The 576,716-nt window shown below is 42.3% G+C and overlaps 1 protein-coding gene across 3 annotated transcripts; it reads right to left on the bottom strand.

The window, feature by feature from the left end:
* Positions 1–184,399: 184,399 nt before the first annotated feature.
* On the bottom strand, positions 184,400–445,114 carry CDH8 (cadherin 8). Of its 3 annotated transcripts, XM_075009191.1 has the most exons (12): positions 444,836–445,114; positions 427,797–428,247; positions 355,945–356,239; positions 327,331–327,450; positions 296,034–296,201; positions 291,444–291,631; positions 288,434–288,687; positions 280,873–281,009; positions 241,381–241,502; positions 230,810–230,927; positions 188,004–188,255; positions 184,400–186,348 (listed from the first exon to the last, which is right to left on the bottom strand). In XM_075009191.1, exons 2-12 carry the CDS (start codon positions 428,046–428,048, stop codon positions 185,855–185,857), a joined length of 2,400 nt encoding a protein of 799 aa, XP_074865292.1. In that variant the 5' UTR covers positions 428,049–428,247; positions 444,836–445,114; the 3' UTR covers positions 184,400–185,854. The 3 variants fall into 3 exon arrangements, with proteins under 3 accessions (XP_074865292.1, XP_074865290.1, XP_074865291.1); XM_075009189.1 differs by lacking the exons at positions 288,434–288,687; positions 291,444–291,631; positions 296,034–296,201; ... (2 more) ...; positions 427,797–428,247; positions 444,836–445,114 and adding exons at positions 277,440–277,494; positions 280,011–280,025 and having other exon boundaries at positions 280,873–280,904; XM_075009190.1 differs by lacking the exons at positions 280,873–281,009; positions 288,434–288,687; positions 291,444–291,631; ... (3 more) ...; positions 427,797–428,247; positions 444,836–445,114 and adding an exon at positions 277,440–277,575.
* Positions 445,115–576,716: the final 131,602 nt, after the last annotated feature.

Here is a 576,716-nt window from a genome sequence, read left to right as displayed (position 1 = left end):
AGCTGGGGCCAGATCCTTATGCTTTTGAATCTGGATAACGCCACGGAAATAATGATTTACACTCCTCACCCCCTCACCCCAAATTTTTAGCATTAAAAACCATCAGTTTCAGTATTTGAAAAATAATTACCTATGGAAACATAATAATTTGAGCCTGTGTACTGGCCAGAATCACCAAATCCTGTTGTACTCAGTACCCCTTTTAGAACTGTAGTGTTGAGGAATATGCCTTTAAGGGCTGAGGGTTCTAGAGACAGAGCTTAGTGCTGAAAAAAATCAGGCAGTTATGCATTATTTCTTTACTGCACTTTAAATAGTGATGGTTGAACACCATATGGTATCAAAAGTGAACAGAAATTAAGAAAAAATCCTGAGTTTAAAAGTAGAACAGCTGAAGGACCCACTGACTAGATTTGACATTTCCTGGAAGTGTGGAAGATAACTGTTTGAACAGCACTTCACTCTGCATGTACCAGCAGAAAGGAAGGCAGCCAGGAGCCCTAATTCCAACTGAAACTAGGTGAAAATGCAATTTTGATCAACATGAAACTAATGTAACAAATTTCCCAATAGCTTCAGCCAATTTTTGGAGGGGAAGGCCTGAGGGGAGGCAAATTCTTCATTATAAATCTTTCATAGTTAGGTAACTCAGGTGAGAACACTGGTGGACTCAGGTTTAAACCTCCATCCACCCCTTCATCTGATAGGATTTCAATCTGAGCCACCCATACTGCAGGAGAGTGCTATAGCTACCAGATCAAGGCCTGCCTCAAACCTTCCTATTGAAACAGTTCCATTCTGGTTAAATACATACCACTAGACGATTTACTCAGTGTTGCTCAGGTCCTTAACTCAATCATTTTTTGTTTTTCTTCATTTAAATAATTGCTCTGGGGATAGGAGTTCAGTATACAGGATGCTCAAGGCAGGGAGGACTACCCCAGCTTTCCACCACAGCAGCTTGGCCTAGGTGAGAAGCACCTCTCCATGGCTGCTGCAGCTAAAAGCAGGTACAGCCAGGGGAGGGGTAGATGTCCCCCAGCTGGGGGACAACAAACATGCACAGACAGACAACCAAACACTCTCAAATATATAATAGGTAGCTGTCCCTTTCCCCACTCTAGCCTCCTGTTGCCCAAATGGAGTTATAGCTCCATCTCCATCTCTGGCCCGTTGCTGTTCCCAAGGGACATTATACAATACAACTGAACCTGCTTTCAATATCATATCTCCTGCTGCCTCCCATGAAGTTATTATAGAGCACACCCCTCCCTTTCCCTTTTATGAGAAACAGTTGCATTCCAGGCACATCCCATTCTTCTGGCACCACATGATCTTGCTTTAAATTAGGATAAGAGGAATCTGCACACCAAATTTGGTGATCCTAGCACTTACAGCTTAGGAGCTCTTGAACAGACCGACAGATGGGCAGAAAAACAGACACATACTCACAGACAAACTCTCTCAAATATTGAAATTTTCTGTTACCTACTGGGGATGGGAATACCCTAACCACCCAGCTCTAGAGAGTTATTCTCTCCCTGGCTCAGTGACTATTCAAATATTTTAAACCAAGTGGAACAGATTGAACAAGAGGTGTTGAGAACACCTTTCCTCAATCTACCCTATATCTTGGAGGCTAGTCCCTCTTCTGCCATGCTAGAAACTCTAGTTCACTGTCCTCTCCTTCTCCCCATAATTTATACCAATCAGAATGCTAGCTCCAACACACCATCTGATCTCAACTGTGCAAATATAGAACAGGAAGAGAGATGCTTTTAGGGCAGTAGGTCTTAAGCTATATAGAGCTTCTATGGATCAAAACCAATACCTTAAAACCTCATCTGGAAATACACAGGGAGCAAATGTGGAATTGAGCCCATTATTTCATTATAGAATTTTCCAGGAATAATTTCATTCAACATTTTATTTGGCTTTTTGCTATATACAGCACTCAACTATCCATCTTTCTACCTCTGTTCCTTTCAGAGGTCCATTATTCTGCATTGTATGCTCCAAGTCCCCCTCCAAATATTTAGCAGAATCCAGACGAACTCCTTACTAAGGCAGAAGGGCTTTATTAAGACCATGAAGGTATGTGGTACCGCATCAGGTTAGCATTAACAATAACAAAAATAATATAGCTGTGATCTGGTATATTACATAGTAAGACCACTGTTCATTTTCTCAATAATTAAGCTGTTCATTAGGAAGGCTTGGTAGCTAGTTCATTATGAATTCTCCTCAACTACATAGGATTTTTACTAGACAAAGTCACATTGAAGAGAAATAGATACATGCACCATTGATTTTAATAGGACAGTGTAGAGTAAGAGTAATATCTGGTACAGTATATTGCCCTAAAATCAAGAAAAAACTACATATTAAGCCTGCTAATGTATTAAGAATGTCACATAGGCTTGGAGGCCAAAGGATATCTATAAGCACTAGCATGACTGAATAGAAAGAATAAAAAATTGGAACAAAGCATGGTGGGTAATAGATGCTTACATAAGAAAAATCCCAGACTATTGGGATTTTCTCTATAAAAATTGGGGCATCTGGTCATTCTAATAGGCATCTAAAATAGACACTAATTATATATAAGAAAGTTATTATATAGGAAATTTTTAGAAGACAGGTAAGTATCAGATCTGTGACTTCTTAATACTTAAATTTACTTCTAGCAGCAAACAGAGAAATTAACCACAAAAGTACACTTATACTTCCACGGAGTTAATGAAAACTTCCTGTTTGCACAACACTCCACTCCCACTGAACAGCTTGCAGGACGGGCTCATAAATTACCATCTTCAGTTCTATCCAGAATAAATAATGCTGCATCCAAGAAAAACTCAATTCTTTTTTACAGAAAATCTCTTACATTTTTAGAATTTCATGTAGGATGGAGAAGTCCTTATAGTTCTACTATGAAAGAAAATAAAAAATGAATATTACGCTTTCTTTGGAGGAAAAAACAACTTGACATAAGTGTTTTATGTCCAAATTATGTATGTGTTACACACATTGAATCTAATTTCAGGAGGGTCCTTTGCAATATTATAAACTGCATGTTACCTTTGGTTAAAGGACATTGCTAATAAATCAATAGTACAATGTGTATGATGTGTTTGCATATCTGACAGTTATTTGAACTTTAGTGAATTTTCTCAAGTGACTAATTACTCTTTAGGCACTCAGAAGTACCTCCTAGGGAGTTTAAATGGTTGTTGTAAATTAAACTAGAAGGCCATATCATATTAACTGGAGTAGAAGTGCAAATAATTGACCTCATATTTTATTGAAGTAAGCACATATCATGTGACTATTCTCAAAAGGAGAAAATACAGATGTAAAACCCTTAATGGCAGTACATTTGAACCTCCTTAATCTGGGTTCTATAATCTGGAAACACTGGTGATTCAGACCCCCGCATGACTGAGGTGGCTTGAGGATAATAAAAACAAAATCAGATTAAACTTTTGGCAACAAAACAAATGCACACAGATATACTGTTCTGTCTAGCACAAATTTAAATAAGAGAAATGACAGTGTTCTGCACTGTACAGTAGGTGATTTTCTCCTTAATTCCCTACGTACAATGAGAAAACACAAAAACAGCAGTTTAAATACAATGCATTAAGGATTTATTTTTATGACGGGTTAGACATGTACAGTACTCTGTAATGATTTGCACATATTAAAGCTTTAGTAATAGACTTTGTTTAGCTTTCATTATGGGGAACACCCATGGTCCGGAAAATTCCGTAATACGACATAGCCTATTTCCCAAGATTCCCAGTATAAAGAGTTTTAGGCTTATGTATATGTTCCAAAAGGAAAAAGAAAATAATTACAGCTTGGAATGGTTGGAGAACATTCCAAGGGTAATTTGATAGTTTGAATGATTGTGTCTTTGGCTTCTCACTTCTGAAATAGTTTACCTCCCAACTGTCACCTTTTTACCAGCCCTATTCCGTAAAGCGTTTCTCTCCAAATTTGTCTCCGCTGAACATGGCTGAATGGAAATGTTTACCACAATTGCTTCTAAAGATTAAAAAAAAAAACCACATATTACCTTGGCAACATTCATGTACATTGATCCAGGCAGAATCTGCTACTCTTCAGGCACTCCTCTCCTGAATCAAAAACATTGCACCCGTAAGTATGCTTACAACAAAGCATATTCTGCTCCTCTATACTAGATACCATCTTGAGCTTCCTTCCTCTGTATCTCAACTAGAAATCTCTGAAATCATCAAATTCAGGATCTAGTCCATCCTTAGTATGAGCAGAGGTCTACTCAGGAGGGTTTCTGTGTAGTGTGGAGAGAGATTCAATTCTGCTCCTTTGAATGCCCTGGAAGCAAACCAGGGAAAAGGCCATGAGAGTTATGATTACATACAAATGGTGTCCAGCATCCCCATTTTGACAAAAATAGTTATTTTTCATGGTCATTGAGAAGCAGTACTACAGCACCACTGCTTGTCTCTGGAGTGAATCCCATACTCCCCCACATCTGTTGAAATAAACTGTGTATGAGCCATCGTGTGTTCCCTTCTCCACATGGAGAAGAAGAACATGGCCAGGTCCTGGGGAAAAGGTGGGACACTACTGAAGAAGCAGCCAAGTTGCTCTCCCACACTGATTAAGCATGATCCATTCACAGATCCCATTTGCTACCTTGTCCTCATTTGAGAACACAAATCCTAGCAATAACCATAGGTTATCAGAGTCTGTTACCTAACTCTCTGTGTAATCCTATAGCGAACATGACTTTTGGGAAACATTCCTTATTACGTTACAGCACCAGGTGTTCTGCTATAGCACTAGGGTCTTTCTCATACCCCTGTAACTGATGAGCAATTAAAGAGCACAAGCAGAGGCCTTCTTAAAAGGATACAAATGCCATTGTTCAAGCTTAACTCCCCAAAAGAGCTTTACGGCTAATGTGATCCTCCAAAGCAAGCTCTTTCCTACAGCAGATTTAGGCAGCCCACCATGGATCTATCATACCAAATTCACCCACCACCAATAATGAACCCATTCTATCAAGTAAAAAATAAATTGTCATGTGTCTGTACAGACTTGTCTTTAACTTTGGGCTGTACTGTATGAAGGATAAAGGTTTACCATGATATCAATAATTTTAGAAAATGAAATCCAAACATAGTACTTATTTAAATATAAACATACTTGAGAAAATACCTTACCTAGGACTAAATATAAATCCTCAATTACAGTGAGAACAAATCAAAGATGCATACAATTCTATTATGCAAATCATTGTAATTTATTGTGTCATGAATTTCTTAATCTCCGAGAAATATATAGTTGTCCTTTGTAACTGAACATCTTTCTGTTCCAGTTCAGCCATAGCTACATTTGTTAGTATATGAACCACATATCCTAGAACGTTTGATCTTAAATCCTATTTTTCCCCCAGTCAATTGAATTTCCCAATTTACTAAAGCCAGAGTCAAATATGCAACTTACTTTTATGAGTCAGGTTCATCACATTTATTAAGATTTCTGATTGTGGTTTGCTGACATGTAGATACTTTCCTACAGAAGCCAATTCTGATAGCCAACTTTGCCTCTCTTGCATACAACGTAAGACCTAGTTCAGACTTTCCATGAAGCAGGCCAGACTATCAGCCTTTTCTCTCACATCCATGTAAACCAATGGAGTTGCAACTACAGGAATGAGGAGAATTCAGCCTTCTATTTCTGCACTTGTTAACTTATGAATCATAATATTTTCCAAGTCAGGCTAATGTATTATATCCCATGAGAGAATTTGTATTCTTGAGTCTCCTCCATTACCATATTAATACATATGTAGTACCCAGAGTACCTGCAAGCATAGGGTCTAAAGCCCTGCACTCTACCTCATGACCTAAAGGCCAGCTGGCTCTCAGAGGCTGTAGAACAGAGACTTCACTCACCCCAGATGAGGTCTCAGTTCCTCTGGGTACTACACATATATAACTGATAGTATGGAATTGAAAGGAATTTAGATTTTTAAAACTTGACTAGAACCTTAGTTCTTATGAAATCCATAAACCTTGTCATTTCTACCAGCAATAAATATGACCTTCTAGGCTAGATGCTGATGGAATCAGAAGGGACTCCATCATAGGCATGATTCTCTCTCTGGCTGTGTCTACACTACAAAGATCTTCAAAAGAAGCCCTTCTAGAAGATTGCTTCTGAAATAACTTATTTCGAAAGAGTGCATCCACACACAAAAAAGCATATCAAAAGAACCATCTGCTCTTTCGAAAGAGAGTATCCACACAGGCCCTACTCTTTTGGAAGAATGGAACAGAGATCAAAAAATCAGGCCCCAAAAGGACCACTCTTTTTGTGGGGCGGGGCAGAGAGGGAGAAAAAAAAGGGGGCCTGTGAGAATCTCTGTACGTTATCTTTTGAAAGAAGCTTTCAAAGTGGGCACTCTTCCTGAATCAGGAAAGAAAGAAATTTTGAAAGGTGCGCCGCATTCTTTCAATTTACTTTTGAAAGAACACTGTGTGTAGATGCTCCACAGGATCTTTCAAAAAAGCCCCCTTCTTCTGAAAAATCTTTTGAAAGAACTTGTTAGTGTAGACAAAGCTTGTGTGACACTATGCCTCCATATTTTTATGGAAATAGATTTTTGAATATAAATATTTATAACCAGTGCCTTTTTTGTTTAACAAAAAAAGGAGGAGTCACTACTCAGCCATCTTACTACCCCCAACTCCCAGCCAATCCTGCAGTTGGGGAACAAGACATATGAACTAATATAGCAAATGTAGGCTATGTTTTTTTCCCCAAATTCAGTTAAAAACTCAATAATTCAAGAGTGTCAATGCACGTGACTAACGAGACAGTCAGACAATGTCAAAATATACTTTTCATAAGACCTATTTTAAAGAACAGCACACATTTGTAATGAGATACGCATTTACTGCAGGATATTCACAAACTTTTTACATATTCCATTTCCTCACACTTTACATGTGTGTGTTTGTACCACTATCTTCCTGACTTTCACTCTTGAACCTATTTTAATATTGTCAATTTTACTTCACATTACATGTCAGGTTTTTCTCTTAAAATGCCTGCTGCCCTTCACGTAGGAATGCTGCAAGCTTCTCTGTCTAAAACTTTTATACAAAGTCAGATTATTTGGGGTTTTGGTCCCTTCTGAGGACTGTTTTCTTGGGTCAGTCAAGTCCCTATAATGGAGTCCTCCCAGCACTATGCTGGTTCAGTGTCTGTGCTGCTTTTCAGTGGGTGCTGTTATCCCAGCTCTGTGACTTTGGCGTGGGGGCACCAGGGCTTTTTGACCAGCATGACAAGGTGGTGGGGCACCCCAGATGGTAGGTAGGTGGATTCAGTGGTATGATGAGCACAGGGAGTGGCAGCCCCAGTGGGAATTCTGAAGAAGGAGAGAGTAACAGTTGGGATCACAGTTACTAGGAGAGAGGTTGGGTTAGCATCTCCTAATACATTACTAGAAGAAGTGTGCTAATATGTATTTTAAACAATGACAGGTCTTGAAGATTTATGTCTAAAATGTCAGATCCTTTTGGAGGATCAAATTCTGTTTGCAGTCCTCACAGTAAGGGCTACTAATTTGTTCAATATGACAAATTGTATTAATGTAATAGATACCTATAATGTAATAAAGAATATATAATACCTTATAGCCAATACTTTGGAAATGCTGCCAGCTCTTTGCATTTTATTACTCTATTTTTTCAGTTTGTCCTCTCATGCATCTGAATTCCTAAACACCCTGGAAGAAGATAAATAGTTATGCGGAGTAAAGTTGGAATTATCTCTTCCTCCAAATCAGTTTAAAAATACGAATGGAAAAGGTAACTCATGACCAAGTAGTTCTTTCCCACTACACATCACTACACATCTGGGGAAATCATTTTAGATCTCCATTTAGAAAGAAAAAAAGTCAGCTAAATGTTATATACTATATGAATACATTACTTTTACTACAACTAATGTGATTCTGCATCATTTCTACAAATCAAAAATAGTACATTTATTCATTGAAATGTCACATGAGGCCAGCAAACTCTGCCAATAATTAATAATGAGATGATGCATTTGAGTAACTTCCAAGATTTGAAATTCACTCAGAAATCTATTGAAAGATTATGTATTCAGTGAATATGCCTTTTTCTTCCTTTTATTACTTCTGGTTATAGAACTAGACAAGAAGAAACCATCAAGCTTTGTGACCTCACTAGAAAGGCAAGATGGAAGAATACATATAATTCAGGCACCAGATTGTTCTGCCAGGTTCCACACGTGAAGAAAGCTATTCAAGTGCCTCTCCTCCTCCTCCTCATAATGAAGCATGTGTGCGCACACAAGACTTTTTCAAAAGCACCTTTTTGCTCATCTCTGGACACCATAGAAAATGCTGCAAGACTGCAGAGTGCATCTATTTAAAGGAATGGGGTAGAGGACATTCCAGTGCATTAATTTCTACTCCCTAGGCAAACACAGGAAATTCTTCAAAAGTTACAGCCTTAGACTAAGGCATCATCTTTCCTGACAAATACCCTTTTAGAATATATCCCATATGCAAAGTCAGAAGACCCTGGCAGTATGGTTTCTTTTTCTGTGTGAGGAAGAGAGAAAAGCTGACAATCACATGAGGCATACACGCTACCCATGACTGTTACTAGGGTCTCCCATTCCAAACTGACTAGCATTCCTGCTTGCTGGTCCCTTTGTTGGTGGTAACTAAATTGATGACCTGTCAACACCTGTTAATGTTGGGTCATATTGAAGGTCCAGGCCTGCATTGTGTAGGTCTCAAATGGCGACTATCTCTAGATGCTGACTCTTGATTTTACGTCAAAAACTAAGCAGATGGAAGAAATTTTGTTCTGAATCCCTGAAGTAAGCTCAAAAGCTTATCTTGCTCACCAACAATTGTTGATTCAATAGACGATATTACTTCCTTCACTTTGTCTCTAATACCCAGGGGTCAATATGCCTACGACAACACTGCATGCACTAGATATGCTGTTGTGTGTTTATATTAGTTAGAGTGTAACTGTGTGATATTTAAAAAGAGAAGCATATTTTTAATGTGACTGAAGGAGAAAAAAATGGCAGTAGGTTGCAACACTAAAAGAGAGGTAGCCATGATATTTGAAAATATAATCTCAAAGTACAAGTCTATATCTAGACCCAATGCATCTTATTCATTTACTGAACCACTAATTACATTCACAGCATAAACTAGAAGTAAATTAAGCAGAAAAAAGTGAATATGTCATTAGAGGTGAATCAAACCCCACTGGGCATGTTTATATAGTTCATTTGATTTAGAAACCAGATATTCACAAAATGGAGAAAAATCACTTAGAAGGAGGTTTCGAAAGAGGGAGCTCTATCATCTCAGTATTTCAGAACATACAACTTTAATCACTGACTACAAGTGTACTTAAAGAATGGGATGGGAGAAAGCAACTCATTGAGCAACAGACAATTTTTTAATCTTTATTCTACCAGGTATAGGGCCACCTGTTATCATTCCTTTACCATCACCCCGTATCCTCACACACACACAATTCAATTAATCAAATTGCTTAGGCACAAGGCTGACTATTATTAGATACCAGAGAACACCCTTTGCAGACTGATGGAAAGCATAAATGTACATAAACGAATCTGATTCTAGTGTGAAGAGGAAAAACCTCACTCTGACAATAAAGTATGGAAACCCACTATTTGAATATACAGTAATATATTCCAAAACATTTTAAAAAGACAAAGAAAGACAAAAAGAAAGAAACCTCTATACATGCCTGAAAATGGGTTTTGGAACAACATGGCAAAATAAATTTGGCTCAGAGTCATGGAATAGCAAAGAGGATTAAAAAAAAAAAAGAGTCTTGGACAGAGGATTTCTTTTTAACTCTTTGCATGTTTTTATGTGCCCTGATCAGACATGAGTAATAAAGCAGCAAATGTTTGCAGGATCTAAATATGATTATATCTAATATTTTAATTTTGCCTTAAGGTAGAGTATTTTTAAAATATTATCTAGGGTTCAAGACATTCTGGAGACCAACGTAGGCTCTAAATTACCAGACATGATAGTTGTAAAGAAAGATTGAAAACAAATATTAACACAAATAAAAGAGCCAATCATTTACAAAATGGTCATGAAACATAACCATATTGACAATGATCTTTTTTGTATTTTTTTTAATTTCCCAGTAGTCATATTTTTATCTGCACTATTGGAATATAAGTTTGTAACAAAATTACACTGCTGGCGAATAAAATATATATCCAATAAGTCATGATTAATTCAGAAAACCCCCCATGTAACAACAAAAATCTGAGATTCTCCTATGCGTCATGCTGTTCTGACAAACTTGATTTCTGTGATATTCCAGACTTCAGGCTGTTTTAAGAGCTGATGAATTGTGTATTTCTTTATGAGGCTTCTCCCCCAGCAGACAAAAAAAAATCAGTGTTTCAAAGAAGAGGCATAATAGTTATTTTTGAATGTAGACACCTAGTACATTTAATCAGATGTGTTCTCATTCCACAGTCAGAACCTAAGACTAATTGAACATTAACATAATTGCAGTTTGTGTTTTGATCATATGATTCACTGTTTCTCAAGTGCACTTACTACATGTCACCATTTTGTAGTGCTTTAGAGATATTCAGCTATATACATACCATCATGAAAATCAGATATTTGTAGTGTCTTTTAGGATGAAAATACTCTTTACAAGCTTCAGCCACTATCCTGTAAAAACTTACACACTAGTCCACTGAAGCTAATGAGCCCACTCACAGGCTATGTTTATACTAAATAGATTTGTTGACAAAAATGGCATTTTGTCAACAAAACCCAGAGAGCGCCCACATTTCCAAGGAGTTCTGCTGACAGTAAATTGATAGAATGTGGCACTTTTGTTGACAGCATTCTGACACTCCCTCGTGAGGCATAACACTTCAGTGGACAGATTCTATTGACAAAGCCAGTCTGGACATTCAGGGGTTCTTCTGTCAGACTGGGCTTCTGGTACGCCCGCCAGCCTTGTTTGCTGTCTTGCTGGTTGACCTTTTGTCAAGAGGGTGACTGGGCAGTCCAGCTGCATTCTGTTGACAGAGCAGATCACCCTCTTGATCCACTTTGCAGTCTGGCCGCAATCTGTCGACAGAAGGTTTTTTGGGCCATATCTTTGAGGGAAAGTTCTGTCAACGTATTGCTCTAGTGTAGACATAGCCACACTGTTCAAAAGTTAATGATGCACTCATTCCTCCATATAAATGAAGTGTGAAACAACTTACACCATTGAAACTTTGAAGAATGATGTAAAAATTCTTTGCACTCAAGTCATTACTGTACATAAGATGAAATGGTTAAAAAAGGTCTTCTGGGTTAGAATCATTTCTGCAAATGTTGCATAAAATGATTTAAATGTATGGTACAATGAGTGGCTTTAAATGGCCACACAGGCAGAATTTACTCTCTTACAGTTGATATCCTCCTCTGTTTACATTATTTCCTGTTGGGGGGGGAAATCGTCATTACATGTTGTTTTCCTTTAAGTCTCTACTTCAGAATCCCTATTGCCAATGTATACTGAGGATCCTCTGTATAAACAAGACTTTGCAGACTCTGGATTTTCACCTCCAAAGTTCAGCCACCTAAATGTACAAATGTGTAGCTGGTAAACATCACATAGAAATGCTTTCCAGCAGTTAAGAAAAGACTAATCCATCCAACTAAACAATAGCAGGAAAACTTAGATGACCTTCTGCCAATGGTTCATTTCCTATTTGAATGAAGAGAGTTTTAAGTACCAAACATGCAACTGACATTTTCATATAGCAGGTGGATCAAAATTACCTATGCCCACAGCTAGCCACTTTGGAAAGACAATTTAATATCTAAGTAAACTTGCATACATAGACATTGCAGAGTTACTACCGTTATTATGCGATATTTACAATTAAAAAGAAATAAACTCCTACCATTTTTACTTAGGATACTATTAAGCAGTTGTTGAACAGCTGTTGCATATTAATCCATCACAATCCCTCTCCATGCTGTCATTACACAATAAAATCAGATCATCTTGAAAGCTAAAAGATGCATGAAATGGTTCTGATTATGCATTTAGCTTATGACAAATGATGTTATTTCATGCATTCCCCTGATTCTATTCACTTGGTAAATTCAGACTAGATATGAAAGTGTTTTGGAAAAAGATCCTAAAGTTAGTGATATACAGAGAGGTTTCAAGACACCTTAAATTAATACTGTTGGTCCTTAATACCATGAAGTTCATTCCCCTTTCTTCAGCGAATGTGTCAAGAACACGCCCTGGACAGAAGCATAGCTACAAATCTGCTCGCTATAGAAAGGCCTGGGGGTGAAGTCACATGCAGCATGAATTCTCATTTTTAACACCTCACTCCTAGTTTACTGAAAAAGGGGAACAATCTCCTTCTTAATCTCTCTCTTCATTCTATACTTGTTGCTGTGCACAAGTTAAGACCATGCTTCACCTGGAACATCCACTGTTCCAATATCTAAAAGTTCTTTCCATGCTAACGTCTATTGCACAATTCTTTAAACTGTAACTGGTTGACATTCCTACAGATTTTCCCAGATTTACAGCAAATTTAAATCAGTGTAGCTCCATTGACCTTAATGCAGTGACTCCAATTTATATCAGGTTGATAATGTGGACCCTCCATGTACAGCTAGATTAAGCAAGCAGAGCCCATTTACTGGAGAAATGTCATTTTATATCAGGCTAAGAAAATGGCACTTGCTCACATAGGCTGTGTCTACACAGGCACAAATCTTTGAAATAGCCATATTTTGAAGATTACTAATGAGACGTTGAATTGAATATTCAGTACCTCATTAGCTTTAGGACGCTTCTGGCCGCGGCACTTCGAAAGCCCCGCTTTCAAAAGCGTGCGGCTCGGCGTGGCTACACAGGGGTCCTTTTCGAAAGGACCCACCCCTTTCGAAATCACCTTATTCCAACCAGTGATCAGGATAAGGAGATTTTGAAAGGTGCAGGGTCATTTCAAAAGGGACCCCCGTGTAGCCATGCCAAGCCGAGCTGCACGCTTTCGAAAGCGGGGCTTTTGAAGCACCACGGCCAGAAGCATCCTAATGTTAATAAGGCGCTGAAAATTCAGTTCAGTGCCTCATTAGTAATCTGCAAAATGGCCATTAGCATGGCTATTTCGAAGATTTGTGCCCATGTAGACACACGCATAGTGAATTAGTACACATGCAGTTAGACCCTAAAGAAAGGCAGAGCAGTTGTTCTCTAAGCAGAAACCTGAGCCCCTTGGAAACCAAAGTGGTGGTAGTGATGGACAATGATGCTTAATCTTAGGGCATAGGACCATCTCTATCTGCCAGCGGTTACAGTTAATTGAAACAGGAAGGTGGGGAGGGAGTATCTCATTATACCAGCCAAGAAGAAGAGAAAATTACTTGTGTAAACCATAACAGCTTTCTTTTAATCTGGTCCTTATCCTTACTACATAAATTAGATCACAAGCTTCCAGTAACATGAGACATACAAGGCACCTCTTCTTTATGGTTCCCCATCAGGGCAGATTCAGTTGATCAAAATCTTAGGTCTTTGGTATCACCCTACAATGTAAACAGAGAGAGGCAGCTGCTGCATAGGTTCCCTCTAGCTCCATCACCTTGTGAGGATATGACAGATTAAGTGCTGATGGTAAAAGGAACCAAAGGGAAGCCAGATGACAGAGCAAGAGGAGGGGCTTTGGTCCTTATAAGGCAGAAGATCAGAAAGATGAGAACTAGAGAAATGAAAGCAGGGTAGGAAAGAGCTCAGAGGAGGAGGAAAGGAGGGAATGAAAAAAGTTTGTCACAGTTCCTGATGATACAACTTGCAGGATCAGCTGTTAAATACAATCCAATGTCTTTATATAGAGATCTGGATATCCAGAATCCCCAGTGCAAACTTGGGGGACAGATTACCAGACAAGGGTGACAATTTCTTCTGTATAAAGGACAAGAAACATGGTGACAGACTCCCTGTTCAGGAAACAGGTGTCTGGCCTGCTACCCTGGCTCACCTAGTAACCAATTCTATTACGGCTTTGCAAAGTGGGAGGTGCGATCCTAAAAGCAACCCAGTTCCACAAGGCAAGGGACCTACTTGGCCTCCAGTAATGCATTTCAGTTGGTTTGCCCAATTCAATGTACATCAAATCATGATTGCTATAATCTGTATTTAAATAGTGTCCTGTTAGATATTACTAGAAACAGTAAGTTTTTGATTTTTTGGGTTTTTTTTCCTGATCACAAACATTCTTGCATGAGGTATGCATAGACTGTCAAGACAAAAGTTACCATCTGATTAGCCTGTTTCCCTGCAAAGGTAATGAGGATCAATTTGAACCTGTAGAAATATTCAAAACCAAGGAAGAGTTAAAAGCCAGTGGAACAGTTCATTTGGGAGCAGATGAAGTAATAGAGAAGACCTGAAATCTGAAGCTCCCTCAAAGAAGAGCTGAGCTGAGGAAACTATCAAATCTCTTCCCACAACAGCTGCCTGAAGGTCCCTCCCTCAGCATTCTCCTCTTCCTGGCATATGGAGTCTGAGTTTTGTTACTTTCTCTTTACTTTGCTTGGCCCACATCAAAAGTGAACTGTCTTAGGACAGATTCGATCCAGGATGGTGAACTGTACATGGGAAGTGTCAGTTGCCACACAAAAGCTAGCACACGATGCAAAACTGCTAATTTATAGAATGTCTTCTTGTAACCCTTTATGTCTCCAGCTAGTTCAATGTCATTTTGTGGCTCTCTTATCTTTCCCCTACGGACACATATTATTTGCTTTTATTCATCTTTTGTAAATTGTCCTAGTGTCCACTTTTTACGTGACTCCTTTTTGATTTTGAGATCATGCAAGATCTCCTGGTTAAGACAAGGCAGACTTTTGCTATACTTTCTATCACTTGCTTTGGGGACCTTAATGTTCTTTTGAAAACCTGCCAGCTCTCTTCAGCTGTTTTTTCTCTTAGTCGTGTTTCCCATGGGACCTTACCTACCAGCTCTCTGAGTTTACCAAAAACTGCCTTCCTGAAACCCATTGTCTCTATTTTGCTATTCTCCCTTCCACCAGTCTGTAGAATCATGAACTATATGATTTCAAAGTCACTTTCTCCCAGACTGCCTTCCACTTTCAAATTCTCAATGAGTTCCTCCCCATTTGTTAGAAATCAAATCTAGGACAACTTCCCCTCACAGGAGCTTTTTCAACCTTCTGAAATAAATATTAGAACAAGGAAAGAATTAACAAATATCAAGAAGGTGTTTTAAGAGGAAAATGTACTATAGCTAGGAAGCCATACATTGGAACACATTATACCCTTAGGCTAGTGCTGTACTCCCCCCTAGGGCTGGCAGCTTGATGCAAATGAGAAGTCTCAAAATTTAAAACTAACCACTCATATGTATATTCAAACAGCTAATTTGCATATTCACAGCAGAAAACAGGTAATGAAGAACTGGTTCTGCCAGCAAACTCCCCCCCTTCCCCCCCGGCCGAGTCACGAGTCCCTTATCTTAATGCCAATCTATAGGGGAGTGTGCTACACGTGTGCCACTAGCAGGTACAGTCTATCTAATCCAACTCTGCATGCAGAAACACTTTCCCACTTAGATATTTTGGGCATTGTGCTTAGTTTATCAGAAGCTACCATGTCAATATTATGCTTTTTCATAAAAACAAAATCCCACAATCATTTCACGTAATAAGAAAATTAAAGCTAAGCACGCAAAAGTCAAGAGTTTCAAAATTAAAGCACCTCTGCCTTTTTTCTGCAACAGTATGTTTGTTCTTTCCCCTTATTGCATACTGCTGTATGTGGAGCAGGCAACATTGCCGAGGGTTAGTATGCCATGAGAACCCAATACACCTGCCTCTTGAATCAAAAGAAATATACCCATTGGCTTCAATGGGTACTGGATTGGGCCATACCTCAGAAAGGATTGGTAATAACTAAATTGCAAGAGTACATAATTGTTTGTGTTCTCTTAATATACTAGGAACAAACCTCTTGCTTCAGAAGCAGCATTAGAAATATTAATTTTATCACATACTAGCTAAATTATTTTCCAAGATATACTTATAAAACAAAAATCAATAACACATTTTAAAGATAAGCAAGTAAAAATTTATAACAGCTAAATGACCTGAAATGTTTATTTGTTTACCTACGTATAAGCTTTTCTGACTTGAAAATAAGCACATAAAAAGCCAAGGTATTGAATCCTCAAGATGAAGGGGAGCTGTTTTCAGGTTCACTGTAATCTTTTTCTGATACATTTAAGACTTTTCAGCAGCATTTTCACTTTATTCACACTGTGCTGCTTCAATGCACTTCCATCCCAATCTGGAAAATAGATCCCATGCTGTTGCCATTTAGACAATTGCATTTTTCATCCTGTCAGGCTGGAAGTTCATTGGTTCAGATTTCTGGAGTCATGCCAAATCAGAGGGATTTCATGGAAAACACTGATGCTTTTGTAGTAATGGGAATGGAATATAGTTTTATGTTCATGTTTTTGCTGAAGGTTTGGCAGTAATCTTCTTTTCAGAAATCCAATTATTTTCATTCATGTGTAAAGAGAGTGATACACAGAGTGGATTGGCAAGGAAAAAATAAAATAAAAAAAAATAAAATCCTGGATTAGTATCACTAGCCTTTCAGCTCTAGGACTGCATTTTACCCTCCCCCCACCCATAACAAGATTAAGCATAATTTAAGAGTAATCATAACTTCACCTGATTAAATGAGGTCTATTTACACTTTTCTCAAGTGTACATGCACAATCCCCAATTGTACATGCTGCACTCATGCAGTGTAGCTGCAGCACAGGTAGACCTACCCAAGACAAGCTATCTTTAACCAAGCTCCAGTACCTGAGCTGGCTAGATTAAAGTTGGGCCAGGTGTGCCCACATGAGCTGCAATTGTGTACATGTAGACAAGCCAAGACAGATACTATCTGATTACATTCTTGGAATAAAGAGAGACATGGTTAAGTGACTGATCATAGAATATTTTTATGCTTAAAAATCAATGCAGAGATAATAAATTAGATAATAACAAAAGACAACATTAGTATCATGTACTCATTTATGGTAGATTAAAGTAAATTAAATTTCTCTGTACAGAATGTGACAGGCCCATACCAACTGACTGCAGTAGTCTTGTCCTATTGGATACTGGGAAGTCAGCACTTACAGCAGTCTGGTCCTATTGGGACCCAAGAAGTGGGCAGGAATAAGCCTGCCCACAGTGATAAGATTCCCCCTATGGGACAAGGGGGATTCACTGGGCTCAGGAACCCAAATAACTATGAGGGACACATAAAAAGTAAAACAGTGACAAGTGTGGAGATCATAGGGCTGAAACGAGGGAGCCGGAAGGGGACACTGAGCAGAGAATTCTGGAATGCACCCATCGGTTCCCAAAGGCGTCGAGGGAGCCAGTGAATGCTACCCAGAAGAACTTGAATGGATCAAGGAATGAAAAAAGGCCCCACATTCACAGTCTCACCCCCTCAGCCAGCCTCTGCTCTCTGGTCTTGCAAATGGCCACCTTGGTGAGGAGGTAGCCGACGAGGAGTTCCCATGACTTCATGGGGCCATGGAAGGAGTATGCAAAGAAAGATGTGGGGAGAAGTCCAGTCAGAACATCAACAGGAGGTTCTGGAGGAACCAGAAGAGGGGCTGTAAGCTGGTACATTCAAGATAGATGTGCACCAGTGTCTCCCTCACACCACAAAAATGAGCAGTGTCAGGGACAGGGGTGGCACAGTAGTTTGGGAGAAGATAAATATACTGGCCACTGAGTGAATAGTTTTCTGAGTGACCAGGGCAGGGACTACTCCAGAGCAATCAGGAAAGGAGTAGAAACAATTAAATCAGGCAGACATGGTAAGACTCCTGAAGCCAGTTAAGAACTTGCTAGAAGCACAAAAGACCTCAGAACACCTGAAGCCCATCAAGAACCAGCAGAGATTAGTTTAAAACTCACGCTAGGATCTGGGAGTAATATCGTGTGCCTAGGAAGAACTTGGAGGATGTGGGTGACCAGGTACTGGGACAAGTCATGTGTGGAACTAGCTCAGGGAAGGGATATACAGTAGTAGGCATCCTTCAGTCTACATAGACTATGGCTCGTGCCCTTCGTAGTTCCATTTGGAATCATCATTTGCAGCATTGACTGTGAAGGCCCACACGAGAGTGATAGTCCTTGCTGCACCTGTTGCATGTGTAATGGGTGTCTGGCAGGTCCTTACTGTGCTTTCTGTGGGCTCACTTCTCCTCTGCTAGCTGTCTGATCTTCATCTCACCCTTCTGACGGCCCTTGTGTAGTTCCTGCCTCCATCTGCTGTGATCATCTGCCAGCTCCTCCCAGCTGTCCAGCTCGAAGTCTACCTCCCTGAGGTCTCTCTTGCAAACATCTTTGAAGCGCAACTGGGGGCGACCGGGATGTCTTTTGCCAGAGGTTAGCTCGCCACACAGGATGTCTTTTGGGATCCTTCCATCATTCATCCTGTGGACATGGCCAAGCCAGCAGAGCCGACGCTGCCTGAGGAGGATGTTCATGGTTGGGATTCCAGCTAGCTCAAGGACAGCGGTGTTGTACACTCTGTCCTTCCATGATATTCCAAGGATGAGCCTGAGGCAGCGCAAGTGGAAGACGTTCAGCCTCTTTTCCTGGCGGGAGTTCAGTGTCCAAGACTCACTGCCATAAAGGAGGGTGCTGAGAATACAGGCTCTGTAGACTTGCATTTTGGTGTGGGTGTACAACAATGTTATTCCACACTCTCTCGCTGAGACTGGACAGAGTTGTGGCTGCTTTTCCGATCCTCCTATTTAGCTCAGTCTCCAATGACAGGGTGTCAGTGATGGTGGACCTGAGGTAAACAAACTCGTGGAGGACCTCTAATGTATAGTTGTCAATGCTGATTTATGGAGGTTCAGCAATGTCCTGACCAAATACGTTTGTCTTCTTTAGGCTGATGGAAAGCCTGAAGTCCTTGCATGCTTTGGAGAACTGTTCCAGCAGTTTCTGAAACTGGTCTCCTGTGTGTGACACTACAGCAGCATCATCTGAGAACAGCATATCCCTGATGAGGACTTCCTGAACCTTGGATTTAGCTTTCGGCCTTGCAAGATTAAACAGTTTCCCATCAGATCTTGTGTGCAAAAGATGCCCTCTGTTGAAGATCCAAAGGCATGCTTCAGGAGGAGTGCAAAGAAGATCCCAAACAACGTCAGAGCAAGGATGCATCCTTGTTTGATGCCGCTCCTGATGCTGAAAACATCCGATAATGTGCCATCCTATTGGATGGCTCCTCTCATGCCTTTGTGGAAAGACTGGATCATCTTGAGTAACCGTGGAGGACAGCCTATCTTGTGGAGCAGTTTGAACAGTCCATCCCTGCTGACCAAGTCGAAGGCCTTGGTCAGGTTAATGAAAGCAATGTAGAGTGGCTTCCTCTGCTCCCTGCATTTCTCCTGCAGCTGCCTCAGAGAGAAGACCTTGTCTATGGTAGCTCTCTCCGCACTGTGAAATCGGGATGCACCCTCTCAGCAACCTTCTGGAGTCTGTTGAGGATGACACGAGTGAACAGTTTACCAGTGAGGCTTAGGAGGGAGATTCCACAGTAATTGTTGCAGTTGCTTCTGTCTCTTTTGTTCTTATACAAGGTTACGATGTTAGCATCGCGTATATCCTGTGGAACCTCTCCCTCTCTCCAGCACAGGCACAGTAGCTCATGTAGGGGTTCCAGGAGGGTGTCCGTGGCATACTTGATTACCTCTGGTGGTATACCATCCTGGCCTAGGGACTTTCCTACTGCAATGCTGTTAATGGCTTCCTTCAGTTCGTCCACAGTTGGTTCCTGATCCAGTTCGTCCATTACTGGTAGGAGCTCGACAGCATCGAAGACTGTATCAACCACAATGTTCTCATGTGAGTACAGCTCGGAGTAGTGCTCGACCCAGCACTCCATCTGTTTGGCTTTGTCAGCGATGACTTCATCAGATTTGGATTTCAGAGGTGCCATCTTGTTCTGGGTGGGTCCTAACGCCTTCTTGATGCCCTCATACATTCCCCTGAGATTACCAGAGTCAGCACTGGTCTGGATGCTGCTGCATAGCTCGAGCCAGTATTTGTTGGCACAGCACCCGGCTGTCTGCTGTAGCGTTTTTCTGGCTGCTCTCAGTGCTTGCAGGGTACTCTGGCTCAGTGAACATTTGTGCTCCAGGAGTGCAGCGTGCTTCTTTTTGATGGCTGGAATCATCTCATCAGAGTTAGCTTCGAATCAGTCATTTGCGTTTCTAGATCTTCTTCCAAACACCAACAAGGCCATGTTGTAAATTGTAACCCTGAGATGCTGCCATCTGGATGTCACATCAGCACCCCCAGGGCTGCTGCGCAGATTTTCCTCGAGGGTCACTCTGAACTTTTTGGCTCTGTCTGAGTTTGCTGTCTTTCTGGCATCAATGCGGGGCCTTCCAGTTGGTTTAGAGTGGTACAGCTTCTTGGGTCTCACCCTGAGTTTGGAGCAAACTAGCGAGTGATCTGTATCGCAGTCGGCACTATGATAGCTGCGTGTCAGAAGGACTTTTTGAGGTTATCACATCTAGTGATGACCACGTCTAGTTGATGCCAGTGTTTCGAGCATGGGTGTCTCCATGACACACTGTGCTGTGGCTTGGTTTGGAAAAATGTGTTTGTGATGCACAGATTGTGGTATGTGCAAAGTTCAAGAAGATGCTGTCCGTTTTCATTCATTTTTCCCCATACCGAAGTGGCCTAAGCAGGAAGATCATGAGTCATGATTGGCTCCAACATGGCTCTCGTTTGACATGCACTGTGTTTGGGGCCTTTCGGCTTGCCTGATCAAGCCTTTGTACAGACCTTATACATGTCTTTGTGTCCATATTCAGGAAATTTCCCTATATGTAGAGAAGAAGCACAATGCTTAAGTCCTACTCAGGTCCCTTATTTGCAGGGTTAAGGGGGACGTAAGTGGAGCTTAGGGTATTCAGAAAAGGGATGAACTCTACTATCAGTTCCTTTGCTCAGCCTAAACTGGAAGTCAAATCACTGGACTTAACCATCCTAAATCCAAAAATTCTCATTTCGTGGCTAAGCCCACACACAGTCAAGAAATGACAAGTGAAGATTGTACAGTATGTGAAAGTTTGGCTCAGCTCTCTTGCACATAATCATTACCGTATTGAACTGTGTGATAATATAATACAATTATCTTCATGTGTACTTCTGCCTTCTTAAATGTCCTTTACATGAGCTGTCTGTTTATTATACTGTCAAATTAGTGATGTACACATGCCCAACACACACTTCATTGCCTCTAATTATTGTTTACATACATGTGCTATCTTTTAAAAAGCTACTCTTCAAATATATCAAACCTGGCCAAGCCAAGAAATAAACTTCATCATACAGCCAAAAAAACATGGTCCTAACACTAAGGACAGCAAATTGCTACCTACACATACAGAAAGTGAGGAAGAAGACGCAAGGTCATCTGAGATGTGCATGGTCATTAATGCTGATTCAAGTTAATTGGATTGCACTGGCACCACAACAGTTAGGATGATACTGTGTATTGATGATGATTTGCCTATTTTTTATTCCACCTCCCAAAAATCCTACACAACTACAGCCTCAAACATATTTCAGAGGGGAAAATGGAAGTGGGCAAATTATTTTTCTAGTTCACATAAGTACGATGTTCCCATTTTAGAGATATTGATACTGCTTCTGTTTCATGGGGATCCAATTTGGGGTTGAATTAGGCTGAGGATTGTTCTTGAAAAATTAACTTGCACCTCTTCAAAATATTCGCTCATGCTTAAGTTATTATACTTGACAATATTAAATCTTAGTGCAACTGTCACTGCTACACATTTTGATTACAGCTAGACAATGCTAGATATGGACCATTTAAAGGAATAAATACATACCAGTTTTTCCATCTCCTTGAATTAATATACTGATATATATTTGTTGAGGCATTGAAGCAGGATATAATATTTACAGTATTTTCCATGTTGGACCCATTTAGTTGTCTTTTTAATGTATGATAATGGTTGCCAGCATTAGATTAAGTAATGTTAATTTCTGTTCATATTTTTATCTTAAAAGTTTAAATGACATGAATGTTGTGCTCTGAGCAACATAAGTGCAATTCTCTTTTAAATCCATTTTATATTCAATTCAATCTTATAGTACTGTCTTTTTCTGTTCCAATTTAATTTTAATATTGAGATGTACAATGATTCAGTAATAAATATGACTGTCTGACTTTATGGTATTACATGAATTGTCATGAAGAATGCCTTCTAGTTGAATTAAAGTGACAGGTATGTAACAGATTCTGTAAAAATAAAGTCACAATATGCCATAATATTTCACAATGTTCTACAACTGACAAGTGGTATACTAATTACTGCTCACAGTGAAACACTAAATACCATTTTCATATATTGACTCCACTAAGCACTCTATTATGTCGATGCATCTTTTGCCGGAAATGCAATCACATGGTTAGAGAGCAACAGAGTGATGGATTTATTAATCTTCCGTACACATAAAAATGCTGAGCTAATGTGATAAATTAAGATGATGATGCCTCATGGAAGAGATTCTATTTAAAAACAATTCTACTTATGTATTTGTTGGTCTTTTTCTCTCTGTGCCTTCCAATGTCATCATTAATATTACAGATGCTAACATGAAAAATATGATTTTTGCTTTTGGAGGCTTATCTACTGCAATTGCTTATTTGCCAGATGAAATAGCTGAGTAAAATGCAAAAGGCTTTGTGGCTTGTGAATCACATAAGTCTCAAAGAGCTTTATTTTTTAATATAGTTGTTTCAGAGGCACATGTGGTTGCATAGGCTTGTGCAGGTTGTCTACAGAAGGCTGAATTTCATCCTTGGGTGATTTTGCTCCCTATGCAACTTTCAGACATATCTAACTTTCAAACATCAAAGCCAACATTTTACAAATTAAGTAAAGGCACTTAAACTTCCCATACCCTCAGAAAAAGAGTTTCTCTGGTTGTGGGACATAAGGCATACATGATTCATACTCCTTTTATGGACCTCTGGGGTGAATTTCACATCCTTTATTTTTCAACTGAGCCATTTTCAATAACTTTCCAACTTATATCCCTTTGTAAATGTTACTTATATTCAGAAGAATTGAATTATTCATTCTTAAAATGTAAATTGTTTCATTAAGTTGTTTGCTCAATCTTTCCCATCCGCTAATTTTTATTATTTCAGTGTTTAGTACACAGATCATGAGATCTTTGGGCAGAGATGGTCTGATGCTATGTATGTGTGCATGGCACAATAAGGCTCTGATATGCTGCAGCCTCTAGCACTTCTATAGCAAAAATATTTTCTTTTATCAAAGTAGTATTTATTAGAGCAGGATAAAAATATTTATTTTCCAATACATTTTTAAATATTTTGCTGTTTTCATCAAAAATGCCCATGACACTAATTGAATACTGATATACTGATAAAAGATTAAGTTTTGAGTTGGTCAAAAAACCTATAGTCTGAAGAAGTGGGTCTGTCCCATGAAAGCTCACGTAATAAACTATTTTGCTAGTCTTTAAAGTGCTACTTGACTGCTTTTTGTTTTCAAAAAAAACTTTGAAATAAAATTACTAAAAATTAAATTAATGCAGAAACTGAGAAATTGAGTAAGACCACTTTGTTAATAAACTTGTTTCATTTTTTTAAAGTTTAAACTTGTTTATTAACAAGGTCTAGTATTTATGTGTTTTTAAACTTGAATGGGCCTACCAACATATTACATAAAATTTAAAAGAAACATGCTGATAATTCGAAAATATACCTATAAATGTAAGTGTTTACTTATGAAGTCAACATGGATGAGAAAAAAAGTGTTCACATATTTAAGAAAAAATGCTGAAAGAACCCTAACCTTACTTTCCAGTTTAGTTGCCATAATTGCTTTAAACCTTCCACATATACAAACAAATATGTTTCAGATATTCTAGTCTATAACTTAAACATTATCCAGTTAATTTAAAAAATATTTCTAAGATCATATTTGCTTAGGAGGCTGAACTGGCCTTATGGTCTATTGTGACAAAAACATACAGTACCAGGAAGGGGATTCACAGAAGAAATAAAACAAGCAAAAGTTAACTTTTAAAAATAAAACTGAATTCAGGAGTACTCTTATAGTGTGTGCAATTATGAACCTGCAGAATTAACACCAAGCAGGTTCTCCGTTTAACATTGTCCAGTCATGCTTCCAATTAAGTGCTATATTTTCACTGTTGGCAGGCTTTGCAGCTCCTACTATAAGATGTTTTTTTCCCCACTGCATCTACAGATGAAGGCAAGCGAGGCCTTTCAAAATGGAGATCTATTTCTTGGTAATATATTACAGGTTGAACCTCTCTAATCCAGTACCCTGAATGAGATAATTTGCCAGACTGCAGGAGGTCAATATTGTCCAGCAGCACTACCAACACTTCCACTGGCTACTGGGCTCCTAGAAGACAGGGTAAAATAAAGATAAAACAACAGCACAGAACATTGAGAGCCAGGACTGGTGACTATAAAACTTTATGGAACCATGGGAAACTTGGCCACACCCATGAAAAGTGGTTATTTGGCTAAATAAAATCATGCTGGATTGTGTATGTTGCCAGATGAGTGTGTTCCAGATTTGACAGGTTCAACCTGTAGCTTCTTTGTAGGCTTCAAGGCACTATTTGCATTGGTCTGTTTGTTTTGCTTTATAACCTCCAATTCATCTGTTGAAGAGTCTCTCTCCATGCTTTTCTGTCAGAGTTCAGGTCAGCAGAGCTGCCTGGAGAGAAACTCCAGTGCTGTTAGAGGAAGAGCCATGTGATATTGCTGACCTGCAGAGAAGCCTATCTTGAGTGTGTTAATGTTCAGGATATATTGCCAGAAGTCTCTTTTCTCTTTACCTATGAGGAGATGTGTATTTAACTTTGGGGTCTATGCATGGCATCAAATAATTTGTTACATTTTGTTATCATGGGGTTGATTTAGCCTAGACAAGTTCACAGGTCTCATAATTTAAGATTTTTAGGGTACTGCCAGGGATTAGATAGCTGGTTTTACAGAATATAAATGCAAATGATACCTACATATCCATCTATCATGTTTGCCCAGTTTTTATATACTTGAGCCATCTGGTCCTGACTGAGGGTGATTCGGCTCTGAGTAGAACATGTTTCTTTTTAGTTTACAATAGCCTCTTAATAGACTCAGAGGTGTGGTCATGTTAGTCTGTAGCTTCACAAATAATATTTAAGGTTCTACTGGACTGCTTAACAAATTTATTTATTAGGTAATGATCTTTTATGGATAAGAACCACTTCCTCAGATTTACTCTTAAGTCAGACAATAAACAGGTGTAGTATTGACATTTCACAGAGAACAGCCTACTCAAAGTGAATTTGGTGACACTGGATGCATTTTGACAAATGTTTATAGCATAATGAAGCGGCAAGCCTTCCTATAATGAATGTAGTCCAGAGAGCTTTTCAAAATGCATGACACTTTATACAGTCTCAATGATTTTCTTCACCTTTCCAGTATCTTCCAACAACAGTGAATTCCACCCCCATTTTTGCAATGTTTTACCTGTAATTATTAATATCATATGGATGGTCTTATTATATATAGCACCTTAAAACTTGTTTCATGTAGTCTGCATATTTTATTCAGCCATTGAAACAAGTGAGTACTTTGCTTATTTAAATATTGTATGGTAACCTACAACCTTGTCTGGGTGTGTATGGTTAAAGACTGGCTTAGGAACCCCAAATCCTTACTCTCAAACTTCCACAGCATAAACTCTGTGCGCCTTCTGAAACAATGTATTAGTCTAGTAATAAGACTACAGTGTCTTGTTTTTTAAGTGAGCAAAGCCTGTTTGAATCCATCATCTATTATTTTGCACAGAAAACTGGACTCTTGTATGTGACCTATATACTTCACAATGGATGCAGAAAATCTCTAGCACTAAGAACAGTAAGTTTTATAAAACACAATACTCTATACATTGATACTGTTATTGCCCTTCTCTATTTTTATACTGCTTCAACTTTCCAGTTAGCTTGTATCCATATTCCCTTTCTTAGGAGGAACATGTAATGAGTACTTTTCCACAAGAAAAGGGAAAATACAAATCAACTATACTGGGCGTTTCATATCACTGATATCACTAGAAAAAAGTTCTAAATGCCTGAGTCATTTTTATAGTGGCCGTAACTGAATTATGTCTGCATTTCAGCTATGGTAAAAGGAAGATCCCCTACATATCATGTAGTTCATGTGCTCTCTAATAAAATTTGTAAGTATAAATTGTCTAGGTACTGTGAAAAACGGCAGCCATGTGGGCAGCTGTAATGTAACTTCCTTTGGATATAAACCTCACTTGTATTCAAAGAGCTGGACTCAATTTCCATATTCTTCATACGACACTGATCATTACTAGTCTAAGTAAATAATCAGACTGATTGACACAGCAGGCACTCTCAGTGGCAATACTCCAGCTGCTGATACAGAGATAGGGAAATTCTCTGAAGGATATTTTTGACGCTAAAACTACTTTGATTTTGTTACATCAGAATATGTTTATAATTGTGGTTTCCATGAAACATCTTCACCCCTTTACTGGATGGACAAGTTTCTGGATGCAGGTGGTGTTCTGTTACCTCACCAGGAAGAAAAAGTTAAACAAACAACAGAAGAGGTGAGTTTGAGTTTATTTATTGAAATATTATTTGTTTGGTTGCAGAGGATACCAGGAATGGGGCTGCCTGCCCATGCCTTGGGGCACTGGCCATGTGACTGCCACCCTGCAGGAGAGCTCCATTGCTGTGGAGGAGGATACCCCACAGGGGCAGGGAAAGGCAGCTACAGGGGATGTTTTCCTGAGGCAGGGATTGGTCTAACTCTTCATAGTAGTCTTCCTGGCTTCAGGGGCAGCTGCCCCACAGAGAAGCTGCCCAACACTACTGGGGCACCAGGACTCCTTAAAAATCTTAGAAAGGAAGGACAAAAGACATTACCCTACCCGGCAGAATACTCTGCCTTACCCGTGGCTGCTTCTCCTGCTCCTGCCTATACTGGCCAGTCAGTATGTGCTGCACATGCTGTCCAGCCAGCTCCTGATTTATTTTACCTGCAGCTGTGCTGACTTGAGGGAAGGGCAGCTCAGCAGGGGGAGTGAATATATGGGACAATTTGCTTTTTTGTTTTAAAAAAAGGAAAAAAAGAGGTAGGACACCTGCCTAAAATACCACTCTGTCCTGGTGAAAATGGAACAGATGGTCTGGTCACCCTATCACTGAGCCCAGTGAGTGGGTTGTTCGAGAGAGAGAGTCAATATACGTAATTTTATGTATCCAAATATCACACATTAAGATTCTCAATAGAAATATCAAGAATCAGCCTCTTTTCTCATAGATAATACTTGCTTCTGTTTTCTCTCTCGCATCAATCCACTGAGAGCAATAAAGGCCATCTATCTAGACTAAGAGCAGAATACATACTACTGAATGTGCATAATTAACAACTGTTATATGAATAGCCCTTAAGGAAGAGCAACACTTTTTGGACAAAGTCAGAATCAATCTGAATCTTCAACTAAAAACTTTTCAGATTTGCCACGTCCATTGTAACCAATAATTACACTGTTGTGGCAAGAAAGGACTAGGATGACAGATAGATGACCGAATCAATACGCCGCTGCCGAGGAGGGTCGAAGCCCTCCTTGGATCCCAGGACCTGGACCAAACCCTGCTGCAACCCCCCAGTGTCAGGAGTGCGCCACCCCGGGAGAGTACACGAGGCCCCACCCAGGTCACACAGAGAGAAGGAGCTAGCGGAGAGAGGGAGACTGGGACAAGAGAGTGCTGAACAACAAGGTTAATGTCTTTATTAGGTTTACAAGTAATTAGGAACATCTATTCTAAACAACTAGCTATCTAAGATATGCTGTACTATGCTACACTATACTATATTATATACATATATACAAATATACATTGATTAAGGACAATAGGAAGACGGGAATAGGTGTTCAGATTCTCAGGCTACCTTAAAAGGACGGGCAGGGGCGCTACTCCCCGCCACGATCCTCGGGCTGGGGTGCTAACCTGGCCCAGCTGGTGTCAGGGAGACCATGCTATAACACCAGCCTATATTTAAGCCTTACTGGCTGCCTCCATAGAGGTGCGGGGAGGGGGTACTAATCCCTGCCCACAAATATAAGTGATAGCACGAGAATTTGAGCAATAGAGCTAGGATAAGGTAATTAATTATCTTTATATATTACTATCTATGTAATAATTAACTAACTATCTTAATGCTAGTAATACTGACTAATTGATACTAACAATACTGTCTAATAACTAAACATACTTAATATGAACATTGGTATTTACATATATATATATATTACAAAAAGAACCTGGCCTGGGTCTTCAGGCCCGGCCCTGTGTAAAGTTAGGTAAGAGGTGATGTGTTCAGTAGTCTTTATTCAGGATAAATTGTCAAATCCAGTAGTCACTATCTAGGTAGATGGTTGAATTTGGTATTTGTCATGTTTGGTAGAATGTAGTAGTTAGTAATGAAGTAGCCAGTGTGAATGGTCGGTTAGTATGGCGGAGATGATGTTACCGCAAATGAAATAATAGAGCTGCTAGTATGGTGGCGATGATGCTGCAAGATGGCGGCAGTGATGTTAGCACAGGCCAGATGGTGCTGCTGCCGGTGCAATGGCAGCCTCAGGGTTCAGTGGCTGGGTACGCAGTACCTGTTGCCTGACGGCGACGGGCCAGTTTGCCACCCAGCCACATCCCCACTGAGGCTGCTCGCCGCTTGGGAGCGGTGATGTCTCAGGAGCACTGGTGGCGGGCGCCATGATGACAGAGCGGTGCCGGTGGTTCTTCACAACGGCTTTGCCTTGCAGCTGACCTGAGGGTTCGGTGGACACTGCCAGGCAGCCAACACCCCCATATGCAGGGTAACAGAGTTCTCATCCATGTCCCCAAGGGCCAGAGTGCTTCGCAGCACCTCCTTATATTCTTAGTCCTTATGAACAATTCATAACATGATTATAATATGAGAGTTCTGCACAGGTGTTTTCAACAAGGTCCTCTGAGGCTTAGAAGATGCCAGAAGGTCTCACCTCTGCCCAATCAGAGGCCTGGAATTTGAAAGCTTGATCATGAATAATTCATGAGTTCAGGTTACCAGGGGAACCAACTGACTCAGAGTGACCATTGGGGGGCGGGGGGGCTGCTAAATGGCAGCCTATGAGACTTTGGATTTTTCATGTGCCTGCATTGATGTTTAATGACCAAAGGCTTGTTTCCCCTGGCCCACGGGGACGATAATGCCCAAGGGACAAAAATCCCTGACATACACCTCTTTTCCTTAACTCTGAAATTGACATCACTTGTGTGGTCACCCCTACAAAAGTAAGTTGTTTCTCTCAATTTTAGCTTTACATTAGAGACAATTATGAAACTTGATCTACAGAATATATTCCACTGAAGCCATGAATTTCACACATTCTATGAATAGCTATTTTCCTCTGTATCTTTGATTTGAGATTTTCAGCACATATTTACATCATTTCAGACTTCCCAGGTGAAGGAATAGAATATGCATATTTATTGCACAGAACTCAGACTATTACCTTCATGACAAAATATCACTAAGGTGTAGTGCTAATATTTTTTGACGTTTAGTTGAAAGTCATATTTTGAATGAGAAAAATGACATAATCTAGAATTTAATCATTCAACTACTGTAGCCTTTCCCTTTAAGTGATTTCCGTCACATTGAACCACGAGGAAACTTAAAAATGTTATATACGCTGAATAGAAATGGAAAAAACTAAAAGATAACCCTCAATTTCTTGCTGGAGAAAGACCTGAGAAATTTTAAGAGTCCACTCAAAATTTAATGGAGTCAGAATTTCAAACTACAAGAATGCAGTATGCAGCATGCATTCCTCCCACCTGCTAAAAATAGTTTTCCATACATATTCCCATGAGAAGTAACTATAAAAATAGCATTCAGACTTCAGCTTTTATGGCTGTTAATACTTTAGCTACATCTACACTACAGAGGTCTTTTGAAAGAAACCCTTCTGGAAGATCTCTTCCGAAAGAACTTCTTTCGAAAGAGTGTGTCCACACACAAAAAAAGTGGACCAAAAGAGCTATCTGTTCTTTCTAAAGAGAGCATCCACACAGCCTGCTAGGGATCAACAAAAAAAAAAAAATCAGGCCTCAGGAGGACTGCTCTTTCAAAAAGTGTCTGTGGAGCATCTACACACATTTTCTTTCGAAAGGGAACATGCTTCCTGAAATGGGAAAGGAAGAGCGATTTCAAAAGGAACACCACATTCTTTCAATTTACTCCCAAAAGAACACTGCGTGTAGACACTCCATGGCATGCTCCCTCCTTTAAAAGAATCTTTCAAAAGAACTTGCTAGTGTAGATGCAGCTTTATAGACCCAGATTCCAAAATTTGAGAATTTGCTCTATTACCACATACTCTTGCATTTAAAACAATACGGAAAAGTTATAACTTTTGTTAACAGTAGGGCTGACAGAAAAGAATTGTACTGAGTATTCCTTTCCCGGATTTTTTAATTGGTACATGTTATTGCCATTTAAATAGAAACAATGAAACATTAGCTATACCCAAAAAAAGCACAAGATATATTTGACATGGGCTTAATAAGACCACAGCTTTATTGTTAGATGTCTGGGACTCCTCAGGTGATAAAACCCCATGCTTATTCTGTAATTACCCAAAGGGGTGGTATCAGCTCACCCTTATTTTCCATTCAAGTTCCTCCAACTACTCCATTGCTGGGACCTTCCCTTTCCCCCCTGTAGCCTGTTGCATATAAATGTATAGAGGAGTCTTCCCCTTTTAAACCCAACATCCCTAAGGCCCCTTTTGAAATAGTGTTCAAGCTCTAAATCACTGTCCTTTTATTCAGCCAGCCAGCCAAATAGTTCCTCTCTCCCCCACATTTAAAGATACAAGTCAAATCAAACTTTATCAACCACATGTAAAGGGGTAATAGGATTTTGGTGCTTTTTTTTTTTTTTTTTTTTTTTTTAAAAACGCAGTAAGACTGATCAAATGCTTCAGTTTGAATCAACCTGTTAATATCTAGCTAATATTTTAGAAATCAGTTATAAGCAAGGTTAAGATCTGAACTTGCCCCTAAGCCCTCTGCTTACTAATGTGTTCTTATAATTACATTTACCTGTTTCATAAACATATTTATTTCCACAATTTCTGTATGAAAATCACAGACTCTGATAAACTCCAGGGAACCTACTCTATACTGTGTATTAGTTTTTTGTTGCAGTTGTTGAAAAATTGTAAGACTAAGTATGCTAACTGCGTTCAAATAAGAAACATGCCATATATAGTGTTTGTTACATAATTGGATGAAAATAATTCCCCAAATTAACTTCATAGTCTAAATATTCACATTTGTACAGTCAAAACAGAAGTTAGAGTTTATCATCCAGTAGTCGTTTTTCTACAGCTTTTATCAATCAAATTAATCCACCAGAATATACATGGACACTGAAAAACAAAAAGGAGCACCAATCTATGCTAAGCATATTCAGATTTTTTTAAGTTTTGACTGACTAGAATGGGGAGAAATAGCTCAGAAATGCCCATTCCCCATATCCTTTTATCGAGGGTGTGACTGACATGCATATCACATTTTATTAATGGTAACATGAGTGTCTCATCCCCGCATAGTCTGCATATGGATTTATTTTGAGGATAAAAGTATTTATGTAGTAACACAGCCAAATGCACATATACAATGAATAGCCTCTCTTATACAAATCATTCATATTTTTATAATGAAGTTATTTAAGGCCATATAGTGATTTCAGTGGGATTACTGATCCAAAATAACCAAATCTAGACTTTACTAATTTTTGAAGCCCTTGAGATATTCTTGATAATTTCACTATGTGAGTTATAAAGCCTAATGATCATCTACATAATCCCATGCAGCGTTGCATTTTGTCTAACCTGGTAATAAAGCATTTTAATCTATGTCCATTAAAATTCACATCTCTGGAATTATAAATTCTCCATGTGAACAATAAGTTTAAGCACTATTGTTATAAAGTATTGTAAATTAATCTCAGAAGTGGTTTATGGGTCATCCAATAGTCTTATTTTCATTATTGTTTCTATTCTTTTGTTAAACTTCAGAAAATGCATTCTTGCTTTTAATAATCCAATGAAACAACAATCATCATCATTGTAGGGCGACATCACTAACGAACAAAGCCAAATGTTAAGCATGTGCCCAAGTCCCCAACCTGCACATTTCAGTGGAAACACACCTAATCATTTCTAGGTATATGCATCAGTGTTTGCTTACAAAGCTGACACTAGGCATAAGTAGACAAAACAACTCCTTAAGGACCCAAGCAGTTCTAAGGATATCCTAAAACACATTTTTAGTATTGTTTGGAGAGGCTGTAGACCAGCATATTCCTGCACAAGGCCTCCAGTGGACTAGCATTACCTCTTGAGGGCTTCTGGTTAAAACTACAGTATGAAAAAAGATTCACAAGGAACATATGTTATAAAAGCATGAACCAGACTATTGGGATTATATTTGTTATACTAATAGTTATAAATGATGATTATCTCACCACATGCCACAGGGACAAATTCCTCAACATCACTGTTAGAGTGGGGTGAAATTTTCTCAAATTTGTTTCTGCCCCCACCCCCCAGTCTAAAAATGCCTTTTGGGGGATCCTTCAGCAAATATTTGTTTTCAACCAAACTATCAGGAGAGCCAAAACATTTTACCCTGATTTAAACAGTTCAACGCCCCCCAAAAAAAGAATGAACCCATCAAAATTAAATCTGGGGGCATGGCAGGGAGAAACATATCTATTCAAAATGGGTTTGTCAGTTTTAAATGGTATCTTTTGAGTTTTCCAAAACTCTGAAAAAACTGAAAAAATATGTGTTTGTTTCCATCAACTCAGAATTTGTGTGTGGATTTCTCAGAGCAGCTAGTGAACTGAAAGACATCATAATTCACTCATTTCTACTCACCGTATACCCAAAAGAATTATGAAAAAGGATCTGTGAAAGCTCCTGAATGATTTAGGCAAAGGAGTGGATGGGTCTTATGCTTTTAACACATCTAGATTTTTTTAAACCTACCCTTCATATGTGTGGGATTATTAGAAGTGGTTTGGTGAGTTACACACAAATATTTTTGTCTTCACTGCTTATTGGATGCCCAAAATGCATTTGTGGTTGCTGATTTATCACCTGTTTTCTCCTCTGAGTCCCCCCATCATATTGTTATAAGGATAGCATTTATTGAAGTACTGATCTATCTTGAGATCTTTTAGTTACACAGAGAGGCTGAGACAAATATCTTTACCAGTCACATTAGCCTATCTGCATTCACACCTCTGGCCACAAGCTGTAGATTTCATGATCTCAATAACAAATCAGGGAAAAAAAAAAACTTACCCATTCATTTTGATTTTTTCACTATAAAATTCCTGCCCTCAGTGCTAGCCATAGTATGGAATTGCCCTATTATACTGCTCAATATATAAATATATTATATATAAAAAACACCTATTCCTAGGTGTCCAGCGTTTCATCCAATGAGAGAAATCCAGAAGATCAGCAAGTCTTTCTGGTAACTGACACCTCAAATTCATATCCTCACAAGTTAAAAACTGTATATCTCTGGAAATGCATTTGTGTCATCAGCATCCCTGCATATTGGGCATTTAGAAGATATCTGGAAAAAACAGATGTTTGCTGGCTCAGAATTTGCGCAAGTTCCTAAGAAGGGAACAGAGAAATAATATCAGTGGCTAACAATACCTAAGACTTCATATATTGGAAGGTTTAGGTCAGCCTTAAAGATTACACTTGCAAGGGTGGCCAGGGGGAGGTGGTGTCCTGGTGGCCCAGGATTTCCCTGAGCTCCCTGTAAAGGGGCAAGCGGCGGGGGGCAGCTCCAGATCGGCTGGCCGTGTCCCAGGCCAGGGCATAACCCTGCTGCAGCTCCTTCACCTTACTCCTGACATGGTCAGGAGTGCGGACAGGGTGACCAGGCCCTCGGCCAGCCAGGGTGTGGACAGGGTGTAGCTAGGCCCTCGGCCAGCTGAGCGAACGCATCCGCATTCTGCTGCTTGCTCCTTATTACCCCTGGAGCACCTCCTCCTCGCCCCAGAGCCCCAGCAGGTCCCGGATCTCGGCCTCCGACCAGGAGGGGCCCCACTGCCTCTTTCCCTGCTGGCTGGCTGGAAGCCCTCTGTCCCCTGGGGGGGGTACCCTGTGGGTGCTTGGGGGGCTGGCTGGCTGCCATGGGTGCTGGATGGTTGGGTTGGGGCTTGTGAGAATGTGCAGGCTGGGCACGTGTGCGTGCTGCTGCCTGCATGCGCTCTCAGCTTCCTGCACAGGAAATAAGGGGGTGGGGAGCTTTAAGGGGCTGCTGCACGCAGCGACCATAGAGCTCGGGGCTGGAGAGAGCATCTCTCAACCCCTCAGCTGATGGCCACCATGGAGGACCCCATTATTTCGATGTTGCGGGATACAGATTGTCTACACATGCCCTACTTCGACGTTCAATGTCAAAGTAGGGCGCTATTCCCATCTCCTGATGAGGATAGCAACTTCAATGTCTCCCCACCTTACGTCGATTTCAACTTAGAAATAGTGCTCGGCACATATAGATGCAGCGGGTGCTATTTCGAAGTGGGCCCGGCTACTTCGAAATAGCTGGGTAGTGTAGACGCAGCTAGGAACTGCCAAGTGCGCTGGTTCCAGAGAGACAGAATACAGACCAGGCCATTAGGTTAGCTGGGGACATCAACCACACTTTATAATAAAACAACAGGTTTAGGTGATACTTAGAGACAATAGAACCAGAAAATGGTTACAGATATAACAAGAGTATAATGATTGTCTGGTGACAAAAGTCTAATTCAGTGAATTACAATCCTTCTCAGAGGCCATTTTCTCACTTTCTGCCTTTGCTTACTGTTACCAATCCACAGAGTTACCAACCCATTCATGGATTCAGATTCTTTGTTCCCCACAGTGCTGGATCAAAATGTCTTTTCTTGCTTCTACATATTTTCCAAAGTTAGTCTTTATCAACAGAGTCAGTACTAACCCCAGTGGTTCAAGTTCCAGTATCTTGACTCTATTCAATTTTCATTAGAGACAGTGAGATTAAACTATTCTCCTCCCTGTCTGGAAGGAAACCTGTTTCTTCTTTTGCTTGGTCACTGAGTCAAGCATGTTGTAAGTAAGTGTCCTTAGAGTGTGATAGTACATCCAGTTCACAATTATATTGATGATTACAGCCGTTATGGATGTGAGGGCTACTACCCCTTTTCTAGATATTCTGGTATTAAGAGCTAAATCCAGACATAGTACATCCTGTGCTGGCAAGCAGCCAGGCAAGCCAAAGGGAAGAGAAACAGGAGATTTTTGAACTGAAGCAGTTACCTGCTGAGTGAGTTTTGTGGGGCCAAAGGGGACGAGACAGATGGAGGAAGTTGGAAACTAGACTTGGAATTTTCAGTAATATCCACGTCTTGAGAGCAATCTTGGAACAACAAGTAGAAATGAAATGTTTAATCAGTTTTTATCATTATTATTTTTGATTTGGTGTCAAATTTCTTAGACTGGCTGATGTACCTCCCTATACACTGTGCCTTTTATACTGAATCCTGAGGAAGTAAACCTCTGTTTTAATATACCTTTTTAGTAGCCCTGCAATACCTAACAACCAAATATAGTCAAAAAGTGTGTCTTCTTTGCTTTGTTAAATAATTACCATAAAAAAGGTGATTTTTATTGATTCCCATTCCCTAGAGGAGGTTCTGTGTATATGCATGACTAAAAGATCAGCTTTCAGAGATTACAGTTTTTCTTTGTTTTCAAGCTGTCTCCTAAGGGAGGATTGAGAGCTCTCCCTGAGTGGTAACCACAAGCTCTTAAGTGTATCTTTCTAGGTTCTAAACATGAGTTCTCTCACTTGGGTGGTGACAGCTACCTCCCTAGGCCAGGGAATCTGTGACCATGGGAAGTTTTTAAGCAGAAGCCTATAGAGAGGCAAAGTATTTTTAAGGTCTCTAGTGGGCTCCCACCTTCTGCACTGGGAGTGCCAGAGTAAGGAGCAGCCTTTACAAGTGTATCACCAGCTTTCATTTGATATTTCACATGGCATTTAAATCAAGTATCATATCAATGCAATGAGATAAACTATCCTCCTTCCTGTTTGGAAGGAAATGTAGTAGTGATTGTGGTAGGCACAATAGGAACCACAAAAGAGTGGGCCCTCTGCCAGCTGACATGGAGGGACTCTGTCACAATTTCTTATAAGAAGCAAAGAAATGCAAATCAGTGCTGCACATAATGGAGTAAACCTATTTATCTGCTCTAGACAAGCTGATAAATACTTTACATGACCACTACTCATACTGTCATCCAGCCCTCCTAGCAAGAGAACTGGCACATTATAACATTGACATAGCCTCCCTGAGCAACACCAGACTGGCAGAGGAAGGGTCCATCTGCGAACCAAAAGCAGGTTACACAGTCTTCTGGAAAGACAGGCCAGAAAATGAAGGCAGAATCCATGAAGTGGGACTTGCCATCAAGATACTACTTCTGCACCGGCTTCCTGACCTACCAACTTGCACCAGTGAGCATCTGATCAACCTCCGCTTCCCCCTCAACGCCTCTCACCACATCACAATTATCAGCACTTATGCCCCCACACTGACTAGCAGCAATGAAGCAAAAGAAAGTTTCTATGAGGACCTTGACCATCTTGTGAAAGCAACTCCTCCCAGTTAGGCTTCTCCTGTTGGGTGACTTCAATGCCAGGGTCAGCAAGGACTGTAGGACCTGGAAAGGGGTGCAGGGGCATCCTGGTGTTGGTAACATGAATGCCAATGGCCACCTTCTGCTGAGCTTGTGTGCAGAAAATGAACTGATGATTACCAACACAATCTTTAGGCAAGCTGGTAAACACAAGACCACTTGGATGCACCAGAGATCAAAACAGTGGCACTTGATTGACTATGTCATCAGTTGCAGGTGGAACATTCAAGATGTTAAAGTCACCAGGGCCATGAGGGGAGCTGAGTGCTGAACTGATCATAGACCCCTCAGATCAGTCCTTATGCTGCCCATCACACCACTGCACCACAAGAAGCTCAAGGTTGTCAGACCCTTCTTCAGCATCAGGAAGCTGCAACATACTGGCCATCATGAGAAATTCACATCCTGCCTTGATGAAGTGCTGACGTCCCATGGACCTCTGACTGGAGACCCAACACTTGTGGGACCAGTTCAAACCCCTGGTGATGGAGTCAGCCAAGTCAACACTGGGACTGAAAAAGAAAGTTCACCAAGACTGGTTTGATGAAAATAATGAAGCCATCATGAAGATCTTAGAGGAAAACCAGAATGCATTCCTGCCATGACGAAATGATCAGCCCTCAATCTCCAAATGTGATAGTTTGAAACACCTTCAGAGCCAGGTGCAAACAGGACTTCACAAAATGCAAGGTGAGTGGTGGGAGAGTAAAGCTGATGAAGTCCAATACTATGCTGACACCAAGAACTCCAAGATGTTCTTCAGTGCTAACAAAGCTATATATGGACCTTAAAAGCCAAGTACTACACCTCTCCTGTCTGCAGGTGGCATTACCCTTCTGAGGGAGAAGAACATTATCAACAATAGGTGGAGAGAGCACTTCAGCAACCTTCTCAGACCTTCCATTGTCGACCCTGTGGCCCTAGACCAGATCCCCCAGAAACCCACAATAGACAGGTCTTGACATGCCCCCTACAATGGATGAGGTCAAAAAGGCAATCAGCCAGACCAGCTCTGGGAAAGCCCCTGGGATGAACGGTATCCCTGATGAAATTTTCAAAGCGGCAGGACCAGTGTCACTTGAAGCCTTTCACAACATCTTGATCAGAATCTGGGAAGAAGACAACATGCCCAAAGACTTTAAGGATGCCAAAATCTCACTTTTCAAGAACAAGGGCAACAAAGCTGACTGTGGAAATTACCAGGGCATCTCCCTTCTCTGTACTGTTGGGAAGATCTTGGCTCAAGTCATCCTCAACTGTCTGATCACCAGCATCTCAGAGAACTTACCAGAGGCACCAGTGTGGTTTTTGCCCAGTCTGAAGCACCATTGACATGATCTTGGCTGTTCATCAAGTCCAGGAAAAGTGCATAGAGCAAAATTTGGATGTGAGCACTGTCTTTATAGACCTGACCAAGGCATTTGACACCATCAACAGAGAAGCCCTGTGGATTATCCTGTCAAAACTTGGGCTGCCCTGGAAGATTTGTTAACCTCATATGCCTGTTCCACAATGACATGACTGGCTTTGCTCTTTCAAATGGGAAGTCCTCAGATCCATTTGAGATATCCAATGGTGTGAAGCAAGGGTTTGTGCTGGCCCCAGTGTCATTCAACCTCTTTTTCCATGTGCATCCTCAGCCATGAAGTTAGAGACCTGGACCATGGAGTCTACATAAAATACAGACTTTATGGGTCACTTTTTGACCTTCATCGTCTGAATGCTAAAACCAAGATGCTCGAGAGACGCATCCTTGAAGCCCCTTTTTGCTGACAGCTGTGCACTTATGGCACACAAGGAATCTGATCTCTAGCTCATTGTCAACAAGTTTGCTGATGCCACTTGCCTCTTTGGTTTGACCGTCAGACTAGGAAAGCCTGAGGTACTGTTTCAACCTGCTTCAGGATCTGCAGCTCTCCCCTCTTCAATCTTTATTGAAAGAACAGTTAAAAACAGTAGAGGAGTGCAAGTACCTTGGCAGTGTGATAACCAGTGATGGCTCCCTTGAAAAGAAATCAATGCCAGACTCTGCCAGGCCAGCTAGGCACTAGGACATCTGAGAGCACGAGTGTTGAATCAGCACAATATCTGACAGTCCACTAAACTGACAGTGTACAAGGCTGTAGTCCTGACCAGTCTCCTGTATGGCTGAGAGACCTGGACCTTGTACAAAAAACACATAAAACTGCTGGAGCGCTTCCACACACACAGCCTGAGATCAATACTGCACATTCAATGGCAGGACAGTTATGAACCTGGAAGTCCTGGACAGAGCAGGAACCACAAGCATCAAAGCCATGATTCTGAAAGCCCAGCTTCACTGGACAGGGCACATCATACAGATGGAGTCAAGAATCCCTAGGCAACTGCTCTACAGTGAGCTCTCCCAGGGCAAAAAGAATCAAGGTGGGCCTCGCAAGAGGTATAAAGAGTGTGTGAAGGCCAACATTGCTCATGCTGGTTTAAAACCAGATCAGCTATAGCAGCATGCAAAAGACCAAGCAGGCTAGCATGCTCTCGTATGACAACTTTGAAGAGCAGTGACACATACGCCTCATTGATGCTTGTGAGAGGGAGAAAGCAACAGCAGCAGCCGCAGCAACAGAGCCAGGACAATTCCCTTGCCCCCACTGAATGCCCATGCCGTTCAAAGCTTGGACTCCTCAGCCACATGCGAGTTCACAACCAACGAGCCTCTGCAAGCTGAAGATGTCAGACATGAGGGACTACCTACATTTATCAACTACATTGACGTATTAGCGAAGTAAAAAAGGTAAGTATTGTATTTGTTCCTATCAGCTTAGCAGCAACTCATCAGTGGAAGTTAATGCCATACTCCCCTCAGTCTTATTTTTAAAGCAGAAGAATACATTTAATATGAAAAAAATAAAATAGGAAAGTAAAAAAACAAGTTATCTTTGACATATTTATGGCATTGGTTACCGAGTGCAGAGAGGTAAACAAACAAGGAATCCAGTAAAATGGGATGTTATTGCTGCAAGTGAAATACTTAATTAGTTCACTGCTATTTTTGCTTGTTTATTATTTATGGCCTTTGGGCAATTGACACAATATGATGTTTATGACAGAAGTAAGCCAGCAGATATGATTCTGGTTTAGGCTGCAGGAAGCTATCTGAAGATGTGCTTTTAAAAGTTACAATTTCATCTAAATGATCACAGGTTGTGCATTTCTTTGAATTATTTCAGTGAGCCAGCACCAATAATAAGATGGCTTGATGCAGCTCTTACAAACAACTTGTAAGGATTAGGAAGTTGTCAAAAAGATATCATTAGAGGCTTAGTGATTACTTTCCTACAGTAAGTCACTTTAAATTAGAAACTAATGTGTTTCTTTCTTTGATCGCTTTTCTAGTTATCTGCAGGTGAAAGAATATCAGCCACAAAAGAAATTTGATTTTGTTTGTCATTATTTTTTAATTTGTTTTTGAAACCTCTTTGAGATATCTCCACTGGTTCCTAATTCATTGTGTAGGCTGTAAAGCACACAGATGGAAAAGCGATTTCAAATGTTAAATCCTAGGAGTGATGCTGTATAGACAAAGCATTGCTTTTGTGTAGTACTGAGGTGAGTATTTACTAGACACTACAAAGCCAGTGTACTGGTCTTTACAGGAATAATACATAATGAAACTGTTTAAATTTAAAAACACGTAAGGTAGATTTGTTTTTAAGGTGCAGAACACACCCACCCACCCACCCAGGTAAGCCACAGCCACCATAATTTTTGCCCCACGATTTCCTAGAGTTTAAGTTAAGGGCTAAAGCATCTGAGCACTCATAGTATGATAAAGAACAACCTTGGAGTTATAGAATGCCAGCCTATTAACTACCTACTAGATTTTTCTTTTTGACTGAGCAACCTGATAGTAGTTTAAGTGTAATACTCCAGGTTAGCATGTGCCTCAAACACCACATTTCTTCTATGCAAAACATTATGTTTCTCCAGTGTCCAGAACAGAGAAGTAACTTTTGTGGACTGGCTACAGGGATCAAAGTGATTAACACTGGTTTGTATTACAATCTGTAATTTGAATTTCTTTGCATCCACATCGTGCTTTGCATTTGAGAATCCCAAACCACTTTCAGAGCCCCACCTAGCAGGGTCCAGCCAGTGTGCAAGGCCCAAGATGGCACATTGCCTGTGGGGTCTGGCTAATGGGCAGTGAATGTTATAGTCTGTGTGGAGCCTATGGCAACCACCTTGATCATCTTGGTCAGATGCTTGGCATGAGCACTTGATAAATACTGAGGGCCAGATGACCCTGGCTGTGGCACAGGTGAACAGAGGTGAGAAAATGCAAGAAACTTTGCTCCCTCACAAGGTTCAGAGAGAAATCAGTCTGTGCTTGTGAAAGGATATGAGTGGCCCATCATCCCATATGTAAAGTGTATGTCTCCTCACCCATTATTCTCAATGTTAGTAGATAACCTGCTAACAAATGTGGCTAGGAACTACGTTGCTAGGCAGGTCAATATACTCATCCTTATGTTCCAGAGGGAAACACTCAGCTAGAGGGGATTTACAAGCTTGATTTTCAGTGGAGATGAACATTCGAAGCTCCAAAGACAACACGACTGGTGGGAGCTCTACCTTTCTGAAATCTAGGCTGTAGATGAATCCCTACACTTCTTTGCTCGGTCAAAAAAACTGTTACATATATAGCCAGATTCTACCACCTTTACTGATGATGGGTACCATTAGTCTGAGTAACCATGATGATTTCAAAAGAATCACATGAAGAGCAGAGTATTGCTTATGAGACAGACACTGCCACACTTGTGTTAGAGGATAGGGAACAGCATTTGCTTTCTTTACAAAAGCCAGACCAGATTGAACTTCTTAACATTTCATATAACCATAGAATAGCAGCAATGACAGGAAACTCTACAGGACAAACAAGTGCAGTCATAGAATCATAGAATAGTAGGACTGGAAGGGACCTTGAGAGGCCATCGAGTCCAGCCCCCTGCCCCCACGGCAGGACCAAGCACTTTCTAAACCATCCCTGAAAGCCATCTGTCTAACCTCTTCTTAAATATCTCCAGTGATGGAGATTCTACCACCTCCCTTGGCAATCCGTTCCAGTGTTTGATCACCCTGACAGTTAGGAACTTTTTCCTAATGTCCAACCTGAACCTCCCCTGCTGCAATTTAAGTCCATTGCCTCTTGTTCTATCCTCAGAGGCAAGGAAGAACAAGTTCCCTCCCTCTGCCTTATGACACCCTTTTAGATACCTGAAAACTGCTATCATGTCCCCCCTCAGTCTTCTCTTTTCCAAACTAAACAAGCCCAATTCTCTCAGCCTTCCTTCATAGGTCATGTTCTCTAGACCTTTGATCATTCTTGTTGCTCTCCTCTGGACCCTCTCCAATTTCTCCACATCCTTCCTGAACTGCGGTGCCCAGAACTGGACACAATACTCCAGCTGAGGCCTAACCAGCGCAGAGCAGAGCGGGAGAATGACTTCTCGTGTTTTGTTCACAACACACCTGTTTATGCATCCTAGAATCATGTTTGCTTTTTTTGCAACAGCATCACACTGTTGACTCATATTTAACTTGTGGTCCACTATAACCCCTAGATCCCTTTCTGCTGTACTCATTCCTAGGCAGTCCTTTCCCATTCTGTATGTGTGACACTGATTGTTCCTTCCTAAGTGGAGAACTTTGCATTTGTCCTTATTAAACTTCAACTTCATTAAACAAAGTCATCTACACTTATGGCAGGACGAAGCACCATCTAGACCATTGCTAGCAGGTGTTTGTCAAACCTACTGTTAAAGATTTCACAACATCCCTAAGCAATTTATTCCAGTGCTTAACCATCCTGATTAGTAAGGAAGGATTTCCTGATATCCAACCTAAATCTCCATTGCTGCAATATAAACCATTGCTTCTTGTTCTACCCTCAGAGCTTAAGAAGAATAATTTTTTCCATCCTCCTTGTTACCATTTTTAGATACTAGAAAGCTGGCATCACGTCCCCTCTCAGTATTCGTTTCCCAGACTAAACAACCCCACATCTTTCCTTATAGATCAGGTTTTCTAGACCTTGAATCATTTTTCTTGCTCTCTGCTGGATCTTCTCCAATTTGGACACACCTTCCATGAAATGTGGCACCCAGAACTGGACACAGTACTCCATGTAAAGCCTAATAAGAGCAGAGTAGAGGGAAAGAATTATTTGTTGTGTCTTGCTTTCAATATTGCTGTTAGTGCATCCTAAAATGAGGTTTGGTCTCCTCCGCCCTGCCCAACAGCATCACACTGTTGATTCATTATTTAGCTTGTGGTCCCCCATGACCTCTGGATCTCTTTCTACAGTACCCCCTTGATTGTTCCTCTCTAAGGAAGAGTACTTTGCATTTGTCCTTATTGAATTTCACCCTATTTACCTCAAACCATTTACTCCATTTTCTGAGATCCTTTTGAATTACAATCCTATCCTCCAAAGCACTCACACTGTCTCCCAGCTGAATATCATCCACAAACTTTACAAGCACACTCTTGAAGCCATTATCTATATAATGGATGAAAATACTGAACAAAACTCGTCCCCAGACTGAACCCTTTGGAATCCCACTTGTTAATCCCTTCCAGTATGACTGTGAATCATTGAAAACTGCTCTCTGGAAACAAACAGTTATACAACCAGTTATGCACCTGACTTATAGGTAGCCCTCTTTGGACTGTATTTCCCTAGTTTATTTATAATAAAGTCACATGGGACTGTATTGAATGCCTTACTAAAATCCAGGTATACTACAACTACCACTTCCCCCTTATCCATACAACTTATTATCCTATCAAAGAAAGCTCTTGGTTTGGTTTGACCCGATTTGCTCTTTACAAGTCCATGCTGGCTGTTACCTACCTTCCTTGCAAATAGATTCCTTAATTTGCTCCATTATCTTTACCAGCATGAAAATTAAGCTGAGTGGTCTATAGTTTCCTGAAATAATTGCCCTTTTCCAGTCTTCTGAAATCTCTCCCCCTTCCAGGGATTTTCATATATGATAGCTAATGGTTAAGATGCCTCCTCAAGTATTCAAGGATGACTTTCACCAAGCCCTGGTGACCTGAACACATCTAACTAATTTTAACTTGTTCCTTTCCTATTTTAACGAGGTAGGTTGGGATGTCATCTCCAGCATTCACTATACTAGACATCCAATCACCAACCTTTTTGGTGAAAGCTGAAACAAAGAAGTCATTAAGCACCTCTGTCACTTCCACATTATCTATTGTTTTTCCCTCTTCGTTGAGTATCCTGTCCTTGGTCTCTCTTTTGCTTCTAATATATTTGTAGAATGTTTTTTTGTTATACTTACTGTCTTGTGCCAAAGTCCCAAGCAGTTCCTCCTGGGTCCTGCACTTTGTGGTGGTTCCAGTAATGCCTCAGAGGCTCACTGTGTCCCTTTACTCTGCCTCGGCTGCATCTTCACTAGCAAATTCTTGAAAGATTTTTCAAAATTAGGGGGCCCTTTCAAAAGAGCTCATGGAGCATCTACACTCCAAGGCTGTGTCTACATAAGGCCCTTCCTTTCAGAAGGGGTATGTTAATGAGCGAGTTCAAAAGATGCTAAGGAGGCACTGCCATGAATATGCAGCGTCTCATTAGCATAATGGCAGCTGCAGCAATTCAGAAGTGCAGCTTTCGAATTGGACACCACCCATCGAGGCTGGGACCTTTCAAAAGGACCACACAGTCTTCAAAAGCCCCTTCTTCCTAACACCAGATAGGAAGAAGGGGCTTTTGAAAACTGGGGGGTCCTTTTGAAAGGTTCTCGTCTCCACAGGTGGCATGCGATTCAAAAGCCGCACTTTCGAATCACTGCGGACACCATTATTCTAATGAACTGCATATTCATGGCAGCACCTCATTAGCATCTTTCGAACTTCTGCAAGGAAGGGGCTCATGTTGACGTAGCTACAAAAGTTTTTTTTGAAAGTAAAACTGAAAGAATGTGGTGGTCCTTTAAAAAATCACTTTTCCATTCCCATTTCGGAAAGAGCACCCCCTTTTGAAAGCTTCTTTTCAAAGAAAACATGCAGATGGTCTTCAGGGCCCTTCTTTCAATTCCTAACCTGGTCTTTTGAAAGAGTGGGGGCTACGTGGATGCTGTCTTTTAAAAGAGCAGATCACTCTTTTGATCTGCTTTTTTGGGTGTTGATGCACTTTTGGGCCATTTCTACACAGGCCACTTCCTTTGGAAGTGGCATGCTAATACACGGAGCAAAAGATGCTAATGAGGCATGGATGCAAATTCCCTGCACCTCATTAGCATCAAATCATGTGATTTGGAGTCCAGAAGACCATTCTTCCAGACTCCAAAATGCCATGTAGAAGCACAGCCCCAGGGGAAAATTTTTGGGAAGAAGGGGCCTCCGGAAGAAGGACTTCTTCTGGAAGTCCCCTCTCCCCCGGGGCTGTGATTCAACACAGCATTTTGGAGTCTGGAAGAATGGTCTTCTGGACTCCAAATCACGAGATGTGATGCTAATGAAGCATGGGGAATTTACATCCTTGCCTCATTAGCATCTTTCGCTCCATGTATTAGCATGCCACTTTCGAAGGAAGTGGCCTGTGTAGAAAGAGCCCCTCAAAAGAAGCATTTTCAGAACAGATCTTCCAGAACAGCTTCTTTCAAAAGATCTCTGTAGTGTAGACATAGCACTTCTGTTTTCCAGAGGCACAGGTAACAGCTCATCAAGCCATTTTCATCATTGGCATGGTCGATGAGGGAGAGCCCACTTGTATGTCAGGTTTCCTCCTGCCCCTGTGGAGCAGACTCTAGGGAATGTGGGGTGGTCTGGGGGGATTCTGGTCCTCTCCCACTTTTTCTGGGTTCTAGCCCAAGGACCATACTTAGCCACTGCTATCTCCTTACCCCAAGTACCTTCTCCAGCTAGCCTCAGCAAGACTTTCATCTTGCAAATTCTCCCTCAGATCTTCTCTCTTTCATGGTCTGTCCCCTTTCTACTTACCCCTTCTTTGCCTGAGGGGAAGCTTTTTAAAAGCTCAGCAGGCCTTAATTAGTCACAGGTGCTAGATTAGCCTATTGCTGCAGGTTGATTCTTGACAAGCCTCAGCCCTTGGGAAACAAAAACAGAGACCCAACTGCCAGCATACCTGCACATCACAAGGCCACCATTGTCTGCTGGCTGTGGTCTATCAGTCTCCAGCTACTCTGAGCTCATTTCTGTATTGGCCTAATTTTGTCCCTACATACTCAGTTGTTTATATTCATCCTTTGTAATTTGAACTTGTTTCTACTTTCTGTAGGACTCCTTCTTGATTTTTAGACCATTCAAGAGCCACTGGTTAAGCCAGGGTGGTCTCTTGCAATACTTCATTGTATAGGAGAAATAGGAAACAGGGTGAGTGCACCTACACTAGGAACTAACTTCAAAGTTAAGCACTGCATCCAAGCAGCCAGCAGAGAGTCTACACACTTTTCCCTTACTTTGAAGTTAACTTCAAAGTAGGGAGCCCAACTTCAGAGTCCTTACTCCATTCCCAGGAATGGAGTAGTGTCCTACTTCAAAGTTTAACTTCAAAGTAGTGTATGTGTGCGTAGATGCTCTATTTTGGTGATTTCTTTTTGTAGCGTAGACATAGCCAGTATGTCTACACAACATTATTTCAGAGCAACTATTTCAAAATTCCTATCCTAGCATATACACAACACATCCACTATTTTGCAATAATTTGGAAGTATCAATTGGCTTATTTCAAAATAGGCAAACCTCATTGCACACAAGGAATAGAGCCTATTTCAAAATTGGTGCTGTTAGAGAAAGAATAAAGCCTATTTTAAAATAAGGCATATTGTGTCCAGTGACTATTTCAAAAGAGCTATTTCTAAATACAGTATCTATACAAATTCAATCCTAACTGCTATTTCAAAATGCAATTTGGGTGTAGCAGCCTTATTTCAAAGTAAGCTATTCCAGAATAGCTCTTCTGGAGTACCTTATTTTGAAATAAGGCCATGGTGTAGACATGCCCATAATTTGCTCACATCCTTAATAATGTCTCTTTGGAAAACTGACACTATCTTGTTCTTTCCCCTTAGCCTTGTTTCTCATGGGGCCCTACTTACCAACTCACTTTGCTAAAGTCTGCCTTCTTGAAACCCATGGTCTTGATTTTGCTGCTCTTTCTCCAACCATTCCTTAGAATCAAGAACTCTATCATTTCATGGTCACTTTCACCCTAGCTACCTTCCACTTTCAAATTCTTCACCAATCCTTCCCTATCTATTATAGATTTGATTTTAATAGCCCTCTCCCCACCCCTCCCTGTAGCTTTCTCTATGTGAAAATAGTCTCCAATACATTCCAAGAACTTACTGAATAATCTGAACCCTGCTGTGTTACTTTCCCTCCAGCTTTTGGTAAAAAATGAAAACTGCTGCCCTATTCTCCCCTCAACAGAAGTCAATGATTAATCTTCTATGGACTCCATGAGGACAAGGTACAAGGTCATTGGTGCACTTACAAATGCCAGCTATAACATTTTGAGAGAAAAAAGGTTTTAAGATATCTCAGCCTCCTAAGATGAGGATTTGTTTCTCTCAAAAAGAATTAGGCTATGTCTACACATGCCCCCTCCCTTTAGGAAGGGGCATGTAAAGAAAAACAGGTTGAAAATGCTAACGAAGCACTGATATGAATTTTATTCCCCCCCTGGAAGAATAGTACTTTTGAAATTGGTATTTTCTTTCAAAGGAACCATGTCTACATGGATAGTTTGCAATTCAAAAGCAGCACCTTTGAGGTTCTGGGTGGCCACCATTATGCAAATGAAGTACTGAATATTCATATCAGTGCCTCATGAGCATTTTTGACCAGCTTAGTTTACACACACCTTCAGAATGGGAGGGGCATGTGTAGACATAGCTTTAGTGAAAACACACGTTTGATCTAAATAAGGACTGTCACTCTGCTTTCAGTGCTTGTGTGTTATTGGTTCCTGCTGGGGAAAGCCACATCATCACCTTGACTTTTGTTTCATAGTAGCATCTTTCCTGCTTGCCTGCTCACAGAACACAAGGGAAAATAATCAAAAAAGGTTAGCACAGAAAGCATGCAAAGTGGCATGCTTTGAGGGGCATGACTTTTCATAAGGAGGGTGTAGAATAATTAGCTTCTGGATGTCCAGCTCATCCGTCTCTTTAAAAATGTTTGTTTTTATGTAGCTGTATTCACATTTATTAATGAAGTTCTAACATTTCCCCATACTTCCTGTCTTACAAAAGCTGACAAGTTTTTTTTTTTTAATATAAACAAATTTCAGTCAGTTCAGATGACACTAGACAGGTGTGAGGGCTGCTAAGTGCAGGGATGAAGAGTTGGAACTGACATAAAACATTTGCTCACACCTGGGTTAGAGTGCTCCTAGGGTGGCTTTGTACCACCAGCAGAAAGAGGGTAGCATAGATACTAATAATTCAATTGCTTTAGTTGATCTAACTTAGATCAACCTAATGTTGCAGCATAGGCAAACCCTTGGGGAATCGCAGATAAACACAAGGAATCATTCAAGGTGAGGTTGTCCAATGCCAGCATCCATTCAGAGTGTGAGGGGGGAAGTTTTAACAGTCTGCTTCACCTCAAATAGTCCTTTGAGATAGGTGTCAACTACTTACGCTTAAAAAAAGTCCATTCCTACTTGTATTTAAATGCAACATGGAGCACTCTTCTCAAATATGAAGAGGTCTGTATAAGCTCAAAAGATCAGCTGTTTGGAGAAAGATAAGTTGTTTCAAGAAGAGATTCTCATCCACCTTTCTCTGAGAGCATGGCTACAATTACACTGCATTCAAATGAAAATCTTGGTCTTCCTGTCTGATTATCATGGGAATCTAGCTGCCATTTCAAGCTAAACATGGCTAAAAGTGAGCTCCTGATTTCCTGTCCTGCAAGAATAAAAAATAGATTCCTGCATCTACTATGCCCTTTTGCCATCACTTGTGGAGAACTTCTGTCACTTAGAACCATGACCTGGGTTTCATCTTTGAGTTAGAACTCTATGTCCTCACAAAGTACTGAGGCTTGCTGATCCTCTCTGCACGTCTTTAAGATATAGACATTCTTTCTGTCCAGATGGCGAAAACACTCTGTCATGCTAGGTCATGCTCTCCAGCCTTCACAAATGCAGTCTTGCCTCACATGTCCATTCAGAATGCTGGTGCAAAGATAGTTTCCGAAGTCTGCAACTTTGACCTTGTCACAAAGTTAAGGTTCTCTCTTTACTGGGTCCAAGGCAAATACATACAGCCTGGTGTTGCTTAGTTAACCCTCTGTCCTACTCTGGTCAGTCACTAGCTTGCTCTTGCTTCAACTCTAGGACTTCAACTCTATTCCAAGGACACTAAATGTTTTTCATGTTTTTGGCTCTTGGGTCATTCATATATGCCTTTCAAAAAGATGTAGCTCCCCTAGTGACGTATTTTGTAGGAACTGACTATTAAACCAGCAGAAGATACTGCTATGAAGTTTACCAAAGGTTAGCTTTCTGCTGTCAGACTTTTTGTTGAGGAAATAAAAAAGGAAAGAAAAATCAATACAGAGAGAAGAGCTGAAAATTAAACTGTTTCATGTGACATAGTCTAATTACTACAAGGCTCAAAAGTATTGTCTTTGTACAAGATGTGGTGTGCTGTACTCATATTATAAAACAAAATATCTGCTAAAAACTTTCTGGGCTGTTGCAAACAGCAGAGACTAAAGGAGAGCATGCATTGGTAGTTCTAGGATTTTATTGAACTTAACAAAACAGAAAAACCACTTTTTCTGGGTCTCTAACATGTTGTGTTTCTCAGTGTAGAGGAAATCAAAAATGTCCTGAGCATGAACAAAATCCACTCAACTTTGTGCCTGTATGTAATCTAGAGTGAGATAGGATTTAACATTTTTAAAGATAAATTTTGACAGCTATTGATTTTCATTTAAAGCATTTCATTTTTTCTATTTAAATTTCTCTGATTTTTACAACAGGAAATTATGCTGGGGAAATACAACTGTTCAGTGACAATGGCTTTTGAGATTCAAAAAAGTTAAAACTTCGTAGCTTTTAAAAACACAAATCAAAACAAATATTACTAAATGTACAAAGTAAATAGTGTTAATTCAAACTCTAGTAAGTTATCAAGCAGCGTTTTTCTTACTTTGTTTGTACTTTGAAAATTATCAATGGAAATATTTTAGATCAGTTTAAAGACATATGGCATTAACGTTACTGATAATCTAACCTTTCCAAGCCTGATCCAAGCATAGTCACCATTATAGTAACCATGTGTGCACCATCTTTCTTGAGCTAACCTTTTCCATAACATTAGGAAGTCATGAAGTGCTATGAATATCAAAGTGTTTTTTCTTCACTCCCACAGCTTGTAAGTCTCATAACAGACCAAATGGGGCATGTTCTAGGGCTCATGAGCTATAAGAATTGGTCAAAATCTGGACCAAACTCATTATTGCTACAGGTCTCCATTGCATTGGGCAGTCACAATATTGCCCTGTTCCTTCAAAGAAGAAATATTCTGATGCAGGGATATAATGCAAAATAAACAGCCTGGGGAACACATGGCATTCTGGGCATATGCAAGTGAAAAGATGCATGGAAGGGTCTCCCGCATTGCCCATGATGATCATTGCAACAGGGGCACAAGTATATGTAACCCTCAGGTCTGAAGCCCTTTGAGCTAATCCAAATACAAAATTAGTCTTCTTCCTTCCCTGTCTGAATGTGGAAGTATTGCCACAACCTGGCACTGGCAACATAGCAAATTCATATCAACAGTATCCACATGCATGTGGAAAGGATGGTGGGCCAAATATCCTCTTTACACACAGTTTAAAGGTGAAGAAGAGAATAAAGCGGGTGGAACCTTAAGATATAGGTCTGTGTGTATGTTTCCTCCTCCTAACTGTCCAGACTCTTTTCTATCTGGCAGGTTAGTGGGCAGATAATAGATAAGTGGAGGTCCACATGTCCTAGTACTGGAAGGGACCTTGGGAGGTCATCTAGTCCATTCCCCTGACCTCTTAGCAGGACCAAGCACTATCCCTGACATTTATTTGCCCCAGTCCCTAAATGGCCTTCTCAAGGATTGAGCTAACAACCCTGGGTTTAGCAAACCCATGCTCAAACCACTGAGCTAACCCTCCCCCACTCAGAAAAAAATCTGACCTCTAACCAACCTCCTCAAGGACTGAACTGACCACACTAGGTTTGCAAGGCCAATGTTTAAACCACTGTGCTATCACCCCCTGGGCAGGGATCATCTGTTGAATCTCCAAAAGGTTACTGTAATATTATTGGGTTCACTACAGCAGAGGATTGATTCTACTCTAAGGCTATGTCTACACCAGGCAAAGTAAATCAGCCACAGATATGCAATTCTAGCTATGACGACGACAATTGCATAGTTAGAATCAACATATCTATAACCGACTAAGTTGGCTGTCTCTCCTGGGGAATCTTGAAGGGCAAGCATTTCCCACAGACCTCCCTTACTCCTTGCATCTTTTAGGAGTATACAGATTGACTGACTGAGAAGTTGATTTTGTGTACCCATACTAATGCATGAAACTGAACCCCAGAAGATCAACTAGTTGGTGTTTAAACCTCACAGCTGAAACACAGTAGATGGGAGACAGGAATGGGAAAGTCAGATTGAAGCTGTCTGGAAGAAGCTTTTTCAAATATGCTTAACTTTGATTAGCTTTGGAAGGAAAAAAGGAAAAATGATGTGGGGGAACTGCAAAGGCTTCTGGAAGCCTGAAGAGTTATAAAAGTAGATCACAACTCAGTCAGTGAAGGAAGGCAGCTGATGTTTCAAGACCTCAGAACTGGCCAGCTGTGAGTCTGGCACTTTCCCACAGGAATATACCCATCTATGAGAAAACAGACAGTTGAAACATTTTTCTTGTACATTATATTTGTATATAATAGGCATTCAAAGCAGGAGGATTATTGTGTATGATTAACCTCCCACTTAACCTACTGTTAGTCAAAGTCAAGAGAACAATATTCATGTAAAATAGTGTTCATGAGTGAAAAAAGTAGACCCAATGTATCTGACTTACAGGTATACCCAAATACATTTGGGAAGTAGAAATCCAAGATACACGTCTCAGTCTGCATTCCTCTTTCCGCCTGCAGCATTCTTCTGTCATTCAGAGGAGAAATTATACTTCACTTGCCTTGAATGAATTCACACAATGATGGTGTTTAAGGACTGTCCTTAGTGGATCTGCCTTGAAGGGAATCCTCACTACAGACATTTCTTTCCTGTTGCACTGCCTGCAGCTAAGACACTTACGGCTGCTGCACTTGACAAATTGTAAGATTCAATGCAGACTTGAGTGCCTTAGGAGTTCCTGCCAAAAATTTCAGTCTTCAGCTAAAATACTTTGGCTAGGCAACTGTACATTCAGGCCTTTTTTCTTAAATCCTCAAGATGCACATAGTGCATGGTGATATCTAGCCTGTACGTAGGACATACTTTGCTTTTGGATACATTCATGTGTCTAGGACTGCAATAGCTCAGGCAACCCTTTTGACAGGCAGATATCAGGGCAGCATGCCAGGGCAGAAACGTGCACACAAACAGTCTCATTGGAGATGTTACATTCTCTCCCCTCCGCCTCACCTCTCACCCTTTTCATGTAGGTGTTTCCTAAATTCAAAACTAAAATCAGACTGAAAGAAAGTGGCTGTTGGATCTTTATGAGAGCAAACACATGGCTCCCCTCCTATAGTTCCCAGAATATTGACACTTAATAGTCTATTGATACTTAGAACTGCCTCAACCTGACCTCAGACTTCATACACCCTTCTGGCCCAAACCTATTCTCATTATAGTCAAAGTTACCATTACAATCTTCAATGCATTTACCCTTTTCCACACTTGTAATGTAGGAACTGAAGGTTGCTCATGCAACACTTACTATTGGAGTATCTCCCTGCCTTCACGCAATGTTATTGGGATAGCAGATACCACTCCCAATGTTGCACTATTTGCACATCCAAGATGGATTTCAACTGAGAGTTTTGGTCATGCACAGAATGGAGAAACAGGACCAAAGAATGGAGGGTTTAATTTGCAGTAAACAGGACACCTTCTGGATGCTAAATATGTTTTAAAAAAAATAGCTAGACCATACACATTTACTTATAAAGCAGTATGCTGCCCATTTTTCCTTAATAAACTGGTATTTCATTAACAAAGCAGTCATTTTCACCTAGATTAAATTAATACATTGAAAGCATTTGGATCCTTAATGAAAAACTGCTACTGATATCCTATTCTTGTCCCCTTGCCAAAGTGACCAGTGCTACTTACCTGATCAAGCCACTTCTTTCACTCTTCCCCCATTAACTTTGGCAATGCTTCCTGTTTAGCTCTTCCAACTTGTCTAGAATCTGAAACTTTGAAATTTTTGTCAGAAATTCGTCATTGGGGTTACTTGCCAAACTTACAACACTTAATCTGCTATTAGAAAGAAAAACAAGTTTGAAGGCTGTATTCCTGGTTTGTGTGATTAAATGCCTGTACTGACCAGTGTAACTGAATTTCTGTGACTATCCTCTACAGGCCACCTGGGTGGGAAAATAAACCCTGTAGTCAAAACTGTTGGCAAGATTATGCAGAACTCTAACTCTTGAATGTTCTGTTATTATCAGTTGACACTTTGCTTCACTGCAAGCTAGAAATAAATTGCGCACAGTGCACTAAAAGCTAGTGTCTCAATGACATTTGTGCTAAGTCAACCTCCAGGTTTGCATTACAACAATATCTATATTAGAGTGGGAAAACAGAACCATTATAGTGGCTTCCTTCACAGCCTATGCCATAGAGAGGTGGATAACCCAATTTGCATGATAACTGGAACTCTGCTAGATCTGCACAGCTTCTGGATCAACAGCTGAAACAGACATTATGCTTAGCTAGACCAATCTGCAAAAGTAAATTGAGCATCAGGAAATTAATGGACTGTCAGGATAAACATATAGATTGTGTTGGTGGAACTGTGCTGTTTGTCTTAACCCGTAAATATTTGAATACAAGAAACAATACAGACATTGTTGGTATTGAAATTATATTAAATCAGAAAAACACAAAGGATGTACATTATCACCACATGTGGGTGCAGAATTCACCCTAAAGTCATAAGAATGGTCCTAAATTAACAAACAAGGTTCTACAATATTACAGAATATTGGTGTAAATCTCTTCATTATTGTTCTTGTAAGATGTAATGCTGTGGTGTTATCACTGTCATTCTTTCTACTAAGTATGTGTTCATAAAAAGTCCATTCCAAGATATCCTTATATGAAATCAGAATTTTTAGATGTAATACTAGTTAGGTACATTCAAGAAACAGACAGTAGTATAGAATATGAAAGGTTCAAAATCTTTTGCTAGGATGCTAAAATGGAGCTTTCATGGTTAACTTGTGCTTACTAATGTGTTATTTATATTGCAGTAATGCCAAGACCAGTGTTTCCCAAATGGTGTTCCATGGAACCCAGGATTCCACAAAGTAAAACTAAGGGCTCTGTGAGAAAATTCCATTTCAATAGCTGACTCCCCTGTGGATCCCTGCCCTCCCGCCGCTGAAGATGGTAGAACTAAATTTAATTGGTTTAGTGGTTGGCAGCACAGCGGGAGGGATCTAGCCGTTTAACCAATTGAATGTAGTTCCATCATTTCAGCAATGGCAAGGCAGGGAGCCGCAGAGAGTCCCTCACTCACCCCACTACTGCAGCAGCCACACTCTGGTGGATGTGTCAGCTCATCCCCACATCAGCCTTTCTTCCACTGGGTGCACATGGCTGCCCAGTATAAGCTCCCCAGCTAGCACCATGGATGTGTTAGTGCCAGGGACCATCTTGGGGTTGAGGCAGATCAATCCTGGGGACACAGAGGGTTGGGGCTAAGAGGAGTTAAGCCTGGGGATGGGAGTAAAGCTTGAGGATAATGGAGAGGATTTGTGGGCTGAGGGCTCAGCTGAATAAAGCCTCAAGGTGGAGGATGGGATTAGGGCCTAACGGCAGGTGGAGCCTGGGAACGGGGGTTCCACAAATGTCTTCTGCATTTAAAAGGGTGCCATGGCCAAACAAAATTGGGAGATGCTGGCCTAGAGGCCTCAGGTAAGGATCATGTCCATCGTACTAGACATTGTGAAATCCTGCCCATTACTTTCAGTGGCGCAGAATTTCACTGTTCATCTGAACTATTAGATCTGTTGATGACAAACAATCTCTGACTATCCTCAGATTTACAGATTCTCATCTTTTTCTAAATGGTTTGGCATATAAATTAAGAAGTTTTATTATTCCTCCAGTGTTCAAATTGCCATTTAATCTGATACCCAAAACTATTAATCTGCTGTCACACTTCAGTAAACATGGTTCTTATGACTGTCACCCCTTCTAGTTAGCTATACCCACTGGATTAATTTTTATCATTAGCTTTTTTACAACAGAAAGTCAAAGCATGATCCTTTGTAGATATTGAAGTGTTCAGTTTCTTGATGCCAATTACTTTAGACATTCAGAGTACTTAACTGATGCTTAGAAATAACCCAATTTTAAGTACCAATATCCAGGATAGAAATGACTAGCAAAGTACATTGCACATTAGCATGATCAAAACAACAAAATAGTGAAATATTTACCAGACATTTATTTGAACTATCTACCTGCTAAAAAAATGTAGGTTGAAGCAGAAAATAGTGAATTAATGAAATCCCATCCACAGGCCAAAAACCAGATGGCTAAATGAATCACGGCAAATACATTCCTTGGAGTTTGCACCTACTTTTGAAGTATAATTCTTTTCTTAGAAGTGATTTTCTATATGGCATACTGTTTCCAAAAGGGACTTTTTAAACCATCTCAGAATGCATGCACTGATTTCCAAGGATGAAGAGAGATCTAGAAATTTAATTGTGTGCTTATTGCCTATATTGAGATACTCTTTCATACTCAAATAGTTCTGAAAGGAATTTTTCTTTAATTTTCCAAGCTGGGAGAAGGGCATGATCATTCTTCTGTTTAGGAAACACTTTGCTGGATGCATTAGAAGTGCCATCGAGATTTGTCCAACTTCTTTTGGCACATGAAACATTTCACTCAGTCCTAGACTTACATGTAAATATTCCATTGTTCCTTTGTGGGATAAGTTCAGGGTAGGTACCAGACAGCTACAGTGCATATTACTTACAGTGAGAATTGGAAAGAAAAATGTGATTGCAGTCTTCATTATACTCAGGAGAATTTTACTCAAAAGGTTAAAAGATCAATTTCCTTGATTGATACAAATGCTATAAAGCCTCAAAACATTCCAGAAGGAAATACCATTTTGCAGCAATTCATCTCTTAAGTAAAAACAAAATTGCTGGAAAAGTATTCCAAAAACCTGAGAGATCAGCACATAATACATTTCAATGTTAAGGTAAACCAGTGGTGAGAGTTCCAGACCTTGTTAATGGGTAGATCATGGCATATACCTGTAATAATTGTGGAACATAACCCTATATATACACACCGATGGTTTTGCTAGACCAGGGGTCAGCAACTTGCAGCGCCAATGTCAAGAGTGGTACGCAAGACTATTTTCATTGGCACACAAAGTGGAAGCTCAGCCCTGCCCCTTCTCCCCCATGCAGCCATGGGCTTACTCAAAGACCAGCTAACGCTACCAGCCACCCTCAAAAGATAAAGCTCTACAGCTTAAAGCTGCTGTAGGTAGGACCATTAGTAACTTTAAAAAGAATCACCCGCATGCATATTATACATAGAGGTCAAAAGGTCATTTCAGCACTCCGCCTCAGAAAGGCTGCTAACCCCAGTGCTAGACTGGTTACTTCAAAAAACACATCACTACAGTTTTGATATTCCTATGATTATCGCTGCGGGAAGACATTGCTATGCGTAACAGTATCAAACTGGTGAAAAGTAATGTTTTCCCACTGTGACAGTGTATCAAATGAATTGATAGTGTTGAGAGACTAAATACAAGAATGCATATTTTAATGCTTAAACCTTCGGAATTTGACTTTTTGGCACAAACTATTTAGATAGTTGATTTAACAAGCAATCCATAAAATGAGTTAAGTAGATAGCACACTTAATATCTAATTTTCTGTAGTTGTGTGGTTAAACCCTAATTAAATTGCTAACATTCCTCACAAGTGTAAGGCAATAGGAATATACAGTCACACACTTATTGGTTCTGCAAACTTGAATTAATTACATGACAACTAGATTTATCTTATATACTTACACCTCAATAGGTGCCTCTTCCAACAATCAACAGGGATTTAATTTCCACGCAACTGCCTTATTAGTTCTAAATTAAATATGTTTAGGAGTGTAACACTTCAGAGTTGTAGATTCTCTCTTTTACAGAACTTGCTTTTCTTTATGTTTGTCACTGGACACCCACTATACTTGCAGATTCACTGCTTCCAACAGCAGTTTTCCATTTCCACCTCAACCCACTGCTGTGCTTAATACACAGCACTTCAATAGGTTTACAGTAAAAATCAAGAACAGGTTTTATGAACTAAAGCATAGATCAAGAGTCTAGACTTAATAAACAAAAGGTCCTCATGTCACGTAGAGTATTGCTTACCCAAATCATCATAGCATTTTACAGCCAATTGGTCTGTGATGGTCCTTTCATAAGGCAAGTACATTATTAGTTTGCCTCCTATGTGAGGGATTGTGTTTGTTTTGTATTAACAGATATACCAGGCCAAGTGTTTGTCTTTATTCATAACCAGAATCCTACTCTAGGCTGAGCTATATATTTTGCAATTCCTTAATTTACATTGGACAGGATACAATGATTTATACAATGTATTAATGGCCAGTCAGGAAGATAGATGTTATTTATTTCCTTGTGACCTGACTTCATTTCAAGATGTTAAGATCATAATTTTCAGTAGATACACAACTTTTAAAATATTTGTGCATACATTATGCAATGGATATGACAAAAGACCACTAGCTCTTGGTACAGACTTTACATGTAAAGACCCATGCAGATACTAATGTCCACCCATGGATGCGAATACATATAGATATCTGCTGATCCTCAGTGTTCTACTCCCAGAAGGACTGAGCCAAACAGAAAGGAATGTGGTCCTACCACTTCTGGAAGAGAGAGCCCCGGACCAGCAGCTTCTCCTGTCCATATAGCTGCACTGCCACAGGCTGGATTCTACAACCCTAGATGAAGAAGACATGGACAGGACCAGGGAAGGAGCTTAACAGTCATATGACCTGGAAAAGCTGCTGGCAAGGGGTACTGAACCCCCTTCCTCTCCTTTAGAGAGGAATGTCTCTTGGGAGTAGATCCCTGCAGATCAGTAGATACCCTCGAATAGACTTTGGTATCTGCATCTGTGGGTACATATTTGTATCCACACAGGATTCTACTCACACAAGACCCTATGGTGAATCATTATTTAGATATACAACAGCAAAACCCTGTGTTTCATTTATCCTCTGCTTGTTCCCACCAGTGTATGCCTGGTACAAGCCACATACTATATTTGGTGCAGTGGCTTTCAGTAAGTCGGCCTACCTTACTATTTTGCAGAAGAATAAAACTTAAGATTGGATATGGATAGCCTAGCAACCATTAATCACACCAAGGCTGCGTGTTGTCTACAGGGTTCCATCAACAAAACTTCTGTCCTATGCAAAATACTTCAGTCAAGATTGGGTCCTCAGAGGCAGGAGATAAACATTGTTTCACCTGTGCACCTAAAACTGCTACAGGCATATCTGAAGTAGAACTGGCCTGGAGTATTTGATCCTACATTACCAAATACCACAAGGTCTACCCCTTAGCTTCAGTGAAAGCATGACTGACAAATACAGAGAAGGAACATCTGCTTTCAAATCACAAAGTCCATTTTTAAAGTTATGATTTTTCTACTGAATCAAATTACAGAAGGTAGGAAGCTATTAGGCCATCAGGGATAAGAGCAGGTAGAGTAGGCATGGCCATACTGTGGCTTGTGAGCTGCATAAGCCTTATACATTGAAGTACAGCGCACAGAGCTACCCGTATTCCCCCATTCTCACCTTCCAGACTGGGGTTGCTGGAGCTCGGGGCTTTTGCCCTGAGATAAAGGAGACCTCAAGGCCTTAGCCCTATAATGCAGACGATAGGACTCAGGGCTGCAACCCCAGAGGGCAGGAGCCCTGGCAAGCACTGTTGTCAGGGTGGGGACCAATTTTGTGTGTATCTTACAGCTCTCAAATTTGTGAATCATTTTGTATGTGGCTGAGATTCAGTGGTGCTGTAACTATTTTTAGAGCAGGAGTGCTGCATTGTGCCTCCCCACCTGTTTGCACCCCTCACTGCCCTAGGGTTGAGTCATAACTACGACTGCCAACTCTCCAGGGCAAGAGAGGATAGGACATTGTTGCCACAAATGGCATCTGGTCCAGGCAAGTTGGCAGTGGCTATAGTGTCCCAGGCCAGTGGTAAGAACCCAAGTGGCAGGAGAGTCTCCAGCCAGTGGCTTGGATCCCAGGGATGGCAGGCTGCAGAGCCCACAGGGAAGGCTGGTGGTGGTGAAGCCAGCGAGACCCCAGAAGTCAGGATCCAAAGTTGCCAGAGCTGATGTTGATGCCAGTAGGGCTGGCCCCTGTGCAGGGAGTAGCAGACTATAAAACCTGACCAAGAAAAGATGAGCTTCTTGCAGTTCAGAGCAGGACCCTCTTGTCTCTAAACATTCTCAGATCTTCTACTGGTTCATATCATCTACCCTAAAGATGCGTGGGGGGCGGGAATCAGTTACCTGATGTTATTTAAACTCATTGCTGGGAGCTGGTATGAAGTTACTGGTTGCTGTGCACACAATACTTTAATCTGCTGCTTGACTGGCATTGTGCAGTGTTCACATACTCTGCAATGCTAATATATTTTGTTTGCTTGGTAAAAATGTGCATTTTAGATCACATAGATCATGAACTGTTTTAGAAAATGGGGGGAGACGACTGATGATTTTCAACTAAATTTGCTGTAATTAAGCTGCAGCGAGATATCTTTCTGGGGACCTAACACAAAATAAAATACATTAGATGATAGTAGATTTGTGTGTGGAGGAGTTCTCTGGCAGCTTGCATCCATGACTGGAGGCTGGAATCTAAACTTGAAGTTACATTTTCTACCCTAATCATTAACACTTGAGAAATTGATTATACTGGAAGACATATTGTATACATACCCCATGTTCCAATCCCTTAGGAACATGTATCTGTGTTACATTTCCAGTACAGGAAGTTCATTGTATACCATAACATTTGTAATTAGTTTTTTTTCGCCCCTTCAAGTAAGCATTTACGATTTGATATCAAAGGCAAAAACTATTAAAGTACAGAAGTTAATTGCATCCCCATGTGATTAATCCATGATTATTTAAGCAACAATAGCATTCCATGTAGTCTCTTCATTTTATAAGCAATATGTATATATTTAATAGGTATACAGCTAGATTTAATAAGTTGAATATCAAATTAAAGCACGTTTGATTGCATAGTGAAAAGATAACCTGCTTAAAGCCATTTTCATTAACTTATCTGCATAGTGTAAGATCACACTTCCTTTTCAACTAAATGACTATCTTTTTTTGTTTGATTTTTGTGTTGAATGGATGGCCCATGCCTCCTATTCGATAACTGCTGTCTTTTCTCCATCTAACCTGGCAGATTAAAGAGATACTGATACTCTCCACACCATAAAAACCAATATGATATTTTTTATTGAAAAAGTTTTCACGGGCTGCAAAGATCTGATTAGATCAGGCAATTATAGCATGACAGAATTTAAATTCATCTTGCCATGGGAGAAGTCTTGCCACAAGTTGAGTACCCCAGAATAAAATAAAATTCTCATTTAAAAAAACAACAAGACAGTTCCTTCCTGCAGAAGGAGAAGAAAATTGAGGCTTAGAATTTATATTTAAGTCTTGTAAAATATTGCCCTTATGCTAAGTCTTATACAATATAGATTTTTCTCTCTATAAGGCAGAGTGAACTGATGCTGAAGGGACTCAGAGTCCAACTTAAAAAAAGCTGCCTCAAATATCAATTGACATGTTTCCTCACTCACTGGGTCAGTCTACTGCCAAAGAATTTTGCACAGCTGATTAGAAGTTGCCAAACATAGGACTGAGCCAACACAGATTTGCTTGGAAAAATGATCAAGGATTATCATAAACTTGTAGAAATGAGAGCTAGAAAAGACCTCCTATTAGTAGGCTATATATTCCATTCCTCTGGAATTACAATCTATTGAACGTAGGCTGTATTTTCTAGTACTTCATCCAGTCTGGTTATAACTGTCTCAAGCGATAGGTCTTGCATCATTCAATTTTATAGGCTGCTCTGTAGTCTAATAAAATGGAAATCAATATGTAGTTCTCATACCATTTTATATGCTCAAAGTTTGACCAGTCAGACAGTCCTCATTCTTTGGGACTGTGTTGTCCTGCTATAAGCCTATCTATACTTGGAAAGTTTTCTAAAAGCTCATGAAGTCCAGCTGATGCGATATTGGCAAAACTGCAGCATAAGACAATTTATCTACTCCAGGATTCCCAATGTTATCAACACCAAGGGAAGCTGAACCAATGAGCCTTACCAGGGGCACAGGTGGAATATAGGCAAGGCCCTTGGGCTCCAAGGCAGTTTTTTTGTAAAGTTATTTTTATTTGAACACAACCAACACAGCTATCAGACAAGAACAGGCAATAATTTTTGATGGGAGGGCACACCAAGATTTGGGAAAGTTGTCAAGGCCTGCACTTTTCTATAGAGGTGATGTGGGGGTCTGGGATGGATGTTTGGGTGCAGAAAGAAACTTAGGGCAGAGGACTGGGGTGCAGGAGAGGATGTGGGGTCTAAGGGGGAGAGTGAGTGAAAGAAGGGGTTGTAACCTGGGACAAAGGATCAGGGTGCAGAGTAGCGAAGGGGATAAGAACATAACATAAGAACATAAGAATGGCCATACTGGGTCAGACCAAGGTCCATCCAGCCCAGTATCCCGTCTGCCGATAGTGGCCAATGCCAGGTGCCCCAGAGAAGGAGAACAGAAGATAATGATCAAGTGATTTATCTCCTGCCATCCATCTCCTGCCCTTGTACTGAAGGCTAGGGGCACCATACTTTACCCCTGGCTAATAGCCATTTATGGTCCTAACCTGCAAAAATTTATCGAGCTCTTTTTTAAACCCTAATAGAGTCCTGGCCTTCACAGCCTCCTCCGGCAAGGAGTTCCACAGGTTGACTGTGCGCTGTGTGAAGAAAAATTTCCTTTTATTAGTTTTGAACCTACTACCCATCAATTTCATTTGGTGTCCCCTAGTTCTTGTATTATGGGAAAAGGTAAATAATTTTTCTATGTTCACTTTCTCCACACCATTCATGATTTTATATACCTCTATCATATCATCCCTCAATCGCCTCTTTTCCAGACTGAAATGTCCCAGTCTCTCTAGCCTTTCCCCATATGGGACCCATTCCAAACCTATGGATATGGGTGCAGCAGAGGATTCTGATCTAGAGGCGGCGTGCAGGAGGGATTTCAGGGCCTGAGAGGGACTTGTGACCTGGAGAAGTAGGGGAAGGTTTGATTGAGGACCTGGGGCACAGAGATGGGGATTTGGAGTGGGTAGTTTGCCAGGGGCAGGCTTTGGCTGAGAGGCACTTGCCTAGGCAGTTCCAGTGGAATCCTGGGGCATGCTCCCTGCCTGCCACAGCCCCAGGTTGCTCAAAACAGCTCAAGGCTCCTTCCATGTGCCTTTAGGTGTTGTGCGCCCTTGAGGTGGGGTAGCACCTCTTGTGTGGGGACTTGTCTCTCTTTGGGGCAGCTTGTGCACCTTTGGGCCCCACCTGGCACCCAGCTCTCACCTGCAGCTCCAAGAAGCTGTTGCATGCAGTGGCTACACCCCAATAAACCGCTTTGACGGGTGTGCTAAACCAGGCGAGGGTAGCCAGCAGGTCTGAAACCTGCTGTGAGATAGAGAATTGCCTATCCCAGCATGCAAAGTCGGCCCCGGTGGACAAGATCAACAGCAAGATCCAAACAACCAGGAAGGTGGTTCTGCAACGCTCTGTGGAGAGCGAAGGGCATGACAAGGCACCAAAGATGGTATGGCCATCCACTGCAGCCCAGGAAGTCCCAGCTATGACTTTTCATACCACTGGAACCAGGCTTCTGAGGTTGAGAGAGTGGAATTGCCCCTGTGCAATTGCTTTTCCACTTTAAACGTTCTCCTGAACAGGTTCTTTGCATGTTTTCTTTGCCCTTCAGGTGGGGGGGTGCTTCACATGCTGCCCCTCGCAGGGTGCCTAGAGGGAGCCTTCAGCCCTTCTGAGCAGCCTTGTTTACAGCAGTCAGAGATCTTGACCTGGGATCCCCAGTGTCACAAGCCATGGGCTGGATGCCAAGGCTTGGTGCCCAGATCTGGACCACGGTCCAAATCCTGCCTGCCCCTGTTATAGCCCATGATTTTCTCAGAGCCCTTAAACATCCATAAGTAATCAGGTCTTCTTGGAATACTGGCTCTATACTGCCCCCACTTGGCCACAGCATGAATGCCACATCTTGCGGCTAGCATACTATTTTTAGCCACACTCCTGTAATTACATTTGTTAATAAGAAGCTTCCTCGCCCACAAGAATTTCCTCCAACCAAAGTTCTCGTCACATATGATTGAGCCTTATATTATTTCAGAATGAGGAAAAGAAAGATTTTCACTGCATGGTATATTTTACTGGCAACCTTGCCAGTTACCGTATGACGTCACAGCTCTCTTGCACATACTTCGTAACAAAATAGTAATAGTTTTAGCTGCTCTTCTACATGTAAAACTGTCCTTCATATAAGGCAAGTGGCAACATGACCCTTTTTTCCCCCCTGCAGAGTACTGTTTTTATTTTTCATGTTCCATCCTTCTCTAAATCAAGTTTTAATGCCAGAAATGTGGTTTTGGAGAAGGTTTAATACTTTTCCTTAACTCTGATTCACTCATTTTCACTACTGCACCATGTGCATTGCACGCATGCATGCAGCACACTGAATTGGTTAACTGTATGCAATTCAATAGAGGGATCCTGAAAATTCATGCAAATTCATAAACTGTAAGTTTGTAAACACATTAGCAGAGGAGTTCGGGCTCACGTAAATGAGAGCACAAGATTTGGTATATAAGAACTACTTACAAATATAGGATATAGACTAGAAACACACGTAATTTTAAGCATGAGTAATCACATTGCAGGACCCCTTGTCTGCTTAAAGTGTTGATTTGTGCCCCAAGCCTTCCAATTCATGTCCTCAGTGCAAAGTTAGGTATAAGGTTTCTGAAAAGACACTTGCTGAAAAGAAAGCCCATGATATATTTGTCAGCTGAAAATGGATTTGCATAGCTGTAATAAGGAAGGTATAAGATGTTTGTTTAACCTTATGACTTTTTTGAAGAAAAAAACTATGAACTGACAACTCAGAGCCCTCTTTTAACCATCTGAACTTTTTAACTCAGACGACACACAGAAGTAACTTTAATTTTCACCTTTTCACACTTCTCTATTAAAGGCTGACATTCATTAGCCACAGGATAAGCAATCTTTAAATTCCAAGCATAAAGTGATTATTGTGTAAACTAATTATTGCTTCCCTTGTATACAAATATGCATAATTCAGAAAAGTGCCATTTTTGTTTCTTTTAAAATGAGAATTTATAAAAATAATTAATATTTCCATAGACTATAATTATCTACTGATTAAAAAAATTAATTCCTCACCCCCCAAAAATAATTATTTAAAGTACAGCTGGTCACACAAAGGGGTTATGTCCTCCCCCTCACTGGCATTAGCAAAAAGTGTCAAGTTGAAATATTTTAACCAGGTCATGTAACTGTTAACCATTTATTAATGTATTTGCAAACATATGAGCAAGTTTGAGAGTTAGAGGCATTCTTCACTACTTACCTCCAATTCTGTTACAGAGATTGTTCTTCATAGCCATTAAGTATCAGCATGTGTGTACAGAATACACAACAAGGTGTGTGTGGGGGGTGACAACATCCACAAATAGACTTCCAGCTACCTCAGCTTAGAATCAAACCACTTGAATATAAGTTTTATGTAGAAAGGATGTACACCTATCTAGTTTCACAAAAGCCTCACGGGACATACTAAAAGGAGTTCCCTATATAGATTTGGCTTCACTGCATGGAGGTATTATTGTCTTTAAATTCCAGCAAGCAAGGTGTTTGAAGGTGTTCTGTTTTGCATAAATGATTAAATACTCAGCAAGCAAGAACTAGACCTTGGTGGTTCCCTCTCCCACATGCGTGCTTTAGTCACAGCACTAGACTGTCATTTTCTGGCACAACATTCAGGCTAGATTCACAGGCAGATTTTGGGACCACATGGGTAACCAGAGCTGAGGAAGCCACCAAACCCTTAAACCATGAATCTAGTGCTTAAGACATTCACCTTTTAGGCAGCAGCACCAAATTTAAACCCTGCTCCGCAGCAGGCAGAGAGGAAAAAAGACACATCCTGAGAGAGTACCCTTGCCCGCAGGCTAACAGCTAACAGAAGGCTCCTTCACCTCACATCTTGCAAATAAAGTCCCTTTGTGAATCTAGCCTGAGTGTTTTCTGTCTGAAACTATTTTGAGAATTTGCCAGTATCGTGGGGGTGACAAACCGAATTTTTAGATTAATAAAACTATTTACAACAATAGTTTTATGCATGGAGGGTTACCATATGACTCATCTTAAGCTGGATAAATCAGTTCCTGAATGTCATAACACACCAGCTGTTGTCTGCATTTATTAAAAGCAATGTCTCAATTCCCTGAGCATTTTCTAGGTTCACTTCCTAGTTACTACATGTGCAACTGCTATAACTTACAGGCTTTTCCATATTCAAAGTGACCATAGTAATTTTACAAACCTGAAGGTCACTGGAGTTAAATGTTTCAAGGCTGTGATACTGGAATTATATTTTCATTTTTTCCTAAAATGTGAGAGATTCTACACTATCCATGCTGTTTCCCAATATCCCTCATGTAGCTTTTAAAAAAAAAAAAAAAACCTCATCCTAAGCCTACTTCTCTTAAAGCTTATTGGCTTTGAACAACTTTCTCAAGACTGTAGACATTTCTCCTATAGTGACCCAAAGAATGAATATTTCATGAAGTGCAAGGAAGATTTAAAAAGTATTAAGGACTGGCCATTTTAAAGCAGAATTTGATCTTTCAACCTACACCAGCCATCAGGTGTGAAAGACACGTGTGTCATTTATGATTATAAAAGAAATCTGCATAGAATCATGTCTTCTCATTTGACTTTATTGAAGCACAGATCTCTACCTTTGAGTTACAGATATGAGTGTCAATGACTCTTAGCAACAAGGCAAATAAACTTTTCACTACACTTTGCACTACAAAAAACAAAAATTGAGGCACCCACAGCTGATGTTACATATATTAGATTACAAAGGCATAGTTTTAAGTTCTTCACCAGGGTGACCTTGCATAATTCCTCATGCATTCTGAAGCTGAGTTAAATATAAACTTTTTGTTTAAAATTCAGAGGGTAACAATCACAAAGCTGCTGACTCAAAACTGCAACTATAGCAAGAGACCAGGATCTTAACTGGATGCATGATTTAATGAACTTTTATGGCAATTCATATCAGTTACTGAATTAACTCTGCACTTCATATGTACAGTTGAACAGAACTCTCGACAGGTTTGAGCAGGGAGAAAAGATCTCAAAGCTCAGTACAAACATCATTTAAATACTTCTCACATTTTGCAAGGAAGAAATAGGTCATTATACTCATTTTACAGATGGATACACTATGCCAAAGTAGTTAAGTGACAACTGAGTGAAAAAAGCCAAGAAGAGACCTCTCAGCCATCTGTTCTGACACCCACAAGACATGCAGTACCCTTAAAAAAATGTTTCAGCATCCAGACAAATTCATATTGACCTGCACATCAATAAAATTAATTTAAATACTAACAAGGACTGGTTGAGTTCTAGTCTTGTTAATTATAGTGGTTTATGAAGGAACTGAACTGCCTTGTTTCATTATCATAGGAATATAGGTGTTGCCATACCACATTGGATCAATGGTACATCAGCATCTTGTCCAAGTACTGTCTAAACTAGAAAAGTTAGAATCCAGCAATAATGCAGCTCAGAGTAGGTTTTTGTGGCAAGGCATTAAAAGCACCTAATTAGGATAGTATAGCGCTTTCGCATTAGTTGTACCTGTGGTTTGAACAGAGATTGAAACTTTGGGTCACTATAGGGGCCGTTTGCATACTTGGCTTAATCTAATTCTTGACTCCCCCCATCCCTTCTGCCCCTCTACTCTGATTTGTTCACCTTGATTACTGTTTTTTGGTTCTCTGTGCCTTAAATATTGAGTCTGTTCTCGTATGGCTATGGTCTGAAGAAGTGGGTCTGTCCCACAAAAAAACACTCACCTAATAAATGTTGTTAATTTTTAAAGTGCTACTTGACTATGTTTTTGTTTTGACTCTACAACCTCAGTATCTCTTACCCCTTTCAAGAGTCCGATTTGTCTTGTGTACCCCAAGTTACATATAAAAACTACTTACGAAATCGGATGTAGAAGTACAGCCTCACACTGCACTACTAATGAAAAAACAAATTTACATTCTTGCTTTTCCCATATAATTACAAAATAGTGTACTTATATGCTAGTGTATAGTTTGACAAGATCATGCCAGAGGGCTGCTACAGGGTAGGGAAAAGCCACCCCCAGAGGCTAAAAGGCCTGGTAATGACAGGTGGAGTGATGCACGACAATTAGAAGCAGTTAGCAGGAAGCTAGCCCAGGCAGACTGAGGCCAGCTGACTCCAATTCAGACCTGCTGGAAGCCTGCTGCAGGGCTTTAAAAAGCCTCCCCATTGGGGCAGGGGAAGGGGGAAGTGGTATGATGAGGAGCCTGACTCCCCTCCCTCACCTGAGCTAGAGCCGTAGGGAGTTAGAGACAGTAGGGGAGGGAGTCCCAGAAGGAGTGATTGGGCAGGCTTCCTACCCCAGAATCTAGCTGTTAAGCCCAAACTGCTGCCAAATGGGGGAAGGCTGCCAGCTCCAGCACTGCCCAGGGTAAGAGGAGCCCTTGCCACACTGGTACACAGAATAAGGTATACTGTCAGTTTAGTTTATGCTGACTTCGGTAATACTGTTCACTTGCCTAATTTTACTTACGACTACGTATCTAGCTGAGTTGATATACCTCCAGAAAGACCTCTGCACACCCCCATGGGTAACCCCTGTATTCTCTCTGCTGGATTTTTGCTGTACAAAAATGCTACAGTCTTCCCCCACCATACAAGGGTAATTAGTTCCTGGAAAACCCCTCTTAGGGCGAATTCTCATAAGTCAAAAACAATTACCATTAATTTCAATGGAAACAAATGTATGTGTTCCTGAGCCCCAAAATTTACACCTATTTATACTAAACCACCACCAAATCCCATTAAAGTGAACACAATTACTTCGATAGTTAACATTAGTTACCATAACAGCCAAACAAGGCATCAATTACAGTACAAAAAATGGGGAGGAAGATCTGCCAAGAAGCCAATGCCTCCTTGTTTTGCATCATCATCAGGATGCAGTGGCTGGGCTGCAGTAGGAAGTGGGAGCTCAGGAGAGACGTGGAGCTCAGAAAAGTCTTCCCAGTAGTGCGGTCTGGGGAGCAAAGCCCGGGGCCAGGGGGCTGTCCCAGGTGCAGAGACAGGGCTGCGAGGGTAACGGAAATTGAAGAGCACTTGGGAGGGGAGCGCAAAGCTGCGTAGCTGCCCACAGCTGCAGAAGCGGGGCTGGTTCAAGGGGGAGGCAGGCCAGTCTGAGCACAGCTTAGGTTAAACAGGGAGGGGGATGTGCCAGGGGCTGGCCACATGGGGAGCTAGGCAGGTGCAGGCACAGGGGGCCCCCGGCTGGCAAGGGGTGATGCCTTGCTCATGTGGGGCTGCATGGTGGAGAGACCCTGGTGGCAGCAGCTGAGGCACTAAATGCAATGGAATGCCACAGGTGGCGAGCTGCGCCTGAGGCACAGCTGTGCAGGGCGGGCGGGCAGGCAGTGGCTCCCTAGCCGCTCAGGGGGTGAGTTGCACAGGTGGGACTGGGATGGGCTGCATGCCCAGCATCCACATCTCGCAGGAGCACGTGGGAGCCCAGAGCACACCACTGCTGCAATGCGGAGGTGGAGACCCAGACCAGCCACAGCAGTGTATCCTCGTAAATTCAAGGAAATGCCTCATAAGACGAAGTAGGGATATTAAATCAAACTTCTTGTAAATATGAATTCTCGTAACCTGAATAGGTGTATGACTGTATTTGTTTTCAAATAGAATAACCCAACCCTATTGTTTGCCAGTTAACACTTGGCTTAAGGCTGACTCAAGTGTTCTCTCTTTTCTTCTGTCACAGCTCTGGCTATTTACACAAATAAAAGTGCCCAATTTGTTTTAAGACACATCACTAAGGCCAAGAGCTTGGCAAAATTTAGAAAAGCATTTTCCTTTTTTTTTTTAAAAAAAAGTTTCAAAATCCTACACCTGCTCTCCAAAAGAAAAAAAAAACACCACCACTTTTGTCCTGATCTTGCAAGAGTCTCTTCATGCACCTAATCAATGAGATCTGTCTCACAAAACTTTCTATTTTCCATAGTAACAGAGAGATAGCCATGCTAGTCTATATACTATCAAAAACAAAAAAGCAGTTCAGTAGCACTTTAAAAACTAACAGAATAATTTATTAGGTGATAAGCTTTCATGGGACAGACCCACTTCAGATCATAGCCATACCAGAACAGACACAGTAATATGTGATTTAAACTGGGATGGGAATTTTTTAGGTCATAGTGGCTCTATTGCAAACTTGGCTTAAATCGACTTCTTGACCTCCCCCCGCCCCCACCCCATTCTGCCCCTCTACTCTGATTTGTTCACCTTGATAAATATTTTTTTCTGATTTCTCAACCTTGATTGCTATTTTTGGTTCTCTGTGCCTTACAAGTTGAGTCTGTTCTGATACGATTATGATCTGAAGTGGGTCTGTCCCACAAAAGCTCAATCACCTAATAAGTTATTCTGTTAGTCTTTAAAGTGCTACTGGACTGCTCTTTTGTTTTTATTTTCATTGTATCTTCCTGAGACAAGGTGAGAGAAAACAGATGGTGTTTCAGTTTCCTTTGTTACATAAGTATACACGAAACAAAAAACCTACCATCCCTCATACAACAGATTTGTTGTGAAGTCAACAAGGTGGTTACATAACACCTGACAAGCTATAAAAGCAAGAACATGGATTAATGTACATATTTTCCTCTTTGCCCCACAGGCACACACTACTGAGAGACTCTCCAGCAATGCCGAGCCTCCGACAGGTGATGGGAGGATGCTAAAGAGCAACGCCTCACCACCTTTTAGGTCCCGGAACCCACCCCCGTGGCTTTTGTCGGGGTGCGCCTCCGGGAGATATGGACCCACACTGGCACCCCCTCGGGAAGGCTAGGGCTGAGGAGAACAATGAGGTAGGCAACAATTTTTTTATGTAACACTGTAACACGTCCCGTGACGCCCAGCCCCTTGGTCTAGGGCGGGTGGCAACAAAAAAAGGGGGTTAGGGCACTAGCCCGTACTCAGTTCAGGCAGTCAGTGGCTCACCGCTACCACCATACAGGCCCCCAGCCCTCCATCTAGGGCGGGGCAGCAGTTCACAAGAGTTGTATAGTTCTGGGCCCAGCCCTCAGTCCAGGGCAGGGCAGCAGTCCCACGTAATAATACAGTTCTGGGCTCGGCCCTCAGTCCAGGGCGGGGCAGCAGTTCACAAGAGTTAAGCACCGGCCCAGCCCTCAGTTTGGGGTGGGGCAGCAACACAAGGGTTTACAGACAGGCTCAGCGGGGGCTGGCCCTGTCAAGGAGGGGGTAGGGGGTCGCAGGCCCTCCCACTCCACTGCGACCCGGCCCGGGGCCCTGGGGGTCGCTCACATGCAACCCCGGCAGTGGGGATCCAGACCGCAACACACTGCCATTGGTTCGTGAGCAACGTTCCCCGGGCCACTTCCTACCTCACCCTCTGTTGGCGGCAGGTCCCAGTCCATCTGGTCGAGGGGTCCTCCTAGGTCGGTCTCCTCTGGGTCATCCACCTTTGGGGGCTCCGGCCAATCGTCCATAACAACGTCGTTAGGGTAGTCAGGCGGCGGCAATACAGGAGACGCAAGGCGGTCCTGGGTCTGAGTGCTGTAAGGATCCGCCGGGACTCTGGGGTAACCCGCTCCTGGGGCCTCTTCCAAGGCGGGGGGTCTCCGCCAGCGGGAAGGTCCTGGTAGGTCCGGGAAGTCCAGGTAGTCTCCCTGGGGCATACGGACCCGGGATTGCGTGGAGCCTCTGGGGGCCTGCTCCTCCAGCCTGGCTGGGCAGCCACAGGCCCTCTCCCTTTGGCCCCGAGGAGCTCGTGCAGGCACATCCTCCCTGCCCAGAGGCCCAGCCCCAAATGGTTCCTGAGTCCCACCTTTGGCTCTTCTAGCCCTTGGCCCCGCCCTCTGAGGGGCGGGCCTCTGGTCTTCTGACTCCGGCCCCGCCCACCAGGGCCTCTGCATAGCTTCCCCTGGCTCCGGGTCTGCAGGAGGCCATACTGACTCACTACAAACACAAACAAATTTATTAATACTCAGAAGGAACGGGAATATTATAGCTAGTTCTTGTTCTAATAATACACACTTACTTGAATTAAATGAAAGGTGAACATATTTAACACAAGGTTACAACGAGGTCTCAGGTAAGTAGGTACAGAGGTAAGTTTAAAAGGTGAGTAATCAATGTATGTATTTTAAATTAAAAGGAGGGAGAGGGCACTACTCCTCTGACCCTTGCCGGGACCAGGTCGCTACTCTTGTATAAAACTATTTGGATCAGACCGATAGGGGTGTTAACCTCTCTATCACGCCAAATAGAGAAAAACAGGGAAAGGGAGGCCATGTCTTCATCTTGGTGTGTATTTTGCTAACAAGTTACTAAAAATTCCCCTCTAAGTATCAATAACTAACAATAACTATAATTACTAAAACAATACAATAATATCTTATTATATAAACAATCCTACTTATTACTAACAATTTAACTATTAACTATTAAAGAACACTATCTATGAAGAACAAATCAATTAAGGTAATAACAGTTTGAAATTATGAGCAGTCTTAGTAAATGTCTTCTTTGAATTAGAGCTCAACCAGAGGCCAGCAAGGCCCGGCCTAAGGTCAGTCTGCAGGGTGCTGCACCTGCCCTGCCAGGCAGCCACACAGCAGGGGGATCAGCCCTGCTCCCCCACTAGGGGTCTCAGCTACTGCCTGAAGCTGTGTCTGTAGGCTCTGCGCAAAGTGCAGGCCTGCCGGTGAATTAGGATACTTGTCTGGTGAAAAGGTCAGATCCAGTATTAAGCTGCTCCTGGTAGACTCTGGGGTTCACTACGCCAGGGACGCAGTACCTGCGTGAATGCAGGCCAGTTCGACCCCTGGCAAGCTTCCCCACAGAGACACTGCCTGGCTGCTGAAGACACCACCTCAGGGATGCTGGGTGGTGACAGTCTTGCGCCTCAGTGAAAGGTGACAGTCTTGTGCTTTAGTCTTCAATCTTCGCCCAGAGGGCTGGCCTAGGGACTTGGCAGATGCTGTTTCAGCCACACCTTCCCATTCAGGGCCAAATAGAATGGGCTGCAAGCCCTGCTTATATAGACGGTTCTCATGAATTATTCATGAGTTTACCACCATACAGGTAAAGTCCTCAACCAGGTCCACCCCCTGGTGGAAGGTTCTGGAAACCATCCAGGCTCACCCAATCAGATTGCCCCTATGAAAATCTGGACACCTTTGATTCATGAATATGGATGAGCACATGGAACAATTCAAATTCTCGGAGGAGCTACCAGTCAAAAAGAACCATTAGAGTTCTGCCAACGGGCAAGCAATAACCATTTGAAGCTTCATGTGTCTGAGGGGATTTTTCTCACACAGCCCCTTCCCACCAAAATCATGATGCCCCGACTCACAGGGGTGATAATGTCTGTACAGATGATTTACACACGACACACACCTTTGCTTAATAGTTATCATACGTCATAGACCACACCCTACCCTTAACTCTAAATCCTAAACCTCTTTCCATAAAGCTCTTTACCAAACCACCTCAACATTCCTAAATGGCAGATCTCATGCTTCAGGGAGTTGATACAGCAGAATATATTTTAGTAAAAGGGGTGATGGAAGACTGGTATCCCTGAATGTAGAGTTAAGGTTGCAACATACAGGTTGTTAGCTACAGTAACAAAGTGCACATTGTGTGGTATATATATTTATACCTGCACATATATATAAAACTGCTGGCCTAAAACTTTCAAAGTTAATAGTGAAAGAATGCTAACTTTGGATGCTTATATATAGATACTTTTAAAAGGTCTGATTTCATGCAAGTGTTGATTGTGCTCAATATGTAGGGATAAAAATACTTTCAGAAGAGGCCAGGGATTTTTGGATGATTCAAATGGTAGGGGGCCTATTTGGATACACTTTAAAGATGACTGGGCTTCAGAAGGGAGGCAGATATCTTAAAAATCCAACAAATTCTATAGTTCATTTTGCAAATACCTATTAAAAGCATGGAGAAATTATGTCTCTTAGATGCAACTGTGGGGGGACTTTAGAATATTATTCAGTACATTTGTAAAACCCATTGATATTAGTTCTATAAATATTTCTAAAAATCTAACAAAAAAGTTACCCTGAAACAAAATATAATGAGGGCAAACAACCAAGGAAAGGATAATTGGATTTTTCTCAGGGTATGCTAATCTGCAGACTATAAATATTGTCTGGTTTCACTTGAATATTGAAAATTTGCATGTAGCTAGGAGCACTATGAACATATTAGATCATGACTCCTGACACTAAGTGCTCTGTCAGACTTCTAGTATTTCATACTGGAATTAGTGGACTGGGCATACTTAGACACAAAACTAGCATTGTAGGGTTATAAATCAGAAGAAATTATTCCTAATACTCTTAAATTTGAGTGTATACGTATTTGATCCAGTGTTTTCAGTAAGCTAAAGCTAACTACAAGCTATATGTGCAATACATGTTCATGCCTTGCCTGGTGACAACAATCACTGAGACATTGGTATTCAGACAGTAAAGTGCTTGTCAAGATCAAAATGCTAATCACTGCTTGCTGGGAAATTCAGTTGCTCCCAGCTGTAGTGAAAGCAGCATGTAGCCAGAAGCAGCTGCAACATATTATTAGTACCTAAGTCTTAACTGAAGTAGGATCCCTGTGCAAGATGCATCAGAAAATGGTCACCATTGAGTCCAGGAAAATTTATGGACCATGTAACTACAGTGCTTATACTAACCATTAAAAAAAAAACAAGAACTTATCAGAATCCTGTAGCTCTTAAATTAGATCACAGTTTCATCTAGCAGCAACAGTAAATGCATTCTCTGGGATTTCCTATAATGATTCTCCCACCATATTCACTCCCTTCTCCCAATAAACCATTTGCTTACTACATCCATGCAAGAAAAGTCATTAAATGCCGTTGAGTTATGCTGGTTTAAGGTTTGGAAGGTAAATTTTAACACAAGTGCCTTTGTCTTTGTATGATACCCTTCCTCCAGGGCCTGGACAGCACAATTACGTTTTCATTAAAACGCTACCTCTTTAGAAATAAATCAAATTAAAATCTATAAATATTTAAGCAAAAGATTTATGAAAATGGTGTGTGTCTCAATAGATAGCCAGAGATGAGTCAGGGGATACAAGAACTGCTTCCATAAAATATCTAATGTTAGATCCTGAAAGAATCATAACAAAAAAAGTAGATGATGTATCACAGGCTACAAATTAGTGCCCTTTTCTACAATCAGATCTATGTGGGTGTATTCTTGTGCCAGTGTGAAGCTCCATTGGCTTTAATAGAGCACCATACAAGTATAACGCTGCCCACAGTGGGCTGGTTGCAGAATCATGAACTATAACATCACTCAGACTATCACACAGAACAGGAATTGCTTGGACACAGTGAAGTGCCATACACACTACCTTCAGATCAGCAATTTTGTTTATTATGTAATTATAGGTTGCTCCCTAATTATGCTGAATCTGTCTATTTTAGCCATGTGTTGGAAAGCAAAGACAGGCCACAAAGTCCTAATAAGGCTTTTTTATTGAAAAAAGCCTCATAGCATGTAACTTTTAAATGCACAATAAAACATTTAATCAAATTCCAGCTCTCATTACAGAGTTGATCCAGCCAGCGAAGCATATTGCTTCCCCCAGCTTTTCCTTCTAGAGTACTAGCCATTATCTGCCAGAAGTGGAGGAAATGTGCCTTCCCATTCAAAGTGGCACTTTTTCAACTGCAGAGGGATGCCACACTGTCCCATGTTAGAATCCCATGCCTCAGATCAAAGATGATAATTCTGCTCTCCTGTTAAAATCCTTTATTAGATCTCACTGAAGAATTTAACATTGGGTTGGGTCTACAAGCAAAATATGAGAATTCCCTGTCCTGTACTGTCTTGTCCTTTAGCCTTATGAACCCAAAATATCGAAGCAGCCTGACACCTCATCCTGGTGCTGACCACCTTCACAATCTCTCCAATGCTATTGTTGCCACAGCAAGCTTGGTGCTATGCTAGCTGGCCCCTCCCTGTTGCATAGAGCATTCTCTCTTCTGGGTTCAGACATACCATTACTCCCTACAAGGTGTCTCTCTCTGATTTGGTTTGATGGGTTTTCTCCCATGCGTTTGTGAACTATCAATAAAAACTTGACTGGATTGCAATAATAGAATATTTGATTTATCCTTCCAAATTCTTCATTCCTTTGTACTCTGAGGCATTTTCATAGTGAAGGCTTATGGCCTGTCACTGATACAGACGTCCTTCACACTGAGGGAGGAAGGGAAGATGGAAAGAAAACTACAAACTAGTTGCAACAAAAAGATCTGAAAATAACTTCAATGAAACTTGCTATACCTACAACAAAGGTATTTCTACTTTTAAACACTAGTGATGCACTGTATGTATGTCTAATAAGAAAATTAAACTCTTCTGGAAAACCATGTTTAGTGTCTACTCAACATGTACCACAAAAGAAAGAAAGGGATCCCTTATGTTCCCAATAAGGCATGATTAGGCATTTACAGTAATGCCAATGCCTCCATGAAGAAAGTTCTCTCTAACAAAGGCTAAGCCACACAGTAAAGTTATTTCAAGATAACACCTGTTATTTCAAAATAACTTTGCTGTCATCTATACTATGCACACACTTCCAAAATCAGTTCAAAGTAGGGAGTGCATTATTTTGAAATTGGTAAACCTCATTGCTGGAGGAAGAGCTCCTGTTTTGAAATAGGTGCTGTTAAAATGTGTTGATAGAGTTTATTTAAAAATAACTATTTCAAAATAAGAGCTATTCCCTGTGGCTAAGGCTACACTAAGGTTTCTATTTTGAGATACATTTTTATCCTAAAATAGAAACCCTGCAGCCCAACCCATGATCGAAATAGTAGGCCTATTTTGAGCATGGTATTTAATTCCCACTACCCCTCCTTTTTTGAGCAATAATGGAGAGTTCGAAATAGGCACTTTTGAATTTTGGTGCTCTGTAGCTGCCACTGAGTTTGAAACATGTTACATTGAAATAACTTGTGCAATTTCTACAAACAAATTGTTTAAGTTATTTTGAGATAGGGTTACAGTGTAGCCCATAGTCTTTCCTAACAGCACGTATTTCAATATAAGTGCTCTGTTTGCAGACTACGTATTTCAAAAAAGCTAAGGGCTAGTTCAACATACATTTGTGTGTTTTTCAGCCCTATTCCATAATAGCTATTCTGAAATAGTTTATTTTGAAATAGGGCTGCTGTTGAGACATAGGCAGTGTCCATTAGCTCTCCTAAACATTCAAACAAAATAATTAAGGCTTCATATGTTCCATAGAGAGAATAATCAAAGATCACTACCTTAGACATTTTTTCCAAAGTAATCAAATAGCATTTAAGGAAAGTAATCCCTTAAAATATAACAGATTTTAAATGAGCGCAAAATAACTGTGCAACTGTGTTAATTGACTACAGTGGTTCTCAAATTGTGGATGAGGTCCCAAGAGTGGGTCATGACCCTTTTTTAATAGGGTCACCAAGACAGATGTTAGACTTGCTGACCAGGGCCTAGGCTGCAGCTTCTATATAATTCGAGTGTTATTTCTGAAGGGAATGTCAAGTATGTTTTCAAAGACAGCATTACATTTCATTGGGTATTTGCATGTTGAATTCAAAGACAAAAATTGACATGTTATTCTGGTAACAATTTTTGGAATCAGATCTTGAGCACCTTTCTGTGCTGCTGAACAGTAATGTTATAGCTGAATTGCTCTGTGTCAACTAGTACAAAATTTATAACTCATTCTGTGAAGGTGAAGTCACTTATTTTTCAGCTCAAGTTTATGTGAAGAGATGCATCTAGTTTTTTCTTTAATTTTAGTTTAATTTAGCACAGTTTGACTGTTTTAGAGCAACAAAGCACTTTTATAGTCCGAGGGTTTTACGACTTATGGCAAAGCAAATAAGCAATCCCAACAAACAGGCTTTAAACTAAATGCGGATATTCTTTTGTTATTGGACCATCAAAACTGTACAATAAGAAAACAGACCTATTGAGCAACCTCGGTAATATTATGTAGCAATAACAAAAATATTACTGTCAATTAATTCGATTAAATATCTTACTTTTGACCTTATCCTGAAGTTCAGATCTAGATTTGAAAGTCTCTGAAGTTGTGAAGCAGGCAGTAATTTTTGATTATGAATCAGAAGGCAGACATTTCTGTAAACATAATTTAATCAGCAAGATTATACATGTGCTTATATTAAAACATGCCCATATATGCATTGGTAGACTGGTGCCTAAAGAACCACCCCTTGACCTCCATCCATTTAAGAAATTAAGATCAATATCTTAGAATCTGCTATATCTTGAGAATGCTCAAGATATAGCACTTGCCACCATAGACTACACTTTGATCAGTTCAAGATTATGTCTCAACTCTTTGGTGTTGCCTTAAAGCTCGTTTAACTAGTCCTTTTGTAGGTTTATGCAAAAGAGTAAAGGAAGTCCTTTCACAGAAAAAAGTTGAAAATTTTACGTGACTCAAGTTCTCTACTGCCTGTGTAACAGGGAACAGTTGTTGAGGTCTGGAAGCCTATGTAGATGTTCGTTCATAAATTTTTGATCTCCCATGGATATCAAAGTCTAATTAAGTATGAATAGTATTGAAAGCCACTTTAATACAAGAAATTGGAATAAACTTGCACCAGGATCAGAAGAGAGAAATATGATTTTTTTCTTTTTTTAAAAAGATGACAAGGCATTGGAGGGAGGAAAAGTTTTGGCTTGGTGAGATGTTTGTTGACAGGCTTGTGTGCACTAGCATGGACTTGGGTAGTGATTTTTTTTTAAATACTTTTTTTGGATGGAGCACCAAAAGCTTAAGACACACGCTTTTTTAGAAAAAGTCAAAATATATTAGGACTCTTTTTGAAACAGTATTTATGAATATATATTTCATTCAGTGAGGAACTGACTACATTTATTAGATTTGTATAATATGCTTATATTTTGTGGTGAATACACTGATTTTCCAAGAGGTTTTGCACAAGGGAAATAGAAATATATTGTGTCAGGTAGGGAGGAATACATGAGGCCTTGAAGTATTAACATTTAAGAAAATATATACAAACATTCTGTTTCTTCGTGTTGTATATGTGAACGGGCAAAGTGTATAGAAGAGGTAAGCAAGAATATGTCAACTCTCACCCAGAAGATGGACCTGCTCAGGTTCAATCTTCTGGGAGTCTGATTTCACGTGTCTAGAGTGGACATGAGAAATTGCCCTCCTGGGGTCGCAATCGACTCCTGTACTCCTCAAGAAGAGTAAGGGAAGTCGATGGAAGAAACACCCCCTCTCACACACACACACACACACACACCCTCTCCCCTCCCAGTCAGCCTTCTCCAGTAGGGATGGCCAAATTAGCCAAAGGTAGATATATCCATTTTAGCTATGCAATTGCTGTAGCTAAAATTGCATATATCTGTGGTTGACTTACTTTCCCCACTGTAGACAAACTTATCTTATGAGTGAAGAATTTTCAGATAATGAACACAAACCACATCAACCTTCCTTCTACCCATCAAGCATTCTAAAAAAAGATTTTTACCATTTTTGTCACCAATCAAGTTTTATTTCAACTGTGACTACTTTTCCCTTATCATGCAGAAATTTCCTCATACTTCAATGATCGCTGATAATCACAGAATTAATTTTGGAAACCAGTTTGTTTTTATCATCTGAATAGGTTTTCCCCTGCTTACAATGGAGAGGGTGTTACTCTCTTCTGGTACAAAACTATGTCCTTCCCACCTCCAAAAGCATAAGTGGGATTGATTTCAGAGGAGTAGCTACATTAATGTGCTTCAGCAAAAGCAATGAGTAGCCCTGTGGTACCTTACAGATGAGAACATTTATTTGGGCATAAGCTTTCATGGGCTGAAGCCCACTTCATCAGATGCACATGGGACTGATATTATAAATTATGAAAGAAATTCTTTGCTTTTAAAAAACACGACATACATAAATGAATTACTGTCTGGCAAAACTTCATCACAATGTAAACTAGCAAAAGCTCAAGTCTTAAGTGATCAAACTGGAGATAGGATTGCTGGATAACTAATGATTATGCCAGCAACTGTGAAGAGCTATCAGAGTCTTTTTTGTTCCCCCCCATATTACGCGCACACACACACACACCCCACCTAGTGGAAATAAAAGAAAATGGGGCACTACCACAAAAACTTGATATTACAGAAAACTGAAATTTTATAACTGGAGTCGTTTTGGATTAAATGGATGTCCACCTATGTCAAGGCTGTTCCCCACTCTGGTACATTGAGTGCAGAAGTTGGGGGCCCACAAAAGACAAAGATACCAAGCCACTGCAGTCTTGTATTAAAACTGCCCAAGGTTACAGATGCTTATGCCTTAGATTGGTATCACTGCTACCATATAAATGCAAAACCCATATAAGATTCCAGAAAGACGCTCTTGGAAATTCCTTCCTGTGAGGTACACTCAGGCTTTTAAAACAGTTTGAAAACTTAAATTTCTCAGTTTGACTTTGAAGTGTTGAGCATGTGCACACATAACATCCTTGCTTCTAGGTCACAGGAACCAGACTATGGTCTTAAAAGGGTGACTTATTAACACTATCACAAATGAAACACACACACAAAGCATTACTTGGGTTTTAGTTGTTATAGCACAGCTAAAATAAAGCATTTAAAAAACACAGGGTTTGCTTCTCTGAAGTTCGTATTGGAGAGAGAGTGTAAGGGGTAGTTACATGGCTCAGCACAGACATCCCACAAGCAAAAAAAAAAAACCAAGAAAATTATCTGATTGCATCTGACTAAACATTCTGTTCGACTTGCATATCTAATTTCAAGACCTACTCCTCTCCTGGATTCAACATTCACGACTCCCTGGATTATTTCGTGTCCTCCCAGGTCCAGTCTGGTGACACAAACACAGGAAAAGGAAGACACTGATTCCGATTCAAAAGCCCATGCTGTTTCTATTGGCTCCTTTGGCCACCTGCCAACTCACTTCCTGCTTCCCTAGCATTCTTGAGAACTCTGTAGAACCCACTGTCTAATCCTTAAAGGGAAGACGATTTGGGTTAGGGATCAAGAGCTAACTACTGAGAAAAGACTTAAGTTAACTGCATGGCTGGAATGTCCAGAATAGGATATTACCTCTCCCCTCCCACACCTCCTTTCATCCCAAACCATAATGCTGAACTGTCAAAACTAAAACACTTTTTGCAGAACTGAATTGGTTTGACAAAGAAATTTCTTATATCACAGTGGAAGAGAACCATCTTAGAATAGCCTTTATGCCACTGGTCAGGGAACTTACACCTGGATCACACACATCCCAGCTGAGTGCCCTTACCACCAGAACAAGGTCAGAATCACTTTCCCATTTAGTTATTTACAAACAAGAGGAACAGCTTCAACAGGAGAAACTGACCCTATAGCCTGGGGTTTACAGCATTTAGCTGGGATGTCAGAAACATGGATTCTAAATTGCTGGTTCGAATCAGCTTGAACAGTGACTTGACATTTGAATGTTTCAATTAGCTGAAAAGTTTGTGCATTTTGGAGAGATCCAAAGTGTTTGGTTATTACTACTGTTTTATTTACCAAGTGACTAATAATGAACAGTTATTTGTACAGTTCTACTTTAGAGCATGTTAGTAGGTTCTGTAATTAAAGGAGACTGAATCAACTGAGTCTGTCATCCTCTAAATATAGGTGATCATTTGGTGCTGTTCACATGTTTCTAGTTAAGATCTGCCTACATGCCTCATGGAGGACAAAAATTCCAAAGAACAAAACAAGGAAATTGTTTATGCAAAATATGGTTCATTTGAAAGATATGTACATATTTATGAAAGTGCAATTTTCCATAACAATCAGGATTAGACATGGGATGCTAAGAGCATCAGCTGAAAAATAAAAACAGATGGTAATTAAGATGCATAAGCAATGAAAACATTTAAAAATACCACCAGTACCACAATGATATCCCATGAAACCATCACATCAAGAGTTAGAGGAAAGGAAGGCTTGATCAGCAGTTAAGGTGCAAAGATGGGATGGAGGGGGAAAAAAATCTTTAGTTCCCTGTTCTATCAGGCTTCCTGTGTGAACTTTAGTGTGTTATTTGAAGCCACAATTGGATGCTAGGCACTAAGGCATTTTGAAAATCCTACTAGCCTAACCTATCTGAATTTTAGGCACCAAAATAAGTTTAAAAATCTGTCTGAGTCTCTGTGCCTCACTACCCTAGCTGTAAAATGGGAATAGCAGCACTTTGCTACCTCACAGGGGGTTAAAGGGGGCTAATCTGAAGTTACTTAAACAATGGGTGCTCTCCTTTTAACAAAAAGTTTGATCTGAAATTTAAAAGATATAAAAATGCTGTCTTGTAAGCTGCCACTCACAGCTGCTACTCTGACTTTTTTTGGGGGGAAGGGGAATAGTCATTCCCGCCCCCCTTTCCAGATTGAAGATAGCTTATCACACCTGACGCGACAGGCCGCTGTTATCACTAATTTAATGCAGTTCTAATGAAGCTTGGTTGGATCCATTTCTTGAAAATGGATGAACTTTTTTTTATTCAGTAAGTGCACTGCTATTTTCATAGCACTCCTTTTGATTTTGACTATGTATCACAAGCCTCATCTCTGATGCACCTTCTACAGCCAATAATTCTATTATGTGCCGTAACGTAGAATTACACCTTCATGGTAAATTTTGGCACAAAAAATTAACTAGAACACCCTGTAGAGTATTAGAAAAGTATTGAGAACTTAACTCTTGTATTTCTAGTGCCTCTGTTGTGCTTGGATCAGAGGACTGGCCAGGGCTGCTGTAATTTCTCTCTTTTGCTATATGGTCCCCTGGTTTCTCATGAAAGGATCAGTACAGATGGAGAGTGATCTACATTTCTCTTTCTCCATGGAGGAGTCCCTATGGTGTTCCTGGAGGCCACATGAACTCTAACCAGCATAGAGTCAAAGAAGCTGCTTTGTCAGAGACAAGAGCAGGATCCATGCTGGACAAGGGCTGGGAATCTTTCACTTCCTAGCACTAGGTATAATCACTTAACACCTGTGCAAGGTGAGCATAAATGCATGCAAACACCAGAGACACAGCAAATTTGTTTGGAGTGCAGTAGTGTGCAATATGTTGACTCATCACATTGTGCAGAATTAGTTGTAGGACAGCACTAAACCACTAATTCAAGCCCCATAATTTTATGCCTGTATAAATATTCAATGTGAAAGGACAAATCAAATGAGAGAGTAGTTCCACATGTACTCAGAACCTGAGGAAACCACTAACGCTATAATTGCCAATGAGTGCAGATGCCTTAGAACTAGAGCTCAAAAGGTTACAGCGAGTGGCAAAGGGACTAGAGTAGGACTCAGGAGATTTGGGTTCCATTTCCTGCTGGGCCATGGACTCCCTTCATGAGCTGAGCAGGAAAGGGCTTGTTTACACTATAGGTCATGTCACTATAGCATCTAGTGCTCAAGAAGTACAGCTGCACGACTGTAGTTTTTTGCCACTGGCTCAATTCCCAAACCAGTAATGCACTTTAAGGGATGGGGATGTCTGCACTAACAAGTAGTCAACAAAAATTGCCTTTTGACAGCAAAGTTACATTCACACCACCATATACAAAAGAGTAATAAAAATGCCTAGTTCTGGCAATAAAAATATTCCACCTCCACAAGGAACATTCTTCCTTTCTACCTCCTTTACTGTCAAAAATTACGCAATATGGCAAAGGGAAATTTTCACCTTTGCCTTACCAGAAGTTTCCTCCAATGTTCCATTTAGCCTCTCTGGCCAGTACTTTGAATGCAGCTGCCCTTCAGCCAGGTATGCAGCAACCCACCCCTTCCTCTTGCAAGCCCCAGGAACCTTAAATTCCCTTTCCTGCTGGCTGCCTCAGCATGGAGTGCTTGCATGGCATCTTTCCAGCTGCTCAGGCTGGTTATCACTCCAAATGCTGTCCTGCATGGACCACTGCAAAGCTTTTCATTCTGTAAGTGGGTGGGAAGCAGCCTATGCAGTCCCAGCTGCAAGTGATCCATACCAACTGGGGACACAGAGCATATTTCCTGAAGCTTGTGTGACAAGGTCTATGAGTGGGACATGCTGCAGGGCAGAGTGGAGATACAGGAGCTGAGACAGCCACACCATAAAGGCAAGGTGTGCAAACTGTCACCCCAATGCTGCACTCAAGACAAGCCCATTTTTTAAAGAGCAGGACAGAATCCTAGAGGGATGACCCCATCTCCACTGCCAAGAGCCCCCATGGATACTCTGGAGGACATGGAGTCAACAGAAAAAGCCTTAACCCAGAGAATGAAGTCATAGATGAAGAAACAGAGCTGGCTGAGTATGCAGGTCTCACAGCAAGATGGGGAAGGCATCCAGGAATTGTTTTCCACTACCAAGAAAATGGCCAGTTTCCGTAGCAGCTCCACAGTGAGCAGGAAACAGGGTAGGTGGTTCTGGCTTTGGGAGTGCAGAGATTCATGTAGGACACAGAAAAGCAATAGGGTTGTGATGTTTGTGAGCTACACATAGCCCTGCATGGCCAGATGTTATGCCCAATGAGCATGGTGATGCATCCTACAGATATGCGCTCTGGAAACTTTGCTTAAGGTATTTTTCAATTTTCTCTCGCAGGTTCCTGCATTCTGATTTGCAGAAGGGAAGCAACCTCAAAAGAGATTTCAGCGCCTATCATCAAATTAGTCTCCAACCCTCCCTGATGTTAATAGAACCCTCGTAAGCTCTCCCATACCATTCTGCAATCAGTAGTGCAGGGACCAAGCAGCCCATAATTGGGCTGCATATAAAGCAGGGTGGCAGTCACTGGAATTCAGAAGTTGATCCTTGTTTCTCTGCTTATCCCAGCAGTGAGATATCAGCAAGAGCAATATCCACCAGGGAAAAGGGTATCAGACGGATTTCCCTGAAAAAGTGCCATACAAGCAACAACTATTTTCTTGGGCCCCTATGCATGCACTTCATTTCCACCTTCCCCCACACTCACCATGTTTCCAGCGCCTGCAGAAATGTACAAGGATCAGTGGGAAAGTGGCTGCATATCGTGCTTGTAAGGGAATCCCTTTTTTCTTCCAGTCTACGTTACAGATGAGCTCATAAGAGCTCAGATGACTTCTGCTCAGAAGACACACTGCATTTGAGTTGGTTCCTTATCTGATGCAACAGGGAGGATCTCATGAGGGAGGTTACAAAGCACTCCTCAGTGGAAGCCCCCAAAAAGGAGGAGTGGATAGCAAAAAGGCAGGAAAAGAAAAACACCACTGACTGCATAATCAAGGTAATGGTGGCAAACAGAGATGCACACCTGTTTTAACAAGCTACCAAGTGAGCAAACCCAACCTTACCTCCCCTGCAGCACATTACATAATTCTTTATCCAGCAACTCTCCCATCCTCTGCATGACCATAGATTTCTTTCCACTTTCTGAGAATCCTCCAACTTTTCCCACACTCTATCCCCTCACCATTTTAACTATGACAGCTGGACCTACATGCAGTTGTGAGGTTTATCCTTAGTCGCAAACATGGCTACTTTGTGTTTCACTGAAATTTCTCTTGATCAATAGACAAACTTTAATGGTACATTGCTTTTATTTTCTGTTCCACAACCCATAGCAATTACTCAGCTCCCAGATGCAGGATGTCTGAGCACCTTCTTTCACAGAAATGTGTTACATAAGATGAAGAGGGGATTTCAGCACCTCCCATTGTCAAATTAGTCTCAAAGCCTCCCTGACATGAATAGAAGCCCTCTGAGCTGTCTAAAAGCACTAGTGTATGGCTGATCAAACTCCGCAACCAAGCATTGTACCTCAATGCTCCACCCTGATCAAACTTTTCACCCTTATTTTTACAGATATGCAGCGAGTAGATATCACTGTGGGATAGGATCCTCCACAGGGTCTAGCCTGCCACAGAGACACCTCTATCTTCCTTTCAATCCACCACAGCCTGTCACTAAGATACATAATTGCTGATGTCCAGGTGCCCCATCTATGGTTTCATGAGCCAAGTCTGAAAGGGATCATCTGGGTCTCCCAGGATCTCTGTGGACATTTTCACACCCACCACTACAATCTTGGGTCTGGAAAGAAAGTCTGCACCTGGAGATTTTTGTATAGGTCAGTGTTCCTGAAGATACATCAATGCAAGGCTGTCTGGAAAGGCACATGTATGTGAAATGCCCAATGTGATCCACAAGCATTGAGAAGTATCCTTCTCCTGGTGTACTCTATGGCAAAGTGGTCCTGTCCTATAATTGGAACAAAAAGCAGTCAAGTAGCACTTGAAAGACTAGCAAAATAATTAGGTAAGCTCTAATGGGACAGACCCACTTCTTCAGACCATAGCCATATGATCACAGCCATACCAGAACAGTCTGTTCTGGTCTGGCTATGGTCTGAAGAATTGGGTCTGTCCCATGAAAGCTCACCTAATAAATTATTTTGCTAGTCTTTAAAGTGCTACTTGACTGCTTTTTGTTTTGATAGTATATAGACTAACACAGCTCCTTCTCTGTTACTATAATTGGAACATGCACACCATCTATTGCCCCACCAGTCAGGAAATCCCATCTCTGCAAAGCCACTGTGTCAAATACATTTCCCAGTCATGGCCCACAGCAGCGGAAGGTGATTTGATGCCCTGCACACTTGCTGTGGGGCACCTCCAACAGTAGATTTTCCTACTTACTCTGAACTGATTTTCAACAGATCAGTAGCAATGGGCAGTCAAGAGCTTCCGCACAGCAATTGCCCTATGCTTCTCAACTGAGGGCAGCTTTCATTCTGATGTCCTTCTGCCAGAGCTCAGGGGCCAGCTCAGCTCACAGCTCAAGGAAGTTTGTTTTACACATTCTGAAGTTCTGGAGCAACTGGTCTTCATCTCACGCTTCATGACACTGTGGGCCCCACCACTCAATGCTGGTTTCCCTAGCCCAAAAGCTATGGTTCACCCTGTACCACTGCTGTATGAATGCCAGATGGAATGACAGGTTGCTACTGTCCATCTCAGGCAGCACATCATCCATCATGACTCTTCTTTATCTGTCTGTAATGTTACTAGTAACTCTGCAACAACGTGTTATGTCCTCAATACTAAACAGCACAGGGGAGAAGGGTGGAATCCATGCCTTGGCGCTGCAGATGCTAGAATGCACAGCAAAGAACGGCAGCTGCACAAATGGCACAATAAGATCAGCATGAAAGGAAGCTGGAAGCCCCTGAAGGACTAAGAAACCAATCAGTGGCCGATGGGACATTTTGTATGTTCCCAAGATCCAGTGCACTCACTTCTGCATTCCCACAGTGCCTAGCAACAGATGGTGCTGCCAAGCACTGTGGAATACATACCCTCAGTGCATTGGTAACACTGAATGGCTACGTCTACACGTGCACGCTACATCGAAGTAGCTAATTTCGAAGTAGCAACATCGAAATAGCCTATTTCGATGAATAGCGTCTACACGTCCTCCAGGGCCGGCAACGTTGATGTTCAACTTTGACGTTGCGCAGCCCAACATCGAAATAGGCGCAGCGAGGGAACGTCTACATGCCCAAGTAGCACACATCGAAATAGGGATGCCAGGCACAGCTGCAGACAGGGTCACCGGGCGGACTAGCGCTTCCGGGGCAACAGCTAGTTGCTCCCTTAAAGGGCCCCTCCCAGACACACTCAGTCTGCACAGCACGCGGTCTGAGGAGCCATAGGCACACAGACCCCGGGCGCCGCAGTCATGAACCCCCAGCAGCAGCAGCAGCAGCAGCAGCAGCAGCAGCAGCAGCAGCAGCAGCAGCAGCAGCAGCAGCCAGAGGTCCGCCCAGCCCTCCCGGCAGGAGCAGGGCTTGCCCTGCTCCGTGCCATGCGGGAGGCAGCTGAGCACCTCCTTGCCCCAGAGGAGGAGATGCCCCCAAGGGCAGCAGGGCTCAACCCCTACCCCTGCAGCACCCCGCCCCCCCCGCCTCACACGCCGGCGGCTGTGGAGCTACCCCACCAGCACCGACTGATGGGAGCGGCTGGTGCTTGGGGAGTGGGACGACGACCGCTGGCTCAGGAACTTCAGGATGAGCTGGCAGACATTTCTGGAGCTGTGCCAGTGGCTCACCCCCGCACTCAGGCACCAGGACACTGCCATGCGGCGTGCCCTCACAGTGCAGAAACGGGTGGGCATCGCTGTCTGGAAGCTGGCCACTCCAGACAGCTACCGATCCGTGGGCCAGCAGTTTGGTGTCGGCAAGGCCACCGTCGGGGCTGTCTTCATGCAGGTAAGCGAACCCACGGGGGAAGGGCAGGGCAGGGCAGGGCAGGGGGGCCAGGGCAGGGCAGGGCCATGCAGACCCTGCTCACCCCTCATTGGTGCTGTCCCATGTGCTTTCTCTGCAGGTTGTGCATGCCATCAACGCCATGCTCCTGCACAGGCTCGTGAGGCTGGGGGACCCAGATGCCACCATCGCGGCCCTTGCCACTCTGGGCTTCCCCAACTGCTTCGGGGCTCTGGATGGGACTCACATCCCCATCTACGCCCTGCATCACAGTGGAGGACGATACCTGAATCGCAAGGGCTACAATTCTGTCGTCCTCCAGGCCTTGGTGGACAACCGGGGACATTTCCAGGACATTTATGTGGGCTGGCCTGGCAGCACCCACGACACCCGGGTTTTCCGGAACTCGGGCCTGTGCCGCCGGCTGGAGGCGGGGACCTACATCCCCCAGCGGGAGATCCCTCTGGGGGACACCACCATGCCCTTCTGCGTCACCGCAGATGTGGCCTACCCCCTCCGGCCGCGGCTCATGCACCCCTACACGGGCCATCTCTCCGCTAGCCAGGAGCGCTTCAACCAGCGCCTGAACCATGCGCGCCAGGTAGTGGAGCGCTCATTTGGCCGCCTGAAGGGACGCTGGAGATGTCTCCTGACCCGCCTGGATGCGGGCCCCAACAACATCCCCCCAGATTGTGGGTGCCTGCTGCGCCCTGCACAATTTGGTAGAGAGCAAGAGGGACACCTTTTTCCAGGGCTGGGCTGCGGAGGCCGGCAGGGCAGACGTCCAGCCACCTGCTGCCTCCAGTCGGCAGGTGGACCCCGAGGGGACCCGGGTCCAGGAGGCCCTGCGGGGCCCACTTTAATGAACAGGCCGTGGGGTGAACTCTGCCCAGGCCCCCTACTGCCCGCCCCTTCCTCCACCACACTCCTGCCCCAACGCCTACACCATGGAGCACCCCACTGCACCCCCCTCCCACTTGTCCTGGACAAATGACAGCACACACTTGTGGCTGAACTTAAACTTTTTTTTGGAACTGTAAATAAATATTTGAACCAAAAACCAAAAACTATGTACAAACATGTTGAACAAAAGCAATAGCTACAAAAATAAAACAATACAAAGAAACAACAGTCCTCAATAATCAAAAGAAAACCAGGGAGGATAAAGGGGAGAACTATTTACAAGGGGGGGACGGGGCAAACCGGGGGCAGAAAAGAACAGGGTCCAACTATATACAAGGGGGGGGCACGTCCCGGGCCCCTCGCCCCTATAGCCCGGCACCGGGCATTGGCGGCCGGGAGCCCCGCCGCGGTCACAGCCTGGTCCGTGGCTGGGTGGGAGCGGGCTGAACAGGAAGGTACGGTGGCCGGCGAGTGTCAGGTGGCTCCAGGGGTCCCTCGGCACTCCGGCCCTCGCCGGTGGGTGGCGGGGCGACAGCGGACGGGACGGCGACGGGCGGAGCAGCTGGTGGTGGGGCTGCAGGAGCAGGCAGGGCGGGCGATGTTGCGGCCGGTGCGGCATGGGGGGCCAGGTAGTCCACCAAGCGGTTAAATGTCTCCATGTAGGCCCCCTATGCCTCCTGGCGCCAGGCCAGCGCCCGCTCCTGCAGCTGGAGGTGCTGCTCCGCGACCTCCACCTGCCAATGGTGGATGGCCAGCAGCTGGGGGTCCGTCGCCGTCGGCGGTTGGTGGCGCAGGGTCCGCCGTCTAGCCCGCCGTGGGGCCAGTCGGTTCTCGGCCGAGGGGCTGGCCTGGAGCGATGGTCCTGGAGGGCTCTCCGGGACGACTGACGCTTCACCGGCGCTCTCTTCCGGTCCTTCTGACGGTGCAGGTGCAGGACACAGGAGAGGAGGGGGGGAAGAAGAATGGAGACAGGCGTTAGTGTGGGCCCCGAGCCGTGGCCTTTGTCCCACCAGCCCTGTGCTGCAGGTTCCCCATCCCCGTCCCCGGGAGATGCTGCTGTGATGGATGGGGTTCAGGGGTCCCCCTGCCCTGCACCCCGTCCCCTGGTGGGAGCGACTCTCACTTCACCCCTCAGGGTCTGACAGCAGGAGAGGTTTCTTAGGCCACAGATGCCCAGTTTCTGGCAGGAGTGACAGCACCAGCTGTCGGAAGAGACAGTCCTTCCAACCCATCCTGGGGAGAAGACCCCAAGGGGTGCCCCTCTGGGATGCAGCTTTCCCCCTCCTCTGGCTGGCTGCCTTCCAGCTCTCCCTTCCCCTAGCCTCTACCTGTGGGCCCCGCCCTTGCCCTCCAAGTCCAAGCCAGCTCGGCTCCTCCCTCCTGTTTGTTCAGGGCAGAGGTGTCACCTGCCAGCTGTAGCCCCAGGATCCTCCTTTGCCCCTGGGAGCTATTTGGCTCTTGTTGCTCATATGTAGCCTGAGTCTCCCTTTGGCACTCCCCCCACTCCATCACATGCTGCTGCTGCGGGGTGTCCCACCCCCTCCTCCCGGGGGCCCCTCGAGGTTCCGCTCCCCCCTGGCCCGGGGATGGGGCATGGCACTGTCATGCGGGGTGCGGGGGGGCAGGGGCTGCTGGATGCAGTGCTGTGAGGGCCATGGCCCTGGTGTCCTTGGGGCCATGGCCATGTGAGCATGTGGGGGGCCCTGGACACATATCTCTTACCCCCGCCCCTCAAGCCCAGGGGTGTCCACCAGAGGGGGGGACCTACCTGTCGGTCCGCTCCCACGGTCCAGAGATCCCCGGGGGGCGGAGGCCCTGCTGCTGCTCCGGGATGGCAGGAGGAGGATCTGCAGCCCGGATTCTGCGGAGGAGGAGCCCCCCTCCTCCTCCTCCTGCCGCGATGTCCTGGGGGTGGGCTCCGGGGGGAGCCCCCGGGGTGCGGGGCTTGCCTCCGGGGCGGACTCCGTCTGCAGGGCCTGCTGGGGCTCGTCGGCCGAGGTGTCAAGGGTGGCCGGAGGGGAGGAGGTGTGCCGGGGGCCCAGGATGTCCCTGAGCTCCCTGTAAAAGGGGCAAGTGACGGGGGCGGCCCCAGATCGGCTGGCCGCATCCCGGGTCCGGGAGTAACCCTGCCGCAGCTCCTTGACCTTACTCCTGACATGGTCAGGAGTGCGGGCAGGGTGACCCCGGGCAGCCAGGCCGTCGGCCAGCCGAGCGAACGCGTCCGCGTTCCGCCTGTTGCTCCCCATTACCTGGAGCACCTCCTCCTCGCTCCAGAGTCCCAGCAGGTCCTGCAGCTCGGCCTCCATCCAGGAGGGGCCCCGCTGCCGCTTGCCAGCCTGGCTGCCCTGGCTCCCCTTGGGGGGGTCCCCTGGGGTCGCTGGGGGGGCTGCCGGCCAGCCATCGCAGCTGTGTGGGGGGCTGAGGGTGGTGCAGGCTGGCCGCATGTGCGGGCTGCAGCCTGCACGTTCCCTCAGCTTCCTGCACAGGAAGGGAGGGGGAGGGGACCTTTAAGGGGCCGCTCCCCGCGGCCACCAGTGAGCTGAGGGGCTGGAGAGAGCGTCTCTCAACCCCCCAGCTGATGGCCGCCATGGAGGACCCAGCAATTTCGACATTGCGGGACGCAGATCGTCTACACGTGCCCTACTTCGACGATGAACATCGAAGTAGGGTGCTATTCCGATCCCCTCATGAGGTTAGCGACTTCGACGTCTCGCCGCCTAACGTCGAAGTTAACTTCGAAATAGCGCCCGACGCGTGTAGCCGCAACGGGCGCTATTTCGAAGTTAGTGCTGCTACTTCGAAGTAGCGTGCACGTGTAGACGCGGCTAATGAGTGAGCTAAGAATGTGGAAATGCTCAGCTAGAGGGAGGCAAAGTTAATGCTTTTACACCACTATTTTTTGTGACTGCTGCATGTCAACATTAGTTTCATTGACAAAACTTTGCAGTATAGACATAACCTTAATCACATGTTTAACAGTAACTTTGTGAAGAGTATAGTCAACCATTTGCTAAAGCACTTTGATGGCATAAGACTCACTTGCTCCAGGAAACAGAGGCATAGTCTGAGTATTTCCTTTCTACTCTTTTTTGTTTAGATTGTTCGGAGTACTGTGGCTGTTTCCTATGTGTTTACTCTTTTTGGTGAGCACCTTACAATTTAGAGCAAGTCAAGGAGCCATAGCACAAATCCCCAGAGTGAGGCTTGTAATAAATTATAGTGAAGCTCTGGAGAACATAAGGGCTTGAAGGTAAGAAGTCATATGTGACTAAACCCTCTTATCACTGAGTTTCAAGCCAGGGACAGGTTTTGTCATCTTTTACAGATTCTGGTAGAACCTTTCATTGGCTAAATTCTTCTGTTTTATACATTTAATATATTCCATACTTTCGATGTATTTACTCTTCTCAAATGTGAATAGTGACTAGAAAAATTAAAAACAGGACAGTTTCACTAATTCTTTCCACCTGGAATTGGATAGAAGACTGGGAAGCAGGGGGGAGGAAAGGTATGCCAACCCTTGGTTTAAACTAGATTAAGTGCATGTGCTGTTCATTTCATGACTATCTGTGCACAAGTTTCCCCACAGGGATTGCATACCCACTTCTAACTACCTTGTAAAAGCCACATTTTGTGTATATATGTACCCTGCAATGATGAAAGCATTTGCAAACTAATGTAGTACTTTTCCAAAGTGACATTTGTTAGTGTCGCACTACGCCCATATTATACAAGAGTGAATATGTTTGCTGTGGCAAGTGACTATTTAAAAAAAAAGCCAAGTCTTTAGGCAATGATGGCTCTGCCCATCTGTCCAGGATTAGAAAAATATTACTTATGGTATGGTGTTCATGTTCCATGCGTTAGCATGATAATGCTAAATAAAGTAGAACTATCACCTGCCACAATGAACTGAGAATTCATGTTCTGGAGGTATACACTGTACTGAGGGTATAGAAAATCATGGCCAAAGAAAAATGTTTAATACAGTTGTCAGGATCCCTAGAATTACTTAGCAACCTTTGAACTAAGCCAAAAGCATATTCATCTGCTCAGTATATAATGTTGTACATCAAAGCAAAGCTGAAGTCAATTCAGTTTGGAGTCCAAATTGTAGGATGCCTACCTTGGCAAATCTGAACCTAGAACAAAGTTCATACCACAAAACTCCAAATGAAAAAACACTTTCCTAAAGTTCAATGGGTTTTGATGCCAGTTTGCAACAGAAACACTTTGTGGAAGGGCTCTCTCTAAACAGGTGGGCTACGTCTACACGTGCAGCCAACATCGAAATAGTTTATTTCGATGTTGCGACATCGAAATAGTCTATTTCGATGAATAACGTCTACACGTCCTCCAGGGCCGGCAACGTCGATGTTCAACTTCGACGTTGCTCAGCCCAACATCGAAATAGGCGCAGCGAGGAAACGTCTACACGTCAAAGTAGCACACATCGAAATAGGGATGCCAGGCACAGCTGCAGACAGGGTCACAGGGCGGACTCAACAGCCAGCCGCTCCCTTAAAGGGCCCCTCCCAGACACAGTTGCACTAAACAACACAAGATCCACAGAGCTGACAACTGGTTGCAGACCCTGTGCCTGCAGCATAGATCCCCAGCTGCCGCAGAAGCAGCCAGAAGCCCTGGGCTAAGGGCTGCTGCCCACGGTGACCATAGAGCCCCGCAGGGGCTGGAGAGAGAGCATCTCTCAACCCCCCAGCTGATGGCCGCCATGGAGGACCCAGCAATTTCGACGTTGCGGGACGCGGATCGTCTACACGGTCCCTACTTCGATGTTCAACGTCGAAGTAGGGCGCTATTCCTATCTCCTCATGAGGTTAGCGACTTCGACGTCTCGCCGCCTAACGTCGAAGTTAACTTCGAAATAGCACCCGACGCGTTTAGACGCGACGGGCGCTATTTCGAAGTTGGTGCCGCTACTTCGAAGTAGCGTGCACGTGTAGACGCAGCTGTGGTGTGCAGGACCATGTCTTCCGTGATTGCTGCACTCAAATAAGACACCCTGCTTAGAACATGACTACTAACTCTGTGCTGAAGGAATGCTATAGTAGAAGTTGAAAAGGATTTTATGTTAAATTCAGCTTTAAAAAGTGGCTCTGTTTACAAAAGTTGTGAGAAAAGCATTAAGAAAGTTAATCACAGTAACTGCATATTTTGACTAACTACTAGAAGTCCTAAACTCACTACTTTCCTTGTAGACTGAGAAATGCGTAGTGAAAAACAACATGCAAGGCTTATCTTTGCTGTTTCAGGCTATAGGAGAATAAGGTCTAAGACGGAATTCTGTCTCATGATGCTTTGCAAAATAGACCAGCTGAACAACAAGGAGATTCAGTTCCCCGGAAGAATCAGATACTGATAGAACACTCAGTGTAGGGTACTAGACTTAAGTCAGTCGGGAGGTGCTCCACAGAACACATTCCCATATTTCTGAAACTGAAAACAGACAATTAACATTTTTCAAACCTGGATCCATTATTATTTTATTGTAAAGAGGATACACCAATCACCCTTACATTCTAGAAAGTCCTTCAAGCAGCTCCATTTTGAAGGTCTTAATATAAGAGCATTTTACCTGTAGTACTCTTCTTATTGATCTAACACCATTAAGGTTTACAGCATTTTTTTAAAACCCATTACATTCCCATCTATTATCTCTAAACTAGCAAAATGCACACCACTTTTTTTTTTTGTTAAAGGCTGGCAGACATCAACACAAAAGGCAACTCTATATGCTATAGTGTCTGTCTGATGGTTTGATAATGTCAGTCAATAGGTAAATTCACTTTCTTACAGTTACTTGTAAACAAGAAGTCCACTACTGACTGATATGCAAATAGAGAGATACAAAAATCAGAAATGAAAGATTCTGACATTAATACTTCGAATAGAAACATTTATTAAAGTGTACCTTACAAAGGAAACAGTAGCTAGAGAATACCAGTATGGCTTTGCTACACAGGAGAGAGGGAAGTATGGGCATCAGGTCACCACAAACCCTGGTGAATCATGGAAGAGAGGCTGGTCAAGTTCAGATAAGGCTGGCACTTGGTGATAAATTACTTACTAAGTGCTTTTGTTGAACCACTAGGGAAATAGTTTTCCTCTTGCCTCTCTTTCCATTCACCCAGCAAGACACACTACATCCTTATTTTAAACATCTCACATTCAGTTTTAGAACAACCACAGTTAGACATCAGTCAGGTCAATATATAGATGCTGGCTTGGGATTAATTGCTCTTAAAAAAGCACATGCACAAACATTGTTACAAGCATGAAAATGCTTGAATCAACTTCAGGGTTTCATTGTTGGCAACATTGCTGTCTGAGTGGAAGTTTGCCATAAAAGCAATACTGCAAAATGGGTGAGCCTCAAAATATTCAGCGTTAAAGAGCAATGAGCTAAGTTTGGAGGTACAGCTGAACCTGTTTTGAGAAATGCTTAGCTAACATTTCTGGGAAATGCTACCAACCTTTACAGAATGATGGTCTCATATCCTAAAGGAGAAAGACCAGAATGATAAAAAGGGGTAACAATAGCTAAGCAGAGGTTGAATCTTTCTAGTCTGTGATCCAGCATGATTATAGTTAGCCAGATAACCAACCATCATGGGTGTGACCAAGTTTTGCAAGGTGCTGTATAGTTTGCTGCCAGCCTCCTGTCTTGATTCTCAGGGTTCTGTGCTGTTAGTAGCTCTAATTTACCCCTAAAAGTCTAAGAACCTAGTAATCAGTGTAAGTGTTGATAATACTGCTAGAAAATATGTACCTCCCAGGTCTGTCAAATTCTGTCATTCGGCACCAGTCAGGTCCTGAAAGTGCCAGACTAGAGAGGTGCAACCTGTATTAACCAAACTGTCTCAAAAGGCAATTCAGTTCTTGTTCAATTCAAGGTTTTTTTAGAGGCAGAGCGCAGTAGAGAGAAATGTATTTAGAATGGACATCTCTTGGAATCATAGGGCTGGATGGGACCTTTGGAGGTGTTCTAGTCCAGCCCACTGCTTAAGGCAGGATCAACCCTAACTAATTCATCCCAGCCAGGACTTTGGCTAGCTGGGACTTAAAACCTCAAGGGATAGAGGTTCCACCACCTCTTTAGGTAAAACATTCCAGTGCTTCACCACCCTCCCAGCAACATAGTTTTTTCCTAATAGCCAACTTAAATCTCTCCTGCTGTAACTTCAGACCATTCCTCTTTGTTATATTTGTCACAACTGAGAACAGCACTCTCTACATCTCTCTACAGGAAGTTGAAGACTGCTAACAAATCACCCCTCACTCTACTCGTCTGCAAACTAAATAATCCCAAGTCCCTCAGTCTCTCCTCATAGGTCACGTGCACCTGCCCCCTACTTATTTTCATTGCCCTGTGCTGAACCTGTTCCAATGTATTCACATCCTTTCTATGGGGTGTTGGGGGGGAGAGCCACAGAACTGGACACAAAACTCTGAATGTGGCCTTACCAGTAATGAGTAGATGGAAGTAGTTCTCTAGACCTGCAGGAAATGAGTCTCCTAATGCACCCCAATACGCCATCAGCCTTTTTGGCTACAAGGGCACACTGCGGACTCATATCCAGCCTCTCTCCCACTGTAATTCCCTAGTCCTTTTCTGCTATGTTGCTACTTAGCCAGTCAGCCCCCAGCCTATAACAGTGCTTGGGATTCTTGTTGAACCTCAGATTTCTTTTGGCCCAATCCTCCAATTTATCTAGGTCACTGTGGACCCTGGTCCTCCCTCCAACACATCTGCCTCTCCCCCTAGCTTACTGTCATCCACAAATTCACTGAGGGTGCAATTAATAAAGATGTTGAACAATACAGGCCCTAGAACAGATCCTTGGGCACTCCACTTGAACCCAACCACCAACTAGACATTGAGCCATTGACCAACTTTCTATGTATCTCAGAGTGCATGTATCCAATCCATACTTCCTGAACTTATGGGCCAGAATGTTGTGGGAGACTATCAAAAGCTTTGCTAAAGTCAAAGTATATCACATCCATTGATTTTCCCCATGGTCAGAGCCAGTTACCTCATCACAGAAGCTAATCAAATGGTCAGGCATGACTGGTCCTTGGTGAATCCACATTGACTACTCTTGATCACTTTCCTTTCTTCCAAGTGCTATCCGTCAGGATCCCCCTTCATGATCTTTCTGGGGACTGAGGTAAGGCTGACTAAGTCTACAGTTCCCTGGATTGTCCTTTTTTAAAAGATGAGCACTACATTTGCTTCTTTCCAAACATCCAGGACCTCTTCTTATCTCCACAAGTTTTCCAAGTTAATAGCCAAAGGCTCTGCAATGACATCGGCATTGACCGCTCAGCCTTTCCCCATCTCTTCTGTTGCCAGGTTACCTCCCTCATCCAGTAAGGGTCCCACACTCATGCTGATAACCTTCTTATTGTTAACATGCCTGTAGAAACCCTTCTTGCTGCCCTTCAGATTCCTTGCTTGCTGCAATTCTAATTGTTCTTTCACTTTTCTGATTACTTCCTGGAGATCTCCAGTCATATTTATACTCAGTCATGTGTCCAAGTTTCCACTTCTCATACACATCCTTTGAGTTTAAGGTCACCAAGGATTTCCCTCATAAGCCAAGCTGGTTCCCTATCCTATTTGCTTTTGTTACTGCACATCAGAATGATTTGTTTCTGTGCCTTCAGTAAGGCTTCTTTAAAATACTGCCAGTTCTCCTGAATTCCTTTCCCCTTCATATTGGCTTCCCAAGGGATCCTGCCCATCAGTTCTCTTAGGGACTTGAAGTCTGCTCTTCTGAAACCAAAGGTCTGTATTTTTCTGCTCACCTTTCCTCTTTTTTCAGAAACCTGGCATCTACCACCTCATGATAGCTGCAACCCAAGTTGCCACCCACTTCATTTCTCCTACTAGTTCTTCCTGATTTGTGAGCAGCAGGTCAAGCTGCACACAGCCCCTGGTCAGTTCTTTCAGCACTTGTACAAGGAAGTTATCCCCAACATTCTCCAAAAACTTCCAGGATGGTCAGTGTTGCTGTATTGTCTCCCAACAAATGTCTGGGTGATTAAAGTCTCTCATGAGAGCCAGGGCCTGTGATTTGGAAGCTTCTATTAGTTGTCTGAAGAAATCCTCATCTACCTGACCTGGTGGTCTGTAGCACACACCAACCACATCACCTCTGTTGCTTCCACCTCTAAGCTTAACCCAAAGACACTAAACTGGCTTTTCCCCACCTGTACACTGGAGATCTGTGCAATCATACTGCTCTTACATACATTGCAACTCCTCCTTTTCTCTCCTGCCTGTCCTTCCTGACCAGACTACCCTTCCCTCACAGTGCACCAGTTACACAAGTCATTCCACCAAGCCTTATTCCAATCACCTCATTTGACTGTGCCAGGGCCTCTAATTTTTCTGGTTAACCAGGCTTCTTGCGTTTATATACAAAAAGCTTAGTTAGTCGATTGGCTTACTTTCTCATTTCAAACCAGGGGTTCTCCTTTGTTGTTCCTTCCTCCTTTGCTACTTACCTCAGGGCTTGTGTCACCATCTCCCAATGAGCCTAGTTTAAAGCCCTCCTCATTAGATTTGCAAGCTTGCCTGCAAAGATGCTATTTCCTCTTTGTTAGGTGGATCCTGTCTCTTCCTAGCAATCCTTATTCCCAAAACAGAATCCCATGGTTGAAGAAACCAAAGCGCCCTCTGACACTACCTGCACAGCCATACATTTACTTCCATGAGTCAACAATCTCTACCTGGACCCCTTCCTTCAACAAGGAGGATGGAAGAGAACACCACTGCTCTCACCCAAACTGGATCTTCCCTTAAGATAAGCTGCACCTTTCCTTCTTGTCCGAGGTAGAAGTTGCACAAAAAACCACTTTGCTTGTGGCATTTATGTTCTTTCGGCTGGAAACCAGATGCACAAAAAACTTATCTAAACATTCTAGACACCTCCAAAGGTCTCATTTAAATCCATATGATCAGCTTTCTCTGGCCAGCTCTTATGTTGTAGCCCAAATGGTGCTATTAAGAGCAGTTCATATTAGCTCAGCCTTAAAGATTTTTTTCCTACTGTCTGTCCAACTCTCAAGGAAGGAATTAAAAACTGTAGCATTTCATCTGTGCAAAGGTCTTTAGAATAGTGAACATGCTTTGTCCTTGGAATCACTTATTACAATGGTGATAACATTACTAGTTTCCACCGTAGACAAAATGTATAGAATTAAGCCATTTATGAAACACACTTGCAAAAACTTAGCAACTTACTGTTCCTCAGTTCTAAGTATAGCAATCTGATCTAAAACAAAAATCTACTACAGTGCATTTTCTTTAGTATAGTCACATATCAAACCAACCTATAACAGAGCACATATGTAGTACTAAACTTTGAAATTGAGGCTAAATGTACACTCTAATCCATTAAAGATTAAATGTTGTACCATCAGCTTGAATGACAATGGAAGTATGGCGTATAGTATCCATTATTGCATTAATAGTACATGAAGCCATTATAGTTTCCAACTATTAACATAGCTGATAATACCAGAGGTGGAAAAGTGTGGTCTCGGGGGGAGAGAGCGCAGGATCTGTACGTGCACTTTCAAGATATTTCACATATCAGTATGACTGCAAGACCCATAATGAGGCAAGAGACACAGAATAAGGTTGTTATTTACATTTTTAATTTGGCCATGTGATTTTTTTTTAAAAAAAAAATTACCAACCTCTCAAATGAGGAAATTATGTTTAAGACTATGGGCTATATCTTTCCTCATGGTAAACTGCTGTAGCTTCATTGAACTCAGTATCATACAATCATAGGGCTGGAAGGGACATCAGCAGGTCATCAAGTCCAGCCTCCTGCCTAAAGGTGGATCATCCCAGCTGTGACTATGTCAAGCACGGACTTAAAAACCTCCAGGGATGGAGATTCCACCACCTCACTCAGTAAAGCATTCCAGTACTTCACCACCCTCCTGGTGAAATAGCTTTTCCCAATATCCAATTTATACCTCTCCCTCTAACCTCGGACCATTCCTCCTTACTCTGCCATCTTTCACCACTGAGAATAGCCTCCCCATCCTCTTTAGTGTGCCCTTTCAGGAAGTCAAAGGTGGATAACAAATTGCCCCTCAGTCTTCTCTCCTGCAAGCTAAATAAGTGCAAATCTCTAAGCCTCTCCTCATCAGTCATGGGATCCAGCACCTTAATCATTTTCATTGCCCTTCACTGAACACACTCCAATGCATCCACATCTCTATACTGAGGGGCCCAGAACTGGATGCAATGGTCCAGATGTAGCCTTGCAAGTGCTGAGTTGAGTGGAATAACAACTTCTCTAGCTAATTCCTAGAACCACCTTAAGATGCTTAGCAATACGTTTTTAGTTGGAGAATGCCATTTTGCAGCTGGTGTTATTCCAAGTGAATGTTGATGCAAAATGGTTATTTCACCTGACTTCAGTAGGCTTTGGAGGAGGCTTTTACTGCCTTGTTGCTTCACTACATAATTGGAAATTATAATGAATAAGTCTTCCTTTCTAATGAAGTGAACTGTTCTCCCCGAGATCAGTGTAACACACTTTGGACTTGGCTACGCTACCGCCTCCCTTTCAGAGGGAACATGTAAATTATGGTCATTTGGAAATGAAAATGAGGTTCTGATATGAATATTCAGTGCCTCATTTGCATAATAATATCAGCCACAGCCCATCAAAAGTGCTGATTCTGAACTAAAAATAGTTGTGTAGCTGGGTTCCTTCAAAAGGCTTCCCTGATTTCAAAAGCACCTTTCTTCCCCCCCTACCCAAAAGATCAGGGCACCTTTTTGAAGGAACATCAGCTACACAGCTATTTTTACTTTGAAATCAGCACTTTGGACAGGCTAGGTGTCTGCCATTATGCGGATGAGGCACTGAATATTCATAACAGGACATCATTTAGTGTAGGCACAGCCATTTAGAATTCTGTGAAGACAAGATTCTTTTCACCCTGTTAAAACCATGCTTGGGCACATTGCCATAGTGTAAATTTGTATTCTAGCCTAGACAGGGCTAGGATCCCATTAAATTCAAAGAACGTGTCCCCATCACCTTTAATGCCACATATACTAATAAGTTGCAGACTATGGGTCTAACATGATTGTTTGCCTATGTACTATATTTGAGAGGGAGTTTGAGCATCTGTCTGTGAGTCTATTTGTTTCAGAACTACTCCTAAAGAAAACTCCAAGACCTAGGATGACCAAATTTGCAGTATCATAGTATCATGCAGCTTCCTCTTATCATAACCTACAGCAAATAAAGGTTTGGTTGTGCCAGGACAATGGGATGTTCATGAAACCTGACTGTTTCTTGTGAGATGGAAAGGGAGGTTTCTGGTAGCAGGGACAGTTATGCTCCAGAGCGACTGCCAAGGGTGGGCAGTAAGCAAACACCCCTGTACTGCTCTGGCAAGGAAGGTCAGCAACTTCACTCCACTTCTCTATTGCCTCCCCTCACTCCTACCAACCCTCAGAGTGAAAGCAATCTAATCTCAAGATCAAGGAACAAAGTAAAATGTTTAATATTAACCACATTCATGAGATTCTGTGAACAGACAGTGACTCTGCAGACTTTACTGGTCATCAAGTACCATTATGGCACATATGATATTACAGGTTGAACATCTCTAACCTGGAACGCTCTCATCCAACATCTGTAACCCAGAAGGATTTTAGTTAGCCAGATGACCAGACTAGAGAATTTGCTGGACTGGGGAGATCAATAACCCTACAAGTTTCCGATGTTCCCACAACGTTTATTAACAGCCACCAGTCCCAATTGTGTTCTGAGCTGTTATGCTGTTCTTTAGCTGTAATTTACCCCTAAATGTCTTCTAATAGCCCTGTATGCAGTGGAAGCATTGGTAATGTGCTAGACAATATTGATCTCCCCAGTCCAGCACCCATCAGGTCCCGAGAGTGCCGGACGAGAGAGGTTCAACCTGTACTTGTTTTCCTAGGAGGCAATGCAGGGTTCTGCACTCCATCTGGCTATAACCAATAATGTGCATGGTGTACACAAGACCATTCTTTTTAAGACAAGCTAATAGATGCTCAGGTAAAATTCTGGCTTTCTTGAAGTCAATGGGTAATCTCTGCTGACTTCACAAAGGCCAATTTCACATCTTAAATTTGCCTATATTTTTACTAGGGAGGGAAAGAATAAAGAAAAGGCAGGGAAGGGACCACAGTAAAGAATCAAGTTATACTCAATTGATTAAAATCACAGTAACATCCATGCAACTAAATTTGGACATTTGCCCTGATATTCCAGTTTTTTTTCTTTTTGCTAATTTGCTACATAGCAATAGAAGAACATTTTTTCAAAGAGCAATATTGAATATGTGTGTGCGTGTGCGAGCATGGGGTGGGGGGAGGGGAGACAACAAATTAGCTAGCTGAAAACCAATGATTTCTTCTTAGGAGAATGCTGACCACCTTAAGTGCTTCAGCTAGTAAGGAAGAAAGTCTGAGTTCCAAACAAACTGAATATTCATCAGCCATTATGAGACACCCATGTCATCAAATGCTATTGAACTCTTTGGAGAAAACATTTAGTACCCTGTGTTATTTTAAAGGTACGTACATGCATAATCTATATTCAGCCAATCTATTGTTACTTCACTCTTACATAATCATAGTGTTCAGGTATGCTTAGATTATCTGTAGCTAGATTCCACGTAACTTTCGTGCCCTACTTTCCCTGCTATACCATAAGATTTATTCTACCCCCTCTCCCACAATCTCCTCCTGCTGATGAAGTATAGAAATGTAGTTAAATGGTTTTAAGCAATGGCAAGCAGTCATTGTTAAAATTTTGGTAATTAGGTGTACTTAAGACAATGCCATGGTGAATTTCTATGCTAACAATTGGCAAGTTTTTCTTTATCGTGGCTGAAATTTAAAACTAGGTTGCCACTAAACGCAGATTGGAAATCTTTCTGAAGTTCATTTAAGAGGCAGGGGCAGATCCTACACTAATGAATGTTAACTTTTGAAACCTGAACAGATGAGAATTCACATTGCTATTTTACTCTCAGCTCATACCAAGGGGAGCACAAGGAGCAGACTGGGGAATGAACTGTGACCAGGAATCAAAGCTTGCTCTTGGCTTCAAGCATGAAGCAATTCAGAGATTTTAAGGCTGGGAATTATCATTGGATCAGCTAATTGGACCTCACATAAAAAGCAGATGACAGAATTTCATCAAGTTATTCCTTTGCAGGTCTACAAATGGATCCACTTTTGGATAATAGACTCTAGCTGCTGCTCACACATGTATACACATTTAGGCTTACATATGTCCAAGGGAAGTACTTTATCCGCCCTGCCCCCCACTCTAGTAAGGGGGCAAAAAGTCAAAAAAGGGACCAACCAGCACAGCATTGGGCCTGAGCCAGTGCCACTGCCCTGCTCATTTGTTACTAAACCAGCCCTACAAACCATCTCCCATTAAGGCATATAACAATCTAGAACCTTGCCTTTAGAGGGCAATTGCTCAGAAATGCAATAGAAACAATTTATACAGTATTACTTTGCCCTTACCTGTGTGCAGTGTTCCTGGGCCAGATCATGCCCAACAGCAGATTTGAGGTGCATCAGCTGACTGGCAATCCAATCAAGACTAAACCCTTAAAAAAAAGTGAAATGGGTCAAAGGCTTCTGACAGACCCTCCTGGCAGGAAAATCCACCTGCAAATCTCTTCAGTCAGTGGGTAACTACCTCCACTAGGGGAAGGTCCCAGTCCATCTGGTCAGGGGGTCCCGCAGGGCACGGCAGCAGTTCACAATAGTCATACGGTACAGGCCCAGCCCTCAGTTCAGGGCGGGGCAGCAGTTCACAGTTGTAACACAGTCCAGGCCCAGCCCTCAGTCTAGGGAGGGGCAGCAGTTCACAATTGCAACACAGTACAGGCCCAGCCCTCAGTTCAGGGCAGGGCAGCAGCACCTGGGTTTGAGCACAGCCCCAGCGGGGGCTGGCCCTGTCAAGGAGGGGTAGGGGGTCGCAGGCTCTCCCACTCCACTGCGACCCAGCCCGGGGCCCTGGGGGTCGCTCACACACGACCACAGCAGTGGGGATCCAGGCTGCAACACACTGCCATGGGTTCAGGAGCGTCGTTCCCCGGGCCACTTCCTACCTCTACCTCCACTAGGGGAAGGTCCCAGTCCATCTGGTCAGGGGTCCAACAGGGTCAGTCTCCTCCAAATCGTCCACATTCAGGGGCTCTGGCCAGTTGCTCATGTCGATGTCCTTGGGATAGTCTGGCAGTGGTAGCGCGGTGGGCCCGAGGCAATCCTGGGCCTGGGGGCTGCAGGGGTCCGCTGGGACTCTGGGGCAGGCCGCTCCTGGGGCCCCGTGGTCGCTCACCCTCGACGTCTCGGCCCCCAGGTTGTATGCCCAGGCGGCGGCCGCCGCCCCGCACCCTACTCCTTCCGCCTCTGCCGGGACTACCATCCCCAACGGTCGCGGACCCTTCCCCGCGCTCACCAGGAGGCACGGAGTCCGCTGCCTCCTGGTGGCTGTCTCGCCCCACGTGGAGACCTACGTGCGGGCGTTGGCACGGGTGGTGGGGCCCGCGGCCGTGGTGGCGGCCTCTCGGATGTTCGGGAAGATCGTCTTCTTCCTGGCTTCGGAGGCCGCCGCCCAGGAGGCGGTGGAGAGGGGCCTGGCAGTTGGGGGCATGCACGTGCCCCTGGAGCCGCTGGAAGACCTGGGCGTGCGGGTGGTTTTTTCATCTGTTCCACCCTTCCTTCCCAACTCCGTCCTTCTGGCCTTCCTCACCGCCCTGGGCCGGCCTTTGACGGTCCTGAGTCCCCTCCCCCTAGGCTGTAAAGACCCCGCCCTATGGCACATGCTCTCCTTCCGCCGGCAGGCCCGGGTCCAACTGCCGCCGGCGGCAGCACAGGGCGGGGTGGCCCAGGAGGGGACTATACTGGTGCCCTATCAAGGGGCCCAGTACCGGGTCTTCTATACCCTGGGGGAGGCCCGGTGCTTTATGTGCCGGGCGTCAGGGCACGTCCGGAGGGATTGCCCCCTGGCCCGGCACAAAGGGGAGCCCAGGACCTCCTCCGACCCGGGGGGCATCAGCCACGAGATCAGCGGCGCCCCGACCGCGATGGGCCCTGGGACCGACCCTCCTCCTCTCGTCCTGGATGGATCCATCGCCACTAGGGCGTCGGAGGATGCCCGGCCACATGGTGCCGGGCAAGAAGAAGCAGGCGCTGGCGCCCGAGCGGGCACAAGAGCCGGGCCTGCAGAGGAGAGGGAGGCGGGGCCGGCAGCAGGACCAGAAGAGGGCCTGTCCCGGGGCGGGTCGTCCCTCTCCCTTGCCGCCCCGTCCCCCTCTTACCTCCCTTCCTCCTCGTCGGCCCTGTCCCCTGGTCCCTCCTCCTCTACTGCCCAGCCCACCTCCTCGGAGGGCTGGGTGCTGGTGGGGGGGAAACGAAAGAAAAAGAGTGCGCGCACCCGGCACCCCACCCTGTGGGAGGACGGGGTGGAGGTGCCGCGCAAAGCACTAAAAAGAGCTGCCAGCCCAGACCCACCTGCCGATCCCCCGGCCACCGATCATCTGCCAGGGGCGACGGGGGCTGCCGCTGCAGCGGCTAAGAAAGGTAACATCCCCTCTGCCCCGGAGCCAGAGACTGAGGAGGCTGAGAAGGCCTTTTCTGCGCCTGTGCCCTCCCCCAACACCCCTCCGGCCGCCACACAGACTACCACTGTGGAGCATCCGGAGGAGGTGAGCCCCGGCCTCGCCCTCCTCTCGCAGGAGGTCGAGGCCCTAGGCCTCACCCCGGTGGCCCTGGATGTGGACAGCCTCCTACTGGAGGCCTGTGGGCCGTCCATCCACTCACCCCCACCCTCTCCACTCTCCCCCTCCCCATCTACCAGTGACCCCTCAACTACCACCTCCCTCTGCCTTGGGACGTCCCAGGAGGCGACCCCCCCCCTTAATTAGGGATGACCTCCCCGCAGGAGTCGGCCAGCCCCTGGGCGCCCTGGGGGAAGCAGAGTTTCCCATGTCCCCCGCCTTTGGCCCCAAAACTAAAGACCCCGACACCCACCCCCTCGACCAGTTGGCACCTCCTGCCGAGCATGTCGGCACCTCGCCCCTCCCCCCCTCCCCCGCCCCACCATCCGATGAAACCCCTCCTCCCGAGACACCTTCTGTCCATATCCCCGCCCCTGCTCCCATCTTAGCCCCATCACCTGCCATTATCCCCGTACCTTCTCCCAGCCAACGCCCCGTCCCAGAACTTGCAATCCTACCCCCTCCAGACCCTCCTCACCTTCCACTCCCTCCTTTTCCTCCTCCCCCTCCCCCAGTGCCCCCTCTCCCTCCCCCTCATGAACCTTCCCTTCCCCTGATGAGTCTCATCCCCCCTGCCCCGACCCCCACCCCTCCTCCTCCTCCCCCTCCCTTTGATCCCTGCCCACTCATACCTGCCCCCGAGACCGTAATCCCTCGGGAGGCCCCCCTTACATCGCCCTCTCCCAACACTTCCGGGGCTGCTCTCCCTCTGCTGCCCTCATCCCCCCCAAAACCAGACCCCAGTCCCCACCCCAATCTTTTCTCTGGCTGTGGGGCCCAAAGGAACACAAGGCCGACGGGTACTGGAGACCCCGAGGCCTCGGCACCCCATGCGCTGGTGGGAGAGATGCGTCAGTTCTTGGAGGACATTCGTGGCTCCAAGAACAAGGTTGCTCTCGCCCTCCAGCGCTGGGTGGACTTTCACACCATCTTGGAATCCGTGAGGGCCCTTCTCAAGGAGGGCAAGGGGACCGGGAGGAGGGACGCCACGGCTTACCAACGGGCCCGCAGCTTCCGTGACACCCTCGTCACCTTTGGGGTTGGTCACGGTTTGCTGCGTAGCCCCACGGGAACCGTCGGTGCTCCCTCTGGCGAGGATCCTCCGCAACCCTCCAAATGGTGACGATCACCTTTGCCACTCTAAATGCCAGGGGCTGCGGATCAGGTCTCCGTAGGTGCCAAGTGCTCTCCTTCCTTCGGGAGTGGGGGTACTCGGTCACCTTCCTACAGGAGACCTACACTACCCCAGCCGCCGAAGCTAAGTGGCGGCTGAAGTGGGAAGACGGGGTCCACTTTAGTCACCTCTCGGCCCACCGGGCTGGGGTGGCGACCCTGTTCTCCCCAGACCTGCAGCCCAAGGTGCTGGGGAGCGTCGAGGTTGTGCCTGGCCGCCTGCTGTATCTCCGGGTGCGGGTGGAGGGGCTGCCTCTCCAGCTTGTCAATGTCTATGCCCCGACACTCGGCCTGGAGAGAACACCCTTCTTCCGGCAGGTGGCAGCCTTCCTCGACACCATCAATTCTCGCAAGTGCCTGGTCCTCGGCGGGGATTTCAACTGCACCCTCGAGGAGCGGGACCGCATGGGGACCGAGCATTGCCAGGCCGCTGCGGGCGTCCTCAGGGAGCTTCTCATCCATCGCTCCCTGGTGGACGTCTGGCGCAGCCACCACCCGGACGAGGACACTGGTTTTACCTACCTCCGAGTGGCGGGCCGTAAATCCGTACACTCCCGGTTGGACCGCATTTACATCTCACGGCACCATCTCTCCCGGGCCCACGCCTCCAGCGTGTGGCCGGCCCCCTTCTTGGACCACCACCTGGTGGCCGTGAAGGCTTCCCTCTCGCTGGGGAAGCGGGGGCCGGCCTACTGGCATTTCAATAACAGCCTGCTGGAGGACGTGGGCTTCGTGGCGTCCTTCCGGGAGTTCTGGCTGGCCTGGCGTGAGCAACGGAGTGCCTTTCCCTCGGCACGGCGGTGGTGGGATCTGGGAAAGGTGTGCGCGCGGCTCTTCTGCCGTGACTATACTCGGGGGGCCAGCCGGCGGCAGGATGCGCTGATAGGGCAGCTGGAACGGGAGGTCCTTGAGCTGGAGAGGCGTTTAGCCGCCAGCCCCGGAGATCCATCCCTCTGCGGCACGTACCAGGAGAAGAGGGATGAGCTCAGGGCCCTCGACGCCCTCCGGGCACAGGGGGCCTTGGTGAGGTCGCGAATCCAACTCCTCCGGGAGATGGACCGCGGCTCCCACTTCTTCTAAGCCCTGGAGAAAAAGAGGGGTGCCAAAAAACACATCCTCTGTCTCCTTGCGGAGGATGGCACCCCTCTTACGGATCTGGTGGAGATGCGCGAGAGGGCTCGCGCCTTCTACGCCACCCTTTTCTCCTCGGATCCGACCGACGCTGACGCCTGCTGGGTGCTCTGGGACCAACTGCCGTCGGTCAGCACGGGCGACCGGGACCGGCTAGAGCTCCCTCTCACTCGGGCCAAGCTCTCGGAAGCCCTCCGCCTCATGCCCACCAATAAATCCCCGGGCATGGACGGGCTGACCGTGGAGTTTTACCACGTGTTTTGGGATGTCCTCGGCCCAGACCTGCTCAGTGTCTGGGCCGAGGCCTTGCAAAGCGGGGTCCTCCCCCTGTCATGCAGGCGTGCCGTCCTCACCCTGCTGCCCAAGAAGGGGGACCCCCGTGACCTCAGGAACTGGAGTCCCATCTCGCTCCTCAGCACGGACTACAAGATCATTACTAAAGCCATCTCCCGTAGCTTGGGGTCCGTGCTGCAGGACGTGGTCCACCCCGACCAGACCTACACCGTCCCGGGCCGCACCATCCTCCATAATCTGTCCTTGGTCCGGGATCTCCTAGAGCTTGGGTGTAGGGACGGCCTGTCGTTCGCCCTCCTGTCCTTGGATCAGGAGAAGGCGTTCGACAGGGTGGACCACGGGTATCTCCTGGGCACCCTGCAAGCCTTTGGCTTCGGACCCCACTTCGTCGGGTTTCTCCGGGTGCTGTACGCTGCCTCAGAGTGCATGGTCAAGCTCAACTGGACCCTGACCGCTCTGGTCATCTTCGGACGGGGAGTATGACAAGGCTGCCCGCTCTCAGGACAGCTCTACGCCCTGGCCATCGAGCCCTTCCTCTGTCTCCTTCGTCGAAGGTTGATGGGGTTGGTGCTTCCAGAGGCAGGGCTGCGGCTGGTCCTGTCGGCGTACGCCGACGACGTGCTTCTCGTGGTTCAGGACCCGGGAGACCTGGCGCGTCTGGAGGCTTGCCAAGCCATCTACTCGGCAGCCTCCTCCGCCCGGGTCAACTGGGTCAAGAGCTCTGACCTGGTGGTCAGGACTGGATGGCAGACGAGCCACCTCCCGCCCGCGCTTCAGGCCATCCGGTGGAGTGCGGGTCCGCTGTCCTATCTGGGCGTTTTTCTATCCGCCACGCATCCATCTCCTCCGGAAAACTGGCAGGGTTTAGAGGGCAGGGTCGCTGAGCGGTTGCGGAGGTGGGCAGGGCTGCTCCAGTGTCTCTCCCTACGAGGGAGAGCACTGGTGCTGAACCAACTAGTCCTGTCCATGCTCTGGTACTGCCTCAGCACCCTGGTCCCACCCCCGAAGTTCCTGGATCAGCTCCAGAGGTTAATCCTAGAGTTTTTCTGGCCAGGACTGCACTGGGTCCCTGCAGGGGTACTCCACCTACCCCCGGAGGAGGGAGGACAGGGCCTGACTTGCATGCGCACTCAGGTCCATGTCTTCCGCCTCCGGTCCCTGCAGGGACTCCTCAACACCAACACCAACAGTGCAGATAGTCCGGCATGGAGTACGCTGGCGCATGCTTTCCTCCGCCGTTACTGAGGGCTCCGATACGACCGGCAGCTCTTTTATTTATCCTGGAGAGACCGTCCGCGAGGCCTCTCGGAGCTGCCGGCCCTCTACCAGGACCTCCTCTGCACTTGGCAGCTGCTCGCAGCCTCCAGGTCCTTAGGGGCCACCGCGGGGGAAGACCTCCTCATGGAGCCCCTGCTACACAACCCCCACCTTCGTGTGCAGGCGGCGGAGTCTCCCGAGGTGCGCCGGAGGTTGGTCCTAGGTGGAATCACCAGGGTCAGAGACCTCCTGGACTATGACCGGGGAGACTGGATGGAGGCCCCGGCGCTCGCCCAGCGCATGGGGCTCTCCAACCTACGCTCCCCCCGTCGCGTACTCGAGGAGGTGAAGGCCGCCCTGCCGCCCACTGCTCACGTCTACCTCGGCTGGGTCCTGCGAGAGGGTGCACCCCGCCCCCCTCTCACTCCTAGCCCTCCGGACCGCTCCGTGGGCCCCCGGCTTCGCGATCCTGCCCGCCCCCCTCCCCTCCACCACCTCAGCCGGCTGCATACCTTGCAGCCGGTCCCCTTCCGAACCGCGCCTAGACATCTTCTGTACGCGCTCGTGCTTCACACGCTCCACTTCCCCACCCTCGTGTCCCGCCCCAACCACAAGTGGCAGGACATCTTGCCGCCATCGGAGGGTGGGGAGCCCCGGTGGGCCAGCCTCTATTCCACCTTGGTCCCGCGGCCTGCCGGGGACATCAGCTGGAGAATCCTCCATGGAGCGGTGAGCACGGGCGTGTACCTGGCGTGGTTCACCCCCATCCCAGAGACCTGCACCTTCTGCGGCATGAGGGAGAACCTGGCGCACATCTACGTTGAGTGCGCCAGGCTGCAGCCCCTCTTCCGGCTCCTCCAGAACCTCCTCTTGAGGTTCTGGCTGCACTTTTCCCCACACCTCCTCATCCTGTCACACCCAATCCGCGGCCCCACAAAGTCGCGGGACCTCCTCGTCTGCTTCCTCCTGGCCATGGCCAAAATGGCCATCTACAAAACCAGGGAGAGGAGGCTGGCAGAGGGGGCGGCCTGCGACTGTGGGGCCTACTTCCGTTCCTCCCTTCGCTCACGAATCCGAGCAGAGTTCCTCTGGGCAGAGTCCACCAACTCCCTGGACACCTTCAAGGAGTGATGGGCGCTGTCCAGGGTCCTCTGCTCGGTATCCCCTTCCGGCTCCCTTATTTTAAACCTTTGACCCTCACTCCCGTCCCTGTTTTTTTCCTTTGTTGTCCCCCGCATCTATTTGGTGACAGGGTGTTTTTAGTGTGCCCCCCCTCGCTGTGAGAGGGGCCTTACCTTCCCCCCCAGCATCTCCAATATGAGCAGGAGGCCATACTGACTCACTACAGTGCCTTTATTTATAAGATGTGTCTATTTCCTTTCCAGCTGGAACTGAAAACAAAGGGAGCTAGCTCCCAGTGGCAGCCAATGAGCTAAATTGCCCCTATCAGGAGGCAGCTAATTAGTAATAGGGCACTGTAGTGGTTCCTTCTTAAAGCAGCAAGACACCTTTAACAAGTGGAATGAAAACCACATTGACAACCTGTTCAAAAAGAAATAATTCCCCCACCCCCCATGCATGCATTCTAAATGTTAAGAGTTTTTCATGAAATTTAGGAGGTGGTCCACTGTCTTGCATTCATGTGCATATGGCAGAACCTAGTCTTGGGAAAGGCTGAATGTTTCTTTTGCAAAGTCACTAGCAGTTGAGAACTTTCACTGCCTCATCACAGGAGTTAAGCAAAGCCCACTTACGTAAGGATAAATATTCTGGGTGGACTCAACAATGAGGCATACCTCGTAATTACTGTTACTTTACCTGAAACCATCTGAGGCTTCTAGCAAAGAGCAGTAAATCTGGAAATCTAAGATCACTAGTTTCAAGAGATAATTTGCTTTCACGAACTAATAGGCCCAAGAAAATGTCCAGCATTAATAACAAAGCATTCACATGCCTGGTTCACTAAATATGGGCCTTTTATAAGGAATAAATTTCAAATTAGATATATGTTCAGCATATAATTTACTTTGTAAGATGTTTGGGTTTTGAGTTCTTAAATTTAAGCAGTGTGGAAAAGAAGGAGACTTTGATAAGTTTTTAATTAAACTGATAGTATCTTTTAAAGGCTAAAACACCTACCATAAAAAGGACCCAAGTAATAATAGACAGGTTTTATAAGGCTTAGCAGGCAGGCTATTATACAATTCCTTCTTAAGCACATTGCTTGCTTTGTGAAAAAGCCAGACTGCTTTTGTAAAGATGTGTATTCTGTATCTGATTGCTACTGTGAAGAACATTTAAAGAAGGTTGGTCCCCTCTGGCTCTGAAACGCAGTGTGTTAAAAGTTCCACAATACACTGCCAATCCATGCTTCAGAATGGGAGAGCTATAGACCTTTTCTACTGCATTAAATAGCTTATCATCTCACAGTCTGTCTTGGAAGCTGAGTTTTGCCCCTATGTGCACTAGTTTCTGTACTATCAAATATGACTTTATTGTTCAATTACATTGCTATTGTAGTATAACAATCAGTCTGTAATAAATTATTAGCAATATCCTGCATAGGTCACATTTCAGGAGTGGCTCTTAATCCTTTTCATGGAACACTGCTACCAAAGGGTATGTCTACCCAGTAGCATAATTCCTGAATAAGCTACAGCCAAACAGGAAGAAGGGGCTTTCAAAATCAGGGGGTCCTTTTGAAAGGTCCCTGTCTACATGGGTGGCATGCGTTTCAAAAGCAGTGCTTTCATATTGCACACAGCTGCCATTATGCTATTGAGGTGCTGCATGTTCATGGAAGTGCCTCGTTAGCAGCTCATGAAATCCCTCATTAACGTGCCCCATCCAAAAGAAGGGGACTAGTGTAGACACAGCCAATGAGGTTTGACAATTTTAGAATAAGAAATCTACTATTTCAAATAGTGGTTGCATTGTGCAGATGCTGTCATAGTTATTTTGAAATACTGGCTGCTAGTTTGAAATAACTTTGTTATGTAGACAAACCGTAAGTTACTGCATGTGTGTAGAGAAATGGGTTTGTGTTGATAAATTAGGTAGCAAATAAGGAAGCAAGGAGCAGTGGGAATCAGGCACCTTTCACTGGAAGATGACAACAACTTCCTTTTATTTTTTGGAAAACCTCCCAATATGTGACTGGCCAGCTGTAAAGATTTTGTTTTGTGCATGCACATTTAGACCCTAATCTCGCCAACAGATCTTGAATCAGTGTTCCCTGTAAGCTGTGCACTTGGGCAGCAACTCAGGAGAAATTATAATGTCACCCAGCTGATTAGCAGACACCCACAGCTAGGTCTTGTGTTTCTATTGGTGGTGCACATTTGCACATGCCTTGGTGCACATAAAAATATTCCACACATGGATGAAAAAAAATCTGCCCCTGGAAGAAAAAGATTAGAAGGAACATTGTCCTGAACGAAAATTCCTTATACCCACATGGAACCTGGGTGCAGTCACTGGATGGGTGAAGGGATCTGCCCATATGGTACTGAGCTCAGGACAAAATCCTCAGAGAAAAAGACAAGATCATTGGAAACTCAGCAGTACAACTATACTTATCTCAAAGGTCCAATCTTCAGCTGCTGTCAATTGGTATTGTGACGGAAATTGCAACCATATGCAGCATCATTGTATTTTCAGTTTAAAACATGAAACCTGCAAAAGCCATTTCATTCAGATGGGCTAGACAGCTTGAGCTCTGGAATATTCATAGAACTTTATATCAATGCAGGTGATGTTCAGGTGTGTGTTTCTGGACCACTTGGGGATGGGTTTCCTGTAGAGTCTGGAGTGCATATGCTACAACTTCAGTCATAGAAAACCCCGTCATTATGAAGGAAAGTGCCATTGGGTATTACAGGGGTTCAAAAGCACAAAGAAATGGCTGAACTGACTTAAGGGAGTTCTTGTTCTTCATATGAAATCTGACCTGAACTGGTTAACAGAATAGGCAGAGGGTAGTAACAGTAATGCTACAATGGCTGTGAAGGCAGATGAAAGATGCAGCACACAGGAAACTCCCAATCATTATGCCATTGAACCTGGGCTTTCTATCCAAGAACGATATGGGGGCTGCAGTGCAACAGTCCCTCATCAGGTTAAACGAAGTCACACACAGACAGCTTCCTCTATGTACAGAGAGGAAGAAGGACAAGGAGGACAGGTGGCCAGTGTTCCCCTTGTGTCCCTCATAAGCAGTCACCACTGTTTGAAATTGACAAACATAACTCCACTGAAATCCCTGTAGCTATGCCAGCTGAGTAACTGACCCAAAGTCTCTTTAGTTGTTTACATAATAAGGGCTCACTTCATATCATGACTGTGTATTGTTTATTCTGTGCAGAGAAAACCTTGCAGGAACTCTGCGCTGAATTTACAGTAGTGAAACAGAGCAGAATGGAAAGGGGGAATTTCTCCATAATTTTTCTTTTACCACCTTTCAGTCCTTGGTTACATGAAACAGTCCAAAGATCAGTTCCAAAAGAAGCTATCTCAATATGGCAATTTTTATGTGCCACTTATGAAACATGTGTGCAGTGTCACAGCTGAACTCCCGTTGAACACAATAGGAATTTGATGTATGGATGAGGCTCTGAGACATTGTTTATTATGTCACTAGAAAGCAAATCACTATTGATTTGGTATTTTCACTCAGATTATTCTTTCTATGACAGTTTTCCATTAACTTGATATTTTGGAGGAAGTACCCTCTGACTAAATAACTGAGTGCTTAATGTTATAAGAAATTGCAAAGAAAAGAAAGTAATTTATTTCCAGGCCTGTCATTTCTTATCTTAATGAGCCATAAATTGACAGATTAAGCAAGCTAACATTATGAGTAAGAGCTGGTTTCAAAGCTATTTCCCCATTTATGGAGCTTAATAAAAAAGCCTCAAAGTACAAATTTATTCATCGTGACCTCTAGTTCGAGGACTAACCTGAGACTCTTCTACCAGAAGCAAAAAGGAGAGATCATTCCAAAGAACATTCAAACAATTGAGATGTTCTAAATAATCTGTGGTTCAATGTCTGAGAATGATGTTATGTTTGTTTACCATTTGGCACTCCTGTTACCATACACATGTGAATGACAGGAAAAGTGTATGAACACCAAAAGAAACTCCAGAAACTGCCCTCTATCTTTATGGTTACACCAGCGAGTTTTGCTGACAAAACTGGTGGAACATTCACACACAAAATGTGTTTTGTCGACAGCTAGTTGACAAAACTCAGCACTTTCTCCAGCAGTGTTCTGCCTCTCAAACATGAGACATAACACTGCTGTTGACAGCTTCTGTTGTCAGAAAAAAGTTGTGTGGATGCTCTAAGGGCACCTTCTCTCAACAGACAGGGCACCCAGGTCAATGGGCAAACCTGTCTGCTGTGCTTCCAGGTGCCTGTTTTGTTGAGAGAGCAGATGGGCAGTCCGGCTGCTCTGTCGACAGAGCAGAGTGCTCTTCTGATTGTTTTTCATGTGTGGCTGCACCTTGTCAGCAGAAGTTTTGTCCGGAAATCTCTTCCTACAGTGACTTCTGTCAACAGATTGCTGTACTGTAACTGTAGCCTATGGCTAGGAACTTCAGGTAATATCTCACAAATTAAGTATTATTTTACCTGAAGGCAAATTTCTTGTTCTTCTCTTGATCCTAATGGCAGTCACTACAACAAAACTCATGGAGCATCCACACTAAAAATGCATTCTGTCAACATACTGTTGACAGAACTCGGCACTTTTATCAACAACCTTCTGCCTCTCCCCCATGAGGTGGAACACCTTTCTCAACAGAATCTTGCAGCGAAAAAGCCATATGGAGACTCTGGGGAGGCCCTCTGTCAACAGACAGAGCTTCTGGATCACAGGTCTGCTCTGCTTCTGGTTGGTCTTCTATTGATAGAGCAGCTGAGCAGTCCGGCCACTCTGTTGACAGAGCAGAGCCATCTCCTTTTGTGAGTGGCCACAATCTGTCTACAGAAGTTTTGTCAGAAGATATCTTCCGACAGTACCTTCTGTCAACAGATCATTATAGTGTAGACGTAGCTTGACTCTCTGCCATCTCCACCAACTCTACCTCCAGCTATTTGCAAAACATTTTCCTGGAGTGGCTACAGAGGAGGCTACATCCTCTTCTGCTAGGAACACCTAAGAGAGAGAAGGCTGTCATATTTTTTTCTATCCTTCTGGCCTCTGGGGCTATGGCTGCACTGCAGCCCTATTTTGAAATAAGATATTTCAAAACAGCTATTTCAAAATATCTTATTTCAAAATAACACAAATACACAAAATGTATTTCAGAATAGCAACCAGCTATTTCAAAATAGAATTACTGGACACATAGAGCTAGTTCAACATGGTGCCATCGGACCCCATTATGGCTTATTTCAAAATATCACTATTCTGTGTCTTAAGAGGGTCTATTTCAAAATAGCAAATTTGAAATAGGCATTATTCCTCCTGGGCTACATCTAAACTACAGTGATCTGTGGACAGCAATTACTGTTGGAAGAGATCTTCCACCAAAAGTTCTGGGAACAGATCATGTCCACATATTGAAGCAGATCGAAAGAGCAAACCGCTCTGTCAACAGGAAGTGGCCAGACTGCCTGGCTTCTCTCTCAACAAAAAGGCCAACCATAAGTTCACCAGGCAGGGCAGCCGGGTGAACTAGAAGCCCTGTTTGTTGACAGAGGGCTCCCTGTGGAGCATCTCCAAAGCTTTTTTGTTGAAAGTGTTGCTCCTCATTGCAGAAAGGCAAAATGCTGTTGGAAGTGCCAAATTTTGCTGACAGAATGTCCACAAAACATATTTTGTGTGTAGATGCTCCATGAGTTTTGTCATCAAAACCCCAGTTTTGTCAACAAAACTGTTTAGTGTAAATGCAGCCCTGCATTTAGGGTTACCGATTTCAAAATAATGCACCCGCTATTTAGATTGTATTTAGAAATAGTATGTGCATAATCTATATGCTAGCAAAGTTATTTAGGAATTATGGCCATTATTTTGAAAGAACTCTGTAGTGTAGTCTGAGCCTGAGGTTGCCAACACCAGTTTTATGTTTCTGCAAGCACTCATTTTCTGATACTGCTCTCTCACCTAGTCCAGTTTAGCTGAGTCACACTGCAAACACTAGCACCATTCGACTGATATTGGACATCAGTGATGGCTTCTGACTTGGCCTAGTTTTCTTTTAAAGGGCAATGGTATACAGCTATATTTGGTTATATGACCTAAAATGGAGCAATAATATACCAAAGGGAGGGGGAGGACAAAACAGACAAAGCAGAGCTAAATGTGCTTTTATACATACCATATGTGGAGCTATGTCAGATGTTTCAGTAATTTTGTATTGTATTAAAGATATTTATAAGACATTTAAAATTATATTTGATTATTAAAATGTTTCAGGAACATTATATTAAAACAGACAGCATAGTCTCTGGTATGTATTCAGTAGTTAGAGATTGCCAACAAGGATATGACTTTGTTTTTGAAGTGTGTTGAAAATGGTGTTAAAACTGTAAGCTGTTACTTTACATTTCAGGGGTTTCCTGCAGAGTTGGGAGATCTGTAGGGAAAGTGTGAAATACTGGTCTAGTAGGAGTTATTTTGTAGACAGGGCATGCTGATTTTCAGTAAGGTGGTTTTTGCCTTTCTGTTTTAGGGAGCAGCCTGCTTTGTTTATCTCTGTTTGCTGTTCTTACATACTATCATTCTGAATTCTTAAAAAAAAAAAAAAAGAAAAAAGTAGCATTACTAGCAACCTTCCAGCAATAGTACTTTCTTTTTATCTAATGTCTCTTTTTATGCCATAGCCATAACATTTTTGTTTAAAACAAAATTAATCAGTCCTGTTTCCTAGGGACATTTTGCTATCTCATTCCTACCACAGGTTCAGAGCCAGCTCAGAAGCAATCCAGTTTACATTTCCTACTCTCAAAAAGGTTTTAAAATGCAGTGAGCTTATTACATACAGGCTACCTCTACACTAGCATACTATGTCGAAGTAGCCTATTTTGAAGTTAGACCACTGAAATAGGCTACTTCGATGCATATCGTCTACACGTCCTCCAGGGCTGGTGCTGTCAAAGTTCAATGTCGAAGTAGCGATGGGGAACATCGAAAGGAGCCTCCCCGGAAGGAAATGCAGAGCATCCACACACACAAGCACTCCCTGTTGAAAGAAGGGGCCTGGAAAGCCCCTGGACCAGGTCACAGGCTGGAATAGCCCTTCTGGGGCAACAGCAAGCTGCTCCTTTAAAGGGCCCCTCCCAGACACACCCGGCCTGCACAGCACAAGGTCTGCAGAGCGCTAGCCACACTCTTGCAGACCGACGCAAAGCAACTATGGACTCCCAGCAGCAGCAACAGCAGTAACAGCAGTAGCAGCAGCAGCTGCAGCTGGAAGCCCTCCATGTAGTCACCCAGGGAACAAGCACCCTGCTAGGTGCTGGACGGGAGGCTGCCCAGCAGCTCCTGGCAGAGGAGCCCTCCAGGGGGCAGACAGGGATGTCCCTAACCACCGGGCTCCCTTCTTCCTCCCCTGTCTGGTGCTCCGCCGCCTGTGGAGCTACCCCACCAGTTCCGAGTGGTGGAAGCAGCTTGTCATGGGGGAATGAGTTGATGACCAGCGGCTGCGGAACTTCCACATGTGCCAGCAGACCTTCCTGGAGCTCTGCCAGTGGCTCACCCCCACACTGAGGCACCAGGACACAGGGCTGCAGAGTGCCCTCCCCATCAAGAAGAGGGTCGCAATAGCTGTCTAGAAGCTGGCCAATCCAGACAGCTACTGCTCCGTGGAACACCAGTTTGGAGTGGGAAAGGCCATGGTCAGGGCCATTGTCATGGAGGTAAAGAGGCCTGGGCACGCGCCCACTGGGTGGATTGGGGGCTGGGGCTGGGGGCCTGGGTGTGGGGCTGAGGAAGGAGGGGCTGGGTGGGGGGTACCCAGGGAGGTGCCCAGGAGGGGGTCCTGGGGGGAGGGGCCTGTGGGGGGGGCCTGGGACACCCTGCACACCTTCATGGGTGCCTGCATTCCCTCCCCACAGGTGGTCCGTGTGCTCAATGCCATGCTGCTGCAGAGGGTCAGCCAACTCAGGGACCTGGACGCAGCCATCACCAGATTTGCTGCCATGGGGTTCCCAAACTGCTTTGGGGCCCTGGACAGGATCCACATCCCCATCCGCACCCCAGACCACAGTGGGGGAAGATACATCAACCACAGGGTCTCCCACTCTGTGGTCCTGCAGGCCATGGTGGACAGCCGTGGCCACTTCCAGGATGTCTACGTGGGCTGGTCTGGCTGCACACAGGATGCCTGCATCTTCCAGAACTTGGGCCTGTGCCACCGGCTGGAGGCAAGAACCTACATCCCCCAGAGGGAGATCCCTCTTGGGGACACCACCATGCCCCTCTGCCTCATGGCGAAAGTGGCCTACCCCCTCCAGCCCTGTACACTGGCCACCTCAATGCCAGCCAGGAGTGGTTCAACGCCTGCCTGAACCACACCCGCCAGGTGGTAGAGAGGACCTTCGGCTGCCTGAAGGGCCGCTGGCAGTGCCTCCTTACTCACCTGGACGTCGGACTCCTGAACATCCCCCAGGTTGTGGGCACGTGCTGCACACTCCACAACATTGTGGAGAGCAAGGGGGAGGCCTTCGTCCAGGGGTGGGCAGTCAACACCGGCACAGGCTTCCCCCAGCTGGCCTCTGCACCCAGTCGCCAGGCCCACTGTGAGGGGGTATGGGTCTGCCACGCCCTGTGGGCCCATTTTGATCAAGGAGACCTCTGAGCACCTCCCTGGCCTTCTATGGAGAACCACCCCCACACCGCCCATACTTCCCACACACCGCCCACACACCATCCCCCCAACAAGCACATATCCCAGGTTCTTTGGAAAATAAAACTGTGAATTATTGAAAACTAGTAACTGTGATATGTGCATAACCAAAACTGCAACCAATATACAAAGGAGAACAACTATATAAAAGGGGACCAACTATACACAAGGGGGACCACTATATACAAATGGGGGACCAGCTGAGGGCTCAGCCATTGGCCCATCAGTCTGGGGTGGGTGTAGAGGGGTGTGAACCCCAGTGGGTAAGGGTCATGACCCCCCCTTGTCCCCGGTCCCCGGTGCGGCCGGCTGGGGGCTGGGAGGACCGGCAGGTATGGTTGGGATGCCTCCACTGGCCGGTCTTCAGCCCCAGTGGCCTCTGGTCCTGGGGAGCTAGCAGGCGGCATGGCAGGTGGCGCAGCAGGCAGTGCAGCAGGTGGCAAGGCAGGTGGCGCAGCAGGGGAGTGGCATCAGGTGGAGTGGCAGGGAGGGTAGCATGGGAGAAGTGGGGGGACGGGAGCTGGGAGACAGCTTCCTGGATTGACCCAGCTATGGCCCAGAATACCCTCATGAATTCCTGCCATGCCGCCCAGCGCCGGGTGGACTCCTTCTGGTCAAACCAGAGTCTCTCCTTGGCCACCTTTGTCTGCTGCCGGAGAGCTGCCACAAGCTGGGGGTCCACGGGGGCCATCCCATGGGTCCGTTGGTAGCATGACCGTCCCGTTGGCCTCGGGGGTGTCCCCAGGCGCTGGTGGTGGGTGACCTTCGGTGGGCTCTCGGGGACCACGGAGGGTGCCTGGCTGCCTGGGGCCTTGGATGGTGCAGCTGCAGAGAGGGAGAGAGGGAGGGGAAGGCTGTTAGTACTGTGCCCTGGCCCATGGCCCATTCCCCCTGCACACCCTTGGATGCTGGAGCTCCGTCCCTGTCAGTGGGTGTGATGTCCCTGTTGGGTGTCCCCATTGCATGGTCCCCTGCCCCCGGGGTTAGGGCAGAGTGCTGTCAATGGGTGTGGATGCTGACGGGCGCTGATGGCCATGCTACCATCCTGGGACCGTGCTATGGCTGGGCAGTTGCGGGTCAGGGTCCACTGGGGATATGTAAGGCTCCCGGTCATGTCTGGTGCCCCTGCCCCATGGCCTGGAGGTGTGTGCCCTGTGGGGTACATACCTGACCGTCCATTGCCGCAGTGGGGGAACCCCAGTGGGCGGACGCCCAGCTGGTGCTCCAGGAGGGGAGGTCTATGAGGAGCCCTCCTCTGCCATCCCGAGGGGGGGTTCCTCGGGCGGGCCCCGGGGAGCAGGGCTGACCTCCAGGCCAGACTCCAGCTCCGCTACCTGCTGAGGCTCATCGGCCATGATGTCAAGGGTGCCCTGGGGGAGAGGAGGTGTCCCAGAGGCCCAGGATGGCCCTGAACTCCATGTAATAGGGGCAAGTGGAGGGGGCTGCCCCAGACCAGCTGGCTGAGTCCCAGGTCCAGGCATAACCCTGCTGCAACTCCTTCACCATGCTCCGGACGTGATCTGGAGTGTGGGCAAGGTGACCCCAGGAAGCCAGACCCTCAGCCATTTGGGTGAATGCTTCAGCGTTCCACCACTTGCTCCCCATCATGTGGAGCACCTCCTCCTGACCCCAGAGCCCCAACAGGTCTTGGAGTTCGGCCTCCGACCAGGAGGGGCCCCGCTGCATTTTGGCCTCCCCGTTTGGCTGCTGGGAGTGCCTGGATCCCCTCAGGAGAGAGCCCTGGGGTGCTCTGGGGGCTGGCTGGATGCCATGGCACTAGTTGGGATGTCTGGGGCCTCTGGAGGGCATGCAGGGCTAGCACGTGCATGTGCTGCTGCCTGCACGCTCTCAGCTTCCTGACACAGGAAATCTGGGTCCGTGGTGCTTTAAGGGCTGCTGTGCCACAGGGACCATAGAGCCCCGCAGGGGCTGGACAGAGTGTCTGCACCTCTCAGCTGATTGCTGCCATGGAGGACCCTGCTATTTCAAAGTAGTGGGACATGGATTGTCTACACACGACCTACTTCGACACTGAAAGTTGAAGTAGGGCGCCATTCCCATCTTCAGATAGGAATAGTGATTTCGACATCTTGACGCCTAACATTGACTTCAACATCGAAATAGCGCATGGCGTGTGTAGACACGATGCGTACTATTTTGACGTTGTGCCAACTACTTCGAAGTAGCCTGCTAGTGTAGACGCACCCACATTGTTTTCAGAAACCATCATGTTTTGTCTCACTGTAGTGTAAGTTTAGGAGATCATAAGGAAGCCAATGATGTCAATGTGCAAAGCAGGGCATTTGCACCAGTTTTTCATGCTTGACAGCACTGCACAGCTAATTCCTCAGCCTTTAGAGCACACAACACAACACACTTGTCCCATTATGTGCAGTAATAAAGTCAATATTCAGAAACCAAATGGTAAGCTACTCAGCAAACCAGTCTCAAAGCTTTTACAAAATATTCACTTTAGAGTTTGCCAACCCAGTACATGTAACATGTTGTCTCTTGTGTAGAATGAGAAGAAACTGACACATGGGGAGACGCACATATGTAATGAGATGTTTTTCTCTGGGGTCAGTCTACTTATTATTTGCATGTTTGGACCTGAATATGCCATGAATTTAAGATTTCTATTACCATTCACCACCAACACTGCCAGTCACCATTTAAGTACTCTAGTCCCAGCATTACATTCAGTACTTTATAGGCAGCATCCAAACTTCAAGAATATTTGTGGTGTATTTCTCATTTTAAATATTTCTATTCAGTTTTACAGCAGATAAATTAAGAATGTACAAAGCTTCCTCACACCTAAGTTCTGCTCTTGTAGTTGAACTCACAGAGCCCCAATTAAGTTAATGAGGCCCTATGGGGGTTCAGGAGTCCACCATGGAAAGCTCATTACAGGACTGAGGCCTTCATTCATGATTGATATCTGTAGACCTGAGAGAAGAATGAGTCAAAAGATTTACGTATTTTCTTACAAATTAGGCAGAGATTTTCATTTTTGCCTGTTTCTCTTTTTCAATGTTACCTATTGTTTACTATTTGGTTAAATATTTGGGAAAGAGTCTTTCTTTATGGGAATGAGAGGGAATGATTGTCTGGATGCCCCAAAGATGGATGGCTGTGTTTGGGACTGGAATACAGGTGGTAGTAGGATACTGCGTCAGGAATAGACGCTGTTGAGTAAAGCCATACAACATTAGCGTACATAACAATGAGTATGGGAAGGGAAGATATAGTCAAGAGGGATGCCTGATCTCCACAGAAGGTACCTTCAACATACCCATCATGATTACTGTACTACAGGCAAGGAACAACATGAGAAGTAATTGTTTTGCTGTTCTCCACATTGATTAGGCCTCATTTGGAGTATTGGGTGAAGGTCTGGGAGCCACATATCAGGAAAGATGTAGACACATTTAAACAATTGCAGAGAAGAGCCACAACAGTCATTAGATGTTTAGAAAACATGACCTCTGAGGGAGGATTGAAAGACCTGGGTTTGTTTCATCTGGAGACGAGTAGCCTAAGTGGGAGCCACAATAACAAGTTTTAAAGTACATTAAAGGTTGTTACAAAGAAGAGGGAGACAAATTGTTGTCCTTCATCTCTAAGGATTGGATAAGGAGTGATGGGCTAAATTTGCAGCAAGGGAGGTTTATGTTGGACATAAAGAAAAACTTCCTAACAGTCAGGGTGGTTAAGCACTTGAATAATTTGCCTGGGGAGAGTGTAATATCTCCATCATTGAAGATTTTAAGAGTAGCTTAGATAAAATACCTGTTAGGGGTGGTCTAGATAGTTTTGGTCCTGCCATGAGTGCAGAGGTCTGGACTTCATGATCTCTCAAGGTTCCTTCCAATTCTATTATCCAATGAAAAAGAGAAGGAAAGTACAATCTGAAACTGGGGAATAGAGGGCTGCTTCCTGCAATCTTTTAAATTGGAAAGAGGAGGAAAAGAAGATGGGTGTGATTTGGCTAAGAGGTGATATACAACATAATATCCACAGACTATGAATTGAAAGGCATTTTAAGTAGATGAATGTGGGTGTGCTTTTTTTTTTCAGTTTTCAAACCTGAGTGACATGAGCATGTTACACAAGGATGAAATTTCTCTGGCATTTTCCTGCTGTTGATGAATACCAAATACAGCTAGGCATTAGGCACGCTTTTCAGCTTCCTAGGAACTGTGTCAATAACAAAGTCCTTCAGCTTTTTCACTGAGCAGATGACTTGTGGGGATGCAAGCTTTCCATTGCCCCCTTTGCCAAACAAGTCTGCAGCCAACTACTGCACCAGGTATTCACAATTACTAATGTGTAACAACCTCCTTCCCCCCGCCCCAAAAAAAGGAAGAAAAACCTAACCCCCCAAACAGCAAGGGGTATGTGGACAAAATGACAAAATAGGAAGAACTGTGGTAGTTGTAATGATAATGCATATTTCTGATGGCAAAGGAGTAAAGGGCATGTGGTATAACTTTTTACTTCCTTGCTTTAATGTTGGTATTATGTATGTGGTGCAGAGCAGATAAAAGTGATTCACAGTTATTTTTAAAAAAGCAATCGAATTATGTTTGTGTATGTAGGTGTTTGAAGGAGTCAAGTAATTATAACAAAGTATTTGCAATATGTGAAGACAGCACTTTTTTTTCTACATAGACATATTTTATTGAGAAACAGATTGAATAATTCATTTTCCTTGATTCCTCCAAGGGTTTTTCATGGTCTATATTAAGTGTGGGGAGGAACGAGCAACAGTTTAGTTCTCATGGACCTTTAAAGTGAACAGTAATCATCATTAAAGCTAGTGAAATTTTAACAGCTATGTTGCTTCTTTAATATTTGTTGTTTACAAGTGGCTTTAAGACGGAGGGAAAGAAAAGTTAAAAATAAATAAGGGCTTCAATTCACAAGGCTAATATAGACACATAAGTCAAAGTGACAGGTCATGTGATGTTTTCCCTGCTTCCTTAGGGTTCTTTAGGTTGCTCCATTGGCCAGTAAACAGCAGTGCAGATGAGCATATATTTTTCACTTAGGTTTGCCAATATTTTATCCAAACAATGAGCTGATAACATTGAAGATTGCTCAAACGTTCATTTGTATCGCTGACCGTGCTGCACCTTAAAGCCATCTTAACAAAACACCAACAGCATGACTAAGGGAAGCTCATGATATGTTCAGATGTTCATATGTTGTCAATTTTTGAAGTGTAATGAGTTCATCTTAATGTCTACTAGATTATCACTCATGGATTTCTTAAACAATTAGCTTTTAGGTTTGGGGATTTTTTTGGGATTACTACTTATTTGATTTTCTAGTGCAAGATGTATGTAATGAGTTAGCCTAAAGCATATGACATCTTTAGGGGCACATATTTTTATATATGTTTATACTAAAATATGTAGCTGGATAATATTATTTCACTGTGTATTAGAAATTGTATTTCAAATAACATGGACATTTAGGGTTAGAAAGTGTCTTTAGGTACTGTTCTGGAAGTCATCTGATTTGTAAACTATGGCATCCCAGAAACAGCCTAAGGAGGCATTAAGTTCCAGAGTTAAAACAATACTCCTCTTCTGCATTTTCCTTGCTCTCGGGAATTCAGTGTGCTGCTGGACCTTGCCAACAGCTGTTTAATATGCCTACCTTGCACTGGCTTAGTGGTCCTGACCAGTACATCCATAAAGTGAAGTCTATTCCTCATCCATCCCCATCTTCTGCCCTAGAGAAGGAATAAGTTGATGCATGATTTCATTTGGCAGTCTCAGGCAGCCTAGCCACCCTTGCGTTCATAACCAGCTCCCTGCATGACCATCCCTCATCCTTGTCTATGAGTGGACAATGTGCATCTCTCCTCAGGTTCATCAATATCTTATTAGCCAGAGAAAGCTAACTTAAGATGGTTTGTTGAGTTTCTTTTTTTAAATATCTTTCTGATAACTCAATATTTAAATATGTAATTTGCATTCTGGCTTTTCTATATTTCTGAAAAACACCCTGTAGCCTATATATATGTGTGTGTACACACACACACACACACACACACACAATCTTACAAAAATAATTTCTATTTTAAGTGTCTTTGTTAGTCATTGTGTTAGTGTTTATGGAGCTAATACCTAGTTGGCATAAACTGACTGAACACCATTCATGTCAACAGACTAATATTGATTTACACTCACTGAGGATCTAACCCAGTATTTTAACCTAATCTTATTTCCATTTTCACTGAAACTCACAAGTTGAACTATGTACATACAAAAGTGCACTTTACTTCTGTCCTCCTGCAGGTAAATGGTGTGGCGTAGGTTTAATCTGATCCTGTTTATAACTGTAGTCATAACATGTGACAAAGCTGGAAATGTATTACAGCAACAAATCTGGGTCCAAAGCAGGCTTCACTTGAGACAGACAAACATACTGCCTTTGATTATTACTGATTCATGACAATTTTCTACTGTGCAGATAAAACGGGAGTCATAGTCACAAAGCAAATGAAGACATCAAAAGCATCAATCATTCTAATAGTTCAGATACGAGTGGTAGTTGTGGCAACAAAATAGAGGCCTCTACGTATAATTCAACAATTTTAACCCTCATTACATTTATTTCTTTTCCCTGAATAAGCGTGGGGAAACCCAGTGGTGAGATACAAGGGCTGCTCTATTCCTACTAAGGAAAACATGATGACTACATTGAAATGGTCTCCCAAGGCTATGCTGAGAGCTAATCATCCATAAGACTAGACTTGTCAGAAAAAGGCAAGCCATTGAAGACAGTTGAAAGTACAATCAAGTCTTCAAAATTTGAGCTGCATTGGGTTTGCACTGAGTCCCAGTGGGGATAATTAGGTCTGCAAGTTTAATCATCCAATGCAATATAACAGCCTTTGTTCTTTCCTGGCTGTACTTGTTTCAGTTTACTATCTGAGAAATGGGAATATTCGATGTCAGTAATCAATTGACCTAAATAAAGAAATACCTTGCAAGTCAAAGACTTGAAGGGTTTTGTAAACATCAGACAGTCTGGTAAAACAGGTAAAACAGATCCCTTACATTGTAATAATTTGATTGTATCATATCAGTAATTAAAGGTGTAAAGTGTGGCAGATTACATAATCTTTGTTTATAAAATATAAATAGAATTCCAGAAGTGTAGATATACAGTGAGAACTAATTTACAATATCAACTTTTTGCAAAAATCTACTGTGAGCAACAGTTACTCTTGAAATTAATTACTAAAGAAAGACCAAACATTGTCTTTTTTCAAACTATGGGATGCATAGGGAGAAGAATACATAGGAGCTGTGTTTCAGGGTGCCATTTCCAATACCTCATGCTGGAGTAGGAGTTCTTTCAGCCTGTAAAAGCATGGTCTCCCTGACAACAGGTCAACTCTTCTGGATGATGCAGAAGAAAAGTGGTGAGGAAAACTTCCTTCTTCCTTGCTTCTTCCAAATTGTTAAAACAAGCAGCAGGCCATGTTTTAGTCCACCAAAGGCTTCTTCTCAAAACCTTAATGAAGAAAACATTTAATCTGAAACCAAGGATTACGTTTCTGGAAAATCTGAAGAAGATTCAAACTGATTTTAAATTACAGGTCATCTTTTTCATTGTATATCACGCTGTATATAAATGAAGAGCATCATAAATCTCACAAGCTGTGTCTACACGTGCACGCTACTTCGAAGTAGCGGCACTAACTTCGACATAGCGCCCGTCGCGGCTACACGCGTCGGGCGCTATTTCGAACTTAACTTCGACGTTAGGCGGTGAGACGTCGAAGTCGCAAACCTCATGAGGGGATCGGAATAGCGCCCTACTTCGACGTTCAACATCGAAGCAGGGACCGTGTAGACGATCCGCGTCCCGCAACGTCGAAATTGCCGGGTCCTCCATGGTGGCCATCAGCTGGGGGGTTGAGAGATGCTCTCTCTCCAGCCCCTGCGGGGCTCTATGGTCACCGTGGGCAGCAGCCCTTAGCCCAGGGTTTCTGGCTGCTGCTGCAGCAGCTGGGGATCCATGCTGCATGCACAGGGTCTGCAACCAGTTGTCGGCTCTGTGTATCTTGTGTTGTTTAGTGCAACTGTGTCTGGGAGGGGCCCTTTAAGGGAGCGGCTTGCTGTTGAGTCCGCCCTGTGACCCTGTCTGCAGCTGTGCCTGGCACCCTTATTTCGATGTGTGCTACTTTGGCGTGTAGACGTACCCTCGCAGCGCCTATTTCGATGTGGTGCCGCGCAACGTCGAAGTTGAACATCGACGTTGCCAGCCCTGGAGGATGTGTAGACGTTATTCATCGAAATAGCCTATTTCGATGTTGGCTTCACGTGTAGACGTAGCCACAGTGACTTTGAGTATCCAGCTTCAGGCACTTAAACAAATAAGGCACTTAAACTGATTTTTTTTCCAACGTGCTGAACACTGAACTCCTTTTAAATTTAATGGGAGTTGGGTACCTTCCCAGGGAGTTTATGAGTTTATTTTTGCACGTGAGAATTTCCCTTAACCTTCTTCCATGTTCATATTTGCAAATCATAAGACCCCTTTTGCTATTCTCTTTCCATGTGCACTGTAAGAACTGGAGGAGGCAGGAGGGGTTTCAGCAGTGCTCAAAGCTGGGAACTCTGGATCAAAAAAAAAAAGTGTGCTTAATCTAATGTAATTTTTATTCCTTCAAAGACTGTGGAGTCATAGGCAATGTCTAGATTACAGAGATTTGTCGAGAAACATTTTTGTCAAAAAATATCTTCTGACAAAACTTCTGTTGACAGATCATAGCCAAATTTTCAAGCACATTGCAAGAGCAATCTGCTCTGTTGACAGAGAGCAGCGTGACTGCCAAAACACTCTGTTGACAAAACAGCCAACTGGAAGCACTGTAGATGGTCCAGTGTCCCAGAAGTCCTGTCTATCAACAGAGGGCTCCCTTGAACATCCGGACCAGCTTTCTGTTGACAGATCTCTGACAACAGAGGTGTTATGCCTTTTGGGGAATGTTATAAGACCCTCCACAAAAATGCTGCATTGTGTCAATTTACTGCCAACAGAACACCTTGGAAATCTGGACATTCCCTGGGTTTTGTGGACAAAATGCCAGTTTGGTCTACAAAATTCTTTTGTCTAGACATAGCTAGAGGCCTTCATGTTGTCCAACAGCTAGAAAGACACAGAAAGCCACACTCAGAATCATAGAATCCTAAGGCTGGAAGAGACCTCAGAAGGTCTTTGTAAGCATTAGTTACATAAGTAAAATTGTCAACACATAATGACTATGTCTGTACTAGGGCGATCCAGCTACAGAAGTTACTGTCGGAAGATATCTCCTGGCAAAACTTCTGTCAATAGATTGTGGCCAGAAAGCAAAGTGGATTGAAAAACACAAACTGTTCTGTTGACAGAGAATGGCTGGACTGCCTGGCTGCTCTTTTGATAGAATGGCCAACCAGAAGCACAGCAGACAGGTCTGCTCACTGACCTGGAAGTCCTGTCTGTTAACAGAGGGCCCTCCCAGAGCGTCAACATGACCTTTTTGTCAACAGATTCTGTTGAGTAGAGGGGAACAGCAGAAGGCTGTCAATAAAAGTGCCACGTTCTGTCAATACACTGTTGACAGATGTGTATTTAGTGTGGACATTCCATGTGTTTTGTCAACAAAACCAGCAAGTTGTCGACAAAACTGTTTTGTACATAAGTAGTTCTAATATGCAGCAATTTATTCAGGAAAGTCAAAAAATGAAAAAGGCCAGAATCTTGGAGGCTGATACTCACTTGATTTTCCTATGAAACAGAGTTGGACTATGTGGTATTTTTCATGGGGGGTAGGTCTGATGCCACATTGTAGCACTACTTTCTAACATTTTGTTTCAGATTTTTTTCTACGGATACCAATATCAAATTTACTTTTTACTATAGCCACAAACAGAGCTGATAATCCTTAATGCTTCTCACTGGCTATTTTGCTATTGACCTCAAAAGGAGGAGGGTTAGCGTTCAACTTTTGTTGTCTTCTAGATGCAGTCCATAGGGTCTGACCATACATGCCTTGAGTGGCCATATCTCCCTTTGAATTATAGGTAGGGATGATGGGTGCACAAGGAATACAAGTATGGTCTCAATGGTATTAACTCTTTCCCAGTTACATCACCCAGAGTTTTGGCTGAGAAAGGTCTCCAGAACTGGGACTGTATAATCCATATATTTTAATAATTTAGTTTCCTATCACATCAGTATAATCCACCGGTAAGTGTGAGTTACAGGTCACCCCACAGTGTCCTTTTCAGAGGATATGAGTTATTACAGCCACAACCACATTCAGAAATAGTCTTTAGGGGCTGCAGCCCAGGCCCCAGCCTAAGAGGTGTCCAGAAAAGACCTCTTGTCTGCCAAACATGCAAATCGCTTTGTAAGGCCCCCTTAATCCAGAGCCCTGGGCTGCACCCACAAAAGCCCCTGGTTGTTATCGAACCCTAGTCAGGGGAGGAGAGGGGCTGCGATATGTCTCTTCGTGCTGCTTTTCCCCATGTTGTGGTGTAACCATGTTGCTGTGAGCACTAGGGGAAGTTCCGCCCTTGTGCTGCCCTCACCTTCAGGCTCTTCCCCTGTGGTTCCCACTGGCCAGGTATCATAGCCAATGGGAGCTGTGGGGTGGGGGAGGACAGTGCCTGCGAGTCCAGGGCAGGACAGAGCCACCTGTTTTCTCCACAGTACTAAATGAAGCTGCCCCAGGTAAGTGCCCCACATCCCAAACACCTGTCCCAGCCTGAACCTCTTCCCATACCCTATGTTTCTAACTGCTTCCTAGGCTCCACACCCCAAGCCTGAGATTACTACAGCACTCTAACTCCTGCCCGGACCCTGCACCCACTCCCCAGCCTCCTGTCTCCCTCACACACTCCAAGCTTTTGCCCCAGCCTGGAGCCACCTCTTGTCTCCCCAAAAACCTCATCCCCACCCACACTTCAGAGACCTCACCCTCAGTCAGAGTCTTCATCCCCTCCCACACTTTGAGCCCCTCACTTTCGGCCCCACTCTGAAGCCTAGGAGGCCCTCACAAAATCTATTCGCCTATTGCCTCCAGAAGAGTTAGTCAGGCCTGGTTAGAGTCCCTAACTTCAGAGGCTTGGATGTTTAGTTCAAGTTGTGGTACCACGTGCTTTTAGCTAAACTTGCCCAGTTAAATCCCTAATGTGTTTGTCCGGAGCATGGGGAGGTCATTGAACTGGAATATATGTGCTCAACTTTACTCTGGTGAGCAGCCTCTCTGAAGTCAAGGTTACAATTCACATACTTAAGACTAAATGAAACCACATGTGTAAATATTTATAGGATCAGGCTTTCAAAGCCACAGCCACCTTACTTCTCTGTCACTGAGACTTTGGCTAGAATTCAGATGAGACTGGTAAACTGTATTTCAAATCAAGCTAGGGGAAAACATTTCCCCAGAATATCAGTGTCTTCTTGCTTTACCTTCTTAAAGTGTAGTTTAACAGTTTTGTGTGATCTTCCATGAGTGGCGCAAATTCATCTTAGGTAAATTTGATCCAAGGAATTAACAGCAAAATAATTGATCTAGAAGAATATTGACAACAGTTGAACAAAGATGTTTTATTTAACAGGGGTCCTTGTTCTTTATAAGAGTCTACCACTGTCTTGAGAAGTATACCACATATACTGCTTATTCCAGGAATTTCTTTAAATAATGCATTATTTTAATAAGTTTTCTAATATATACACATTTTCCAAAATATTTTTAACAATAGTTTGGTCTTTCTCAGCTGCTGACTATGTTTCTCGAAAACCAAACATGGCTAAAAAGGGCTCACCTTCTTTTGTATTTTTGTTACATCAATGTATTTTCTTAATTCATACACCAAAAGACTATAATCTTACATATAGGAAGAAACAGATGTATCTAAGCAAAAAGAACAGCAGTGCAGAGCAATGACCCAACATTTTTTTAAAACTATTAATAGCACTAGCATCACCTCGTCTCACAGCACATCAGTTTCATCTCAGTTATTATTCATCAACAGCTCAAATCCTATATCACACTACCCACCACCATGGGTATATATTTTTAGCTTCTTTTATAAAGTGAAATTCTATCTATTTCCTAATTGGGAAGGACCAGGATGATGGACTTTGTTTAAGAAGAAAGAGGAATGGTGTCTTTGCATTGCCGAAATTCTTATAGGTTGAGATACTATAGAGTAGCTGCCCAAATAAATGATTAATTTGGCTTTTGAAAGAAGAACCCCATGCACTACTGACTCTCTATCACATTCTCCAGGCATAAACTCAGCTGCATAAGTCACTTAATACTGTGTGGAAAAGACGGGAATAAAAATATTCTTACCAGATAACTAAATATTGAAGTTCTGAACCTCGAACAGGTCTTACTCATTACACTTGTTTTCCTCTTTCCATCTGTGTTAAAATCATTACACCAAGATCAACCATGCCATATAATAAATTGTATTTGGGAAGGGAGACAACTGTGACCTAGCAGCTAGGATCAAAAACCTCACAAAATGCTAAAAGCTATTTCACATAATGGAGGGTTGAAGATCACTATGTTTAAGAGCGTTGCTGGTTTAGATAGAATATGAGCAAATGTTGCTCTTGATGTGCATTGACACCTCGCAAAGAGACATTAAAAAAGCAAGGCCTTTTGATAATTAAGAGCATATGTAAAGTTCAGTGCCCACGGTAGCTGTTGTAATGGCGATTGCTGATTTTTTGTAAAGTTGTCTTTTGTCTGCTTATGACATTTTAGTGTTAGCAGCAAACATGATGATTATTTCATGTTGTAATGATAATGCAAAATAATCTACAGGAAAATCTTAAAAAGTCATTGCTACTTTCCCAACTGTAACACCTCTTTTCTGGAAGTTTCTAGTGGTTCTGCTTACTTTTCAGTTCTTGAAGTAACTTTTTACCTAGTCACCTATGGCATTCTACTACATAATGTGCTGGGAAATGCACAGTAAGGAAAATATCTTTTGGAAAGCACCTAATTTTTTTTTTTCAAGCAAACACCTGCATTGTCTTTGCTGGCATTAGCAAACAGTTTCAAGACAACACCACTGAAACACTGCCACTCAATAGCTGTGTCTACATGTGCACGCTACTTCGAAGTAGCGGCACTAACTTCGAAATAGCGCCTGTCGCGGCTACACGCGTTGGGCGTTATTTCGAAGTTAACTTCGACGTTAGGCGGCGAGACGTCGAAGTCGCTAACCTCATGAGGGGATCGGAATAGCGCCCTACTTCGACGTTCAACATCGAAGTAGGGACAGTGTAGACGATCCGCGTCCCGCAACGTCAAAATTGCCGGGTCCTCCATGGCAGCCGTCAGCTGGGGAGTTGACAGATGCTCTCTCTCCAGCCCCTGCGGGGCTCTATGGTCACCGTGGGCAGCAGCCCTTAGCCCAGGGCTTCTGGCTGCTGCTGCGGCAGCTGGGGATCCATGCTGCAGGCACAGGGTCTGCAACCAGTTGTCGGCTCTGTGTATCTTGTGTTGTTTAGTGCAACTGTGTCTGGGAGGGGCCCTTTAAGGGAGCGGCTTGCTGTTGAGTCCGCCCTGTGACCCTGTCTGCAGCTGTGCCTGGCACCCTTATTTCGATGTGTGCTACTTTGGCGTGTAGACGTACCCTCGCAGTGCCTATTTCGATGTGGTGCCGCGCAACGTCGAAGTTGAACATCGACGTTGCCAGCCCTGGAGGACGTGTAGATGTTATTCATCAAAATAGCCTATTTCGATGTTGGCTTCACGTGTAGACGTAGCCAATGAGATGGAAGCCCAACCAATATGCAAAGAGAAGGTATGTAGTATCAGACTTAGAAAAGATCATTTTGTCAACATTTCTCCATTATCCAAGGTTACATATGTTGCACAGTTACTGAGAAAAACTAAGGATAATCCTCATTCATGCTGGTGAGCTAAGCAGGTGGGCTAATGAGGTAAAGCCACTCAAGTTGCAGATGATAGAGAAAGATTTTATCTCTAAGCACCCTCTTAACCTGCCCTCTTCCCCAAATTGTGAAATTTCTGACTGACTGAAGGACATGTTCCACGACCTAAGGCATTTCCTTACCAAACAGCTTCAAACATACGTCAGTCCCCCTCCCACTGATTTCCGTGTGTGCAGAGTCATGCCTACAGAAGATGCATATGTGCAGCATATTAAAAGTGAACCTTTTTCAAGCCATATATTTCTGTCCACTGGAGATTTAGAACCCGATGTCATGTCTATAATAGAGAGGGGTGTGTGTGTGTGTGTGTGTGTGTGTGTGCTACAACTCTGTAAGAAATGTTACTTAAAACGGCTGGGGAGAAGAGGAAGAAATCACACCAAAGGCAAACGAAATAATGTCTATATCACACTTGGAGAAATATTAGTATATGAGTCCAGTGGTGGTGGGGAGTGGGGAATGATACAGAATGAATTCCAGAATTGAGGTTCCTAAAATGGCAAAATCCCAAACAAGAAGAGCTTTGGAAATCAGTGGGAGTTAGGTATCTAATTCCTTTATCAACTTATGTAAAATCTCATCTGAACCTATCTTCAACTTTAGGTTCCTAAATACCTTTGTGAATCTGGCCCTAGGAACCTAAGCTTAATTAAAAGTCAGTGGGATTTAGTTTTCTAAATGCTTTAGTTGCCTTTGAAAAGGGGACTTAGACTTCTTTTGAAAATTGAATGGATTGTGCTATGAATAATTTTTACATCAGCTTTAGAGGTATGGGCTATTTTGTACAGCTCTTATTAGTTATGCATTTTTTTGTGTTTTCTTTTAATTCAGATCATAAGAGTAACATATCTATTAGATATAACATCCAGACTCTGATCACAAATATACCTCAGATTTCAGACACAGAGATTAACTCATTGTTTCAAGCTTAGGGGATAATACAGTGATGCTTATTCATAAAATGAGTCTGTGTTCAAGTGTTGTATGCTATTGATAATCAAATACAAAACCCCAGAGTACCCCTTTGACAAATAATAATTTTTATATATTACATATACAACAATAGATTAATACCCAAAAACAGGGGAGCCGAAAAAGTAATTAATGATTTTGTCTATCCTTTCCCTTTTACATGATGTAGCGGTCTTTCAGATTGTGAACTGACAGGGTATTTAATTACAGTTAATTACTATTATTTTAAAATATGTGTTCCCACTAATCAGCATGATTTCCAATAGCTTTTGCTGTGAATTTTCAAGAACAGAGATAGTTTAAAGTGACATGCCTGTAAAACAAATCATTCTTTTGTTTTTCCTACCAACAGTGGGAAACTTCCTTATAGTCAGTGGAAAAAGAATATTTTGTTTATCATGTTTTCTGTGTAGTTCTCTCCTGCTGCCTGTTTTGAGCCAGAATGCGTGACACAACACTTCCTTCTGGGTCATGCCAGGGAGTGGGGCGTGAAGAAGGTGGGGTAAAAGATGAGAAAGGCCTCTCAGCTGCCCATCATCTCCTCTCAGCCAGAACACAAAGTGCTTTCCTTTCCTGGCTGAGAACTCTTTGCTCAATAAGTGCAAAAAGGAGGCCAGGCGAGGGTTCAAATGCCACCATATGCATATAGAACGTGGGGTGTCTCAGACAAGGAGAAGGGATTGGGGAATGAGAAAAGTGATAGACAGTGAGACTGCAGAAAAAGAAAAGCATTGCAAAGAGAAAGAAAAAATATTACAGATTAAAATTCCCTAGTCCAGCACCTTTGGGACCTGCGCAGACCTGGACAAGGGAACGTGCCAGACCAGAAAAAGTCCATGCTCTCCTGCTGGTGTTCCAGTCACTGCTCCTGGGCTCCCCTCCCAGCTGTTGCCGGACCCCAGAAGGCTCCCCAGCCAAGGCTCAGCTGCAGCTGTTGTTTCCTGGTCCCAGCCACCAGCTCCCCACCCCAGGCAGCTGCTCTCCAGCCCCAATTGCAAATTGCCTGGGCTGTGGCTTCCTCGACTATGGCTTTCCACATGGTCAAGCTGCCACAAGCTGTGCTCTCTGGCCTGCACTGCTGGCTTTCAAGCCACCACCACTGTTCCTGAGGTGAGGCAAGCTCACTGCTGTTCCCAGCCTGGCCACGTTGGCTGCTGCTTCCTCATCCCGTGCTTTGTACCAGCCCAGCTGTGGCTACTCTACCCTGGGCTCCAGCCGCTGGTCTACCTGGCCCCTCCCCCTCTGAGCTCCATGACTTTCTGGTCCTGGAAGATCTGTGGTCCTTCCGCAGGAGAAAATCCTGGATTTTGGAGTTTAAACCTGTAGTATAAAGAACAGAGGGAAAGATGGGAGAAGAGAAGAGAAGAGAAGAGAATTTGGTTTTGTCAAGGTTCTGAAACCATATTTTAAGCTAAAATAATAAGGCTAACGTTGAAAGCCACATGTCCTAGCAGTAAGAGACAGGTGTCCAGAGCACGCACAAATGGGCTATTCTATATATATTAGATCTAGATATCTTACTAAAACCAAGTCTCTGCCAGGATGGTGTAATTCCAAGGCCTGTAATTCCTAGTAGGGGGAAAAAACACTAGGAAAGGGGAGGAAATATTTAAAAAAAAGAGACTAGAAATTGGATTTTTCTGCACTAAAATGAACACAGTTTGAAGACAAATTAAAAATTTGTTGTTTCACAATATTCGGGGGGTGGGGAGGAATAGACAGAAAAAAAAAGTTTTCACACCGAACGTTCTGGTGTAAGTTGGAAGGCAATTTTACCATCGAAAAAGAAACAGATCCAAATTTCAGTCAGTTCAAGCCCCGGAGGCTGGTCTCAGGGGAAATGTTTTGTGGGGTTAGACCTATAGAGTTATTTTATGCTCAGCTTCACACCCAGACACACCAGAGAGCATTACACTGGACTGTTTAGATCTTAGCACAAAGGTAGAACACTAAGTTCTCCCACAGAGACACCCATTGGCCAATACAAACCACTCATTTTGCTTCTCTAACTCAGACACAGTCTAACTAAAGAGTCAAAATTAGGACAGCAGGGATTTCAATCTTTCCTTTCTCTCCTCTCACATCTTCTATCACAACTGTCACCCAATCAATGCCCTTTCCGCCTAGGATTTAGAGATTTCAGCAATGGCTGATGCACTTCACTTTCAACACTGTAACACATAGCAAGGATACCACTAATAGAAGCAGAATTCTATCCAGAGCCTAATTAAAAAACCACCAACAAAAGACGTCCGAAAGATGTTAATGTGTTCCAGTCAAAGACTTGTTCTGGCAACAATTTCAGCATCATTTTTTTTAAGCCTTTAACTCTGCCAAAGATGTGGTTAAAGTAATGCACCTCCAAAAAACTTAATACCATATGGACTACAATGAATTTCACATGTGCTGCTGCAACACTTGCCCTCCTGCCACTCCTGCAGTGACCAGAGCCACCATGGCCAGCAGCCAGCCACCCAGGACACACAGGGCAACCCAGGAAGCTGACTGAGGGGTCCCAGGAGTCTGCCTGTTGCATGAAGTGGAGGGCCTCATCATGGACAGAGCCAGAGCTCCACGACCTCCTGGATCTCTGGCATGAGGAGGAGGTCCTTTGCAACACCACAGGCCACCAGCAGAATGCCTCCATATTCCCCTGACTGGCCAGCAGCTTGGCTGCCTGAGGACACCCTGCCCAGATTGCTAACCAGGTCCTGTGCAAAGTAAAGGAACTCAGGCAGGGGTACATGTGGGTCCAGGAGAGCACTAGGAAGTTGGGACAGGCCCCAGCCACTTTTCTGTAACTACAGGGAGCTGCGAGAGTTCCTCACTGGCTAGGACAGCTCCCCACCCCACAGCACCCTGGACACAGCAGCCCTGGAGCCTCCTGCCACACTGGAAGGAGAGCCAGGTCCAGCTGAGGACTAGCACACCGGACCCTGAGTCTGAAAACCCTTTTTGATCTGGAGGTCCCATCTGGGGATGAGTCCTCATACAGGTCCCTGTGATCGATGTGCCCTTGGCTTCCTCCAGCCATGCCATCTTGAGCTGGGCGTCCCCCAAACTCTTTGCAAGACTCTCCGCTAAGTGCATGGTTCATTGCATACCCTAGGACAGGCAGGAGGAGGCACCCACCCCCAGGCACATGGGTGATAGCTTGACCCCAGAATCCCACCACAGAGTGTACCCTCCCACCAGCATGTGGGCATGCTCACAAGTAACACCCAGAATCCACCCCAGTGGACAACACCACAAGCTGCAGCTGTGTTTGGGGAGGCCCAGGCAAGGCCAGGCTGTGCCCAGTTCACTTCCACCGATATGAGGACTCCCCCTTGCCCAGATGACTCCCCCGTGCCCACTAGCCCATTCCCTGGAGACATGAGGGCCCCATCATGGCCAACACCATCCCCAAGGCATTGTGGAAGCCATGTGCAGCACAGGCTACCATGCAGGGAACATATGCCACCACTACAGGGACATCCCAGGACATGTCTTCCGCTTAGGTCAGGTTTGGAGGCAGCTGCCATGGGGGTTAGAGGCACGGCAACCAGAGCCAGGAAGGATGACTGATCCCCCTCTCCCTTTCTCTCTCCCCTTCCATCGGTTACAGCTGCACCATCCAAGGGCCAGGAGAGCCCCAGCACACCCCCAGAGCCAGCTAGCCCCATCCAGATCAGCGGGCCATGAAGCCCAGGAGTGAGGGCCAAGAGGGCTGGACCAGCCCCACCACCAGTCTCCTAGAAGGCCCTGTGCTGGGAGGGGCCAATGCCACAGCTGGGAGGATGAGGCCGCCACCTATGCAGATGCCTCTGAACACCCTGGTGGAATGATGGCTGGCACTGGAAGAGGCTGACTTGGCCTGGTGGACGGACAGGTGGGCAGAGGTAATGGGCATGCTGCACATGGTGTGCACAGCCCTCATGGAGCTGCTGACCCAGCCTCCGACCCCCACCCCCCACCCCTACACCCACCCCCACTCACCCTGTGGCCCCTGAGGCCCTTACTGCCCGGCTGCTGGCTGATTTCTCACCTGCTGCCCTCTGAGGCTTCATGGCATGGCTGACAGCCAAGGGCAGGCCCCACAGAGGCAGTCCATCTGCTGAGGTAGCCCCCGCACAAAGGTGGAGCCCATGCCCCTGCCACACCTCTACCTTCCCATCCTCCAGTGGGGCTCATGCAACTGGGGAATCAGGGGTTCCCACAGCCACCAGGGCTTGTGGCCCTCCACCCCCTCCCTGAAATAGTACACCCATCTCTGGCCCCAGCCCTCACATCCAGGTTCAGATGCCTCCCCCATTCAAAGACCCCCCCATGTATATAGTTATATAGTTATCCCCTTCACACACCCATGTAAATAGTTAAATGCACAGGTTTTATTTTTTCTAAAGTTTCTATGTTCCAGTAAAGCTTTATATTTACATCCCTATATCCCCCGTTATTGGGGGAGGGAAATGGTGAGTGGTGGATGGGTGAGAGGAGCCTATGTGGTGCCTGGGTGGGGGCCACTCTGGCCTATGGGTGAAAGTCTTCCAGAGGGCCTCCTGGATTTGGATCCCATTGTGATGGACCTGGTGGTTAGGTGACATGGTGGGCTGTTCCTGTCTGGGGCTGGCCTCGGCCATCCAGCCTTGGGGGGAAAACCTCCTTCCTGACCTTGACCAGGTTGTAGAGGACACAGCAGGCCTCCATGCCCTGGGGGGAGATTCTCCACCCCCACATTGAGGGGTGTCATGAGGCATCTGACTCTCACCTTCAAGTGGCCAAAGGCCCACTCAGCAGGTTAGCATGCCCATGTGAGCTAGCCATTGATGACCTCCTGGAAGGGGGTGAGGTGGCCCATGTACAGCCACATAAGCCAGGGCTGCAGCAGATAAGCCGGTTTACCCACCATGCAGAGGGGCATGGTGGCATCCCCGATGGCATGCTCCCACTGAGGGATGTAAGTCCCAGCCTTCATCCTGGGGTACAGGGCAGATTTCCTGAAAATGCATGTCATGCACCTAGCCTGGCCAGGCCACATAAATATCTGTAAACTGGCCCCAATAGTCCACCAAAACCTGGAGCACAAAGGAGTGTTATCGCTTCCTGTTCACAAAGCAGATGGCAATGTAGTCTGTGGCCCTGATTGTGATGTGCATACCGTCAATTGCACCAAAACAATGGGGGAAACTGAGATCAGCAAACCCTGCAATGGTTGTGTCCATGTCCCTGATGTGCAGGAGCCTCCGGAGCAGCACCCGATTGATGGAGCTCATGACCTGCAAGGAAGCAAGAGCAGATAAGCTCTCCATGTGTGAACTCAGGTGCCTCTTCCCCCTCCTCCACCTCTGCCGTCTCCCACCCCCTCCTTGCCACACCCCTAGCCTCCCCTCCTCTGTCCTCTCACCCCATTGCAGTGAGTGGCTCATGCCTCACCTCAAGGACAATGGCCCTGATGGTGGACTTCCCCACCCCAAACTTCTGCCCAACAGAGTGGTATCTGTCCAGGATGGTGAACTTCCATATGGTGATGGCCATACCCTTCTGCACGGAGAGGGCTGGCTGCAGCCTGGGGTCCTGGCACCAGAGGACAGAGGCAAGCTAGCTACAGCTCTCCATTAAGATGTCCTTCTTCATTCTGAAGTTCTGCATCCAGTGTGTATCATCTCAATTAACCAGAAACACCCAGTCCTACCAGTCAGAGCTCTGGGGGGGATGCTGCAGGGGCCATGGTGAGTTGCAGCCCCCGAGGCTGGGTCTCGAGCACCACAGCAACCAGAGGACAGCTGCCAGCAGGATGATGAACCAGGGTGATCCTGTGGGTCTGCAGCTCCTGTGGGTCCATGGGTCTTGCAAGCAAGGGTCAGAACCAGGCACAGGCTGTTTGGGAGGGGCACTTAAGGCAGCCCAGGAAGGGCTTTCTGGAAATATGACCCTGTCCATGGCATTTCCTGGCTTGGGCTCGTTTGTTCAAAAAAGTGCCTGTGTCTGTGTGGATGGTGTCTTTCGAAGGATGGATCGCTCTTCCACTCTGCTTTTTGTGCATAGACATGATCTTTCTAAAGACGATCTTCTGGAAGAAAAGATTGCTGTAGTGTAGATGCAACCTTAGATTTCAGAAAGAAATATTGAAGGAGAATGTAATATGACTGAAGTGAGCGAGTCACAAATCTAGTTTTTCCACCTTTGTTATTTCGCTTTTGTCCTTCCTTGAGAAAAAAATAAAACCACTTTATTGTTTAATAAGAAAAATAAATATTTCACGGGCATACTGAAAGCCTAGCATGCAATAGTTATCTTCAGAGGCTAAAATTTTTCAGTGCTCCTGTTTGAAAGACAGTAGTTAATAATTATTCCTAATATGAAATTAAAAAATACTTTTATTCACTCTTCTTACTGAAACAGGCATGTATTTTAAACTAATTTTGTGTATAGTGTTTCAAAGTAAACGAATTTGTTTATTTTTGATGTAACTTTATTTATTAATGAACCTGTCAGTACCTCAAGAAGTTTTTGTTAACAAAACTAACCTCTAAATGAAAAGCCCCACAAAGCCTGCTTGTGCAAATAACTGTGAATTCCTTACTCACAGCAGTCCAGGTTATTCAACAAAATATTCTGCATTAAATGTTTCTCAAATTGTTCACACTCCCAAGCTTTTAAATAAAATAAGAGGCACTTAATATCCAGTAGAGTGAGGAGGCACAAAAGCAAACACCATAAAGAGGTATTTGAAATGCCACTCTGATTTGCAATCTTTAATTTACTTTTCTCTTTTGTGCCATGACCCCTCAAGTTATGATTTTAGCAATTTGACCTGCTTTCAATTCAACTGACAGCCTAGCAGAGAAGAAAGGTGATTGAAAGTTACAAGTTTAATCTCAACAGATTTGAACTGAAGACTATTAGCCACTTGTTGTATTGATCCAATTATGGAAATGTTGGTGTGGATAGTTTGGCTATGTCTAGACTACAGGGATTTATCAGCAAAATGGCTGTTTTGTCGACAAAAAAAAAACTAAAAAAAACAACTTGGAGCTTCCAGATTCCCAAGAGCGTTAGGTCGACAGTAAGTCAACCGAATTCAGCACTTTTGTTGACAGCCATACCCCACTCACCATGATGAAGAATCCTGCTGTTGACAGAGCTCTGTTGACAAAACTCTGGTCTGGATGTTCTGGGGACCTTCTGTGAAGAGAAAAGGCTTCCAGGACACTGCACAACCCTGTCGTCTGTGCTTCCAGGTGGCTGTTTTGCTGGCAGAGTGGCCGGACCGTGTGGCTGCGCTCTGTTGACAGAGCAGATTGCTCTTTCAAGCTGCTCAATGGTATGGACAGTACCTCTGTCAACAGATTGCATCTACACATAAAAGTGGATTGAAAGAGTGATCTGCTCTGTTGACAGAGAGCAGCCACACTGCCCTGCCCTCTAATGAGAGAACAGCTGACCAGAAACTCTGTAAACAGGGCTATCTGAGGAACCAGAGTCCCTCTCTATTGGCAAAATACTGTCGACAGAGGTGCTATTTCTGAAAAAGAACATGGATAAAGCTGCTAACTGAACTGCTGAGTCTTGTTGAGAAACTCCCAACAGAGCGCTTTAGCTGTGTAGACACGTGCCAAGGTTTGTCAACACAAGGGCTGTTCTGTTGACAGAAGCTGCCAATGTAGGTGCAGCCAGAGTGGCCTGATGGAAAAAAAAGTCACAACATTTAAGACTTTGGCTAGACTTTAAAAGGTTATCAGAGTAGAATACAAACATATGTAAGGTTTGGTCCACAGATATCTGCTACAAAGTATCCACAAAACTGCCTCAGAACCCCTCTGGATAAGACTGTGTTTAGTCGGCCTCTCCAGTAAGTGCAAAGCTGCCTGTGTAGCTTTCTTCACAGGGCTCCTGCTACAGGGCTGTAGTGTTCAGTGCAATTTCATGATATTTTAATCTAAATTGTTCCATGAGCAAGTTTGAATCATTTGAAAGGATTGGGAGTGATGACAGATGACTAGTTGCCTTCACAGGGCTCCCTACATGAAGGAACAGTTGTAAGGTAGCAGGACTGTTCATTCTCATCCAAGAGAAGCAGGGATGGGAAGAATGGGTTAAGAGAGCCAGAGAAAGTCTGATGTAGGCAACTGGGGGAGTCTGGAGACAGAGGACTATTGAGCTATGTCTTCATGTCAGGTGCTATTTTGAGATACAAAGGCATCCCAAAACAGCAATGCTGTGGCTTCTCACAGTGCTTGAAATAGTTGCTGTGCTGGTACCCTGCAGAGGCCCGTGCTATGACAGCGCCCCCTGCAGGGCAGCAAGGGCTACCACAGCTTGCCCACGGTCCTAGCGGAATCTGGGCTTAGTCTCCTTTAAGGGACTGGCTGGCGGTTGGCCCCAGCTGGGGACGCTGCCTCTGGCCCAGGCGGGGCGGCACTGATGGCTCACCCTTCAGGGCAAGGCAGCAGGCAGCCCGCAAGTAGTTCGGATGGCCCCAGCCCTTGCAGCAGGGCAGGGCAACAGGTAAGTCTGCAGTTATGCAGCATTTGGGGAAAAGCCCAGCCCTCAGTTCAAGCTGGGGCAGCAGTCACACAGAGCTTGGGAGAAAGCCCAGCCCTTAGTTCAGGGCAGGGCAGCAGTTACACAGAGTTTGCTCTCCCGAACGCGGGGCTGGCTTTAGCACGGCAAGGGTTTACCCTGCCAGGGAAGGGGTAGGGGGTCGCAGGCCCTCCCACTCCACTGCGACCCAGCCCAGGGCCCTGTGGATCGCTTACACCTGACCATGGCAGTGGGGATCCAGGCCACAACACACCGCCATGCGTTCCGGTGAAGCGTTCCCCGGGCCACTTCCTACCTCCACCTCAATCTGTGTAGGGTCCCAGTCAGCCTGGTCGGCTGGTCCTGGCGGGCAGGTCCCCTCAAAGTCATCTGCCTTTGGGGGCTCCAGATAGTCTGACATCTCCACGTCATTGGGGTAGTCTAGCGGTGGCAGCACTGTGGGTCCAAGGCAATGGGGGGCCTCTGCACTGCAGGGTCCGTCTGAACTCCAGAGTCAGCCACTTCCAGGGCCTCTGGGTGACTAGCCCCAGGCCGTCTGTTTGGACCTGGTGGACCCTCCAGGGAGGGGGCCCTCCACTGGCGTGAGGTTCCTGGCAAATCCAGGAAGTCTGGGTGAGTCCCCTGGGGCATCCATATCCATAGATGCCCAGGCTGGTCTGGGTAGCTCTCGCCGACAGGCCAGGCGGCAGTGAACTCCCTGCCCCTGGCGCCCAGGAACCCAAGCAGGAGCCTTCTCCCAGCATGGTGGCCCAGCAGGTAATGGGCCCCGAGCCCCACCCCTGGCCCTTCTGGCTTTAGGCCCCTCCCTCTGAGGGGCAGGGCACCAGTGCTCCTACTCAGGGCCTGCCCACCAGGGCCTCTGAGCAGCCTCCTCCACCTCTGAGTCTGGAGAAGGCCACAGCGGCTGACTACATATGCCTCATCATATGAGGAATAACAGAACATTTGGAATATCCCCTTTTTCTAAAATCTGGTGCTGTTTGGATGGCAACAACTTCAAAATAAGGTATTTCAAAATAATTTATGCAATTTGTGCTATGCAAATTGCATAAATTATTTCAAAAACATCTCATCATTTTGAAATAGCCTTGGAGTGAACCTGGGAGGGATTCCAAGAAGGTGACATTGACCTCAGTCCCTCATGAGCCCCCAAAACCCAGGTTATTCAACCTTTACCTCCTAATTGCCCTGGCTTGAGTTCTGTACCCACTTAACCCTCTAGCTTTTGCTCCCCTCTTTGCCCATTGGAGCCCTGGTTTCCAATAACTGCAGCTCCCACCATAACTCCTTTCTTCTCATTAACACATCAGCTGCTCTCTCCACTACTCCACATGGGCTAAGAACTGACAATGAAGAAGAAAGCAGACAGTGGGGGAAGTTAAAAAAAAAGTCTGTCTTTTCAGCTGTAGCGCCCCTGGTCAAATCCAGCTCAATTGTTTCCATTTGCCAAGACTCCAACTGCATCCATGGTAATAACAATGGGCTGAGGAAGAACTCACAGGTGGGAGTGTTACATAAGATATAAGACACCTAGCCAGACTGTTGCATGTGTGGGGCATTCAAGTATGTAACTGGGAACAGGCAACGGAGGTGGTTGTGAGGTGAGAAGAAGTGTAGCTAGGATATGCCTACTGCCTGGTTCCCCCAAGGACCACAGGACCATGAGAACTGGATGCGATTTACACTAACCCTAAGAGCTGCTTTAACTTGCAGCAGGGGTTAAATTACCTCAGGATGGTGGCAGTATAATCTGCCTCCCCTTAGTTACTGCATTGGGGTGAATCAGGCCTAGTAGCTCATTGTGGGCATGCTTCTCCCTCTTACACATCCATTCCCTCCTATTGCTTATTTCAAAGCCATTCCTAGTTGAAAAGGGCTTGTACATCACTGGTAGATTTTTTCCTGTAAATTAACGAGGCTTAAGCAAAGCTAATAAACAGGTAATTCTATAGTTACAATGGGATCAGCTAATTAAAGAGGTGCCAAATGGGAAATATCCACTGCTCTGTTCTGGTGAACAGCACAGAAACATTATCTGCTTCTAGTATGCAACTTGAGCCAGTAATGCCTCTCAGTAATTCTAGATTTCTATCCCTTTCTGACTTAAGGATAAAACTTACTTGTGACGTGGTTACTAATAAAACAGAAGCAAAAAAGGAAATTTCAGGAAAATTTTTAATGCGAGATTCTGCTTTTGACTTTGACTGATGAAGAAGGGTAAAAGTGCCCTTTTTATACAGACCTGATCCCTGTATGACAGTTTTATTTTAGCTTTTGATTAAAGTAGTCATTCATCACAATGAGGCAACAACAAAAAAAAAGAAAGAAAAGAAAAAGAAAAAGAAACCAACCATTCAACCCTGGACAGGTTTCCTAAACTTATTTGTTTATTCAATTTAATACCACAGTTGGGGGGTGAGGAGGGGCTGATATTCCGTGTGAATCAGAAACAGAATAGTTTACTGAATTCTAGTCAGTTACGCTTGTGTAACTCCCCTGAAGACTATGGGGGTTACCAAGGTGTAATGGAGAGCCAAGTTCAGCCTGCAGAATTTTTACACACTCTATTGAATCCAAATCATATTTGATATGGAAATTATGGACAAAAACATAGCCTCCTTCAATGCCATTTTATTTTTTGGACAAGAACTGAAAAGTTCAATTGCATCTGTGCTCCGGCTTGCAGATTATAACCCCCATCCGCAGCAGTTGTGATGCAGGAGTGGGGAAAAGGCAGAGAAAAATTATAATAACCAGATGAAGACTATATTAAATGTATACCTTCATTTTTGTGAAGAAATATGGGTTCACAATGAGCACTAAGCAATATGGTATATGAAGTACAAAGCTAGTTAAATCATCACATACATCAGCATGAAGGGGAATAACTAGTCTATCTGAAGGCTCTTAACAGCATGAAAGGTGATTTAAGGCAGTCTAACTGGGGGGGGGGATGGGATGAAATTGAGAAAAGAAATAAAGAAAGAAGGTAGAAGGCATATAACAATCCTGCAGTACCAACACTGACACATCACCTAAGACATCTTTTCCGTAGCTATCTTCTTCAAGTCTATGCTTTTTATAAAGTGTTATCTTTATGCAACTACCCTTTTCCACCAGGTTTCCATCTTTTTGACTTATTATTTGTAAATTAACTTGAAATAGAAGTAAATTGAGGATTTATGATGTTTCATTTGCAGGAAAAGCAAGTGCTGAAAAATTGCTAATTTGAATTTTCTTTTGTCAGTGTGCTGCCCAGTATGCTGTCCTACACACTGAATGCTGAGCTGCTGAATGATAGAACAAATTATTTCAATATTGGACAGATCCCATAGATTTTCTAGCACATTACCAACACTTCCTCTGCTTTCTGGGCTCTTAGAGGACATTTAGGGGTAAATTGCAGCTAAATAACAGCACAGAACGCTGAAAGCCAAGACTGGTGGCTGTAAACAAATTTTATAAGACCACCGGAATCTTGGCCATGGTACGAGGTCATCCCGCTAACTAAAATCATGCCATATTATGGATGTTGCTGGATGAGAGAGTACCAGACTAGAGAGGTTCACCCAGTAACATTATCCCTGTTTCACAGATCAGGAGTTGAGGCAGTAAGGAAAGTAATGGTCCTCAGCAAAACTGTGGCAGAGCTGGGACTAGAACCTAGATTTGAATCCCAGACCAGCGCTGTATCTAATAGGCCATTCAGTCTCATGATTAACTGTATGAGTTTGTAAAGATCAAAGCTGCATAATGAAGTTTACTGCTCTTCTATTCTTTTTGACAGAATTCCAAATCAAATGGATGCAGTGAAGGCAAGAGACAAAACGGTCCATCTGAAGAGGACTAGGCAATAGTCATCACTGAGGGTGAGGCTATAAAGATGGCATTAAACCACTTTGCAGCCAATCCTGGATCAAGCCTCTCAGTATAAATTAGAACAACTTTAATTTTTGCCCACACACTCAAGGGGTCATTATAGCAGCTAAAGAATGCTGGGAGAACCCAGCCATGTCCCAGTTACTGGGAGGAGGTATAACTGGAATTGTTACAATGACTCAGTGTCATCAGAGCAACTCCTCCAATAGCTTCATACATTCACTTTCAGGATGCTTTGCTGCAGACACGTGACAAACAGCTGCTCAGGGAGGATTTCTATAGTTGTAAACTATTGGACACTGTATCTTACACAATCCTCCAAAAGGACTTTTGATATGGCTTGGATACCAGCCAGTTAGACTAAAAGCTGACTGAACAGCTTCACACAAATGGTAAACATTAAACAGAAATGCAACAAGTTGTCCACTCAGACACTAGAAAGTGCAACATTCCATCAGGTCTTATTTAAAGTTTAGCTCGGCACTGCAAAAATGGCTTGATAAAACAATGCCTTCTTCCCCAGCGAATCCATTTCCTGTGTCTACCCTGATTAATAATAAAAATTTATTCCTATTTCCTGTCAGAAGCAAAACAGTGAAGAGAGGGGCCTGAAGCGTATTTGTGATCGGAAACAATTCTGTTGATGTATCAAGTTCCAAACAATTACACCTGTGCCATTCTATAGCTGCACAGCTGTCACAGAGAGCCTAATCTGGCCTGGTGAAACTTTTTACCTGGTGAGAATGTCACAGATTGAAAGAACTCTGCTTTACTTTCAGCACAGGTTGAGTTTTCAGGGCTGGCAGACAGGTATCTTTTTACTTGACAGATGAGTCCATTCAATGTAGAGTCAACACGGAACAATAAGCAGGAAGCCCCCCACCACCCTCTGTACAGAGTCACTTTCCAGCACTGACACACACACGTAAAATATTTTTAATGATCATCAAAAGGTAGGAGATGGCCCCATGATGAAGATAACAAGTGACACACAGAAAAGAAGGTCCAAAAAACCGGAAAGGAATATTAAAAGATAAAATACAATGTACAAAGTAAGCCTTTAAAATAATTGACCCTTAATGTATAAATTTAGCATTTCTGCTCTGACAATCTCTTAAAATACTTCTGCGTTTGGTGTCTTAAAGTGTACATAAGCTGATTGCACTGGAATTGTCTTTAGTTCTGAAGATAGAATCCGTGCTGTGATTAGATACTCCTTTTCTTAGCTGAAATTCTAGTGAATGTCTGGGAGATGGTACCAAAGCCAGCAGGTGATATCGATTATTTTAAAATAAACTAAGCTAAACATGTACAATATTCTACAAAGTTAAAGGTTGCAGCATACAGCTCATAATGGATTTCGTGTGGTTCATAAGTAAGCCTCAAGTATTGACTTGATGTAATAGGAGCTCGTACAAATTAGGGGGAGAGAGAGTGAAAGAACTTAGATTAAATTTTAAAGTACTGTGAAACTTTTTTTAGGTCTAAATAAACAAAAACCTCTGTTACAAGGACATAAAAGGACCCTGGGGCTACGTCTACACGTGCACCCAACTTTCGAAATAGCTTATTTCGATGTTGCGACATCGAAATAGGCTATTTCGACGAATAACGTCTACACGTCCTCCAGGGCTGGCAACGTCGATGTTCAACTTCGACGTTGCTCAGCCCAACATCGAAATAGGCACAGCGAGGGAACGTCTACACGCCAAAGTAGCACACATCGAAATAAGGGAGCCAGGCACAGCTGCAGACAGGGTCACGGGGCGGACTCAACAGCAAGTCGCTCCCTTAAAGGGCCCCTCCCAGACACACTTTCATTAAACAGTGCAAGATACACAGAGCCAACAACTAGTTGCAGACCCTGTATATGCAGCACGGACCCCCAGCTGCAGCAGCAGCAGCCAGAAGCCCTGGGCTAAGGGCTGCTGCCCACGGTGACCACAGAGCCCCGCAAGGGCTGGAGAGAGAGTATCTCTCAACCCCCCAGCTGATGGCCGCCATGGAGGACCCCGCTATTTCGATGTTGCGGGACGCGGATCGTCTACACGTCCCTACTTCGATGTTGAACGTCGAAGTAGGGCGCTATTCCCATCCGCTCATGGGGTTAGCGACTTCGACGTCTCGCCGCCTAACGTCGATTTCAACTTCGAAATAGCGCCCAACACGTGTAGACGTGACGGGCGCTATTTCGAAGTTACTGCCGCTACTTCGAAGTAGCGTGCACGTGTAGACGCAGCCTGGATGTTCCACTGCTGCTAAGTTTGACTTAATTGTTAACATTTCAGTATCATTAGTCAGAAGAACAAAGAGACGAACACTTCTGAAAGTTACATTTCTAACTGATAAAATACTCTTTCTTCATGTTCTCCACAAAGCAAGAATGCACTACAGTGTTTTTTCCCCCGTATCACACTTCCTGTAGGGTAAGCCATGAGTAATTCCTGGCTTTGGTATTTCTGCTGTGAGGATTTATCTACTTACAGTTTCCAACTTGAAATGGACATCTTCCCAGGAGAGAGCTTCATAAGAGGATATCTCCTGTGACCATTTTTCCCCAAAATTAAACAAGCTGTTTCTACAGCAACCAAATAGATATCTCAGAATAACAAATATAAGCGCCCTCCATGCCTTCCCCATGAAATCCTAGTAACGTAACAGAGTTCTCTCCTGGCTGTGTAAGTTCCTGCATCATCATTGCCTGTCTCCCAGACTCCATCAGAAGAGGCTCCTTTGGACACAAGTTTTCACCCGTCCTGCACAAAAGAGGATAGGGTTAATTGCTTCTAATGTGCTACCTTCCAGCCATTCTTTGTACCCTGCCAAGGGTTCTCTGCTGATTCAAGGTCTGTACTGGGGAAGGAACAGTGAGACATAGTGCAGCGGTGAGCAGACCAGGAGGTTAATTAGTGGGAAAAGTGGTAAGGAACAGCCATCCCTGGGGGAGCTAACTGTTGAATGAGTCCTTGTGATGGGGTTCAGGGGTCCCCCTGCACTGCACCCCATCTGCTGGCAGGATTGACTCTCACTCAGCAGGTACAACAGAAGGTTTATTAGGCAACAGATGCCCAGTTTCTCACAGAAGCGACAGCACAGCAGCCAGAGACAGTCCTTCCAACCCATCCTGGGGAAAAGACCCCAAGGGGTGCCCCTCTGGGGTGTAGCTTTCCCCCTCCTCAGGCTGGCTGCCTTCCAGCTCCTCTTTCCCCAGCTTCCTAACTGCTGCCCCCAATTCAAAACCCAGCTCGGCTCCTCCCTCCTCTTTGTTCAGGGCAGAGGTGTTACCTGCCAGTTGTAGCCCCAGGGTCATCCTTAGCCACTGGGAGCTGCTGCTTGCCTCAGACATCCAGCCTGACTCACACATGCACTCCCCCCCCCACTCCATCACAGTCCTCTGCCTGGATTTTCCACCCGTGCACTTGGAAGAATAGTGATTTCTCAGTTTCTTTGGGAGGGAGACCTTCACTGTATTTGCCATGGAGAAACCCCTTCAGAACCTGACAGAATTAGTAGGGAAGGCATTCCCAAAAGTAATCGTGATAGTGATTTCTTTCTAGTACTACTTCTCCTCCCCCACACAAAGAAGAACTATTTAGGAATTCTGGACCAACATCAGCTTGACTCTGTCACTGTTTCGAACAGTCAGAATCCTCCTTTTAGTGTAAAGGCAGATCATAAATATATATACACATCTCATAGAACTGGAAGGGACCTTAGGAGGTCAACGAGTCCAGTCCCCTGGCCTCTTGGCAGGAGTAAGCACCATCCCTCCCACCCCCACCCCCACACAGACAGCCCTAAATGTCCCCCTCAAGGACTGAGCTCCCAACCACCACCACCCAGTTACACACACTACAGAATTTTCCTTAATGCTAGACTTCCCACATATTTAACTATGTCCAGCAATGGCTGAAATGAAGTACCAGACCTTAACATCCTAGCCCTCTCAAGCAGATCTAAACTTTACAACTCATTCTGTTTCTAATTGCATTCTCTATCTCTTTCTATTCGTTTTATTTTTTAAAGGTTGGCTCTGCTCTGAAAACTGTGCGAAAATAACTGTTACTTTACATTACAAACAGAAGGATGTGTTGTCTAACTGCCAACCATGCAAATTTAGCCTTAAATCACAACATCTGCCTCATATTTCACCAAAACCAAACAATTTACAATTGCATCTTAGTGAAGATTCCTGTTGATGATGTCTGAGTCCCAACAGAATTGCTTATTCTCCTCTCACTGTATTTACTTTGCAGTGTCAGTATGAAAAACAATGTTGTATAAAAAGCAAGGTGTCACTTCAAATCAGCAAATGTGACTATATAAATAGGAACATATCAGATGGGTGAGGAACTGCCATTTTTATAGTCATTTGTCAATTAGAATTATACTGCAGAACATCTCAGCTACGTCTACGTGTGAGTGTTTTTCCGACAAAACTGGTCTTTTGTTGAAAACAACCCACCGAGCACCTACATGACCTTTTTTGACAGACTGTTGACAAAACCAAGCACATTCACTGGCTGAGTTGTGCTCCTTTGTGTTGATGTATATTGCCTTTGTCAACAGTTTCCTGTCAACAAGAAAGCCATGTATATACTCTGGGGCCCTTTTGTCGACAGACAAGCCTGCTGTTTGCTGGGCAGCCCTGTTTGCTGAGCTTCTGTTTGGCTGTTCTGTTGAGGCAGCAGCTGGGCAGTCTGGCTGCTCTCTGTCAACAGAGCAGATTGCTTTTTCAATCTGCTTTTATGTGTGGATGTGATCTGTTAACAGAAGTTTTGTTGGAAAATCTCTTCCAACAGTGACTTCTGTCAACAGATTACTGTGGTGTAGACATAGCCCTCTACTAGTAATACCTCAAAAATCTCCTTAATTATATATTCATCCATTGCCCAATTTTGGTTACTTTTAAGGACTTTTTTAATGTTGGACTTTCTCTTTATATATTCAGTTCACATTATTGCTCCTTAGTATGCCACTCTCAGCCCTGTCAACAGGGATTCTCGTTATCAAGTATTTGTAGACACTTTTGTCAGTGTCATATTCATCTGTTTCCTTTTTTTTCCTGGTCCTCTATATTGAATGTTGGTGCTAGTTGGAAAGTGACTAAAGTGGAAATCGCAGAATGCACTATTTCATCATTTGTATTTATATAGAAATGATATAGTTTGCATATGAAAAAAAATGTCTCCCACACCCAATTCATCAAGCTCAGTCTATAATCTTCAAGTCCATCTGTGTTATGCTGCTTCACATATCACTGGTAAGAAAACTTCAGCAGGTTGGACTCTGCTGAGGATGCAGTTGGCTATTCATAACCCATTCACTCGGTGATTGGTTCTGCTGCTCTAGTAGCAGTAGAAATTGGTTGCCACTCAAACTTAAGTGACTTAATCTGTGGCAAAGCTATGCAGTCTGCACTTTATGCTTAAGCTCTCATAGAAACCCTTACTTTGGTGGATTTGAGTTGTGAAGCTTAATACTGAGGATGTTCTTATAATACTTTCTGGAGGACAGAAAATAGTGCCTCTTTTCTAAGTAATTTCGCATGTATTAAATATTATATTCCATTTTGCTCTTTTCTATTGAATAATTTGTTCTTTCACTATCCTAAATCATTATTAAATGTGGTACTTCTCCCAAAATGAATGCTCATTACAGACTTTGGGGTAGCACTTGTTTTGTGTGTTGATCCATAGTCTACATAGACTGAAAGATGCCTATTACTACTGTTTTGTGTGATGAATTAGTGAAAGCAGAAATTGATTTTATAGAATATTATGTATCCTTTAAAATAAAAATGGATAATTGAGTATATTGTACACCAATGTCAAGTCTGTCTGCCTAAATGGTACTATGCAGCTTTTTTTTTCTTTCCTTTTAGTAACTGAGATCTCAGACACTACTGACTAACATTATAAAGTTAACTTCGCCTTACATGAGGTTGTAGAGGAAGTATATAACACATGCCTTGTTCCCTGTATGGGGCTAGTAGGATATGGACTTCTTTAAAACCACTATTTGCTTCCTCTGATTTGTGAAACAAATATTGTGTCACATTCACATGCAATATTTTGCTTTTCAAAATTTTAATCAGAGTGTGTGTTCATTCTATATGTATGCCTCACATGTTTGCTAGGCATTTCCTGAGGCTAAAGGAACCTCTGATCTCATCCTTTCCTATAACTTTCCAGGAACTATTGTCTTAGATGAATTTTTAAGCCTGGAAGGGACTTTCTAGGAGTTTGCATAACAATTTTGATATTTAGCCAAGAAAAAGGTTAAATTCAGAGAACACCAAATAACTAGGGCCCTACTTAACTCATGGCCATAAAAACATCATGGACCATGAAATCTGGTCCCTTCCATGAAATTTGGTCTTTTACCCTGTACTATATAGACTTCATAATGGAGACCGTCATTTATCAAATTAGAGATCCTGACATAGTAAGGACTAGTGGGGGTGATCACAAGGTTATTTGAAGAGGTTGCAGTATTGTGAGCCTTACTTCTGTACTGGCTTCATAGATGGGTGGCTGGAGAGTGGCAGCTGTTTGTCAGGTGCCCAGCTCTCCAGGCAGTGCTTCAACAGAAGCAATAAAGAACTATGGGTGACCTGGTAGAGCATTGCCACCCTGACTTCTGCACAGCTACCTTAGAGCTGGGTGGCCAGACAGTGGTGGTTGCTGACTGGGGCCCATTTCTGTAGGCAGTGATGCAGAAGTAATGGTGGCAGTGCCATAACATAACTTTTCCTAGACGATCACTTCCCATTCTATATGTGTAAAGGTGATGATTCCTTCCTAATTAAAATACTTTGCATTTGTCCTTATTAAACTTCATCCGGTTTGCCTCAGACCATTTCTCCATTTTGTCTAGATGATTTTGAATTATGAGCCTATCCTTCAAAGCAATTGCAACCCCTCCCAGCTTGGAATCATCTGCAAACTCAATAAGCTAGTCTGTAAACCATTGATTGCATTTGATCTGAAAGAACATTGTTAATTGTGTGCATCCAATGATCATATTCATTGACAGGGAACCATGTGAAATTTGATGCAGCCATGAGGTAGCTTTTATCAGAGTAATGGGCAGCCAGGGCTACTGAGTGGGCTTCATGAGTGGCCTCTTTCATTACAGTGGGCTGCAAGATTGTCATAACCAAGGTGGCCTCCCAGGATAGAGTAGATTTTGGAGAGAAGATGATTGAACTGTAGCAGTGCTTTGATTGGATACAGAGGCACCACACAGCTCTCACTGTCAGTAACGTGGGCAGTCAGCATGCACCTCATATTTCATGCCTTTGCTCATGGGTGTGTCACTTTTGTAATACCTGTAAGAAAAAAACTATGTGAATGGAAACCAGTGGCATCTTGCAACTCGGCCTATGGGCACAGGTAAACAAAATATCCCATTAACCAAACATAGGTCCCCAGTGAGTCACATCCAGCCCAGGGGCCAGAAATTGCCCACCACTGTTTTATAGCATAGTTGTATTGAAGATATACGTAGAATGGTGCTGTCATTGTCTATGTTGGCTACTGATGTAGCTACCACTGTTAAACTTTAACTATGCTCTTAGATTTTAACAAAATTATTATTAAATAAAATCTGTTTGTGGAGAATGAAAATTCCCTAATGGACTATTTCTATTTATGGTATTTTAAAATTTGATGGGAAACAATTAGGAGATAAAATGAATGCTCATAAGCATCTCTCTCCAATAGGGCAAATGAATTGTAACTTGATTTTTAACTGTGCATCTAGAGCTGTTTACAGTTTTGTCTTAATAAAAATAACCACTTCCTATAAAGGTTACTCTGGCACAAATATTAAAACATATTAAATTTCTGAGAAACTTTGCAGTAAGAAGCAACATCGTGTTACCCGAGGGGAATTTCTATCAGATGACAACAGCTCACAGACAATTTAATTTGCTGTTTAGTTTAACAGCTTGTAAGTCTGTCTCCTATAAATAACATGCAGTTGTAAAAGCTGACTGCTAATGAGATGATTGACCCTAAAAGTCACACTGGCAGAATCCCCCATTGTTTGCTTAAGGATATAATTTTCATTTTGTCTAACTGAAAATTGGCATTGAAGCGTACTGTGATGGGGAATTAGACAAAAAAAAACCAAAAACAAACAAAACAAAAACAAAAATCCCTCCGTAAAACTAACTCTGTGCATCATCAGGCCACTCATCTATTAAGGAATATTCTTTGAGAAACATTTTCATAGGGGGCTAGTTTGGAGTAAAATGCTTCTACATTGCCCATTGTTAATCAGATGACCGAACATTTCTCCTTCAAAAGTCTGCAAGGAGAATATGTGAAGCTAAGTATTTGAAAATACTCAGCGATTTCAGAAAGTCTGAGAAATGTGCGCATATTATTTTATTTTTCCTTAATTCATCACCTGAACTTTTTAAACTAAATTGAAATTTAGGTATGGCCAGTGGGTGTGCAGGGATGTATGTTTTGGAATTCAGTTTCAAGTTTCTGTGTTGAAAGTATTATTGTTACTGTTTAAAATATTAGTCTACATTGATTTATTTTATATGTATCTATTGAGCCAGTAGAATCCTTGCATCAAATGCAAATAAATTGCATAGAAGGCTATAAAAGTGAGTCTTTTACACCAAATGAACCTTTTATGCTTTCAGTAAGACTTCCTTAGTGCTAATTCAACCTTCTCCAGTGTTGTTCAAGGCAGCCTACAGGCTTGTCTAGTCCCACAGTGCAGACTACAAGAATGACATGTGGCTTGCCTTAAAGTGTTTCCTCGTAGCTGCCCTGTGTAGACCTTGATAGTGCAAAATAAAATGATACCTAGTTCTCTTCAACATAACTAAGGCCAGGTCTACACTACACTGAAAAAAATCTAAGCTACACAGTTCCAGCTCCAACTACTGCGAAGATATAACTGATGTATCAAAGATCGATTTTTCTGGCTGCCCACACAGAGGGAGGTCAATGAGAGAAAATCTTCCATCACCCTCCCTTACTCCTCATGAGAATGAGTAGCAGTGCTGACTGTAGGGCCCTGATGGTTTGATTTAGCATGCCCCACCCCAGGTGTGCTACGTCAAACCCCAGAAGATCTACTCTGACAGAGTCGATCTTCTGGTATGTGTAGACATAGCCTAAGAGTCTAAATTGCTCTGAACACAATACTAGAGTAATATACATTGGCCTAAGGCTCATCTACACTATGAGGTTAGGTCAAAGGTAGCCACATTAGGTTAATTTAGACTTGAAGGCTACAGTTATACTAAAGAGTTTTGTCAACAACACAGTGGTTTTGTCAACAAAATACTCTGCAAGTTTACACACAAAATGCCTTTTGTCAACAGAGTATGGATAAAATCCAGCACTTTCCCCGACAGGGTTCTGCCTCCCTGCTATGTGGCAAAACACCTTCATCGACAGATTTCTGTCGACAAAACAGCTGTGTAAATGCCCCCAGGGGCCTCTCTCAACAGACACAACAATGGGCAGCCCTTTCTGCTGTGCTTCTGGGAGCCTGTTTTGTTAATATATTAGCCAAGCAGTCTGGCTGCTCTGTTAACAGAGTGGAGCATTCTCCCCATTGGCTTTTGTGCGTGGCTGCACTCTGTCAACAGAAGTTTTGTCAGGAAATCTCTTCTGACAATGACTTCTGATGACAGAGTGCTGTAGTGTAATCATAGCCAAAGTGTCTACTTCACCAAGTCCCAGTGCTTTTAAAGTCAGCTTCAGTATGTCATCTTGCCAAGAGAGTACAGTAGGTAGTCCGTCGTTTCCGACGATAAGGTCTTGAGCTTGCACAGGCTCATCAGTTGTGGACTCGCATGTGGCTGAGGAGTCCAAGCTTTGAACGGCATGGGTGTTCACAGTGGGGGCAATGGAATTGTCCTGGATCTATTGGTGAGGCTGCTGCTGTTGCTTTCTTCCTCTCACAAGTATCAATGAGGATTACACATCACTGTTCTTCAAAGATGTCATACACATTTCTTATGAGAGCATGCCAGCCTGTTCGATCTTTTGCATGCTGCTGTAGGTGATCTGGTTTTAAACCAGCATGAGCAATGTTGGCCTTCACACAGTCTTTATATCTCTTGCGAGGCCTACCTTGATTCCTTTTGCCATGGGAGAGTTCACTGTAGATGAGTTGCTTAGGGATTATCGACTCCTTCATTCGCATGACGTGCCCTGTTCAGTGAAGCTGAACTTTCAGAATCATGGCTTCAATGCTCATGGTTCCTGCTCTGTCCAGGACTTCCAGGTTCGTAACTCTGTCCTGCCATCAAATGTGCAGTATTGACTTCAGGCTGCTTGTGTGAAAGCGCTCCAGCAGTTTTATATGTTTTCTGTACAAGGTCCAGGTTTCACGGCCAGACAGGAGACTGGTCAGGACTACAGCCTTGTACACTTTGGCTACGTCTACACGTGCACCCAACTTCGAAATAGCTTATTTCGATGTTGCGACATCGAAATAGGCTATTTCGATGAATAACGTCTACACGTCCTCCAGGGCTGGCAACGTCGATGTTCAACTTCGACGTTGCTCAGCCCAACATCGAAATAGGCACAGCGAGGGAACGTCTACACGCCAAAGTAGCACACATCGAAATAAGGGAGCCAGGCACAGCTGCAGACAGGGTCACGGGGCGGACTCAACAGCAAGTCGCTCCCTTAAAGGGCCCCTCCCAGACACACTTTCATTAAACAGTGCAAGATACACAGAGCCAACAACTAGTTGCAGACCCTGTATATGCAGCACGGACCCCCAGCTGCAGCAGCAGCAGCAGCAGCCAGAAGCCCTGGGCTAAGGGCTGCTGCCCACGGTGACCACAGAGCCCCGCAAGGGCTGGAGAGAGAGTATCTCTCAACCCCCCAGCTGATGGCCGCCATGGAGGACCCCGCTATTTCGATGTTGCGGGACGCGGATCGTCTACACGTCCCTACTTCGATGTTGAACGTCGAAGTAGGGCGCTATTCCCATCCCCTCATGGGGTTAGCGACTTCGACGTCTCGCCGCCTAACGTCGATTTCAACTTCGAAATAGCGCCCGACGCATGTAGACGTGACGGGCGCTATTTCGAAGTTAGTGCCGCTACTTCGAAGTAGCGTGCACGTGTAGACGCAGCCTTTAGTTGCCAAGAGAAGTAGCACTAAATCGACCTTCCAGGGTTGAATTTGGGATAATGGAGACACAGTACTGTTTAATATGACTTCCTTGGACTATAGGAAGTAGTGCTCCAGTCTGACAACTCCAGCCAGCATTTTCAACTCTGCGGAACTCCCAAGTACACAGGAAAGCCCCAGGAAATTTGGGATTTAATTTCTTTTTTGGTCAGAGTGGCAAGCCCAGCAGCACACCTCACCATGAATGCCCAAGATCACAAATGAGCTCCACCATGGAGTGAGCTGGAGATACTGGATCTATTTGCTGTGTGGGAAGAAGAATCTGGTTAGGCAGAACTCTGAAGCAGCGGAAGAAATGTTGGTATCTATACCAAAATCACAGAGGGCATGGTGGAAAAAGAATACCACAGGGACACACAGCACTGCCACAAGAAAATAAAGGAACTCCGGCAAGCATAACAGAAGACAAAGAAGTCAAATGGTTGTTCCAAGAAAAATCTTCAGACACGATGTTTCTATGAGCAGTTGCATTGGGATTCAAGGGAGGAGGAAGGGACCCAGGCACACAGAACCACTTGCCTGATAAAAAATAGAGAAAAAAAATGAGAATCACCTAAAACTGTGTAGTAACAGAGAGATAGTCAAATTAGTCTTTATTCTATCAAAACAAAAAAGGCAGAAAATAACCTGACTACATCTGACTAAATGTTCTACTTGCACATTTGTACTTTCAAGAGTTAGTCCTTCCCTAGGCATGGATGCCACTGGATTCTGCATACCTGGCTCCTTGGCTTCTTACAGGGCTCCCAGGCTCAAGTTTCTCTACACAATAGAAAAAGGAACGGCCAATGCTTCCAATTAAAAACTGATTCTCTGTTTTCAATGTATCCTTTTGCCAGCTCACTTCCTGCATCCCTAGCATTCCTGGGGACTTTCTAGGACAAACTGTATATGGTTTTATCCTGTAAGCAAGGCAAGTAGGAATAGGTCTAAATGTCCAGACAATGGTGTTACCTCTCCCCCGCACCAATTCACAACAGGAGATGTATGCATGCTTTATGATCTGGTGAACATTTTGTGGTTTTCAGGCATTTTTTTTCAGTGACTTGGCACTCTGGCTTCACATATCTACATGTGAATTAGAACAGATCCTTTCTCTGATATACAGTCTGTTAGCATCCATCTCAGTATCTCTCTGATGATGTCTCTCTAGACCAACCTGAACTAAGTCTTTAAGTAGTTCCAGTCCTGATATGGGACAACATCCACAGGACTTCCTCCCTTGAGACACTACCTTCCTGAATTGTCTTAGAGAGATAGCCATGTTAGTGTGTAGCATCACAAAAAACAAGCAGTCCTGTAGCACCTTAAAGACAAAAAAGAAATTTGTTACTGTAATTGCTTTTGTGGGCAAGACCTACTTCTTCAGATGGGAGTAGATATTCTTGAAGTCCTCCCTGAGATTAGTGCCTTCTAAATTCAAGAGGCAGCCAGGAGCTCTGCTGGTCACTGCCAATAGTTCAGTCCTAGGAGGCAGCCAGAAGGCTTTCACTCCCCGAGTCCCTGCCTACACTGATCCATTGTCCTGCTGTTTTTCCAGTCAACCAGACATACATTCCTTTCTTTTCCAGCTCCATGCAACCACTGTTCTGGTCTCCAGCTCCTCTTTATAGGGCCCTGATTTTCTGTTTCCCCTAGGGCCAGTCTACCCAGCTTGGAGGACCTCTCCACTGCTCCTCACCTGGGATATTTGCAGCACAACCCTGAGGGCTTAAACAGGGGACCTTTGGGCCCAGTCAACTCCTCACACCTGGATTCAAACACCCTTTTTGGTGCTACTCCCATTACATATGGTTCATTTCAAAGAAAAAGAGAACATTTTCAAAACATATTTAAGAAATAGAGCTATGTGATAAACATTTCTTAGTAGATAAATTGCATTAAGCACTGAAAAGAAAAAAGTGACAAAGCAAGATGAAGATAATTCCACTAGGAACACTTCTGGGAATTGTCAGCTGCCTGCATAAAGATATGGTGTGCAGAGATTATCCATCTATCATCACTTTAGCAACATCAGAAGTGTAATTTTCACTTATCCTTCCAATTTCCTCCTGGGCTGACCCCTCCGTTTGGCTTTTGATTTCCAGTGGTGTGGTTCCTAAAATCAAATCCTTTAATATCTCTACAGAGATGTTGTGGATGGTGGTAAGGCTATTATATTAAAAGCAAGTTTTAGTGCCTGTCAACAATTTGTTTCTTAGCATGTTGGTGGCATGCACAGACTAGGTTAGACAGCATCACTTTTGTATATATAGGAAAATATGATTCCCACTGACAATTGGTCCTTGAGCTTAGCTCTCTAATTAAAGATGGGCAAAAATTCAGACAAGATGTTTATTAATGCCCTCCCTCAAAAAAAATGAAGGTAATTTTTATGGCGTAGTGAACACAGGTCTATGGAATTGGAAAGACCCAAGCCCAAGTTTCCACTGGCTACATCTACCCTAGAGAGTTTTGTAGACAAAACTGGGGTTTTGTTGACAACACTCATGGAGCATCTACATACAAAATGCATTTTGTTGAGAGGAACTGTTGACAAAAAAGCTGTGTAGATTCTCCAGTGGTCCATTTTGTTGACAAAGGGGATCAAAAGACTGATTCATTTTTATGTGTAGATGAAATCTGTCAACAGAACTTTTGTCAGATGATCTATTTTGATAGTAACTTCTGTAGACAGATGCTTCTACTATAGACATAGCCATATACTCTGTTTCATTTGGTGAAGGGTATTTTAATTTGGTTCTCACCTCTCCTACATGCATGCCTTAAATACTGGACTGTAGGAGAGTATTCTGGGGATGGGAGTCTATCTAACTCCTCTGTTGAAGCTGTTCCACTTTGTAAACAAATACATAAATATTCCATGTGAAATCCCAGTCTTCCCTCTGGAAATGGACTGACCACCCTAGACTGTCACAATTTCCTCCAATGAATATCTGAGGATTTTTTTTTTAAAAAGTAGTTCAACTGAAGCAGCTGAACAAGTGTGGTTACAGCACTCAAGCTGTGCAGAAGGCAAAAGATCAAAGTCCAGTTAAGTTTGGACCTGAATCCTGTGCAGAAGAGGAGTGCTGCCATCCAAAGAAACCAGATGTGAAACACCTAACACCTACTTCTTCCTTTGGCTCTGTGAACTTCATTTCCAAATTTCCTTTGCTTTTAACAAAAAAAAAAAAAAAAATCATAGTAGTTAAAAATGTTCCACGATAAATAAAAGGTTCATTTCTGGTCAAAGAACAGCAACAAAATGTGTTGTTAGACCTGAAATGATGGGGTTTCTTTGCACAAGAAAAATAACAAGAAAATCAATTCTGTGAGCAAACTGAAAAAGAAAATCATTTGGACAGCACTATATGTAACACCAGCGGAGCTGACAGCCACCACAGGGCTGGGGGAAAAGAATGGGGGAGCCAGCTCTAGGCCCATGCAAGGGGTAGAGCCTCAGGTGAAATGGGTGAGGCCAAGGGCAGTCAGCCCTTAGCCCCAGCTGGAACATGGTGCTGAGCCCTCCACCTGTGCCCTCAGAAGCCAGACTGAACAATTCTTCCATGGCATTTCAAAGGAACCCTATACATTTGCTTTCCTTGCCAACCCCCAGTTGGCAGCCCTGTCTAACACTGATAATCAACCAGAGGTGTTTTTCTCCAAAAGAGGCAATTTCTAACTTCCTTCTGCCTCCATAAACTCATGCTTTTCACTGAGACTCACTGGATTGACTGTTGCGTTTTTAACAGCCAAACAGATTGCAAGAGAAATGTCATGCCATCTACACAAAGCTGAAGCTAATTGAGGTGCTGGTTGTCAAAGCAACACTCCATTTTACCACTTGGATGCACCCAGAGTTCATATGTACAATTACTTCAGTGACACTGTAGGTAAAACTGCTCCTCGTGTAATTTTCAGTTAAAAAAAGATGAGTCTAAATGGTGTGAAACTCCTTAATAGTTCTGAGCATAAAAGTGTTGAAAGGCACATAATGGAATGAGACTTATTCCCTATAGCTTTTCACTGTTGTCAAAAGTGTAAAAATAAAGACTGGTGTATGTGTGCTTTTGTGTGTGCCTGTGTAAATGAAAAGTAGCTTCACAGGTAAAAAAAAGGTGCTGCTTGATTAAGGACAACATTTCACCCGTTCCCTTCCCTGCTCTCAAGAAAACTATTTCCCAACAAAGATGATAAAACTTCAACATGAAGCAAATTTGTGAACTTTGTCTTATGTTTTTTTTAAATGAAAAGCTCCAGGTCCCCCCACCCCCCAAAAAAAAAAAACCTTCCGCATTAAATCTCCATTATTGTGTTTTACTAATATAAATGCTTTTTTCTATACATACATAATTTTTCTCAAATTATAATGCATATCTCTATTAAATCCAGTATTCTATGTATCTGTGTTTAGGCCTTTTAGAGAGCCTTCAGCCACCTGATAAGTGATGATCTAGAGTGATAAGCATAGTGTAAGTTGGATCCTGTTTCTGAGATTTCCAGGAAACAATGTACTTCTTTTCAGGGTAATGTGGCTGAAACGTGCAATCCAGTGAAGTCCATACAAGAACATTTGTAAACCTATGTTACATTTCAATAAACAACAACTATTATGGTTTACAATCATGAAATCATGAATCTCTCTAGTCCAGCACCCTCGGGACCTGACTCTCGCAGAATGAAAAAAATTACCAGACCACATGAGGTCAATATTATCTAGCACATTAAGAACCCTTCCACCACTAACAGGACTCTTAGAAGACATTTACATGTAAACTGCAGCAAAATAACAGCACAGAACACTGATAGCCAGGATTACCGCTGTAAGCCAACTTTTTGGGACTACAGGAATTGGCCACACTCATGATAAGTGGTCATCCATCTAACTAAAATCATGCTGGATTACAAATATTTCCAGACAAGCGAGTGCCATTCTAGAGAAGAAGTAAGAATGAACTGGGTAATACAGAGGAAGGAAGAATCAGAGGGGTAGACCAAGATGTAACAAAGCGTGTCTTGGCCCATGAATGTTTAGGCTCAACTACATCTGTTAGTTTACAAGGTGCCATGGGACTTCTCAGAGGAAGGAAGGGACAGCAGATGGTCAATATATTTGCCTTTAGTCCTACTTGACTTACATGTTGGACACATTTCACACTTAGGCCTCCAAATCAGATGAAAGTTGCACTTAATGGATTAAGGATGAGACTGCCATCTGTAGCACTAACATGCATCTAAAGAAACTCCCATGAAACAAGTAACTCTCAAGAAACACCTCAGAAACTTGCAAATTTGCATTGGCTCAGGCAATGACTTCTTTTGCTTGTGAAATGTCATACAACAAAACTTCTTGTTGACAGCAGTATAAAAACCACTGAAACATACCTTACTTTTTAGTGAACTATGTAACATTCCCTAACCGACCTAATAATTTTGGGAACACAAAGGCTATCCTGCTGTGGATAAACAGATTATGCCATATGGCAGGTGGGGACAGGAAGGAGGTTATCAACATGCCTATCACTCTCAGTTTAGAGCTGAGCTTTCAAATCCATCTTCAAAACTGAGTCTTTTGAAATCTAGCCAAAATAATAAAATAGTTTAAGACTCAAGCAGTGTTTATGCAGGAGAGAATAAGCATCCTAGGTTTTGAAGAGTTATACTCTATTCATAGCCTGGCAATGCAAGGAAATATTCTGTTTGAAATAATTGTATAAAGTAGTTTATTGGACTCATCTCAAACCCTAGTGAAGAAATCTAATTACTAAACTGCCATGGAAACATCAGCACAACTCCAGGTGATTGATAGCCTTTGTTATCTTCTGAAATATAGAGAGTGAGGAGGAAGAAGAAGTATATAAGTAAATGAACAATGCTTAAATGTAAGGAAAAAAGGTTGCAATATTACTAAAAATCATTGCTGTGTTATGAGACAGTGGTGTATTCATGAGAATATCATAGAGTACCTCTTCCCTTTATCCATAATTGCATGTTAACAACCCTCAAAACATTCTTTTGCAGGGTTTCCCACAGCTCATGAAATTTGCTTAACCCCCCAGAGCAAAAATACAAGGTATCTTGAGATACCTGAAGTTAAGCAGCACTTGGCAGCATGAAAAATACACAAAATCAGAGCTAAAGGGTTAACAGAGATCATGGGCCAGACACTGCTCTCAGGTATACCACCATAAGGGTCTAATTCAAACCCCACTGAAGGTGATGGAAGTCTTGCCAGTGATTTCCCTGTGGAACGGTGGTTACACTTTCACACCACAGGAGTTACCAATGTATAGATCAGAGCAGAATTTGGCCTTCTAGCTTAAGAGGATAATTTTATTACCTAAAGCCTCCTTGATCATGCCTTTTATAACAGATTTTGACTGCCTAGAAAGAGGTTGTTGCAGCCACTCTGTTTACTTAGCTGACAGCCTGACAACCTCATTATGCTGTAATAAAATGGAAAGTAACAAGGTTGTCAAGCACATGCTGTTACATGGATTTAAATGGGAATTCTTCAAAATCCACAAATTTTGGTCCAGTTTTACACGGAATGAGTTTCCATTGCCTTTGGATACTCCTGTGCCACCGTTCATTTGTTTTCAACTTATATCAATGGCTATTTTCACCTCAGATGCTTGCAAATGTTTAATAAGAAACCCATTTTTACATAGAATCAGCCCGTTTTGATTGCAAAAATTGCATACACAGGTCCTCCACCACCTCTGGTATTGTTTCAGGTCCATTGATCCCTTCTATTCCCAGAATACAGATCAGTCAGGAGCACAGAGAAAGATGATAGAAAATAGGTAATAGATAATAGAAAGAGTATTTTTTACTCTTCAATTTATGGGCAGTGCATTCTGGATTTGTCACAAGCCAATCACCCATTGTTGAGAAAGAGAGAGAGAGAGAGAGATGAACGCATAACTGAAATGTACAATACCCAATCATGGGAACAACAGTCCTTGCTACGTAATGTTCATATAGCTTTTAGAGTGACTAGAAAGTAAATGAAAACAAACATTAGAAAGAATAGTTGTATACAAACTGTCAGATTTACCCCTGGATTCTCTCTAGACTTTGTGTTTACTTTTGCAAGTCATTTTTGCCTCAGTTTTCCATCTGTGATATGCAGTAATACTTCCCTACTTTACTAAACTATACGGAGAATAAACATTGAGGCTTTCAGATATTTGGGAATGTAGATCATGTAAGTACTTGAAGAGACAGAAACAAATAGTAATATTAAGAGATACCTAGCTCTAAAGTTACATTTCATAAAGCGTTTTGAAACCCCAGAGACTCCCGAGTCCAATTCTTAATGTGACCTTTCCAACCTGCGAAGTGTATAGCCACTGTAATATTTCAAACACCATTTTAAATAAACTGATTGATTTGATTTAAATTAATCCCCTTGTCCATTTTTATCAATCCAGCAAGCTACATACAGAGGCCTTCTTTCATAACGTGACAGCCAGTACCTTTCCACTAACCTCAGACAACGTGAGGGCAAACCATTCACATTTTTCTTTATTGATGAGACAGACTCCAGACATTAATTGACTTGAATGTTCCATTTTAATTTATCTTTGGAGACTTTATAATTCAAAATGTAATTGTCTTTGGTCAAGTTGATAAAGATACACATACAAATGGCACCAGCTCCTAACAGAGACACAATTTTGGCAGAAGATATTTGTGCTTAAAGGAATTAGGCTTATTTTTAACCATTATAGCCATCCAAACCCGGCTTGTCCTACAAGGAGCTCAGATGTACCATGCTAAACTAGTCTATTACTACAAGAAATAATTGACTAAGTTACCCTTATACTACAGAGGTGTATCTGCTTTGAGCATTTGCCATTAAAGGCCCTACCTGTCACTTTTCTAAGGCTGTGTCTACATGTGCCCCTTTTTCCGGAAGCAGCACATTAATAAGTTATCCGGAAGATGCTAATGAGGCACAGTTACAAATTTTGTGTGTCTCATTAGCATATTGGCATGTTGCTTGGAGTCCAGAAGAAGCTGTTCTGGACTCCAGAGTACACATGCAGACATGCGGCCTGTGGAGAATCTTCCAGAAGGCCCTTCTTCCTCAAAATTTTGAGGAAGAGTGGGCTTCTGGACGAAGAGTTTCCTTCCAGAAGATCCCCGAGGGTCACGTGTCTGCATGTGTACTTTGGAGTCCGGAAGAGCTTCTTCTACACTCTGAACCACGTGCCAATATGCTAATGAGGCACAGAAAATTTGCATCTTTGCCTTATTAGCATCTACCACATAGCTCATTACCATGCCACTTCCAGAAGAAATTGAATGTGTAGACACAGCCTAAACGAAAAAGATACCTTACTTGAAGGTGAAGCAATAAGAAAGAAAAATATGTTTCTTAATAGAACCATGTACTAAACTGTGCTAAATAGAGCAATTGGTGTATTCTACAGACTCATCTGTGACAATCAATAGCTAAAAGTCAGGAATCTTCCACAAACAGCAAATAAATTAAGAGTTAAGAATAAAGTAATTGATCTCTACCAAAGCATGTACTTAGAAGCAATCCTTCTTTACTGTTCTATATACTATGAAAATTCCCATAAAAAACCTGAATGTATTTATTTATTGATGCTTGTTTTGTATTTGGACAGACAAAGGTACCAGAGGCCTTCTTTTAAGTTACTTAGAGACCTTTTCTTCAATAAAATGACTGATAGGATACAACTATCTCATAGAAACTAAGGCTATGTCTACACAATGGAGATCCATCAACAGAAGTTTCTGTCAGAAGATATCTTCCAACAAAACCTACTGACAGATGGTGGCCAGACAAAGCAGCCAACTGGAAGCACAGCAGACAGGGCTGCCCAGTGTCCCAGAAGCCTCGTCTGACAACAGAAGTCCCTCGGAACATCTAGACTGGCTTTCTGTCAATAAATCTCTGCAACAGAAGCGTTCTGCTTCATGCAGGAATGGCAGAATACTGTTGACAAAAGTGCTGCATTATGTCAATTTACTGTCAACAGAATGCCTTGGAAAAGTCAAGAAAACTCTTTCATGGAGAGATAGCCTAAAGGTAAACTAAAATGGTTACCAGGTAAACTACTAGCTGTGGTGTATTCTTGAAGTCTATAAAGACCTATGTATAATACACAAATAACAGGCTAGATAATTCATCTGGTCATTTCCATCTCTGTTTCTTTTATAGGCCAGATTCTGATATGTTCAAGTTTAAGTGGAAAATAATTTTCTGACACATAAATGATGTATCATAGGTCAGATTCCTTAAGTAAAACTGAAGACAGCTGAGTCTTCTTTTGAGTTTTTCCTCTCTGGCCTATATGGGTAATGGCAGGCTTGGTGTTTACATACAGATGGTTTACCCAGAGATATCATAGTGACTTCATCCTGCTCTATTTAAAGTGATAGTGACAACTAAATTAAACTTTGGTAATAATTCACTTTAGAAATAATATAGTTTTGCTTGATAAAAAGGAACATCGATTGTTTTGCAAAAATATTTATAAACATCTGTCACAGGAGTGCAGGTAGAATATTAAAATCTCTGATGGGCCAGTGCACCAAATGAAGTAAATAAGTGCAGCCCCAACTGAATCCGTGGTGGCCATGTTGATTTATCCCCTCTAATAAACTGACTCATGCGAGTTTCCACAATGCCCATCACCATCCAGCCAAAGTATTGACTATCCTCTCCTAATTCTTTGGCACATATTTAACATTTCCTAACCCTTGGCAGAATCTAAGATCAGCCATTTCTTTAGACATACTTAATTAATATGGGCATGCTTCAGATTAAGTTATGTCTACCCTGCAATCAGATGTGATCACAGCATATGTAGACATATGCAAACTAGTTATGATGTAGCTAAATCTAAGCTTGTTTGAAAAAAAAAAACGAGAAGGTATGGCAGCATGCATGATGGCCACTCAAGTACATATCCGGGGCTCTAGGGTAGCCAACTGAGAGATACCTCTAATTTCAATCTAGATATACTTTCAGTTGGAGTAATTTGTGAAATTGTAATGTTTATTTGTGGAATCCAAATAGACTAAACTGAACTGGATTATCAAAATCAAATATACACTGATTATGCCAAGAAGATACATATGTTCAATGATATATTATATCTCATTATTTCTGTATTCGAGCATGAATTTTGCTATCCATCTTGAGCCTGGGCACTGCATGAAATTCATCTGCTGAAATTCTGTGAGGATGGAAGTGGGGAGGGGCAGGGGGAGAAGGATGCCAATAGTCATGTGCCTCCTGTGAGAGTCATTGTTTACATGGTAGCTTTGCAATGTGTATACTTGTTCACCGTCTTTAGGTCATTCTACTTTTCCCACTGCAACTCTAACAAGCCTTATTCATTGTCAGTCTGGTTTGGATTTAAACTTGTTGCTTACAGAAGAAATTTCCTGGCCATTTACTTCTCCTTCAAAGGCTACGTTAACTCAGTGTGCTCAGGATGATAATATAAGTTCCCCCTTCCCTTCTTCTCCCTAATGTACTACATTGGAGTAAAAAACAACAAAGAGTCCTGTGGCACCTTACAAGTTAACAGATATATTTGGGCATAAGTATTCATGGGCTGGAACCCGCTTTGTCAGATGGATGCACTGCGATAGTGTGAAAAAAAACATCTTTTCTTTGGAAGGGGTAGGTAAAGGTTTTTGTTTTGTTTTTTTCCCAAAGAGGAAGTTGTATCTATCTCCTAGTAACTTCATAGGCTGTGTCTACACGGGTACAAATCTTCGAAATAGCCATATTTTGAAGATTACTAATGAGGCACTGAATTGAATATTGCCCCAAGCTTCCTTTCCTTATGTATCGTTTCTTCTTCCCATCCTTTACTAGGACAAAAGGAACTATGTAAATGCTGTCAAATATATGAAAGCATCAAAACATCATACAAATATTTTGTAACATACTTAATTATCTTTCACCTTAAACCAAAAAACAGTCTGGTACAAGGAAATTTATTTAAATTTAGAGAGGTCAGGGAGTCATTGTTTATGCCTCAGATTATATCACTCCCATGACCATTTACTTCATAATAAGGGAGAGTAAATAACAGTAGAGGTACTCTAGTTTGAAGATCAATTGAGGTAAGAAAATAATGAATCTAGGAGAGAACTATTTTCCAGTAAGTGAATGACTAGAGGAGAGATCACTGATAATTGAGAAAAGTTGCAATATTTAACTCAATGGGGCACAAAATGTGGACATTGCGTCCCCAGAGTCTGAGTCTGAAAGTAATAATAAGTATTCTTGGTGGGTTTAGCAAATTTGATCTTTTTCTTGCACCAACAACATATTCTGGTGAAAGAGATGTTGTTGGTTATTCACTGATTTACTGGTTACTTCACCTGTTACTCCAAGAAACCAACATATCCCTAATCTGATTATGGAGCACTACAAATAGTTTGAAACAAAAAAGCAGTAAAGTACCACTTTAACAAAATAATATATATTAATTTATAATAATGTATTATTTTGTTAGTCTTTAACGTGCTACTTTACTGCTTTTTTGTTTTGATAGTACATAGACTAGCACAGCTTTCTCTCTGTTACTACAAATAATTGTAGTCAGAAGCAGATTTCAATGCAATTACTCAGTTACAAGTCATACACTCAGCTTCAACCCTTGAGTAGTATATGAATTGTCACCAGGTGATTGGTACAATCTTAAACATGTTTAGCATATTAAACATCTTAATGATTTTTCATTAAGACTATAAAAATATTAGATGCACGCATAATAGTTGCACTGATGCATGAGATGGCTAAGACAAAGGCAATACCCTGCATGCTCGGAGCTTATCCTCAATCTTTGGGTTCTGAGAGAAAAATCATTCCTGAAGAAAGGGCCTGTAAGTGGTGCGGAAACTGGTTCTTTCTGTAGAAGTAGGTGTCTAGATGAACTAGTTACAGCAATCCTGGAATGCTTCTACTGCAGTCCTAATTTTTTCTTCTGTTCACAACTCATCTGTGTACAATTCATAACCTTTGGTACATTGTTTCAGTGTTTTATGCTAATATATCCAAAGCTAGGAACTGCCTCTCCACTGTGTGCTCCAATCACTGTTGTAAAAATTGATAGTCATAATTTGAATTTCAACTATTTTGGCTGGATAAACATAACTCTTAGAATAGGTTTTTTAGGGGAAAAACACTCAGATGACTGTTGCAGTGGCTCACCTACTCTAGGGCAGGATATTCATATTTCCTATGCCCTAAAAACTTGGTTCTCTTTCACTTTTGAGAATTTGTTTTATTTTAGTCAAAGCACAGGTCAAAAATCCTCTGTTTCCAAGGTAAAGTCCAACACACACACACACACACACACACACACACACACACACACACACACACACACACTTGGTTTGGAACTCAACCAAACATCTTTAACCCTCTCCAGACTAAACTGTTAAAATATTCCACTACTCTTCCTATACTCTCCACAATAGTCTTCAGCCATATAAACTCCATCCACTGTATCACTAGCCAGTGTAACAATGCCTGTGCCACTAAATCACAAATTGGTTGTGTGCATTCCACCTCAAGCTTCCTGCTTTAATTTCAAGGGCTGCTCTGTCTGTGTAGCCCAAAGCCAGTGGCCAGCCAACCGGTGTAAGGAAATAGAAGATTAACAGGCGTAGGCCTTTAATGGCATAACACTGAAGGTGGGTGGAAGGAAATAACTCTTTCATTATCCAGCTTTCAGATGCATGGGGAATAATAGTTGAAGGTGGATTTCTTTAGTACCTGCCCAGGTTATTTCAGCTGAAACCTCCTAGGCTATTTCTCAGAGACTCTGACACCAACATATCTTCCAATCTGCTCTACACCTGACAGGCCTATAGACAAGGGGGTGTAAGGGGTATGAACATACCCCTGTATGGGCTGACCTAGCTCTTACCTACTCTGCTCCCTTACTGATCCTTGGGCCCCTTCCTAACCAGCCTGGCTGGGGATTACCAAGGCAGGAGATGGGTAGGTAACAGCAGTAGCCACAGGGAATCACCTGCCCATAGCCTCTTGGGGCTCGGGGGGCTCTTTGGACCTAATAGAGGTTGGGTGGGGAATGTTCAGGGGGTCGGGGGCAAACTGGATTTGGCTGGAGGGAGGAAAAGGGGGACAGGGACAGTTGGAGAGCTGAGGGTGGGGAAGATGGGCGGGGCCTGCTGTGGGGAGTGGTGGTCCATATCTACAAAAAAGCAGCCACCCCTCCAAAATTCCTACATACGGGCCTGCACTGATACCATTCCTTTACCTGCTCCCTCAGCTGGGGGTCCCACATCAGATTTTATTTCACTCACAACCTTCTCCCACAGGTCTCACTCTTTTCAATAAAAACATTACATTTGCTCCCTGATATTGCTTTCCAGAATGCCTTGCAACACCCTACACTCCCCAGACCTCCCCAGGATATGTCGCACTGAACCAATCATGTTTATCAATGTGTTAAAAGATCAGTTTGTGCCCAAGAATGATCTAGCTACAGTGGAGCAATTTTTAATTTGGATGAATAATGAATACAAAGGTTTACAAATTTAAAGTGATTAGCATCAGCTGGAACAAAGGCAGTAAATTGTGTGGATGTAGATGAATTCACTGCCCGTTAGCCCAATTGTAAGCATCTTTGTCTATGATGTGGAAAAAGAAAAATTTGAATTCTTATTATACAGCAAACACTTGAACTCAGATCTAGCCCCTGTGTGATGAGCAGCCTCAGCATTGAGCAATCACAGTGTTCTGCTATAAAGCTGAGGTACTGATGCTGCTCCATTTTGTACCAATACTTAAATATTCATTGGGCCAGAATGAGAATGGTTCGATAACTAGAGCTCTGGGTGGATACAAACGTTTACTGATGGATGTGGATTTCTGCCAGTAGACATCAGGATCTGCAGGGCTCTATTTCCAAGAGACGCTTTGGACAACAGGCAGGAGACTAGTTCCATTGCAGTGGTGCTGGCAGCTCCTCCTGGCTATGGGGCTGAACTGCCCCCAAGCCTGACACCAGCAAGGCTGTGTGACTCCAGACAGGAGATGCTGCAGTTGCCGGGGGGAGGGGTAGGGGTCAGATGTTACAGTCATGCTCCTGGCATGGTATGCTGGCTCCCAGATGCAATGGGACCATACTCCAGTCCATTGGCTGCAGTGTCTTCTTGGGAGTAGAATCCTGTGGATCTGCAGCTCTGGATGTCTATCTGACTATATCTGCATCTGCAGGAAGACATTTGTATCCACACAGGTTGATAGTTCTAGCCCAGTATGGCACTTACTAGGGAGATGTGTTCAAATCAGGCAGAGAAAATTTGTCTGTTAAATTATGTCTCTTACTTCACAGGAGAGCTCCTTAAGTAATGCTCACTCTCCTGGTTTGGTCTACTGAATAGTCAAGCATTTATACCAAGCCAAACAGCTTCAACAGGCGAGATTTAGAATAACAAACCCACCTGAAAATAGTCTCTGACCTGACAGTTAAGCTGCTCAGCAAGAAGAATTGAGAATGGGAAGATAAATCAAACTCCTTGCACCCCAGGAAGGTTGAAAGATGGATCTCCCATATCTCATGGAAAAACCATAATCGCTGGACTAAAGGCCATAAATCAAGGTTTTTTGATAAATTGTAAACATTTTTGGAACATAAACCAGTATTCTTTTCTGATCCTCTTTCCTTGACAAACCTGATAAATCAGTTATTCAGCAAGCTCAAGTCCTGGGCTATTCTTAAAGGGACAGACCTTCTCATAACAGTTACCAATTATATATTGATTTCTACATATATTCTACAATATTAGCTTAAAGCTGAAAATAGTTGTGGATGATTTCCTTGTATTTGTTTAGCATGAGAGAAAATCCTGTTAAATTTAACTCCATCAGCTGGGCAAACTGATATGCCATGCTCACTTCAGTTTTCCTTCTCTCAAACCACAGCATAAAGATGAATTTGCCTGTGCAAAAGGCAACCAAGCAAACAAAAACAAAACACACCATGCCATACACTCAGGCTATGTCTACACGAGTAGCTTCCATCAACAGAAGTCATTTTTGGAATGGATTTCCCAGAGAAACTTCTGGGGAAAGCAAACTGAAAGAGTAATCCACTCTATCTACAGAGAGCTGCCAGACTGCCCTGCCCTTTTTCGACAGAATGGCTGCCCAGAAGCTCTGCAAACAGGGCTGCCTGGTGATCTGGAAGCCCTCTCTGTTGCCAAAAAGGCTCCAGAGCACCTACATGGCTCTTCTGTCAACAGAACACTGCTATACCTGAACACTGAGAGGTATAACTCTGATGGCCTATGTGCTGGGTTTGGTTGATAAACTGTCAACAAAGTGCATTTTGCACATAGACACTCCCCAGTTTTTTCCAACAAAGCCCAGTTTTTCAGGGAAAAGTTTCTCATGTAGATATAGCCTCAGAGGCCCTAATCAGTTCTGCTCTGACTAGATGTGCATAGCCTTCAACTGGGATTTTTTTTTAATTAAAGATTACATCCCAGACTATGTCTGCAAAGTACCTTACTCCATTATAAATATAATTTAACATTTGCTTTCATGTAAATTTTCAGGCTAAGATATCTCTTTGTGAACAGTCTAGCAACTCCAACAGTATTCAAGAGAAGAGTAGCTGCTTAAAAGTAAAAGAATGCATCCTATCAATATCTTATGTCTAGGGCTAAAGGACAAGACTTTCCCTGTGAATTCTTTATCAAAATCTGAATATTTTGGTAAACTTTGCTTGAAGCTATCTACTGCTCCCCTCCAACATGCAAGCCTAACTGGAAGATGTTGACTCCAGGGATCTATGAACAGGTAACCAGGATCCTTTGCTTAAGGATGAATGGACTCAATATCTTCAAAATAAAAACTGAAACTAATTATTTTCAAGTTTTAAAACCCCAAATATCCTTTTTTTTTGCTGTTTTACATTTGTGAGTGTTTGAACTTTGCTCTCAATTAGAAGGTGATAGTGACAAATGTTCAATTAGCTTCAGTCTCTGTTCATATGGCTATGAAGATAATGGAGGAGGAAATAAATCCTCACTATTAAGAGATTTAGTTTCATATTCGTGTTAAGAAGATGCTCAAAAAAGTGAAGTCTTTGTTGTACTCTTGACTAATAAATATCTGTATACATAGCAACTGCAGAAAAGACTGTGAAACACTTATTAAGGCTATCACTGGTCCTTAAGATATTATTTTTCCTCCATACTTATTATTAGCAGAATGAGATAAAGGGAATGATTCCAAATAGAATCAATCAGCTATCACTTGAGCTCTTATGTGGATGAAAGATGCTAAATTTAAAGAATGGCAAAACAAAAGTGTATTTCATTAGGGTAAGCTAGAGAGCAGCCACTTATGTCATCCACTCCTCTGGTCAAGCACAACATGTTGTTATGGGAGTTAGGCCGTGTTAAAACACTAGCAAAGTTTTCTTGGTTTAGTTTTGTGAGATGTAAGAAACAACATACACTGTCTATAGTTGAATTAAAGACCCTTTAGCATCAATTTTTAAAGGAAGGAATTATGTTATAGAATAAAGGTGATGATTGGCTTGGAAAAAATCAGTTTTGCATAATGCAAAGTCTAGTGAGCCATGCATGACCTTTTTCTGCAAAGACTATTTCTTTTGTTGTATATGTTGATGCCATTGTTTGTAAGAATAACTGTCTGTCTTTTTGGCCTAACATGCTGTATTTTCCATGACAAACATATTTGTGACTGCAAGGGTTGAAAGAAAGGTAATGTTGATTGCAGTTAGGAAAAATTTGCATGATGTGTAGTTGGAAAAAAACATCTTTAACTCTTCTGTGGAAGACTACATAATCCTAGCGAAGGCTAGTTGAGATTTGTGATTATGACGGGCATACACAAACCTGCTGAATGCCTCATTTTGACTTTCCTGTTATGAGGCAGCACTAGACCAGTGCGTAGAGTGAATAGGAAGAGAATTAAAAATAATATGCAACTATCCTCTGAGTATTATAGGAGGTCATAGGGTAAAAAGCCCTATTTCTCCTCTCACTGACGGGAAGAATGGTCTCTGAAGGAAAGGGGGTCTCATGGTTAAGTCACTGGATCAAGAGATTTGATTTCAGATCATAGTTCTGTCAGAGATTGTGTGTGAAATTGGGCTATAAGAGAGAATAATATTTGGCTCCAGCTCTAGGCCTAACCCTTTGTGAGGTCATGGCAAGTCCCTGTTATAAATCAGCAAATGAAATATGGAAGTAAATCCCCAAGACAAACATTTTAGCTCCATAGTTTAAAGATCTAGAGGCCATCTACCTGCTACAGTGAGCAAAGTTGCATTCATATTTGCATAACCAACCTGCATACCAAATACACATGTAAAATTAATTCTCAAAGTGGTCAGGCACAACTAGCTGTTTGAAAAAGAAAACTAGGCTAGAAGTGAGTGTATATTTACGTGGAATTTATTTTTTCAACAATGCTGAATCTTCATAAAGGGGATTTGACTTTCTAAAGTTGGGTGTGCTTCATTGCTACCCATTCCTTGAGTTACCATTATGATCAATAAGTATAATTTATGAAACAAGAGCAGAATATCTAAGACAGAATCATTATGGGCTTGTCTACACTTGACCCCAGATTGGAAGGGGACATGGTAATCAGGGTAATGGGAGATTACTAATGAAATGCTGCGGTGAATGTGCAGCACTTCATTAGGTTAATTCTACCTCATGGTAACTTCAAAGTGTCAAAAGGCGTGTTGCCTTTGAGGCGTAAAAGGACTTCAAAGGTGTGCGGACACTTTGAAGTACCCACAGCTGTCCCATGGCTACACAAAAGCCAGAACTTCAAAGTTTCACACTCCAAAGTTGCCAGAAGCAGATTTAGCCTAATGAAATGTTGCATATGCACCGCAGCACTTCATTAGTACTCTCCCAACACCATAATTACCATGCGCCCTTCAAAGCTGGGGACTAATCTAGACACAGACTATGAAATGCTTATTAATTCAGGAGCTCTAAGGAAGGTGTGAATGGGAGGCAGGAGGACTCAACATGACACCAGCTCCTGCTGGTAGTCATGACGATCTGGTCCACTGATCAGTGTGCTGCTCTCAATTTGGGTCACGGACCGATGTCACTCCAATGATCATCATTTCCAATTCAGCACACAGTCCTCCAGTGAAGCCACACTGTGTGCTCGCCCGCTCTTCCAGTACACAGTACCATACTCGGACAGGATAGCATCTTCCTCAGTGGGAGCGGGGGAAAGCAGGGCAGACCCAGGTCCATCTGCTATTCCTGTGGTTGGCAGTCATGCTGCATCCATCCCAGCACTTTCTGTACCTCTTATTTCAGGTCTTCAACAGGTCAGGGCTATCAGCCAGAAGCTTGCTTGCTTCATTCCCCTGATTCTTCCCAGCACTGCTCAGTCCAAGGTACTAGCATTGCTCCTCCTCTAGGACAGCCAGCCATCCCTCCTCAAGCTCCAGAGAGCAATTGGAACTACTCACCTCTGCTTTTGCAGCTCTTGTTGTATGGGATTGTCTGTCTGGAATGGCTGTTTTCTGTGTAGCCTCATTAGGGCTCCATTAGGGTGGATGCCCCATCATAGAGCAGACCTCCCATATTTTTTTTTATTTGAATGTCCAGCTAAAGAGTGTTTTGTGTGTTTTCAGAGGCTTCAGGCTTTCCATAAACAGGTGTCCTCTGCCCATCCATTAAACTGGTATGTCCTTGTGACACTGAGGCTATGTCTACACTAGCCCCAAACTTCGAAATGGCCATGCAAATGGCCATTTCGAAGTTTACTAATGAAGTGCTGAAATACATATTCAGACCCTCATTAGCACGTGGGTGGCCGCGGCACTTAGAAATTGATGCGGCTCGCCGCCACGTGGCTCGTCCCGACGGGGCTATTTTTTGAAAGGACCCTACCTACTTCGAAGTCCCCTTATTCCTATGAGCAGATGGGAATAAGGGGACTTTGAAGTAGCCAGGGTCCTTTCGAAAAGGAGCCCCGTCGGGACGAGCCGCGTGGTGGCAAGCCGCATCAATTTCAAAGTGCCGCGGCCGCCTGCATGCTAATGAGGCGCTGAGTATGTATTTCAGCGCTTCATTAATAAACTTCAAAACGGCCATTTGCATGGCCATTTTGAAGTTTGGGGCTAGTGTAGACATGGCCTGAGTATACTAATGTGTGTGAGGAGTGGGGGTAAGATCCACAGAAGTGTAAGGGAGAGGGAATGTTGCTTTGTAAGTTGTTATATTTCCTCCCAAACATGATGACTTAAGCTGCAGGCTTCTCTTCATTTTGTTCATTTCTATTGGATTAATTCTGGCCAAATCATGAGAATGTGGCTGAGGATGAAGTAGGTGTGTTGCAATGCTAATGAGTACATTTGCCAGAAGCTGACTGCCTCAGCTTTCCTTTATTAACCATTTTGGAAAATGTCTCAGTTGCAGATGCACAAAAGCAATTGTCGGTGCTTTTATAATTTCTCATTTAGAACACGATGATGTTATTTGGAGGAGGCCTAGTGCTGCAGTACTCAAGCTGTATCAGTATTGTATAATAAAGCAGCTAGACTCATTTTTCAGTGTGATTACAAAACCCATCACTGTGAATTATACAGCAAGCTAAATTGGTTTCCAAATTCTGCAAAGCCAGAATATTATCTTGCACAAATAGTGTACAAATGTAGAAATAATATGAGTGCAACTTATCTGAATGATAGACTACAGAAAGCTTCTACTGTTTGCTCCATCCATGCTGTGTCTGCTGCTAATGACACTGAAGACATTCTGACAGTAAATAGTAATAATGCTGAATACTCTTCTTATTTTCTCCCTACAAAGAAAAATTCAGTTTACTACACCAGCCTGTTGATTGTTTCATTCTCCAAACTAAAAATTAACTTTCAAGTAACTTCTCTACATTTCTCCAGCTATTTGTCAACCTATTTGATACTAATGTACATATATGCTGTTAATTCAAAACCATTAACAATGTTTTAATGTATTTTCCATATCACCTCACATGCAAAAGCATCCATTTTGATTCACTGTCATTTTAATATTTTTACATATATCATTTATTTAACAATAAATAACCCAGATTGTTCTATACAGCTTTCTGTGTGGTTTTCCATGTATATGTAATGTTTTCCATGCTGTGTTTGATCCACGTATGTTTATGTGATAGTTCTAGTGTTGTATATGGAAGGACAGGCTAAATGCATGATATTTTTTTTCATTAATAAGCTAATGTAGAAAAGGAAGGGGGCTGGATGAACTGAGACAGGTTGCCCTACCTGGTTATCTCCTGGTTCTCAACAGGAACAGGACACGGCAATGTCAACATCACCTTGGTAGAGGACCATGGGGAAACAAGATGTGAGGAGGCAAAAAGGAACCTGATCAGCTTGAACTCTCTCTTCGCTGTTTACATTTTTTGTGAGGTAAGAAATAGACTTTAGGTTGCAGAAATAGGAGGAAGTGGGAGAAAATGCCCTGGAGGGATCAGGAGAAGAAGATGGATGTTTAGGGAAATAGAGGAAAATGAATATGTGTGTGAGCTAAAAGGAACTGCAAGATCCAGGGACAGAGAAAGCAGCCAGAAGATAACAATGAAGATAAAAATAGGGCCCAGATAAAAGAGAAAAACCTCACCTCATTTCTCACATGAACAGAAATATTTCTCTGTGTAGAAACTTGCAGCTAATGAGTGAATGCTGGAAATAAGAGGGTGGGGAGGGACACAATAGAATGTGGCGTGAAAAACAGCTGAAGGAGGAAACAACAAGAAAGGCTGAGCTCTTGATAATTAGAAAACAGCTGTGAGTGGGAATATTCAGGGACTTAGAATGTGGACTAAGTGGGAGAAGGATCAGAGGCAGATAAATCAGTTGCTGGAAAGGAAATGGGTGAGTTGGGGCACAGATATCAGAAAGTGAAGGTTCTAGTTTTTGCACTAAACTCAGAGTTTGCACTTTGGTCAGACCTACATTATATTTATGCACTATATCCTGTTTGCTAGACCAATAGACTTCAGCTTGTTCCAGGCTTAGTATCCCTTTTCCAGGCCCCTTCCACTAGAATTGCATGTTGTGATAGTGGGATGGCAGGGTGGAAATGACTGATGTTCCCTCTCATCTTTTCAATCCACGTGCAGAATACTTTTTATGTGCACTGCTATGTAAAAATGTGCACCGCCAGTAGAAACACATGCTGCTGGCTCTGGGTGCTCTGTTAATCGGCTGGGTGGAATTGGAATCTCTCTTGAGGAGCTGGACAAATAAGCAGCTTACAGAAAACACTGGTCATGATATCCTGACATACATTGGTGAACAAGTAAAAGGTAAGAACCCTTGAATTAACACCTTTCTTTCTTAATAAACCTCTGTTTTCTAAACATTAAGTGCAGTGTATGGCAATAAAGAATAGATGAATAGGCTTCTTAAAATTAGAGCTGTCTCAATTTTAGTTAAAATTTTAAGCATGTTTTATCCTAATATTAAAAAAAAATCAGACACACTCCCTTATCCTCCCTCGTAAATAAGAGGTGGCTAGTGGCAGCTGCTCTATATTATGGAATTTAGCTGTATCCTTATCACTTCTGGCAACATGTTCCCACTGTTCACCTGGTCACCCCTAGGCTATTCCTCAAATTAACAGACACTAAAAGGCATAGGTGCTAGAACTATGGGTGCAGGGGGTACTGTAGCATCCCTTGACTTGAAGTGGTTTCCATTATACCCAGGGTTTAGAGTTTGGATCAAAGGCTCAGCACCCCCACAATACCAACTGTTCAGCATCCCAATAAGCAATTTTATCTTCACATATTGTGGAAAAAAAAAAACCTAACCCTATATGCTTAGCTTCCTGTACATGTCAAATGCCTTTGCTATCTCTGTGCTTGTCTCCACTAGCTCCCAACTTTGAAGGGAGCATGGTAAGTAAGATGCTGGAAGATTATTAATGAAGTGCTGCACTGCATATACAGCACTTCATTAAGCTAATTCTCCCCTGCGTCAACTCTGAAGTGTTAAACTTCGAAGTGCTGGCTTAAGGGTAGCCACAGCTAACTTGCTGGTACTTCGAAGTGCCTGGGCAACTTTGAAATCCCTTTACTCCTAAAAATCATGCCAGAACAGGGAGACTTCCCCTGGATGGCTACAGGACCCTCACTGCATGCAAGCTGCCTGGCATCTTTCATAGCATGTCCTTTTATTGATTCAGAGTCAAGCCGCGTGATACAGCTGTGTGCAGGAAAGTTCCAGACTATGCGGCACCTCTGGGGAACAGGAAGGGAGGAGATGTGGAAGTCAGGACAAAATGTAAGCAGCTGTGAAGCAGGTCTTTGCCCACAGAAGCTTATGCTCCAAAATACCTGTTAATATATAAAGGTGCCACAGGACTTCTTGTTGTTCCACCTGTAAAGAAGTTTCTTGTCCAAGCACGACGCCCATCCACAGACTAGCTGCCACCTGATGTGTGAGAGGGAAAGTTCCAGAATGTGTGGTGTCTTTTGGGGAGGGAAGGAAGGGAATGTGGGGGGCGGGACAACATGTAAAGAAGTTTCTTGCCCTATCAGGCAAGCACGACCCCAACCCACAGCCTAACTCCCATATGATGCAGGTGGAGGGCAGCGGCTGGCACCAGGCAGCACAGAAAACAAAGACATCTAGCAGGGGTATACAGACCCACAGACCCCACAGCCACACTACTAGCAAACAAAAAGAAAGAAGATTTTTCAGCCTTTCATGACCCTACAGCCAGGGGCTTCCAGGTATTGAATTGAAATAGTCCTCCTGTTGCCTTATTCCTCCACCCCTCAGAGCAGTGGAAATGGAAGAGGCCAGAGCGGAGAACTGTGGGGCATTGTGGGGCACATACAGGATATCTCTGGAGGCTAATGAATTTGATTTGAAGACATGGTGCTTCCTTCCTACCCTTCCTTTGGAATATTAAATTTGAACTGAATGCTACACCTGTCAGGTTACTATGACATTTTGATGTTGATATTATGTTGATTTTAGTGCTCCACACAAGATCTGATGGGAAACTGTTTAATCTTGCAAGGCTGAAAGCTAAATCTAAAGTGCGGGATGTCTTCATCAGAGATATGCTGTTCACAGATGATGCTGCTGTAGTGTCACACACAGAAGACCAGCTTCAGAAACTGCTGGATCGGTTCTCCAAAGCATGCAAGGACTTCAGGCTTTCCATCAGCCTAAAGAAGACAAATGTACTTGCTCAGGATGTTGCTGAACCTCCATCAATCATCATTGACAACTATATGTTAGAGGTCGTCCATGAGTTTGTTTCCCTTGGATCCACCATCACTGACACCCAGTCATTGGAGTCTGAACTAAATAGGAGGATCAGAGCAGCAACAACTCTGTACAGACTTAGCAAGAGAGTGTGGAATAACAAGGATCACAAAAGACATCCTGTATGGCGAGCTAGCCTCTGTCAAAAGACCTCCCGGATGCCGCCAATTGCGCTACAAAGATGTTTGCAAGAGGGACCTCAGGAAGGTAGACATCGAGGTGGATAGCTGGGAGGAGCTGGCAAACGATCGCAGCAGATGGAGGCAGGAACTACACAAGGACCTTCAGAAGGGCGAGATGAGGATCAGACAGCTAGCAGAGGAGAAGTGAACCCACAGAAAGCACAGTAAGGACCTGCCAGACACCCATTACACATGCAACAGATGCAGTAAGGACTGTCACTCTCATGTGGGCCTTCACAGTCACAGTCAACGCTGCAAATGATGACCCCAAATGGAACTACAAAGGGTGTGATCCATAGTCGCGTAGACTGAAGGATGCTACTACTACTACTTTAGTGCTCCATAAATTGAGCTAATAGAATTTACAGTGAAGACAGGCACTTGTTAAAATTGGGCTAAATTACTTAAAATCAATACTATCTCGTAATGTAGATGTAGCCTAAGGCATTCTCTTTGGTATTTCCTACTGACTCATTCAGAGGGGACTTCATTCACCTTGCTGTGAATTCCTTTTTCTAGGCCCCAGCTTTCCCTATGCACTGGGAAGTCTGGGCATAAAACCAGGATATAAATTACTGTGTATAGCTGGATGCCAAAATCATGCTTTGTGATGCCTAAATATCCTATGTTAAGCTGTACTAACTTGCCTCCTCTGAGCTTTCACCACTGGGATGTTTCACTTATGTAGCCCAGATGAATTAGATAACATTTCAGGGAGGAAAAGGCAGCGTCTAAGGTAGCTAGGCACTACGCCATTTAGGGCTTTTAAGGGATTTGGGGAATTTGCCTTAGGAATTTGTGAATGTTATTAATTCTAATATAAGCCATTTTACTTGTCATTTAAGTTGATCCAACAGCCGAATAACCCTCTAAAAAGGGACAATAATTACTTTCTGTGATTAAAAAAAAAGAACATTTAGATAAAAATGGCCAAATCCAGATGCATAATGAGGGTTGGTATGATTCTAATCCCAAGGATTAAAAACCGTCAATACAGCACACAAATTATATAACACGATTCCAATCCAAAACAATTTCTCACTGAAGTAATTTTAGCCACACAAAACAAGCATACACTGAAAACTAGAGGTCAACATTTCACTTCCTAAATTGTGAAAGGAGCTATAATGCCATAAATCATCTGTTCAACTAATCTGAGTTTACTCGTTTGCCAGTTTAACCTTTTTGGCACCAATACGGTCAGATACCAGAAGAAAAGTTGCATGTTATTTTTGGTGTTCCTTTTCTTTCATTTTTTTCCCCCCTTCCTCCTTTTCATTGGTGTTATTTAAGTTCAGAAGCTATGTGAAGGCACATTTTAAAGCAATACCTCCCAGTAGTGCTTACCTTATCTTTTTGACTGACCACGATGAGATTTCTGTCATGCTTTATCTGTCCTATAGTGCAAGTGATGAGATTTTTTGGAAATCTTATTACCAGGGGCACAGTCATGGTTCACACAGACCTTTCAATCAAAAAGGCAATCAGAAGGTTACACAACTGTAAGTCTCCCTACAAAGGAGCCCTGCAAAGAGCCTTGTGAACAATATAACACCTAGTCAGGAGCTACTTGCGTTATATCAGTTTGGGGATATAAACAATATTCTCATCCATATTTTATATCACCTTTCTTTGTTCCAAGGAGTGTGATCTAGATTAGACCATCAGTTGGAAACCAGGCCTTAACACTTGTGTACTGTAAGATCTCATGTCACACAACAGAACACCCTTTCTCTTTGGGCACATGAACGCATTTGACTGCTATTGGAATCTATTACAAAACATGTTGCATTTCAGTTGAAACACTGACAAATTCAGCTTTTTCTATCTTTAGATGACTTCACTCTTTAGTTTACGTTTGCTGAGAGTGTTGTGTAAAGCTATTCAGATGGAACTTCTGAATACAGCCTAATTTAAATAAATTGGAGACTTCATTAATTTCATTAAAACCTTTACAATGCATTTAGGAGTAGTGTTAGCGTATTAGTTATCTGCAAACTGCAGTCATTAAAAGCAGCTGCGGCACAGCTAAAGCAAATGTCAATGTTTCCATTTTGAAATGCAAGCAGAATTGGATATGATGCATCAAGCTATTTTTGTTTGTAGAAGGAACATAAATGAGAATCCTAGAGACAATAATTTCTTTTTATTAGCAACGTTTGAAAGAGGTTAGGAGGTTAATTTTCAGCATGGCACACAGAAAATTAGACATATGCATAAATCCTCTTGTGGTATGAGGTTGTTGCATGTTTAATTCTCCATGCACTGCCCCAAAATTGCTCCTCACGTCATCTTCTTTTGTTATTCTGACTTTATCCACTCTTTTAAATAGCATACTGATGTGATTGCCAATACTGAACTATTTAATTGATTAATAAATGACTGAAGAAATTGCAGCAGTCAGAGGTTTACAAAGATCCTTTCAGCTATTCACAGCTGCTGATTTCTCTCTCAGGGGTACAGGTTAAACTGGAAAGAAAGACCAACCAGAAGAAAGGTATTTATAAAAATATATTTCACAAAGTAGGAAACAATACAGGAGTTTCTCTGAATACAATACATGAAGTAAATAAACAAATGATAATATAGCATCAAAACAAAGTAGAAAATTAAAATGATTTGCAAGTAATACTCAGTTTTATTATACATTTGCTACTTCTAAATGGCAAGTTTGCATTACAAATTGGATATGCTTGCAGCTCCAAGTGTTGTTTTCTCTGTGTGCAAGAACCCTGGTGCATCACCATGAATATTATATAAAAGAAATGCTAATAACAGAAGCAGTAAAATTATGTACATACTGGTTCCTGCTCTAATACAGTGGAGAACTATAAGCATTGTTTTACTGTACTGTGTAATGTGTAGATTTCTAAAAGTCTATCATTTAAATATTCACATGAACCAGGTTACTTCCAGCTGTTTGTGCTTGTATTAAAATGTCAGTTACTAGACTTATGAAGAAAATATAAAACTGTCAAAACTTTTATCTGGGAAAATTTTATTCCTGCCAGCATATACTTAAAACTCAGCTACTGCAAATGGATAGATTACTGCTTTAACCTGCAACAAATTGTTGTTTTCTTTTCAAAATGTACATGTATTAAACATTAATTTTATATATAGAAAAAACACTAAAGGTTTATTAATGGATATAATTTAGTTTTCTTTATAATCTTACTCTATAGATTATTAACCTTAATAAATAAAAAGCAGTAATGGACATCAATAAAATATTTATTTCAAGGATTAAACAAATAAAGTCAATCTTTAGCAATATAATCATTGTAAGTCCATCACCTTTCACAGTTTCTTTTTCTTTCCCCCTTTAGAAGATGGAGTAGATGATGAGAGAGTTCCTTCTTCCAGAAAAACTGTCCTCTTTTAGAGTAGGGTTTAGAACTCCCACTTTTGAACCTCTGCACATTGGTGGGGTTTACAGTCCCATCACTGGAATGGATTAAGAACATGTGAATATTTTAAGGCTTGACACAATAGTTAAAGATGATGTTCCGTCTCTGTTTATGTGGCCAACAATTACTGTATGTACAATGTATGGTCACTGCACAGTTGAAGCCAGTAGGGATTTATAGTGCTGTTTCCAATCAGCATTGCAAAGAAGACCAGATATTGCTTTTAACATATTTGTGGTAGGATCTTTGTTGGCAATGCAGAAACAAACCATGAGCTTTACATACCAATAGGAGATTCTGTTCAACAGAAGACTCATTGCAGGTCCATTATCTAGAAAAGCACCTTTTTCCTTTCATTTCACAGAAAATTATCCAAGATCCAAATCTCCATCTTCAGAGTGGTCGAGTGAATATTGAATATCCAAAGACTTCTAGACACTCCACATAGTTTACTTCACACTCCACAAGACTTATACCTCCTAACATATACTTTTGTTTATTCAACAATACAATGAAGGTGATTTTATGATTTTATAGATGACTGGCGCTAAACTTGCCTCTAAAACAAAAAGCCACATTAGCTGTAACTAACAGCAGTGGCCCTAGAATATTACATGATCCTTAAGTCAAGAGTGAAAATGTTTGTAATCCACTGTCAAGTTTCTTTGTCACTTTCTCCAAGTGAGTAAAGTTCTCCAAGTCTTTTAAAGCGAGGCCCCCATTCACTGAGGTAGTCAAAATTCTGATCAGAGTCTGACGTTGAGGACTCCAAAGAACTAAGGGAACCAGCCACTGAGCCTCTTCCTTCATAACCGTATATCTGGATGGAGTCATAGGGTGGAGCTGTGGGATCGTTATCTGCTTCATGAAGCCTTACATTAATAAATTCATCAACATCAACACCATTAGGAACAGGTGCAAGCCCCTGCCTGGGCATAAATTGAAGATCAGGTTTAATATCCTTACGGGGTAAAAATCCATTAATTCCATCTGGATTCTGCAAAGTTGCAATGTCAAAAGCTTCTGTATCTTCTTCGCCACCTCCTTCATCATCATAACGGATTATATTTTCCCTCACGTCTTCATCATCTTTGATAATCAGAGGCTCATTTTTATGTCTTCTCAATGTTACAAACAGCACCACAATGACTGCAAAAAAAGCATCACATGCTGATTAGTCAAGAAAACATCTAATCAAAGCAGCCGTAAACTAGATTTATTTAAAGGACTGAAGATCGTAGCTTTCTACAAAACCAATAAAGTCTTGATAAAAACTGGAAGAGCTAGAAATGGAACACAATGGTGAAATGGTAAAAATTTGGTCAGGAGCAAGGAAGAAGGAGATGTACCTCCCTATTACTGTAGCCATAGGTTTATAAAATTACTAGTTTAGTCCAAATTTAACAAAAAAGATTTTCAATGTTGGAATTGCTGGGAGGGATGGAGAGGAGCAAGGAAGTATGAGGCCTGCCCTGGACCATGAGAGGCACATGGGAAAGTGGCAAATCAGGGGATCCAGGGGCCATAAGTAGAACTCCAGTGGGTAGCATGTGGCCCGCAGGCCACAGGTTGCCCACCCATAGTTTAGAGCATGTTAATTCTGAAACCTGTTACTTAGCACAGCAATTTGGCTCTTACATGTTGTCGCTTGCTTGCTGATGTCATATATTACATTTTACTTGTTTGATTCTAATACACAGTTCTTAACTTGTAAAACTTCAATCTCTCTTAAACCATCACAATTAGGAATAAACTCATGCAGGTTTTGGAAGAAATAATGGGCTTGTCTATGCTAGCCCCCACCTTTGAAGGGGCATGTAAATGAGCCTAATCTGTTAAGAGAAGTGAGGTGCTGCACTGTAGATGCAGCACCTCATTAGCATAATTCTCGCTGCGGGCACTTTGAAGTTGCTAACTTCGAAGCGGTAGCAAGCCACGTAGCCATGGCCACTTTGAAGTACGCATGCAAATTTGAAGTTCCCTCACTCCCAAAATATTTTGGGAGTGAGGGAACTTCGAAGTTGTGTGGGTACTTTGAAGTGCCCGCGGCTACGCTGCTTGCTGGAGCTTTGAAGTTAGCAACTTCAAAGTGCCCTCAGTGAGAATTATGCTAATGAGGTGCTGCATATACAGTGGAACACCTCATTGCTATTCACCAATTGGGCTCATTTACACGCCCCTTTGAAGGGGTATCCACAGTATAGCCTCAGTTCAACTTCCTCCACAACATTTCTAAAGCCTGATGTGACTTTGATTTCAGAATATAACTTTTTATTAGAAATTGCTTTTCAGGTAAGGCTTTTTGGGGTAGAGACTGTGCCTTCTATATCTGCACAGCATCTAACACAGTAGGACCAGTCCTGGTTCTTAGCGAACTAATTTTATGCATATATTATTTTTATTTCTTCTAGCCTTAGTTGCATCTATACAAATTGGAAGCAATTCTTCCCAAACTCCACAACTACTCAAATTTACATATATATGAACAGAAGTGTTCCTGCTAAGCTGAGCACTTGGGCAGCCACTCTGGTGAGATTCAAATGCCACCAAGCTGATTAGCAGAGTGTCCACAGTGCCCACAGCCAGCTGCCTGTGTTTCTACTGGTGGTACACATCTGCACATGCCTTGGTGCCCATAACAAAGTTTGTTCTGCATGTGAATGGAAGAATTAGAGGGAACATTAACACTAATAGTTACATAATGTTTCTTCAGAAAGCATCACCCTTTACCATTTGTTTTCTTTACTTACAATCATTTATGCAACAGAAAAATATTCAACAGCTGATTGCAAATGTATACATACCTAGCAGCAATATGATGCATGCTAATATAGCAATTAAAGCTCCCATACTGAGTCCAATAGGAAGCACATAAGCTTCCACATTACAGGACTGGACAACACCATCACTACTACAACCACAGACCCGAATCGTAAGGGTACTGGTGCTGCTCATAGGAGGATTTCCATTATCACTTATTATGATTGGTAAAAGATACACTTCTTGCTTCTGACGGCTGAATCCACTGTGCTTTGCCAAAATGCTGAGTGTGTTATCTGGAAAAGTGAACATTTAAACAGTTGGATCATTTCAAAACAGCTGCTGAAAACCATTTTTTCTCCAGTGCATAAATCCCCAGTACAGCACATGCATACTGTGCCATACACATCACCCCTTACTTCCCCGAATCCTATCTCCCCTTACCAGATACATAAGGCACTGACCTTCTCAGCTAGCACGTTCTTAAAAACTAACTTCATGAAACTAGTGTATGGACAAATATTATTTTGTAAAGTGATCCCACTTGCCATTAGTTCATTTAATAAAGCACATCTATCAGTCACAAGAAACTGTGCTTTGCATTTTACAATCAAAGCTATATTACATTGCTCCTGCAGAACAAGATGCATTTTTGTGGTTAAAAGTAGCAGAATTGTATAGAGGAAGACCAAAAGGAAGTGCTAGATTTGGGTAAAAGCAAGTGATAGATTTGATTAACAGCCATGGGCTGATTTTCAAAGGTGAGGAACATGTATTTGCATATCAGTCATTTTTATTATTTACTTGGAAAGCTATATCAGCTTTTCTTTTGAAGAAAGCAAGATAAATTGATTCCAGACCATCCTAACCCTCAATTTTGCAAAGACTGGTGAACATGCTTTCATTTTCTGCATGGTAGTTGTCCCACCAATGTCAGCATGATAACTGGTGCATAAAGATATTCCTTACCAATGCCTGAGTTCTGTCATAGGCAGCACATCCAGAATTATGCACTGGAACTGATCCCAGTTACTAATGCCAGAAAAATGGCAAGGAAAGTGAGTTACAATTGGAAGCATTGCTTTTATTGACAGGCTTTTTTCTGGTGGTGCTTTAATGCAATTTTGGTAGGTCATTGGTCTGAAGATTCTAGGAGGCTAGTATGAAAATATCAAGTTTTGGCCAACAGATGCTGACTTGTTGCAATTGTGTTTATATGAATATACATGTGGCAATAAAGTTGTGCTACTACCCAGGATCCTTCAGTTAACTCCTCTGTATGAGCATTTGCTTTAGTCATGTGGATAGGGTGAGTATTTGATTTACAAGTTTCACTTGCTGCTCTCCCATACATAATTTAACCTCTGTTCCTCTCATATCTTTCAGCCACAGTGGATAATTAAAACAATGAAGAGTTAATGTCTGCAGGAATTCAATTAATCATACTATTTGTGATATTTTAAATATGAGTAATACAGTACTGTAATAACTGTAGTGTTGAGTTTAATGATCCACTATGTCTAGCTGTACATCAAATAGACTCAGATTCTCAAACTAGGTAATTACTGAATGTAGGTCTTCACTGAAGATTAGAGATTTCCTATTGTCTTTAACCATGGAATCCAAACATTTATCAACCTACCTCTTTTTGACCTAAATTATAATATAGATGGTGGACTGTTCAGGCTTTAACCACTTTAACAGGTGGTTACACACTTAAAACACACAAGACACTGATTTATTTACATAATTATTCTTTTTAGATTTTAGCCGCTTGATTCATGGGAACAAATAAGAAAAGTCAGTGTTTTGAGTCATGCCCTAGCGGAGTGCATGCTGATTCATGTTTACTTAGTTTGTATATTCCTTCATAAAAATAATTCATTAAATAATTACCCCAGACCTCATACATCCAGTATATTGATGCTTATATAGCTTTCCGAAAATCTTAATAATAGTGATGGACAGGGGAAAGATAGAATGATATGTCACACTTGGGGCTGAAGGGTTTGACTGTAGTTCTTTTCAGTAACCTCTTTTCTCCTGTATTCCCAGAGTAAATGTCCTTGAAATACTGTGTAAAAAGCAGTCTCCTTATATTTTGTGTTAAGAAATGGTTTTGACTTAATCGCTGACACTTAGTGCAAAGCAGGGAATTGAAGAGGGAGGACTGGGCGACTACAAGTGACAGAAAACTGAAAGACGGGATGCTCAGATGACAGATGGGGGCAGGGATAGCTCAGTGGTTTGAGCATTGGTCTACTAAATCCAGGGTTGTGAGTTGAATCCTTGAGGAGGCCACTAAGGGATTGGGGCAAATAGACATCGGGGTGGTGCTTGATCCTGCTGAGAGGGCAAGGGACAGGACTAGATGACCTCCTGAGGTCCCTTCCAGTTCTAGGAGGGGTGTGTGTGTGTGTGTGACTAGGCAGGTGGAACAAAGGCTCCTATCCTGCCATGTGGCTGAAAAACACTCCATTCTGTTCAGGAAGTGGTTGGTGTGTATGTATGGGCACAAGGTATCTTTGAGATACTTTTGTGCTCCCTTGATCCTAGTGCCATTCAGGTCTCTGGTGTGTACTGAAATTCCCTTTGGGCTGCTCTAGTTACACCAACTGGTTTGGGCCCTTGGGGTGTTTCCTACAGCCATAGATCACAGAGCAGTGATAACTAGCATTGGACAAACATAAAAGAAGAATGATAGGGAACCCCAAAGATCTTCCTGTTTGTAAAATACAAAACAAACAGGAGGAGTGAGATAGAGGGTAGGAGAATGGATGGGCAAACAGCTCTTAAGGTGATTAGTCACTTGCCGATAAAGTTTTCACAAGATAGTGCTTTGTTTATGTTCACCCGCAGCCTGGTCAAAATGAGCCTGCAGAGCCTCCCAGACCTGGATCCCCTAGTGGTCGGATTGGCAGCTTGGGGAGGCAGGTGGCTGGGGGTAGGCCGTGCCAGCCTCCACAGTCCAGCGCTGCATAAATGCCTCCCCCTTGCTCTCCACCAGGTTGTGGAGTGCGCAGCACACGCTCATACCCTGGGGGATGTTCGGGAGCCCCATGTCCAGGTGGGTGAGGATGCACCTCCAGCGGCCTTTCAGGTGGCCAAAAGTCCTCTCGACCACCTGGCGTATATGGTTCAGGTGGGTGTTGAACTACTCCTGGCTGGCACTGAGGTGGCCCATGTAGCGGCACACAAGCCAGGGATGGAAGGGGTAGGCTGCACCTGCCACGAGGCAGAGGGGGGCAGTGGTGTCCCCCAGAAAAGAGATCTCCCACTGGGGGATGTAGGTCCCTGCCTCCAGCTGGCAGCACAGGCCTGAGTTCCTAAAAACCCAGGCAATGTGGGTGCTGCCAGGCCAGCCAACACATATGTCCAGGAAGCAGCCCCGGCTGTCCACCATGGCCTGAAGCACCACCAAGTGGTAGCCCTTTCTGTCCTCCGCTGTGCTCCAGGGTGTGGATGGGGATGTGGGTCCCATCCAGTGCCCCAAAACAGTTAGGGAAGCCCATGCTGGCAAACCCCACGATGGCCGCATACAGGTTCCTGAGCCGCACTTGCCTGTGCTGGTGGGGTACCTCCATAGCTGGCAGCGCATCTGGCGGGGGGAGGCTGGGAGGGCTACATGGTCATCTGGAGCAGCTCCTTCATCTCCTAAGGACAGCTCATCTTCTAAGAGATGCTGGGCGGCCTCCTCCATGACACTGAGCAGGGCAGCCACTGCCCCAGGGGCGACCGTGAGGGCTTCTGGCTGCTGCTGCTGCTGCTGGGAGTCCATGCTGTGTGCATGGGGTCTGCAAGTGGTTGTGGGCTCTGCAGACCTGTGCTGTGCAGACCGAGTGTGCCTGGGAGGGGCCCTTTAAGGGAGCAGCTTGCTCTTGGCCTGGCAGGGCTTGTCCATCCTGTGACCCTGTCTTCAGGCTTTCCTAGCCCTCTTATTCTGATCAGGGCTGTTTTTGTGTGTAGATGCTACCCTGCGGGGACTATTTCATTTTAGTGCTTTCCTATGTCGACGCTGAACGTCGATGGCACCAGCCCTGGAGGATGTGTGGACGCTACGCGTCGAAATAGCTTATTTTGATTTCGCTACATCGAAATAAGCTATTTCGATGTAGTGTCCCATTGTAGACATAGCTAATGTGAACTCAGCCTGGCTGGCCTGTAGTTACCTATGCAATATATGAAGAGGAGAGGAACAGAGCATGTCATCTAGGAAAAAAAAACCTGTCAAGCTAAATGTAATGAACTTTAAATATCATGATGCTGATATCTGGGAGACAAGGGTGGGTCTCAATAAGGTGAGCCCACAGGGACCTGTGGAACCTGTGGTCAAGAAAATGTAGGTGGTGACATTGGGAAAACTGCTTTGACGATGCATAGAAACTACTTGCTACAGCTGTCTGCCTTTAATCTGTCTCCTGCACGGGCGAGGGGCAGGGGAGACAAGCAAGAAAATGTCACCAGGTGCTGCTGGATATTTGGTCTGTACGTGAAGAGCAACAGCCCCCAGCTTGCCTTTTATTTAGTTCCTAAAACTTGAAACTTGCAAATAAATCACACCAGATGATTAGTAATAAATTCAATTTATCTGATTGACTTTCCCCTCCCTGCGGACACTTTCTTTATAGTACTTGTAGCTGGAAAAAGCAGCAGGCAGCTCCTCCAGGAACAGACACCAAGGCTGCTGCATGAATTAACTTGGCAGCAGGTGATACGCAGGATAAAGGATGAGCACTCTCCACTCATCTCCCTAATTAACCTACTGATCCTTCATTATAGCACTGTCTGTGTTATTTATTTATTCATGCTACCTTTATCATAACCCAAAAATATTAGGGTGCGGAGGAGACAAAACCAAACCCAAACCCTCTGGCTATGGTTACACTACAGTGATCTGTCAATAGAAGTCACTGTCAGAAGAGATTTCTGACAAAACAGGCACCTGGAAGCAGAGAAGACAGGGCTGCCCATTGTTCTATACCCTCTTGACAGAAAGCACCCCTAGAGCATCCCAACAGCTTTTTTTTATTGACAGAATGTCTTGACAGCAGTGTTATGCCTCATGGCTGGGAGCCAGAAAAGCGCTGAGTTTTGTTGACAGACTGTTGACAAAATGCATTTTATGTGTAGATATTCCACCAGTTTTGTCAACAAAACTGGGATTTTATCGGCAAAACTCGCTAGTGTAACTGTAGCCTTTATGTATTAATAAAACTCTGACTGAAGCTGATGGAGGAACAGAAATTCAAATGGGGGCCCATCATGCTGTCTCACTCAGGCTCATAGGGCACAGAGGATTCAGCCACTCTATTCAGACAGTCCACCAACATCCATAGTAGTCATAGTGACAAACAGGAACACCCTTGCTGCTAAACTGAGCTACAGACTAGAGGACAGTGATGGATTTCATTGGAATACCTGAGTTTCATTAAATATCAGTTCACGGGGGGAGAGAACGAGAGATGTGTTTTATCCTGAGGCCTGGAGAATGGTCTGAGATGATAATGCAGTGAAGAATTAGGCTTCTGGTAGCCCAGTCAGCATAGTGATCTAGAAATCTGTCTTGATTCAAGCCAAATTCTGCTGTTATTTACTGTGTTGTAACTTCAGTGTAACTTTCTGGACTCTCATAATTATGGGTGATGGTGGCTTTTTCATTTTTTTTTTGTAACAGAGCAGAATTTGGCTTTATCCATTTATTTTATCAAAACAAAAGTCAGTAATTTAAGCCTGGGAATGAATTTTAGTTTCTTGGCATCTCTCAATACCATGTACTTCAGTGGAGGCACAAAATGTGAGGATTGGGATATTAAAATATTAAGAATATGTGGATTGGGTTGTTGTACAGTTCAGTGAAAGCATAATTCTGATCAACAGCTCAGCAATGTCACATAAATCTGACATCCTATTGAATCACATTGTTTTGATTTCACTCATGCAGGCTGACACCTTATGTTTTGCCCCCCACACAATCTCCTTGTACTCAAAACTGTCTGAATCATCCTTGCTCAGACTTCCATCAAAATATCCACAACTTTGGATGGAGACCAATCCTAGAATATCTCAGACTAAATGATGAAAGTTTCAAAAATTACAAGGACTAGAATCCAGGAGGGTAGAATGGATATTGTGTAATTTTATTTGTGTCAGTTGCTGCTACTCCTACTATCATGAAAGAAAGACCAACCACAGTCCAAAGCATGTCCAAAGCTTGAGCATGACTTTTTTTTTTTTTTTTTTTGAGGATTCAAAAGCAGTTCCTTGAAAATACTTTCAAAATAGCTTTGTGGCTGATATGGAAATATTTCCTGCACAACTGAAACCAAACAGTGACAACGTAATGTGAAATGCCCAGTGTGATTTCTAGACCCAAATAGCTGTGAAAGTATCCTTTAAGGGCTTGGTCCTGCACAGCTCTGAGTGCTTCCTGAAGGCTTTCATTTACCCTCAGCTCTCACTGAGCTGTGCAACAATCACTCGATGAAAGTTTACAAAAGCAAGTGAAATGTGTTACGAACGCTATGCCCATTATAAAAGTAAAAAGCTATGTGCATGTTAGAATATATTGATTTTATTAATCAAAATGCTAACCTTGAAACATATACACATAAAAGTGTGGCCATACTGCTCATGAAATAGACGTGAGTGGCTTTCTGACACTGGCACCAGTGTAGATTAATCAGCACATAAAAATAAAAAGGCAGTCTGCAAAACTGAAAGACCCCTACGTAAAAATTGCTTTATAGTTGTTAAGTATTTTTAAAACAACAAAACATAAGCAGTTGGTTTGTATTCGAGTGTAACTTTGTGCGTGTGCCTCATCTTGTTTCCTTATTTCCTCAACATACACTGCTTAGAGATTAGTTAATGTTCCTGCTGTGTAAGCTTCCACCCACCCAGCTCTTTCTTCTGTCTCTCTCTCCCTCCCTTTTAGTGTTCTCAGAAAGATCACATTATGAATGGTATTAAAGACTTTGTGGTAGAAATTATTATCTATGCTGGATATATTACTTACATGAAGAAAGAGTTTTTAATTGGAAATGTTACATCTAGAAACCTCAGCACTGCAATGCTGGGTTTTTCTTCATGTTTATTGGAGCTAATACATACAGTACAGGGTTTGAATAAACACTTATCATAGAGTGGTTTTCTATACTTACTTTGGAAATCTAAAAAGCATTTTCTCCATAACACAAACAGCCCTGATGGACAACCTGGTGAACAGTAAGGATATCTTTATAGATCTGTTTAATGTATATTATAAGAAAAATATGAGGACATTTCATTCATTCCCTTTATGTAATAGTTCTCCTGGAGACTTTTAAAGAATTTCATAGTGAACTCATCACTAAGGAAGTTTGGGTGGGAACTGCCACATAAAAAGCAGAGAATAAAAATTGTTGTACTTAAAGAAATAAAAATTATGCATTTGGTAGACAAAGGCAAGTCTGTACGGGGAAAATAAAACATTAGAAAAATGCTTGGAGAACATTTTAGCTTTCTACATGACTGTTTGTCAACTTACACGTCTCCTTATTACTAAAATTGTGATAAAACAAAGGATTTCAGACCATCTGGCAATGCTTTTGACATTTATGGTCAAATATTGTAATGGTGGAGAGTGGACCACAGCCAACTCCCAATACATGCCCACTGAAAGAACCCATACTTAAAATTGTTAACTCTGGGGGCAGAGACCATCTCATCTGTGTTTGTACAGCACCTAGCACAATGGGGGTCTTGTTCATTGATTAGGGTTTCCAGGCCCTATAGTAATACATACAACTAACAACAAATTAACAATTTGTACCTCATTATTCTACACTTCATATGTACAACAAGACATTGTCTCTTCACAGGAGTTCTGCCAGTGTCAGGGTGGGGTTTGAAAAGAAGTTTAATACATAAGATAGAAATAGAGCGGGTGATAAAGTCCTGAGCAATCCCTTGTGGGCCCTGTGCTTTGGGGCAGTTAAGGTAATGCCTCAGAGGCTTGCTGTGACCCTTTTTGCTCTGCCTTCAGAGCAGGGCACAGCCTACTGAGCTGTACTTATCACAGTCACAAGTGGGGGAAGTACCCACATGGATGTTGAGACACCACCTGCTCCAACCTGGGGACTGTAGGGGTGGTCAGGGGGGGACCCAGTCCCCTCCCACTCAATCCTGGTTCCAGCCCAGGGACCATGGGCAGCTACCGCTGGAGGGGTTGCCTCCCTCAGCCAAAAGGGCAACAGCTTCCCCAGACTATTTCCCCAGTACTTTCTTCTTGTAGGTCCAGCAATCCTCCTCTCTTACAGGACTCTCCTTTGCAGACCTTTCTACCTTCCTGGTCTGCCACCTTTCTCCTTCCCCCTCCTTACCTGAGGGGAAGTCTTTTTCAAGAGCTCCACCAGCCTTCACTGGCTGCAGGTGCTTAATTAGCCCCAGGTGTAGGTTTGACCTGGTGCTGCAGGCTGATCCTTGCTGGGCCTTAGTCCCTGGGGAACATAAAAGCACAGACCCAACTGGCCACGTACATGCCCTTCACTAGGCTACTATAACCTGCTGTGGGCTGTCACAAGTGGGGGGAAAGAAGGATTGATATTCCCATTTTGCACACTGGGAAATGAGGCACACAGAGATTAAATGGCACCTATGGCATCATATATGCAATGACATTAAAAAATTGATCCTAAAACTATGATTTTTTTTTCTGTAGAGGCAGGACCACAATTAAGTACACATCATACAAGTCACACCCAAAGTTCTGTGCATTTGGGAACCCTCTGTGAGCTCAGCTCTTCAGGAACATACCTCCCTTTTCTGGTTCTAACAGATGCTGGTTACAGCTACAAGAGAGCCTTTTCCAGGCAAAATGGGCCTTTTGTTGGGAAAAACCACAGAGTGTCTACACGCAAAATGTGCTTTGTCGACAGTGTGTTGACAGTAGTAGTCATCCTTCAGTCTGCATAGACTATGGATCGCGCCCTTTATAGTTTCAATTGAGGACTTCATTTACAGCATCTACTGTGACTATGAAGACCCACACGAGAGTGACAGTCCTTGCTGCATCTCTTACAGATGTGGTGGGTGTCTGGCAAGTCCTTAGTGTGCTTTCTGTGCGCTCGCTTCTACTCTGCTAGCTGTCTGATCCTCATCTCGCCCTTCTGAAGGCCCTTATGTAACCCCTGCCTCCATCTGCTGCGGTCGTCTGCTAGTTCTTCCCAGTTGTCCAGCTCGATGTCTACCTCTCTGAGGTCTCTCTTGCAGACATCTTTGTAGCGCAACTGGGGGTGTCCGGGAGGTCTTTTGCCAGAGGCTAGCTCACCATACAGGATGTCTTTTGGAATCCTTCCATCACTCATCCTGTGGACATGGCCAAGCCAGCAGAGCTGACGCTGCCTGAGGAGGGTGTGCACGGTTGGGATTCCAGCTTGCTCAAGGATGGCGGTGTTGGTCACTCTGTCCTTCCATGATATTCCAAGGATGCGCCTGAGGCAGCGCAAGTGGAAAACGTTCAGCTTCTTTTCCTGGCGGGCATACAGGGTCCAAGTCTCGCTGCCAAAAAGGAGGGTGCTGAGGATGCAGGCTCTGTAGACTTGCATTTTGGTGTGAGTGTACAGCTTGTAGTTATTCCACACTCTCTTGCTGAGTCTAGACAGAGTTGTGGCCGCTTTTTCCGATCCTCCTATTTAGCTCAGTGTCCAACGACAGGGTGTCAGTGATGGTGGACCCAAGGTAAACGAACTCGTGGACAGCCTCTAATGTATAGCTGTCAATGCTGATCGATGGGGATTCAGCAACATCCTGACCAAGTACGTTTGTCTTCTTTAGGCTGATGGTAAGCCCAAAGTCCTTGCACTCTTTGGAGAACTGATCCAGCAGTTTTTGAAGCTGGTCTTCTGTGTGAGACACTACAGCAGCATCGTCTGCGAACAGCATGTCTCTGATGAGGACTTCCCACGCCTTAGACTTAGCTTTCAGCCTTGCAAGGTTAAACAGTTTGCCATCAGATCTTGTGTGCAGCAAGATGCCCCCTGTTGAAGATCCAAAGGCATGCTTCAGGAGGAGTGCAAAGAAGATCCCGAACAATGTTGGAGCAAGCACACATCCTTGTTTGACGCCGCTCCTGATTCTGAAAGCATCCAATAATGCGCCGTCATATTGGATGGTTCCTCTCATGTCTTCATGGAATGACTGGATCATCTTGAGTAACCGTGGAGGACAGCCTATCTTGTGGAGCAGTTTGAACAGACCATCCCCACTGACCAAGTCAAAGGCCTTGGTCAGGCTGATGAAGGCTATGTAGAGTGGCTTCCTCTGCTCCCTGCACTTCTCCTGCAGCTGCCTTAGAGAGAAGACCCTGTCAACGGTAGACCTCTCTGCGCAGAATCCGCACTGCGATTCAGGGTACACCCTCTCAGCAATCTTCTGGAGTTTGCCAAGGATGACGCGAGCGAACAGTTTACCAGTGACGCTTAGGAGGGAGATTCCACGGTAGTTGTTGCAGTCGCCTCTGTCTCCTTTGTTCTTATACAAGGTTACAATGTTAGCGTCGCGCATATCCTGTGGAACCTCACCCTCTTTCCAGCACAGGCACAGTAGCTCACGTAGGGGTTCCAAGAGCGTGTCCGCGGCACATTTGATTACCTCTGGTGGTATCCCATCCTGACCAGGGGCCTTTCCTGCTGCAATGCTGTCGATGGCTCTCTTCAGTTCATCCACAGTCAGTTCTTGATCCAGTTCATCCATTACTGGTAGGAGCTCGACGGCATCGAGGGCTGTGTCAACCACAACATTCTCACGTGAGTACAGCTCGGAGTAGTGCTCAACCCAGCGCTCCATCTGTTTGGCTTTGTCAGCGATGACTTCACCAGATTTGGATTTCAGAGGTGCCATCTTGTTCTGGGTGGGTCCTAATGCCTTCTTCATACCCTCGTACATTCCTCTGAGATTACCAAAGTCAGCACAGGTCTGGATGCTGCTGCATAGCTGGAGCCAGTGGTTGTTGGCGCAGCACCTGGCTGTCTGCTGTACTGTTCTTCTGGCCGCTCTAAGTGCTTGCTGGGTACTCTGGCTCAGTGAGTGTTTGTACTCCAGGAGTGCAGCGCGCTTCTTTTCAATGACTGGAATCATCTCATCGGAGTTAGCTTTGAACCAATTGTTCATGTTTCTAGCTCTTCTTCCAAACACCGACAAGGCCGTGTTGTAAACTGTATCCCTCAGATGTTGCCATTTGGATGTCACATCGGCGCCCCCAGGGCCACTGCACAGATTTTCCTGGAGGGTCTCTCTGAACTTTTCAGCTTTGTCCGAGTTTGCTGTCTTTCTGGTGTCAATGCGGGGCCTTCCAGCAGGTTTAGAGCGGTACAGCTTCTTGGGTCTCAGCTTGAGCTTGAAGTGTGTTGACAGTTTGTCGACAAAACCTGGTACATCAACTGGAAGAGTTATATCTCTCCCCGTTCAGGTGTAACACCTCTCTCAACAGTGTTCTGTTGACAAACCAGCTGTGTAGGTGCTCCAAGGCCCTTTTCTTGCAAACAGGGCTTCTGGTTCTCTGCACAGTTCTGTTTGCAGAGCCTCCCATCAGCTGTTCTGATAAGAGAGGACCGGGCAGTCTGTCAACACAGTAGATTGTTGTTTCAATCTGCTCGTCTGTAGACACAATCTGTCGACACAAGTTTTTCTGGGAAGTCCCATATGACAGTAACTTCTGTCGACAGATACTTCTTGTGTAGATGTAGCCCAAGAGAATTTACATGTCAGCCTCTCTTCCAACATCAGGTATTTTGGAGGCAACTCAAAGCCCAGGTCCTTCACCATGTACAATGTAACAGGATACACAAATTGTAAGGATAGCCCTGCATTGCAAAACAGGTCTACGCAACTCAGACTGCTAGAATACAAGAAACAGGCACTACTTTGTTGCTCCTGAAAGAACTTCATTTACATTGCTTTGAAAGATACATCTGAGGTTGCTTTGAAAGATACATCTGAGGTTGGTTCATGTGCCTGGTGCCAGGGGATAGCGGTGTTACTTAAAAATGTTCTTTTGTTTATTCAGTCTGTGTAATAATTGTAGCTTTGTTGTTACTGGGATATTAGCAAGGCAAGATGGGTGAGGCAATACCTTTTATTGGACCACCTTCTGTAGGAGATCTGCGTTCAGTTCCTGCTCTTGCCCCAGCCGCTCTCTTTCTCATCAACAGAAGATGATCCAATAAAAAATATTAGATATCAGCTATTGGATATTAAATAAAGATAAAATATATCCAGCCATATATATGGTACATTTAGTAGTAGGCATCCTTCAGTCTATGTAGACTATGGATCACGCCCTTCGAAGTTCCATTTGGGATCATCACGCTGTTAAGCGATGCTGGAGTACCTCTCCCGGTGCGAGCCTGGGCAATTTTTTTGGGACCCTGGGCTGCCCAGATGCCAGTGTCCCCCTCTCGGCTTTACTGATATAGTCCAAAGGAGAGGATTACCTCTAAGTCTGGTACCAGCTCAGCTGCAGGAGTTGGCGGGTCAATGCCAGAAGTTGGCACAGAACCGCCTTATGACTCCCCTCTGGATTTTCTGTCAGGGTTTACTCCCTTAGCCTTGCTCCTTCCCAGGATAACCCACAAGGCAGTGGGGCAGTCACCCACTCTATATCTATTTTATGTATTAGACTTCTTTCCAAACTCCACCCTGACACTGGCAGAACTCCTGTGAAGGGACAATGTCTTGTTGTACATATTTAAAACACACAAACACACACACATATTGCCATAATATAAGAAGGTTTACATGTAAGATCTGCTTAGTAAAAACAAAGTCATGCAGATCATAAGCACAGTTTTTCTTTAAAAATGCCTTTTTTGTAAGCTTTACAATAAAGATAAAAATGTCCCATTCAACCAGAAGGCTTATTAAAATAATCTGAAACTAAATTAGGCAGTTTTATGGTACTTTTGGGGTGATTTATGGTAACTAAGCTATACTGGCACTGAAGTTTTCATGGATATTTCAAAATGACTTGCTTCTCATGAAAGCCAATGTTTGTAATGTATCTTCTTAGGAAAAAAAATTGATAGCTGCTATCAAATTTGATAGTAGATACCAGATATAAGAAAAAAATTGCATTGTAAAATTTTAGCTGGTTAATCAAATTGTGTCATTTACATCTATTATGTCACATGTCATGCTAACACATGGCAGTGGAATATAATTTAAGTCACATAATAGACGACTGCAATACAGAATGTAACTTTCTAATTGTGAGCTCTATTAGTCTGGAGAAATAGCCTTCCATGAGAAGTATGGAAGACCTAAATTTCTTGAATCATTTAAATCACTGAATAAAATGTCAGAGAATATAGCATAAAAAACAATAGTGCACAGATGGGGAGATGGACTAGATAATTTCATAAATCTACTTTTACATCTCTAAATTTATGCTTTCCTGCCAACCGCTTAAATAACAATACTTGTTTATAACATAAATTAACACTGGATCAACTGGTGGATAATCAGCCTTACGTATTTATAGGGTATCTATTCATCCCTATGCTGAAATTAGAATGCACCACCGAGAATTTCAAAATAATGAATAAAGTATTTTCTAATTTATTGTTTTCATTCCTACAGGTTAAAATTACTCAGAAACAAAAAGTAAAACTTTAGTCTGTTACAATGCACTACAGACATTAATAGGGATTATTTAAGTAATAAAAATAGTGTCAAACAATGCCAATGTGAAGAAATGGTCATTCTTCCTCCCATTTGAAAAATGTGAACTTTAGATAATTGTCTGAATAATTTCTAGCTCTATGTCTGTGGAAAAGTCAGAACTTCAGATAATTGTCTCTTAAGTATTCTAAAACTTTCATATGACCTTTAGTCCAGAAGAGTTGTAATCAAACATACCAGTATGGTCACTTGCAGTCTAGCAGCAATTACTATATTATACACTTGGTTCTGCTAAACCTTTTAAAAGCTGGCTCGAAATTGCTTTGTCCATCAAGTGCTCATAGTGGGACTTTATACTGACAGTATGAGACTGTGTTTTATCTGTAACAGGAAGGTGAAGAATCAAATCAATAATTTAGATGGAGATTCTTTTTTTTTTTTTAACTCACATGAAACTATGAATGCAGTGAGTGGGTGACACAGGACAGCAGCTTTGGTTTCCATATCGAACTAGTTCAAGTACACACATGGTCGACCATCACCACACAGTTTATAACTGATCCACCCTCCCAGGACCCTGACGAGATGGGGAAATGCTATTATCCCTCTTAGAGAAGGGGAAATGAGGCAGATTGATTGCCCAGAATCACACAGAAAGTCTGAGGTAAAGAACAATTCTCTAGTTACTGGAACATCCTTCTCTAATCTCCTATTGACTTCAGTGGCATAGTTTTGTTCTGTGCTCCCTACAGTGATTAGGACATTTCAAGGTACAACTTTCCCTACTATCCTAATGTATGTTTGTACCCTTGTTTATGTTATTTTTCTATTCCATGGTTGTGTGGTTTAAAAAAAACTCACTGGTAAGAGTCTCTATTAGCTTCATTTAGCACACTTATGCCTTTAGCTGAAATGGTAGCATATTCACCTTGCACATCTAAGATCAATTTCTATTCTCCTTTATATTGTTGAAAATCAAGAGTGATTCCATTAACTTCAATGATCCATGGGTTCTGGTCCTCTGTAATTTGGTGTGGGTTTTTCCGTAGTAATTGCTGGTTATATGTTTTTCTGAAGGAAAGGATGTAGCAGATTTCAGAGGAACTCAGAGTACCCCAATCTTACAGACAAAATGTTGTGTGGTCAGGAGAAGTGTAGGCAAAACATCCCTGGACACACAACATTTTGTCTGTACAAACTACCACAGTTTTCAATTAATTGCATCCTATACAACTTGATTGATGTCAGGAGGTCTGATTCTGATTTCTCTCACACTGATTTATCTCCACTGACTTCAGTGAAGCTACTTCAGATTTATACCCTTGTAAATGCAATTGGAGTCCAACAGAATTACAGGAGTCATCATCAGCACAAAAATTTGGGCTCTTCAATTTTGCCCAGTATACTCAGCCAGCCAGACACCTTGTTTACTTATAATCATATTGTTTTGACATGTTGTACATTTCATTCGGATCTCATCACTCCATGTCTTATGTGTGGAATGTTGCATCTGTAAAGTATGAGAATTAATGCAAGATGCCAAGCTCTCGTATGGAAAAGAGATGAAATGGTTGTCAAATATGCTTAGCATTAAACATGCATTATTAACATGGTGATTTGCATAGACTAATGGCATAGATTAATGGATCATTTTCAGCATCTACAGATTAAATTTCATTCCATTATGTTGTTCATTTTATCAAAAGTTTCAAAAAGTAATAATGTACCCCATTGGTTATTATTTTAAATGCCTTGGTAAAACTAATGCCTGTGTTCTGAACTGGAGCCATGAATTTCCAATTAATTGGCATTTATAATTTATCAGATTTGAGCCAGGTGCTGTGGGGCACAAAAGCAGACTTCTCATTTTCCCAGAGGGTGCTCGATCTTACTCGCTGCTCCAGATGTCGCCCCCACTCCAGCTCTTCCCCTCAAAACCTACCTCTTCCCCTCCCTTCTCTACTCCTTTCCCACCTCTTCTCAGCTTCCCTCCCTAAGAGCATGCTCAGTCCCTGCTCTTTCCCCTCCCTCCCAGTGCTTGAACTCCACAAAATAGGTGTTTGTGGTACTTTGCAAACTCAGGGGGGAGTGGGAAGAGTTGGAAAGTGCAGGACCACTGGTATGCAAGGGGCATGGGGGAGGAGCTTGGCACCACCGAATGCTCTGCATCCATTAATCTGCACCTCATAGGTGCTTGAGTCCCACAGCAACTGAAGAGTCAGTGCCTATGCTGTGGGAGCAAAGTAAAAAACAAAAGAAAACAGAACAAAAACTAACATCCCCATCCAGAGGCCCTGGCAACTTGATTTTTTTGCTTGAAATAGAAGGAAATTTCATAGTTTTAATGACTGTGTTATAGGCACTGACTTATGAGATTTAGATATTGAAAATAATGGACAATATGTATCTAACCACAAACTCTCTTTGAAAATCTGAACTGAGGGAACCCTTCAATGCTAAACCTCAAATGACACGTGTTTTAGTGTATACATAAATATTTCATGCAAGTTCCATGAAATTCATGAAGCTTTCATCGAAGGGAGGCTGAGTTTCAAGAATTTGTTCCTTATCCCATCTTCTTCCCTCACCCAAGCTATTCTCACACAGGTTCTGGGAAGGGTTTCTTAACGTAAATCAAAATTGTGAAAAACTATGGAGTTGTGCTTGCTTTCTAAAATTCAAATGGAACTAAAAAAAATTGAATCTGTGCCATGAAAAAACAAACTGAAAAGTGTCAATCTGAAATATTTCCACCTGTGAAAAGGGTGTATATGGAGGCTGAAGTTCAGAAGTGTCTTTTATATTGACATTAATCAAACATTATCACCAATAATATCTCACTGTCAGTGCTGAGATGTTTGTTGGGGTATTTCTACAGGGCAAAGAATGTTCCCCATCACCAAAACTCAGAACTGGGCAGGGCTCAGGCTGTTGGGCTCAAAAGGTTCGTGCAGCTGCTCCGACTCAGATATATGGGCCAGCAGCCCTGTTGGGGCCCTGAGCAAGGTATAACTGAACAGATCCAGTGATCTTCTTGGAAGAGCATTCCCCTTTTGTAAATTCATATTTCTGGAAGAAACTATCACATTTTAGGTCAGGTCTACACTAGGAGATAAAATCAGTTTTAGATCTGCATATCCAGCTTCAAGAATTGCAGAGCTGGAGTTGATGTATCTAAAATCAACTTTTGCTGCCACAGCGAGAGGGCAATGGGGGAAACTTATTGTTCATGACTGCCAGGAGTACCGGGGTTGATGGTGATACCATGACAGTTTGAGTTACCACAGCCCCACTAGGTGCATTAAATTTACCAGGGATCCATACCCCCAGAGTAGAAATACTCCACCATACTCCACCCTATCACTATCTACCAACTCATGTTGTATTAAAGTGATATATTCATTAATATAAACATTCAGCCACGAAGATTCTTTCACTCCAAAAAGGAAGGGAGGCCGCACATTGACACTGGCAAGACTCATGACCCTTCAAAAGTATGCGAGTTTATCCAAGCACTTGAAGAGGCCTTGCCCTGCCCGGACGACACTGATATCAGCAAGAGATGGGAGCAACTACGGGAAGTTATCTATAATACTGCGATATCTACCTTTGGGAAGAAGACAGTCAAGTCTGCTGATTGGTTTGAAGCCCACACTGAAGTGCTGACACCCCTGATTGAGAAGAAGAGACAGTACTGGCTGCATACAGGTCCTCTCCCAGTGAGGTGATTGTGCAGGCGCTCTGGTCTGCTCAGAGTCAAGTGCAGCAGGTTGCTCGGCAGTGTGCCAATGATTACTGGCTCCAACTCTGCTCCAAGATTCACCAGGCCGTGGACACTGGTAACATGCAAGGAATGTACAATGGGATCAAGCAGGCCATCAGTCCATCACAAAGAAAGACTGCCCCGCTTAAGTCGGCCACAGGCGAGGTCTTGAAGGACAGAACCAAGCAGATGGAATGCTGGGTGGAACACTACTCACAGTTGTACTCCAGAGAGACCGTAGTTACAGAGAGAGCCCTGAATGCCATCGAGCCTCTGCCCACCATGACTGAATTCGATGCTGAGCCCACCTTGGAGGAACTCAGCGACATGCTAAAAGCACTCTCTTCTGGAAAAGCCCCAGGGAAAGACGGTATTCCCTCAGAAATCCTCAAATGCGCCAATGGTACCCTAGTTTCAGAGCTGCATGGAATACTCTGCCAATGCTGGAGAGAAGGCAGCGTACCGCAAGATATGAGGGATGCTAACATCGATACTGTCTACAAGAACAAGGGTGACAAAAGCGATTGTAACAACTATTGTGGCATCTCCCTTCTCAGTACCGTGGGGAAGCTATTTGCACATGTTGTTCTGAAGAGGCTCAATGTTCTTGCGGAGAGAGTCTACCCTGAGTCTCAGTGTGGGTTCAGAGCTGAACGGTCCACCATAGACATGGTTTTCTCTGTTAGGCAACTACAAGAAAAGTGCAGGGAGCAGAACAAACCTCTGTATATTGCCTTCATCAACCTGACCAATGCATTTGACCTCGTCAGCAGAAAAGGTCTGTTCATGATTCTGGCTAAGATCGGCTGTCCGCCAACTCTGCTCAGCATTATTAGGGCCTTCCATGAAGGCATGAAGGGGACCGTCGTATATGACGGATCCACATCTGAACCCTTTGAGATTCTCAGCAGAGTGAAGCAGGGGTGCATGCTGGCTCCAACACTGTTCGGCATCTCCTTTGCAGTTTTGCTCAAATATGCCTTCGGAACTGCTACAGAGGGCATCTCTCTCCGCACGAGAATGGACGGCAACCTCTTCAAACTGTTGAGGCTTAGAGTGAAAACCAGGGTGCTTACGAAGCATCTAAGGGAGTTCCTTTTTGCTGACGATGCAGCTATTGTTGCTCACATTCAGCAGGAACTGCAGTCACTCATAACTCGCTTTGCAGATGCATGTGTGGAATTTGGCCTCACAATCAGCTTAAAGAAGACCCAGGTGATGGGCCAAAATATGGGTAACGAGCCATCTATCAACGTGCTAGACTACGAACTGGAAGTTGTCCATGAGTTCGTGTACCTAGGCTCGACGATCTTGGACAACTTGTCACTTGATAGCGAGATCAACAAGCGCATTGGAAAAGCCACCACAACATTCTCCAGGCTGACGAAGAGAGAATGGGCTAACAATAAGCTCACTGTACACACCAAGGTGCAGGTCTACACAGCCTGTGTTTTGAGCACACTACTGTACACCAGTGAAACATGGACTTTGCGCTCAAAACAAGAGCAGCGGCTCAACACATTCCACATACGCTGCCTTAGGCACATTCTCAGTATCTCATGGCAGGACAAGGTCCCCAATAGCGCAGTGCTTGAGAGGGCAAGCACTGCCTCCATGTTCACCCTTCTCAAACAGAGGCGTATGCGCTGGCTGGACCATGTGTCACGCATGATGGATGGCCAAATACCGAAGGACCTCCTCTTTGGCGAAGTGGCATCTGGAAAGAGGCCAAAAGGGCGACCTAAATTGCGCTACAAGGACACGTGCAAGCGTGACCTCAGCTCTCTCTCTATCAATGTGAACACCTGGCATTTGCTCGCCTCAGACAGGCATGCCTAGAAACAGGGAGTGAAGGAAGCTCTTGTTATGTATGAAACTACCTTGGCAAAGGAAGTGGAAGACAGGAGAGCCCTCAGGAAGATCTGTGCCCGTGATACCAGAGCGACACCTGCCTACTGCTGCTCACAGTGCAGAAAGGACTGCCACTCCCAGATTGGATTGCACAGCCACAGAAGATGCTGCTCGAATCAGTCCAACTGGGGCGCAAACCCATGATCCCTCGGCATCGAAGGATGCCTACTACTACTACTACAGTATACCTACAGTATATTATAGAATACATTAATACAATGTGAGTTGGTAGATACTGATATGGATACACTTCCTCTCAGGGGTGTCCTCTGTTTTGAAAGTTCAAATATGGCAACCCTAGATAAAGAAAATAAACAGCAAGGTGAGGAGAGGCCTTGGCTCTGCACTTCAAAGGACAGGGCCTCGGGTGGAAGGGATGGGGCCACAGGCAGCCAAACATCAGCGATCCTGGACTGCAATGCACACCCCCATCCTCCCAACCCTCAGTGCTGCCTGGAATGTGCTACCCAGTGGTCTGGCTGTGATTTAAATGGCCCAGGGTTCTAAGTGCTGCCTTTGCTGCAATAGTCTTGGTGGCTGACAACACTGGGCCCTTTGAAGTGCTGGGACCTGGGACAGTTGCTCCCTCTTCCTTTCAGCAGGCCTATACTCAGAGCCCAGACACTGAGACCATCTCCCTTCACCAGGTTTCAAAACATAGGCTCCAGCCTGAGAGGGAATGTTTTAGCAGCTATTTTTAGCTCTACAGCCTGAATCAATTGACCCAGGTCTGAAACATTGTGCCATGGGATTTCTTTGTGGTGTAGACATAGTTTGTTCCCACAGACGCTGATTCTACATACGTATAGGCAGTGCCTACACTAGCCAAAATCTTCGAAATTGCCATGCAAATGGCCATTTTGAAGTTTACTAATGAAGCGCTGAATATATGAAGCGCTGAAATACATATTCAGCGCCTCATTAGCATGCAGGTGGCCGTGGCACTTCGAAATTGATGCAGCTCGCCGCTGCATGGCTCATCCAGACAGGGCTCCTTTTGAAAAGGACCCCTGCTACTTCGAAGTCCCCTTATTCCTATCTGCTCATAGGACTAAGGGGATTTCGAAGTTGCTGGGGTCCTTTCAAAAAGGAGCCCCATCTGGATGAGCCGCGCGGCGGCGAGCCGTGTCAATTTCAAAGTTCCACGGCCACCCGCATGCTAATGAGGTGCTGAATATGCATTTCAGCACTTCATTAGTAAACTTTGAAATGGCCATTTGCATGACAATTTCGAAGTTTTTGGCTAGTGTAGAGGTAGCCATAGAATTTTAAATGATTTAACATCAGATCACACAGTACTCCACTTGAACTGACCATATTAAATTTCTATTAGAACATTTAAAACGGCAAAAGCAGATGATGGTATTTTAGTAGCATCACATCATTAATTCCTTTAATGTACATATGGAGATCCCATGGCAGAAAGCAGCCACTAAACTATAAAAACTGACTGGAATATATCGGAGAAGTTCCTGTTGGTTCTGTTGTAATAAAGATTCTGTCAGCACTTTCTTTACAAATCCTTATTTTCATGGGTTTATAATTCAGCCTTAACCTGCTATGAAAAAAAGAATAGCATACATAGCCTTTGTCTAAGATCATCCCAAGCTAAAAGTGGTTTAAATTATCAGAGACATGTTCAGAAAAAAAAAAAAAAAAAAGGTCACTTGGAATTTCCTTGGAGCTGCTGCAACTCAAAACTTGTGGCTTTGGTTTCAAAAGCGTTTGTTGCTGCAGTCTTTTAACATGCAAAGTTCCATTTGACTTCAGTGAGACTAATGTGTATGTATGACCAAAAAATATGCCCTAACATTTTTTTAAATGGAATTCATAATATAAGCTGGTGTTATATTTGCTTTTTAAAAGTCCTAAATACTTAGTTGTATCAATTGGCCCCTGGGCACAGACAATCCAATAACTATTTTATAAAGTTAAAACAAAAAAGCAGTCAAATAACACTTTAAAGACTGACAAAATAATTTATTAGGTGAGCTTTCGTGGGACAGACCCACTTCTTCAGACCATAGAGTCTGCTCTGGTATGGCTATGGTCTGAAGATTTGGGTCTGTTACATGAAAGCTCACCTAATAAATTATTTTGTTAATCTTTAAAGTGCTGCTAGACTGCTTTTTTGTTTTGATAGTATATAGGCTAGCACGGCTCCCTCTCTGTTACTATTTTATAAAGGATTTTAGGATGCACATTGTAAATAATAATACTTCATTGTTAGTTTTGTTCCTGTGTAAATTGCCATGGGATATTTAGGACAGGAAAATGTACACAGGCACCCATTGGCTCTATGTGTTACTCCCCTAGATAGCCATAGAAATCTGAAGTTTGCATGTGCATTTGTGTCAAAGCAGATGTGCATGAGCACACTCCTGTGAATATCATCTCAGTGTACATTTCTTATGGGAAAAGGTCACAACAGGAAGACTGATGCAGAAAAGAAGTCGGGGTTCCTAACATATCTAGCTTGGAATGATGTAGGTCTGTCAGCATATGACACTGTACTTCTGGCAATATATTTATTTCAATAAATATTTAACACATATTTAAATAAATGGTACGCCCACATCTCGAGTACTGCATGCAGATGTGGTCTCCTCACCTCAAAAAAGATATATTGGCATTAGAAAAGGTTCAGAAAAGGGCGACTAAGATGATTAGGGGCTTGGAAAGGGTCCCATATGGGGAGAGGCTAGAGAGACTGGGACTTTTCAGTTTGGAAAAGAGGCGATTGAGGGGCGATATGATAGAGGTATATAAAATCATGAATGGTGTGGAGAAAGTGAATATAGAAAAATTATTTACCTTTTCCCATAATACAAGAACTAGGGGACACCAAATGAAATTGATGGGTAGTAGGTTCAAAACTAATAAAAGGAAATTTTTCTTCACACAGCGCACAGTCAACCTGTGGAACTCCTTGCCCGAGGAGGCTGTGAAGGCCAGGACTCTATTAGGGTTTAAAAAAGAGCTTGATAAATTTTTGCAGGTCAGGTCCATAAATGGCTATTAGCCAGGGATAAAGTATGGTGCCCTAGCCTTCATAACAAGGGCAGGAGATGGATGGCAGGAGATAAATCACTTGTCTTCTGTTCTCCTTCTCTGGGGCACCTGGCATTGGCCACCGTCGGCAGATGGGATGCTGGGCTTGATGGACCTTTGGTCTGACCCAGTATGGCCATTCTTATGTTCTTATGTTCTTATGTTCTTATTTAAACAGATAAATACATATTTCCATAACCCTGATTGTTAAGCCATGTAAATGCTATAGATGTGTAATAAATGAGAGAGGCACTACCCTTTTCTAGAAATTCCTGACATTCAGTTAACTGAAGTCTTTTCACGGTGGTTAGCTCTTGAAACCTAACCCTAGCTGTCATGCCTGTAAAGGTTAAAACCACAGACAGTGGGTCCTAGATAATCTCAAGGAATACTAGGGTAGCAGGAGGTGAGTTGGCAGGAAACCAGGGCAGACAATGGAAACAGTGTGTGAGTTTTTGAATTGGAGACAGTAGATTTCCTGTTCCAGTCTGTGGGTAACTAACTGGTGCAGACCTGGAAGACATGAATCAAGGCCAGGACCCCAGGCATGGACTGCCCAGTGACATCCATGCCTAGAGAACGATTAAACCTTTCAACGGAGACGTGAGCAGACCAGGGAATGTTTAGGTAGACACAATTAAGTTATTTTCTTTATTTTTGGGTTTGTTGGCCTTCCCTGTGATGACCACATGTAACAACTCCCTCACACTGTAATGTCCCCAACTAAATCCTGGAGAAGCAATTTTCTGTACTTTAGTCTTATTTTTTCAGTTGTTTTGTAATACCTAAAAACCGAATAATGTTTTATCAAGTATGTTTTATTTTCTTAATAAAAATCATGTTTTTAAGACAATAATATGATTCTTGTGTCCTAGAAAGCAGGAAGTTTTGTGTGCATTTGCCTAGGACTGCAAAATCAGTTATTAAGAAATTAAAATTTAAGCTCTCTCCAGAGGGAGAGTTAAAAGACCTTGAGGGTAACCAACAGGAAGAAATTCTCAAATATGTCTTTCTGAGTTCTCAAAGGGGTTTCTGCATTTGGGTGGTGGCAACAATACAAATCGAAGGATAAAGAATCTGTGATCTTTGGGAGCTGTTAAACAGAAGCCTTTAGTAGCAGGGTATTTTTAAAGTCTCTTGTGTTCCCCCTTTCCCTCCCTTCTGCATTCAAAGTGCCAGAGTAGGCAATGGTCTTGACAGCATGCAAAATAATTTGCACTACTGGGTAATTTTCAGCTTTTGGGGAAATTGTCCTTTTTGTAGAATTGCCCAGAATTTAGATTTGTGCACATAACTGGTGAGGGAGGTACTTCAGTTGCTTATGGAAATTAACTACATTTTTGCAGGTGCTGTTCTGAATTCACTGTCTCTAAATCTCTAGTACACATCTCACTCTAGAAGAATTCCACAGAGACTTTAACAATCTGCACCTCACCATCAACTTATGCCTCGATTACTCCACACAACAGATACATTTCCTGGACACTACAGTACAAATCAAGGATGGCCTGATCGGTACCACATTCTACTGGAACCCTACTGATTGCTATACTTACCTACGTGCCTCTAGCTTTCATCCTGCACACATAACTAGATCTATTGCTTACAGTCAATCCCTTAGGTTCAATAGCATTTGCTTTTATCCTACTGACAGAGACCGAAAACTACAAGATCTTTACCAAATTTTCATAAACCTGAATTACCTACCAGGAGAAATAAAAAAACAAATCGACAGGGCCAGATGAATACCCACTACTCCAAGACAGGCCCAAAAAAGCCAAGAACAGAACACCACTGGTCATTACCTACAGTCCCCAACTCAAACCACTGCAGTGAATTATTAAAGACCTACAACCTATCCTTGATCAGGATGCCACACTCCAGAAGGCCCTCGGTGACATCCCTGTTCTCTCCTACAGACAACCTCCCAACCTTATGAGGATTCTCACCAACAGCCACAGTCTATACTGCAGGAACACCATTCCTGGAACTTTTCCTTGCAACAAAGCCTGCTGCCAGCTTTGTCCACATATCTATTCTGGGGATATCATCACTGGACCTAACCAGGTTATTCACAGAATTATGGGCACATTCTCATGTTCCTCAACTAACATCATATATGCCATTATGTGGCAACAATCCCCAGATGCCTTGTATATTGGACAGATGTCAAACTCTCTTAGACAAAGAGTTAAGGGGCACAAAACAAACATAAAAACGCTCCTTATCCACAAACTGGTCAGTTAACATTTTAATGGAGTGGGCCATTTTGTTAATGACTTAAAACGTCATTAACAGTCTGCATTTTGCTGAAGAGGAATTTTCACAACAGTCTTGAAAGAGGGGTGCTGAACTCTCTTTTATATTCAAATTTGACACATTAACGTGTGGTTTGAACCAGTATGCGAATTTTCTGGGTCATTATAGGGGCTCTTTTGCATACTTGGCTTAATCTAATTCTTGACTTCCCCCCACTCCCTGCCCCTCTTCTCTCTGGTTTGCTCACTTTGATTTTTTTTTTTTTTTTGGTTTGTCAACCTTGATTACTATTTTTGGTTCTCTGTGCCTTAAATACTGAATCTGTTCTGGTCTGGCTATGGTCTGAAGAAGTGGGTCTGTCCCACAAAAACTCACCTAATAAATTATTTTGTTAGTCTTTAAAGTGCTTCTTTACTGCTTTTTTGTTTTGATAGTATATAGACTAGCACGGCTTTCTCTCTGTTACTATCTTACACCACTGTTACCGATAGCCATATATCTTGCTTGCCACAATGGATTTGCTCCTCTATCATTTGGCATTCGTGAATGAGGAATGTGTAACTGTACAGACAGTAGCTGTAATAATACGAGGTAAGTCCAGTGCAGTAGAAATATTACATCTAGAAATATAGAAATATCCAGTGAGTGATTCTATTGGCTCAGACTGGAAACATGAGAAGATTCTAACAATAACAAAAAAAACAAGCGTTTTCACTTTAAGAAGACTTAATTAGAATCAGAAGAATAGAGGGAAACTATATTGGAAGAACATGAGAAATTTTGAGGAACAATGCTAGGTACTCTGAGGAAGATACCAGCTTCCTTACTGGATGAATAAAAAGATTGGAAGGACAGATTAAAGTAATCCCAGAAGGAGACTGATTAAAAAATTGGAGATGTTACTACAGAGATGGTACTAGTATTACTGGTGGGATGGACTAAGAAGATGCAGAGTGAGATCCACCCCCATTCATCCTTTATTTTTAATTCTACAGGTTGAAACTCTCCAGTCCAGAACTCACTCATCTGGCAACATCTGTAATCCAGCATGATTTTAGTTAGCTAGATGACCACTTATCATGGGCATGACCAAGTTTCTTGTGGTCTCATAACGTTTTTTTTTACAGCCACCAGTCCAGGCTCTGTGCTTTATTTATCTGTAATTTACCCTTAGACATTTTCAAAGAGCCTAGTAAGCAGTGGAAGTGTTGATAATGCTGCTAGACAATACTGACCTCCCCTCGTCTGGCAAATTCTCTCATTTGGCACCAGTCAGATCCTGAGGGTGCTGGACTAGAGAGGTTCAACCCATACTTAGCAGTCCAAAGATTGTATTGAGATTAACAAGGAACTGGAGAACTGTTGGTATGAGTTATGCTGATGAGCAGGAGTGACAGCATTTCTTGACACTACTCCTCATAAGTAGTTCACTTGGTTGAGACTGAGAAATGTTTACTTATTTCTTTGAGGGAGACTTTCAGAAGAATTGATGTGTACTTAAGGACTTCCTTTGTGGCTCTTCTGCAGAAACAAAACTTACATTAATTTATAGGCTATGTGTGTGCATATATAGGACAGCACATAGTCTTTATTACATGCAGAAAAGATAGCACATAGTCTATATATGGGGCATGGAAGTCAGGCATTTTTCTCATAGATATAAGGTCTGATCCAAAGCCTATTGAAATAAATAAGACTTCCATTAACATCAATGGAGCAGGTCCACATAGTCTTTTATTACACACAGAAAGGATAGCATATATATCCCTTATGCTTTATATCCTTTAGCATATATATATATATATATATATATGCTATCCTTTCTGTGTGTAATAAAAGACTATGTGGACCTGCTTCATTGATGTTAGTGGAAGTCTTATCATTTATTTCAATAGGCTTTGGATCAGACCTTATATCTATGAGAAAAATGCCTGACTTCAGTGCCCCATAAATTAAAAAGGAATAAGAAGTATTGCTGTACTCTGTATGGTGTATTTTGGGTCTCTTGAATAGTGGGTCCCTTAATGTTCCAGGTAGAGAGAGAACATAAAGAGAAAGAGATATAGAACAGAAATATAAAAGAGAAAGAGAATTTTTTATGAAGAAGAAATTTTTTCAGCTAATTGATTCATAAATTCCTGCTTCACACTGTGGTCCACAAACTGGATTCTCTCTCAAGGAGAGCTGTGTTTCTCTGTTTAACTATACACCAACTTCAGGTGATGGGAATATCATCTAATTCTCATACACTGAGACCCAGTAGTTAGAAGAGGAAAAAATATAACGAAGGAGTAAAGGAATTAATTGATATTCTTCCTGACAGCCTGCAGTTGGAGGAGGATAAAAACAAAGCAGGTACACCACAACCTTAGAAAATAAAATGCAAAAACAGTGAGTACAAAGTACTCTTGCCATAATTGCCAATTAGCTGCTCAGAACCACAATACACACACACTCGTACACACACCAATAATGAGGCTTGGGAAGGAGTTGGCAAAGTTTGTTAAAATGTCATGTTTGTCCTGAGCTGTGACCAAATTAGGGACAAATGGCAATGGCATTTTCCCCTTCTATCAGCACTGACACTTCTGAGTCTTCCAACTCAGTGACTAAATGCCACTTACCACAATATCCAACACAGATAGAAACAGAAACAGAAACATATGTCCATGAATACCTCTACTGAGGGAACTGCTTTTTGATTGCTGAAAGCTTTGAGGGTTTAATGTCAAATAAGAAACCAGAAGTTGCTTATGTTCTAAAAGAGACATCTAAGCAGTGCGATTGCAAAAGACCTTCTGAAAATCTGTAAAAAAATATCTCCAAGTGTTCTGATGTGCATTTGGTCAAAGAAGCCAAGTTAAAGATAGCCACTCTGTTTATACACATGAATCGAGGTAATGGCCATCTGTGAAAAGGCTATGGGGGAATTATTTGTTTCTTTTCTTCCACAAGAGCTGAGGTCTGCATATGATGCAGAAATCTAGTATATTGTGAACGGTGTAAAAAGCTATAACTGAACAGATCCAGTGATCTTCTTCTTGGAAGAGCATTCCCCTTTTGTAAATTCATATTTCTGGAAGAAACTATCACATTTTAGGTCAGGTCTACACTAGGAGATAAAATCAGTTTTAGATATGCATATCCAGCTACAAGAATTGCAGAGCTGGAGTTGATGTATCTAAAATCAACTTTTGCTGCCACAGCGAAAGGGCAATGGGGGAAACTTGTTCTTCATGACTGCCAGGAGTACCGGCGTTGGTGATGGTACCATGACAGCTTGAGTTAGCACAGCCCTACTAGGTGCATTAAATTTACCAGGGGTCCATACCCCCAGAGTAGAAATACTCCACCATGCACAACAACCCAAAAGAGATTGGTAAACCTAACAAATAGTGGTGATGAAGAGGTTGGGAAAAGTTTTCATCTCAAATACTGAGGAATATTTGGTGAAGAGATAAAATATTGCTGGTACGTTTGACTATGTGTTGGCTGCCATTAAAGACAAATGAAAACTGAAATGATACAGTAGGGTTACCATATATGAACTTTCAAAAAAGGGGACACCCCTGAGAGGGAGTGTATCTGTATCAGTATCTACCAACTCACGTTGTATTAGCGTGATACATTCATTAATATACAGTATGCATATAGTATATTATAGAGTACATTAATACAACGTGAGTTGGTAGATACTGATATGGATACACTTCCTCTCAGGGGTGTCCTCTTTTTTGACAGTTCAAATATGGCAACTCTAGATAAAGAAAATAAACAGCATGATGGAAACATTAAGTTCTCCCCACAAGTTATGTACATTTTGAGGCTTTGTTAATTTTTTTGTAAAGCACTATGAGATCCTAGAAGGTAATACATGCAGTCAAGAAATTGCTAGGCATCTGAGAAAATTTCTAAAATTTTTGAGAGATCCAGTTTTGGATTCTCTCATTGCTGGGATGCTCCTGGATGTGAAAGTAACACACATATTACAATTAAGACCAGAGGTCCTTAGAGCGTGCTGAGTGGAGTAGTTTTAATATGCCAAATCTATTTTTTTTTGGCCACATTGTTTAATTGCGATTCTGTCAGACTGAAGTTTTGATTGGTTCTTATCTGTGCATGTCTACATCCACTTTCGTCCACAATTCAGATTTTCTTTGCTAAGACAAATGTGTTCTTTCTCAGTAATTGCCTGGCCCATTTTTCTGTTTTATTTCTTAATTTTTTTCTCATGGACCATTTTAAAAAGATGCTGTTACTTACTTTACTGTATTTCTAATGACATGTTAACAGTCTGATTACTGAAAAAGGAAAGCAGCTTGTATTAAACTATTGAATCGGGCAGACACTACAGCAGGAAAATTCATGTTGTTTTCCAAGTCCTTCTCCTCTATCCTGAGTAAGTGTTGTGGTGCATATGGTATTCAACACTGACCTCAGATCTTTTTTCACTTAGACTGCATCTGGTTCTTAATTAGTTTGATTTATAAAATGAAACATAATTGACTCCTTGTCAACATTATGTTGCTAGCAGCACAAATCATAAATTATGAATAAGTGCAGTAAAAGCCTTTTATGATAATATATGCATAATGGAATGCTGTACATATACAATATTATCCCTTCCTTTATTGCCCTCATTTCATATTTGCTTGTACTGGGTCATGTTCACATAAATGTTCGGAAATCAGTGGTCTTGTTGGGGTTGATAATTCATGTAGAGAAAAAAAAGGGCTCTCTCTGGACAAATATGATGCTGTGGAAGCAAGCCCTCCATTTCTGTGTTGGGTATGTGGAATCTTTGGTGATTAGCTGGATACCTTCATTTGCAAGGGGTAATACAGAAGCCAACATGTCAGAAATAGGATGAAGAGAGGACTGAAAAAGGTTAAAAAGGACATCCAGAGTATAAGTGATCCTGTAGGAGCACTTTGCTACCTAAAAATTTTCCAAAAGGGCAGGGAAAATAAAATAATAATAAGGAAAACAAAACAAAACAAAAACAAAAACAAAAAAACTCCCAAACCATAGCACAGCTGAAGAAGAGCCTAAGGATGCCTAAAAGAGGACAATCAGCTTACCAGGTGGCCCTCTCCTTGCTGTCTGGATCATCAGGTTGGCCTGTCCGGTCCAATGAAGCCTTGATTGATCACATCTGGCTTATGGCGGAGGAGATAGGGGATCTGTCTGGAGCCCTGCATCCTGAATACAGGAGAGGAGTGAATAAGGTTTCAGCTGGACTGAATAGACATCATTGTCAAAATGTGGAGAAGGTTGGTGGCTCTGTTAGAATTGTGGATCTGTTCTGTTCTCTGGCACTGGTTTTCATTTAGAATAAAGGAAGTTGCTTGTCAAGCTGCAAAAAGGAAGCCTTCTCTTCAGCCTACAGAGGTGGCAAAAACCGCATAATTTAAAGAAAGAATAGACAGCAGCCAGGTAGAGCTAAAGATAGGTTTGAAGAAGAAATCTCACCCAGTCCTGCCCTGTTCTGTGGCTCCATTTAGAGGTGAGCCTGGATAGAATAGCTGCTTACATGTGAAAAGAAAGATGGGGAAGTGGCAGATCACCAGGTATTGGGATGGAAGAATCAGAACAAGATTAAATGTCCAAAAAGGAGTGATTATATGCCCAATAAAATGGGGGGAAATGCAGGTTTCCCCCTGTATTGTTGTAGTCCTCATTACAGACAATAATGTAAATTTCTTCTCTACAGGACAGCCCATTTTAAGTATCGCGCAGGAGACAGGATGGGAGCATTACAGAAAAGAGGCTGTAGGTGAGGTAGTAGAGGAAGATAGGAGAAGGGAAGAAGGATGATCTCAGGCATGAAAGATACATGCTGAGAAATGAAACAACCACTGGCCTTTCATTGTTACTGGGGTTGTCAGTAAAAGGGACACATGCTATGGATTCAGAATACTGCAGAAAATGTGAATTACTGACAATGCAGAGTGGCCTGTTCTAAAATGTGAAATATGTTATTTACACTACAATATTTGTTAATAACATGGAAATTGAAACACAAGCTTTTTTGCACAGTGCCTAGCAATATGGGACCTTAAGGCATTTCTGCAGTATGTCAGAGAATCCTTTAAAATAAAAAATAGTAATAATAGTAATAATAATAATAATAATAATAATAATAACTGAAATCCTGATCCCTTGCTTTCATCATCAGGACAAAGAAACATCATGTGCTATTATGTTACTGTTCATCTCACTGAGCTATAAACATGTCCATGAGGTCATGTTTCAGACTAAAGAAACTACTTGCTTATTTAATGCTAAGAATGAAAATGTCCATCATAGCCACTGGCCCCTGGCAACTCCCATCAGATAAGTCATCTAGGGACTAAAAATAGGTGAACTAGTGCAGAACAAAAAGATAACCCCATTCTGTTCTTCCTGTCCATTTCTACAATTGAAGCTTTCAAATATCATCCCTCAAAGACACCCCTAAAGTTCAAGTTCCTCCCAGCGTTTTTTTTGGTTTTTTTTGTTTTTGTTCCAGAGACAATAATTTTCTGCCATTACAGATAGGCAGCAAATTACCACACTTTTTGTACAAGTTACATTCCACTTTCTGACATGATGATGGACAGAGCTTGGATACCACTCACAGTCCTCATCAAGCAGTAACAATACCTCCCCCAACTGCTCCAGTGGTGGTGAAGAGAAAGATAGTGACAACTTCTGCTTGCCCCTGTGCCTCTCAGCCCATGGTGCTTACTTCTTTTCTCCCCTGCATGGGCACATAGTATATGTCACAATTTAGACCTTTTTATTTTTATTTTTTCAGGAGTTCACCATAAGCAATCACTGACATCTAAACACCCTTGAACTTTGCAAACTTTCTGGCTCAAAATTTGACCTTTGTGAATTTGTAGAACTATATCTAGAATTTTAACTTTTAACTACATGTAAAGAGGTTAAAAATTGTCTCACAAAGCAACTTTCTGTCAGGAAATGATAATTGATTCAATTGAAAAGTTACATAGGAATATACCTAATTCATTGATTATTTCAAGAAGTTAATGAAACCTTTTTCTTTTGATGAGGTCATAATATTTAATTTTGATGTTTACACTATAATACAAAAATCAAAACAATAAAGTTGAAAATACGATTCAACCTTCTTCAAACACAATGCTTCAGTCTTATCAAAATTATCCTTTTTGATAATATTAGCAAAATATTTTTGAATGTTTTGTGAAAAATTCTGGGGTTTTGAGATTTTGTCCTTATCTGGGACACAATTAAATTGATGAATGTTCCCTCTACTTTTAATCCAGTACAAGATTGTTAATATAATAACAATATAACAATATATATCATACATTTTATAGGCCGAGGCCCAGACACTGACATTGGTGCTTCTGGAATAAAGTGACACTTCTATGAGTGGGTGACAGAAGTTACCCAATAACCTCAGTCTCTGTGAAGGTACTTCCAGATGTTCAATTATTTAAATAGATAACCGTCTCCTTAGGGCAGAATATTGACCCAATGAGTAGCCTCATTATGCAAGTAGTTCCACTGATTTAAGATGTAATAATTGTGCCCTTATCAATTATAGAAATTCTGATCCATAGCTGTATCAAGGCTTAACAATTTTTTTTACATTAATAAAATGTACTTCATGTTTATTCTACCAGTACTGCAGATAGGTTGGCAAAAAGTTTACTTATAGGCATCAGGATTTGAAGCAACTGCTCTGCAATCACATCAGTGATGTTTAAAGAAAAGCACAAATTGAGATGTTATTTGGTACTTTTGAGAATTGCACTTTGAAAAAAAAATGCAAACTGCCTTCATCACTATGGACAAAAATGTGGCTAATAGTTAAATGCATTAAAGAACTGGAAGCATGTGCTTTGACTGGAGAACTGCCACTGTTAAATGATATCTCAGCCAGGGTGGATGACAGCTGAGGCTCATGGAACACTTCATGAAATGGCAATGTGATAGGAGGATGTATAGCACATGTGCATAAGACAAGAAGAGTGGTGATATTCTGAACGTTGATCATACATCTGTCATTCACAGACAGTGATGAATTTAATGATGTCATTGGTATAACTATATATATGAAAGTCAAACAATAGGAACTTTTAAAGGCAGCCAAGATGATGACAGACAATCAAGGAAAGTAAAGGGAACATTTTACTCACTGAGAGAATCTTACATTAGCACAACCAGAGTTACTATGGTAGAAAAAAAAGCTATTTAGCAATGGCTTACCCTGTGAGTTGGCATATGGCAGATGCTGCTAAAGAAAACATTTGATACTTGGAAATTCAGATTTTTTTCTCTTTTTTTTTTTTACCATATGGAAGGCAAAGAAGTAATAGAAACATTTTCTGATGTAATGTATGTTCTGTATATTGGCTTCTGGCATCTTTATTTTGGACAGTAAAATGGGAGAAAACAATTCGTGGTAGCACTCTTTACTTTTTGGATAATCCAAATAGTTTCAAAATGATAATTTATAAATGGGAACGAGGTAATGTAGAAAGCAAGTTTTAAATAAAGTGAGTGATTCGAGCACAGGATGGCATGTAATCCAACTAATGCTTGAGGGTACACAAGGTATGATTATAACAACAGGCTCTCTCACTTTAACCACATGGCATGTTGCTGAATCGTTCCAAGTCAGCCCACTAAAGCAATAACTGACATATTAAAGCTGCTCAATCCCTTGAGCAAAGAAATTGCACTTTTAGGCATGAATATTCTAGGAAATATTGTGTGTATGCATACACAACCACATTGATAAGTGTGTGTGTGTGTGTGTGTGTGTGTGGCGGCTTCTACACATGCCCCTGCCTTCGGTAGGGGCATGTTAATGAGCAGCCCAGAAAATGCTAATGAGACGTGGATGTAAATTTCCTGCACCTCATTAACATATGGCCACATGATTTGGAGTCTGGAAGAAGCTCTTCTGGACTCCAAAATAGCCTTGTAGACACACGGCCCAGGGGAATCCCCCAGAAGGAAACTCTCCTCTTGGAAGCTTCCTCTTCCTCAAAATTTTGTGCCTAAACAGAGGAAAGAGTTCATGTAGTCACAAGCAAGAGTGTTACAATACTCATTTTATGTATAATGAGCATCATATCTAGAATACCCACAAATTGGAAATGTCATTTATAACCTTTACTTTGCAAGGAATAAGCTACAGAAAGGTTTACCATTAAAGTACATAGGATGTTTTAGTTTAAATGTGAAGAAATATATACTCTTGTTTTTATTGACTATGCCTGCACCAGTACTCACTTAGGTCCAGCTTCTGGGCCTATTACCCAGCTCAAATAGCCAGGCTGGGCAATGGGAACAAGAGAAAGGAGGACAGCTTCTCTACAAGATCATGAAGTATCTGTTGTGTCAGAAATATCAATGTGTCCCCCAAATATGGTCTCCTCTGCTTAAAGGTGGCTTTTCACTGCCCTGCCCACTCTCTTTACTGCTGCCATTTGGTGGATCCCAGCAGAGTTTAGCACTGTACATTCTGTCATATATGCAATGAAAATGCAACATTTCCACTGCCAAGAGATATTCTGCAGCCCTGGACATTTGGGGAATATTTGATCCAGGGTATATTTTCAGTACACAACATCTTTGCATTATAAAAAATGGCAAAAGTTGTCATTTAGGCAATAGTCTGAAGTTTTACCAGTTAATGACAAACCCGTATTTGCTAGTTTTAGACTGAAAATTGCATTTGCTGTATACCAAACTTGAATCCCTGGAAAAAAATTTTTTTTTCATAATTACCTGCACTCAGGCTATTGGAATAATCACGTTGTTTAATGGCAAATACATATGAAATATATAGTGCTTCAAATACAAGTGATAGTTCATATACTAGCAATAGGCTTCTGTTTCATCCCTCACTCTTTAATAGAATAGCATATATATAATTGTGAAGTCTGATTTTCCACAGGTCTACTTTAAGGTTAGTGGTGTCCCAAAGATACAAAGCTCCTTCTTTGTTTCCTAAATACTTGGCAGTATTTCATTATCCACTCTGTGCCACAATTAGTGACTGGTCACCATTAAAAGTTGTAAGACTAGATTTATTTGTGTAAACCTCCTGAGAGTTGAGATACAGTGTCAGAGTTTATCCAAATATGTCTGAACATCTTTGTTTGCCTGTTGCCTTCTGGGGTGGGGGGATTTAATTTAAAAAAAAAAACAGATTGACAGGGCCAGACAAATACCCAGAAGCCAGATACTTCATCATATGCCTAACAAGGGAAATAACAGAACACCACTTGTCATCACTTCTAACCCCCAGCTTAAACCCCCTACTGCACCTCATTGACAATCTACAGCCTGTACTGGAACATGACCCCCCACTCTCACAGGCGCTGGGTGATGGGCTTATTCTCTCCTGCAGACAGCTTCCCAACCTCAAGAAAATACTCACTAGCAACTATACATCATACCACAGAAACACTAACCCAGGCTATCCCTGCAAAAAGCTCACTGCGAGCTCTGTCCACATATTTGTACTCCAGACACCATCACTGGACCTAACCACATCAGCAACTCCATCAGGAGCTCGTATACTGCACTTCCACTAATGTGACACATGCTGTTGTGTGTCAGCAGTGCCCCTCTGCCATGTACATTGGACAAACTGGACAGTCTCTGCACCAAAGGATGAATGGACATAAATCTGACATAAGGAGTTGGAATACACATAAACCTAGAGGGGAACACTTTAACTTCCCTGGACATTCAATAAAGGATTTGAAAGTAGCCATTCTTCCACAAAAAGATTTTACCACAAGATTACAGAGAGGCACATCTGAATTGGATTTTATTGGCAAGTTTGGCAAAATTAACATTGGAATTAACAGAGATCTCAATTACCTTAAACACTACAAGAGCACTGAAACCTTTGGTAGTCACAGGAATGGCATTTTACTTATTATCTAGGCCAGTCTGAAAATCTGCAGAAGTGGGTTTTACCTGTGGAAACACATTAACTAATAAATGAATTTGTTAATCTTTAAGGCACTACAGGACTCCTTGTTTTTGTTTGCCTGAACATCTTACAAGATCAGGTTTGCACATAAGATTTTTTAAAGTATTTCTTGCTTTGGAGTCAGTCAGAAGTAATGAAAGAACAGCAAAACTCCTGGTATTTCATTCATTCGTCCAAAACCAGAGACAAAGACATGCAAAAAGTAGATAATCAATCTCTTCACCCCTAGTTCACAACTGTGCTGCCATAAGTTTTAGGGAGCCAAACATGGGGTCTGTCCTTGACCTACATGTTGGATAAGGGCTTGATGTTATTATGTGGTTTGTAGGGGTCATTGATCTGATTATGTGTTAACTATATAGAATTTTCAAGTCCCAGACTGATGGAGAGAAACATGTTTAAGCATCTGACCAGTTGAGATAATGATAAGCTCTGCTTGCATCACTTCTACAGAGCGAACCAATCTTTCAGTAAGTTTTCTGTGGCCAGCAGCAGCACATTTTGCTACATTTAAAAATTACCAACCCATTCACTGACACAGGAGTTAAGAAAATATAGTCACGCAAAAGGCAGTCAAGTAGCACTTTAAAGACTAGCAAAATAGTTTATTAGGTGAGCTTTTATTTTGCTAGTCTTTAAAGTGCTACTTGACTGCTTTTTGTTTTGATAGCGTATAGACTAGCACGGCTTCCTCTCTGTTACTATAGTCATGCAATTTGGGATTCAGATAGAATGGAAGAAAATCATTGAGCATTGTTTGCTAAGAAATGTTCTTGAGGCTTTTGTGAGAGGCATGAGGTTTCTGATGAAGTTCAAGATTACTTTGATTGTCTAGACATCAAAAAGGCAGCAGAGGTCCCAGTGTGTTATTTCAAGTTATATTGTCTATGGGAGACATTGTAAATATGCACCCTTAGGCCATTTCTACACATGCCACTTTCTCTGAAATTATGGAAATTCCCCTTGTTGATCGCTACATTCTGTCCCAGTGAAATGATTTACAGGCACCATGATACATTTTTCTCTCTTCTAGCTATTAAGGCCCTTTCTACACATTCCGCTTTCTTTGAAAGTGGCATGCTAATAAATGGCCCAAAATATGCTAATGAGGCACAGATGCAAATTTTCCACACCTCATTAGCATAAGTTCATGTGGTTTGGAGTTTGGAAGACATTCTTCCGGACTCCAAAACACTGTTTAAAAGCTCAGACCCCAAGGGGTCTTCGGGAAGGAAGTCCTTCTTCCAGAGGCCCCTTCTTCCCAAAAATTTTCAGGAAGAAGGGGCCTCTGGAAGAAGGACTTCCTTCTGGAAGACTCCCCCCCAGGGGCTGCACTTCTAAACAGCATTTTGGAGTCCAGAAGAACGTCTTCTGGACTCCAAATCACGTGACATTATGCTAATGAGGCAAGGGGAATTTGCATATGTGCCTTATTAGCATATTTTGGACCATTTATTAGCAAGCCACTTTTGAAGAAAATAGAATGTGTAGAAATGGCCTTAATAGTTAGAAGAGAGAAAAATGTATCATGGTGCCTGTAAATCATTTCACTGGGACACAATGTAGCTATCAACACTGGGCAATTTCCATAATATATTATGTATTCTTGGGGAGAAAAAGTGTTTTGCTGGATGTGACTGAAGGCACAACATTATGTCAAAAGGTCAATTAAAAACTTTTAGTGAAAACAGACTTCAGCCTATTAGAATATAACTTGCGGCTTATTAGAATATAGCTCATCACCTCTGCAGCACAGCTCAAATTGTTAGATTACCTGGTGACAATCTGGAAGGCTTTAAAGTCATATTAGCCCACAGGGAATGAATTAAAGTGAATTATATTCAGGGTCTACATAAGTGTGTTACAAGAAAAAGTTCAAGCAGGTACTAGTTATGTAGCCTTTCTTTAGTATTTGGGCCAGGGAATATACACTTATCAGAAATTAAGCTATAGCTTTGATTTCTGCAAAAGATGTCAAATTGTATTTGGTGACTACAAGTGTCAAGAGAAGAGATCAATTAAAATTACTGCTTCTACAAGCACAAAGGTGTCTGTCAGTCCCAAAAATGCCAGTGCAGCACACAGGAAGCAATGTTACAGAGTAAAGCAACTTCACAAACACCCTAGAGAAGTGGAGGTTTTGTGAAGCATTGTGCTTCATAGGGTATGAAGATTGGCAAGAAGTGCTCAAACAGATTCTATTTAATTTAAGCATATAGAAAATAAAACCACAGATTCAGTAAACTTAAAAGAAAAGTGGATTTGTAAGTTAAAATGTCACGGAGACACTGCGCTTAATTCCATGCTTAGTTACGCCAGGGAAATACTTTCAGAGTTCTGAAAGCTGATTTGCACTAGAACACAGAAATCAGAGTTTGGACCAATGAGTTGAATTTTACAGGAAAGATAGAGCAAATTTGCCAAGTGTAATCAGTCATGTTGATCCTGAAGACAGAGATCATTTTGTAAGTCATGATAAAACATCAGAACTGAAGTGCAAGGGCACAGTTTTGGGAGGGTGGGGTGTGCAGCAGCAGCTGCGCATACCAGAGCTCTGTTTGCTGTTCATCTTGGTCTCCTGACTACTGGGGACCAAGGGAGAAGTACACAAATTCCCTGAATTACTCCTCTGCCCCCTCCACTCACCATCCAGGCATAAGGGACATGCATGCAAGCTGTTTACTTTCCCCTCACTCCTTATTGGTCAGGAGAATGGAAAGAACAGCAAGTAGCATCCCAGTATGCACAACTTCTCCGCCCACCCCACCCTCCCAAAATGGTGCCCTTGTTTAAGTGTCTTACAGCATAAGGAGTCTTTACGGCTCTGTCCACACAGCTGGTGCAGCCTGCATGGACAAAGTTGTCTTGATGGGCCTTGCACTAACACACTAAAAATAGCAATGTGGATGTTCCAGCTCAGGCTGGCTCTCGGGCTCTGTAGCCAAAGGAAGGAGTGGATTTCAGAACCCAAAACAGTGTCTAGATGTCTACTTTTAGCATGCTACCCTGAATCCCACAAACACAGCTCATTTGACCAGGACTGAGACTTGGTCCCATTAGCTGTACAGATAGAACCTTTGCGACGTGATGCTTTGTTCACCACATCTGTATCATCCCCAGATTTTGGATTTGGCAGATATTCTAGCAGATAAAAGTGGAACTATTTTAAAGAGGGTGTAGTGAGTCAGTATGGCCTCCCGCAGACTCAGAGGCAGACGAGGCTGCGCAGAGGCCCTGGTGGGCGGGCCCGGAGCCAGAATACCAGAGGCCCGCCCCTCAGAGGGCAGAGCCCAGGGCTAGAAGGGCCCAGGGCGGGGCTCAGGACTCATTAAAGGCGGGGCCTCCGGACAGGGAGGTTGCGCCTGCACGAGCTCCCCGGCGCCAAGGGCAGAGGGCCTGTCATCACCCGGCCAGGCCGGAGGAGCAAGCCCCCAGTGGCTCCGAACAACCCCGAATCCAGATGCCCCAGGGGGACTACCCAGACTTCCCAGACCTGCCAGGACCCTCATGCCGGCGGAGACCCCCCGCCTGGGAAGAAGCCCCAGGAGCGGCCCGCTCCAGAGTCCTAACGGAGCCCTGCAGCCCTCAGGCCCAGGATCGCCGTGGGTCCACCAGGCTACCGCCGCCCGTCTAACCCAATGACATTGAGATGAGTGACTGGCCGGAGCCCCCGAAGGTGGACAACCTGGAGGAGGCCGACCTAGAGGGACCCCCCGACCAGATGGACTGGGACCTTCTGCCAGCGGAGGTTGAGGTAGGAAGTGGCCTGGGGAATGATGCTCCAGAACCCATGGCAGTGTGTTGCGGTCTGGATCCCCACTGCCGGGGTCGTGTGTGAGTGACCCCCACGGCCCCGGGCCAGGTCGCAGTGGAGTGGGAGGGCCTGCGACCCCCTACCCCCTCCTTGACAGGGCCAGCCTGAGGGCTGGGCCTGTACTTCAACCCTTGTGCTGTTGCCCCGCCCCAAACTGAGGGCTGGGCCTATGCTCAAACTGTTGTGTTGCTGCCCTGGCCTGGACTGCGGGCTGGGCCGGGACCTTGTTGCAACAGTGAACTGCTGCCCCACCCTGGACAGAGGGCTGGGCTGGAATTGTACTTCTATGGTGAACTGCTGCCCGCCCCGGACTGAGGGCTGGGCTGGTACTGTATTGCAACTGTGAACTGCGGCTGCCCTGGACTGAGGGCTGGGCCAGTATCGTATTGCTATTAAGAACTGCTGCAGGCCCTAGCCTGAGGGCTGGGACCTGCACTGTTTTGTAACGACAACTGCTGACCGCCCCGAACTGAGTGTGGGCCCTAACCCCTCTTTGCTTGCCGCCCGCCCTAGGCCAAGGGCTGGGCGGTCTAGGACTTCCTACAGAGGGTAACAGTCTTGACAAAAGACATGCTTAAAGGATGTATGTGTCTTTAAAGGGAATAATGTTATTAGACACAGAAAGATTAATTCAACTGTATATAGTCAAGTAGAATTTGAGAAAATATATTCCTTAACAGCAAAAAAATGTAGTGGATTTATTATGATTATTAGGATGATTATTATTTAAATACACTAAAATTTTAATTATAAAACATGAGATGAGATGTCACAAAGGCTGTTGAGGCCTCACTCCTTCTCCTGTACTAGTCAATAGGAATTTTTTCATTGACTTCAGTTGGGAGTAAGCATGACTTAAAATGATAATAAGATTGGAGCAGGAAGAATAAGTGGTATAAACAGCAGGGCTAGATTAACTCTTTTGTGAGGCTGGGGCTATTAGATTTGTTGGAGACCTCTGGCTCTGCAGAGGGAACAAAATTAGGGGATTAGTGTGTGTGGAAGGGGGCTGCACATTGAGACTGGAGAGTATGTACTGGAGTGAGTAAGTGCTCTGACTGAGGGTGCAGTCTCTGGGGTGTAGCTCAGCATGAGGGGTTTGGAATGCAGGAGGGGGCTCCAGACTGCTGTCAAGGGATCTAGAGTGTGGAAGGTTGCTGGGACATGGGTTGGGGTGTGGGCGCTTGTCTGGGATAGATTCCATTTGGTGTGGAGGGAAACAGGTGGCTCTGCATGTCCTAAACTTGCTAGTGGGCACCACCCACTTGCAGCTTCCATTGACCAAGAATTGTGGCAAATGGGATTTGCTGGGGCAGAGCCTGCTGGTGAGGGCACAACCAGACAAACCTTCCAGGTGTGGTGCTCATTGTGGTGATGTGGCTTCAGAGGGTGTGTGTGAGGAGGAATGGCAGTACGCAGAGCCACCTTCCACCCAGCCGCCACCCCCCCAGGCATGGCCAGCCTGGAACACAGCACACAGGACGTAAAGGGCTGTAGTCGAGAGCCCTGGGCTAAGGGGGGCCAATCTGAGTCCAGGGCTGCAGCCCCTAAAGCCTCTTTATTAAGATGGCCCTGATGAACAGCTAGATTTTGCTTAAAACAGAAATGTAAGAATCCTTTGTTTGATCTGTCATGCTGCAGAAAGCAAACCATTGTTAGGAAGAATTTCATATTTAGGGCACTTAACACAAATTCTTTTCTATTATTGTGGGTTATGAAGAAAGTTTTTTGTCACTTTATTTTCTATAATGAATGTATAAAGAATACAATCCTATAATTTCCTTTTTTAAAAATATGTTCATAAGAAAAAAAAACATATATACACACACACATACACTTAGGCCGCTTCTATACTAGCAAGTTCTCTCGAAAAGATTTTTCAAAAGAAAGGAACTCTTTCAAAAGATCTCATGGAGTGTCTACACACAAAAAGAGTTCTTTAGAAAGCAGATCAAAAGAACATGGAGCTTATTTTGAAATCACCCTTCCTTTCCTTTTTCAGGAAGAGTACCTTTTTTTTTTTTTTTTTGAAAGCTTCTTTTGGAAGAAAACATGTGTGGGGCCTCTCTTTACAAGAGAGCAGTCCTCATGGCACCTGATTTTTTCAATGTCTAGGCCATTCTTTTGGAAGAGGGGGGTTGTGTGGATACTCTCTCTTTCAAAAGAGCAGATCACTCTTTTGATCTGCTTTTTTGTGTGTGAATGCACTCTTTTGAAAGTTGTTTTGGAAAAGATCTTCTGGAAGGGCTTCTTTTGAAAGATTTCTGTAGTGTAGCCACAGCATTAAAGTGGATAATGCTATAATAAACCTATCCCAAAAAGGAAAAGTGTAATACATTTAAAAGGCTCAAAGCTTATTTTAGAAGGCTACATTTATCAAAGATATACCAACATACTTCACTAGCTGCTCCAGCTAGAACAACAATTAATATAAAAATGATTTTTTCCTCAGATATTTATACTTCTCCTTTACACACACAAATACATTTGTGTATTAATATTAATAAGGCAGACTAGTGTGTTTTGACTTCCCTCCTAATCATTACATAAACATGATATAAGATACTGAAATATAGGCAAATACTCCAACCTGACACATTGTAATAAGAAAGAAAACCCTGGCCTGACATACAAACTCCTAAGAAAGCACTGTTTATAGAATTATTGTGACCATTTCCAGTTCTCTCATTATATGACCTTCAGGTATGGCTTTGTACCAAAGAAAAGGATTAGAGTAAATTTATTACTCAACACAAGTAAAACTGATTGAATTTGTTTACTTTTCCCCCCACCATGAATGAATTCCTCTTCTATAACATTAGACAATGAGTCTATGACCTTCCAGGAGTGATATAAAACAGCAATTCTAATACAAAGTGCTCTTCCAGACTTTGCTGACCTAACAGCTTTTTCAACCTAGTTAGAACAGGTTTAACTGTAGTACATTAGAATCTGATTACAAAAACCAAGCTGGCTGAAAATGTGTTTCCCTTTGGGAATTTAGTAAACATGTAAGCAGATGTTAGTGACTACATGTGAACCAGCGAGGGTTCAATATTAATTTATCAACATAGTTTTAACCACTTACTTTATAACCTGTTTCTCCTGTATTTCAAAATCAACAAAAGTAAAGCACAAATCAAATCACTCCATTCAGGTTTTGTGTAAGCCCAATAAGTTATTTTCTGAATTTAAATTCTTCTTTCAATTTTAGTTTTCGTCTTTTCTATTATTCTTATGTCTATTGGAAATATCTGGACATGTGTAATTATGGTACCATTACACAGATAAAACACATTCTAACTGCTCAAGGGACAAATTGATAAAGTAAACGGAAGGCAATCAAGCAGTACAAGGCAGAAATAAATAGTTATACAGTACCGCAGTATATACATTTTATATTTACCTTCATTTTTCTTGATGGTGAAATTTGGGTTGCTGACCATATCCGGAATAAGACTATATAGAAAAAAATGTCCATTTTTAGGATCATCTTTGTCAATGGCACTGACAGTTTGAATTACCTGCAACAGAAAAAGATTACATAAAATCTACAGCCTCAACGTAAGTTCTGTTGATCAGTAGCAGAAGGTTTTGTAAATTAACCTGCAACCTATTAAAATATTGAAAATCTGCATTCGCTGTTGAAAAGTACATTCTTTAGCTAGATGATATAGGCTACATCTACACTAGCCAAAAACTTCGAAATGGCCAGTTGCATGGCCATTTCGAGGTTTACTAATGAAGCGCTGAAATACATATTCAGCGCCTCATTAGCATGCAGGCAGCCGCAGCACTTCGAAACTGACGTGGCTTGCCTCCACCCGGCTCGTCCAGACGGGGCTCCTTTTCAAAAAGACCCTGGCTACTTCAAAGTCCCTTATTCCTATGAGCAGATAGGAACAAGGGGACTTCGAAGTAGCCAGGGTCCTTTCGAAAAGGAGCCCCGTCTGGACGAGCTGTGTCAATTTCGAAGTGCCGCGGCCACCCACATGCTAATGAAGCACTGAATATGTATTTCAGCGCTTCATTAGTAAACTTCGAAATGGCCATTTGCATGGCCATTTCAAAGTTTTTGGCTAGCATAGACACAGCCATATTCTTATATCTACTTTCACAGAACCTCATCATGCACCAAAACTTCTATATGGATGGCCCAAGGTGAAAAGAGAATACCTAGTAAATCTAGAGCACCTCTAATAGGTGATTGTCCCTCCTGTTTTTAAAAACCTCCAGTGGGGGGATTTCCAAACCTCCCTTGGAAGCCTATTTCAGAGCCTAACTATCCTTATAATCAGAAGGAATTTCCTAATATCTAACCTAAACTTCCTTTGTTGCAATACTTGTTGTTCTACCTTAGGTGGATATGGAAAGTAACTGATCGCATTTATCTTGTTAAGAGCTCCTCATATATTTGCAAATGCCCACCACCCACATCCGCCCAGTCTTATTTTCTCAAAACTAAACTTGCTGCTTCTTTATTTTCTTTTGTTTTGTTTTGTTTTTGTAAATTCTTATAAGCAGTAGCCTCTGAGGAAGAATGCCTACTCATGGTTTGATGTAGCTTTGCATGGAGTACACATAGAACACTGTAGCCATAAAATTCTCTCCACCACCATCATCTTCCCCCCAACCTGAACAAAATACTTAAAAATATACTTTTTTATGTGAAATGTTGCAGGTCTAACATCAACCAGTGATTTCTCTTGGTTTGTTTGTTTAGTTGGAATAAAATCTGGTCAGCCATGTCAGAATGTACGGCATTACTAAATCAAACAAAGTATTTTCATTAATGAAATGCTTACCGATTAATGCACAAAGAAAACAAAACTAAATTTGATTTAACAGACTAAACTTAGCATATTTTGCATATTCCCAGAACATGACATGTAGCTTTAGCCAAGATTGGTGGCGAGGGTTGTTCTTAAATAATAAAATAGGGTAAATTGAAAATCAACTGCACTTTTTCAGGACAATATCCATATTCTGTGATGTGTATGGAATGCTAGCACTGCCAGTGGTAGCTCATCTGCCTCCAAGACAAACAGGATTGCAAATGACAGGGGAGAATGATAGATGAACACAACGCTTCCAGAAAAGAGAGGGATTTGTTAGAGTTTAAATTTGGGTACAGAGTTAGTTGATTCCAAATATGTCCTCATCAGAAGAAGTGGGAAAATGGACCCAGAATCCAATTCTAGGATTTGACTCTGTACCATTGAACTTAATGGGAATTTTAGTATTAGCTTCAGTGGATATGATTTCACTCACGAGGAAGCACTTGAATGGGAATAATCCTCCCCAGCTTTCAAAGTTAGTCAAAACAGCAGTATTTTAAAGTTTTAAGTTTCTGGCATTGTGGAGTAACCACTAATTGGTATTTTATATTCCTTGTTTGAGACAGGTAAAAAATATCTATCACAATGCATATATTACCATATTCATTTTCATTTTCTTCCCACAGAGTAGGATCAGGAATTACAGTCATCCATATAGTACAATAAACAGTTAGGACAATCATCAATACATTAAATATATGTAATCCCTGTGTGCCTCTATATGGTTAAATATAGACACAAACACATTCATAATTTTTGTGTAATATTGCATTAATATGCATCAAATTGGGATGATCTCATTGTCATGCCATTAGATTTTCTGAATAAGTAATCTATGTTACAAAACAGTTATCTGTAGAAATCTTTTAGAAAATATCATTCTCTATATATCAGAGAGGTAGATGTATTAGTCTGCATCTTCGAGAACAACAAGAAGACCTGTGGCACCTTATAGACTAACAGATATTTTGGAGCAAAAGCTCTTGTGGGCAAAGACCTGCTTCATTAGCTGAAGCAGATCTTTGTTCACGAAAGCTTATGTTCCAAAATATCTGTTAGTCTATAAGGCACCAAAGGTGGTCTTGTTGTTCTCTATATGGTAATCTTGCAGGATTACCAATCTGTCTATTAATCTGAAACTTGACCATAGAATGTCCTTTGAGTCAGTGTAAAGTGATGAAAATAGCTACAATCATACCTGGGAACATATTGTTTAGAATACCACCAGATTCAATTACTATCAGGATTCATAGTTTGTTATGGTCCAGATTTTATGGCATCTGCCTTTTTTCAAATCAGAAATTTTTCTTACTTGAAATGGTCACTATCTCTGATTACTGTCAATGGCTGTGGCTACACTGCATTTCGCTTTCAGAAGCAGAATGTAAGTAAGAGAGATCAAAAATGCAAATGAGGCATATATTTCCATCCATTATGCCTCACTTGCATATTCTTGCATGCTCTTGCTCCTGGAAGCAAAACCAGATACAAATACAAAGCATCTGGGAATTGTTTGTATATTGGACAGACTTCTAACTCCCTTAGACAAAGGGTTAATGGGTACAAAACAGACATCAAAACACTCCAGATCCACAAACCAGTTAGTCAACATTTTAATGGAATGGGGCATTCTGTTAATGACTTACGAGTATGTGTGTTTCTGAAAAAAAATTTTCGCACCACTATTCAAAAAGAAGCGGCTGAGCTGCCTTTTATATTCAAATTCGGCATATTAACACATGGTTTGAACTGGGATGGGAATTTTCTGAGTCACTATAAGGGCTCATCTGCATACTTGGCTTAAACTAATTCTTGACCTTTCCCCCCACCCCCTCCCCTCCACTCCCTGATTTGCTCACCTTGATCATTTTTTTTCTGATTTGTCCTCCTTGATTACTGTTTTTGGTTCTCTGTGCCTTAAATATTGAGTCTGTTCTGGTATGGTTATGGTCTGAAGAAGTGGGTCTGTCCCACAAAAGCTCACCTAATAAATTATTGTGCTAGTCTTTAAAGTGCTACTTGACTGATTTTTGTTTTGATAGTATATAGACTAGCATGGCTCCCTCTCTGTTACTATTCAAAATAGGAGAATGGAGGAAGAAAGGTTTCTGGGACCTGGGCAGAAAAGAAGACCCTGGGCACCAGCAAGCAGCAGCAGGGCTGTAGGTCCAAACAAATGAAAGGGAAGGTGATATGTCTGAGCTAGGTGATATAATACATAGTTTCCCATATATGCTTACATTTTAATTTGACCGTGCGCACAATTTGTATTTGTATACTTTGTAAGCTGCTTAATATTTTCTTCCAGTAGTCACTATGGCTTCATGTGACTTCACAAATTACATCTCAGAAGTATCACAGGCTTTCAGCTACTTTTATTTATTTTGTATAAAGGGCTATCTTTTTCATCCTTCCACTATAAGTTCAAATACATAGTGCTCAAGGGAAACAAAAATACCTATTAAATAATCTTAAGCAGCTTTGCATGACATAACAAATTCTCCCAATTAAATGATTATATTGAAGATTTCCTGGTTAGAAACAAGTTTTGCCTGTCTCACCTTAAAGGTGGGATTGTCTCTTTTCCAAATACGTTTGTTTCCAATTTCTGACTCTGTGGGTTTGTAAAATAACAGACCTTGTCTCTTTGTCAGGACTGTCTAATGTCAATCATGCATCTTAAAGCTGTGCAGCTTGGAAGGGAATTCCAGTTTTTGGAGGAAACAAAATGTTGTTTTGCAAGGGTTGTTATTTTTAATGGCAGCTTTTTGAAACTTGTTGGAGGTTTAGCATGTTATTGGAAAATATAATGGGGAGATCGATTAGTGGGCAGAATGAAATTTAGATGCTCAAGTGTGCATGATAAATGCAATTTATCACATGGTTATGCAATTTAAATATCTTGCTGGCTGCTTAACTGTAGTTCTTTCCAGTTTTATGTGAGAAAATTCTAATTATTTCTCTTCTTCTCTTTCTCTAGAGCTACAATGGAATAAAAGTCACTAAACAGACACCATAGTGAGAAACTATGCAAGATAGTTCAGGTCATTATTTATACTGGAAATCTTTGAGAAGTCGAATCTGTGAACACATTTGTGCATGTGTATGTGTGTGCAAGCGTGCATGCACATTTGTGCATGTGTATGTGTGTGCAAGCGTGCATGCACATATGTTTGATGCTTCTCAATGTTCTATAGAACCTATTGTTTACCTTGAAATTATGCTTTCCCACATTTTATCAATGCATTTTTCTCTCAAAATGCACACAAAAAGTACAGTTGAACCTTAGCATTAGTGAAATATTACAGTTGTTGGTTTACTAGCCCATGATAAGACCTTAGGAGTAAACACTCCCATGGTAACCTTACTCTACTTTTTTGTGTGTACATGTTATAAAATGATTTTCTTCAAAATATAACGTATGTGCAGTACTATAAACTGATTTGCGGATGACCTATCCTTCTGTTTCCTCAGAGGATTTATACATGATTCTGAACAGCATGATAAGGAAGTCCACAGAATAAAATTAGTTCATAAAGGATAGTTTTAGAACCTCTGACATTTGTGCATATATATCAGGTTGCTATATCAGTAAGTTTGCTGAATTCTGAATTTCTCAGCATTTCCACATCTTGATTTTCTGTTAACAATGTTTGTGCATGTAATTCAGCATTTATGTACATTAAGGAAGAGAGAACTAAATTAACATCTTACCTGCCAGGCATATCTCTATTGAAATTAATAACAAAAGTTATCCCTAGAGGACAGTACAACTGTTATATTCTGCAGCTTTATATCACACCCCTGAAAAGCCAAAAATGCCTAAAATTATAGCTTTCTTAGAAGAGCATCAGTATAGTAACAATGAATGCTACGGAAAGGTAAATAGCAGAAATCTTGCTATTGCTGTATGATTTCAATGTATGGCGTCATTTTAATATACTCAAAACATAACAGAGCTGAGCAGCATTACAGAATATGGTTCTATATGTGGCCAAAAACTTTGCATTGTTAAAAAATGAGTGTCAATGGGAGGAAAGACATTCTCAAAATTAAAGTCTAGTTTCGAGCATTTGTAACTCTCCTCATGACTGCAACATCACAGATTTCAAAACTTTAACAGAAAGAATGATGTGTGGGTGCATCTACACTAGTAACTAACGAACTTCAAAGTTAGTCCCTACTTTGAAGTAGCCAGCAGAGAGCCTACACACATTTTCCCTTACTTGGAAATTAACTTCAAAGTAGGAAGCCCAACTTTGAAGTCCTTACTCCATTCCAAGGAATGGAGTAGTACCCTATCTCGAAATTTAACTTTGAAGTAGGGTGTGTTTAGATGCTCAATTTTGAAGTTACATACTTCAAAGTAAGCAACTTCAAAGTTATGTTTGTAGTGTAGACACAACCAGTATCTCAGAAAGTGGTATTCTATTTTAAAGTGGCCTGGTCTAAATGACTACTGGCCTGCTAGGTCTACACAGATATAACCTGTGTAGCAAGGGATAATATCTAATAGTATAAACTGTTTTTTTTTATTAAATTTGATAAAGCCTTGACAGGAAATCAGATTTATTCCCCTTAAAAACTGTCAAAAAAATCAGTAATTTCCTGATGTATGCAAAAATGTACAAGAACTACACATGTACCTGGGCATATGCACATTTTCTACAAACTTTTGAGTTTGTATATTGCTGTCAAACAGCCAGAATAAAAAGCAGAGAAAATTCACTGGGCAATGGCATACACCAATAGTTCTTTAATACTTGCTCTCACATCACCAGCAGCCACGCTTGCCACTCTCAATTATATCAGAACCCAAAATAGAACATTTGGAAAACTGAGCTGTAATAGGTGGTTCAGTCAATATATTTAGGGACTGCAAATAAGGTTTTGTAAAATGTTCAGATGTAATTTTGCTCCCCTTAAGATGATTCAAATTCAATTTGAACTTAAGTTTAAGTGAAAATGTGAATGCATGGATATAGGATAAAGTAATTGTACCCTCTCTTCCTGTAAGTGGTGAATGTGTGTGTGGTGGGGGCAGAGTAAATACCCTTTTCTAGATATTGCAACCATTCAGTTAATTAAAGTATTTTGTTAGTTAAATCCTAAGATCTAAGCCTAATGGTCTCTCCTGTAAGGATTAAAACCACAGACAATGAATTATACAGCCTGGCTGCAGCTAAACTAGCACATTCTTTTGAAAGATTTTTCAAGAGAAGGGGGCTCTTTTGGAAGATCCCATGGAGTGTGTTCACACAAAAAGCATTCTTTTGAAAGTAAATCAAAAGAATGTGGCACGCCATTCAAAATTGCTCTTCTTTTCCCATTTCAGGAAGAGCATCCCTTTTGAAAGCTTCGTTTAAAAGAAAACATAGACATTCTGCAAGCCCTTTTATTTGAAAGAGCAGACCTTGTGGGGCCTGATTTTGTAATCCCTGCCCCCTTCTTTCAGAAAAGCAGGGTCTGTGTAGATGCTATCGTTCAAAAGAGCAGAGCACTGTTTTGATCCACTTTTTTTGTATGTGGATGAGCTCTTTTGAAAGTTCTTTCGGAAGAGATCTAATAGGAGGGCTTCTCTTGAAAGATCTCTGTAGTGCAGATACCGCTGCTATGTCTGCACAGCAGCATTATTTTGAAATAAAGTATTCTGAAAAGCTGTGGCCACACTAGCCCCCTCCTTCCAGAAGAGGCATAGTGGTGAGGGATTTCAGCAGATACTACTGGCATCATGGAAGCACCTCATTAGCATAATGGTGGCCATGCATGCTTCAAAAGTCCCGCTTTCCAAATGCATTCTGCCCATGTACCCAGGGCCTTTTGAAATGACCCCCTGATTTCAACAGCCCATTCCTCCCAAAACCAAATGGCCACCATTATGCTAAAGGTGGGCTAGTACGGTCACAGCCAAAGAGATTTTCTAGAATAGCTTATTTTGAAATAACGCTGCTATACATAAAATGCATTTCAGTGTAGCTGAGCACTATTTCAAAATAGAGCCCCTGCATGTAAAATGGGTTATTTTGAAATAACCCCTGTTCCCTGTATACACAGCCCCTATTTCAAAATACCTATTTCAAAATTGGCACTATTCTTCATAAAATGAGGTTTACCAATTTTGAAATAAGATGTCCACTGTTTCAGAATTATTTCAAAATAGCAGTTGCACTGTATAGATGGTCTCAGTTATTTCGAAATAATAGCTGTTATTTCAAAATAACTTTGCTGTGCAGACATACCCACAGAGTCCCCAGGAATGCTAGGGAAGAAGGAAGTGAATTGGCAGGAAGCCAGGACAGCCAATGGAAGCAGAGTATGGGCTTTTGAATAGCTGTGGCCAGTGCAGAGCTTGGGAAGACTTGAAATAAACCAGGGAGTCAGACATGGAGAATCCAGTGACATCTATGCCTAAGGAAGGACTAAATCTTGAAATAGATAAGTGAGCAGAACAGGGAATGTCTAGTCAGATGTGATCAGGTTATTTTTGGGTATGTTGGACTTCTCTGTGCTGAGCATATGTGACCGTGTGTTTTTAAGCCTTTTTTCAGTTGCTCTGTAATACCTAGCAACTGAGCAATGTTTCAGTAAGTATGATTCTCTTTTTTTGTTTAAAAAAATCCCCTGTTTAAGACCATGATCTAATTACTGTGCCTTAGATGGCAGGAGGTTGCATATGCACATGCCTAAGACTGCACAGGGATTTTAAGAGAAATTAAAGTTTTCAAGCTCTCTCCAGAGGGAGAGTTAAAAAAGCTTGAGGGTACCTCATAGGAAGGTATTCCCAGGTGTGACTTCCTGGGTTTTCAAAGGAGTTTTTGCATTTGGATGGTGACAGTGGTGCCAATTCAGGGCCAGGGAACTTTTCACTTCAGGCAGTTTCAAGTCTTTAGTAGCAAGGTATGCAGACTTCCACCTTCTGCATTCAGAGTGCCAGAGTGGGGAACAGCCTTGACAATGTGCAACAATACTTTAAAATCTTAAACACCCAGCTGCATTAGGATTTAGGTACTATATATTACAGTAGTCACAATCTCATATTAACCTTTTTTGTGGCTTGGAAAAATAGCATTATTTCTATTCACTTTCTTTAAACAAATGAAAATTTTGACTTCCCAATATGTTTACTTGCAAAATTTTATTATGGAATACTAGAAGAAAAATACCAGCCAGCGTATTTGTTGAGATTTCCAGATTAGCTGTGTGCTGCATAATGTATTTGAATGGCACTCCTAATTTCCACCCTGCTCCTGCAATTGACAGTGCAATGGTGGATACTTCCACCTGCACTGGAGCAAAAAATGGAGAATAAATTGCAGAATCAGAACCACATGTCCCAGTGTAAGAAATAGGAGGATCCCATAGGATCCTCAGTCTCTTGATCATAAGAGTGGAACTCTGATACTATAGTGATTGTAGACAACTATAGAGCTGGTTACAATTTATACAATTTGTATGAACATTTAAAAATGTAAGTGGTTTTGTCAGCATTGGTACTGGTTTTACACCACCTGTTGGTTACTTAATTTAAAATAAAATGGAAAAAAACCAAAATTGTGATTTTTTTCACCCATCTCCAGTATAGCACAAATCTGAGATAGACGGAAATGAAAACCATTTTACAGTTTCTCTTTCATTTCAAGCTACATCTAGTGCATGCTCATATTTTGAGAGCAGTCACTGAGCCTTAGATCAGTATGTAATCATTAGCATAATACAATATTGAAAACAGAGCTTATGAGGATCTAAAATCCACTCTGAAATTTTGGAACATAAATATCAATATATTCGCTGGACAGAAAATAGACTCTAAAGGGAGACATTACAATAATCTTATCTTTGATGGTTATAAAGAATGTTTACTACTCAAATGATGCATTTGTGACAATAAGGGGGAAAAAGCAGCTAGAAGGTCAAAACATTGATCTTTTACAACAATCAGATCTTGGCACACAGTTTCTCATACAGTGCTACTAAAATTAAACCATTTCAGATTCTATTGTCAGGTAAGATGTTTGGCAAATAGTGAGTTTAACGTCTAACACCCACATGAGGCACAAGAATAGTCGGATTAACAACTCTAAAGTCATGCTGTCAGCTGCTGTTTATTTAAAATTAAAATGTCACTACCCAGAATAAATTAGGTAGTTGGAAAACAGTGGATTTCTGTAACACAATACTTCACAAGCTGGACAAAAGTGATTATATTGTGTCTGTTCTGTATCTTCTGTATCACTTAATGTAAGGTTATATCATATCATTGATATTGCATGTGATGCACTCATTCTTAACTCTCTACATTGCTGTCTAAGGAAGGGGCACATTTGAAAATGCGTGGAGGTTTGATTTACTCTGAAGAAGGCCTTAAATATTAGAATGAATTTCTTAAACATAACCAAAGTTATCTGATGCTTTGGAAGTCTTCTGTCCCTCCTTTACGTTCTTCTTCCCACTTCTACTGGTAATCCATTCCATCAAAACCACAGCATGCATGACGCAGCAAGCATATCTTTGAGTCCACATCCCAGAACAAAAGCCTTCTAAAACTCTATCTATACCCATTTTTAATGTCCCCATTTTTTGTTCCAATTTGTGACACACATCCTGATGCTTTGTTGTATATTCAGAGGTTGAGCCTTCTGCCCCGTAGTAAATCACATCCAGGCACAAGCAAAACCTGAGAATTCTAGAGAAACCAGAGAAAGCAACTGGCCCAGAAAAGACTGCCAAACTACAGGAGATGGTTAGTTATCATAGCTGAATCAAGAATAGAATCAGGAAAGTATCACAATTTTCTCCTAAGGATGTGATATTATGAGGTGATGCTGAGCTCCCTTAACTCCTTCTGAAGTCAATCAGAATTTAAGGAACTCAGCACTTACAGGATCAGGCCCCAAATGACTTATCTTTATTACAAACCACCTCTTCTTGATCATAAATAATTAGGGTTTCTCTGAAGTGGGGACTAATAATAGCTTATAGATCTGCAAAAGCAACTATTTTGAGAAAAAGAGTGTATTAGCTCATTGCATTCTAGACACAATCTAGGCAATTTGGAGATACGATACAACTCACATTTGCTGACAAATTACGGGGAGAATTTACAAAAATTACACAGCATCAACAACATGGAGATATTTACTTGTCCAGGCTTCCCATTCTCACATAAAAAGGCTTCGTGCTCTGATGCAAACTCAGGAGCGTTGTCATTTACATCAAGAACTTTGATAGCAACAGGCACTCGGGATACTTGACTGTGGTTCCCTAAGAGAAGAAAACATAGCATGAAAGGTAAGAATATTTCATTTGGGATTAATGTCATAAAGGGCCAAAGGTATAAACATTTCCATATAGAAAGTGTAAATCTCCAGTTTAAATTTTTGCTTAACTGAGGTGCCTTCCTCACCACAGATTATATAATTGGAGCAAACAATAATGATGAATAGTCAGTATTTATTGATTGGGGGAAAAAGCAAATAAATCCCAATTGCAAAGAGCATTTGTTGATAGCCCTTCTCATCCTAAATTGCTAGATTTTTCTCTGATGAAGTTTGTATTGTTTTATTGATAAAGTCCATTATACCATGGAAAGAGAAGGCTGTAAACAACATAGATTTATTTCTTTATCTTGGGTAGAGCACAGCACATTTTACTCTATTAGTTGTTTTGACTGCACATCTATTATTTCTTCATTGCAAATACGATTAATGTTCTGCCCAAATTGGGAGAGAGATGTGCTGCCGGCTTGATATTGACGAGACTGGGTATTATTTGAGATTATTAAAGTGCTCCAATTCATTTATTGTTGACCAGAAAAGTGGCCTATGAATTTCTTAGTTTTCTGAAATAAAGCCCTGTCATTTTTAATATTACACTATTTTGCATAAAGTTCATCAGTGCAAAGCTCTTCGGAAAACTGAGCTAAAGCAAAAATTTGTGTTCTGCTTTGACTAAAATTTACAGGCAAATTTTATTGCCCTCATTGAATTAGAGAGAGAGTGTTTGTGTATATGGTTGCATGTGTGTATGCACATGTATGTTAGAGTTAATTAATTTTCCCTAAATATCAAATACATGGTTTATTTAAAGAGTGAGTTGGTTGGCTTTAATTATGGTTGGAAAAAAACATGTTATAAACCATAAATATTAGTTCAGTAGCCTGATGCTAGCTTCACAATCCCGCTATAAATCATAGAACCACAGATGCATCAGACATGAAGGAACTTTGGTAGGTCTTCTAGTCCAGTCCCTGCACTCATAGCAGGTCTAAGTATTATCTAGACAATCTCTGACAGGCACATGTCTAACACAGGGGTGGGCAATAATTTTTGATGAAGTGCCACTGCAATGATTTCAGTAAGTCGTCAAAGACTGCATTTCTCTATGGAGGGGACTTAGGGGCTGTGTCTACACTATCACCTTCTTTCGAAGGAAGGATGGTAATTCGGGCATTGGGAGTTTACTAATGAAGTGCTGCCTTGCATACATAGCACTTCATTAAGCAAATTCCCCTCGTGGCAACTTCAAAGTACCGGCATGCGTCTAGCAGCGGCACACCCACCAGTACTTCAAAGTTCCCTTATTCCTCAAAATTTAAACTTCGAAGTTGCCATGGGGGGGAATTTTCTTAATGAAATGCTGCCAATGCACGGCAGCACTTCATTAGTAAACTCCCAACACCCTAACTACCATCCTTCCTTCGAAGGAAGGTGGTAGTGTAGACAAGCCCAGGGTCTGGGGTGGAGGTTGCATGCAGAAGGAAGCTTGGAGTAAGGGACTGGGGGCGCAAGATAGGGTGTGGGCTCTGAGACGAAGTTTGGGTAAAGGAGTGGGTGGTGACCTGGAGCAGGTCCAGGCGGGGGTATGGGTGCAGGAGAGGATTCTGACCTGGGGGAGGGATGCTGGAGCAGGTGCAGATCTTAGAGGAAGTTATGATCTGGGGCGGGGGCGGGGTGTGTATAGAGAGTTTGGGTGGTGACCTGGGTAGAGGATTAGGGCACAGGTTCTGGGAGGGAGTATGGGTGCAGGAGAGGATTCTGGTTGGAGGGGATGGGAATGGTTGTAGGGCCTGTGAGGCTGTTGGGGTGAGGTGCCAGAAGCAGGCTTTATCCAGAAGGTACCTGCCTAAGCATCTCCTGGCCAGCAGCACTCTCATTCAGGCTCCCCTGCCTGCCAGCAGCTGGAAACCTACAAATGGGAGCTGAGAAATTATGCTGTGCTGTCCCTGCCCCTAGCAAAATGTCTCAGCTTCCACTGGCTAGTTTCACACGTTGCCTGTGCACACAGCAAAATCTTTGTTAGCTACACACAGTGACACGGAGCCAAATGGAAACCAGCCAATGGCAGTTAAGAGATTTTGCTGGGAGTGGAGACAGTATATGAAACTGGCCAATGGGAGCTCAGAGATTTTGCTGGGGGCAAGGTCCAGCACCAGAATCTCTTCCCCACAGGGGCTGGCCATGGAGCAGATTAAAAGGCTTCTTGGGCTGGATGCAGCCCATGAGCCTTACCTTGCCTCTCCCCACTCCCATGGTCTAACCTACATTCAAAAACCTCTACTCATAGAGATTCCACAGCTTCCCTAAGCAATTCAAGCCAGTTTTTATCAATCCTGCCAGGAAGTGTTTACTAACATCCCACCTGAATGGTGCTTGCTACAATTTAATCCCATTGCCTCTCATCCTATCCACAGAGATTGACAAGAAAAAGTATTCTTTCTCCTCCTTGTAGCAATTTTTATGCACTTAAAAACTATTATGGCCTCCCTCAGTCTTCTGCAGTATAAATAAACTATTTTTCCTAATAAATCACATTTTAGATGTTTAATAGTTTCTCTTAATCTCTTCAAAGCTTTTTCCAATTTGTCTAAATCTTTCTTGAAATGTGGAAGCCAGAATTAGATACCTTACTCCAGCCCATATCTGTACAGAATAGAGCAGAAGAATTCCTTCTTTTGTCTTGCTTATTGCACTCTTAGGCCGTGTCTACACTAGCCAAAAACTTCGAAATGGCCATTTCGAAGTTTACTAATGAAGTGCTGAAATACATATTCAGCGCCTCATTAGCATGCGGGCGGCCGCGGTACTTCGAAATTGACGTGGCTTGCCGCCGCGTGACTCGTCCAGATGGGGCTCCTTTTCGAAAGGACCCTGGCTACTTCAAAGTCCCCTTATTCCCATCTGCTCATAGGAATAAGGGGACTTCGAAGTAGGCAGGGTCTTTTCGAAAAGGAGCCCCATCTGGACGAGTCACGCGGCGGCAAGCCACGTCAATTTCGAAGTACCGTGGCCGCCCGCATGCTAATGAGGTGCTGAATATGTATTTCAGCGCTTCATTAGTAAACTTCGAAATGGTCATTTGTACAGCAATTTCAAAGTTTTGGCCTAGTATAGACACGGCCTTAATAATATATCCCATTGTTTGCGGGTTTTTCAAGTGTTACACACTGTTGATTCATATTCATCTTGTGAACTCCCTGGAACACCTAGATTCCCTTCCACTGTTCTTCTTCCTAGCCAGGCATTTCCCATTTTGTATATGTGCAAATTATTTGTTCCTTCTGAAGTAGAATATTTTGCTTTTGTCCTTATTGAACTTCATTGTGTTATTATATTACCTCAGATTACATCATTTTCCCAGTTTATCAACACTGATTAACTGCCTACAACATGAGCTTGATTCAGAGCTAGTCTCTGGCAAAACTAATTCTCCAAACAGAAGTTTTGCCTGTGTGAGTACTGCAGAATCATTTCCTTTCAGGAAACAACAGGTTGAAGAACAGGCAGATTTTGATGATAAAGATGGAATCTTAATTAATAACTATATCAAATAATAAAATAATAATAATGGCTATGGCTAGATTAAAGGGATTATTTGGCAGAAGTTTGTGTTGGAAGATATCTTGCAACAAAACTTCTGTTGACAGATCATGTCCACACCACAGAGTGGATCCAAAGAGCTATCTGCTCCGTCCACAGAGAGTCACCAGACTGCCCGGCCAGTCTAGCAGCAAAACAGCCACCCAGAACCACTGCAGACAGGGTTGCATGGTGTGCCGGAGGCCTTTTCTGTAGACAGAATGTCCCCTGGAATGTCCAGAGTGGCATTTTGTTGACAGATCTCTGGTGAGAGCAGTGTTCTTTCCTTGCGGCAAGTGGGGTAAGGCTGTCACGAAAAATACTGTATTCTGTTGACTTACTGTAGACAGAAAATGCTTGGCAATCTGGATGCTCTGTCTTTATTTTGCTTTTTTAACAAAATAGCCATTTTGTCAACAAAATCATGTAGTCTAGACCTAGCCTATTATTATTATTATTATTTCCTCTTTTATAACACTAGTCATTCAAGAATCTCTAAGGGCATCACAATGCTATTCAATTATTAGAACAGCTCTGTGAAATACAAGTATTATTATAGTCATTATAGGGCAGCTAAACTGAGCCACAGAGGGTGTATCTACACCACATGAATCAGCCACAGAAGAAGCCACAAAGACTGAGTCTACAGACTATGATAAAGCTGGATGTGTAGACATTACAACTTGGCCTGCAGCTCGGGTTCTGCAGCCCACGGAGGGAATTCTTATCTTGCAAATAAATATCTCTAAATATAAACTCTAAGCATGTGCTTCCAAATAAGTGTAAAAATGAAAAAAAAACCTTCAAACCACAGCACAGCACAGCCCATTCTAGAAATGCCACATATTTATGAAGGGGAGGCGGGAGAATTACTGTGTGCAAGTTTTACAGCATTTAAAAACTGAATACTGGGTTGTATTTTATGTCTCTTCACCTGTAAAGCAAGCTGTCTTAGTTACCATGATTCTCAATTTACATTGCTCACAGGGAAGACAAATTATTCTGAATATATTCACAACACTTCTAAAAATTATCTGAAAAAACATAAAAGTGTCTATTTAAATATTCAAAAGTATGATATCTGCAAACCTGCCAAGGTTACAAACAAATTCTTTTGCGTCGATTGGAAAGAGCATTCCATTTATAGTTCGAGAAAGTTTGTGGGTTTTCCAGACATTATATCTTAAATGCTTAATGCTTGAAGAGCTAAATAGCCTAGGAAAAGATCTAGGGGGACCGCTTCTGGACAGGATGAACTTGTTCCATAAAAAGGTTTATGATAAATGCCAATGAATCATAAACTCTCCTAATTTATCTCATTAATAGCAACATTGGTTTGCTAACATGTACACATTAATAAAAGGTTAATATGCAATTCACAAAGCCAGAACATCTTAAGTACATTTTCTTTATCATAACTTGATAATACATAAACAATGACTGTATTGGCTTTTCAGAATTCACAGGAGCGGTGTCACATTTAAACACTAAAGATTTACTTTTACCTAAATTAAAGAAACAATGACAGTTCAAATTTTAAAGACATTACAGAGGAATATAATTAATTAGATAAGCTTCTAAAGAAATTATTCATGTCCCTTGTGTCTGTCCCCAAAATGTTTGTCTTTCATGTGAAAAACAACCATTATATTTAAATATATTATAATTACAAACTTGATGAGAATTTTTTCAAAAATTAAGTTGCTAATCGCAACAAAGGAACCCAGCTGGCTTGGAAATCACCAAACAAGGGGACAGCTACTGCTTGTTTTTGGGGTGGTTCTTCAGACTACAATGAAATTAACTGTCATTTCAGATAAAAACAATCGTTTACATTGTTCACCAATTTTTGTCACCGGCACTACGAGCCACACTTCTCTGTTGTCACCTCAAATGCTGCAGTGACTTTTCACTTACATACAGAGCTTTCCATAAGTTTAAACCAGAACAAGTAACTTAAAAGATTAAAACCAAACTAAGATATAATAAGTAGACAGCTAGACCTATACTAGGATAAATGTATGATGAATATGAAATATTTAACATTTCTTTCATTATCCTACCTTGGCACTTGCAAAGTAACCTCTTTTTCTACGGCAAAGTACTTATATGCAATTTATAAGACTCTCAAGTTCAATCCTCTCTATTAGCTTTATCTCAATATTCTTAGAATGCTCAGTTCCCTGTTACATATTAGAACATCTTTGAAGTATGTTTCCATTCTGAAACGTTACTATGTACAATGGCACCTTTGTATATATTGAGGTGTCATTTCTGTCAAACAACATGACAAACCTGCAGAATCAAAGGGCTGAATGGAGTATGATGGGGCTATTTTCCAATTCAGCTACTGGATTATCCTAATTAATTATTCTATTGCAAACACATTAAAGAGCCAATAAGGTTGTGCAGGTGCCATAGAACTTCACTAAGGCTGTATCTACACTATGAGATAAAATTGATTTTAAGTCAGTTAGTCCGATTTTTCCAAGTGCCTGTTCTCACTGCAAATTCCATTAGCTTGATTTATGGACCACTAAAACTGACATGATATCGAAATCCTAAAATCATAGCAACCTGACGGGTGTAGCATTCAATTGGAATAAAATTCCGAATGAAGGGTAGTGAGGATGCAGCACGTCTTTATATCGAATTCATTAGCCTCCACAGATGTCCCATATGTGCCCCACAATGCACGACAGTTCTCCACCCTGGCCTCTTACATCTCCACTGCTGTCAAGTGCATAGGAATTAGGCAACAGGACAGTTACAATTCGGCATCTGCAAGCCCGTAGCTGTGGGGTCATGAGAGGCTGAAAAATCTTCTTTCCTTTTCTTTGCTAGGAGTGCAGTTGTGGGGTCCATACTTCTGTGTATACCCCTGCTAGCTGCCTTTTTTTCTATGCTGCCTGATGCCAGCTGCTGGCCCCCCAAACCATGTGTCAGCTGCGCTGTGGGTGGGGGTTGTGCTTGTCTGGTAGTACAAGAAACTGCTTTTCAGCTGTTTACATGTTGTCCTGACCCTACATCCCTACCCTTCCCTCCCCCTGGAGGGAACAGTCTGGAACATTCTCATGCCCAGCCACATTGTGTGGCTTGGCCCGGAACCAATAAAAGGATGTGCTGTGCAAGGGGCCAGGTAGATTGCACATGGTGAGGGCCATGATTTTTAGGAGCCAGCAGTAACCAGGGGTCTTGTAGACACTTGGAGGATGTCTCCCTAGGAGGTCATAATTTTGAAGGGCTGGCTGTAGCTGGGGGCTCTTTTAGCCAACTGGGGGAGCCTGCCTCAGTGGTCACAATTTTCAGTGGCTGGCTTTAGCTAGGGTTCTTTAAGCTGCCTGGAGGAGCCTCCCTCAGTGGTCATGATTTGTAGTGGCTGGTTGTAGCCGGGGGTTCTTGTAGCCACCCCGGGGACGTCTCCCTCGGTGGTCACAATTTTCAGGGGCTGGCTGTGGCCAGAGGTCTCATAGCCATCCCGAGCCATACATGTTTCAGTGAAGGCAATGTTTTAGCTATACAAGTACCAGAGTTGTCGAAGTAAGGCTTTCAGCAGGGAGTATTCTTGTCCTAAGGGTCTTCTTTTCCAGGTGCAAACCTAGCTGTAGTCTGGGGACTTTTAGACTGATGAATCATGCAAGTTTCAGTGTAACAGCTCTGTCTTCTGGGACATAAGTGTCTTTTATGGTAGGTGGCCTAAATCCAGATTCATATCCTGAAAGGGCCTCTGTGGGTGGTTGCAATTTTCATGGTTGTCAACAGCGTACCGTGTTTTAGCTGCCCTGGCCCAATAGTGATGATTCATTTCAGTGTAACAATCGTGTACATGTAAACATAATAGTCTTCTTTTGCAGGTGGCCTAAATCCAGATTTAAGTTCCAGAAAAGGCCTCTGTGGGTGGTCACGATTTTCTTGGCAGTCAAAAGCGTACTGTCTGTGAGCTGCCCTGGGCCATTACTGATGATTCATTCAAGTTTCAGTGTAGCACCCGTGTCTACTTAAACATACTTAACATGGCAGGGGAAAAAGGGGAATGAAATGTGGGAAGGTGGCGTCATATACTGACATCTACTTGTGGGGCCAGAATCAAATGGGGCTCAGAGAACTCTGGCATATGTTCCCGCAATACATTGCAGCACCACTCGATTTAAACTTGATTTAAGCTACCTGTGTGTGGCAGCAGTAAGTTGATTTTGTGGGGAGTATGGGGAAAGGTGAAGATGCTCAAAATCAAATCAAGAAAACACAGCGTTAAGAAATCAATTTTAATAAAATTGATTTTATCTTGTACTGTAGACACAGCCTAAGACAATGGGATAGAATAATTTTCACAATGGGCCTAATCTGGCTTCTAAAGGTTTTATCACTGAGGATGATGGTGATGATTAAACGCAACATAAAAAGGCCCAGCTTGATTCTGGCAACTTAAGACAGTTTGCATATTTGTCACTTAAAATGAAAGAAATACAATAAAGATATTGTAAATTAAGTATAGTTGATATGACAGTGAACAAAGACTCCCACAATGCCATTTTTAGCAGGTTGCTTTTCAGAACAGAATCACACCTCATTGTCAGTCCTGATAAGGGATCAGTTGGTCATCTGCATGCACAATTGCCATAAATAGGTAATCACAATAATTGCACTGCACTTGGAAATTAGGTGCATATGCATGCACATGTTGCCTCTTTCTGTATAATTACGGTGAAGATGCTACTGTTGCCTGTGATCTGCAGGCCCTGAGCACTTCTGAATTGGTTCTGCTAAAAGCAGTTGGATTTCTCACAGCCTAACAAGACAGACATCAGAAAATGATGCAACAGTGTAAAGAAGTTAGAGAAACCAATTAGTGATAAGTGAACCTGAAAATATTAAAAGGCTCAGCTGGGTTCTGACCTACAAGTTTAAAAATTTACCTGAATGACATAAATCTGAAAAAAAGTTGCACTAGAAATTTAATGACAGTAAATGTTATTGCTTTATTTCATTAGTCTCTGGACGTGAGCCTTGAAATAAAGGTCAAATCCTGCAGTCCTTGCTCAGGCAAACTACACATTGATTTTAATAGCAAACCTGATCATGGAAGGACTAAAAAGGGCTTCAGCATTTGACACGATACAAAGAGATGAGAAAATTAAAGCATCCCAATTAATCAAACATGATCTTTAAGATTTATTTGAGGACTGTGGGTTGGCTATTAGAGCCAAAGAAGTTTGCTTCTATTTTGAAACAATTAAAGCATTTGGATTGAAAAGTTTTACAATACTTTTTATTATTTATTAGTTTTTATAACTCTGTAGCATATAAGTGGTCTAAACGAATGTGCTGATTAGAAAATAGCCCTTGCAAACTCTTTAGGGCAATCAACAAGACAGAGCATACAAGGAAAAGGAATTTGCTAAAAGTGCAGCACTTGCTACTGAAGCTGCTTGTATAAAAAAAATTCAAATTTAAGGCAGTTAGCTCGATATTACCACATGACAGTCTTCACTGCAAAAACCATTAGCTCGATTTAGGGAGCACTAATAGCGATATCACAATATTGTCAGTACCTAATGGATATAGCATCAAGCTCAAATTCAAAAGTTTAATTAAAGACCAGTGTGAAAGTGCCATGTGTTAAAATAAAATTGATTAGCCTCCAGAGGTGTCCCGTATGTAACCCACAGTGCCCCTCAGTGCTCTACTCTGGCCGTTGCTCTCCAGGTGCACAGGAATTAGGTAAAAAGAAGACCATGAATTTCAAATTGGGACCAGGAAGCCTGTGGCTGAGGGCTCATATTTGCACGAGAGCCTGAGAAATGTCTCTCTTCCTTTGCCATTACTGCTGTGAGCACATCTACAAATAGCTGCTGCATGGAGTTCATGGTTCTGTCTCTACCCTTGTTATTTTTTTCTTTGCTGCCTGGTGCCAGCCGTGGCCCTACCACTCCACGTGGCAGAAAGGCTGTTATGAGGGTCATGCTTGCTTCTCAGTAGTTTCTATTTGTGCATGAACCCCCCTGCTTTCCCCCACAGGCACCATGCAGTCGGGGTCTTTCCTGCTGTCAGCCACATCACGTGGGTGGCCCATGACCTAATGAAAAGGATGTGTCTGCTGTTCAGTGTTGCCATGCAGCACCATGTCCGAGCTTGAATTCGGTTAGGGATCCAAGGACAAGAAAGAATTTCAGAAGCTTGCAGCCACTGTGGGAAGTCTCCCCCCAGCAGCTAAGATATTTGAGGGGACTTATTCAACTGACCCACTAATGAAACCCCCCATACCCTAGCAAGGGACCAGTGGGGCTTGCTGCTGCCAGGGGAAACTCTCTCCCAGAAGCTAAGATAGTCAGGGGGAGTACTTAACATTTCAACTAGCTCTGCAGCCACAGACCACAGCACCTCTCCCCCTACCAAAAATGTTTTTGGGGGCTTGCTATCCATTGCAGATACCCGCTGCTTTGATATTTCTCTTATAAAATATTTTTCCTAAGATTTCCTATCTGACTTCATGCTTTGGCCCCACTATAACACACGGTGGAGGGCCAGTTGAGATTCCTGTTTCAATCATAAGTTCAGTGTATGAGATTTCAAAGCCATTCCCTGTGTTGGCAATGCCTGTGTAGTGAAGAGGGAAGACAAAGATCTTTTTTCCTAGACTTTTCTATCCTCGTCTAACTTTGAGAACAGTCTATCCCTGAGTCATTGTCAGGGATCGAATGCAATCATGGGAGAGGGGGACAGTCAGTGGATGGCCAATTGAAAATTAAGTTACAGAAGAAAGGGGTTTCTGTTAACTTTTTTGCCATCTCTGTATATGCCCTACTTTTCCTTCCTTCCAACAAGAAAAATGGATGTTTCCTTAGCGGCAGGGGTGGGGGTGGGGTGGGGGAATGAAATGTGGGAAGATGATCTCAAAGACTGGATACCCAGAATGCTACAGGAATGAGGGGACGGTGGGATAGGTTCCCACAATGCACAACTGCAACAGTCAATGTTTGCCAAAAGAGTGTAGCAGTAATAAGTCAGCTTTGTGAGGAGCACATGGGGAAGTGAGGACAGTCAAAACTGAATCTATAAAGTCCAGTTACGAAATAGATATTAAGAAATTTGAATTTATCTCGTAGTGTAGACACAGCCTGAGTGTAGTGAGTAATTGTCCCTCTGAAGAACTATAAGACAGCTTCTTTGCCTTCACAGTGCAGCTGCTGGAGTAGCACAAAGTAGTTGTAAATGGGTAGCCAAGGATCCCCCCACACCATGGCTATGTCTACACAGATGGCCGACTTTGAAATTAGATATTTTGTAACAGATATTTTGAAATCCATTAGTTTGAAATAACACAACCACACACAAAATACATTGTGAAATAGCACTCAGGTATTTTGAAACAGCTGTTCCAGGTCCATAGTGCTATTTAGAAATAGTGCCATTGGAGCTCATTATGGCTTATTTTGAAATAGTGCTTTTCTGTGTCTTAATAGTGCCTATTTTGAAATATTGGTTTGAAATAGGCATTATTCCTGGTAGAATGAGGTGTACCAGAATCAAAATAACACACTGCTATCTCAATTTTCTTTTGAAATAGCATGTACGCCATTTATACTGCTAAAGCTATTTTGAAATAAATATGCCATGTAGACATAGCTTATGGCCGTTTCTACACAGGCCACTTTCTTCGAAAGTGGCATGGTAACACATGGCCCGAAATATGCTAATGAGGTGCAGATGCAAATTTCCTGCACCTCATTAGCATACAGTCACGTGATTTGGAGTCCAGAACACCGTTCTTCCAGACTCCAAAATGCTGTGTAGAAGTGCGGCCCCGGGGGAGCTTCCAGAAGGAAGTCCTTCTTCCGGAGGCCCCTTCTTCGCAAAAATTTTTGGGAAGAAGGGGCCTCCGGAAGAAGGACTTTCTTCCAGAAGACCCCTGGGACTGTGCTTCTAAACAGTATTTTGGAGTCCGGAAGAATGGTCTTCCAGACTCCAAATCATGTGATCGTATGCTAATGAGGCACAGGGAATTTGCATCCATGCCTCATTAGCATATTTTAGGCCATGTATTACCATGCCACTTTCGAAGAAAGTGGCCTGTGTAGAAATGGCCTATGTAAACAGCAGCCTTCACTGAAAGTTATAATTTAATGCATAGAGATGTACAATTTAATATTTCCTTTATTCAAATCTATTTTTCTTTGGTTAAGTAGATTATCAGAAATTACATCAGAGTTCTGCTTCAATGGTAGTTAGCTATGTTGTACTTTAAATAACAACATATAACACCAAAATAAAAAGTAGAATCCTGGCAAATCACAAGCTTTTTGTCATCATGTAGCTTGGAAATGATTATTTCATGCTCCTCTGGTTCAGTGAAAATTTCCAATATAATGAGATTTTAAATTAGAAATAGTAGAACCCAGAGAAGTTTCAGTTCTAATAGAGAAATCAAAACCACACAAACTCTAAAACTACTACTTAATGAATAAATAAGCAACCCCAACAAAACAAAACAAACAAAACAAACAAAACCAAAACCAGAATTTGTTTCATGTGTCTATATTTTCGAAACTCAGCAAGTTGCATTTATTAGCTCACTTTTCTTCACTTTAATTACGATTGTATCTGAAAGACAGTCTACGCATGATACTTATATTTTGTTTGACTTTACAATCATGTATTTGTGTATAATACTGTACCTGATAACAATTCTTTGCCATATAAAACTGATAGAATCAATCTTCCTCAAAGAGAACGCAATTGTGATGCTGAATTTTTAGATGTTGTGTTTCAACAGGTGAAATACCACCACATACAGTATGTGTACATTTGTCTCAAATACTTCATGATGCTTTTATTTAACAGGACCTGAGCAGTGAGATGATTTTTCAACTAATCAAAATTAATCCCTAGCTGTCTAAAACTTTTCTATCAGATATAATAGACTGCAATGGATTCTGAAATGGAAAAAGTTATATTAAGGAATAGTAATTTTTGAAGGATTAGTATGATATAGAAAGATCTCTTATTTGACAAGTACGGGGAGATGCTGGTTGCAAGGAATTATCATGCATCAGTATAAATCTACCAGCACACATGGAAAAAGCTGCTAGAACATGCAGTTCAGGAAAAGAACATTGGTTCCAAATTAACGTTCCAATGGTATTTACTTTCAGCACACTTAAGAGAGATCTATTATTGGAGTACAGATTAGAGGGAATATGTGGAAAAGAAGAATGATGAGCACATTTTTGAACCTGTCTTTTAACTCATTCTTTTGGGGCAGGGGGTAATAAGAGTAACTCTCTGCTCCCACTGGGTCCTTTAGTCATTTGCCATGTGATGGGGGCGAATAACTCAAAAGCTTAAATTTCATGTTTATAACACATTAACATGCTACCAAATATTTTAACTGTGTATTTTTTAAATATTTCCTAGAGATGCTCACTTGAAAAAAATGTCCTCCTAGATAAAATATTCCTCCTCACCTCTTCATATCTCAGATTCTTGGTATGCTTATGTCTACTCTGGTATGACTGAGTCAGGGACAGCATTATTTCCTGGACACAGAGGAGGGTGGCATTGCACTAGGGGAGGAGACTTGGCTTGTGTGAAAGCAATTCCAGGTGGCTGTGTGGTTTATGTTTTAATGGCAACCTGTTTGGAAAACGACGTTTTTCCATGCATGATTCAATTGACAGATCTGCTAATAACATGGGTAAGGGTGTGTCTACATCTGGGTGGGCAATAATCAGCCCATGGACTCAACACAGTTCACCAAAGTTAGCCCCTGGTGGGCTGCTGGATGGTTTATTTGCCAGCTCATCTGAAGATACCACCAATTATGGCTCCCATTTGCTACAGATCACTGTTCCTGGCCAATGGAAGCCACAGGAAATGGTGTATCAGTCTGTGCCACCTCTCACAGCCAATCAGTGGCCAATGGGAGCTGCGAGTGTTTATACCTGCCAATGTTCAGGTAAATAAAATGTCTGGCTGTCTGACAAGGGTTAATCCTGGAGAACTCCATCAGACCCACAGGTCACTTGCTGCCCACTCCTGTTTTAGCTGTTGGAAGGTGTTAACCTCAGCTTAACAAAGTATACCTGCGTTAACTCCAATTAAGTGAATGCAATTAAAAAAAAGGTGCAACCATGGTAGTGCAGGCAGCAGTATTGGCTAGCCTGCCCCAGGATAGTATCTATGGTTGGATAGGTTCATATATGGCCAGTTACAACTTCCTACTTTGTTATAGATGTACCCTAAAATAAGCTGATGTCAGCTATCATACAGGATTTGTGAATGTTATGGAAGGGTACCAATACCTTACCTATCTCTCATCCCACCCTTTCACTGCTGATATAAGAATATGCAACATTTTGAAGGTGAAAAAGGCAAGTTCCACCAGAACATTTTAATATACAAGGGCCATATCCCTCAGGTTTGTTCAGAGAAATACCTCAAGAACTTCCATTTTTGATTTAGCTTTGCAAAGCGCAAACAATTACTGAATTTGGCCCAGCAATATGGCTCTCTTCTGCTTCAACTGACGTATCTGATCTTTAAGTTATTTGCCACCATCTTCTAACTTTTTCGGTCCTTACAGAGTTACGGAACTTCTACTCTCTGTTGTATACCTGTCCATCTGTAGATGTTTCTGACCTAACTGTCTCTCTTTCAACCTTCTCCTTGTTTAATTTTTATTTTGCTTCATAGTATGAGTACTGTATTAAAGTCACTCTGCAGTGGAGATGCATCTCCACAGAAAAATATTATTCTTTTACTTAGCATCTTAAGCAATTGTATTGTTTTAACTTCATCCTGGTCACCACCTCACTTTTGGTAATTTTAGTTACCCAGATAATTTGAAAATGTAGTCCATAACCCCAAAACTAAAATACTTTGTCATCTTTCAATGTCCTTTTTAAATGTCCATGTCTCATATCCATATAGTGTACCTATGTATTACTTTGACAGTCTAGTGCAGATGTGCAGTTTTTACTTTTGACAAAAGAGAAATTGTTGGAAGTTGCCAAATGTATTGTACAAGCTGTATTTATAACTCTGCAAAATTTGTAGAAATAAAAATACCCTGGGACTATAAAACCAAGCAGATTAGTTTTATTGATGGTGCTCTATCTACTCTCAGTACCATTAATGGATTATATTTTTCACATACTTTTTATTTTCTTTTATTATTTAGTTTTATTATTTACTATATAGTTTTTTATTTTATAAGGGCTGATTCAACTTCCACTTAAAAGTAAAAGGAAATGTGATAACCTCCTGTTCAATTTATTTGAAAATGTATCAGTAATAGGCCAAATTCTCAGCTTGTGTAAATCAGCTCCACTAATTTCAATAGAGCTTCACTAATTTATAAATAGTCACAATCAGATCCGTAATATTTAAAACTTAAACCAGTGTATTCTGTACAGATACACACACGCACACACACACACTCCTGTTGGATTCAAAAAGATATGTTTTAATATCTGAGGGCAAATTGTAGCTCCATATTTATATTCAACCTCTTTGCTACTTTTCCTGTAATTAAGCTATGAATCGCATTGTGCTGCAGTTATTCAGCAACACACTAAATAGTTACTGTGTAATTACCTCTGATCCTCTGTGAATTAAGAAATCCATTTTGTTAGTACCCTTCAAGGCTATTGAGTAGTAATTATGGGTATCTGTTTCTTTGCAAAATGCTCTGATTGCAAACATAGCAAAGTCCCTAGAAACTACTATTCTATATACTTCATTTTGACCACAGCGAGTTTCATATTCCTTGTGACACATAACTAAGATCTATGTGACACATCTATATGAAGTACACAAATACATAATTCAAAGTACATTTCTTGTATAGCTCCTTGAAAAATAGAGATGTTAACATGTTTAACCAGTTAAACACTTGTGTTTAAATTACCATCTGCTGCCTGGCCTGTCGCAATTGTGGGGTCCAGCCACAGCCATGACGTCCTGCTACAGGGTCCTGCCATGTAACCCACTGGTACCTTCACAGTCAGAGCTGTTCTCCTCTGGCATGGTTGGCTGCTGCTGCTGCGCCAGTTAACCAGTAAGCATACCCAATAAGCCTCTTGCTTACCAGTATGCTTACCAGTTAACTATTAAACATTCCCCAACCCTCCAAACCTGGTCCCAGTGCACTGCTGGAATCTCATCTCTCTCCTTTTGTATGAAGGCTTATGGGATGTCTCTACTGTGCCAGATATTAGGAGCCCCTTTTCCATTTACATCTTTTTAGATGCTTTTCCCTAGCTCCACTTCTGGCACCTGTTTACTAGGAAACCAGACTCCTAGTAAAATGAGTATCTCCACTGGACATCTAGTGCCTGCTAAATTGTGAACATTAACATCATCATACCCTCTCTCAGAACTGAGAGAAATGTTCCTTTCAAGTCTTGAAAGCTGCAATCAGCACAATTCCCACCATCACACAAAACAAAACAAAACAAAACAAAACACGAACAAAAAAAAACAGTCCTACTCTGGGTGGGAGAGTAGGAGTTGTTGGGCTGGAGCTAAGCAAGATCTCCATCCAGCAGGACAGTATTAGAGTGAAAATGGCTTACCTGAACCTCTTCAAACTGACCTACATTCAGGTGGGGTCCTTTTCTCCTGCTCCCCCAACTCAAAGAAGAAAAGGAACCCACCAAAGAGCTATGACCCCTTTTTATTCACTTGCCATTGAGGGTGTAGGTGTTACATTCTGTTGAACCATTATGTTAGCAGGAGTCAGAAACTGTTTAAAGCTTCTTAGTTACAACTTGTGACAACTAGTACATGGTTAACTCTACCAGGATGTGAAAGGGATGTTCCTATGGGTCATTTGGAAGCAAGAGCTGGGCATATATAACAGGGAATGGGAGAAACCAATGGGATTTAGGAGATATCTTTGGCTGAGATTTGCCTCTTTGTTTTCATTACTGACTTACCAATAATTCTAAACCCCAGAAACAGCAATTTAGCTCTTTGCAATATGTGTTGGAAACTTCACTTGGACAAGACTGGATGGAAATGATAGCACAGAGAAACAAGCATTTTAATGCATATCGTATATTTGCTGAGGCTATCTGCAATATTATAAACATTATTATTAAGCCCTGGGTTCTCATTTCTGCACATTACCCAGAGTTATTTTTTTGAAAAATAATGTGGCACCATTACATATCTTGACATAAACACATACTAAGTACATTATAAGGTAAAGAGAATATGGAACCAGTCTCAGACACAACAAATCTAAGAAGGTAAATTCAAGGGCTTGAGTCACCACTGTGTTGCTCTGTTTTAGGTTGAAGTAACTCCTAGTTAATCAACAGAGCTTCAGGAGTATAAAGTTAGAATAGCTCAATGGGGAACACAGCCCACATTTTAGAGCAATTGCAATGTTAATATGATAATCACGTATCATGTATGTTAAAAATATCTCATATAAAACAACTTAGTGTCAATTATAATTAGCACTGAAATTCTGTCATAAACAGCAGCAAAATTAAAGGTAACAAATATATTTTGTAGGAGACTAGACATCTGAGATGTTTTAGGTTTTTTTAAATTAACTAACAGAATCATGGCTAACAAAATAAATAATGTATTAGAAAACAGCCCAAAATTTTAATGAACTTTAAAATAAAACTTTTTAAAACATCTAAAATTATTAAAAAATATGTCATTTTATGTATTTATTTGGGCAGATTTTAAAATATGCTCAGCTTCTAACATTTCTCATTGTTCTCAACTGTGTATGTTGAGCACTTGTGAAAATCTAGCCCTGTAACTCTAAGCCTGAAGAAACTGCATCTCCTCACCCACAATCAGTTTGTTATAATGCAAAGCTTTCTCCTCTGAGAAGCTTCATTATTTGAGCTAGAAATTCCATCCACAAAAGTGGTCCAGGGAGACTGACTATCATGATGTTCAATTATAGATACTTCTCCACCCTCTTCCATTCCCAAGCAATAGCCTACCATCAATCACACACAATTTTCAAGGTGCTGGAGTCACATTTTGCCTGGAATAATATATGTGCTCACATCAAAATAGTGAAGTACTATACACTACTTTTTTGTGAAAAAAATGTGTCAAATTAGAAAATTCAAGGTGGAGAAGTTCATTAGGCAATCATCCACTTTAGGATCCTGCTTCACTTCAGTCTCATGCTCATTTTGCTAATGCAATAATGAAATATTGTCATTTTGTACCTTCCTCCATTTCTTTTATGGCAATTAACAAATCATTCAGGCACATTTAGTCCTTTAGCCAACAGGTCTGTTCACATTTGTCCTTATTTTAGTTTCTATCATCGCTGGCTCCACAACATTTTGCATATGCTCTCCTTTGCTCTCAAAAGATCCATCCCTTTCATGCCCATTTTTATAGTGTAAATGTTGTCAGTCTCAAATGCCTTTTTTCAAAGTCAGTTTTCTTCAAAATGTAGAACTTTACCAACTAACTTAACTTCATATATTTCTGAAACCAAGAAGGATGGTTCTAAGCAGCGTCCCCTCTATTTTTTTTCCACCCAGGGGTGTTACAAATGTACTTTATGTGCACCAAGCCATGTGAGGACGTGCAGCACTAATACAAATATATGTTGCCAGCTCTGGGCAGCTCTGGGCACTCTAATATTCACCTGGGTGGCACTTGTATCTCTCCTGAGTGGCTGTGCAAGTGGTCAATTTACAGGGAACAATGGTTCTGAGGCAATCAGGCCCGTCACTGTCCCCATTATGTCAACCACTAGATATGGTTACCACCTCCTACAAATTATGCTTGTTGTATTTTTTCCCCATCAGCTAAGTGTTTATCATCATAGTTGTCTTGTGATTTTTTTCCCTAGAAGATAACTGGAAACACAGTTTCCTTGCACACTTATTTCCTTCTCTTCAGTTCCTCCACTTGCCAATTTGCTTTCCACTTGCCAATATGTGGAGCACATATTTCTGTTCAGATAGTTTCCATTCTATTTTATAGGGGCTTTCATACCACATTCCTAACCACATTATGGCTGCGTCTACACGTGCACGCTACTTCGAAGTAGCGGCAGTAACTTCGAAATAGCGCCCGTCACGTCTACACGTGTTGGGCGCTATTTCGAAGTTGAAATCGACATTAGGCGGCGAGACGTCGAAGTCGCTAACCCCATGAGCGGATGGGAATAGCGCCCTACTTCGACGTTCAACATCGAAGTAGGGACGTGTAGACGATCCGCGTCCCGCAACATCAAAATAGCGGGGTCCTCCATGGCGGCCATCAGCTGGGGGGTTGAGAGATACTCTCTCTCCAGCCCTTGCGGGGCTCTGTGGTCACCGTGGGCAGCAGCCCTTAGCCCAGGGCTTCTGGCTGCTGCTGCTGCAGCTGGGGGTCCATGCTGCATATACAGGGTCTGCAACTAGTTGTTGGCTCTGTGTATCTTGCACTGTTTAATGAAAGTGTGTCTGGGAGGGGCCCTTTAAGGGAGCGACTTGCTGTTGAGTCCGCCCCGTGACCCTGTCTGCAGCTGTGCCTGGCTCCCTTATTTCGATGTGTGCTACTTTGCCGTGTAGACGTTCCCTCGCTGTGCCTATTTCGATGTTGGGCTGAGCAACGTCGAAGTTGAACATCGACGTTGCCAGCCCTGGAGGACGTGTAGACGTTATTCATCGAAATAGCCTATTTCGATGTCGCAACATCGAAATAAGCTATTTCGAAGTTGGGTGCACGTGTAGACGTAGCCTATGTAAGCACCTTTATACCAATGTGAGTACACGTGTCATCTGCTCTACTGTATATTTCTCATCTTTTCCACACTGGGAGTGGATTGTTTTGGTAGCACATTTTCACTCTCATTTGCATCCACATGAGCCACTTTTCCTCAGAAAAAATTCTTAAGGACATACATCACTAGCTCACATGAAAATCTATAAAGTATTTGGAAAATTGGTAATGCATTGTAGTACACCTTTTAGTACAGTTTAGTAGATGGAAGCCAGGACAACCAGAATCATATATCCAAATAAAGCTCCAAGGACCTCCAGAACTTGCTCTGTGGACTATCAAGAGTCTGTAAAGCATAAGCCACTAGCCTGTACTTATGACCAAATAAACAAAAAGCATGTCTCAGTAAATTCAGGTAGAGCAAAAGCTATGGGTTCTATATTGTTGTGATCAGGGAAAAAAATAGGTCTATTAAAAAAGTTAAGCAGTTTTGAGTTCCTGTTTAAACCTTCTTTCATGCTTCTCTTTCCTTTTATAATTTTTCCTGAAATTTATTCAGCCCTAAATGAAAGGTAAGTATATAGTATGCCAAAGTAATTCCCTAAAATATTATAATTATTTTTAATAATGTTAACATAAGTTTTAAAATAAAAGGCAAAATAAAAATTAGGAAATTAAACTAAGAACAAAAGAGTTCATGACATTAAAAAGTAAGGGCTTGCTTAATGCACCAAACAATCTGAAAAATAAGTTTACTGCATTTCTTTTCAACTTTTTAGGTAGTGTTTCTATAGCCAAAACCAAAAAAATTAATTTATACAAAATACAGTTTAGCATAAAATACGTGGAGTGATGATTCATAATTGTATTTATATTTTTGGTAAACCATACAGTGACCTTTTATATGTATACCTTTCCCATTAGGTGACAGAAAGCACAGAATTGCCCTGTATTTCTTCATTTCTAAAGGATGTTGCAAGTATATTTTAACAGGAGTGCTGTAAGCAAGACACTAGAAGTAATTCTTTTGCCCTACTCTGAGCTGATTAGGTCTGGACTGGAGGACTGTGTCCTGTCCTAGGTGCCACGTTTCAGGAAAGATGTGGACAAATTGGAGAAGAGCTACAGAAGAGCAACAAAATGGCTAAAAAGTTCTAGAAAATTTGACGTATAAGGGAAGATTGAAGGAACTGGAATCTGAGAGGGGACATAACAGCTTTCAAGTACCTAAAATATTGTTAAAAGGAGGAAGGAGAAAATTACTGTCCTTAACCTCTGATGATATGATAAGAAGCAATGGGCTTAAATTTCAGCAAGGGAAGTTTAGGTTAGACATTAGGAAAAACCTTTTTAAGTGTCAGGGAGGTTAAGCATGGGAATAAATTGCACAGGGATATTGTGGAATCGCCATCACTGGAGATATTTAAGAGCAGGTTAGACAAATACTTGTTGGAAATGATCTAGATGATGTGTGGTCTTGCCATGAGTGGAAGGGACTGGATTTCATAACCTCTTGAGGTTCCTTTCTTTACTAAGAGTCTACAAGTGACGGACTCTCTTAGGTATATACGATAGTTTTATCCTTGAAATTCCTGTGTTTCAAGTCTGGAAAGCATTTTTGTAGTCATTTAAAGATCTCTCCTGTTTTGTCATCAGGTACTCTGATTAATGATCCATGAGAATTTTTGCTAGTAGTGGTACTTTGCCAAACACCATCAGGAATATTAAAATGACTGTTAATATAACTGTATTATACTGCAAATATGATTTTACTTAATTTTATGTGGACTTGAGTGACAGTGATTTCTGCTTTAAAATATTAGAAAACTCTTTTTTTTTTTTCAAACAAGAATGGTTCAAGAGCTTGTTATTTCATATCACTGCCTGGATAAAATGTTTTACACTATCAAGCATAGCTAAACAATTTAACTATCAATATTTGGTCACCCAGCTAATAAGTTTAATATTAATTTAAAAGTAGATCTGGGAAGGGAAGGAAGATTCATTCATGGAGGATTTTGAATTCTCAAAATTTATTTTTATGCTTATTAGAAACAAACCTTCACAATTTTTAAACTCTCTGCAAATGAATTTAAATCTGTCTCTCTAGGATTGATGAAAGCATTTAATTTAGATTTTTACTTTTTAAATTTACAACCTATAAAACAATATTTTTTTAAATTAGAAGGCACTTAAAAAGAATTAGAAAACGCATTCTGAAAATGTCAGAAGACAATGTATTGACATTTTTAAGAACTATTCTTTCCCCTCCCACCAATTTATGCAAATTTTGGCAAAAATCACATTATTTTACAAACGGTTCCAATGGTAATGGAAATGTATTTTTCTTTCCACTGAGGTTTTTCCAATCAGCCTAATTGAAAAGGAAGGCCTTAGCTAGCCCTTAAAACTCTTTCTGCTAGGCTAGTGAGCTGTATTTTATAAAAAGAAAAAAAACGGCTGAACAATGGAGTCAGTCACAATTCTTTCTCTGTGAATGCACATGGTAGAAACAAGGGTCATCGGACTTTTTATTGCAAATTCATGCCTATAACTTGGTTGTAAAAATTTGCTAAACACAAAGCATTCCATACTGTCCAGTAGTGGGGCTGTATTTTGAAATAGATAACACATACCATCCTGTTCACTTTAACCAGATGGTATGACCCCTGAGATTACTTAGGTTTGGGGCTGTTTCTATTTTTGGTCACCTTGTAGTCCCCCTCAGAACTAACAAAAGCAGGAAAGCTATGTAAGCAATGAAAGTACGGTTACACTGCAGTCTTAGGTGTGACTGCAGCTCAGGTAGGCATACCTGTGCTAGATTCAGTCTAGCTAATGTAATTAAAATAGCCCTTAACTCAGTAGCAAAGGTTGTAATGAGGCCTAGCAACATGAGTACCTCCCCAGAATTCCAAGGATGCTTGCGTAGTCATGCAGGAGGCCCTGGCTACCATATTTATACCTCTGTCCTGCACTAATTGAGCCTCAAGTGGAATACTGTAGCCAGACATAGGGCACCACATTTCATGACAGTTATGGGCAATGTGTAGAAGCTTCACAGAAGAGCAACAAAAATGCTTAAAGATCTAGGAAACGTGACCTTTGATGAAAGATTGAAAAATTTGGATTTGTTTAGTTTGGAAAAGAAAAGACTGAAGGGGATGATAACAGCTTTGAAGTACTTAAAAGGGTAAATGGAGGAGGGAGAAAACTATTTTCCTTAAGTTCCAATGATAGGACAAGAAGCAATGGGCTAAAATTGCAGCAAGGGAGGTTCATGTCGGACATTAGGAAAAACTTTCTGTCAGGGTGGTTAAACAATGGAATAAATTGCCTGGGGAAGTTGTGGAATCTCCATCACTGGAGATTTTTAAGAGCAGGTTAGACAAATACCTGTCAGGAATTCTCTTAACAGTGCTTGGCCCTGCCATGAGTTCAGAGGACTGGAACTGATGACCTTTTGAGGTTCTATAATTTTATTTTTACCTGTGCAATTTAGATTAACACTAACCTGGATGCTAACCAGTCCTGTAGTGAAACCTTCAAATGAAGTGAAGCTGCATACCCTAAAGGGGTCACTGCCTCCATACTAGAGTAAGAGCAATAGGTTTTGCAATTTTGTTTTAGTATAGCTGCCCCAAGTTAGAAAAATCAAAATTTTTCATCTATTGAAAGAAGAAAATAGAAGGCAGAGCTCAAGCCACGATAGAACTTGTCATTGGCAAAAGCAAAAGAGGAAACCTGCACAAGTTGGCACATACAAACAAACAAAAAAATCTTTACAGTGACAGCCCAGGTGAAGAGGAAAGAGGACTACCACTTGTGTTCTGCTGCCTTCACATAGATACTGAATATCAAGCATTCTGGTAAAAGCAAGCAAAAAGTGTTGATGTAAACCAAATGCAGAAGTAATATCTTAGGTGGTCACAGTCAGATGGCCGGATAGTAGGGACTTCAGGGATTAATATTATGTGTTCTAAATTAAATAACATCTGAATGTAGACCATCTTGTTGTGTAGAGTGGGTCTATGCAAGACTTTGATTTTTGCTTTCCTTCTCTGCATCATTTGTTACATTCACATTTTAGCCTAAAAGACTGTAAATTCTATTGGGCAGGGAGTGTCCCTTTGCTCTGTGTCTGAAGAATACAAGGCACAATGAAGCCCTGTTGCTGGCTGAGGCCCCTAGTCAGTACCATAAAGAAGAGGGTGTAAATTATGTGAGCAACCTGTTATATCTGCATTTCTCAACTGCTGAAATTTACGTGCCATAAAACTGATTGAAGGTGTAAATTATGATTCAGAGTTACACAGACTGAATTTGGAATACAAAATGCAACACATATCAAATATTATGTGAACAAACGTACCACAAAATAACTAGCACCTGATAAATTTCTCTCTCTGTTCCTATATCTAGTGTGCATACAAGAAGGAAGTATATTTTTAAATCTAGGGCTGGATTGGCACATTTTATACACTTTGAACTATGGGAGGATCAGCACAGACCAAACTGTGAACTTTGCTCCAAGGAAGATGTAAACCAAACCTGCCCTTTTCTTAGTTCAGCTTTCTTCCTCCTCTACAACTGTGGTGCTATGAGGTAGGGAGAAGGCAAGAATCTGACCTATCCCTCTACTTGTGCCACTCCTCACAGACATAGGTGTAACCCAGAGACACTGAGCCCACTGACAAGGGAGCATGAAGTGTGCTATATAGCCTAAGGCTGCAGGTTCATTTCCTCCTGCCAATAAGCCTTACAGATGAAAAAGAGGGAGTAATGATCCCTAGAAACGTCGCTCCATGTTGTGACCCATAAGACGGGTAGCTGACACAGAGGAAAAAAAGGAAAAATCTCTTCCCACTTATGGTAGGTCTACAAAACAAAGTCATTTCAAAACAATTGCTGCTATTTTGAACTTTGCAAGCATCTACACAAAACAACCACTATTTCAAAATAACTTAGAAATAGTAGTGAGCTTATTTCAAAATTGGTAAACCTCATTCCATGGCTACGTCTACACGTGCAGCCAACATCGAAATAGCTTATTTCGATGTTGAGACATCGAAATAGTCTATTTCGATGAATAACGTCTACACGTCCTCCAGGGCCGGCAACGTCGATGTTCAACTTCGACGTTGCTCAGCCCAACATCGAAATAGGCGCAGTGAGGGAACGTCTACACGTCAAAGTAGCACACATCGAAATAGGGATGCCAGGCACAGCTGCAGACAGGGTCACAGGGCGGACTCAACAGCCAGCCGCTCCCTTAAAGGGCCCCTCCCAGACACAGTTGCACTAAACAACACAAGATCCACAGAGCTGACAACTGGTTGCAGACCCTGTGCCTGCAGCATAGATCCCCAGCTGCCGCAGAAGCAGCCAGAAGCCCTGGGCTAAGGGCTGCTGCCCACGGTGACCATAGAGCCCCGCAGGGGCTGGAGAGAGAGCATCTCTCAACCCCCCAGCTGATGGCCGCCATGGAGGACCCAGCAATTTCGACGCTGCGGGACGCGGATCGTCTACACGGTCCCTACTTCAACATTGAACGTCGAAGTAGGGCGCTATTCCTATCTCCTCATGAGGTTAGCGACTTCGACGTCTCGCCGCCTAACATCGAAGTTGGTGCCGCTACTTCGAAGTAGCGTGCACGTGTAGACGCAGCTCATGAGGAATATTTTGAAATGGATATTTTGAAATAGGGGCTAAGGCTATGGCTACCTTGGCCCCTGGCTTTCGAAAGGGGAATGCAAATACAATGGATGGAAAATGCAAATGAGGTGCTTTTTTTTCAGGAATAAGGGTGATTTCGAAAGTGGGGCTTCCTTTTGAAAGAACCTCATCTACATGTCTGCATTGTATTTCAAAAGCAGCTCTTCTGGAATGATGAGTGGCCATCATTATGCAAATGGGGCTCTGAATATGTAAATTAGCACCTTGTTTGCATTTTCAGTCTGCCACGTTTGCGTGATCCTTTCAAAAGGGAAGGGAGAGTGTAGACATAGCATGAGTAGACAGGGAATAAGGGCTATTTCAAAATTAACTTTTCTGGAATATCTTATTTCAAAATAAAGCTGCTGTGTAGACATAGTATTTCAAATTAGAGCCTCTGGAAGCAGTGCTGTAATCTGAAATAGGCTCTACTGTGTGCAGACACACTACTTCAGAATAAGTTTTGCTTATTTTGGAGCTAGCCTGTAGTGTAGACACATTATTCCAGAACAGATTGCTTTGGAATAATGACTTTGGAATAATCTATTTCAGAATAACTCTGTAGGGTAGACTTACCCTTTCTTCCCAGTGGGGTGAGTGGTGAAAGCTGGCTCAACAATCATCACTCAGCCCACAGAGTGCAAGCAGAAGATTCTGCTTATTTAAGTCTCATCATCCTCATTTCCATAAATTAATATTTCACAAACCATAATGGAGATCCACACAAAATATGGAGTTTGGGAAATCCATATAAATAAAAAACAATAAATAAATTAAGCAACACAGCCTTCCCAACACCACCACATACACAGGATATGTCTTAATCTTGAATGGCAATTTTTAATGAGCATATTCTAATGTCCTAATGTCAGGTGAGAGAAAGCTTGCTTACTTTAAAGGGATCATCACTTTAAAGTGTGCCATGTTTTCCTGACTCTTGTTGATATGAGTCTTTACGAAGGTACAGCTTAGAATATGGAATTATTTGGAAGTTTTTACTGTTGAAATTTATGACATAATTTTACATTCTTGTGCACATATATTCCTGAAACACATCAACTTTTGCAAGGCCATTTCCAGACAGGGATAGTAAGGAACCCGTATCTTATAATAAACCAGGCATTTCTTTTAAGATTCACCAGAGGCCAATAATTCATAGGGACCTCAGTTATGGTTTATGAGATAGGAGCATGCAAATATCAGCATGTTCAGCCTTGAACTAGTAAAATGTTCTGCAGTCATATTATGTGACTAATGTTCCCTTCCATGTCTAAGATAGAATACTGTCTCTGATATAAGCCTTTAGTTCAGCTCCCAGCTACATTAAACCTTCATTTAGTATTAGTCTTGTTATATCAGTTAATCAGTAATGATTAAAATGCAGAGCATTTCCTTCGCGCTAATGATAGACTGGGAGGAATTGATAGCATCAAGCACAGATGAGGAAATACCCTTTGCTGAGGCTGTTACTGCTATTAAAGGATGGAAATGGAATGTCACAGAGTGGGAGTATGAAGGCAGAGCAAAGAAGTTTTCCTTGTTATATGTGGGACATGTCCAAAACAGTAATGCCTTATACATTAAAGCAATCAAATTGCTTGAGTCACCAGATTCTACTCAGCCTACAATATACGGCTATCATTAATGAGAATGGTATAATAAATAATAAAGAGTGCACATTTGACTTTCTTTTGTGGTTAGAGCTGCAGACACAGTAACTGCTACGTCATCTTAATTGTGTATCGATAAATAAGGCAAAGCTCTCTTTACACCACTTGAATGTCACCAGTGAGATAAGGGGCAGTATGGACCAGCAGATTTGGCAGTCAGTGGTAGAAGTGATCACAGTTTCCATCTAGTCACAGACTAGCTCAGTCACTGTTTAATGTAATTTTCTATTTTCATAGCCACATGTTAAAACATTCATTTCTAGTATCTTTGAACCGTATCATATTCCCATTACTTTCACATCATGTTGGGTGTGTCTACATTACAAACTAACTTCAAAGTTAACTTCAGAGTAAGGGGCTACTTTGAAGTAGCCTGCAGAGCGTCTACACATGCTTTCTCTTACTTTGAAGTTAACATCAAAGTAAGGGAAGGGAAGGGAGGCTAAGTGGCTTACTTTGAATCTTAGTTTCAAAGTTAACGTGTGTAGATGCTCTGCACTCCTTACTTCGAAGTAAGAAGTCCTCCAAGGAGGGCCTGCCCCAGAGGATGGAGACAGGCTGGCTAGCCCAGGCAGGGCTCTATAGTCCCTGCTGGCTGCCTTAAAGGAAGCAGTTCCCTGGCAACCCCAGGTAGGAAGCAGAGAGTGTGCCACAAGCCGACACAGCAAGAGCTCTGCCTTCAACTGCCCCTGCCCAAAGCATCTGCAGCCCCTACCCACCACGTCAGCACAGCAGGATCCCCCTCCCCCTCTGGGGGCTCCAGAGGAGGGGTCCGAGGACTTACAGGGCCCAGGCAAGGGCTGAGCCAGGAGGGGACCCTCCAGGACAGAGGCAGAGCTGAAGGACCTCATCACCCCGTGGGGGTAGGAGGAGGTCCTTCGGCAAACCAGCACCTGCCAGCGCAATGCCCAGGCATTCGATCAGCTGGCCAGTGGTCTTGCCACCCAAGGACACCCCAACTGTCCCAGTAACAGCATCCAACTCAAAGTAAATGACCTGCACCAAATGTATGTCAAGGCCCGTGGTGTTGCCTGCCGGTCAGGGGCACAGCCTGTGCACTGCCCCCACTACCAGGATCTGCTCAGGCTCCTTGGGCTGAGGGAGGCGACCAGCCTGGAGCAGGTGGTGTACACTGCCATTCCCCTGCTGCAGACAGCGGCAAGGAGGCGGGCCCCTCCAGCACCACCAGCCCCCTGCACGGAAACTGGCCCACCGACAGCAATGATGAGGGCTCCAGTGATGAGACCCTCGTCATTGCCCTCCCCTCCAGAACACCGAGCTGGGCATCATGAAGACAGGCCTCACCCCAGCCCCAGGAGGTCACAGCTGGTACATCTGGGGCCAGTGGGACATCACAAGGAATGGGGATGGGGCCCTTCCCAGAATAGCCCCACAGCCCACAAACCTCAGGATGGGGGAGCGAAGGAGCGTGGGATGATCCTTGCCAAGTGGGAAACCCTGGGGACCTGGGATCCCACAGGCCATCAGGCAGCAGAGAGGTTGGCCAGGGGGCAAGGGAGTGGGAGATCCAGCTCCCCTCAGGTCAGGAGCCTGAACTCATGGTCCATCTCCCTGTCCCCTCCTGTCTCCTCAGGTCCCTCGCCAGTCATCCAACCCTGCAGACCTGAGTGACCCATGGTTGTGGAAGGCCGGGAGGCCGTCCCATCACCCCAGCCCACATTCCCCTAAAGCTGTGGGTGGGCCACTTGGAGACAGCAGTGGAGGGACGAGGATGCGGCCGCCAACCAGGCAGTTGTGCGGGAGCTGACTGGGGTGCTGTGGGAATGGCTGACAATGGAGCAGGACGTGTGGGTGAGGCTGCCCAGCAGCATGGATGCTGTGCTTCATGCCTTGGCTGCCCACCTTGCCCAGCCTCCTGCCCCCTCACCAGCCCCTCCCGCAGCCACCCCTGCAGCAGCTGCTTGATGTGTGGCAGATCCGTCACCGTCTGAGCACCTTGAGTTGGCCCGGTGGCTGCTGATGGAGGTGGGTGCATCTGTCCCAGCCCCAGGGGCCCCGCCTGCATATCCAGTGGGGACAGAGCCCGCAGCACCCTCACCCCATCCCTACCTCCCGGCCCCATTGCAGCCCCTCAGGGGAACCCAGTCCTAGGCTGGCAGGGGCAGCCGTGGCTGACATGGTTCCGGCCCCCCACACCTCCGGCCAACTGACCCAACCCCCATCCCAGCCCCCCTCTCCAGTTCAGTCCCCCACCCGAGCCCCTGCCTCCCCACTGCCAACCAGTCCCCGCATGCACACCAAAGATTTCCACATTCCGTTCAGTATTGTACAATACTTTATTTCCCCAATTAAAGTTTCCTGTTCCCACCCCAGCCCGTGTTCCTGGTGTTTCCTGGGCGTGGGGAGTGGTGAGGGGGGGAGTGTGAGGGGTGCAGGGTAGGATGGGGTTTGGTGCAGTTTGTGGCTTGAGGGGGTGGTCAGAGAAGGCCCTGTGTGAAGGCCTGGCACAGGGCATCCTAGACCCTGACCTCATCCCACTGTGCTGCACTGCACAGGGCAGTGGGTGGCTGCTCACAGCTGGCCCCCCGGGTCTGTGGCCCAGCCCTGCATAAAGGGCTTCTGACGGCCCTCCACAAGGTTATGGAGGGCACAGCAGGTGGCAATGACTGCAGGGATGTTTGGAAGGCTGACATCTAGCCTAGTGAGGAGACAGCGAAACCTCCCCTCCAGCCTCCTGAATGCCCGCTCAACTGTGCCCTTGGCATGGTTGAGGCGACTGTTAAAGGTGTCCTGGACTGGCATGGTGTGTCCGGTATAGGGCCACATGAGCCACAGGTGCAGCCGGTACACAGCATCAGACACAATGCAGGGGGCCATCATGATGTCCCCAAGCGGGAGTCCTGCAGGGGGACATATGTGCTCTCCTGCATTTGGTGTCCCAGCCATGAATTCTGAAACACAAGGGCGTCATGGGCCCTGCCCAGCCACCCCACACGCACATCCAGGAAATGGCCCCTCGTGTCCATCAGGGGCTGGAGTACCCCTGAGTGGTACCCCTTTCTGTTTATGTAGACACCCTTGCTGTGGTCTGGAGCGTGGATTCCAACATGCATCCTGTCCAGGGCTCCAAAACAGTTGGGGAAGCCCAGGTCCACGAACTCAGCAAGGGCAGCGTCCAGGTCCCCCAGGGTCATGATGTGTCGCAGCAGAACTGTGTTGATGGCTTGGATGACCTGTAGGGGGAAGGAGGGGATACCTATGACCACTGGACTGGGAGGCTCCCCCCTACCAGGAGCCCCCTGCCCCCCACTGGCAGCCCCTTGCCCCCCACCAGGAGGCCCCTGCCCCCTTACTGGTCTCCCTCTCCTCAGGGTGGGGCCATGGTGGGGGCTAGCCATATCTCCTTCAGCACTGCTTCAACAGTGGCCTTGCCTATGCCAAATTGGTGGCTGATGGATCTGTGGCTGTGGGGGTGGCCAGCCGCCATAGTGTGATGGCCACCCTCTTCTGCATCGGGAGTGCTGGCCACATACGGGTGTCTTGGTGCTGGAGGACTGGGGCGAGCCAGTGGCAGTGGTCCTTGAATGTCTGCTGGGACATCTTGAAATTCCTCAGCCACTGCTCGTCGTCCCAATCCTCCAGCACCAGCTAGTGCTGGTGGTGTAGGCCCACTGGCTCTGGTGCTGGTGCTGATGGTGTAGGCCCACTGGCTCCGACTCAGGGGTGAACGTGGGAGGGGCCGCATGAGGTCAGCAAGGGCCTCAAGGCTGGGTCCCAGGCAAGGGAGCCGCCCACGCTGCTGGTGCTGCATGTTGAGCAGCACAGCCAGCAGGCTGACCAGGATCATGAAGGCATCGTCTTCCTCGAGGTAGGGAGCTGGCATGGTCTCGGCTCTTCCCCTGTGTATGTTCTGTTTCTGTCTTCAGCCTGTCAGCCTTGAGTATGTGCAGGCTGTTGGTGATGGGAGGGGCCCTTTAAGGGGTAGGCTGGCTGCGAGTCCGGAAGGGCTTGTTGGCCATGCAACCCCATGCCTTCATCATTTCCTGTCCCCTCACTTCGAAGTAGGGCCTAATTGTGTGCAGATGTTTAACTTCAAAGTAGGGGAAAGCCTACTTCGAAGTAAGGGAGTGTGATTTTGTGTGCGGGTGCTCTACTTCAGAGTTGCTTACTTCAAAGTTATACTTCAAAGTAAGCAGCTTCAAAGTTAGTTTGTAGTGTAGACACAGCCACTGAATTCTCCATGAATGACGTGGCACTATTCATTACACCATGTGGTGACCAGCTGTAGATTCGTGGGAGAATGAAGAAATATTTGTGACACTAGTGTGTGGTTTTATAGCGATATTTTTGTATCCTAAGTGCACGCTTTGTGCAAAGGGCAATTTGAATGGCAGCCACAATTCAAACTAGGACCAGTTAGGACATAATTATCCCCATCTGATAGGCAATAGCACAACTCTGGGAAACATGGAAATTTGGGAGGGATAGGAAAACTGACTGGGAAAGAAAGTGAAATGCAGATGCTTGGAAGGAGGTGAGCAGACAGCTGGGACATCCAAATGACCTGGGGGCTTTTCTTTTTTAATGGCTAGAGCTGAGCAGTCAGAAAACCATATTTTGAAGAGAGAACACAGAAGATCAATGGAAGGAGTACTGTTCAGAAAGAGGGACATTAAGGGGTCACCAGGAAAAGTTACTATGAATGTCTATTTCCTTCTTATTGAAATAAAATTGTGCTGAGCATCTCAGTCAAGTGTTTTAGACCCATATATCACCCCAATCCCTCCTTCTTGTCAGACTGTAACATACAAAAATAAGATTATATCAAGTCTCCAGTCACCTAGTGAATTCTCCAAAGCTTCTAATCATAATAAAGTCTCTGTTCTCAACATACACTATGAAGTTCTTTAGATCTCCATCACATATTACCTTGAGATACAGCAAAACAATGTTACATTCCATTACTCCATTATCTAAACTCCAGAATCAGTGACAAGAAACCAAGTTCACTTTTTATGTTCAAAGAACAAAAAACCATGTTCCTCAATAGGAAAAGGTCACTTGGCCAACAAGACTGTTCCCTTTAGATTTTAATCAGCTCCACGTTCTTACTTTATATTCTTCTTGACTCTCAAAAGATTCACTCTCTGGAGAGAACTTGGCAGGGGTGGAGACAAGGAAACATACAAGAATCAATTCAAGTCATCAGCCATTTTGGGTTTCCTGCTTGCTGTACTTTAATAAGTGAGTTTCTACCTCAAGTGCCATGTTTCTTTTTCAGTGTGATCTTGCACTAAGGTAAAAATCATTTGTTACATTCTTAAAAATCAATGTGACATAATATCAGCATAAGGGGGTCACTAAGGGACCAGATAAGAACTATGTTTAACATTAAAGAAGTGAATTCTTGTATAAATACTAATAGTTTCAATAATAAGAAAATATTTATAAGTAGAATTATCGTGCCAAAGAAATCTGAGCATCGTGATTTATGTTTTAAGACTAAAGCTTGAGCTTCTCAAAGCAATGTACGAAACTTATCTACACATCTCTCCATTAAAATTAATGACACATGACAATATCTCCTGCACTGGTTTGAAAATCTCACCTGATACGCTTGAGGCTGTTGTGCAGTATTTAAGATTACTTTCAGCCCCACGTTTTCAACTGATGTCTCTCTATAAACACTTAAGCTTACCATATCTTCAGCACTGTGGCAATGAAATCCAGGGGGAAGACTTATCTGAGAATCACCACTGTGGGACATTGACTTTGTTGGCAAAAACTGCAGTTTAGGAACAAGCAAGCAAATCAGTATCCTGTCTACACATTGCACAGATTTGAGACAGACTATGGTGATAATTGTGTTAAACATTTATATTTTATGTCTGCTTCTCCTATCTAAAATAATCTCATCAACTCTTTCTCTTGCGAGAAGGAGGCAATCTATCAAAGCGACCAGCACAGTATCCATACACTTGCCTAAAGGCTGACTGAAAGGTGTAAATGAAGTCAAAGCCTTCATATGATTAATGACTTTCTTTGATAACACCTGCTCAGTGTGGGATTGTTTGTTTTGTTTTAAAACAAGCTAAGTTAGCTGTGCATTCACAGCTAGTAAGATGGTCAAGATGCAACATCTCGAGCATGAGCCTAACTGCTTCTCACTTGAATGAAACTAGCCATTTGCATTCTCAAAAGGACTATGTTAACAGTTCCCACCAGCTAGGGATGTCATATTCCTGACCAACAAATTTTACCAGCGGTGAAAGGTATTGATCCAGCTTATATATCACAAGATGTAGCTCAGCAACTACATCTTGAAACTGGCTGAAAGTCAGAAAAAATGCAATGTTTCAGCTCCCCACACATACTTTCAAACACTGATATTCTATTATAAAGGCAGCCAAAGGCTGTCTGAATCTAATTAATCGTGTTCACCACAACAAACCTGGAAAGTTTACAGTAAGAAATATTGAACTCTGTTTCCGAGAGACAGGAACTCAGATTCACCAGACACTCTACCACCTAACAGAGCCCTACTATTTAGAATTGCATGTATGGATGGTGGAACAAAAGACTTCCCTTGTCTACGCCACAGCAGGAAATTGTCAAAAATTAATTTACATTAGAATTTAAAAGAATCAGAGATCAGTTTCAACCTGAAACATGACAACAAGTGGAAGAGGCTACAATGTGAGGATGTGGCAAGAGGAAGAAATACTTAATAGTACTAATAATTAAGGACAAATGCAGATTATCATGTCCTACACTTGCCCACTGACTAAGAGCCCTGGAACCCAAACAAGTCAACTTATCTTTACCCCCAAACCACAATGAGAATAAAGGTGGCCCACGAACTAAGCTTGTGAAGTTATGGCAAAAGATTAGGACTGGTGATAAAGCAGAACAATAAGGAGATCTTCAACATCCATCCAAACCATGTATTGAATATTCCACATATATGTTAACTCTTTATTTTTTAAGTACAAGATTATAAATTCATTGACCTTATCATCAAGAAATTGTACTGACAATGCTTTTTGAATTTCCCTTTCTATTAAGTTAGATTTCCAAGGAACATACTGTAGTATAAAAAAAAGACAAAACTTAGCAACAATTTATAGTAAAATAAAAGGTGTTTCTTCCTGTTCTCCCTCCACAACTTGACAGACACACTTATTTCTGTCTCAGAAGCTTTTACAAATTAAAAAAAATGTAGTTTTCACAGTATTATGTGAAAACCCGCCTTTGTTCCATTGTAATTGCCACATAATTACACTGGAAACGTGAAAAAGCCATCAGCAGGAATTCTAATGCTAGGTGCAAGTTGGATATGATTATTCTCCTAGCCACCATTGTAGGCAGAACAAAGCAGCAGAAATGGAGCACTTTAAAGACTAACAAAATGATTTATTCAGTAGTGAGTTTTCATGAGACAGATCCACTTCTTCAGATCAATTTCATTGCCAATACAGACTGACATATATAAGTACAGAGGACCAAAAAGAAAAAAAAATAAATGCAATAAAAAATGCCAAATCAAATAGGATAGAAGGAAGGGAGTGAGAGGTGGGGAGATGTTAACTGTCCTGTCTGAGATAATTTATGAGCAACAAAGAAAGGGAAGCAGTCTTTGTAATGCATGAGGTAGCTGATGTCTCTGTTCATACCATATGTTAGCAAGTTGAATTTGAATATGTACTCTAACTTAGAAGCTTCATGCTCTAATCTGTAGTTAAATTATCTGTGATGCAGGACACAGATTCTCAGGTCTTTAACAAAATGGCCCACTCCATTGAATTATTCACTCACTGGCTTATGTGTATTGAGTTTCTTGACCTGTGTTCTGTGTCCATTTATTCTTTGGCGAAGGTTTTGCCCAGTCTGTCCAATGTACAGAGTGTCAGAGTATTGTTGGCACATAATAGCATATACAATGATGCTGGAATTTCACAAGAATGCACCTTTGATCTTGCAACTTACATGGTTAGGTCACTGTCGGCAGAAGTTTCTCAATAGTGATAGATGCTGTGGCTCACATGAGGCTTAATGATAAAGGTTATTATTAAAAATACTTCAGCATAATTACATCTTAAAAAAATCTGGGGTGTGCAAAGGCTTAATTCTGTTGTCAATGGAATTTGATTGCATTGGTGGAGCCTCTCCTGATACACACAGGAGAAAGAGGATCAGAAACAAGTCAGTTCAAATAGTTTCTAGATTTTTTTTTCCTTCAGCTTTTGTGAGGAAATGAAAAGAGACACTCTTCTGTATTATGGCAAGCCACCTCAGACACTACATGAGAAAACATGTCACCCCAGGTAAGAGAGAAGGCACCTTTAGAAAAATACATTTTGTTTAAACAGTAAAAGGTGTTACAGCATTTTATACAAAATCTCCTCTGTTTAAATCAGTCACCTCACCAAACAGCATTGACATTAATGCTACCAGAGTCTCATATAGTTACACCAGTGCTGGTCAAAATATCGGTGAAAAAAAAATCATGGAAATGTTTGTGAAATACCTTTCTACTTTTCTATCACAATTTTGTTTTCATAGCAAATTTTCAATCATCTCTAATTACTAGCTGCTTGGATACCTTACACCAGAGTTTTTCAACTGGTGCACTGCGAAGACTGTGTGCTCTGAAATTTGTCAATTTCCCCTCCCCATGGTTCTTTGCAGAACCATCTCAGGGGGAAATTGACGACCCTATGCCAGCTGCAGCCCAAGCAGCAAGGCTGCCTGCTCTGCTGTGGCAAGGGATCGGGGATGGAGGCAGGAACCTGTTGGAGCTGGGACACAGGTTAAATGCTGAGCCCCAGCGATGGCAGGGAGAGGCAACATTTATGAGCTGTCGATTCAGCTGAAAAAATGGGGCGTGCCATGGGATTGTTTGTCTCATTGAAACGTTCCATGTTACTGAAAAGGGTGTAAACTTCTGCCTTAAACATCAAATTCAGAAGCAAGCAGCCTCTCTGGCTAAGAGCCCACAGGAACTCCATGGGCTTCCCAATAAGTCTCTCTCTATTCTGCAGGATTACTCTTTCCTGGCCTCTACATTTTCTTGGGGATCACTCTCTCCAAGCTTCAGTGTTTCCCCAATATCTTGCTAGTGACAGGACAAATACCTTGTACATACATATGTCCAGAAAATGCAATAAATCCCTCTGGTGATGGTAGACTACTTTCCACAACAATGCCAAGTGTTGCTTTTGAGAATTAAAAGGAAACCATACATTCATAAACAAGGATCATGCAGAAGGCTTACAATACTGTTAGCACCACTGTACCTTTCCTCCAAATTGTGCATCTACACCAGTAGTGTGAGGGGGTAATCATGTCAGTCTGCAACCACAAAAATAAATGAGGAGTTCTGTAGCAGGTTTGTTGTATTTTATTTTTGCCTTACTCAGCAGATCAGCCTCTCTCCTGAACAAATTGGCCTGTTTTCCTGTCACTATCAATAGTTGAGTATTAGCTCAGAAGTATATGCATGTGTTATTCTGGGTGGTGCTCAATCACAAATGAAAAACAGTAATTTTGCTTTATTTAGCCAATTTGTCCAAAGTTGGTGGATTTCTTTTATGTCTAGACTCACTATTCTAGGTTTGTAAAGTTATGTGTGAAAGTTTAGTGGAATATATTTGTGGGATGGAAGTAAGGATGCCTTAAGGAAAACTGGTATAGAGAAGTTCCTTATAAATCAGTATTTTTACATCCACAAAAATCTAACCATTGCAGTTTACAGCTTTCTCCACTACAGATAGTAGTATGACTCATTGGCTGGTATTATTCCATGCAAAATGTGGACTGTACTCTAGAGTCATAACTGTTTCTCTCTAAATGGCTGTTTTCATAGTTTAGGGCTTCTGAGAGTAGAAAGCAGTCAGGCTATGAAACTGATGTTAGCTACCCACAAGATTTAACAGGAATGAACAGGGAAATGGCTATTTTTACTACTATGCACAGACCACAATGGTAGGTCATAGTAATACAGTTTACTATGCATCAAACTCTCAGATTCCAAGGTAGAAGGAAATACTGTAGTGATCTAGTCTGAACACCCACATGTCAAAGGCAAGAGAATTTGCCCAAAATAATTCCTACAGAACCTTATCTTTTAGAAATAATGTCCAATGTGGGTTTAAAAGTTGTCAGAACCAAATCCACCACAATTTATCTTGATGTATTATTCCAGTAATTAAGCTATTATTATGTATTATTTATAAACTATTACTTTACTTTTAAAATTGTATACCTTATTTCCAGTCTGAATTCATATACATTTATCTTCAAGTTATATGTTACTTTTCTACATGAAAGAGCTTGTTATCAAATATTTGTTCCCATATAGGTACTTAATAAGACTATATTTCTCCTTAAAACTCTTCTTAAGCTAAATAGTTTGAGGTCCTTGAACCATAAGTCATATTTTTGTATTCTTTAATCATTCTTGCTTCTCTTCTCTATACCTTCTACTATTTATCAAAATCCTTCTTGAACAGTGGACAGAGAATTACACACGGTATTCCATCTGCAATAGCTCAGTGGTTTGAGCATTGGCCTGCTAAACCCAAGGTTGTGAGCGTAATCCTTGAGAGGCCATTTAGGGATTTGGAGCAAAATAGATTGTTTAAGGAAAAGAAAAGTGATAGTTCAAGGGGGCAGGGGACTGGACTCAGTGACCTCCCGAGGTCCCTTTCAGCTCTATGAGATATGTATCTCTCTGTCTCCTTGTGTATGTGTGTATGTATACACACGCACACCCATTAGCTACAGAGGTTACATAACTTCTTCACTCCTACTGGAGATTCCATGGTTTATGCTTTGGCCACAGTTCTGCAATGAGAATTGATGGTCAGCTGATTATTCACCACAACCCTAAATACTTTCAATCACTGTTTCTCAGGATTGTCACCCATTGTGTAAGTGTGGCCTATTATCTTTGTTCCCAGAAGTCTACATTTTCCTTCAGCCATATTAAAATGCTCTCTATCAGTCTCCTGACTTCTTCATTATTTACACCATCCCAATTTTGTGTCACCAGTAAATTTTATCAGTGATATTTTTTTCCATCCAGGTCATTGATAAAAATGTTAAATAACATGAAGTCAACTTGAGATTTTATTTCATATTAAATTATATCTTTCTTGTGTATGCATATACTTCAGTTACCACTCATGGCTTGCACTTTCAAGCTTTAGAAGAAAAAACTGATAATCAAAACTATTGTAAAATCTAAGTGAAAACCTTTTTTCTGTCATACATTGTTATGTAGGAAGCTGATGGTGTTACAGGCTTCACAATTTAAAGTAGCAGTTATTACAGCACCCTATTTTAGTGGGGCTAACAGCAACTATGGGACCCAGGGCAATATGGGAGGGAGCACCATATCTCAGTGGGGCTGACAGCAACTGTGGGTCCCAGGGTGCCTGGAAGGGGCATGGTCAAAGATGGAAGGGGTGGGGCCTAGGGGAAGTTAACCCTTAGCAGTCATCCAATCATGATGCTGTCCACACAAACAACCTTGTGGAACAGTGCTGCCATGGCAGTTCAAAGGTGCCCAAAACATCAGGCCCCTTTAAAATGCCAGGCCCCTGTGCAACTACCCCTTTGCCCCTCTCCCCTTGTTGACAGGCATACTTATATTTAAATCAGATGGTTAGATAAGAGTGAGAGTATGCAAGATGAAAATCAGTAGAGACCATTAACATGGTTAGTATGGTTATGGTTATCATATCATTAGAAAAGCTGAATGGTTTCTTCAGCAGACGACAGGATTCTTACATCACTGTGCACCTAGTAATGAAAATTGCGTATACACAATATGGCAGAATAAGTATATTAGCAAGAACACATACTTATCTCAGCTGAACCTGCAAAAAGATAGGAAAATCACTTAGCAACATCGTGAAAGGATAACACACCAACTTTCCTAATGTTTCTTTACTGAAATAAGTTCTCTATGTAAAGTTTCCTTTCTAAAATAATAATAATTAAACCTGTTTAAACCCTACACTCCAAACATTAAACTAATTGAGAATTTTACTGGCTTATGGTCTAAGGCTCAGATTTTAATGATATTGAGACAATATTGTGCTGTTTTACAATGTCTAATTGATTCAGAACCCAAAGCCTAATCTCAAATCTGAAATTCTAAATCTCATTCAGTCTCAATGGTACTTAAGATTTTAGAAATCTGGGCCTAAAACACGCATCCTACAGATATTTAAACACATATTTAAACATATTGAATACACACTTAAACACACAAACTTTGATCACATGCAAGTTACATGCACATATAACCATTTATGCAACAGGTCAAAGGAAATACTCATAGTAAAGACCTCAGGTTCTTAGGTTTTGGTCCACAGTTGACTTCAATATTGTGAGGATTTCATCCTCCTCCTATTAGATTCACACCATATCTTCCTTCTCTCTTACATTTACAGATTTCCTGCACAACCAAATTCATATTTTCTTTTATAAACATGTGTTACTTTCCTTACTTATAAAATACATTTTTAAAATAGAAATGATGTCAGAAGAACACCATACAAAGTTAGCTTACCTTTCCAAAAATGTTGGAATTTTAAAATCTCAACCATTTATTCCATAGAATATCCCTACTTGCTATTAAAATATTTGAAATGACAACAGACATTATTACAAGACAAATGGAACCAAAAGTAAAGCATGGACAAATGCATAGGTACTTACTGGTTTCCGTAGCTACAATGGTTATGTTGTGCCACGTGTTTGTTTCTCTGTCGAGTGGGGTTGCCAAAGTTATTTTTCCATCATCTGCATTAATGTTGAACTGTCTCTCAAGGTCAGTATGTCGATCAATGGAAAACCTACAAAATGGATATCCTGTTAATCTACTCAAATAAGCTGTATGATCTGTGAGAGAATTTAAGTTATCCTCTGAGAACTGCAGTTTTCTAGCCAAATGGATTGAGAAGCTCGATAGCATAATACTTCATAAGACAAAATGGCTTACTCTGTCTCAAGAAATGTAATTATTGTCCAAGGAGTAATTAGCTGAATAGTCAACATAACGGTCATAAACTGCCATCAGGTTCAGTAGGTAACATCTTTAAAAACCACTGCTGATCAAGAGTTAATTAGACAATCCATCACATTTATTAGCTAGCTTCTACAGTATTTCATACCAACTGCTTACAATTTCAACACCAATGTATTAAATACATACAAAAACATTGTGCTTCGTGGTTATTTTAGACAAATGTTGAAATATATTGTTTTACTAATATTGTTCAGTTTTAATCATGCATGAACTACTAAGCAAGAATGTTACCTGCTTAGTTTTCAAAGTGACTCCCAAGACAAGAGGTGGTTAATGAATCACCATTTTTCAGTAACGCACTTAAAAAAAAAAAAAAGAAAAAACCCTACAGGAACTGACTGTTATATGGATTGACATAATTGGTTTCTAACAAAACAACTTTGATCTGACAGCTAGTCAGAGCTTGCAAATGAGAATATACAGGTAAATTATGCAGCCTAAACATAGCCAGCTTGACTAGCAGGAAAGAGCTTCAGTAGATTGCTCCAACAGTGCGTTAAGCAGAATGATGATTTAGGGTTCAGCAGAAGAAATCTTTTTATATAGGTTCATTTTCATAGAGTTGTTTTATTAATATATTACTTGAAAAACATGATCTAAACTGGAAAATTAAGTCTTCCCATTGTTTGATGGGTGAGATACAAAGAGAATTTATCACAAACTACAGATATGGTACAACAGTCACTGGCTTCAAGGGGTTTTACTGAATCTAAACTGTGGAATTATATAAGAGACTGTAATGCTTTTGTGTCAAGGTATTATAGAAAATAACAGTATGCATTGATGGTTCTGCCTCTGTTCTGCATTATACTTAGGCATAATGGGGTGAGTAAGGATTGAGTGTCAGAGTGGATTACACACTTTATGTTGTGGTTATGCTCTAGACAGTGACTCAAAAATGGCTCTTTCCTATCACACATCTGTTTCCTACTAACAGTTTGCTTAGCTCACTGATGAAAAAAACATATTTTACTTCAGTCAAGAAGAGAGCTATTAAGATACGAGCCTATTCTATTCCTTCTCATGCATCATGATGAACTTCCACCAAAGTTCTGCTTAGAGAGGTTTTCTTTGTAATGATGACATACATTTTGATATGGTGTAAGATTAAACAAAACTTGATCAACCTTAACTAATTACTGATGTAACTCCACTGATGTCAACAGAATATACCAGGAAAGAACTTGACTTAGCAGAGTGATTTAGTTAGCTCTAGTAGTTGAAGCTTAAATCTCCATATTATATGAGTTTTGTTTCAGTATTTGATCAGTAAATCATTTGTTCATATGTAGAAGCAGAGAAGTGTTGCAATTTAATGTTTCTGGTAAATTTAGTAAAAATATTGTCCATTTTAAAAGTTTTCATTCAGGTCAAATGTTTATTGGGGAAGCTCTGAAAGACTCACAAAGATTGTTTGTTACAAACTTATATTGAGAAAAATAGATTAGGACATTAAAGTATTAGTAGATTAATAAAAAATGTACTTAACATTAAAACCCTCTTTGGTCAGAAAGATGTTTTATATTTGATTTACAGTATTAAAAAAAGAACCACAGCCAAATTTTCATGCTTAGGGCAAGGCACTTACATTTATATTTGGACCTTTGAGTAAAGTGATTTTCAAGTGAGCTGAGCGCACTCAGCTACTATTGACTTGAATAAGAATTAATTTTTTTCCATTTGTGTCATATCCCTTTGTATCATAATTCCATTCTTGGTTCTGTATCAATAATATACATTTGAAAGTTATATAATGGGGAATTTAACATCTGTAAATTTATTGTATTGACTTTATTCCTAACTATATTTATTCAGAATGCAAAAAATCCTTTAACATAAAAAAAAACTTAACACAAGTTACATGACTTGTGAAGCTACCTGAAAATGATATGTAGCTCTTTTTTTAATGGGGGTGCAATGTCAAATATATAATGTATTACATAAATATATATTTCTATAAAATAGAAAAGAATACCACAGAAAATAATACCATTGGAAATTGCCATGGGAACACCAGAGGTTATGTGGACTTTTTTGTTAGTTTATTAGACTGTGCAGGGGAAAAGAGGTGATGTGACCATACATTTCTTTAGCTGAAAATTCTGTGCCTGCTTCTGACTGTTCTCTCTAGATTTACCTTGGTGCACCTCCACTGACTTAATGTGAGCTGTGCTTGATTTACGTCAAGGCAAATGAGAGCAGAATGCAACCTTCACAGTTGAAAACTACTGTGCTGATCCTACTGAGATCGGCATTGCAATATTGATGCTGTAAATCACACTATCTCAATGATGCTAGGCAAAGAGGGCATGTTACTTGGTGACTGAGATAAACAATTGTACCTTAGGAAGGCAAAAAATACTGTACTCAGGTTTTTAAGGCCTGCTGTGAATTAAGAAAATGATCCACTGCAACCAAACACAAAGTCTCTCCAATATGAATTTGAGCAAAACCTGCTACAATGAAGCTTACTTCTTTCACACAGGCAGACTGAAAGGCCATGATCATTTGAATTTATAGGAGCACAGAGAGAATGTAGGCACAGAGTATATAGGAAGCAAAAATTATTACTCATGCTTTCTGCTGTTCATTTGGACCAAGACTCAGCCAAGGTAATAAAATAAGGGAAATATGAAATGAAAAGCACTAGAATAAGTCAACACAGGCTTGAAGAGGAGCTTAGAATAACAAAAAAATGCTGATGTGATATACTGAGGCATTCTAGGTCAGATTTGCTGCCTTTCCCTTTCAGCAAGGGAACACCATGGAAAGTAAGGTATCACTCATTCTGAACAGCAGGGTGGGTGCCTAGACACAAGTGCATAACTATAAATTATACATTTACAAAAGTTTTGATGTAATTTGGAATTTGTCTGATTAGTACAAGCTTGAAAAAATCTGTTCAGATTTATGACTATTTTATATCAGCAGAGTTTAAAAGGGAACCAGTGACTTAAATAATTTGGAACAGAGAAATTGTAATGGTAGAGTAAAGAAGCAGAGTTGATTCTTTAAAAAATAGCACTAGGTTATGAGATGCAGATGCACAAAGAAATGAGTTTTCCTTAACCTACTTCAGAATTTGTACCAACAAACAAATCATATGCAAGAGAACACCAGAACAGATAAGTAAGATCAAATCCACAGCTGGATCTTCCAGAACTACTTCCCTACAGACTACTAGTGTTCTTGCATCCCTAGACCTGCAGCCGGATGGAGGTAGTGAGATAATGGCCACATTACAGATACACAAAAAGCCTCATCCTTCAGTCTGTTCTGGGATAACTCCTTTTAAATTTAAAAGTACAGGATTCAGGATTGAGCTATCTGGTTGCTATAGATTATTGCTTTCCCTGACTACAGTTCCTAACATACAATCATTCACATTTGGACTGGGGCCAAACGGTGAGGCTATGAAGGGAAACAAGATATACTTGGGAATGCTTAAGACTAGAGTGTCTCAGCTGGAGGATCAATAAACAAAACTGCATTGTCAGGATATTTTAAAGGTTTATGTGACAGCTCCTGTCCCCTGGGGACTGGCTGGGCCCACCCCCAACTCCACACCCTGTGACCTCTGGCATCCTAGTTCCACTAAAGTTTAGCTCAGACCTCATGAGGAGGGGAGGCCAGGTAGGCCAAATTCGACTAAATGCATTGCAATCTATGAGCCAGGTCACAGCTCCACTCACAAATCTGGTTCAGTTGGGGGGCAGGGCAAAATGAACAGCCCACACAAGAGCTACAAACCATACCCAGAGCCAAAACCAGCCATCCCCACAGCATTGGATCAGCAGAAGTCACACTGTGGGAAAAATACCAGGAGGACATGACCCTTTTCAGAAGGGGAGAGGTAGGATCTGACTAAAGCTATCTGAGAGCAGAGCTGTAAACTTGGTGAGGCAGGTGGAGCGAACAAAGCCAAGACTGGGACTCCCCCAACTCACCTCACTGGGCCACTCAGATTGTCTGAGTTAAGGGGGCACAACAACTAAAACAAATGCAAAACAAAACAAAACAAAAACCTGGAGGGGACATGTGACCCCATCTGTTCCCCGACATGTCTCCCCACACATACATCATCTCTGGCAGAGGAGGAAATGTGCTTGCTCTTCCCAGGCACTAAAATGCCTAGTCTGCCACAGGGCTCCACACTAGATTATTTTTTGTGCCATGACAGGCCATATATATTTACAAATGATTTCTGAGCTCAAATTAGAGTTTCTAATCTAGATGATGTTCACTGCATCTAAGCTTCAGTGATGGGAAAGAGCAAAGACTGAAACCAAAGTGATTCACAAAATCATATCAATATCCCTGAAATTTTTGGGGGGGTAAATAAATGGGAAAAAAGGCTATTTTGATATTTTTGAAAAAAAATAGTTTTTGTTTACCTTTTAAACAACTTTACTTCCATTTAAAAAAAAGTCCAAAGTGCAATTTTAAATGTAAAAATTAAATAACATTTTTCAGCCAAATAATTTCTTCTATTTTTTTATATGTTATTTCTGAGCATTTTACGATTTGTGGGTTTTGTAGCTAGTTGAGACAAAAACAAATTTTGAAATCTCAAAATTGTCCAAAAATGCATTTTCAATTTTCTGCCCAGAACAAATGTAGGAGGCTTGGATCTATCTCAGTCAGAGTGTAAAGGCAAACCATGTGCCCCAGTTAGTCTTCATGGACTTCAGTTCCAACTGCTGTCTGTGAGTTGCCAGGTGGGGAGGATTCAAATATGATGAATCCACACAGGTAAGTTTCAAGGCCCAAAAGCCTGACATCAAGCTGACCAAGAGGTACGTATTTTTCCCTCCTTTTTCTATGTTTTAAATCCTGATAAAATATAATGTGTTTAAAATAAAGGTGTGCGATCATTTTTAGTTGACACATCTCAGCATCCCTCTTTTGGTAATGACGAAAACGGATGTCAATTAACACTAATTTGGATATGCTGCTTATTAATTTAAAAAAAAGAACCAGAACAGTCATGAGATGTTAATAATGTTTGGTCACTACTAAACTTATCTTGATATTATTTGATGCCCTAAAAGTGAAAGATGCTATACTAATGGCAACGAGGGGTCCTGTGGCACCTTATAGACTAACAGAAAAGTTTTGAGCATGAGCTTGCGTGAGCACAGACTCACTTCATCAGATGCATACTAATGGTAATTTTCCAAATAAGCCAGTCCTGCAGTACTCAAGTTTCCTGATTCTGACAAGGACACAATAGTTTCCTGTTACTGTTAATTAATTAAACTTGATATACAACATATATGTTACTGAGTGACATAAAACTGGACTGGACCAATTATTTTTAATGATGAATATGATGGTGGGCAGAAAAAAAATGGTGTAAATGTTACAGGAATGTACTTAGCACTATGTTGTTATCTTTATGTGTGCATCCTTACAGTTGATGAAAGGCTGGGTATGAGTCAACAGTGTGCCCTTGTAGCCAAGAAGGCTAATGGCATGTGTTGGGGTGCATTAGGAGAAGCATTACCAGCAGATCTAGAGAAGTTATTATTCCCCTCTACTTGGCACTGGTGAGGCCACATCTTGAATATTGCATCCAGTTCTCGGCCCCCCAGTACAGAAAGAATGTGGACACATTGGAGAAGGTTCAGCAGAGGGCAACAAATGATTAAGGAGCTGGAGCACATGACCTCTGAGGAGAGGCTGAGAGACTTGGGCTTATTTAGTTTGCAGAAGAGAAAACCGAGGGGCAATTTGATAGCAGTCTTCAAATTCCTGAAAGGGGGCTCTAAAGAGGATGGAGAGAGACTGTTCCCAATGGTGACAGATGGCAGAACAAGGAACAATGGTCTGAAGTTACAGAAGGAGAGTTGTAGGTTGTATATTAGGAAAAACTATTTCACCATGAGGGTGGTGAAGCACTGGAATGCAGTACCAAGAGAGGTGGTGAAATCTCCATCCCTAGAGGTTTTTAAGTCCCGGTTTGACATAGTCATGACTGGGATGATTTAGCTGGGGTTGATCCCACTTTAGGCAGGGGACTGGACTAGATGACTTCCTAGGGTCCCTTCCAATCCTATAATTCTATGATTCTATTATTCTATGAAAATGGGTATAACATATATCATGAGAGTGGAAAGGTGGGGTGGTACAGAATGTTGTCAGAAGTCACCTTGCTTAAACTTTACCAGTTCTTCTCAAATATACACTCTGTGGGACTGACTTTGCAGTCTATTTTGATAAATCTTTTATTTACTTTAAAACACATTTTCCCTGAGCAAAGTGTTCGGTCTTGGGCCCAGAATTCCTTAATATGACAAAGTATTATTTTGGGGGGCCAACAACCACTGCAGGTCCTGGGACAAGGTGGGAAGGGGGTCTGGCTCCATAGTTCCAGAAGGGGTATGGCCAAGGCTGAAAGGGGTGGGGTCTAGGGCAGCCATCCCTTTGCATTGCCAGGACCACATCACTGCCTCACCCCCTCCAGAACCACACAGCATGGCAGAGCAGTGCTGCTGTGGCATTTCAGAGGAACATGGTGCAACTGTCCCGGGCCTCCCTCTTAGGAGATCTGTTTGGAACTGACTTTTGGAACTGTCTAATGTTATCACATAAGAGATTAGCAAAGGGGGAAAGATGTGCTTGAATAAAAACCAAATGGATATTATTTGAATATGCATAAAACGTTAATGGTAGATTTTATCTAATCTGAGTCACATCAAAGAGGAGTAATGTATAAACGAATGAAAAGAAGAAAAATTCTTCCCTGGAACAAACTATTCATTGGCATTAAATCAGGGGTGAGTTTGTCTTAAGAAAATCAGTACAGACAATACAAGAAATACTTCCACCATTACGACCAATTATATGGAATTATCTTGAACTCAGCATAGTTAAGGAGGAAACGGGAAGATTATTTCAAACTAAATACAGTAAGTGAAATAAACATTCAAATGTCAAATGCTGTGCTCAGATTTCTTACATCCTTTTATGTCTTAGTTCCTTTTCATTCCCATTAGTGTGAACGAGGGACTGTGTAACATTTAACCCAGCAAAGATGTTTTTCAGGTGAAACACAGAAGGTGATGCTTTGTCAAAAAGGAAACATGGAAAGCGAAAGCAAACTGCTCTGAACTCTAGCATTAATTTCTCTAACAATACACTTAGAAATCTCATAGCAGCTTCTTTATGATAACTTTAAAGCAGCTCTACCTTATGGGACTAGCAGACATATCAGGGTCATGAGCAGTCACTTGACCAATCACAGAGTTAATGGCAGCATTTTCATGCACTTCCAAAAGATAAGTAGGTGATGAAAAGACTGGTGGCTCATCAGCATCTTCCACTCCAATTTTTACTGTTGCTGTATCCTTGAATGGTCCTCCACTGATGAAGCGAGGATCAATGTGAACATTGGCTGCTTCTACCTTCAGAGTATAAGATTTTTTGGCCTCAAAGTCCAGGGGCTGTTAAGAATGACAAAGATAAATGACTTGCACTAATGACCAAAGATGCCAGCACAAATAAATATGGATGAAAGTTACATCCATTTAAGTGCATTCACTCAGTTTTTATGCAATAAATTCCCATTCCCTGAGATCCAACGTGTAAATTATCTGGGCATTTATTGATATGTCTAGTATTTAGCCTCAGTGAAAGCAGCCCCTTGTTATTTTTACTTCTGCATAATTTCACTAGCAATTCTCAATGGTCTATTCTCTTTCATGAATTGCATGATCTCAATTTCATGTCAGATTTTTGATATTTTTTTACTGGTGATTACCTGATCTGCATGATAATTGTGCACTTAATCAGTGTTCTCTTCACTTGAAATAAGGAGAAAACATATATGATCTCCATAAGTAATAAATATTTTATTGTCCCTAGCACACTGTGAAAAAATGTAAAATATTAGCAATGATTGTTCTTTAGGTCTAAGAGGTTTTACACAGAAAATTTAGAGCTAACTGTTGATATGAAATTTCACATGCAGATATGAAAACACATTATAACATTATTACACCTCAAATAACTCTTTGCAGCAGTATTAATAGGGTAAAATTAGGCCAATCTGTCCTGCAAATTTCTTATAACTACTGCAGTTTATATGGCTGTAACCTTCTTTAATTTCAGGAGGATAAATCTGGAACCAGTTAATCTAATCCACCAGTGTAACTGAACCATCAGCACTATTGTTTATGATAATTTATTACCGTATATCAGAATGTAAAATTTGAAAAAATTGTCAATGATGTAAAGGAATGAACCATATAGTTACAAGCAAGTCTATAATATCTTCACATGTGACAATTTTTGACTATATAAGATTCAGATCTGCCACTTCATGCACATCTGCATGAGTACATTCACTATATAATTCTCATGTCTCAGAATGATTCAAATTTCAAAAATGCAAATTTGTTAAGCTTTGGAAAGATTTGCATCACAATGCTCAATGGAAAAAAAAAGAAAAGGCCATAGAAGCCTCAAATCTGCAATGCAAATACAAACAAGAACACAAGTAGGGATTACAAAACTCTTTCAGGAACTCTCTGAAAGCTTTTAATATATATTCTTACTTTGAAAATTCGTGTTGATTTTTAGATATGAATCCAGTTCTAATTGGACTTTGCTCTTTCTCAACAATTTCTCATAAACACTACAAGCACTTGCATCTCTGTCTACTCAGAAATTACTAAGCTTTTGTACTTATGAATAGGTGATTGTAGATCAGCATATTCACAATTTGCCAGTCACACTGTCTGTATCATTTTTAGCAATTTCATATTTCTCATGATAATGACAGCATTCTATATATTGAGTCACGCCTATTTCCCAGAGTACCATATTCAAAATTTACTCTACATTGTCAAAAATGCTATGACTTTAAAATTGCAGGCGGGGGAGAAGAAGAAAAGAAAGAACCCCACACACTTTAGGCAACTGTCTCCTTACATATATTTTCTGCTACAGAGAACAAAAGTGGTTATTGCTCTCAGGATGAACACGCAAAACAATACTATGGTTGATGCTCAGTTATGAAATAATTGGTAAGGGAAATGGGGCACAAAGCTAATTGCTTTAGTTTACAAAGCAGGCCCACAGCATACAACAATTAACAAAGCATAGGAGATCAGGAACCTGTAATCATGTTTTTAACCCAGGCAAAAGCACAGATGCATAGGTTTTTTTTTTCTTTAGTTTGTTTATTTCTTATGAATAGGTCACCTCTGTAAAAGTATAATAAACGATTTTCATTGGTAGAGGTTTACATTCTGCCCTCCTTATTCCAATAACCGCCAAAAAGTTGAATGTTAACTCTCCTTACATACTGAATTCTTATTTTCCAAGCACATGCAAATTTACTGTATTTGTTTAATTCTAAAAGAATATCAGAGTGCTTTATGATGAACATAAAATCCCCCCAAAACCCTAATGATCATTTTATAATGTTATAATTTATAATCATAGTTTAAAGTCAGGGTTTCTGAAAGACTTGAGTTTTGTCATTGATTTCAGTGGGGCCAGGATTTCACCCCAGATATCTAATTGTGACAGAGAGATAGCCGTGTTAACCTGTATTCGATCAAAACAAAAAAACAGTCAAATAGCACTTTAAACACTAACAAAATAATTTATTAGGTGATGAGCTTTCGTGAGACAGACCCACTTCTTCAGTCTCTTCTGGTAAGGCTATGATCTGAAGAAGTGGGTCTGTTCCATGAAAGCTCATCAACTAATAAATTACTTTATTAAAGTGCTATCTGACTGCTTTTTTGTTTTGACAGATGTCCAATTGTGCATCCACTTTCCTGTATGTGCATGGTCAGATGGGCCTCTTCAGCTATGCAAGCACAAAACCTCCAAATTGCACACACATATTCAGAAAGCATACACAAACAAAAGGAGTAGCGGACCTGCAGGTTTACTTTGAACTTCAGTTTGCCACCTTTACTTACACTGGGTACTTCCTTATAACGTGAGTAGGCCCACTTAAAACACTACTCATGGAGCAAAGATTGTTCTGAATAGGTTGGGGTACCAGAATGGGTTCCTGGATTCCACATACTTTATTATTTAATAAATACTCATGAAGTATATATTCACTGATCAGGATTTAACAGACATACAACTGGCCAAATACTAAAAAAATTATCTGACCAGTGGCCAAACTGCATAATTGTACATGGATGAAAGTTAGTTTTACACAGTTGTCATTTACCTTTCTCAGTTTAATAATGCCTTCCTGAGTCTGAGCGTCTGATGTGATTTCAAACATTTCCATTCCATCCCCTTCAATGATGTCATAGGATGACTTAGCATTTTCTCCAATATCCAGGTCATTTGCTTTTACCCTTCCTATTGGCTCCCCAATAGAAATGTCCTCCATGACTGAGAAGTGATACTGACCTTCCAAACAAGAGGAAAAGACTAAATATTATGCCTGCTTCCAGTTCACCTTTCATGCTGTTTATTCATCTGTTTCCCCAAAGTAAAGTGTCGAGATGCACAACTTATACAAACCACATTTAAACAAATTATTTACTTAGAGCTGCATAGCATCCTCCCTACAAGGGAATGCTCTGTTGACTCAATAATAATATTCTTCTTTTCACTTTCTATATTATCTAGTCTCCTGCCTGTGGGGATGTTCAGGTTGGCAGACATCAGATATTAAGCTATTTTCTGCACAGAAAGATGCAATGTGTAATCTACTGCAAGGCACTCTTGAACTTACCTTTGTATTTACAGACTTATAGACCATTTTTGATAAAATCCAATTATTAACTTTCAACTTGTGCCCAACAGCGAACTGATCCGATACATTAAAGATGTCTCTTATGACTTAAAATCCTCACTGCTCTGTTGACCATAAACTTTAACTTCCACTCTCTGGTCAGAATCTAATTGGTCAGTATATTTTCTGCTGTGAGGTAGAAGATTCACTAATTGGGAGAGATGCAGGAAATGTCCCCCAACTCATGTTTCAAAGGGCACAATACCTATTTCATAATGAGGGATTTCCATCCTTGCAAATTTGCTAAGGTGTGACTTAATGCCAATGAAAGGTCCTGTATGTGCCCTGCAGTATCTGAAAATTTGCAAATGTACTTTATTTCTTGTAATTGTTACTTCAGACACTTTTATATTCAAATGAGATTTATTTAAAACATATACAAATTTAATTTTTAAATGCCTTGTTCCCCTCCCCCAAATTATTAGTGTGTTAAGAAGAAAATCAAAACTCCCCCTTTGATTACGTATCTTCCTGGCTTTACCAATTATTTGGAGACCAGCTGAAGAACACAAAGTATACATGGTCTCTACTCTCTGAAATCCTCTGCCGATGGACTAATTATTGCAGATTCTTAATAATTCCCACCTAGTGTAACGACAGGTAAGCGGTGAGAATGTCAGCTTCAGGACTCTTTGTTACTTGAAAGAATTCAAGCTTAGCAAACAAGTCTGTTATAAATGTCTTCTTGTAGAGGGGGTCTGGACCAATTCTTCTCATCCCCTCTCAGTGACAATTTGCTTCACCACCATGTGTGATTTTCAGACTAATATACTGCATTTTTTTTTTTTTTTTTGCCTACTGAAACCATGAGAGGAAAAGCTTGCTGGTGTAATTAATTAGTGTATTAACTACAATGACAATGTTCAAAACTGAGTATAAAAAGGGCAAATATACAAACAACAGTGAATATCTAAAACTATATATGCATAATCTAACTTAACAGGATTCTTTCCTAAATATCTCCTCTTTACACCAAAACACTATATAGGAGTTCTTTTCTTTTGATGTCATTAACATTTGTATCACTGTATTTACTAAATAAAACTGACATTTGCATGGGGTAGAAGAAGTAACAGCAGTTTAATCTATAATTTATATTTTCTTTAATGTCTCCCAGGCTGAGTACATAATTTGGAGATCATTGAGAATCCTCAGACACATAAAAGCCCAGAAACAATGAGCAGCCATAACAATCAGTTTCCTCCAGAGACTAAATTATGCATTCATTATTTATATTGCTGTCCACACATCACGGTTTGTCTCTTTATACACTTGACTGAATTCTTCATGGTGCTATTTTTTTTTGATTTACAAAGAAGACATACAGAACTAACATTTATTTTTCCATGTTTTTAATTAATGGATAAAAATAGTCCCTAATATCAAGGGATCTGCCATGACATCACAGTTCAGACTATGACCAGCAGTCCATTCTCAGCTTATTTTAAAGCATTCTAACTTTTCACAGCAGTGAGATGTTCTTCTGAATATAATCTTTGAGTAAACTGTTGGGTTAAAAACATCAATGTTTTATAAAATGCCTCTAAAATGATTTCAAAGGGAGCACAGAAATAGTGAAAGTTCATCTTTTTCATTTCTAAAGCCCAGGAGGCTGTTTCAAATCTAACCATAAATACACATTTCTGTCCTTCCCGGAAACAATAAACCGATAAAACACACTGGGTTCATTACAATTTATTGTGAAAACAGTATGTATTACATCTTATGAATTTATATTTCATTCTGGTAAGACTCCATTGTAAGCACGAGCCTTTCTTGGCTTAACGAGAAAATGCAAACTGTGCCTCAACAAAGATGTCCCAACAAGTATCAAAGAACTAAACGATCATATAAGATTAGAGCCATGATTAATCTGCAATGTTAGTCAGCATGACTATGAATACTCAGTTCTAAAAGGTTATATTGACAATAGTGTCTAGATACAATATTTAATCATATGCATCCTCTTTATGAGGGTTTTTCCTCTTTTATATAAACAAAGGAGAAATATCTATATATGTGTTATGATTTTTTGCACTGATGAAAAGTGCTGGATATTACAACCCTGTCTGCATTTATGATTGGAGCTGGAAGGTGTCAGTCCATGTTAATTGTCCACCTAAGAGGTACATCACAGCCAGGATTGGTGGTGGAGGTTTCCTCATACTGCCCAGTCAATGTATGTCAAAATCCAAAACTGAATAGACTACAGGTAAGTACATGTGAGGAGTTTATAGGGTAGAAGTACAACTTAGTCTCCATAGCCATTCAGTTCTTCATCTGCATGCCAAAACTCATGAATGGAAGACAATTAGTAGCAGACCTTCTGATGTGCCCATCTGGTTCCTAGGTCCTGGACGGACACTATCAGCTCATTTTATACTGGCATTAAAGTTCTTTAACAAAGAAGTGACTATTTCTGATGTTAGCGCAAAAGGCAGGCCTCAGGCAAAAGTAGATTTATTGTTACAGATTTAGAACTACTGCACTTTGCAGATATACAAAATAAATGTCTCTCTGCATGATGATGACACAATTCAGACACTAGAAGAATCTATAGATGTTTGCATCATTAAGGGACATGCCAACTTGCATTGTATACGCTCATGCACAAGGCCATGTGAGACAATGTGACGTAAAGTAAGAAAGTCAGGCATTTCATCATATAATAAGAGGATAAAAGAAAAAAAAAGACTGTGCTCTCAATACGAAACACTTATAAACCTCACCTATAATCCCTTATCTCTGCTTACTTATTTACTGCATTTTCTTCTTCTCCCTCCACTTATATACAGATTGAACCTCTCTAACTAGGAACTCTCTCATCCAGCAAACTCTGTAATGCAGCATGATTTTAGTTAGCCAGACAACCACTTATAATCGTTGTGGCCAAGTCTCCCATGGTCCCATAAACTTTGTTTAGGGGCATTAGTGCTGTCTGTCAGTGTTCAGTGCTGTTATTTAGGTGTAATTTACTCCTAAATGTCTTCTAAGAGCCCAGTAAGCAATGGAAGTGTTGGTAATGTGTTAAAAAAATATTGACCTCCCATCATCCAGCAAATTCTCTAGTTCAGCACCAGTCAGGTCCCAAGGGTGCCAGAAGAGAGAGGTTCAGCCTGTATTTTTCGTAAACTCTCGAGATGAAATTTACTCTGTGTCGGGTTTGCCACAGGACTCATGCACTACTGAAAATGGAGACCTCAGAAAAGGTCAAAATGGAGTTTAAAAATGTGCACAGGCATTTCCACCTTAATGGGATGAAATTTACCTTGGATACATAAACAACTTGCTTTAAAATTGCATATGGAGAGAAATAGAGATGACCTAGTGTCAACATTAAAATATTTCCCAGACCTGAAATTGTCTTTGCCCATCCACTTAACCCATCACAAAAAGCCTGGATGATTAGATAAGATTACACATAAGAGCAGTATATTCTAACATGGAATTAAAATATACTATTCCAAATAAAATCAAACCCATTATGTTCCTTTTTTAAACTTTGAAACAGATTATAAATCAGCGCAGAAAAGCTCAGTAGGATTCCAAACCATTCTAACCTAACCCAGCAAGACATTCATTGGAACCTTAGTAGTAAATACAGATTTTGAATTAAAGGTCAACAATTAACTAGACTCAGTTTTTTTAAAAAGTATTTTCTTTACCATATCTAGGCAACCTTTTATTTCTTTTAGCAACTATGTACATCGTTTAAACACAGGATTACCTGTCCTCATAAAATGCAGGAGCATATTTAAAAGTAACTAGAATTTTGAAATAACAACACTATAAATATTTTTTCCCTCCAGCTTCTCCCTGTGCATTTCCTCACCAATATATATGGGCACAATTCTCGTTCCAAAATCTCTTAATCCATCAGTGGCCTATGGTACTTTATATAGCCCTTGCTATATTTTTTGCAAAAAAACCTCTCTGCAGTAAACAAATTTCAATATAATATTAAAATCCAAAGAGATGCATTACATTCTCAGTCAGGAGAACATGCAAACTTACTATGTGCAAATTTGGGAGGATTGTCATTAACATCAGTGAGGGTAATTGTCACTGTTGTGGTTCCAGACAGTCCACCCATATGTCCACCCATGTCCTTTGCTTGGATTACCACAAAGTATTCTTCTTTGGCTTCTCTGTCCATGTTAGGGAGTGCAGTTTTAATTATAGCTAAAATAAAAGGAGAGGGAAACCATGAGGAAGGTTGGATTAATACCTAATTTGCAAAAAAAGAAAATAAAAAAGATGCAGTTAAGAAAATATTTTTTTCCACATAATTTCAAACTTTCAAAATGTGGTTAAGGACACACTTTTCCAGCATCATTTCTATTTAAGCAAATATCAGTACCAAAAGTGAATGCTTATCTGCCTAGTTGAAGATGGTTCTTCTTGATACCAGAGTAGAAAGAACTTGTAGACTTCCAGAATGTGTATCTGCTATCTTTTAATCTCATCAAAAATACTACAGAATTATAAACAAGCAGAACAAAAATATCAATCAAACTTCTGATATATTTTCGTGTTTACAAATTATTTTCTGACATTAACTTAGATTCTTTCCCCACAAGGTCAACAGGAGTTCTGCCATTAACTTCACTAACAGGAGCATGTAACTCAGTGCAAACAGAGCTTTCAGAACTCCATAGTTCAATTCCATAGATTTCAAGCCAGACGGGGCATTTTGTAATTTGACCTCATGCACAACACAGGCCATGCTATAATCCCTGCATCAAACCCATAACTTCTGTTTGAGCTAAAGACTCTCTTTGAGAAAGATATCCAATACAGGACCTATACCATGAGTCATTCATGTAGTCCTTGCTCAGGCAGCGTTCCCACTGCAAGTGCACAACAAGATTGGATTCTTATATCTAAAAGCATCTTGATGAAGTGAAACAGCTCTGTGTTTCTCAAAGGTGTGCTGTGGAGCATTGAAAACAATATGATTAATGGACAGACTAGCAGGCCTATCCTGTATGCAGATCAAAGCATGTAGGCTCCTGCCCCACCCCCATTAAAGTCATGATGGCCCACATTGTTCTCATCAAAGCCCAGGGGCCTGCAATGTTCATTGCAATTGTGTGTGCAATGTTTATTAGCCTATTAATAGCCTATAGCCTATTTCGATGAATAACGTCTACACGTCCTCCAGGGCTGGCAACGTCGACGTTGAACGTCGATGTTGGGCAGCTCCACATCAAAATAGGCGCTGCGAGGGAATGTCTACATGCCAAAGTAGCACACATCGCAATAAGGGTGCCAGGAACAGCTGTAGACAGGGTCACAGGGCGGACTAGCACTTCCAGGGCAACATCTAGCCGCTCCCTTAAAGGGCCCCTCCCACACACACGCAGCCTGCACAGCACAAGGTCTGCAGAGCCATAGGCACTCACACCTCGAGCGATGCAGTCATGGACTCCCAGCAGCAGCAGCAGCAGCAGCAGCAGCAGCAGCAGCCAGAGGTCCACCCAGCCGCCCCTGCAGGAGCAGTGCTCGCCCTGCTTGATGCCATGCAGGAGGCAGCTGAGCACCTCCTTGCCACAGAGAAGGAGCTGCCCACAGGGGAGGAGGACGCAACCCCCAACACTGCAGCACCCCGCCCCGCCCCCCACCGCACACGCCGCCGGCTGTGGAGCTACCCCACGAGCACCGACTGGTGGGAGCAGCTGGTGCTCGGAGAGTGGGACGATGACCGCTGGCTCCAGAACTTTCGCATCAGCCAGCACACATTTCTGGAGCTATGCCAGTGGCTCACCCCCGCACTGAGGCACCAGGACACCACCATGCGGCGTGCCCTCAGCGTCGAGAAACGGGTCGGCATCGCTGTCTGGAAGCTGGCCACTCCAGACAGCTACCGATCCATGGGCCAGCAGTTTGGCGTCGGCAAGGCCACCATCAGGGCTGTCCTCATGGAGGTAAGAGGACCCACGGGGGGAGAGGGGGGAGGCAGCCCTGGCTGGGGAGGGGAGGGGAGGGGAGGGGGGCCCTGGCAGGGGAGGGCCACACACACCCTGCTCACCCTTCATTGGTGCTCTCCCATGTGCTTCCCCTGCAGGTCGTCCACACCATCAACGCCCTGCTCCTCCAGAGGCTCGTGAGGCTTGGGGACCCGGATGCCGCTATCATGGGCTTTGCCACCCTGGGCTTCCCCAATTGCTTCGGGGCTCTGGATGGGACTCACATCCCCATCCGCGCCCCGGAACACAGTGGAGGACTCTACTTAAACAGGAAGGGCTACAACTCAGTGGTCCTCCAGGCCTTGGTGGACAGCTGGGGCTCTTTCCTGGACATATATGTGGGCTGGCCTGGCAGCACCCATGACGCCCGGGTATTCCAGAACTCGGGCCTGTGCCGCCGGCTGGAGGCGGGGACCTACATCCCCCAGTGGAAGATCCCTGTGGGGGACACCACCATGCCCCTCTGCGTCATCGCAGATGCGGCATACCCCCTCCGACCCTGGCTCATGCACCCTTACACAGGCCATCTGTCTGCCAGCCAGGAGTGCTTCAACCAGTGCCTGAACCACACGCACCAGGTGGTGGAGCGCACATTTGGCTGCCTCAAAGGGCGCTGGAGGTGTCTCCTCACCCACCTTGATGCGGGCCCCACCAACATCCCCCAGATTGTGGGCGCATGCAGCGCCCTACACAACCTGGTGAAGAGCAAGGGGGAGGCTTTCTTTCAGGGCTGGGCTGTGGAGGCTGGCAGGGTCGATGTGTAGCCACCCGCTGCCCCAGTCGCCAGGTGGACCCCGAAGGGACCCAGGTCCGGGAGGCCCTGTGGGCCCAGTTCGATAAGGCCATGGGGTGAACTCTGGCAGGCCTCCCACTGCCCCCCCCCATCCTCCACAACACTTCCTGCCCCTACGCCCACACCACAGAGCACCCAAGAGCACACCCCCCCACTTTTCTTGTTAATAAAAGCAGACAGTTGTTCATCAAATCAAATATCTGTAGAACTCTTATTATTATTATCAACAAGACTAACTATTTACAGGCAAAATCTAACTTATATATATATGTATTATAAATAAGGATAAGATGAAAGGGGAAGACAAGGAAGGGGAGAACTATGTACATGGGGGGGCAAGGATCAGCATAGCAACAGAGGTCAATTATACAAACTATTTACAAAAGAACATAACACTGGGGGGAATATATATAAAGGGGGAGGGGAGGGGGCATGTCCTGGGCCCCACACCCCCTAACGTCCAGCGCTGGGGGTGGGTGGCCGGGATCCCTGCCTCGGCCTCAGCCCTGGCCGGGGCTGGCTGGGGGCCGGGCGGACTGGTAGATATGTCCAGCGGGTGTCAGCTGGCCCCAGGTCCCCCTCGGGGGAAGGGCCCTTGGTGGCGGATGGCGGTGCGATGGCGGACGGCGCAGCGGGTGGAGCAGTGGGTGGAGCAGCGCGTGGAGCAGGCAGGGGGGCCAGGTAGTTGGCGATACGATCGAAGGTCCTCATGAAAGCCCCCCATGCCTCCTGGTGACAGGCCAGCACCTGCTCCTGCAGCTGGAGGCGGCGCTCCTCCACCCGCAGCCACTGCTTGGTGACCTCCATCTGCTGACGGTGGAGGGCCAGCAGCTGGGGGTCCGTCGCCGTCGGCTGGTGGTGCTGGGTCCGCCATCTTCCCGCCATGGGGCTGGTCGGTCCTCTGCCGAGGGACTGGCCTGAAGTGATGGCCCCAGGGGGCTGTCCGGGACCACTGACACCTTGCCGGCACTCCCTGGTCCTTCCGATGGTGCAGCTGCAGAACACAGGAGGGGGGAAGAAGAGTGGAGACAGCCATTAGTGTGGGCCCTGATCCATGGCCCTTGTCCCCCCACCCCTCTGGTGCAGGTTCCCCATCCTCGTCCCCGGAAGATGCTGCTGTGATGGGGTTCAGGGGTCCGTGATGCCCAGTTTCTCACAGAAGCCACAGTACAGCAGTCAGAGACAGTCCTTCCAACCCGTCCTGGGGAGAAGACCCCGAGGGGTGCCCCTCTGGGGTGTAGCTTTCCCCCTCCTCAGGCTGGCTGCCTTCTAGCTCTCCCTTCCCCTAGCCTCTAACTGCCGCCACCGATTCAAACCCAGCTCGGCTCCTCCCTCCTCTTTGTTCAGGGCAGAGGTGTAACCTGCCAATTGTAGCCCTAGGGTCATCCTTAGCCACTGGGAGCTATTCTGCTTGTTTCTCATATGTAGCCTGAGTCTCGCATTTACACTCCTCCCACTCCATCACATGCTGCTGCTGCTGCTGCTGGGTGTCCCACCCCCTCCCCCCGGAGGACCCTAGAGGTTCTGCTCCCCCCAGGCCCGGGGATGGGGCATGGCACTGTCGTGCTGGGGGGGGCAGGGGCTGATGCACTCTTCTGAGGGACATGCCACTGCTGCCCTTGGGGCCATGGTCATCTGGGCATGTGGAGGGCTCTTGTCATATCTATTACCCCCGCCCCTCAACCCCGGGGGTGTGCACCGGGGGGGTACATACCTGATGGTCCACTCCCACGGTCGGGGGACACCCGGGGGGCGGACACCCAGCTGGAGCTCCTGGATGGCAGGACGATCCTCAGGCCAGCGTCACTGGAGGAGGACTCCCCCTCCTCCTCCTCCGGTGCCCTGGGGGTGGGCTCCTGGGGGGGCCCCCGGGGTGTGGGGCTTGCCTCCGGGGCGGACTCTGCCTCCGGGGCCTGCTGGGGCTCCTTGGCCGAGGTATCAAGAGTGGCCGGAGGGGAGGAAGTGTGCCGGGGGCCCAGGATGTCCCTGAGCTCCCTGTAAAAGGGGCAAGTGACGGGGGCGGCCCCAGATCGGCCGGCCGCATCCTTGGCCCTGGTGTAATCCTGCCGCAGCTCCTTCACTTTACTCCAGACATGGTCCAGATTGCGGGCAGGGTGACCCCAGGCGGCCAGGCCCTCGGCCAGCTGAGCGAACACATCCGCATTCCGCCTCTTGCTCCCCATTACCTGGAGCACCTCCTCCTCGCTCCAGAGCCCCAGCAGGTCCTGAAGCTTGGCCTCCATCCAGGAGGGGCCCCGCTGCTGCTTCCCCGCCTGGCTGCTGGGCTGGGAGCCCTGTCTCCCCTTGCGGGGGGTCCCCTGGGGGAGCTTCAGGGGCTGGCAGGTGGCCATTGCAGCAGTGGGGTGTGTGTGTGGCTGCTCAGAGACGTGCAGGCTGGCCGCGTGTCTGGGCTGCCGCCTGCACATTCTCTCAGCTTCCTACACAGGAAGGGAGGGGGCGTGGAGCTTTAAGGGGCCGCTGCACGTGGCCACCATCGAGCTCAGGGGCTGCAGAGAGCGTCTCTCAACCCCTCAGCTGATGGCCGCCATGGAGGACCCCGCTATTTCGATGTTGCGGGACGCGCAACGACTACACGTTCCCTACTTCGACATTGAATGTCGAAGTAGGGCGCTATTCCCATCCCCTCATGGGGTTAGCGACTTCGATGTCTTGCCGCCTAACGTCGATGTAGCCGTATCGGGCGCTATTTCGAAGTTGGCACCGCTACTTCAAAGTAGGCGGCACGTGTAGACACGGCTTGTGTGTGCAATGTTTATACACACACACACACACACCCCACACACACACACACCCCTACTAAATAAAATTAACACCTACTACATTACACAAAATTAAAGACTAAGATCATGCTTAAAAAAGTTGCAATATCTTGCTAAGCCTCGACATTCACAACTTACAATCATATAAAAAAGATACAATTCCAGAAAAGCAGCTAGCCACATCCCTACCCTTAACTTGTGGCCATATCCACAGCAGTTGTCAGTTTAACTAAAATGGGAAATACGACACCAAATATTCAGGGCCAATTTTGCCACGTAACTGAAATCCCCCTAACTGAGGTGTTTCTATCAACACTAAATCAAAATATAATATGAAGCAATTTCTCCCCGCTTCCTCCTGCCACTCCATTAATCCTCATTTTGAATCATACCTTTTAATGAAATCGTCTGTCTGTAAAAAGAGAGCAAGGAGTTCAAGTTACTGAATCATCTTAGCAGTAAGTGACGTATGAGAGTGCAAGGGAAATCTAATCCACCAGTGCAGTGGTCTGTTTAAACCGTGGTGCTTTAGGGCTCTTATCAGACATAGGAAAGAATGGGGGCCCACACTTCCAGCACTCTCAGCTGGAGGATCCTGCTTGTATGGTAACATGCTCACTCCAAGTTTCAATGTTTTTTGTTGTTGTTGTTCTTTTTGTTTTGTTTTGTTTTAAAGCAGCTATCATAACATTCAGTGTAAAAAATAGAGCTACGTGACAGATCACACATCTGTTTTCATTATCTTTTAACAAAATATTTATTCTGTTAGATATACGTTTAAGAATTATTTGGCCTATGTTATCTGACAGCTGAGATTTCTTTAGAACAAAATCACTGGATAATTTACCTATTGGGAACAGGACAATTCCAGAGCCTTCAAATGCTTTGTGCTTTGACATAAAGGCTGATTTCCATTAACAAGAACGAACTCCAGGGGAAAGGATGCTCGGTTCTTGCAGGGCAGCAGGAAGGCTCCTGAGGTCCCACCCTTTGTGTGGAGCAAGACTCTCCTCCCCATCTCCCCGACTCCTTGCCCAGGGACCTGGTAAGGCTGTTGGCCTCACTGGGGGTGTGTCACCCAGGAGGTTAACACAGCTGATCACAGCAATCCCTTTTGGCCTTGAAATCTCTGAACTCTCTCATATTTTGCCCACCCCTGATTTTGATGAATTTTCTGATTCAAAAAAAAAATTAGCAAAAAAAAAGGAAACTTGCACAGACGGACTAAAAGTATTTGAAATATGAAATATGAAACATTCTGAAATGATCAAAACATTTCCATTGATCCGATCCAGTTTTCTCCCCTGATTCCTGGTTCATGAAATCTGAGAGTTAGGCTTTTTGTGACAAAGTGGGAAAACATCTCAAAATCTCTGACAAGATGGTCAGTTTTCTTCACATAATTTAATCAGAATTTTGCCCTGGGTTGATATGGGGCACTCGTGAATTATGTAACACATTACGGAGTCTTAATTTTGTGTGTTCAGTTTACTGCTGCACTTTTATAATGGGCGTGTGAGTCTTGAAAATCACCAAAAACTGTATTACGTGATTTAGGGGAATCTCCTTAGGTCTGAATCAAATGCATGCCTAGTTCCTAACCTGTCCTAACCAAAAAGTCAGGATCTGACTCCTTTTTTCATTTCTTAACTTAGGACCACCTCACTGATGGCAATGCAAAGCACCTGCAGTGAGAGTGGGAAATAGTTAATAAAATATAAGCTTTTCTCATATATGTTAGGAAAACAGCCCTGCAGCATCATGTACTCATATCGTAACTACTATTTTTACTGCTAGAGCCAGCAGCAACCTATCAATGGGGAGTATAAATTGCCCTTGTTACTTGGGCAGAAAATCCCATTGACACCTATTTGAATTCTGTGTGCTAAATAAGGGTCACTTGTGGTCCCCTGCTTGAAAGCAAAGAGGGAGCAGAAAACCTACCGAAAGAAATGGAACTAATTTGTCAGACATACAGAATACACTAAATATGTCACAGGTGAAAAAATCAGGGCCTTTTACTGCGCAGGAAATTCTCATGTTCATGGGAATTCTTTCAAAAAGAGACCATACATTTCTATTGTTTGAACCTCTCTAGTCTGGCACTCTCATGTCTAGCAACACCCATAATCCGGCATGATTTTGGTTAGCAGGTTAACCACTTATCATGCATGTGGCCAAGTTTTCCATAGTCCATACATTTTGTTTATGGTCACCAGTCCTGACTCTCAGTGTCCTGTGCTGTTATTTAGCTCTAATTTACCCTTAATGTCTTCTAGGAACCCAGGAAGCAGTGAAAGTGGTGATAATGCTGCTAGACAATATTGACCTCCTATGGTCTGGCAAATTCTCTCATCAGGCACCAGTCCAGTCCCAAGGCTGCTGGATGAGAGAGGTTCAACCTGTACCATCACATATTTGATTACAAGGCCAGATTCTATTCCCTTATTCATGCTAAATAGAACTTTATGCCATAAACAGCTCTCTGGAAATCCTTGGAACCACTCAAGGATTAAGATTCTACTAATCTTGAGTAAAGGTGTCCATCATGAGTTTTCCTCCTATTACGTCTGATACAAAAAATATTAAATTCAAATCTCTTCTCTGACTTTAATCAGTTTTGGATTTGACCCACCATGAAAAAAACAAACATGGATTATTGAATTTTCTTTGGATAATTATTTCACTGTTTTCTCACTCAAAGTTTTTTCTCTATAATATTCCAGCATCTATTTGCATTGGTCTCTGACTGCATGACACAGGCAATACTGTGTTAGTGGAACTGACCAAAGGAAGTGTTGTGGAGTGGAGATTTAAATACTCCAAAAATTTAAATACTCCCAGCATGAAGGTTCCATGCCTCTGATTTTTAAAGCAGAAAATTTCATTTTGCTGTGTTACCAACACAACTGTGTCATTTCAACATTTTTAGATATCTCCCAGTATGAAGTTTCAGTTCATAACCCCTTTGCCATGGACTGGAAGTCACAGACAAAGCTCAATGTCAAATTCAAACAAAATAAAAAGGCAAAAGAAAAAGTTAATTGCCTCTGTTACTATCACCAGGTCTGAAGGTTCTGTAACATCAAACAAGCCTGAATTACAAGGGTTTACTGTCACCAGCACTACTGCTATGCTCAGTATCAGTGGTATGCTGTCCAGCAAAAGAACAGAAGTGTCAGTATCTCCTAACAACCAGATTAATGAACATAAAAGCCCTCCCCCAACTTTTCTCTGCATCCTCAGCTAAACAAGTAATGGGATTAAGACAGGAGAAGATAAGAAGAGTTGAACACCAAGGATTTCAGCATTGAGTCACCGAACCTTATTTATTCTTTCACCTCATACCCTGTATCGATCTTTGAGCTGCAGTCACAGGAATTACTGAAGCTTTCAAACTTCTCTTAAAAAGCAATTCTACCTCACCAAGCATTAGTGCTGATGCATTACTAAAAGCATACAAAAATTAAGAGCCTGTTCATTCAACCTGTTCAATCTTAGCTCAGGAAAGAAGTTTTGTATACATAACTGTTGCAATAGGCCCCAAAATATGGGTTTTGATGGACCGAATTGGGAAAGGTGTAAGTCCCAGGGTAAAGAATTTATGCCAGATAGAGACATAAACCAACAGAGAGTGGGGAAAAAAATGAGAATGGCTTAAAGTTAGGAGGAGGAGAATAGTAAAGGCTGTGTCAATGGGCCTATAGAGAGTATTACAGAGACTCTAGTTACTATTGGGAGAGCTTTCTTGGGCTGTAGTCAATAAATAGATATCTAAAAGATACCTTATTTGTGGAATCTATCTTCAAAGACTGATACAAGAAAGAAAATGTGCTGACATGCAAAGAAATCAAGGGATAAGATACACTTTAAAAGTCTCCTAAAATACACACAGTATAGGAGTCACAATTTTTACTTTGCTTAAACAGCTGCTGGTGTCACACCGCTCAATAGCAACTAAAACAGCTGCAGGATGGGATTTTCTTTTACAGTGGCCGTAAAAGCATTCACTGAGCAGTTTGCACAATCTGCCTCACAACTTGAATCCGTTAATACACACCTCTGTGGACTACTTTCAGAAACCTATTTGGAAGAGCAGACATACTAGAAAAGATCAGGGAAGAGGAACTGAGGCAACAGAGCTATAGATAGGGAGGAGGCAGAGGAGGATTGAGTAGCACAAAAGCACCTGAGCACTTTTCACCTTTGATATTCCGCATTCTCCCTATTTTCCTTTTCAGTGTCTATTAACATAGTTCTATAGAACAGTAGACACCAGTGGATAGATGGGAGAAGCAGCAAAATGCAAGGAAACACTTTACAAAACCAACTTGCAACTTGGAATGGTTCATCATCTCAGCATTATGTCACATTCTCAGTTAACTCCTGTGTCTCATATTCCACTGGGAAAAAACATTCTGCCTGCCTTTTGAGAGTAGACTTTCAGAATATTGTGGTTTCTAAAAATCAGTGTACAAGGGATATGTCTGTTTTCTCTCTAGCCAAATGCTAAGATCTCAGCACAGATTTTTATTTCTACATGCAGATGTGATCCCAGGCCAACTCAATGAAAGGCCAGATCCAACTCAATGGAAGTATTTCAATATTTTCAGTAGGGGAGGCTTGCTTAAGCCTCGAGACCTAATCCTGCAGGATCTTGAACCTCTGTATCTTCATGGAGTCCCACAGATGTCTGTAGAGCTCTAAACAACATAGGGACTCTGCCAGTTTGGAATTGCTTGAAGGATCTGGGCCAAAGTCTCAGACTACCGTTATTCTATATTTCTTGAGCGCAAAAGAAATTATAGCTTTGTTAAATGTGTGCAAAACATACTTTCCTTCAGTTTCTATTAGGACTAAACTTCATACAGGTCACAACAATTTTAACAACATTTTGCCATCAAATCATCCTCTCTGGATATTTACCTATTTTAAGTTTTCTCTTCTCGGTTTTTGTTCATATGTTTGTTTTTGTTTACATGGTGAGACAGAATTTTCCATAACATCATAGAATACTAGAACTGGAAAGAACTTGCTAATGTAGATGCAGCCAGTATGTGTTGTATAAACTTCAGATGAAAGAAGGCGCAACAGTATTTGTTTGCTAAACAAACATTTTAAAAATCGTTAATTGCTGGCAATTCTATATCAGAACCTAGTAAGTAAAATCATTAAGTGCTGGCAATTCTATATCAGAACTGCTAGGTGTCTGCTATACCTAGAATCTGCTATATATTATTTTTCTTACCATATTTTGAATATTTCTGTGACTGCTTATGTCCAAGGCTTCTTTTTAAACAGACCTGCAGGTCTCGCATTGTAAACAATTAACAGTATCTACATTTCCTCGATACATATTTTTCTCTGTCATTTAATAAAATCTCCCAATATAGAGAGTTGTATGCATTAACAGTTTCTTTGTATTTCACAGTTATGCGGAAAATCCTGTTTTCATTCATACTTACCAGCTATTCACTCAAGCATAAATTTTCAAAGATACACTCAAAATGTGAGAATAGATGTGATGGTTTTATAATGCAAAGGCAGATGACCATATTCCCCTGTAAATTACATGCGTAAACCCTGAATTCTTAGGATTTCATAATAGTGTTTTGCTTAACTATTATTAACCTTCATTTTCCAGAAATAAGGGCCATACCATGCACTGAATGTGGCAGGGCTCCTCTGGGAAAAATAGTATGTGGATTGTTTGCTAGGATCATCTGGGTACATCTCACCAAAATAAATATCTTGCTGTTTCAGGGACCTTGTGCTCTGGTTTGCCTCAGACCCTCATATTCTCTGCTTCTGGTATATCATAGTTTACCCAACTTGGTACCTTCAGGTGGAGTCCTTTTCAGCAGTCCTCCCTGGGTTCCATCTGCGGCTAGACCAGCAGGTCTCATCTCAGATTCTGTGCTTAGACCCCCAGCCTCAGCCTTCTCATACCAACCGTTCTTTGTTCCTGCCAGATCTCTGACTGCCTGCTTTGGTCTTGACTTCGGATGATGAACTCTACATTCACCTGTCCGTGATCTTGCTGTTCATGCCATGCAGGCACTTGGTCTTGCCAGTTGTAGCTCCACACAGAAACTGAAGGCCCTGCTCTGCAACTTGCCTTTTCTCTGACTATTGCAGGTCACTCCTGCAGCCCCTCTAGGCTGTCTGGAGGATCTTTCACTGCTCTATTCTGGGGTAGGGTGATGCAGGGCTGTGAGTACTCCAGAAGAAAGCTTCCAAATCTGGTCCACCCTGCCACACAGGGGTAGTCAACAGGTGGAATGTGGTCCTAATCCAGACTACCAGATGCTTTTCAATGGATTGTGACATTTTTGATTCACTTACTATTATTAGCATAATTGATATTGTAGCAGGATTTTTTTTTTCAGTAACCTGGACCTTGACAAAACACAATATATCAGCACACAGACAATCCAGGAAGATCTTGGAGAATGTTGGGGATAACTTCTTGCTACAAGTGCTGTTTGAGAACCTCACCTTTATGGTAATTAGGTCATGAATAGGGAAATAGAGTCATGAATTATTAATGAGATCAGTGTATATAAGCAGGGCTCACCTGCCATTCAGCAGCCCTTGGGACCATGGACTAACCTGTGGAGCCCTGCATAGGGAGGTGTGGCTGCTCTTTGTGGTGTTCATCAGCCCTTAGGCCAGCTCTGACGAGCAAAGGCACCTGCTGAAATCACTTGCTGAATCCACTAAAGCACTGCCAGGACATCGCGGTGCCAGCGTTCCCCAGCAGTGCCAACAGGGAGCAGCAAGTGACCTCAGTGGGGAAGTGGCTGGGTGGCAAACTGGCCTGCCGCAAGGTGGGTACTTGCACACCTAGTCACTGAACCCTGAGGTTGCCATCACACCTGTGACACCGGCATCTTTGATCACCAGTGCCACCATCTGCTGATTCACTTGACTTTGACAACTCACCGGACGTGGCATACTCTACTGGACTTTCCTCACTGGACGTGACACGTAACTTATCTGGCTGTACAGACATTTTACATCGCCAGCTAGGGACACTGGGACCCTTAGTAAGGGAGCAGGGGTAGCTCCCCTGCTGTGTACCCTCCCCGACGGGGGAGGGGCAGTACCTGGGGGCCTGACCCCTGAGGCCAGGCCTAAACACCCAAGCTGGGATTTAGCATCCAGGCATAGATATAAACTAAAAGCACATTTGATCAATAATTATTATTATTTAGTATTGTTATTGTTTAAATATACATTTAATTAATATTTAATGATAGAAAATTAGCATAGTTTAATTAATAACGGGAAGGTTTAACCTCCCATACCCTTTCATCTATACTACCCTTCCTTAAACATTGCAGGTGTAGGCATTGCCTCCCTGCATCCCACCTCTGTGTACCTCAAGTGACCCAAGGAAGAGCACGTTGCCTCCTGGGATCATATGCAGCTGGGTCCACAAAAGGAGTTACAGAAGGCCTCCCAAAAAGAGGAACAGCCTTGACTGGCTCCAGTGCCCAACCATTAGGGGCAGGCTAGCAACCTGCCCCCAGAAAGAGGTGAAGGTCAGCAACCTCATCCCACCCTTATAAGGTAGCAGAAGGGATTTAAATACCCCTTTCCATTTAAACTTACCTATATTAAATATCCTAACCTACATTGATTTTTGCCTTCCGGTATAATAAAAGCTTAAAGGAGAAGTCATTTTTGGATACAATGTTCAGTGTAAGTGTTTGGTAACAGTTAGTCTTTAGTATTTTTACTGTTTTAATCCGTTTGTGTTATCCCAATAAATTGTTTAGTCATTTTGTATCAATTAAGACCGTGTCCTCCTTATCTCTGCCAGCCACTTCCCTCCAAGAGGCTTAAGCGAGGCCCAGTGCGTACCAGGGTGGCACTCTCCCATCTGTGATTGTAGCAGGGATTGCTCTTCGGGTCCTGGGATCTGTGAATCGGGAGGTTTAAGGCCTCCTTATGAGGAGCTCATTGTAATATCTTACTTATTCTGACCAAAAGAGCTCGCAACACCCCCCAGTATAAAAAGGTGTGGATTTGATGGAACAGGTTCAGTGGAGGGCAACAAAAATGAATAATGGTCTGGAGCACAAGACCTGCGAAGATAGGCTGAGGGATTTGGGCTTGTTTAGTTCACAGAAGAGAAGACGTAGGGTAATTTAATAGCAGCCTTCAACTTACTGAAAGGGAGCTCAAAAGAGAAAGGTGAGAAACTGTTCTCAATGGTGTCAGATGGCAGAACAAGGAGTAATCGTCTGAAGTTGAAGAGGGAGAGGTATAGGTTAGATATTAGGAAAAACCACTTCAGCATCAGGGTGGTGAAGCATTGGAATGCGTTGCCTAGAGAGGTGGTGGATTCTCCATCCCTTGAGGTTTTTAAGTCCTGGCTGGACAAGGTCCTGGCTGGGGTGACTTAGTGGGTGTTGCTCCTGCTCGAAGCAGGGGGCTGGACTAGATGACCTCCTGAGGTCCCTTCCAGCCCTATGATTCTGTGATTCTGTAATTGACTACACCTGCAATTCATCCTACTGCCATACAAAATTAATCAGGTACCTATATCAAAAGTTTGAGCGTCTTAGACCATGTCAGGAAGATACTTAACATTCAAAATGATCTAGGTTTGTGAGGTGATATAGTTATTTACCTCCAATATTAATGCTATTTGATAAATTCTAGAGGTAGAACTCACCCATTTAGTGTCCAGATTCCTCTGTTCATTACATGTTTCTCTTTACCAACCAGAAATCATATTAATTTTTGTCTAACCTGTCAAAAGGTTAAATCTTTACCTCATGAATATGAAAAGACAGCTCTTCTCTTGTTGCTCTCGAGGGGCCTGATCCCACAGATCTTACTCACAAGAATTATCCTTTTGACTCAGACATGAAAACAAGGACTGCAGAATTGAGCCGCAGGGCTGCTGCTTAAGCAATCTCCCTGCAGAAGTCTCTCTCTACTGGGTCATCACCAAGACAACTCGCAAGATCTGTTAAGGACAGTTAGCCTCATAAATGCCTTAACACATCTCCTAAGGATAAAGGAAGCTTAGTATACACTGTCAGGGAAAAACTACATACTTGCTTTGAAAATGTGGCCTTTTATGCACATCCTCAGCACTGCTTCTAACACTGTGAATCCAAAGGGAGGGAAAAAATGGAAACAACTAGTTAGTGAAGCCAAAAATTAATCACAGATCCCTAGTTTTTTGGAAAGAGGAACCACATTCTGATTGGACACACCAATTGTTTAAATGGACATACTCCACAACTACACCAATATTATTATGGTCAGAACCTAGTGTGAAAAGTTGCATGCAAACAGGAGGAACAGCTAAAAATTGGAGCTGGGGAAATTCTTTGTTCAAGGCATGACAGACTTGCCCCAGAGCTATGCAAAGTCTATGACAACAACACTGGAAAATTCCTATTAAGGTATTTAGTTCAGCAATAGTCGGGATGGGAGGTGAAAAGGTAGTATTTCTCCTCTACCCCACTACAGCTGTGTCCATAATCCTCTGCTGTGGCTAATAATCTTAAAGGATCTACTAAAACAACCAGCTGTACATCTGCCGACATTTCTAAAATTGAAATGGTCACCACTGGGGGTTCAGTTTATAACAGCCCTTCTTGATAAAGGAGGGTCAGTTTCTACTTCTTTTAGAACTAAGGAGCCAAGTTCTGTTTTCAGTTGGAGCTGTATGAATTTCTTTCAATTTAATCATTTATTTGCCAAAAACAGTTCTGGCTGACTTGAAATAATTCACAACTGTAACACAAATTCACCTAATATGCTCTGACAACTTTTAATCTCCCTCCCTCACCTCAATTCACAAGAGGACTTCAATACCAGACAGAAAACAGAGAAGAAGGAGGAGATGGCAATGATCCCCCTTTTTAACATCCAGCCCAGTGATTAAGGCTACTCACTTGGGATATGGAATACCTAGGTTGAATGCTCTGTTTTTGCCTAAAGTGGAGCAGGGGTTTGAACTTGGGTAGCCCAGCTGATGGCCCTAACCACTGAGCTTCAGCGTATTTAGGGTCAAAGCTTTCTCAGTCTCTCTTGTTAATGCTGTTTGATTTTGTATATACTATTTGACTAGTCATTAGTCCAGAGGGAAATGGAAACGAACTTTAGTCTGCCAAATCTCAGATGAATGTCTTAACAACTTGGCTAAAATATGTATGGGGAAACAATCCTCTCTGTGGCTTTTATGTGAATCTAGACCTTTAAAAACACTAGGAAAGAAACTAAACCCACCCCCCCTCATCAAAAATCAGCTCTTCACTCAGAGGTGTTCTCATTTACCTAGGTGCAAATACTGTTCTTACAGTAGGTGTTACACTTATTTAAGATAATTCAATTTAAATCACATGGTCAGTATGTATGCTTATTGAGACAACGTAATTTTCAGTCTCATTCAATACACAAGCAAAGATCTACAAAGTTACCAAAAAAGTATTTTAAATGAACATTTAAATCTGCAATAAGTAGTGGGGCTTCCACTGAAACATTACCTCATTAAGTAAGCCACAGAACCATGTCTCAATCCAAACCCTGAAGAATACAGAACAGTTTTTCCCTCTGTAATAATCCCACTAGGGTTTAATTCTAAACTGTTTAGAAATCCTCTAGTGAAAATGGTTCATCTCCCTTCCTAGGCAGCTCATTACACAGCTCCAGATTGCATTCCTTGTATCAAAGCTCAGTTTTTTCCATTTCTCCTTCTAATCTGAGGTGGTTAACTCTCCATTTTACAACACATAATTACAAGAAACAGTTTCTTCCCTTCTCTCTTATTAACGCCTGTCCAATATTTGTACAATAATTTTATATAATTTCCTTATCATGTTTTACCCAGTCTATACAAATTAAGTTCAAACAGTCTCTTATCACATCATGGCCGTTTCGACATGAGCCCCAAACTTCAAAATGGCCACGCAAATGGCCATTTCAAAGTTTACTAATGAAGCGCTGAAATACATATTCAGCGCTTCATTAGCATGAGGGCAGCCGCGGCACTTCGAAATTGATGCGCCTCGCCGCTGCGCGTCTCGTCCCCATGGGGCTCCTTTTCGAAAGGACCCCGCCTACTTCGAAGTCCCCTTATTCCCATGAGCTGATGGGAATAAGGGGACTTTGAAGTGGGCGGGGTCCTTTCGAAAAGGAGCCCCATGGGGACGAGACGCGCAGCGGCGAGGCGCATCAATTTCGAAGTGCCGCGGCTGCCCTCATGCTAATGAAGCGCTGAATATGTATTTCAGCGCTTCATTAGTAAACTTTGAAATGGCCCTTTGCATGGCCATTTTGAAGTTTGGGGCTCGTGTAGACGTACCCCTTATTCTATAGTCACTCTCATCTTATTTGGCTACCTATGAACTTTCTCCAGTTTTTCAAATAGCCTTTAAAAAAAATAGTAATAATAATGAAGAGCCTTGTATCTATTTGGAATATTCCTAGGGCATTTTTCCCTGAGGTTATATAGAATGTAGCAGTTATTAATAAAATAGGCAATTTTAAAGCTAGAAAGAGGAAATCATTTGTTCCAGAAATGTTTGCAATGCAATGTATTTTCTTCTGTGTGGGATATTTTGTTTGTGCTGTATTCAAACATGTCTGTTGTGTAATGAAAGGGGGCAGATAAAAATTGAAGCATGATGGCTACGTCTACACGTGAATCCTACATCGAAGTAGCCTATTTCGATGTGGCGACATCGAAATAGGCTATTTCGATGAATAACATCTACACGTCCTCCAGGGCCGGCAACGTCGATGTTCAACATCGACGTTGCGCAGCACCACATCGAAATAGGCGCTGCGAGGGAACATCTACACGCCAAAGTAGCACACGTCGAAATAAGGGTGCCAGGCACAGCTGCAGACAGGGTCACAGGGCGGACTCAACAGCAAGCCGCTCCCTTAAAGGGCTCCTCCCAGACACGGTTGCACTAAACAACACAAGATACACAGAGCCGACAACTGGTTGCAGACCCTGTGCATGCAGCATGGATCCCCAGCTGCCGCAGCAGCAGCCAGAAGCCCTGGGCTAAGGGCTGCTGCACACAGTGACCATAGAGCCCCACAGAGGCTGGAGAAAGAGCATCTCTCAACCCCTCAGCTGATGGCCTCCATGGCAGACCCCGCTATTTCCAAGTTGCGGGACGCGCAACGACTACACGGTCCCTACTTCGACGTTCAACGTCGAAGTAGGGTACTATTCCCATCCCCTCATGGGGTTAGCGGCTTCGACGTCTCGCTGCCTAACATCGATGTTAACATTGAAATAGCGCCCAACATGTGTAGCCGTGACAGGCGCTATTTCGAAGTTAGTGCCACTACTTCGAAGTAGCGTGCATGTGTAGACACGGCTGATGAGAGTTAAAACACAAGACCCAGGCATGCCTGCTTTCAGGTGAAATTTCTACCATTAGATTAGCTTACTAATGTATGTTCCAGCTTCAGACCCACTTAGTATCTCAACTTCAGCAGTATCATCCAGGGAGGGAGTTTAGATAGCAAGTAACCAACTAGCAAGCCATTTAGAGCTTTGAAGCTTAAAACAGATACCTTGAATTCCACCTAGAAACCCATGATGAGAACCAAATCATGCAATGGCATGTCCCATTCGAATTGATTCATCTCTTGCTTTGCCCACCAGAAATCAATGGAATGGGTGAACACCTAAGGTATCTCTCAACACAAGTAACAGTGGAAGGATATAGGTTTTATTCTGTAGACTCTCCAAGCCTTCAAACATGAGTTAGTTGTGGACATCACATTTGCAATATGAACACCAGTCAACTCTAAACTGGATTTGTTTCCTACAGATGCCCAGAATATCTCCGTCCCAGAAACCCTTCAGTCACTAATAATCAGGGCTGAATTCAATTCAATGGCTTAAGTAGGAAAGTCTCCATGTTCATTTGACAGTGATCTCAGCTCTCTAGATCTTCTCATCTGCATGTTTGCATCTCAGATTTATTGAATCAGATTCTATCAATGACCAATATCATCATCAGCAAACAGGGAGTTTGACTGGGAAAGCATCCAAGAGGAGCTCAGGTGAGTGTGGCATTTGGGGGGCTGAGTTGTGAGCTGGTGGGTTGAATTTCTGTCTGTGTGTCTGTGCATTTGTTTTATTTTGCAGAAGGTTCAATTTGAATAGCTGGTTGTGTGCCTGAGTATCTGTTTTGCAGAGAAGGGCAGTTGGGAAGTGTGGCTGGCAGTTTGCAGGTTTGCAAGGTGTGAATTGGGAGAGCTTCCTTCCAGGTGGGCCTTCAAGGGCTGATTAGATTGGAGGCAAATGCTTTGAGCCGGGCCTAACCAGCTAGCAGCTCTATAAGAAGGCAGCCCCATTGAACCCTCTGAGCAGTGAACATAGAGTTTGCCTGGGAGTTTGCCTTAGGGAGGAGCCCCATATCCGTTTTCCCTTTCTTATATGGTGTTTTACTTGTGCCCTTCAAGGCGGCACTAGAAACAAAAAAGGGATCTCTGAAAAGAAAAACAATGGACAGTGACATGACTGGTGAGAGGTCTGTTGTTGTGACCTGCATGGCATGTGCCATATTTGTCTTCCTCCCGGACGATGGAAAGGATTTTCTTTGTACCAAGTACAAGCTGGTAGCCATTTTAGAAAAGAAAGTTAAAGGACTTGAGGCTCAAATATCAACCCTCAGGTCCACCAGAGAGGGTGAAGACCTTCTGGATAGAAGGCAACAGATAATATTACAGGAACAGCAGGCTGCTCAAAACAAGGAGGACAACTGGAAGCATGTTACCTCCAGGAGAAGAAAAGCAGTTCAGGTCTCTCCAGTGAAGTTAAGTAACTGCTTTCAGTCTCTCTCCACAGGTAATACAGTGGAGATAATTGGGGCTGATACCTCACAGGGATTGTATCTGAAGGAGTCCCCACGGTTTTTAAGGCATGGGATGCTCAGTCCTAGGGATGGGAGTTCTATGACCACCACCCGTAAGAGAAAAAAACAGGTGGTGGTGGTCGGGGACTCCCTCCTAAGTGGGACAGAGTCATCCATCTGCTGCCCAGACCTAGAATCTTGGCAAGTATGCTGCTTGCCTGGAGCTAGAATCCAGGATATTACAGAGTCTCTGCCAAAAATTGTTAACCCTGTAGACTAGTACCCCTTCCTACTTCTCCATATAGGAACCAAAGATATAGCTAAGAGCAATTTTGATGAGATCATGGTGGATTACATAACCCTAGGAAGGAAGATCAAGGAATACAATGCACAAGTGGTGTTCTCATCAATCCTCCCTGTGGAAGGAAGGGGACCGCATAGGAATCGTCGAATCACAGAGGTAAATGTGTGGTTGCATAGGTGGTGTAGCAGGGAAGGATTTTGTTTCTTTGACCATGGGATTGTTTTTCATGAACAAGGATTGCTGGGAAGAGGTGGGATCCACCTCATGAAGAGACGAAAGAGCATCTTTGTGGGCAGGCTTGCAAACCTAGTGAGGAGGGCTTTAAACTAGGTTTGTCGGGGGAAGGTGACACAAGCCCTGAGGTAAGTGGGGAAGGAGGAGGGAACAATCAAGTGGGTTTCCTGGGTGAAGAAGAGAACATGGGCCAATCAGCCCCTTCTCTAAGATGCCTGTACACTAATGCCAGAAGCCTGGGGAACAAACAGGAAGAATTAGAGGCCCTGGCACAGTCAAAGAAGTATGAGGTGGTTGGAATAATGGAGACTTGGTGGGACAGTTCGTATAACTGGAGCACGGTCATGGAAGAGTATAAACTGTTTACGAAGGACAGATGGGAGAAAGGGAGGAGGAGTTGCGCTCTATGTGAGGAAGCAGTATGATTGCTCAGAGCTCCAGTATGAGGAAGGAGAAAATCCAGTTCAGTGTCTTTGGGTTAAACTTAGAGGCGGAAGAAACAAAGGTGATGTCTGCTATAAACCACCAGATCAGGAAGATGAGATAGATGAGGCTTTCTTCAGGCAGCTAAGTGAAGCTTCCAAATCACAGGCCCTGGTTCTTGTGGGAGACTTTAATCATCCGGACGTTTGTTGGGAGACCAATACATCAGCACACAGACAATCCAGGAAGTTTTTGGAGAACATTGGAGATAACTTCTTGGTACAAGTGCTGAAGGAACTGACCAAGGGCCGTGTGCAACTTGACCTATTGCTCACAAATAGGGAAGAACTAGTAGAAGAAATAGAAGTGGGAAGAAACCTGGGCTGCAGCAACCATGATATTGTAGATTTCAGGATCCGGACAAAAGGAAGAAAGGTGAGCAGTAACATATGGACCCGTGATTTCAGGAGAGCAGACTTTGACTCCCTGAGAGAACTGATGAGCAGGATCTCTTGGGAAACAAAGATGAAGGGGAAAAGAGTTCAAGAAAACTGGCAGTATTTTAAAGAAATCTTACTGAAGGCACAGGAACAAACCATCCCACTGCATAGTAAGAATCCATAGTAAGAGTGCCACAAGGCTCAGTTCTGGGGCCAGTGTTGTTCAACATCTTTATTAATGACCTGGATGAGGGACTGGATGGCACCCTCAGCAAGTTTGCAGATGACACAAAACTAGGGGGAGAGGTAGATACGTTGGAGGGTAGAAAGAGAATCCAGATTGACCTGGATAAATTGGAGGACTGGGCCAAAAGAAATCTGATGTGGTTCAACAAGGAGAAGTGTAGAGTCCTGCACCTGGGCCACAAGAATCCCAAGCATTGTTACAGGCTGGGGACCGACTGGCTCAGCAGCAGTATGATGGAAAGGGACCCTGGGGTTGTGGTGGATGAAAGGCTGGATATGAGTAAAGAGTGTGCCCTTGTAGGCAAGAAAGCTTACAGCATATTAGGGTGCATTAGGAGGAGCATTTTGAGCTGATCTAGAGAAGTAGTTATTCTCCTCTATTCCGCACTGGTGAGGCTGCATCTTAAATATTGTGTCCAGTTTTGGGCCCCTCAGTATAAAAAGAATGTGGATTTGATGGAACAGGTTCAGTGGAAGACAAAAATTATTAAGGGTCTGGAACACAAGACCTACGAGGATAGGCTGAGGGATTTGGGCTTGTTTAGTTTACAGAAGAGAAGACTTAGGGTAATTTAATAGCAGCCTTCAACTTACTGAAAGGGAGCTCAAAAGAGAAAGGTGAGAAACTGTTCTCAATGGTGTCAGATGGCAGAACAAGGAGTAATCGTCTGAAGTTGAAGGTGTAGGTTAGATATTAGGAAAAACTCCTTCAGCATCAGGGTGGTGAAGCATTGGAATGCGTTGCCTAGAGAGGTGGTGGATTCTCCATCCCTTGAGGTTTTTAAGTCCTGGCTGGACAAGGTCCTGGCTGGGGTGACTTAGTGGGTCTTGTTCCTGCTCGAAGCAGGGGGCTGGACTAGATGACCTCCTGAGGTCCCTTCCAGCCCTATGATTCTGTGATCTGTCCATAATATCAGATATTGCATCACTCAGACTATGTCTACAATACCATCACTACAGCAGGTTAGATATGCTGAAGTAATGGCACTGCTTATAGCACCAAAGCATAGACTTTTCCTATATCTGCAGAAGGGCCTTTCCCATCACTCTATTTAATCCACTCATCCAAGAGTTGGTAAAAATTCCTCTGCCGACCTAACCATGTTGACACAAGGGAGTAAGGTGTCCTAACTGCAGCACTCAGGGCACAAAACTTTTCACAGCTCTGAACCACATACCTAGATTGATCTAATTTTTCAGTGTAGACAAGGCCTCAGTGAGCAGTTTCAAGACAGCCTCTTTTAAAATGTAAAACATTTACTGCTTTATAAACAATCCGGGTTTCAATCTGAATAATATATTGTGCCTTCTAGTACAATAAAGCAATATGCTAAACAGCAGCCTTTGTGAAACTGTATTTCAAAGACAGTGTAGGAGTTACAGTATTTTAGTAAGTTCATATGAAATGTAAATAAGTCAGACTGTTGAAAATATATTTTCTCTGACACCTCTATATTTTGAACACTATGTCACTTCAGATTATGTTCCATTATGATAATCATATTGTAAAAGCGACTGTTGTGATTTAATATCTTTGAAAAAGTGGAAAAAAATAGAATTATTCTTGAGCTGCTTCTTGGGGGAAAATTGTAGCATGTATGTAAGTGTATGAGTTTTTGGAGAATAAATGCAATTTGCATAGCTTTATAAATAACCTCAGAATGCTGGTTTAACACCAAACACTGGAAAACTCAAGCTAAAGTTCTGTGTCTGTCTGACATGCTATAGTTATGAGTTATGGAGGTTACAGTTACTTAGTCCAGTGAGAGCTGCATCACTAATTTGGTGTCATAACTTGGTGTTGTATAAAATGATCATTTAAAAATATTTTCAAACACTTATTTATTTTTCCTCTCTAGCCTATGACCCAACAGCCCAGCTAAAACTCAGCTGTAGAAGAAACTAGGAGGTGGAAAGGAAGAGAGATTTATAGCCAGCAAGTATTTTCCTCAAACTGTGACAATGACATTTAACGGACAGTTTCTGGATTACTTTCCGTAGTGTTCATTACAATCTATATTACAGAATTTGCAAATCATAACATGAGAAATACTACATGTATATGCATTTTCATGCAAAGTAAAGGAAAATGACTGTGTTAAGTATCAGACTTTTATCAATGACTATCCATGCAGCTATACAGAAATATGCCAACCAAACTAAAAACCAGTGTCAGAGTCTTAAGTAAGGATCTGATTCAACATGGTCATTTGTGTCAGCTAGGCAGGTGCAGAAAAGTAGCAAGGCCTCTCTACAGCTGCCCAAAGACCGTCTCCAGGCCTCTACAGTGTACACCAGGAAGAAAGTAGAAGATGATATTGTTAGGGGAAAATTCTATCAGTTGTATGCTTTTATTGGCAGAGTGACCTGGTATTGTTAGGGTCCTTAATGCATTTTTGTTTGTTTGTTTGTTTGATTTCTTCATTAAAATCATTGCTCTGGGGTGGGGCTGGGGATGAAGGGTTCAGTATGCAGGCTATCCAGGGAAAGAGAACTGCTCCAGGCCTCTTTCACCATAGCCTCTTGAGGCCAGGTGAGAAGCTCCCCTCCCTGGGTGCTGCAGCTCTAGTGGCCACAGCCAGGGTAGGGACATATGTCCCCCAGCTAGGCCAGGTCCAGGTTTGTCTGCCCCCTGAGTTTCCCAGACAGAGTGAGGAATGCATTAAACTGCACATTTTCCTTGTTCCTTGACAAAGGGGAACAGCCAGCTATAACCCCTTATGCATTGGCTGAGGTAGAGCTTTAGCCCCTATATCTTTTGTCCTCCCTAAAAAGCACCTGACGGTGGGGAAGGCTCTGGGCTGGAGCAGTGTCGTATGAGGGGTGCACCCCAGCCTCTTTCACCTCTGTCTGGTGATTGCCTCTTTTGTGCAAGGTTTTATCAGAAGTAATCACACTTCAGGCACACCCCATTTTCCTGGCATAACCAAACTTCTATCTTGCTTTAAGTGAAGGTAGGAGGAAGGTGTACTCTGAATTTAGTGGTGCTAGCTCTTGCCAGTTAGGAGGAATGCTTGAAAAAATGGATGGATACGTGGACAGACAGACAAACTCTCTAAAATATGTAATAAATAGGGGTCATTGTAGCAGAGGCACAGATCTACAGCCTGTGCTAGAAAGGATGCACAAGCCACCTCCATTCTGCCACTGCATTAGCAATATCAAAAGGCAGTCTTCTCAGAACATAGTGGCCCAGCTCTAAAAATATTGTACTGCAACATCTAAGGGATGGAAAATATAACTAGGGATTTTAAACAGTTCACACTTTTATGTGCATTCATTCATCCAGGGATCTTTTTTGCATGGTATGGAACTATAGAAATAATAAGACTACACAAACATCTGCCTTATATGTGGAAAGCTGTAGTACTTTGTATGGATGTGAGAAAATGTAACCAGGGAGGGAAAAAAAAGGAAAAGAAATCAGCTATGATACTTGAAATTGCCTCCTCCTTTTTTACATCTGTTTCTGACTAGTCTTAGGCTGCATCTACATTACAAGATAAATCCGAATTTAAGGCAGTTAGCTCAATATTACCATGTGACTGAAATCACTGTAAATACCATTAGCTTGATTTAGGGAGCACTAATGGCGATAGCACAACATCAGTACCTGATGGGTATAGCATCAAGCTTGACTTCAAAAGTTCGATTAAAGGCCAGAGTGGAAGCACCACATCTTAAAATCGAACTTCTTAGCCTCCACAGATGTCCCATACATAATCCACAGTGCCCCCCCAGTGCTCCACTCTATCCACTGCTCTCCAGGTGCACAGGAATTAGGTAACAGGAAGACTGTAAATTTCAAATAAGGACGAGGACGCCTGTGGCTGTGGGTTCGTGTTTGTATGAGAGCCTAAGAAATGCATCAGAGAGGTAGCCGTGTTAGTATGTAGCTTCAAGAACAACGAGAAATGTCTTTCTTTCTTCGCTATTAGTGCTGTGAGCGCATCTACCCATTACAATAGCCCCAGCAGGGAGTTTGTGGTTTTGTCTCTATACTACACTTGTTATTTTTGTCTTCTTTCCTTGGTGTGAGCTGTGGCCCCACCACACCACATGGCAGCAAGGATGTTGTGGCGGTCATGCTTGCATAAGAGGCCGAGAAACTTCTTCTCAGCTGTTTACATTTGTGCATGAGCCCCGCTTACTTCTCCACAGGCACCACAAAGTCAGGGTCTTTCCTGCACTCAGCCACATCACGTGGGTAGTCCCCAACCCACTGAAAGGACAAGCCTATCATTCAGTGTTGATCATGCTGCCAGGCAGCACCACGTCCTGGCTTGAGCGTGGTTAGGACTCCAAGGGCAGGAAAGATTTTTAGGGGCTTGTTGCCACCAGGAGGAAGTTTCCACCAGCAGCTAAGATATTTGGGGGGAATACTTCAACTGGCTTCCCACTGAACCCCGCCCCCCACCACCTCTAGCAGCAGACCCATGGGGCTTGCTGCCACTGGGGGGAAGTTTCTCCCAGTGGCTAAGATACTTGGGGGCTTTCTCCGACTGGGGGTAAGTCTCCCCTGGAGCTAAGATATTTCAACTGGCTGTGCAGCCACAGACCACAGCCCCTCACCCTCCAAAATCTTTTTTGGGGCTTGCTGCCCACTGCAGACCTCTGCAGTTAGATATGTCTGTTATAAAATATTTTCCCTAATATTTCCTATCTTTCTTCAGGCTGTGACCCTGCAAAAACAGCAGGTAGAGGTCCAGTCGAGATCTCTGTTTCCATTATATGTTCAGTGTATGAGATTTCACAGCTATCCCACATATTGGAAATATCGGTGTAGTATAGAGGGAAGACACAAATCATTTTACCTAGACTTTTCTATCCTCTTTCTTCTGACTTTGCACCCCTTCATGCAGGGAAGAGTGGGTGGAGGGACAGTTGAGAATACAGTCTGTCCCTGTGTTATTTTCAGGGATCGTATGCAACCGCAGGAGGGTGGGGGGGTAGTCAGTGGATGGCCAATTGAGAACACAGCCTGTGCACAGAAACCTTATAGGGAGCAGGGAAGCCAAATATCCTTCTCTCAGCAACAATCTTTTCCCAAAAACTTTACTATCATCTCTTTTTTCAAGCTTTTCATGGTCCCAGTGTTATTTTTAGGGATTCAATGCAATTCTGGGAGGTGGGGACACTCAGTGGATGGTAGTTGAGAATTTGGCTACAGAAGAAATAGATTTCTGTTAACTTTGCCATCTCTGTGGATAACCTTCTTTTCCTTCCTTTTGACAAGAAAAATGGGTGTTTGCTTAGCACAGGAGGGGAATGAGAAAAATGCAATGTGGGAAGATGATGTCAAAGACCAGTAAGCATACCAAGAATGCTACAGGGATGAGGAACTGTGGGATGGGTTTCCACAATGCACTACTGCCGCAGTCAATGTTTACCAATTGAGTGTAGCAGCAATAAGTTGACTCTGTGGGGAGTACAAGGGGAGGTAAGGAAAGTCAAAATCAAATTTATAAAATCCAGAATTACAAAATTGATATTAATAAATTAGATTTTATCTCATAATGTAGACCCAGTCTTAGTTGTTCTATTAGTACCAGTCACCATTGTATCTGACTACTGCTCAGAAGTTAAACAATCTAAAATAAATATCCCTATGCTTAGCATATTAGGAGTGCATTTTCCTAGCCTCTTCAGCAAGAGAAAAATGACTAGTTGTGAGGCACTCAGGTTATCAAGATTGGACACATATAAGCACAAGCCCTGTATGTCTGCTTTCATTCTGCTTTCTCCTCTGAAGACCCAGACATTTTGTCTTTGTTAACATGCGTTCTCTCCCCATGCACTCCACCTGCTAATGGTAATAATATTTTTAGGCTTTACTATTCAAATTGTAAAGGTGTTGAATTCCAGAGATACACAGAGAATACTGCCATTTGCATGTTTTGTGATTGTCTACTCCGGGAAGGTGAAATTTACAATGCCACAGACCGCTAGGAAATTGTAACCAGTGTCTCTCATATTTTTTCATCCATGGCAGAACGCATTTTGTCATGTGCATCAAGGCCTGGGCAAATGTGTACCACCAACAGGAACACACGGTGCCCACAGTGGATGGCTGTGGTTGTTCTGCTAATCAGTTAGGCAGCACCCAAATCTCACCCAGCACCCCCCCTCAAGTGCTCACCCTTCAGGAAACACTGATTGTAACTACACTTGATCAGTTGTTGCTGGCTTTCCAAGACTGAATATAACAACCCAGAAAAGTGTTCTAGGTATGTTTCAGGTGTTACCATACATATTGCTTCCAGTTGCTCAGATTATCAGGAAAACTTGCAGCATATTTCCTCAGCAGTTTTTTTAAAACAATGCAACTCTTTGGAAGCACCTTGACCATTAACCTATATTCTACCTCAATAATCTGTTTCATCCATCAATAGTGCAAGGCTAGAGTTTCTACAAAGCTAGTACTCACTTCTGATGTGCCAGATAAATTAATTGACAGACTATTTGTTTACCAATTGTGTATTTTAGAGGACAGGGCTATGTAGATGTCATTTCTATGATTTGGTATGGCTTATGGTATCTCTACAAAAGGTAGGATCTGCCCTCAATAACTCCCCAGCATGACACCACAACTGGTTTCAAAATACAAATATAGGATTATCCTATCTGCTATACACAGCCGTATGGGAGTAAAAAAGGAGCTCGCTCACTCCTCTGTGCTGACCGTGCCATAGCCCTGTGGGTTGCAGAGCAGCAGTCCTGGGGTTACTCCCCTTTACATAGGAAGTGGGCAACAAAAAGGTAAACTTTTGGCTCCTCCCCCACAACATGCCAGCCAAATCAGATGTATTGGTGATGAAGGGGATATATAATCTGTGCCAAAGTGAAAAAAATCCTACTCCCAGAAGAAAAAGAGGAATCCCAGAATCAGTCTGTGGGTCACTATCTGGTCACTGGGATTACTTCTTTGGCAGTGCATTTATGTACTGTCACTAATTCAGGATCTGTGGCAAAGCCATAACTGAATCCTAGATGAGTTGGTGCATTTTAGAGAACCAATTTATCACCTTTTTATGCTTACTGAACTGCAACTGATAGCACTGTTAATTAGCAGAAATGAGCTGGGAAAATGTAAAACTAGTGAAACAGGAGAAAAATCATGATTTTAAGTTCACAAAAAATCCTCAGAGATTTTACTGTCTTTCATGAAAATAAACATCTGCTTTCCTGGGACAGAAGTTGTCATCTCATTGTATTAAATATTTTTGCCAAGACAAAAAAAACCAGGACTGGAAAAACTGAGATATAATAATAAACCTAGAGCAAATTCAAACAAAATTTCAGGTTTGGGATTTTTGCCATGAAGGTCATTTTGAATGAAATAAATGAAAAAGCTTCACCTTGGATAAATAAAACACTTTTCCCACTCTTTTCTGTAAGCTGCTAGTTTTGCACAGCTCTTGAGAACAGCTAAAGGAATTATAAACATGTGCATCAAGAGCTGCTCCTTGGAGAATCCAAGAAATTGGTGATCAAAAAGCCCTATTAAGTCTTCTAATGAATCCTCTGACTAAAGCTGTATTGTTCTGTACAATTTATTTTCTAGTGCTTTGCCAGGTCTTGTTTCAAATATTTCCAGCAATGGGAATTCTTCTACTGTACATGAGTAATAATTTCACAGAATAAAAGATCTGACTGTTAGGGATTTATTCCACCCCCGCTCCCCTCCCCGTGCCAGTATTCAAATTAAGTTTTCATTTATTTTATTTTCTTATAGCATGGGTATTAGCTTCTGTATCACTTTAAGCTATTGCTTCTTCATAAAAGATTCTGGGGTTTGAAGCACAGAACACACCGAGTACTCCATTTCCTGCACTATCAATACATCTGACTCTAGTCACTAGTATTTATAATATTTTGTAATCTACTACATATCTTAGAGAATTTGTCTGTTTATCTGTTTGATTAAGAACTCCTAAATGGTAAGAGCTAGGACCTTAAAATGGGGTATACAGCTTCCTAATATAACGTAAAGCAACGTAAAGGTTTGGTTGTGCCAGGGAAATGGGATGCGGTGGAAAGGGATTGCTTCTCACAAAACAAACAGAAAAGAGAAGAATCGCCAAATCAAGTACAGTCCTTGAAACTGACATAACTGAGTAACTGTTGAAAGAGATTGATCCAAGGTAAGCCAGAAAGTATAAGATGAGCCTGGAAGAGGATTGCTTCTCAATAAACCTTACAGAAAAGAGGTAAGAAAGAGAAATGCGGAACAGTGTTCTGTTTTGGCACAGTTAAATCAATGCTTAAGGTTTGAAAACTAGAAGAAAATGTTATTGGAGACTAACATGACTATAGCCCTCTTTTGTTAAAACATGGTGAATGATAAGAGTTTATAGCAATGAAGAAAAGATACATTTGATAGAATTTCCACATTAAAAATGTATTAAAAATGAAAAAAAAGTAACAGTCCCTTTTTAAAGAAATCTGATATAAAATGAAACCATAAAAATAGCACTGTACTTTGAAACGTAATCATTTAAAGTAAGTACATTTTCATTTTATTAAAGAAACAAAAAGAGTTAAGGACCTGAAAAATGCCAGATAAATCTACTAGTATGTTATGCTTGAAAAGCATTATAGAAAAGCATTATAGAAACCAAATAACATGTTTAGGTCCCAAAAAAGAAACTTTGCATAGTCAGACCTCTGCCTACCTGTATGCTTATGCATGATATAGGGCCTAAGGCAGAGGTGGGCAAATACTGGCCCATGGATGCATCTAGTCTGCAAGATTAGTCCCTGGCAGCCTCTCACCTGAATATTTACCTGTGTAACCAAAGAAATTGGGCATTCACAGCTCTCTTTGGCCTTGGATCACCTTATGAGAGAGGCAGCAAGAAGTGTCCTGCTCTGTGCCGTTTTCTGCCACTCCCATTGGCTTCAAACAGTGATCCACAGCCAATGAGACATGCAAACACCTGATAGCTGAGGAGGTTCAGGTAATATAGGAGCAGCTGCCAGCCAGGGACTGACCCTGGTGGGCTGATGCTTTTTTTTATTGCCCACCCTGTCCTACTGGTTACTTTAACAAGGATGAGAAAATCTTCCATAGGAAGAGAGGCTTGCTTGATGCCATTTGATGGACATGTTTCTCTTTAGCAACAGGAACTCACTATAATTTCATTATGCCACATTCAGAGATGGTTACAGATCTGAGATTCACATAAGGAACCCAATGTACTAGTAACTCACATTGCGAAAGGACATTTCCATAGCCATAGTTTCTTTTGATTTTCTTCTGACCATATGAAAACACTTAATTAGAGTGATTTATATATTGTCATCTGCATAGAGCATTATTATGGCCTCAGAAAATGTTATTGTAGCCAATGAAAAGCAGTTTTCCTTGAGCAACAAAGCCTAAAACAAGAGGAATGTAATGGCATAAGGCAAAATCAGGCTCATTTTAACTGATTTCTGAGCATCATCTAATAATTTCTTATGACCAGATCTCTTCGGTGTTGATGAAAGTTTTAATTTGCGTAAGTGTGAGATGGCTGCTTTACTTATTTCAGGCAACATGAGCTATACTTCTCCTTCTGAGGCCAGCACAACTGGTCTTATGGTAAAGTAGCACAAGTATATGAAAATTAACTCTGGGGAAAAAAGGCAACTGAACAACCCTCTCTAAAACATTTCTAAATAGCTTTTGTTTTAATGTGGCGTAAGCAAAATAAGCAATGTGGGGTTGGCTCTATTAGCACTTCTCTGAAATGACCTACATTATCAGACACTTACTAATGGCTTTGCAAATGGTGAGAAATAAAGCCATCCCAAATTTTTGCAAATAAAACTTCATATTCTCTCTCCCCGGACCCAGCCAATAATGGAATACAAACATTTCTTAATGAAAGCACACATTATGTTCATTAAAGTGCCCAAGCCGAACCCTAAAGTCTTTAGCCAGTCATTTTAAAGTCTTTTATTAAAAACTATAACATATTCATTGGAATCCCGAGGCCAAATCATACAGTCCCTAACCAGTGGTTAGTCAGACAGCAATGGGAGTTTTGTTTCAAGAACTTTTACAGTGTTGGCCTTGGCATTATTGTCAGCATCACTAATAGTGACATTTTTAAAAGACTTCATTAGACCATGATTGGAAACAAATCTGATACTTACAGATTACAGACTGATTAATGCTGACAGACACCTATATCATGTTTAAGAGCAATGAGTGAAAAATTCAACAACTGCTGTTTCTTATGTATATTGTTACCTGGAGAGTTCTGAATCAGGGTTACCTACCTGTATGTGGTTCAATTGAGAAGTAAGGCTGTCCTTCCAAAATGCTATAAACCAGCTTTGCACTGTTTCCATAAACTGGATCATCTGCGTCTGTGGCCGTTACTTTAGTAACAAAAGTACCTAGTTTAAAAGAATATTTAATTAACATTTCAGTACTTTCCAGAGATTTGTACATTTCTTTATGAAAAAAAATCAATCCATTTCAACTATACCAAAATTCATGCAGTGAGGGATGTTAGTAAAATGAAAAAAGTCATCAGTTATGACTTAAAACATTACTTAGAGAGCACAGACAAACCATTATGCTTTGAGAAGAAGTATGCCACCAGCCTAAGGTTCTGGATAAAGAAAACCCTTTTTAGTTGCTGTATCATTTAAGGTTCCTTTGTAGAACACATTTTAAAGTTACCTGTTAGATGTATGCAGACTTCAAGCACTTGCAAAGAGACTCATATCAAAGGGATATGAAATAGGAGGTTAATAATACAATATAATATGTTGCACTTAAGTTTTGCAAAAAGCACATTTGAAAGAACCTTACCAAGTTGCGCAGCCACATAGAAGAGAGAAAATATAAAGGATTTTTCTCTCTTTTTCTTTGGCTTCCAGCTACAACTATGATTTGATGGGGCAAGAGTCAGGGCATTATCTATTGTCTCCAAAATTACTCCTGACCACTGAGGAGGGTTCACTGCCCAGCTGCCATTTACCTTTACTAGTCTGTCCAGAAAATAAAATAAACAAAGGCTTGCCAAGAAATTGTTCGCTTTCCTTCTTAGACCATACGCTGGCTTCTGATTGTGTAGAAAGCCACATCAAATCAAACTCAAGTGTGCTTCATGGCTTTATTGTGGAGACTTCTTTTGAATGCCTTAAAATAATGATGACACTAATTAAGCTCATTCATATGCAAAAAAGACAGTATCTAGAGAGGAAGAGAAAAAGAGTGAGACAGCCTTTGAGGGCTGAATTATGGTTCTTGTGAGTTGAGATATGCTTGGCGAGGGAAAGAATAAGAGCATCCACAAGACATATCTCCTGTCTGAGTCTGGGCATTACTGGAAATGATTGTCTCTTTGTGCTGCTGAACCCAGAGTATGCCTGACAACTGTATGGGAATACTAAATGTATGGTCTCCCAGTACCCATTTATTCCTCATAAGGGTAGATTCACAGTTGCCAAGTTTTGGGCTGTGCTATTTATTACATTCAATGAAAATTACTCTGGAGGCTAATTTTCATGTTTGCTCTTATATTTGTCTACACCAGTGGCCGTAAGAACAGCTATAGCGGGTCAGACCAAAAGTCCATCTAGCCCAGTATCCTGTCTTCAAACAGTGGCCAATGACAGATTCCCCAGAGGGAATTAAGAGAATAGATATTCATCAAAGTGATTCCCCTCCTGTTATTCATTTCCTGCCTCTGTCAAACAGAGGCTAGGGACACCATTCCTACCCATCCTGGCTAATAGCCATTGAAGGACTAAACCTTCATTAATTTATCTAATTCTTTTTTGAACCCCGTTGAAGTCACACCATGCTCTGGCAAGGAGTTTCACAGGCCTACCATGTGTTGTGTGAAGAAAAATCATCTTTTTTTAGTTTTAAAGCTGCAACCCATTAATTTCATTTGTTTACTCCCAATTCTTATGTTATGTGAAGCAGGAGGCTTCCGTGGATTGGGGACTGGGGGGCAGCTGACGTGCCTGCATCTGATAGCCTCCTGGACCTGCCAGTCATGATCACAGGTCTGAGCTTCAGGATCTACCAGATCCAGATCTACTGGTTGATGACCACTTATATACATACTTCAGTGTCTGGCCAGCACAGCTTGTCACAGGCAGTGGCAGGGATAGAAGAAAGAGTTACAAAATTATTGGTAGCTCTGGCTAGGTTGTGGTGCAATTAGCAGAGGGTGCTGAGTGTCTGATGGCTGTTTGGTTATTTGGTAAAATGGGAGTGTCTGGGAGGGAACATGGCAGCTTGATACAGGGATGCATTCGGGCAAAATGATGAATCCCTGGCAATATTCCCTCCAATCTCTTCCATTCATGTGTGGCTTATTTCCATCCATGTGCAAAATACATTTTATGTGGACTTAGGCATGTACAAATGTAGACCACCACTAGAAACAAAAATCTAGCTGTGGGCACCCTGCTAATCAGCTGGGCAGTATTGGTGCATCTCTTGAATGGCCACACAAGCATCCAGCTTTCAGGGAACACAGGTTTCTGGGAGATAGCTGGGTGCTCAGTGCTGGGTTGCCTATGGTAGCTGGAAGTGCCGCAGGTATTTGTCCTGGTGGAGATGGGAGTTGTATGAGGCCGACAATTGCTGGGGATGAATGAACACTGGAATGGAGAAGTTGTTTGGTGAGGGTGACATCATGCAGCTTACTGAAAGACAAGTAGCTTGTGGCCTGTATTGCGTCTCTCACCTTACGCTGATGCTACAACACCATGCAGTCTTATTACTGCCTGATCCAACAGGGGAGATATAGAGAGGCTGCTTCCTCAGGCTACTCCCGCAAGGACCTCATGAAGGACACTTCTCCTGCACACCCATGTTAGATGAGGATTGGATCAAAACATGTATCCCTTTCATGGGGTCTGATTTATTATGTTGTTCCACAAAGTGGAACTCACTTTTTTAGTTGCCCCCAGACCACCTTGCATTGCATCCATATGAGAATCCTGGCCAGCGCTCATCCTGGAACCAGAAACCTTCCGCAGTTCCCATCCTAGAGCTGGTGTTATGCTTCAAACAGTCACTCTCCCCTCCTGGATCCAGGTTGTAGAATAGGCAGCTGTAGGGCCTTTGACTACTCGTCCCTCACTAACCCATTTTCCCCAACCAGTCGTCAAAAGGTTCAGCAGTCTTCAGACCAGAGAGTCTGCCCTAGTGCTCTTGTCCCACACTCTCAGCAATGCTCCAGTACCTTAAAAACATATTCACAGAATTTCCCACCACTGTTCTTAAGAAGGTAGACTAACTAGTCATAGCCCCCATCTGGCAGGATGACACCACCACAGTCAAACACTACACTGCAGCTTTCCCATAGCTCAGCTGGATACTACTCATATTGGAATTCTGCACATGGTGCATTCAGAGCCACAGACGTATTGCAGAATTCCACCAGGAATACTAGGGGCACATGAATCCAGCTAGGCTGTGGAAAAGCATGACATGGCAGAGAAATGCAGGCATGTGCAATGTACAGAATGCATTGCATGAAACTGTGTAGCCATTGGAGGGAGAACTTTATGTGGCCTATGATATATAGGAACTCAGATAACTTGGTCACAGTGGTCCTTTTAACCTTAGAATCTATGAGCCATTACTTCTAAATTAAATATTATTTCAGGTGAAGAAAACGAGCATTTTCCTGATTTTTTTTTCGTCCCTGACCAAAACAAACTAAATTATCATATTTGGACCTGGTATTATATATGACAATTATTTACTGAATTTGGCAGTCACATTCCCATATGAAACAAACAGTCCAGTAGCACCTTAAAGTCTAACAAATTTATTTATTAGGTAATGAGCTTTTGTGAATAAGACCCCATCTTCAGATTTTTGGATAGTTTTTTCAGAAAATCTGATGAGGTAGGTCTTACTCATGAAAGCTTATTATCTAATAAATAAATTGTCTAGTCTTTAAAGTGCTACTGCACTGATTGCTTTTTTCTGAAGCTCAGACTAACACAGCTACCCTACTGAGACTTTCCCATGTAACTAAAGTCTTGCAGCATAACACCTCTCCTCGTGGAAGAAGAATGGATGATAATGGTTTGAGGAAAGGTTAACGAGAGAAAAACAGAGCCCTTGGCACGTGGTGAAGGAAGAAATAGGAAACACACATGATAAAGGAAGTGGGAAATGAAAGGTAAGAGGGAAAATAAGAGGGTCCACAGAACACCTGACATGGGAGGAGACTCATGGGCCCGATCTGGTGAGGAAGGAAACGTGAAATATGGGTAGAAGGGGTAATAAGAGGTACTCACAGCCCCTGGCATGGAAGCTGGGGTTGGGGGGTACAAGGAGAGTTGTAGGTTGTCTGAGGGGGATGAGAGAGTGACAAATGGAGCTTGAGGTTATGTGAGGAGAAGAGGGGAAAGCCCTGGTGTGTGCAGGGAACACAGTCTACTAAGTCAACAATAGGCATAACCCTTTAGTTATTTTAAGCTAGAGTTATCTAATATTTAAAAAAATGTAATTGGCTCTCTTCTATAATTCAGACATCAGCTATAATTTACTCAGTGCATTGTTTATCAGCTTTGCCATCTTGTAGAACAGGGACTGTTGAAAGCTGGTCTGATCTATCCCATCCTTTTGTACAGTTTTGCCCTGTCCCACCCTCTCAACAGGTTTTATACTGCAGCTGCTGTCCATTGTGTGAAAATGGAAAGAGCTATCAGTACATACCGCAACTGGATGCAAGCTAACATAGCAGAAGAGATATTTTCAGTTTTTAGGGGAGTGGCAGAAACTGCAAAATGTAACCTGATTGTTAGGTTAGTAGCATTTTGATCAGGGTACTTATACACTTGCAGGAAGATCAATACAGTGGTGGTCAATCTTCCAAGGTTCAATGTAGGGTGCCCAGTGGGACTATGCTTAACCGAACAATCAGGGCTCCACTGTAGACCCTGGTACTCTTCTCTATCTCAAGGAGTAAGGGAAGTTGATGGGAGAGTTTCTGTCACCAGCCTCCTGCTGTGGGGATGGCTAGAAAATTGATTTACAATATGTAAAATCCAGCAATGCTATTCATGTAGCTGGAGTTGTGTATCTTAAATCGATTTTTTACCCTGGTGTAGACGTGGCCTCACACTCTTAGAGGTTGTAGCTAGGGTAGGCATAAGACATAGCTCCTGGAGAAAACAGCTGAAACATTTCCAGGTGCTTCTCAGCAACTGGTTGTTCTGTTTGAATTTTATGACAGTCTCCTTATCTTTAGAAACAAAGGAACAAAACTGGGAACTTTATTGTGAGAGTTTGTTTTGCCCAGCTTTCTCCTTCTGATGTGGAAAGAAAATCTGAAAGGATTATTTATTCATTTAAAATAGGGTTTTTTTAATGCTTATTTAGGAACATATGACACAGCAAGTCTCTCTCCCCACTCTCCCTCAGCACACACCTACTTTTTTCAGTTGAGGACGCCTCAGGGATTTCATGGATATTGATTCTGAGCTATTTCACCTTAATTGGAAGGTGCACATGTTAAATCTTTTACAAAGGCTTCTGTTGCCCCAAGGGATGATTAGGTATTGGAGTTAACTATGCCATACGAAGAAACAATCAATCCAGCATTAAAATTGGTTCCCTTCTCTGCTGGTCAGCCTCCTTTCTCTTGTGAGATCGTAATTTCTCCCACATCTCCAGTCACCAGGCAGACCACTATTTCTCAAATAAAAAGGTAAAAATAAATAAAAGCAAGCCATTTTCCCCAAGCCCTTATTTATATATCATAAAGAAATAAAAAAGGTCAATAGCCCCTCTGATTTACTTTGCAGGTGATTTTTAAAGTTGATTATCTTTTACCTAATAAAACTAATATACCAGTGACAGGAGTCACAGATCCTAGTCTCTACTCCATACCTCGTATTTCTTGAACCATATTTCACAGGACACAACTTCATTTTCCTTCCAATTTTTGCCTTCCTTCAACAGAAATTTAGTGTCCTTTCCCCAACACGTTTATTGTTGGAAATGATTTACACAAAGAGTTACATACACTAATGGAGTAAACCCCACAGCATTTTGGGTTCGTTATTACAGATCCTTGTTTCACATTGCATCCTACATCTTAGCAGTTGTGAGGTATGACACACCCATCCACATAGCTCCAATTGACACTAATTGCAGATGCATGTGCTTGCAGAAGCAAATATGCCCTCCTTAGAAGTGGGTCAGGCAGAAAGAAAGATCTTAGGATTCTAACAGCGTTCAAAAACCACCATTCTAACTTCCTCCCATTCTTTGTTTGTTATAAAGCCCAAATCTGTGCAGTTTCCTTTCCATGCTAGCAATAAAGGACAATGAAAATCTCCTCCCTGCCTCACAGATAGGGGATGTTAAAGCACATAGGGTTACTACTGCTCTGAGTGGGGGAATCTGTAGACATCTCTCATTCAGCGTTATTCTCTAGGCTTCAGACTAGTAATTTAGGCTGGTAACCTTGCTCCACAATTGACAGGTAAATATTTTTGCTAAATATACTTAAATTTGCTATACACATATGTGACAGATGCATTTTTGTACTTTTTTCCATTACAAAAAAAAAACAACCCAAAAACAAAAACTCACCACCACATTAAGAAAATGCCAGGACTGCATGGCTAAAAACTCATTGTTTCTCCTTTGAAAATTAGCAGACAGAATCTATCCAGAAAACAAATGACCAGAATTTTCCATTAGTGTTTAATTTTGACTGAATTTGGCACAGTTATTCATTTGTCAATGCTACAACAAATTCACTTAGCTACAGACTATAAATCTGACATGGTGCCATTTCACAAGAAAGCCACTATTGTAGTCCAGCTTGCTGTTGTCCTAATTATAATAATATAGCAGTTTTATATAATCTAGTCCGATTATATAATCACTGTTTCTCCTTTTTGTGTTTATACCTAATACTGCCTTATATAACACAAAAGCATTTGTAGAGAGATGTGTGGGCAAATTTTGGCATGTTAAATTTAAAACTTTCCCTGTGTTTTGTGAAACATATTTCTGCAATGCTAATGACATTGTGATTAAACGTGGACTGCAAAGAATTTTGACAGACTTTAATTAATGAACAGTTCTAATGTGATTTAACTGTTAACTATGGCTGATTGTTTAGTTCTCTTAGTGTCAGGTTTATAAGTTCTGGTTGCCACTTGCTAACTGCCAGAGACACACTTAATAATAAAAGTATTTTTATACAGCAAGGTAAGGAGGCTTCGTTTGCTGACAAACTAAGATGAAAAGCCTTCATAAAAATAAGATGTGTGTGCTCAAGTTGTGTTGCTCTATTGTTTTGGCTACGCTTTTTATGTGCAAGTCAAGGTGCAGATTCTGAACATTAGTCAGAAAGAAAAATGCACACACTGCCATGGGGAGTAGGAAAGCAAATATTGTGGTGCAACAGTGAAATGTGCGTATTGGAAAAAATAAAACTTGTATGTCCTGGAGGACTGAACAAATAAGTCAGTGTCTGAAATTTACATGAATCCATATTCAATGAAGCAACCATTTTGTTGAAGGATTGTAATGGGTAGGGAAATAAGAAATGTGACCATATTGTAGTCTAGTCTCTAGTGAGACTGTGTTTTCTTGGTTTCTCCAGTTTAAAAAAAAGATAACAAAACCTCTTCTGTAGTCTTTCTTCCCTCAAACTGGGGCAGACTGAAACCTCAAGCTGATTACTGAAATCCAATCCCCATTGTAGCTGAGCATTAACAGTATAGTTGCATAAAGAAAGTCCTTGCCACTGTTTACCAACAGATATGTTTTCTCAGAGATTCACAATGCTTAAAATTATGCAGCTTGAATTTTAGTCTGGCTGATGACAGCTGTGTAGTCAATGATGGTCAAAACAACATGCTGTTTGTATTCACCAGGTCAGATAAGCATTCGTTCCCAAATAAACCCTTTGCCTGATTGTCCTTCTTTTCTGTAATCTCACAGGTAGCATGACAGCTGTTGTCATGGTAACTATTTTTTATTGAGTAACACCGCAATAATCTCATAAAAACCTGTATAACTTCTTGACATGTAAATTATTGCTGCCTGGAAGCTGAAGGAACTTACTCTTCTTTTTTGCTTCTTGAAAATTTTTAATGTGTCATTAGGAATGCAGCGTATTTCATTCATACACGAACACTTTCTTTTGTTTGCTGTACCAAATTCATGCTAATGGTATTGTGTGTCCAAAAAGTTACAGCAGAGAACTAGAAATCAGGACGCCTGGTTTCCTGGGTCCCATTCATAGCTTTACTCATACACTTAGTGCTCTTTTCTGCATCTCATGACCTGAGTGTTCATGTGCACAGCACTTGTATGCATCTCAGTTTCCAAGTCTGTGTAATGGGTAAAAAAATCCTTGCGGTGTAAAGAGACTCGGTTAATTAATATATGATTTTTTGTAAACTCTTAGATATAAGGTATGTTAAACACAACATAAGCAAGTGTTAAATATCCAAAATTGAGGGAAAAAAAGATGGGCAAAATCTACAGAAGCAAACACAGAGTCGCTGCCCTGAGGAAAAAGGAGGACCCTGCTATGATAGATGGGGAGAATGAAGGCACACACAGCCTCTGTTGCCAGGAAAATAAAGGACAATGAATTGGGGTGGGAGGGAAGAAGGAATGGAGGCCCACAGAATTCTCATGGGGAGATATTGGAGAACAGGGCACCAGAAGAAGGGGATCCTTGAAGCTCCTGAAGTGGGGTGTAGTGAAAAATTGGGAAGGTAAAGAGCCTTTGCCATTGGACTGAAGGGGTTGGGGCTGGAATGGGGTGGGGGGTGGGGGAACAGAGGTACACAGAACATCAGTCAGAGCAGACTGAGAACTTTGTTATGGGAGGAAAGGAGGAACAGGAGACAGCCAGAACTCCTGACAGGGGAGAGACTGGGGGAGTTTCTGAAAAGAAGGGGTTTGAATATAGCCCACAAGCAGCAGGTGGACTAGAACAGAGCACTGTACAGAAGCCCTGGTGTGCGCAATAAGTTCTGCCTACAGAAGCTCTGAAGTGTGTGACCACTGAGTTGTTTATTATTTGTTTTTTCAGGGAGCCTAGAGACCCTAGTCATAGACCATAGTGCAATGCTGCTAGAAGCAGTAAAAACAGAACAAAAAGATGGTCGTTCTCCCAAGGAGCTTATATCTGAAGTGTAAAGAGAAAGCCAGCAGATGTCTAGAGGCATTAGAGTAGAGAGGAGCACAAGGATACAAAGACAGTATTGGTCAGAATAACACATCCATGGCCTGAAACTTTTTTTGGGGTGTGTGTGGGGGAGTGACAGTCAAATATTGTTGCAAAGAATGATTTAAAGGAGGATAATGAAGGTGCTTTAGAGGTATTTACAGGAGACTCCACCAAGCTGAGGCAGAGCTGAGAAAGCATCAAGGCTGCGTCTACACTATGAGATAAAAATCAAATTTAATTCAGTTAGCTTGAATTTATCATGTGACTGTTTTCACTGTAAAGACCATTAACTCTATTTAGGGTGCACTAATCTCAAGATTACAAAATTGCAGTTACCGGACAAGTATAGCATCAAGCTCAAATTCAGAAGTTCAATTAAATGCAAGTGTGGCAGTGCCATGTCTTAAAAGTGAATTTATTAGCTTCCAGAGGTGTTCTGTAGGTAACCTATAATGCCCCTCCCAGGGCTCCGCTCTGGCCAGTGCTTTCCAGCAACAGGAAGATCCTGAATTTCCAAGCAGGAGCAGTGAGCCTTTAGCTGTGGGCTCATGTTAGTATGACAGCCTGAGAAATGACTTCTTTCTTTCTATGCTATTAGCACTGTGAGTGCATCTATCCATTCAAATAGGCCCTGCAGGGAGTTTGCAGCTCTGTCTGTACACTTTCTATTTTTTCTGTGCTGCCTGGTGCCGGCTGCTGCCCCACTGTACCATGTGTCAACAAGGCTGTGCTGGGGGTTTTGCTTGCACAACACTCTGAGAAACATCTTCTCAGTGGTTTACATTTGTGTGTGAATCCCTTTCCTTCACCCACAGGTTCCACACAGTCTGGGTCTTTCCATGCTCAGCCACATCATGCGGGTAGCCCTCAACCCAACCCAATAAAAGGATGTGCCTGCCATTCGGTGCTGGCAATGCTGCCAGTTGCACGAGAAAGGGAGGGCTTTGCTGCCACCATGGGGAAGTTTCCCCAGCAGTTAAGATACTGGGGGCTTTGCTGCCCCTGGAGAAGGAACAGCTCAAATGGTCATCCACTGACCCCCACCCCCTTGGCCCATACCTGGGCTTGCTGCTGTCGCTGGGGAAGAATCTCCCCTGGTGGCTAAGGGGCTTGCTGCTGCCACTGAGGAAAAGTCTCCTCCAGCAGGTAAGAGGCTTGCTGCTGATGGAGTAGGACCATTTCAACTGGCCATCCAATGACTCCCCTCTTGGCCCATACCCAGGCTTGCTGCCATCTGAGGAAAACCAACAAATATTTTTGTTTCCTGCACAGTCCAAGACCCCACATTAAGACGCTTCCCAACACCAATACAGTGCATGGGGAAACCAAAAATTCTCTCCTTCTTCCTCCATTCTTCTCAATGTAGGAAACATTCTGGGCCCCTGAATTATTTTTGGGATCACATTTCTGCAATAATGGGAGGTGGAATACTCAGTGGATGGCCAGTTGAGAGCACAGTTGTTGCACAAAAGCCTTATAGTGCACTGGAAAGCCAAAAACCCCTTCCATGAAGAACTTAACATATGGGGAAACTAAAAAAACTTTCTTTTCTCCTACATTTTTACCCTGCATTATTTTAAGAGATCACTTTTTGGCAATGATGGGAGGTGGGATGGATGGCCAGTTGAGAAAACAGTTGCACCTGTGTTGGCAATATAGTATGTCATAGAATCATAGGGCTGGAAGGGACCTCAGGAGGTCATCTTGTCCAGCCCCCTGTTTCAAGAAGGATCAACCCCAATTAAGTCATCCCAGCCAGGACCTTGTCAAGCCAGGACTTAAAAAACTCTGGTTAACCACAACCTCTCTAGGCAACACATTCCAGTGCAATATAGTGTAGGGGGAAACCAAAAATTGTTTCCTCCTAAATTCTTCTCAGAGTAACAAGAAACATTCTGTGCCCCTGCATTGTTTTCAGGGATCATATTTCTGCAATGATGGGAGGTGGGATGGATGGCCAGTTGAGAATACGGTCACTGCACCAATGTTGGCACTGTAATGTGTGAGGAGATCAAAAATTCTTTTCTCTAATTTTGGGTGTCTTCTGCATTATTTTCAGGGATCAGGAGAGGAGTGATGAAAATGCAATTGGGGAAGATGATATCAAGACCAGCAAGCATACCCAGAATGCTACGTGGATTAGGGAACTGTGGGATAGCTTCCCACAGTGCAACAGTCAATGTTAGCAAATGTGTGTGTGGCAGCAATGACTCAACTTCGTGGGGAGCATGGTGTGAAGTGAGGGTGGTCAAAATTGAATATATAAATTCCAGAATTAGAAAATTGATGTAAATAAATTCAAATTTATCTCACAGTGTAGACGCAGCTCAGGATGATTATTCTAAAATTTAGAAGTGGTCAATGAAGTTTGGCATTGGCCCAACTGGAAGTCACCATTTCAACATCAAGTAAGAGATGACAGATAAAGTGGGGACTAACTGCAAAGGACTGAAAAGAGAGTACATGCAGCTTCAATATAGGGAAGGTGAGGTAGTTGGGGTATGCATATATGAAAACTGTATGCAGACTGTTACACCAACGTACCCCCTGAAGAGGGGGAAGCAAGAGAGAGTTGATTTATTCTTCATTATCACGAAGAGGCAATTCAGATGCTTCAGTGATGATGGTCTTATAAACACCTGTTCAGTGAGATGAATAGGACTATATTAGACACGTATAAGGAGCAAAACTAGGATTGGTGGGATGAAAATGAGAAAAAGTACAATGTGTCAGGGGGGAAAAATCTTCCTCACAACAAGATCTAATAGTATCTCAAGAAAATAGAAGAAGCCCTTCACTTGAGCTATTTCACACAACTGCTTGAACCACGAGATAGTATGTTGTAAGGAAGACTCCTGCATTGACAGGAAGATGAATGAAAGAGCTACTTGTTTTTTTGCACCTGCAATTTACTTATTTTAATATTTGTTTGCTATCAGTTTGATAGAGAACATGAAACATACCAGTTTCAGAACATTAGCTTCTTCCACAATAGCTGTGTCTACACGTGCACGCTACTTTGAAGTAGCGGCACTAACTTCGAAATAGCGCCCGTCGCGGCTACAAGCGTCGGGCGCTATTTCGAAGTTAACTTCGACGTTAGGTGGCGAGACGTCAAAGTCGCTAACCTCATGAGGGGATCGGAATAGCGCCCTACTTCAACGTTCAACGTCGAAGTAGGGACCGTGTAGACGATCCGCGTCCCGCAACGTTGAAATTGCCGGGTCCTCCATGGCGGCCATCAGCTGGGGGGTTGAGAGATGCTCTCTCTCCAGCCCCTGCGGGGCTCTATGGTCACCGTGGGCAGCAGCCCTTAGCCCAGGGCTTCTGGCTGCTGCTGCGGCAGCTGGGGATCCATGCTGCAGGCACAGGGTCTGCAACCAGTTGTCAGCTCTGTGTATCTTGTGTTGTTTAGTGCAACTGTGTCTGGGAGGGGCCCTTTAAGGGAGCGGCTGGCTGTTGAGTCCTCCCTGTGACCCTGTCTGCAGCTGTGCCTGGCACCCTTATTTCAATGTGTGCTACTTTGGCGTGTAGACGTTCCCTCGCAGCGCCTATTTCGATGTGGTGCCGCGCAACGTCGAAGTTGAACATCGACGTTGCCAGCCCTGGAGGACGTGTAGACGTTATTCATCGAAATAGCCTATTTCGATGTCGCCACATCGAAATAAGCTATTTCGATGTTGGCTTCACGTGTAGACGTAGCCAATGTGTTGCATATGCATAGCTATGTAGGTATACGCACAGGATGCACGCCAAGCCCCACATATACTCTCTGCAGGGGAAGCAACAGACATTCTGAAACTGCAGTTTCAAATTTTCATTCATGTTAAACGCAAATTTGGAACATATGTGTGACAAAGGTGTAAACTTTTAAACACCAACTAATTAACAATTGTGACATTTTGTCAGCATCAGTGACCATTTTCAAAATTAAGATTGGATTTTTCCCACCTAGAAGATATGGTCTAGACATTATTTTGGGGAAATTCTGTAGCTTCTGTTAGACTGACATCAGGCTTGATCACAAACAGCCATTCTGGACTTGAAATTTATTAAATACATTAAAGCATTTTTGATGGGTTTAGATAGCACCTGTGGCATCACACATGATTATTATTAGTATTATTTACCATGTCTATTGCAGAAGCACTAAAAGCCTGTGACATTAGAATTCCCTTCTAGTAAGTACTATGCAAATTGATAGAAAATGACAGACCCTGTCCCAAACTCATGGGGTAGGGGTCTCCTGAAGAGCTCTGGGGATTGGAGGGGACAGGGAACATCCTGGCACCAAGGGCTCAACCCGCCAGACCCTCATCTATGTACCCTGCCTCCTCCCCTTGCAGGTCATGAGGGCCATCAGCTCACTTCTGCTGCAGAGGTTTGTCTGGCTGATGTCAATGCAGTCATGACCAGATTTGCGGGGGTTCCCCATCTGTTCCAAGACCATCGATGGTACCCACATCCCCATCCTTGCCCACATCACAGTGCAGTGCAGTTCATCAACAGGAAGGGGTACCACTCCATTGTGCTGAAATTAGATGGGGTGGCATGGGAGGTGGGGCAAGCCACAGCCCAGGGAGGGGGTGGAGGGCCATGACCCCGTAAGGGAGTGGGACTCTGCATGGTGCCCACCACAGGAGCCCCTCCCACTGTGAACTTGGGGTCCCTGTCAGGGCTGGGTTGGGGCTGGGGGCATGGGAAGGTGTGGATGAGTAGAGGCTGTGGCAGTGTTGGGCTCAGTGGGGTGGGCCTGGGAGGCAGGGGTTTGGGTTTGGCAGGGAGAATGGGGAGGCTTGGGGGGGCCAAGGATAGAATCCACTGGGCAACTCCAGGGTAGGCAGGGGGAAGTCTGGTGGGGGCATGGCTTGGGGGCCGGGGGTTCAGGGGCAATGGGAATGGGGACAGGTGCAGGGGGAGTAGCAGAGCAGTAGTGGGGGCTAGGGGGGTGATGGGCAAGGGAGGCTGGGCTAGTTGGTCACACCAGACGCCAGTGATGGTGTCTAGGTGGGGCATCAGCTGGTCCCATGCCCATGCATGCCACTCCTAACCCCTCATCCACCGCACCTCTTCAGCCCACAGCCACTGCTCCATGATGTCAGTGACCCACCTGATGCCCCCGAGTCCTCCTCACTCTAGCAATAAGCCCTCTGGCCATGGGCCTGCCCACATTGCAGTGCAGTGCCAATGCGTCCTGGAGCTAGTGGTCCATGTGGCACACCTGACTCTGGGTCCCCCTCTGGCTCTGGCTGTGGCTCCTCCTGGGGCCTCACCATCCCTGGTGGGGTGGTGGGTCTGGCCTAGCCCAGCCCTCTGACGGGACAGCTGTAAGGGAGACATGGAAGACAGACAATGGCCACATGACCTGAGGCCCTCTCCCCCACCCCCAGAAGCAGCAGCCCCACCCCTGGAACAGGGGACAGGAATGTCCCAGGAACACAGGTAGCCACAGACCAGCCTGTTCCCCACACCCCAAAGCCTGATAGCACGCCAGTCGAGGCAGGTTGTCTGGCTACAGTAGGGTCCTCGCATGGATGGCAGGTGGCCCGGGCACAACCTGGCCCTCCAGCTCCTCACCACTGTACGCATGCAGCTCAGGTGCTGTCCATGGAGGTGGGTGGTGTTTGTGTCTTGAGGGAGTGCCCACAAGCTGAAGGCCACAGGCCCTGGTGATGCATCTGGAAAAAGGTCATTGCTTGTGCGGCTGTCCCACTCCCAGCCATGTCAGGGTGGGTGGGCACCCCCTCCCACAGTGCCATGGGGCTCTTGTGGCCTCCTGTGGGTCTGGAAGTGGGCTGATACCTGTGCCTTTAGGCTGCCTGGTTGGACCAGGTGGAATATGGCACCATGTGCACGTGTATGTGCTGGGCCTGCAGGGTGGCATCCTGCCTGAGCCAGCCCAGCCATGCCTGCTCCCCCTGCCTTGGGGTGTGTGTTGTCTGGGGTACTCACCAGCCAGTCCCTTGAATAGGTCCAGGGAGATCATGGAGGTGCCCTGGCTGGAGGAGGGGCCTGATGCCAGGGAAATGATGATGGTCCCCTTCCTGGTGACAGAGGCGATGTCACCCTCTGCCTTTGCCCCGCCCTGGGTCCTGGGCTGTTGTGCCTCTGGATGGGACTTCAGCTCCAGGGGGTGGGGGGAGTCGTTGGTTGTATCCAGGGGGCTCACAGGAAAGGTGTCCTCTGCCCAGAGGAACTTGAGGAGTTCTTCATAGTGTTAGCAGCTTGCCCATGGTGCCCCTGATCAGTGGGCAGCATCCCAGGCACTGGTATAGTCCTGCTGCAATTCCTTCAGTTTTGTCCAGACCTGCTCCATGGTCTGAGCAGGTGTCCTCATGTCACCAGGTCAGTGTTGACCCAGCCATAGCCTGGGGCATTTCACTTTTTGGCTGCTGGGTCAAAGAGTACCATCTACTGAGACCAGAGGTTCAGGAGGTCTGGGATTTCTGGATCCATCCAGAAGGGGTCCTGCCTCTTCCTGCCTGGGTATGGATCCTGGGGGTCTTCTTCTCACTCCCTGGAGAGGCTAGGGACATTGTGGGGTAGCTGGCAAGCCATCATGTGGCTTGTGTGGCCACAGGGAGTGGCTGGCAGCAGCCTGCAAGCACACATGCTGGCTTTGTTGATAGCACAGTGCTTGCTTCCTGATACAGGGTTTCCTGGGCTCCTGTACCTTTAAACCTGGCCAGAGGCACAGAGCATAGAGCTCTGATTGCAGTGGACAGGGCATCTCCTGGTTCCAGCTGGCTGGTACCACAGAAGACTGTTCTCTTGACAAAAGTCATCCGTTTCCCACAGAGTATCTACACCATGGTTTCCCAAACTGGTGGGTGTGCCCACAGAAATTCTAGGGAAGGGGTGTGAGGTGACCCAGACCCCACCCCCCATCATTCTCCCCACCTGAAGAAAGAGACGGCCTTTGCTTCTGGCTCTCAGCCCCTGCCATTTTACGTGGATGACCCAGTGCAACTGCTATAAGAACCAAGCAGCTGGCAAAGACCCACATGGAGCTAGCTGCCTCCTGCAAAGGCAATTGGATGTCAGTTGGAGTGGGAGGGGGAGGAGGATGGGGTTAGATGGGGGACTGGGGATGGGGTAAGAGTGGGAGGCTAGTGGTGCCTGATGGGAGAGGCTTAGGTGGGTGGCTTTCAAGGCTTGTGGGGGCAGGTGGGTGGCTGCCCCTGGGAGCACAGGGTGGCTTGGGCTGTTGGGCAGGCAGCTGGGCCCAGCAGCATGGGGCTCGGGTGGCTGGCACATGGCTGGGGTGGGTGGCTAGTGGAGAGGCAGCTGGTCCTGGCAGTGCAGGGCTCAGGTAGGGGGCAGGCAGGCGGCTGGGGCGGGTGGCTCTGGCAGTGCAGATCTCAGGTGGGTGGATGACTCGCACAGGCACCTCTGGCGATTGGCATTGGGCTCGGGAACCTGGCCAGCTGGGGCTGCAGCGGGCACCCACAATGGACCAAGAAAAACTATTTGTGCTTATTTTTAATTTTAAATAACAATTTATGTCAAGTTTTTGTGTTTATTTTAAATTATGAATTGATTCTTTTGTTGAAAGGGGGATTGGACGATGGTAAAAAAAGATGGGGATCGTAAGAGTTTCTCAAAAATCAAAAGCGGGGGCATGATGTTGCAAAGTTTGGGAACCACTGGCCTACACTATTGTTATGTCAACAGAATCTGTTGACAGAGGCATTCTGGCTCTTATGGGAGTAATGGAATTCTCCCGAGAAAACTGCTGCATTCTTTCAACAGTTCTCGACATAACACATTTTGGCTACGTCTACACGTGCCCCAAACTTCGAAATGGCCATGCAAATGGCCATTTCGAAGTTTACTAATGAAGCGCTGAAATGCATATTCAGCGCTTCATTAGCATGCGGGCGGCAGCCGTGCTTCGAAATTGATGCTCCTTGCCGCCGCGCGGCGCGTCCAGACGGGGCTCCTTTTCGAAAGGACGCCACCTACTTCGAAGTCCCCTTATTCCCATGAGCTCATGGGAATAAGGGGACTTCGAAGTAGGCGGGGCCCTTTCGAAAAGGAGCCCCGTCTGGATGCGCCGCGCGGTGGCAAGGCGCATCAATTTCGAAGCGCCGCTGCCGCCCGCATGCTAATGAAGCGCTGAATATGCATTTCAGCGCTTCATTAGTAAACTTCGAAATGGCCATTTGCATGGCCATTTCGAAGTTTGGGGCACGTGTAGACATGGCCTTTAGGTGTAGATGCACCTCTGGTTTTCTCAACAAAACCACAGTTTTGTTGAGAAAATTCTATAGTGTAGACATAGCTTAAGAGGAGTTGTTTTCTTTTTTTCATTGCTAATTTTTTTTTAAAGATCTTCTCGAGAGACTCTATACAGAAGCTGCCTGGGCATCACCGTAAGTTTTTCTAATATGCCATAGTTTCATGGTTTCTTTAAAGTGAATGAACAGAATACATTTTTTTCAAAACCCACCAGGAGAACTTTACTGGTCTGAGGTCCTGATCTTGCAGGAATCCTGCCAGGTTTGTACTACAAGCTTCACCTCTCTAATCTGGCACCCTTGGGACCTGACTTATGCTGGACAAAAGAATTTACTGGACAATGGAAGGTCATGTTTTCTAGCACATTACCAACACTACTGCTGCTTACTGGGCTCTTACAAGATATTTAGGGGTAAGTTACAGCTAAATAACAGCACAGGGCACCAAAAGCCAGGACTGGTGGCTGTAAAGCAACTTTATGGGACCATGGGAAACTTGGCCACACCCATGATAAGTGGTTGTCCAGGTAACTAAAATCATGCCAGATTATGGAGTTTCCCAGATGAGAGAGTTCTGGATTACAGAGGTTTAACCTGTAGTACATTAGAGCAGAGTTTACGTTTCTGTTTCAAATATTAAATGTAATTTACTTTATTACATTTTAAGTGTACATAATTTAGAAAGCTAAAGACATGGTGGAAGAAATGTGAATATAAAGGGGAAAAAACAGTGTATGAGACACAAACTTTCTTTGGACAATTAAACACCCTGGAACAAAAACAGCAACAAAACAACGTTTTCACTTTGCTCATTTTTCGTTCTAATGAGCCTTTATAATGAGACACAAATGAAAAGTACATATATCATCTGGAAAAGTGTAACTAAGAGTCTGGAAGGTGCTTGCTATGCATAGAAGACAACTGTCTTCTGAACACACAGACAATTGAGCAAGCTGGCAGCCTTCAGCCTTCAGCATTTTACAACTGTATGAGGAGCATGGGAAGCATGGTTGTGAAATCTAATAAGCTGCATTTTTTATAATTTTGTGTGTATGAACTAATTGTTTTAGAACTGGAATTACTCCTTCTTACACTGGTGAGATTAAGAAAAGTAAAATTTCTCATGCTGAGATAGATGTAGATCTCTCTCTGGAATTGGTCCTTGTTGATTTTCCCCACTGCAGAGATTTGACTCATGTGAAAGTAACACGGAGGGACAGTCTTTTTTAGTTTTAAGGTTGGTAGTTCTCTCCAAATACAACTTATAAAATGATGTCATTGAAAATTGTGCATGTGATGCTTTATGAATTCCCCAGCGTGACCATTTGTTAACATTAGAATACAGTCTGCAGCATCACAGTCAGTAGCACCAGGATTTACCCACTTTGTGTTTCTCTTGAAAAAGAACTCTTTTCATTTATACATTAGTTTCAATTCCCTTTGAGACCCTGCTGTTATTATACAACATTCAGGGTGCATCTACACTAGTCAGCTAATTCGAAGTAGCCGGTACAATGTCGAAATAGCATGTGTCGCGTCTACATGCGCCGTGTGCTATTTTGACATTGAAATTGACGTTAGGCGGTGAGACGTTGAAATCACTATTCCCATCTGAAGATGGGAATAGCGCCCTACTTTGACATTCAACGTCGAAGTAGGGCATGTGTAGATGATCTGCGTCCCACTACTTCGAAATGGGGGGTCCTCCATGGCGGCCATCGGCTGAGGGGTTTACAGACGCTCTGTCCAGCCCCTGTGGGGCTCTATGGTCACCGCATGCAGCAGCCCTTAGCCCAGGGCTTCTGGCTGCTGATGCAGCTGGGGGTCCATGCTGCATGCACAGGGTCTGCAACCAGTTGTCGGCTCTGTGGATCTCGTGCTGTGCAGGGAGGGGCCCTGTGTGTCTGGGAGGGGCCCTTTAAGGGTGCGATTTGGGGCTTTGCTGGCCCCTTATTTCGATGGGGAGCACTTGTGTGTGTGGATGCTCCACATTTCCTTCCGGGGCAGCTCCTTTCGATGTTCCCCATTGCTACTTCGACGTGGAACGTCGACGGCACCATCCCTGGAGGACGTGTAGACGAAACGCATCGAAGTAGCCTATTTCGATGTCCTTACTTCAAAATAGGCTATTTCAACGCAGTGTGCTAATGTAGATGTAGCCTCATAGTATTTGTGGGAGAGGATGAAAATACTTGCTCTATTTTCCAGGACTTTCTAAAAGATGGCATATTTCAAATCAATTGACACTTTCATTAGCACTCACTCAAAGCAAGGTCAATTGCCTATATTATATAGAACTACTAAGGCATAGAAATCACCAGGTCCCCAGGCAAAGAAAGTAAAATTAGATAATCACTACTCAGTTATATTTCCTTCAAGAGGAAAATAAAACACTGCATTGTTTGGTGACTTACAAACAAAGTTCCCCTTCAAGGAAATATAACTGAGTAGTGATTGTCTAATTTATACATACACACACACACACATAAGCAAACAAACAAACAAACAAATAATAATAACAATAATACATAGCCTCCATGACTGCACAAGGAATTCATTAATATATAATTTCTCATTGTAAAAATAAGATTTTCTATAACCTCACAGTTTTTAATTTTGTGTTTTCTGTGTGTGTGTCTGAGATAGGCTGATTAAGCCAGCAATATGAACCAGGTTGCAAGAGCAGGCTCAGAACTCTTGCTCCCTCAGGCCAACAGAGAGCAAGCATATGGCAGCAGAGACCACTTGGCCGCCAGGGAAAGGGCACATTCCAATCATCTAGCTAGCAGTCCTCCACAGGCTGATTCATGAGAAAATGGCATTGACACAGCTCCACAGGCAACTGCTCATCTGTATTCACAGAGAAACATTAAGTGTTGCAGATTCAGCAGTTAAACAAATGCAAAGCTACCGATGCCAAAATTTCATACACACACACACACACACACACACACACACGCACGCACGCACACACGCACACACTAAAATAAGCTTGGACTGAGGCACAAAAGTTACATTCTGAACTCATTCTGAATCTGATGTCACCACATTTTTAATGTGTCAGTTTTGCAGAGAGACTTGAATCACAAAATTTATATGTGCTTTGGAATTAAAGGATGTTTTTCCGCAATGTGTAGGGAGGAGGGAGTTCTGAAATCTATCACTAATAAGTTAAAAAAGTAGCAAGTAGAATTAAATTATACAAGTATAAGCAGCTATGGGAATATTAATATATAATGAGATTACATTCCTGATACAAGACAACTTTTGAGTGTTGGGCCTGGTGATTAGCATTTTTCCAAACTTCACATAGTTTGAAAACAAAGTGTAGTCAGGTCTCTTATTGTCTGGTCATTACCAGTGACTCATTATTTGGGCAGTAATGTAGATTGGCTTACTACCTCTTACCTGGTGTTTTTACAAAAAAAGCTTTGATCATTCATTGGGGTGTTTCGAGAATAAAATGGAATATTTGCAGAAAAAATCAGCCACAATCTTTTACTCTCTTCCTGTCAACATTTGATATTTGGAAAATATTGAAAAACACATGATGAAGAGTGAAATTGGAACTGTTAAACATCGGTATTTGTACTGGAAATCTGAATTAAGGATATGTCTGCATTGCAATCAGAGATTAAGCAGATGTAGACAAACCCAAACTAGCTTTAACCTAGCTAAAATGAGTACCAACCACAACAAAATTGTGCCAGCATAGGCTGTACAAGCTCTCCTGGGAGACCAGACGCTTTAGTGACTTGCCTGTGCAGAAGTCTATGCTACTGAAGTTTCACCAGCTAGATTAAAGCTAACTCAGATGTGTCAACATGTCCTGCAACCACACCAGCAACTGCAGAGTACAGATACTTGAAAAGTTATGTTCATACTGTCCAGAAAAAAAAAACATGCCCATATGCTGCTATAGGGATACAACCTCCTCCCTGCAACCACACACACACACACACACACACACACACAGAATCAAGAAAGAACACAAGCAGCCCTGCCAACAACACACTTTAGGTGTGTCTACACGTGCACGCTACTTCGAAGTAGTGGCACCAACTTCGAAATAGCGCCCGTCGCGACTACACGCGTCGGGCGCTATTTCGAAGTTAACTTCGAATTTAGGCAGCGAGATGTCGAAGTCGCTAACCTCATGAGGGGATCGGAATAGCGCCCTACTTCGACGTTCAACGTCGAAGTAGGGACTGTGTAGACGATCCGCGTCCCGCAACGTCGAAAGTGCTGGGTCCTCCATGGCGGCCATCAGCTGGGGGGTTGAGAGATGCTCTCTCTCCAGCACCTGCGGGGCTCTATGGTCACTGTGGGCAGCAGCCCTTAGCCCAGGGCTTCTGGCTGCTTCTGCGGCAGCTGGGGATCTATGCTGCAGGCACAGGGTCTGCAACCAGTTGTCAGCTCTGTGTGTCTTGTGTTGTTTAGTGCAACTGTGTCTGGGAGGGGCCCTTTAAGGGAGCGGCTTGCTGTTGAGTCCGCCCTGTGACCCTGTCTGCAGCTGTGCCTGGCACCCTTATTTCAATGTGTGCTGCTTTGGCGTGTAGACGTACCCTCGCAGCGCCTATTTCGATGTGGTGCCGCGCAACGTCGAAGTTGAACATCGACGTTGCCAGCCCTGGAGGACGTGTAGACGTTATTCATCAAAATAGTCTATTTCGATGTTGCTACATCAAAATAAGCTATTTCGATATTGGCTTCAAGTGTAGACGTAGCCTTTCTGTGCAGAAGTGCACATTGCCTCAAAGAATGTGTGGCCATACCCCTCCCTCCTGCTTGTGAAGCAGAACTATCATTCAGGGAGACATACGCAACACCCAACGGGAAGCAGTAGCAGCAGCATTCCAACGAATTCTAGGAGGCATCCCCAACCCCCAACCCCCCCAAAAAATCAAAACAAAACAACACAAAACTCTCACAAGTATGGTGTTGCTCTGCTCTGAACCCTTATTCTGGCATGCAGACAGTTTGCACCGTTTACTCTCCTGAGAGGCTGAATATATCTAATAAAATGAAGACCATTAACAGACAAGAAAAGAGGCAACTTTTCCTGAATAAATCACTATATATTATTCACCAAGTTCGTTACATAGTTAATTTAGGGCTCAATTCCCCCCACCCCACTGATGTCAGTAGGAGTTTTCACATTGATTGAGATCAAGGCTAAGAGCTTGTCTAGCCTTCAAAGCTTTAGTGTGCAGCTGTAGCACTTCAGTGAAGACACCACTTATACCGATGGCATGCGCTTTTCAGAATAAGTACTCCCCCTCCTGGAGAGGTAGTACCTTGGTCAACAGGAGACTTCTTCCTTTGACCTAGTTCTGTTTACTCCAGAGATTAGGTCAGTTTATTTGCGTTGCTCAGGGGTGTGGATTTTTCACACCCCGAGGAATGACTTAGTTATGTTGACCTAATTTTCTGGGTAGACCAGGCATAAGGATATGATGTGGTAAAATCTTGCTATCAAGCAGTATTAGCTACTGTGGGGAATGCCCTTGATTGCTGCAGCTCTCCTTAACGTAGTAGGACTACTTGCAGAAGTTTGGAGTACAGTCTCTTGTAAAAATACTGCTAAGACTACAACCTCAGGATAACATCCTTCGGAAGAGTACCGTGACTTTGTCTATGCCCAAAGCCAAACACATAACAGCCATTCCATAATTTTGGAATTTCCAATTCTGGGTTTGATTGAAACCAGGAAGCACAAAGGTTTTAAAAAAATACAAAAAACAAACAAAAACAGTGATGAACACTTTACTGTCCTCTCCCAAGAAGTCCTCAATAAAGGATAAAAATTTGGTCAAGAATGCCTGGAGCCTGTTTTCCCCCTGCTTTTGTAACGTAACTAGTTCTTTCAGGTTTATTATTGCCTATCTACTGTCCTTTCTCATAAGATCTTTTGAGGTCATTCATAATGCACATGAAAGACACATATTCCATTTCTTTAAAAAAAATCCTTGTTTAAATGGTTCCTCAGTGCCAGAGTTCAAGAAGTTGATTATGCACAAGATGAACAAGTAGTGGAACAAGAGAAAGTGATGATATACATTTTATAACAGCTGTTACACTGTAGCCATATTTTACAACATCTGCTATATTTTTTTTCCTGCGCATTTTCACTACCTTTGAGTTTACCCTTTGGGCTAATTTGTAGTTGACCCTAGTAATATAGTCCTTTTAGTTAACAATTTTGTGACAGATTATCATTGATTTAACAGTCATGCACAGTGTCTTAAAATCAATATATACAGGAGTGGGGAGCAACAGAGTGTGCTGGGACTTGATAATACTACATCTTGGTGTTTTATGACATATTTACAATTTACCCAGTTACTCTATCATTATTTATATCAGACTTGTGACGTTGATGACAACCTACAGATTTTGTGCCTTTTGGCAAACCAGTTGTAACTGGAGTAGAACTAATACCTTTCGGAGAAAAGGAAAAATACACACTCGTATGTGCATTTGTACTACATGCTTCTTATATGTGTCTGTGAAATATCTCAGTTTTGTACATGTAAAGTAACAGATCATCAGATTCATTGAAATTACCCCTGAAATACAGTTGTGAAACTGGGGGCAGATTTTGACCCAAAGAAGTCAGGTACAACTATCTTAAAACTGCAATAATAGAAAATACTAAACTGAAAATCCAAACTCCTTTCCAAAAAAGAAATCCTGGAGAAACATCCTATTCAAGACAAGCTGAATTATTCTAAAATAATTCACCCATTCAATTTTTTGACGCATTGCAGGTGTAATTTATTTTTAGTGCACTGACATACTGCATACATACCACATACTGTGCTTTATTTTGACAAGTGATGGGGAACTTTCTTATAGTTGGTGGTTTAGGTCAGATATTCTATGCAATGCTTGGATGTTTGTCTGAAATTAGCCAAAAATTGTGAAAGTTCACTTTTCCAGTGTCCCTTTTTTTTCCTCTGTCTCACCTTCTTCCCCACACCATCGCATCTGTCACTATCTCCAATGCGCATTTTTATTCCTCTGAACCTCTGACACAAACCATTAGCAAAGCTGTAGCCTATTAAGCATCCTTTGCTCAAAAGAGAACTATCGAAACTCACCCACTCTTCCTCCCCTGAAACACAGAAACTACAACACCCATTTCAAGGCATGTTACCAGTCCTGCAGCAACCTGTAAAGTGAAAGACTGTGAAGAGCTGCAAAGAGGTAATCTCAAAAGGGAGACTTACCCAGGCATATTCAAATATACCCTACATGATCCGTTCCGTTTGCCCTGGTTCTTCTAATTTGTTTTTAGATGGCTCATTCATCTGTATATTACAATAATCATTGCTGGCTGTTACACAGAGCATGTAAGCTCAGGAACAAATTTAAAAACAAGTGACCCACTAGGTACTCCACCTTTCTTTCCCATACCTATCACCAAAACATGTTCCTTGAAGTTTCTTGATGCTTAAGCATATTTGTGCTGAATGCAGCTTAAAGGCTATTGAAAGCAAGTAATTTTCTACTTCCCAAGTGTACTCCTGTGAGCAACACTGCTGCCATATAGGAGACCGGCGATCAAATTTGACTTCCAGTCCCCTTCTCAACCCTTATCTCCTCAGGAGAGCAGAGCAGTATTAAAACAGTACAGAACCTTCAGTCTCAGCAAAGAGAGAGGGAGATTGAAGTGGACTAGAAGGGTGATTGCTGTGACAGAGCTGAAAGGAAGGAAACAGGTTCAGGTAAAAGTGAATTGTGTGTGCTCCCCAGAGCTTTTTCTGGAGCATGAAGCCCACTCCTTTCTCAGTGAAACAAAAAAAAAGGAAAAAAAAAAAGAAAAAAGAGTGATTTGAAATTGTTCCTGAACACAGCAATTGTACACAACCTAGAGTGAGTGAAAGAGTGTGTGGCTGCATCCACACTTGCAGTCTTCTTTCAAAAGAGGCATGCAAATGAGGGAAATCAAAAATGCAAAGGAGGCACAGATTTACATATCTGGTGCCTCATTTGCATATTCTTCTTTTGAAAGAAGACAAGCAGTGTAGACATGGCTCTTTCGAAAGTAAACCCCATCTTCGAAAGAACCTTTCTTCCCTTTTTTATGGGAAGAAAATTTCTGTTGAAGATGGGGTTTATTTTTGAAAGAGCCATGCCTACATTGCTTTTCTTCTTTCGAAAAAAGCTCTTTCAAAAGAAGAATGTGCAAATGAGGCACCAGATATGTAAATCTGCTCATTAGCATTTTGAACTTCCCTCATTTGCATGCCTCTTTCGAAAGAGGAATGCAAGTGTAGACTCAGCCCGTGTGTGTGTGTTTGTGCAGATGCAAGAGACTTCAGTCAGAAGACCTGAAAATCCAAAATGTTCCTGCAGGAAACAAGACTGAAATAGAGATTGACTTGGCACATTTTGCAATAGGAAAGTCCTACAAACTCCTTCCCTCCACATCTCAGTCTCTCCAGTGAAACAGGATTTTCCAGCTGTCAATCATATACAACATATGGCATATGCTCATTCTGATTATGTATGTAAATGTAAGTATATTTGATCTCTAGAGAGGGTTTGCATTTGCAAAGCTTCAGCTTCCCCACAAAAATTATACGTTATCCATTTTCAAGATATACATATTCAAGAATGCATGCCGACAGTATTATCCATGTACTATTTATATAGGAAGCACCTGGGGACAACGCTTTGTACTGTGCCCAGCATGCTGCTGCCAAAAAAGAAATGATAACATGCAGCAGTATACGATATATCAGCTGTGTATGTTATGTAGAGAAAGCTACACAGTGTTGGAATCTCAATAAAGAGTGGTGTTTTAGTTTTGGAATAACAGAAACTAATGTGTACTCACTTTATCTTGTGCAACATTTTCTCTAGCTATCCAAACAGAAATGATTTGTGTAGTATTTTCATTACATAATTACTACACATACCATACATGTTCCTTGCTGGTCTCAGGACCTTCTGAATTCTTATAGCACATTTAAGAATGAATATTTTCAGTACAGTACTGACCTCTCCTAAACAAAATGAGTGACCAAACACCCTGATATTTCAGCTTTGTCTTACAGAGGCAATTATTACCTCCAACCTGTCCCAATTTTTCCACAGTTTGTATTTGGTCAACCTAAAAATCACAATCTTATTGAGACTCTGTTAGTGGACAGTTTCACACAACTGAAATACAAAAAAAAACAAAACACTGGAGTAGAGTTCTCTTAAAGAGGAATCAATTCAGTAGCGAATGGAAGCAAAATACTTAAAGCACAGCAGAAAAGAAAAAAAAAATCCAACCCACTAACTTAAAGAAATCAGCCTTTCCCCTCTGTGTTGATAGATGATGGAAACTGATTTGAAAACGAACATGACAACACCTAAAGGCAGTTAAGTAGTTTATATTCACTATAGCCATTAATAAGATAGCTTTTAGTTGGGTAAAAAGGAAGGAAGAAGAACAGCTAAAGAAGTAACAGCAAAACTGGTAAAGCACCAATGTTCTCGCCTTCAAAATGCCAGCCTTGACTTTTAGTCACTTAACAGGAACAATTTGCAGGTTAACAGGAACAATTGCATATGCTGCATTGAGTTTATAGTTATTCATCATCCATATAATTCAGTGGGACACATGCTCTGTGTTCCAGAGTAGCAGCTCTGAATTAAGGTTTGTATTTGCAACAAATGCTTTGTATTTGCTTCTTATGCTTTTGTATAGTAATAGGTTGAGAACATACATCCCATGAGAATACTACAGACAAACAAACAAACAAAAAAATGAAAAGTAGGGATATTTAGACACAAACACTGCTCTCCTCTCTACTTCATTTCATAACATCAGAGTGCTGAAAACATACAGTAATTCTAAATTAAAGTCTTTTTAGATGATTTATGGCTTTTTTCACCTGTGTTGTTAAGGGTTTAAAGGTTAACTATAGAATTTGCAAATAAAATGGTTAAGGGCCACATTGTAATGGACAACAGAGGCATAGGCCTGGTAGAGGCCATTTTCTTGCTTAGAGCTTGACAAAAATATCATTTGAAACCAAGTCCACATTAGATTTGTGCTACAATACAATTAAACCAGGCTAACATATTAAATAGGTGGTTTGGTAAAGAAATTGAGATTCAGGCTGAAAACGCTTAACAATTTCAGTGGAAGTGATTGAAAGTAACCAAGATAGCAAACCCGGAGAAGAAGAATTGACATGAAAACCCCTCAGTAAGTATGCTAGAGCTGTTGAGTCTGTGACACCTAGATTTGAAAAGACCTCATACACCTCATTGTACTGAATTTCAGGAAGATGACAGTTCTAGCTCCATATATATCGTTCCTGCATATATTTGTGTGTGTTTCACTGCAACAGAACAGAATGTTGTTTTCCAAACTCTTTGACAGGGCACTATCATGTTTGTAAAGAGGCTTGGCATGCCTTCAAGTGAGTGTTTATGTATATCTTGCTTTGACAGACAGAGTAAAGGAATTGCTGAAAATCACATTACTTTCAATTTAAGACTTGTAGAATTTATGCTTTGTTCTTTAGGGATCTGATTCTGATGTCCTAGCTGACACTGAGTGCCCTGCATTTAGTCACATTAGTTTCAATAAGTCTACTCTCTGAGTAAGATACTACACATTGAATTCCAATGTATTCGTAGGTGCCTGTATCTTTCTACATACCTGTACAGGTATGTCTACAGGTACAGCAGCAGATATATAACTATAGAAAACAAAGTATGCACCAGTATTTCACAATAAATATATCCCCATCAAAACCACATAAAAGAACCTATATATAAAGAAGTCTAAATGAACACATTATCCCTATTAACAAGTAGATTTTGTATGTATATTATTTTCCTTTCTACCACATTCATTCCGTTTATCTTCTTCTCAGCTTTCTCTATTTGTCTCTTCTACCTCCCTCATTTTCAGATCATATGATTGATGGAGGAAGCCCACTCAAGAGTCTCATCATCAGTTTCCAGACAAAATATCTTTCATTTCAATATTTTGGCTGATTATAGTTATACATGAAGGAAAATAGATGAGCAGAGGTCCACAGTTTGTAAGTACTACATCTGTGTACAAATATATCTAGATAATTCCACATCAATAAAATATTAATAGGATTTGAGTGGCATGTTGTAACATATCTTGATAAATCCTTTTCAGTAACAGGATTTCTAGAACCCCAGAAACTGACTATACATTTGGGCCACAGAAGTATTGCTGTGGAAATAAAGCCATTTTAATATAACTGGTAGTCATTTTCTTATTACTGGGGGTCTCAAGCTATTATACTGCAGTTGAGCACTTCAGTCAAGAAGGGATTTAAAAAAATACAAGTTAGAAAGAGGAATGAAATAAATACCTCCCTCCTCTCTGCCCTCCCCCCCCCTTGCCCATCACTGGTGTATTTAAAAGATGAGTTTACCAATCTCTTTATAAGTTTAGGTGTACATACCCACAATAGACATTTCTGGAACAGTGGCATGATACGGGCCATCAAGAAACTCTGGTGCATTGTCATTGATGTCTTGGACCTTAATTATGAATTCTGAAGGTGGCTCCAGAGGTTTGTTTGTATCCCTATCAACTGCTTGCGCTGTTAGAGTGTATTCTGCCTTTTCCTCACGGTCAAGTCTTTTCATAGCATGAATATCTCCAGTCTTGTCATTGATCACAAAGATTGTTCCAGCTCCGTCTCCTGACAGGATATACTTGATTTTGCTGCTTCCAGGATCCAAGTCTGTGTGCAGCTAAAATGACAAATAAGTGTTTTAGTGATAAAAACCTGCATCACTTTTTTTGCATTGGCCTAGCCATGCATTTCTCAAGTTATTCTTTTGCACTTCAGTCTTAGCATCAATAATCCATACCTCAGCTAGAATACACAAGGAAAGTAAAGATTTGTATGCATAATAATCAAAATCGAATGTAATCATAGGCATAATTAGACTTTCTATTTAAAAAAAAAGTGGCCATTTTATATATTTAAAATCCCTACTTCTAAGGCTACATTGACACTAGACGGTTTTATTGACAAAACTGGTATTTTGTCGACAAAACTCAGGGAACATCCAGATTCCAAAGGTGTTCTGTTGACAGCAAATTGACAGAATGTGGCACTTTTGTCAACAGTGTTCTGCTGTTCCCTCATGAGGCAGGAAGCCTCTGTTGAAAGATATCTGTTGACAAAAAGGCAGTCTGGATGTTCCGGCGAGCCTTCTGTCAAAAGACAGGGCTTCTGGGAAACTGGGTAGCCCTGTTTGCTGTACTCCTGGTTGACCATTTTATCAAGAAAGCAAACAGGAAGTCTGGCTGCTCTGTCAACAGAGTGGATTGCTTTTCCATCTGCTTTGTAGCCTGGCCACAATCTGTCAACAGAAATTTTGTCAGAAGATATCTTCTGATAGTAACTTCTGTCGACAGGTCGTTCTAGTGTGGACATAGCCTAAATGTAAATGTCTTCAAATCTATTATCAGCCAAAATGAATTAAATGTCCTTAACCAATCAGATCAAGGAGCAAATGAAGGTTAAGCAATAATATATATTTTAAATCTAGCTACTTATTTTCATGCATTAATTCCTTTCAGCTTATTTTCAGAAAGGGATGGGTGTTTAAAATGACTTGAATACATTTGGCAGTTTCATCTCAATTAATGTTTTTAATTGACAGCATTACCAAAAATCTGACAACTGCATTTTAACTCAGTTGTTGAACTGAAGTGAAAGACTTTTAAATCCTTATTCCCAAAGGGTTGTTCATCAAAGAGTGTTTTGTGAAAGCAAGCTACCAGAAAAAATGAAGAACGATTATTTTACTTGAGCATACTGTTCATCACAACTTCTTCCTTTCAGAAAACTGATTTTTAAATTGTGTTCAGCATTTCAACAAAGTGAGAGGATAAGATTAGAAAATCCTGAAGTAATACTGAAAAAATCAGCTAAACAAAGATCCTCTCTCATACTTTGAATCTTTGTCAACTAAAGGCTTGAACCAAAAGCCTTGCTGGAGTGCTCTCTGGATCAACCACGTGAAATCAAATAATCAATTAATTTCAAGGGCAAGATGTGTCTTTTATTATAGCAAATTTATTGGTGTCAATATATTTTAAAGAATGAATACATAATTATAATTCATTTAAAGGAATATTAAACCAACTGGAAACTTAGTTTATGTAGGTATTTAACATTCTTTGAACACATTTAGGATGAGAAATGTAATATAATTTGAGTGTAATTTGAATTATTTTCACTTATTCATAAAAAGATGTTCTGATGGAAGTTTGTATGTGTCAGTAACTAGCAACAAGCACTAACAAATTTTGCTTTCCCAATTGTCTTCTCTAGAGGATAAAATGAAATGGAAAAATTCATTACAGTATTTGCTGTTACCCTCTTCGGTATGTGATACACCTAAATGATGTAGTCAGTTGCTTTCATGGGTGCTTTTACATATTTGGATTAAATGTTGATAAATTAACCCATTCCCTTGCTTTGAGGTACAGGCTGAATCTCTATAGTTTGGCACTCTCTGCACTCTCTGGCAACATCTGTGGTGTGACATGATTTTAAATAGTTGGATGCCCACTTATCCTGTGTTGTGATCAAGTTTCCCAGTGTCCCAATAAAGTTTGTTTATAGCCATCTGTCCTGGCTCTCAGTGTTCTGTGCAGTTATTTTGCTCTAATTTACTCCAAAATGTCTTTTAAGAGACCAGTAAGCAGTGGAAGTGTTAGCAATGCTGCTAGACAATATTGACTTCCCATACTTCAGAAAATGGTTTGGTTTAGCATTGGTTCAACAACAGGCAAGTTCTAAGGTTATCAGGCTAGAGAGATTGAACCTGCACGCGGGCAAAATCAAGAAAACTAGCATGAGGTTTATAAATCACCATTCTGGTTACAGTTTCTCTTTCCTTTGTCTTTTTTTTCATTGAGTATAATCCCTTTCAGCCAGGGAACTCTTCTACTCTTCCCCTATCTTCTTGTGTTTCAGTGCCTAGCACAATGGAAGCTTGTTTTTGACTAGCTGCTAGGAATTGTTTTAATAAATGCAACCAACCAACCACCACCATTGATGTCAGTAGCAAAGTCTCCATTGACTGACTTCAAAAGTTCCAGGATTTCAACCTTACGTTTTGATGGGTAATTTGCCATGCATTTGTAATTTATGTTTTAAACTATTAAGTCCTTAGAAACTATTAGATTGTACTTAAAAAAAAAAGCAGAAAGAGGGACATATGGAAATTTCAGATGCTGTAAACAGGCTGAATCTCCACCATGCTATTGACCCAGCATTGGCATAAACACAAGCATAAGGAGGCCTGCACAGGTGTGCACAAACCTTAATGTGCAAAAGTCAAACCTCTTTGAAAAATAAAATCTTTCTTCTCTCTTTCTATTATGTTCTCGTTTGTTAATAACAAACAGCAAAATTCAAGACTAAGTTTTCTCCTGATTTGACTGTTGTTCCTTGTCTCCACAAAACGAGAACTAAGTATTATTTACCATATATCGTTGTGTTTTATATGAACATGCTCAGTTGAGTAAGATCAATGTTATATTAAAATATGCCTTTGGGCACTTAATCCCTTCCAGCAAAGTACTTAGACACCTATCTAATTGACTTAAGGGTGCTTAAAGGTCTTTGAAATCTAATTCTTTTTCTGAAAAAAAAACATAGTCGTAAAGTTCAAGTAACGATGGGTGAAAGCCATTTCTGGTGCATCTAAACTGGCAAATATTTGGGAGCATGAAAACATTTTGTTATTTCGTCTTTGCTAATGAGGAGTAGCCAAAAAGTCCAAACTTAAGTATAAGAACTAGTTTGGGGTGGCCAACCTGTGGTTCTTTGAGCAAGTAAATGTGACTGCTGCTGGGAGCTGCATGCCAGGAGTTCTGTCCACTGCTCTGTGCACGTGCCCCAGTGCTTGATGGGAGAAGCATGTGACAATGAGGCACCAGAATCAAGTTTGAGTGGTGGGCTGGGGGTACCTGGCTCTTGCGGGGGGAGGGGGAGAGGCATTGAGTTAGAGCAGGGGGGAGTGAACCTCAGGGTGCCTGGCTCTGGGAAAGGGCACTGAGCCATGTATTATATATTTATGTTTATCTATCTAGCTAGCTAGCTATATCTACACTCTATCTAGCTATCTACTCTATCTATATCTAGATAGAGGAGATAGATAAACATAAATATATATGTGGCTCTTTGCACTCTATCCACATGGCTCTTAGTCCCTAACTAGTTGGCCACCCCTGGACTAGATGAATATTAAAAAAAAAACAAAACACTTTGATTTCTGAATCAGAATTTGGCTAATAAAAGCACTGGTGAAAGAATGCAAAATCATTCAGGGTTGGATAAACTGATCCTTTAAGAGAATCTGAGTTAATCATGTGTGCAACCAACAACCTCATAGAACTTATCACACTGATAGATTCTGAGACTGTGCTGAAGACAAAACACGGGAAGGCAATTGGACCATACAGCACCAAGTGAAGCATTTCAAGCATTAGGCCTTGAGAGGGCAGGGATGATGGTAAATTTCAACCACTTATTCCCCCAAATTGGAAAAATGCCCAATGAGCAGAGGAAGAACATGCTGGTATCTATCTTCGAGTGTAAAAGTTACGTGCAAAGGAATTACAAACTCATAAAGTTAATGAGTCATACAATTAAATGGTTGGAAATAATTATCAGGAAAAGACTTTGTAACTGAGTTGAGTATCAAATAAAAGACTCATTTTGGGTTTATGTCAGGAAAGCAAACAATAGATAATATACTGTTTTCAGCTAGAATATTGCATAAGGACAGGAAGAACCACATCAAATAATATACAGCATAGACTAGGGGTCGGCAACCAAAAATAGCAACCCTAACCCTATTTTTCCAAATTCAGTAAAAAAATTCAATAATCCAAAAGCCGCAATGAATGTGAACACAAGACAGTCCTTAATAAAAAACATACTGTACTTTTTATAACCCCTATTTTAAGAACAGAACACAAGATTATTTATAATGTAATACATGTTTATTGCAGGACATTCACCAACTTTTTACATATTCTTTCAAGGTTGCCTTTCTTGTTGTTGGCAAATTTTTCATTACAAATTAGACATACAGGGAGCCCAGCTGAACTCTATATAAATGCAAAGGATTGAGTCCATTCAGCTTGAAAGTCTCAGCTTTCATCTTCGATTTTCCTCCTTTTTGAAGGCATTCCAATCCCACTTTAATTATGCCAATTTTATTTCACATTTCACTTTTCTTTCTTAAAATGCATGTTGCCATTCACAGCAGGAATGCTGCAAGTTTCCTTTTCCTAATCAAGACTTTATAAGCAACACTACTAAAACACAGATACGGTACCAGACTCCACAGTGCGCTACTCATATTAAAGGGGATTTATCCCAAATTTCAAGATCATATATTGGTTGCTATTTAGATATGAGTTGTTCAATTCTGAGCTTTTAGATGTTCACCATTCATCAAAAATAATCAGGTGTTTATTTTATTTTATTAAATTTTATTTTATGTTTAAATGTTGCAATTATAGCATTGGGAGCCACAAAGAAGTTCTTAAAGAGCCACATTTGGCTCCAGAGCTGCAGGTTGCAGGCCCCTGTTATAGACTTAGATAAAGCTTATGACAGCATTCTAACAGATTTTATGTGGTGGACTATGACCACACAATCTACCAGAGACATATTTCGAACTCATGGACGTATAATAGTACATCACCACTGAAAAGCAGCTCCATTCACACTAGCTTCGTCTATACAGCCCCTGCCTGTTGGAAAGTGCATGCAAACGAGTGAGATCAGAAATGCAAATAAGTTGTGGATTTAAATATCTCATGCCTCATTTGTGTATTTCCACATGATCTGGATTCCAGAAGAGACATTTCCAGAAACCTATGCACCCATTTGGACAGCGTTCCTTTGAAAGGAAACCCCCTTTCAAAAGCACCCTCCTTCCTATGTTTTTTTCAGGAAGAAGGGTTCTTTCAAAAGCGGGGGGGGTTCCTTTCAAAGGAACCCCATCCACAGCTGTGCTGGCTTCTTGAAATAGCTCTTCCACAAGCTAGATCACCTGGGGATATTCAAATGAGGCATGAGATATTCAAATCTGTGCCTCATTTGCATTTCTCTTCTCACTCATTTGCATACCCCTTCTGAAAGGGAGGGGCCATGTAGATGCAGCTAATGAGAGTACATCTATACCCAGAACCAGTTTTATGCCCATTTCTATTTGTGAGACACCAACTCTGACTAACTGGACAAAGAGTGGGGAAAGCATTCTGGAACCACATAAGATTTGCAGAAGTTCTTCAATCGTGAGCTAGGGAGACACTGACATTTGGACTGAATACAGCTCATGATTAATATTAGCACATTGGAAATATGCCCAAAAGAGGCAGGCATGCCTAGAAGCATTTTATAACCTTTAAACTACAATTGATTAGGATCAATGGAAAGTGCATTTAACTCTTCCTCTCCCCAAAGATTAATCTGGGCCAAAACCAATAGTCTCAGACACAAGCCTGCAACAGAGCCAGTCTCCTTGCAATTTCATGAACAAAACTGGTCCTGATAGAAGTTTTCTGTGCCACCCAATTGGTTATAGGAATCAGCAGGCTGATATCTGAAGTCAGTAGTACCAGCTGAACCTCAGCTGCATCTGTTTTAGCCCCAAGTTCCCTACTGACTTCTAATTCCTAGTTTAGACCCTTAGCCCAACCTTCTGAATATGACTCCAGTTAATCCCTGGAATTCTAACTCTGGACTCTGATCCTTTACTCCTATGTGCATCCAATGGTCACTCACAGTCATATTTTCCCTGACCTTTAATATAAAGCCAATTATTATATTTTGCTTGTGTGGGAATTGTTGGGTTCATCCTTCATTGGGATTATCCAAAGTCAAAGATCAAAACAAGTTTTTGAGATAATAAAGTTCTTAAGTATAGAAACATTCTAACAAATGACCTACATAGGTGCCAATATTTCCAAATAATTTAATTGTTTTGATTTAGGATTTAACTGGCGTCATATTACAGAAAGGTCTCAGAGTACACAACCCCACTTTTAAGCTGCTGATCCCCAGTTCCTATGGTAAAACCTGGATTTACACAATTTCCAGTTGCACTTAACTTGCTCCCTCCTGGCCCTGGCTCAATCCCGCAACTCCACAAGGCCCTGCCTCAGGCCCCACCCTCAGCTCCGTTCACCACCCATGAATAGCTCCTGCTCACCCCTCACCACCACCTCTGAATCTAGCTCACCACACCTCAGGCACGATTCCTGCTCAACCTCCCTGGCCCTGGTTCATCCCCTTGCCGGCTCACCACTCTTCAAACGTGGCTCCAGCTCAAAACACACACACACACACACCAGTGCTCTGGTTCAAATCCCCCGTGTGCAGTCCCCATTCAACCCCCCTTCCCCCCACCCTAATTCAATGCCCGCTCTCTGGTTCAAATCCCCCATGGCCCGGCTCACCACCTGAGCAGGGCTCTGGCTTACCATTCACATACACAGCTCCAGCTCAGTTCCATCCCTCACCCCCCTGCAGTCCTAACCTACCCCAGGCTTAGCCCTTCCTCCACCTCCCACTGCTCCAACCCACCACCAGGCTTAACCCTCCCAAACTCCCCGCACCCCAGGACTTACCTTTCTGCTGCTTCCCCGGCTGCAGAACACATGTTCCACGAGGGAAAAAGCTGGACCTCCACTTATGCAAAATCTAGGTTACACAAGGGTGTACAAATGGAACCCTCTGGTAATCTGAGACCTTATTGTACACTGTCAAAGCCCAGACCTAAGTGACATTCAAAGTCTGAGAGCATAGCTTTTCCAACTAACATTTCCTCTGTTGTAGGAGATGTGAATGATAATATAAAGCAATTGTCAAGCTTCAGCAGGCTGCATTCATGTGGAGGTTCAAAATCATTACACTCATAATTATATAGGCTCTAGTTGAATTGACAGAGTGGCGTAATCAAGAGGATACACTGAATTTAAGTTTCTGCTTAGGAGTTCTCACCACTGTTGGAAATATAAAACTACTTTCCACACCTGTACTTCTTTATACATTTCCTTTATGTCTGGAAGCTGGCCTCCTATTTTTAGAGTAGTGAGAATTGTAATAAAAATGTGTATTTTACAAAGGGGAAATCAGTATTTCCCAATCAGATTCCAGTACTGGACCTGATCCTAGAATTAACAGCAACACATGCTTACTGGAAAACTTACTTCTACCCAGACGTGGCAACATTTACTTCCCTTGCATGAGACTTACCCCATTAATTAGACTGTACGACAGGAAGTTCAAGGACAGTGAAATTCCTCTCAACCATTTGGCCAGGCTGTAGAAGCGTACTTGCAAACATCCCCTCTGCTTGAAGTTGCCACCACAGTTCCTCCATCCAACATGTTTATATGCTAATTATATTGTCTTTGCATCCTCCCCATACCAGATCTTTTACACCAGTGGTTGTACAGATGACTTGTGTTAATACTTCAAGGCTCCCATACTGCCTTAACACAGGCCATAAGTAGCAGAGAGAGCCTTACAGTACTTCTCCATATCAAAACAAGTTTCAGTCAGAAATGAACTCCCAAAACTCACAATATCTAATACATATTGGTATGATACAGCTCATGATCAATGTCTTCAATATTATTAATATCATAACTTGTACTGCCACAAAATTAACTTCATTATTCACTGATTCATGAACACATACAAGAGTGCTACCAACACGTTTAGTTAGCTATAGAGTATTTATTTATAGTCTCCCACATACATACCAGGAAAACAGACAATTACCATCAATTCAAGAGAGAAAGTGCTGAGACAAATACTTGCTCGAAGGATCTCTCTATTTTGCAGATATAAAATTACTACTGTACTCCAGAATGCTGACACTATCCAGCTAATATCTAATGCTTGTAGCCACTAGAATTCCATCTTCTTTGCTAAATATGTATAAATGTATAAATCTTTCCTGAGTGTGTGGTTTGGGGATGCTTTTTTGTTTGGTTTTTTGTTTGGTTTTTTTTTTTGTTATTATTTGCTTGTGTTTGTTTGTTACTTGGAACTATATGGCTGCATCTACAGTACCTCCCTACTTTGAAGGGAGGACGGTAAGTAGGGTGCTAAGAGTTTATTAATGAAGTGCTGCAGTGCATATGCAGCACTTCATTAAGCAAATTCCCCTCTGTGGGAACTTCGAAGTGTTAACCTTCGAAGTGCCATCTCTTGTCTAGCCGCAGCTAACCCACCGGTACTTTGAAGTGCTTAGGCAACTGAGTAAGAGTAAAGGGACATCACAGTTGCCCAAGCACTTCAAAGTACCAGCAGGTTAGCCATGGCTAGACGCAAGATAGCACTTTGAAGTTGCCGCAGAGGGGAATTTGTTTAATGAAGTGCTGCATATGCACCACAGCACTTCATTAATAAACTCCCAACACCCTACTTACCATCCTCCCTTTGAAGTAGGGAGGTAGTGTAGATAAGCCCTATATGTAGCAACCCACTGAAGGACAAATTCTGGTTCAGGAGACTTGATCCAAATCATTCTCGAGACTCTAGCTTCAATTGACTCCCAGTGGGAGATCCATTGTCCTTTCAGCAGCTAGTAAAAGGTATTGCATTCTGATCAGTCATCCAATCTGTCCAGTGTGAGGATGAGCAAGGTCATGGCTCTTCTCTCAACATACCCTCCCTGCCCAGGAGGTTATACACTTTTGGGAGCACTAGCCCGTAGCAGTAACTGTTCCCTAACCAATCTTGTGACTGCAAACTGCCACATCACAGAACGTGGAGGAGTGGTAGAAGGAACTAATGCTCCTTAGGGTGTGACACAGCTCTGTTGGCAATCTTGCCACTTAATTCACTGAGAATGGGATTGGATCCTTACAGCCATCTCTGATCCTGGTGCCCATGCATTGGTTGAGACATAATTCATCTTGTAATGAGCTGGGTTGTTCAAACAGAGGATCTGCCACCCCGGTGTTGACATACTAAGATGAAACAAGCATTACTGCAGCAATACTCCAAAGAGAAAAATCATAGCCTATTAGAAATATGCTCTTGGATATTTTTAATTAAGAAAAGAAAAGACTGCACCATGAAATGAAGTTTTATTTGAGCTCATTAGAGAATAATTAATTCCTCCATGTATAATTACAAAGGAATTACCCATCCCTTCTTTCAAAGGAAATTATACAATCTGCATTTTTAAACTTCATTTTAAAGCCTTGCATCATTCTTCCAAGAAACTAGCACATGCTGCTCTCAATTTTAGAATTTCTAAGTATATTTCTTGAAGGAATCACGGGTAAATCATTGATTCCATTTACCTCTCTGAAACTTTATGTACTATCCTTCATTTCAGAGGCAGATCATATGAAATGAACCTAGAGACATGGCTTCTAGAGCTTTCTCATCTCTTTCAGGAGTCTCTGCATGTTCTAAGGTGCTCTAGCTCATTCTATAAAAATACTGAAAGATTTCAGTAGCTTCTGTATTCATTTATATACATTGCTGCTTCCAATAATTGTAACACCTTTCTCCTGCTGTGAATCTTTTACTAGTTATCTGCCTATTCTTCCTGTGTCTCGTCTGCTTTTGCTAGATATATGAAAACAATTTGGTGGGAAGAACAACTTTGATGTGTATTTTTGGTGAGTTGTCACATACGATGATATATGTGCTCATCAACATAAAAAGCTTTAAAGAATCATTCAGCATTAAACTCTATAAGACAGGATGCAATTCATTTGTACACAATGTGGAATTAATAAAGTGATTGTAATTTCAATTCAGTGGAGTCTATTATTTTCTTCATGAACATGCTAGTCCCCTTTAATAATAATGGAAATTATATCTGCATAGCAGGGGACAGGAAAATCAACTCTTCTGCATTACCATAGAGACTAATGAAAAACATGGGACACGTGCTTGTGCTTACTGAAGTTAACATGAGTACTTCCCACAGTTTTAATAGGAGACAGAAAATGCCCATGGGGTACTTAGGTTTCACTTAATATTTTAGGATCATGTAACATGAAGCAGCAAATATTCAACTGCAGTCTCATAACTATATTCAAAGAAAACTAAAGCATTAATATCCCTAACACTTTCATCCAACAATAATCTTTGGTTTTATCTGCCTCAGTGTCATTACAATATCTTTGATTCTAGATGCTGTCTTTTAGAGTTCAGTGTATTCTTTGCTGTTGCTTTTTATTTCATTTGATTGGCTCTTTCAGTGTGGGTGTGTCTACATTGGGAACTAACTTCGAAGTAAACTTCAAAGTTAGGTACTACATCAAAGTAGCCAGCAGAAAGTCTACACACATTTTCCCTTATATTGAAGTTAACTTTGAAGTAGGGTGCCCAACTTAGAAGTCCTTACTACATTCCCGGGAATGCAGTAATGTCCTACTTTGAAATTTAACTTCGAAGAAGGGTGTGTGTAGATGCTGTACTTCAAAATTGCTAACTTCAAAGTTATTTTTGTAGTGTAGAGACAGCCTGTGTGTTTAGATTCCTGCCTCAAACTGCATAAACATCTTTTCAGCATTTGCCTCTCAGGACCTCCTTATGAAGTACCTGTGGTCTAAACTTGGAACCAGGACCAGGAATTAAAAAACTCCTGACTGTCACATTAGCTGGCTCTGTGGCCTGGGGCAAACCACACAAAGCTGAATTAATTCCCGTGCCAGGCTTGAACCTCCATCATACTCTTACTGCACCTACCTGACACTGGTCCTGTCAAGGGCTGCTGCCATCCCCACTGCTGGCTTGGGCCTCAAGCATTTCCCTAATTTTCTCTTGGCTGCATTGTGTCAGCCACAGAATTGCCATGGCCACTCACACTGCCATTAGAAGACTATCCCCAACTTACCTTAATGTACCCCCTTTGAAGGGGGTTTTTTGTGAGGGCAAGGACTTGTTTTCACCCATACTGCATCTAGCAGGGAAAACCATCTCTGCCAGGGTATTTGGCTTCACCATCTCTGGCTCTTGACGCAGACCCTAGCATCACATCTCTATGGAAGCTACAGTACCCAGTCTACAGCTGCCCTTGGAACTTCTGGGGATATATATACAATCAATATGAGGCTGTACTATTTATTTATTGAAGATAAAATGAGGGTTGGAACTCCAGCCTCTACCTGACTACTCCCACTCCCAGCCTTGCCAGCTGTTCACCATTTTTCCTGCTATGCACCCAGACCCTGATCTCTGGAGCACATCCTATCATAGCCAGAGGACTGCGGCGTTGCAGATGGTAGGTGTACACAGCAAAGCTATTTCAAAATAACAGCCATTATTTCAAAATAAATTTGCTAGCATCTACACAACTGCTATTCCAAAATAGTTTCAAAATAGCAGTTGGATTCTTTTAAAACAGGTAAGCCTCATTCCACAAGAAATAGTGCCTATTTCAAAATAACTATTTTAAAAGAGGGGCTATGTAGACAGGGAATAAAGGCTATATCAAAATATGTCATAAGCTCTGGCCACAGTTGGCCAAAACTTCAAAATGGCCATGCTAATGGCCAAATTGAAGAATACTAATGAGGTGCTGAATTGACTATTCAGTGCCTCATTAGCATTAGCATGCTGCCAGCCACAGCGCTTCGAAAGTACCTCTTTTGAACATGCTCTGCTCGGTACGGCTACACAGAGGTCCTTTTCGAAAGGAACCTGCACATTTCAGCTGAGAGGAATGAGATGATTTTGAAATGTGCAGGTTACTTTCAAAAAGGACTTCTGTGTAGCTGCTCTGAGCCGCACACATTTAAAAGAGGAACTTTCAAAGCGCCGTGGCTGGCAGCATGCTAATGTTAATGAAGTGCTGAATATTCAATTCAGTGCCTCATTAGTATTCTTCAATTTGGCCATTAGCATGGTCATTTCAAAGTTTTGGCCAAGTGTGGCCATAGCCATAGTGTGTCCAATGGCTCTATTTCTTAATATGCCTATTGTGTTTGGATGTTCTAGTTCAAAATCTCTGAGTGCTATTTCAAAATACATTTTGGCTGCATCTACACTACCCCTGCTTTTTGGAAAGGGAATGTAAATGCAGTGGGTCAAAAATGCTGATGAGGCACTGATATGAACATTCAATGTGTCATTGCATAATGGCAGCCACTCGCCAAATCAAAAGTGCTGCTTTTGAAATGCAAACTAGCCATGTAGATGGGGTTTCTTTGAAAGGAAGCCCTGCTTTCGAAAGCACCCTTTTTCCTTATTTGTTTTAGCAACAAGGGTGCTTTTGAAAGCGGGGCTTCCTTTCGAAGAAGCCCCATCTACTTGACTAGTTTGCATTTTGAAAGCAGCACTTTCGATGTGGTGAGTGGCCACCATCATGCAGATCAGGCATTGGATAGTCATATCAGTGCCTCATTAGCATTTTTGATCCGCTGCATTTACATACCCCTTCCAGAAGGGTTGCGTAGTGTAGACACAGCCTTTGGTTTTAGCAGCATTATTTCAACATAAGCTATTCCAAAATCTCTCTTCTGGAATAGCTTATTTTCAAATAACGCAGCTGTGTAGACATAGCCTTACTGCTCTACATTTAGGACAAACAGAGGTCATTGTGTACTGGAACCCATCTCTACAACACTCTGGAAGGAATTTGGACAGTCCCCATTCAACATGCCACTGTCTTGGTTTCTTTCATATTCTTCTGTTTACTCACACTGGATTTATTTCTTTTTTTATTTCTTCTTCTTTGACCTATGTTTTTATTTTCCTGTTTTTAACGGGTTGTTATAACTTGCCATCCTATGCATGCAGGCAGAGAGAACATCAAACTTGAATGCTAAGACCTTTTTGTGTTTTTCAAGAAATTTTCTCAAGTGAATGTCATAGCAATATTTAATAATACACACTCTTAGGATTGCAGAATAGAATATAAAGTTAAGCACTGTGTACCCACTGCAGTAATATGAAGGCTACTTACTAAATCTGTCAAACCAGACAAGATGTAGCCTAGATCGGCAAAGGCAGACAAACACAACAGGCTAGTTAAGTCAAAGGTGACAGAGTATTTCTATTTACTTAAGCATATTTAAGTTGTCATGATTTTACAGTTCAATGCTATGCTTTTAAAAGCTTTCACCACACTGACTTCTGCACACCAGGACTGATAGGTTGCCCAGAGATAATGTATTAACGTGTCTCCCTTCTTGGTACCAGAATTTCTACATAGCTAGAGTGTTCTTTGTTACTTCATAATATTCCCAAATTAATGTACAAATGGAAAAAAAGTACATTTTTATGAATATAACAATTGTTCAGGCATACAGTCACATGTCAATTTTCAACATCTGGGAGGTGAAAGCTCTGGCTGTGGCTATTTAATGTGTAAAACTGACAACCTGAATAGAAAGCTCTGTTCCCGAAACTGGCTGTCAAAAAATCTTGAATTTAAAAATGTAAACATCAGCTATGCAGCCAGCAAAAAAATCGACAGTTATTGGGGAGATGACTGCTTTACAGTGGGAGGAAGAGGACTAAAATACACATTGTAAAGAGCATTTAAATATTTATAACATAACTATGCTGGGATAATATAACTTTTTTTTAAAAAATCAGACTTACAAACCTGTGTCCACATGACAGGCACCCATGCAGCAAGGGTAGATTTTCAAGTTAAACTTGTAGGACTAAAGTATAGACGTATGACAAAATCCTGTGTAGTTTCTGAACTAAGCGTTACTCTTATGCTGTGGCCACACTAGCCCTCTCCTTTCAGAGGGGGCATAGTATTGAGGCACTTCGGCAGATGTTAATGAGGCACTACCATGAATATACAGCACCTCATTAGCATAAATGGCAGCTCCGTGAACTTTGAAAGTGCTGCTTTTGAAACACATGCTGCCCGTGTATCCGGGGGACTTTCAAAAGGACCCCCTGATTTTAAGAGCCCCTTCTTCCCAAAACCAAATGAGAATAAGAGGCTTTGAAAATCAAGGGGTTGTTTCAAAAGTCTCCCAGCTAGAAGGGAGGTGTGGGTTTAGAAAGAGGCGCTTTCAAAGTGCATGGCAGCGCCTCATTAGCATCTGCTGTAATCCTTCACTACCATGCCCCTTCCAAAAGATGGGGCTTGTGTGGCCGCAGAAGTAGTGTTCTATTTTAGTTGTATAGCATTACAGCCATCCCATTTCACAGACAAGTAGAAACTTACGAGGGCATCTTTATTTTTTCCATTCTCTTGCAGTTAGAAAAACATCATGATAAGTAGCTGTGCTATGATAATCCATTAGAGAAAGTGTTGGCTGAAACCAGTTAATGTGTTTTTGAGCAAGTTAACAAGAAAATCTTTGCCACTTCATTTGCATGGCTTTCAAATTTTCAGGAGATAATTTTCCATGAATTTCGACAGCCTCACGCATTCCTGAAAATCTCTTGCAGACAAACTTGAAGCATTAATGTCTAGAGTAACGCAGCATGATTTTGCAATGTTATAAATTTGAAATTTGTCACAATAGCATTACGACTGCTGCCTTTGACAATACTGGCCTGGGGAAGGCTAAGAGAAAACAAATACATAAATATATATGCGATCAAACAAATATCTGTAAAGGGTGGTTGAGGTAGAATTAATCCTGCCTCAGCATGGAGAAATGGAGGAGGTAACTTCCTGAGGTCTCTTCCAGCCCTGCATTTACAGGATTCTATGCTGACATACAAATATGCATGGTCACACATATGTCAATTTATCACCTTGTATACACTTATGGACATGCTGATTTCACAGGAAACAATGCTTAATCCCACAGCCAGCATTTAAGTGAATATTTAACTGGTGGCATAATGGCTCCCATTATTACCAGTTTATGGTGTGATAGCACACAAGCCGACCTTTTTCCCAAAAATGTATCCAAACATTTGCTGATTTTTAAGATGTGAACACTATGGGATTGAATCTCATTTATACTCAATTGTTCTCACCTATGATAATATCTTAGGGAATAACGTTGAGACAAATTCAAAACATTAAGTATGGATTCAGTCATTCTATGTATAACAGAAGTTACAAACTAGTATCTCAATAGCCAAACCATAAAAGCATGATATAAAGCAGCCTCAGTAGAGTCATGCTCCATATAAATTGAGAGGTGGGTGAGAAATACCTAATACAGTGTAGCCTGGATGCTTATCCAAGCTACATGCACTCATAGACTTGAAGCATTAGCAAACACTATGGAAGCACATGACCCTCTCTTCAGCCACAGTTCTCCTTAAAGTTTGGCTGGAGAAGAGTTCTTTTGTGGACTAATAGACAAACTCTTATTCCCACTGCAGGGTCTGTCAGGGGTGTAGGTGTGAAGTCCAGGTAATGCCACATAGGGTCACTAACATTAAAATTTTCATTATAGAGTCAGAAGGGTAGAAGGGGGAATTTTGAATTCTCAGAAGTGCATGGCCCATCTGAGACTTGAATTTACTCAGCTTCTCATAACAGGCCAACACCTGGGCCACTCAGAGATGTTTCATTTGGCTGCGCATGTCAGTTAATATTACAGTTCTTCATACTATGTCCAAATGAGCAGTGGAGAGAAGGAAACAGTCACACTTAAGAGATGGGAGAGTTACAGGCCCTTATTTCAGATGATATCAAAGAATTCTGTTTGGGATTATCTAGGAGATAGAGTACTGGGAACCTGCCAGATGAGTGAATGGGAGTCCTAAGAAGGAGGGATAAGTCTTGCAAAGGGGAGAAGAAGGAACAATTATATTTTTTGAATTGGAGACTCCGAATGTGATATAACCATTAGGTTACCCAAATGTGAATAATGTTTAAATCTTAATATTATTTTTATTATTATAATACCATATGAAAATACCTCAAAGACTACAAGAAGTTACCTCCAAATGGTTTTGGAAAACTGGTATGACCACTGTAAGATCAGTATTCATTTTATTAATATTTACATTATGGAAGCACCTGGAGGTCACATTTGACATCATGACTCCATTATGCCAAGTATTATTCATACATATAAAATGTCTCTGATTAAGGTAAAACTACTCTTTCACAGCACTGAATTGTTTTTTTCCACAATTAGAGTAAATCCAGAAATTATGTTTGCACTGGTAGCAAATCAGAAACTGAATAACTTCTAGAATATTATCTGCACATTCAGAAGGACTCAAACCTATGGGCAAGAAATATATTTTGTTTCTGAAATACATGTATATTGTAAAGCGAATGATGAACTATTTTCTTTGAAGGCTATACTGGAAAGTTAGGGGAATATCCCCTAACTTCAGTGGACCCAGAATCCGGCCTAAATTCTCTACAATTATTTCACACATATCCATATAAACTACATTGAAAGCTCATTATTAAAGTTGCAAACACAAATGCCCACAAACAGGAAAATGTTAGAATTGAAAGTGCTTGTGTAAACATAACAGCCTCCTTGTGCATATGCCTCATGATACAGTCCATAGTTACATTATCACAAAATATTTTTTCAACAACTTTAGTGTAGTGCTTTATTCTGGCAAGAATGATCCTCTCCCACACTAGAGCCAAGTCTACATGTGCACGCTACTTCGAAGTAGCGGCACTAACTTCGAAATAGTGCCCGTCACGGCTACACGTGTCGGGTGCTATTTCGAAGTTAACTTCGACGTTAGGCGGCGAGACGTCGAAGCCACTATCCTCATCAGGAGATAGGAATAGCGCCCTACTTCGACGTTCAACGTCAAAGTAGGGACCGTGTAGTCGTTGCGCGTCTTGCAATGTCAAAATTGCGGGGTCCTCCATGGCGGCCATCAGCTGAGGGGTTGAGAGGCGCTCTCTCCAGTCCCTCAGCTCAATGGTGGCCGTGTGGAGCAGTCCCTTAAAGGTCCCCTCCCCCTCCCTTCCCGTGCAGGAAGCTGGGGGAACGTGCAGGCGGCAGCCTAGACATGCGGCCAGCCTGCACGTCCCTCAGCCACCCAGAACAGGGCCAGCACCTGCCATGGCTGCCCGGCAGCGCCCCCCCCAGCCCCCCCAGGGAAGACCCCCCCCAGGGGAGCCAAAGCAGCCAGGCCAGCCAGCCCGGCAGCCAGGCTGGGAAGCGGCAGCGGGGCCCCTCCTGGACGGAGGCAGAGCTGCGGGACCTGCTGGGGCTCTGGAGCGAGGAGGAGGTGCTCCAGGTAATGGGGAGCAAGAGGTGGAATGCGGATGCATTCGCTCGGCTGGCCGCGGGCCTGGCCGCCCGGGGTCACCTTGCCCGGACTCTTGACCATGTCAGGAGTAAGGTTAAGGAGCTGCGGCAGGGTTATGCCCGGGCCCGGGATGCGGCCGGCCGATCTGGGGCTGCCCCCGTCACTTGCCCCTTTTAAAGGGAGCTCAGGGACATCCTGGGCCCCTGGCACACCTTCTCCCCTCCGGCCACCCTTGATATCTCGACTGATGAGCCCCAGCAGGCCCTGCAGCCGGAGTCCATCCCGGAGGTAAGCCCCGCACCCCGGGGGCCCCCCCGGAGCCCATCCCTGGGCAATCGCAGCAGGAGGAGGAGGAGGAGGAGGAGGGGGGCTCCTCCTCTGCAGAGTCCGGGCTGCAGATCCTCCTCCCGCCCTCCCGGAGCAGCAGCCGGGCATCCACCCCCCGGGGATCTCCGGACCGTGGGAGTGGACCGACAGGTATGTACCCCCCTCTGGTGTACACCCCCGGGGTTGAGGGGTGGGGGTAATAGATATGTGCCCAGGGCCCCCCACATGCCCACATGGCCATGGCCCCAAGGACAGCAGGGCCATGTCCCTCACAGCAGTGCATCAGCCCCTGCCCCCGCCCCGCCCCCACGACAGTGCCAAGGCCCATCCCCGGGGCAGGGGGGAGCGGAACCTCGAGGGTCTCCCAGGAGGAGGGGGTGGGACACCCTGCAGCAGCAGCATGTGATGGAGTCGGGGGAGTGCAAAAGGGAGACTCAGGCTAGATATGAGCAACCAGCTGAATAGCTCTCAGGGGCAAAGGATGATCCTGGGGCTACAGCTGGCAGGTGACACCTCTGCCCTGAACAAAGAGGAGGGAGGAGCCGAGCTGGCTTTGAATCGGGGCAGAGGCCGCAGGTAGAGGCTAGGGGAAGGGAGAGCTGGAAGGCAGCCAGCCTGAGGAGGGGGAAAGCCACACCCCAGAGGGGCACCCCTTGGGGTCTTCTCCCCACGATGGGTTGGAAGGACTGTCTCTGACTGCTGTGCGGTCACTCCTGAGAGAAACCAGGCATCTGTGGCCCAAGAAACCTCTCCTGTCAGACCCTGCTGAGTGAAGTGAGAGTCACTCCCTCAAGGGGACGGGGTGCAGTGCAGGGGGACCCCTGAACCCCATCCTTCCCAGTAGCATCTCCCGGGGATGGGGACGGCGAACCTGCAGCACAGGGGTGGGGGGACAAGGGTCACGGCTCGGGGCCCACACTAACGCCTGTCTCCATTCTTCTTCCCTGCCTCCTCCTGTGTTCCGCAGCTGCACCATCAGAAGGACCGGAAGAGAGCGCCAGCGAGGCATCAGTGGTCCCGGAATCCCCTCTGGGGCCATCGCTCCAGGCAAGCCCCTCGGCGGAGGACCGACCGGCCCCACGGTGGGCTAGACGGCGGACCCCCCAACAGCACCCGACGGTGACGGACCCCCAGCTGCTGGCCATCCATCGTCGGCAGCTGGAGGTCACGGAGCAGCGCCTGCGGGTGGACCAACGCCACCTGGATCTGCAGGAGTGGGAGCTGGCCTGGCACCAAGAGGCATGGGGGGCCTACATGGAGACATTCAACCGTTTGGTGGACTACCTGGCCCCCCATGCCGTGCCGGCCGCCGCAGCGCCCGCCCTGCCTGCTCCACCCGCCGCACCACCTGCTGCTCCACATGTCGCTGTCCAATCCGCCATTGCCCTGCCACCCACCACCGAGGGCCGGACCGCCAAGGGACACCTGGGGCCAGCTGAGACTCGCCAGTCATATCTTCCGGTCCGCCCGGCCCCCAGCCAGCCCCGGACAGGGCTGCGGCCAAGGCGGGGCTCCCAACCGCCCACCCCCAGTGCCGGACTATAGGGGCGTGGGGCCCGGGACGTGGGCCCCACCCCTTGTATATAGTTTATAAGACTGTTGCGACATGTATTTGTGCCCCCTCTTTGCCCCCCCCCCCATGTAAATAGTTCTCCCCTTCCTTATAATCCCTGGGTTTTTTTTATTGAAGAACGTATCCATTCTATGCAATCTTTTTTATTATTGTTTTATTTGTACAGAATACTTTTGTTAGAAGAGGTCTTGTATATAGTCTGTTCTTGTTTTAATTATAGTTAAAAAAAAAAGTTCTAAAAGAAAAACCAGTTTAAGTTCAGCCACACGTGTGTGCTGTCATTTGTCCAGGAAAAGTGTGTGGGGGGGGATGTTGTGTGCTCCGTGGTGTGGGAGTAAGGGCAGGGAGTGTTGTGGAGGAAGGGATGGGCAGTGGGGGGCCTGGCAGAGTTCACCCCGTGGCCTCATCATCGAAGTGGGCCCGCAGGGCCTCCCGGACTCGGGTCCCTTCGGGGTCCACCTGGCGACTGGGGGCAGCGGGTGGCTGCAGGTCGGCCCTGCCGGCCTCCACAGCCCAGCCCTGATAAAAGGTCTCCCCCTTGCTCTCCACCAAATTGTGCAGGGTGCAGCAGGCACCCACAATCTGGGGGATGTTGTTGGGGCCCGCATCCAGGCGGGTCAGGAGACATCTCCAGCGTCCTTTCAAGCGGCCAAATGAGCACTCCACCACCTGGTGCGCGTGGTTCAGGAGCTGGTTGAAGCGCTCCTGGCTGGCGGAGAGATGGCCCATGTACGGGTGCATGAGCCAGGGCCGGAGTGGGTACGCCACATCTGCGATGACGCAGAGGGGCATGGTGGTGTCCCCCAGAGGAATCTCCCACTGGGGGATGTAGGTCCCCGCCTCCAGCCGGCGGCACAGGCCCGAGTTCCAGAAAACCCGGGTGTCATGGGTGCTGCCAGGCCAGCCCACATAAATGTCCTGGAAATGGCCCCAGCTGTCCACCAAGGCCTGGAAGACCACAGAATGGTAGCCCTTGTGATTGATGTAGCGTCCTCCACTGTGATGCGGGGCGCGGAGGGGGATGTGAGTCCCATCCAGAACCCCGAAGCAATTGGGGAAGCCCAGTGTGGCAAAGGCCGCGATGGTGGCATCTGGGTCCCCCAGCCTCACAAGCCTGTGCAGGAGCATGGTGTTGATGGCACGCACAACCTGCAGGGAAAGCACATGGGAGAGCACCGATGAGGGGTAAGCAGGTTGTGCGTGGCCCTGCCCTGCCCTGCCCTGCCCTCCTCTGCCCGGGCCCCCCTCCCCTGCCCTGCCCTCCCCCAGTGGGTCCTCTTACCTCCATGAGGACAGCCCCGACGGTGGCCTTGCCAACACCAAACTGCTGTCCCACGGATCGGTAGCTGTCTGGAGTGGCCAGCTTCCAGACAGCGATGCCGATCCATTTCTCCACAGGGAGGGCACGCCACATGGCAGTGTCCTGTTGCCTGAGTGCGGGGGTGAGCCACTGGCACAGCTCCATAAATGTCTGCCGGCTCATCCTGAAGTTCCTGAGCCAGTGACTGTCGTCCCACTCCTCAAGCACCAGCCGCTCCCACCAGTCGGTGCTGGTGGGGTAGCTCCGCAGGCGGTGGCGTGTGAGGCGGGGGGGGCGGGGTGCTGCAGGGTTGGGGGTTGAGCCCTGCTGCCCTGGAGGCAGCTCCTCCTCCGGTGTAGCAAGTAGGTGCTCAGCTGCCTCCCGCATGGCATGGATCAGGGCGAGCCCTGCTCCTGCCGGGAGGGCTGGGTGGACCTCTGGCTGCTGCTGCTGCTGCTGGGGGTCCATGACTGCGTCGCCCGGGGTCTGTGTGCCTATGGCTCCTCAGACCGCGTGCTGTGCAGGCTGAGTGTGTCTGGGAGGGGCCCTTTAAGGGAGTGGCTAGCTGTTGCCCCGGAAGCGCTAGTCCGCCCTGTGACCCTGTCTGCAGCTGTGCCTGGCATCCCTATTTTGATGTGTGCTACTTTGTCGTGTAGACGTTCCCTCGCAGCACCTATTTCGATGTGGTGCTGCGCAACGTCGAGGTTGAACGTCGACGTTGCCAGCCCTGGCGGACGTGTAGACGTTATTCATCGAAATAGCCTATTTCGATGTTGCTACATCAAAATAAGCTACTTCGATGTAGGCTTCACGTGTAGACGTAGCCTAAGTCTAACCTTTTTCTGTTCCAGTCCTGCTTTTTTTTTTCCTCCACACTTTGCTCTTTATCACAGTCCTATTTGCCTCACCTAGCAAATCCTAGGCTCCACAACTGTGTATTCTCATCTGAATCCCAGTCTCTTTGCGCAGCAAGTCAGTCTCATCCCTCTGCCCCAGTCTTCCCTTCTTCACCTCATAGTGCATAAATGTGCAATAATCTCTGATGGGGGCCACTGCCAAGAATTTGATTATTGGCCATTGGCCACACTTTTCTACTATATTAGTGCAACAGTGTCTAAATTAGTATGGAGGTTGGGTGCAGAAGGGACCTCAGAGTTGGGGATTAGGATGCTGGCTCTGGGAGGGCAATTGGGTGCAGGAGAGGATTCTGACTTGCTGGAGGGATGTATGAGTGGTGCAAGGTCTGGGAGGGGGTTTGGATGTAGAGTGGGGAGGTAATTGGAGCATGGATGCAGGAGTAGGTGCAGAGGGTTTGGGTGGACTTGTGGGAGGTTGAGACCTAGAGTGGGGATAGAAGTGAGGGAGGGGTTGGGGTGCCAGGTACAGACTCTGCCCAGGAGACACTTACCATAGGTGCCTTCCAGATGGTGCCCCAGCGAAACAGGAATCTCAGGCTAACTTCCTGTCCACCATGGCCCAACACACACCTCATGAAGCGACTGGCTATTGGAACTAGCGTGGGTATCTCTGCACACGGTGGCATGCCCCTTTGGGGGAAGAGGGGCAGCACAGTCTGCATGTGCCTGCAGGCACTGCTCCTGCAGCTTCAATTGGTTGCTTTCAGGCCAATGGGAGCTGCAAGCTGCAGGCACTGCTCCTGCAGCTTCAATTGGTTGCTTTAAGGCCAATGAGAGCTGCAAGGACTGTGCTGAGGCAGGAGCAACATGTGGAGACCCCCTTCCTCTCGAGGGGCATGCTGCTAAGAGGCATATTCTGGCCCCAGAAGCCAATCACATTGAGTGGCATGTGGTGTTGTGAAAGACAGAAAGCCTACCCAAGGCTGGATCCAAATGTTTGGCAGCACATATTCAGCCCAAGGGCCATATTTTGCCCACCACTGACACGATAATAAGCCATGCCATTCACAATACCCACATTAATATGCCCTGAATGCTTAGATGGTGAGTTTTACTATGGCATATTATATTTTTTAATAATTATGCATTCATTGTATGACAATTTATTGGAAGTCCAATTAAAATGCTAATTTACCACTAGCCTAGAAGATTATTTATGCCTTTCTAATGACTACTAAATCATATGTAATTGTCGTTAATAAAGGAGGATAAATAACAAAATCAACAACTATCTGATTTTGATTTAATAGAGTCTCAGATACAGCAACACAATGAACCAAAGAACAAAAATATTTGAGATAATTTATCAGGTCAGAAAAGCTCCCTTCTTCTATTTACTTAGCCTACATCTACACTACAACAATCTTTTGAAAAAGTTCTTCTGGAAGGTCTCTTCTTTTGAAAGAGCACATCCACACACAAAAAAGTGGATCAAAAATAGATCTGCTCTTTCGATAGAAGCATCCACACAGTCACCACTCTTTCGAAAGAACAGGCCAAGGATAGAAAAATCCGGTGCCATGGTGGATTGCTCTTTTGAAAAGCGGGCCCGTGGAGTGTTTACACATGCTTTTTTTTCAAAAGAAGCTTTCAAAAGGAGGTGCTCTTCCTGATCTGTGAGTGTAGGAGGGCTTCTGGAAGAAGAGCCACATTCTTTCAATCTCAGATCAAAAGAGCATATTTTATGTGTGGCTGCGCTGTGTGTTCATTTGAAAAAGGGCCTGCTTCTCTGAAAGACCTTGCTAGTGTAGACGCGGCCTTAAAGGTACAAGAAGTACTACATTTTTCAGTTAACTTCAACATATTTGCACAAGGATGGCAACATACTATTCTACTTAGGTAGACAGTCTGATGGTCCATTAGCAAAATGTTATTTGTTTAACTGTGCCGTTATTTGTGTTGTGGCTGTTCTCAACCCCAGACTAAACCCATATGAAGATAATGAATTTGTGAGGATTATAAAATTGAACTCTTCTTTCATGACTCAATTTGGGACCATGAAGGCAGTCAAAATATCAGTCATAATGACAATATTTCTGTAAATCACGTATTTATAGGAATTTTAATTGTTTTATATTGACCAAAGCATACTGATCCAAATTGGTAACTGAGCATCGGTGTACTTTTCTGTTATCCTATAATTCCCTATCTCAGCTCTCCTTGCTTAGCTTTTGTTCAGCTCTTCTCAGAGAAAGACAGAAGCCCATAGGATGAAAATGCTGAAAGCCAAAATCTTCTTCAATGTACTACCTAACTGCTGCTGATTATAGAGCAACATGTGAGGAAGAAGGCTTAACAGGGAAACCCCTTGGAGTCTCCATTCTCTGCTTCTTTTCAGTGTGTGTTTTGAGAGAGTATGCCACAGTGGTGCAACAGGCTCACATAACATTTTTAAGAAACAAATAATTAACAAAATATAACTGTCCTGTTAATTAGCAGGATCAGTGTCAAACTAACAACAATAAAAGAAAATAAACTATATAATAATTTCATGGGAATGCAGCTATACTTTCATGTAATTAGATGGTAATCCGCTCTCATCCATTTAGAAAAAGAGAGAATCTCAGAGTTATAGAGTATGATGATTTATTTGGGGTTGGTCTAGATGACTACCCTAATCATCTATGATTCCATTATTTTGTTTCACACATTATTGATATAAGGACTTATATAAGTTCTGCCCTGTGATGAAAATGTTCATAATGATAAGTAGAAAGGCAGCAAATCCTTATTCAAAAGTTAATAGATCAAATAACTATATAATGGTGAAGTTTTATAAATGCAATTACGACGTACTGATTTAGCTACATAAACATTATGGCTGGGTCTACATGAACTCCTTCTTTTCAAAAGGGGCATGTTTATGAGCAGGTTTGAAATATGCGAATGAGGTGCTACAATGAATATGCAGCACCTCATTAGCATAATGGCGGCTGCAGCCATTTGAACGTGTGGCTTTTCGAATTGCGTGCCGCCCATGGAGACAGGACCTTCTGAAAAGACCCCCCACAAGTTTTCGAAAGCCCTTCTTCCTACCTGGTGTTAGGAACCCGCTCATTAACATGCTCCTTTTGAAAGAAAGGGGAATGTGTAGACCCAACCTAACAGAAGCCAATTTTTGTAAATAAATAAACAAACAATAGAAATCAAATCCTAGAAAATTTGCTCCCTCCCACCAAAGCTAGTTGACTCTGCTCTTTCAAAGCAGGCATTGTGATTCAAATTTGATGGTTTCAGTTCAGCTTACATCTCAAAATCTCCCCACACTTTGACAACATGGCCATTCTCTTTTGTCAAAACCAAACTGCTATCATGAATACTAGATTACTTCTTACCCTGCCCCCCCACTGGACAAGGTCTGAACTTACTTGTAAGTGTGGAGCACAGTGGATAAGACAGAATCACACACACACACACACACACACACACACACACCGGGGGGAGGGGATTGAACTTCTATATGAAAGAGATCCTGATGGCTGTCCTCTCCTAGTAAGAGGGAGTAAAGAAATGTAAATTAAGTGACTATTTACATGGACAGAAAATAATGAAAGCACAGATAAAAGTGTTGGTCTAAGGCATGCAGTATTTTCATCAGTATTAGGAGTCTCCATTTGCTGAAACCTGGTTCCAAGCAGTATGCAAAGAATGAGGGGGAAAAAAACACCACAGCAATAAAAAAGAGAGCATAAAGGGAAAACAACAATAAAAAACAAAGAGAAATGAAGAAAACCCACTACAAAGAACAAAACAAAAAGCTATGTGGAAACAACGGGATGGGGCAGAGAAGTGGGGTTAAATGATGTTTAGAAGAAAATCACAAGAAATTTTTTGACAATTTCAAACCTGTAGACAAAGAGACAATTTGATTACTGTGTCATGTGATTATATAAACAAAAGCACTCCAAATAACTGAAACTAGAAAGGAACAAGATACGTACACTTGTGATAAGGCTTACCTTAACCGTTATTCAGAAAACAATGTTTGCTTAAGGATTCTTAGGTTTAAAGAGAAAGGACAAGATAAAACAGACTAGTTCACAGTAAAAACACTTCTTAAGCCAACTGTGGAGAAGCAGAAGAGCATGGACTCATTTGTAAAGATGAAAGAGTATCTTGAAGGGAAGTAGCTATGCTAAGAGAGCCATACAAGGAAGAGTTAGAAAATAACAGCTGGATGATATTAAGGAAGATATGATACTGAAGTGTGAACAACAACTTGTGTAGAGATAACAGACTGCAAAAGTTTTTCTGCTTGTAGATGAAAGCTGAATGAAGGGCTAGAGCAGGAGGGGAAGTCACACTATCCAAAAAGTAAGCATAAGCATTTAGTTAGACTACAGGTTGCACCTTCCCCATCTTCATGGTGGTCCAATACAAAAGTATTTGCTGGACCAAGGGAGGTCCAGGGCTTCTGCCAACAGGTGGCCCCATGGCCCTGGCATCCCACTTCCACAGCACTGGCCCGGGCTCCCCAGAGCTGCCACAGGATTCCAGCTGTGGCTCCCATGCTGCCACAGGACAGACAAGAGGCTTCAGTCCAGCCCCTGTGTTGCAGTGGGCCCAACAGGGACATTACTCCAGCCCCAACCCTGGCCCCACAGTCACTTGGATGCTGGTCTGGCTCCAACCCCAGGCCTCTCTGCTCCTGGAATGTCCACGGTCTGCAAGACAATGGATGCTGACAGACAAGAGAGTAACAGATTTAAAAGGCTTCATTTGCTTCTGTATGTGCCATGGTCCTCAGAAAACCAGACTCTATGTGGAGTGGAGCTGACAGCTTCACCAGGCCCTTGCAAAGGTATGGTGGAGGTAGTCTCTACACTCTCATAAAGGAAGAACCCTCAGACAGATGGGACAGGCCTATGGTCAACCAGCCCTCAACATTGCCTGGACCATGCCACACTGTGTTCCCCACACTTAGCCCTCAGTGCTGCACAGAGTGCAATGCACAAGGCTCCAGAAGCAATTTAAAGGGCCCATGTGTCCAGCTGTTGCTGCAGTAGCAGAGGCAGCTGGGAGCCCAAGGCCCTTTAGAATTGTCAGGCTACAAGGCATTTGCCCCCTTTGTCCCACCTCTTTGGCAGGCCTGTGTACGTGGCATGTCCAAAGTCATACAGGAAGCTTGTAACTGAACTAGAAAGGACTGAATGATATAATAGCCTCTTTTGGCCTTAAAAATTTATCCAAATCCAAATCTCCTCATTCCCATTCAAATACCTTAACAGCAAGATCCTTCCTGCTGCCTAATGCCAGTGTTTCTAACAAAAACAGAACAATTTATTTCTCATATTTACTGCAGTGTGAGTAAAATGTAGCTTCGGTATTTCAGTTGTTAGAATCAGGCTCTTTTAAAAAAATGGCCATGACTCACTCTGTACATGCTAAGATGCCTTTTTGTTGTGCCTTGACATACACTTTAATCACAAAAAAACAAAAACACCACACAACCAACTTCAAAATGTATTTCCTAGGCTTATATTTTAACCTATGCACACCAAGCTATGTTTGAATTGCATGAAGACCCTTTATTGTTCATTTAACTGCTATTAAGAAAGTAACACAAAAGGACTTATTCATGCATTTGGTTTGTCTCCTGGACACACATTATTGGGCTCTCTTTTTAAAGTTTATATTGACATCAGTAAGAGCTGATTTTCCACTCATGAATATACAGCAAACACTCTTTTTATTGAATGAGCGAAAGACTTTAAATTAACAAGATAAGCAGCTTTTTGACGTTCATCTACCATGTATTTATCCCCCTAAAATACAATCTCAGATTGGATTTCACCATTATATAAATTAAATTATTTCATATCAGTATATCTCAACCATGAAAAATAAGTTACAAATAACATATCTATAAACCTGTAACTGTATGTACATTGTAAATAAGTAATCATGGAGGGATGAGTTGAGGCGAGGGTTAAATTCATATTTATAAGTTGTTCCCCCCAGAGTATTTCTTAACGTGGGTAGGATGTAGTAACGCCTTTCTAATTACACCCTTCTGCATGGGCTCCATTGTTTGAGAACAAATATCTATTCTTAAACTAATTTTGGGGTGTTGAGTTCAAAAATTCTATCCATTTCCCCCATGACATGCAGATTTTCTGAAAACTGGAGTCCACTTTTTAAAAAAATGCTATTATAATGTGTTATATATTATATGCTGTGACTAATTTTCAAGAACTTAAAACTGTAGGCAGTGACTTATTTTCAAGAACTTGCATACAAAAATACCTCAAACTGATTGAATTAATCAAAATGAATGCCATCTAGCTCAATTCTGTTGAAGAGGATCACCAAATTATTATATTATAGGAGTAACAAAACAGAATGGTTTCATTGTTCTGTGTTTTGAGTGATATTTATAACTGTATTTTCTGCATTACCAAACAGGTGACCGGAGACTCCTGAAAGACAAGCCTAAAAAGTGTTCTACTTCATAATGACCATCAATATGCCTCTGTGCCTATTGCCCATTCAGTTCACTTAAGAGAAACATATGAAAGTCTGAGTTTCTCCTTAAAAATGTGCATTATCCAGAACATGAATGGACTGTATGTGGAGATTTGAAGGTGCTGGGTATGCTGCTTGGTCAGCAGGCTGGTTACACAAAAATACCATGCTTTTTATGTGAATGGGATAGCAGAGCAAGAGATCTTCCCCGGGTAAGGAAAAAATGGCCACCAAGGGAGAGTCTGACTCCGGATTCCAAGAGTATAATTCATGAAAAACTGATTGAGCCCAACAAGGTACTGCTACCTCCAATCCACATCAAGATAGATTTGATTAAACAATTTGTGAAAGCATTAAACAAGAATGGTGATTATTTCAAGTACATTTGCAACAAGTTCTCGGCTTTTAGTTACCAAAAAGTAAAGGAGGGTGTCTTTGTGGGTCCTCAGATCAGGAAACTGATTCTTGATACTAACTTGGAACAAACCATGAATGACACAGAGGAAGATGCTTGGGTGGCCTTCAGAAATGTCATACAAAACTTCTTAGGGAATAACAAAGATCTTGATTATAAAAACATTGTTGGCAACATGCAAAACAAATTTGGAAGACTTGGATGCAATATGAGCTTGAAAGTTCATTTTTTGCACTCCCACCTGGATTATTTTCCTGATAATCCTGGAAGTGTCAGTGAAGAGCAAGGGGGGAGATTTCATCAGGATATCAAGACAATGAAAAAAGAGCTATCAAGGATGCTAGGGTGTCAACATGATGCCTGATTACTGCTGGTCCCTGAAAAGAGAGATTGATGGTAAAATGCATAAAAAGTTGTCAAAAAAGCAATGTGATTCAGTCACATCTAATCATTTAAAATTATTCATTTGTTAAATTTCACACTTTGCTTCTTTGCTCTTTAAACAAGGACTTACAACAGACCTTCTGAAAGAACTATAACTTACAGTTTACCAGGTTTTTAATGCATAAGGTGGAATAAAAAGCATACAAATGTCAATTTTTCTTTTTGATTTGTGAAAAATCCTTACATGAAATCAGCATAGCAACATGATGTAAAGTCACCAATTTGTGATCAAAACAACTGAAACTTTGTTTCAATTTGCAGACCAGTGTTATTTAAACTTTTATTTGTAGAAAAAATATCAGAGAACAATCTTTGTACGTTCTGTCCTCATAACTAAACTTCCTTTCTCTTTCCCCACTGATAGAATTCTCTCTAACTTCCAATAACTAAACAGAATTAATCCAGCTACCTTATATAAAAAAATCAATCACATTTGACTACACATCTTTCCCCTTCACAGTTGTGAAAATAACCATAATTACCCAGAGACTGTATTAGGAAACTTTAGAGACAGTTGAGAGATGTGGAGCTTCAAGAATACATCCCAGAATGGATATTCAGACCTTACCCCAATAGTTGCTCTCAACAGATCAGTACAGATAAGTGAAAAAATAGGAAAGCCCGGAAGGCCTGAGCTGCAGACCTTCCATTGGGTCCAGTCCAAACTCTCTAACATCTTCTTTTCCTCACCCCACACATCTTTTCTTTCTCAAACAGGCTTTTTCTGCTTATGAAGTATCTGTTGTCTGTTCTTTTCCTGCATAGGTGCTGCATACAATAATATAGGAATGGCCACAAGAACAGTCAGCCCAATGATTCATCTAGCCCAGTATCTTGTCTTCTAACAGTAGCCAATGCCAGGTACCTCAGAGGGAATAAACAGAGCAGGAAATCCTCAAGTGATTCATCCCGTCACCTATTCCCAGTTGCTGAGAGAGAGAAGCTTGGGACACTATCCCTCCCCATCCTCGCTAATAGGTAGTAATGAATCTATCCTCTGTGAATTGATACCACTTCCTTATTTACTTTGTGCAAGCCAGTCTTGATATTGTAGACCTCTATCATATACTCAAGAGAGATGGAGAGGGAGAAAGTTTATTGTTCCTCTCTCAAGTACTCATGTAAAATATTTACAAGCACTCAGATTGGTCAAGAGAAAGTAAATTCAAGCACCACACTACTCTAGACTTGACTCAGGCTGAGTCTGCTCAGTACTCTTGAAACATCTGATCTATACTATCAATACCCAGAAGCTTCAAGGATTAGCAAATTACTTCCATGATGATCCTGCATCTTCTCATAACTTTAGTCCCACTACAGCAAAACAATCTTTACAGACTTCTCCCTACTGGAAAACACCGAACAAGGCAAGGCTTTGGGGAAGCAAGAAAAGGAGAAAGATCAGAGAACTAAAGTGACAAACATTTTTAGAGTCTAGCAAAAATTGTTGCTAAAGATGTCCTAGTTTCCTTTTGTAGTTGATATAACTTGATTTATCCTAACATTATTTTAAATGATCACATGCATTACTAAAGGCTAGTAAAATTCAAAAAGTGCAAGAAGGAAAATGCTTATGAAATCCTGCAGAAAAATGAAGGCCAAGATTACAATGCACTATTTCCTTTGCAGTGCTGCACTGTTTTTCTGTGAGTGGTAAGCTGAACTAAAACAAAATCCTTGAGCATTAAATAAAACACCTTTAATGTACTTTGCCATGATTTCAGATGTATGAAATGAACGTAGAAACCATATTTCATTAGTGAGTAGAGAATTCCCTGCATGTGCATAAATGGAATTAAAAATCATGTATTGTCACCCTTATCCAAACACCAGTAGTCATTTGGGTTGGAATGTGTAAACTGAATACACAACAGTCCATTGAAATTTTATGAATGAATAGGAAGAGAAATCATATATATATTCACACGAAAGCAAAATGTTTGTCATGGGAAATAAAATTATAGCTTTTGGAGCTCAGACGTATCATTTTTTTTTTCTTTTTGGCATCTCCTTATTACAGCAAAAACGGAACACAATTTTTATTTATTATAGACCCCAGCAAGATGTATAATGCCTCATCCTGAATTAACCTAGCATTATTTTTTGAACGGCGAAGAAAGAGCAACCACACTTTGACTCTGTTCAACCAAGTAGTGTCTGTACTTTGAACTGTTAGAAGCCTTTGAGGGCAAAAAGCTTAGACAAGCTGATTCTATACCTTTCCCTTGGGATTGTCCTCTAAACACTGTGCCAGGAAAAGGTGGGTGTAGGAGAAGTCTTCTGGTAGATAGAACCCACTGGCTTGATGGCAACTTCACACCACCAGAATGGTGCAAAGTGACTGGCATGGAGATGCAAACTTGACTCATTTCATTTTTATCATTTAACATCAAAATTAACAGTTCAGTGACTGGCTTGAAGAGTCTCTTGCTTCAGATAACATTTGAGCTTCATATTTACTGACAGCTTACCTTTTCTCCCTTCTTGAACACACAAGTGAATGATGTAAATAAACTCCAAACACATTGAGGCCTAACCCAGTCAATGCAAAACTGCCCTCAACTTCAGTGGTAGCAGGACAAAGTTTTGTGACAGCTTTTGAGGGAAGGCAGTGAGATGGGAAAGGCAGAACCACAAAAACACCTTGACCAATTCTATGTTTCAAACTGATTTTGAAAGTAGATTAACTGTTAATGTAAAATTGGTAGGCAAATCATTTCTGCAGAATAGTCGTTATGGGAAGCAGTTAGGAGAAGAGGTCAGATTTGCAAAACTGAGTTTTGCCCAACTGATTTCTAATTACCAAATCAGAGACTGTAGATTTTATGCTTAATATGCCTTTCATTACACCATGAAATACAAACGTACTGCATGCATTCACACTTTCACAAAAATATCTGATGATTTTAGCAGGCAACTGCAAAAGGCCATATTTATCTAAGAATGAAACCTACAATGCATAGTTTCTAGTGTCTAAGAGACAATTGTTTCTTAGACAAAAGCTAGACAGATAATCTTTGAGGTAAGATAAAAATGTGGGAGGTTCTACTGTCATCCAATACAACAGAAATTCTCTATTTTCCTTTGTGGAAAAGATAAATAACTAATCATATCCAATTGTTAGATTCTCAATACCAAGTGCAGACTTCTATGAAATCTGAATCTCTTTTATCCTTTAATCTCTTCATTAAATTGGACCAGTCTTTGGATGAAAGATAGCTGGATGGTACAGGCCTACTTTTTAAGTGATTTTAATGTGAGGAATTTTTGAGAGCTACATAATGCATCTCCAGTGTAGAGTACAGTGGCATGAAAGTGAACGTGCCTAGTCTGTAAAAATCTTCAGACAACCTTTAGTTAAAATGTTCTTGAACAAATTAAGTTATTTGCAAGTGTTACAGTCACGAAATTAATGCTTTCTTCCAGGGTTGTCCATTAATCACAGTTGACTCATGTGATTAACTCAAAACATTAATCACAATTAATTGTAGTTTTAATGTGAAACAATAGAATCCTAATGGAAATTTAAAATTTTGTATGTTTTTATACATTTTCAAATATATTGGCTTCAATTACATCACAGAATACAAAGTACCGAGTGCTCACTTTATGTAATTTTTAGTTAAAACATTTGCACTATAAATTACACAAAAGCAATAATGCTTTATAAATTCACTTTGTACAAGTAATGTGCACAATTTCTCTTATGAAAGTACAACTTACAAAAGTAGACCTTTTCACTTCATAACCTCATTCAAAAACAAAATAGTGCAAAATTTGCAAACCTTTGAGTGCACTTAGTCCTACTTCTTGTTCATCCAAATGCTAAGACAAGTAAGTTTGTTTACATTTATGGGAGATAATACTGCCCACTCTCTATTTATAATGATCCTCTACAAGTGAGAACAGGCAGTTTTGTAGCTGGTATTGCAATGTATTTACATGCAAGATATGCTAAACGTTTGTATGTCTCTTTATTGTTCGGTCACCATTACAGGACATACTTCAATACATATGAAATAGAACACATTAATTAAATTTGTGACTGAACTCCTCGGAGAAGAAGTGTTTACGTCCCTTGTTGTATGTTTTACCTGCATTCTGCCATATAGTTCATGTTATAGAAGCTTCAGGTGATGACCCAGTATGCGTTGTTCATTTTAAGAACACTCTCTCTTCAGATTTAACACAGTACAAAGGTGTCTATGTGAGATTTCTACAGATATATTGGAAGTGCCTTCCAAAATCCGAGACGAATGAGGTCTGGAGGATGCTTTGAGAAGTCTTAAAACAGCGATGTTCCTATGCAGAAACTACAGAACTCAAATCACCAGAAAAGAAAATCAATCTTTTGTTGGTGGCATCTGACTCAGACAATAAAACTGAACATACATTGGTCCACACTGTTTTGGATCATTATTGAGCAGAATCAGTCATCAACATGTACACTTGTCCGATGAAATGGTGATTGAAGCATTAAGGAATATATGAATCTTTAATAGATCTGGTATGTAAATATATTTGATGAACACCCACTCTCACTTTCAGGTGCCATACACAGGAAGTGGACAGTACTATTGCCTTTATTTTTTTTTTTTTTTTTTTTTTATTTTTTTTTTTTTTTTTTTTTATTAAAGTCTGTACAAGCAATTGGCTAAACAAAAGGTAAAACTGAATGGACTTGTTGGCTCTAAAATTTTATGTTGTTTATTTCTGCCTTCAGGGTTGTTTATTTGTTTGTTTTTGTTTTTTACACAATTCAATATTTTTAACTTAAACTTTCATGGTAAAGAGATTGCAATGCAGTCCTTATAGCAGGTCAAAATGAAAAATATTTTGTGTTTTTTAAAGTGCAAATAGTTGTAATTAAAAATAAATATAAAGTGAGCATTTTACATTTTATATGCTGTTGTATGAAAAATCAATATAATTGAAAACACAGAAAATATCCAAAATATTTAAATTAAATATATTATTATTTAACAGCACATTTTTAATATCGTGATTAATCACAACTACTTTTTTAATTTTTGACAGCCTCACTTTATATTAATTAAATTTATTATAACATAGTAAATTTATAAATGTTGTGGATCATTTTCTGGCATGATTTCAATCTAATGCAATTGTTTGAATGATAAGGTACTACTTAGCATGAGCAAGTGCTGCAGAAGCAGACCCTAAGTTTCTTGTTCACCCTGTCCCTAATATTTACAAAAGTATAGTTCTGATCTTTGGTAGGTGTAAATTTTATTCCATAAGGACTGCTAACATGGATCTTATTCATCTTCTCTAGCATAACAGGAAAGGAAATAAACCAAAACTTTTATACAGTGAGAAAAATTATTTTCTTTAGACATGAATAATTTCTAGACACTTCAGGCTTAATTCTTCACCACATAATACTATTTCTAACTCTGTGGATTCCATAATCAGTGACACTCAGCTTGCTTAAATACGGTGAAACTTAGTAGAGAATCTATATATACCTTCTGTATATACTTCTGTTTCCTTACTACTTATCGAATGTCACATACAGTATTCTGAAAATGGATACACAGTGCCATGAACCCAGTAGTACATATCTCAGTAACAGGTTTTTAATCGTGCACTGTTAGCATACCAGCTTGCAAGTCAGCAGTCAAATTTTGTGGTGGCATTGCCCACAGATGTTTCACAGAAAGCAAGACACAGGGAGCTGTCAACCCACTGTGAATCAATTTATTTGTTCCCACCATCTCTTGAGTCCATTTTACCTTTCAAGGTGAAAATTAGAAATACACATGTATACTCTGAAAAGCGTTCCAGATTCAGCTGTTAGAAAGTAAGCTGAAAGACTATTGGCTCCAATCCAATAGAGTACCAGTTTAATATCTAACTTGTCTTTTCCTGCAGCAATATAACCCAAACTTAGAGGTAAATGAACTTTCTGAACTAATGCTTGTATTAGTCTGTAACTACCACTCTGGACCCCTAAGACTTTTCCTGCTCCCCTCCGTCCAGGCAGAAGGCATTCCACCTAATTTTATCAATTCCTCAGGGTACGTGTAAATTTGTAAGGCTAGAGGTCTGTGCTGAGATGTTAACACTGAAGTTCTACCAGATCCTATCATGACTGACTCATGGAAGTTCAGGAAGAAGCAGGAACCTGACTAACTAAAAATAGGTCTCCTGAATTTTTGGAACTGATGCAAAGCCCTATTTAAAGAAACACTACAAAACTAGTAAGAAAGCCTATTTCCTAATACTTACTTAGACTTTGAAATTTTTGTTGTTGTTCATTTGTCTGCTTCTTGGTACAACGGGGCCCTGATTCTGTGTAAACAGAATCACAGGATTAGAAGTGATTTTGAGTGGTCTTCTAGTCCAGTCCACTGCACTCCAGGCAGACCTAAGTATTATTTGGAACATCTCTGACAGGCGTTGGTGTAATGTGCTGTTAAAAATCTTAAACAACAGAGATTCAATTACCCCCTAGGCAATTTAATCCACTGCTTAAATACCCTGACAGAAAAGTTGTTTGTTTGTTTTTTTGTTTGTTTGCTTGCTTGCTTGCTTGTTTTTTTTTCTTCTGAAAATCCAACCTAAACAACTCCTGCTGCAATTTAAGCCCATTACTTCTTGTCCTGTCCTCAAAAGTTAAGGTGAACAATTTTTCTCCCTTCTCCTGGTAACAAACCTTTATGTACTGGAAAACTGTTATCTTCCCTCTCAGTCTTCTGTTCTCAGATCAAGCAAATCTATTTTTTTCACTAGTTTTATTTTTCTTCTCCGCAGTATTAGGATATGAACATAAGAACATAAGAACATAAGAATGGCCATACTGGGTCAGACCAAAGGTCCATCCAGCCCAGCATCCCATCTGCCGACGGTGGCCAATGCCAGGTGCCCCAGAGAAGGAGAACAGAAGACAACGATCAAGTGATTTATCACCTGCCATCCATCTCCTGCCCTTGTTCTGAAGGCTAGGGCACCATACTTTATCCCTGGCTAATAGCCATTTATGGACCTAACCTGCAAAAATGTATCAAGCTCTTCTTTAAACCCTAATAGGCTACGTCTACACGTGAAGCCTACATCGAAGTAGCCTATTTCGATGTGGCGACATCGAAATAGGCTATTTCGATGAATAACGTCTACACGTCCTCCAGGGCTGCCAACGTCGATGTTCAACATCGACGTTGCGCAGCACCACATCGAAATAGGTGCAGCGAGGGAACGTCTACACGCCACAGTAGCACACATCGAAATAAGGGTGCCAGGCACAGCTGCAGACAGGGTCACAGGGCGGACTCAACAGCCAGCTGCTCCCTTAAAGGGCCCCTCCCAGACACACTTGCACTAAACAGCACAAGATACACAGAGCCGACAACGAGTTGCAGACCCTGTGCATGCAGCATGAATCCCCCGCTGCAGCAGCAGCAGCCAGAAGCCCTGGGCTAAGGGCTGCTGCACACGGTGACCATAGAGCCCCGCACGGGCTGGAGAGACAGCGTCTCTCAACCCCCCAGCTGATGGCTGCCATGGAGGACCCCACAATTTCGACGTTGCGGGACGCGGATCGTCTACACGGTCCCTCCTTCGACGTTGAACTTCGAAGTAGGGCGCTATTCCGATCCCCTCATGAGGTTAGCGACTTCGACGTCTCGCCGCCTAACGTCGAAGTTAACTTCGAAATAGCGCCTGACGCGTGTAGCCGCGACGGGCGCTATTTCGAAGTTAGTGCCGCTACTTCGAAGTAGCGTGCACGTGTAGACACAGCTATAGAGTCCTGGCCTTCACAGCCTCCTCGGGCAAGGAGTTCCACAGGTTGACTGTGCGCTGTGTGAAGAAAAATTTCCTTTTATTAGTTTTGAACCTATTACCCATCAATTTCATTTGGTGTCCCCTAGTTCTTGTATTATGGGAAAAGGTAAATAATTTTTCTATATTCACTTTCTCTACACCATTCATGATTTTATATACCTCTATCATATCGCCCCTCAATCGCCTCTTTTCCAAACTGAAAAGTCCCAGTCTCTCTAGCCTCTCCCCATATGGGACCCGTTCCAAGCCCCTAATCATCTTAGTCGCCCTTTCCTGAACCTTTTCTAATGCCAACATATCTTTTTTGAGGTGAGGAGACCACATCTGCATGCAGTACTCAAGATGTGGGCGTACCATAGTTTTATATAGGGGAAGTATGATATCTTTTGTCTTATTATCTATCCCTTTTTTAATAATTCCTAACATCCTATTTGCCTTACTAACTGCCGCTGCACACTGTGTGGATGTCTTCAGAGAACTATCCACTATAACTCCAAGATCCCTTTCCTGATCTGTCGTAGCTAAATTTGACCCCATCATGTAGTACGTGTAATTTGGGTTATTTTTTCCAACATGCATTACCTTACACTTACCCACATTAAATTTCATTTGCCATTTTGCTGCCCAATCACTCAGTTTGCTGAGATCTTTTTGTAGTTCTTCACAATCTGTTTTGGTTTTGACTGTCCTGAACAACTTGGTGTCATCTGCAAACTTTGCCACCTCACTGCTTACCTCATTTTCTAGATCATTGATGAACAAGTTGAACAGGATCGGTCCCAGGATCCTGTCTACATCTTTCCTGAAATTTGACACCCAGAACTAGACACAATACTCTATTTGGGTCCTAATCAGTGTAGAGTAGGGTGGAAGAGCTGCTTCTTTTATCCGGCTTATAGGACTGTTGTTAATATATGCTTGAGTAGTGTTTGTTTGCTTTGAAGTATTATTACGCTAACTCATTTTTAGCTTGTAATCCACTCTCACCCCCAGATCCCTTTCCATTCTACTATTTCCTAGGCATTCACTTCCCATTTTTTATGTGTGCACCTAATTGTCTCTTCCTAACTCAAGCACTCTTCATTTGTCCTGACTGAACTGCATCCTGTATACTTTCATCGATCTCTCCAGTCTGTTCAGATCACTTTGAATTTTAATCCCACCCTCCAAAGCACTTGCAACTCTGCCCAGCTTGGTATCATCTGCAATCTTTGTAAGTGTATTCTATGATATTATGTAAAGCAGTGATGAAGATTCTGAGCAGAACTGGACCCCAGAGCTGACCTCTGCAGGACCCACTTCATATGCTTCCTGCGAGCCACTGATTACTATTATTGGAGAATGATTTTCTAACCAATTATGGACCCACCTTATAGTAGCTCCATCTAGGTTGGATTTCCCTAGTTTATGAGAAGGTCAGGCAAGACTGCATTCAATGCCTCACTAAAGTGAGATATAACATATCAAGTTCTTCTACCTTTGCACAGACACTAACACAAAACAACAGTAGCAATAATTGCACCTGCGCTGTTAACTTTCAGTACTGTAAAATGTAGGAAGCTCTTTAACACCTGTAGAGTGATGAAGAATGTACCAATATTGTACAGCAAATGAAGACTTAACAAGGTTAAATGTACCACATTTTGTACTCATCCTAAGAGATCTATCACAGTCACATCTGCAAATAAGGTGCAGTAATATTTTTGTTAGTTATGGAATTTATTAAAACTTTTTCCTCTGTTATTTTGCTTCAAAAATTGTTTAATAGGTGCCAGTAGGAGTTTAGGAAGAAATTGGAAGTGGAAACATTTCAACAGTTATGTGTAGGCCACTCCTTTTTTTTTCTGTTAAACTAAGATTGGATAGGGAAAAATATATTTGATTCTAACTTGCATACATAAATAAGGTAACACTATCAATATGCAGTGCTCTTCCTTTACTGAATGTTCTAGACCTGAACTCTATCAAAATCCAGGAGTACAAGTACAGTTTAGAAGCAAGGGCACAAGAACCTTTCTACAATGGGAAGGGATAAGGCCGAAATGGATTCCTCCACCTTTTCTCCCCACACCCTGCCACAATGTTCCACCACCACCTTATCCCCTACCACTGTGGCCCTAGTCCCTACACCCTCCCCTCCAGCACTTGGTGCAGTGAATCTCCTGCCTCCAGCAGTTGCCTGTCGATTGCCCAGAACTAGCCTCACAGCCTTTGTTCCTTTTGACTTCCCCCACCACCTGCTGTCTGGCTCTTGCAGCACAATGGTCAGCTCCCCCATTGTGAAGCACGACCCATGCCAACACTGCTCTACACATACACAAAGTTCTGGGGACAGTGCCTCCTACATCCTTAAACTATGCCCACGTTAAGAAGGGGTGGCATGGCCCTCCTATTTTTAAAAGTGGAGTACTGGCCCCATACCCCTCCTCTGGTTGCAGCAAAGCTGCTTAGAAGGTTCATTTACTATCAGTTTTATTGGCAATATTTTCTCCATATCTTCAAATTCACTTTTCCTTCTTAAGGAAACGAGCAGCTCAGAATGACCTGTGGATGGAAGTACCATGGCACCTAACCAACTCAGCCTAGATTCCCATCTAGGATATTCAGGACAAGGATTGATGCACACCATGTTTATATGTACACAGGCCAACAAGCCAGCACCTTATGAAATTCAGAATCCAATATACAGTAAGCGTTAGCCTTAAATATAGATGATAATTATTGCCACTGAATTCCTGACTTGGCCATTTCAAAAAGCCTCAGGATGTTGACTGAAGTGATGTCATACACTGAAAAGATAAATGAGTTCCAGTAGAGTCAGACAACCTGTACTAAATGACAGTTGTTTCCTGGAGAGAAAAGCTAGAAAAAACTATTAAAGTATAGAGAGATTTTCAAAAGTATTTTATGCAAGTGTGATATTCTTGGGATATTCACTTCAGCACAGTTTATAGTCAAACTTCTCTAAAACAATGACAGCAATATTCAGTATATAGGAAGAGTAAACTGTAATCCAAACTGATGATGCAATTCATGTGGCAGATTGATTTACTGTTAGCGTAGTATTTTTCAAAGCTTTTAACACCCTTTGCTGAATGTTTACTCAAGACATATGGTTTGGATGAGCTGGGCAGCGCACAGTACAGCTGGCAGACTGGATATCAAAATCTGGCATTAAGCCTTAGAATTGAGTCTATGTATTGTAACACATATGGAGGAAAATTCTGCTGTCATTTATACAGAGGTAAATCTTTTTAAAGATAGCCACACAAATTGGGAAGACAGAGTTATTTCTGATTTACACAGGTGTAGCCAACATGAGTAGTTCAACCCATGTAGGGCAAACTAGGAAGTCTGTAATATGGTTGGCACCCTGCCTTTCACAAGTGCCCCCTTTTCCCCCCAATACTGCTCACAATCACAATCCTTTCTGGGTGGTACCCACCTCTCATAGGGAAGCCCCCTTTTTGTTTGTTGGTTGGGTGTGAACCTGCTTGTGTCTTTAGTTCTTTCTACAGGGTGGCACCTGCCTCTCACAAGCACCCCCACCTGCGGTTGATGGTAGTCTCAGTGGATCTTCAGAAACTCAGTCTTCTGGCTATGCTGCATAAATTGTCTCCCCTTCTGAGGTAGACAATCCCAAGTTCGTATCATAGTTCTGGTCTGGGGCTATAGTTCTTAGGAACTGCCTTCTTCAGCTACCCACCCAAGGCCTATCTTGGTACCCTCAGATGGTGTCCTTTTCAGCAGTCCTTTCTGGTTTCTGTCTACAAACAGAAAAACAGAACCCAACTTGGTATCTCATCTGATTGGCTAAGTACTGTGCTCAGTCCCTTGGTTCAGCCTCCCTGTATTGATCTTTTCATAGTCTTGCTGCTCATCCAGCCAGCCAGGCCCTAGGTCTTAAGGCAGCCTTCCTTGGGCTCCATTCTGGCTGGTGAGCTCTCTACAGTGAACTATCCATAGTCCTTTGGTTCTTCTCACCAGTCTAACACCGGGTGCTTTCTCATCCAGCTCAACACAGGAACTGCAGGCTCTGTGTTGTTGTTTGCTTTTTGTCTGGCCTTCTTGTTCTTATGCTTGTTCCTGCAATTCCTATGATTGGCTGCCTCTCTGTATGCACTCTAGGCTGCCTGGAAGACCTGTCATTGCTCTATTTTTGGGCAAAGTGACACAGGGCCACAAGGCCTCCAGCATGGGTTCTTGAACCTAATCCAAGCTGCCACAGGGTCTAGCAATGAATAGTGGTAATAATTCTTTTCAGTTACACAGTATTTTAAATTCAGTTATCTCAAGGGACTTTGCAAAGAAGGTTAAATATTATTAGCCCCATTTTATGGTTTAAGAAAGTGGAAGAGAGGCTAAGCCCATATACAGAGTTGACTGCAGAAATAAGAAGAAAATAAAAGTATCATGTCATCTCATCCTTTGCCGAAATTACTGCCTCCCACGGGTTGAGTGAAGAATAGAATTGCAACCTTATTTCTTAAACTGCCCTTTCTTTAAGCTCTACACAAGCTTCCAATACTCCCTGGATACATTTTTGTGGTTTAATTTAATAACTGAAGCATCATTTTTAGACTTTCAGCATAATAAACTCTCATTTGCACCAAGTAACTTCATAAATTCATATTGTTAAAAAAAACTGTTTTCATCCCAGATGGGCCAGCCTCCCATGGTTTTTGTTCACATTCCAGTTCTGAACAGCAGGAGGGAGTTTGCCCATCACAAACATTCAGTTATTATTAGAAAATTTACTTTTAATCTGTCTTGAGAAGCCAACTAGATACCAAGAGTGACTCTCTCATCTCAAAGTACAGACAACTGGCAATCTCTGTGTATGCATTCCCAGATTTTCAAATAATTGTATCACATCTTTATACAAGTTTAATGAAGTGAGTTGAGAAGAATGGTAGAGGAAGTAGAAAAACATAAAACTCTCTAGCACAGATGTGCTAGACTAAGGCTACATCTACACGACAGCCCTATTTCAAAATATCTTATTTCAAAACAACACAACCACACACTTCATGCATTTCAAAACAGCACCCAGCTATTTCAAAATAGCATTTCTGGGTCCATAGTGCTAGTTTGAAATGGTGCCATTGGAGTGCATTATGAAGTATTTTGATATAGGCATCACTTCTCAGGAAATGAGGTTTAACAGAATCAAAAAAATTCGCTATTTTGAATTTATTCTGAAATAGCATGTGCATCATTTAAACTCTGCTAAAGCTATTATGAATGACTGCTGTTATTTCAAGATAACCTGGCCTTATAGACATAGCCTAAAAATGGGAAGTATGCTAATAGTAAATAGCACTTTAAAAATAAGCTGCAGAACAAAAGACTTAACCTAACTATAACATGCATATTCTTACAAAACAATTGTTAAATATGTGCATCTCTTTAGAAGAGAACAGAAGAAATAGAATGGCAAATAGTATGGACTAGTTCAAATATTCTCTGCGTACCACTAGAAAAGAACAAAATTGTTTAACATTCCTGGATCAGCATGTGCTAAATGGCCATAACTAGCAGGTACAGCACTATTCCCATTACTATAATTTTATAGAGAGTAATTTTGGTTAACAGCCAAAAGAATAACTAGAGATGCTTAGATAATATTGTCCAAAATAAAATTTGCACAAAAACTGGAAATTATTTGTTCCTGTTTTTGACCTCTTCTTGGCCATTTCTGCACATGCCACTTTCTTTGAAAGTGGCTTGCTCATGAATGGCCCAAAATATGTTAATAAGGCGTGGATGCAAATTCTCCACACCTCATTAGCATAAGATCATGTGATTTGGAGGCCAGAAGACGTTCTTCTGGATTCTAAAATGCCGGTTAGCAGTGTGGCCCCCAGAGGGGTCTTCCAGAAGGAAGTCCTTCTTCCGGAGGCCCCTTCTTCCCAAAACTTTTCAGGAAGAAGGGTCGTCCAGAAGAAGGACTTCATTACAGAAGACCCCCCAAGGGCCCCGCTTCTAAATGGCATTTTGGAGTCTGGAAGAATGTCTTCTGGACTCCAAATCACATGACCTTATGTCAATGAGGTGTGGGAAATTTGCACCCGCACTTCTTTAGCATATTTCAGGTCGTTTATTAGTATGCCACTTTCAAAGAAAGTGGCATGTGTAGAAACAGCCCCTCTGACTAGCTCTAATGATGAAACCCCTACATTTAAGTTCAGGTTAAATACACCTACAGCTTTTTTCATTGCTTGCACAAATGTCAAAGTGAAGAGAAATGCCAAGCATCTCTCAATCCTTCATAGATTCCCCATCACTATATTACCTTTGCTGTGGAAATAAAAAAATAAAAACATATAAGACATTGTATATTTTTGAATGAATGTTGACAACAGGTATGAATCCTTTCAACATGAACTAAAGAGTAATGAATAAATGTTCATAAAACTAGTCCTTTTATTGGAAGAAAGATGGTCATGACCTAAACACAATAAAATATGTCAAGTATATTGAAGTGGACTACAGAGAAGTTCATTTTACTGGAAGAGAAGCAGGGGACAGTTTGGAAAAGCTATACAGTACATAACTTTCCCTTTATTGAGATCATCAAGGGGAAGAGTCAATGTTTCTTGTGTTTCTATAGCTTTGTGCAGAATGCTTTATTTGTAAAAAATCTCTCTCTTTTGAAAGAAGATATGGCATATTCTGTCACAAATGTAAGTGAGAGCTCTGCAGACCTCTGAGTTCAGAGCTGCTGTGGCATTTAGTGTGCCTGTAATGGAAGGTTTTGTAGAGATAATGAAAGGACTATGTACTACTGAAAGAAACTATGTAACAAATTTAAGAGGCTGAAGTGAGGTATATGGTGTCCAGGGGAGGATAAAGGATATTTTTGGTTGTGTTCTTACCTAAGTGCAATAAGATATAGCATTGGAGGAAAAGAACATTTGGAGAAGAATGCCAATATATCTCAATAGGCATTCAGATTTCTTTATCTAGCGTTAATTTGGAACTGTACAGGTCAAAAAGAACAGGCAAACATTATTAGGGATTTAGATAGTTGACACTCCACCAATTTAAGAGGGTCAAATGTTCAGTTGGTTCCAGTTAAGTCCCAGATCACCTTAAAGGCACGAACTGTGCAAATGTTGAGGGCTTTGAAACAAAGTTGAACATACACAGCAATTACAAATAAATTCTTAGTGTACAATAATGTTTGCCTCATTTCTCTGCTGCTAGTGCTAACCACAATACATAAGGCTGAAATTAGTTATAGTCCCAGTCTGCTTCCAATTCTTACCTGCTTCAGCTTCCCCTTTTTAAAACACTCATAGGCCGTGTCTACACTAGCCCCAAACATCGAAATGGCCATGCAAATGGCCATTTCGAAGTTTACTAATGAAGCGCTGAAATACATATTCAGTGCTTCATTAGCATGCCGGCGGCCACGGCACTTCGAAATTGACACAGCTCGCCGCCGCACTGCTCATCAAGACAGGGTTCCTTTTCGAAAGGACCCTGGCTACTTCGAAGTCCCCTTATTCCTCTGAGCAGATGGGAATAAGGGGACTTCGAAGTAGGCGGGGTCCTTTCGAAAAGGAGCCCCGTCGGGACGAGCTGCGTGGCGGCAAGGCACGTCAATTTTGAAGTGCCGCGGCCACCCGCATGCTAATGAAGTGCTGAGTATGTATTTCCGCGCTTCATTAGTAAACTTCGAAATGGCCATTTGCATGGCCATTTCGAAGTTTGGGGCTAGTGTAGACACGGCCCTAGTGAGAAATAGCTGTGCCGCAGGAGTGTCACAAGTTGCCTGGATAATTATGGTAAATGTGCAGGCAAATTGAGCAGGAAAGAAAGCATATTTGTGCATGCACACTCCTCAAAATCTTGCTCCAAGTGTAGCCAGAATCAAGAGTAAATATTTTGTATAAATAGTACATTTTTAAGAAGGTACAATCTCCTTTTCTTCATTTAGGCATCAATCGGACCAATATACTGGCATGTGTTCTTGCCATACTCCAGGAGAAACTCAGTGAAAACCTTGCTGTAAACATAAATGAAAAATGCAAAAAACTAAAAATAGGGTAGTGTATTAGGAATTATTGCTACTACATTTTGTTATGCATGCACATGGTACCTCATTGCAGGCAGTTACAGATTCAGGCAAGCCAGAATTCTAACATATTACTCACATATTATGTCTGACACATATGAATACTTTGTGTATCCATTGTAATTGTTATTAATTACCATTCAGAATCATTTAGGTTATTGCTGATAGGAGCTAAGATGTAAGGAATAGCATTTTTAACTACTACATGACCTCACCTAAATACTGAAATGAAAGGGGGAGATAGCTCCTGGAAAAGTATGATTACTTCCAGGTAATCCTTCAGGAGCTAGTGTGATTCTACAGTAGGCCCCGCCTCAGTTTTCACTTCGCAGGATTTCCATCTCACTTGAGGATTCATGAACTCAGCCCTACAGCTTTGTCACTTTCAGTCAGGGTACTCAAAGACCAAAACAAACATCACTTTCAACAACATTCCCAACTTGACATAAATCAAAGGTTTTTAGTTCTTCCTGAACTTAGTTCACAGTTCTTCTCACTTTTACCAGACTGCATATTCTCCTGTATTTTTTTTCCCCACCTGGAGTCCAAACAGAGCCCAAATCAAAATGGTCTTCCACCTTCCTGGGTTTTCCGCTCTACTCAAAGTCTTTCAAAAATGGTCTTCCACCATCCTGGGTTTTCCGCTCTACTCAAAGTCTTTCACACTCTTTACCAGTGCACTGACTCCCAGAGTTTTACCTGGACTTGTGTGTCTTCTGTGACTTCAGTGGTCAGTTCCAGCTCTACCTAGTCAGATTTCTCTTCTTCCCTGCTTTTCTTCTCAGGGTCTCCTTCAGGAGACTTCTTGCTCTACAGCAATCATCATCTCCTCCTCCTCCACGTCTCTTTTTACTCCTAGCCCTGAAGGCTAAATAACATAATGGTTACGTCTACACTAGCCAAAAACTTCAAAATGGCCATGCAAATGGCCACTTCGAAGTTTACTAATGAAGCACTGAAATACATATTCAGTGCCTCATTAGCATGCGGGTGGCCACTGCACTTCGAAATTGACACGGCTCGCCGCCGCACGGCTCATCCAGATGGGGCTCCTTTTCGAAAGGACCCCGCCTACTTCAAAGTCCCCTTATTCCTATGAGCAGATGGGAATAATGGGACTTCGAAGCTGCTGGGGTCCTTTCGAAAAGGATCCCTATCTGGACGAGCCGCGCGGCAGCAAGCTGCGTCAATTTCAAAGTGCCGCAGCCGCCCGCATGCTAATGAGGAACTGAATATGTATTTCAGTGCTTCATTAGTAAACTTCGAAATGGCTATTTGCATGGCCATTTCGAAGTTTTTGGCTAGTGTAGACACGGCCAATGGTTTGATTGTGTCTCAGGACCTTTATTCTCCTTTATGACATCCCCCATATCCTCTTCTAGAATTATGATGTAACTGCAATGTGAAGTGAATTCAAATATGGACAAACAATGCTACAAACATTGATCCAGCTTCATTATCTGGAGTGACTATGCATATGCCTTGAAATGAGGTTTATTCTTCTCACTTTAACACTAGTTTAAATCAATACTGATCCCATGTAAGTTTGTTAAGTTAGAAGCATACACAAGAAGATACACAACTTTATATTCTAAAGCAGCGGTGGACAACAGAAACTCAAAGATCACCACACTTGTGATTGTCCTTCTGTATTTGCCACAGCCCCTGAACCTCCCTAAATAAATACTCTCCCCCAGATACAGCCTCCCCAGCCCCCCTAAATAAATGCCCACTTTCTGTTCCTCAGCCAGGCACCACAAGCTCCCTGAGTCCCCAGTTTTAAATCAATGCCAGTGACTCAACAGAGCCACCAGAGCTGAAGCCGCTGGGTACCCTGTGGCTGCCACTGCTCGGGCCATTGGGGCTGAAGACACTGGAATGGATGGAGTGTCTGGAGCCACTGGAATGGCTGGGAATGGAGCTGCCAGAGTGGCTTGAGTGATCGGAGCCACCAGGGCCAGAGCCACTGGGACCTCTGGTGCTGCTGCTGCTGCTGGGGCCACTAGGGCTGAGGCCTCTGAAGCAGCTTAAGCTGGAGCTGCTGGGACCCCAGGGGCCATCACCACTGGGGCTGCCAAGGCACCTGGAGCTGCTACCACTGCCACGGGAGCCACCAGCACAGCCAGGGCCTGAGCCACTGGGACCACCGGGGCCAGAGCTGATGGAATGTTTTGAGCCAGTGCTTTGAGGCCCCTGAGGCTGCTGCTCCTAGAGCTGTTGGGGTGGCTGGATCTTCTGCCACCAATGGGCCAACAGGACTGCTGGAGTGGCTGGAGCAGCTGGGACCACTGGGGCTGGAGCTGCCAGAGCAGCTTGAGTGGCCCAAGCTGGAGTTGCTGGGGTCCCTGGGGCTACCTCAGCCACCAGAGAAGCTGGAGCTGCTGCTGCTGTGAATACTGGGCTGCCACTGCCACCTGCTTCTCCCACCAAGCAATGAGGCAGATCTGGGGAGTGGGTGGATGGCACTCCCCACATGCAGCCCTAGGAGCAGCCACATTTAGAGGCTCCAAGAACAGCATATGGCTCCAGATCTGGAATCACCACACCACAGTGTCCTGTTCACCACATTACTAGTTTAAAACAGCAGTGATTATGATTATCTGTACTAGTAAGACAAAGGGTGCCAAGGGCTTTCTAAGATCTCTGTTAATAAACTGTAAGTGCTCAAGGAAAGCATCTTTTCTGGGTAGAAAAGTATCATCTATGGATGAAAGGTATATTTGAAGGTGATTTAATGGAACTGTTAACTATGGCTAAGTCTAGATTTAAGGGGTTTGATGGTAAAAATGGCCTTTTTGGGGGCAAAACCTGCAGAGTGTCCAAATTGCCAAGTGTGTTCTGTTGACAGTAAGACAATCACTTATCATGGTTGTGGCCCTGTTTCCCATGGTCCCATAAACTTTGTTTACAGCCACCAGTCCTGCCTATCAATGTTGTGTGCTGTTATTTAGCTGTAATTTACCCCTAAATGTCTTCTAAGAGCCCAGTAAGCAGTGGAAGTGTTGGTAATGCTGCTAGACAATATTGACCTTGTCATCCAGCAAATTCTCTCATCTAGCACTGGTCAGATCCCGAGAGTGCTGGATGAGAGAGGTTCAACCTGTAGCATGATCTTATTCAGAATGTACCTGTGGTAAACATGATGACTGAGAGGACCAAAAATCTGTCTGGCTTGATTGAGCTCCTAAAAAGCCAAAATGGACCTGTACAAAAACCACAGGGCAAAATCCTTCCAAATATCTTTAGAAGTTCATTTCAGACTTCAAATATTGTAGGTTGGACCCTTCTCAACAGAATTTTTAAGTGTTTGATATTTCTTTTTTCTAAGGTAGGGATCCATATCTGGATGTGTATGCAAGAAATTTTACCTATGCCACAGTAGATGAAGACAGTTATCAGCTGATTTCTTGTTAGCCCTACAGAGTTCTTATTGGCTGCGTCTACACGTGCACGCTACTTCGAAGTAGCGGCAGTAACTTCGAAATAGCGCCCGTCACGTCTACACGTGTTGGGCGCTATTTCGAAGTTGAAATCGACGTTAGGCGGCGAGACGTCGAAGTCGCTAACCCCATGAGCGGATGGGAATAGCGCCCTACTTCGACGTTCAACATCGAAGTAGGGACGTGTAGACGATCCGCGTCCCGCAACATCGAAATAGCGGGGTCCTCCATGGCGGCCATCAGCTGGGGGGTTTCGAGATACTCTCTCTCCAGCCCTTGCGGGGCTCTGTGGTCACCGTGGGCAGCAGCCCTTAGCCCAGGGCTTCTGGCTGCTGCTGCTGCAGCTGGGGGTCCGTGCTGCATATACAGGGTCTGCAACTAGTTGTTGGCTCTGTGTATCTTGCACTGTTTAATGAAAGTGTGTCTGGGAGGGGCCCTTTAAGGGAGCGGCTTGTTGTTGAGTCCGCCCCGTGACCCTGTCTGCAGCTGTGCCTGGCTCCCTTATTTCGATGTGTGCTACTTTGCCGTGTAGACGTTCCCTCGTTGTGCCTATTTCGATGTTGGGCTGAGCAACGTCGAAGTTGAACATCGACGTTGCCAGCCCTGGAGGACGTGTAGACGTTATTCATCGAAATAGCCTATTTCGATGTCGCAACATCGAAATAAGCTATTTCGAAGTTGGGTGCACGTGTAGACGTAGCCATTAGGAGACATTGAAAAGGCATTATGCTGAATGACCAGGCTTCCCCCCCGCTGCTTTTTTAGCAAATTGAAAAAAGGTTTCAAATAACAGGTGAGAACAAAGAACTAGGTGAGCTCAGACATACTGAAACTTGCAAAGTCTTTCAAAGGCTTGAAACTGCAATAGGAGCTTGAAATCTGAGCAAATACATATCCAAGTTGTCGTAGTTAATGCTACGAAACACAGTGAGATCTCTGGGTTTGCATGTATATAGCTAGGAGAAGATTTTAGCCAAACTGAACATAGAATGTTTTTTTAAATTAATCACCCAGGTGGTTAGTTTAAAAAAAAAAAAGGGAGAATTAAGCAAGATTGCAGAGAGCACTTCGGCAATTGTTACCTAGTCTCTGCTGTATTCTGACATCCAATAATATTAAAGCATATTTACATGAAGAAAATAAAAACAACAAAGCACACATAATCTATGATTAAAAATATTTCTGCTCTTTCTGAAAAAAAAAATCTAGTGATTGTTTTAAAACTAGGGCTGCCACACTTGTAAATGAGAGGTACTTTGTTGGATGACCCTCAATCAGCAAACCCATGGGAGTGCTGGATTTGTTTATGATCAGAAAAATCAAATTATTCATCCCTTCTGACTCTGTGCGCTGTTATTGTGAGTAGGAATGATACCGAAATTTACAAGAATTATGCTCTCTAAGAACAGACAGAGCACAGGAATATGGAGATGTGAATGTTCAAGCCCGCAAACCAAAAGAAAGCTCACAGGTTTAATTTTACTCCTATCATGCCCATCTTGACAGTGTTGCTTTATCAGATCTGTTTTGCTGAAAACTATTCCTTTAGCTTTACCTCTGCAGTTCAGCCATGGCTTGCATCCTCATCCCATCATGTGATTTATTTTGGAAGAAATTAAATAAATTCACTGTTATGTGATGCATTGCACCTCATAAACTGCTAAACACTTGACTGTTTCTTCCCTGTCCTTTAAATTCCTCTTGTTCAGCCTTATATGTTGAAATAAAATTTCATACAAGTTTTGTGTCTGCAAGTATGAAGCTGACAAAATGGAAAACAACAAATTATGAAACAGTCCGTAAGTCAATCGCTTCGAGACAAAGTTTCAATAACACGTGCTTTAGACAAAAAATATTCCTTCTGCTGAAATTCTGTATTAATCAAGGAAGGTAGCCGGTAAGGAAAATAAAGTATTGGTAACTCATATAACAAACTTCTGTTCATATTTCCCTCTACAGGCTTATAGGAATCATAATTGTATCCTCAAATTCTGTCTTTTAATGACCAGGTTTGTTTGAAGGCTAATTTTTTTGTGTCACTGAAGTTAAAGAAAATATGCCAACTTTTGAGAGATTTGATTACCTGTATGAAATTTTGTCTCTTATTTGTTAATAGGTAAGAATTCCTGGGTAAAGGGATATTAAAAATGGAATAGGAATAATGTACATGCAAAGAAAATATTTTCCAATTACGCTTCACAAGATCCTGAAAATATTTCTTGTGGCAGAGGATTATGAATAAGATAATTACTGATAGCCTAATGTACCTAAAACTACAATAAAGGAGAGAGAAAAACATTATTAAGTGGTTATTGACTGTTGCTACTGTTCTTTGTAACAAAAGGACAACACAGTTGCAAGGACAAAGCTCTGCACAATTTAGGTGTAATGCATTATACACAGGGATGCTACTTTACTACTTGCATTGCCCATCATTAATTCAGATAAATGAAAATACATCACCTTTTATTTGACAGCCTGGATGTTTTATGTCACTCCAAACAAACTTAATAGGATTTTTTCCTATTAAGAGTCAGGGAAGAAGAAGAAAGATTCAGAAATATATAGGATACATCTGCCCTACTAAGAATTCTTTCATTTCTCTTCTTACATAACCAGGGCAAGAGAAATGCATTTTCAGTGAGCAACGCTACATTTCTGAAAGAATCCAAGTTAAACAAAGGTGTGCAATTCATTGAAAAATGGCAGAATTTAACTTCTGGAAATCATATTCTCTCTTTTTACCCCATTTTTAATACTCAGTCAATGAAAACATATTCCAATTATGAAAGTGTCACGGCTATTATAATCCTAAATAATTATATCACATGCATGAGAGCACAATAAAACCACACTATTTTCATTTTTATGCATTTTTAACCAAAAAAAGACTATAGTATAAATTGCATTGTATCGTGCGAAAAAGCCAAAAATGTCTCTACTTTAAATAAAGTTGGTGAGGTACATAGAGCACTGTAAGCTCAAAAGTTTCTCTGTCACCAACAGAGTTTGGTCTAATAGAATATATTACCTCACCTACCCTGTCTTGCTAATATTCTGGGATAAACAGGACATGAATAGAACCACTCTACTTCAAACTCAACTTGAAACACTGAAGGTGATCATTGCTAAAATCAATTTACTTAATTTCCTCTGTGCAGGAGGAAGAATTGTCTCAAGGTTACAGCATGGGATTGAGAGCTAGGACATTTGGCTTCTATGGGCCTAGGTCAATGATGTTGCAATCAGATCAGTGCTCATAATACAACTGTATGAAGCCGCACAGCTGTCACGGAGGCCATTGGTGATCATGGGTTCCAGTTATGGAACTGGGGATTTTGTATGTCACCTTGCACTATTCATATAACATATCCTTGCTTCCATTTAAAATACAAAGAGGTCAACTTTCAGATCCTTGATTTACTAAGTGCTTTTCTACCCATTGAGCTATTCAGGAAGAATTATTGTACTTTAAATTCACTCCCTGCTCTGACCTCCCACACACACTACCACTGAGCACTCTGTCCTGAACCACCAACACCCACACCTTCAGTCCGGCACTTCCTTTCCTGCCTTGAGCCCCCCAACCACTACACTCATTCCTCCACCCCTACTCCTGGCCAGAGCCTGCCCACACACCTAACACCTGCCTCAACCATCCCCCCAACACACATTGAACTCTCTGCCCTCAGCCTCCTGTCCTCACTGCACTACTCTCCACCCCTGCCCTAAGCCTCCCCAACACCAAAACCACTGCTACGAGATCTGCAACCCCACCCCTGCCCTGACCCCTCCACATGCACCAAACCCTCCTGCCCTTGGTCCTGCACCCTCTGCCACCTGTCACAAGCCTCCTCAGCACTTCTAGGCCCTGCACACACTCCCTCACTTCCTGGCCAGAATCCACCCCCATACCAAACCCTCTGCCCCAAGCACCACCCCTCCCCATGCACCAAATGCTCTGCCCTTAGCTTCCTGCTTTCACTCTGCCAGCCTCCTCCTCTTCCCCAAGCCCCATACACCAAATTCCTGCTGTGGAATGTGCACCCTGTCCTATAACCTCACCCTCAGACACACCAAAGCCTCTGCCAAGACCCTTAACCCTGCCCTCACTCCAGTACCCCCTGTCCTGAGCCCCACATAGCCAAGCCCCTGCCCTGCCTTCTTCACCCCCACCACCTGCCCTGAGCCTCTGCAAACAACAAGCCCTCTTCCCTGACCCTCCATCCTCTTCCCTCATTGCAGCACCTTCCACCCCTTGCCCTGAGCCCCCAAATCATGCAGTCCTACTATTCTCACTCCTCCACCACCCAACCCCTGCCATCAGCCCTACCACACTTAAACACCTCACTTAACCCTTGTCTTCAGACCTCCTTACTCCACCCCATATTAACTATCCCCAAAACCCATGAAGACCTGCCCCAAGAGGAGTAGGTTTCGAAAAGGACACCATGTAGAAAAGCCACACGTGATAAAAAGTGGCACTTTCAAAGTGCCACAGCTGCCATTATGCTAATGAGGCACTGGATATTCATTGCAGCATCTCATTAGCATATCCTGAAGTGTTTCAATAGCATCCCCCTTTTGAAAGGGGGGTGCTAGTGTAGATACATCCATTTTGGGGTAAAATAGAGCTAAATAACAGAACAGAAAGCCAAGAGCTGGGACTGGTGGGTGTAAACATACTTTATGGGGTGAAGAGAAAGTGGTTCTCCAGCTAATTAAAATCATGTCAGACCACAGATTTAGCTGGATGAGAGAGTGCTGGACTAGAGATGTTCAACCTGTGAATATTTTTAAACCTATCACAAAGGGTATGCTAGCCATGAAGCCCCCATCCATCATGGACAAGTTGCAGTGCTAATGAAGTATTGGCTACTTATGTTCATTTGCTTAGTTCTCTTTTGGAATAACTCCATTTCACTCATATCACAAGACCTCCTCCAAATTGTTGTGGCCATTCCTGCTTACCAAGAATCCTTCCAGTGAACCCTTCCAAAATGTACCTGCCAGTCGTCATCATGTTCCCTATAGTCTTCATGCCTCTTTCATGTCTCCACATTATTCCCAATACCAACTGCCATGAAAGAGCTGAAGAAGATCACACCCTACAGCTTGGAACTTGGAGTGGCAAAAGTAAGTAAGGATCAGTCAAACTGGTTCTGTAGCAAATTTGCTGAACAGACCTTGGATTGATTTCAATTTACTATATTTAAAGATGGAGATTTCAAAATGTATGGAACTGTCCCCACTTGAGGCCTAGACAATACGATGAGCTACAAGCTGTGTTTGAAAATATATTCCAAGGACTTTTGGAGGGGAGACATGATGGAGCAGAAAGTTTCCCTAAATAGAAAATAAGGATCTAAGATATAACATATTAGAAGTGCTTGACAGAAGTTTGCAGGTGGACTTGCTCTGGGAAGAATAAATCAAGGATTAAATACTATAGGATTAATGGTGTGTCCCTGAAAACTCTGAAACAAATGACCCTGAGATGTTTTTCCAGTCAGTGGCTCATGGGGACCTCTGATCACATGAATTACTAGAATAGTATATCCTGGTTATTACTGTGGGTACTAAAAGGACAGAATTCTACATTTCTTTTGGCATGTACCAATCTAGATTCTAATGGATTATTGAAGTTCTGAAAACTGATTGTACCTAAGGCTCTTCATATCTATGGAATATTGGAATATCACAAGGCGTTGTAATTCATTATTTTGCGTACCTATCCACTGAAGAATATGGAGTCCTTGTTTGGCTGGATATTGAACAGCAGGTTACCACCATGTATAATGGTAAGCCTGCAGGTCATTGCAATCATTTTCAGAAATGTTGTTGAAATGTTTACATTCAATTGTTGAAAAAAGAAAGTTCATTAGTAAAGTTAAGTCAATGCTTATGCAACTGATGCCTCCAGTGAAAAAACACGGTATCACTTCCAGTTCCTTATCACTGCAAATTGTATGTATTCCTCCAAAGATTGGCACGTTAGAATTATTATCCCCACTTTAACAGAGCAGCCTAGAAATGCACCACTTTATGTTTAAGCTTATTTTCTAAGATATTTCTTTTGTCAGAGCAAATTTCTGATATATGCTACACTGTAAATGTTGATTCCCTTGAAATTCCATTTCACTTTTACAAGCTTTCAGAACTTCAAAAATATGCACTTTTTACAATAGGAGTGTTTAAAATGGTTAATATCTTAGTTCTCCTTCACACCAGAAAAATCAATCACCTGGGCTGGGTCTACACTTGCCCTCAACTTTGAAGTGGGCATGTTAATCAGGGAGATGGAAGATTACTAATGAAGTGCTGTGGTGAATACGTAGCACTTCATTAAGCTAATTCTCCCCTTCCCCCCCATGGCAACTTCGAAATGTCAGACTTTGAACTGCCAGCATGCATGTAGCTGTGGGCACTTCCAAGTGCCCATCCTACTTCGAAGTGCCTTTACTCCTCAAAATTTTGGGGAGTAAAGGCACTTGGAAGTAGTGCAGGCATTTCTAAGTGTCTGTGGCTACATGCTTGCTGACACTTCAAAGTTTGACACTTAGAAGTTGCCATGGTGGGGAGAATTAGCTTCATGAAGTTCTGCATATTCACCACACCACTTCATTAGTAACCTCTCATTGCCCTGATTAACGTGTCCTCCAAAGTTAGGGGCAAGTATAGACAAGTCCATTGAGTTCTCTAAGAGTTCTGTATAGTATTATATCTAGAAACATCTGCAATCAGCATTCCCATCAGCAAACCAAAGGTAGCTGCATGATCTCATGAGCCGAGAACTGCACTAAAACTATGTCTATACTACAAGAAATATCAATTTGAAGTCAATTAGCCTGATTTTTTCAACTGCCTGTTTTCACTGTAAATGCCATTAGCTTGATTTCCAGAGCACAAAAGATCAACATAATATTAATATCATAATATTGTAGTAACCTGATGGGTGTAGTGTTCAGTTTGAATTCAATTCCAAATGAAGGGTAGTGAGACAGTTCCATGCTTCAAATTGAATTCATTAGCCTCCAGACATGTCTTGTATGCGCTCCACAATGCCCCACAGTTCTCTGTTCTGGAATCTTCCAGTTCTGCTGCTCTCAGGTACAGAGGAATTAGGCTACAGGAAGACCATTTTAATTCAGCACCTGGAAGCCCATGGCTGTCAGGTCATGAGAGGCTGAAAAATCTTATTTTTGTTTGCTGCTACTGTGGCTGTGGGTTCTGCGTATATCCCTGAGAGCTGTCTTTTTCTTTTCTGCACCACCTGAAGCCAGCTGCTGCCCGCGCCTACACTCACACACCATGTGGCAACTAGGCTGTGGGTGGGGGTTGTGCTTCTCTGATAGGATGAGAAACTTCTTTTCAACGACTTGCCTGTTGTCCCACCCTCCCACATATCCTCCCTGCCCTCCCAAGAGGCACCACACATTCTGGAACTTTCCTTTGCATGCATCATGTAGCAGCTAGTCTGTGGGCGAGGGCTGTGCTTGGATGAGGAACTTCTTTTCAGCCACTTACATTTTCTCCTGACCCCCACATCCCCTCCTGCCTTCCCCACATGGGCACAACACAGTTTGGAACATGGTGCACAAAGGGCCAGGCAGTTTGCCTGTGGTGAGGGTCCTGTAACCAGCCAGGGAAAGTCTCCCTGGTCAGTCACGACTTTTGAGTAAGAGAAGGAAATACTTTGACACTAGTGTGTCTTTTCTCTGAGAGGAAATTTTTGGGTGGGCTTTAGCCAAAGGCCAAGGGGCTGACTGTATCTGGGGGTCTTTTAGTGGCATGGGGAAGTCAAGCCAGACCCCCATCTGGAAATAAGCACATTTGTTTAACACTGCAGGGGAAAGAGGGTTATGAAATGTAGGAAGATGTTATTCGACACCCACATCTACGTGCCGGGCATTTTTTCCCCGTGCTGCACCACTGAAAATAGCCAGAATGCTACAGGGCTCAGGGATCTGGGGGATAGGTTCCCACAATGCACTGCTGCAGCACCTGATGTAAGCTACTTCTGTGTGGCAGCAATAAGTTGATTTTGTGGGGAGCCTGTGAGAAGGTGAGGATACTCAAAATCGAATGGATAAAACCCAGCATTAATAAACTTGATTTTAGTTTGTTGAGTAGATGCAGCCTGAGAGTTGGAAGCCTTGGGTTCTGTTCTCAGGTAGATCAGCTGTGTGCCATAGGCAAGTAACTTCACTTCTTTCTGTCTCCTTTTCCCCTCCCCACAGTTGTCTGTCTGACTCAAGTTGACAGTAAGCTCTTTGGTGGCAGGGATTGTCTCTTATTAGCCATGTCTACACGTGCACGCTACTTCGAAGTAGCGGCACCAACTTCGAAATAGCGCCCGTCACGGCTACACGCGCCGGGCGCTATTTCGAAGTTAACTTCGACGTTAGGCGGCGAGACGTCGAAGTCGCTAACCCCATGAGGGGATAGGAATAGCGCCCTACTTCAACGTTCAACGTCGAAGTAGGGACCGTGTAGTCGTTGCGCGTCCCGCAACTTCGAAATAGCGGGGTCCGCCATGGCGACCATCAGCTGAGGGGTTGAGAGATGCTCTCTCTTGAGCCCCTGCGGGGCTCTATGGTCACTGTGGGCAGCAGCCCTTAGCCCAGGGCTTCTGGCTGCTGCTGCCGCAGCTGGGGATGCATGCTGCAGGCACAGGGTCTGCAACCAGTTGTCAGCTCTGTGTATTTTGTGTTGTTTAGTGCAACTGTGTCTGGGAGGGGCCCTTTAAGGGAGCGGCTTGCTGTTGAGTCCGCCCTGTGACCCTGTCTGCAGCTGTGCCTGGCACCCTTATTTCGATGTGCGCTACTTTGGCGTGTAGACGTTCCCTCGCAGCGCCTATTTCGATGTGGTGCCGCGCAACGTCGAAGTTGAACATCGACATTGCCAGCCCTGGAGGACGTGTAGACGTTATTCATCGAAATAGCCTATTTCGATGTTGCCACATCGAAATAAGCTATTTCGATGTAGGCTTCACGTGTAGACGTAGCCATTATCTGTTAGAACAATCACAGAGAGGTAGCTGTGTTAGTCTGTATCTTCACAAAACAAAAAAGCAGTCGTAGCACTTTTTTGTTTAGTCTTTGAAGTGCTTTATTGCTGCTTTTTTGTTTTGTTAAAACAATGGAAGCAAAACAGGAATCTAATCTTTAATGGTGCCACTAGGCAATAGAAATAATGATATATTAATAACATCGACATGCATGGATGTTTCCTGTTTGAGAAGATTTTGGATTTATTTTATTTCACAGTATTCTAGGAATGCATACAATGTGTATAAAAAAACTACATATGGCATTAACAATATTGACAGAGAAAGTCCATCCTAGATCAAAGGTGACCTTCACCCACCTATGCATCCTTTCCTGCCTGGCGACATATTGTTATATGCTTTACATGGTTTGTATAGCATCTGTTTACTCATATGAAAATGCAGAAAAAGATCAAGCCCCTTTGTATTTTATTTAGATCAGCAATTCATCTCAGTTCCTCTAATATTCTAGGAAGCATGTAGCGCCTCCAATAAATTCATCAATATTTGTTAATACTAAAAATAAGTTAAAGCCAATACAACAGCCCACATTTGTTAAGTCTTGCTTCAGATGGTTTGAACGAGGGAGGAAACACAAACAGTTTGCCTCTGGCCTTTTGTCTGTATGATACAGAAGCAGTGGAAATTGCAAAACATGCCAAAGATCTACTTTCAATGCCATATATTGCATAATAATGAGAGAACATATTTGCCTAGTAGACAGATGCTTTTAAAATAAGACAGCATGGAATACAAATGACAAATATACAAATAATATTTAAATCCTATGTTAAAGAGTGCTTGCTAGGTTAAAAAGTCTAGCTTTCAAAAGTTATATAATACCAGGCTTAGGATTGTCTGTGTAACCTCATCAGCCCCCTTGTGAGTTCACACTCTACATGGAATGAGGTAAGATCTCTGGAAAAAAAATGGTATGTTGTCATGTAATTAAAGACTATCAAAATGCATAAACACAAGGGATCCAAATTAAGGATGCTTTGGCAGTTGTAGATCTGATGTTTCCTAGCTCTTGAATACCCAACTACACAACGTAAAGATCGCTCTTCTAATGTAAAATATTGTAGGTAATGTCCTCAAATTTTTTTAAAAGCAAAAATATTATTCACAACAGTAAATTCACTCACTTCATGCAGCATCATGAAATCTGAACCTTGAACTTCAACACTGTAGCAAAGACTGGGCCTATGTACTGCTTCCAGGGAGCAGTTGGGGAAATCCGGCATGTCTCTTCCACCTCTCCTCAGAGCTGGGAGAGCAGCATGCCCTATGCTGGCTCTTAGAAGACAGGAGGCTGGGCCAATGAAATCACATTCTAGATTTGAAAGTATCATGGGATGCAGGGAGTGTCCAGCCTAGATCTTTCTCCCCACCCAACCAGATGTGGGGAGGTTAATAACATAGATGGTGAAACCTAGAGGGGTATTTTGATCATGGACCAAGTCTGTAAACAAAAGCAGCCTGGCTTCCTTCACGCCATCTTTTGGTGAAACTGCAACCTGTTTCCACTACAGCTTTGGCAGCATGAGGAACCTGGCTTTAGAATATCTGTGCATAGTTACTGTTTCTGGCCAGCTGCCATATTTGTCCTGAGGCATGAAAGTGAGAGAGGAGAAAATGGCAATTTTTATCACTTTATAAGTCAACAAAAGATCAATGTGAATTTCATGGGACACAGATAAGGTGCCCCTCTGTCCTGAAGGGTAACTCCAGCTATAAAAGGGATGCTGCAATCAATTGAAATGAGAAAGCTTATCAAAGAAAAGGTTGAGAAAATATTTTAGAATGGCAAGTATTAAGCAATCAGTCACTGCTAGCTTCCTCATGTAATAATACAAAGCTTGATTCAAAGCCCTCTGAAATCAAGGGAAGCAAGTCTAACAGATAATATTTGGATCAGGGCTATATAGCTGATGTATGACCCAACTCCAAATGTAATTATATTATGACACTTTAGTATCATATTTTTCCCAATTAATCTAAAATTGTGTTCTCCTTCCATTGTGTTTACTATCCTGATTTTTCATGCTGAGCCATTATAGTATGTTAGCATGTTTTTATTTTGAAGCTTGAGACATGATGACCTTAGGAAGAAAGTTATATCCAATCTGATGAAAGAGCTGAAGGTTGGGGTTGTTTCTTTCTTCTCTGATGCCCAGCATACACCATACCCTAGAAGTTCTTTTACTTGGTGGTATCTTCAGATTTAAAACAAGCTTTTTTTTTTTTCCTTGTGTAGGCTGCTCTTTTAGCAAGGGGAAAAAAATAGACAAGACGGCTGCTGGATGTTTGAAAAAAAAAGACAATGATTTGGGCACTCCCTTCTGCTAAGAAAAGTCTGTTTAAATAAAGTACCTTTTGTTAGCTTTACTTACAGCTGGGCTCTTTGCTTCAATTAGGTGGAATATATGAAATAAAAGACTGTCTCAGAAACGATTGCTGGAGGCAATCTAGCAGCAGTGCAGAGCATACCAAGTTTGAAATAGTATCTCAGGGTTTCTGCCTCTTTTTACAAGGGTCTGGGTGCACTACAAAGTTAGCAACTATCAGCACCAGAATGAGGGGAAGGATATCTTGTGTTTTTCTTAAAAACACCTCTGGTTAATTCATTGATATTCTCCGTGGTGGATGCCACACTTAGCTCTTCTTAGCAGCTGATGTGGTGGCTATGAAATAAGGGTCTTGCTAACAATAGCAGAACGGGAATCTTTTAAGCCATGTGAGTTGTTCGCCCAGGAGAGAGGAAAGGTATAGCTATACACTTGCGATGAACAGACCCAGTACAACATAGTACTTCATGAGAGCTAATGATAAAGTAAGAAACATGCTTAAATAACTTGATAAGGCAGGGCCTGCATGTATCGTTTTCTAAAATAGTTTACCTGATTTTCCCTGAAAACATACTTCAACTTCTACCAGATTAGACCCTTTAAACACTGCCTAAAATATTTATTTCAGTATGTTTTGATGTATGGCTTCATTTTTGAGCTAAGCTTTACATCCAAAGATTAAACTATGAAGTTTCTTATGGTCCGTTAAATGAAGAGTTGAAAATCAGCAGTCCCAGATTTGTAGTCTTTGGATCTGTCACACAATGCCATGGAGCACGCGAAGTATCAACCAGCTGGATCGGAGCAAGAAATTTTAAATAAGTATCTTCCGTGAAAACAAACAAAAAAAAATTGTTCAAACACTTTCTTGTTCTTTTCATACAAACGTAGATTTTCTTCATGACAATTGTCATATATGGACATATTTTAGTCTAAAAATTGAAAACTAGGTGGCTTAAGTTTGCCTCTCAAATGTCTTTCATACCAAGGGATGTTATTGATCTGAGTCCCAAAGTTACCTCTAAGCCCCCTGATTCTGATGTTCCCTCTCTTTTTCTGTCAAAAGCAATTTACTTCAGAAACAAGGAGACATGCAAGTGTTGTGACACAGAGACCAGCCTGCACTAAATGAATGAATCCTGTTGTATTTCATGTTTCCTGCATGAATAATTTTTGCATCTTTGTCACAAGCTGCAGCCCACATTTGGGTCTTGACAGATTGAGAGATGTGCTTCTCAGAGGTTGATAATGATATATTCAGTCCTTCATCTTAATGGTTTGACTCCAACCTGTGTTGTCAGCTATGGCAAGTCAATACCATCTGATGGCTCTTCAGTGGCCTATGGGAAATAAATGAGTTGCCAAACCAGTTCATAGTGGACTGGTGCCTGTATCACAAAAACTATCTGCACAATTGGCACTAATTGGTACCCATGTTGACAAGAAGAACTGAGCCGTCTTGACAGCACCAGAGGTGGTCCCTCCAGGTAGAATCAGAAACCCATTTACAGAGCAGTGTTGGGAAATTTACACCATTATGTCACATCTGTTCTGCATTCACAGAGGACTCCGCTCAATTTTTCATACTGTCACTCTAGTACTTTGTGGGGCTACTTGAAAAACATTAAAATTCATTGAGAGAAAATAAAATATGTGGCTTAGTATATTGATTATTGGAGCAAGCACCTAATTTCCCCATATGGAAAATTAAGCTCTACCAATCTTCTGGGGCAGGCATGGGATGAGGGCAGGAGTCTTTTATGAGACTTCAGGAAAATATGCTAAGGAACAAATGCTGACTAATATAATATTAAGGAGGGTGCCAAAATACCAGAATTCCTCAACTGAGTCACTACGTAAGCATACCCACAGTATGCATGCCCTCCCCCCAATAAACACACTCACTCCTTTCTTCTGTATTATTATACAAAACTTATCTTTCAAAGTCTAAAAGAAAAAGCCCAATCCTGTATGGTGCCAAGCACATCAGAAAAATTGCTCTGCTCCCTTAACTTCATTAAATAGCACACAGCATGTCTCAGAGGGTGCTTGGCTCACTGTAGGATTGAACCTTTCATAGTTAGTCTGCAAAGTGCCTTACATACTAATAGGTGTTAGACAATACTGAATCACGTCCCAGACCCTACATTCTTTGTTGCTTTCTGACACTCCAGCAGCATAAAGTAGAATTGATCTCACGAAGAGTGTGTGTCATGGTGGTCACAGAAGAGTCCCCTTTTGGCAGAACAGCCCTTGAAGGACATGTTGAGCCAATGCAACTGAAGGTGCTCGAAAGTGGACGGGGGGCATAACTGGCTCCAGGATTGGAGGGAGGGGGAGCATGAAAGTGGCTAAAAGCAGTATGTGACTCTCCCCGCTCAGCTGTACTTACAGCAATACATAGGAATAACAAGGTCTGTGATTCTACATCTAGCTATGTGTTCTTTTAACATAGGACATGAGATCAATATAATAAGATTTTTAAACCATCTACACTTTGAAGAGACACTTTCAGGTGCTTTAGTGAAACAGTTTGCTCTTGTTAACTTTATATTGTAAAAGGAATCTTTTTGGGATTATATCTACACACCACTCTGCACACACTGACACTGGAAAATTCATTAAAGTGTACTTCTTTATCAGGCTTATACAAAATATTGTGAGCTCCATTTGGTGCTTTGTGGCAATGTTTACTTAATAAAAGCTGTTCTTGGAGCTGTGTGACATACTTCTGTGTTGACACTGGGACACATAAACTACAAAATAACCAAACACAGAAGTGTACTGTACACTGTGATCCATTAAGAAATAAGAAAAACAGATGGGGAAAATTCAGGTTTGTTGCATAAAAATAAATAGGAAAACAAATTATATTTTTTGTTTTTTGAGTGTTTATTAACAGATATCCAAATAAAAAGCCCTATATCAAGGCACTGTTAAGGTTGCACAGGAAATGAAAAAACCAATGCTATGACAGCATGGCACCCTTTCAAATTCTGAATGTTTCATAAAACCCCTTTGTGGTGATATATAGTAAAATATAAAGATAAGCCAAACACAAGCTTACAACTACTATGTAAATGTTCATAAGGCAAAAAGTGGTTTTTGCTATATAAATGTTAATGTTGCACTGACAGGACCATGTTGTACACCGCAAAGGATACACCTATGGATTGCAAACTTGTACCTCTTAACATTGATTTCCCCCATTAAGGCCAGAAGCATGCCTCTGAGCCCCTGATGCACACATATCCCTTTTGCACCATTAAGGAGAACAGCATTATCAGGCAGCCACAAAAGTAATGAACTGAACTAATGAACTAAATAAAAAGGAAATAAATAAATAAAATTTATATGCAATTGTTTTATATGATGCACTGATCACACAAACACACAGGATGCGGAACCTATACCTCAGATCTACACACTTCCTTTTATGAAGCTATTTCCATTTTAAGGCCAGTACATTGCCTTTGAGGCACTACCAGTCCAAGAGCCAACCAGGGAACACATCACATTCCTTCATACTGAACACCTCTGACAGCTGCAGGAAAGATTCTCATTCCTATAAAAGCCAGATCCAAAATCCATTGACATCAGTGGAAAGACTCTCATTTATTTCATTGGACTTTGGTTCATGTCCATGAAAACATGTGTATGAAAATACATGGAGAAAGCAATTGTAGCATATGGCTTTGGAAACAGAAGAAGGTAAAGTGGAAGAAATCATAGGGGGATCCTGAGAAAAATGGGGAAGATCTGCGGGGACTGGAGGAGCAGCCTATTGAAAGAGCATCAGTCTGACTGTTTGTCAGTACAGCTCCTTTGAGTCTGGGGTTTATTACTGAATTATTCAATATTGACTCTAGAAACAAAAAATAAAAGGCTTTTGTCACTTTCAAATCCCATCTATGTGCTTCTGCTGACTCTCTCTCTCTCTCTCTTTTTCTTTTTGTCTCCTGAACTGTACCCATAAATCATAAATGTATCACATAAACTAAACAACCTAGGTTTTTCCTGAAAATGTCTGTCTACTACACTGGGTCCTATGTGGTTTAACACATCACAAATTACATTTACTATATGTTTATCTTGGGCTCCATAATTCTGGCAAATAGGAGCTGTGATAACATGCCCCACATATTTTATTACATTATGCTGTTCCCTAACATTATTGCCTACCTCATTGTGAATTCTGCAGTTGTCACGAATAAAAGAACAGTGACATTTGATACACCATAGATTTCATAGCACATCTGCCATGGAGTCGTAAATGCATGCAGACGAGGCTAAGAACATACAGCAGTGTCTATCAAGTAAAAGTTCTAGCTAACTAATCAAATCTTTGAGGACAGCATGCAATGTCATCAGACATATCACTCCACAGTTGAATGAGATTGTCAATCATTGGAAGGCTGGCTGTTGCTACATGTAATATACCATATGAAAGTCTTCCAAAGCTTCAAATATTACCCCTGAAACATAATCTAGACTGATTTACCCTATTGCAGGTCAACCTATATGGGTGAATCAGAAGTAAAAAAAAATATGTGAATTAACAAAGACTGAAAAAAGGTTATTTGTAAGTTGAATGTTACTGTTTTAAACAATGCAGTTAAACTTGTGTGAGAGTGTGCAGTGTATGGCTGCATCTACACTACGAAACAAATTCAAATTTAAGGCAGTTAGCTCAATATTACCAGGTGACTGTCTTCCCTGTAAATTCCATTTGCTCGATTTAGGGTGTGCTAATCTCAAGATTACAACATTGCACTTACCTGGCAGGTATAGCATCAAGCCCAAATTTGGAAGTTCAATTAAAGGCAAGAGTGGAAGCACCATGTCTTAAAAGCAAATTTATTAGCCTCCAGCTGTGTCCCATATGTAAATCATAATGCCTCTCTCAGTGCTCAACTCTGGCCGCTGCTCTTCATTAACAGGAAGATTGTGAATTTCCAAGTGGGAGCAGCAAGCCTTTAGCTGTGGGCTCATGTTAGTATGAGAAACTGAGAAATATCTTTCATCTTTCTTTGCTATTAGCACTATGAGTGCATCTGTCCACTCAAACATCCCCTGCAGGGAGTTTGTGGCTCTGTCTATACACTTGTTATTTTTTTCTGCACTACCTGGTGCCAGCTGAGGCCCCAGCGTTACCACTTATCGAAAAGGCTGTAGGGGGGTTGTGGTTGCATAACACACCAAGAAACTTCTCAGCAGTTAACACTTGTGTGGGAACCCTTTTCCCTCCTCAACAGGCCCCACACAGTCTGAGTCTTTCTCAAGCTCAGCCACATCACGTAGGTAGTCCCCAACCCAGTAAAAGGCTGTGCCTGCCATTTGGTGCTGACCATGTTGCCACTCACACATTTAGGGCTCTAAGGGTGGGAAAGATATTCTTGGCTTTGATGCTTCCATGGAGAAGTCTCCCCTGGTGGTTAAGATACTGGGGTCTTTGCTGCCACTGTGGGGAAGTCTCCCATGGCAGTTAATATATAGGGGGCTTTGCTGCTGCCATGGAGAAGGACCACTTCAACTGGCCCCCCACCCACTGCACCCCCCTCGCCCATACTGGGCCTTGCCACTGCTGGGGAAAAGTCTCCCACAGAGGCTAAGAAATTTGGGGTTTTGCTGCTGCTACTGCTGGGAAGGATCACCTCAACCAGCCCCCCCACTAAGTTCCCCCACCTTCTTTGCCCATAATGGGCATTGCTGCCACCAGGAAAATGTTACCCCCAGCTGCTAAGAAACACAGGGACCTCTCATGTCACCATGGAAAAGCCCATAATGGGGCTTGCTACCATCGAGGGAAAGTCTCATGACCTGGGGGGGGCTGATTCCCCATGAAGGGACCATGTCAACTGGGCCCTCAGCACTTTACTTGCTTCTTTTTTCATCCATTTTTGTATCCTCTATCTTCTGATTTAAAAAAAAAACCAATCCAGGCACCTGCATTATTTTTGGGGATCACATGCATGCAATGATGGGAAGTGGGACAAGTGGATGGCCAGCTGAGAATACAGACACAGCACTGATGTTGGTGACGTAATGTGGGGGAAAACAAAAATTCTTTTTTCCTACACTTTTCTATCCTCTTTCTTCTAACTTTGAGGTTCTCTGCATTATTTCCAGGGATTGGCAGATTTTCAGGGACCAGGAAGGGAATAAGGAAACCACAATGTGAGAAGGTGACGTCAAGACGACCGAGCATACCCAGAATGCTATGATGAGGTAGTGTGGGATAGCTTCCCACAATGCACTACTGCAATTTAATGCAAGTCAATGTTATCCCAATTTGGGTGTGGCAGCAATGACTTGACTTTGGAGGGAGCATGTGGGAAGTTAGGATAGTCAAAATCAAACTTAGAAATTCCAGAATTAGAAAATCAATATAAATAAAAGTGAATTTATCTCGTAGTGCAGACACAGCCTATGTCAACTTGAAAGTGAATGACTAGTGTCCACATAAACTTTTTTAAAATTGTATTTACATGTGCACAGTACTGTAATGACATTTCTCATGTTAATAATGTAATAATTCACTATTGATCAGTAAACAATATGCATTTGTGTTGTACTTTATGGGCATTATCTAATTAATCCTGATAACAACCCTGATAGTTTATATCCTCATCTTAAATACTGGGAAATGGGAGTAGAAAGGCATATGGCCAGATTTTGCTCGTACAAAAGGCAATGCCAAAATCTCCATTGCTTTCAGCACAGTCTGGGGCAAAGTTAGAACCAAGAACCTCTCACTCCCTGCCCTTTACTCATCTGACTCAATCACCATACCCACCTTGCTGTCTGACTCTCTATTCCATTTTAAAAATGAGCTTTCAATTTTCCTGTTAATTTCACCCTCAGATAATTCTCATATGCTAGACAGAGACCATACCAAGTAAGTAGTTCTTTATGTGCATTGTACATCCCCCAAGAATGATGCACAATAGTACTAGATAAGTTTGCAGCTCTATTTGAGCTGTTAATGTTCTGCTAGCATTTTAGAAGCCCTATTTTAAGGGATCTAACATTCATGTTCCCTAATTCATCCACTCTGTGAGTGATTTTACCTCCAACCTGTATGTGTAAAAAAAAAAAAAAAATCTGTATGTATTTTTCCAAAATGTTTCCGTATTCTATCATATAGTATTTATACACTGGCTTAAGTGCTGATGCTATGAGGGACTGAACACTTCCTGCAAGATAATAAATGTCCAGAGCACTCATTGGAGTGTATGAGCCTTACCTTGAGAAGTGCTGATTTTTTAGAGGTGAGTTCTCAAAGAGCCCTATATTGGCCTTAGAAATTGTGTGCCAACTTTTTCTTGTACCTAAGTGACAAACGCTTGTGCTTGCATTTTCCTATCCCGGCAAAGACATAAACAGCAGATCTGCACATGTGGCAGGTCTTTGGTGCATATTAATATAGTAGCTGAGCAAGCACTCAAATACTAATGTGATGACAGCAACATAAGAACTTAGATGAAATGGAACAGAAATTGCCATACATGAAATTTGTCTTTTGGTTAACTGGAATCACTTTTGGAGTTTGGCTCTTATGTTCACCGCACTTTCAGCCTTATGAGAGCACTGTGTATATTCTGAGCATTCTCTACAAGCACTGGTCTATTGTGAATAAAAACAGTACTTGTAACATGTATAAAATGTCACATGTAAACAGCATTGGCTATGTGTGCAGCAGAACACATGTACAAAAGGAACAAACGGAACAGTCTGACAGTTTTAATTTTCTTACTTTCTTATCTTGAGACACTCTACAATAACTCACTAAGGCTACGTCTACACGTGCACCCAACTTCGAAATAGCTTATTTCGATGTTGCGACATCGAAATAGGCTATTTCGATGAATAACGTCTACACGTCCTCCAGGGCTGGCAACGTCGATGTTCAACTTCGACGTTGCTCAGCCCAACATCGAAATAGGCACAACGAGGGAACGTCTACACGGCAAAGTAGCACACATCGAAATAAGGGAGCCAGGCACAGCTGCAGACAGGGTCACGGGGCGGACTCAACAGCAAGCCGCTCCCTTAAAGGGCCCCTCCCAGACACACTTTCATTAAACAGTGCAAGATACACAGAGCCAACAACTAGTTGCAGACCCTGTATATGCAGCACGGACCCCCAGCTGCAGCAGCAGCAGCCAGAAGCCCTGGGCTAAGGGCTGCTGCCCACGGTGACCACAGAGCCCCGCACGGGCTGGAGAGAGAGTATCTCTCAACCCCCCAGCTGATGGCCGCCATGGAGGACCCCGCTATTTCGATGTTGCGGGACGCGGATCGTCTACACGTCCCTACTTCGATGTTGAACGTCGAAGTAGGGCGCTATTCCCATCCGCTCATGGGGATAGCGACTTCGACGTCTCGCCGCCTAACGTCGATTTCAACTTCGAAATAGCGCCCAACACGTGTAGACGTGACGGGCGCTATTTCGAAGTTACTGCTGCTACTTCGAAGTAGCGTGCACGTGTAGACGCAGCCTAAGTGTACTTTATAAAACACCATTCGTATGAAGCATTGAAAAAGCTTTAAGGTCAATCATAAGGTAAAAATATTCTTGACAGAGAGAGCAACAGACGTGAAGGAGCAATTTCCAACTGTGCAGAACCATGGGCAGGAGAAAGTCTGGAGGAAGAGAATAAGCAGGCAAGGGACTTACAGAATAGTCAGTAAAATAGGGCGAGTGAATCCACTGAAAGCTCTAAAGACCACAAGGCTAATTTTAAATTGGAATATGAGCTGGGTAGTTAAATCCGGCACTGTAGTGAGGGCAGGGCAAGCAGGGCACTCACCCCAGATATAGCATAACCAGTGGCACAACTCTGATAAGTTACAAGGGTCCTCTTGCTCCAGATTGTCGGTACTGGCCCCACTCCAGCCTGGGCAGGCAGCTTTTTGGGAGCTAAGGCATTAATCCCTTCTCCCTTACTGCAGAGCTCTGCTCCCTGCTCCTGGAGCGGGTGGGGAATGGCGTGCTCCACACATCCAGGGCTGGGCTTGCCAGTCCCATGTTGCTTCCAAGTCCCATGTGCATTAGGAGCCCAGGCTGAGCCACAGATGGTTCCCCCAGGGTGTGTGCAGACAGTGTGGGTGGGAAGAACCTTTCCTCAGTGCTCTGCCATGCCTGGCTGGATGCTGGAGCCAGCCCTGGGCTCTGCCCACTCCAGCTCCAAAGTTCCAGCTTGCTGGTGAAGAGGTGAGAGTACTGACCAAAGGGCTGGGCCAACCAGTGGTACTATCTGCTATAGTGCAGGACAGAAAGGCAGCAGGCAGCTTGGGGAATCAGAGGGCACTGGGGTGCGGGGCCAGGAGTTCAGAAATGGGAACAAGGATGCATGGGGCTGTGGGGTGCTATAGGGAAGCTGGTGAACTCACAGGAATCAGGGGTACCATAAATAATAATAATAATAATCATTAGAGACTTATTTTTTTTAATTTGGAGGACAGGTGGCACATAAACAAGATTTTGCCCCAAGAACAAAAATACCTAGTTATGGTTCTGTTTAAGTCAAAGTGGGTGACAGAGATGCAATAACTACACTTTCAGCAGGTCTAAAGAAACCAGTTGCAATTCTAAAGTTGGCTAGGGAGTCAGAATGTGACTTTGAAAAAAGTTGAGCACCTGCAACTCTCATTGACTGCAATGGAACTTATGGGGATTCACATCTCTCAGTGGCAGGTCTTCATAAAGCAGAAGTAAAGCTAAAGTAAAGATGATTAGTTGGAGATACCAATAGATAGAGACAGGAATTTCTAAGAAATATTATGCTTAAATTCAGAAATATGCCCAAAATTCTACCCTTAGGGATTATCTATACTATCACTGAAGATTGACACACTAAGGGTCAATCTTCCAGGGCCTGATTTCGCCTGTGCATGAAATTGAGCTCTCAGGGTCAAAGTTTACCCTTGTACTCCTTGTGAGAGGTGAGGAGTAGGAATGTTTGATAGAAGAAGCTCTCCCATCAATCTTCCCCTATTAAGACAGACAAGTTAGCTGAGTGTAGTTACATCAATTTTAGCTACACAATTGGCATAGCTAAAATTTACTATCTGTGGTCTACTTTTATGTCTGGTATAGACATAGCCTTTGAGTATGTTCCACTTTCCACTTCTTACATGTCTCTCATGCCCCATACAGGTTGAACCTCTCTAGCCTAGCACCTTCAGGACCCGACCAGTGCCGGCCAGACCTGGGAGGTCAATATTGTCTTGCAACATTACGAACACTTTCTACTGCTTAGTGAGCTCTTAGAAGACATTTAGGGGTAAACTACAGCTAAATAACAGCACAGAACACTGAGATCAGTTTCCTAGCAGAAGACCAGCATAATGCCTTTATTATTTCTGCTGGAAGTGCCATTCATCTCCTTTTCTCTTCACAGATTAATTTAAACAATGCAGGAAATTAAATCCAGAAACTAGTGAGCATTACAGCAACATTAAGGCTATGATTTAGACTAAAAAGTAAACCTCCATAAAACTAAGATGTACTGCTCTCTCTCATCTTCTGAATACCCTTAACTGTGCTTGGGTATTGCTGCACATATGGTACATAAAATCACATATTCTTCAGACAACCCTGCAGTGAAAGGATGAACTAAAGAATGGCTGCCTTGATTCAAAATCTTCTTGTTTGTCATCTCAAATACTCTACAAAAAGAGGTTTCCTTCATTGTTTGCAATGCAACTGGGAATAATGTACATCATAATGCTGCTGCAGCCCCATTGATGTTGGGATAGTTTAGTGACTGCCATAAAGCATATTACGATAAAGCTCCCATTCATGTAAATCAACATTAATTTAAATTGAAATCAATGGAGCTGTGCCTGTTTACACCATCTGGCCCCAAATTTGGAACCGAACTGATCATTTCACAAAATCTATTTAAGAAAGCAATGGGTGACAGCTGCTGTTGGCATATTGGTTCTGCAATAGTTATCAAATCTATACTTTCCTTGTCTTTACTAGATTTTTATATACATTATAGGAGCTAAGGTAATGTGATAATAATGTGTCCGATTATTCACAGGAAACAGAAAGTTAATTATATGTTACAGTATTTAGGAATACTCCACTGTAAATCAAACATCCAACAAGAAGACATTTGTTTGCTGGTCAAGTTTTATGATGAATGCAGATGGCACAGTCTTTTTCCAGGGCAAGCACAATTCTGAATTACTGATTGAGAGAAATGAACAGAGCCATTAAAATAAACAAAGAGCTGGCAATAGACAAGGTAGAGAAAATGCCAAGGCAAGTAAGTGATATTTTACTTGTGCTCTCCTTCTTCCTGTTTCAAAATATAATGCCCATGATGTTATTTGTATGGCAGGTGCATTAGGGTAATTCTACAAATATATCTTAGCTTCATGTCTTCTGTTGCATATGGTACACTCTTCACCCTTGTGGTCAGGCTTACTCAAATGTGCATCTCTGAGAAATTTCAGACCATTTTAAAGCTTTGTGCAGCAGGACCAATTGATGAAAAATGATCAATTTTTTTGAATACTGAGTGTTAAAATAAGCATGTAACAAACAGTAAGTTTGAGAGAAGTCTTGAGAAAGGCTAAGCATGCTGGCTACTTACATTAAAGAAAGTGTGCATCTGTTTCTGCACCATTATCACCAACAATAAAAGCTGTATGTTCAAGATAGAAAGCTAGTTAGAACAGCTTTTCTGGACCCTGAAGTCTCCAGTCTGCTAAACAGATCTTTCTACTTTCTCCTTTTGGATGGTCATATCTTTTAAGTTACTTGCACACAATAGGAGTAAATATTATCTTTGTAATATAAATGTACAGCCATCAGGGAGGACTTCTGAAATGACTAGGGGCTTTAAACTTGATCTTGAGAGGAGATTCCAAGCCAAATGGGTCCTACCTGCACTATATATTTTTCAGAGGGAAAGAAAAAAAATCATGACTTACCCGGCCAACCAAAATTGGTTCAGGTCCAGAGAACTCTTCTAATACAAACATTTGGTTCCAAACCCAGCCCCTCTTTGAACGATTCAAAGCCTTCTGTTCTCCATTGAGCCCACTTAGTCCCATATTGGATCCACCTGGTAATATTTGAGATTGATTCAATGGAGCCATATAAATGGAAGGAAGAACAGTAATCCATAATAATATTAATGGAGTCCATAGATCCATAAACATCTCCGTTAGTCTTTCTGGCATTGTACCATAAGCTTAGCAAATCACCGCAGAAATAAAACGATTATTGTGCTTTCTTCCAGATGACAGCCATCCAGTTCATCATCCAGTAAATTACATTTACTTATAGCTCGTCCATATGTTTGCAGCACAGTAAACATAAACAAAAATTGCTTAGCTTATTAAAACATGATCCACTGGGTTTTCCAGTCATCCAAGATTCCTGCAAAAATAAGAGATATACAAAGTTAGCTATGAAGTGCCTGGGAATATATTTTGTAAAATCTTAGTTCTTTTCATGTCAGAAACAAGCCAAAGTCCAGTTTTATGTTTGTAGTACATAATATAAGTGTCTAGGAAATTAATTTTGATCCCTATTTTAAAGGATACTAAGGGACTGATTCCTTTGTCAGTGTTTTGTAGAACCTTCTTTCACTACTAGTTTTTTCAATTTCAAGTCACAACTACTCAGTGTGAGCCAGCATATTAGAACCTGACCCTGTATAAACCTTTCAGTAAAAGCCAACCACATTTACCTCTGAAGCTGAACAAGAATATAGTGTTGGGTAGCTCATTTCTCTTCTTCTATGCCAAGTGTCTGCTGCTCTCTTTGAAGTCAGCAGCGTGTACTCAGTACACTCACAGGCCCTCACAGAACTGAGTCCTTTTCTCCCTCCCCTCTTCTCCCCTCCCCTACCCAGCAAGGATTGGTAACAGTAAGGACAAGATTTTTTTTTTCTTATTCACATATGGCCACAAGAAAACAAGTTCAGCTTTTAGTAAACATTTTAACATTAAGACAGAAAGAAATTATTACGCTTGTTTACGTGTAGGCATATAGAAGCCAAAATTCCTAATTGGCAGGACATTCTGCTGTTTCTTTTTTCCCCTTTCCAAAACAGCAGAAAATCCAAAATACTTTGAAGTTTTCTCACAAAATGAACTCTGCATACATGCACAGAAAAATAATGTATGTGGTCAACCTATTTTGTTACTAAAACACAGATGTCAGTCCACTTTTTATTTTCAATTATCAAAATTAAAAGTAAAACAAAATAAAAAGTAATTTCGAACCAGAAATCAAAACTTTCCATTTCCAAAAGGGTCAAATATTGAATGTTTCAGCTTCATTTGGAATGCTCTGATTTTACATTGCTGTTTTCCTTTTTTTTCCTTTAAAATAAACTTAGTTATGCAACACATTTCACTTTTGTTTTATCAGAATTTTTCACTGAAAAATTCTTTAGATTTTCAATCAGCTCTATTGTGACTACCTGTGACTATATAGCATAGCATAACCGTATGAACAATAAAAACGTAAATTTGACAAATAATAAGACCTTACCATTCAGACAAATAAAATGTGATGTGGTAATTTCATATGATATGCTGAGAAAGGAAGGAGGAGGAGTGGAGAGGAAAGTGTAATATACAGAAGTTCATGAGGGAGTATTGTAGACAATACCTTTGAAATGGAATCTTGAGCTGTTGTTTTCCTTAAGCATGGGAAAGTTGTACTGAGAGGGAACGGCTAATTTGACAACTCAAAGCCTGCTACCATATAGCCACAATCCTCTGCAAACCTTAAATACAACAGTAGGTTACTTCAAAAAGATGTCTGGGACATAACTAAAGGTACAGCTCACTTTCAGACACAATAGGAAGGCTGTAGTTTTTGTAAAAGGCTTCCTGATATATAATCATCAAATGGCTCAGAGAAGAATTTAATAATATAGAAAACATAGGTGCAAGGGTGCCAACTCATGATTTTTTGTTTATGGCTGACAGCTGTAAAAATCCACAATTGTTTTGGTTAGCTAGAAGTTTTGAACATTTTAAAATTTGTGTCTTACTGCCCCCAAGTCCTTATTTTTTCAAAAATGTAGATGAATCAGAATGTTAAAATAAAAAAGGCATTTTGGCTACAAAATATTTCATTCATCCTGAAACTAAAAACATTTAATTTAAATGTGGAGCTTTAAAAATAACTTTTGTTTTCATCCAAAACAATTCAGAGAAATTAATGTGAGTTTAAAAAATAATGTTTCACTCAACTTGGATCTGTATTTTTCTCTGAGAAAAAGTTTTGGCCAAAATAATGCTGCCCAGCTCTGATGTCTGATGACATTTGGACACTTCCTGGAAGCCTAATCTTCTTTAGTCATGCAATTATGTGAGAATAATTGCTTTCATCTGTGTGCATGTTTCTAGTATTTATGTTTTAAGCAAAACTTGAAAACTTGAACATGATGTTAAAAAACTAGCAAAACAAACAGAAGACATCTGGGGCTTGTTTTATTTAACATAAGAATTGCCATACCATGGCAGACCAATGGTACATCTAGCCAAAAAGAAATGGCACCAAGCTCTTCACAGTGAGCAAATGGACAGACAATGATAAAGGATCCATTCACTATTGTCCACTCTCAGTTTCTGGCAATCAGAACCTAGGGAAGCCCATAGCACAGAGATCCATCCCTGAATGTCTTGGATAATAGCCATTGATGGACTATCCTCCATCAATGTATCTCATACTTGCAGTGTCTCGTTATAGCTTTGGCCTTCACGGAACCCCTGGGCAACAGGTTTTGCATGCTTTGTGCTTTTTGCTTTGTTTTTTTATTTCAGTAACTGACTACATAGCAGTGGAAACCTCTTTCAAGAAATTTTTAAACGATGAGCTCTCTCTCTCTCTCTCTCTTTTTTTTTTTTTTTTTCAGGAAGGCAAAGAGAGCTGTTATTAACCAAAAACTCACTCCAAGTACCTCTGAACCTTGAAGTGTGGTACTTTTGATAATGCATCAAGAATAAGCAAAGTGACCATTTCAGTAACAGTTATGGATCTCTTTGCTGACAACTGAGTGAGGGAGAGAGGGCAGGAAGATAATGCAACCTAATTCTCTAAATAGTTTTTCTACGAATGTGGAGGGGAGATATGTAGCCTTATTTTTCATTTCCCTTAGTACTTTCGGGTAGTGCTGAGGAACAGAGAGGAAGGACAGCTCTCTCCAAAGAGTTTGAGTAGAGCAGGGGGCAACCCACTTCTCTGAAGACAAAGAAGTTATGGGGAATTAGAGGATTTAAAGATACTGCTACCACTTTTTTGTAGACATTAAAAGGGAGAAGACCCACGAATGTGCTAGGGCTGGGGCGGGGGGATAAAGAGAGGGAGAAGTTTAGACTGAAATAGTATACAATTTGTTTAATGTGGGTAGGTTTTTTTTTATATTATTCTGTTCATTTGAATCAAAAGCAAAGCAAACCTCTGGATGCCATGAACCAACATAAAGATTAAAGACCAATGCCAGGGATCAAATCAGGTACCTCCAGAGCTCGAAGACTTAAGTCTTGCCAACTTACTTTAAATTGGGGAGGGAACACTCACTTCCGCTGTGAATTTAAAAGAGAAGGTGTCACATAACACACACTGACCTGTGAGTTACACCTGCACCAGAGAAATCTTTCAGATGAACCTATCCTGAGATCTTTGTTCTAATTGGCACTTTTTTTTTTGCCAATCACAGGACTGAATAATAATAAAATACTTTTCATTTGAAAGGTTTTTTTAAAAAAAAACAAAAAACAACTAATTAATCTCATTAGGACTGAACTGTTCTTCACTGAACTGAGTCGACTGTAAGGTCTGTCCTTACTGAGGGAGTTCAACAAGAGCATTCTCCCATCAACCTCCCTTACTCCTTGTAAAAGCAGGAGTACAGGGAGATCAAGTGTGGACCCCAGAGAGATCAATTTCACGTGTCTTTAATCAGACACATGAAATAGAACTCTGGGAAATTGATCGTGAACGTGTTGATCGCCTGTTAAATGTAGACATACCTTCAGTACAGCCAGATTAAATGGCGTGTAGTCACTGCTAGCATGTCAAGATTCTTTACCTCTCACTGGATCCAGTCCCCGTGTAGCTCCATGGGAGAGGCTACAACAATACGTCAAGCAAACAAAAAGCAGCAACAGTAGCAGCAGCATTCATATACAAATCACATATCATTAAACCTAACTCAGTAAAGCAACCTGGCAAAAAGCACGGTTAACTTGAACACTGTGATCATACCTGGGCACCACATTCTCCAGGATCAGTGGGAAAGAAAGTTGCAGCAGGTGAGTGGCCACGGAAGTTACCCATGTTAGGGGGAGACAGTCCCGCTTTACTCAAAAGTTACTTGAGTAAAAGTACAGCTGCTCTCGGAGGGAATGTACTCAAGTCACCAGTGCCCCTCTGAAAAACTACTCATGGGAAAAGTACACACATATGCATGCATAACACATCTCGATTCTGCTCAAGTAGCCAGAAGTAAAGCAGCTACACTTTTATTCAAGTAACTCTTGGGATACTTTTCCCATTTCTATTTAAGAGGCAGGGTGATCTTTTCTAGTTAGGAAGGGGGAACAGTTTTGTTTCTCCAGTTCTGGAGCCAACCAGAGACTGTTCCAGTCTCTTAGTTGTTCTAATATATTCCTGGCTGCACACAGCACAAAAACACTATTTACCAATCAGGGATCACTGTGCAATAGGGACCATCAGCCATGTTCCCTTTCCCCTTGATTCTCAGCATGTACCAAGGACTGAGGAAGAGGTATGGTACTTAGGTAGTGTCTCTTTGCCATCTGAGGATCCCCGCCATAAGGTCAGATCTGTAGGCTCTCCACCTGCCTTGTGCCATCAGGACAACACAAAATAATAGCGACAGCAGGAGTAAAATGTGTCCCTTAAGCTGCTATTTCCATTATTTCTGAAGATTTGGTCTGTTTGTGAAAATATAACCCTTAACATTTGTCATTTTCTCAGAAACCACAGCGGTCTTTTTTAGGTGTCATGTCTGACAGGTATTTACTTACCACCCTAATTCTAATTCAATAAACCTTTTTGGCTGAGAATATGTACAAATACAGCCTTCATTCTCAGAATGAACCTGAGGGGGTCAGTGATTTTCAAACAATGTAATAGTCTAGATTTTGGCCAATAAAGGGATTTTTTCAATATAAGAAAGCTAGGGAGATATGACCCTTTCTAAATTAAGAGTGTGCTGGATAACAGTTTCAGATAATCAGACTGAAGCTATCTGTAAACTGGTTGGTTCCTCCAAACAAAAGTTAAAGAGAATCTAATCAGGTAATCATGAATTATTTGTTTCCTGCAATAGGATCTACTTGCTACATGACCTGATACGCTTTTAGATAGATACTAACAAAGCACAGTTATGTTTGGAATCTGGTAGAACGTAGGAGTTCTGGCACGGACCAATTGACTTAATTTACACTAATGGCCACTCCAGATTACACTTGTATGTATTTTATTAAATGCCCACTTTTGGATTAAAGGAAAAGGAGAAGTATCTTTCAAGTACACATCCACACACACTCATATCTTGCTGCACTCATACACTTACAGAAGCAAATTCATGCAGGTGAAGAACTGCATAGGGAAAGTGAGGAAGCCAAGATATAGCAGGTCCAGTGTGTTTGGCTGCAGTCATGAAGCCAGGCGTGACAAGCTGATTGCATGACTCCCCTCAGTCAGTGCCATCTATACTGGAGAGAGGGGGAGAGGCCGAGAGCCCTGGTCTCCTCTTGCCTTCCCAGCCAGCTGAGACTAACTCCTGCAGCATGGTGATGGCAAAAAGCACTCTCTTAACTTCACATCCCTCTTTTTGTATGTTCCACTCCATACATCTTGCCCTGTCCAGCTGCCCCATGACACTGTATGACCATGAGTCATCATCTAACAGCAGATGGGACTTCGATCTTCTCTTGATGTGGCCTCTTTTCTTGGTGGGTCTTTTGCAGGGCTCAGCTCCTATTTTTCTCTGTCCATCTAGGTGCTGCTGGCAGCTGGTTATCCAGACAGGCTGGCTTTAGGGACTGATTCAATTGTACTTATACCCCAATCACATTTTCCTCACTCACACAAAGTCTCATGCTCGAGAAAGCAATTTATTTTGCAAAGTAACAGCCAGGATTTCTTACAGGCTTATAGTATCTATAAGCAATTTCTTACTAACTTATAGCACTTAATAGAAACCTGGCAGCTTATAGTTCTTACTAACTTATAGTACTTAATAGAAACCTGGCAGCTGCTGCAAAACAAAGCTTACAAAAAGTTACAGGACTTACATGGTGATACAAATCTGCATATGCTTTGAAGCACATAACACAATTTATTCTGCCAATGGATGGAAAAAAAATTAGAGGGAATAATGGCACGGACCAATGTCATATTGTGGTAGTGGTATACAAAACACATAGCAAAGAGCTTACAGCCAATAAAGTTGATAGGCTAGGTCGCACTCCCAGCAAGCACCACTTGTTGGAATTATGTTGAAGCATTATAAATGCTAATTATACTCTCAATTCCAGATTTTGCACCAGTTGATATCATGTACATACAACCTGTTTAAGGGCCAAATCCTAGTCTATTGATACCAGTCATAGAATGGACTTTGTGGGAGCAATAGAATAAGTATGGCAATAAGCAATTATATGAAATTCACTGAATAATTACTTCAATTCTCATCTTTTATGGTAATTTGGCAGTTAACATATTGGTAACAACCAGTATTAATTTCATTACAACTATTTTGCAATTATACTGTATCTTTTAAAAATGTACTAGAGAGGTCATGGAATGTAATAGGATTGTTATAAAGATGAGTAAAGTTAGTAAAATTATTAATGCAAATGCTTACTAAGAAAGAAAATGGAGTAAGGTCATAAGAGCTTGAAAAATCAATTTATTTTTAGATTTTTCAAACCACAGAATGTCTTTCTGGCCAAGTAATCCACTTTATTAGATTGCTAGTGCATTGATTTACACCATGATCTCCAGTCAAGGAGATTTTACAGCCTCTCTAGAGTTTCTTCACATCAGGAAATGTTGAGGATCCTCTTACCAATTGCTGCATCTTCAGGACAATCCACTTTTAATTTCATTCTGCATTCATTGCTGCCTTGTTGATCATTGTGATTACAAGCTATAGATAAGTCCTCTGACCTCACTATTTCATTGAGGGGGACTTTGTCAATTCTTAGACGATTGTTTCAGTTGCATTACAAATCTTGAAGTATTGATTTATTTAAATAAATTACACTGTAGGAGCCAGATAATTAAAAGTTTGTGAGATATATTTGGCTAAAGAAGGCTTTTGCAAATGCTTCAGCTTCCACTCAAATAGTCTGTCAGAACACACAGGAAGTTATCCTTTCATCAGTCGCTGGGAAGACTGGCTATGATATAAAATAGCAATATCATGGTGAGAGAGATGGAACCTAACAGCATCAGAGGTCTAGTAAAGATGCTTTGGGTCTTATCTAGTCAGAGTTTAAACCCAGAAGAGACCTTCAGATCATTTAGTTTGGCTTTCTATATATCACAGGGCACCAACACCACTAGCAGCTGAACACAACTGAAACTAGACCAAAGTACTACAAGCCACAGGAGATCAGACTATTATAGCTCATTTATACACGCTGTCTTGGCACACTGATTCAATGCAGTCAAATCCTGAATACAGGCAGCCCAAAAGAGGTGAGAAGTATGTTCACCAAGTTATTAAATCTTTGGTTAGAACAGGTTACTTTGACTGTGGTGATCTTTGTACTGTAGGCGCTCCCGAAATCACAAAATTCCATCAGACTCACATTGGAGTTCTTGCCCTGTACAGCAAATTTCATTGAAAAACCTCAAGTCCCTGCTAGAAAGAAAGAGGATAGGTAGGGCTTTAGATGACAACTTTCACTCAGGTTAGGAAAATACAAAAAGACAGAGAATCAAAACCCTTTACAATAGTTAATATCCTCCCATTGGCTCCCTTTATTTGGAATATACTCATCAACAATGACACTCTGCCTAGTACTTTGTGTTGTCAGAAAAGAAGCATGCAGTCTAAATGAGTAAAAATATGAAAAAAATCTGCAAAAAATAATTTAATAGCCAATGTAGACACTTTTGTACTTTACATTGTGCCTCCTTTGTCAACACGTGGAAGCTTTTTCTTCCTCACTATTGTTAATATTTTTTTCTTTTAGCCCTTTCTCCCCTTCCTGCTTACTTTATACAGTAGCTAGAATATCATTTCTGTTTTCTTTGGAGTTACACTGTTCTATGTGTCCTTCAAGCTCAATCCTTTCTAGTTTTACATTTGTCACCGTACATGGGCAATGCTTCCACTGGTGCTCCTTAGTTGACTTTTTTTTAAGGCTTCTAACAGGATGACAGCAGCGTGATGCAGACCCTTCCCACTGTGCGAGGCACAATTATCTTCCCTCTGCTGATCCTATCCTTTCAGTTTAGTAAACCATGAAGTTTGTCAACAGTAAAAACACATGGGTCTGATACCCCACTCCTTACCTGTGTGCATAATCTTTGCTAGTATTAGCAACCCTCCAATATTCAGTAGGGCTACATCTACACAGAATGCTGCTGCTGGCAGGGTCATGCAAATGAGGGCACTTGACAGTGCAGATGAGGCACTCATTTACAAATAGTGCGACTCACTTGCATACTCTCATGTGATCACTGTCCTGGCAGAGGCTTCTGTTACCACAATACAAGCTGTGTAGGTGGGGGTCTGTCAACCAAGACCCTCATTGTCAACAGCACTTTATCCCTCATTTTGTCGGGGATAAAGGCGAGGGGATCTCAAGAAGCGGGGGTCTGGTCAACAGACCCCTATCTACACAGCTTGTTTTGTGCACTAAAGCCTTAGCCAGGACAGCAATAATGTGAAAGTATGCAAAAGAGGTTCATGATTTGCAAATGAGCGCCGTCTTTGCATTGTCAAGTGCCCTTATTTGCACGACTCTGCCGGCAGCAGCATGCTGTGTAGATGTAGCCTGTGTAACTTGCCACTGAAAAACCTAAATAAATTGTTTAAACAGAACCATCAAGATTTCACAATTGGCTATGCCACTGACCCTAAAACATCTTCATCCTTCCCCTTCCCCACCCAAAATTTTTCCTGTTCACAACAATTGCATTGTGCCTGAAATTTGTTTGCAAGCTTGTAGGGCTAACATCTTAAGTTTGACTCAGTGTGCTTTTTGACACTGCATAAGTAATACACAAAGAATGATACATAACAGGGTCCCTCTTCCAATGGTATTACCTTCCCATAGTCAGTTCCACTAACCAAGCAATGTCATAAGGACAGAGTATTATCAAATATATATGCAAATCATTTGTACTAGTTTACTGGTATATATTGCTGATGGCAATTTACTGCAGTCATGGTTTCATCAAAAACGAAGCCAAAGGCAGACTGAAAAAGAATGACTTATTTTGAGAAAAGGGCCAAGAAACACCCTGGTAAAGATTTGTTCTTAACTGCTACGTCCCACGCACACACTCTAACACTCTCTGTGAGAGAGAGAGAGAGAGTGTAAAGACATGCTGCCTTAATTTTCAAGCTTAGTCATGCATTGCTGCTTTTTATAGTTAGAAGGGGTGAACAATTCTCCCAGTTCTGCAAAGGAGTATTTTAAGCTGCAATATTGTATTGTTAGAATTTACACAAGCCTGCCCCGAAAGAGCTATGTCCATGCACACATGTATACACAATCGTTTCTTCAGTATAGCCTCTGAAGAGGTCCCTCTCTCTCCACTCCCCTCCCTAACCATGTTCAAGGTGGTGGTTATTCAACAGCCCACAAGATTACAACTGCCTAAAACAACATCACCTTGTTCTTTCAAAAATAAAGTTAAGGTGTGGGAGATTTGCAATCTATACCATTACTCTGCCTCATTTTCCCTTCCTCTTCTTCCTCTGTGAGAAAACATACAGTCAATGCTCTGGTAGGGAGACAAGGCTTCTCCTGAAATCAGATCATTCCACAGCTGGTTCATGAGTCAGAATGACAGGAGATTGATTCACTTCACCATTTTCCTGCCATTATGGGGGATCTCAGGAACTGGTGCCCCTCAGTCCCTTCTATACCCTCTCTGTGGGGAATACCAGACTAATCTCTTGTGAGCCATGGCACTTCAGTCTATGTTCTGTTGTTGGGTTTAGTATGCAGCTGCTGGATAGTGTAGATGTCCTGTGACATACAGAAGGGCATACTAAATGATCTAGTGGTCCCTTCTGCCTTAAACTTTATAACTCACTAAATCAAATTTACCCATTCCAAGCCAATGAAATACCATAGCAAATTGTCCATTGTTATTCACTTAATTGCATAATGTGAAGACCGACAATATCTACATAAAACTATAATTCTTTCTATTTGCATAATTCATTGAAATGGCTATGTACTGAAAACCCCCTCTGAAGGTGCCTACAGTCTGCCTTCTGTGAAGGGGAGAGGGTAGAATCAGTGTGGGATCTAGGAGTTTTTCCCTGCTTCTAACTGGTAGGATGATCCTGTCCAACACAGTTTAATCCTTTGATAGTTTAGCCACAGGCTCCAATTTAGCAAATGTGAACTTTAAGCACGAGTATTGTTTTTGCTAAAACAGACTAACGCAGCTACGCCTCTGAATCAGGACTACCACTATAAAGTAGAAGTGTTCACCACCTCGCAGAGCTATCCCCTAAATGCATCATCAAAACCAGTTGATTTTGTATTGTTCTTAGCACTTCAAAACCATTCATGTTTTCCCAATATATCATTTGCTTTTCAAGAGTGTCTAGGACCCCCACACATGGCACAGGGCCCCCCTGTGCTAAGTATTATTCAAAGGCATCCCCTGAATTTACATGTTTAGTAATACAACTTGCTTGATCACATTTCATTTCCAAAGTAATGACTATTTATATCATTCTAGTGACTTCATGTAAATACTACGGAAACACTGCATTAAAATAAACTGATACTACACACTATGTGCCATGCTTGTGCATTTCAGCATGTCAAGCCTAGTTAAAAATATAATAAAAGTTTGTGTGCCAGAGGTTGAGGGTCAGATTTCCCACTGATGTGTGTCAGTTCACCTCCACCTTGCTGTGCTGAGAAGCTGATGCCAGCTCAAAACAGAGAGAAGGAGAAATGTCAAATTCCATGTGAACCACCAAAGCATTCTCATAGATTATAAGACTAAAATGCAATATGGTCACATCTACTTCATTTTATTTGTATAGCAAGGGAATTAATATGAACTCATTTTGAAAATTTTCTACTGTTCTGTGATTAAAGCACTTTTCCTCCCACCAAAAGAGAATACTAAACTATGTGTAGATTTAATAGTTTTACCTGCTGCCAATGTCATCTCTCAGACCAATTCTAGTTTTATACAGGTGTATTAACTAATTGGAAAGATCTATAACATTTTTAAAGGTGGAAGGGGAGTATGCATGTTGTGCATCGCATGTAGAGAGCTCTTAAAAAGCAAACAGACTGGCTGTGACTGAGAATTAGGTGTTAACTATCCTCTGTCTAGGGCATCATTTATCATCCGACTTTGAGCAACTGAGATGCGCTTATCCTGTTCTTATTGAAAATTGTTTTACTATTAATGGAGGACATAAATATGGTTTCTCATTTTTTTTTTAGTAATCCATTGACATACTACAGAAACCATTATTGTTCTTTCCTTGATTTTCTTTAGAGAATGTCACCTATCATGCACAATTAAACAAAGTCACATAAATAACCTTTTATATCAACCTGAAATATGACCACAATGACACTTGTTTAAAGACCACTTATATATGAATTTTCTCTTGAAATGTCAGAGAATGAAAATCCATACAAAAAAGGGAAAAGTAATATTGTTGGTCTTTGCAGACAGCACATAGTAATTATGGTTGCTGTGCTAAAGTTTGGTTAATATTCTCTAACAGCAATATATGAAAATAGAATTTAAGATCTTGATCATGCACCACTGAAGGCAGTGGAAGTTCTCTCACTGAAGGAGTAGAATCAGGCCCTATATTTATTTTTGGCATTTTACATCTGCAAAGCTGAACTATATTTCTTCCTCTGAGTTACATTTGATGCCTGCTTCCAGAGATTAAAGACCACAGGATCACAGGCTTTATACTACAAATTTCAAATTCAGCCAGGGTAGAAATTAAGATGCATTGGTCATGTGGTTAATTGAAAGAAAATAATGACCAGATATTTTCAATCCATAATAATTAGGTTCATTGTCAGAAGTGTGTATTTGCTGGCAAAACTTATGAACTGCATACTTCTAAAAGTAGACAGTTTGCTTTACATGTTGGCAGTTAGTTTGTACATACGTGTTTGTATGATTAAACATTAGCACTAGCAAAGTGAAAGTGATTAAAAATAGATTCAAACTGTCGGCCAAGTTCCATAAAGTAAGCTATATAGTAGTCCTTAAAATTAACCTGCTTGAATTTAATTACTCACCACTAAGTCTGAAAACTACAAGTAAGCTGATCAAGTAAAAATTGATAAGAGATACTGTTTTTAACACAATACCCAACTGCTTCCATTGAGAGTAGTATCCTGAACAAAACACAAAGCATATTCCCTTTAACATTTTGGGAATAGTGGAGGAAGTTGGCCTGAGAAATGCATAAATGCAGTACAGGAAAAGCAATATAGGTTTTGCATGTCCTGAGCCAAATCCTGTTCATATAAGTAATTCAGAGCCCAATCAACTATGACTTTAAGCATCCCAGCTCCCATAGACTACAGTGGGAATAAGCGGTGCTTAGCACCTTGTTAGGGCCAGTTCTGCAAGTAGTACCATTGCCATAAAATGGTAATTGAGAGCAATGGACTACTCACATGAGTAAGGCAAGCAGGAATTGGTACTCTAATTGGAGTCAGCTGCCATATTATATATATATATATAAAATCCACTGCTGGTAAACTATGTCTAAGGACAGTAACAGAGAGATGCCATGCTAGTCTATATACTATCAAAACAAAAAAAGCAGTTCAGTAGCACTTTAAAGACTAACAAAATAATTTATTAGGTGATGAGCTTTCATGGGACTGACCCACTTCTTCAGATCATGTCTACGGACTATGTTTCTATGTCAGCCCTTCTTTTCACTGTATTCCAGTGAGAAATACTTGGAAGTTAAAATTGCATCTGTAGTTGAAAGGCCACTGTGTGGGTGCTGTTAACTTGATTAATCAAACTAAGAAACCTAAGTGTTCAAGAACGGGGGGAAATAGCTGAAAAAGTATACTGTATTGACTCTTCTGTTCAATTTCTAAAGGATAAACTTCCTCTAATACTTATGTTTAGAAAGCTATGAAGTGTACCACTTATTCTATGGCAACAAGGCTAAAAACATGTTGAATTTACATCATCTAATTGAATTCTACTTATGCAGATTTATGATAGCAATGATGCTTAAAAACACTGCAACCCAAAAGTCTTAAGAGTTCCCCTCCCACTGGTAAAATTAATGTGTTATTTGCAAATTCAAATCTCACAAAGTCTTTTATGATTTTCTGTAATGCAGATATAATCAAGGTGCATACAACTGCTATTAAAAGTTTGTCCAAAAGGTCAGCCTTTATAATGAGGATGCTTTAAAATGGAAAATACAACACAATATACCTGTGGCTTGTATATATCATAATATCTGATTGGTTATACAAAACGCTGTAAGTAGACATTAACATTTATACTAGGTAGCATTAGCAGTTGCTTTCTTAGGAAGTATTTGTATAGATACTCTTATTTTGTCATAACTGTTAAAGATTTGCAGCACCAAGAGCACTTTAGGTTGACTCTGTCTCTTGTCAAAGATCCATTCTTGTTCTTATATATAAAATTCCCCCCCCCCCCATATTCATGATGGGAAGTAAAGTGGTATTACTGCTGGCTGGGTTATAGCACAAGATCTTCTACTTATTTGTATATATCCAGGGTCATATGGATGCGCCCTAAGCCCCTCATTCTAACAGCTAACTAAAAATTCCCAGAAAAAAGACACAGGGTATGAGGATCTTCAGGAATCAACATCTTTATGAGGGAATAGACAATTCCATGGTGATAGAAGAGACAGAATTCTCTAGAAAGCAATATAGTTTCTCTAAAAGTAATATACCTACAGCTGTATCATTGTGTGCATGTGCATTTGTGTGTGCTCATCTACATGTGGATAGATAGATCTGTAAGCAACAGAAACGTAACCAATACATTGTCTAACAAGATTGCAAAGAATGCCAACAGTGAGACAAATAAAACGTCCAATCATTAAGCCTTTTATTAATTTTGTAGTGATGTAATACCATTGGAAAATTTTATGGAAACAAAGACTAAGCAAATTGATACCTGGTCTATGACTGTGGACACCCTCTTATAGGCTTTTTGGAAGAGATAGTGAGTATGGGTTGGCAGTACTGAAGTGATCTGGAAAAGCGTCAAGAGACATCATCTGCTAAGGATTCCCTCCCATATAGTTCTATAAAGATTTTTTTTAAAAGATGTTTAATGTCAATGGAAAATGACTACCAATAAATCATAGGGAGACTTTATATAAACAGCATCAACATTTGTTAAGCAGCTAAAAACAATATTATTTTATTTAACGGCTTTTTAACATAAGAAACCTCCCAAATAGCTTTTTTTGTGACTAACACCACATTTCAATTAATAATAAATTATTCACTCAGCTGTCATAATGTACCTATGTCCACAAAAGGCAGCTTCTAGATAGCATAGCTGCATGGGGCCCTGAACTTACAAACAGAAAATGAAATCCATTAAAGCCTATAAATGTTATAAATGTAAGTATTGCAGAAAGATTGAAAAGTGCTTCAATAAATAGCAATATTAAAAAGCAAACAGCTATATTCAGAGGGGAAGATTATGAGTAATTCTGCATTCAGTGAGGCACAACTGTGAGGTTGAATGGATGGAAAAATCCTATTCTAGAATATTATCTAAAGAGAATTGATACTTATATGGATTTGGCTTTAAGGTTGAAACGGTCACACAATTAGGCCAAGGGGTGACATTGTAGAGAGCTTGTGGATATTGATGTTATCGGATTTTGTATTTCTGGATTTGATGAGTAATGTTTCAACATGTGTGCAAGATACCATCCATGCATTTAGCCATTTTGATAATTTCTGTCATTAAGACAGCTGAAAAGTACATTGGGACTATTTTGCTTGCTTTTATTTATTTGATTGCTCACTACTTACAGTAAAACTACATTTCCTGAGAAGCCAATTGTTTAAAAAACAAACAAACCCAAAACACCCATCTTGTTGCTAACAATGGATGGTAGAGGAATCTCTTCAGATTTGTTGTCATAGGAAAGAATCACATATTTCTCTTCACCCTTATTGCAAGAAACTCCTCATGAATTTACAAAAGAGGATGAGTTAAATTAAGAGGATTTTTATCTATTGCTTTGTTATTTATCAGCTATATGCTTTAATTGAAATTGAAATGAGCAGCTGTTAGCAGGCTTTCTATTAAACGCTAATGTTGTAGATTTGAAAACAATAGACAGCTAATGTTATTTGGTTTCTTACATTCAGCAGTCCAAGGAAACAGCTGGCAATGATGCCCATGAAGACAAATGGCTAGCCATTGATGTACTCATCAAGTTGGCTGCTTAAAGGTGTCAGATTTTATTAAAGTTTAAATTCTTATATTTAGAGGAAGGGAAAGCACAGAGAACGGGGGGAAGGGGGCATATCAAGGGTATGGAGAATCTGATACCTGTTGGTAAGCAGACCCCTCCTTTATAATGCTATTAACTGCCACTTCGGATAGATTCAATCCTGTTGACTCTGCTACTTCATGTAAACTGTTTAAAATGAGAGAAGGTCTAGAAGAGCCTCAACGGCCATCAGTCACACAGAGTCCTTGCTTATGTTAAGTGGGGCATCTTCATAGTTGTAGTGTCTGAATAAGGACTTGGGTTATCCTCCTTTATACTAGCCACAGGGAAATAAAAGGCCATGAGTTTTCTATTCGGAAGCTTTGCACTGCGATAGTCTGATTCGGTGACTCTTGCTCTTGTAGAGCTGATACAGCCTAGCAGGGAGGCTATCTGCTGACAGCTCGGGTCTCCCGGTTGGGCTGTTACCACCAGGCAGATGTGAGAGCCAAGCAGGAGGTCAGAACGAGTTAGTCCTTGCCTGGCTCAGTGGCCGAAAGGGTTAACGGACCAGCCCGTGTTAGGGGGAGAAACTCCTGCCTTCTAGTCTAGAAGCCTCCGTAATGATGCAACTCGCAAGCAACTGGAGCTAAGGGCTTTGCGCCCTCTCCCAAGTTTCAGCCGGGTGCCTCCACTGTTGAGTCACCAGGGACAGGGAACGAAAACCAACTTATGGGAAAGGGATGCCCCTCTCGGCTCCTGGTGGCTAAAGCGCCCTTGCCGCCCCAGCGCAGGGAAAGGGAGCAGGCGGGAGACTCGCCTTTCAGAAAGGAGAAGGCTACATCAGAGCCAAATCCACCCATGGATTTACTGGTGGGGGGGTTGGCTGACCCAAGGGTCTGGAGGGATAAATGGGGGGAAGGGAACCGCCCCCGCCACCCTTATGATTCTTCTAACCTCCGTCATTGAGATATCTGGCCGGGGGCTGATTTTCATGCTGAGCACGGAAACTGCCACGGACTTCCATGCAGGAATGTAGCCTCTGCTCCCCGCCGGCCGCCACTTCGGAGATGCGCCGGAGCAAGGAAAGCACCCCCCGGGGAGGAAACGGGCACTCCAAACCAGCGCACCGCCCCGGTGGTACCCAGCTCCGCCGAGCCGGAGAACCCCCACCGGCTCCCCACTCCCGGAACCCCCACGCAGGAGCCACTGCACGCCAGGCTAACGAGGCATCGGCTGCAAGCGCGGCCAGCCCGAGCCCGGTTCAGGGCGCGAGCCCGCAATAGCTCCCGAGCCACAGATACTCACGCGTCCGGGTAGCCGGGCAGGGCTCGGGATGCTCCGCTTCAGGGGGAGGCAGATCCGAGCCGGCCCCCCCGGGTAGGCAGGAGCCTCCAGGCTTCTCTCATGCTTTCAGGTGCCGCCGCTGCCGCCGCCGCCGGAGGAGAAAACGCGGCTCCCGCGGACTCTCGGCTGGTCGTGCCCGCGCGGTGAGCGAGGTCTCCCCGTACGCGGCTCAGCGGCGGCTGCAGCCCATCGCCAGGGAGAGCCCGAATAAATCCACTCGCGCAGGGGCTGAGCGCTCCGGCGCGCCCGCCTGCCCGCTGGAACTGTGAAGCGAGGCGGAAAAGTGAGCGGGGAGCCTCCCCTGACAGCTCTTATTGGGCTGCGCTCGGAGGCAGGGCTGGCGCCCGGCGAGGCGCAGAGCGGGCTGGGCTGGTGTGCCAAGCTAGTAAGCGCACAACTTTTCCACACATTCCAGACCCATTCATGCCCGAGCTCCGCCTCGGGGGCTGTCTAGGCGCAGGGAGGAGGGAAGGAGAAGGGGGGGGGGGGGCTGGGCGCTCACAGGAGAGAAAAGGGCAGAGAAGTGGGGGGAGACGGGAGTGTTTGGGGAGCTGGGAAGGAGACGGGTGTGGGGGGAACAGGAGAGAAGTGTGGGGATACACGAGGAGAAGGGTGTGCGGGGTAGACAAGAAGGACATGTGAAGGGGAGACGGGAGAGGAGTGTGTATGGGGGGCGAGACAGGAGATGGGGTGGAAGAGACGGGAGGGGAGTGTGTTGGGGGTGGGACAGGAGAAGGGGTGGGGATCTAGACAAAGAGGAATGTAAGGGGGAGACAAGGGAGGGGAGGGTGCATGAGGGAGACAGGAGAGGTGTGGGAGTACACAGAGGAGTGGAGTGTGGGGGTTAGACAAGAGAGGGATGTGTGGGGAGACAGGAGGGGAGAGGGTTGTGGGGGGAGAAGGGAGGAATATGGGGAGAGTGACAAGGGAGGGAAATGTGTGCAGGGAAACAGAGGTGTGTGGGTGGCAGAGAGTGAGATAAGGGAGAAGTCATCACAGCAACTGAGTGGGAGACCTGCTCCTGAGGGTCAGGGAGTGGGAGAGAGAGACTGGGAGCAAAAGGAGAGGGGAGCCTTCAGTGGGAAGAGGCTCAAGGCAACCTAGCCCAGGAAGAGCAAGTCCCCAAGAGGTAGAGGCACCCCCGGATGAGAGGTGAAGGGTTGGGGAGGAAGCTTTACAAGCTGGTGTGACAGAGTTGTCACTTTGTGTCCCCCTGGAAAGGCACTCAGAAAGCAGGGCAGTGCATGCGATACAAGAACCTAAAGAGAAAGGATAGGGAAAACAGGGGCTGAGAGAGGAGGGAGACCCGTAAGGAGGAAGAGGGATAATGGGAGGAGAAGTCTGAGTGGAATGAGATGGAGAGGGAGGCAGCAGGACAGGATGGTGAGGAGTTGGTGAGAGGGGGAGGAAAAGATAGGAAAGGATTAGGAGGTGATGATGAAGGGATGAAGGAAAGGGGAAATGAGGGGAGTGAGAAAGAGGGTCAGAGGATGCAGACCTCCCAGTGTGTTAAAACAGAAAGACAGGAGAAAGGAGGAATGCAGGGGGTGTATTATTAATTAGTATTGGGAAAGCAATAGGAAAAGAGAGAAGAAAAATATATAAGTTTGGGGGAAAAATGACAGAAGCCTGAAGTCATGCTGAGGGAGCTATTTTAAAAGCATTTATATGTAAAAATAAAATGTGTACAAGCAAAAGTCCAAAATTTCCCTTATAATTATAGGCCCACATCCAGTGTTCTACAAATATAGCTCTGCTGGGTGACCCAATTATAGAGCTTTCACGTCGGGTGGAACAAGGCTAGGTCCCTTCAGTACACCATGATGTGGCAGCATTAAGGGACAATTGCATCGTAAGAAGTTCTCTTCATAGGTTTGGGCGTCTTGGGTTTACAATGGACCTTATGGGTCCTAGTTTCTAGCTCCAGTTTGTGATCACTGATTGCCTGTTGTGATTTTACACATTCCAATCGCACAATATGCTGAATTCTTCTGAGAAGTACAGAGCACCCTCTACTCCTTTTTGCTTTAATAAAAGGCGCGGGTGCTCAGCACCTATAGAAGGAGCCCATAATGAAGTTTCTGTACAAAAGAACAAAAGAATTTTGTTATGCAAGTCAGACTAGCTGATAATAATGATCCCTTCTGGCCCTGAAAATCTATTAACAGAGTATATGTTTTCCTTTTGTTTGCACATTGGAAAATACCTGCCTTTGCATTGTTCTCTTTGGAAAATACACATGCACTCACATGCATGTATAATATTCAAATTTGTCAGTATATAATTCTGTGTATGCTGTTTTGAGAATGTTACAGGACTTTTGTTTGCAATTTTTTTATATCATGGTTCTGAAAGTTAGTTTTATAAAGCAATATAGTCTAGCACATTTTGATTCCACCTCCTTTAGTACTGTGTGACAGCAAAGAAGAGGGCTTCGGGGTAGGCCTATACCAAATAACCTCTTTTACTAAGGATATTTTTCATTTGGGCAGAGTTCTTAAATTTTTTCATTGTTGAGGTTAGCGTGTTGTTTTTGAGGGAGATATGCTTGTAATTTATTTAATCGATCTATTCTTATGACAACACTGTTGGGGGCCTCAAGCTCAGGCTTTGAAGAGGAATCTCTGTAAACTTCAAACATAGTGAGGTGTCATGATTGTGTAAGAGCAAAGGGTCTTTTAAGACTCGATTATGGATGGAAGGTGAATAATGGAGCCTCCTATTCCTGCGTAAGGGAAAGAGATAAACATAAAGCCAAGGCTGCCTATTAAATCTTTTTATATGCCAGTAATTATTATGACATTGAGGACCCTGTAGCTGTGATGTGCAGTATTCCAGATAACAGCTGATTTCCTTTTTACACAAAATTTTAATTTTGAAAATCTATAAAACCCATCAAAAGTGTAGGAAACAGTGCCTGGCATTTTGAAGTCTGAATTTTCCAGGGGATGGAGAAGAAAAACCTGAGTTCCATTTTTTCCCCATTTGCTTCCTTCAGAGTCCAAATTTTTACTTATCCAGCTTCAGCTAGGACATGGTGAGGCATACTTTACTTCTGGATATTAATGACAGCTTCTCAAAACACTTGTGAATGCCCTCACTTACGTAAAGTTTAATACATATTTAGTTTATATGGAAAAACAGGAAATTTCTTCATCTTCCAGTGGGGGAGGGGGAAGGATTGAGTTAATTTAAAAAAATATATAATAATTCATAGATTCCAAGGCAAGATGGACAACTGTGATCCTCTAGTTTAATCACCTGCATAATACAGATCACAGAATAATTCTGAAGAGTTATTCTGGGAGATAGAGATTGTGGAGGTATAGTCAAGATACCTTTTCCCCAGTCACTAGCTGGAAAGATTGACTGAGTAACGTGGTTCTCTGCCATGTTGAGATTCCTTTGTAGGGGCAAATCCTCAGATAAGTTAAACCTTAGCAGCTTGGAAGATCTGGCCCCATATTTCTAAACCAAAAACTTTATGAGGGAGAGGGAGTGAAGAAGAGAATTGGGGGATTTTTTTAATTTCAAAAATTCCACCTATGATAATACACTTTTGTAAATAGCATACTCAGTGGCACTAGAAGTATCCAAAGATAGTTTCCCCTTTAAAAATTGTGAATAGATTCAATAAGCAAGGAAAAGCCGTGATAAGTAAAAAGAGAATATGCTTTTGAAATTAAGATCGGAAGTAAAAGGTAGAATAAAGAGCATCAGAGGCAAAATATAGGTGAATAATTAAAGGATTTTTTTAAAATGTGGGTGCCTTTTAGATGCACATACGGTAAAACGATTTAATATTTGAACACTATATCTCTGTGCTAGGAAATTTCTCCAAGACCTTTACAAGATACAATTTGTGACTGATCAGGATCCGCATGAAATAGAAGTTATTTACTTTTCTTTCTCAGGAAAAGATTTTTTTTCCTTCATATTTTGTTCTGATCATGAATAAGGAAGATGGCAACTAATGGAACTTCTCATGGTGACATAGAAGCAGAAACTGTCTGGTTTCCTTCTGAAACCATCTGGAATACAATAGCATACAAATAGCTTTTCACCCTTTGAAAAAATAGGTTGTAGGTTATTTTTGTACATTTGCCAGCTTTTCAAGATTAAAACAAGTGCCATAAACAGTTTACCGTGGACAACAGACAAGAGGTTGCGCTGTATTAAAAAAGAAAATAGAAATGGCTTGAAGTGAGCCCACGGGGGTATCTCAGCAAACAATCAAGTGTCGTAAGGACTGGCTAGTGATGAAAATGATAACAATGATTTAAATAATAATACAAATGTTGAGAATCTGAAATGGGAAAGGCAGGTGAAGAAGGGAACCCATCAAGTAAATTAATTTCTTAGAGTTTAACCCCTGAGACCTTTCATTAAAAAATTACTTCCTACAGCATGATATCTGAAATATCAGTAGCTGAAGTTAGTTGTGACTTGCTATGTGGGCCTGATCCAGAGCCCACTGAGGATATGTTGACTTTCTTCCATGGATTTCAGCATGCTTTTGATCAGCTCCCACTTACATTCATTCGGAATATAGCAAATGAATTCTCAAAAGCAATACCACTTAAAAATAAGCTGTTTAAAAAATGCAGCATAACTTTTATTTTAAAAATTGTCCCTTTCACCATCCTTTCACCAATGTGCCCTAGAGCTGCCTACTATTTCCTCAGGCAATACTCAGATTTTTATATATAGCTCATATTTTTTCACTCAAAATTAAGCGGAACATCAAACCCTCCTTCTGAATTTTTTTAAAATATTCATTTAATAGAAAACTATTTGGTCTTTGGCATTGCCATATAAACCAGGCAACATTTACCTATAAATGGAAATCCACATAAACATAAGGATCTGATTGCACCAAAAGCCAAAGGAATTTGAAATAACTTTCAAGACCAACATGCTTTGTACTTTCATGTGTGTTCAGTAACAAGGGAATAGAATATTGTATTTGATTTGACTATTTATAAATGTCAAAGGCTGAGAAAAGACATGAAATGTTTCTGCATGAGATTTGCACTTTTAGTGGACCACAGAGCTAATGCCAACAAAACTGATAAACTGATTGCACTATCATCCTGCAACCCATAAAAATGTACTTGCAAATGGTTTACATTCCTGAGCAATTTACTATGAGAAACAGTGATCACTAGGTGTTTGGAAAATTACTGAAAGACAGCTGATATTCATAAAAGCATTATTAAATTACACTTACAGCTAGGATGAGGGACAAAGGCAAAATGTTGTGAGAAGTCTTTGATAATAGGTTTTTTTCTTTAGGCATTCATTACAGTTCCTGATTTATTTAAGGTGGTAAAACTATAAATAATCTTTCTTTCTGAAAACCCTATGGAGGTGAATGATTTTTACAGGAGTGTATTTTCATAATGGCCAGGTGTCAGAAGTGATAAGGTTCAGCCACCACTACCAGAAAACCTTGACGGGCAGACTTTAAAAAACACTCTCCAAGATGACCAAATAAGGGGATTCTTTGTCATTTAAAGTACTCTCTTTCCACTCTAGTTCAGCAAATGCATGTGAAAGCAAGCAGCATGTTGCTTTCGACTGAAGTTACTTCAAACTGCTTGGGTCTGGATTCTGCAATCAGATCCGTATGCCCATGTGGAGTTCCATATATAGCCCATCATATGGCAGAAGGTGCAAAGTCTGGGTTCAATTGCAGGCCAGGGGCCCTTGTGTCCTAAGTGAATTTTTTCCTCTTCTACATTTTTTCATTTAGTTATTTCAAACATAATTATTTTTGAATCCCCTCCATTGTCTGTTGAATTTCAGTTTGCACACCAGAAGGTTTTCACATGCATCAGTTATATTTTAGAATGTATAAAAATACAGTAATACATTACTAAGTACCTTATTATTTCTAGGGTTCATTTGCAATTTTGATTAGTTATCGACTAACAAACTACAGTTTACTGTTATGAAAACAGACATTTTTATGTGAAACACTAAGATCAAGACAAAATAAAAAGAAAGTTCTATGAAACGAAACAATCAACTTACCTATTTTTGGTTGATTAACGTTCTGGATGTGATTTGAGCATCCTAATCCTTTGCTTTCAGCTTGCAATGTATAAGCAAAATACAGGTGATTTGTTCCTTTTCAGTGGCTATGGAAATATCTTTTGCTCTACTTCAAGTGCCCTCTAGCGTGCAGTAACTAAGCAAGTTGCAATCTAAAGGAAAGATTTTTTTTTCCTAACAGTCATTCTTCCAAATCCCAAAGTAATTTGTAATACTGCTCTCCTTTCTCAAATGGCATATAAACGAAGTTTTCACTGTATTAATTGTTTGTGTATATATAAACATATCATCGCTTTTACAGAAATGTATCATTGACTGAATCTCTCAGGTGTTTACTCTGACATACTTTTCAGTCGCACAGAATTCAATAATCTTTTAAACCAAATATGCAAGGTGCCTTAGGAATATGTTTCCTAGCTACACAGCACAGCCAGTACCAATTCTTCTCCTCCCCAACATGCAAGTTACATAACCAGCAGCCGAACACACTCATAAGCCAAGATTTTCAAAATAGTAGCCTAATGTTAGGCTCCTAAGCATATTGATTTTCCTAAGTGCTGAGGACCAACTGGTGCATCTACTGTTTACAAGTCTTTAATTTTTAAGAGGTTGCAGGCAAAAGGACTTGTATAATACATATCCTGTAATATGTAAAAGGCTACGTCTAAAACTACGATACTCTTTGGCACAAATATATGTGCAACCCCTATTCTGATTAGGGTGCTTGGATACCACAATACATGTTAATAATAAATGGATATTGTTTTAGAATCTGTTTCATTTTTTTTTTTTTAAATTACTTCCTATCCTATACAAAGAAAGTTACAAAGATTCCCTGATAGACGTACAGGCCACATCTACACATGCCCCTCCCTTTCAAAAGTGGAGTTTAAATGACTTGGATCGGAACTGGTTAATGAGGCACTGATATGAATATACTTCACCTCATTTTCATAATAGTGGCCAGTTGTGCTTCAAAAGTGACACTTTCGGAAAGTAAACTAGCTGCGTAGATGCGGGCGCTTTGAAATAAACCCCAGACTTCAAAACTCCCTTATTCCCAATTCATGTTGGGAATAAGGGAGTTTTGAAGTCTGGGATTTATTTCGAAGCACCCACATCTATACGGACAGTTTGCATTTTGAAAGCAGCACATTCGAAGCATGACTGGCTACCATTCTGAAAATGAGGTGCAGAATATTCATATCAGAACCTCATTAATTAGTTCCAATCCACGTCATTTAAATGCCCCTTCTGAAAGGGAGGGGCAGCATAGACATGGCCATACAGAAGAGGAGTACAATCAAACTGCATCCTTCCTCAATTCCAAGTCACTAGTTCAGCTATCTGTTCTGCTCATGTGCTGACTAAAAATAGTGTAGTTACTTGGCTAGACAAGTTGTTTTATGTCAGCCAGTGACAGGAAGCTCTGTACTGAGTCCAGACTCAATGCAAGTCATGAAGCTAAACTGTTTAACAGCCACATTTTCAGGATACAGGGGAGAAAGGTGCTTGAAAAGAGATAGAAAGGAAACAGAAAATAAGAAAAGTTTGAGAGGCACCAGGCAGTGGGAAGCTGAAGAAAGAATGGCAAAGAACACTGAAAATGAAGAGTGAAAAATATAAATAGAGCTTGACATCTTGGAGAGAACATTGAAAAAAGATAAAACTTCCATAAGAAACAAAGCACCTATATTTCTTGTAGAATGACAAATGTTTTCAAACATGTTTTCTGTAGACCTGACCCTCAAAAGGTATTTAGGTATTTAAACCCACCTTCCCAGCCGCATACCAATGCTCACGTAAAGATCTGAAATTCAATTTCCTAGCAATTTTAGAATCTAGCAAATTAATCTTTTATTCTAATTTCCTTTCCCCACTTTGCCATAGCTTTCTATAGAAGTTCTAAATAAAGCCTCTAAACCATGGGCCTATAAAACACAGCTGTTCCATAGTACAGGTGCAATCATCATGTTATGGGGACATGTCCTTTTAGCACCAGAAGATGAAAGAGTTGTAGTTGCCAGATACAGCACATAATGGAGAGTGGTAATTTGACTAAGGCCGTGTCTACACGTGCACGCTACTTCGAAGTAGCGGCGCTAACTTCGAAATAGCGCTCGTCACGGCTACACGTGTTGGGCGCTATTTCGAAGTTGAAATCGACGTTAGGCGGCGAGACGTCAAAGCCACTAACCCCATAAGGGAATGGGAATAATGCCCTACTTTGAAGCTGAACGTCGAAGTAGGGCACATGTAGACGATCCGCATCCCGCAACATCAAAATAGCAGGGTCCACCATGGCAGCCATCAGCTGAGGGGTTGAGAGACACTCTCTCTCCAGCCCCTGCAGGACTCTATGGTCACCATGTGCAGCAGCCCTTAGCCCAGGGCTTCTGGCTGCTGCAGCTGGGGATCCATGCTGCATGCACAGGGTCTGCAACCAGTTGTCGGCTCTGTGGATCTTGTGTTGTTTAGTGCAACTGTGTCTGGGAGGGGCCCTTTAAGGGAGCCGCTTGCTGTTGAGTCCGCCCTGTGACCCTGTCTGCAGCTGTTCCTGGCACCCTTATTTCGATGTGTGCTACTTTGGCGTGTAGACGTTCCCTCGCAGCGCCTATTTCGATGTCGTGCTGCTCAACGTCAAAGTTGAACGTCGACGTTGCCAGCCCTGGAGTACGTGTAGATGTTATTCATCGAAATAGACTATTTCGATGTAGCGTGCACGTGTAGACGTAGCCTAAGTATCATATGACTATTTGCCAGTGACTATGTAGAATAATTCCCCTTGATCAGATTCTGAGTGTAATGCCTCCATGGGGATCTGGCAAGACACCTAGGAGACATAACGGAATAGCTAATTCAACAAAATGGCAGGTCTCCCATTCTCTGCTTTCTGAAAGCTGGAAAGACCTCTCTTGGCTGTTAAAGGTTGTAACTGTCTTATTTGGCACTCTCTCATCTAGCAACATCTGTAATCCTGCATGAGTTTAGTTAGCCAGATGAACACGTACCATGGGCGTGGACAGTTTCCCCACTGTCCCATAAAGTTTGTTTACAGTCACCAGTCCTGGCTCTCAGAGTTCTGTGGTATAATTTAGTTGTAAATTACCCCTCAATGTCTTCTAAGAGCCCAGTAGGCAGTGGAAGTGTTGGCCATGCTGCTAGACAATATTGACCTCCTATGGCCTGGCAAATTCATTGCTGGTCAGGTCCCAAATATGCTGTACTAGAGAGGTTCAACCTGTACTTTGATCTTTTCAGAAATATACTTAATATGGACCCATAAAAGTTAAAGTTTGAAGAGACCATCATGATCATCTAATCTGACGTCCTTCATGTTGCAAGTCATGGAATTTCACCCAGCCACTCTTTTAAAAGGCCCCTGTTCTGGCTGAGTTACTGAAGTCCTCAAATTATAATTTAAAGACAGGAAATTACAAATAATCCAACATTTGCACTTATTTATGCCTGTAAGTAACCTTCAGAGTATAACAAATAACACCATATTTTATCTTCACAGCTAGTGTCCTTGGCCCCTCACCTTTTTATAGTAGGGAATGTAGGAATACACAGCCTGAAGACAGAGCTGAAACAATACCATCAACAATAACAAAGAGAAAGCCGTGCTAGTCTATATACTATCAAAACAAAAAAGCAGTCCAGTAGCACTTTAAAGACTAACAGAATAATTTATTAGGTAATGAGCTTTCGTGGGACAGACCCACTTCTTCAGATCATAGGCATGCCGGAACAGATTCAATATTTAAGGCACAGAGAACCAAAAATAGTAATCAAGGTTGACAAATCAGAAAAATCACCTTGATAATATTTCTTCTGATTTATCAACCTTGATTACTATTTTTGGTTTTCTGTGCCTTAAATATTGAGCCTGTTCCGGTATGGCTATGATCTGAAGAAGTGGGTCTGTCCCACGAAAGCTCATCACCAAATAAATTATTCTGTTAGTCTTTAAAATGCTATTGGACTGCTTTTTTGCTTTGATAATACCATCAACAGTTCCTGATAGAAGGAGATGGAAAATGAAGGATAAATAGCATGTGCTTAGCAGTCAGCATTCTGCTATAAAGCTCCACTGGAATCTCAGCCCTGCTTATACTGTGGGCATACCTGCGTTACTAACCTTAAGGATAAAGAGAAGCGCCTGTATATATTGAAGCAAACTGAAAATTTACGATAACACAGATAAACCTATTTGTTTACTCATCAGATCATCATCCCTGAAGATTGCCACCTCATAAGAAGTATATTCCTATTTAGCAAAGTATTGTTACCAGACCCTTTTTAAAAAATGTTTAAAAAGGTAAAAATAAGCCAGCTTATTGTCCATAAAGTGATTGTCCCTATGAACTGCTAATATTATGGCTCCCAAGCGGATACTGTAACAAGGATTAAGAGGCAATATTTTGGTAAAAATAAAATATCCACCTTCTCTCTATATCATTTTCTAATACCTGTACAACAAATATCACTGATGAAAGAGAAAATAAATTATTTAAATCCCCCATGGCTTAGTGCTGAACTATCATTTATACTGGACTTTTTTCATTTTCAAGAAATCGCTAACAGTGCACAGTAAATAGAAACAAAGACAAACTCAAATGCCTGTTATAGAAGCAATTGAGCCAAACCTCCATATAGACCTTACAGGCCCACTGACAGGATGTGGGGAGGAGGGAGAGGAAGGGCAAAGGAGGCAACTGCCCCAGGGTCCAGAAATTCAAAAGGCCCCAGGGTTCTTGGCCACCACTGCAGCAGCAGCGCCAGAGATTGGACCATTTAAATTGCCAGTGGAGCTCAAGGCTGCATGCTCCAGACAAGTCCAAGGGCTGGCTTGGGGAGGGTGCAGCATTGTCCAGGTGGTACTGAAGGGCTGGCTGTCTCCATCTCCATCCCTTCCACCTGAGACCCCATCCCTTCCTGGACCATGAAGCCACACACCCCTGCTGTTGCCCAGGGGCCCAGAAATTCTGTCAGTCTCTCTGAACCCTTACTTAAGAATGTTATAAGTTCATTTCAGAGCTTGATGTTATCAAATTGTTAGTACTGCACTAAGATAAAACACCTAAGTGCTGTGGACACTAGGACTGAGTCAGCACAGACGGGAGAATGATCTGACTCAGTGAAATGTTCTCTCTTGTGAGATTCACATAAATTATAATACATGCCAGGAGAAGAAACAGAAGATGTGGGACTCCTTAACTACCTTCCCCAAATCCTCAGCATCAGCAAACTTGCTATTTTACCTTCACTTCTTATCTTTCATATATCCATCCATGCTTGTGCGTCTGTCTACCCAGTTGTATTTGTCATTACTGTCATGCCCTAATCCAAAACTGATTAGAGTGAATGAAAAAAAGGTTCCAATTTGTCTCCTGTAGACTTTGGATCAGGCTTCATGCAATGGTTCTTCACCTACAGAATAAGCAGTGTGACATATCATTTATAACAGGGAAGCTTCATAAATATTGGTAAGACAAGTGGAGCTATTCAAATAGAGGTTATTAAAGGCCTGATCCCTCAGTTCTAATATACTCCAAAAAATCACCGACATAAATATGGGTGTGTAAGTAAGCTGATATATTATTGTTTGTACTTCTATAGCAGCTTGGAGTTCCACTCATAGCTCAGGACCCTGTTGTATGAAGTGCTTCACAAACAGAACAAAGACAGTTCCTGCCTCCAAATACTTGCAGTCTAAATGTAGGACAAGAAAGAACAGGTGATACAGCTAAAGGACCATATGAACCTAAAGATACAATATTGGTCAGCATGACAGCCATAAGACTGGGCAGTTGTGGAATTTAAAAAAAAGAATCTAAGGGATTTAGAGTAAAAGAGGAAGATAAAATCATTTTTACATATACAGAATGATATACCTAATCCTGACCAGTATCAGAGATGTAGCCATGTTAGTCTGTATCTTTGGTGCCACAGAACTTCTTGTTATACCTAATCCTATAGGTGTTCCTGGAAAGTAAATGGGAATCACTGGTGGATTGAGGCTGCAGGACTCTGTCCTGAATTAAGAAATTAAATACAACTAAATTATTTGTATATAGTGTGCACCAGAACTCAGTCTTCTATTATAGACACTGATTTGGCTCCCATAGAAGTCAATGACGAAGCTCTCAATTAACTGCTTAAGAATCAGAGCAGGCCTTCTGTCATTAGGCAGGACCTAATTCACCATTTTGGCAACTCCAGTTTTATTTTGGTGTAACTATATTTTAATTCACAATAATTGGAGTAAGGTCCTGATGAATAGGACCCATTTTTTTAAAATTAAAATATCTAATATTCATCAAATATTTATAAGAATATAAAACAAATAATTGTGGCAAACATTCTATAATAAAGATGAAAGAGAAAATTATCCTTTGGAATTTTTAGTTGACGAATAAAGAACATTACATTAATAAGACTTAATTGTATCATTAAATATTTAAAATTATGTCCTCTAATAAATGTTTTTATTTAACATAATTGCTTTTTATCTATTACTTTAAGAACAAACTTAAAAAATGTGAGCCCCTCCAAGAAAGAAAGAAAAAAGAGAAAGAAAACACTGTTTGCATGTCTACCAAAAAAGGCTTTTTTTTTTATTGTTCTTCTTGAGATAATGGGCAAATAAGGAGACATACGTTACCATATTTGAGTCCAGGTAAACTGAAGGAGAATACAATATACACTTTCATGAGACTGAATTCTCTGGCTGCAAGTGACAGGTAGGTGCTGCTCTCACTCTGAGCATTTTCTGACAGTCTCTCACTCTTACTGTAGCTCCAGCTTGGCTCCACAGATGGTAATAACTGTCATAAGTACGTCTCCTACAGCAAAGCATGTTTTTACTTCCCTGACATTTAACTGTAAGAGTGGGTCTGGTCTCTTACTCCTTCCCATGTTACTAACAAGGCAGAAATATAAGCAACAATCGGAAAATTTCAGAAAATCCTCCATCCATATTTGATACAATAATGGGGGGATTGGGTGGAGAGAACAGTAACTCATTCCCACAGATCCAGGCCAGCCTGTACAATGCCTAAGTCTTCTTCCTTGCTCACCAGTTCCCTTTCTGAAATATTCTCCCAGTATTGGCTTTATTCCCGGCTGATCCCCAACTTTTTGGAATTGAAGAAGGGGTAGGGAATTCAAGTTTGAAGTAGTATTACTGCAGCATGGCCCCAAAGCTGTTGAGGTTTGTCTATACTTGTAGAATTAAAAAGACTATCACCCTTCAGTGTTTTCTGATTTTTTCTGTTTTGTATATACATTTTACATATAAACATGCATCCAAAGAGTCTACGTATATCATACATCTCCTTGAAAAAGCTATGTATTCTACTCTATTATCTCTCAGAAATAGTGAATAAATCAACAAAAGCAAACAATTCAAACCATGACATTTTTGCACAATGGACTTATCATAAAGATATGCTAATACAGACCTCCAGTGAATGTTTGAAGAATTAACATCCATGTGAATAGAACACCCTAGTTCTTTAGTTTAGCTGTTCCACTGTCATTTGTGTCATTCTTTCAGTTTCATCGTTTTCTTTGAATGTTTTGCTTCTCTATTTTTCCCCATTTTATTTCTCTAACATCTTTTAATTTCGCTGTCTTACTTTTTCCCCATTTACCTTCCTTCTGTAGACTGGCCTTCTCTTCAGCAATATACTCTCTCTCCCTGCCCTCCTTCCTTTGTTTTATCTTATTTATTGTGTCAGAGAAAACTGTTTTCTGGCACACAAAAGAGCAGGGCTGCTTGCAGAAGTACTGTCATTATGCACTGCAGGTATTGTGTAGAATATTAAGGAATCATGTAAATCAACTCCCTCAGTCCAATCTTGCATGCTTTTGATAACTCTGAAGAATATTCCTCTCTAACAGAGATCTGTTTACTTGTTTGCACATTGGTCAACTGTCATCTGCAACCAAACAACATTTATTTTAGCTTGGCAGCTGTAGAGTGCAGTAGAGATGTAGCGTCTTCTAATTAACATGTATGATGCTGCAAATATAAAAGGGTCTCTTGAACATGTTCCATTACCTAAAGTTGACAGTCATACTGTAAAATATCCCTTTTCCTTTCATTTTACTTGTAAAACGTAGAAGTACAATGGAAGAAGTAAAGTATCAAGCTTTAACTCCAGTACCTTAGTCTTACCATTGTTCTGAGAACCTATTTATTGCTTTACTTATCTGTAACCATTCCAATTAAATTTGCCAGTCTGTTACCTCATAGAACCAAGACTCAAAGGACACCAGAAATACTGAATGAACTGCATTTTGTTTTAAGAAATCATTCCTTTCAAACTGCAAAGATAACAATGTTGGGGGTTTTATTTCCTTTTTGGAGAGCTCAGAAACATGGCAGTGTCCCTGGCTTTATAATTAAAATGCTTATTAAAACCACTCTTATGGAATAAATGAATACACATGTGCAAAGCCCTGGTGCTTGTCTCATATGAGTGAAGCAGTGGGCTCAGGATATTTTCAGTATACCTGAAAACTATGACTGCTAAATTAATCCTGAAGGTTCTTTGCTGCACCCTCTCAGAACCCCCTGAGAGGAAACTCCTTCTCAATCATTAAGTTAATGACTCTCTCCCACCTATGACATTGTACAGTAGCAAGGCAATGGGGATTGAAATTATCACTATTGAGTTAAGAAGTCAAGCCCCACGCATCTCCCCCATTCCACCTCACCCAACTGGCTGATTGTTGAGGAAGGGAATGATGGACTGGGGGCCATGCAGCCTGCACAGTGAGCCCTTGTCTGACATATCACAAATGGTGCTGTCAATCAGGAATTTATAAGGCCATGAAGTTGAAGACTCCTTTCACTGGAGATGTTGACTCCCCTCTGAACTTCATCATGACTGGAATTCTCTCAGGAAAGAAGAATTGGTCCATTACTCGATAAATATTTTCATACACATATAATATAAGCCACATTATGGAGTGTAATGGTGAGCAGAGTTTCCTCCTCTGGCTTAGAGGAAGGCTACAATGCCTCACTACATCAGTGGGCATCACTACCGTCAGGGAATTAGCAATGATTATAGTCTAGGGCAGATCCACAAAAGTGTATGGCTCAGGCCTATGGCAGGGAAGAGCACCAAACAGTCTAAACAGCCTACCCAGTCCAGAAGTTTCATCCCTCAGATTGGTGCAGGAGAAACCTGTGAGCACCAGCTCTCAGAAAAGAGCAGAGCTGTCATTAGTCTTAGGACTCCAATCCCTCAGGCAGGGTGAGGCACCAGTCTAGTAAGCCAAGCCTCCAGCAAGGCACAGCACCAATCAGAGCACCAGTCTGTGAACTCCACCGAGTGTTTCTCTGGCCTCTGAGACAGGGTAGAGTAGTTGTGGTACAGGTAGATGGCAGACAGTTGTGGAGTGGCAGTGAGACCTAGGGACTTTTGACTCCACCAAATCCCAGCTCAGAGCCCTAACAGCAGTGAAGTGTTCCACCACTGAGGCAGTGGGAAACCCAGCTACAACATCCACACCGACCAGGTTTCTGGTAGCAATGTAGCCAGAGTGGAATCAGCTGTCCCTGAGCCACTTTTCTCCTTTGCCTATGGAGTGTGCTTAAATCTGAGTGAGTCCTCCATTTCCTCGGGATAGATGGCCTGCTGCAGTCCCAATGACTCCAGCAGCTCTGGCCATTCTTCAACTTGGGAAGGCTTCTCTATGGTTTGCAGGATAGAAGGCATCTGTTTTCTCCAGTGACTGCAGCACAACTGAGCTTAAGACTCTGCCCTTTGTATTTTCTGTCCTGTCTACCAGTGGGGCGGGTGGGCACCATCTGTCTTTATGCACCAGGGTTTAGAGAATCGTCTCTCCCTCTCCGGCTCAGTGGGAAGCCAATCTGACTGACTACAAGGAGCTAAGAATATCTCAGACCTTGCAGGATTGCTTCCTAAAACACAATTTACACTGAATCCAAAGGGACTAATATATTAGTTATCCTGATTATTTGATGTATAGTTCAATATAGGTATGTATTTGGCTTAGCGTACGGTTTTCACACCAAACTCTGTATGAAAGTGCCCTCAGACAGACTTTTAGTCTCTGAACCACAAATTGCTGCATATCCTCACCCTGAGTTGTCTCATACATAATTTAAAATAAATGCAAAAGTGAAGCTAATGTTTATAATGCAATGCTATCAAAGATTGACAGAGTAATACTGCATTTCCTAACGGAATAAGTAGAATTATCCATAAGGAAATATAAATATGAACGCATAAGTAATCTCAGTGGTACAGACACAGCCCTTAGCCTTCTGACCTAATATTGTGCAGTTTGGTGTATGGCATTCTTTTAGATGAGAGTTTAAGAACTATGGCCCAATCTGTTCTGCACTGATGTTGAAGTCATCAGAATTTTGATGCCTTCAGACCAAGACATACATCCTCTGTATTGAATATTGTGCTGTTTATTGGTTGGTTGGCATTTTCCATTCTAGATGGGATTTTGTGTGCTACAGAATTTATGAAGTTCCTTGGGATACCTTGGAATTTATGATGCTAAATTATTAAAAAATATGAGAATTAAGTTAAAGATGGTATAGCCAGATTGAGCCACCCAACCTCTTCTTGATCATGGAGGAAATTATATGTGTTTTACCTAGTAACATATATTGTCCAGCGAAGTGTTTGAGAGATAACACTGCCAGGATCTGTGGGAGAGTAAAGCAGTAGTTTTTTACAACAGATAAATACACTTGACATGTTTATGTCACTCACAGAATTCGATAACGCCATTGTTAAAACATTCCGAAAAGTTAAATTCATAGGGAAAATACAAATTTGATTAGCAACACCATTTTGACCATATGTCTTCCTTTGAGAATGATCACTAATGAGAAAAGAAACTTAAAGATTATTCTTTGGTGTATCGATTTCTTGGCATGTTGTCCCCCCCATTATATATCATAGTCAGTGTCATCTTTCCCTTGTCTGTTCCTTTCACCAGACTAGCAATACTTTTAACTCAAGATAATTTTGCACAAGAGCAGCCTCATGTTGAGCTAGAAACTTTTCATTACGACAGCTGAAGTGTGAGCAGTCTGCAGAAGCAAATAGGCAGGTGAATCAGGAAAAGAAGAAAGGGTGAGAAAATGAGATGGTCCTTAGTGATATAGCTATTAACATCTGACAGCTATTTGATGCTCAGTGTAGAGTGAGTTGATGGTTTCAGTCCAGTTCCTTGAGGTGAACTGTTCACATCATAAAGCCACCACCACATCAGCTCTGGGTGTCAATCATGTTGGTAGAGTCACCTGAAAGAACATGAACTGAATGGCAACAGAGATTGAACTCCCTCCCTGAATCCCTGAAGCTGGTCAGGATCGAGGCACTGCATCAGGACTAAATGAGCAAGCATTCATTGCTTACTACCCACATTGACAGCTCTGGAGAATGGAGTTCTCTATTCATAGAAGAGGTTCAATCTGTCACCAAGAGAGAATAGAAAGAAAAATTAAAAGGTTACAATGTTTTCTTCTTCAAAAATAGGATTTAAGTCATCTCTCTAAAGTGCAGTTGTTTGTATGCTTTCACCCAGATTCCAAAGCCTTTTGATGTTTTCCTATTTCCCCATAGCTTTCTGTTGAGAAAGCTGAATCTCCATAAACATATCAGCGTTCATACCTCTCTTTGATAGCCCAGGGTGTAGATTAATGCGGAGGTGAAAGGAGGAAAACATGTCATTTACCTTTTTCTTTTCCCCTGTGCTGTTGATGTCATTAAAAATACTAATAGTTCCAATTTTCCACCTGTGGCTTAGATATATCAATTAAGAGAGCAAAGGTTAGTTCCTCTGTCAATGGGGCAGCTGCCTGAAATATCAATGGACTGGCAGAAAATATCCTAAAGCAGGTCTGGTAAGTCTTGAATCAATGGTGCTATTTTGGGAGGAAGGCAGCAGATGAGTGTACTGCGATACTACTTGCTCTTGGTCCCATTCCCAGGGAGTGAAGGGAAAGTGCATGGCTTGCCTGTGAGCCTCTCACTCCTAGCCAGTGAGGGGAAAGGGCAGAGGAGTAATTCATGAAACCTATGTACTGTCTTCTCAATCTCTGATTGTTAGGGGAATGGGAAGAAGAGTAAGCAGCATCTCGGTACATAGGCAGCTCCCCTGCCTTCCTGAAGTGGCACCTTTATCTTGAATCTATTCTCTTTATTTGTAAGGCTACGTCGATGCTACAATGATCTGTAGACAAAAGTTTCTGTTGGAAGATCTCTTCCAGCAAAACTTCTGTTGACAGGTCACATCCACACACAAAGTGGATTGAAAGAGCAATCCTGTCAGTCGACAGAGTGGCCAGACTGCCCTGCTGCTCTCTCAACAGAAGGGCCAACTGGAAGCTCAGCAAACAGGGCTTCCCAGTGAACTGGAAGCCCTTTGTCAACAGAGGGCTCCCCAGGAGCATCTACATGTTTTTTTTGTTGACAAACTGTTATTCCTCACTGCAGAGAGTCAGAACAATGGTGGTGAAACTGCCAAGTTTTGTTGACAGACTGTCAACAAAACACATTTTGTGTGTAGATGCTCTGCAAGTTTCATTGACAAAACTCCTTAGTGTAGATGTAGCCATAGCGTATAAAGAAATTCGTGAATGGCACCGTCCACTTTACCCATAGTCACACAGCCTAATGGCAACAATATAAAGTGAAAGACAATTCTGATGTATTAAAACAGAATCAGTGATTTAATCAGTTATATGGGTGGCACTGTGTGAGGTGCTGAGGGCTTCCGGGGAGCCTTACCATTAAAAGTGTTCAGCACCTCTCAGAATCAAGCCCTCTGTGCTGCAACATTTGCAATTCATTGTCTCTGTATTCGAGGATTGATCTTCCTTTTCACAGCATGCAGAAGCCCAAACTACAACCTTAAAATTGCCATCCAGGTCTTGAATACAACCACTGAAATAGTGGATGCAGCATCCTTTTGAACAGCCACAGAAGGAAAACCAGAGTTTCTGGCACAAACAGTATAAAAACAGTGGATTTGGGTGTAGCAAAGTAGTACATATATATGTACATAACTTGTTTTCTCTTCATGAATTAAGAGTATTATGTATACACACTTTTTCTGAGAATATATTTCATATATTTAAATGAATTTAAAATAGACTTGCCAGGCTGAAAGTAGACAGAAAAACTTCATAGGGATAATCTGGCTATGCACCGAGGGCTGAAAATGTGTCAAGGCTTGCAAGGGAGCAGTGTAGCAGCAGAAGTCTTACCTATCTTGTTGCAACATAAATGTTTCTTCTTCCCAAAGGACAGCTGGGGCTTGTTTGTGGGCAGGGGATACAGTAGATGGCCAACTTTGCTGGTTTACTGCAAAAGTAGTGAGTTTTCTACTGAAGTTAGAATTTTTGTGATCAAATGAGTCACAAACTCAAAGCACACCACAGGAGGTGTGCTCCCTGGGGATTCCAGAAACTTCTGCTTAGAATTCACTGAAACCACAGTAACTTAAAATGACAAAGATCATATAGCTGCCCTCAGAAATTTTAAACAGACTTAGCATAGCTTTGATATGCATCTATACCTGTAATCCAAATTGAGCACTTTAAGATTTGCTATTATTTATTTATTCTTCATTTATAATGTAGCAACACCTACCACACACACAGTTCTGTGCCAATACATAGGAAGACAAGGTCTCTGACTCACAGAATTTACAGTCTCAGACCTAAATTCTTTAAATGTCTCTGAAGAGTCTGTAAATATCCCTGCATCGATAAGAAAGCAGTTATGGGATGAAGGCTTAAAAATAGTGAGGTGGCGGGGGGTGAAGAAAGAATCTTACTGTAGTGTAGAACATTTCTCCTTTTTAGATACTGTGCTGTTGTTTAATATGGAGGAAGAGAACATGAAAGTCAAATTGAATATCTTAGCCCTCCTGGGGGAAAACAGTCTGAATCAGAATAAAATACAAGGAAGTATGGGTATGGTGGGGCAAGCGCTGTCCTGTGGCCATGTTAGTTCTAGTCATTTAGTGAGTATACAAAACCCAGTGAACTAACAGAGCTTTGCACACACTCTTATGATCTAGTTTGTCACTTCTCACAGCCTCAGGTGTTCTTTCTTCAAGAGGATTTTACCAAATGTGCCTGACTCTGTGACATCTGGATGTTGTCTCCAGACTAACAAGAGGTACCTTTTGTAACCATGCTCTTTTCTGGCAGATGTGTTTTCTATCACTGTTTATGTCTCTCCCTGTAAAAGCTTAGCTTTCACTTACAAAAGGGTATAATTTTATCAGTTCTGATTTGGACCCTTATGTTAGGTCAGACTCTAATTACTACTTCTCACTACAGAAAGTTGTTTATAAAAATTCTGACCTAGTAAAAACATAGGGCGAAATCAAATCATAAATCAGTGTCTCCTGACAGAAATCAATAAAACAGACTTGCTCAAATTTCACTGCATTGCTACCCCCTTCTGACAACAAAATTTTACTATATGACCCCAGGAAGGACACTGAAGCTTAGCCCACCTGAACCTTCTTGCTCCAAGTGCATGCGTGGGAGCAAAACCAAAGCCTGAACTACACTTCCATGCGCAGGAGGATCCAAAACAATAAGGCTGCAGCCAAGGGCAGGAGGCTTGTAACCTGAGGTCTGTTGCCCAGGGCTGAAGCCAAAGCCTGAGCTCCTCTGGTCAGGGCTAAAGCACTTGGACTTCAGTCCCAGGCAGTGTGATTTGGGCTTAAAGTCTAGTGCCTCGGCATGTCTAATGCCAGCCTGGTGCCGCCCTCGAAACAGAGTTTCAACAAATATCCACTGTAAACTTTTCCATTCACATGTGGCTTTTTTCCATCCATGTGTGGAATCAATTTCTTATGTCACCAAGGCATATGCGAATGTATACCACCAATACAAACACAAAACCTAGCTGTGAGTGTTCTGCTAATCAGCTGGGGGCAGTTGAATTTCTCCTAAATGACCACACAAGTGCACAACTTACAGAGAACATTGTTGCAACCCATTTTGGGGGGGTCCCAACCCACAGTGTGATAAATACTGAAAGAGAGGTATGATAATTGAGACTAACTAATGGAGTGGCCCTACCAGGCTCACCAGTGGTGGGAGGGTGCGGGATGGGGAGAGAGGGGGGCAACTGTCCTGGGGCCAGGCAAGTCAAAGGGGCCTGGAGTTCATGGCCACCATCACTGCTACTGCAGCAATAGTGGCTGGAGCTCCAGGCCCTTTAAAGTGCTGCTGGAACATCACACAATATGCTCCAGGCTGTCCCTTCTGCCTGAGGTCCTACCACTACCAGAAGCACAGAACTGTCCACCTCTGCAGATCTTGCTCTGTGGCCTGGCAAGTCTGTCATAGCTTTGACAGCTTCTGGACAAACCAATTAGATTTTACACTTAATAGAAAGTACTGTTACGATTGACCACTTGGGGTGTTTTGTGTATAAATGCCATGTATGAAAAATGTCATGTGGTATCCACATGTGGTGAAGGGTATCTGTGTCTTAAAGTACCCTTATGCGGCAGTTAACGTTTTTTGGAAGGGTGAGCCTTGGCAGCCATGTAGTTCTCAAGGAGCAACCTTTAACTAAAGGATTACTATCCCAAGCCTCCCCTAATTCAGGGCACTGGGGGCAGGATTGAGTTCATGGAGACAGTATGAGGTGCAAAGACAGCTGCTTCTGGAGGGGAAAGGTATCTGGCCACAGACTGATGCAAGAGATTTGCCCACAGGCTGTTTCTATTACCATCGTTAGGAAAAAAAAAACAAACACCTAGTAAAGAAACAAATTTCACTAGGCAAACACTAAAGTCCACAGCACTGATTTCTACTTCACAAGGGATACTGAACTGATACCCCCCCAAATTCTGCCACAACTCAGCAAAGGGGCCACAATATTTGTTTATCAGATGAGCTTGGTCAGACTGCACCTATGATTTCATATATAGTTCTTTACTTCAATACAGTCTTCCCCCACCTTACGAGTGGAATTCGTTCCTGAAAAACTCCTCTTAGGGCTAATTCTTGTAAGTTGAAAATGTAATTACCATTAATTTCAATGGGAAAAAATTTTATGCATTCCTGAGCCCAAAATTTACACCCATTTATGCTAAAACAACACAATTACTTCAATAGTTAACATTAGTTATCATAACACAACCTAACAAGGCTTTTTCTCTTCATTAATTACTCTACAATATGTTTGTTTACCTGCAGAGACAGGGGAATGGAAATCGAAGAGCACCTGGAAGGGGGGCGCAAAGCCGGGTAGCTGCCCACGGCTACAGAAGTGGGGCCAGTGCTAGGGGGCAGGCAGGGCACAGCAGGGCATGGGGAGGCACAGGGAGGCAGCCCTACCTGAGCACAGCTTAGGTTAAGCAGGGAGGGGGTGGTGTCAGAGGCTGGCCGCACAGGGAGCTAGGCAGGCACAGGAGGCCCCCCAGTTGGCAAGGGGTGATGCCTCGCTCATGTGGGGCTGCGTGGTGGAGAGGCCCCACCTGCAGCATCCGAGACGCTAAATGCAAAGGAACTCCACAGGCAGCAAGCGGCTCCCAAGGCACAGTTGTGCAGGGCAGGCAGCGGTGGCCCCCTAGCTGCCCGGGGAATGAGAGACGGGGCGGGGGCGGGATGGGCTATGCACCCAGCAGCCACATCTCGCAGGAGCAGCTGGGAGTCCACGGACACCAGTTGGGCCGGGGCGCGCTGCTGCTGCAGAGCTGAGGCGGAGACCCATACCAGCCACAGGTAAAGGCTGGGCCAGGGACTCTGGGAAACAGCCATTGGGTGCTGCAGAGACACTCCCCAGGCGGGATGCAGCTGTGGGCAGCCATTGCCTGGAGCCACGTCCTTTCTCCTGCTGCAGGGCGTCCGCGTCCCCCTGAGGCGCACAAAATTGAAATCGGTTCTTGTAAATTTGAGGGAATGGGTAGGGGTTTTAAATCAAACTCCTCATAAACCTGAATTTTCATAACCTGAATGGGTGTATCTCAGGGTATGACTGTATCAGAAAGATTAACCAAAGCTAGAATGACAAGAGACCCCACCCCCACAATAAAAATGTTAATTTTTCCACTTATATATCATTTTATGTAACCCATTACATGGATAATATGCATATGGTTTGGCTAACAGTTGCTAAAGGTGACCACAATAGCTACGTCTACACGTGAACGCTACATTGAAGTAGCTTATTTCGATGTAGCGACATCGAAATAGGCTATTTTGATGAATAACATCTACACGTCCTCCAGGGCTGGCAACGTTGACGTTCAACGTCGACGTTGCGCAGCACCACATTGAAATAGGTGCTGCGAGGGAACATCTATATGCTGAAGTAGCACACATCAAAATAGGGATGCTAGGCACAGCTGCAGACAGGGTCACAGGGCGGACTAGTGCTTCCGGGGCAACAGCTAGCCGCTCCTTTAAAGGGCCCCTCACAGACACACGCAGCCTGCACAGCACGCGGTCTGAAGAGCCATAGGCACACAGACCTTGGGCAACGCAGTCTTGGACCCCCAGCAGCAGCAGCATCCAGAGGTCCATCCAGCCCTCCTGGCAGGAGCAGGGCTCGCCCTGCTCCATGCCATGCGGGAGGCAGCTGAGCACCTCCTTGCCACACCGGAGGAGGAGGAGCAGCCTGAAGGGGAGCAGGACTCAAGCCCCAACCGTTCAGCACCCCGAACCTCCCCCCCTCGCCTCACACGTCGCCGCCTCTGGAGCTACCCCACCAGCACCGACTGGTGGGAGCGGCTGGTGCTTGAGGAGTGGGACGACGGTCACTGGCTCAGGAACTTCAGGATGAGCCAGCAGACATTTATGGAGCTGTGCCAGTGGCTTACCCCCGCACTTAGACACCAGGACACCACCATGCGGCATGCCCTCCCTGTGGAGAAACGGGTCGGCATCGCTGTCTGGAAGCTGGCCACTCCAGACAGCTACCGATCCGTGGGCCAGCAGTTTGGTGTCAGCAAGGCCACCGTCGGGGCTGTCCTCATGGAGGTAAGAGGACCCACGGGGGTGGGGGGGGAGGGCAGAGCAGAGGAGGGCAGGGCAGGGCAGGGCAGGGCCCCGCACACCCAGCTCACCCCTCATTGGTGCTCTCCCATGTTCTTTTCCTGCAGGTTGTGCGTGCCATTGAGGGTCCTGTGCCTCCTGTGGCTGCTGAGGGACCTGCAGGCTGGCCGCGTGTCTGAGCTGCCTGCACGTTCCCTCAGCTTCCTGCACAGGAAGGGAGGGGGAGGGGACCTTTAAGGGGCTGCTCCACGCGGCCACCATTGAGCTGAGGGGCTGGAGAGAGCGTCTCTCAACCCCTCAGCTGATGGCCGCCATGGAGGACCCCGCAATTTCGAAGTTGCGGGACATGCAGCGACTACACGGTCCCTACTTCAATGTTGAACGTCGAAGTAGGGCGCTATCCCCATCTCCTGAGGAGGATAGCGACTTCGACATCTCACCGCCTAATGTCGAAGTTAACTTCGAAATAGCGCCCGACACGTGTAGCCGTGACGGGCGCTATTTCGAAGTTAGTGCCGCTACTTCGAAGTAGCGTGCACATGTAGACACAGCTAATGTGGTTTAAAAAGACAGAACATCAAGGACTGCAAAGGGGAATGGTGGGGGCGAAACTGATGCAAGTGAGAAGAGCTAAGAACAATGAAGTAGAAACATTGAGCATTCCAAATTTATCTTTGCAAATTAAATAATTATGTATTAATAGGTGGCTCTAACAGTTAAATATGACTGGTCCATTTCTAATTTCTCTCTTCTCTTTCCTGCATTTTCATTATAAACTACATTTACACTGATAACCAATTTTACAGGACATTCTTATGCATTTTCACAATACAGCCAAAAGTTAGATTTTTCAAGGCTTCAATTAACAGTCAGACTGCATCTTCTAACTTGGATGAGAAATGCTTTCTAGAAAACAATCCAGGTTTTTGGCAGACCATCTGACGAGTTCACTACTTTTGATCAAGCCTAACATTATGTGTCATCAGTATTCTTTTGTTCATCTAGTACCTACCAATTTTGCTCATCAAAACCTAGTACTATTTAAAATATGGAAGAAGGTTGGCATGTTTTGTGGGCCATTTATAGAAATCAAGAACAGGATTTAGCATTCATATACATAAAATGACTAGCTATTATACATCATATATCCAGATCAGGGTTAGCTTTTTTTAAACTCCTTTGTATAATGTAAAGCATTTGCTCATTGAGACACAGAAAAGTTCAGGTGAAGAATAATTACAAAATGAAAATGTAGTACAGCTGAGGATATGTAGTATATTAATATAATTCTCATTACAGCAGGATGTTAGTGAATAAGGCTTCAATCTATGAATATTCATTTTTAAAACAAAAAAAATTCAGAGGACTACAGGAGTGTAGCCATAATCATTGTTATCCAGTGGGACATTCATAATTCACCCACAAGTAAGGGACTGGATCACTCTGAAGAATGGGGACTGGGCCAGAATGCAGAAGAGACTGCAGAATATGATTTCAGTATTACAGTGCCAGTAGGTAAGACTATTTGCAAAGCATGTGACAACTCATGAAGATGGATGTCAGAATCTGACTGTTAATTGGGAATGTTTGTCCTTTTTCATCTTTATAATCAGTGTTCTAAAATTAGCTTAGGATATGCTCTGCCACTGGAGTTGCCTTTCAAAAAAGAGACACATAAAATCAGTGTCCTGATTGGCTGTGATAATTAAAAATCCCATGATAATCTGTAAGCGTACAAAGGTATTAACTCAGTGCCATAGCCAAAATCTAACATGTGATTACATCCTGCATAGTTAAATTGCTTTTGAGGAATCAAACGAAAAATATGGTTTCACTTCCTGTCGAAAACTTATATTGGATCCTTGAGTATTTGAAAAACTGTGTTTCACCCTATAAATGATCTTTGTGTACAATCTGCATATTGATTTGTTATAATTATGCTGTTTTTATGATCATGTGACGAGAGTCAAGTATAGAAAAATTACTGATGTGAGATTGCTAGCTAGTGTTGCTGGTCAACAAGGTTCTAAGAACTGAAGTTCCCACAGGTTCTTGAAGACTTTTTCGGAGAGAATGTTTTTGTTTTTGTTTTTCCTATGCTTGGGTTATTGGAGGAAAAATGCTCATTGAGTATTCATCATACTAAGGATCAATTTTATAGCTGTACTTGGACAAGTCTGAAAGTCACATTCAGTATCTTACTGGCATTACTGGCTGTTGCCATAACTATGTCAATCATTACTAGTTTTTATAGGATGATCTGCACGTGGCAATTTTTCTCCCTGGTTAAGGTTCTATGGCCAGTGTGCACCTCTGAGCCAGCAGAAAGCATTCAAAAGAGGCACCTTCAGGATCAATACTCCCATTGGGTGAGAATTTTCTATTTATTAATTTCTGTTGGTTGCAGTGACATTGTTTTTAATGGAGCTATGCCAACACATGCTGTCTGGGGACTGGGACCGATCTTTTCATGGTTCAACACAAATGTTCCTTTAACAGGATGTCATTCTGTCACAGGGTCCCCATTCAGGAATACAGTCAGACTCTCTCTACCCACTTGTTCCTCTTCCTATTCTTTCTTTTTAGGTGGCCACCTGCAATGTCAATATACCTGGAAAGGAGAAGGAAGGAAAAACAAAAATCAAGCCATGGGGGAAGATTTTTTTTCCCCCACCCCTCTGCTGTGCATTGATCTCCCAGAGTTTTTTATGGAATGTGACATTCTTAACCAATGCAGTCTGTGTGTTCTTGCCTTTGCTTTGATATCATCATCATGAAGCAGACCTCTATAGTGAACAAAGGAATACTTCATAAAGGCATCATCAAGTGGGATAAAATTCTCCCTCCTACCCCCGCCACCATGCAGAATTAGTCAGTCATGTCATACAACAGAAACAGCACTTGAGTGACAGCATAAACTCTGATGCTGGATAGACCTAGTAGAGCCAATAATGATAACAAAACATGCCACTTCCCTCAGTTGTCAAGTATTTAAGGCAGACAATTAAGTGATTGCTCTCTGAATAAACAGAAAAGCATGAGTGTGCTTAATGCAATTCCCCAGCCCCTAGCTAGTGGCTTGAATGCTTCAAATATATTTCTTTTATCCAAAGAGAGCCATTGCTCGACTGTTGTGCCAACAATGTGTAACTAGAGTTTTACAGACCCTCAGACCATCTGCACTGCTTGGCCACGATCTCTTCCTTCTCAGCATGATTAATATGCAGTGCCATATCTCCGGATGTGTGGATGTCTGTCTGACTGCACCTCATTGATTCACAAGCAGTAGCCAACGGGCAGCATCCTGGTTAAAAAGGGCTTCAGCTCTTGCATAATGAACTGAATAGTGTACTAGTCCTTACATTACAACAGTTGTGCACCAGATGATTTGTTTTCTGAGATTTTAAAAACAAACAGGATACATTTTAAACTGTTCACCTTACAGGTTTAGGTTTGAAATTTAGCTCCAATAGTAGTCATGTACCAAAAAGAATTGCTTACTGCAGTGAAGCCCCAGGCTATGAAGAGATTGCCAAGGAAGCAAAAACAGACTTTCTTGCAACATCGTTTTTACATAAGGACTGCCAAAACAAGTCTAGAACTTTGAAGAGTTTTTTGTGAATATGCTTGAAGCCAGAAGGAAGCAGGCTGCAAGGCTAGTTAAAATGTTGCAACACTCCTCTCGTGATTTCTGTGACTGTTTTACACCAACATATTTGCTGGAATGAAATGGTGTCACTGACACTTTCCATGTTATCTAGCACTAGCAGTAAACTGAAATAGCCTCGGCCCTGAGTGGGCAGAAAACTGCAACGAGAGTATTCTGCATGTGAAGTATAATTATTTACTTAAGTTGTAAAGTTACAGGCTTGGGATTCAAAGATTATTGGTTTGGGAACCAACTGGAATGTACTCCTCACAGACTGAAAATTAATTAATGGTTCCGATTTAGCACTACTAAAAAATCTAATTGCATTCTTACTTGAGAACATCCTTTGTGTTGCTAAAATCAAATCTCTGTCCCATGCTGCATCAGAACTTTTCTGAGTGCTTATCATCATAGGGTTACATCAAAAGTTAGTCATAAGTAGGTCTTGGGGCTTGCTTCCATCTACATCAAGAAGGGTTTTGCCATATAATGTCAATGAGATTGGGACCAGAGTCTTCAGCCACTGCCCACCCTTATGTACAGAGGCAGATTTCCTTTATATTTGCTTAAATTTGCTAAACCATGTATAATTTCTATTACCTTTACATACCACCTCTCAATTTGCCTGAATAAGCCAAATTCCCTGTTAGGAAGGTGGGGAGGGATAAGTCAAAAGAGCTCACAGAGGGAGCTGAAGAAAAGAATGGAGCAAAAATCACAAAAAACAAAAACCCAATAACAAATGTGAAATTTTGTAGGTGGCGGTCTACCTTCTTACATCCTCATGTTATTGGCTTTTCCTCATATGCCTGCTAATTACTGATCAGTGGAAAATGAGTTTGGGGTGGAAAATCTACAGTGGAGGCCACTTTCATAACCACCTATAGACCCATTAAATGTCTACTGCTTTTCAGAATCATAATGTTCAGCAATGTGAAATAAATACTGAATGAATTTCCCACAATAATTGCATATGAGTTGCAGTAGGGTTATAGGCAGGGGAACAGAGATCCCTATTTTGGCAGCTTCCCACTGTGTTACTTAGTATTTCAACTGAAAGAGAGGTATTTTCCTACGGTTACTCAAGTACTAGTGGATTACCAGGAATGCTTCACTGATATAGTGTGGGTTGTCCAGAGAAGGTATGAGAATAGAAGAGTGTCTGGAAAGCTGCATGCCGGGACATTCTTTCCCTATCTGGTAGATTACCACTTGTAATATAGAAATGGCAAAACTGAGTCAGCAGGGCCTAGCCTAACCATTGCTCATAAAGTCCACCATGGGTTATCTGGACCGTACCAAGGAAAGATTCAACCATGGCTTCAGTCAGTGCAGAATCACTGTGGAATATGGTTTGGATAGATTGATAGGTTGCTGGCATTGTTTACTTACTAGATCAGACTTCAGTGAGGGAAAAAAAGCAACACTGTCTCAATGAGTATGGCTGTCTGTTGTATATTGCTTAATATGTGAGTGGAGAAAGCAGCCACAAGGGTGGAAGGGGGAGATGAAGTGGACATCTGCCGAATTTGAACATCCAGAGACTAGGGCTATAACAATACCCCAATGTGGAGGTATGTACTGGAGGAAAGGGGAGGCATTAAAGGTTCATTTTCACAGTGAACCATAGTAGTTTTCTGCTTTGCTGTCTTGAGACAATAGTCTTATATAATTTAAATTATGCAATTTTTTTTGGCGTTTGTTTTTTGGTATCTATTATGTTGTGCCTTCTGAAAGTTATGAAGGCTTCTGGGCCTCAGGGTTTGCCTGACACTGAATTGTGTGGTACTTATTGTACATTTATAAACGTGGTATTTTCATGACACTATGAATTCAGTAGTGCTTGCTGTGCATTTATAAGTAGTGTTTGATTTCTTGACTGCCACTATGCATTCTATAATGTTTGTTGTGAGCTAATAAAGATACTGTGAGTACAAAAGTTCAGTGCACAAAACTAAAGTGCACAGTGTTGGACAAATTTCAAACCTCATGAAATGAAGTATTCAAAATCCCATTTGTAAAGGAAACAAAACTTTATACAAATGGTATTAAACAAAACAGTAGTTCAGTGAAGTGAATTGAAGTGAGTTCATGGGAATAAGGGGACTTCGAAATAGGCGGGGCCCTTTCCAAAAGGAGCCCCGTCTGGATGCGCCGCGCGGCGGCAAGGCGCGTCAATTTCGAAGCGCTGCTGCCGCCCGCATGCTAATGAAGTGCTGAATATGCATTTCAGCGCTTCATTAGTAAACTTTGAAATGGCCATTTGCATGGCCATTTCGAAGTTTGGGGCACATGTAGACACGGCCGGTAGAGTAGGATTTAGAATCACCTTCAAATATGTCTTACGAATTTTGCACTTCTGAAGTGTTTCTGAGGTGGTGGATTATATGCATTGCTCACTTGGGAGTATGGTTTCATTCTGAGAATTCCTAGAGACTCAGGAAGGAGATGTAAATGGCACTACACAAGCAGGATGAACATTTTTTTTTTAATTAAGTAAAATTTATCAATGAAAATATTTGACAAATGTTTGTGGATTGTGTGACTACCTTTAAACTCTGGAAAACACTGGGAAAATAGATCTCAAGACTTACTTATTTTTAAATAACTGTGTAGAATAAGAGATTCATCTGATAAATATTGTTCAGGTGTTCTATCCAGTAATGTTATGTACTTTTGAAGCATTCTTTCAGTGGTATATCAACATGCATGCATATGCAAATGAAAAATATTTTGAAAATAATGAAAAAAATGCTTAAACTTACACTATTTTCAAAGTTTCCTCCCTATTGGCTCAAATGTGATTTCTGAAATGTGAAACACAAGCTTTCTGTATACCAATGCACCATGGAAGGCATGGGAAGTTTACCTCTTTGACTCAATACTCTAAGAGGGATTATACACTTTCACTTTATTGTCTGTAAAAAGATAGCTCTTTTGACATGTGTTTTCGTGATGTGAGGTAGTGGAGGGTGGGTATTAACGTAAAGATTAAAGATACATTTTTCATCCACTTTTATAATTTACAAAATGTGTAAATGAAAAATAATCCTGTTTCTTACTTTGCTGGCTTCTGTTACCTGTGGTCATTTATGTTGTGTTGAAAACAACATGTTCTGTCAGAATGAGGAATTCTGTTTCATTAGTTTGCTCCTTAAGAACTAGAAAGTGCATAGTCCAGAAGGGCATAATATAGTCATGAAGTTGTCAAAAGGAATTCAAATACTCAGACAATAGTTCCTGAAATGTGATAATTACTATTTATTTTATAGTCAGACACATGACATCTCATTATTAAAGAAGCTTCTTATTTAGCTTGTATTAGCAGCCACACTTTCCAATCTTCTCAACACCAGGCAAGGACTATATTCTTCTACTTGGCAAAACTAGAAAAGCTAGCATTCATGTTTACTTTATTATAAAATTTAATGTAAAAGCTATTTCCACCTTTTAAATAGGTGCCTCATTTAAAAATACTGACAGCATCAATCAGGGATCGAAACTGCCCTTTAGCATATGTTCTAAATTCTCTGACCACACTTTGGGGAAAAAAATAAAAACAGACAACCTGGGTAGGATTTTAAGAAGTTCTCAGAATTGGTTTAATTGTGATTCATAAAAATCCATAGGAAGGTTACCATTAAATGGGAGCAGTTAGCTGAGTGTTGATCATTTATGAAGATTCCATGCTTTGTGTGCATTCAATACCTGAATATCCTCCATACCAACATTTTTGACAATTAGACTTCAGCCTGTATCCCAACTATGCATGTTTCAAGTAGCTGAGCCATCTCCTCTGGTCTCTGAGAAACCAGTTTTTGCTTTGTTTTCCCTTATGTTGTTCACTCTTCCAAATTCCATCACAACCAGCAGCAGCAGGGGCTCAGTTCTACTCAGAAGATAAAGAAGAACACAGTAACCTGATAAGAGGAGAGATCAGGTAGGCAGAAAGGCAAACCCAAATGTGAAGTTATTGGACACGGATGCCCACAGGGAAGATGGAAGAAGAGACCTAGAGTGGAGAAGAGGAGGATGGTCACTCTTGGGGTGTGGGGCAGGGAGGAAAGGGCAAATAAATATTGACAGAGGCACAGAGAACTGAAGACAGGCCATTGCACTGAGGAGACTACAAAGGACTCAACTCAAAGATGGAGACCAGAAGACAGAAGGAGGGAAGCAAGCAACCAAGCCAGACACAGCGCTCTCTGAGCTAAGCTCCCCTTAATCCCTTGAACAAGATCAAGGGGTATTTTTGATACAAGGGTTCTCAATGGAGATAGAAGAAAAAAAGAGTCTCTCCCTCTCTCTTTCTCTTCTCCCACTTTCCTAGCCACTTTCCTAGCCCTCTCTGCACTGAGCAGAGTCTCTTGGAATATCTTTTTATGTATTCTCTTGTGTCTCGGTTCCTGCCTCGCCTCCTTTTGCTGCTTCTGGCACCGGGAACAATAGAAGTTTTAAGCAATGGGATGAAGGACTCAGCAGAAGAGTAGACCAGTATATTTAGGGGGTCCTGAACAGTGAGATGGATCAAAGCAGGAGTCATTTCATGTTCTATCTGGAATATTCATACTTTTAACTTCAAAACACTTTACTTCTAAAAGAATAGCAAACCACCTGAATATATTTTAGAAACTTCCTCTCTCCATTTGTGAGTCTGTTCAAGAACTCCTAAATGGCAAGATGTAGGACCACCAAGTTGGGGAAGCAGTTTCTTCTGATCATAACTTAAAGCGAGGCAAGGGCTTAGTTGTGCCAGGACAATGGGAGGGGTCTGGAATTCAATTGTTTCACATACAATGCAGAGGGAGGGGTCTGGCGGTAAGGACAATTATACTGCAGAATGACCACAAGGGGCAGCAAGGGGCCAGAGATGGGGACCCAGACAGCTATATCATCATTGGGCCAGTAGGGCAGACAGGTGGAGAAAGGAACGGCTATCTAGTACGTATTTCAGAGCTTTTGTCTGTGTGTCTGTCCCACAGCCAAAAGACATGCATCTGTCCACTGGATGTGTCCACTGTAGCTGCAGTAGCCAGGGACAGGAACTTCTCACCTGGCTCCAAGCTGCTGTAGTGAGAGAGAGGCCTGGGGGTTTCCACTTTCCCCAGGATAGCCTGTATATTGACTCCCTCATCCCCAACCCCACCACAGATCAACTAGTTACATTAGGAAAAACAAAATATTTGAATTAAGGACCTGAGCAACACCAGGTCAATCTTCTAATCATAATATAAAAAGGGCATGCCCCCAACTGAAAAATTAAAAGCTTCCTATAAAATACTTTAGCAAATCCAACCCTTCTACTGATAATCAAGCCATAAGAAACTGATCAAATCCCAACACTCTTCTTAAAAATGGAATTATAACTATATGGCTATATCTACACTTGGCTCCTTCTTCCAAGGGGGCATGGTAATCGGGGTGTTGGGAGATTACCAATAAAAGTGCTGTGATTCACACGCAGCACTTCATGAGGCTAATTCTCCCCCATGGCAACTTCAAAGTGCCAAACTTTGAAGTTTCCACATGCTGTGTAGCTGCGGACACTTTGAATTTTTAACGTGTGCATACGTCTATATAAAATGCCTATATGCTTAGTAATCATTACTTTAAATGTAATTAATAGAACTTGTAAAATAAATGAAACCTTGTAAATATGTGTGCGCTCACACCCTTGGAGTGTTTAAGTGTTCCTAAAGACTAACTCTAAAAAAAAGCAGCAAAGGTAACTTTCAATCTGTTAAGCTTTATGCTATAGCCACCGAAGCCAAACCCACAATGGAATAATGCAACAATGCAAAATTCACTTAAAATAAAATAAAAGGCTACGTCATAGGTCAGAGTTCCTTCTGCAAAATCCAGATAATACTTACAACATGCATTCCAGGTAACTCTCACCACACTCCAGCTCTCCAGCACAGCTGTGGGCCTCAATCCATTTCTCAAGAACACCTACCTCCTGTACTTGAAACAGGACAGTCAACCCAGCCGCAATTTCACTTATTCCACCCCTTTTTCTGGGCATCATTCCTCCTCTTCCCAACCTGCTCATCCCCAGACCTCTCATGATTTTTCTGCATCTGCTTCTCTGGCTCCTGGAAATAGCAGCAGATAAACTTTCCTCCTCCTCTCCTGACTTCAGCTAGTGGCTCCAGATTTCCAAATTATAGCCACTAGGCAACTCCCTCTGTTGTTTATCCTGCCTTTGGTCAGTCCGCTCGTCATTCAACAATGGCTCTCTGATTTGGGGACACTGACCAGGAAATTCCTCTGCTGCTCTCCTACCTTCAGCCTTTTCCAGGATCCATACTCTGCTTCCATATTGGATTCTCCCCATCACCTGGTCTCTCTCTAGCAGTTTTTAACTGCTCTTCCTGACTCAGTGGTTCTTTCCTCCTCTCATCTTTGATCCTTTATCACCTCAGGTGGTGCTCCATCACCATAATTGACCAAATAGGGGGACACATCCTAATCCTGGGGGAAGCTGGAACTATTTCATTCACAGGGGCCAGGGCACCCTGACACCCACACACTGCAACACAGACATGTAACTCTTATAAAGCAGCAGGTTGGTGATATTAAGTGGATTCCTAAGTGAGCTTAGTTGTCATGAGCTGCATCCTGCTACAGATGTTTAATACCAACTAGATCATTTTCTTCCTTTTGTGGATTTCTCCAGTATACTTTTGTTTTTCAGCTAGTGAATTCCATTGATTTTTATCATTGAAAAACATACCATATTTTTTTTAACCTAATGTTAATTTTCAGTGAAATACACATTTTTGGGTCTAAATTACTATAATTTTATTCAATACACTTTTATCGCAGCCTATCATCCAGCCACTCTGATGAAGAAAGAGAGAAGCTAATTTAATGTACAAAGATAGAAATTACCAGTAGATTCAATGTTTAAGTGACTGGAAAATTTTTTTAAACAGACAATGCAGCATTCATAAAACTAGTGCCCATATTCTCTGCTACTGAAGCAAGGAGAAATTTGTTAACTCTTAAGAACATATCTGATGGCTGGGGAGGGCGGTTATGTTTTTTTTCATATGAGTAAACTGCTAACATGCTCAGGAATATGTGAGATTTCAAGATGAGCAGGAAGTTCTCCAAAAGAGACATTAAACATTTGTCACTGGGGCTGAAATGGGATTCCATTTTTTAAATGTGAATAACCAGTGAATTAATTTATAATATCACCTGAGATGTTCCTCAACAGACAGAATTTTTAACTAAGGAAGTGTGATAAAGGAATCTCAAATGAGCTTGAACATGCTGTTCTATGAATTTCATTATTCCCTCAAATTCTTATGCATCAAGATTTTTGGCTTATAGAACTCTCTTCATAGTTACCAAAAATGGCACCACAATTAAATTCACAATGTAACACAACATACATGTATGTTAGTGCTACTGTTAGGTGGGAGGTGGGCTCAGCTCCACACCCAAGAAGGACCAGAACAAATGGTGGACAGGGTGGAGCCTAGGGCATTTGTCTTTCAATGCTGCCCTGGCCACGGGGAGCTGTCCTCACCCTCACAGCCACATGCAGCAGTGCTGATGCAACAATTCAAAAGGCCCTCCAGCCACTGTCACTGCTATTTTGGCAGTGGCATCGGCCAGAGCTCCAGGCCCCTTTGAAATGACAGGCCCAGGGGCAATTTCCCTCTTTGCCCCTCCCCCACATTGGCAGGCCTGGCTATCAGATATTTTCCAGCGCTTTAAAAGGGGGCAGATGTGTGAGTGTGCAGGACAACAGAGATCAAAATACTGAGCAGAGCCAGTAAGCAGGCATTGCAGGATAGCAGCAGAAGCCACTTCTGTTGGCAAAACAAACATTAGTGTCTACACGGGTTCTCTGTTGATAATTAACAGAAGTCTCTCATGGGATAGAAGATATTTGGCACCAAAACTGGGCATTTTTCCCAACAAAAGACACATTGCAGTGTTTACGCTCTCATGGAAAGGCAGTTTTTGACAACAGAACCTGGTGGTGTAGACAAAGCCTGAGGCTGGATAGTATTCCTTTCCTTTCTCTGAGATCCTGGCAATTGGCATACAGACAGTAGGTGGTATTCTTATTTATGGGTCCATTGTGAACTAGTTTCCCAGCCTGGTATTAAAAGGGGATTTACTTTGGAACATGTACTCTTTTATTCAAGATAATATTAGCTTGTGTAGCTATAGCATCTGAAGAGCTCAAACTATTTTACAAATTTGAATGAATGACGTTTCATATGGGCTAGTTAAGAATTTGCATCCACATTTTAAAGAAAGGAAAAATCAGGTTATAGAGAAATATTTATGTGACTTGCTCAAGGTCACTCAGGAAGCCTGTGGTGGTGTTAGAATGAAACAGATCTTCTCACCCCACGTTCTGTGCCTTAGGGATAATACTATGCTGTAGGCATTAAACATCCCATAAAACAGTAAAAATATTAATGCCAGCGTTTCAACTATGTTTCAGTCAGAACAATGTCATCCTGCCTGTCTATAGTCATCTGCTGTTTAGCTAGGTATGGTGGTATTCTTCACTTCCTTCCCTACACCATCTTATGGTACTGTTGAGTGCTGCCTCGTTCCATCCGAGTGGCGAAAGGAGTGAACTGTCTATCTCTTTCTTTCCTCACAAGTCTCTCATGAGCCATTCTCCATTCCTGAGTGAAAGCTGCTGAAGTGCAAAAAATTTGCATTTGCAAAATACATTTAACTCTGGCTACAGCCACACAGCTATTTTGAGATAACAGCCGTTATTTTGAAATAACTTTGCAAGCATCTACACTGCACACAAACAATTCTGAAATAAATTCAAAACAGCAGTCACATTATTTCTAATTTCATATACCTCATTGAAGGAAGAATAAGGTCTATTTTGAAACAGGTGCTGTTAAGACACGGAATAGCGCTATTTCAAAATAAGCCATAATGGTGCCCAATGATACTATTTGGAAACAGCTACTACGTGTCCAGACATGCTATTTCAAAATGCATTCTTCTGTGTAGTTGTGTTATTTAGAAATAAGCTATTTTGGAATAGTTTTTCCTGAATGGATTATTTTGGAATTACCCGTCTGTGTAGATGTAGCCTCAGAAACCTCAAAGCTTTTATGACAAAACTGTGACATATGAATATCAAAAAAAAAAAAAACACCTGGTATTTAAATACTATAGTAGTTGAGGAAAATTTTGGATTTTATTTGAGTTAGTCATTGGTGTATCTTGAAAGACTTCACTGGTCTGAGTCTGTGTGACTAAACATCCAACTTTGGAATGCTTAACTGAATTTATCTACACATTCCTAAGACTCCACTTATGATACTTTCTGAGTTAATACAGCTACGCTTTCAATTTTTCAGCAATGAGCCCTTCTGCTCCAGCTGGCAGAAGGAGGCTAGTTCCAGAGGCCCACCCCTTCTGGGAACACAGAGCAACCCCCTCTGTACCTTACTCAGAGGCCTGGCAAATTCTCAGCACCCCTGTACACAGTCTATATTAGCAAACTAAGAAAATGCCTGTTCTCTGGCAGACAATGGTGCGTTGCTGCCACAGATCTTGCTGTGATAGTCTTCTGGACAAGAAGACGACTCCATTCCCTATGGATGTCAGTAGGCTCTCTTTCACATGCACTAAAATTTTAAATGTTATGCAGAGGATCTGGCCAGTCATTTTATTCATGCTTTGTATCAGACACTGAAGACAAGACATGGCTCTGTAAAGCAAATTAGTTACAGTGTTTATATTTAAGCTAATTATGTTATTTTGTCAAGTGGATCTCATCTAGCCTGAGCCAAGGGATGTTGCCCCACATCCTTCTTCTCCATGCTAGTTTGATATCCAACTTTGTATAGCATAAAAAGGCAACATTTTCATGAACAAGCCTAGTGTTTGTGATCTGCCTTCGTATGAAATTAGTTTCTTGCCAAATGCCTGTTATTCCAGTTGTTAAATTACTTTAAGTCATGCTCCAAGGCATATATAGTATACTACAATCAAATGCGAACAACACTTTGCATATCATTAAATGCCATATTCTCTCTAACACCGTAGAAGCAGAACTGTGGCCAGAAATGTGTGTGTTTTTGTGCTTGCTCTTCCAATTGCCAAGTGAACTCTGGCTGGGGAAAGCAATACTGCCAAGTGTCAGGGCTGCATTAATATTGTTATTCTCCTGGAGTGAAGTATACAATGCTATTTTCTCCAAAGGTATTACTGATACTGAGGATTAGCAATAAAATTTGTGTAATTATTGCAGTAACTGTGCCATATATTATACAGCACAGGATGCTCATGAACAACAGATTTTGCACATTTTTTTGCATAGCAAAGGAAAGAGGCTATGCGGAATTCATTAAATCAGTTGGCGAAATCCAGAGAAAAGCATATGACAATAATTATAATCAGAGATGTTTGGTCAAGGCTGTCAAAATCCCTTCAAACCAGGGGAGCCAATAGCCACCCCAGGCCCTGGGGCAAGATGGGAGGAAGGCCCAGCCGCGTGCCCTCAGAAGGGGTGTGGCCTAGTGTGGAAGGGGCAGGAACCAGGGCAGTCAGATCTTAGTACCCTCAACATGACCGTGCTGCCTCCCCTCTTCCTCACAGCTGAACAGAGGAGCAGGCTGATGCAACACTTCAAAAGGGCATGGAGCTTTGAACACCAACACTGCCGAAGTAGCAGTGGCAGTGACCAGAAGTCTGGGGCTCATCGAACACCCTCTTTGCCTCCTCTCCCCCACCTTACATCAGCAGGCCTGCTTTAAACTCTTTTTTTCTCAACCAATAGCCCTTCTGCCTTTTTTTTCCAAATTCTTCTTTCAAATAGCCTTCTAATGTACTCTGTAGCACCCATCTTTACATTAGCTGTTCTGCAATATCCTATCTTTCATGGCTTTCTCTGCCTTAGGACCAGCTCTTGCAAATATTTGATGCTTATGGCTGAGAGTAATAGTGCTTAGTATTGTGAGTAATCCCATGGGTACTACCTGAAAGGATAATAATGGAATGCAGTCTTTCAGACTGAATACTTTCTTTTCGAGCCGTACATTAACTTGAGATAATTTTTCTCCAACTAACAGAGTGGTCTTTTATAAACATACAAACATATGTTCAAACCCTACAAAATTTGAAGGAAAGGGATACACACACACTGGTTTCAATGAAAGCTGGATCCAGCCCTAAGATGCAAGATGAGTATATTTTATCTGGGCAAAGGAAACAAACAAAACACCTTTTACAGTATGAAAGAGGGAACGGAAATAAGATAAAGAAATGAGGACAATTCCCTGCGTCAGTCTCCCAACTTTTCTGCAATAGTAGTGTCACGATCATTCACAGGACAATTTATTTTCTACACTGAAATGCCTTACTTACATGAGTAACTACTCACTAGTGTGTCTACAGGTCTCCCACTCTAGCCTTAGATGAGGGTGGGTTGCAGGATCCCCAAATTCAGCAACGAATTCAAACACCCATGCCACATATTTAATACTTGTATGTTAACAGGTTTGATTTATCTTTCATCCCCCTCCCACCCCACTTTATTTTTGTTAATCTAGAAGAAGGCTAATGGTAGAAAACCTTAGTGGAAGAGATCAGATTTCAAATCACAACATGTTTACTAGTGCTTATTGGGTGTCAAACGGATACAACATGAACAAATCTTGGTTAATTAACTAAATTATCATCCATTTAAATGGCCTTGACATCTAAAGACATTTAACAGAGTACACTAAATTACACTGCATTCATCTTGTGGTAATGCACTTACAGCACAGGCTTTTCAGGTCCTTTCAATCACTGGATTTTAAGAAAAAGTGAGTTGACTTAACAGTTATTTAATAAATAAAATTTCCTGGGTCCATAATTATTGTTAATATCGGTAATTCACAGTGAACAGAATTTTCATGAAGCTGTTGCTAAGAATTGAGGCACATGTGCTGAAAACCTTTATAGTGCTCAAAAGGGGTGGTGCGTAGCAACACTGCTTTCTCAGTGGATAACAGAATGAATTGCGATTCAGAAGCAGTATTTTTCACTTGCTACCTCTTACACCCAGGAGATTAGTGAATGACTTCACTTCTTTCCAAGGAGCATCTCATTCACACATATATAATCACCACATGCTCCTGGATAACCAGCCTGGTCAGCAAATAGGTAAGGTGCAGGCAGTCCTCTTCCTACTGACTGTCCTCTGTTTTCCTTTCTGCCCCTTTATCAGACTGGGGACTAGTTGGCAAGTATCTCCTGCTCTACTTCCCATGGCTGGAGTCAAGGGCTATGTCTGCATGATATCAGCTCTTCAAAAGAAGTTCTTTTGGAATATTGCTGCTGAAAAACTTCTTTCAAAAGAACAGGTTCACACACAAAAAATGGATAAAAATCAATCCAGTCATCTTTTCTTTTGATAGAGACCATCCACACAGGGCCTGCTCTTTTGAAAGAATGGGCCAGGGATCAAGAAATCCAATGCCATGAGGACTGCTCTTTCAAATAAAGGGCCCACAGAGCATCAACATGCATTTTTTCCCCAAAAAATAATCTTTTGGAGAAAGGTGTTCTTCCTCATCTAGGAAAGGAAGAGGGCCACAGGAAAAAGTGCTGCGTTCTTCCAATTAAATACTTAAAGAACACATTTTGTCTGTAGACACTCCATGGGATTTTTTGAAAGAGACCCAGCTTTTTCAGAAAAAATAAAATACACTCGCTAGTATAGGTGCAGCCAAGCTAAGCAATGTTGAGCAAAAAGAATAATGGCATTTTGACTTGAGTATGACTGAGAAATCTGAAGGAATGCCTGACATAGAGAATGCCAGTGAAAAATGAGTAGGTTTAGAAGTTGAAATAGGAAAAGAACAAATTAAAATTTATTAGAGAAATTAGATGTCTTCAAATCACCAGGGCCTGATGAAATGCATCCTAGAATCCTCAAGGAGCTGATAGAGGTATCTGAGCCTTTAGCAATCATTTTTGGTAAATCGTGGGAGACGGGAGAGATTCCAGAAGACTGGAAAAGGGCAAATATAGTACCGTTTATAAAAAGGGGAACAAGAATAACCCGGGAAACTACAGGCCAGTCAGCTTAACTTCTGTGCCAGGAAAGGTGATGGAGCAGGAAATTAAAGAAATCATCTGCAAGCAATTGGAAGGTGGTAAGGTGCTAGGGAACAGCCAGCATGTTTTGTTAAAAACAGATCATGTCAAACCAATCTAATAGCTTTCTTTGATAGAATAACGAGTCTTGTGGATAAGGGAGATGCGGTGGATGTGGTATACCTAGACTTCAGTAAAGCATTTGACACGGTCTCACATAATATGCTTATGAATAAACTACGCAAATACAACTTAGATGGGGCTACTATAAGGTGGATGAACAACTGGCTGGATAACCGTACCCAGAGAGTAGTTATTCATGGTTTTCAATCCTGCTGGAAAAGTATAACTAGTGGGGTTCCGCAGGGGTCTGTTTGAGGACCGGTTCTGTTCAATATATTGATTAACAATTTAGATATTGACATAGAAAGTACACTTATTAAGTTTGCAGATGATACCAAGCTGGGAGCGGTTGCAACTTCTTTCGAGGATATGGTCATAATTCAAAAGGATCTGGATAAACTGGAGAAATGGGCTGAGGTAAACAGGATGAAGTTTAATAAGGACAAATGCAAAGTGCTCCACTTAGGAAGGAACAAATCAGTGTCACACATACAGAATGGGACAGGACTGCCTAGGAATGAGTACAGCAGAAAGGGATCTAGGGGTTATAGTGGACCACAAGCTAAATATGAGTCAACAGTGTGATGCTGTTGCAAAAAAGGCAAACGTAATTCTAGGATGCATTAACAGGTGTGTTGTGAACAAGACATGAGAAGTCTTTCTCCCGCTCTGCTCTGCGCTGGTTAGGCCTCAGCTGGAGTATTGTGTTCAGTTCTGGGCACCGCAGTTCAGGAAGGATGTGGAGAAATTGGAGAGGGTCCAAAGGAGAGCAATGAGAATGATCAAAGGTCTAGAGAATATGACCTATGAAGAAAGGCTGAAAGAATTGGGCTTGTTTAGTTTGGAAAAGAGAAGATTGAGGGAGGACATGATAGCAGTTTTCAGGTATCTAAAAGGGTGTCATAAGGCAGAGGGAGGGAACTTGTTCTTCCTTGCCTCTGAGGATAGAACAAGAGGCAATGGACTTAAATTGCGGCGCAGGAGGTTCAGGTTGGACATTAGGAAAAAGTTCCTAACTGTCAGGGTGATCAAACACTGGAACGAATTGCCAAGGGAGGTGGTAGAATCTCCATCACTGGAGATATTTAAGAAGAGGTTAGATAGATGGCTTTCAGGGATGGTCTAGAAAGTGCTTGGTCCTGTCATGAGGGCAGGGGGCTGGACTCGATGGCCTCTCGAGGTCCCTTCCAGTCATACTCTTCTGTGATTCTACTCTATGATTCTATGAAGCAGCCCCTGTCAAAGTGAAAAAGGGACTCCTTGAGAGGAGCTTCTAGGTTTTTTTAGATCTATGTGTAAAATACAAAAAAATATAACTTTGCTTCTGAAGATCAAGGCATTCATTGTCACCACTGTGTGTAAAATACATGGAATGTAGCCTGTTTCCATGTGGTTGTAAAAACAAACACTCTTTGGGGACCCTGAGTTACTCATGAGTGGTCAGCCTGCATGGGACTGGTGCTACAGGTTCTCTCTAAAGAGTGCTGAGATCCCCTCTTTATGGATTTGGACAATATCAAGTATTTTACAGGAAAAGAAAACATATACTGGTAATGTTTTTACTAGAGTTTTCACTAAATTGATTGGGACTATTTTTGACTTCTCAACCTGTAAACTCTGGAGACTTAATTTTTTCAAATGGACATAGATCAACAGGACCTCCCCACAAAACACTACAATTTATGTTAAATATTTTTGCCCTTATATATTGATGTCACACTGTTAATTTTTGCTTTTCCATCCTACTCCACGACTAAAAGCAAGTGTTCCCAGAAATAGCAGAATGAGTCTGGGGCGGGGGAATGGATAATTGGGTAGAGAACAAATGAAGCATTCAGGGGTAAAATGAACATTTTATCCATCACAAGGTTTAGCAATTTAACAAGTTGACTTAACCTCCACATATGTAATCCATTCCCTGTGGAAAGCTGCAGTAGTAGTACAGTCTCTAAAGAGTCAGTTGACATTCTTGAACAACAACAAAATAATAAAAAAACAAAGAAACAAAACCCAAAACAAAAATGAAAGCCCGACCAGTTAAAATTACTCATTGCTTTGAACAGAGGACTCTGGAAAGGCTAAAATCACCACGTTATAATCTGGAGTGCTTCACTGGAGACATGAACAAATTAGAAGCAAGCGCTAGCAAGACCACATGCAGCTACATGCTGTGTTAATATCACAACTTTACTGAAAACAGTACAGTTGTGGGTGAAGCTGATTGTGCCTCCTACAGTTGAGTTTTCCCAGAATTTACCATTACAGCATTTTGTTTTCACTAATCACTTTGCCAGTCCTCAACTATTTGGGATGAAATGTTGTGCATTGCATGTCAGTCTCAGGTTAAAGTTTTAGTAAAATATTATGCAGCTGTTTTTGAGAATGAGATTAAGGGGGAGGCAGGGAATATATCTTGTTCCTGTTAAAAAAAGAAATCTTATAGAATTTTTATGTTGGCATTAGAGCTGTTCAGTACTTTGAAACAGGGACTTGGTATCTGTAAGGAAACAGAGAGAGTCACCTTGGTGTCAGGGATATGCATTTTGCATTTCCAGGTTTTACACCTCCAAAATTGCAGTTTGCACATGCTCATTGCCAATGTAGCATTTGACAGCTACATTCTCTGAGGCATCTGTCTGTATTGAGCACGCTCCATCCAGTCAAAGTTCCTCTGTGCTGTCCAGCATATGCATGCACAGATTCACAGATCATGCTCAAAGCCAGGGCTATAGAAGACAAGTAGGACGTTCCCTGAAGTTGCTTCTTGCAGCTGCTGTGGATAGCTGTTGCACCAGGTACTATAATTAAGAGGGGGGACACAGTCTCCTGTGTTCTCAGTACTCCTCTGCAGAATGGAGGAGAAACCTTCCTGACAAATGCAGAAAAGACAAAATCTGGACTTGCAAGATGAGCGTAGGAGTAGAAGATTGGAACAAGTAGTCTTGTGGGTGAGTCAGGGTAGAGAGGTATACCCTAAATTTCTGGGAAAATAAGACTGAGATTGGACAAGGAGCCAGTAAGCAGGGAGGGAGGTGTAATGGGGAGATGGATCAGAAAAAAAGAACTGTAAGGAGGAGGATGGAACCTAGTAAGTTGGAAGGGGTTGAGATCAGATGAGGAATCTGAGAGTGAAAGACTAGGATAAGAATTTGGGATGGGGGACCAGAGATAAGACTAGGACAGATGGGAATCAGACTTAGGGGGAAAACAGAGGCAGAAGGGTCTATGGCCTCTAAAGACAATCCTCACAAGAATATGAATAGCAACTTAAGATTCCCGAGTCTCATCATTCCCCTGCTGTCCTCAAATTTCTATAAAACCTGTAGCATGGAATGTGAGCATTACATCCCCTCGAGACAATTTATCAGTTACTTCATTAGGTCAAATGGCAGAGGTTTATTCCCTGGCTCTAGAAGTTCCAATTCTGTGGATATGTCACAAGGATATCAATATGTTTCCACATTCTGGATATTTTAGATAATCAAAGCAAACTTAAAAAACTTGCGTTAAAAAGCCCAACATTAAAAATGCTATGGGAAAAATAATATGTGATCATGCAATTAAAAACCATGGGGTAGATTCTTAAAGGAGTTTCAGTGTCTAAATATGTAGATGGATTGCTGAGTGGATTTCCAAGAACCATTAGGCCTCAGAGAGAATCTGATAATGAGTTTATAACCCAATGGCTAGGGCACTCGTGAGAAACTGAGTTATGATACTGCAACACAACAAAATGATGGGGAAATTGAATTCTCCTCCCTCTATGGCTATTTGGTGAATATTGCCCCTAATTTTCTTGGATTTTTATATTAGAAACTGCTGGTAAAATAAATATTGTATCAGTTTTTTCTTCTTTTCTTCCCCAATTTGCCAGACTTTTTCTCCCCAATTCTTAGGTTTGGGTTTACTAAGACTATTGTCTCTCATTTTATTTCAGAACTGTCAGGGAACTGAACCATCACTTATTCACTCACCTGTAGCCCTGTGTCCCTTAGTGTCTACAGAAGAAAAAAAAATTCTTATCTACCAAAGTATGACCTAAACTTTCTCCATACAAGGTTTATAAAATATAATCTACTCAAAAACTGGAGTTCTAAAAGTCTATGTCACTAGTGGAGATGTCCTTTGAAAAAATTAAAAGCCCTTTCTGTCTGGGAAGATACATATATAAACCAAAGCTGATCTTTAAGTCCCATTTTTAATCATTTGCAAAAGTAACAGCTCTCAGGCTATGTCTGCACTACTGCAGTAAGTCGACCTAACGTATGCTATTCCAACTACATGGAGTAATCCCTTATGTAGACTGTCATGTCTACATCATGTTGGGTCAATGGGAGACACTCTCACATTAATTTATCTTACTCTTCTTGTCCAGGATAGAGCAATGGGCTCAACTGTAGAGTGATCAATCCTCACTGAATTGATCCTGGCTGTAATGGGAATGTAGCCTCAGAGGCAGCACGTTTGAAAGTTGGGGATCACAACTTTACCTTGTATAAAATGACTTAACTTCATGGAAGAGCAACATAGTGTTTCATCATGATAGAGGAAAGTAACCTGTATCAAAAGACCCTGCCCATAGTGATTTCATCACAGCTAACTTTTATAAACATCTCACTATTTCTGAGAAATGTCTCAAAAATAGTCTCAACATAAGTTACCTTAATAAAAGCTGCTAGTAGTAAGGATAAGGCAACTTACATTTGTTACGCCATCTGTAGCGGTTCACAAATGTAAGTGCTGATGTCAGGGCAGACTTCCAGAAAACAGGACGGGCCAAATTAATGGGTAATTATAATTTCTGTAATTAGATTTCACCAAACTAGAAACAAGTGTGAACTTCTGGATGACCTATACTAATCTTATCATGAGGTCACAGACAGCCCCTTCTATTCCCCAGATTATCTTGCCACCCAGACAAACCGGACTCTTTGGTAAAATGTTTGCTTACACCAAAACTCAGATCACATTCCAGATCCAGGAGACCAGTCACTTATTCCATATCATTTAGTACTTTAGATCTAACACCAAAGACAATGCTGACAGCAGATTCTATAGTAAAGGTTGATTAGCTAAGAAAATGAAATAACAGTTATTGGCTACGTCTACACGTGCCCCAAACTTCGAAATGGCCATGCAAATGGCCATTTCGAAGTTTACTAATGAAGCGCTGAAATGCATATTCAGCGCTTCATTAGCATGCGGGTGGCAGCCGCGCTTCGAAATTGATGCTCCTTGCCGCCGCGCGTCGCGTCCAGACGGGGCTCCTTTTCGAAAGGACGCCTCCTACTTCGAAGTCCCCTTATTCCAATGAGCTCATGGGAATAAGGGGACTTCGAAGTAGGCGGCATCCTTTCGAAAAGGAGCCCCGTCTGGACGCGACACGCGGCGGCAAGGAGCATCAATTTCGAAGCACGGCTGCCACCCGCATGCTAATGAAGCGCTGAATATGCATTTCAGCTCTTCATTAGTAAACTTCGAAATGGCCATTTGCATGGCCATTTCGAAGTTTGGGGCACGTGTAGACACGGCCATTGAGAGTTAAAGCAGGTAAAAGATATGCCCAGGCAAATCACAGTTTGTAATTCCGAGTGGTGGCAAAGATATTGTAAACTGCCAGTTTCCAAAACATTTTTTCAGGGCAGCTTCCTTTGAATACCTGAACTATTACCAGAAATGTCTCAAAAATGACCTCAAAGTAAATTATCTTTGAAAAAGCTTCTAGTAATAAGAATGACTTGACTGCTATTGCTAAATGCCATTGGGAGCAGCTTATAAGGGAGTTAATGCAAACTTTACAAACTTAAAAGACTGAAAAAATCATCTTTGAGACACTGTGCTACTAATTTAACAACCATTGTTTTCTGGTTGAGGAAGTCCACTGGCTGTAAATCAGAGAAAATTGCTACAAGTTGAGTAACAGCAAGCAAATCATTAACTAGCTCTGACTTAAAAAAAAACAAAAAAAACAAAAGATGGTAAACAAAATTTAAGCAAAAGAAGATTAGGAACAGTAGATGTTTTCCGCGGTTCCAAAGACAGTACAGAGATGAAGTGTTTCAATGCTATGTAATAGCAATTAAGGAAAGAAACCAAATTTCACTGCATGCATCTAAATCATCATTACCAACTATAGCTTCTAGCTTCCTTTCTAGCTTCCCTTGGTGCCTTCCTCACTGAGCAGTATGACTGTTAATGATATGTTAAGTTGTTTGTCCTTTCTGTGAAAGATAGTGATTCTGCATAGAATGAATGTTCTTACCACTCACTACTCACAGAGGGCAGAAGAGGGAAGGGAAAAATGGCAAATTTGCCATTTTTCATTGCTTGTCCCTCATTCAGATGTACTCCTCAGTGCAGAAGATGCACTAGTGGTGATATCTGTTGTTGCCCCTTTTTCAGAACAATAGTGGCCAATTCCTTTATGGGAAGGTTCCATCTTCCAAGATTTGGAGCTTCATTTTAAAACTCTTTTCCCCCTTTTTCATTACAAGCAAGTATTTTATCTTGCTTCAGTACAACCCAGCTCCTACTGCCAGAAGTATGTAAAACTCCAAATAACCTCTTGTTAACTTGGATATCCCCTGCAATTTCTCCTGCCTAATAAGAATGAATATCAGTTCCATAAAAGGTACTACAGATACAGAAGGTTGCTTGTTGACAAACATGGAAACATGTTGTGTGAAGTCTCAGAACTGGCAGTACCCTTATAAGTAGACAGAATGAACAGCTGGAGGTATCACAGCCTAGTTACAATGCCTAGCAGGATGTACGTGACTTTAAATCTGTTCAAATAACCAAATGTGTGTCAAACTAGGGTACTACTCAATATGAACAAAAGCTTTAGGACTGGGGTAAATATTAACTGATTTATTCATAGGATGACAAATATTAACCTTCCTATACAAAGCTGGGTATTAGAAAAAGTAATAGGGTTATAATATTAATTATTTCAATGCAAGTATATTTTAATATCTCAAGGGGGTGGGATTCTTAGACTAGTAAGGAAAGCAGTAATATTTTTTTCACTACACAATCATTATAAGACATCAAATTACATTATATTCCAACTAATTCACCATGACCTTAACCATTGCTATTATCTCAGGTATGTGGACAAAAAAAGTAATTAATAAGAGAACTGCAGATAACTCTTCACAGTAAGAATTAGTAGCTGTGTTTAGATCATCCAACTAGGAGGCAAAGAAGGCTTAAACAAACTCTATTTGCATTCAAGAAGAGTAAAACTAAATACAGGAAACTATGATTACCAACGTGGTGCATTGGAATGTTGCAGAGAGTGAGTAGTTTACCACTTACAGTCCATGAAAACATCAGTAAGTGGTACCAACCTGTTTGACAGAAAGATCTGACAGACAGAAGCTGTGGCACCATATGTACTGATGATACAAATGCTTTGGCGGATAGAATTAAAATTAAATATGATCTGGACAAACTGGAGAAATTGTCTGAAGTAAACAGGATAAGTTTCAATAAGGACAATAGCAAAGTACTTCACTTAGGAAGGCACAATCAGTTGTACACATGGAAAAATGGGAAACTGCCGCCTAAGAAGGAGTCCTGAGGAGAAGGATCCGGGTGTCCTAGTAGATCACAAGCTAAATATAAGTCACCAGCATAATACCATTGCAGAAGAAAGGAAATCTCATTTTTAGGTGTATTAGCAGGAACGTTGTAAGCAAATAAAAAGTAATTCTTTTGCTTGACTGTCCATTGATTAGGTCTCAGGTGAATTTCTATGTGCCCTCTCAAGCACCACATGTTAGGAAAGATGTGGACAAATTGAAGGAGGTATAGAGAAGAGCTGCGAGAATTATTCAAAGTCTCAAAAACATGACATATGAGGGGAAAATTGGGGGAAGAACTGGGCTTGTTTAGTATGGAGACAAGAAGACTAAGAAGGGGACATGGTATGATTTTTAAGTACATAAAAGGTTGTTACAAGGAGGGAAGAGAAAAAAAAATTAAAAAAAAAGAAAACAAAAACTAACAATACTGCTTAACCTCTAAGAATAGGACAAACAAACAAACAATATGCTTAAATTGCAGTCTGGGCGGTTTTGGTTGGGTATTAGCTTTTAAATATCTAAATGATTGTTATAAAGAAGGAGAAAAAATATTATTCTTAGCCTCTGATGAGAAGACAAGAAGCAATGGGCTTCAACTGCAACCAGAGGGTTTTAGGTTAGACATTACAAAAAATGTCCTGACTCGTGGGGTGGTCAAATATAAGATTAAATTGCATAGGAATGATGTGAGATCTCCATAATTGGAGATTTGAAAGAGCAAGTTAAATAAACACCTGTGTGGGGTGATCTAGATAGTGGTTGGTACTGCCATGAGTGCAGGGGACAGGACTTGATGACCTCTCAGAACTGGAAGTGACCCTATGATTCTGTGATTAGGAAAATGTTCCTCTCACGGTGGTTAAGCACTGAAATAAATTGCCTAGGAGGTTGTGGAATCTCTAACCTTGTCTACTGTACTCTTAAAAATCTAAAAACACTTGCCAGAGATGTTCTAGATCAGGGGTGGCCAACGTGGCCCACGAGCCAGAATCCAGGCCATGGAGCTTTTCCATTTTGAAAGCTGGCTGGGCAGCTCTGAGCTTCATGTGGCTTTTTAAGGAGCTATTTGCAGCTCTTGCCTCTGCTGCCACTTGCTCCTCCTTGGGCTCCCTGCCCTACTGCACTTAGTGTAAAACTCAGGTTAATTGCTTTAAGGCCTGGCAGCAGGGATGCAGCCATTAAACCAATTAAAATTAATCCTATTATTTCAGTGCAGCGGAGCAGAGCACCGCAGGTACTGCAGGTGGAGCAGGGAGTAGGAGAGTTGCGGAGGAGCTGCGCAGCCATGCTGAGGAGAAGACAGTGGCCCAGCAAAGGTGCAGCAGCATGCAGAATTCCTGTGTAAGGTCAGTTAATCCTGGGTTTGGGGCTGCGGGGAGTAAAGCCTGTGGCTGTGAGGGGGAGGGCAGGTCTGGAGCTATTTGTGTTTGGATCCTACTACATGGTAAAAAAAAAAAAAATTGCCATGTGCCCCCCAGCCCCCAATGAAGAAAGGTTGGACCCCCCCGGTCTAGATAATACTTAACTTTGTGTAATAGCGACAGACCTAGGTTGCTGGTTCCAGGGACAGAACCTGCAAGCATAGCATCTAAAGCCCTGCACTCTACCACATGAGCTAAAAGCCAGGCCATAGAACAGAAATTTCACTCACCCCATATGAGGTCTCAGTACCTCTGAGTACAACACTTGCTTTGAATGGAAGGGACTGGACTTAAGGTTCCTTCCAGTCTTACAATTCTGTACCAAGTAATTTCAGTTTGGGAGACTGAGTCAGCCCCCACAATATGGCCATGAATGATGCAAAATGAAGACACTAAACTTTGAAAGAAAATCCTGTCTTAAAGTAATAGTCTAATTGTGTGAAAATGTTTACTTGCTATGGAGTCACAGTTATTAAACAAATTGCTCCATGCTTTTGTACTATTATATCCTTTCACTATGGTGCAATTTTTCTTAAAGGTTTTGTTGCGAAAGATGCACTCAGTTAATGAAGTTAATGAGCTTTAATACTTCCTTGATGTACAGGTTTTCAGCACAAAATTGCTTCATTATCATAGCTTTGTAAGCCATGTAATGCATAATGGTCACTGTTCCTATTGAGAACACAGTGAAACATAGCAAAAGTTTAATTGTACATGTACCTACCCTTCAAGGCAAATAGGCAGTCTCCAGGGTTATTAATGTAGCAGATGCCCTCTATAATTGGAGGATTATTGTTCAAAAATTAGCTGACAGTCATTTTAATTAAAGTTGGCAAATTACTGTTGAAGTCGTCATAATATAGAAATATGATAAACATCAGATGCTTAATTTTCATGTGTCAACAACACTAAGTTGTCCCCAGCATTACTATTTAAAAAAAAAAAAACCTTGCACAAATAGAAGTCTACAATGTGTTTATCATCCTAAAGGGCTGGATCATGCAGCCCTTACAAACAGTCCCCATTTACTTTACACGCATAGCAGCTGCAGGAATAGGGTCCAGATACATGTGGAACACTGAAATACAAATTATACAATTTTTCCTGGTTATGTATCTCAAAAATGCCTTTTTTCTTACTCAGCTCAATTTCTTTTGTGAATTTTGTTAGTAGAGAAAATAATTTGGTTTCAATTCATATAATCACATGGAGAATAATGAAAAGAGCAGTCATTATTTCTCCATAACATTCAGTATTCCATCTCCCCTTCCATTCTGAACAGACTTTGGGCTAGTCTTGTCAGTCTCAGTAGACTATAATAAACCCTTGGCATGAAGCACTGACAAAAAAACTGGATTTCCAGAACCTCCTGTTGACATTAGGTTGAACATCTGTTACATCTCTTGAAACACATTTAACATATTTACAAATCACGGTACAGTAGAGGAAGCTTCATGTTTCAAAAAAAACATGAAAGCTTACACATGCTAAAATGCTGCTTTAAAAAACAAACAAACAAACAAAAATCAATGTGCCATATAATCTCTGAGAACTCAGAGAAACCTGGCTGACTAAAAGAGAGTGGGCCAGTCTGAACCTTTAAATAATAATCCCAAAATAAGGGGTAAGGTAATCACACTATCCCAACAGAAGTTCTGGTACGTTTTCACCTCTGCAAAGCTTAAAGCTCCTAGAGTGCACAGATGTTGTGCTATGTATTAGAAATGTTCAGAACAAGGGCTGATCACTGTCCAATTTTAAATATGATCAAGGCCATCCTTAGCCATATGCAGAATACATGGCTGTGTAGGGCACCTGAAAACTTCAGGCACCCCATTTTTAGGTGCCCCGAGCAGCTGCATGCAGTTGTGAGTCAAAGGATGGCACTGACTCCCATCCACTGCTTCCTCTCTGGCTCAGTCCCTCCCCATGGCTGCTCTCTTGGCCGCAAGTAGCAAAGCTGTCTTCTCCTTGTCCCCTGTCCCACTGCTCATATGCGCCTATCAGCCAGTCCACCACTGAGCTTAGGCCCCCCTCCTGCTACAATGGGGGTGGAAAGGAGCCACCTGCTGACACTGCAGCTCCACACCAACCAAGGAGCTCTGAGCCCCAGCAAAACCTTTGCTGGGTGAGGGAAGCACAAGGGAAGCCCTATACCTCAACAGAAGATGTGCATGTGTTGGGGAGCAAAGCCATAAGACTCAGCAGAAGCTGCTCTGGAGTGGGGGAATGGAAGGAACCCAAGCCCCACCACAAACTGCATGGGCTGGGGGAAGGAAGCTGTAGAGAGAGGGAGGGAAAGCCTTAGGTAGGTCTCACAAATTGGAGGAGTAGCCCTGACTACACTGTAGAATTTTGTGGGCTTCAGTTCCATATCCTCACATCTTTTTGTCTGTATCTTCCTTCAGTTTTGAAAGCTGTAAGAGTGCAATGTAGAACACAAGCTGAATGAAGAACATGCCTGATTCAAGACTGATCTGGATGCTCACCAGAGCCATAGAACTGTTTGAAATGGCACCTTGCTTTGTGCGGTATCACAGGACTCGGAGAAATGAACCATCATAATCGTTAGGGCATTAATGCAGGGAGATGGGGGAGAGAGAGAGAATGTGTGTGCATGCACACACGCTTGCGCACACACACACTTTGCATCTGGAAAGTATCTATTAATATTGTGGATTATTACAAATAATGTATTTCTTATTAATTTAGAGTTCTCCACTGCTTTTCATTCAAAGATATCACAGTTTTAAAAACCATAAAAACCTACCATTGATGAGTAATAAAGCCATTGAGACTTTTGCTGAGCCAAATAATGTGTTGACAGCAGAGATGGGAATTAAGAACAGCAGTCCTACTTACCAGAGAGAAGGTACTGAGATAAATAATGGTATCAGGTCCCTAATCCTAGCCCTGGGACTTCTACATGTGGGTATAAAAAACATGGGGCAGGAACTAATCTTAGGAATCCTAACACTAGCTTCAAATACCCTACACCCCTGCAGAGAGGAGACATGACTATATGGACTAATCCTATCCCCAAATAACCCATTAGGAACCCTGACCGGTGAGAAAGGAACCCTATCCATCGAAACCCTAATCTTGATTTTACTACCCGGGGAACACTACCCAGGGAACACTAACTGTAGCTGCAAGTACCCTACACAGAGGAACCCTAAACCCTCCCATGGCTGGAGGAGATAAGTGTCCCCAGAAGATTACTGGGGTTCTCCTGTTTGTCCCATATTGTGCATGCCCCAGTAAGGTTATTGGGTAATATACACTTGGTGCTGCAAAGTTTTAATGTTGGTTATCATGATTCAAGCGTATATTGTTGCCTATAAAGAAAAAGGAAACTTCGCAGGAATCAAGCCTACCTCTTTCCTTGTTTACTGTATACTAAACAAGAGGATGCTCTTCATTTCATGTATCTTGTTACATATAATACTTCAGTGTAACACCTGATCTCTCTCTCTCTCTCTCTCTCTCTCTCTCTCTCTCTCTCTCTCTCTCTCTCTCTCTCTCTCTCTCACACACACACACACACACACACACAGAGTCTGATTCTTGCTAACCTGTCTGTTCTCCTCCTCCTCAGATTTGCTGAGTGAGATCTGTGGCATACAAATAGACAAAAATCAGTGAGAGGGGAAGTTTAAGAAAACAGCTGCATAGATATTGCTTTTTAAAAGCACCAGAGGTAAAAGCCCTGAATGATCAATGACCATTTATATACTCGTTGTTCACTAGAAGCCTAAAATTAGATAAGTAGGTGGTCCCTTCTCAGGAGGTAGTAAATGTCCATATTGCTGTGCTATTAGTCTGGATAAGTGACAAGAGAGAAAGGTCTTAGGGAAGTAATAATGTCCTTGCCCAGTTGCTGTATAGCAAGTCAGAAACCTAATGTCCAGAAGGATTATTCTCTCTGGTTGTTAGATAGGACCCCCAGGGACAGACAGTAAATTTGCCTTAGGAGGTGGGAGCAAAGATTCTAAGACAGATTGGAATCACAGGGAGAACACCTGGTGCCGGAGTGAAGTTACGGGGGTAAATAAGCTAGTTGGGGTGTAATTGCAACAGGAAATCATATTCCTCATATTGCTAAGGTTGAAGAGAATGGACAACTAAAAGACGTAAATACCGTGCTGACTTTGTAAATCAAGACAATTGTACTTATGTAAATAGAGGGAAAAAAAAGATGAAGAACAAAAGGAACCGGAGCTCTAGAGCAGGAATTTTCCTGCACAGAAAACAAGAAAGTGCTGAGCCTCCAGTGAATATCATGCATAAAAAGCTGGCAAGCAATTGCTGTCTATGATGTGGCAGTATGGCTTGGCACCTGGCCTGCTCTTTTGAACATTTGGGATAGTCCGATACACAATATTTGAGAAAACATGGGGAAAGAGGAAAGGAGGCACAGCTGGAAACAGCATTTAGAAGGGACCTTCTGGCTGAATCTTTAAGGGCTTGAGATCTGGAGGTCTTGCAAAGAGGATGGAGCAAAGCTCTCCACTCACCCCATGGCATGGCCTATGGCAGTATGGTATTTTAGCAAGCTCCAAACCTATCTTCATCTGGTAATGTGTCTGACTCTTTGGGGTCAGAACATTTTGCATATATGAGCAGAGTTTTTCAAATAATTTCTCACTCTATTTGACCTAGATTGCTGACTGTGAGCCAGAGAACTGGAATGCAGTAAAGGGGGCAGTGCGAATGTGTTTTTTTGCTTCATGATAATCACTCTGGGGGATCCGAAGTACAATTTTTGACTGGTCTGGGAGTTTATCTTCAGTGCTGCCCACCTGTTATATCTTTTGGAGGTACCGGTTATCCCTGTTGCAATTTGCCCTAACTTTGGTATTTACAATGTGACCCACTGGGCCTAAGGCAACCCCGTGCAGACTGAAAAGGTTTGCATTATCACACCTTAAATATTGAATGAACGCAAGATTGAATGCTTTTCCTTTTCTGCTGGGAGTCCAGTTGCACTGGCTCAGAGGAAGAGCAAGAAGGAATAAATATAGTTGTGGTAAAGTTAAAAAACAATAGTTGTTTGAAGCTATAGACAAGACTACATGTTTACAGGAGTCCCTGGGAAATAAACTGACAGCATAAACTTTACTTTTGCCTGCTGAAGTTGGACGATATTAGCAGTTTCTCTATGGTTCAGCTATTTATTGTACAACTATCATCTCTGCATGTAATCACTATCAACACTAGAGCATGGATCTCTTGCACTGCCTCATCAACAGAAGGCTGAGCTACACCCAGGAGAAGTGTGAACATATCTAAAACCAGGCTCTGAAGCACTACTGATTTTTAGATGTAGTCAGAAGCTCTCTCCTCACAAGGAAGATTTTACTAGCTTTGGGACTAGTCAATTTTGTCCCTAAAGTTAAGTGTATTCCAGAGTGAAGTTTTGTGGGAGACACAAAGGCTGAGAGTCCATTTGAAAAACAGCATGAATGAAAACTACACGATCCTAAGGAAAGAGCATGTCGGGGCAGCATGCTGAAAATGCCCATTACTTTCTTGCATCTGTCTGCTCTTCACCTTTGTTGTGTGTTTAGCAACCCTGAAACACTAATACTGCTTCAGTTCCAGTGTCAGAGATATTTCAACCCCCTTCTGATCCCCATTTTTTTTTTAATTTGACTTGCCTTAAGCCAATACTTTCAAGATTACATAGTTTTGTTACCTATTTTTGTCGTACCAGCTTAGACCAGGAAAATATGAATTTCCTTTCATTCCCTGATGAGGATGGTAGATTCATTGCCTTTCTGATAGTTAAATGCGAATTAATATTTATAATTTAGTATTTAATATATTGTATTAAACTGAAATGAGTTCCGATCTTTATTAATTTTTGCATGAAAATATGACTCTGCTTTCAAATACTAAACATATATTTTTATATTCCTATGGTATTGGTTTGCTTATGACTCTGCTAGCTTTTCCTCATACTGTGATAATGAGTCTACTAAATTGCTATCTGCAATAAATTTCCTGTGAAATTGTTCAGTTCTCGCTCTCTTTTTATTATTATTTTTCTATTCTGAATGAAGGACCCTATAGAGAGATACAGATTGAAAAGGGAGGGAGGGGGAAACAACAATTCAGAGAAGCCATCCCTATGGTGCTTGGAAAAGGAGAAAATTGACTGGTTCCAGGATGATAAAAGTAACTGTAGGTCACCTCAACTGTATGCACACCAAGTCTCATTCAGAAATTAATATGGTAACATTGCTTATAAATGTCATGGGCTTGAGCAGAATTGTTTTGCTATATTCAGGGCTTGAACCAAGTTGCTGTGTCCTACCGTGACCTCAGAGGACCACTACAGGCCACTTTGAAATGCCAGGCAAAGGGGGGCAACTTCCTTTTGTTCTGCCTTGTCAGTGTGCTTGCTATCCATGGACCACCTGAATTGATTTGGCAGATCCCAGTCTGGGAACAGATCATATAGAGACTCCTCCAAGCATCAAAAATGGAAATGTCTGTATTTCCTCTTTAATAATTTGAAAAAAATTAAACACCAACCCTAGGTACTTCCATAGCAGTACTTCCCAACTTGCCAGCACTGAATCAGGTAGAGCAAAAGAATTTTTAATAAAAGGAAAAGGGAACTAAGCATTAAATTTGGGAAGACTCCACAATGATTAATAAAAGCATGGAAATTATAAGTGAATACACATGCCACAGCACCTTGCACATTGTCTTACCTCAGCTTCCCAGCTTCTGATATGAAAGTCTAAGGCTGTGTCTACCCTTGCATTCCTCTTTCGAAAGAGGTATGCAAATGAGGTACACAAAAAAGGCAAATAAGGAATAAATTTGCATATCCAGTGTCTCATTTGCATATTCTAATTTCAAAAGAAGAACGCATGTGTAGATGCTGCTCTTTCGAAAGTAAACCCCATCTTTGAAAGAATCCTTCTTCCCATTAAATAAAAGGAAGAATGATTCTTTTGAACATGGGGTTACTTTCGAAAAAGCAGCATCTACACTGGCTTTCTTCTTTAAAGTGGAATATGCAAATGAGGTACCAAATATGCAAATGTGTACCTCATTTGCATTTTCAATTTGTCTCACTTGCATGCCTTTTTCAAAAGAGTGATGCAAGTGTAGACACACCCTAACTGTTAAATATTTCTGTTACTCCCCTTTCCCTCCACCACATTATATGCATAGTTTTTCATTTCAGGTCATCAGTGTCCCTGAGCACATTCACCTTCTGCTTGAGGGCAGGCCTTCTGACATGCTCACTGCTTCTGCCATCGCTTTTCACCATCTCTCCACTGCATATTCCAGCTGTGATGCTATAGTCTGTGGTTCCACACTTAGACCTGCTCTAGATTAGGAGATCAAGTCAAACTTAGCCTACTTAGGTAAATTTTCTAAGCTATCAGTCCACACCCACAGGGTCCATTCTGCTAACTAAGGCCACTTTGAAATACCAGGCAAAGGGGGCAACTTTTGTTCTGCGTGCTGACTTTAAAGACCCCTAAGGTCAATTTTGGTAGTCCTGCTTTCATAAGGAGTAACGCTGAACTCGACCTTGCATGGTTGACTTCAGGGTAGTGCTGATGGCAGTGAAACCTCAATGTGCTTGGCCTCTTAGAGGTGTCCCACAATACTGCAATGTGACCAGTCTGGCCCTCACTTTCAACTTTACTGCTCTCCAGGGGTATGTCTACACAGCAAAGCTATTTCAAAATAGCAGTCATTATTTTTAAATAACTATGGCTGTGGTCACACTTGGCCAAAACTTCAAAATGTCTATGCAAAGATTTGAAGATTACTAATGAGGCACGGAACTGAGTATTCAGCACCTCATTAGCATTAGGATGCTTCCGGATGGAGCGCTTCGAAAGCGCCACTTTCAAAATGCATACAGCTTGGTGTGGCTACACGGGGGTTCTTTCTGAAAGCACCCCACACATTTTGAAATCCTCTTATTCCCCTCAGCTGAGAGGAATAAGGGGATTTCAAAATGTGTGGGGTCCTTTTGAAAAGGACCCCCATGTAGCCACGTGTATTCAAAAGCAGTGCTGTTGAAGCACTCAACTTTTTGGAAATAAAGCATCTAAATGCAAGAGAACCTATCTTGAAATAGAGCTATTGGGTGCACTACGGCTTATTTCAAAATGGGCTCTATTCCCTGTCTATACAGCCCCTGTGTTGAAACACCTATTTTGAAAAAAAGACACTATTCCTTGCACCATGGTTGCGCCTACACTTGCATTTGCATATTGACACCTCATTTGCATATTATTCCAAAGTGGCTTCTTTGGAAAGAAGAAAACCAGTGTAGATGCAGCTTTTTTGAAAGTAAACCCCATCTTCGAAAGAATTCTCCTTCCCTTTCAAAATGCATTATGGCTACATCTACTTTGGCCTTCCTCTTTCAAAAGAGGCTTGCAAATAAGGGAAATTCCAAAATGCATACGAGGTGCAGATTTACATATATGATACCTCATTTGCATATTCTTTGGGAAAATAGGAAGAAGGGTTCTTTCAAAGATGGGGCTTCCTTTTGAAAGAGCCTCATCTATATAACTTTTCTTTTTTTGATATGTAACTGCACCTCATTTGCATTTTTGATTTCCCTTATTTGCATTCCTCTTTCAAAAGAGGAATGCTAGTGTAGTTATAGCTTATATGAGTAGCTGTGCTATTTCAGAATAAACTATTCCAGAATACCTCTTGCAGGATAGTTTATTCAGGAATAACACTGCTGTATAGACAGAGCCCAGTAGCTGTCTCACATTGCAAATTTCCATAAAGCTATTTCCACTCTCTTCTGAATTTTCAGAGTAGGTCTCATTCTGGTATTGGGTGAGGAAAAGCAGTTCCGCAAGTTCCATGAAAGTGGCCTCATACATGTGGAAGTTTTGTAGCAATTGTTGATCATCCCATACCTGTAGAGCACGTGGTCCCACCAATCTGAGCTTGTTCCATGGCACCAAAACCAGCATTCCACTGTGTATAAAGCATTGAATGTAGCCAGCATCTCCTTGTCCCTCCTCTCCAGTGTTTCACATTTGTGTATATGTCCATACCCTCCTCAGCGTTTTTAGCGCTTTGAAGGTGACTTAGGCTCCTCACATACTACAGCACAATGCATGAGGTACTCACAATACTTGCCCCAACAGTTTGAAGCTGGATGGGGTCCACGCTAGCCTTACAATGATATCTGTATGGGTATGCAGTGGCAGGAAAAAGGACAAAAAAACTTTTTGACATTGTTTCCCAAAAGGGAGGGGGAGGAGATAAGTGCACTACAGGAGGCTGATGACACACATCCAGAACTACCCGCTGCACTTTTTTCTCCCATCAGATACACATACACCACAGCAGTCTGTCAACCGAAGTTACTGTCAGAAGAGATTTTCCAGCAAAATCATTGACAGATCATGTCCACACACAAAGGCAGATTGTAAGAGCAATCTGCTCTGTCGCTCTCTCATTTGAATGGCCAACTGGAAGCTTAGCAAACAGGGCTGCCCAGGGAACCAGAAGCCCTATATGTAAACAAAAGGGCCCCTGGAGCATTTATATGGTTTTTTGTCAACAGATAACTGCCAACACAGGAATTATTGTGGAAAGGCAAAAAGCTTCCAGCAGAGCTGTCAACAAAGCACATTTTGCACATAGATGCTCTGGGGATTTCTCCAACAAAAGGCCAGTTTTGCCAGAAAAGCTCTCTTAAGTATAGGTAGCCTCAGAGAGTAACCAACAATATAAGAGGACCTCAGGAACTGTGAAACAGCTACTCCCAGTGTATTGCTGACAAAGCCAAAGCTACTAAACATCAACTTCACGCGCCAGTGTGGACATGCACCCTTGACTTCATAAAATCAGATGCTAAAAGATCAACCTTAAAAAACTGGACCTAATCTCCTAGTGTAGACAGACCCTTTGTAATTTCATCCCTGGGTACTGAGGAAAGCCTCTGCTGTTGCCTCTTCAGCATTATCTTTTCAATCACAACATTGTCCCCACAGGAAGTTTAAGGTTCAGCAACCTTAAATCAGCTAATCTGCGATTTCAGTGGTGGTCAATCACTGTGCAGAAACAAGAACTCTAAGCTGAGTCTGATCAGCTCCATCTTGAAACACTAGAGGGGGAGGGATCAAATACTCGCTAAGATTCTTCAAAATCATGTCCACACTACCAGTTAGAAATATCTGTCCGTACCCCACTAAGTTGTACAGGGATTACAGTAAGGATAATGGCCCCTGAGGGTGTGCTTACTACAGTTCTACCACCTCCTTCTTCGCAGATGTAAAACATGCCTCAGGTGGCACATAACTAAGATTCATCACCAAATTTGGTCTGCTGGTTGGATCATTAGCTTTCTTGGCTTGGGCTCAGTACTGATGGGGAGTGCAATGTGAATGCTAATTCACGTCCCCCTCTACTGCTTTTTACCTCCACGGGAACCATATTTCATTACTCATAAAATTAAGCAGTAAAAGTGAATTTTAACTCAAAACAGATATAATTGATCACTTTTATAAGGCTGGTCTGTCCTCTAGTCATATAGACACAGTTAGGTGTGCCTATGCACATATAGTTTGCTCTCATGGTCTTTTTCCTCACAGACAGATGTCAAAAAGACACCCATCTCACTTATTTAAATTCCCTACAGAAAGCACAAGACAGGGAAGTATGCACTATGTTCTGTCAAATCTCAGCCTTTCTTGCTGTAACAGGAGTCATTTAAAAGGGATCAAAAACAGAATAAGCTCTGCTATATATAAGAGAGAGGAAGCAGAAAAAAATGGAGGGGATAGCCTTCCAAACTTGCCAAAGCTTCTCTTCACTCATAACTAGGTGAGGATGGGGCCAGTGAACTGGGGGTTTGATGGGAAGGAGGGAAACTGGAGACAATACCAGAGGTAGAAGAAACAAGGGCTGGGCCTTCAAGCCTATTTGCAGTTTTTATGAAAAATGTGAAGAGCTTGTAAAAGTTAAAATGGACAAAAAAAAAAGGTGGAGAAAAAATCTGGGCTTAAAAAGAGGAAGGCAAGAGAGAGAAATGCTGTTAATTACCATTTAAATGGCTTATCATTGATTTTAATAGAATTTAACCTGTTGGGACAGAATCCCAAAAATACAGTTGTCTTTTACAGGTTGAACCTCTTTGGTCTGACACCCTCAGGACAAGACTGGTCTAAGGAAATTGCTGGAACAGGGGAGGTCAATGCTGGCCCATCTGCTGCCACTGGTTGTGGAGGTCTGCTCTGGTGATAACATGGGACTCAGCCTTCACAGAGTGCGACATGGGAGCACACAGAGGAAGAGGCAGGGTGACTGTGGAAGCTTGTGGCTAAGGGCCAGGAGCTTAGTTCCATAGCTGGCAGGTTGTATTCTTGTCCCCCCAACACTGGCCATTGATCTGCCCCCCGCACTCTAGTCACAGGGCTCTGCAGCTGCCCTGCCGCTTCCCCAAGCACTTTCCCACATTCCATGAACCTCACCTTCCCTCCCCAATCTCTAACACTGCAAATGAGCTATTGGCAGTGCTTTGGAAGTTCTGGGAGGCAAGGGAGGAGTTACTGAATGTAGGGACCTAGCTTTTCCCAGTGAGCTTTCCAGCCCCAGAGTTTCCATGCATGCTGGACCAGTGGTGTTGCCAGATGAGTGAAATCTGGTTTATTGCTGTCTAACCTGTTCTGGGAAATAACTTTACTCTTCAAGGCTTGTAAGGGCAGATTAGCAGGGTGCTCAGATGAGGCCTGATTTCACATAAGCCAATGCATCAGATGAAGTCCATAGTTACAATCACACGCATGTTTCCTCCACTACAGGATCTTTGCTCCACACACCAACTATTCTTTCGCATTCCTTCGCAGTGCAAACAGACATCTGTCCATCCTTCCCTGTCTTCTCCTACTGCCTGGAAGCACAGAAGATAAGTCTATACTTACTGGAAGATCAACCCTGTCAGGGTTGATCTGCTGGGATTTGATTTAGTGTGCCTAGTGGGCATGCACTAAAATCAAATTATTAGGACTCTACAGTTGGCCCTGGTACTCCTCATTCTTGCGAGGAGCAAGGGAAATCAACAATCTGATAAATCAGTCTTCGATACGTGCATTACAGCTACACAGTTGTTCTAGCTAGAATCACATATCTAAGTTCAGCTTTCAGGTCTAGTGTAAACCTGCTCAGAGAGACATACAGGCACACTTATTCATCACCTTAAGTCTGACAATCTGCTTCTGAAATTCTGGGTTCCCTGACAGAAATGCAATCAGCCTCATTTGCTGCACATTTGTCTCTGTTCTCCCCATTCTCTCTCTGTCACCCTATCCAGACTTCTCATGTCCATGTTAACTGGAGGGTCTGGGTGGTCAAACAACAGGATCAGATGGTACCATTCAGGGTGGGCTGTGCACTACCTTTGCTATCACCCTGATTAAAGAGAAGATGGTGGCAAGGGTCTGGCACGGCACAGCCTGAAGGTGGCCCAAGGTAGATTAGTGGGGCAAGCCTGAGGGTATGAAAGGCACTCACTAGGAGGACTAATTCAGTCCTTGTGATGTTCTTTGCAAGAGCAAACATTTCCTACAAAGGATACCACCCTGCAATTATTTGTGCCAATATACAAATGGCAGAAAGCGACATTGACAAGGGCCCACCTTATAAATAATGGACAAGCATTTAAGCATGGCAGGCCAGCTTGTTAGCTGTTATAAACTGGCATGTCACTGCTAACTTTTGGAGTTATGCTGATTTATACCACCTGAGAAAATAGTGACACCATTAGTGTATGTTTCCTGTTATGCTGAGTGCTTGGGAAAGTTTTCATGAAGATAGTTATGACTGATGAACACAACATAGATCAAACTGGCTGTAATGGAATTTTAGCTTGATCTTCCTAGACTAATCTGGTTTAAAGCAATCTGTCTTTCCTTTTCTGATCTGGCTTGTCCCTCAGCCCCCATGTGTAGTAATTGAGGTTTTAAATGCTTGGGTATAGGAAAGTCAATAGAGTTGCATAAATACAAAAAAAGCATAACAATGAGAAATCATACCCAAGATCAGGTTCATTTCTATATTATTGAAAGTAATTTTCTGTAGGAGGCTATAAGAAAAAAAGTATAAATTTCCTCAGTGTTTACATACAACTTATTCTGCAGCACACATTTTTAATATTAAAAGAAATGTTTGAATAAAAGGCAGTTGGCCCTTATACCTGAGACAATTAGAAGACTAGTTAGGAATCTTCCAGCAAGTGTCTGTAAATTGAATATGCTGAAGCTGGTCCTTGCTCATTAATAATCAGTGTCTAAAGCTAACAAGTCACCAGTTTCTGTTGCTGTCCTTTTAAATGAATAGCTTTCTATTGAATTCATAATGAAACTACTTAGGAAATGGACAACCAACTTTTGCTTCTTTCCTTTGTTAATACAAAATGCATTTCTGAAATTGACTTTGAAAAATATTAAAGTAAGTCACATTTACTGCATTTTTTCCCCACAAAACAACATTGTCTAAACACAGTGCCCCAATCTCAAATATATAATACAAATGACATAAGGAAAAAGATTCAGTATTTCAGAGCAGAGTACAGAACCAGCCTAGCTGCCTATAAATTCAAGTGTTACTTTTCTCAAGGGAGTTCAGATGAAAGTTCTTAAGCTGTTGTTCACATAGTCTGATAGATTCCTGGGTATGTAATGACTTGCCACTCTAAGTGTAAAAGATTGGGCCTTAATTTTCTTTTTCCTCTCCTCTTATTGTGGTTTTAAAGATAATTACCCATATAAACTTGTTTGGTGATGTTCATTTTAGTGATGTAGCTCATCTCCCAAACACTGCTAATGTTCCTGAACAGATGTTTTATTTTTCACCTTTGAGTAAACTTTTTCAAATGATGTTTTCTACCACTCTGCCGCTAAAAGGCAAATGCACAAAACATGCTGGAATACCTTCATTTTAATAGAGATTATTTTGCCTGTAGCATCTTTGATATAGGAAATCTTAAGTCAATTCCTGTAAAAAATTAATTATAACTCCTTCTGATAAACAGAGATCAAGCTATTGAGAAAGACAGTAGCTTCTGGGTTGGGTTTGGAAATAAGGCTGTATATCCAGAGAAACAAAAGAGGAAATTGTGCATTGATTATTCTGAACAATTGTTTTTAATATATCCCCATATCCTAGTTTTTGAGCAATAATGCCAGAAATGGCATTGCATTTTTCAAAAACTTTCATTGACTGGTAAAAGATGTAAGTATTCCAAATTTCACCATTTAAAGTTTATGGTTGAGTTTTTTTAAAAGAAAAGTAGTACAGGTGATTTATTGCAAGTTTTCCCTTATTGATTGATATCACGGTGGAAGATATATGGCTACACAACATTTGTTACTATGAATGAATTGAACTTAGTCAGTATCCAGGAAGGACATTGTTTTTATTAACATCCCAAAAAGCATCTAAAGTATTTCCCTTGTAGGAGGCATCATAAAGTATGAGCACACAGTGGCTAAGGTCACACTACAGCACTCCACCAACAGAAGTCACAGTCAGGAGAGTTCTGCAGACAAAACATCTGTTGACAAAAGCGTGGCCACATACAAAAGCCAAACTGGGAGAGAGCTCAGCTCTCTCAACAGACAAGCCAGACTGGCTGGTGGCTCTCTTGACAAAAACAGGCACCTAGAAGCACAGCTGACAGGCCTGCCCATTGTTGTGGATGCCCTGTCTGTCAAAAGATGGCCCCTCTAGAGCATTCATACAGCTTTCTTGTCGACAGAACCAGCTGACAGCAGTGTTATGCCTCAAAAGCGTCGAGTGAGGCAGAACACTGCCAGCAAAATGCTGTGTTTTGTCCAGATACTATTGGCAAAATGCATCATGTGTGTAACTGCTCACAGGCATTCTCAAACCTATGACCTCTGGAGCTTAGTGGAGGTGCCGCTACAGCTAGAGCAAGCCAGATGCCCCTCAGTATAGGCTGTGAAGTGGTCTGGGTACTTCTACACAAGACAGTTAACCACACAGAGCATGGATAACTCATGAGTTTTGTTGACAAAACTGGGGTGTTGCAGGTAAAATTTGTTAGTGTAACCACAACCAGTGAGAGAGAGTCCCTCCTGCAAAGAATTTACATCTTACTCACTCTACTTATGAATTAAGCCTTACTGAAGATCATAACTTGAAACATCCTTGTTTATTAATTCAATAATAAAATGTAGTGGGGAAAACAAGCAAGTAATAGTGCACTGATACAGGTCACAGAGGAGGTTAGAGCAAGAGCAGGAAACAGCATCAAGTTCTTGCAATGCAGTCCGTGAGTTTAGTGCCCTATCCATCAACCTACAGATCTGGCAAAGCATTTTGGATGAAACCCCGTATGTTCAGATGTTTATGCAAAACTGATCTGAAACACCTCTTCCAAGAAAGAGAGAGAAGAACCATCAGAATATCAATTTGTGAAAGTGAGCAATGATCTTCTCATTGTGTGATCAATTACCCAAACTTCCTGAAAATTAAGTATTAAAATATGTAAATACATTTATTACAATTGGACCCCTACTGTAAGTATTGTCTAATGTAGATGTTTCCCCTGTTACTAATAGATATTTTTTTAAAAGTTTGTAGACAAAAATGAAGGACATATCAAAAACTGTACATCTAGTAATGACAGCTTTGTTACGCAGATATGCAGAAATCTTAATGGGCATTATTTTCCTTGATCCTGATCTTGTGTACTCATTCAGAACTATATGAAGTTGATGTAAAATGCTACAGATATTAGATGTCTCCCAATGCCACTACCATAATTAACATTCAGTTTGTAAAGGTACAAATGATAAAATACGAGGGTCGAAAGAGACCGCAGGAAGGCATCTTAGTCCAACTCCTTCCCCACCTAAATCACCCCAGCTAAGGCTTTGTCAAGCCTGCCCTTAAAAACTTTCAATTCTACCACCTCCCTAGCTTACCCACTGAAGGGCTTCACCACCCTTCTAGTGAAATAGTTTTTCCTTCTTATTATCCAACCTAGATCTCCCACATTGTTTCTTGGTCTGTCATCTGCCACTATTGAGGAAAGCCTAGCTCTATCCTCTTCAGGCAGCTGAAGCCTGCCATTACATCCCCACCTATTCTTCTCTTCTGCAGACAAAATAAACATAGTTCCCTCAGCATCTCCTCATAAGTTTCATGCCCCAGCCAACAAATCGTTTGTGTTGCCCTGCACTGGGCTCTCTAAAGTTTGTCCACATCCTTTCTGCAGCATGGGTTGCAGTATTCCAGATGTGGCCTCACCAATGACAGAGGGGGAATAATGATTTCACTCGATCAGCTGGAAATCCTCCTTCTAATGCAGCCCAATATATCATTAGCTTTCTTGGCAACAAACACGCACTGTTGACTTGTATCAAGGTTCTCATCTATTATAATCCCCAGGTCCATTCCTGCAGAACTGCTGCTTAACCATTCAGTCCCAGGCATGGGATTCTTCCACCCTTAGTGCAGGACTCTGTACGTGTACTTGTTGAACCTAATCTCATTTCTTTTGGCCCAATGCTCCAGGATAAGGCTGCTGCGAGAGGATCCCTGGGCTGGGACCCAGAAAGAGTTGGTTGGCCTTGGTCCCCCCACCCGTTTCTCACAACTTGCCACCAGAGAGACTGGTCTATACAAACTGTGGCTTGCTCCTCAGACTAGGGGCTAAGCTTTGGGGCTGCAGTTCACCACAGTGGCAAGTGAGGCTGAGGACTGCTGACGCTACCAGATAGGAACAAGATATTGAGTAGTGGGCACTGCCAAAGACACTGTCTTGAAGAGGACACTGTGGTGCTGAGAGTTATGTAATTCCAGAGCAAGAGTCTTGAGACACGAGATCAGAGCAAAGATAGGCAAGACACCAGCCGGAAGGGTGTGCCCCACTGAAAACTGAGCTAATTTCTAGAATGCACTGCAGAAAGTGCCAGCTTGGTGAATTAAACCCTGTTAACACCCAGGCTTCTTGCATTAATATACAGGCACTTGAGATAATTATCCAATTGCCCGTCTTTTTCAGTATGAATAAGTGTCTTCTGGTGCCAGAGGTGTCATCCTCCCAGTATTCTACTTCCCTGCTTAGCTCTCCCGCCCCAGTAAAGATAATTTAAATCCCTCCTCCCTAGGTTAGCAAGCCTGCCTATGAATATGATCTTCCCTCTCAACAATAGGTGGATTCCATCGCTGTCTAGCAATCCTTCCTGGAACAACATCCTATGGTTGAATAATCCAAAACCCCTTCTGGCACAACCTACACAAACGCTCATTTACTTCAATAATATGCTGGCTCCTTCCTGGGCATTTTCCTCCAAGTGAGAGGATGAATAACATGACTCACACCTCAGACTCTTTTTGGAGTGACCTGCTCATGGTCATTTTTGGCACTATCATTGTTGCCTATGCGGAGAAGTGGGAAGGGGTAGCTGTTTGATGGCTTGATCTGTCATGGCAAGGGCTCTGATGTACCAAACACTAGCTCGAGACAAAAGCAGCACACTTCAAGTTTCCTGGTTGGACTGGCAGATAGATGACTCCAACTCCCTTAGGAGGGGGTCCCCAACCACTGTTACCCGTATTCTACAGATGTTCAAGGCAACACTCAGATCCAGCTCTTAGTAACTTCAGCAAACCAGGTGATTGTGAACTATTACTCCAAATTCTCTACAAAGCTCTAAATGCATAAATAACTTCAGAACCTACACCTTTTAAACTCTTACTCCCACCTCACCTTGGCTCAAATAGTTCTGAGCTTGCAATGGACCAGAGAATTACCATTGTGAGGAAACAACACTTCTGAATCAGAAGTGTATGAGAATATTTTGGCATAGAAATATTCATGAGTTTTCTCCTCCCTTTCCCCATTTGGCTAACAAGAAGATAGAAGGTTGTTAATAGAAGATCCTTCTGAGCTCATTTCAGTGGTCATATGGAAGGAGGGCTCTTAACTCACTGTGATAGTTATTTGTGCACTTTACTCATTGCAAGCAGCCCTTCATAAAGTTGCTCACTCTCAAATTATTACATTAATAAACAAGGTCGTTTCAAACAGATCTTCAATAAGGCTTAGCTCGTAAGTACAGTGACTAAGATGAATGATCTCAATTTAACTCCTTAAAGATAAGAAGATCCATGTTTGATTGCATTGTTAAAGCTGGATGATTTTCTCCCTGCAGAAAATGTGAAGGATTAGACAAGCATGAAATCTGTTTGTACCTAAGACTATGTACACGCCAGGTCAGCACAGTAGATCACTAAGGAGGCTCAAAAAATCCAGGTGTTTTTTGTAATCCATATTCCTTTTTATTTGTCAGATTTAAAAAAATTAATTTTCAACTTACTATATTTTCAAGGTTCATTCTCACTTGACTTCTCCTTTTTCTTTTCTGAGATAAGGGATCAGGCTCAATTTAAGCTGATTTTTAAGTAACAAAATGATGTATGGACAATTGCCCTGTGTCTACACATGCCCCTTCCTTTCGAAAGGATCATGTTAATGAGCAGGTTTGAAAGATGCTAATGAGGCACTGCAATGAATAGCATAATGGGGGCCGCAGTGATTCAAAAGCGCAGCTTTTCGAATCGCATGCTACCCATGGAGATGGGACGTTCCAAAAGGAACCCCCAGTTTTCGGAAGCCCTTCTGATCACTAGATAGGAAGAAGGACTTTTGAAAACTGGGGTGGGGGGGTCCTTTCAGAAGGCCCCATCTCCATGGACAGCACGTGATTTGAAAAGCTGCACTTTCGAATTGCCACAGTCGCCATTATGCTAATGAGACTGTGCATATTCATTGCAGTGCCTCATTAGCATCTTTCGAACCTGCTCATTAACATGCCCCTTTTGAAAGGAAGGGGCATGTGTAGACCCAGCCTTAAGGTGCAGTGATGCACAAAGACTCTGCTCCAAAGGCTACCATAAGAAAAAATCCCCTTGATGTCAGTGGATTTTGGATAAAACGCTGTAGATTAAATCATCACAGCTCTTACTCAAACAGGGAAAGAGGAATTATTTTTATTCTTTACTCTTCTTGGTGGCTGTGTCTACACTTGCATTCCTCCTTCGAAAGAGGCATGGAAATGAGAATGAAAATGCAAATGAGGTGCAGATTTACATATCTGGCACCTCATTTGCCTATTCTCCTTTCTAAAAGGAAAAAAACAGTGTAGACATGGCTCTTTTAAAAGGAAAATAGGCAAATGAGGTGCCAGATACGTAAATCCACACCTTATTTGCATTTTTCGATTTTCCTCCTTTGCATGCCTCTTTCAAAGGAGGAAAGCAAGTATAGACACAGCCCTTAGGCTTATCTTATTGACTCTGACTACCATGGGGAGAGGGAAATTGCTGGGGGCGTATGTGCTGCTATCCCCAACTTATTCACTGAGTGCTTCAAAATGTACCCATCCAAGCCCCTGGACAATTTCCTATTGCAGAAAGAACATCACATTACATGACATAATGGGTTCTGAATACAGGTTGTAACCAAATGAAGCCCTGAGCAGGTGTTTTATTTAAGGAATCAACTGGATGTCAATACTTAAAATAACCCTTTGCAACATATCTGACTTTGAAGAATGATGTTGAATTAGTGTTGTTAAGTTACGTCACCAAGGCTTCTCATGGAATGCACTGCAAAGTAAGTTATAAACTAAACACATAGGTCTCCAATTTATTTTAAACAGAGGGATCTTTGGTCCTGTGGAATTTAAACGGAATGAAGTCAATAAGGTCCTATGCAAATTAATTGAAATACCTGTTGTGACTATTTGGGGAATGTGTCAATTTATAAATTCCTTTTTGTTTTATGATCACGTTCATGACTACTCTTCAGTGTGGATTAGAACATCCACTTTGTAGCAAGAACATACCATGCTGGAGTAGCTGAAACAGGGCCATCACAGGATCATATTTTTGTAGGACAATGGGATTGGTACCAGAGAGATATGGACATTTTACAGTTCTACAACCAAATGACAGGGAGTTTGGAGCATCAGAAATCTCCAGCAGAACAAGACTACAAAATGTTTTGAAGCCTGCTTTTAAAAGTAGAGAGACAGTCCATTTCCAGAAACTGAAGACTTCACTCAAGAAGTAGGGACAGTAGGAGCTTTGTATTCCACCAAGGATACCAATTAATCCAAGAACTTCTAGGAGTGGAGAGTACATTCTAGAGAGAGAGAGTTATTTGTTTTGCATAGATCTGAAACTCCCTTGTGGTGTCTATGCACAGAAAATGTGCATTTGAGAAGCTCCTTAGCAATGTTTGAGTTTTGGAGCTTAGAGCATTTGAATTTGTGGAGTTCCATGTCCCAGGGAATGATTTCAGGACAGGGCAGTCTGCACCTGCAGATGCCAAAAGCTAAAGAAAGTGTCTGGACTCTAACCTGACCCAACAGGGTTGGATGGACACGGGATCCAAAGACTGGCTCAGTCAATAGTGGATGTGCATAACAGGGACTCAGTCAGATCTTTGATACCTATAGAATTTAATATAGACTTATATTCTTTCTATAATTTTATTTCTGAAAATACCCAATAGAAAGCAATAGCAGTGTAAGGACCCTAGTCCGTGGCAGCACCCCCCCACCCCGGGCAGCATGGGACAACACAGCTCGCCCTCCAGGTCTGGCTGGCCCAGGGCTTTGTCCCTTTTAAAGGCTGGCTGGCAGGCAGCGAGCAGCTGGAGAGCCCTGCCTGCAGTCTGGGGGTGGGGCAGAAGTCACACAGGCTGTTTGGAAGCCCCAGCCCTTGGCTTAGGGCAGGGCAGCAGTCCAACAGACAGTTGGGTCCCAGCCCTCTGCCTGGGGGAGGGCAGCAGTTCCACCAACAGTTTGGGTGCCCAGCCCTTGCTTCAGTGCAGGGCTGCAGATAAGTGCACAGTTCAGGGCAAGGCTGCGATCAAATGCACAGTTTGAAAGCCCAGCCCTTAGTTTAGGGTGGGGCAGCAGTCAAACCCAACTGTTGGGAAGCCCAGCCCTTGCTTCAGGGCAGGGCAGCAGGCAAATACACACAGTTTGGAGCACCCAGCCCTCAGTTCAGGGCAGGGCAGCAATTATGAGGGTTTCCCCTAACTGGGTGAGTGCGGGGGGATGCTTTCAAGAGGTGAGGTGTGACCCTGCCAGGGAGGGGAATAGGGGGTCACAGGCCCTCCCACTCTACTGCAACCCAGCCCGGGACCCTCCGAATTGCTCGCACCTGGGCATGACAGTGGGGATCCAGCCTGCAACACACTGCTATTGGCTCAGGGAAGGGTTCCCAGGCCACTTCCTACCTCTACCTCCATAGGCGTGGTGTCTCAGTCAGCCTGGTCTGCCAGTCCCGGCTGGTAAGTCTCATCTAAGTAGTCTGTCCTCAGTGGCTCCAGCCAGTTGGACATCTCAATGTTGCCGGGGTAGTCCGGCTGTGGCAGGACTATGGGGTCTAGGCAGTTGGAGGCCTCTGCACTGCAGGCATCTGGCAGGACTCCAGAATCCTGTTCTTCTGGGACCCCTGGGTAACTAGCCCCAGGCAGTGTCTCTGGTCCTGGCCAGGCCTCGGGGGAGGGGGCCCTCCACCGGCATGAGGACCCCATAGATCCAGGAAGTCCAGGTAGTAGCCCAATGGCATCCTTATCTGCAGCTGCCCAGACTGGTCTGGGCAGCTGGGGGGTAACTTGCAAATGGGCTAGGCGGCAGCAGGTCCCCTGCCCCTGGTGCCCAGGAGCCTGGTCAGCCTCCTCCTCCTCCTCCCTGCTTGGCGGCCCAGCCTTTAATGGGCCTTAAGCCCCACCTCTGGCCCTTCTGGCTCTAGGTGCTGCCCTCTAAGGGGCAGGACACCGGTGTTCCAGCTCAGGGCCTGTCCACCACAGCCTCTGAGCAGCCTTCTCTGCCTCTGAGGCTGGGGAAGGCCACAGCATCTCGCTACAAGCGGGTATAAAATTTTATGTTAAAATTACCTATAATGGTAGCCACAGAAGTTATTTTCTGTGAACTTCTGTAGGACTTCCATAATTAACAGTCTTATTAAGCAAAGAAAAAAATGTGCCCAAACCCAACCCTTTTCTTTTCTAGTGATATAATTTATACAAGAAGCAAGTTAGAGCAAGATCTTCTGAATGTAATTTTAGTCAGCTCTTACGTATATTACTAAGAGGAAAAAAAATCACAAGAAAGATTAGAAATTCAATATAGATTCAGCCTGTGTTCAAAGAAACATGCTGCACACACACACACACACACACACACAAACACACAAAATGTATATGCTCTGAGGTATACCTGTCTAAGTTTTTGGATGGAAGTACTGCATGTAGAAAAGTACATGTAAAAATATTTAATGTACATGTTTTCAAAGAAATCAAATACAAATACCAGGTAATAAACATATTTGCTTCTGAACAAATATACAGTGAGTAGTGTCTATAGAAAATTTTCCTCAGGGACAGCCAAGAAAACCAAATTTCTCTCAGAGGAACCATTTCAGAAAAGTCTCAAACTCAGTTAGGTGAGAGGAAAACCTATGTACCTTTGCAGTGGTAGAGAGGTCAAAAACGCGGCACATCAAGCAATGTGTTTACGTATACTAAGCCAAATTCTGCTCCTTGTGCCAAAATTATACCCATATTATTCTGGAATATTTCTAGACTAACTCCACTGTAGCTACTAGCAATACTCCAGAACTAAACTGGTATAATTCTAAAGAGCAGGAGTGGGCTCTTAAGTTTTAATCTAGAGCAAGAGTCACGTAAGAATGAAACAAATACGTGCTTCATATATCTAACATGGCTTTTTTCATATTTAATAGTCAAAAAATCCCTCCTACATGTTACTATGCCTTATTGTCTATGTGCACATTTGGAAGGAAAGTTGTCATGACCCTTTCCTCGCTCATGTGAAGGTCATACAGAATTAAAACGAATACTGGAATGGGGAAACTAGGAATGCTGCCAAACACATACATAATCCTTCAAATGGAAGGGGGCAAGGCTGAGTCATAGCACTGCCCTATGTTTGCATTTGTCGACAGATTATGGTACGCTTTGTGAGAGATGTAATATCAGACGTATCTATTGCACAACTGGGAACCCCAAGAAACATTCTTCCTCCCACAGGTACAATGGATCTCCATATTACCCTTCATTTGGCTCCATTCCCAAATGTACAATCTAGTCTTCAATGAGGAAGTACCTGAAACTCAGCTCTTTAAAACTCAATGGCAAAGCTCACATTGACTGACATGATGAAGGATTGGGACCTTATTGAGATGGAATAATAGAGCAGATATGAAGGAAAAAAATGGACATTTTCAAAGACATTATTTCATTTCATCTGTATTTGGACTTTCTGTGAGATACTCTAACATTTTTATAGTGGATTTGGAAATATAGCTATTCTGGAGCTATACCTGTATGACTAAGGAAAGGGAAAAGGTCCACATGTGAAAAGCACACCTTCTAGATAGGTAAAGAAAGCCTTCATCTACTCTTATGCCCAAATTGTATTTTTAAGGTTTAAGAAAAAAATAGATGAATTTTCTTGCATTTTCAGTAAGGACAAGACCCTGAAATGCAGAAATATTGAAAGAAAGGCTGATGGTTCAGAGTTTTCTACCTGAATTTTGCAGATAGATTCAGACAGTTGCGGTGAGTTCTCAGTAAAGCATCTGAATTTCTGAATGCTTGTCCGAGCTGAAACCCATATTCCAACTCTTTTGAGGTTGTTGATATCAGAGAACAATTTGACTCCTAATGGTCTAGAATATAATGTTTCTGTTTTTAGAAGGCTGAACACAGCACACAGCTATCAAACACACTGTGGTCAAGATTTGGATCCAATTTCTTCAGGTTGAGAAACTCTGATATTTTTATAATCCTGTTCCTGTTGCTTAATGTGATCTGCTAGGGCAGTGCTCCACACCAGGTGTGCTGTGAAGCAACGCACAGTGTACCATCCAATTTTAAGAAAAAACTATTTAAAATTTATTGATGAAATCAAGGTGGCCAACCTCGGGCTCCCAAGCCACATGCAGCTCTTTGAGCTTTAAATGTGGCTCCTCCTCTGAGCTGGATTCTGTGAGTGCTGTCAGCCACTCTTTGCCTGCGTCCCAGTGCTTGGCAAGAGAAGCATGTGACAGTAGCGGCAGCAGTTCCAGTGAGTTGCCAGCATCGAGTTAGACTGGGGGGTTGGGAGTGCCTGGTTCAGCACAGTGCTAGGGCACCTTTTATTGCCTTTATCCACAGGTTATTTTGGTCTCTTAAAATAGATGCAACTTTATAAATAAGGAAGTGTAAAATTTATTTCTTTGTTGCCCACTGTGTTAGCAGTAATTGTATGAATCTTTTCCTTGCTGGATAGTTTTACATCTTCATCACACAATGGAAAAATAAATTTCTTAAATAAAAAACAACAAAAAAACCAAACAGAAGTTGTTCATCCTTTAATCACATTGGAACATGAGTCTTCCTGAGTTAAATAAATAACTAAATTCTTAGCAGGATTAAGCAATGTAGAATTTTACTAGTAATCTTGGCATATACTTTGCAAGCAGAAAAGCTGTTACACTTTAAAAGGCAATAATATCTTTTGAAGTGCTTGAGCTGTCTATCAATCCTCACTATGACTATCTCCTTCAATTGCTTCTCAGAAGGGAATACACTACGTGGATTAGTTTTGCACATACTAGACAAGAAGTGTGTAGGTTTAAAGTACGTACATGCATTTTTATGCTGGCTAATTCAAAGTGTCATCAGAGTGAATGAAGGGGAAAAAAAGGTAAATTAATTCCTTTCTACCAGAAAGCCAACTTTTAGTCAGCTTTTCCCTGGGTGTTTGTATCTGCAAACCCAATGAGGATTCCTGCAGAAGAAAGTCTATTAATTTTCCATGTACTTGTTGACGAAAAAGCTATCAGGATTATGGGCTGAATATTTCTAGTGTAGGGAAAGTAAGGGATGCAATTAATCTCTGTGAACTAAAATATACCTCTTTTCATTAATCTTTTATTGTAAATGAGCAAAGTAATTGAACCAGTACCACACTGTCAGAATGAATGCAATGCCGGTGGGATATGCATGAGAGCGCACATACTGATTGAGTATTAAATATCTAACGGCAATAATTTATGGTTCATTACCTCTTTTTTGGAGTTTCTCAGTTGCATATTGCTTGAATTTTAAGTAGTCCGACTTTCAGGAGAAACGGCTTTCAAATGCTGAAGATGGCAAATGTGCAAAACTCTCAGACAATCTACTTAATTTGGATAGTTTCATACTCAGTTGAGCCAGGCTCTTTATTCTGCTAGACACATGTTAGATATTTGCAACTCAGATTAATGCAATTAAAGATCTCATGATGAATATTTCAGGATCATCATCCACTCTAAGTTTCATTTTGCCTCCAAACAGAAAGATGTGCATGAGCTGTATGCAGAAGAGAGGCCATTGTCTAGTAAATTTATATGCTCAAGATCCAGATTTAAAAAATGGACACCTCAACAGGCTGTCCAGATCCTCTGTGTCGGTGCTGGTCTTGACACTTAAATGGCTTTTTCATTGCTTCTTTTGTCTCAACATACAGTAGGAGATTGTATAGAATACTTTAGCTATGAAGCGAAAATAAAGGATAATTGTTCCCATGGCTCAGACATATTATTTTCAAGGGGATTAGTCATGTGCTTAAAGTGAAGCATGTGCTTAAATAATTACCTGGAGTGGAGCTTATAGGCAACCTGACCTATTCAGGATACGTAATTCCTGACAGTAGGAAATACAGCCAGAATAGTGGTGCAGTGGTGCAAGCCACCTACAACTTTGAAGGCCTCCAGCAAGCTGCAGAAGCATCAACAGTAACTATCACTAATGAGAGGGCATTGTGGGGAGAAATATGACTATTCCCTTATTGAATCAGCTCTTTCTCTTTGTTCTCCACCAGTGGGTCTCCAGATTGATTCAAGCTATGCTTACCAGGTGAAATCTCTGAGGAAAAGAGACCAAGTAGACCAAGCCGTAGTTTCTACTAGGAGATTAAATTGATTTTAGATACACAAATCCAGCTATGAGAATGGCATTGCTGAAGTTGACTTATCTATTTTTGCCACCATTCACACAGCTGACAGTCAATGGGAGATACTCTCATTGACTTCCCTTATTCCTCACAGCTACCAGTAACACCAGGGTAATGGTGGCACCACAATAGCTCAATTTAACGTGTCCCCACTAGGCGCGCTAAACCAAAGTACGGGGAATTGACCGCCAGCACGATGATCTTCCCTTAAACATAGACAAACTAAGTAAATTTGAAGTGGGAGAAAAAACTGTCACCAACTGAGAGAGAATTTTACACTTACTTTATAGAACTGCAAATGACTGCATATGCTGTAAGGCAGCAGAGAATGAGTCCAGATAGCTCACATCCCTAATTACCTTTGAGTTTCAGACTGTGCTGTTTAGATAATTATCTGCATGGATTGTCCCTGTAACACCCACAAAGCTCTTTCGACCCTTGAACTCACCTATCCTTTGTAAATTTAGTTCATCTATTAAGATTATTCAACTGTCCTCCTAATCAGACATTGCTGATTTGGCCATAGACAACTCTATATTTACTATTTATTGATTTTTGTTAACAGGGCTAGGACTGTGGAAAAGAAACATTTCATTTTCAAAGTCGTCCCAAAGGACAGTGGCAGGTTACAATCATTTGTACTGTAAAATCACTCCACATTAATTGACTCTATATTTACATATTATGAATGCATATTTTAATCTGTTTTACATGAATAAGCCTGCTATAATGAAGATTTCATTTCCTTTTTTTAAAAACACTGTAAGTACCTTGCCTTTGTTGAGAAGGAGAATATCTTGCAAATTGTTTTGCCCTTTGCAGGGGTTGGGAAAAAAAAAAAAACACAAACCACAACCACCTTTTATTCAATATCCAATTCTAAGCAGAAGTTTTTACCTTCTATGAAATTCCAGAGTCTGCCATATGGTGGCAGGTCATTGCAGGCAAGGTAGGCTCAACTTTGCCTGTGACCTATCGCCTAGCTTCCATCTGATGGCAAAATGGCCATTTAATGATGACTAGGGTTCCAGCTCCAAGAAATCAGAAAGAAATCCATAAATACAGTTAGGAATTCAGCCTAGAGGGAGAGACTGCAGACAACGCAGGACGAATTACAGGGAACAACATTTAAGGGGAGAAATAGGATGGGGAAAAAGCCCTAATCTAAAGCCAACAAGGAGTTGGGAGATCCCATAAGGAAACTGCCATAGTCCCTAGGGATGGGAGACAATAAGGGAAAATTCTGCAGAGGCAAAAAAACAGCAAAGGAAGACCTCTACAGGAGCAGGTCTGGCTCCTGTAGGAGAGGTCGTGAGGTAAGGTCTTAAAAAAAAAAAAAACACTTCAGTGGAGCCCCAAGAAGGATGAAAGACTTCTGAGTTCAGAGAAGGGAAAAGTAGGAGGCCTAAAAACAAGAGTGAGGGCTTGTTAAAGTGCACGGTTTGAGGAAGCAGCATCAGGGCATTTTGAGGTACAAAATGTGCTGGGGGAAAAAAGGAAGGTGTCTAAGAAGCAGACCTAGTTCCTGAATACAGGGTCCCTGGCCCAGAATCCATTGTAAAGGGTGGATATGGTAATAGCCTAATACAGAGCAAAAGGCTCTTATTATTTGGGCATTTCAACTGATTCTTCATTTGATCTTCTTGCTACTCCAATTGGGATTGAACTTAATCCCTGGAAGACAGTAAGAAATAGGTGGCTAGCAGGAAGTACCAGAGGGAAGACCCCTCTGCAGCATCTCATTCTGATGCAAAAGGGCACTAACAATGGGGAATACAATACATTACAGACCCTTTTTAACCCCAAGAATTTAGATGGTGAACCCACCCTGAAACTCAGACCCCTTCACTTTGCTCTCATTAGTCTGATAAGGGACTTTAGTAAAAAAAATTTTGTTGGGTCACACCTTACACCTGTGGCATTCAAAGCACTCAGTGAAATGGGTGCACATGAGTATCTATAGATGGGTAAACTAAGGCATAAACTGTTTAAATTCCTTATACAGAGTCCAACTACTCTAACAAGTCTATTAGATTGTTATTACAAGTTCCTGAATGTTAGCGTGCTTATCCATCCTTATTTTGTATCCTTATAGAATCTTTGTATTAATATGCTTTGAATTCCATCCTGCAGAAATCTCTTCCTGCCACTATCAGGCAGAGCAATTCATTTTCTAATTATAAATCTATATTCATGTCTTATCTTTTCTATGGTACTTAAAGATGTGAGCACGTTCATTTTGTACTGCAAAGAATATTGGGGCCTGTACTCATGATGTGAGCTGCATATGCATTAATGTTAAAGTCGGGTTTTTATTTCAATGGACAGCAATCACACACACACACACACACACACACATATGAAATGTTACATGTAGTAACCACTGAGGAAATCATAGCCTTAAATAAAACACAATGAAGTAGCTTTAAAACAATCAATGTAATTTATATTTTGCCACTAAATGTCTACCTTGCAATATAGCAACCTCAGAAAGAGATATGACAGCAGAGTGGATACAGAATTTAATTCTGAGTGATATTGAAAGGTCAATACAGAAATGTGCAGCTCATATTTTTTGTGAAGATAACGTATGAACTAGTTATTTCCCCCTTTAACACAGAATGGCCTTGCCTATTGATTTAATGAGGAAATTATACATACTTTACTTAGATTTAACAAAGTCCTCAGAATTAAAGATATACCAAAGCAGTGAGGGTAGGAAGGAAAAGAGATGAAGACCTCTTACTTGCAACCCAATCATCTGGCAGCATGAGATGGCTAATCCTATCTCAGGTATGGCAACCTTATTAATGTTGTCCATGGTCAACACTAAACACTGTAAGAATATCAATCTGTTTAATCATTAGTAACAAAATATTAACAATGTGGTGTCATAATGCACAGAAAAAAGAAAGCAGGAAAAGGCCACTATTATCTTAACTACAGTAGTCTTATCCAGGGCTTAGCAGTAGGTTGACCAGATGTCCCTATTTTATAGGGCTAGGCCCAGTATTGAGGGTTTGTCTTACATAAGCTACGTCTACACGTGAATGCTACATCGAAACAGCTTATTTTGAAGAATAACATCTACACGTCCTCCAGGGCTGGTGCCATCAATGTTCAACGTCGACGTTGGGCAGTATTACATCGAAGTAGGCGCTGCAGGGGAGCGTCTACACACCAAAGCGGCCCACATCGAAATAAGGGTGCCAGGAACAGCTGCAGACAGGGTCACAGGGTGGACTCAACAGCAAGCCTCTTCCTTAAAGGGCCCCTCCCAGAAACACTTGCACTAAACAGCACAAGATCCACAGAGCCGACAACTGGTTGCAGACCCTGTGCATGCAGCATGGATCTCCAGCTGCAGCAGCAGCCGCCAGAAGCTCTGGGCTAAGGGCTGCTGCACACGGTGACCATAGAGCCCCTCAGGGGCTGGAGAGAGAGCGTCTGTCAACCCCTCAGCTGATGGCTGCCATGGTGGACCCCGCTATTTCGATGTTGCGAGATGCGGATCGTCTACACGTGCCCTACTTCGATGTTCAACGTCGAAGTAGTGCGCTATTCCCATCTCCTCATGAGGATAGCAACTTCGACGTCTCGCCGCCTTATTTCGAAGTTGGCACGGCTACTTCGAAGTAGCTGGCATGTGTAGACTCGGCTCCAGGCTCCTATCCCCATCCCAACTCCCACTGCCCCCCCACACATGTACACACCCTGTCTTGATTTTTGCACTTGGTATTTGGTCACCAAATAGCAGGAAAGAGCAGGAAAATGGGTATCACGGCTTCCAGGTTCCCTTTCTGGATCTGTAAGGGATATCATGGATATAATCTTCACAGGAAAAAAAAAGTATGTTCTTAACTCAGGATAGCTAATTTGCATTATAATAGCAGTGAAGACATAGTAAATTCTTTTAACTCCAGTTAGCACTTGAGTGAAACCCCATGGGGAGCCTTGGTTTGAATTCAAGCAGTTAAACCAATTAAAAGTAGGAGTTGCACTATCAACACTGAGATTATTGCCTGAGTTAACTAACTCAGGTTAAGACTCCCCTCCCAAGAAGCCTAGACTAAATAATCTTGGCCAAGTTATTTTGTCTTCACTGTTTGTCTGCATAAAAGAAAAATACTTGGAAACACATAAAAAGTCCAGTATTTGGAAAATACTAACAGGGCCCTTTCTCAACGTGCAAACTAAGTACATCAACCTTCCTTGACTTCCAGGTACGGATTAGGGAGTGGTATTTAAGATATAAAACCCCAAGGGCAGTCTCTTCATACTGAGCTAGGAGCATGCTTCCCAGCTGAAGTAGATGCTCAAGCTATCATACCAACAGTAGCATTGGCGTTGCTACATTGGTAGGGCTGGGTTGTGAGCTAGAGAGTCTGAACCTTCACCAGTGTTGCAACATCCGCACTCTTTTCGGTGTGCTAACTTAAGCCCTGCTAGCATGTTGCAGTGTAAACACACCCTCAATTGAGTGAGTTCTAGTTACCTGGTCCTCTTCCCCAGCTTCTACAGCTACAACCATGGCACCTGAGGTATGTGAATATGCCCAAGATAACAGCCACTCCCTGTTTTTAAAAGGATTCTCTGGCTGGGCTCCTTTTGGACTAAGGCTTCTTGATGGATACTATGTTTTAGAAAGCCTTTTCTTCTTACTGATGGTTTGCTCTTAGGCTGTTTAAATCTTGCTTGCAAATACTCAGAAGATATAAGCAGAAGTTGGGGGGAAGTGGTTATTGGGGAGAAGTTTGTTCTTAGAGATACAGAGTTTCCTTGATGGACATCCATTACAGGGCTTTGAAGGGTTTTTTTTTTTCCATTAAAAGCATTGGGAACTGATTAATAGACAATGTTATAAGTCCAAATATGTGTAGTCTGAACCCTGAGTGAAACAACAGCAAGTTTGATGACACTTTCTAGTTTTGGAGAATTTTGAGTATTAAGATGAAAACAAAGTGAGCAAACTTGCTGAGTTATCTAAGTAACCCTTCCCCCTGCTGAATTCAGAAAGCGAAGACTAGCCAATATGGAGACAGAAGAGTGAATATCTATCGTAATGCCAGCTGGACTATCAGCCTCGAGCAAAATTTCACCACTACCCTGTAAAGTGCAAGTGGCTCACTTCATTCTATTCAATGGCTTGAAAGGACTCAGGTGAGTTAACAGCTTGTGTTACATCTTCTAAACTACCACTGTGTGGCAGTGTTTTAGAGCATAACTTAGATCTGCATTGCTAACTCACTTTTCCTTATTTGATACTTCTTAAAGCTTTCCTGATAAAGTCCATTTAAAAAAGAAAACCAAAATTATGTTTTGCATTTTTTCACCTTTAAAAGATTGACAGCATTTCTAAAAGGCTCCTTCCTTTAGTAAATGCCTGTGCAACTTATTTAATACAAGCATGAAAAACAAGAGACTTGGGCATCCCCACACCAAATTTCCTTTCTTGAACCATGGACTGTGCATTTTTGTGATCATACTACTTCCCCACTATTGATATTGACTCAGCAGTAGTTTGCTTTCAAAATATTGAGGAGTTGGGCTTGTGGTTTCAACTCTATTGTAATGAATACCAATCAGTAGGTCCCCACCTCATTACATGTCATCTTGGAGGATCCTACCTATTCTGTGAACTTGCCCTGGTGTCAATCCAAGCCTGAGATTATGATTACATCTGCATCCATCAAACCAAAGTATTTAATACTGTAGCTTCTATATTGATTGAAATAAAATTCCAGCTGACATCAAGGAAAGAAGCAAAACAAAACAAAATTTGAACAATACACAATAGTTCAGGTTACAAGAAGTGTACCATAGCCAGCAAAAACTACAGAGCACATGAGCCATGCAGAATGTAATTACTAAGACTAGGAATTGGCCAGGATACCAAATCTAGCCCTCAAATCCATTTTAAAAGTATTATGGGACCTCAAAAGGCCACCAAGGTTCAGGACCTCAGTTTTACATCTCATTCAAAAATAATTTAATATCTATTAACACTATCATGGGGTGTTGTTACAGTACCTTCTGCTGTGTCACCAATACTACTTCCTGCTGCTCTTGTAGTTTTGAAACCAAGGACTGGCCAAGCCTGACCTTATGTAGCTCACATAATCTAAGAAAACAGCTCTGGCAGTATGGCATGACCTTTAAGCACAGGTTTCATCCGTCCTCCATTAACAATCAACCTTAGAGTCAAAACATCCATTAAAATACCGTATAATAGAACGAACAACAAACAAAAATTTCAATGAATTCCCATATGACTAAGACATTTCAAATGCTTAAGTATTTTAGAGTCCACTTGTACTGAGATACCATCTCAGCATTTTTGAAAAGTTAAGAATTTTTTTAATCTTTTCAAATAAAGCATGTCATTTCAAGTTTCTTTATTAAGTTACACCAATTTGAATTCTTTCTGAACTATATCCATTTTTCAGTGCATCTTCTGTCCTTTTAGCAAACAAAATCCCTGCTTTGCCTATTTTTGTCCTTTTCTCTCTGCAAAAAGCCTTTGTTCTAAACTAAATTAACAGACATATGCCAGAGTCAGTCTTTCCACTGCTGTATAAACTTTTTCTTAAATGCATACTAAATAACTCAGAGCAACTATTATATTTCTGCTTTTAAACTTTTAACTAATATTTATACAGCTTTTATCATCTCTAGTTTGATTTGGGAACAGTCTTTCTTTACTTATCACTACTTGTGTGTATAGCAGTGTTATGAAAATAATCCCCATACAATCTTTAATGTAATATTCTTTTCTATTTTACTGTTCTGGTCTTTATGCTTAGCAATACTTACCCTGCTATGTAGAAGTAAATTGGGTTTGTGTCCCATTTCAGTAACTGAATGTAATCTCCAAAGAATAAACTTTCAAACAATTATCATAATCATTAGCCAAGACAATTTTACCTATTGTCACAATCTCTCTTATGACTTCAAGTTTGATTACTCTTATTTGATTTCATCTGTGGTTACCTTGGTTCCACAGAACAGACTTTTCTGCAAAAAGTTGATTTTAGATTGATATATCAAAGTTTATATAAAAATCATAATGGATTTAAGGCACTGTAGTTTTTAAACTCAGGGTACATAGGTAAGGTCAACCATGGCAGGAACAGGTTTTGTGTGTGTGTGTGTGTGTGTGTGTAAAGCTCACCTTGAGTAGCTACATAATGCTAAAAGTTAACTATGCCTCATCTTTATTCAGATGATGGCACACAGAATCTAAACACATACCAGATACTGCTTAACTAGTCCACATGAACATTCCAAAAAACAAAAAGTCCTGGGGCACCATAGAAAATAACAGATTTTTTGGAGCATAAGCTTTCATGGCCAAAGGCCTGCTTCATCAGATGCGACTGAAAGTGGATCCGATCTTTGCCTATGAAAGCTTATGCTCCCAAAAATCTGTTAGTCTGTCAAGTGTCACAGGATTTCTCATTGTTTTTCCAGATACAGACTAACACAGCTACCTCCCTGATGCAAATTCCAAGCTCCAAACATTTATGTACTACAATTAAATTGTAAACTCTCTTGAGTCAGGGACCCTGTATTCACTTCATTGCTATCTGTGTAATGTCTAGCATGCTATTGGAGAAATCTCTACCAGGAGTAGGATTTATTGTAAATTAGGATTTATTGTAAATGTGTTTTATAAAGTGTTCTCCAATGTGTGTACAGTTCCAACATACAATTTCATAAACGTTAACTTGAAAACCAAACTTTATATTACATATATAATGTCTAAACTTATTCTAGAAATATATCGCAACATGTCAAGGTACAGTAAGTGCAGTGGTTCCAACTGCTCCACCCACCAGCCTACTGGAAAAAGCGTGCTATTCGATGGTCAATACATATTCCACCAGAATAATTATGGTTCTGTTTTCAGTCAAAGGAACAAACCCCCCTCATGTTGCAGTAATCCATTCTGAATAAATGATTTCAAGCTGCCTGCTTCATAAATAGCTGCAGCAAAATAAAGATACAGTCACTGTGAGATTGTGTGTGGTAAGCATGTCGAATAGAAAGTGGGATGGGGGGAAGAGTTGCTTTTATCTTACACAAACGTGTTCCTGAGGTATGTAAATATACTGGTTTGCTTCCGTTACTAGATTTGTTTCCTCTGAGAACTACCACCTTAAAACACCTTCTGGAGAGAACCATTGTTGATCAAATACAGCAGCACATTCCAATAACAGCAGTGTAGGAGGAAAGATTAATCCTTGGAGAATTATTGTTCAACCAGAGCAATAAAAATCACCACAAAGTAGGCAAGTTGTATTTAAAATGAAACAACATAACACACCATTGAGATTTCACCTACTAAGGACTGTATTCTAGTCTCAAAACATTCTCCTTTTGCATCGTATGTACAGCATCATCTTTCATTAGAATAACCTTTCTGGTACTTAGTCAGAAAGCAGCCAGGGAGGCTCATTTGACAGAAGAGCTGGTAGTGTTCAACTGCCTAAGGGAAAGATAGGATTCCAGGCCACCACTCAGCAGATAAGCAAGCCCTGCACATTGCTCAGAGGCATCAGCAATTGATGGGAGAAGTAGAGAGATAACGGTCTTGTCATTGTGTGCACCCACATGAGCTGAAGTAGGGGTCATAGAACCTCTAACTCCAGCCCCTGGAATGAAGTAAATCCATGAATGATTCCAGAGCTACTCCACAACCTGGAGAAGGGAGAAAAAAGACCAACCCCCGCTTAATGGTCACAGCATATCTGAACAACCAGTTCCATCTTGTTCAGATTATATACAGGTCTCGAAAATATCTGCACTTCTGAACAGCAGGCTATTTGCTCCTCCACAGGAAGGCAGGTGTTCACTTTGCTACACCACTTTTATAAACAGCAACAATTCTGTGAGTCAAATATACTGTGGTGTTTCACTTTTAGTGTGGGGCTTTCAAGGACTGAGATTACCTGCATCCCCTCCACCCAATTACAAATTAAAGCCATTTAGGGTCTGCTCCATTCTGGGCCATCTGTCTTTGGCCATTAAGGGATCATAGGTGAGCTGGAAATCGCATTCTAGCTACTCCTCTCCTTGAAAAAGAAAATTCTATTTCTAATGTGGACATACGTTCCATGCTAGGGTTGATAGAGGAACTGGCTGTGATAAATGAGCTATGGGTATATAATGTTTGAGTTCCAATTGACATTGTGCAATTGTATTTTGAAAAATCAGTGGGCTTTTTTGTGCTGGTATGATGTACCGACACTTTTCCCCCCCAGTGAAGGGCAAGGAGTTCTGCCAACAGCCCCAGGTGTGAGATCCCTGCTCAAATGGTAGGGGAACCCCACCAGCCTCATGGTAATGAGCCAGCTGGGATGCAGAGCCCCACTGGCAGCCTCAGCCTGGGGGGTAAGCAAAAACCTTATAGTAGGGAGCCAGGAGCAGCATGGAGCCCTGCTGGCAGCCCCAGCTGCAGGAACCCTGGCAGCTCCATGGTGGGCAGCTGATTGAATATCAGTTTTGTTTTGTTTTTTCCTTTTTAAAAGGACTCTGGAAACCTTTTGTTTGGATGAGCACCTATACATATTTAGTTCTAACATTGATGATGTGGCCTGTGGAATGTACACACCAGACAGATAAAAAGGGAAATATGTGTGGCTAGTTATAATAATTAACCCTCACAAACATTATGCAAAAAACAGCTGCAGTTAAAAAAAAAAAAAGTCAGCTTAGTGACTCCTCTGGAGAAAGAGAAGTGCAGTTCACAGGTAGATAAAAATGGTAGCCAGATCAGATGACCAGGAGAACTTTAAAAAATGGTCCAGACAGGAAGCAAAAGCATCAGCAGGTGAACAAGGTCACAGAAACTGGGTTAGGAACTACAAGAAAGAGTTCACCCAGCAACTAGGAGCCGCAGGGTGTGTGGGGTGGAGGGTAGGGGAGGCTATCTAGTTTCTTGAGCCCATATGTCTCAAAGGGCACTGGATGAATTACAGACATGGATGGAGCCCAAAGATCCCTTTGGGCCCTGAAGTCTAGAAAATCAGTCCTGAAATTCAGTGTGGACATTGAAGCCAGGACATGCATATAGTTTTTGTTGTTTTGTAAGACCAGTACTGTCCTGTGTTTTGCATCATTAACTATAAAAGGCAGTCAAGTAGCACTTTAAAGACTAGTTGCTACTTGACTGCTTTTTGTTTTGATAGTGTATAGACTAGCACAGCTTCCTCTGTGTTACTATTTAACTATAAAAGGGTTAGTCTATGTGAAGTGTGCAATTTCTGCCTGACTAAGAGGGTTATTCTGAAACAAACAGCATCATGCATTTTGGGTGGAATTCTGGGAGAGGGGGAGTATTCATGTAATAGGGTATCTTGGGGTCTGCATTGGTCTCAGAGGACAGACTCATTTCCAAGAACAGGAAACAGAGTTAGCACCCAGGAATGTGCCAGAGATGCCAAGTGAGAAACCTGTTCTGCAGAATGCTGAGGCCCTTGAAGCTCCAGGAGAGCCAGAAACAGAAACTGATTTGCCTTGCAGAGTGTGTAGCTATATCTACGCTAGAGAGTTTTGTTGACAAAACTTGCAGAGCTCGCACACTAAAAATGGGTTCTGCAACATACTGTCAACAGAACTTGGTACTTTTGTCAACAACCTTTTGCCTCTCCCCCATGAGGCAGAGCCCCTTTCTCAACAGTATCTGATGACAAAAAAGTAGCGAGGACACTCTGACAGGCCCTCTGTTGATGCAACAGGGCTTCTAGGTCACTGGGCATCCCTTTCCGCTGGGCTTCTGGTTGGTCATTCTATAGAGAGAGTGAGTGGGCAGTCTGACCACTCCGTTGACAGAGAGGATCAATAGAGTGATCCATTTTCGTGTGTGTGGCCATGATCTGTCAACAGAAGTTTTGTTGGAAGATATCCCTGTGAGCCAAAGCCCAGGTGCCAGCTAAGGGTCTGGTGGGGCAAAGGGGGTGAAGCCACACCAGAAGCCACGCTAAGCAGCCAGGGCAGGCTGGGTTCTTTGGTTTGTGTTTAGTTCGGGTACAGCACCAAGAGGAAAATTACACTTAGAGAGGCTTTAACAGTTACTTTTTATTTATACAAAGATGGAAACAATGTAACTACGACAAGTGATTAAAGTACCACAATTGTGAATTTTTGTTTATAACTTTACTAACAGTTAATAGGAAACCGCTGGCAGCGATTTTACAACAGAAGCGGCTGCTGCATGTAAAAAGGGGTTTTAAACTGACCGCTCAATTTGTGAATGAAACCAAGATGGCCACCAAGTGAGTGACAGGATAATCATTTTTCTCATGGTTACTAATGTTTACAGAAGGTAATTGTTGACCGCAGCTTGCCAATTAAGGTAAGGTAAGGACCCCCTGTGGTTTGATACACAAGATAGTGATTTTCTACAGTTCTATGTAAAAGATAGTGGAGGATCGCAGTGTTCTAATAGATCAAAGGGGTAAACGCGTTTTAAAGATAAGGTAAGGGCTTCCCCCAGTTTGAGTGACAGGCTAATGGTTTTTAGCAGTTTATAGCCCAAAACAGCTCGTACCCGCGGTTTTTAAAGGGGAAACAACAAAATTTAACTTTAGAAAAGTTTTAGACAAACTAGCTAGCTTAAACTAACACAAGTAATGTGTACACAAGAAAGGCAAGTTGCAGGTGTGATTTTCACCCCTGCCTCTTAGACCTGGTGGAACCAGAGTCTTCCCCTCAATTCCTATAGGAAAGAAGTGTAATACAGGTGTAATTCTTACCCCTGCCTCCTAGATCCAGAATGACCCAGAATCTCTCTCTCAATCCCTCGGGAAGAAGTAGATACAAACCAGGTGTCCCCAGTCTCGGGAGTTAATTCCAGACCTGGCCAGCAGGTGTAGGTGATTGAAAACTCAAAGTGGGGGGGGTGGTTTGCCAAGCCCCTTTATACTCCTTTTGTCACGTATGCTTCTTCCTGGTCTCAAGTGGCCAATTGGGAGGAATATGTTTGAACCCCAGGTTTCCGAGGGAAGGTGCAAGGCTCAATTCGCACCTGTGAATTGTGGACAATTGGGCACCTTTGGAGGTGATGGGCAGGGGTTCCCCGTTCTTCCTGGGGAAGTGATCAAGGCGTGTCAATCACCGAGATCAGCCAGAAGGGCGGCCATTAGCTAGCCCATTCACTGTCTGGTTTTTGTGTATAGTAGAGAGGCTGGGCGAGACAGCAGACCTGCGTTCCCAGGACATCAAAGGCTACCTGTCTCCCCTGCTTATTTCTCTCTGTCTCTCCCAGTTGGGGGGGGAAGGAAGAAAAGGCCAAGTGGGGGGTTCATGTCTGGCTACAATCCCCCAACAGTAACTTCTGTCTACAGTTTACTGTAGTGTAGACATAGCCCTTGTGAATAGGCAGCAGTGAGAGGTTTTTAGAGCTGCGGCATTGGGTATACCAGCGTTATAGTCTCTAGGGACAATTCCAGTCAACAGTGTGGTCTGACCTACACCAGAGCTTCAGAAACAATTTCTTGAAATTCCATCATCATATTGGAGTCTCAGAGTGGTACAGCACGCGATGGACAGGTATTATGGCCGTTTGTAGTTGAATGGCATTTTAAGAGTCATGTAGTTCTCCAATGAGCTTAACATTTACATATACTCATAGTTAAGGTTACTGAAGTGCTTTGAAATCAAAGTACTATTTAAGGGCATACAGCGGTGATAAAGTATATTGCACATTTTTTTAAACTTCTCAATTAACAGATTGCTGTGGCTACTTTATTCTGAAGCATGTTTTAAAATTTAAAAAAAAAAAAACCAAAAAACTCCCATTGCCAACTCTAAATTACTAACATTTTAAAGAACAGGAAAACTAATTCTGGAATGAAGTTAGGAATGAAAACCCACCATATAAGCACTTTCTCAAACTAGTTGTTAATGTTATAAAACTTGTAATTTCCCAGATGCACCTAAAAAAGGCTAACTTGATGGAGCATTTTTACAGGAGATACTATAGTGTTATAGCGAATGCAGGGAATCATTATTTATCATCCATAAATTTGCCTGCTACGAGATAAACAAGAACTACTCCATGTTTTCTCATAAACAATGCAGTCTCAGGAAAAGGGCATTGAACATTGCAGTGAAGCTTTTATCTCTCTGAAAGCAAATACGGACTGAGGAAAACAGACATTAACCCAATAAATGTTCATGATGTTTGGTGGTTTGTTTTTTCCCCTCTCCCACTTTCGAACAAAACACAAGCACAACATAAAAGTCATTGGAGGGGTGGGGGGAAATAAATGCCACCATGTTAAGGCAGTAAAGCAAAAGTCAGTATATCAAATGGGTATTGACATTTTAAGACAGTCATGAGAGAAATTATTCTTAGTCCCATATATAAGCTGCAGCAAGGTACCCAAGGGATCCCAAATTCTTCTGAACCAGGTTCCTTAGGCTGGTTTGGGAAAAAAAAAAAAAAAAAAAAAAAAACTTGCAACATTTCAAACATTTCCTGAATAGGAAACCTATAGAAACATATACACTGACAATATTTGCTAAGAATAAATAAGGAACACAGCACTTTTTTTGAGACCTTCCCACCCACCCACCATTACAGGCCCAATTCCCATGAAACTCAATGGAAAAATTTCCACTGCAATCCATCTGAAAAGGGACTGTGACCCATGGAAATTTCTCCATCAACTTATTTTCTTCATAGCCTCACCACCTCAGAAACAAAAACACAAAACAGAAGACTGGATTCCTTGACAGTTCCTGACTTTCTCTTTTTTATGTGTTTGTTGTCTTCCTGCATTGACCTTACTTTGTGATCAAATTTGTTTTGGCAGGTGGATCCATTTGCAACTCTTGCAAATGGACTGGATTATGTTCCACTATTCTCTTTTCTCCAAGTATGAGATGAAAGGTTTGTCTATTTTTAAATAGCCCATTTAGAACTTAAAATGGTGATTGTGTTCTAACATTTAAAAGGGATGAAAGATTAAGAAGGCAGATCATCTTTCAATTGTAAAGCAGCATGAAAAAAAAAAAACCCTCAAATCTAGTTCTTCTCAGTTTCTATCTCCTGTTGCTGAGAAATGCAAAAACCATGAAAGTAATTCAACAATTAGATTCCACTTGATCTATTCCCCATGCCATTAGCAAGAACACAAACTGGTCTTAAGGTCCACCTTTGTGGACTGGCAACTTTTTTTTTTTGGTTCAAGAATTGGCATCCAAGGATACTGAGGGAATTGGCAGATGTCTTTGCAGAGCCTTTGGCTATTATCTTTGAAAACTCATGGAGACTGGAAAAAGGCAAATGTAGTGCCCATCTTTTAAAAAAAGGAAAGAAGGACAATCCAGAGAACTATAGACTGGTCAGCCTTATCTCAGTCCCTGAAAAATCATGGAGGAGGTCCTCAAGGAAACCATTTTGGAACACTTGGAAGAGGGGAAAGCAATCAAGAGTAGTCAGCATGGATTCATCAAGGGCAAGTCATGCCTGACCAATCCGATTAGCTTCTATGATGAGGTAACTGGCTCTGTGAACATGGGGAAGTCAATGGATGTGATATACCTTGACCTTAGCAAAGCTTTTGCTACAGTCTCCCACAACATTCTCATCCAAAAATTAATGAAGTATGGATTGGATACATGGACTGTAAAATTGATAGAAAGCTGGCTAGACGGTCGGGCCCAACAGTTGGTGGTCAATGACTCAATGTATGGTTGGCAGTTGCTTTCAAGTGGCATGCCCCAGGGATCAATTTTGGGGCCAGTATTTTTCAATGTCTTTATTAATTACCTAGATGAGGGGACGGATTGTACCTCAGCAAATTTGCAGATGGCACTAAGCTAGGGGATCAGGTAGGGAAAGGGTCCAAACAACCTAGACAAATTGGAGGATTGGGCCAAAAGAAATTTGGTGAGGTTCAACAAGGACAAATGCAGAGTCCTGCACTTGGGATGGAAGAATCCCATGCACTGGTATAGGCTGGGGACCAAATGGCTAAGTAGCAGTGCAGCAGAAAAGGACCTGGGGATTATAGCGGATGAGGGGGTGGATATGAATCAACAGCATGCCCTTGTATCCAAGAAAGCTAACAGAATACTGGGGAACATTAGGAGGAGCATTTCTAACTGATCTAGAGAAATTATTATTCCCCTCTCTTTGGCACTGGTGAGCCACATCTGAACTATTACAGCCAGTTCTGGGTCCCCCAGGAAAGAAAACATGTGGATGCATTGGAGAGGTTCAGCAGAGAGCAACTAAAATGATTAAGGGGCACATGACCTATGAAGAGAAGCTGAGAGATTTTGGCTTATTTAGTTTGCAGAAGCAAAAGTGAGAGGTGATTTGATAGCAGCCTTCAACTTCCTGAAATGGGGCTCTAAAGAGGATGGAGAGAGACTGTTCTCAGTAGCGACAGATGGCAGAACAAGGAGCAATGGTCAGAAGTAACAGATGGAGAGGTGGATATTAGGAAAAATATATTTCACCAGGAGGGTAGCAAAGCACTAGAATACCTTACCAAAAGAGGTTGTGGAATCTCCCTCCACAGAAGTTTTTAAGTCCCAGCTTGACAAGGTTCTGACTAGATGGTTATCTGGGGTTGATCCTGCTTTAGGCAGAGGTCCCTTCCAACCCTAGGAGCCTATGAGTCTATACCTATGGGCATCATTGCTGTGATTTGAGTCATAGGAAACAGGTATTTGCCATCCTATCCAGAAAAAACACACTTTAGAGTTTGTGAGAGATGTTAATTGCATGACATAACATAATGGCTTGTGAATTACATCAGCATTTTCAGACCCATTTAATCATTGCAGACTGATATTATTCAAAGATAAATCCTAGTGAATATTGTTAAAAACGACTCACGGTCATAGAGCTATGTCTTAGCACTTCTCTGCAGTCTCCAGAAAATGTAGTAGAAGTACAGATTTGACAGTGTTATTTGAGGCTTACTACATTTTTTTAAAAAGATGAATATGGTAAATCTGTAATCTTAAATCAATATTGTTTTTCTCCTTAAAATATGAAATGTGCGCTTCCTTTGAGTAAGGAACTGCAGCATATTACAAGAGAAAAAATATTCCATTTTAATAATTTGTTCAGCACTAAGAATTCCCTACAGAACAATTTATACTATAGTTCCCCAGTTTATTTAGTACACCTATAGATCACTTGGAAGGTCTGAATAGCTAAGTGCTTTTAACTATTAGTATTGGAAAAAAAGTCAGTGGGGGGAATATGCTTTGATAGGCCAGACAATTTATTGAAAGGACAGTGGCACTTCATAATGTAACACTGTCTTGCTGCTCTTTATTAGTTGTCAGAAGGAAAGATCTTAACCTCCATTTTTCTAGCTTACTGCTTTAATCATATCATTCCTCTCTTTGCAAACCATCACTGGCTCCCCCACTTTCAACTGAATCAAATACAAATGGCTAGGTTTCAACTGCATGAGCTAATACCTCTTATGTTCCCTCTAATTCTTTGCATCCGTGGGCAGAATAAATGTATGTGAACCAAGGCATGTGTGGCTGTGCACCACCAATAGAAACATATGCTGCCCACTGTGGGGGATGGTGGGCATTCTGGTAATCAGCTGAGCAGCACCTCAATCTCTCCTGGGTGTCCACCCAAGTGCTCAGGTGACAGGAATACTTTCCTCTCTATTCATCTCTTTAATTCATTATCCAAATATCTACCTCTGTTTTCAATCAGTTCATAATGTCAACCTCCATTACCACCCACTTACTACCTTTCCAAGGAAGCACATTCATGATTCATCACATGTGGCTCTTCCTACTTGGGAGGAGCTCCCCATTATCCTCCTTCAATCTTTCCTCAGTTTACAAAACCTTCACAATGGTTCAGGAGCCTGTATGCTGAGGCTACATCTTGTCATGCTGTTTCAGTGCACTTCCCCTGTGTATCTGTATGGCTATTTTATATTAAGATTGCAAGCTCTTTGGGACAGTGACATTTTTACTTTGGGTTTGTTCAGCTCCTACCACAATGGGGTCTGGATTCTTGATTGGACCTCTTACACTGTATGGTCATACTTCCAATTCTAGTAAACTTTTATGCTCATATTGTATTGGCATGAAGTGTCTGTTTTTAGTAATATAATAAATTCACAGTGATCCTAAGAAAAATGATTTTAGCTTTCAAAACAGATGGAATTACTAAAATAAACAATTTTTAAATGCAAAATTATGTGGTTAATGTTAGCCTGTCAAAATCTACTTTATTTTTATCTTAATTATACCTCTCTGCCACACATACAGCATTCTAGAAGTCCCTTAGATTCCAATTATGATGCTGACAGACAAGGTGCCAGCTAATGCCAAGACCCCTAGGCCTCACTGAATGCTATCAAAAGGCAGAGATGGAAACCAACCCATGGTAACCAAGCTCACCAGTGAGTTAGTACTGTAAAAACAGGTATTAGATTGAGAAAGAGGTGTTTAGTGTTTGGGCTTTATGAAATGCTTTTAGTCTCCTTTATTACCCCCATGTTATAAGCGAACAATTAAACATTTGCTTTATAACTATTAATGTATTCTCCATTAAACCACAACACCCCTGCACCCAAAGAGAAGTGTTTCCAACTGTGAAATTCTCATTTACCACAAAAGGAGTCCTTTCCTGCCCAATAACAAAAGGCCTACAGATACCATTATGGAACATCAGTGTACCAAAGACTTTTCTGATTGCTTTCCACCCATCACTCCAACGTTCTTGAAGAGGGAATGTGCACAAACTATAGTCCCATGAAGCCTGAGGTAAGGAATTACAGTTCCCAGACAAGGAGGATTCATATCACTATGCTGCTTGGAATTTGGAGAGGGAAACATTTCTAAGCACAAACAAGGGTTGAGTTTGGCACAAATAAGGTTAAGTTTTTATTAATTATTTTCAATAAAAAGTCCCATTAGCTATGTCCTGTCAAACTTTTTAGGGAAATAATGGGGAGGGAATAAATGACAGCTGAAGTTCCATGGGGGGGGGTGGAGACTGACAGTCACACCCCTCCACTCAGGGGGACACAGCCCTTACTCCAGACCCTGTCACAGCCATGGCTGGGAAGGGAAAGCTTTACAACCACAGCTGAACTCATGATGCAGGATCAAAGAGCAGCAGCTTCAACTTGGCCCTAAGCCAGACCACATCTACAGAGAGCAGGAAGGGTGCTGCTCAGCCACAGTCTTAGGTCAGGGCACCTGGTGCAGCCCTGGTCATAAGGAGAGGTGCACTTTATTTGCACAACAAAGTTCTGTTTGAAAGGGAGGAAGTATAGCAGAATCTGGTCCTTTACTAAAATTGTGTAATGGTGGATAACATAAGCAGGTGCAAAACTTGGCTGTGCTCCTTTGCAATAATACAGACTTTAATTACAGGAGCATATAATATTACTAAGCTCTTTTATAGAGGTTTAAGTACCGGCTACATCAGCAAGGTTGCATTGTGAGGAGAAGTGAAGAAAAGGAGAAAAGTTTCACAGAAAATTTGGGAGGAAGGTGATAGCTCCCCCATTATAGTGCAACCCTTACATGGCTCCTTGTGCTCTGCAAGAATAGGGAAAGGAGAGGAAGATAGCAAGTTAACCACAAAAGGGCTCACTCGGCCATCATGCATCCTACGACAATTATTGAGCCCTCTCTTCCCAGTCTTAGCTGTCACTGAATCCCTCCTATAGATACAATGGTCTGCTGGCTTTGAGACATCTGGTCTCTTTCACTCTGTAGTACTTGAATTTTAACATGGGGTACTATGAACATCTTTGTTGGTGGGGTTTGCTCCCTTGACTGGAGAACACCACGGTAGTAAATGCAATAGCAATCTACATGCATGATGAAATTTGCAGCTTCCATAATGTTCAAATATCCAATTTGGCTATGTATACTGGGAATGTATCCAAAGTACCCTACTTATATAACTACAATATTATGGCTTCATGTAAGCAATGTCTTCTAGAAGTAAAACTTGAAAATATGGTATTTTCTAAGAAATACTGTTTCACCACAGAGATACCAAATATAGGTATCCAAATATCCAGTGGGCTGATCCACATTCTAGCAACCTGTTTCTTCCTGGAAATATCAACATATCTTCTTATTCCTTGACTTGATACTTCAGCTCAACCTAGCACAAGTGGAGTGTAAACAACATATTTCCAGAAACAGTAGACTTGTCACTGTCTGCTCTGTGGGTTTCTCGTAACTTTTGTAAGTACAGATAGTTTACAATATCTTTGGATTATTAGTTACATTGGATAACTTCCCTTTAATATGTGCAGTGTATTGTGGGATAGGATACTGTTTGAGTGTTTTGATCATGGTGCTAATGAAGTCTTGATTTTGAAAAGGAAAAGGAAGCTTGCAGCATTCTTGCTGGAAAAGGCAAAACGCACTTTAAGAAAACTGAAATCGAAGATGAGGTAGAATTGGCATAATTGAAGTGGTGTTGGAATGGCTTCAGAAAAGGTAGAAAATAGAGCATTTCAGACTGGATGGACCCAATCCTTCACATTTATATTGAGTTTGACTGGACTCCGTTTGTCTCATTTGCAATGAGAAGTTACCAAACAACAAAAAATGCAACCTCAAGAAACATTTTCTCAAAAAAACATACTACTTTTGCTGAACAGAAACCAGCTGGAGATGCCAGGGGAAAAAACAAAAAAGACGTGGTGGAGTTGCTAAGTAAAGCAAGACCACATTCGCTGCATGGGTGAAATCACCAAGTAGCATAAAAGTGGCTAGTTTTGTGGCAACTCAAAAGATCATGAAATAAGGAAAGCCTTTCACAGATGGTGCATATATAAAAGTGTTGTATCTCAGTGTCAGAGCAGCTATGCAGTGATTTAATAAACAAAAATAAAATTGTTCCCAAAATTAGAGTCTGTTGTTGTCTGCAAAGATGGTGAAGGACAGAAATATCAAAAAATGGCAACAGATATCACCAGCCAGTGAACTAAGGAGATGAATATAGCCCTGAGCTTCTCTTTTGCTTGTGATGAGTCGAGTAATGTCAATGAAGTTGCACATACTGCCCTTCTCAGTAGGTATGTGAATTCTGAGGACCCCAACAGAAGCTCATGAAATTGCTGCTGCTCAAAAGCAGGAATTTAGAAAGGAAAATGTAACTTTGTCATTCATGTTGAATCCTCTTGAGGATGATACCTCCGCACTCAGATTTTTCAACATTTACAGGACTGGACCGAGCAGAACTGGAATTGGATGATTTGCAGGACAAGGACACATGGACTTCTAAATTCAGATGCTTGGTGACTGAACTTGAAGATCTGCAAAGGAAGACATTTACCCTAGCACTTTAACACAGCTGGACTGAAATGCCTCATCGTCATCAATAACTGTGGGCTCAGTGCCCGTTGGTATCTGATGCCTCTCTCACTATTTCCTTCCAACTGAAATGCCTGATCTACATCAAATTTTGTTTGAAGTTTGGAATTATTCACCAGATGTCTATAACAACAAGAAGAGATATGCATTTTATATTCTGTTCATCTTTGGATCTACTTACCTTTGCAAGCGTTTTCAAATATGAATTTCACAGAAAGTAAACTGAGAAGCCAACTGAATGATGAAGGTCTATGGTCTACTTCTACCTGAAAATGAAAACTCCTCTCTAAAGTACTGTCCAAATACTGAATGACTCGTTAGCAGAAATCACATTAAAATATTGGTAAGCTGGAAACTTCATCAGTATACTTAGGATGCTGAAAATAATTAAATGGCCTGTTTCATTGATACAAACTCGCATTAGCAGTGTGCAGTTTTGAAAGTACTGGTAATCTGAAATCTGTTTATGAGTATATTTAAGATGATAAAAATAATTAAATGTTCCATTTCATTGATATAAACTCACATTAACAGTATTTTTGTTTGAAATGACATAATTGTCTCTATATGCATTTGACACGTAGAAGTAGACGATATCTATCATCCGAGCAAGAGAGAGAGAGAAGATTCAGGAGTGAAAGTCAGGGAGAGAGTGGTACAAACACTTTCCTCAGTTAAAGTGTGAGGAAATAGAATATGTAAAAAGTTCACGAACATCCTTCTGTAAACATATATTGCAGTACAAATCATTGTGTGAATGCTGTTTTTAAATAGGGATTATAAAATTATGGTGTGACATGATTTATTAAGGACCGTCTCATACTCACATGCATTAAAGCTCTTGAACTACTGTTTTTTTTTGTAAAACCAAATTTGAAAAAAGTCTTTTTGCTATTTTGGTTTCTGACCCCTGGTCTAACCTGTTTCCCCACATCAAGTTATAATGCAACATAATTATAATCCAAGTTGGCAATAAACATTCTGTTTAAGAAGGCTTTGCTTTTTCAATAGTTTCTTCTTCAGGGTTCCTGCCCTGTTCCCCCCTACACTTCTTCTCCATAGAGTCGTTCCTCCAATTACTTTCATTCTTATGCTTTCCAAAAACTTAGAGAAAGCTCAAGAGACTCAAAGACTTCTTAAAAATTTAAGATTCAAACTCCCAAAAGTTCAAGGATGTTGAGGTCCAGACTTTTTGTTCAGATCTCTATCTAATTACTCACTACTTGTGTATTATAAATAGCTTTTTGTTCCTAGCAATTTCTTCGGGTTTTTTTGGGGTTTTTTTTTTTTTTTTGAATGTCAGAAACTGACTGCCTGCAAGGTGGACTAGTATGTCTTTGATCTGATGACTTTTGAACTTATAATGCCGATACAGACTGAAAGTTGATAAAATGACATAGCTAGTGCTGCAGACACAATGACAACAAAGAAGAGCATTAAGATCTGTGACCATTCATGTGCAACATGCATTGCTATAGCATGTACAGTGGAAATAATTTACAAACATTTTTCACCAGGTGCTTTTGATTACACAGAAGAATAATACAATGGCTATGACTACATTGAGACTTGGGAGATTAGGATTTATTTCTCAGTTTTACCACACTCCTCGTGTCACCTTAGTAGTTTATTTAACCTCTGTGTGCTTAAGTTCCTTATCTGTAAAATGGGGATAATAGTACTGCCCAACTTCACAAGTATGTTAAAGTCTGTGAGGCTTTAGATAGTGTGTTGATAGGATTTTTGGTAGCTATCAAAATTGCATAGATTAACTGAAGATAGGATAGTTGTTGAGAGGCATTAGATTTATGAACTGTCATTGGTGACACTACCCTCCGGGTGCAATGACTGCTACTTCAGCAGCTCATTTGGTGGTTCTTTGGTTCCTCCTCACCTCATTTTACTCTCGAACCTTCATAACTCAGAGTAGAACATTTTACAACATTTCTAAGCAGTTTTCTGCAGTCCCCTGTCTGCTATTTCTGCCTTATCATGGCTATATCATCAACTTAAAACTTACAATCATGCCTCCCAAATCTCCTGAGCTTTTCTTTTAAATGTCTTATCTATCATTACTGATAGCACCATTATCCTCATTTCTTCGGAATGGAGGCTGTATTTTTTGTTCTGAACCACCCACTCATCCATGTTGTCCCTCAGAGCCGCACAAAACATGCATCATGGGGCACTGGTAAGTGTAAGGGAATGCACATTGGGAAAAATAACCCCAATTATACATACAATATGATGAGGGCAAATTTAGCTACAACAGATCAGGAAGGAGATCTTGGAATTATAGTGGATAGTTCTCTGAAAACATCCATGCAGTGTGCAGCGGCAGTCAGTAAAGCAAATATGATGTTAGGAATTATTAAAAAAAGGGATAGAAAATAAGATGAAGAATATCTTACTTCCCCTATATAAAACTATGGTACTCCCACATCTTGAGTACTGGGTGCAGATGTGGTCTCTCACCTCAAAAAAAGATATATTGGCATTAGAAAAGGTTCAGAAAAGGGCAACTAAAGTGATTAAGGGTTTGGAATGGGTCCCATATGAGGAGATGCTAGAGAGACTGGGACTTTTCAGTCTAGAAAAGAGGAGACTGAGGGGCGATATGACAGAGGTGTATAAAATCATGAATAGTGTGGAGAAAGTGAATACAGGAAGGTTATTTACTTGTTCCCATAATACAAGAACTAGAGGACACCAAATGAGATTAATGGGTAGCAGGTTCAAAACTCATACACGAAAGTTTTTCTTCACACAGTGCAGAGTCAACCTGTGGAACTCCTTGCCAGAGGACGCTGTGAAGGCCAGGACTCTTAACAGAGTTTAAAAAAGAGCTCGATAAATGTTTGGAGGTTAGGTCCATAGATGGCTATTAGCAAGGGGTAAGGTATGGTGCCTAGCTTTTTGTTGAAGGCGGGAGATGGATGGCAGGAGACAAATCGCTTGATCGTTGTCTTCAGTTCACCTCCTCTGGGGCACCTGGCATTTGCTACTTTCAGCAGACAGAATACTGGGCTAGATGGACCTTTGGTCTGACCCAGTATGGCCGTTCTTATGCTAGTGCTATGGTGGTGACTTAAAGGTCTTTGTGCTCTGGCCATCACCACTGCTACAGTAGCAGTGGTGGCAGCCAGGAGAAACTGGACCCTTTTGGATCACCAGGAAATTAAATCTATTGAGTAAGATTGTAGCCTTGCATGCATTGTTTTTCTGCTTGTGTACTTACATCAACTTTAATGGAATTGTTTATGTCAGTATAAATGTGCAGATTCAAGGCCCTCTTGTTTAGTAATATTGTTGAGGAAGTAGCATTGCTTCAACTTTACGTCTTAGAAAGAATTTACCCTTTTCTTCAAGGCCACAGCAAAAACCTACATCCCCTTCCCCACATATACCCCCTGCCCCAGGGCAATTGACCCTTTGTCACCCCACCCCCATCAGTGGACCTGTATGATATCCAACTCTACAAAACGTGCCTACACAGTCATCATGAATTGACTGGCCAATGAGTTTGCTTGGCACTTCATTTAGAAGCTTTTTACAAAGTACAGTTTTTCCATGAAGGTAAATAATGGTTTTCAAATGTTTGTACGATGGCTAGGAAAATGGGACCTCAATTCTACTAGTAGCCTCTGAGTGCTACAGGAATCTAAGTGTAACCCCAACAGACTCTTGTACCTGGGGGGCAGGATTGAACCTCGGACCCTCAGGAACTACATGCTTGAGCCTCTATTGCATGAGTGAACAGCCCCATGCTTCTTAAAGCATGAGTCTGCCTGAACCCCGATCTAAGTAGTCTTAGTGCTACAGAGGAGGACAGAGCATCACACCCAGAATGCTTATAGATTACAGAAGCACAAAACATTATAATCATTGAGAGGTTATTAATAATAATGCAGTAACAGCCAGGCTCTCTACTGTTATACTTAATAACAGCAATCAACATAACTGTAAAGTTTTTAATTTGGTTTGAATTCAGAGAAGCATTGTGCAGTTTGGATGCTTCACTAAAAGTATTTCAGTTTACTAAACCTTCCAAATCTGCAAAACTAGGCTGACAGTTTTAAAAGAACTGTGTTTGCTGAGTTCTGGCACACTCAGCCTAGACAGAGGAGAATTAGAACAACAGACTTTCTCATGGCAGGATGACCCTTCTAGGTTACACTTCCAATTAAGAACAGAGTAGAAGCATTGGACCATTTCAGAAACTTGCACTTCATTTTTGAATTGCACTCTTGAGGATGTATGTGGGGAAGAGGGTGTAGATTTTTGTTGTGAAAAAAAGGGTGAATTCTTTCCAAGATGTTAAGTTGAAGCAATGCTCCTTCCTCAACAATATTACAAACAAAAGGGCCCTGATTCTGCACAGTTATACTGACATAAACAATTCCGTTAAAGTTGATGTAAAAGTATACCAGCAGAAAAACAATACATGCAAGGCCACACTCTTACCCAATAGAGCTAAACTGCTGGGAAGCTGGGAGAGCTGGTATTACAGGTCTCCTCTTATGTCTTCTTTTGTAGGTTGTAATCAGTTATTAGCTGCGTCTACACGTGCACGCTACTTCGAAGTAGCGGCACCAACTTCGAAATAGCGCCCGTCGCGTCTACACGCGTCAGGCGCTATTTCGAAGTTAACTTCGACGTTAGGCGGCGAGACGTCGAAGTCGCTAACCTCATGAGGAGATAGGAATAGCGCCCTACTTCGACGTTCAACGTCGAAGTAGGGACCGTGTAGACGATCCGCGTCCCGCAACATCGAAATTGCTGGGTCCTCCATGGCGGCCATCAGCTGGGGGGTTGAGAGATGCTCTCTCTCCAGCCCCTGCGGGGCTCTATGGTCACCGTGGGCAGCAGCCCTTAGCCCAGGGCTTCTGGCTGCTTCTGCGGCAACTGGGGATCTATGCTGCAGGCACAGGGTCTGCAACCAGTTGTCAGCTCTGTGTATCTTGTGTTGTTTAGTGCAAGTGTGTCTGGGAGGGGCCCTTTAAGGGAGCGGCTGGCTGTTGAGTCCGCCCTGTGACCCTGTCTGCAGCTGTGCCTGGCATCCCTATTTCGATGTGTGCTACTTTGACGTGTAGACGTTCCCTCGCTACGCCTATTTCGATGTTGGGCTGAGCAATGTCGAAGTTGAACATCGACGTTGCCGGCCCTGGCGGACGTGTAGACGTTATTCATCGAAATAGCCTATTTCGATGTCGCAACATCGAAATAAGCTATTTCGATGTTGGCTGCACGTGTAGACATAGCCATTAAAATATTAAGTGTCAGAGCTCCTAGGACCATAACAAAACCAATTCAACTTTTATGACTGGATTTTCAGAATGTGCAGTGGGTTTAGCAAATCTGGCATTTCCCCCTAGAACAGGGCTTCTTGCAGTGTGGAGCCACAAGTCTATGCATATGCTCCTCAATGAAGTGTATGGATCATTCTCTCAGGCTGAAAAGGAGTTGAACTCAAACCTCTTTCTAAGCCCCAGCTATGCTTTAGAGACAACTATGTGGAAAAGAAAAATTGCTTTCATGAACTCTGTCCTCTTTGGTCAACTTTTTTACTGAAGAAGTGTCTCTCCGTTAATAGATATCAGCAATGAATTATAAATTTGATGAAATTCTAATGAAGATGAATCTTCCTCTTCTCTTAAAGATAGCTTTTTGGATGCATTCCCTGCTTCCACAGTTAAAACTGGTTGCCAAGATTGTGTCACAAATTAGACATCTGAGAAGCAGGCAGCAAGTTTGTTAATTATTGGGATTAATTTAATGAACTTATTCTCATTAGGTTTTATGAGCCATGCTACATGCAGGAATGTGTGAAAGTCTACAACAACAAGAACTAGTGATGTCATTATGCAATTAAGCACACTGATGAGAAATTTTGCAGGGTGGGGAGGAGAAATGGGGCAAACATTTTGCGCAGAACAGAGATGTTGGAGAGAAATAAGGGGAGCTAATTAAACTGAATCAAGTGGAGATCATTTTAGTCTCAACAAATTAGTAGAGAAGTCAGTTTGGCTCTAAACACAAACACTAAGTAGAAACATAAATCATAACATTCTCCAACAGGCTCTGCTATGCTTTGGGTGATAAGCTATGTAAGATAATATTACCACAACTTAAGCTATTTATTGCTGACATTTTGCCTGCTATTGAACCAGATATATTTTCATTAAAAATATAAAGAACTACCACAAGATCACCTAACAGAGCTCAATGACTAAACATTGCTCTTTGCATTACCCTTTCTCTGCTGAAAGGAAAAGGGGGACTTACAAAAAACAAACATTTACAACCATTTATAACACAGATCCTGTTCATAGTTTACTGCATCTGTGTCACTATGTACCATACTAGAAAATTAAGAGAAATCATTGACACAAAATTATTGGGATTACCTACAATATTTTTTCACCCATCTAGCCCCCAACTTCAAAAAAAAAAATCACCTCTAAGGAGTGCATATCTAAATTTCCCATTATGGTACTAACAATAGAGGACTATCAGCTTTTCCCTCACTGCAGGGACTGTTGTTTCTAGCTATAATGACATTCTGTTGCTATCACTAGGATGTCCTTCTGAAGTATTATTTTCAGTAGCTCACTCTTAGAAATAACCACTTTCAGCATGGTGATACTCACTGTTTACAAGGTGCTTGAATTAGAGAAATACACAGTGCAACTGTAGATTCCTTTGGTTCCAATTTCAGCACCCATAAGGCACCTGAGCCCCAGCTGATGTCAGCTGGCACAGCTTTATTGATTAGCACGGAGATCTGGTAGCTTACAGCAGCTGAGAATCTGGCCTTAAATTAGCTGCAAAGGTAGAAGATTAATTCAAATGTAAACTATTCATTATAACTTGGAGGGCAATATTTTCAGGCACAAGGACTGTACATGGGGTTTGTGTGCAAGGGGTGTGTTCACTGTCCCTACCCCCAGTGGGCCATGTCCAGGGCTGTCCTGAGTGGGGGTGGGGCCACAGGCACCCCAACCATGCTACATGCTCTGTTGCTTCCCCACTATGCTCTCACCCTGACTGCTGGCTCCAACTCCAACCAGCCTGGCTGGGGATTACCTGGGGTGGTAGCTAGCAGTGGTGGCAGCAGCAGCAAGACTTTGAGGCTGCTTCCTTCTAGCCCCTTCCCACTCACTATGCCGCTCTCCACTGAGTTCATGCAGGAGAGCACGTGTTCAGGGGAAGAGGGTGTATTTGGGCCTAGCTGGGGGGGATGTTGGGAGCCTTACAGGGAGTGGGGTTTCAGGCTGAGCAGTTGAGGGGGTAGTTGGTCTAAGTAGGTGGAGGGATGTTGGGACATTGGTGTGGGGGGTGGGTTCAGGCTGGGCAGCGGTGGGGTACAAGAGTCCTTGGGCTGAGGGTTGGGGTGAGCTGGGAGGGGCATGCCCCAGCCACAGAGGCCCAGGCCCTGCTCCAGTGGCCATAGTGCCGGTGGTGGCAGTGGCCCAGTTCCAATCTGGTCAATGCCTCAGTGGCCACATAAGATAACCCAGCCACAGACTCATCCTCTTGTCCCATGCACACTGTACCCTACCTCCCATTCCCAGCCGTCAGACCTGCCTCCTGTAACCCCCTACCCCAATGTCCTGCTTCGGGCTCCTCAGGAACCTTGATGTCTTACCCTGGGCCCCTCACATGCTCCAACCCTTATTCCTGTACCTTTGGTATCCCCAGCACTTAACGTCCTGCCCCCCATACATTGCAACCCCCTGCCCCGAGCTTCTCTTGCACCCCAACTCTGATTTCTGAACCTCCACATTCCCAGCACCCTTCCCTAACTTCTGCACCCCCTACATATTCCAGTCTTGCACCCTGAGCACCTCACATACCCCAAACCTGACTCTTGCATCCCCATACTCCCCACTGCACTGAGCCTCACACACTCCATCCCATAGTTTTGGGGGAGTATTTCTAATTGATTTGTAGATTTGCTTAGCATCTTACAGCTGAGCTATATGTGGATAATATGCAGTCTAGTGTGCTCAGTAGCTTGAGTTGTTAGAAAGGATGAAAATACAGATACTCCAAGAGTAGTGTTCATTTTCTTTTTATTTGACTTTACATTAAGTAAATGTCATAAGCATTGCCTCTTGTTAATTACTCCTTATTTTAATATATTTTTCCTGACCTATGCACTGTTCACAATATATATTTATATCTAGCTTTTTTGTTCATACTAGGGTGCACATCCCCACACTACTTCAGTATTGGTGTTGCACATGAGGAATTTTAACCCACTCAGGAAAATTCAACCCATCCAAGGATGGAAAATCTTAGTGGGAACACTGCTCCCCTGACCTAAACACCATCAGGACAGCCCTGGTGCATGCATGGAGCTGGGGCCAGCTAGGAGAACCCAAGGTGTGCAGCACCCAGGACCCCAGTGCACTGCACAGGTAGGAAGGAAGAAGAGGGGTGGGGCATCAGGGGTCCTAATGCACACGGCCATGGGCAGCAGAGATTCTGGGGGAAATGGGCAGGGCCAAGTGGAGAATCATGAATGGTGGGAAAAAGCCAGGGCCCATTGAGGGGGAAGGGGAATGATCCACATTTACAAAAAAAAGCATGCATGCACACGCACGCACACGCACACACACACACACACACAGAAATTCCTGCATAAGGTCCTGGGCACTCAGGTTATGAAAGTACATATACAAAAGTTATGAGTTTTACACAGAGACCTTATGTGTGTACTTACCAGACAAGTTAAAGCTAGGTAATTTCATGCATAAAAGTGGTTAGCAGCTGCATGTATGATCTGATTACAGTGATTCCAAGTAGCAATTAAGCACCAAATACAAGAACTTTTGCATCTACCTTTTTTGAAAATCCATTTATAGCAATAAAACTGTTAAAAAAAAGCCAGAGCTGACACTCAATGGGAGATAACATATATAACTTCTGCTGCTGCTGCTGCTTTAGATAGCTTGTGATTTGAGTTCCATTGCTGCTAATTATGTTGAACATAGGAATGATAGTAACCAACAGCGTTCTACTTGCTGTGAACACAATAAGCAAATGAGTTGTTGTTGGTGGATAAATCTTTGGAATGGATATTCTTTGTGAAAGGAATAGAAATACAGCAAACTTTCCTTAGCTGTGCAGCATATGCTAGAGAGGAAATTAGTGCAATTTCACTATCTCTGGTTTTTTATTAGTACACAAATACTAAGCTTTTAAATAATGACAAGAAAAAAGTACATGAAATAAGCCAGCCTATTTGATATTTAAATGTATAATTTCATAAAATGAAACAATTTCAAATGGGCAATTTTCCATTCCTTGCAATTATCTATAAAACTAACAATCAGCTTGCCAAATATGGTTTAGAAGAAAGATTTTTTTTACCTCATATACTACTAAAATGCATCTTCATTTTAGCTGGAATCTAACTGCAATAATTCACAGTAACAATACTTGGTCATCTGCATGTGGAATGCCTTCTGCCACATTACAGTTTCAGAATCTATGGTAAGAATTAAAAAAAAATGCTGTTTGACATATCAGCTGATTACAATATTTACATACCGGTCACCAGACCAGATATTATAAACAAGCCCCATTTGGTAAAGCTTTAAAGCAATGGAAGAACAAATTGCTTCAATAATATTATGTTGCTATGTTCCACAGAGGCTAATTTCTCAAAGACACATAAATCATTCTTTACACATCATGTCTTCAGCTAGGAATGAAGCTTGGGAAATCAGAACCATTTCAACAAGACACAAAAACAAATTGTCTTTCATGAGTTAATGGGTTATCTTGCTGGAAGACAGATAACACTGGAATAACTTCTTATCTGGAAATTACAATGGAGAACAGAAACAACACAAGGAATCTTCTGTTATGCTCATTTCCCACAGCAGTGACCAAGGACCAGCCATGCTTCAGAAAGCATAACTGAACAAATAATAAACAAGTATAGAGATTTGTGACTCCTTTCCCAAAATATAGGCCACCAAGCAAAGATTTTCATTAACTTCAATGGGCTTTGGGCTGTAGTATTGGTTTGTGGGTTCATACTGAAGAGTATCTGGACAATTCCTGGTTTATTTCTGTAGATTCTCATAAAGTCTCCTGAATGGTTTCATATGTTGGAAAGAGCCTATAATGTTTTATGAATATTATGATCATAGGTTTAAATGTTATTTTGTTTAATATGTGATTACAAAGAGTTAATTTCTAGCAGGAGCTATCATCAATGAAAAACAGAAAATGGGATAAAATATTCATTGTATTTGTTGTGAAGTTTCATTTCAGTCCATGTTGAGGTCTACTCAGAGATGGCAAAAAACTGCACCAGGCCGTGGGCGCTGGAGAGGGTGGAGAGGCGGCAGGCCTTGAGTGGAAGGGGCATAGGAAGGGGCTGCAAGCCCTTAATATTGCCTGGACTGCACTGAACCTCCTCCATCCAGCCCTCAAAGCTGCCCAGTCTGTTACCCCAGGGCCCCGTGATTTCAAAAGGCACCCTAACCAGCCCTTTGAAATCACTGAGTCCTGGGATAACAGACCCCTTCACACTTTACCAGGAACACTTAGAAAGACTAAGAGAAGTCAAAAGTGCAGCTAACCCTCAATCAGGACAGGTTGTTCACTGAAAATTTCTCATTGGAGGTGAATTACTTAGTTATTATTAACCAGTTCTTTTGTTTCACAGTTGTAATTCTTCCAGCCAGGGAACAGACATAAAAACATGTGACTCATATGAACATCCATGAATAATGAACAGGAATTAATTAGAAGGAAGAATCTGTGAGCAACCCAGAATCTGGAGCTATCTTTGAATAATCCCTACAATACTTACAGATCGCATATTAATTCAAAGAAAATAATCTTGATTCAATAGCCAAAAAGGAGAGTCTAGTAGGGATCTCATTCTTCTCAGCTCAGTATAAATTAGGACAGCTTGTCAAAAAACAAACAGACAAGAAAAAGCATTTTTAAGTTCTTCCCTGTTTTTTTCAGAACTCAGTGCTGTATTTGAACAGTTCTTTGGTTGATGGAAAAACAGGAGGGAAATTGCAGGTAAATTTAAGAATTCAAAAAATGTTGATCAGCACTAATCAGGAATAATTACTCCCTGCTCAACAGAGTTAAACAGCTGTAAATAAGAGAATCTTTACCTAAAATAATAATGAATATCATAGACTTATAAATCAATATATGTAGGTATTTTAAGATTGGCATATCCAAAAATTTGTACCCAAGAGCTTTCAAAGCAAAAATAGGAGGCTAAGGAGCTTGCTGAACCATTGATCTTGATTTTCACTAATCTTTGGAGCACAGAGGAAAGTTCCAGAAGAATGGGGAAAAAAAGCTAATGTGCTGATATTTCAGAAGGGTAAATGAGTAACTTTAGTCTTGTCAGTGAGATACTCATACTAGGTAACATAATGGAGCAGGTGATAACTAAAGAAATAGGGGATAGCAATATCAACAAATTTCAGTCCAGATGGTTTTGTGGAAAATAACTCCTATCAAACTATTGACCTTTTTATGAAATTACAAGTCTGGCTGTTAAAGATAGTAGTGTGACATACTTAAATTTCTGTAAGGTGTTTGACTTTGAACCATATGATACTTGATTAAAGCCAGAAGAGTAGAAAATTAACCAGGCCCACATTAACTGGACTTAAAACTGGTTACCTGATAAGCTTCAAAATGTAATTGTAAATGATCATAAAACAGGTTTTTGGCCCTACATTATTTAACACTTTTTATCAATGACCTGGAAGAAAATATAAAATCCCCATTGATGAAGTTTAAAAATGACACCCAAGCTGGGAACGACACAAATTAGGAGGAGGACATACCACTGATACAGAACAATCTGGTTCACTTGGTTATCTGGATGCAAGCCCCGTGTTTTAAGGAATTTTGGGGCACAATGGAGGCACTCTATCCTGGGCTGCATGGATTTGGATAAAACAATTTGGGCTTGTGATGGACAATCAACTTAATATGCACTCCCACTCTGACTCTGTAGATCCAGGGTTAATGAGATCTATGGATATGTGAACAGAGGAAAGTTGAATATGAACAGTAAGATTATTTTACCTCCTTGTTTGGCATTGGTGTGACTGCTGCTGGTGTGTACATTTCTCATGTCAACAGATCAAGAAAGATTTCCATACATTAGAGCTAAAGCAAGCCACAAGAATAATGCAAGGATTAGAAAACATGCTTTGTAGTGATAGAGCTACTTATGAGTACCTATTTATCTTAAGAAAGACAGAGTCACAGAATCATGGGGCTGGAAGGGACCTCAGGAGGTCATCTAGTCCAGCCCCCTGCTTCAAGCAGGATCAACCCCCACTAAGTCATCCTAGACAGGACCTTGTCCATCTGGGACTTAAAAACCTCAACGGATGGAGAATCCACCACCTCTCTAGGCAACGTATTCCAATGCACCCTCCTGGTGAAGTAGTTTTTCCTAATATCTAACCTACACCTCTCCCTCTTCAACTTCAGACCATTACTCCTTGTTCTGCCATCTGACACCACTGAGAACAGTTTCTCACCCTCCTCTTTAGAGCTCCCCTTCAGAAAGTTGAAGGCTGCTATTAAATTACCCCTAAGCCTTCTCTTCTGTAAACTAAACAAGCCCAAATCCCTCAGCCTATCCTCATAGATCTTGTGCTCCAGCCCCTTAATCATTTTTGTTACCCTCCGCTGAACCTGCTCCAGCAAATCCACATCCTTTTTGTACTGGGGGGCCCAAAACTGGACACAATATTCAAGATGTGGCCTCACCAGTGCCGAAGAGAGGGGAATAACTATGTCTGTAGATCTGCTCGAAATGCTCCTCCTAATGCACCCTAGTATGCCGTTAGCCTTCTTGACTACAAGGGCACACTGTTTACTCATATCCAGTCTTTCATCCACCATAACCGCTCTATCCCTTTCCATTTTACTACTGCTGAGCCAGTTGGTCCCCAGCCTGTAACAATGCTTGGAATTCTTCTGCCCCAGGTGCAGGACTCTACATTTCTCCATGTTGAGCTGCATCAGATTTCTTTTGGCCCACTCCTTCAATTTATCCAGGTCACTCTGGATTCTCTCTCTACCCTTCAACATGTCTACCTCTCCCCCTCATTTTGTGTCATTCACAAACTTGGTGAGGATGCAATCCAGTCCCTCATCCAGGTTATTAATAAAGATGTTGAATAACACCGGCCTCAGAACCACATCTTGCGGCACTTGACTTGAAACTGACCACCATCCGGATATTGAGCCCTTGACCACTACCTGTTGGGCCCAAAAATCAAGCCAGCTTTCTATCCATCTTGTAGTCCAAGGACCCAATCCATATTTCCTTAACTTATGGACAAGAATGTTGTGGGAGACTGTATGAAAAGCTTTGTTGAAGTCAAGGTATATCACGTCCACTGACCTCCCCATGTCCACAGAGCTTGTTACCTTATCACAGAAGCTAATCAGATTGGTCAGGCAGGACTTGCCCCTGGTGAATCCATATTGGCTACTTTTGATCACTTTCCCCTCTTCCAAGTGCTCCAAAATGGATTCCTTGAGGATTCCCTCCATTATTTTCCCAGGGATTGAGGTATAGTTCCCTAGATTGTCCTTTGTTCCTTTTTTTAAAGATGGGCACTATGTTTGCCTTCTTCCACTCACCTGGCATGTCCCTGATCTCCTAGAGTCCTCAAGGATAATGGCCAAAGGTTCAGGAGCGACCTCTGCCAATTCCCTCAGTACCCACGAGTGCATTAAATCCAGACCCATGGATCTGTGTACATCTAGTTTTTCTAGATAGCTCAGAACTTATTCCTTCCCCACCTTACCATACTGCCATCCACCTTACCATACTGCCTTGTCTAGGATCATCAGGTGGAAGTTGACTTTGTCTGTGAAGACCAGGGCAAAAAAAGTATTGAGTACTTCAGCTTTTCCCACATCATCTGTCACTAGGTTATTGTTAGCCGATGGCCAGGTGAGATGCCACTTATGCCCTTGTCTATGGCACAGCCCACCAGTGACCAGGCTGAAAGCAGCTGTAAGTAGCTGGGTTCTTTTTTTTGTGTTCAGTTTGCACAGTAACAGGAGGAGTCAGGTTACCACTTAATCAATTACTTTGTTTATTTATCTAACCAGTTAATCTCTTACTGTTACAATGTTACTTTGTTTGTTTACCTAGCGAGTTAAGCTCTTGTGGTTACAATTGTTACAAGGTTTATACTTTGATTACAAATAGCTAGCATGCACTCTAATTCATAGATCTATACTTGTTAAATGTGCTCAAAAGAAAAAGATAAAATACCTAGCAGGTCTTATTCTCACCCCTGCGTTACCAACATGGCTTGGCCAGTTTCTCTCTCAATCCCTTGGGAAGAAGTCCTTTGTCCCTTTTTCTCCAGGAGTCGGGCATCCCCAGGGACCTGGGGAGACCCCCACCCTCCCGTCTGACAGGAAAGATGATTGGAGCTCAAATAGGGGGTCTGCCAGACCCCTCTTTTATACCCATTGGGTCATGTAGGCTTCTTCCTTGTTTCAATTGAATTAAACTGTCTGATGCTGGTTCTCACAGGGAGTTCACGGGCGTAGTTCACACCTGTGAGGTAGAAAATTGAGGGCATTTGTTCCTCAATGGGCCAGAGATTTTCCTTGTGTCTGGGACCCTGTGGGCGAATCAACTGATGGTAATTAGCCAAGGGCAGTCCGAGGCCTGACTGTTAATTAGCCCATTGTTCTTAGCTTTGCTCCAGAGCTTCAAAGACCATAGGTAAAATAAGCCCATCTGCGCTCTAGGGCATTCCACGGCTGGGCTATTCCTTTCAACCCTTTTGTGCTCTGAAGCACCTCGGGAAGGCAAAAATGGAGTAGAGCAAAAGGGGGGGGGTTCTGTCCGGCTACAGTTACCTCCCTCATCCAGTAATGGCCCCACACCTTCTCTGATAACCCATTTATTGTTAACATGCCTGTAGAAACCTTTCTTGTTACTCTTCACATCTCTTGCCAGCTGCAGTTCCAATTGTGCTTTCACTTTCATGACTACTGCCCGGCATTCTCCAGCCGTATGTTTGTACTTCTCCTTAGTCAACTGTCCACATTTCCATTTCTTGTATGCATCCTTTCTGAGTTTAAGCTGACTAAGGATTTCCCTGTTAAGCCAAGCTGGTTGCCTACCATGTTTGCATTTCTTATGGTGCAGCGGTATGGTTTGTTCCTGTGCTTTCAGTAAGACTTCTTTAAAATGCTGCCAGTTCTCTTGAACTCTTTTCCTCTTCATCTTCATTTCCCAAAGGATCCTGCTCATCTGTTCTCTCAGGGAGTCAAAGTCTGCTCTTCTGAAATCAAGGGTCTGTATGTTACTGCTCATCTTTCTTCCTTTTGTCCAGCTCCTGAAATCTACAATCTCAGGGTTGCTGCAGCCCAGGTTTCATCCCACTTCTATTTCTCCTAATAGTTCTTCTCTGTTTGTGAGCAGCATTTCAAGTTGCGTATGGCCCTGGTCGGTTCCTTCAGCGCTTGTACCAAGAAGTTATCCCCAACAGTCTTCAACCATGGAGACCCCATGGAGAACTTCCAGAAGGTGGAGTAGATTGCCGAGGGCAACTATGGGGTCATGTACAAGGCCCAGAACAAGGCCACGGGTGGAACAAGGCCATGGGCGAAGTGGTGGCACTCAAGAAGATCCACCTGGACACAGACGGAAGGTGTCCCCAGCACAGCCATCCGGGAGATCTCCTTGCTCAAGGAGCTGAACCAGTCCAACATTGTCAAGCTGCTGGATGCGATCCACACGAAGAACAGGCACTATCTGGTCTTCGAGTTCCTTCCCCAGGACCTGAAGAAGAGTCAAAGGCTGGCTTGACCAGTCTATAAGACTCTACAGTGAAAATAAATATTAAAAGTTAACTTTTCAATTTGACAGAGGATAGTAAAACATGCTCCAATGACTTTGCAGTAGAAGCTAGAAAAATTCAGACTGAAAATAATTTGTGTTTATTTAGCAGTAAGGGGCATTAGCCATTGGAACAACTGACACATCAAATTCTTGGTGGATCCAATCTCAATCTTTAAAAAAAAAAAAAAAAGTCAATGTTGGACAATCCTCCATGACCTTTGGAAAGCTGTACCAATAGTAAATTACCTTCACCATTTTAAAATCTACATTTTATTGCCACTCTGAATATGTCTGGCTTTAACATCCATCCACTGGAACCTCACTTCTTTCCACAACTCCTGATTTATGCATACCATATCCATGGCCCCACAAAATCCTCAAGGGACCTATTCAGCCTCCTCCTGGTGCTGGCCTAGAGAACCATCCACTGTACCAGAAGCAGGATGCTGGTTGGGGAATTGTTTTGTGATTAGGGGTTCTATCGGCATGTGCTCCTCCCTCAGATCTCGACAGAGTTCCTTTGAACCAGGGGCATCTACTGGTTCCCTAGACACCTTTGACAAGCCTGGGGTGCTGCCCAGGTTGTCTCCTCAGTGTCCTTTTTAGTCCCCTGTTTATGGTCCTGTGACTCTTATGCCTGTCACTTAATATTAGTTATCCTCTGGAATTACTTGGAATCTTCATCTGATAGTTTCTTCCCGTAGGCTGGAGGGAAGAGACTTTAGTTATGGGAAGGCTTGTGTCTACCCATCCCTGGATTCCTAATGCTGCTTCTCTTAGTCATTTAATCAAGACAACAGAACATTAGTTGTCATGTAACTCACTAGGGAAAGATATCTAGCATCTCTCCCATTAATGTGCCTCTGGGCACTGAGGCCTTTGGTTTATTCCTCAATGTATAGACACCACATTGGGCACAAAACATCCTTGGGGAGGGAATTTTACAGTCCATATAAATTACATTGCATGGGCATGTTTCTCTGCCCCCTGGAGTCCCATTAATTTCAACAGGGCTCTACATACACACGGGGGTCCATTAACATGGAGTAACTGGCATGTTTCCCCCCCGCCCCTTCATAACAGCTGTCAGCTAGTGAAAGCTGTCAGTGTCTGCTTTGGGAAGAAATACAGAACAATACCATAACAGTTTTTAAAGCATCACCTTCTCTTCCAGAGACAAAGAGAAGGAAACCAGCAGGGTACCCAACAGTGTGGCCTCGAGTGCACATACACTTCTCTCCATCAAAACTAAACGTTTTATATAGCACTAATTACCATATGTACTATCATTCCTGTGTTGCTCATCGGTACAATAAATGGTTCTTCATGCTTCAGATCTGCATCTACAATATGTTATTTATCTTTTTCATGAAAATCTCCTCCCTCTAATAAAAAAGTAACTATAGATACGTATTTAATGAGTCATGCCAATCTTGTTAATCATCTCAGTGAAAGGTTATGTTGGTGATTTATTTCTATAAGTCAGTTTTTATTGCAGCCCTGAAACTTAGATGTGTTACAAATGTTTGACGGTAGCAATGAATTTTAAGAAAGGAAACCATCCATTTTTAGTGATGCTGTGAGAAGTAACAGCAATGGACTTTGTTTCTGAAGAGTGACCCTACACCTGTAAGCAGAATATTCCATGATCTTTCCAGGTCTCATGCTGCTTCCTATGACTTTACATGCTATAATTTTATTTGGGGAGGGAAATTACTGTTTGTTGTTGCACCAAAACCATTCCAAACATAAAATGAAGAAAATTTGTGTCTTAGAACAAAGAGACTTTAAAAGTAGATTATGTAGAGAAATTTGAGAATTGGAGTTCATATTCAAATTCGTCACTTTAACACTTGGTATGAACAAAGACAACATTTACCTCATACATTATAAAGACTGCTTTCCTTCCTTTGATGCTACTAATTCTTTCAGGGGAGACCCTTAACATCCCCCACCCTTCTCCGCCTCCTTCAGTCCTATGTATTTGATTTGTCAGTTTTCTGGAAAAAAAATTTGACCTCTGTACTTATAGATGTCTGTCTGTACTGTAAATGAAGTGGGTCTGTCCCACAAAAGCTCATCACTGAATAAATCATTTTGTTAATCTTTAAAGTGCTACATTTCTGCTGTTTTGTTTTCTTAGGGTACAGACTAACATGACCACCCCGTGTTACATTTCAAAACAAGATACTTTGAGGGAAAAGAAGATCTCAACTTACTCTCCTGCATAATTTATTCAATATCTGAGTTCAGGATTTTTTATTCCTTCTGGGTTAGACTGTCTAGGAAGCACTACAGCAGAAAGGGATCTAGGGGCTCTAGTAGATCACAAGTTAAATATGAGTCAACAGTGTGATGCTGTTGCAAAAAAAGCAAACATGATTCTGGGATGCATTAGCAGGTGTGTTGTGAACAAGACATGAGAAATCATTCCACCGCTCTACTCTGCGCTGGTTAGGCCTCAGCTGGAATATTGTGTCCAGTTCTGGGCACCCCAATTCAAGAAAGATGTGGAGAAATTAGAGAAGGTCCAGAGAAGAGCAACTAGAATGATAAAAGGTCTGGAGAACATGACTTATGAAGAAAGACTGAAAGAATTGGGCTTGTTTGGCTTGGAAAAGAGAAGATTGAGGGGAGACATGATAGCAGTTTTCAGATATCTTAAAGGGTGTCATAAGGAGGAGGGAGAAAACTTGTTGTTCTTGGCCTCTGAGGAGAGAACAAGAGGCAATGGACTTAAGCTGCAGCAAGGGAAGTTTAAGTTGGACATTAGGAAAAAGTTCCTAACTGTCAGGGTGGTCAAGTACTGGAATAAGTTGCCAGGGGAGGTTGTGGAATCTCCCTCGCTGGAGATATTTAAGAACAGATTAGATAGATGTTTATCAGGGATGGTGTAGATAGTGGTCAGTCCTGCCGTCGGGGCAGGGGACTGGACTTGATGGCCTCTCGAGGCCCCTTCCAGTCCTAGTGTTCTATGATTCTATGATTCTATGAATTTGTTTCTTTATTCCTTGTGGAATCACTAACACCTAAAGCAGTGAAGGGTATATGCATGCAACTCCGTACTCTATTTAAATGTTAGCTGTTGTCAGATGTTACAGGAGGTTAAAAAATACAATAGGACCCTAAGCAGAACTTCCCTGGGGTAGAAAACTTCTGTATTTATTTTGATTGCATTTCTCTTTTCAAAATATGTATTTTTCCCAGAACTATTTGATGACATTGGCAGTGGTGCCATTAACACAGACACACACCTTCAGAAATTTCCTGCCTTAGAAAGCATTAATAAAGTAGCCAAGTAAAACGACAAGAAAAATATTGCAGCCTGTAGCTGTCTTGTTCTTAGTGTAGTTTGCAGTGATGTAAGAGGAAGAAAAGAAGTATGGAGAAATATGTATCTCATATAACTGGAAGGACCTTCAGAGGTCATTGAGTTCAGTCCCTTCAATCTCCCTGGTAGAAATTTTTAAAGCCTATTTGCCCAGAATTCCTCAATATTCCCCCTCAAGAATTGAGGTCACAATCTTAGGTTTAGGTAGGCTACTGCTCTGACCTCTGAAGCTACGTCTACAGGTGTATGCTACATCGAAATAGCTTATTTCGATGTAGCGACATCGAAATAAACTATTTCGATGAATAGCTTCTACACGTCCTCCAGGGCTGGTGCCGTCGATGTTCAATGTCAACGTTGGGCAGCACCACATCGAAGTAGGCGCTGCAGGGAAGCGTCTACACGCCGAAGCTGCACACATCGAAATAAGGGTGCCAGGAACAGCTGCAGACAGGGTCACAGGGCGGACTAGCACTTCTGGGGCAACAGCTAGCCACTCCCTTAAAGGGCCGCTCCCAGACACACTCAGCCTGCACAGCATGCGGTCTGCAGAGCCACAGGCACACACACCCGCTGAAGCAGTATGAACCCGCGGCAGCAGCAGCAGCAGCAGCAGCAGCCAGAGGTCCACACAGCTGCCCCTGCAGGAGCAGTGCTTGCCCTGCTCAATGCTATGCAGGAGGCAGCTGACCAGCTTTTATTCACAGAAGAGGAGCTGCCCCCAGGGGAGGAGGAAGCAGCCCCAGACCTTGCTGCCCTCCGACACCCCCCGCCACCGCACATGCCGCCGTCTGTGGAGCTACCCCACGAGCACCGACTGGTGGGAGCAGCTGGTGCTCGGTGAGTGGGACAATGAGCGCTGGCTCCAGAACTTTCGCATGAGCCGGCAGACATTCCTGGAGCTCTGCCAGTGGCTCACCCCCGTACTGAGGCACCATGACACCTCCATGCGGCGTGCCCTCACTGTTGAGAAATGGGTCGGCATCGCTGTCTGGAAGCTGGCCACTCCAGACACCTACCGATCTGTGGGGCAGCAGCTTGGCATGGGCAAGCCCACCATCGGGGCTGTCCTCATGGAGGTAAGAGGACCCGGCGGGGGGAGCCCTGGGGTGGAGGGCAGCCCTGTGGTGGAGGGCAGCCCTGGGGGGGAGGGAGCTCTGGGGGGGAGGCCAGACACACCCTGCACACCCCTCACTGGTGCTGTCCCATGTCCTTCCCCTGAAGGTCATCTGCGCCACCAATGCCCTGCTCCTCCACAGGCTTGTGCGGCTTGGGGGCCCAGATGCTGCCATCATGGGGTTTGCCGGCCTGGTCTTCCCAAATTGCTTTGGGGCTCTGGATGGGACCCATATCCCCATCCATGCCCTGGAGCACAGAGGAGGACGCTTCCTGAACAGACAGGGCTACCATTCTGTGGTCCTCCAGGCCTTGGTGGACAGCCGGGGCCACTTCCTGGACATTCATGTTTTGTGGCCTGGCAGCACCCACAACGCCCGGGTGTTCAGGAATTCGGGCCTGTGCCGCCGGCTGGAGGTGGGGACTTACATCCCCCAGTGGGAGATCCCTGTGGGGGACACCACCATGCCCATCTGCCTCATCGCAGACGCAGCATACCCCCTCTGGCCCTGGCTCATGGACCCTTACACGGGCCATCTCTCAGCCAGCCAGGAGCGCTTCAACACGCGCTTGAACCATTAGCGCCAGGTGGTTGAGCGCACTTTTGGCCACCTCAAAGGACACTGGAGGTGTCTCCTCACCCGCCTTGATTCAGGCCCCACCAACATCCCCCAGGTTGTGGGCACATGCATCGCACTCCACAACCTGGTTGAGAGCAAGAGGGAGGCATTCTTTTAGGGCTGGGCTGTGGAGGCTGGCAGGGCTGACATGCAGCTACCCGCTGCCCCCAGTCACCAGGTGGACCCTGAGGGGATCCGGGTCTGGGAGGCCCTGCGGGCCCATTTCGACCAGGCTGAGGGGTGAACACTGGCAGGCCCCCCACTGCACCCCCCCATCCTCCACAACACTCCCTGCCCCCACGCCCACACCACAGAGCACCCAAGAGCACCCCCCACTCACTTTTCTTGCAAATAAAAATGGACCTGTTGTTTTTGAAACCAAAAAACAGTGAATTCTCTTATTATTAAAACTACAAATATATATAGAGAGAGCAGAACAAAAGGGGGGAACTATTTACATGGGGGGGCAGGTACCGTATAACAGAACAGGGGTGTAACACAAACTGTATACAAATATATATGATGGGGGATATGTACGAAGGGTGGGGGCATGTCCTGGGCCCCGCACTCCTCTTCTGTCCGGTGCCCGGGGTTGGCGGGTGTGACCCTTGCCTCGGCCTGAGCCCTGGCCGAGGCTGGCTGGGGGCCAGATGAACTGGCAGGTATGGCCGGCGGGTGTCAGCAAGCCCCAGGTCCCCCTCGGCGGAAGGCCCCAGGGTGGCGGACAGTGGTGGGATGGCGGTCGGAGCGGCAGGTGAAGCGGCTGGCAGGGTGGACAGAGCGGCGGGCACCGCGGCATGTGGGGGCCAGGTATTCCACTATGCGCTTGAAGGTGCGCATGAAGGCCCCCCATGCCTCCTGGCGCCAGGCCAGCGCTCACTCCTGGAGCTCCAGCCGCCGCTCCTCCACCCACAGGCACCGCTTCGACACCTCCAGCTGACGCCAGAGGTTCACGAGCAGCTGGGGGTCCGTCACCGTCCTCTGTTGGAGGTGGCTATGCCGTCGGCCCCGTCCTGGGGCTGGTCAGTGCTCCGCCGAGGGGCTGGCCTGCAACGATGGCCCTGGTGGGCTCTCTGGGACCACGGAGATCTCGCTGGTGCTCTCTGGGCCCTCCGATGGTCCAGCTGCGGAACACGGGGGGGGGAAGAAGAGTGGAGATAGCCTTTAGTGTGGGCCCCGAGCCATGGCCCTTGTCCCCCCATCCCTCTGCTGCTGGTTCCCCATCCCCGTCCCCGGGAGATGCTGCTGCTGCTGATGGGGGTCCCACCCCCTGCCCCCCGGGGGACCCTAGGTTCTGCTCCCCCCATCCACAGGGATGGGGCATGGTGCTGTCCTGCTGGGGGGGTAGGGGCTGATGCACTCTTCTGCGGGATATGCCACTGCTGTCCTTGGGGCCATGGTCATCTGTGCATGTGTAGGGCCCTGGTCATGTCTGTTGTCCCCACCCCTTAACCCCAGGGGTGTGCACCGGGGGGGGGTACATACCTAACGGTCCGCTCCCACGGTCGGGGGACACACTGTGGGTGGATGCCTTGCTGGAGCTCTGGGACGGGAGGGCGATGTGGAGCCCCCCGTCGCTGGAGGAGGATTCCCCCTCCTCCTCCTCCAGCATCCCAGGGGTGGGCTCCTGTGGGGGCCCCTGGGGCACGGGGCTTGCCTCTGGGGCCTGCAGAGGCTCGTCGGCTGAGGTGTCAAGAGTGGCCAGTGGGGAGGAGGTGTACCGGGGGCCCAGGATGGACCTGGGCTCCCTGTAAAAGGGGCAAGTGGTGGGGGTGGCCCCAGATCGGCTGGCCGTGTCCTGGGCCCAGGCGTAACCCTGCGGCAGCTCCTTCACCTTACTCCTGAAGTGCGGGCAGGGCAACCCCGGGCAGCCAGGCCCTCGGCCAGCTGAACAAATGCATCCGCGTTCTGCCTCTTGCTCCCCATTACCTGGAGCACCTCCTCCTCGCTCCAGAGCCCCAGCAGGTCCTGGATCTCAGCCTCCGTCCAGGAGGGGCCCCGCTGCCTTTTCCCAGGCTGGCTGGCTGCCTGGGAGCCTTGGCTCCCCTTGCGGGGGGTGCCCTGGGGGCGCTTCGGGGGCTGGAGGGCGGCCATCGCAACGGGGGCGGTGGCTTGGGGCTGCAGGGAGGCGTGCAGGCAGGCCACGTGTCAGTGCTGCTGCCTGCACGCGCTCTTAGCTTCCTGCACAGGAACGCAGGGGGTGGGGAGCTTTAAGGGGCCGCTGCACGCGGTGACCATAGAGCTCAGGGGCTGGAGAGAGCGTCTCTCAACCCCTCAGCTGATGGCCGCCATGGCGGACCCCGCTCTTTCGATGTTGCGGGACACGCAACGGCTACACGTGCCCTACTTCGACGTTGAATGTCGAAGTAGGGCGCTATTCCTATCCCCTCATGGGGATAGTGACTTCGACGTCTCGCCGCCTTATGTCGATTTCAACTTTGAAATAGCGCTCGCCACGTGTAGATGTGGCGGGCGCTATTTTGAAGTTGGCGCGGCTACTTCGAAGTAGCTGGCATGCGTAGACGCAGCTTGAGTGATCTTTTTCCCTGTAAGCACAGGCTAGTTTAAACATTTCAAAAGAATAAAACATGAAACTTGTTATCAATGATATCCACAGAAAATGAATATCAAATGTGCACAAAGACAATTTCAAAAAAATAAATAAATGACAAGGTATCCTTGCACAAATTATAAGTGACAAGAAAAGGGATCTGCATGGTGGTCAGATCTGAATTAGGCACAACAGATTAAGAACAAAATGTACATGATCCTGTTCCCAGTGAATTCAATGAGAACATTACCCTTATGTTCAGTGAGAGAGGAGGAGAACTGAAGAAATCTGTTCATGAAGCTATTCTGAGAGCCCCAGAGATATTTTAATATCTGCAGCAGAGGTATTGGATCCATGGGTGCTTCAAGGCTGGAGCATGCACAGAAAAAAGAAAGTGTCAGCCAGCCCACCGCATCTCTTACAATAGGCCAGGGGTGCCCCCCACCAATTAATTCCTTCCCCTCCCTCCCAGCACTTCCTGACTGCTTCAATCAGCTGTTTCTCAGCATGCAGGAGGCTCTGGAAGTGGGAGGAGTTGGGATGGGCGCTGGGGTATGCTTGTGGGGAGGTGGAAAGAGTTGAGGCAGGAAGCAGCGAGACAGCAGTAAGGGTTGAGAGAAGGAGGTCGGTGGATGTACAGTCTGTAGCAAAGCAGGAGATTGAGCATTCCAAAGGCCAAGAGAAAGCCAGAGCCCTTGATTTATTCAAAAATTTCCATATGATTCCCAGCAGTGCAAAGTGGCAAAGATAGTACTGTGGTGGAAAGGCTAACCAGTTGGTACTGGACACATGGCACAATGCTGCCATTTAATGAAGTCAATGACTTACTTTTATGTCCCTATGGGTATGTCAGTGTGTTGTCAGAAAGGCTTCCTCCAACAATATACAAAAGAGAGACGTGGATTGTATCAATAAGTGGGCGTCTCTAATAAAATTCAGAGAGGAATCTGATGTTACAAGGCGTGGTAAAGGGAGAGTGTGGAGGACACAAACAGTAACCAATCAATAATAACCTTCAAAATCATTTAAATTAGGATTTGCTAAGAAAATGGCTTTGAATACTATTGTACAGAATTGATCATTAGTGAATGTCAATGACTTTTCTGTAAAAAAGGAAGAGCTAATACTCAGCCAACTCCCTGCTTCGCTCAGCCAACCTCTGAACTGGGGCTGCTGAGGTGCTGGTACTCAGTACTGCCAAGTACCAGAACAAAAAAAGTACTGGAGTGTGTTATAACCATCAGCATATACTCTGAGGCACCAGGGAGAATATTTATCTGCAGTGCTTGATGACATAAAACTAGGAGAGTAATTAGAAGATTCTTTTTTTTGAAAAGGACTAGATGAAACATTTTATAATGAAGAAAAGGAGTCAACAAAAATAAACCTTTAACATTAAAATGTTAAATCTCCAAGCTGAATGTTGATTTTAGACCACCTAGTATACCAAAGAATGAATTTATTTACCATGAAATTTTGCAAGGCTATGTCTATGTAGTACCTAGAGGCACTGAGACCTCATCTGGGGTGAGTGAAGTCTCTGCTCTACCGCCATAGCTGAAAGCCAGCTGGCCTCTAGCTCACATAGTAGAATGGCTGGCTTTAGACTCTGTTCTTGTAAGTTCTATCCCTGGGGCTAACAGCCCAGGTCTGTGGGTGTTACAACTGGTGTGTTGGCTGGAAAGAACTGCTAGAAGGTCCTAGAAGCTTGGGATGTCCTTCCTCAGCCCAACAAAGTACATAATACCCAAAAGCACTGATGCCTCAGCTGGAGTGAGTGAAGTCTCTGCTCTGCAGCCTTGGCTGAGAGCCAGCTGGCCTTTAGCTCATGTGGTTAGAGTGCAGGGCTTTAGATCCTATGCTTGGAGGTTCTATCCCTGGGGGCCAGCAATCCAGGTCTGTTAGCATCACATCTAGATTAAAGTGACCTGTTGACAGAAGTTTCTGTCAGAAGGTACCTTCTAACAAAACTTCTTGTTAGCAGATCATGGACAGATACCAAACAGATCACTCTTTGAATCTGCTCTGTTGACAGAGAGCAGCCAAAGTACCAGCCAGTCTCTAGACAGAATGGCCACCCAAACTCTGTCAGATGGGGTCACATGTCCGGCAATCCCTTGGCCAGTAATTGCATGGCCAACAATCTCATGACTGGTAAAGCCCCAGTGAGACTTTCCCTTAAAGACCACCCCCGCCCCCCTACAAATGCCTGTTCCCTACCATGCTGAGGTGTACCTACATCCATGAGGAACAGCACACTTGCTAGACTAGGGCTTTGATGCTTGTTGAGAGACACAGAGGTTTCCAGCTGGCCATGGTGCCAGAGCAGCCTCCCAGGATTGTACAGGCCCCACCAAGAAGTGCTTCAGCACTGCTCCACTTTCTCACGGTCATACTCCTCTTCCTCTGGTAGGAAGACCCAGACACCAAATTTGAGTAACTCACCATGGCTGCTGCACAGTCTTACCTGTGCCCACCCTTCCCAAGGTGCACAGACAGATCTGGAGGCACCACTCCAGTTCTGACTGCTGGGACCAGCTGGTCATGTGGCAGTGGGACAAGCAGCAGTGGCTCCAGAACTTTTGTATGCATAAGGACACTTTTCTGGATCTCTGTGCCTGGCTCACCCCTGCCCTCCAGAGACAGGACACCAAGATTTGGCCTGCCATCCCTGTGGAGAAGCAGGTCACAGATACCCTTTGGCACCTCACCACTCCTGACAGCTACCACTCTGTGGGAAACCAGTTTGGAGTGGGGAAGTCCACCATTGGGTCCTCCTTATGGAGGTAAGACACTTTTGGTTTTTCAGTCCTTGCATGGGGAGGGGGGGTGTCCAACCAAAGCAGTAACCTTGGGGAGAGGGGGTCAGGATTATGAGGAGTGTGGTTGTGGAGGTACTTCTGCATGGTGCTGCAGGGCCTGTCTGACCCCCACCTCAGTCAGTTCACAGACATTTACATCAGGTGGTTGGGTTAGGCACATGATGAGTGGGTGTTCTGCAACTCTGTCCTGTGCCATAGGATGGAGGTGGGCACATTCGCGCCCTACATCAAGAGGTGGCCATTGAGGACGTGCACATGCCACTGTGCTTCATGGAGGGTGTGGCTTACCACCTCACGCCCAGGCTGATGAAGCCCTATACCAGCCAGCTGGACCCCAGTTGGGAACTATTCAATGCCTGCCTCAACCAGGTCTGGGTGCAGGTGGAATGCACCTTTTGCCATCTCAAGGCATGGTTTAGGTATCTGCTCACCTGCCTGGATGTGGGGAGATCACAATATCCCCCAAGTTGTGGCCACATGTCGTGCTCCCCACAACATTGTGGAGAGGAAGAGGAGGTCTTCCTTCTGGGGTGGAGGGTGGATGCTGGCCTATGGAATGGACAGATGGGTGCAGGTCCAATCCACCAGGCCCAGCAGGACAGGCAGTGGATCCATGAGGCCCAGGGGGAAAGTTTCTCCCATGGCCCTCAGTAACCCTCCCCAGGGTCCCCCACTAGGGGGGGCCTCAGGCCCACAGCCCTACCCCACCCCCACTACAAACCTTCCCATTGCCCCTTCACCCCTCCCTGACCCCTGCCCAATAAAAAAGGAATGCAGGAGTTGTGCTCAAAGAACTATTTTACTTAAACAAATAAAAACCAGTGGAAAAGAGAAACAGTGCAATAAAGAGCTATTTATATTAAAGGCAAGTGTAAAACCAATGAACTATGTACAGTGGGGCGGTTAGCTTTGGATGGGGGGGTGGGCAGAATCAGAACTTGTTGGTGGGACTTGGGACAGGGGAATGGGGACTCAGTCCATGGAGAGGGCTGGGGGGCACAAACCCAAGGGGGAGTGGGACCCCCATCTGGGTTAGCCTTTGTATCCGCTCCAGTTGTGGGTTCAGGGTCCTCTTTGGGGCTGGGAGCAGGGGGAAGTATGATGGCAGTGGGGCTGTGGCAGGGCCTGGGTTGGCAGAAGGACCAGTAGGGGCCTGGGGAGCATCCATTACCAGATGTTGGTGATGCAGAAGGACTGCCAGCAAGGGGCAGGTCAGTGGGGAAGCAGAGGTGGGAGAGTGGAGGCAGCACCCACAGGCAGTTGGGCCAACATGTCCCACCAGATGCTTGGTCATCCCACAGCTACCACTCCACGGTCCATAAGCCTCCAGTGGGCTTCATTGTGATCCCTCCAGAGGTCCACATGCATGTAAAGACAGATCCTCCAGCTGCAGGCCCCCTCTCTTGGTGGGGTGGGGCTGGCTTGTCCTGGCAGTGGTTTGGGACTGCCTCACTCCTGTCTTGAGGTGGGGCTGGCTCACCCCAGTGGTGATGTGGGGGTAGCTTGTCCCTCAGTTGATGTGGGTTCAGCTGTATGGAAGACAAGGAGGACAGATGGTTGGTCATTCATGCAACATGACGACAAAACTCTCCAGTGGAGACATAGGCAAGTATTTTTCCACTCAATAGCCTTTTCTCTCCCTCCTACCACATACTTATTTTTATGTTTCTATTTATCTAATTCCAACAGTGATTCTGTCAAATTATTGGTTTGTTTAATGTGGCATAATATTATTCCCACTGACTTCAGTGGAAAGAGAAACAAGTCTATGGTGTATATATAGACTGAAAAGACTTTCCTGTGAGGTTCTGAGGGTCTCAATCTGTCACAGATCAGGCTATAATTATAAATGGAAGGATTTGGCCACTACATCTTGACAATATTTTAAATAGGGTTCTAATTGGAATAATTGAGTCATATTTATTTGCTTGATAACATTAAATTAACATTTCTCAATGAACTATAATTCTGTCAGAAATATTATGTTTTCCACATAACCATTAACACAAACTAATTAGATAGTGACAATAAGGTAAAAGGGTACTTAGAGACCCTATCCTGCCTGAATTTCTTTTTTGGCATTTATCTTGTAATGTGAATGGCAAATAGAACGTAATATAGCTTTATTAAATGGGCATTACATGTGCAGACTATAGTCAGAAAGTTTATGAGTTGCACCTTTTCAAACCCTTCCATGTCCTCAACAAACAGAACATTTAAAAAAGTAGCAGCTATTTTCTAGTATATGGTTTAGAGTTACTTCCTATCTTCCTGGCACTTATAGCCTTGCTGGAAATAAGAACTGTAATAAATAAATGAAATCCTAAGAGAAAATCTGTACTTATGTCTAACCTAGTTTTTCAGAGCCAAAAATTTTGATTATGGATTAAATAATCATCTGAAATTTCAGGGGCACATATGGACAGAGCTTGCAAATTGTCACGTGTTCATTCATCACTACCTGATACACCTTTGATGTACACTCCTGTAGTACCACCACTTTTTTGTACAGCCCTTTGTATTGACAGCCACTCTCCCACTTTATCTCCTCAGCACATTTCTCCCCCTTCCTACACACTTCTATTTTCCAAGCTATTTATAAAGGCCATCAGCCAATAAATCTGAAAACAAGTCTGAAACTTGATCATTTCCGTACACCAGCAATGCAGCTATCCATATGAATTCTTGTCATTCACATTTGCCCTCTGCCATTGACTTCCAGTCATGTTCTACATCCATTTGAGCAGCTCCTCTTTTGTGAGGCTTACCAATCTTGCGGATTTTTCTTTATATTTTCAGATAGAGAGATTAGTCTTATTTCCAACCTGTGTGTGTGTGTGAGTGTGTGGGGGTAGAAAGAGAGAGAGAAAGAGAGAGAGAGATTTCATAAATGTTCGGAAAAATCGAAACTATACTTTTCCCAGTCAGCTGCGATACATTTTGAAGAATGAACAAATAAATTACTTAATTAAAATCCAGTGAGGATTGTGGGCCACTATTGCTCTTTTGTAAACTTATTCTGACTACCCATAATCACATCATAAAGCCAAAGGGTTTCCCTGTCTATCCTAGCTCCGACATTTTTTCACCATTCTTTGACAGAGAAAATGCACCTTCGTACTTTTTTAGATCTCTCTTATATTGTTTTATAAAACATAGACGTGCATCTTTCCAACCTGTTGGTGTTTTCCCTGTTTTCTATGTGACAGCTGATTACAGTTTGCTTTTACCCTTTCTTCCTAGAGACAGATAGATCCTATTAGAGAAACATGGCTTATCTGATCTTGATGTTTTTTCTATCCAAAGACAAAGATCCCAGTGTTTCACTGGAATCCTCTTACCATGGATCCCTGGCTAGTATTGAGTATCACTGACTTCAGTGTGGTCTGCACAGGTATAAAGGGTCTATTCTAGCAAATCCCTAATGACCTGGATTTTACAACTGATTTCTACTTCTCCTGTTTGGACATGATCTAAATCTTCTTGTGATAGCAACTTTTTCCTGAGATGCTGGCTCAAACATCTTTCATTTTTAACCTCACAGTAGAGGCTGGGGTGGACTCACATGCTTTTGGAATGATTATACTGAACTCTCCCTCTTGTTTCTGATTGTGTCACATCCACAGTCTTTGTGAAGGTGGCCTCGAAAGAAAGAGTCCAGCCAAGCTTTTGAGCCTCAGCAGTGTGCTAGTCTTGCAAAAGCAGCAGAGAAAGCTGGAAGCCTCATCAGTCTAGCTCTTAACATGTTTCTAAGGGGCTCAATTGCAGATGATTTCTGACTGTTGTTGCATTACCAGCCATAGAAAGTGACTTTTAAATTGAACTCTTAACCTAGCTCCGACACTAATGCTGTCCACAGTGGTAAGGATGAACCCTGATGTGATGGGAAATAGATTGTAGTAGCTGAGCCTGCAGCTCCTTTCCCCTTCCATCTTCTGTGACTTTACAGTGCTGTGAAGTCTTGTAGTAATAACTAATTTGAAGTCAAGTAATTTAGACTCACACCCTCAGCAGTTGAAACAATAGTGACTCAAGGACTTCTCTAACTTTAGGCACCTAAGCTTGAAATGTGGCCCTCAAAATTATTAAAATTTTATAAAGGATGTCTGAGTTTAAATGATTTCCCCTTATGATTGTTGATTCCCTAAAGAGTGAAACAACATAAACACAGACAGAGAATTTTGTTAGAAGTTGATGACACGGAGGGGGAAAAAAGCAATTAAAAGCTGCTGTAACAGGTGTCCAGTCAGTCTCTGGTACTTGCAGGACTCAGGTTAAATGTTATCATGTTAAATTTAATAAATGAAAAAGGAATAAAATATAAAAGGAATAAAACATACAGAAAGCAAAACCAGTGCTGACTGCACTGTCCTGCCACACCAGAAGCTGCAAAAATATTAAACTAAGAACAGAGTGCCAACACCAGCTGTAACCCAATTAAACCAAATTGTCCCTGGTGCTTACAGGAAAAAATATTCACTCACAATTACCCAAACATATCCACTCACTTAAAAACCCAAAGGACTTTAAAACAATGCACACTTCCCTCTAGGACCTTTCAAAGCATTTTTATCACTGCTTACATTTTTTTTAACTGCAGCAACCACAATTGTGCATTTGGGAAACCCTGACACTCCATTTCTTCCTCTGGTTTATTTCAAAAAGCCAGCCAAAGCTGTACTAGTCACATAAGCGACTGCTTTGAAAAGGGAGAGTGTGGGAGGTCATATCGAACATTTTGGTGAATCTTGTCATCTCTAAAATGAAAAAAATAAAAATCCATCATTTTCCAGCTGTGAGCTGTATGTTACTAAAACATAAAAACAAAACAAAAACAACCCCCTCTCCTCCAGGGACTAATTCTACTAAGTGATGTTGGCAGGAAACTTCCTTTGCCCAGGTGCTGCCTATTGACTTTAATGGGGCTGTGTGCAGGAGTCTCACTAAACTAGACAGGTGCAAGATCCAGACAGAAGAGACACTTCTCCTAACTTCTTTGTGTAACGAGTAACTTCAATAGTTAATGGCATTCCATACACAGGATATCAATGGCAGTTGCACAAGGGAAAGGCCCACCTAATGCTCATGACATGCTTTCCAGACTAAAAGTGGTATGAATGTTAAGTACTGTCTCATATAAAAGGGATTGAGAGTCCCACTGGAACAGTGTGGGAAACTCTATTTACCACAAGGAGTCTGCTGTGACCCTCAGTTGCACCAGTACTCACCAGGATTTTATGCCACAGAAGTGTAACTCAGTGGGAATAGATTAGACCTCAGAGCTCCATGTAAGTCAATGGAGTTATACTCGTGAAAAGTCTGATGTCGTTGAGTTCAAAATCAGACTTCCAGTGTTTGGTTCTGAATAATATGAGAAACTAAGAGACAAAGGATTTGATATTAAAAGAAGCAAAACTTTACGCCCCCCCACCCAAAAAAAGTTGCAAGGGTATAACAAGAATACCACAATCAGATGGGTCACCCTTGGTTTCCCTTAGCATCAGCCATTCATCACTTCTCTCCCTGTCCAGCTTCTTCTCTGTTGCCCTCATTCACATTTTCTGTCCTTCTCCATCAAAGAAGCAGCTAATTAAAACAGTCAAATAAAAATACACCCTTTGCAATTATTACTATTCCCCTCTTGATGCTCAATTTTAATGTTGAGATCTCTAGTTGCTCCCCTGCCAATGCCAATTCATTTCCACTATATTCCCTGTGCTATTTGCTATGTGCTCTTCTTTCTACAAAGTGATATACTCGGTACAAGTCCACTAGAAAAAGAAGAATGGATTATTTGGAGGATAACAGAACTGCAGGCAGTAGAATAGTGCCCCTGACTTCCTCTAAAATGAGTGTCAGTAGAAAACAGGGAAATACTACTTAAATAAATGCCATTAATATCAGTTTTCAAAATGTGGGTAATGTTTGGTCCCAAAGAATTGTTCCTATATACCCATCCCCAGGAAGTTACTTAAATTACGGTAGAGTTAAGCTTAGCACTTCAGGTACATTCTATATAATATTTCAACATCACTTTGAAAATGTAAATTAATTTTCATATTGTTATTTTAGATGTCAGGGCAACGTGACATAGAGATGTTGAAAGATTGGCCCCTGGCCACACAGCAAGTCTGTACAAACTCAGTACTTAGAAACCAAAAATTCTTGGCTCCTAATTCCATTTCAAGTGTACTAGACTTCATTAGCTCTCAGAATAGGTACAAAACAGGGATATTATAGGCTGTAATTAAGTATCAGACACCACCTCTGAAAACAAGCACACTCATCTGTTGACAAAGGGAGCAGTCAGCTATGCATCGCTATTTGACTCCAAGGTCAGTGAAATAGGACAAAGAAGGAAGACAGATGTTTCCTAAAGAATGGAACAAATGAAATGTTGTGTTTGATTTCCATTAGTTAGTGCTTCATGAGCAAAATTTCTCTGCAAGATTACCATGACCCAGTTTCATCAGTGAAGTTTGTTGTAATGAAACTTTAGGACTTAATTTTGCTGTCAACCGCATAAGAGAAACCCCATTAGTTTCACTCACCAGAGTAAACAAGAGCAAGGTCTGGCTCCTATAACATGGCCTAGCTTTACTGGGAAACCTATATCTGTGCATATCCTCAATTACTTTGGCCTTGTGTACTGCTATAAGTCACATGATGAGCATACTTCATGACATACCTAGGCACTATTCAAGTTGTGAGTTCATTTTTAGCAGATTATTAGGTATTCTCTACACCTTTTTGGTTGTGTCATTATCAAATAGAATAATGACAATACAGTTTTCCAAAGAGCTCATTTCGTGATACAAATCATGCGCAGCTGGAAGAGGCCTTAAAAGTTACCTCAGCCATCTCCCTGAACCAAGGCCAGTCTGAAAATACCTAGATTATCTCTAACAGGTATTGCCTTTCCAAAAACTTTCAAATAATAGGGATTCTGCAACCTTCCTTGGTTGTACGTTTCAGTTCTTAATTATACATGTAGAAGTTGAACCTCTCTAATCTGGCACCCACAGGACCTGACCAGTGCAAGAGAAGACAATTTGCTGGAAGACAGGAGATCAATATTTTCTAGCACGTTGCCAGCACTTCCACTGCTCACTGGGCTCCTAGGAGATATTTAGGGTTAAATTACAGTGAAATAACTGCATGGAGCACTGAGAATTGGGACTGGTGGCTGCAAACTAACTTTATGGGATCACAGGAAACTTGGCCACACCTCTGATAAGTGGTTACCTGGCTAACTAAAATAATGCTGGATTACAGAATTTGCTGCAGGACAGAGTTCTGGATTAGAGAGATTCAACCTGTAGTTAGATTTTTCCCAATATCTAATCTAAATCTCCTTTGATATAAAGGTACAAGTTAAGAGTAAAGTTTCTTGGACACTGGCTATTGATTATTTTTCAGTTAAATAATTCCAGAAATGAAGCCATTTCAATAGGCTGCACACTGAACATGCAGATAAAGTGTAATACGTCAGAAGATGACTTCAAACCCCTTAATGCTTCTTTTATAAAATGTATAAAATATCTGAGAACCTAACTAACCAACGTTTACTCCGGTGCTCAATTTTTCTACTACAGTTGTTTCCACTGAGCTAGCATTGATGTCTATTTCCATTGCAATTTTAACCATTGCAGCCTGTCTGTTTTCTCATACCAAATATTCAGCTACAGCAGATACTGTTTGGATTTTCAACAAAACTGTCCTAGGCAAGATCCTTTTGCTCCTGGGCTCCCAAAAATGTGATTCTGTACCGGTCTGCTGCCTGAACAATATTGTGGTATTTAACATCTGACCCTTAATTCAGCAACCAAAAGCAATAATAAGGGAGTTGATTTTTTTTACCTTGATTTTTCTCTTTAAAAGAGAGCACTTTTTGCCTTTGGAGTACTTTTTCATCTCAATCTAATAAAAAAAAAGGCTCGTTCTTAGACAAATCCTCAAATGAGTTCTGACACATTTTACCCTCAGCTGACCTAGCAGTTCATCTAATTAGCCCTCTAATAAACTGTTCCATGGCAAATATACTGCTGGACAGCATCTTTTTCTAACCCCTTTCAGCAAAACTCGTTCTGAAAACAATACAGTATAGGCAAGGAAAAAGAATATTATTTGATTTTTTGTTGTAATCATCCCACCTCTATGTATATCACAGTTAAAAATATTGGAATAGCCATACTGGGTCAGAACAAAGGTGCATTTAGCTCAATATCCTGTCTTCTGAAATTGACCCCAGTGCCTAATACTTCAGAGATAGAAGACTGAATATGGATCACTCGATAAATTACTCTATTCTGGTCACTATCTCCTCTTAGATTTCTCAGAGGTTGCCCTCTCAGGTGTGAGCCTTTATGCCTCTGTGGGAGATCCAGAAGCCAAACCCAACTCGAATGAGAAGACTTCTGAAAGGTTAGGAGACAGTCCCATAATACTCCTTATTAGCATCTATGCATTCTGTGGCAAGGGCCCTTCTTCTCCTTGCCAGCTTCTGCACTTCTCCCACCTTGGTAGGATGGACCTCAGGTAAAGCACTTCCTGTCTTCTGCATCCAGGCAGCTAGCCTTGCCCTAAGTGTGTGTGGTGGTGGTGTGGGGGTGATCAGGCTCTTTCTGGCCGCGTCTACACGTGCACGCTACTTTGAAGTAGCGGCGCCAACTTCGAAATAAAACCCGTCACGGCTACATGTGTTGGGCGCTATTTCGAAGTTGAAATCGACGTTAGGCGGCGAGACGTCAAAGCCACTAACCCCATGAGGGGATGGGAATAGCGCCCTACTTCGAAGTTGAACGTCAAAGTAGGGCACGTGTAGATGATCCGCGTCCCACAACATCGAAATAACGGGGTCCGCCATGGCGGCCATCAGCTGAGGGGTTGAGAGACGCTCTCTCTCCAGCCCCTGCGGGGCTCTATGGTCACCGTGTGCAGCAGCCCTTAGCCCAGGGCTTCTGGCTGCTGCTGCTGCAGCTTAGGATCCATGCTGCATGCACAGGGTCTGCAACCAGTTGTCGGCTCTGTGGATCTTGTGTTGTTTAGTGCAACTGTGTCTGGGAGGGGCCCTTTAAGGGAGCAGCTTGTTGTTGAGTCTGCCCTGTGACCCTGTCTGCAGCTG

This window comes from Carettochelys insculpta, chromosome 14 (assembly GCF_033958435.1).
Source record: "Carettochelys insculpta isolate YL-2023 chromosome 14, ASM3395843v1, whole genome shotgun sequence".
Taxonomy (NCBI): Eukaryota; Metazoa; Chordata; order Testudines; family Carettochelyidae; genus Carettochelys; species Carettochelys insculpta.
Note: the sequence above shows the minus strand (reverse complement) of the source record. Positions and strands in the feature narration are given on the sequence as shown.

What these genes read in the sequence shown, in the direction of transcription:
- CDH8 (XM_075009191.1), bottom strand. Translation starts at nt 428,048, where the DNA reads ATGCCAGAAAGACTAACGGAGATGTTTATGGATCTATGGACTCCATTA. An exon ending in AACCAATTTTGGTTGGCCGG is followed by an intron (nt 356,240 to 427,796) that starts GTAAGTCATGAT and finishes TTGTCATTTTAG; the next exon opens with CTGCACACAGACTTGGATCC. An exon ending in TCCTCCCAAATTTGCACATA is followed by an intron (nt 291,632 to 296,033) that starts GTAAGTTTGCAT and finishes CTTGTTTGGAAG; the next exon opens with GTCAGTATCACTTCTCAGTC.